The following is a 455558-nucleotide window of genomic DNA, read 5'->3' on the forward strand; positions in this document are numbered from 1 at the left end:
ACATTATGGAGTACCATAACATACCACCCTATAAATATATATGCAGTATACATAGACAAAGACATACATGTCTGTATGTCTATCGCTCGTTTCATATTGGTACATGAAGATCTGTCTCATTCTTTTTAATGGTTGCCTAGTATTCTATCTTAGGAAGATGGCATAATTTGGTAAACCAGTCTTCTAGTGATGGACATTTATGTTGTTCCTACTCTCTTGCTATTACAAATAAAGCCACAATGAATAGCTCTGTACATACTTTCCCCTCATGTGTAAGTATATCTGTTCACTTGGTTTAATTCATAACCTGTCATTTCTTCCTTTTGCCTGCAGTGTTGGTACTAAGATCCGTATAACTTTGGAAGCAATAGAAGGAAATAGAGCATCTGAACGAATATCAAGTATACAATTAACCTTGAAAATCAAGCCTTAGAAGTAAAATTTGAAAGACACCTGATCACATGTGGTAAGTTAAATATGACGTCACGTGGCTTTTGAGGTCCCATATTCCTCATGTAGAAACTGCTAAAGCAGGATGGGCCCTCAGAATTCTCTAGTGTGTCCCTTTCCCATGTTTTCACACTTAAGACCATTGGGACCCCAAGATGCTTATAAATAGCTCAGTTAGATTGAAATGTCAGTCTTCCAAGTTCCAATCCTATGCTCTTTCAAATACACAAGCACAGTGTCCTTCCCAACCCTAACACTTTGAAACAGAAAAAAATTATTATTTAAAACCCAAACTGATTGTCTGCATTCTAAAGTGGTGCCATAATTCACTGCAGTGCAGTGAACTAAATCTCTGCTCCCTTCATCGGAGGGACTGTGGAATGAGGGAGGAGGCAAGGATGGATAGTTCAAAACCTCTGCCAGTGGAGTATTTGGCCCACTTTATAACAAAATCTAGAGTAACACTGTGCAGAAGTGGCTGCCCACCTAGGTAGAGGTGTAGAGCACCACAAGACTTTGCATCACATGGTGACTCTCAGGAAGGCCTTGAGACAATGATCCCCAAACTGCATAAGCAAAGAGTTTTAGTAGGCAAGTCACATGGCTAAAGAACACAGAGGGGTAGCCTAAATATTTTATAATGATAAAAATGTCTGATAGTCAATTTTGAGTTTTTTGACTTTGTTGTGATATAAACTTGATCCTTAAGTAGAGTCCGTTTTACATACAAATGTCTTTGGTGAATGGTTCTGGGACTATTTCTTTAACTCTACCAAGTCAGGGTGCTGGGTTGACACTGTGATTCTCTGGTCATTTTCTCCCTCAAGTTCACATGAAGACTGTCATTAGCCCTATGCGAACCATTCTGTAAACTCCTGCAAAATTCAGGGTAGGAGGATGAGGAATGGAGAAAACTGTTCTCCTTATAATGGGGAGAAGAACCTTTCCCAGGAGACATGAACTCTCTTTGGCTGGAAGTGACTCTCATTTCTATCCATAGCTACAAGGTGGATTGAGAAGTGAGTCCCCCAGTCCCTCACTGAATGGCTTTAATTCCTTCTTGAAAGCTCTGCCACTAAAGTGGAAAGCTCTTAATTTTTAAAAATTCCATTAATTTTAATGGGAAAATTTATAATACGTTCTGTCTCAATCCCAGATACCAACACAATTTTCACAGAGAAGAAAATATATCAAGTAAAGAATGAAAACAAGTTTACATAGGAAATGAAGCACGATTTAAAAGCACATAAAAGCACATAAATATAGTTTGTACGCAAAATAATGTAGAAGGAGTAAACTCAATAGGAATGGTGGCCAAGAGGGCGAGGGAGTCATGTTTTGGAAGGTGAGGGGTTTTTTTTTGTTTTTTGTCTACACCACTTGTTTCACCAGCTTTCCAAGTTTAGAAAGAGGGTTCATGGTTATTTTGTACTCTAACTGCATTTAAATATCAAGTTATAGCCTAGATATTGCCTCTAGGACAAAATAAAAGATAAACAGGAGAGTGTTTTGAAATGTGTAAAATTGCACATGCATGAAGACTACAGAGATATAGATGATAGCCTCTTCATCACTCTCACTTGGTGTCCATATGCAAAACAGAACATTTTGGGCTCATTCAAGCGTGATGCTCAATTCAAATTTGTTCCATATGATCTGCTCTGACTAGTCAATGTGTGTTGAGTAAAATTGGTGAGTGTGACTTAGCCTGAGCAGAAATGATGTCATATTGCCCCTCAGAGCATATCTGTTTAGTATGTTTTGGGGGTGAAAAAGTCAATATATTGGGGGGGAAAGGGAGTCGTTCAAAAAGTGGTACAGCTTTTCAAGACCTATATGATAAAAAGTCATTAACTATACAATCATTATGTGAGTTAAGTCTGTACCTGGAAAGGGGAAATGGAATTGTCTCAATTGGTTTCTCATTTATCATAGTCACCCTTTAAGCCTGGGCCCATTGCCAACCCAAACCAAATTAGAGTGAGTATCTTCTCATAGAAGTGGGGGGTGGTTATTGGACTGGCCACTAAGCCTGTTTGCCACAAGATAACTGTTCCCTTCCATGTTGCTTGGAAAGTGCGTATTGTACAAAAAGGTAACTAAGGTTGGTAATACAGTTGTTACATGATTTTAATTACAGAGTTAATATAGGTCATTGGTTCTTAAAAATACTTCACTGGCAAGCAACTGGCGGCCAATTGCTGGTGCAGAGTCCTTGGTATCTCAGTGACAGGCAATAAACACCTACATACTGCGGAGAATGGAGCATTCGGCACTTAACTTTGAAACGTGAAGATCTGTCTGCAGCATTATCCCTCTAGCTATCCAAAATAGCGTGCCCATTCTGCTTATCACGCTTGATAAAGGCTCCCTTGACGATCTCATGATGGCATTCATCATGAGTATGAAGCATACTCCAAATCACTTTCTAGATGGCCAAACTTGAAACTTTCTTTTCCTGGGACTCACTGACTTTGAAATTGAGCTGTGGATTCAAGACCCTTTACTGAGCATCTGTTGTGGGTTAGGTACTCTTTTTGGTCCTGTGGAAAATTCAGAGACAAATCAGACATGACCCTGTCCTCTAAGAGCTTATAGTCTAGTAGAGGTGATAAGACATACATAACAATGGTAAAAGGTATAAAGTAGTATCTATACCATAAAAGTGGGACAGAAGAGAAAAATTAGGAATATTTATCAATATCCTTAAATTTTTTTATATCTGTGAACTAATAATTCAAATATATTCAACCTAGGGATCCTTGGCCTCCTAGGAAATCCATACTTGAGCTTCAGGTAAATTTCCTGGAAGTATATGCAAAAGTGTGGTTATGTGTTTGATTGCATTATTCTCAGGAGAGGATTCTTAATTTCTTCTAATTCTGAAACAAAAGCATTGTTGAATTCACTACAGTACTCCCACTTCTAGAAATCTATCTTAAGGAAATAGTCAGACATATAGACAAAGATTTACATTTAAGGGTGTTTATTATAGCATAATGTATAATAATATAAAGTTGGAAACAACCCAGATATTGAACTGAGAATTATTTAATTATATTACATCTGCACAATGAAATTTATGTTCATGTTGAAATGAGACATCAAAAATTAACAACATGAAAATATGCTCATGATAAAATGTTAAGTTAAAATAAACTGTATTCATGGTATGCTCTCAATTATGTTTAAAAAAAAGCATCAGAAAGGCTAACAGGATAACATGGGAAAATGTTAACAATGATTATCTCTCTGTGTTGTGGGAATGAGTGATGCTTTCTTTAATCTTTTCCATATTTCTCAAATTTTCTACAATGAGCACAGATCACTTCACAAATGAGAAAAGAATTAAAGTGATACAAAAAGTAGTGCAAATGGCTTCTTGGCCATTGGGCAGTGAGATCTCTTTTATTAGGGAAATCAGGGAGGTCTCTTAGAGGAGGTGGTCTTCGAGTATAGCTTTCAATCACGGCCGCAATCTTGATTTTCTGAAGAGCTAAGAGAGAGCAGTCAAGCAGAGTGGTTGAAGATGTCAAGAGCTGAAGGAAAAGAGAGCTCCATGGAGAAGTTGACATGTGGTGGTGACCTCATCACTCCCCCCAAGAGGTTCTGGAGTAAGGAGGGCTGGCCCACATTCAGGCAAAAGGTCATTTTGGAGTGTGGGCTGACTCCCAAGGCCTCTCAAGGACCCCTGAGATGTGGCCTATCCTGTCCAGAGACCCTCCCCATTCTGTGATAGAAAGTTCAACGTGGGGTTACACTGGATAAATTATGGAAGGCAAAGAGTAATCACAAGTTTGGCAGGTGGACTTCTGGGGAAGCATTAGCCAGAAATTCCAAGAGTGGGATTGTAAGAGTCAGGGAAGGATGGTGAGAAAGCAAAAAATATGTATTTCTTTGTGACTTAAATTGTTTTAAAGCCAGATGTCTTGGTGTGAAGCTGTACTTTTTAATCCCTTATATACCCGGAAGAAAACAAAAGCTAGTAACAGATTGATTAATGCCATATGGACTAAGATTACACTGCATAATGTTTGCTAGTACAATTTATTATTCTACATTAATTTAACAAGACAATATTTTTTAAGGAACTGATTATGCATTTTGACTCATTAATTCATTTGGGGAATAACACTTAAGAAATTAACTCAAAAAGGGAAACAATAGCTATTTGTATAAAGTAGCTATTTTTTATAACAGAGGAAAATATTAGAAATCTGCTTGCAGGGAGAAGGGGGTGGGATTATGGACATTGGGGAGGGTATGTGCTTTGGTGAGTGCTGTGAAGTGTGTAAACCTGGTGATTCACAGACCTGTACCCCTGGGGATAAAAATAAATGTTTATAAAAAATAAAAAATTAAAAAAAAAAAAGAAATCTGCTTGCATAAGAGCTCAAGGGTGCTTAAATATATTAAAGAAATGTATCATTGCCACAAAAATAATCAGTTTATGGGTTTGATAGTTTATATGGATACATCAATAAATTCCGGTTAGGGAAAAAGATCACAAAACTAGTATATGTATAGATCGGTGGCATTTTGTTAAAACGTATTTGTACAATATGGGGGCCACAGTCTTAGCATAAACAATGGATCTTGGAACACTGAAAAAATTAAAAAAAAAACAGATACTATAAGGTTAAAAGTGGTTGGGGGTCTGTGCTGGATGGTTTAATTTTGACAAGGATTCATCCCCCTTTCTTTTTATGATCTCGCTTCTACTGAGGGGTTAGAAGCCTCGAAGCTACATCTCCTAGAATCTCTTGCCAGTCGTCTTCCAGGATAGAGTCCTCTGATGAGAGGCTCCTTTGCAAGATTTAAAAAGCAGAAAAGAAGAGGTCCTTAAGACAGCAGCGGGAAGGTGTGTGGGCTTCACCAGACAGTAGGTATGAGGTTTTTCAGCAGCTTTCAGGCATTCTCTTGTAAATTGCCCAGTTCAGTGAGGCAGGCAGCTGAGACCATTGATGGCAGCTTTCTACAATTCCTGCAAGTTCCTCGTATCTTAAAAGCTAGGGGCAGCTTTTCCTGACTTTTATTCCCAAGTCCCTCCCATGGTTTCCTAAGCATCTAATATTCTGAATTAAATCTTTTTCTTCTTAGAATTCCTAGTTTCTGATTTTCAGACCACACCTTGGCTGATACAGGGGTTGTATAATTCCTTTGTTTGCCTTCCATGATAAAGTCGATTAAACAGTTGAAATACATGTTCCACCGGTGCTTTATGTCCTGTAGGTTAAATATACTTGAAATATATATACTATGTGGAGTAGTCCCACCTAGATAAATTATACAATACCTCTCACACCCACATCACTGTCATTTTTGTAATCTCCAGCACGTGCTTCTTACACAAAATGACAGGAGTGGATCAATAGATGTCATCAAAGTAAGAAAGTAAGAAGAAATCTTATCACTTCTAAATATTTATTATTTAGCTTGAAATTATAATGATTGTATTTTATAGGAGATTATATGGATCAGTTTACAAATTGACGTGAAAACTTTCTATTTCTATCAAATGAGTAAGTTGAGATTGGGATTATTATTTATTTGACTAGACATGATCAACATTGCTTTGACAAAAAAAAAAAAAAAAAAAAAAAAAAAAAAGATGCCCAAGCTCTGTACTTGCATGCATAGTTACCAAAAGAACATACAAAAGAACAAATTGTGTGTATATACACATACATCAAATATACATATGTGTGTGATTTTGTTCTTGTAGAGATATGGAAATGTAATTGAAACAATACTCTCTGGCAACTTTAAACACTTCACATCGTTTCCTTTGTTTCCTCAAAACCATTTCATTTTAACACAGGAAAAACATGAAACATGGGGTCCAACCAAGCCTGTAACACTGCCTGCCAGATGCAAAAGAGTCCTTGCATGGGCTGCTATCTCAAATGGCAGCAAAGGTCTGGTAGATGATTTGCAAAAGTGGCCACAATAACTCCTGTCCTCTCTGCATGCAGCAACCCTTTATAATGTGACTTTGCAATAATTCCCATCATGATACGGAATCTATTTCTCCATCTCTTGAATCTGGTTTTGACCATGTGACTTGCTTTAACTAGTGAGGTATTAGAAAGCAGGATGGAAACAGAGACTTAAGACGTGCTTCTGCACTGGGCTTGTCCTCTCTTGCTGCTCCTGGGAACCCTGTGAATAAGCTTCAGCTGGCCGGCTAAAGATGTGTAGCCCAATTACCCACACTGTCCCAACCAATAGCCATCACCAACCACCAGACATGTGAGTGAGGCCACTCTAGACTGACCAGACTCTAGTCAATTACAGCTGAGCGCAGTAGTATGCATAAGCCCAGATGAGACCACCAGAAGAACTCTCCAGCTAATCCCAGGCCAAACTGCTGACCCACAGAATCATAAGCTAATAAGTGATTGTTGTTTTAAGCTGGCAAGTTTTGGAATGGTAAGAATTAAGCAGGTATAAAGTGAGCCTGGGTCAGCACTGGAGCTCTTATTTCCTGCCTTCCCTCTATCAACTAAAATGAAAACAAAAACAAAAAAACCATGATTAAGGTAGCCAACTACATCCATTTATGACCTCTGCCTTAGAGGAAGGCAAACAAGACAAGCAATGTTGAAGATTCTTTTTCTTTCTGTTCTAATTAGAAAATTCTGACAAATGAATAGCTCATCACCCAATTACCATCAGAACTCAGTGAAGTGGAAATGATTTTGATTCATTGAGAAATTTAAGGAAATTGAAGTGAACCAGAGTCTGTATGCTTTCTTCACCAAGACCGTCATAGTTTTGCCTGAGAACAGTCCATCAGTCTGCCTTGCCAGAGACTCTTGGAACTCACGCCTCCACCACCACCACCCCTATTTTCTTCAAATTTAGCCATCCTTGGATCCATGATAGGCCAGGAACCTGGTTTGGTTTTGTTCACTAAGTTCTGTTTCTCTGCCAGTGATAAGTAAACTAGAGACAAAATAGAAACACACCCCTTGGGAATATTCCCTCCCCAAGTAGTCTCCCTCACATGTCACATAGCTTTTCCCACTGGCTCATCTTGATAATTATACAGCCAAAGATTAAAAAATGTCTCTCTTCTACAACCCCGTGGTCCCTTTCTTGGAGTAAGCGTAGTGGTCTTCCCAAGTGGAATGAGTCACCTTGTGTCATTCAAAAAGGGGAGGGGACCACGTCAGGTGCCAGGTGAAAGGAAGGAGAGCAGGACTACTTTCCACCTGCACTGACTTTGCCCCATTTTCACACGGTCACCAATGTGCAATCAATGTTAGGGTTGGTACTCATATTCCATTTTTTCTCTTCTCATAAAACTCATACATTTTCCTGGTCTTCTAGAAGGCAGGAACCTAAGGTTTTGTTCTGAATACTGCAGAGTAGTCTAGTACTGGCCCAACCCCAAAGGTGAGAGTGAAGACTCATTTGGTGTTCCCTAAAGGCTGAGAGCTGGGTCAGGATCATATTTCAAAGCAGACCAACTGTTTTCGGTGTCCTCAAAGTAGCTATACTCGAAATGTATTTCTTCTCACCATATCACTCCATCAGGTGAATTGATAAAATCACCTACACACCAGATTGTCTTTGGAGATACAGATTAAGGGATGAATGAAATGTAGACAGGCATTGAGGGTATTTACTTCAAGATATTCACCTCTTTGGAGGTATATAGCAATATAGGCCTACCTCAAGAAGCAAGAAAAATCTCAAGTACACAACCTAACCTTACACCTAAAGGAGCTAGAAAAGGAACAGCAGATAAAACCTAAAGCCAGAAGAAGGGATATAATAAATATTAGAGTAGAAATAAATGATATAGAAACAAACAACCCCCCCCCCCCCAGCAGAACAGATCAATGAAATTAGGAGCTGGTTCTTTGAAAGAATTAATAAAATTGACAAACCCCTAGCCAGACTTACCAAAAGAGAAAGAAACCAAATAAGTAAAATCACAAATGAGAAAGGAGAGATCACAGCCAACACCACACAAATACAAGTAACTATAAAAGAATATTATGAAAAATTATGTGGCAACAAATTGGGCAATCTGGAAGAAATGGATTAATTCCTAGAAACATAAAATGCCAAAACTAAAACAGGAAGAAATAGAAAATTTGAAGAGACCAATAACCAGTGAAGAAATTGAATCAGTAATCAACAATCTCTCAACAAACAAAAGTCCAGGGCCAGATGGTGTCCTAGGGGAAGTCTACCAAACATTTAAAGAAGAGTTAATACCTATTATTCTCAAACTATTCCAAAAAACAGAAATGGAAGGAAACCTTCCAAACTCATTCTACAAGGCCAGCACTACTTTGACCCCAAAACTGGACAAACACCCCACGGAAAAGAATTACAGGCCACTATCCCTTATGAAAATGGATGCAAAAATTCTCAACAAGATATGAGCATATCAAATCCAACAGTATGTTAAAAGAATTATTCACCACAATCAGTGATATTTATTCCTAGGCTACTAGGTTGGTTCAATATCTGCAAATCAATCAATGTGATATACCACATTAACAAAAGAAAGGATAAGAACCATATGATCCTTTCAAAAGATGCAGAAAAAGCATTTCACAAAGTATAGCATCCATTCTTGATAAAAAGGGATAGAGGGGACATACCTTAACATCATAAAGGCCATAAATGAAAGACCCACAGCTAATATCATCCTCCATGGAGATCAACTGAGAGCTTTTCCTCCACGGTCAGGAACAAGACAGGGATGTCCACTCTCACCATTGTTATTCAACATAGTACTAGAAGTCCTGGCCTCAGCAGTCAGACAACAAAAAGAAATATAACTCATTCAAATCTGCAAAGAAGTCAAACTTTTACTGTTCGTACATGATATGATAATCTATGTAGAAAACCCAAAAGACTTCACAAAAAATTTGCTAGGACTGATATACAAATTCAGTAAAGTTGCAGGATACAAAATCAACATACAGAAATCTGTCACATTTCGGCACACCAATAATGAAGTAGCAGAAAGAAATCAAGGAATTGATCCCAATTACAATTCTACCCCAAACCATAAGATACCTAGGAATGAACCTAACCAAAGAGGTGAAAGATCTGCACTTTGAAAACTATAGAACACATCTGGAATAAATTGAACATGACACAACAAAATGGAAAAACATTTCATGCTCATGAATTGGAATAACAAATAGTATTAAAATGTCTATACTACCCAAGGTGATCTACACATTTAATGCAATCCCTATCAAAATACAACCAGCATTTTTTACAGAGCTAGAACAAGCAAAATTTGTATGGAACCACCAAGGACCCCAAATAGCCAAAGCAATCTTGAAAAAGAAAAGCAAAGCTGGAGGGATCACAATTCTGGACTTCAAGCTTTATTACAAAGCTGTAATCATCAAGATGGCATGGTACTGGCACAAAAACAGACACATAGATCAATGGAATAGAACAGAGAATCCAAAAATGGACCCACAGCTATATGATCAACTAATCTTCAACAAAGCAGGAAAGACTATCCAATGGGGGAAAAAAAAAAAAGACAGTCTCTTCAACAAATGGTGTTGGGAAAACTGGAGAACAATGCATAGAAGAATGAAACTGGACCACTTTCTTACACCATACACAAAAATAAACTCAAAATGGATGAAAGACCTAAATGTGAGACAGGAAAGCATCAAAATCCTGGAGGACACCACAGGCAGCAACCTCTTTGACATCAGTCTTAGAAACTTCTTATAAGACTCGTTTCCAGAGGCAAGGGAAACAATAGCAAAAATGAACTGTTGGGACTTCATCAAAATATAAAGTTTCTGCACAGCAAGGGAAAAAATCAGTAAAACTAAAAGGCAACCTATGGAATGGGGGAAGATGTTTGCAAATGACAGATCTGATAAAGGGTTAGTATCCAAAATCTATAATTATCAAACTCAACACCCAAAAAACAAATAATCCCATTAAGAAATGGGCAGAAGACATGAACATACATTTCTCCAAAGAAGCATTATTAACAATAGCCAAACTTCAGAGAAAGCCTAAGTGTCCCTCGACTGATGAATGGGTAAAGAAGATGTGGTATACAATGGAATATTATTCAGCCATCAAAAAGAATGAAGTCTTGCCATTTGCAATGACATGAATGGAACTAGAGTGCATTGTGTTAAGCAAAATAATTCCATCAGAAAAAGGCAAATACCATACGATTTCACTCATATGTGAAATTTAAGAAACAAAACAGATGAACATAGAGGAAGGGGAAAAAAAAGAGAGAAGGAGGCAAACCATAAGAGACCCTTAACAATAGAGAACAGACTGAGGGTTGCTGGAGGGGAGTTGGGCAGGGGACTGGGCTGAATTGGTGGTCTGGGTACTAAGGAGGGTACTTGCTATAATGAGCACTGGGTATTATATGCAAGTGAGCACTGGGTATTATATGCAAGTGAGCACTGGGTATTATATGCAAGTGAGCACTGGGTATTATATGCAAGTGATGAATCACTAAATTCCACTCCTGAACCATTATTACACTGTATGTTAACTAAGTGAAATTTAAATAAAAACTTGAAACATTAAAAAAAAAAAAAGATAGTCACCTCTTTAAGGATTCGCCTCACAAAGGAAGTCCACGATGTATTAAGTAGCTGGAGACAAAGTTGGGAATGATCTTGGGCGGTGATGCAATGGGAAAATGGAAATCTATTTGCCTGTGACATTGCTCGTATTCTCACTTGGAATTCTGATCTAGCTCTTGTATAAATGTTTAATTCTTACTATGCTTGTATTTTTTTCTCCTAAGGAAATTGTGGGTTCCTTGAGGTTAGCAAACTCAGTTTTTTGCTTCATGTTGCTGAGCACAGTGTAAGCTAGATGGTAAGCTCTGTAAAGACAGGTAATATAGCTGTCTTGTTTACTGTAATATCCTTAGTACCTCGTAGAGTATCTGGCACATAGTAGGTACTCAATAAATAGTGAGTGAATGGGTGAGTAAATGTGGCACCAGATACCTTATAACAGCTGTTGAATGAAAGAGTGAGCTGATGAATAAATGCATGAGAATGTATAAAGTCTTGAAATCTGGCCCTGGTATGCTTGCAAAGCCCAGGGTTATGCATATGATTGGAATACAGCCCCCAGGAAGAAGGGCTCCTAGAAGCATCCCTCTGTTTTCGTCTTTCATTTACAGAGGCAGATGATTTCTGCTACCTTGATTTTCACTGCTTACTGAGTCTGATTTACTTGGTTATTAAAAATGGCTTCACTCATTTTCAATTCATTTCATTCCTTTGCTCAGCTTCTCTGCTTTAGGGTTTGGTTTCCCACTAATGGGGCTTGCTGTCTCTCGGCTCAATGTGACACTACTCTGAAGACCTTGGAACTGTTTCCATGGTTACTTCTTCTGGAATTCTCTCTTTGGAAACCTTGTGTTCTTTCCTTCCCTTTAACTTCCATCTCAGAAATTTAAATACACACCTTAGGGTTCTCGAGAGTGTTAACACTCTCCCTAGAAACAGTTCAAACCACGGAGGAAAAAAAAATGAAGGACTTCACATTCCTTTTCTTCTATTATGTGTGGAGTGGGACTGGATGATTTGATGCTGAAACCCCCTAAAGTCCAGAGATCCAGAGATTTCCAGAAAGAAAAAAAAAAAGACAAAATGATTTCCTACGCTGCCAAAGTCACGGACTCCTTATTCCAATTGGATTCATACCACAAAAATGAACGTTGCCACCATCACCAAAGCCTTTTCTTTCCTCTCTTCTTTTTCTTCTTTTTCAAAACGAGTCTCCATGCTGAACTTATGGTTGATGCATCTGGCCTTGTGGTGCCTTAAATATGTTAACTGCAGAAAAGAGGAAGGCTAGTGGAGATTGGGAAGAACTTCAAAAACTAAACAGATTGCTGAATGAAATTTTACTTTCTAAAATCTTCCACCCTTTCTTCTTCTGGGATTATTGGCTAAGATCTAAATCGCAAGAGATTTCTAGAGAATCATGTTCAGAAACAGACTCATGTTGGGTACACCTGGGATCCACCTGTGGATCCCAGTGGACTTAAAATAAATTTACGAGCTACGCAGTCAGTAACGGAGAAACAACCCGCCCCCCCTCCACGAGCACCTCCTTTGTTATGGCTCCCTTCCGCTCTGCCTGTCTTTCGAGTATTGTCTCTCTGCCCTCACCTTCCCCTATGCAAGCCCTTTTTCTTTCTTCAAACAGTTTTCAGCAAAGTTTCTTTCCAGCTTCCAAAGGCCCAGACATCAAAATGAGAGAAAGCCATTCCTGGCACTTTCTCAGGCAGTTCAGTGCACTTCAGATCCCATGCTCCCATGTTTGTACCCATGTTTGTACCCCAGGGCTGTGCTGGGCTCTGGAAAGAGCAGAAGGCAGCCAGGCCTTGTCCCTAGCCTTGTCGCTTCGATCTAAGGCGTGGACGGTTTCACTTGAATTTTTCTGCCTTCACAGATCTCCACATTGTGATCCGTTCTCATCTGGGCCCTGTCTGGGTACCACAAACCCCTCCCTGGCCCACTTGGGAGCCCCAAGAATGGCAGGGACAGCAGTGGGTTTGGAATCAGGTAGCGTTCTGATAGGCACTCTGGTGTAGTCGCTGTCAGTGCCGAGTCCAGAGCCAGACCATATGGCTTCCCATCTGTGCGTCACTACTTGCTGGCTAAGTAATCTTGGCCGAGTTACTTAGCCTCTTGGAGTCTTTGTTTCCTCATCTGTGAAATGGGAATGATGATCATCGTGGCGCCTAGCTGTCCTGAATGTCAAACCCGTTAACCAAGTGAAGTCCTTAGAATAATACGTGACATACAGTAAGCACCCCGAAGTGTTGTCTGTTACCGTTTTCCACATCAAGCCTTCTTTTCTCGCTGAGGCAAGTACTGGCTCAAGTCCTGGGCCTCCCACCTTGGGTCAGTGTAATCCTAGAGCACCTCACGTGAACTACATGAGCCTCAGTGTCTTGGGATAGTTCGGAAGGTTGAACAGCTTCTTGGACGTGCGAGCCCCTGAGCATAATAATGATTTGTTTGCCTTCTTGGTCTTTGATTCCTTTGATTCTTCTTGGTCTTCTTGATTCCTGATGTTCTTATCTCCTGATTCATTTCCTATCGCTCTCATTTTGCCAGATGATTTTGTCATATCATTTCGCCAAGAATGGGAAAAAACAAGGGCCTGAGGAACCCTTAAAACCCCTTTTCTAACTTCCACCTACCAGGCCCTTCTTTGGTGGAAGAGTGTCTGAAGGAAGGAGCGCAGTAGGTCTCTTCTTTCTGGGGCCCAGATAATTCCAGTGAGGCCAAGGTCAGCGAAGACCAGGTCTGGGGATCCTCTCTCCTCTCTGCTTACTGGTGCCCATCCTGTTCAGACCGGCCTGCCAACCACTGCCTTAGGGGCTGCCGCCGAGCCTGCCTGTGGTCTGGAGCCCTTATAGCCACTCCGGCTGCCTTCTCTGCCATCTCCCACGCGCATACCCACAACCGATGCCGCTGCTTGTGGGGAGCAGCTGTTCAATTCCCTCCTGTATCAGCTAGCTTCTGCTGCCCAAAGAACCATCCTCATATTGAATGGCTTAAACAACAAGCTATTTCCTCAGCTTACAGGGTTGGTAGTTCGGGCCGGGCTCAGGTAGGTGGTTCCATTGCTCTCTCAACATGACGCACTTATGCCTGCTGCCCCCCACTCGCGTGGTTGTGCTTCTGGGGTTTGACTGGCTGTAGACTGGGAGGAGGTGGGGAAATGGATGATGTGTTTCTCATCATTCACTGGACTTCTTCATACGGAGATGGTGGCAGGGGCTCCAGGAACAGTGAAAGAAGGAAATCCTCAATATTTGAATATTCTTCAAGAATATTCAATATTCTGCTTCTGTCACATTCACATGGTCCCTCTGGCCAAAGCAAGTCACGTGGCCAACTTTGATGGGAGGTGACTGTCCAAGGGCTGGATTCAGAGACATATGAAGAAAAAAATTGGAGGCCATTGCTATAGCAATCGCTACATCTCCTGAGAATGTAGCACATGGCAACAAGTCCCCCTCACATATTGTTCCCGAAGGGCCCTCATGAAAATAAGGACATCTGGTGCAACATCTGAGAATTCACAAATTGGATATGAACACTGGTTCCTCAAAATATTACCTTTGATTGCCTTCAAATATAAGCATATGCTTCCTTAAGAAAATCCAGGCTTTGAAAAACACCTACATTAGCAGGGGTTCTTAACTCCTTTTTTTTTTGGAGGTAGGTGGGTAGTTATAACCTTCTTTCAGAAGCCAAGGAAAGCTTGAAACCTTCTCCCCAGAGAAATTCACATTTACACAGACACAGAATGTTGCTTGTGATTTTATGGGATTCACAAATACCCTGAAGGCAAACCCCAAGTTAAGGAACCTTTCATCACAAGGAGAATATATACTTTTGTGAAGGAATTCCTCTGAACCCAAAAGGATTTGCCATGGACTTGCTTATTTAAAGGAAATCTTATTGTTTAAAGCGATTCATAAGCTCCACTACCTCAGGTTTATCCAGAATGCTTCCCAAAACATTATTCAACTCAGCTTGCTCTTCAATATAGGCAAAATTCAGTTTCCACCCGACTTTTCAAGAGTGGCGTTAATTAAAGGCCAGATGGGCCCATTTAGATGTGCTCCTCTGTCTGTTCAGGCTGATTCTTATAGACCTGACATACATAACGGCACTGTGTTAGAGAATGTGGCCAAGCCCACTGAAAATATATGGGCCATTAAGAACATTTGTGAACAGTTCACCTGTGCATTAAAATCATTCTCTTGTAATTATTTTCTAAAAACCAAGTTCTAAAGTCTAAAGGCTATTTCATATCCTTTCAGGATGCTTTTGGTTGCGAATGACATATGACTCAGCTAAAATAGGCTTAAACAATCAGATAGGTTTGCTGTTGGGTTGATGGAGTCAGTGAGTCAGTGACATGTGCCTCTAGTTTCACTTCTATGATATTCTCTTGTATTTCCTTCATGGTTCCAAGAGGATGGTGGCACTTCTGGGTGTTACACGCAGGTGACAATATCCTGAAGCAGAAGCAAAAACGATTCCTTTATATGAGTACGGCAAACCTTTCCAGAGACCTGCACCGGGCATTCCCTAGATCTCATTGGCCAGCACCTAACCTGACAACGTCTGAATCGGTCAGGTGCAAAAGAAAGACTAGTGCCCTGATTGACTTAGACCAAAAAAATAGTTCGGCTTTGTTCTTGGCCTCCTCTGAAAGACATGGCTTCTTCTCAAATGAGGAAAAAAAGAATCTGTGAGTTCTTGGTAAAACAGGAGAAGAGGAGGATCAAGCGGCCATTGACGGGGCGACTCCATGCCGGTGGCACAGCTCTTCTCCTTAATGCTCCTTTTGAAAGGGTAACCTTGCTCCTTTTATGGAGCAGGAGAGAAAGAAATGCTTTTGCTAGTGTAAGTCGTGGGAGAAGGGACTTCTGAGATGTCACAAAGGCTGCCTACGGGAGAGGCGGGAAAGGAGCTGATGGTCGCCAGAGAGGGGAACCAAAGGATAATGGCTCAAATGAGGGCCTTGAGCAAAAGAGAGTTGTAGAAGAGGGTAGTGATCTAGTCTGGGCGGAAGCGTGAAGGTTCGGCAGCAAAGCGCCTTAGCACGGGGCCTAAGGATGAAGTAAGGACACGATTACAGAGGAAGAGAATGGCAAGTGTCGCACATGTTGTGTTCAGCAAAATGGCAGAAGGGAGACTTGGAAGGGCAGCGGGGACCGAGAAAGGGCGAGAGTGCTGGACCCCAAATGGAGCAGCAGCTCTGCCTAGCACGGGCTGCCTACTTAGAGCCGATGCTGTGATGCCGCGCTTATGGTCCGCGGTCCTTCCAGGATGCCCTGGCCTACTTCCAGCTGCCAATGTGCACGTTCATGTCTAAAGGCTGCCTCCTGTCCCCATGACTGTGGAAGGATGGGGGAATTAACACCCTCCTGGGGGTAGCTCTCAACTAATGACTCTCAAGAATTGCTATATAAATACCACTGTTCTGGAGCTCCTGGGTGGCTCAGTCAGTTAAGCATCTGCCTTTGGCTCTCGTCATGGTCCCAGGGTCCTGGGATGGAGCCCCGCATCCAGCTCCTTGCTCAGCAGGGAGCCTGCTTCCCCCTCTCTGTCGGACTCCTTCCACTCCCCTGCTCAGCTTTTTCTCGTGCCCCAGCATGCTCTCTCTCTCTCTCTTGCTTTCTCAAATAAATAACTAAAATCATTTAGAAAAAGAAAATGAATTAAGAAAAAAAATACCCCAGTCCCCTCAACCTTCAGGAAAATTCTGAGCCGAGGGCTTTACACTGTTTCCGAGCCTTCTGCAGGATGAGGTTCCGGTTGCCCGCGGAGGCAGCTAGCTTAACAATGCCCCCTTTCCCGGCTGCCCTTCCTCCCCTGCTCTGCTTCTCCTACCGCCCTCCCAGACTTGTCTGCACCTCCCAAATAAACTAGCTGCACCCGAAGCCTGCTATCACGGTCTACTTTATACACATAGTCCTGTCCAATCAGTACAGTCACCCTCAGGGCTGTCGGTATTCTGTGCCCCGGTTGATAGATGAGGTAACAGATTCTGGCGGGTCGAGTGATCTTCTCAAGTTTGTTCAGCTGGTGAATGTACGGCTCAGATCAAAATGTGCGTCTGTCTGGTGAAAGCCCATGCTCTTTCCCTAGCAACAATTTGTATCTTAGTAATTTCGAATACGACATGAATGCAAAGACCGGAGAGGCTGGGGAAAGCCAAGGACTATGGGGCTGCTGCACCCCATGTCCACAGCCTGCCCTAGGTGGCAGCTGGTTGCTTTAGGATTTCCGATTCCCAGCCCTTTTCAGGCTCAAACTCGAGAAGCTGATGCAACATACATGTATGTGAGCATGGTGAAATGAAGGAGATCGAGGCTTATCACCATCCATAGTGAATCAGGGGATCTGTAGAAAACATGGATGCTGGCTTCATATCACAGCCCAAACCAGAACTGATAAGGGAACTCCAGGTCTCACTGACCAATGCCTAGAGCTCTGACTACATGGAAGAATTTTCCAGTCAAGAAATTGACAAGTGATATGATTCATACGTGGCTGAGCTATCGAGACAATATGATGGACAGGTTAGGAGATGGATTACAGAGCTAGACATGCCTGGACTAGAATCTTATTCTACCACTCTCTCAGTTTCCAGCGCGCTAGCAGCTTCCCACCTCAAGAGCCCGAGTCTCCATTTCTTTCCAGTGAGCATTCTCCGCCACAAGCAGGTGCAACCCAGAATCCCCCATGAGCTGACATCCACGGGGGAAGCCATCACCAATGAAGAACAGGAATCCATATAAACTGCAACATCTCCATCTTCTAGTGGGAGGATTCTGAGGCACGTTCCACATAGTATATCAAAGGATCCCCAGCAGAGCTGAGCCTCAGCTGCCCAGAGCTATAAACCATTCATTAACAAGCTTGTTTATTGGGTTTATCCTTTCCCCGTGTCACTATTGCCACATTGCTTAATTTTCTTAAGCCTGGGAAATTAGGACCCCATCTTTATCATAGGGCTGTTATGAAGATTACAAGAGTGCCTATGGCCCCGGGTGTTATATGTAAGTGATCAATCACTAAATTCTTCTTTTGAAACCAATATTACACTATATGTTAACTAACTGGAATTTAAATGAAAACTTGAGACTACCAAAACAAAAAAAGTTGTAAATATAAAAACGAATGTGAGAAGCTTGGCTGACTCATTTGGGGGAGCATGCAAGTCTTGATCTCGGGGTTGTGAGTTCGAGCCTCATGTTGGGCATGGGGCCTACTTAATTAAAAACATCTAAAAATATCAGTGAGCTCTTATTTATGAAGCAGTCTGTACATAATAAAGTTCAATAAGGACACGGTGGGTGTTAAATTATGAATCCCTACTTTTCAGCCTGTGGGCTCCATCCCTGCAGATCCAGTTCCTCCACTAGGTGGCAGAATATCAACATTCATCATCCGTGGAAGGCGTGCCTCCTGCTAAGCGAAAGAAGTAAGTTAGAGACCCCGAGGGACTACGGTCAGTGTGACATGAGAAGGGCAAACCTATGATTAAAACCCAATCCAAATAAAGAAAGCAGTGCCCTGAAATTCCAGCCTCAGTCAGATTGGTGTCTGATTCAAGGCTTTGAAAGGCAGAGACTGTTGAATGAATTCCCAAAGCAACGTGGGGAACCTGTATGAGAGAAGGAGGAGTCTGTTTGCCAGAAATTACTGGGTGCTATTTTCCCATGCCTGGGGTAATCCTAAGTCATGGGAGACGACTAGGAGGTGGAGGAATGGCAAGGAGCCAGGGAAAAACCAAACAATCACCCAAACAAAGTATATCTTGATAAGAGTGTGTGATCCTCTAGTCAGCTTTGGGACAAAATCTTTCAGGATTACTTGGTGTTCTTTTTGATGAGATGTTTGCATCACTGGACAAATCATCCCAGCTAAGGATGAGTCAACTCCCTGGTTAAAAGATGGGGAGAATAGGGCATTTATCCACAGGCTTCAGTCCCTCACTGGTCGAGGAATTACCCTGGGGCGTTAACTCCCCCATACTTACAAGGAGTTGAAATGCAGGCATGTGAGGGGAGAAGCGATTGGCATGTTGGCAACTACCATACCTGCTGATGAACTCAGGTGAGTGGGTGGGGAACGGCGTGGGGGCCCCAACAGTGACAGCTACAGCATTGCCCCTCAGGCGTCAGTGTGCCCAGGCATCCCCTGGAGGGCTTCTTCAAAGGCAGATTCTGATCCTGTAAGTCTTGGGTGGTGTCTGAGATTCTGCATTTTTTTTAAATTTTTTATTTTTTATAAACATATATTTTTATCCCCAGGGGTACAGGTCTGTGAATCACCAGGTTTACACACTTCACAGCACTCACCAAATCACATACCCTCCCCAATGTCCATAATCCCATCCCCTTCTCCCAAACCCCCTCCCCCCGGCAACCTTCAGTTTGTTTCGTGAGATTAAGAGTCACTTATGGTTTGTCTCCCTCCCAATCCCATCTTGTTTCATTTATTCTTCTTCTGCCCACTTAAACATTTTTAACAAGCTCATGGATGATGTTTGATGCTGCTGGTCCGCAAATCACATTTCGAGAACCAAAGACTACACTGTTCTTTAAACCAGTCCTGCTCTTTCTTTCATCATCCCATATCATCATTAACCCCAAGCAACACTGGAGGCCCCAGGTTCCCTGAGTTTTGGTCTTTGGCTCTCTGGACCTCAATGTCTTCATCTTCAAAAAGCAAGGGGAGGTGGGGCCTGGATTAGATGAGCTAGCTGGAGTGGTGGATCAGGGGAGGAGCGGACAGAGGGGTTTTTTTTTTTTTTTTAATAGCATTTTAATATTTAGAAAACATTGAAAATTTTAAAAATAATACGCAGAAAAGCAAAGTAGGAGGAAATCTTGTGAGTTGGCCAAGATCCACAGAAGACAACTCCTTGTACCTAAAAGATCTCCCGGAGTTAGGGATCATATTGTAGTTTCCTGAGAGCAGGCCTAGAGATTTTTGTTTTTATATAAAAGGAGATAGTATTGAAGAGTATTGATTCTAAAAGATTAAGAAAGACTGCATTTGATGATCTGTGTGACCTCATCCAGGTCTAATATCTTTCCACTGAATTTTCTATAAATCTATTGTATCATATTGGTGGTTTATGTCTATCTTCCCTAACTGGCCTAGAAGCTTTCTAGCCAAGGATTCATCTCTATTTCTATCAATACTCCAGTGCCTGGCACACAGTAGATGCTGAGTAAATCCTTGGATGCATGAATGAGTGAATGAGGCTATGGCTTTCTTCTAGGTTAAAAAAAAAAAAAAAAAAAACCCGGTGTCACCATGAAGATGAGCCACATACTGGCTTTTTGGAAAGGGTCTTTTAAGATATTTTTTCAGCCTATGTGGTATTTACTCCTTTGAAGTTTTATTGTAACAGAATTCTAGCCACATTCAACACCATGTCCAGTATTTAATAACCCTATGAATTAACAGGAGCTGCTCCAGAGAACATACCATTTAGTGACCTCCCAGTGATGATTTTTTGACTAGAGAATTGTTTAAAAATGGTGTTTTGGAGTAAGAAACATCTGCCTTGGTCTGCTGTGGAAGGGGAGTCTATGGAGGACATTTGGATGGGCTCTGCCTGCTTGAGCTCGCAGGGAGAGGCGGAAGCACTACTAATTACATGTCTTGCATTATGGGTTGGAAATAGATACACAAGCAAATGCTCTGGCCCCACAAAGCCTCAAAAGGCAATGAAAGCAACATAGACTTCAAGGTCATTTTCAAAATTCCCAGCATGGCAGAGCAGAGCCAGCCATTTCCTCTTTTTCACATGGCACTTAAAACACAGAGGAATGAACCAACAGAGGATCTGGAAAGCTACTTGGCAATCCAGAAACAACAACAATGACAACAACAACCTCAGTGAAGACTTGCTTGTCTCCAGGTCGGTTTTAGTTGTATCATGCCCAAAGACACCTTCCTAAAAGGAAGGAAAGTAGTAGAAGCAGCGAGCAGAATGAGAGGCCTCCATGGGCTGTGAGGGCGAGCCATGAGGAGATCTACCACTAGGTTCAAAAGATGAATTCTGTGACTGTAGGATGACCAGGAGTCTCTCTTAGTAATATCTCATTTAGATAGAATCTGGTGGCATCTGGATGACAGCAAGCTCAACAAGAACCATCCATGGGATGCAGGCTATGTACCTGTGGCAGAAACAGTTGGGCTACTCTTTCTAGCTTCCCTTGCACTTGGATATTGTCATGTGACTGAGTCCTGGCCAAATGAATGCAAGGTGCTCTGTTTTCGGCTTTGGCTTGTGAATACTGCCCCACATGATCTTTCACGTTCTTTCTCCTTCTAGCTTGACACAGGCAAAAAGGGTGACTTTGGGGGCATCTGGGTGGCTCAGTGGGTTAAAGCCTCTGCCTTAGGCTCAGGTCATGAACCCAGGGTCCTGGGATCGAGCCCCGCATCAGGCTCTCTGCTCAGCAGGGAGACTGCTTCCCCCTCTCTCTCTGCCTGCCTCTCTACTTACTTGTGATCTCTCTCTGTCAGATAAAAAAAAAAGGGGGGGAGGTGACTCTGGAAGCTGTGTGTTGAATAGAGCAGAACCATGAGATGGAAGAGGCATGGCTCACCACTGTCTGGAGGAGAGCCACCTGTCAATCGGGACTATGTGTGAGTGACAAATAAACTGTTATTGTGCTAAGGCAATATTCTAGTTGGGTTTCCCGTTAGAATAGCTTTCGTTACTTAATTAAATATATAGCCATGGCTGTATTAATAGAGGGATGGTAGGAAGAACAAAGAAGGGGGTAGCTCTGCTTCTCTTTCCTGGACGGTACCCCGTAAGGGAGACTTTGGCAAACCGGGACATGTATATAGATGAAAGCAAGAGCGATGCGGAGGTGGGAACTGCTATACTGAGAAGGATAAAAGCAAGGGGGTTCCGCCTAAAGAAAACTTTGGTGTGGAATATATGATATACAATATCTGCCTTTAAAGTTTTGAAAGTATGTCCCAGGAAAGGTTTACACTTCTGCTGTGGGGTTTCAGAGAGCAAAGCTAGGAGCAAGGTTTGGGCTCGATATAGAGAACTTGCTCATAATCAGCACTGCCCCAGACTGGAATGGCCTTTCTTCCGAGGGCAAGCCTTTCCTCCATCTTCAGTGGATGGTCCGGACGGACCACTCATAGCCATTCTCCTTTCTCCCTTCCCCTGCTTTTGACTACAGAACCCCGAAGCTGTTGAAGTATCATCTTCACGTGATCATGGGGAGGGATGCATCTGGATTAGTCCAAGCTGTTTAGCACATGGTATTCTCGAGTAGTTCTTGGTGGTCGAGAGCTTGATATTTACCCTGAGCTGGCCCAGTCAGACTTACAGGAAGCTTTTGTGTTGTATGGCTGGGGGAAGAGATTTGCCCTTTCTCCTGCTCAACATGCATCAGGACTCCTTAGTCTTGACGCTCACTGGCCATCATCTTATAGCCATGAGGGGAACCAGCCTGCGCGGGAAATTGTCACCGAGGATTGCAGAGCCAAGAGATGGAAGGAAACTGTCCGTTCAGCCGCTGGCCGTCCTGTGACCGATGACGCTGCTACCTCTGGGTGCCACTTTGAGGTGGGGTTTCTGTTACGTCTAGCTTGAAACATCCTGGTTAACACACTCCCCTGGAGGAGCTTTGGGAATGCGGGTGGAATGCTGCCTTGGCATCGGGGATGCCAGACGGAAACTCTAGCCTGGGCGGCAGGTGGACCTCTCAGGGCAATATCTGACCTTAAGAGTCACAAACTCTGGTGAAGGAGGTACAGCCAACTTCATTAAAATTTAAAAGGAGGCTTCCTTGCAACTGTCTGGAAATATATTTTGTAACAGACTTATGTTGGCTTTCGGCTCTCATACATCTTATTCAGTCCCGTCCTGCTGGCCCCCATCTCTCTACACAGGAGGTCTCCCACACCAAAAACAACTTTTTGGCCATAGAAAATGCAGACTCCCTCTTGCAGAGTGTAATATCATTGACTGAGAGCCTCTGCCTCCGAGGAACTGAATCTCCCAGGCCTCCTTACATGGAGGTGAGGCCGCAGGACTGGTTCTCGCTGATGGACCAGGAACGGTTGTGATGTACGTCATGCCTAGGTCAGAAAGCTTAAGTGGTGGGCGTAACTTTATCTTCTTTATCCATCCTCCATTTGAATGGAAAGGACTCCAAGGCCCAAGAGGAGGACGGAGCCACAACGTGGAAGGAGCCTGAGTTGTGAATAATCTTGTGGAAGGTTCACGGCCAACTGGGAATGTCTGTGTCGGACAGTTACATGTGGAATACAACCTTGGGGTTGTTTCCACAATTAGTGTTGCCTTAATTAACACATCCCCATCGTGCCTGCTCTTAGTAGGAAGGCAACAGCCGTTTCAGCCTCCCGCTGACGTTCTCATCATGGAAGGCAGAGGGGTCCAGTTGTTTTTTTCTCTTACTCAGCTTCATATGGGAATGGGTGTAAGTTTTTTCATAGAAGAGGCCCATTTCAAACCCAGGCTTTTTTTTTTTTTTTTTTTTTTTTCTTGTCTTGCCTTTTGTAGGTGAAGTCATTCCCTTACAAAATTCTGTACTTACTTCGGCATTCGACTCTGCTTTACCATCTTAGATGCGTGATCTAACAGCAGTGGAGGTTGGCCCCACTCAGTGTTCTCCTTTTGTTGCCTGCCTTTCCAGAAAATCCAGTCGCTTTTAATTTTTTCCTTTTGTTGATGGTTTGGTCTCTCTCCTAGCTTCCGCCAATTATTTCCCTCACTTGTCTTACAGATTGCCCTCACCTGTACATTTCTGTGGCATTTCTACTTGTTAACCAATTTCTAACATAAAGTGGTGCCATCCGATTAGCAATGTGTTACATTTTGCTGATAGGGGAAGGGTCTGGTTGGTGGAGAGAGCAGTGGACTCATTGTCCCAGAGACCTGATTCTGTTCCTTACAAGATCTGTGACCTTGGGTAAATCACTGAACTTGTCCCCCTCTGAAAAGCATTTTGCTAAGTGATTAGAATGACAGAACACCTGAAAACCTTAGGGTCAGTCGCAATGACAGCAAATAACCGAAGGCCACCTAGCTAGACAGATGCGGCTGGACGGGAGGCAAGAAAGCAGGAAGGTAGGAAGTCCACAGCCTAGCCTGGGAAGTCAGGCTGGGAGAGCTGAGCCAGGGAAGGAGTGTGAGAGCACACAGCACACACTCGATTACTGTTTCCTTTTCAGCCCACTTTGTGCTTTTGGTTCCTCCTCAAATACAGTCTTTGAAGGGCATCCAAATAGAGCGGTGGCCCTGCTTCAACAGTGAATCCAATCCTCACACTCTGTGAACACAAGACCGTGTTGACACCCCACAGCAGTCTTTTACAGTAAGTTCATTTCTCAGTGAGCAGTTTTTCGACCCTTCTGATCAGCCATGTATGTTTGCGACCGAACTGCATTAGAAAGCCTACCTCCACCTTCCAAAGACAGGACTGTGGATCAGATCTGGCAACCTCCAAACACGGAGCCTCAGTTTCCACATCTGTAAAATGGGCTGGCTCACGGAAGCTCCCACAGTCCCCTCTCCAGGCCTCTTCCAGCTGTGATGCCTGCCTTTGCTCTTGTTGAAAACCTCCTCCCTCTTGCCTCACTGGGGTGGAGTTTGTTGTCATGGGAACCCACAGCCACAGGTTCCAAGGGCAACACCGGGTCCAGCCAAATGGATTCACACCCATGGCCACAGAAGGTCAGGACAAAGTATTTCTCTAAATCTGATGATTCGCTACAAAGAAACAAAGTATTTTAGCAATGCCGAGAATTTTTCACAAGTTTTCCCCTTTTTTCCTTAGAGGTCACTTGACAAAGTAAGAGTGGACCGGGGCCATTTTGCTTCAATTTGCTAATTCTTTTTTTTTTACCGTTCTTACAGATAGATGCATTTATCTTAGGCTATCTTTTTTTAAAAGATTTTATTTATTTATTTGAAAGAGAGAGAGTGTGAGAGAGAGCATGAGAGGGGAGAGGGGAGAAGTGAGAGGGAGAAGCGGACTCCCCGTGGAGCTGGGAGCCCCATGTGGGAGTCAATCCCGGGACTCCGGGATCATGACCTGAGCCACCCAGGCACCCCTGAGGCTATCTTTTGATGGGGAAAAGTGATCATCTCTTCTGAAACATACTCTGTCCTGCTTGAACTTGATCCAGGAAAAAAAAAAAAGGCAGGGGACACAAGCTTAAATAACTGATAATACTTAGATAAAAGTAATCTAGGAAAACACTCAACTAAATATTCTGAGTGGTATCCCCCTCCTAGCACACGTACATGCACACAACCACACACACATAGCCTTAACCACCTTCCCACATAATCAAATGAACTTGGAGAAAAGAGTGCTCTCCCCTACAGAGCTTGGAAGAGGCCTAAGTCTGCCTTTTTTGATTACTCCACAGATGCAGGCCAAGTAGGGAAACAGTTGGTTAAGGGCAGTGTGGTCCCGTGGGGGAGGGGGCCAGTTATTGGAGTGCCTGAGCCAGGCACACTCATTTCCAGGGGAGCCTACGAGAATAAGGAAGTTCAAGATGCAGGCACCCTAGCCTGGTATGTCGCCGCCGTGAAGCACAAAGAGCGGCCGGGGGGGCCCCCAGGATGCAGGCCAGCTCTTCATGTGAGGCTCGGCATCACAGGCATGCTGCCAACTGAGACAAAGTGGAGGATCCACGCGCACAAGAGACTGTGGCTGGGCTGTCAGGCTGTATTTGTGTCTGCCTGAGCTGTTCTGAAAAGATCCTCCTTTCCTGAATCACAGAGGACCACCCCCCGCCCACCCAGACAATAGCGGGATGGAGTGGGGACGCTCCTTGTGCTGAGCAACAGGTTGGAGACATGGCTGTGCGGGATTTCATCTTGGCTCCTTCACTGGTAACTGCCACTGAGGCCAACCCCAACGGCCTCAGTTTCCTTAGCTACCGAGATAGGATGATGAAGAGTCCGGGCCATCCCACAGAGGTGGCCTGGGACAATAAGGCCCACCCCTCCCCCCATCCAAGCCAACATCATCTCTCACTGGGGGTTTACCAGTTGCCTTTCTAGCTTTCACTCTTACCTCCCTAGAGCTTACTATTCACCTACACTCAAAATGCAAGGTAAATTGTGTCACTCTTCTGCTCAAAACCTTCTGATGGCTTCCTAATGTTCTTACTGTGGCTCACAGAGCCCTACATAATCTGCCCTACACTTGGGTTACTTCGGTAACCTTACCTCCTATTACTTTCCCCCTTTCTTACTCTGTTCCAGACATATTGGCTTCTTGCTCAGACACGTCATTGCTCTTCTGCCTCGGAGCTTCTGCACCTGCTGCTCTCTCCGCCTAGAATGATTTGTCACGGGTTACCTGCATTATGCCAGGTTGCTCCACCTCCTTTGGCTCTTTTCTCAGATGCTGTCTTCCCAATGAGCTCTTCCATGCTCACTTTATTTAAAATCATGCCTACTCTGTGTTAGCGGGCTATTGCCATAATTAAGCTGCATAATCAACCACCCCCAAACGCAGTGGCCTACAACAAGCATTTGTCTCCAGACCCATGGGTGTGGCTGAGGCCGGATTGCTCTAGGATGGGCTTGACTTGTCAACTTTGCTTTAGGCTGCAGGCTGGATCTAGATCTGTTCCTCATGTGCTTATGCTGAGGCCCAGAATGAAGGGGCAGTGGCTACCCAGAGCATACTTTTGTCATGGTATATCATCAGTCCACAAGAGCAAAGCCAGGCAACATAAGCAATTTAAGATCTCTGTTCGCATCACACTCCATGAACGTTCTATTGGTCAAAGGAAATCACATGACCAAACTCAACATTAATGAGTTAGGGAAGTATAATCTGCCCACATTGGGGGAGGAGAGGGAGAAGAGAGAAAATATTTGCTGAACAGTCATCCAAACTATCACACACACACACACACACACACACACACACACACACCCCTGCTAGCACTCCCTATTTCATCTTCTGTGTGTTTTCTCTTTAGGGCTTATCATCACCCTACCTAATGACATGTTTTACTTACCTACTTTGTCTTACTGGCTACAGTGGTGGCTCTTTGAGAGCACGGAGTTCTGCTTGTTTTGTTTACTGCTGCGTCATCACTACCTTGAACAGTGCCCGGAACAGAATGGATGCTGAGTAAATACTTTTTGAATGACAGAATAAGTAAGTCGCCCTATTGTTGTAGAGACTCAGTCAAGGAAGTTTGGAAATAAACTACAGTAGAATCTTGCAGCCTCCTCAATAGGGACATAATCTCTGCAACAGACTGGCTTTGTCACTCTGTCAGCTATATCACCATGACTTCTAATGATCATCAGCACTATCACCATCACTACCATGGTCAGCACCGTCATCCCCATGTGACCATTACCATTAACACCATTATAATCTGTCACCACCACCACCACCATCAGTGTCACCACTACAATCACCATTACCATCACCATTACTACCATTCCTGTCACCACCTCTACCACGTCAGCACCAACATCACCACCAACTCTACCACACCATCACTGCCACCGTCACTCTTATGCCATCATCACCTCGACCCCACTACCATGATGGCTGCTGGCACCATCACTTCCTCTACCACATACAACATAGCACCTCCAACACTATGCCCACCCTCACCACTTCCATGGTCATGCCATGTCTACTACCGGTCCCCTCATCACTCTCCTCCCTGTCCTCATCATCACTATCACTGTCACTATTATCTCCATTCGATGATGATGCCGGAGACGGTAACGCTGATTGCTCACAACTTTCAATAAACTAATTGCAGTACAGGAAGCAGAAGAAATGATCATTTTCTCCTAGTAGGCTTGTTGCAAGGGAAAAACCTCAATCTGAGAAAATTATTTCTCTTAAGGGCCCCAGAGAAAAATCTATAGCAATTATACAATCAATATTTTCTACAGCTTTAGAAATGCTACCCTGTCCTTTGGGGGTCTGCAGAAATGATCAAACCTCGAATTTCACCTCCAGAGTCCCACTGAAATTGTCTCTAGCTCTTCTTCCTCTTACCCTCTTGCAGGGAAAAGAGGTTGTTTACTAAGTCATTTCTTTCACCACTTGCTTACAAGTCCATTTACTCCTTGTTGCATAATAATAGACCACGTGACTTCATGATTAATCTTTTCCATACTGAAACAAAATCTTTTTCTGAATTGCTGCTGCTTCTCTAGTTCTTTGTAAACACTGCCTGACAAAAATGTGTGGGTGCTGGACGGCCCCCAAATACCAGGGGTAAGATTAAAGTCCATCAAATCTCCGCTTCAGATCAATTCTCTCTGCTTACAGAGCAAAGCCGTGTCGTTTTTCTTCTACCTCTAGTTGTTGTTATTGTTGTTGTTGTTTTAAACATTCCTCTTTAAGACCAGATTTCACCTTTGTTTTGTCAGGCCTGTGACTCTGAAATGATTTGCTAAAGCCTCAACTTTATTTGTTTTTGTCTGAGGTGTCCAATGGATGGATTTGAAATACAGAAATATTCCAGAGAGTCTACAAAAAAGTCTCCCTCATAAGATATTGTACCATGGGTTGGTGAAGGGCCTGTTGAGGATGGTGCGAAGATGGAGGATTTCATTTAATTCTTAAAAGCAATTTTTCTATAAAGGAAAGAAATTGCCACTGTTTGGCTTTAGTCCCAACCCTACTATTATGATGAAACACCAAGAGTACAGTTTATCATATCCTGATGGCAATGCATCTGATTTTGATTCTATCAAATACAAAGAAAAAACTATAGCTGGGGAGGGGGATGGTTGAAAGAGGAATGTTAGAGCCTCCTGAGATGCCTTTCTTTTTTGTGGGCAAGGGAGAATGTTTCGCAGACGGAGGGAAAAATAGATGATGCCTATATTGACAATAAAGAGACATTTGCAATGCAGTGTCCAGGTAACTGTGTCACCAAGGTCCAGCATCTGGTGTGGGCATCTGATGCCAGCAAGATGGCAGGTAGCTCCAGGGCAGAAACGAAGGGACTTTCTAGATCAGCTGTCAGCTCAAAACCAGTCAAGTCAAGTCTGTGTTTGATTGTTCCCATCATTTTCTTATTCCTCTAAGTGATTCTCATCGCTGGTTGGCCTGGGAAAGATCCCAGGAGCCTGGGAAAGATCCAGGCTGAGCTTCAGTAAGAGGCAGTGGGAACTGTGTCCTTCACAGGAGTCCAGAAGCCTCTCCCAGCTGCAAGGAGTTCCAGGTGGGGGCAACCCTAAGCAGCAGCAGCTCCGCAGATGGAGCTGGGAGAGCAGCTGGTCTGTGCAGGGGTGCTTCTGCTGAGCTGAGGGTTTTGCTGCTGGAGGCGGGACAGCCTCTCAGCAGGGAGGCTGGGATTTGAACTTGGGATGTGCTCAGTTGTTAAAAGATACTGGAAGCAGACACTTCCTGTAAAGGGATTCAGTTTCAAATAAACGGTGTTCAGTTTACAGTTACTTTGGACCCAAAGAGGGAGTTTTTGTCTGTTTGGATCATAACAGGATCTCTGAGGAGGGGTGCAGAGGCATTTGTAGAGCAGTGGGAAGGAGGCAGGGCAGGGGAACAGAGTAGTGTCTGGTGAGTGAGACTGGTTTTGTCTCCTTACCCTCTAGGCTTCTTTCAGTGATAATTTAGCCCACAAGTGGATCTGGGCTCCAAAGGGCATTTGGCATATTCTAGATCAGGCCCGAGAAAGACACATCTAAAACAGAGGTTAAAGAGTGTTGCCCACCCTGCTCCCCGAGAAGCAGACAGCAGAAAGAGCCATTCGCTGAGTTTATTAGGGGTGCTCTTAGGATCAGCACCTGAGAAAGAAGAGGAAGTAGCAGGATCAGACGGGACATCATTTGAACGAGTGTGGTCCCAACCAAGGCCTCCGCTGATCCTGTGGGGAGGTCTGAGGACACACCCTGGCTGAGGCAGCTCTCTCTCACCAAGCGGAGAGCACTTGGCTGCCAAAGCTCCAGTCAGCTGGGGAAATGACTAATTCATTCCGAAGAGAGGACTGAGGAGGCACAACATGGCATCCACTGACTGGAAACAAAGCCAAAGAATTTTCTGTAGAAGGGAGCCAGCAATGGATGACGTGTTAATTTACTCCGTTTCAGTGTCAATTTTAGCCAATTCAAAAAAGAACTTGAGTGTTTACTGTGGTCCTGGCACTGGGGATACACAGATGAACAAGACAGGAGGGGCCCATGGCTTGGTGGAAAGGCAGGTGTCAGAAATTAACCAGCTCTCAACAGGATTATAGAGGCACCGAACAGCTAGAATGGGCCACAGAGGAGGCTGTCAGCTTCACAAATGTGCGCTGTTCCAAGTTTTGTGCGGTGTCCCCTCCTGAAAGGCCTTATCTCCAAATACAGTCATGGTGTGGTTAGGGCTTCAACATATGAATTTGGGGGGGTACATAATTCAGTCCATAACAGCATCCATCAATAATTCTTGCTTCCAACGACTGTTACCATGGTGTTGCCAAATGGTGTTTTTCAATTTCCATGCTTTCTTCTACATCTATTAATTAGAATCTCCTGGAAAGGAGAACTGCTCTTGAACGTACTTACTTGCTTGTTTGTTCGTTTATTTATTTATTTATTTATTTATTATCGGTACAAGCACACCTCAAGGATATTGCAGGTTTTGTTCTAGAGTACTGCAATAAAGCAAATATCATAATAAAGCAAATCAAGTGCATTTTTTCCAGTGCATAGGAAAGCTACATTTATACTATATTTAGTCTATTAAGTGTACAATAGCATTATGCTTAAAAAAACAATGCACATACCTTAATTAAAAATACTTTATTGCTGAGAAATACCAACCATCATCCAAACTTTGTGAGTTATAATCACTGATTGCAGATCACCATAACAAATATCATAATAATAATAATAATAATAAACTTTGAAATATTGTGTGAATTACCAAAATGTGGCACAAACATGAAGTGATCAATGCTATTGGAAAAATGGTGCCAACAGACTTGCTTGACACAGGGTTGCCACAAACTTTCAATTTGTAAAAAATGCCTTCTGTGAAACACAATAAAATGAGGTATGCCTGTACAGACATTTCCCCCTGTGGGTTGTAATCCATTACTATTATTATTCTATTATTAAAATTGCTCTGGATTTGATTCCTGGGAGCTGCTTTGTGTTGGTTCGGTGTCCTTTCAACATGACCCATCATTTTTTGAACACTTCCTTATTTTCTGTCTCCATGAGATGTACCAGGCTTTTCTTACATTTTCCTTTCCCAGCCCTGAACCTGAAGGCACCATTTTTCTGAGGAGCCCTGGTTCCTTTTCTTGGAGAAGGGTGTTTAGAAACCAAGATGTGCGTGCTAGGTGTGCTCATTGCTACTGCAGTGTCGCTACTCTCTGGTGCTGTCAGTAAACAGAGCAAGGAAATATATGCATGTATGCTCATACATGGATAACACACACCTGTATTTATTTCTCTGCCCCTCCCTATGTACATATGTTTTAAAAATCATGAATTCATACTGATACTCCCAGCAGTCCAACACTACAAGATTTATTTCAGCCTTCCTCTTTTCCTTATTTGCAATGCCTTTCCCCAATGCTGAGAAACCTTGTTCTCATTATCCATGATAAATCTATGTATTTGCTCCATGCTAGTACACCCATAGTTCAGAATTGCTAAATTAAACCCCTGTGAAAAACTAACTAGAGAACCTTACTAACAAGAGAACAATATACAGTTCTTTATGTCTTTAACCTTATGGTATACAAACTACTGTTTAACAAATTTACTTAGGTTCATTATTTTCCCTTTAGTGTGCTTATATTGTTCACTTGTAATACAGTAGACTCATTTGTTACTGATTATATATCATCCTGAGCTCTCCTTATATCCTGGATTTAATCTTTTGTTTTGTTGTGTTTTAGGGTAATTGAAGCATTCACACAGTTCTAAAAGCCAGATCTAAACAAAAATGTATACTCATGAGGATGTCACTTCCCATTCATCTCTACTACACTGTTCCCTTCCCCCATTTTTTCCACTCCATTTCCACTCATCCCCTAGAGTCATCTTAGATTCTAGCTTATCCTTTCTAGATTTCTTTTGCACAACTGAGCAGATACATGTCCGTTTTCTCATATCGCCTTGTTTCTCACATGAAGGGGAGCATACTGTGGGTAATCTTTTGCACTGTTTCTTTTTTTTCCACTCAGCGTCATGTCTTGGAATTCACTCTCTATCAGTTCATAGATATCTTCCTTGTTTCTTTACACATGCATGTGGTACTCCATTGTGCTGATTTTCCATTTATTTATACAACCACTCTTCCATTAGCAGCATTAGGTTGTTTCCAACATTTTACAATTACAAATGATGGCCACAATAAATAATCTTGTGCATAGATATAATTGTATTGTTAGATGTATTTTCTAACTTGCGTATGTAATTCTGTACATATTGTTAAACTTACCTCCAGAAGGGTTGTACCAGTTTGCATTCCCACCTGTAATGTATGAGAGTGACTCTTTCCTCACAGCCTTGCCAGCAAACTTTGTTGTCATATTTTTAAAGTTTTACCAATCTGGTAGGTGAGAGATGGTATTATAGTGTTGCTTTATTTTTTATTTCTCTAATTATGAATGATATTTCTTATGTGTAAGAGCCATTTTTATAACTTCCTTGTGAATTGTTTGTTCATGTCTTTTTTGGATTTTTTAAATCAAGTTTTTTGATCCTTTGTCCTTCAGGGTTTTTTCAAAGATTTTTTAGAAAGTTTATGATGGTTAAAAAAAGTGTATATATAGCATAACACTTGCCATTTTATCCATTTTTAAGTGTACAACTCACTGGTATTAAGCACATCCATAGGGTCATACAACCATCACAAGTATCTATTTCCAGAACACTTTCATCACCCCAAACAGAAAGTCTATAACCATAAAGCAATAATTCTTCATTCTACCTTTCCCATAGCCCCTTGGCTTTCCATTTTTAAGAATTATTTCTATATTAGGAATATTAATGCCTTTTCTGTGGTATAGTTCAGATTTTTTCTCTCCATTTGTCAGTTGCCTTTTGACTTCATTTATAGTGTTTTTGGTCATGGGAAGTTTATTTTCTTTTTAAAAATATTCTATTTTTAAGTAATCTCTACACTCAACGTGGGGCTCAAACTTAGAATTCTTGAGATTGAGTTGCATGTTCCACCAAACTGAGCCAGCCAGGCACCCCAAATCTTATTTTTAAGTTATCAAATTTGTCAACCTTTTCTTTTATTGCCTCTGAATTTTGAGACATAGTTAAAAAGCCTTTTCCACACCCACATTATAGAGGAATTCACTTGTGTTTTCTCCCAGCACTTATATGGTTTCATCGTTTTTTCTTTTACATTTAGATCCCTGATCCATTTGGAGTTTGTGCTTGTGGGTGATGTATGTACAGATGGATCTAAATCAATCTTTTGCCTTATGGCTAGCCAGTTGTTCCAACACTATTTATTAATAGTGTCTTCTTTCTCTACTGATTTAAAATACCACATCATTCACATACCAAGATCCTATAAATGTTTGATTGTGACTAAAATGGCATTGATTTTATATGTATGTATCCAATTTATAAAATAATTTTAGAAGAAGCTAGTTGTTGTCTAGACTCAAAGAATTTTTTTTTTTTTGAAAAGGGCTTCAGAAGTCAAATGGGTCAACCTCTGATGGCTCCTCACCATTTTCAAGCTAACCCTCTCATCTTAGCCAAAGAAATTCCTCATGATCTGATTTTTGGCCTACCTCCTTCCTTCCTTTCTCTAGTATCCTGCACTTCATCCTATTGAGCTTCCTATAAGGCTATTTCTTGCCTCTATGCCCTCACATATGCCATTCCATCTGCCCAGAATGCCATTCTTTCTCCTTCTCTGAGAGGTTTAGCAGGCAAATCTCATGTCACTTCCTCTAGGAGACCTTCCCCGTCATTTCCATCTGAGCCACAACCTCCTCTCTTAGGCTTTTGCAGTACCCAGGTATACTATAGTCATGGTGTCATTGCACCACATGACAACTGGGGGCTTCTTTTTCTGCCTCCCCCATTAGAGTATGAGTTCATTGAGGCCAAGGACTGTGTCTTAATCTTGTTCTTTGTATCGCTAGATACAAAGACAGCTTGGTAAATACAGAGCAGTGCACCTGGGCTTGCCTTGAGTTCTTCAAATAACAGACAGTTTGCTGCTTCATAAGGCAGCCTATTCCATTTTTTAGTTTTTCAAAACTTCTTCCTCACAGCAAGCTGAACTCTACCTTCCTGTAATTTCTACCCACTTGTCTTCGTTGTGTCCTTAGGAACCCAATCTCTTATTAGAGGGCAGTGATCTGTTTCCCTAGCTGGGCCTTGGCCATGAACACAGCTATAACTGGCACCCCTTCTTGAAACAATTCAGTCTGCTTATTTTGGGTAGGAATTCTTCGTTTCAATGAATATTTGATTTAAGGTAAGAAAAATCTGAGTTTCCCATAAAGTGCTTCTGTCTCTTGTGCTATTTTAATATGTTCCCACAAGCTGCTTCCCTGAAAGCCTACTGCTAACTTAATTCAGGCAAAGTACTCACATTCAGCATGTTATTTGTCACTTTAGTGATGACAGTTGCCCTTTCTCTCTGTCTTTTCATGGGGACTCAATGGATTTAATTGGATTCTTTGTTCTCTGTTCTTCTGGGCATTCTGTGGTGCTGACTTGCTAGCAGCTCTATGCCCCATCATGCTGTTCCCCAGTGCCCCCATCTTTTGGCTTCAGAGGCCTTGCCTAGATCTGCCCATGAGTTCTGGTAAAACATCTGTGAAGTTCTATGGAAATGCCACACCCTACCATAGACTAGGGTTTCTCAAAGGACCAACTGACTTAGAATTTCCCAGTGAGTCTGTTAAAAATGCAGATTCCTGAATCCATACTTCTGATCTTCCAGATCAAAATCTCTGTGGACAAGGCCTTATGGCGTGCCTTTTAAACTAAAGCCTCTTTGGCTGATTCTCATACAAGCTAAATTGAAGATCTGTGGCCCTAGATGTTGGCAAAATAATCACCATATATAACTTTACTCATCAGCTCTGGATATTCATTTGCATCTAAACAGATTCACACCTCTATCAGCATCCTAACTACTCCTTTTCCTTTTTCCTTCCGGTAGAAGCTTGGTGAAGGCAGGGATTCTATCAGTTTTATTTTTCATTGTATTCCCAGTGACCAGCCCAGCACATGGCCCACTAGCTGTTGAATGGAAGCACAAGGAACAAACATTTCTTTGTCCCTTCCACTTCACTGATCCTTGTGACTGAAGAGAGACTATGGGATAAAATGAGAAGCATGGGGAACCAAGGGGAGAAGGCTGAACTGCATAGGAGCGTGCAGCTTGTGGTGGACCCAGAGCTCTGCAGAAAGCTGTGGATGAAGGTAGCTCCCTCATTAGTAAGAAGTCCCATAGGTGTAAGCACTTCAGGCCATTCTGTTTGTGACAGACCAGGTAGCTGGAGTCAGAAGAGATGGGGACACCAATGTGAATTCTTCCCTCCACAACAATCTCAAAGCCTCTACAGCTTAGGGAATGAGGGAAGGGCAAGAAATGGTAAAGGCTTACATTGTTATGTCTCTGCACTGACCATTTAAGTAAATTAAAACTTCAAGGAATGTTGACAGCAATGACTATTACAACTACCCTGGGAAGATAAGATGTGGCGTTGCTGTGAATCTAGACAGCCTGGGTTCATATTCCAGTTCTTTTTTTTTTTTAAGACTTTATTTATTTATTTGACAGAGAGAGATCACAAGTAGACAGAGAGGCAGGCAGAGAGAGAGAGGGAAGCAGGCTCCCTGCTGAGCAGACAGCCCGATGCGGGACTCGATCCCAGGACCCTGAGATCATGACCTGAGCCGAAGGCAGAGGCTTAACCCACTGAGCCACCCAGGCGCCCCATATTCCAGTTCTTATTAGGTTAATTTCTTTTTACCTCAGTTTCTTCATTGGTAAATGGGGATAATTTAATTCTATAATCCATGTGCTAGTTAACACAATGCTAAGTACTATAGCAGAGACATCTTCATACTTCAGTGGCTTAACACAAATGAAGTTTATTACTTGATCATGTAAAGTCCAAGTGGATAATCTTCTTTGTGGGTGGTTCTCCTCCATGTGGTGGTGATTCAGGGACCCAAGTTCTTTCTGTATTTTGGCTCGATATCCCCTAAGGCCTTGAAGCCTTCTGCTGGAACCTCTGCATCCAGTGGGCAGACAAGGGGAGAAAAAGTAAGAAGACACATTTGTTTCTAAACCACTTTGACGTGAAAGTGATACATGTCACTTTTCATCACATTCAATGGGGAAGAACTAGTCACGTGGCCAATCTAGGAGCAAGGGGGTATGGGAAATGCTGTCTAGGTGTATACTCAAGAAGAAAAGTGTATCACTTATTGCTGCATGACAAGCCATCACAAAACTTAGTGGTTTAAAACAACAATCCTTTATTTAGCTCAGAATTCTGTGGGGCAGCAGTTAGGGATAGGATCTGCTAGACGGTTGTGCTGATCTCAGTCAGGCTTATCTGATCAGCTGACTGTGCTTACCCGCGCAAACGTGGCCAGCTGCTGTGTCGGCTGGGGACTGGCTGGTCTAGGATGGCTTTAGCTGGGAAAGCATGACTTTGCTCCATTTGTCTCTCACCCTTCAATAAAGCAGGAGCAGAAGTCTGAAGAGCCTGGTGAGGCCCAGTCTCAGAACTCAGACAGTGTAGTTTCTGTTACATTACATTGGCCTATACCCAGAATCGAAGGGTAGAGATGTAGAAGCTACAAAGAGCTGTGGCCTTTTATACAGCCCATCACAAAAAAGAAATGTATTTGGTTAAACGGGTTGTCTGTAACATGCTTAACAGAGTAACCGGCATTATACTGTCCAGTGACACTTCTCTATCATCATCGTCATCATCATTTATTGAACACATGGCCGGCTCTTTACTAGGCAATTCACATACATTGTCTTATTTAATCAACACAACTACCCCACTTTACAGATGAGGGAACTGTAACTCAAAGACATGAAGAAAACTACTGAAGGTCATTTAACTAGTAAGTGATGGTACCCAAGGTTGTTTTCCATGTCACCCTGGGTCTTAGCTTTCTACCCTAAAATGCTGAAGAAGAAACTAAACTTGAATCTGAGATGGTATTAAATGTTTAGGCAAGTCTGGGAAATTATATGAAAAGAAAGACTCTGGTCTTATGACCTGAAATAAAAGGCTGAAGTCCAGAGCCAGTTTGGGCAGATGATGACCCTCATGTTGGTCACATCCCATGTCAAAGACAAAGCAATGATAATTGTTGTGGCTCATCTGCTGACCTATGCTGCCCAATTCATTCCCTTATCAGAGAGCATTGAGAAATTCCATCCTGACCAGAGTCCATGTTAGTGTTAGAAAATCTTGGGTAGGGGAAGGAGAGAAGGGGAAGTGGGTTTAAGACAGAAAGCAAATCTGCCTTGGAATAGAAAATACCAGAGCAGAAAAAGAGTTTGAAATGCCCTTGGCCAGCTACCCCCGATCTCTTTTTGGAATGAAGATACTGATAAAGTAGCACTTTTTTGAAAATACAGATGAGGCTTGGTGAGCACATGACTTAACAGACATTTTTCAGTAACCTCACAGCCTACCAGAAATTTGTAGCCCATAGGTTGGGAACCAGTGGGGCTAGATCAGAAAAGTAGATAAGTTTAACTTTGAAAGCCAACGCTATTAATTTGGCAATGATTCCCAGAAGCACTATATTGAGTGGATTCTGTGGACATCTCTAGATATTCCTGGAAAGATTGCTATGACTGATTATTGCTATCTCTCACTGACCTGGACAGAGATGGTGATGTCATGCATGCTAGGTTTTTGCCATCTGTGATCCGGTCATGTCTTTGTAAGAGGAAACTGTAGCACAAAAGGATGATGTGATTTTCTCCATGTTACTCAGTTAATAGCAGAATCAGATCTATGTCCTTGGTCTTCTGATTAGTACGTTAAGCACAATGTATTTTTTAATTTTCTTTCCACATTTGCTCCCTTTTTTGTTTGAGAGTCTGCTTCTCTGCCAGATATGATATAGTTTCCTTCCTTCACTGAAGAAAACAAAACTAAACAAGGCTTATTTGGGGATTTGCCTGGTGAATTTAATTGATTGTTGAGGCAAGACTTTCAATTCTGGTCTATTTCCACATCCATTCTGCTGTTATAACACATTCGTGCCCAAGCATTAGAGTTTGAAATTAGAGGACTAGTTTATTGTTGAACCAAAATCTGGTGCAATTCAAGATGACCCAGTGAATGCCTTCCCCTGCTTCTCTCTCCTTCTTCAACCTCCAAGGTCCCTCACTCCCTTTCTATTTTAATACTTTTCAGGCATCTGAGATTAATTAATTTCTACTTACTCATATGCACACCCACACACAACCCCATGGAACTCATGGGTCCCATAAAACCTCATTACACTAGAGCTGGAAGGGACTTCGGTTTCATCCAGTCTATTTTCTGAGAAGACTAAAGCACAAAGAGAGAAGGGCTGGAAGTTTTCAGGGTTGCAAAGCTGGAAGCCAATTTTCCAGAAACCAGTTTGCCAAATGGCCAATTTGCTGAATGGCCGAATCACACCACTGTCTTGCTTTTGTGAATTCTTTGTTTAGACAATGGATGTTCATTTTGCCTTCATGTTAAGGACTATGCCATTTGCCTCTGCCACAGCTCCCTCCTCCTGTATCTGAGCCTGGGGAGAAGAGAAAGGGGAGAGCGAAGAGCATGAGTTCTAACTGTATAAAGAATCTGAATCATTTGTATTAGCATATTCTCTATGAATAATATATATAAAAATGCTGCATATTCAGAATGTATTTTTGACTAAGATTCTATTAATGAAGGATACTAATAAGGAACATATTCTTATGACTCCTTTCCTTTTATGAATCAGAGGATGAATAGATTTTCCCTGTGCCCTTCAGTCTTCTTCGGTCTGTCCTCGACATTCGCCTCCCTCCCCCCTCCTTCTCTCTCTCACTCTTTTCTTCAGTTCTACCAGCATTTCCTCATCTTCTCTCAGTTCCCTCAAAACATCAAGCCCTTTTCCGTCATGACCTTTGCATTTGCTGTTCTGTGTGCCTTGAATTACTTACCCTCCTCTTAGCATCACCATCTCCCTGCCATCTTTTTTAAAAAATATTTTATTTATTTATTTGTCAGAGAGAGAGAGAGAGAGAGAGAGAGAGAGAGAGAGCACACAAGCAGGGGGAGCGGCAGGCAGAGGCAGAGAGAGAAGCAGGCTCCCCGCTGAGCAGGGAGCCTGATGCGGGACTCGATCCCAGAACCCTGGGATCATGACCCCAGCCAAAGGCAGACGCTCAACTGACTGAGCCACCCAGGCACCCCCCTCCCTGCCATCTTTTAAGTCTCAGATTAAACATCCCCGTTCGCTTTACCTGATCACCTAAATGTAACTTCACTCGTTTACCCCACACATCAATTTGCCTTAATCATGTAACCATCCTAAAATATAGTGGCTTAGAACAACCATTCATTTAACTCTCATCTACAGACATATAAGAGAGCTGAGCAGATATCAGCTGAGCTGGACCAAATCAGCAGAATTACCTGGTCAACCCACAGAATTATGGGCTAAATAAAATATGTATTGTTTTAAGTCACTGTGGTTTGGGGTACTTTGTTATACAGCAGAAGCTGACCAGCCCGGTGGTGGGGGGTGGTGCTGGATTAGAACACCAGACCTAATCAGGGAACAAAATCCAGTCCTATGTGTTTAGGTCTTGTAGCAGACAGTTATAATATCCGACCCTTAACCCTCAGGCCTTACCATTTCTATACAAATCTATCTGACTTCTGACTTCCAGCGGCCAGCTTACACATTTCTTTGCCTGAGGGCTTTCCCTAGCTGCCAGCTCGCACCCTGCCAGTACACACAATAGATTAAAAGTTCGGGTGAATGAACACCTTCAACCAGGGACTGATGGGAGTTGGTGTGTAAATTCCTCAGCTTCCTCATCACCTGGGTGGGGCCATTCCATACTATTTCCCAGAGTTTCCCAGTGAGATTGAGCTCTAAGAGGTGGTAAAGAGCTTCCATTATCTCCCTGCCCTGGCGTTTTTCATACACAACTGACCTGAAAGTACAGAACCCAAGGATGAGCCTAGGGTACTCATGTAGGCTTGGTTCCAGGCTGAAGCTATAGGTTTGCATTCCATAGGGATGGATATGGGGAGAGCTTTTGATATGATTATCAGGGATGGAATAGAGTGAAGAACAGATGAAGCCAAGAGATGAGAGAGCAGCGGCACTGGGGAGGGATCTGCTTTGTAACATTACATGCCGAGAAACAAAAGCTGCAAGTTGAATGTATCCATTTTTCTTATATAGTCTTTTTTCTCCCGATACTATTTGTGTGCATATGTGTGTGTCTGTGTTATAAGTTATATATAGTTAAATACACATTTCTTCACTGTATTATTCAGTGAGCTTGGCAAATGTATACACCCAACCCTAACCTTACAACTTGAGATACAGAACATTTCAGTCTCCCCAGAATATTCCTCCGTGCCCCTTTGCAGCCAGTCCTCCGCCCCTGCCAGAGGTAATCACTGCTATGATTTCTATCACCATCTATCAGTCTAACTTGTTCTAGAACTTCAGAAAAATCAAGTCTTTCAGTGTGTACTCTCTTTTGGTCTTACTTCTTTCACTCAATATGATGCTTTTCAGACGATCCGTGTTGTTGTATGTATCAGCAGTTCATTCCTTTTTTATCGCTGGGTCCCATTCCATTGTATGACTACAGCATAACTGATTCATCAGTTCTCATGTTGGATATTTGGATTATTTCCTGTTTTACCTATTATGAACAAAGCTTCCATACTTCCCTTATGCACAAGTATTCTTAAATATGTGTATTTTCATTTCTCTTGAGTAAATATGTAGGAGTGAAATTGGTAGATCACAGGATAGGTGTGAAGGCTTTGGTCTGGTTGCTTCTGTGACTGGCTCAGTTTCCCCAGTCCTCTGATTTTGGCTTGCCTTCCTCCCCCTCTGGGGGGGTCTAGTATATGGAAATTCTGGCAAGCATTCTGTGGAGGGGTCTCAGATACTTGCCTCTAAGTTTCCGAGCAAGGAGTGAGGGTAGTGTCAGGAAAGAGCATGGGACTAGACGTTGAGCATGAGGATTTTCCTGCCTCTTCATAAGAGTAGATGCTAAGGGTGATCTTTTGTTTTTTATAACCTGGATGGTCATTACGACTACAAAGGGGGGAGCAGAGAGAGACAAGACTAGAAGGAGGAGGAGGCTATAGATGTAGAGCAAAGAGAAGAAGGGGGAGGCTCAAGAGGAGGAGGAGTGTGTGTGTAGAACATAAGAGGAAGAGAAAGAATGAGACACAAAGGATGCTAACTGCCATAGGGAATAAACATTGGGGAGAAAAAAAAGATGTTCTGAAGCAGTTTTACTGAGTCATGTGCAACATCAACACGTCTTCTACATCCTCTCCTCAAGAAACTTTCAGGGAAAGCATCCATCATTCTATAGTCTTTGTAGAGTTGGACATATATTTTTTTAAAAAATTTATTGGTGATTAAGACTGGCTTCATGATGACCTCGAGATACAGGAGAATCTCCCCAACGGGACCTACAACATTTAGGTTGAATGAATGAAAATATTAGGGTAAAAGGCTAAGTTGCTGTAACAAAGAGACCTAACAAAACAGTATAGCCTACAGAACGAAGAGGTGTATTTGCCTTTCAGGTAATAATTCAGAGTCCATGGTTCTGACTGACGAAGCAGCTCTGCTCCATAGTTAGTCAGAAACCCAAGTTCATTTTATTGTGTGCCTCTGCCATCTCCTAGGTATTGTTATCTGTGTGGTGGAAACTAGATTGTGATGGGTTCCAGGTAGTGGGAAGGAGAAAGATCACATGGAGGAGACAGGTCTACTGTCTTACATCCTCATTCTGGAAGTGGCTTAAGTTGCTTCCCCTCACATTCTACTGGCCAGAATTCAATCACGTGACCAAACCTTATTACAAGGGAGTCTAGGAAATGGACTCAAGCTGTGTGCCCAGTAAGAAGGGAAAAGTTGATTCTAATGGATACCTGGCAGCCTTCACCCCCAAAAGCAAGCCCTCAGAACCCCCCAAGGGACTGCTTAGGGAACTGCTCTTCCATGCTTTGAGGGAAGAACAACACTCGCTAGGCCTCATGGATAGTTTTTCCTGTATCTGCCGTGTGTGTGCGTGTGTGTGTGTGTGTGCGCGCACTTATACCTTATACCGTGGCCTGATGAGCTTTGGGCAGGACTATTATTTACTAGTTGTTGAACTCTTGCCTGACAGCAAGTTAAGCCAGAGCTGATTGTGCTTCAGGAGCTGAGTAAAGCGGGAGGGAAGCGACTCGAAGGGCCCCGTTCTTTCCCCTGCATGTCTGTCTCACAGTGGGGAGCTGAAACTGAGATCTCAAATCTCTCTCTTTTCCTGGAAAATCCTCCCAATCCAGATGTGCCCTTCCCCACCTACCTCCATTACCCAACAATCTTTTCTCTCCCCTTGTCCTTCACAGACCCCAACAGTGTTGACTGGGTATGACAGTATGTAATTGAACACAGAACATTTTCCCTCCACTGTGATTAGTCAAAGTTTACCCCAGATGCACTCGAATCACCCTTAAAAAGATGCAGCTAGGTCTGCAGGCTACAAATTCCTCCTGAGGTGTTGAGTGGTATATGCTTGGGTGTTCCTTCATGGTGACACCAGTTCTATTAACTGAGCATTTTCTCTCCTCTCACTTTCTTACTCCCTCTCCCCATCTCCTCCTTCATGACTTTGACACTGCCATTTTTCTTTACTTCAGGCCCACCGTGACCTGTGAGCCAAATCCACACTGTCAACAGGTTCCCTGGGATGGCATCCTATATTTGGCTTGTAACCAGACTCTGGGGGTATCTATATGGCAGTCAATGGCTGATTAGGGCAACAGAGAATTTTCTCTCCAAGAGAAAGAGCTAGAGTTTAATTAATCTCAGAGCAAAATGGTTCATCTCAAAATACATTATATTTTCTAGCTGCTAGAACAGCTGTTAAAGAAAACATATTCTCCAGCAAATGAGAAGAATGACAACCTGTAGATCTCAGAAGAGAATTGTAACAAAACAAAACAACAAAACAAACAGATTTGGTAGGTTATATGAATGATGGTCCCAAGTACTTCACCTGCCTGTAGCATCACAAATCTTCCCATCAAGAGCTGGGATTGGTTTAAAAAAAAAAAAATAGGTGAAATCTGTTTCTTCACCCCTTGAGTCTAGTCTGGCTGTGTGACCTGCTTTGTCCAATGGGACATTAGCAAACATGAAGCCAGCAGAGACTTTGAACATGCTTGTGTACTCGGGCTTGTTCTTTTGTGGGTCCTGGGACCCCGAGACCCAGGAGTGCCTGCTGGCTGATGAGAGACATGTAGTTGTCCCCATTGCCCTGACCAATATCTTGCCAATACTAGGGACCTGAGTGTGACCATCTTAGCACCCAGCCTCTAGGTGACTGCAGGCAAATGAGAAGTCTGAGCTCAGACCGAGAGAGCTACCTGGACAAACCTCGGAATCATGATCTAAAGAAACGACGGTTGTTCTGAGCCACTAAGTTTCTCACACAGTGAGAAGGTGACCTCTGTGGACACGTGGGGCTCAGTCCTGCTGGGGATTGTCTGAGGAGACATGCGGAATGTGCTTCTGGGGGAGCCGGGGCATTTACCCACCGTATTAGTTATCTCATATTGTGTAACAAGTTACCCTGAACTCAGCAGTTTAGAGCAATGATTAACATTTATTATCTCTCGTAGTTTTAAGGATTAGGAATTTGAGGTTGGTTTAGCTGAGCGGTCAGCCTGGGGTCTCTCATAAGGCTGCGTAGAAATGTTGGCTGGGCTACGATCATCTGAGAACTTGACTGGGGCCCAAGGATGCACTTCTTAGACGGCTCCCTCACCTGGCTGATGACTCAGGGCTGGCTGTTGGCAAGAAGCCTCAGTTTCTCCCCACATGAGGTTACTTGAGTGACCTCATAACATGGCAGCTGGCTTCCCCTAGAGCAAGTGATCCAAAAGAGAGTAAGATAGAGGCAGCAATGCCTTTTATGATCTAGCCTGAAAAGTCGAGCCCCCTCATTTCCACTCTATTCTATTAGTTACAGACATCAGCAGTATCCATTGTAGGAGGAGACTCTACAAGGGCATGCATACCAGAAATCAATGATCATTGGGGTTATCTTGGAGCTTGACCACCCATCCATTGTCTCCTTGTCCCTCTTTGGTTGAGGGTTGCCTTGTGTGGGTTGAGCAAGTTCGAGGAGGGGCTGGTAAAGCCTTTGTGTTTGTGGTGAGAAGTGACCAGCCTGCTGGGAAGTGTCCAGTATGGCTGTAGGTGAACTCAAAGGTGGTCCTAGGGACTAGGGGGATAGAGCGTGTGCCACATGGTGCAAGCTGGCAAAGGCGATGCGGTTTTGCTGGTCCATCCTTGATAATGAAAAGAGAACTCTTTGATAGCTTGGACTTATAGGAGAAAACAAAATGATAGGCTGTTGGTGAGATGCCCTCTAGGTGACTGCTGTACCACTGAGCTTTGGGCTTTGGGAAGCTCATCATCCCTATAGAAGGAGATTCCAGAAAAAACAAAGCCAGCCTACTCCTAATATTGCTGAAGAATATGCAAGAATCCCAGGTCAGCCCTGTGATTTAGCTAAATAACAGAGGGTCAGTTGCATTCTTGACCTCTGGGAAGGGGGCTGAAATCAAAGGCTGGAGTCAAGATTTAAAGCCTCTGTTGGGGGAAGGCTCTTCTCAAGCAACCCGGAGTAGGAGGAAATGGTGACAGATGAATGCTATATTGAAAGCATACGCCATCGGCCATTGAGGGGCTCTGTCCCTCGTGCGCCTTACTTCTGTTACCTTATAAAGGAGCCACAGCAGGAGGTAAGCAGAGGAAGGTGGGAACAGAGCAATGAAGGGAGAGGTGGAAGTGACGTGTACTCTGAGGTCCCTTGCTTTGTGGCCACAGCTAGAGGAGCCCTACGACTCTGGCTGGCCCAGGACAATGCTAGCTCAACCTGCTCTTTCGGAATAGTTATGAACAGCACCTCCTTTTCTCTCGAAAGCACCCAGGTTCGGATGGCCGATGACACGGTCAGCTTACCCACAGCACCATGCTGTTCCATGCGTAACCCTCCTCACCATTCACTGCCAATGTTTAACGTCTGTGTTGCCGACTCGGCTGTAATTTCCGGGACGATGGGGACCGTGTCTGACTTTTCTACTGCCGTGTCTCAAGTATTGGCATCTGCCAAGGGCTTGATATATGCTGGCTTCCTGAATGAATGAGTGAGGAAGCGAGTGACTGGGTCCACGGCTGACTACACCAGCTTTGTGTAAAAAGATGTGGTATCCTTGGAATGGCTGGAGGGGAAGGAAAGGAGAAGTCATTAAGTCTCGAATTCCAAAGGAAGCCATAGGAGGCGTGTCTTAAAGCCTCAGGTCAAAGCTCTATTCAACGGTATTCCCTTCATTTAGTTCCCGGGGCTGGGCGGGCCGGCAGGGAGGGCAGATGGTGGCTGCTCACAGAAAGAGCCCCTACCAGCCACCTGCGAGGGCAGGGTCGTCTGGTGTCAGAAAAGCCCCAAGTGTGAAGCCATCGGCTTTGCATCTCTGCTCTCCAAGGGTCTGCTCTGTCAGCAAACGGTCTGCGAGCCAGGAAATTGTCTTATGGTCGGTACTGTACATTTTCTTTACAATTTCCTTTTTAGGGAGAGGGAGCCAAGCATTTTGCCACCAAACAAGGACCGTTTATGGACTACTCAGTCGCACTTGCGGGTAGCTGCTTGGGCTGTCACGTGATCCTAAGCGTAAACCTTAGCCCATCTCAGCACAGGCTGGGCATTCAGGAGAGCAGGATGGGGGAGAAAAGAAAGGCAAGCCGAAAGCTGAAGCCAGAGTTCTGCACAGACGACTGTCTGGTGGCCACTTTAGAAGGGAAACGGCAGCCTCTCCAGTGGTGACATTAGATTCATTATCCCCAGCTTGTCTCAAGATCCTACAAGCTCCTTTGTACTTGGATCTCAGATTCCCCAAACAGGACTTGCTATTATTTTTCTTGTAGATTTTAGAAATAAAGACACTTCTTAAGGAATGAGACATTGAGTCATAGGACCTGGCTCCCCTGTCGCTTGCTATTAGGTCATTGTAGAGCTGCCTAGCTTTTTTTTTTTTTTTTTTTTTTTTGGTATGTCTTTTTCTTCCAAGATGGGTATCACTAGGCTGACCACATCATTATAAGGTTAATGCCCTGTATCTTGTTATCATGAATATTTATTATTTGCATCCTCCCATTCCAGTTCTTCGCAAGCATAATTCCAACACATACCCCTTTAAAAAATCTCCCCCAAAGTGGAAAGCTTCTCAGCAAATTGTTCTAGCATCTACTACTGTAGACATGTAATTCCAGTGTAATGACAGCAGGTTAACGCCACAGATGACAAGTAGTAATGCTCTAGCTGGAAGACAGAGGATGAACAGAATCTAAGCGGGCAGGCAGGGGCCTTTGGGGCCCTCAGGGCCTTCCCGGAAGGGGAACAACACTGGCAAAGTGATAGGCCAGGGACTGGCAAAATCTGTGGCCCTTGGGCTGAATCTGGCCTGCTGCCTTTTCGTAAATAAGGTTTGATTAGAACACAGGCATGTTCATTCCTTCATGTATTATTGATGGCTGCTTTCATGCTGTCTGGGTGGAACTTGGAAGCTGTGACCTGAAACTGTATGGCCCCGAAGACTGAAATATTTACTGTTTGGATCTTTATATACAGAGTTTGCTGAGTCCTGGCATAGACCAAGGTGGAAGCAGGGGGGTGATTTTTCCTTTCTGGTTTGGGTATTCAGAAAATGTGAGTTTGAACAGGAGCAGAGCTTCAAAGCCATTTGGCAGGATATAGGAGCAGGCTCATGGGGAGTGGAAATACCTTTTCTCACCCTGCAGCAAAGTCAACCTCAGACCCAGTTACTGAGAATCTAGAGGAATGGAAACTATGTACATTTATTAAATACGCCTATCCTTCCATCCGTCCGTCTGTCCGTCCATCCATCCATCCATCCATCCATTCATCCATCTTCTCATTGAGTATACATGCATTTTTACAGAATCACTTTGTTATTCAAATAAAACATGACCCTTGTAGGGGGAAACATTTAAAAAATATTAAAATGTAGATGAGCCCCTCAAAGAGGAAAACCACCCGTAATTTCACCAACGATGGATAACCACAGTTAGATTCTGGTATATACCCTTCTTAATCTCTTTTCCTACATGGAAAAGAAAGTTTTTATTGAATGCTTCCTACATGCCAGGCAGCATGCTAAGCAATGAGGACATAAAATGGTGGAAGGTTGGTCTTGACCTCCAGGATAGAGAGCCATGGCCCAGATCATCGCAATCTGGGCTGAGAAGTGCAATGGCAGCTGCCTAAAGAGAGACGAGGGAAGCAGGGCAGAAGGAGCCATCACCTCCTCTTGGCCTACTACATTCAAGGTGAGCCTTAGAGGGTGCCGGGGAGTCTGCCCAATGAGGAAGAACATTCCAGGCAGAGGGAAAAGTGACTGATGTTTCCCATGTGCCCAGTAAGTACCTAGAAGTTTTATTGAGAAGATCTCATCTAATCATCAAAACAACTCTAGGAGGTGGATAATATCATTTCCATTTTACAGTTAGGAAATTCAGAGTCTGAGAGGTTAAGGTATTTGACCAAGGCCATTCAGATAGCTTGGAGCAGAAGCAGGATTTAATCTCAAGTCTGTTTCCCATGCTTCTCTCACTTGATCATGTAGCTTTCCCAAGATAAGCGAAGTCATGGCAGCCACCTTCACTGATTTTATTTAGCAAGTATTTATTGAACATCCACTATGTACCAGATAAAGGATACGTTGACTGTATCCTCAAGAAGTCCTAAGGGATCTCTCACCGTGTGTGTGTGTGTGTGGGGGGGGGAATCTGTGTAGAAAGTCAGGCTATGCTTTGGCTTTAGACAGAACTTGAAACTGATCTAGAACCAACCATATATATTGAGTGTCTTCTCTCCATGCAGGGTTCTTGGCCTCTTCTTGGAGGATGTGGACCAATTATGCTGCATTGTTGGCCCCCTATAAAGGCCATACTAATTGAATGATTTTTGTACACTAAAGAGAGAGGTTGCCAATCATTCATTAGTCGGTTAACCAATTCCCAGTGCTCCGGTGGGTTTGGATGTGTGTCTGGAGCAGGGAAGGAGGCAGAAAAGTAACATCTCTTCTGTGATTGTCACTCCCAAGAGAAATGGCTGTCCAGTTGTGGGTGGAAGCCAGAGGTCTGCCTTGACAATTAGTGCTGTAGGATTTCTAGGCAAGGGGCCTCAAGGTAGACCGAAGGGATGAAGAGAAGCTTCCTGGAGCAGCCACATTTCCAACATTTCTTGTCATGGCCGGCTGGATAGCAAGCATGTCGGCCAGATCACCAGGAGAGGTTAAAATCTCCCTTTAAAACCTGGGAGGTGCTTTAACATCCAAATTCCACTGGGAGGGGTATGTGAGGGTTGGACGGTGGGGATGTTTCTCACTCTCCCTTTCTCTGGAACACACACGAAGCCACCCACAGAGTTAGTGAGCTGCGCCATAAAATATGGCACGGCCATAAATGAAATTACAAAGGAATCGCTTCCAAAGGCTTCACCTTGAAACCTTAACTTCTACATTGTGAGTACACCCTTTATTACCCCGGCTGCGGGGAAAGGGAGCTGGGAGTGTAATGCCAGGGAAGAGAAGACAAGCAGTGTAAGGAGCAGAAAATGATAAGATTTATTGTGGGAATAAAACCCTGGGCAAATCGCCTCTTGTGAAATGTGTGTGTTGGCCCCAATGTCAAAGCAGTTCACTCCAGGCAATCGCAGTGATCTTGCTGGAAAATTTTCTCAACCACTCGGCGTCCCTGTTTCTCTTGCAGAACAGCATGTTAAGTGAGGATTGGTGAGTGGGAAGATAGTTGATTCTCTTTTGGGTTCCTTGGGCCAACTTCCCCTTTACTTGTTTGCTCACGACTTCACACAGGTAACCTCCTGAATGGTAACAGTGTTCACGACTACCTCACGGCTGTTCCCCAGCTCTCACCTGCTAGTGACTCGATGACAGCCACCCAAAGCATGCTTGTAATCAATATGGAACAGAGCTCTCTTGAGGGCCTCCTAGGGGCCAAGTCCTGGGCTGGGAATGCAGTAATGAACAAGAGAGACCGAGTCCTTTCCCTCAGAGGGCTACCTGAACTTGACCTCAGGGTCTTCTGAACATCGAGGAGGTTGTGCTCTCAGCCAAGTTGATCTTGGAACTCAACATCTTGAGGCCCCATAAGAACTCCTTCCCTCCTCCTATGTTTTGGAAGATTTAAAGCTCAGAGTTCTGGCTTACCCAGGGATCCTAGCATTCTCTTCTGGCTTCCTGTCAACCGCCACTACTACCCACGAGCTGTGTGACGTGGGGCAAATGACAAACTAACTAGACTAGCACTGTCCATTAAAATTTTCTGCAATGATAGAAATGCTCTGAATTTGTGCTGTCCGATATGGTAGGCCCTGGCCACAAGTGGCTACGGAACACCTCAAATGTAGCCAGTCAGGATGAAATACGCCCTAAGTGGAAAATGTCAACGCCACAGTACAAAAAAATGCCGAACATTGCAGTGATAATTTTTATGTTGATTCTGTGCTAAAAATACAGCAGTTGGAACAAAGAGTAAAAAAAATACAATAGTTTGAATATATTGGATTAAACAAAATATGCTATTAAAATCAATTTCACCTGTTTCATTTTATTTTTCTGTTGTGCTACTAACATTTTTAAAATTACATATGTGGCTTGCATTATATTTTGATGAGACAGTGCTATTCTAAACCTTGGCTTTCTTATCTGGAAAATGAGGGGGATAGACCAAAGATAGGTAAGGTACACTCATCTCAAAGACACTATGCTTCCCCCCCACCCCGATGCCTGATGAACTGTGAATTGACTACCTAGCAACACGAACCCCGGTCAAGGTTAATGGAGCAGACACAATCAGTGCTGCACTCACATCCCCTCAGCACTTATTATTCTAGAACATCTGAGGGCATGCCAGCTTTTCTCCTTAAGATTCCCTATCAGCCTGCAGGAGGGGAGGCCAGCAATGCCTCTAAGAGCAGCGCACACCCAGTCAGGGGTGGGAGTTGGAGGATAAACATCTCAGTTTCCATGTCCCCTGCCCTGGTTGGCACACTCTAGGCTAAGTTCTACAGTTTCCCAGAGGTTCCCCAGCAGGACTGCGCCTCAGCACCCACAATGGTACCCTTCTCACTAATACCCCCTTTACTGGCTTCCTTCCCTTCCCTGTCTCACTTCCCCTTTCCCCTAAAATGCTTTCTGGAATCACTTCCTAAGTAAACTCCTATACTTCCATCCTTTTCTTAAAGCCTGCGTTCTGGGTAGATGCAACCGAAAATAGTCAGCTCCTAGCCCAATAAGGTAATGATGTTTAAGGGCACTGTCCCAGGAGCCTTTCAATGGCTTTTCCTGTTTTATCAGCTCATCAGAGTCTCTGGTACATTAACCAACAAGTAGATGCTTACTGTCGTTCTTGAATCTGTCCGTTCCACAGGACTGCAGACATGACTACTGGCACTCTCTCCTTGCCCTCCCAAACACGCGCCCTCCCATGAATTGGCACTTTGAGCTACGTTTTGCCTGCATTCATGATTTCTATTTTAATGCTAGTTTCCAACCTCAGTTTTCATTAGACGGAGCTCCTGGTTTCATTTTTTCCTAATTGCAATAAGATGCCCTAAGACATCTTAGGCATGATGGGTCCTGGGTGGGTGTAAATTGTTTGCTGCTGTTGAAGACACTCTGGGAGGGAACCTTCTGGGATCTGACAGGAAGTTGTTCCAGATGTCAGAAATCCAATGCCAAAAAATAAAAATAAGCTCCAGTTACTAAACTGATCAGGGTCTGGCATTTCGGAAATAAGAGAGCCTCTCAGATGAGCAAAATCTGAGCTCTCTGGAAATGGTCCAGAGATACAGCAAATATATGGCTTAGGAATGTTCTCGAAGCTAGAAGATGGATTGTGGCCATTTAAGGAATCATTTTCTCATGTCACATCAGGAATTAGAGTCTTAGAAGAACATTCTCTACCCACCCTACACCCTCTCATTGTATGAGTGAGGAGAACCGAGGCACAGGGAGATGAAATGATGGGTCTATGGACACACCGATAGTGAGCTGAATCTAGAAAGAAGTTCATTGCTTTTCCCACAGCCCCGGAACACCAGCCCTGCTCTTTGTACAGAGAGCCAGTGATTCCGGACCACAACCATTGCTCTCACCACCATCACCAGGGAGGTCTGGAGGGTCAGGACAACCAAGGGAAAGACCAGAATCTTTAGAGCTATCCTCTGGCTGCTCTAGACGATAAGAACCACAGTTGGTAGCTCCCCGACAGGGATTACCCAGGGTCTAGCTAGGGGGCTGGTGTGTGAAGTGCACTGCATTACAAATGACAAATTACAAGATTAATCCAACCTTCTGAACCATCATGACAACTGGAAAAGTAATTTGGGCACACCTCATGCCCTTGGGCTCTCTGCTAGGCCCCCAGGGGTCTGAATCGCTTGGGCACTTCTCTGCAGCTGTTATAATTGAAATAGTGGAAACTGGTCGGACAGTGAGCCAATTCGAAATACGGAAACATGATTACCAAGTTTCTTTCACCAGATATTTGGTTGAAGTCTGGCATGTGATTTACACTCTCCTCTCATTCCTAGAATTCTCCGATAATTACATGGATATGAGTTGTATCTTATCCCAATGCTCATTAAGTTCTTTAGGGATAGAGATAATATTTTTTATTCATTCACTCATTTATTCATGCGTGCACACAGGCATTTATTCCACAAATGAGTGCCTTCTAGAAGTCACTAGGGATGGGAGATAGTGCTAGGGGAAATAGAGGACAGAATAAAAGCTGTCTCACACCCTTCAGTGCCTTCCCATATTACTCGAAATATAAGCCCAAGTCCTTAGAACCATCTGTCAAATCTGTCCTGATCCCCCAGTCCTTTCCTCTACGTCTGGTATCATGATACTCATAGTCTGGCTGGAGGTAGAGAAGGCCATTAGGTGAGGTTAGAAGGGATGACTAGTTTCATTCCTTTAATTTCTTTAACTCACTTATTCATGCATGCATTATTTGACACCCATTTAATCTGACCTCCATGTCAAGGCCTGTGCTGAATGCTGGGTTGTTGATGGTGAATGATGTTTCAGTTCTCATGACCCTTATAGTCTACAGAGGGGAGCTCCAGCGAGAAAACAGATTGGCCAATGTCTAAACAATCACACGTTCTGATAAGCTCTCTGAAGAAAAAACAAGACACAGGGAAAAGAATAATGGGAGAAACCTGATTTATACTGAGAGCCGGACAAGGCATCTCTGGGGGAAGTAATCTTTAGAAAGGAGCCCTGAAGAGGAAGATGAGGTAGGCAGGGGTAGAGGAGAGAAAAGATATTTTTTCAGAGGGAGGGAAAGGCCGAGCATACTTGTAGACCATTCTGCCCTTGGGCAACTGGTGGGGCAGGTGTGTGGGGGGTTGGGGTAGAATGTAATGAGGCTCTCTCAAGGTACAACCACCTCAACAGGTAAGATTTCTGGGTGGAGAGTTATGGAGAGTGATGTCCATATCACTGACTCCCCTACACACACACACACACATACTCACTCACCCTCCTACTGGGACACATTTTGTTGGCCAGAATTAAGTAGGGTCCACTCCTACATGCAAAACAGGAAAATTTCTCTTTGCTTTCTTCATCAGCTTCCCTAAAACTTCGTACCACAAAGGACACACTGAACCTAAAACCAGAAGGCTCTTCCACTTGTGAGTTGAACTTGAACTACTCGAAGCTTTTCTTGTCTGTTAATATGAAGATACTCTATTTGGCCTATCTCCTCACGATTTTTGTGCAAAGGTTTAAAGAGTTAACATTATTAAATAGATATCTTTTTAATTTGAGACCCAATTTTTAGAACACTTTGAGGTTCACAGCAAAATTGAGTATCAAGGTACAGAGATTTCCCAGACAGCCCGTGGCCGCCCTCCCCCCAACACACCGCGGTCCCAACTGTCAGCATCGTCCCTCCCCTGGAGCGACTGTTTCGGTAACAACTTAGCCTGTTTGCACTTTTCTTCCTGAGTGTAAAACTACTTGTACCAGAGTAGATGAATTAAATTGCACCACCTTTGTACAAGGCAGAGCACTCATTGTACCTGCACCGAGGGCCTGAAACTGAAAATGATCTCAATTTTGTCGTTTTCCTTTTGAATCTTTGCTTTCCGAATCCGGCCAGCATCACAGCTTCTCCATGGGGAGCTAACTCTAGTTGTTGCTTCCTTGAACGTTCCCTCTTCTTCCCCGTTAGAACATTTTTCTTCTATTTTTAAAAGCTGTTGTGAAAGTGCTAGTCTCTGAAAGGGATTAAGTGGGTTAATTTGCATTAAAAAGCCCCTTTATTTAGCGGGTATTTAAAGTCTCTAAATACCACCACCACTATCCACCCCTCCCCCCAGATGGTGACTGGGAAGGGGGGGCACGGGTTTAGACGCCCTAGACTAAACCCAGCCCAGCCCATTCCCCCGCACCCTCCTCCGCCCCCTTCCGCAGATTTGGAAATCTTGTCTTTCGTATCAGGTTGCACGTGAAATCTTTGTCAAATCTTTTTTTGTACACACTCATAAATAATACTACCCGCAGTATCACTAATAGTCACAAGACACAGTGGGTGAATTTCAATGACTGAGCTGCCGGGGAGAAAATGAATGGACTGTTAATAAGATCGCTCTCAAATAATAGCTAAATTATTAAATCGTAGTGTGGGGGGTGCCCCTTCCTTAGTGTGGCAAATTAGATTTGGAGGTGCAAGGGTGAACATCTCAGGAATATTACATTGCAGAGCCCTTTGGAGGGATTTTAAGCTCTTCTATAGCCTTCTCGCCTTTACCGGAGCTCATGTTGATTTCTATTTTTCGTTGGCTTTTATTAGCAGAGGGTGTAGCAGACAGTATCGGTTTTCTGCCACATCCCCTTGGTATCCACCTCTGTGCCAAAGTCTCTTTACTGCAAACACCTGCAAAGCTCCGCCAGCAGCCGGGGGAATTTCTGGAGCCCCATGAGCACCTGGGCCCGCCCTCAGGGCAAGCCCCGGGTGCTGGAGGGCTGATCCCTCCACAGCTGTCCGCATCTAGACGGATGCCAGCGGGGAGATGAATGCCCAGCGGCCTCTCCCCTCCACGGCAGCAACTCTGGGGTGGGCTGACTCTCTCCAGTCCGTGGCAACAAAGGGCTCTGGGAGTTCCCCAGCAAGGCTGAGCTCTGGTGACCCCCAGGGGTCCATAACATCCCCTTTACTGGCTCCCTTCCCTTCCGGCCCCACTTCCCCCACTGCTGTTTCCTCAAATCACCCCCCCCCCCCCCGCCGAAGAAATGAAGAATTCTCAAAAATCATGCTCTTAGGTTCTGCTTCTAGGGTAACCCACAGCAAGACAGGAAGTGAATGTAAAGGTTTTTCTCCCCCTACCAATTATCATGAAGCAAAGGCAACACTTCAAATTCCCTTTCATAGGGACACCCGGGTGGTTCAGTGGGTTGGGCCTCTGCCTTCAGCTCAGGTCCTGATCCTAGTGTCCTGGGATTAAGCCCCGCATCGGGCTCTCTGCTCAGTGCGGAGCCTGCCTCCTCTTCTACTCTGCCTCTCTGCCTACTTGTGATCTTTGTCAGATAAATAAATAAATTTTTTTTAAAATTCCCTTTCACAGAGCAACTTTGCTAAGTCCCCTGCTCTTGCGGCATGGCGGCATTTTGCAGCGGGGAAAGCCCCAAGTTCAGATCCTGTGTTTGCCATGGACTGGCTGACTGACCTGTGTGACCTTGCTCAAGTTATTGCCTCAGTGAACCTCAGTTTCCCCGCTTTTAAAGAGGGATAATGGTATCGCCCTCCAGAATTATTAAGAGCATTAACTAAGTAGGTTAACTATGACATAACTGTGTAGGTCAACAGCCCAGCCCAGAGCCTGGCATGTGGTAGCCAACCAGTACATGCCAGTTCTTTCCCCTCCAGTAGGTCGTTCTCAGCCTCTTGCAGCACCACGCCATGTTCCTGTCCTTGTAGCTTTTCTCCCAGGAGAATAAAACAGAGACCCAGAGCAAGAATACATCAAGATCCAAGAGCTTTCTGTGACTACCAAACAATGGTAAAGATAACCATGAGGAAACCCTTATCTGGCTAAAATTTTTTTCAGTCCACTTTTTTAACTATTTTTTTTTTTAAATTCTGACGCTAGAGATTAAGCTGAATTGTATTAACATTCTACTCTTGTATTCTACGACGGCAAACAAAAAAAAAATCATGAGCAAAAAAACCCAAAATAAAACAAAACACAGAGAAGCATATAAAACTAAATATGGAACTGAGCTCTAACAGCTGAATGGAGAAAGGAATTAAAATAATTTAAAAATCACAAGTTTATGGTAAAGTGTTAAGAAACTGAACATTTACAGACTATTTAAAAACTGAAATTGCTGAGTGTTCAGAAACTACCCAGAAGGATCAAGAGGGGTGAAGAGCCGAAAAAGCGTAGCGATGAATCTGCATGGTTTCCGCCACTCCCCGTGCTGCCTGTCTCTGAGGGGAACCTGGCACCTAGGTACTGAGCTGGGCTAGTGCTGGCGGCAGGCCCGGGGCCGGGCCGAGGTGGGGGTAGCTTGTCCGCTGCCAAGTACTTTCATGGGGCTTGCAATTTTGATCTCTACCCAGGACACCTGGTGCATCTTGGTGATTGGGGGGCACTCTGACACCCCATCAGGCAGCCAATTAAAATGCTTGGAATTTAAAATTTAATTGGCATTCCCAGTAGCTGCGTCCAAACCTGCCCCATAGCCTTTCTCCTCTAGAGGGTGGATTCAATGTCACCGAATCCAGGGTGGCCAAACGTTAGAGGAAAGAGGGACTGGAAGTTTGCCAATGGGGGCAGCTTGGTCCATGTGGCTGTGGAAGGCCACGCTGTCCCTGAGTGGTGTAAGGCTCTGGACGGAGTCCCTGCAGCCTGGGGTGGAGGCAGAGGATGGGCACGTGTGAGAAAAGCTCCCACGATGGCTGCCAGTGTCTTGCTCTCCTGACCGCCTGCAAGGATGACCAGAGACCTGGCTGACCTCCCGGGTTGGGGTGACTCCAACGTGACCAGACTGGTCCGTCTGACACCCTCAGTGATGGATTGCCAAGCTCGGGCGGGTGTTGTGCCCTGCTCAACGGGACGGAAGCGTACTTCCGGTCACCCGGACCGGGCCCCTGCGCTCTCTCGTAGTATTTCCTTGATCTTGAAGCTCCCTTTCCCAGTGAGAGAGCCGCCCCGATATGGGGTTCATCAGGCTCAGGGTGACCGACGTCTCCTGCCAGCTGTGCTATTGTGCTGTTGTCCCTTCTAGTTTGTCAGTCATCGTAGCTAAGGACTTAAAGGTAGCATTAGTGGCTCCAGCCAAAGTTGTAGTTCTCAGGCCAATTCTCTTCTCAGATGTTGATATGTGCACCACGGTCCCCACAAATCTTGATCGAGTCTCCTTTCTTTCTGATGATGCTGCCAACTTCCTTCACATGCGTGAGGAGCTGGATGGTGAACGTGACCTTTAATCCATTTTCAGAACTAGCCTCTCGATACTGGCAGGGCCCCTGTTGTCTTCCTGCCAGTCCCTAGTGCTCCTCCCCCTGGCCTTCTGCCCTTCCCCTTCCCACCCACTCCCCTTTTCTCTGTGGGCCTGCAGTTTGGGGCCTTCAGCGATACTAAAGGAAAGACTTGACCATTCAAAGTCCAGCTCCTCAGAACTCTGCTGGACACCGAGACAGGTGTGACGAAAGGAGACATGCCGCGCCCTCCGCACGAAGGGAAAACAAGTGAGACACTTGATGACATTTACATGAAGAAGTTTTGTTCAACGAAAGACCCCTTAAGGAGAAAAAGCAGGCCATAGAGCAAGAGAAGATATTAGCAACTCCTATACCCCACAAAGGACTTTTATCCAGAATAGACTAAGAAACTCCTACAAATTGAGAAAGAAATAGAAACTCAGTCGAGAAATGAGCAGAAAGCTTGAACATGAGCTGCTCAAAAGAAGATATCCAAGCGACCAATAAACATCGTAAAATGTGCTCAACCTCAGCACTAATCAGAGAAATGCAAATCAAAATCGCTGCTATACATTGAATAGATGGGCAAAAAATGAAAACATCTGACAGTATCAAATATGACCTAGGATGTTAGAGCAACTGGAACTGTCATACACTGTTGGGACCAGTGTCAAGTGGTGCCCTCGATTTGGAAAAGAGTTTGGCATTATCTGTTGAAGTTCAAGATAGTTCTACCCTAAGCCCCTCCAATACGTACTATATAATTCCATTTATGTAGCTTTCACAAACAGACGAAACAAGTGTATAATTTAGGTATGCATATGTAGGTGGCAAAGCAATAAAACACTGCAAGGAAGTCATTCCCATAAAGTCAGGGAAATGAAGGGAGGAATTTGTAATGGGCCAGGAGGAGTCTAGGGGAGAGGCTGACAATGTTCTATTTCTTGACCTGGCTGGTAGTTACAGGAGTGTTTGGTCTACAATAATTCATTATGCCGCATGTTTGTACTTCATGTACCTTTCCATTTGTGTGTTGTATTTCATTTTAAGAAAGTTTAAGAAAACCCTTTCTCCAAGTATGCTCTAAGAAACATTGGTTAATGAGATTTTAGTTCCTCACAGAAAGGATTCCATGGTCAAATACAATGTAGCACAGGCATAAATAAGGATGAATAGGTCTTTAATATGCCAAGGTACCCTGTGACATTCCAAGAGGAAGCAAGTGTATGCCCTGATTTATGTGACCATGGAGCCCTTTTCCTGAGGGACATTTTACAGAGCATATAGTTAGGGGAAGGGATGGAAAAAAACCACACAGCAAGACCCGGTTTTATGAGCCTGTTGATCTGGTCCAACCCAGGGCCTCAAGAGCTTTATACAAAGCCTAAAATGCAAAGCAGCAAGCAAAGTAAGTTTTAAGTTGTGCTGCACTGGAGGCCCTCACTATTCTTAAAATGTTCATAATTTCTGGTGTTTACTCCATTGATCCCAAATAACGAATAGTGAGGGGTCAGCCCACACCCATACCCATACCTTCTGCCACGCTTGCTCCAGTTTTCTTAGTCATTACATTGATCCTTGTTCGTGGATGGATGGAGCAACCTATATGTGCTTCCTTCTTGTTTTATGCTTCTGTCAATTTCTAAGCAAAATCATTCTGATGGGATCCCACAGCCATCCTAGTGCTGGTGCGCTAACTCTGCACTCATCATTTAGCTTTCATTGCATGACCGCCCCCAGAAGTGGCCTAAACCGACAACCATAATTCTATGCTCTGGAAATTTGGGGTGGGCTCAGATGGAAGAGTCTTCTGCTGGTCTTAACTGAGTGTCATCTATGTGTCCACAGGCCACCGCTGGGCCAGCCAAGACACTGGCTGGCAGTTAGCTAGGATACTGGAGGCCGCCATTTTAATTCCAGACATGGATTTCTCTCATCATCCATCATGCAGCCCTGGATGGGCTTGTTCACATGGCAGCTCTAATAAGAGTCCTAAGGATAGCAAGAGGGGCGCTTGGATGGCTCAGTTGCTTAAGCATCGGACTCTTGATTTCAGCTCGGGTCATGATCTCAGGGTCCTGGGATTGAGCATCCCCACCCAGCTCCCCATTCAATAGAGAGTCTTCTTGAGATTTTCCCTCTCCCTCTGCCCCTTCCCTCCATGCGCTCTCTCTCTCTCTCTCTCTCTCAAATGAATAAATAAATCTTTAAAAAACAAAACAAAACAAAACAAAAACAAAAACAGGAATGGCAAGAGAGGGATAGCCCCAATGGGCAAGTGCTTTTCAGATCTTTGCTAGTATCACATTTGTTAATACCTTATTGGTCAAACAGATCACATGGCCAAATCTGGAGTCTGGAGCCTGTAGAAGGAGCCTACACAAGGGTATGGATATAGGGAGATGGAACAAATCAGCAGCCATTACTAAATCAATCTGCCAAAGGTATTTCTGGCGTCATAGCCATTCATGATCAAAACTGTCTCTAAAACTTCGCTGACTTATGGCATCTCTGGTACCATCAAATTCACTGCTGAATCGTATTTTTAAAAACAAACCTGTTCATCTGTCTTTTCAAGGAATGATCCAAATACGAAAGGCTGATTAAAATAGAGATCTATTACATTTTCAAAGATATGATGAAATGTAAATAGTTCCCCCTAGGGAAAGTGTGCAAGATGATTATTCAAGGAGAAATTTAATTATAATCTAAAAAAACCCAGGAATTCTAGCAGATATGGATTATCATTAGATTGTGTTTGTTACAGAAACACAAAAATGATGACTTTTCCTTTAATTCCATTTGTTTTTAATTTAAGAAAATCTGTTCCTTGGTTTTTTTCAACATGACTCTGTCATGTTTACAACTTAACTGTTGAAGACTTGGAATTATTATCTAAGACTGGACATATGAACTTTGTCTGTCGGAAGAGCAAAAGCCTGTCCTGTTGGGTAACAATGGCTGTGGGAGGCAGTCATGAAAAGGCAGAACAGTCCCAAGTCTGCTTTCTGTTGTTTTCAGGCATTGACAGTCTTCGGCTATGGCCATGCTGAGTTGGAAGGGGTCTCCCATCTTCAAGTCCTAACAGTATTTGGGGGCAATCTGTCTCAGCACATAGCAAGGATCATCATGTGACTTCAGATGGGAATACCAATCTTGATTCCGTTTGACCACTTAAGGCCGCCATCTTGTGCTGATTTTGTACTATCAAGACCACAAGAAAAGATTGTCACTAAGAATTTTAGACTTTCAGTTTTGTCATCCATAGTTAAGATGTGCTACTTTTTGCTTTGGATGACACTGAAGTCTGTAGACAATATAGAATTCGATCAAGTCATAGTTTTGTCTAAACTTTTGAAGTTGAGAAGATAGTGATGCTGATAGAGTAGCACCCGTTGCCAAATTCTTAACAAGAATCATATCATTTAATCCTTACAGCCACCCCCATCTCTGTTTGACGTCGGAAAAAAGCCAGAGGCACCAAGAAATTAACTAACCTGCCCAAGGACCGATGACTTGTGAATGATGGCATTAGGATTTGAATCCAGGTCTGATTCTAAAGTTCCACTTTTAAGTACTCAGCCCTGCCACACCTTGAGGCGAGCTTGCTGGGTATGTCTGGGCACCACCATCATCATCATCTATACTTTTGTCGAGTGCTCACTGTTTGTAGTGTGGGCAGAGCTGTGCTGGAAGTGTGGCATAAAAATGCCTCTTGCACAATAGAACGTGGGATAAACAAGCTTATAAATAGCTCTCTCTAGTTGGCAGCCTTGGTGGAGAGGGAAAGCATAAATTAAAAGAACTTTGTCAATTGACAAACCTGCTTTTAGTTAAGAGTTTAACACCCTCCACCTCTCTCAACGGATCTCTGTAAGAGTTGATAACAAGCAGCAAAATGGAACGATTTGAGTTCTAGCCCATCTCCGCTATGTCCACCCTGAAAGTGATTTACTTGACGAAGTCATATGAATCTAGGGAACCCAAGAGAGACCAGAGAGATCCTGGATATCTCACAGCTGTAACTTTCAGATACCAAATCCTTTAGAAATGACCTTTTACATTTACGTATGGTTTTGTCTCTGTCTGAGGTCAGTTAAGGGCATAGACTCAGGAAACAGACTGCTTGGGATCAAGCTCAGAGCTGCCATCTTAGTAGCTGTGTGACCTTGGATAAGTCATTAAACCTTTCTCGGCCTTCACTTACTCAAATGGAAAAAGAGAATGATGATAGTGTTCTTTGCAATTGAATTATTATGGAGATTAAGATAATATATGTAAAAACACAGTGTCTGGTACATAGTAAGTGCTATTTAGTTGTTAGTTATTGATATTGTTATTCTGCCAAACAGCTTGAATCTGGTAGAGGTTTTCAGTTTTTTAAAATTAAAAATTTAAAAATTTTTTAATAGAAAAAGCATTTTTTTTCTGATTTAATAAAAAGTAATATGTGTTCATCTGAAACTAATGATGTACTATATGTTGACTAATTGAATTTGAATTTAAAAAGTAATGCATGTTCTTTGTGAATGTTTAGAAAATGCAGAGTTATACAGAATTGCCTTCAAATTTTAAGTATCCAAATTTGACTGGCCTGAAGTAACATAGTGAACAATCCAGAACTTAGTGGCTGGAAGCAGTGATCATGACTTCATCATTCTAGGTTGGCTTCCATGGATCTCTGCAGTCTTCTGGATGCTTGGCTGGACTGGGTGGCTGAGCAAGACCTTATTCACAATTAATAGTTGACAGGATGTTGACTAGGACACCTCAGTTTTCCCCCACGTGACCTTTCTAGCAGGCTGTTCCCTTGCTGGAGAACAGGCTCTTCCCTTCTTCACATGGTGGTCTCAGTTTTCCAAGTGCAGCAACAGGAGGCAAAGCCCCGAAACCCAAACATTTTTGTGCCTCTGCAGGTACCACATATGCACATGTCCCATTGGCCAAACCAGTTACATGGCTAAGCGCAGATTTAAGTGGTCGAGAGACAGATTACACCTTTTAATCTGAGGCGAGCCAAAGCCATAATGCAAAGGTGCAGAAATAGAGATGGCAATAATTTGTGCTGAGATTTTGGAGTTCAGCACAGATAAATACTGTTAAAAATTGCATACAGAGAGGGGCGCCTGGGTGACTCAGTCAGTTGAGCGTCCAACTTTCGATTTTGGCTTAGGTCATGAGCTCAGAGTTGTGGGATCGAGCCCTGCATGGGATCCTTGCTCAGCAGGGCGTCTGCTTGGGATTCTCTCTCTCTTCCCCTCTCTCAGCCTCCCCCCTGCGCTCTCTCTCTCAAATAAATCTTTTTAAAAATTACATATATGTAAATACATATATGTGTATATATGTATACATACACACATATATTTTTACATGAAAAAATATACACCCAAACAAAAGTGGTATTTTTTTAATGATTTCTGTATATTTTTTTAAGTGCTGATATTAAACATGATGTTTGTACCTTGTGTTTTTTCCCCATTAATTACATCCTGGGACATTTTAATGTCCTCATTTTAAGATGGGCATAATAATACATTGTATGGATTTACCATGACAAATTTAAACAAAATATCTTGTAGGACTTATAGGGTGTTTCCAATTTTGCAATGAACTTCTCAATATGTGGACTTCTATTCATTTTTCTAATTAGTTCCTTGGTGAACATGTTTCAACCTCTGACATATTGCAAGAAGAGGGAAAGATACTATCCAGAGATGATATTCAAAATACTCCGCAACAGAATGGATATTGACCTCTGCGTAGAGCACAGTCCTCAAGGTAATTCTTACATTGCTGGACTCAGAGGTCCAGGTGACAGGAGAGAGGGCCAGCAGCTGGGTCAGTGAGTGGTTCTCAAAAGTGGTGGTTGTGGTGGGATATCTTATTTCCATGACAAGGGATCTCAGCCTTGGAGGAATGTATGCGATCTGTTTTCCATCACCCTCCCCAACAGGAGCGGGTGTCTATTTTTTAAATCTTTGCCAGTTGGATCCATGATAACAACAAAAATATTATCTTTTATTTTGTATCTTTCTAACCATAAGTGAGGGCATTTTTTTAAGGTTTCATCACCACTTCTGTTGTGTTGTTATTGTTACTTTTGATGACTTGCTTGTTTATTGTCTCTGCCCATTTTGAGGGTAGGGGGTGTTTTTTTTTTTTTCATTAAAAAGCTAGTATTTATTGATGCCTTACAGTGTGTCACTACGCTAAGCTCTTAATAGGCCTTACCTATGTTAATATTCACCATGACCATATAGAGTTATTCCGATTCCCATTTTAGAAACATGAAAATAGAATCAGAGATTCAGTAAGTGCCCACCAGGATAGTGTTTGTAAGTGTTGGGGCCAACCATCAAATCCAGACAGTTAGATCCTCTGACGGATGTTCTTAATCATTCTGACCCTATTCTCTTGCTCCTGCAGTATTTACTCATAAGAGCTCTTTACATATGGATAGTCACTGTTTTAATACATCTTGTATATTTTCCCTACTTTGCCCTTCTACTTCGAACTTTCCTTATGGCATCGCTTACTGTATAAGAGTTTGAAAATTTTACAGACGCACTTTTCTGTGTGAATTGTTTTTTTCAGTTTGAGGTCTAATTGACAAATAAAATTGTCACATATCTAAAGTGCACCCCATGATGATTTGGTATGATGTACACTGTGGAAAGATTCACCCCCATTGAGTATATTAACACACTCATCACCCCCACATATTTACTTTTTATGTATTTATTTATTTTTTGACAAGAACACTGAAGTTCTACTCTCAGCAAATTTTAATTATATAATGCAGTATTATCAACTATAGTCATGATGTTATACATTAGAGCCTTAGAACTTATTCATCTTAGAACTGATAATTTTACACAGTTTAAAAATCTTTGGTATGGGGACGCCTGGGTGGCTCAGTGGGTTAAAGCCTCTGCCTTCGGCTCAGGTCATGATCCCAGGGTCCTGGGATCGAGTCCCGCATCGGGCTCTCTGCTCGGCGGGGAGCCTGCTTCCTCCTCTCTCTCTGCCTGCCTCTCTGCCTCCTTGTGATTTCTGTCAAATAAATAAATAAATCTTTAAAAGAAATCTTTGATATGGTCAAATATCTCAAGCTGCTTTCTTAATGGGTTTTGTCTCTAATAGCATTCTCAGATGTTCCCTATCAGAAGGATATAAAAATATTTATGTTCATTTTCTTCTATATAGAACTTCAGAATTGCCTGTGCTAGTAACATATATGTGCTTAGGCCCCAACTCAGACCTGTTGAATCAGGATATCTACAGTGAGAGATAGATGTTTATGCTTTTAAAGAGATACACAAACTTACAGTCCGAGAGGACTGGTAAATGGACACATTTAGCTCTTCTTCTCAAGGCATGTGAAATTGAAGAAATACTAAATTAAGAATCTATCTACGAGATCAATTCCAGATGGGGTAAAAAGTTAGTTGTGAAATCCCAATCTTAACTTACAGAAGACCATGTAGGAGAATATCTGAAATCTGTATTAGAGTTTTCTAAAGAAGCAGAACCAGTAAGAATATACATATGGAGAGGGGGAGGGAGAGAGGGAGAGAGAGGGAAAGATTTTAAGGAATTTCCTCATCTGATTGCAGGCAATAGAAAGTTCTAAATCGGCAGGGCGGGCTCATAGGCTAGAAATTGCAGCAAGAAGTTAATGTCTTGAGTCTGAAGGAAGTCTGGAAACAGAATTCCTTCCTCTTCTGGGGACCTCAGACTTTTCTCTCAAGGCCTTCAACTGATTGGGTGGGGCCCACATACACTCGGGACGGTGATCTGCTTTGTCCAAGTCTGCTGCTGTAAATGCGAATCACACGTCTAACGTACCTTCACAGCAACATCTAGCCTGGTGTTTGGTCCAGCAGCTGACCCAGCTTAGCTGGGCTGACAAAGAAAATTAACCACCACGGACAGTAGCTTTATGATGCTGTGGTAGGAAAAGATTTTTAAACCACACACACACAAAGTGAGATAGAAAGAGAGGTTGATTTGATAAATGGTTTGAACCAGGGCAAAATGTTATACAGTTCTTCCTCCTCATTTGAGATGCCCCCCCCCCCCCGACAGACCAGAGCCCATCTAGAAAATATTCTTCATGGGATCATTGCAACTGCTTCCTTGCCAGAGAGCTATTTTCTTACACTTCTGTGGCTCCCAATAAACACCAAGAAACACAGGACAAGAACATAAAAGAGACAAGTGTGTTTTAATTTAGGCTCCACAAACCTAGATATTAGCCATGGCACCACAAGGGCCCAAGCCAAAATACCAAACAGTGATGGATGTATTGTTTGCCTAATTTAAAACAAGCCTGATTTATTTTTAAAAACGCGACCTCAAGACACAACGCACCAGACGTGATATGGAATGTATTATATGCCTAACCAAAAAACAAAATGCTACTCGGTACAGTGGATTTGAAAATTATCTTGCTATTAATAGAACTCCGGGATGGCTGTGATCTGTTGGATTTGATACATTCAGGTTTTGGCAGCTGCTGGGGACTGAAAACAAGACGTTCCTTACATTATTACTTAATAAAGAAACTAGGTCATAAAATAGCCCTTTGGTGAATTTTTTAGAAAAGATTTTGAAGAGCCCAATTTCATCTTTACTAAGTAAGTCTGTGTTGCTGAGTATGTTTGGCAAAGTAGCAGCGTGATTAACAGAGTCCTTCTCTGGAACCGTGTAACCTTGAGAGGGGCTTGGGGAACCCACCACAAATATCTGTCGAATCTAAAAGCGTCCTTCTCTTTCCTTTCCTAGTCTGAGGGTCTGACACTGAGCTACTGATTGAAATGTTTGGATTGAGGACCTTTACAAACGTATCTGTTGGGCAGATAACGTTGTCAAGACTTTAAGGTAACACCGATCTGTTCTCCTAGGCTCCAAATACTTTTTAAAGGTTCAGCTGAAAAACATTGCTACCTCTTGGTCCCACTAAAAACAAGCTTTTTTTTTTTTTTTTTAGTTTTCATTTTAATTCCTATTGGTTGACATAGAGTGTAATATTAGTTTCAGGTGTGCAACGTAGCGATTGAGCACTTCCATCGTCACCCGGTGCTCGTCACAAGTGCGCTCCTTCGTACCTGTCACCTGTTTCACCCATCCCTCCCCCCCAAAAAAAGCTTTTTTTTTTTTTTTTTTTTTTTGAACGAGATCGCCTGCAAAGCAAAACAAAAAACTTCAGTGAATTTTAGGATTTGGTGTTTTTCATTTAAAGAAGTTGTGTTTCAGGCTGTATTCCTGGTAGTAGATTCTGAGGTGAGGGTTCATAAAAACCAGTAAGGAAATGCACCAGGAAAGGGAAGAACCGAGAAGGGAGATGTAGCATGCCAAGCCCCCAGGAGAGTGGCTTGGGCTCAGTCCTGCTCTGGGGACAGTGTAAGCCTTCATCAGGGGAAAAGGGAACTGCAGTATTTGCAGAACCGCCCTCCCCCATGTTAATCAGTGGGTCGAGACAGTGTAGCATAGATCTCTAGGCAATTCTGGATGTCCTTGCATGGACAAAGTAGGTTCTGTCTGCCTGTGGATTGTCCTACAACAAAGAGCTAGAGGTACCCTCCGGGTGTGGTGCAGGCTGTGACAGGTGTATGTGTGAAGATGATGAAGGGCTCTAAAAGGCGGGACGTGTAGACATATGCCAGCGTCTGCCTTCTTGTTCCACAAGGCATAATATGTCAGGGTCTCTCCACGAATTCAGAGCAAGCCTATATATGAAGGGAAGGAGTTTCTATGTAGGCGACAAAAGATTTGAAGCAAGTCACCCTATTTGCCTTGGTGTCTCTGCCCCCTAGCTTGAGTCAGTAGAATGAGGTCAAAGAGGAGCTTACACTGGAGATGGACAACTCTGTCACACTTGCCTCGTGAGGGCACGCCCACCAATAGTCCCCGAAGTCTGGGAGGTGGTGGACAATGAGCAGATCTGGAGGGCAAGAACAGAAAACCAATCCTGAAGGAAGCACTTGGGTCTAAGACAGAAAAATGAGCTCAAGCCAGGGCTTCACTGAGGAGAGGAAAGAGAAGGGGATGGGGGGGAAACACCTAGAACTGGAATAGCCATTATTATAATCCTAATACCAGATAAAACTCTATTGTACAATATAAATGATAATGCAGTAAATGAATTATTTAAATAACCATAATATAAATTGAACACAATATCCACATTTTGAGTACTCAATAGTCATATGTGGGTAGTGGCTACTGTATTAGACAGTCTAGCTCTAGAACATTTCATCATCACAGAAAGTTCTGTTGGACAGCATTGACCTAGAGCTTACTGAATGGGTCAAGGTTTGAGATGTAATGGGCCTCACTTGCATCTCAAACTCTTGATTTCTTCCTCTCCAGATTCAGCTCATAACAAATCAAATTTTGCCCGTGGGATTTCCTGAAAACATTGCAGTAGCTTGTTAAAGGACAATAGTAGTATGGTGATACTTTTTAAACTTTCTGTCTGGAGGTACCTTCGTTAAATGACCTTTGACTCCTGAGTTTTTAGTGGTTAAATGTTAACTCAGATTCAGTACACACTGAGCTTCCAGTGAGTATTACAACAACCAACCAGTCACGTTCACTTTCTTCCTTGATTGCTGTTTTCCTTTACCTTATTGTTCGGGTCCATTTTAATCTTTACAAGGAACAAAATTTGATCTCAAGGGGGAGGAGGCAAGAAGCCACGCGGGAGTGGAAAACGTGGTAGAATCTAACTTTCTCTCTTGTTCTGCCATCTCCCATTTTCACGTGGCCAGAGAAGGACAATCCCACTCCGATGTTTGGACAGCTTCAGACCAGACCCAGTGACCAGGTAGAATTGGGGCAGAGTATTGCCAAAAGCTTGGTATCCACAGTTGCTTTTGTTGACATTTCAGAGCATTTTTTTAAACTGCAGATTGCCTTGGGGGCCCCAGTTGCAAAGTCTGAGGTTGAGGAGATCCTGTGTTATCCTTGATCGCCTTTTTTCCAAACTTGAGTTACAGATTGCCTTAATTGGGGTCCTCTCCAAAGAAGATGCTGACCCAAGGGTTCAAGAGCAAGCACTTTGTTAATGGAGGAACTCCCAGAAACCCAGGTGGTGGGCACGAGAGAGGAAAAGCGAGGAAGCTACGGAAGATATGCTCTCAGGCCAGTTTCTCAGACACAACTCTGGGATCCACGGCTTCAAAAATATCCCGCCGGAGGGTGAGAGAGCCGGGGCACTTATCCACCCTTTATCAGCAGCCGTTGGTTGAGGGATATCAGGGGAGGGCACGTAGAGGAACGCTTTGGGCCTACTACTTTGGGCATGCAGGGACAAATGGGGCCTGTTGGAGGACAGGGGTGGACTTTACGGAGTCAGCTACACAAGCTTATTTTTATTTTCAAGTGGACAAAATAGACCCAGGGGTCTCAGAGTATAACCTTTCCAGGTCCGAGAAGGGCCGCTCGTCTGGTGTGGAGGACACGATGAGTCACTGCCCACTGGAAAAACAAAAGAACTTTTAATGGGCAGTTTGACCCCTGGTCAGAACATCCCAGATAGTTGAGTGAAGGGGCAGAGCCTTTGGTATTAAATGCCTTGGAACCGAAAGGGCAGGGAGCCAGTGTTCTGGCTTTTGCACCAGAGAAGACATGGAACGACTTATTTTAACCGCTTGTCAGAGGCTCCATGGGCGGCTCGTGCATTCTGGAATTTCCGAGAGAGACTTACCAAATGCTTTCTGCTGAGGCTGACGAAGCCAAGCTGGGGCATCTGCATGCCAGGAATATATGGTTGCATATGTGCCACTGTTTATCTGTTTGCAAAATATGCCGTATGTTGACAGCCTGACATATGTTGAGCTATATGGAAGATCAGGCAGAGAGAAAGAAGAGCCAGAGGATAAGAAAGAGAGGAGAAGAGAAGATATGAAAGGGAAAACAAACCCTTGTGAGTTTGGCTCCTAAGGCGTGTATCTCACAGTGGAATGTATGGAAAGGATCTTGGCGATGATCTGGTCTGGTGCCCCCCGTTCCTAAATGAGGAAACTGAAGCCAGCATTCTCATGGCCCAATGACCAGAAAGTCAGGGGCAGGAGCCCCGGGGTTCTGCCTCCCTTCCTGGTCTCCTTGCATTTTGGGCTTCCGTTTCTTTCACGCCCACATGCTCACCCACCTGCCTCCTGTCTTCTGCCCCGTCCCCTCCTACCCATCCAGTCCCTGTCCACTCTTCCGGGGCCTCGGTCTCCCCTCATATTTCTCTATAAAATTATAATCCACTTGCATGCAGAGATTCTTTCCTCTTTGACCCTCCTCAGTGCGTGTCATAGAAGCTTCCACATAGTAATAATAGTAGTTGGCAATTATTGAGTGTTTACTATGTGTTAAGTACCACGTTTAAAGTTTGACATGAATCAGCTCATTTACTTCTCCCATTAACCCTGTGAAATGAGTACCCACCATTAGTCTTATTTTATACTCAAGGAACCTGTGGCACAGAAAGGTTAGGACACTTGCCTAAGATAACACAGCTGGGAAGTCAGTCTCAGGGCTGCTAATGCCAGACTTCCAGCTCATACCCACAAGCCTAGACTTCCTTCCAAGGACCATCTGAGGATTTGAATTTATTTCACTGTTATTAAATGCTGACAAGATCGGGTTTTTTTGTTTTGTTTTGTTTTAAAGATTTTATTTATTTATTTGACAGAGAGAAATCACAAGTAGATGGAGAGGCAGGCAGAGAGAGAGAGAGGGAAGCAGGCTCTCTGCTGAGCAGAGAGCCCGATGCGGGACTCAATCCCAGGACTCTGAGATCATGACCTGAGCTGAAGGCAGCGGCTTAACCCACTGAGCCACCCAGGCGCCCGACAAGATCGTTTTTATTTAAAAAAAAAAAAAAAACAATTAGATATCAGAGTGTGTAAGAACAGTTGTCCTCTCAGAAAGAAAGCAAAAAAGAAACACTAAGCAAATCATTAAGATCACTCAGATTTTCCTCAGTAAAAAGTTAAATGAGCTTCAACAAATTATTTAAAATTTATTATCTCCTCCATCAACATAGAATAAAAGAGAAAATCCTTGTCCTCCCTCAGAAAAACAATTTTATAAAGGGTAGTGTCATTTATGAAACGTTTAAAACCCGAGAAAGGCCAGAGAACAGCATGAGTCATCATTAGTTGGCTAAAATCTTAGGCAGACTCGGGTCGGTTCAGAAGCACTGGAATCACCTCAGGAGTGTGCCATTGCTGGGGGGCTGTGGGACCCAGCCAGCTACAGCAGGGGCAATTCCATGGCAGCCTAAAGATCAATAGCAGGTTCCCTTTCTTCCCTGAGTCCCCAAACCAACCACAAGGGAGCCGGTTGAAGAGCTTTGACATGAGAGAACAGGGCCTTCTGGAACATTTGGCCTGAAGAAAAGCAGCCCGAGGGGTTAGATCACGTGGGCCAGAGTTCCGATTGTACTTTCCTTGGGAGGAACTACGTAGAGGTGGAGGCTCAGCAGCAAGGGGGACACCGCCTCAGACTCACAGGAGAGGCATGGCCAAGTGCTGGAGCAGCCGGCCGCCATTGGACAGCGGGGGATGCTGGCCTAGCTACCCTCCCCCTCTCAGCGGCGCTTTTCTCCCACATCAAGTGGGGCTGACAATTCTCATCTGAAAAGGTTGTCCTGATGACCGAATAGCACGGGTTGGCTCCCCAAACTTGAGCCATTCACCTCTCCACTTACCAGTCAGGGTCATTGTGAGGAAAGTTTAGTAAAGGGATCTGTTACAAAAGTGTGGGGAAGGCTCAAGGGAAGCAGCTGAGGGCTGGTTCGAGACCCAAGGCCAGCGATCCATCCATCCATCCTGGGGAGCTTGTTAGCATGCCAGGCCTGAAGGGGGCAAAAGAAGCGAGTGTGGGCCCAACTGGGGAAGTGTTTAAAGAAGGCAGCAAGACCTTGGCCCTGCAGAAGACCAAGCAAGCGCCCCAGCTTCACTCGCCTCCGGCCCCCATCTCCTGCTGGGGATCCCCATTGGCTGTGCTCAGCCAGAAGCAAGGGAGCCCACAATGATGTGACCCATGAAGCCCCGCCTCCCGGGGAGGGGGAACAGAGAGAGTGGCTGGGTGGGGACATGGGCAAAGGGAACCAATCACGCCCACAGCCTTCACTAGCCTGTGCCCCCCCCCCCCACTCCCTCTGCGTGAGCTTCAGGAGCTGAAACATATTTACTTTAAGAAAGAGACTTCTTCAGTCTCATCCTAAGCAGGGAAATCATGAGTTGGAAGGGCTGATTTTTTTTTTTTTCTCTAGAATATACACTTGGGAAAGTTGGGTCTCAGCTCAGCTCTTGGAACATAGTTAATACTCAATAAACTACTTGTCTCTGTTGCAGGGAGTCACAGATTAATGTGCAGCGGAGCGCCTCGTGCATGTGGCCGTTAACTTCTACAAAACATGTTACTATTAAAAATATGATCCTTTCCCATGATATTTTCTAACTGGATTTCTAATTTCTAGAAAAGATGATACAAGTGAGTTTTGTGTGTTCGTTTTATAACTGGCCCACCTTAATGAATTTGATTATTTGGCCCATTGGTTTTTCATTAGATTCTTTTGGTTTCTCCAGGCAAACAAGTAAATCATCTGGGACCACTGGTAAGTTTTTCCTCTTGTCGCTATTTAACATCTTATCACAGTATCTAGAACCTATGGGGCAGTGTTAAACAACAATGGGACAACAACAACAACAAAGAATGGAACCACAGCGGTGAGATCAGGAATTCTATGTTTCTCTTTTACTTTATTGGAAATGCTACGAGCTCTTCTGTTGTTTGTTTGGTAACATTAAACCTGAAGGTGACTGTTGGTTAATGGGAGATACTCTTTGTCTCGTTAAGGAAGTGCCCTCATACTCTTATTAGTTTACTAAGAATTCTTTTATTTGTTTTTTTTTTAAGATTTTATTTATTTATTTGACAGATAGAGATCACAAGTAGGCAGAGAGGCAGGCAGAGAGAGAGGAGGAAGCAGGCTCCCTGCTGAGCAGAGAGCCCGAACATGGGGCTCGATCCCAGGACCCTGGAATTATGACCTGAGCTGAAGGCAGAGGCTTTAACCCACTGAGCCACCCAGGTGCCCCTTAACTAAGAATTCCTACCAGGAACGGGCCTTATACATTATCAAGTGCCTCTTAGACATGTGTTGAGACCCTTACAATCCTGGATAAATTCTGCCGGATCACGATGCATAATTTTAAAAAGTATATTTCTTTACCTTTTTTTTTTTTTTTCTAGAGAAATTGTATCTCAGTTTGACTAAAGGTGAGTGCATGCCTGAGAGTCATTTTCAGGGTGCTGAGGGACCAAAACGAGTGTGTAAAGTGAACATGCAAAAGATTAAGGCTGATAAAGAATAAATATGTAAGAGTGAAAGTGTATGTTGCGCATACAGTGATGTTTAAAACAATGTTGTATGAGAGGGAGTTGTGGCTGCCGGCTCTCAGCGAAACGGGAACATCCCTCAACAGTCCACAGGTCACTGAGTCTCTCTTATCTCCAGCACCTTAGCAGTTTCTCGAAGAAGAGAGAGGCTGAAAGTGGGAAGATTCTGGATATCCCCAATTGCGTGTTCAGCACAGAATTCCAAGCAGAGATAAACCAGGGTCCTGCAGATCTGTCTACTTTTCTGAAACTAGTCCCAGTGTCAGAATTTTCTCTTTTGTCTCTATTTAGGGTGGGTGAATTTATCCCACTATGACCAAAGACAACACACTAAACAAGTGACAAGGCAAAATATAACGTAAGAAAGTTGCGGGTATGTTGTGACAGTTGTGTGTTGGGGGAGGGGGACACACGCATGCTTGGGATGGACTTCATGCTCGTAACCTGCGTAAATCCGGGCCACCCGGTGGTCTGCCTCAGCTTCTGCATTCAGAAGAAACGCCAGTCCAACAATTCAAAACAATTGAAAGACGATTCCGATTTTGCCTGTGGAATCGACAACAGGGAAAGAAGCCATCCCATTCATACCACACGACCGAGTTCCTCTCCGCGCCTCCTCTCCCCCAAAGCCCGAATTCATTCCAACCCAGCAGTTGCCCCGCTTCTTCCCACTGGCTCTCGAGAAGTCCTCAGCCTTTCTCTCCAACTCAGCCTGACCTGGCCTTTGCCATTTTTTACCTTCTAGATCTATTCTTTTCTCTGCCTTTCTTACTCTAAAGCAGTCAAGCTCTTTTTGGCTCAGCACCTCGCCCGTGGCCCAGATCTGCCCGCCAAGGCCCAAGAACTAGCCGGCGAAGGTAAAGCCCTTAGCAGGCGGCGTTTCTATTTTGTTTTCTTTTGTTTTTCTAGAACACCGGCAGCAAGAACGTTCCCAGGCTGTCTCTGAACCTCTGCTTACCGGAGATTTACTTTCCCGCCTCCAGCAAACATTAGACCATGTTCTAATCTGACGGATTCTAATCCCTCCCACTAGCCCCAACTAAAATGTAGAACAACGAATAAACAACCAGGAGGTCAAAAGCAGGAAGACCAGGAGAGAGCTGGGTCGTCCGGGGCCAGCAGCTCTGCGGCCGATCCAAAATTATGGTCGCACGAAGTGCTGTCTCTTCTACTTGGCCTGGTTCCCCTGAAGCTGAAGTTTCCCCCAAAGTGTGATTAAGGCCTCAAGAAAGAGGTAGAGGAGGAACAAGGAGGCAAGACAGTGTCTTTCTGTGTCTTCAAGCTGGAGGCTTTTCAAGGGCTGAGGAGAACCTGGCCCAACAGGAGGGCGCTGCGGGCCGTGGGCAGTTTCGGTCCCAGTCCCCGGCCCTCGGCCCCGTGCCCTCGGCCACCCTCCCTCCTCTGAAACCCAGACGCCCCCTCGAGCAGAGTGAGGAGCCTATTTTTAAAGACCAGGCATACTCTGAATGTGTAATGACTTCTCCTTTTCTCTACCCGATGCCAATCAGTGACTCATCAACCATTTTCTAAATGACTATGTTTTCATTCCCCAGTTTCCTTCCCACTGCGATATTACAGAAGATTAAATGCAGCCCCTAGCTGCCTCCCTCTGCTTTTCTGTGTCTTGTTTTAGAGATGGTAATGCCCCCGAAATAGAAGCATTTCATTGAATGCTGATCATTTCATGACAAGCAAAAACACTCGCGCATATGGTCCTAGGGGAAGATCTGTAGGACTTCCAGGAGGACGTTGGGTGAAACGAGAAGGAAGTAGAATGTGGGACCATGACAAATGGGATGTGTCGCCTGGGCATCGTGACCCACGCTCAACCTCGCTCCGGCTTCCTGGGCCAGAGCTTTTTATAAAGGAACCCCAACTGCACTTGGTATAGTCACTTGCTACTGTGTGCTGTTCTCTGCCAAATGTTTGGTTTCCTTTCTGAGCTCTTCTGTTCTCCCCAGATCCTACCCCTGGCACCTGTTCCTGTCCCCTCACGACGCCTTCTCTAGTGCCCTGCGGTCCTGTCAGTAGCCACAAGGGAAAGCGATGGCTTTGCTGGGATTTTCTCTTCCTACTCCTGCTCCCAGGCACGACTGGGAGTTTCTAAACGGAGGCTTGTCTTTTGCTCCAAGAGCAAAGAGGGAGTTTGGTGGGTAAATATAAACCATCCGTCATTTCCAGGATAACGATGCTCTGCCTATCCCACTGCTGATGGGCCTGCGGTCTTATATTTTGGAAAACAAACAGACAAACACAAAAACGCCAATACTGATCCGGGTCTTTGCTCTGCTCAGTCATTGCTAAGGTCATTGCTTCTTTCAAGGAAGCCTACATGAGTCTCTCTTTCTGATCACCTCTCTCTCCCCTCACCCCTGAAGGCAGGCCTGCTCTGCCTCTGCTGACCCCGAGGTCCAGCATGTTCCCACCCACTGCCGTTGTGTAATGAGTCCCTTTATGAAAGAACCCTCTTGAAGTCCTCCTCTTTGGAATGTGCCATCTGTTTCCTGTTGGGGCCCTGGCTGGCCTATCTTTCCCTCTCCTTTGCTCCGATTTTTCTCTCTCCTCCTGTGGCATCTTCTGGCCTCCCCAGGCCTCTAACGTGACTCATCGTGGGCCGTTCAATACAACGGCTGACCCTTTGAGAAATGGCAGGAAAGGGGTTACAGTGAAAGGGATGAACTTTTTGGAGGCAAGAAGCACAGCCCTGAGAGATCCTCGGGCTTCCGGGCTGAGTGTGACGACCATGAACATCAGCTGAGCATCAGCTGAGCATCAGCTGAGCAACGTATAGTTGCAGGGAAGAAAGGCCGAGGATGCATTCGGGGCTGGATCGCCCACTGTGCCCCCAAAGCCCTCCGCATTATCGTCAACTTGTGCTGAGCCCGTGGGGCTTCTTACTCCGTGAACCATCCTCAGATCATTTAAGGCCACAGGATATCTATAGCAACTGAATCTCAATAATCATAATCATCATAATCACGGTAATGGCTGCCAATTACTGAGTGCCAACTCTGAACCAGGCACTGCGCCTGGTGTTTTGCCTCTGTAAATCAAATGGAAGTTTCCATCTTGCTCTTAAGGGTTGCTTCCCCACGGTATCTGGGAAAGGGACAGATTGGACCCCCCCCCAGTCCGGTCTCAAGTCGTCCACCTGCGTCACTCAGCTTCTCCGCTGTCGCGTGTTACTCCCGACTCCACCAGGGGGCGCTACAAACGTCTCTGTGGGTGGAAGTCGGGAACTCTGTGGCGGGGACCTTCCCCTCTGTATGTTGCTGTTCCCCCTGGAAAGATCTCGGAGAGCTTTCCAGGGTAATTGGGAGTCCCCACTCTCACTTTCCTCCCTCACACAACCAGACAGCTATGTGGGTCTGGCAGCCTGTGCTAAAGTTTGAGGAACATCAAAGGGGGAAAAACCACATGTGAAGAAAATACTGTGAAACCTCAGGACCCTAAGGAGTTTAGGCGGTCACTGCCGGGCTCTTAGAGGCACACTCTAGTTCCTGTGCTTGTCCCCTGCCCTCAAGTCTTCTCCTCTCTGTGGAGTCTCCTCCTTCACCTGTGCATCTCCCTTTTGAAATGGTCACTCACCAGAGCTGTTCTCACCCCACAGTACACCCTTTCCTCCAGCAGGACCTTTTCCCCAGCGCACATCAGTCAACAGGTAGTTCTGCAGCCTCCTGGGGCTGCTGTTCTGCCCACGGTCTCTCCAGACCTGCCCGTGGATGTTGCCAGATTGTCCAATGGTAGCTATGGATCTCTCTGTCTCTCACCCTCTCTCTCTTTCTCCCCCAACACACACTTACAGGGATCTCCCAAGGACGGATATGAATTCTCAGAGCCAACACAGTCTACACCCAGAAGGGGGAAGAGAACAATTTTCTCAAGTGCCTCCGCAATATGCAAGACCCCTCTCACAGGGCACGTGGTACCTCACGTTGTTTACAATTGTGATGGGTTCTTCTGGCCAGTTTTCCCTTTTAAGTTGTTCGGCTTTGGGCCTCTGGGAACAGGCTCTTTAGTGGCTCCCCCTTTGGCTAGACAAAGACCCAGTTCAGGTGTTGAAATAACCACCTGTGAGAGCCATTGCATTTCTTGGCTAAGGTTCCTCCTGTTCCCTGGGCTCTGTCAGGGGAGAGACTTGGTTCCTTGCCCCAGGTTCCTACACCTTCGCTCTAGACCCCCATAATCCCTGGGGGTGGGGGGTGTGCTGGGGTTCTTCTCATGCATTTTTTTGCTCCAGTGCATGACTCAACAATCCTGCCAGCTACGAATTGGCCTTCTTCATTCTCCCTCTATCAAATCCACAACAAGTCTTTGAGAGGTGATCTCCTTGACTGTTTTCTTGAATCCATGGGCTCCACCCCCCTTCTCCACCAGGCCCGCTGCTTCCTCCACACTGGCTGCCCATCCTGTCATCTTCCCTCTCATCGTCCATCCTGTCCTTTATATGATGTCCCTCTTCACTTTAAAAAAATTTTTTTTACTTATTTTTTTTTCATTAAGTAGGCTCCACACCCAACATGGGGCTCAAACTCATGACTTCAGGATCAAGAGTCATATGCTTTACCCACTAAGTCAGACAGGTATCCCTAGTCTTTGCTTTTCACTACTTGTATGTGGTTGTGCCTCCCCCATCTGAACTGTCAGCTCCATGAGGGCAGGGGGCTTCTCCCTCTGATTTACTGCTGCACACCTTGTGCCTCGCCAGGGCCTAGAAGGTAGTAGGCACTCAATACTGATTTGCTGAATGAATGAGCAAATTGTTGAGCCCAATTTCCTTATCTCAGAGGCAAGAGAGATTAGGCTTCTAGTGCTGTCTTGCATACAGCAAGCTGTCAGGGAACACCTGGTGGATAAATGAATATTTCTTTTGCTCAAGGCCACATAGCTAATTAGTGGCTACATTTAAATCAAGTCTCCTAATTCCAATTGATTCTTAAACTTTGCTGTGTGTTAGAAACCCCTGAGAAGTTTAAAAAATCCTAATGCCCAGACTGCACCCTAAACCAATTAAACTAGATATTTTTGGTGGGGTTGCTGGTGGAGACCAGAGTATCAATATTGTTTTGAGTGGTGGGGAAGGAGAAAGAGGGAGAGAGAGAGAGAGAGAGGTGGGGGAGAGGCAGAGGGAGAGAGAGAGAGGGAGAATCCCAAGCAGACCCCCACCCCAGCATGGAGGCCAACAGGGGACTTGATCCCATGACTCTGAGATCACAACCAGAGCCAAAATCAAGAGTTGGATGCTTAAACAACTGAGCCACCCAGGAGCTCCCAGAGTATCAAGATTTTTAAAAACTTTCCAGATGATTCCAGCGTACAGTCAAGGTTGAGAACCAAGCCTCTCCCCTGACAGAGACCAGAGCACAGGAGGAACCTTAGCGAAGAAATGCAACAGGACTCAGGTTATCTCGTACTTCTCACACTGCATCTAATAGAAAAGCTTTGAGAAAAATCAGAAGCCTAGCTGAACAAACTGAACGTTCTAGTCACATGTGCGGAAAGAGTGGCTGCTTGTTGGGGGAGGGGACTCATCATTGTTTTGGGTCGGGACTGTCCCGTGTGGACAACCAGCATGTGTTCTTCTCCAGAAGTGAACCCTGAAGGCAGAGAAACGGTTTTGTGAGGTGGTTGGAGGCACTGGGAGAAACTAAGTAATGCCAATGTATGCCAGCCTGGTTCCTGGGAAGCTCTTCTCTGAGAATCCCCTGAGACCACAGAGGAGTCAATCCAGGGATTTGGGGAGGAGGCTTCGTTGGTGCCATTTAAAATGGACCAGTCTCTGGCTGTGTTTGCCAAGGAAACCATTTCGGACAGTGATGGAGAAAAGGCCATAGGAGTCATTTCTCCCCAAGAAAAACATCGTGCCGGCTACAGCAGTGGCTGGTGGCTCACTTGGGCCCCAAATTGCTAAGCCCTTCCGTGGAGGCTTGTTTTCAGAACTGCCACATGCGAAGCTGGGAATTAAGATTTAAAAGAGAAGTGAGGAAAATGCCTCTCCCTAAGTGGGAGAGAGTGCCGTGCTCAGGGTCCCCAACTCTGGCCCCAAAAAGGGGCCACCCTAACCACAGAGGGCCAAGTTCATCCAAGCCAACTCCTTACAGTGACAACTTCTTAAATTCACGACAGGAGTTCTTACAATACGAGGAAACAGCACAGCGAACCATAGTTCAATAACACAGAATAGGACTTGCTTTTTTCTGTTTGTAACATACATAATAAATAGATGCCAGCATTGATATGTAAGAGCTCTTATAAACTAGTTAGGTGTTATAACTCAATATAATGTTTAACTAAAATACTATCTTTACATGGTTAATACTTCTGTTTACAATGAATTGGGCCAGGGGGGTTTGCTGAGCCATGAAGATGCAGGCCTGGGCAGATCTGTCAATTAGTTCGAGGTTTTAGCCACACATATATGGGAGAACAAGACTAAGGAGGCAGAAAGGTCGTACAGATTTCAGGGATTTGATGAGATGGGGTTCTCTGATTTTGGTGGGAAAAACCAAAGCAGTCATTGTAAAGCTGTTGTAAAGATGTTGGTCCAAATGGAGACTTGATTTGGGTATCTTCTCTTATCCTCCAGATCACACAGTTCTCTTTGGTCATCGCTGTCGTACATGCTGCTCTGTACTGGTGCCGTAGATGTAGTCTGCGATGGGCATTTCATGTGTTTTTAAAATTGAGAACAATAAAACAGCGTGCACGGCCTCAGCTTGGACTAATGCTGGACACCAGTGTTTGGAAACATGGAGGTTTAGAATGGAAACGGTAATTTAGTTCAGTCCCTCCCCTCTAGGTATTTGAATATTTCACACCAAGATGTTGAGTTTGGAGACATTCTTTTTTTAAAAGATTTTATTTATTTATTTGACAGACAGAGATCACAAGTAGGCAGAGAGGCAAGCAGAGAGAGAGACAGGAAGAAGCAGGCTCCCTGCAGAGCAGAGAGCCCAATGTGGGGCTCGATCCCAGGACCCTGGGATCATGACCTGAGCCAAAGGCAGAGGCTTTAACCCACTGAGCCACCCAGGCGCCCCTGGAGACATTGTAAAAGATCTCTAGGCCTGGAGGATCTATTAGCTCAGTTCAGGGTTTCTACAGTCCAGAAACTTACACTCTCTGGTTCATTTCCCGTCATAGCATACACTTATTCCTTGGTTGAGCCCAATACTTCTTGTTTAGAAACACTAAAGTATCACAAGACAGGCTCCATGGGCTGTGGGATACCAGCGAGGGGGCACCTTCGAGCTGGACAATGAAGGAGTGGAGCAGAGGGGGGCAGTGCCCTGCTTTTAAATAAGCGAGGACTATTACCCAACTACCTACCAACATAATGCAAGATCGGTGAAGCTCCCCAGCATGCTAGAGGTTTCAGCCCCGCCAGTGACATGAGACTTACAGTCATTCACATCATATGTGACGCCAGAGATCAACTATCTCAGCATTTCTATTTTATGGAGACTGTGAACCCCTTTGAGAGTGACATGCCATCTTTTCAATCCCTTAACATGTTAAAAAATCATTTGATCATTTTTGTATAGCGAATGATAAAGAAAAGAACCTGATTTTAAGCAAATACTGATGAATTTTGGATTGACAAGTAATAAAGTTTTACTAAGAAATTCATCTTAATTCAATTTTACTGCTATTCACAATCTGTAAAGACAAATTTTGATATTTGTCTGTTTAACAAGGGATGCATTTTATTGGCCTTAAATTGCTTATGTTAGAAACACTAGAATAGGGACGACATGGTGGCTCAGTTGGTTAAGCATCTGCTTCCAGTTCAGGTCATGATCCCAGGGTCCTGGGATCAAGTCCTGCGTTGGGCTCCCTGCTCCGAGGGGAGCCTGCCCCTCCCTTTGCTCGTGCTTTCTCTCTCTCTCTGAAATATAAATAAAATCTTTTTTAAAAAAGCATTAGAATATGTCAACAGATTGATTTTAAATTCACATATTTTATGTGGTCAGAGACTGAATGTATATTGAAGTTTAGTGGCCGTTTAAATTTATGTTCAGGGATCAAAAGAGACAAAACTATTCTCATGAGAAGATGTTAATAATTCTTTCATTTTGTGCTTTTTAGTTGCGACCTATCTTGGGGTTTTAAAAAATAACATGTGGTGGTATTTGCAGGTGGGCCCTTGGGGAAGTGATCATGGCTAGACGCGGTCACGAGGGAGGGGCCCCATGATGGGATTGGTGCCTTTCCAAGCAGAGGAAGAGTCTGTCCTCTCTCCACACCGGGGAAGAAGGCGGCCTACAAACCAGAGGGCTCTCACTGGAGCCCAGCTAGGCGAGTTCCCTGACCTCAGGCTTCCAGCTTCTAGAACAGTGAGAGATCCGTGTCTGTTGTTTAAGCCACCCTGTCTATGGTGTGTTGTTACGGCAGCCTGAGTGGACGAAGGCATAGCACGCCAGGAAAGTTCTGGTACTGTTACTTATGAGCATAACAAGTCTCAGTGCAGATAGTCTATATTACCCCAAAATGGGAATGCAAAATGGGTATAATCATTAGAATACTTTCACCCTTGCATTAGTTTTTCAGGTACTGCTACCATCCTGATGTGTGCATAAGATTTGGATCAGTTGAATACTGATCTAGAGGAAACGATCATTTTATTTTTGCTTTCATGGGTCTCATGAACTTCTATTTCAATATTAAGAATTCTTATGCATCTTTTTCTACCCGGTGATCAATTGAGGGTGTAAGAGAAATGATTTATTATTATTAGTTAACGCAATTAGGCCGTTAGAGGAGTGAGAACTAATGCGCTGGCCAGCTGCACTGAGTTGAATGATGAGCAGCTGTGCGGGTTATGGGCAAGCCCCTCTAATTTCGACGAACTTTAATTCAAATGAGGAAGTTTTTAGATGGTTAGTTCAAAGGGGAAAATGAAAAATTTATATTCTTTATTAATTAAAAAAAATGGAGGCAGACAGGTCAGGTTCCCATTAGCAGAAGCTGCGGTGGACATGTTTGCTGCAGATCTGAGTGAGGGAGAGCCCTCCGGAGGGACCCCTGAAGTGTGGGGGAAGCAGGGCGGGCAGGGGAAGGATTCAGGAGAAGGCAGCCTCAGCGTGATCCCATGGAGAGTTCTGGAGTGTGAATATCAGCACAGAGTGTGTTCTGCACTGTCCCACTGAGTCACTGGCAATGGGCTGCCCTTCAGGAGGGACTTGAGCTCCTGGGTAGCGAAATACGGGGAAGCCCCCAGGGCAGGCTGTGGCTGCGGACAGCGAGCATGCGCAGCAGTGGGGTGCTGAGTGTGCCCGCCAGGGGAAGGCAGCCGGAAGGGAATCCCTGTGATGTACTACAGACATCATTTCTTTGTATTATTTTAAATACCTAGACCCACTAGAGCCACCGTTTTTTAAATTTTTCAATTTAAATGTTACTTGGGGGACCATACAGTGCAATGCTGGTCTCTGGAGTAGAATTCAGAGATTCATCCCTTACATACCACATCCAGTGCTCATCCCCAAAAATGCCCTCCTTAATGCCCATCACCCATCTAGCCCAGCCCCCCAGCCCCTAGCCCCTTCCCACCACCAAGCCTCAGTTTGTTCTCTGTCCTTAAGCGGCACCTATGGTTTACACCCCTCTCTCCCTTCCCCTACCCTTGCCATATGTTCATCCGATTTCTTTCTTAAATTCCACATATGAGTGAGATCGTATGGTATTGGCCTTTACGGCAGTTTCTCATCCATTCTTCAGTTGATGGACACTTGGGCTCTTTCCACAGTTTGGCTATTGTCGATAGCGCTGCTGTGAACGTTGGGTGCATGGACTTCTTCGTATCTGTATTTTTATGTCCTTTGGGTAAATACCCAGTGATGCAATTGCTGGGTTATAGGGTCGTTCTGAGGACCCTCCATACTGTTCTCCAGAGTGGCTGCCCCAGTTTGTATCCCCACCACCAGTGTAGGAGGTTCCCCTCTCTCCTCATCCTCGCCAACACCTGTTGTTTCTTGTGTTGTTGAGTTCAGTCATCCTGACAGGTGTGAGGTGGTATCTCATTGTGGTTTTGATTTGCATTTCCCTGATGATGAGTGATGTGGAGCATCTTCTCGTGTGTCTGTCGGCATCTGGATGTCTTCTTTGGAAAAATGTCTATTCATGTCTTCCACCCTTTTCTTAAATGGGTTGTTTGGTTTTTGGGGTGGTGAGTTTGATAAGTTCTTTATAGATTCTGGATACTAACCTTTTATCTGATATGTCATTTGCAAATATGATCTTCCATTCCGTAGTTTGCTTTTTAGTTTTGTTGATTGTTTCCTTCGCTGTGCAGAAACTTTTTATCTTGATGAAGTCCCAATAGTTCATTTTGCCTTAGTTCCCCTTGCCTCCGGAAGCATGTCTAATAAGAAGTTACTGTGGCTGAGGTCAAAGAGGTTGCTGCCTGTGTTCTCCTCTAGGATTTCGATGGTTTCTAGTCTCACATTTAGGTCTTTCATCCATTTTGAGAATATTTTTGTGTGTGGTGTAACAAAGTGGTCCGGTTTCATTATTTTGCCTGTTGTCCAGTTTTCACACGATTTGCTGAAGAGACTTTTTTTTTTTTTTCTATCAGATAGTCTTTCCTGTTTTGTCAAAGATTAGTTGACCATAGAGTTGAGGATCCATTTCTGGGTTCTCTAGTCTGTTCCATTGGTTTATGTGTCTGTTTTTGTGCCAGTACCATACTGTCTTGGTGATTACAGTTTAGTAATACAGCTTGAAATCTGGAATCATGATACCTCTAGTTTTGTTTTTATTTTTCAAGATTGCTTTGTCTATTCAGGGTCTTTTGTGGTTCCATACAAAGTCTAGGATTGTTTGGTCTAGCTCTGGGAAGAATGCTGTGTTATTTTGATAGGGGTTGCATTAAATGTGTAAATTTCTTTGGGTAGTACAGACATTTTAAATTTTAAAAACTTTATTTACTTATTTATTTTTTTAAAAATTTCATTTATTAAAAAAAAAAAAATTTCATTTATTTATTTGAGAGCGTGAGAGAGAGATGAGAGGGGAGAAGGTCAGAAGAAGCAGACTCACTGCAGAGCTGGGAGCCTGATGCGGGACTCGATCCCGGGATTCCGGGGTCACAACCTGAGCTGAAGGCAGTGGCGCAACCAACTGAGCCACCCAGGGGCCCAAAAAAACTTTTTTAAAGAAAGATTTTATTTATTTATTTGAGAGAGAGAGAGAGAGAGAGAGAGCACCGAGTGTGGGGATAGGAGCAGAGGGAGAGGGACGAGCAGACTCCACACTGAGCATGGAGCCTGACATGGGGCTCGACCCCAGGATCCTGAGATCATGACCTGAGCTGAAATCAAGAGTCAGATGCTCAATCAACTGAGCCACCCAGGTGCCCAGGTTAGTATAGACGTTTAAATGATACTTGTTCTTCCAATCCATGAGCCTGGAATGCTTTTCCAATTCTTTGTGTCCTCTTCAATTTCTTTCATCAGTGTTCTATAGCTTTCAGAGTATAGAACTGTCTTTTCAATACACAAACTCTTTGTTATGGGATGATGATTATTTAATATTGTTAAACGAGAAAGTAAGCACCATGAGGGCAAGTCTTTGCTTTGTTCTGTTTAGTTCATAGGTGGCTCCTTGTTTCCTAAAATAGTTGCAGACACATTAGTAGGTTTTTGTTAAATAATGTCTATGGAATGAATGAATGAGGAAGATCTAGAACCTTGGTATTCTGAATTTCAGAGGATTGCTTTGTAAGGAATGGACACTCCTGTCAGTCAGAAATACATCTGAATGCATGTATATAGTAGCTGACCCAAATAGTGGTTATTTTTCTCACAATACAAGAAATTTGGAAGGGGTGGGAGTCCAGGTCTACAGAACAGTCTGTTCTATCTTTGATACACCAGGAGCCTTACCTCTACGCATGAGGCTTTCATGCTCATGTATGTGACAGTCACAGGACAGCCGTTCCATCTCAGCCCTGTCACCAGGGCCAACAAGAGAGAGGAAGAACTGGGAAGGGCAGCATCTTGGGGAAAAAAAAGTTCCTCGAAATCTCTAGCAGCTGTCTACGTGGACGTTTTTATCCAGAACTGCATCATCTGGTCAACCCTGAATGTGAAGGAACTCAGGATGGTGAGCAGATTGGCTGGTGTCAGTGCCACCTGGGGTGAAACTGACATTCTGTTAGAAAAGAAGAAAGGGATGATGGGTCAGAAAAGGACAGAACTACCCAAGTCCTATGGGGAATTCAAAACGAATACACTTACCCAAGAGCAAAGAAAGGCAAAATAAAATAAAAATAGAAAATAACTTTAAAAACTCAAATCCGCCCCCCCCTTTTAACTTTCTCCCCCCTGTTATTAGGACTTTCCTAGCAACCAGGGGTGAAGTTGTCCCCAGAGCCAGTAGGAAATACTCTAATGGAAATACTTTAAGCATGTTTCAAAATAAGTTCAACTGTTTATTTTCGTCTTAGTGGCCTGATATTCCATCTGTACACTAGTGAGCATATAGGATGGACACTTTTAAGATTCTTCTCTCTCAAATAGGAAACTTGGACTCCTGGAATGTTTCTTCTCATGCTGCTGTTACTACAGGGGATTCATAGGTGCTATCGTTCCTTCTGGTGAGTCTTGTACTTCTCCATGGAGAAGCTTTCATTATTTCCAGACTCTTATTGAACCATTATGAGACCGTTGAGACAGGATGAGAAATAAAAATGTCTACTTTGTGCACTGGGCTGTTATTCCTGGATCTTTACAATTGAGGTGGAGAAAGAAAACATCTCCGGAAAAATAATTTAAGAGGCATGGCTGGTCGGTTGTCTCACGTTTGATCCCAGGAGCCCTGTAGCTCATGCAAAAATATGAAAAGGGCCACATAAGTAAATTTCGGTGACACTTTTAATTTACAAATCTGCTGAACAAAATCCCCTTTCTCACCAAGCATGCCCATCCAGTATCGTCTGTTTGTGCCATGAGTTCCGGCACAGAGTTCTTTCTCTGAGTGGTCATGCTGGGTTGGAATTAGTGTGTTCCCCATTCATAAAAAAAAAAAATTAATTGGCTGTACTCTTTGATTGCATTGACGTGGAGTCACGGAGTCAACAGCACCATCATTCTCCAGGGCAAGACACCATTTCTGCAAGTAGATTTGTTAGGTTGATTGGAGGGCTCGAACCCTTCCTTCCAAAGAACCAGACTCTTGCCCACTATTGCTAATTGGCTGGTCACTGGTTTGTTTGTTTGTCTGTCTGTTTGTTCTAGCGTGTCTTATGCAATATCATATGTTACTATCTCAGTGAACTTCTTGTGGGGATGGTAACTTGTTCTACACCCAAATAAAATACTCTATTCTCTGGGTTTTTCTTTCTTTCTTTTTTAAAAATATTTTAAAAATTTATTTGACAGAGAGAGAGAGAGGTCACAAGTAGGCAGAGAGGCAGGCAGAGAGGGAGGAGGAAGAAGACTCCCTGCTGAGCGGAGAGCCCGATATGGGGCTCGATCCCAGGACCCTGGGATCATGACCTGAGCCAACCAGGTGCCCCTATTCTCTGGTTTTCTTATTCAATTTACTACCATGTCATTGTTGTACATTACCACGTAACAGCCCAGGAAGAAGAAAGAACAAGCTATTATACGACTCTTGGCAAAGCCAACACCAGTGTACGGAAATCATTATGTTTCAGAAAGTTTTAACTTTCTTGTGCCAAATTTCTTATTATTAATCCAAAGCTTCTGTTCTTCCCCGATCCCTTCATCTTGTAGACTAGACGAGCCAGAGGGAGAACAGTGGACCAGGAGCTGGAGAAGGGACAGAAGTCAGGCTTCCGGTGCCTGCACTTACATCAGTGAATCATCAAACTAATGGGGAGTTCTAATTCAGTGCTTTGCTCCCCGTAAGCCCTGTAATTGCGGTGTCTCTGAACCCAAAGGAAACACGTAGCACTCTGCATGCCCAGGCGCATAGCCTTTAAATCTTCATAACTCTGTAATTACTACAGCGCTTTCCTTCAAATCTGGCTCAATTTCACTTCCTTAATGAGCACTACAATCTTGATAAAGTTTGCAGTTTGCTGCCTCTGCTGTTCACAAGGACTCTGTCCCAGACTGATAATGTGGATTGTAGATTGCACTCCCTCAAGTTCCTCTCAAAAAGAGCTGATTTATTTCAGGACCACCACAGTCAAAAGCACTTCCTCTGGGTCAAGGCCAGCGCCGGGTGTTTTCGTCACAGAAGGGTGCTTGGAAAGCAAGTTCTGCACAGTTCAAAAAAAAGGGAGGTGTGTGGGGAGCTTATGAACCATGTGCTCGAGAGATTGGGCTGCATTTTACTCAACTGAAGACTTTCCTTGATAGTAAATATATTAAAAATCGACTTCCTCTTTATAAACTGAGCCCTGCCAAAGAGTGAAAATGACAGATTAGCTTAAAAAAACCCCCTAATTTCTACATTCTTTCTCCTACTAACTGGTTTCCAGGATTTTTGACAGACTTGTTGGAAGTGCCAGTTCATGATTCTAATCAAAAGCCCATCTTCTTGGGGTGCCTGGGTGGCTCAGTGGGTTAAAGCCTCTGCCTTCTGGATCGAGCTTCACATCCCCACATCGGGCTCTCTGCTCAGCGGGGAGTCTGCTTCCCTTCCTCCCCCTCTCTCTCTGCCTGCCTCTCTGCCTACCTGTGATCTCTGTCTGTCAAATAAATAAATAAAATCTTTAAAAAAAGGAAAAGCCCATCTTCTCTTGCAGCTAGCGGGAGGGTCTCTCCATTTTCGCCACTGTTTTGCTTTCAACCATGTCCTGATGCCTGGGCTTCACTTTAGTCTTTCTGTTTCTAAGCTGGAAGAACCAGCCCAGAAGCCTGCATTGTGTTTAGAATCCGTGAATTCCCCCGCCCAAACTTCAACTGCGTTAATCGCTCTGGGATTGGGAACTGCACTTACTTCTTCTCTCTTGTAGCTTGCTGGCCATGTATTACCTTGTCTTGTTTACCTGTCTGTTTGCCCTACTAGACCCCACCCTCTGATAGCAGTGTTTCTGTCTTCTTTCGTTTTATATCCCTGGCAGCCAACAGAGGCCTGAGCACCCAATAGATGTTTGCACTTAGTAAATAAAGCTTCCAGTAAATGTTTGTTGCATAACCAGAGGAACGAATCAGTGAATGAAACTTTCCTGTTTGCTATCACCATCTGCTTTAACTCTGTCCGTTATTTTGATGTATTTGCAGTTCTGACTAGATCCAGATTTGGCATGTTTAAAATTATATTCAGTTGTAAAATGTGAGGCTAGGAGTTCTGAAGATAAGAAAGAAATCAAAATTTCTGCCATTGGAAACAATGTGAGCAATCAACAGTTCTTTGCAGGGAAGATAAAAAAGCTGGTTAGAATAGTCTTTGGATTTACAGTCTTGGGCATTTTGGAAAAAATCACTAAATAGCATTATTTTTTTTTTTTCTGCCCATGTTTCCCTTCCAGTAAAATGCAGAGAGAAGCCCTTGTCCTTCATACTTGATAGGCTAAATGAGGATTTTTGAGGAAGAAAAGCACAAACTGAAACAAAGGAAAGCCTTCGGGAGTGGTATATAGTCTTTATCCCCGCTGAAAACTACACACGTGGTAGTTGTCAGTATCGCTTATGTGTATGATGGCTTCATATTTTGATATATTAACGAATCCTTCCCCCCCCCCCCCCACGATCTTTCCTGGGAACATAGGTACACAAAGCCAAATTTAAGGTTCTTGAACCAGAAGAGCTTGGACTTCTGAGTTTCCAAAACGAAGCCTTGGAGTCTTTAGACCCAATGTTTATGCTGTGAGTCTTCGCTCTGGGAGAACGCATGCTCCCTCCAACAAGATGGCTTCCTCCCATGAAGCAGCAAAGCCAAAGGAGAGAGGGAGTCGGTGAATGTCAGAGCTCAGCAGCTAATACCAAACTTGGGAGAAAGTCCTGGGGAGAGCGTGAAGTGTGGCCTCCTGGTGTGGGAAAGGGAGGGGCCGATAGCATCCCCTGCAGTCCTTCTGTTGACTGTGCGCATGCCTTCTTCTCGTGTGTTCCGTGGCTGTCTCATCTTTAGCTTTGATCTCGCCCTCAAGTTGTTTTCCTGTGCTGTAACTTTATCGTGGGTGCAGTTCAAGTATAGGATAGCCACGAGCTCCAGAAAGGTTTCTGCTTGAATGTGAACCATATGACTCTCCAAGAGTTTCCCAAGAATGGCGACCTCGCCCTCCTCCTCCTCCAGCCACTGCTGCCCACTCTCAGATCCGCTCTCCCCGCTCCGGCAAGGACAATGCACCTCCGTTCCGAGACATTTCAACATGACATGCTATGGACATACCATATTCATTTACTCCAACGTTGTTGTTTTTACTTATCTAAACTTAATATATTTTTCCATCTGTACAGTGGTTTGGGTAACCTGGGTTGGGATGGAATGCTCATAATTTTCCCCAATAAAATTAATGGAAATACTTTTTATTTAACAGCTTTCTACTTAGCGGCAGGGTTTTTAGGAGTGAATTAGAGTGATTGGGGGCGGAATAGGTGCAACTGGGTGGGGGAAGGGAGACTCCAGTCCCTGTAATTACGTGATTGTGCTAACAAGCCCATGTATCTCCTGGAATTTCTTAGACAAAAGAAATATTTTTCAAGCAGAAGTAATGGCGGTGCAGCATCAGGGCTGGGATATTTGAAACAGAGCAGACATTTTTGGTGAAGAATGTTTCAGGAATCTATTTTGTTGCTTGGGAGGCTCTAGAGGAACTCAACTGTTGGCACTGGTTCCCACTGGGCCACAGCCAGCAGGAGCGTGACTCTGGGGCGTGGTGACATAGATGGGGTGTTTCATTCATTTTACAATGGTCTTGGGTTTATACTGACCGAACATTAGTGTCTATGGGGGAAAGTATGCTGGCCTTTGAGCTGCATGAATTAGACTGCTGGGGATCAGGCCATGGGTTGGTTTGTTTTTCTTAAATGCTGCCTTTCCTTTCCATTTAGCTCCAAGTTCATGCTAGTAAAGGGGCACATGCGGGAGCGGTATGTGATCAGGAGAGATGAGCAGGCATGTAAGTAGGTAGAGCAGTCGGCCGTAAACACCAGCCTTGATTTCAGCAGGTTTTTGTGGGAAACACCAGAGTAAAATAGTGCGATCAGGGATTTGAGTAGGGAAGGTACAGCTCCTGGATGTGCGGAAAACTCATCAGCATTAAGAATATTCATACATCTCGGGGGACCTGGGTGGCTCAGTGGGTTAAAGCCTCTGCCTTCGGCTCAGGTCATGATCCCAGGGTCCTGGGATCGAGCCGGCATTGGTGGGGGCGGTCTCTGCTCAGCAGGGAGTCTGCTTCCCCCACACCATCTCTACCTGCCTCTGCCTACTTGTGATCTTTCTCTCTGTCAAATAAGTAAATAAAATCTTAAAACAAAAACAAACAAAAAAGGATATTCATACATCTCATCATGATTACATGTGGTTGCTACACTTTTATTGATTTCAGTATTTCAGTTCTATACATTAGGAACTAAGCTGAAGAATGTGTGTGTGTGTGCACGTGGGGAAGGTGGGTCACATAGGAGGGGCTTAAAATGGAAAGAGGTACAGTGAGGCTGGGGGGCTACCTTGAAGCTGTCCTTGCATAGCTAACACATAGTTTTGATTTAGGTGGTGTTCCAGATGTAGAGCGATCACCTTTCTGAAGGTGCCTTTATCCATACTTTACAGTGGACTAAGAACGAAGGGGATCAAACGCGCAAATCAAAGCTTTTAATTTTGAACCAAATGGCTTTATTAGCACGCAACTAGGAGTCCAGGAGATTACAGAGAGAATTTTCTTTTTTGGATAGTTGAAGTGTGCTTTGTTTGGATCATTTTGAAATCTTGACTTCAGTCTATGCTGACCACTTCGGGGCAGACACCAACGTCCCTAGCCTGTTCTTGAACTTAATTACCCCCTGGTAGCCTCCTCCTCATGGACCTGGAGGAAGACGAAGACTCTTCCTCTCCTGCCAGACTCCTTTGCCCTCTCCTTCAATTAAGCCTGGCAGTGTGCTGCAGGGGCCCTGAGGCCCAAGATGGAGCTCACCAATGATCCCAAGTTCCTCGTCTAGTGACAGCCCAAGCTGCTCATGGTCCCTGTCAGTGCTCAGCAGGGACCACTACCCCATCCTCCTGAGTTCTATTAATAGGACAGTGCTGGGTGAGGGCCAGTGAGAGGTAGGGCAGACTTGCCACAAGGCTTGCTAACTGGATGCATTTAAAACTCCTCATTGTTCTTTATGCCTCAGTATGTTTAGGGAGGAGTGTGTGGCTTGGCCACCTAGCAGAGCTCATGTTCAGAATTTTGAACATATTAAAAGTCAAGCTGAGTTTGAAAACAACAAGCTCTAAGCTTTTGAGACTTGTGAGATAAAAAACAACTCCGGAAAGACCCTTTCTCAAAACATTTTCTTCTTTCATTTATTGTTTGGAAACAAAACCAAATGTAAAGTTGTAAGAAATGTATGACGACTCCAAAAATGCCCTTTACCTAGACTCATTATTTTGCCCATTTTGCCATATTCTTTTTCTCTGTCTTTGGACATACACATGACTATTATCATCATTGTTCTTGTTGATGTTACCGGATCCTTTATGTATACCTTGTGGACATCATGACCCTTGACCTTCAAATTCCCACCCTGGATCTTTTATGAACAAGGACATTCCCTTGCCAGAATGTTATTAATTTTTTTTTTTTTTGGTAGACTAAGAGAAGGAAGGGTCTGTTGAAGCCTTTATAACCAAAGTGTGGGCCAGTCCAAAGTGCTGAGTGTGGGGGCTCTGTGCAGGCTTCCACTAAAGGCAGGGAGAGAAGAGAGGAGGCACCACCGCAGGGCTGGAGAACTTTATTGTTGCCATAAAACATATTTTTTCCATGTTCTCTTTAGACACATGAAATGAAGGCTGCATTCCCAAGATCTGGCTTGCGGCTTTAAAATAAAAAAATATTTTTACAGTATTCTTTTTGGAGGGATGAAAGCATGTGTTTTATTAACATTTCCCAAACTCTTTTTTTAGGTTTTAGGCTGACAGCATCCAGCCTGTGGACTGCAGCAATCGAAATACGTGCATTTTTAGAAATTATACCTTTCAGTTAACTTAAGGGGAAAACTTTCTTCTGTGAATCCTCTCTGATAGAGAACTCGAAAATCCCCGTGTATGATTAGCCCAGTAGGGTAACACGCAGGTGATCCGGCTTATCTCACCTAAGGTGCCAATGAATTTTGCAAGCAGTTTTCCCGGGCTTTCGCTCATTGGTGGTTTGGGCCTCATTCATGACACTCTTTAGCCACCTGGCCCAACGCAGGAGGCCAAGAGTTGCCTGGGAAGAGGCATCAACAGCACCCCGGCTACTCCGGGAAGCGCGCAAGCCTCATCACCTCCCACCCCAGCTGTCTCACCAGCAACCAGGGCCCCGGGCTCTCAGAGGGGCAGCCCCGTTTTTCTTGCTAAGAACCCAAAGGACTTGCTCAGAGCTGGAATTCGGCGAGGCAACTTGCTTCAACACGCCAAATCTGCCACACCCCCAATACCCCACCCTCCTGCCTCTGCGCTTGCTACCCACACCCCCAACCCCAATTTGAGGACTCCCCGCCCCCACTACGCTGAGAGTCTCAATCCTAACCCCTTGGACGCGAGTGCCTTTGCGTCGGAGCGCGCCGGGCGCGGCGAGGCCGCCAGTGACTCCCAGCGGCCGCACAGGGCGCTGCGCCCCCCTCGCCCCGGCCTCCCTCCGCCCAGCGTCCGCCCCGCCGCCCCCGCGCCGCCTCCTGCGCTGGGCTGGAGGCGGATTCCTCTCTCCGGGTTTTCAAAGCGCCTTTCCGAAACCTCCTCCCCGCCCAGAGAGGGAGTGAGATCCCGGGCGCAGTCGCTCCCCGGAGCGGCCGAGGGGCGCGCGGGGAGAGGCCTGCGCCGGGGTACTTTCAAACTGAGGCGCGCGCACACACTCACACCGAGACACACATACACACACACCCAGACACACGCGCACGTACACACACACACATATACACGCCCATTTATACAGGCGGCGGCGGCGGCAGCGGCCGGGGCGGCGGCGGCGAGGCAGGAATGATGGAGCTGAGCCAGCCGACCCGGGTTGGAAGCAAGTGAGGAGAGCCCAGGCGCACCCCGGGATTTCTGTGCCCCGCTCTTGTCATCCTACCCAGGGAACGGTGCGCCCGGAGGTGGACCAGGTGGACTGATTTGCGAGAGGGGCGGGGAAGAAGAGGAGACCAGGTGAGCGAAGGAGCCCCCGCGTCTCCGGACCGCCCGGTGGAGCCTTTGCCCGACTCCTGCTCCCTCTCCGCCCAGGTGGGCGCGCCCGGTTCCCCGCTCGCAAGGGGCGCTTTGAGGAGACCAGAAAGTCGCGGCCCGGCTTCGCGGGATGCCTTTCGCTAAGAGGATCGTGGAGCCGCAGTGGCTGTGCCGGCAGCGGCGCCCGGCGCCCGGCCCGGCGGAGGACGCTAACGGAGGCAGCGCGGAACCGCCGCCGCCCCTGCAGCCGCCCGGCCGACGGGACGAGGCCGTGGCGCCGGGGCCGGAGGATCCTGCCCGCGCGCCCCCCGCGCCTCCCGGGCCGCCGCCGCCGCCGCTGCCCGCGCCGACCGACCAGGCGCAACCGCCGCACGGAGAGGCGCCGGCGGCGGGCGAGGAGAGCGCGGCGGGGGTCGCCGAGGCGGCGGCCGCGGCCGGAGAGGCGTCCTCGGCGGCGGCCGCGGCCGTGCTGCTCATGCTGGACTTGTGCGCGGTCAGCAACGCCGCGCTGGCCCGCGTCCTCCGGCAGCTCTCGGACGTGGCCCGGCACGCGTGCAGCCTCTTCCAGGAGCTCGAGAGCGACATCCAGCTGACCCACCGCCGCGTCTGGGCGCTGCAGGGCAAGCTCGGCGGCGTGCAGCGCGTCCTCGGCACGCTGGACCCCAAGCAGGAGGCAGTGCGTGAGTACCCGCGCCGTCCGCCCGCCCGGCGCTCCGGCGCCGCGCCCTCGCGCCCTCCCCGGTCGCCGCAATCCCACCCCGCGGCGCCGCGCCCGCTGCAGCCTGCGCCTCACTCTCGCCCCCCCCCCCCGCACCCCCACGCCGCCCTCCCCTCCCCTGGGACCCACCCCAGTCCTCCCGGAGCTGGGAGTTCCCGCTGGGCTGGCGGCGGGGATGCGGCCGCGGCGGGGGGGGGGGCGGGGAGGGGTAGAAAGTTAAAGGGGCGGCCTGGGAACTCGTAGGCAGCCGCGGGCTGAGAAGGAGAGTGTTGGGGATGCGGGAGACAGACGGGTCTGTCATTCATTCCCGGGACTCGCCTTCCCCGGGGGTGGGGGTGGGGGATTGGTGCAACTCCCGTGGTTTCCAGCAGCCCAGCCCCGAGCCCCGTAGTGCCCTCCATGCGTGCTGGGGGCGGGGGGGCTCGAGGAGTAGAGCGCGTCCTTTTAGGGCTATTGGAACGTCGTAGCGGTTTGGTCACTCTCGCTGTTACCTCAGGGTCTGCGCCGAGCCCCGAACTTGCGCCTTGCGCTTGCGTAGCGCGGCGCCGCTCGCGGAGCAAGTGAACTCGGAAGCCTCTGCTCTAACCTTGTGGCCCGGCGGCGCCGCGGGGATGGGCGTGGAGGCAGGAGTGTCCCAGGCCCCGGGCATCTTTCCTGCGCTCGCCAGCACCCGAGCCCTACTAAATGGCTCTCCGAGCCGTCCGCCTTCTGAGGATCGGGGAGGCGTGTCCCCGTCCCCCCTCCCCCGCCGCGTGCTGTCGCCCCAATCTCCCCGCGTGTGGAAGACCCTTGGGCATCTTTGCTGCCCTTTAACTTCACTCTGGCGACACCCTAGGGCTCCCAGTCAATGTCGTTCTGTGTCATCTGCCCTCCCAGGGGCGCTCAGCAGGGTCCCTTGGCGCACGCTCGGTCGAATCAGGCGGCGGCCGCATCCTTTAGGAACGAACCGACGGTGGGCGGGGGCGCTAGGCCGGCGCGCCGGTCCTTTGGCGCCTAGTCCGGCTGCGACGCTCGCGGCGAAGGTGATGTCAGCGGCTCTGACTTACATAAGAAGCTTCCTCGGTTGCTGCGGCAGCTGCGCCGGAGCGCGGTGGCCGCGGAGCGCGCGAGGCGGGGGCGCTGTCGCGGCATCCTTCCTCGGGGATTTCCGGGCACCTCTGCCCTGCATCCCAGCCCCAGCCTCCTCCCCGACGCCCCCACTCGCGCACCCCCCCGCCCAACAAAGACCCCTTTGCACCGCGCCCCGGGAATCCGCTGCTTTTCTGCAATAACGATAATAATAAGCGTAATGAGTAAATGATGTGCGCGATCGGTTTTCGCAGCTATAAAAGACCCAGAGTTGGGTTAATGACTGGTTGTTTAAAAGGGCAATTCCGGGATGAGTTCTGGAAAGAATTAGGACTGCCGTAGGCCAAGTCGTATTTTACTTTTGGGACTTGAAATGAGCGCTTTAATCCTGCCTCCTTTAAAAAAAAAAAAAAAGAAAAAAGAAACCCAAACGACACGGCGGGGACAAGCCCTTCACTTTCTACAGCGCTGATATCTGGGGAGTGCGGTTGGGGTGAGTGGTAATTTCACTTCAGAAGAACTGGAGGGAAGTTTTGCGGACTGTTGAGTGGTGCATGCATTTCTGTGCGTGTGTGCGGGGGGCACATCACTCCTTAAATTAGATCTCACGCAAGTGAACCCCCCTGCTGGAAGGGAATGTGCTCCTTTCTCCCCTCTTGCTTTAGAGAGAGCAACGGGCCCTCACGTATCTGGCATTTAACACAGTCCTTTAAGGCCCTTTTACAGACTAATGACTGAGGAAGAAAAGCAAGGATTTTTGATGGCTATATACTCTTTATACGCATTTATACATGAATAGATAAATAAAGATGGGGCTAATTAATACCCAGGGATGAACTTAAAATCTCTTATTTTTGATTTTTTTAAACTATTATTTCCACACTTTGTGTCCAGACCTTTCTCTTCTCTTGTCCATATAAATTTTGGATGGCACCCAAAATACCCCAAAACTAGAAGTCATCCATAATTATTTTTTCCAATGATACCTTATACCCAATCCGATTAATAAATCCTGTCAATTCAGAGTCCTACCACTTTTCACAGTCCTATAGATAACTCCCTAGTCCTGATGACCATCACCAGTCACATCGTCTAACTGGTCTACAAGCCTCCAGCCTTGCCTCCAGAGTGATTTCACTGAAGTGTATGTCCGATCATGTCACCCCTGCAAAAGCCACCCTAGCCTGGCTCTAGGCAGAGGACGGCAGCTGTGCGTGTATGAAGCGGCGTGCAGACTACGAAGGGACGAGATGGCCGGTGTGGGAAGGCTATCCAGGGAGTATAGAGGCACCCAAACACCTTCAAATGAGGAGAAAAAGGAGTGTGAGTCACGTCTAGGTTTTCTCTCCCTTTGAAACTCCCTTAGGCTTTGGCCAGTGCTAAAGGGAGATGTATAATGTAGTAGATGCCACTGGTAGTCCACCCATAGCCCCTCTGAATTGACAGGATTTATTAATCGGATTGGGTATAAGGTATCATTGGAAAAAAAAATAATTATGGATGGCTTCTAGTTTTTTTTTTTTTTTTTGTCTTAAGATGGTACTATTTCCAGAAATGGGTAAGGCTGGTGAAGAGTGGATATTTTATTGGGTGTGTGCGCGCACATGCACGTGACATCAGTAGTTTTGTATTTTTGCCATATCAACTAGAGATGCCTTATGTGTCTTAGTTAGATGTGTGAGTTCTGAGCTCAAGAGAGAGACCCAGACTGGGGACATGAGTGTGAGACATAGGGGTAGGGATGACTGAGGGCTGCTGAGCTGGTGGTGGGGAGTGCTCTCACACAATTACAGTAATTTTTCTCAGTGCGTGCATAGGGAGGTCCCCAGCTGAGATGGTGTTGGTAATGTGAGGAGAGTAGGCTGGGTGTTAATGTTGTCTCAGGGAGGGAACCTGGATGCAGTAAGGAAGTGCAGCGGGATTACCTGGCTGTGTTGAGAGCCCTCTGAGATTTATGGTCATAAACTTGAAGTACGTCCAGCTTTTCAGTCACTAAAACCTGAGACTTTGGAATTACTTCACGAGCCTCGACCCCAAGCCATTCATCCTTAGACATTTTAATGTCGTTGGCTTTTTGGTTGCTGTTGCTTGTATTTGTCACCGAGTTTTAAAGGAGGTTTTGTAATGAACTTTAACATTCCTACAGAAAAGTGCAGAGACCATAAATGTACAACTCTTGTAACTATTATCCAGCCTGAGAAAGAAAGCACTACTTTTCCCTGAAACCTCTTCCACAGGCCTTTTACTGGTCACTGTCCTGCCACCAAAGGAAACCACTATTCTGACTTCTACCCCCCTCAATGAGATTGTCTTGGTTTTGAACTTTATGTAAGTGGAGTCACATCCTATCTACTTGTCGGGTTAACTGCTAGATACAAGATTACATAACATTCTTCCAATTTGTTGCACGGACGGCAGATTGCTCATTCTCATTGCTGAAGAGAATTGTGCATCGTGTACGTACTCCACAATTCATTGATCCGTTCTCCTGATGGTGGACATTTGGGTTGTTTCCAGTTTAGGACTGTTGCATTTTTTCACATGTGTTTTGATGAGCTAATGTTGCCACAGCTGTTTGGTATATATTTAAGTGTAGAATTGCTGGTACACAGGGGATGGGTATTGGCTTTAGTAGTTACCACCTGCCAGTTTTCTAAACTGGTTGTACCAGTTTATACTCTGCAAAGTATAGGGAAGTTCCAGTTGCTCCACATCCTCACCAACACTGATACTGTCTTTTTAACGAAAGCTACCCTGGTGGGTAGGTAATAAAGTTCTCGTTGTAGTTTTAATTTGCATTTTTCTGATAGCTTGTGAGATTGAACACTTTTTCAGATATATTTTTGGCTCTTTGGATATGTTGTTTTGTTAACTGCCTGTTCATGGCCTTTGCTCATTTTTTGGTAAGTTTTTTTTGTACCTTTTAAAATTGAAGGTGTTCTTTATATACTGTGGATAAGCTTCATGTGTGAGCTCTAGATACTGCAAATACCTTCCCTAACTCCGTGGCTTGCCTTTTTACTCTCTTAGTGTTATCTTTTTTTTTTTTTTTTTTAAGATTTTATTTATTCATTTGACAGAGATCACAAGTAGGCAGAGAGGCAGGCAGAGAGAGAGCAGGAAGCAGGTTCCCCACTGAGCAGAGAGCCCGATGTGGGGGATATGGGGCTCGATCCCAGGATCCCAAGATCGTGACCTGAGCTGACAGCAGAGGCTCTATCCCACTGAGCCACCCAGACACCCCTCTTAGTGTTATCTTTTGGTGAGCAAACATTCTTATTTTTACATAAGTTAGGTTTACATAGTTAGGTTTATCAATCTTTTCCTTTATGGTTAGTGTTTTTGTGTTCTGTTTTGTTTGCTCGTAAATGAATTCCTCACTGACCCCAAGTTCATAAGGATATTCTTCCATGTTCTAGACATTTTTTTTTTGTTTTGCCTTTGTCGTTTACATCCACAAGTCATATGGCATTGATATTTGCAAATGATGTGAGGTAGGAGGTCAAGATTAGTTTTCTCCTTATTGATGTGCAATTAGTCCATTGCCACTTACCGAAAAGACCTTTTCTCCATTGCACTGCAGTGAAACATTTATCCTATATTGAGTGGATTGATTTTATTTTTGAGCTGATATTTATTGAGTTCTATATGTCGGGCTTTCTGCTAAGGCATTTATATGAATTACCTTATTTAATTTTCACAATAACTCTGTGAGAGAGGTACTGTTATTTTCCCACTTTACTAAGGATTAGCAACTTGCCCTAGGCAGCAATAGCTAGAAAGTACTGGAGCCTAGAATTAGGACCCAGGTCTGAGTTCACAAGCTGTGTTTCAAGTACTAGACTTTTCTCCCATGTACCACTACACAAATCCAGGGGAATTACTATATTAAAGTCAAGGCCCTTCTCAATATGCTTCTGTCTCTGTGCCAAGCTCCATCTCCTGCTCTTCTCCCCGTGTCCCTCTCTGCCGTCTCCATCTATTACCCTAATCCAGCCATACTGAACTACGGGGTGTTCCCCAGCTTGCCAGGTTTTCTCATTCTTCATGCCTTTGTGTATACTACTCTTTCCTTCTGGAACATTTCACTGATTAATTCCTACTCATTCTTTGATACTCACCAGCATATTATCTTCTCCATGAAGTGGAATCTGATTGCTTGCTTACCACCCCTCCACCTACAAGTTTTCTAGAACTGTGTGCTAACTTTTATCATAGCTTTTCTCATTCTGAACAGCAGACCGTGTTGGTGCTCTGTCTGTATTCCTTCGGCCACCCCCCCCCCCCCCCGCCATGCTGAAGGCTACTAACTATAAACTCCTAACTCTGCCTAGGGCTTTTTCCCCTTGGCCAGTGGACCATGGTTGGTCTTGAACAGGGGGAAAGCCAGAAGTGACAGTGAGTTAAATGTCCCTGCAGCAGTAGCTGACCGATGATGGATGGAGCACTCGTGGACGAATGCCCCAGTTCCGTTGCATGTTGCACACCATCTCTCAGGGCTCCCCAGTAGAACTGAGCTCTAGTGGCCCCGAAGTGCTGACTTATGTGATAATGAACTATATATGTTCTCTGTCTTCCATTCTCCATCTCACTTTCTCATATCTCTGTGGGTGGTTCTTGGGGTTGCCTTCCACAGAAACTTAGACTTGCACTCATTGGATCTGGGGGCACCCAGACCAAAACAATCTGTTTAATTTTTGAACTATGAAGGCAAAGACCTAGGGCCAGGAGTATAGTAGAGGTGATATTTCTCACTCTTTTTCCTTGAACTATGTATCCCTAGATTATTAATATTCGCCACATGCCCAGCCCCTCCCAGATGCTCTCCGGTGGGTCTGGAGATAACTTCTTACCCTTTAGAGGATATCCTCAGTGCTTCAGGGGTGAGAAGAGACATGGAAGGAACTCAAGTCTACTATGATGAAGATGCATCCGCTTAGTTCTTCAGTGTTCCATTGGGCGCCCTTTGAGAGTACTGTTCACGGTCCTGTGAATGGAGTCAGTGACGGTCCCAGGAGATCCCAGCTCCCTATTTGGGAAGCATAATTTCAGCCAGAGCAGTCACAGAAACTGGTAAACCCAGAAAGATACTAGGAAAGAACACGTTGGGTAATTCCATCATTTTGGGCTCATTCTGCTTTTGGGGGATGATCCTTTCCCTCTTCCATTCTGTTCATTCTACCACTTGCAAAACCATTTGTAGTCTGGTTAATGCGTTTTTTTTTGATGTTTGAGTAACTGTGGTTAGATTTCTTTTCCTCCTGTCTCTGCTCAGTGAGCTTCTCTGATGCATTAGGAGATCCTAACAGCTCCATTGAAAGCTGCTTTTAAATCCATCACAGAACAACTGAGAAGAAAGCAATCTTTCAAAGGTTAATAATTCATGGTTGTAATTTCCTCATAACTCGTAACAGCAACACATTTCCTTCTAGACTTTTCTTGTACTGGATTGGGCTTTTAAATCAAAACTACTGAACTACTTTACCTAGGAAATCCTTGAGATTCTTTGGGGCTGATAATGCTAAGACGGTAACAAAAAAGATTTCTTTCTTCCTGTTTGTGGAGGCCTTTCCCACATAATGCCATCAGGAAAGTGTAAATTCCACATAAGCTTTCAGAAATGTCTGGAGTCTCAGATCTTCTGGTCTACCTTTAATGGGCATTACCTTTAAATTGCAATGACATATGAAATCTCTCCTATTGTCCAAGAGTCTTAAGGAGTCATTGACTTCATATAATACTTTGAAATTTTAGAGACAAAGATGATTTTAAACGTAGTTGGAATTTTATTTTGACAGCTCAGTTTTATTTTTTTTCTTTTGTGACTTTTTACTATTAAAACTCGTGTAACATGAGATTTTTGTAGGACACTCTATTAAAAAATCATGGGAAGAGTATGCCTGGACAAAACCATCAATCACAAAGATTCCTGAAATTTCTTTTTGTATCAAGAATCCCTCAAAAATCTTATCCTAATAATAAGTAAAATAAAAAATGAGATAAGAGTGGTTTTCCAATATAAGGCTCTCATTCTAAGGTCTGAATTTGTGGAAAAAAGGTTTTGGAGAGCCCTTCTACCAGACCACAAGGCCACAAAGGGCAGAGAGCCCGTGTGGCTCAACTTTGTTGAATGAGTGAGACAGGCGTGGTCAATTTTTGTTTCTGACATTAATGTCCATCACTCAATTCACTGATGAAAATGAGAAGGTTTGTGGGTCTGGAAACAGGAATCTGAGGACCTGGACATCCATACGCTGAGAGATTACTTAATTATAAGTACCTAAGTCCTTGAATGTGAAACTAACCACGAATAAAATGAATTTCCCAAGAGTAGGAGAATCTTGGATCCCAGAGTGGGGAAAGACCTAAGTATCTATCAAATCCAACCTCCTGCCCAGAGTTGCAGAGCACAAATGGACTCATTCCTTGTTCATATGGATGCCCTCTTAGGACGAAGGTGGCCCAGGCCCCTGCTGTTTTAACCGTTGCACGACATTGTCGCTGCATTGTTGTATTGCTTTTATGGCCCGCGACTTTGCTTTACAGCAGCAGTTCTTTTACACGAGGTTTCCCCTATTCTATTGTGCACTTGGGATTTTGAACTTAAATTTCACAAGACTCCCCCATTGTCTCTGTTGAATTGGATCTTGCTTGCTTTGCTCTTTCATTTCCAATCAGTGGTGATGGTTTAAAGTCTTGATTCACTGTGTCAGCTGTTGCCCACAGCATTTTGCTCTCTGCAGACATCATAAACATGATTCTAGCCCATCATCCACATCTCTGATAAAATGATTGTTCAGAGGGACTCAAGGCCGGGGTCCATTGGCAGGCAGTACTGGCATTGTCCCTCCAAGCTGATTTCTGTTCAACAGCATTCCTCGGGTACCATTGTTGCAGCAGCCACAAATGTACCCCCCACCTTCCCATTAAAACCACATTTCTCCACCTTGCCCACAAGATCTATCATCATGAGCAATTGTCAAATGGTTTGCTGAAATCAAGATACCATATGTCTGTAGCATCCCTTTGATCTCGCAGTCTAATAACCCTATTCAAAAGGGAAATGAGGTTAGTCTGGCGCAAACTGGACTCGCCTGCAGCCATCAGAGGAGCCATTTAAGTTTTCTTGTATAGAGTGGATGAAGAGTTTATTTGGGGGAATCTGCTTCGGTGTTTTGGCCATAGAGTGACTGCAGCCTTGGACTGCAAGGGGACTCTCTGGGTCCTAGCGTCCATTGCTCGGACTCCAAAGTGCCTGGTTTTGTAAAAGGCAGAGAGTCAGAGAGCTTATCTCTTTCTTTTATGATAGCTCGTGTCCTTATCATCTGTTCCTTAAGGAAAGGTTTGGGATTCATGACCTTTAGCATTTGCTTAGGCTCAATTTGAGTGAGGTTGGCAAGTGTCCGGTTTATCTAATTGTGGAGAAGCAAGCGAGAATGTGGCTAGGAGCCTGGGCTCTGAAGTCAGACCAGCAGGCTTCAAATCCCAGCTCCACCCCCTTACGGCTGTATGACTTTGGGCAGTTTTCTGAGTATTTCTTTTTGATTGTCTGTTATGGGATGGAGATAAACGTGGTACCTATCGCATCCAGTTGTTGACGGGATGGAAGGAGCCAGGGTGCACGGGCGCTGGGAGCGGTGCCTGACACATGGTGAGCCCCTGCTAATCATTGGCTCTTATTTTATCACTGCTATAATTGGATCACGCAGAGTGGGAGGCATGTGTTAATTTTGTCCAACTAGGTGAAACCTGTGCCTAAATCTGTAACCTGGCTGGTCTGGGGGCAAGGAGACCTCTGGGCAAGCAGCCCTGTGTCCCCGTGCACCGTCAGAGGACTCCCAGGATCTCCGAGCTCTTCATGCGCTTTTTGTTATGCAGAAAAGTGTAGAAATAAAAACCATTTGACCAGCGATCTTATCATTTAGGTTCATGCATTTCTTCTCTGCCAGGCACTGCTGTAGGCACTTGAGCTGCATCAGTGAGCAAAAAGTTACCAACAGCTTTCAGAGGAGGGAGACAAAACCTAAAGAACAAACCTAAAGAAACAAACATACCTTTCAGCAGATTTACAAAGCATCTTAGGAGGTGTGTTCTGGGCAAACAGAAACTAGAGCAGGGTGAGGGCCAGCCAGGGGACTGGCCCCGGGGTTGCTGTTGGCCATGGTGTGGTCGGGCGGGCCTCAGTAAGGACACAGTGTTTGAGTGCAGATTGGCAAGAGGTGACGGAGTTAATGACATGGGCAGTTGGAGGAAGAGGGCTCTAGTGGAGGGAGAAGGCGCTTGGCCTGGTGGAGGGGTGGTGGGCGGGCCGGTGTGGTCCATGTAGAGTGAGTAAGGAGAAGAGGAGGTGGCGAGGAGGCTGGGGAGGCGGCTCAGGGAGGGTCTAGTTGGCCGTGGTGAGGATCTTGCTTTCCACTCAGAGTGAAGTGGGGACTCACTGGAATGTTTTCAACCTAGGAGTAGCATGATGGACTTAGAGTTGAAAAGGATCACGTTGGCTCTTGTGATATGAAGAGGCTGTGCGGGACGGCAGGCGCGCGGGGAGGCAGGAGTAGAAGCAGGCGGAGCAAGTGGGATGCTGTTGGCAGTGTTTCTGATGAGAGGTGGTGGTGGTGGTTTGGCAGAAGGAATGAGACGTGGTTGGATCCGCTTTAGAGCTGTTGACATTTTTTTGTTTCATGTTTTAGGGCTCGGCGATGCAACCCATACAGAGGGGCATAAAATGGAAAATTGAAAGCTCTCCTCCCCTCTTACCCTGCCAGACTGGCTTCAAAAGAAACCATGTTAGAACGTGTTGTGCTCCTTCTAGGAGGAACACAAGCAAATTCTCACATACATCTAATGCCTTTTGTAAAGCCACTTCTGAATGTCCAGGAAGTCGGCACTTCTAGAGTTTTGTTGATAAATCTTATTTTGCTACCTTGGAAAAATTTAAAAGATGTTCTGATATTCTTAAAAAAAAATCAAGGTTGAATTTCCATATGATGAAATGTACAGCTCTCAAATGTGTGGTTCGGTGAGCTTCACCTGTGTAACCCACACCCCTATTAAGATACAGACCGTTTCCTCGCTCCAAATAGAGAATACCGGTTGGAGTTAGGAGAGCACTGTTTGAGCTCTGGTGCCCTGACACTAGCCCCTACAGGGCCTGTTCTTTGACTGTGGGCACAGAAGAGAAATATTTCCATGGGGGCTTTGGGGTTCTTCAGTAGGAGCAGACTGAGAACTAATGACTCCATGTATCAGATTTTTTCTTTTTTTAAAGATTTATTTATTTATTTAGAGAGCACCTGCACACACGAGAGAGCACGAGTGCGGCAGGGAGGGCAGAGGGAGAGACAGAGAATCTTCAAGCAGCCTGTCCGCTGAGTGCAGAGCCCGATGTGAGGCTCGATCCCATGACCCCAGGGTCATGACCTGAGCCGAACCAAGAGTTGGATGCTTAACTGGCTGAGCCACCCAGGCGCCCCAAGGTTTTCAAGACAAATTGCGATGGTGGAGTTCTCTCGGTCTCATGGCACTGGCTGTTTATGACATCGTGGTGCTGAGCTTTAGGGAGGAACTGGGACACGGATAAGAATCTGGCTTCAGAGGCCCCAGGATTAACGTAGAAGTTGGAGTTTTTCTAAGATAAAGCTAAAATAACATTTTAGAGGATGTGAACAAAAAGAATGTGTTCATCTCTGACAAATTTTGAAGTAGCAGGGAATACTGATTGTACGTGTGTTTCCAGCTAATGCTGATGCGTGAAGCCTAGACGGAGGATGAAGAAAGTTCTTTAAGATCTGATTTCTGATTATTCCAAGTGCATTTAGGTTTGTGAAATAGGAAGCCCTATTCTGGAGTTCAGCTACTCTTGGTTTTTAATGCCAGACATCTGAGGGACGGAGGAGCTAGTAGCTCTGAGGAGGGATGACAGCCAGTGAGACATAATGTTCATTAGAATTTAATATCAATATTTATGTTTCTCTCCAGCGTGCATCTGGACTCTGTTCCTCAAGCCTGTATTTATATTTTAATAATGTAAGTAAAGCTGTATTTTCCTTTTTAATTTCGCATCAGAGTTCTGCCTCAGCCGACCCCTCCTCACCCCTACAGTGCTTCAACTGCAAGATGGCGCATGTCTGTTGAGAGTTCGAGTCTAGAGAAGAACTTTGGGGCGGGGGGGGGGGGAAGTGCAGTATGAATACCGCAGAAATTCTTTCCCATGAGAAGTCCTGGGGCTCTCTGCTTCCCAAACTGGAGCAATGGATGGATGCTTCAGAGTTTGGGGGAAGGTGGGCAGACCGAGAAGAGACCCTGAGAGGTTTCCTTGGAGTTTCACTTGGCTTAAATGCCTCCTGTGTGAGACAAGAGACGTTGGAACTCTGCTCAGGTATCAGATGTCACGAGTGCTCATCTGGCAAAGTTTTAGCCTTTGCTAATTAAAACTAATCAAATTGCGTGAAGAAAAATACATCGCATAAGGTTGCCACTTGTGTAGCTTTAGATGAACTCTTTGCCCTACACCCTGAGACCAGTGAACCTCAGGCTGGGGCTAGGGTGGGAAGAGATGCTGAGAAATTGGATTCGCTTACAGTCACTTGAGTAAAGACAGCGAGCAGCTCTTCAATGTATTCGTTTGTCAGTGTAAATTTGAAGCCCTTTCAGGTTTTCTTGATTTGTCAGCAGAGACTTTTTAATGGCTATTGAGTGAGAAGGAAAGGTAAGAAACAAAACAAAACATAAAAAAAAAAAAAAAGACAACCCACAGTCTCTCCTTGACTTCTTACCTTGTACTTCGTTTTCTTTCCAAGTTGCTCTGTATGCTTTTCTGTGGCCTTCAGCTTGGTTGGATCAAGCCCTCCACTTAGGAAGCTTAGGTTCAAGGTTTGCTCCCTGAAGGACTGGAATTTTTGTCATGGTCCCTGGCCCTGTTCTCATCCTGGTCACTTCTCTGGTAGAAGTGGATGTTGCCTTTTGATTCTCCCAGTTCCACTGCTTGCCAGCTGTGCGATCTTAGACAAATTCTTTCTGTGCCTTAGTTTCCTTGTCTGTGAAATATGGGACATATTTCATGAAATATGGGAATATTGGGAATAAAATCTGTGAAGTAAGGGAAATCTGTGAAATGAGATACTCTTAGTTCTCACCGCGTAGAGTCATTGTAAAGGTGCAGTGAGTCCGTCCATGGAGACGCGTCACACATACACAGAATAAAGTGTGTGTGTGCTGTGGGTGCTATTATTTTTGTTACTGTTTTATCATGATGGTTAGGAGCTTGGGAAAAGGAAATAGGTATAAAAATGGATAAAATCTAGTCCCCACGGCTCCTCAACCAGTGTAAATATTCTGGGCAGCTGGATGTGTGGTAAAAGTGAGGACAGAAGAATGCCACCCTGTTTTCTGGCTTGGCTGGCCTAACTCATGTTGGAACACTGCAGGAACAATTTAGCATCTGGCAGCCATTAGGACCTCATTCTTCAGGGGCGGGGAAAGTCCTGGCTTAGGATGTGTGCCATTGTGGAAGTGGTGCCGAGTGTAGACACCCATGCCCTTACTTTCTGGAACTGTCTGTATCTTCTCCCGTAATGACATGTCCACAGATTTGTCCTCTGCTTATTATAGTCAGACAATGGAACGGCTAGCAGAAGAGAGTAGATGATAGATCTGGGCCGACCATGGCAGAGAATGGCCAAGCTGTTCACCAACTCTTCTCTTTTCTTCCTGGACACATCACTGGACTACATTTCCCAGCCTCTCTTGCAGTTAGGTTGAACCCCATGACTGAGTTTCTGTCCAATGGCTGTGGGAGGGATAACTGCCTTGCCCTAGGATGGAAATATGAAAGCTCCTACATAAGCTTCTGCGGCTTCTTTCTTCTTCACTCTGCTGGCTGCATGCAGAGGGTTTAGCAGAAGACTCCGAGCCCCTTAGGGATGATGGTAGGGCCACCAGATGGGAGGAGCCCAGGTCCCTGGATCACCACATGAAAGGCTGTCTGCCAACACCCGACTGGATTGCACATGAGGGAGAAGTACACTTTCATCATTCTGTTTAGGAGCTGTTAGGACAGTTAGCGTCAGCAGACCCTAACACAGACCCTAAAAAGGACTGATATTCCTGAAAATGCACTGATGATGAAAGCACTCCCAAATATAAAGAACATATAAAGGACACTCCCAAGTGTTCTTTAACTGAGTAAAAGAGGCACTGAACTGTAGGATCTTTTCTGAGAGACAGAGAGTTGCTCTGGGTGACCAGAGCAGTGTGGCACCCTTCTTCAAGTAAGGAAATGGAAATAAAAACTTGTTGACAGAGTTCCAATTTCTGGAGAAATGTTGCTACCCGGAACCGAAAGAATTCTCCCCCTCCACTCCCGTGTATAAATGATATCCATATATTTGTAAAACTTCAAAGATCTCATTAGAACACAAATACGGAAATGCGCACAAATCCTAAGTGTACAACTCCGTGAATTCTTACAAATTGAGCACACCTCTGTAGTCAGCACTCGGAATAAGAAAAAGCATTTGCAGCTTTCTAGCAATGTTCCTGTACAGTCATACCTTCCCAAGGGTAACTGTTATCCTGACTTCGAACGGCATAGATTGTTTTGGCTTATGTTGGAATCATACACCATGTGCTTTTTTTTAATATCTGGATTTTTTTTTTTTGCTCAAAATTATATTTATGTGACCCATTCATATTGCATATAGCTATGGTTTGTTTTCATTGCTGTATAGTATTCCTTTCTATAAATATAGCATGCTTTGTCTATTCTTTTTTTTTTTTAAGATTTTATTTATTTATTTGAGAGAGAATGAGAGTGAGTGAGTGGAGAAAGGTCAGCGGGAGAAGCAGACTCCCCGCCGAGCAGGGAGCCGGATGTGGGACTCAATCTCGGGACTCCAGGATCATGATCTGAGTTGAAGGCAGTCGCTTAACCAACTGAGCCACCCAGGCGCCCTGCTTTGTCTATTCTACTTATCAGTGGGCATGTGAATAGTTTTCAGTTTTAGCTCTTTTGAGTGATGTTGCTACGAACGTCCCAGTTCCTGTCTTTTGCTCAACATACCTACACATTTCTGTTTGGTAAAGACTCCCTGCCTTATAATTTTATAAAACTTTCTCCCTCAACAAGAAACTTGGAGGCCATGACAGTGACTGTTCTTACCACTTGTCCTTTGGCTTCTAGACTAAGCCAAAGTTTTGCTCTATTTTTCTCTAAAGATTATCACTGATGCTCAGTGGCAAAGTTTTGATGCCTAAAATGGATGAAATGTGATCTACTTAAAAGGACCCTTCTTCCCCCTCTTTTTAAATTAAAGCGTAGTTATGGGGACTTTTGATTCTCAAACAAGGGCTTTAACGAAGCCATGTTTCACATCACTTGTGAAGTCCGTGTCTTTGGAGTATGACATTGGAATCTTGGTTGGCGCTGCTTCGGTTCTTCCTCTGTGAGGAGAATCCTGTCAGATGTTCAGACTGCTTCCTTTCCTTGGATGGGGAAAGGAGAGGACCAGCGAGTTCTCTAATCGCTTGGCTGGATTAACCTTAGAGCTATTGGAGAGTTGCCTTCTCTGATTGCCCACCGTCGAGGTTTTATGCAAAATTGAAGCAAAAAATAGAACATTTCCTCAGAAGGGCAAGAGACAAAGAAGAGAGGAGGCTTTTCTGCCCCCCTCCCCCAAGAGGATTTCTTCTGGATCTCTGCTTTCATGGACTTGGATATCTGATCCACACAGTAGCAACCCTGGCTTGATGGGGCTTTGTAGATTCTGGGGGTTGAAAAGGCCTCATGCAAATTCTAAAACTGCCCTGGGGACTTTCTTTCAAACCCCTGACCTAGGCTCAGTTTCCCAGACTCCTTTGCGGAGGTTTGAGATCCTGGACTCAGTGAGGGGTGCACACGCCCCCCCCCACCCCATACCCCAGCCCCAGGGGCTTCCTCACTGTTTGTTCTGAAATGACCATGACTGGAGAATTGAGGCGTGAATGTCTCAGTCCAGGCCCTCCACTCCAAGCATCCTAGGACTATCTGTGACCTCTTTACAGTAGGCCAGGCAGCCCCACGACTGCCTTGTGTTTTGATGGAATATTGGGTTCACTTTGGGTATGAAGGTGGGTGAAGCCTTTACAGTGGAGCCTGAAAAATGACCCAGGGGACCCTGCCGCAGTGTGACACACAGCTGGGCCCTTGAGAGTGGAGTTTTCTAATAAATTTGAACAATGGCTTTGAATTTTACTATACTTGGCTTCATTCCTTTTCCTAACTAAAGGATAGGTGAGCTGATCTTTTTTTTTCATGAGGAGACCGCTTTGGACCATTAACCAGATTTTCTTCAAACACAGAGGTGACTTGACTTTTTTGGCTTTTATAAAAACCAGAGGCCTAGTGAGACAGCTCTGTCAAGGCAGGCATCGCAGGTTGGTCGGGGGGCAGAAGATAGCTTTTCTTGACTCACCAGGTGTGAAATGCAAAAGGGCTTTATCAGAAATGAGGCTTTTAAGAATCCAGACTTACTGAGGACGTGCGTATCTCTCGCTCATGGCAAGCGGCCTTTCTTTTCTGTGGGGGCGCTGCTGAGAGCACGGCCTATAGTGTTTTCTTCTTCACTCCGACTTTTTGCTGTAGCCAGCCCTGCCCCCAGTGTTTGAAAGGTGGCTGAATTTTTGTTGTATCAAGGGTATTCTTTTGAGCAGGTTCAGGTGGACCTCAAGCAAATTCAAGCACATGCATACACCCCCCCCCCCCCTGCAACGTCACCTAACATTTGTGGTGTGACTGCTTTGCGCTAGTCTCGTCCCCTGTTATTTCACAAGCCCCTCAAAAGTCTGCGCTGGAACTCTAGTCTTTTGGTAGATGAGGCAACGGAGGCTCAGCTCCGTGGCTTTGAGACCACACCGCTGAAAATGTGAATCTGGGATTCGGTGTGGCTTTTGTCCACAGTTCGACGCTCTGTCTACTTTACTCAGATGCTCTTGGTACATGCCCCCCCTCCGACCACCCCAGCACTGCCCGCTAGCCTTCTGCCTCCCAGTTTATGATGGGGAAATGGAGGTAGGAAAAAAAAAAGACCCAAGGACAGTGTCTGGATGCATCCTTGGATTCTCGGAAGGGCTGGCTTGGGACCGCTGGACGAGAAAGCCCATGACCCAAGAAGTACCCGGTGTGTGTCTGGCAGAGGTAGGTGGCTGTGTTAGGTGGTCGCCTATAGACCTGGGCAAGGCCGTGGCTGCCTGTGTGGCTGTCACTAATGAGTTGTTCGGTTGTAACCTAACAGTTTGGGGGAACGCACTGATTGGGTAAAATATACGCTGTTTGCTGTAGCAGGAGTTAGTTTATACATCAAGGCTTTTACTGTCTAAACCCAGAAGACTCATCTCACCCATCCAGAGACTTCTTTTGTAGCTCAGGGGTCGTCCTTCTGTCTTCTATAATGTTGCTCGAAGGCTGATGGAGATCAACCCTGGGTGACCTCAATTCAGATAATGAATCACCCTGAATTAAAATAAATTGCCCCCCCCCCTGCTTCCTCAAATAGGCCAAAATGAAAATGTGATAATGATCGTGTTTGGCGTGGAAGTGAGGAAGGGGTGAGCATGGGGTGTGTACGTTTTTGGGGAGGCAGTTGGCTTTTATGGAATTAATACACAAAAAAAATTATACACCAGAGATTTCACTTGAGAATTTAACCTAAGAAAAGTCATCAGATAAGTAAAACAATGAATAGATGCTTTACCGTTGCTTATGATGAGGAAATACTGAGAATATCCTAAATGATTAATAATAGCAAGTGGGTTGATAAGCAACATTGCTACAGATTGGTACAACAAAATACTCTACTGCCATTAAAATGGTGCAAATGGGCATTTACTGACTTCGAAGTATGTTTGGGTTACTTTCCAAAGTCTAATAGACTTGCTACCAGTCTGCAGATTAGGGTGTGTTTATTAAGATACAGGAATAGAGGGGGAAATGTCTGGAAGGATATATACCAAATCAGTATTATTTTTTAGAGAGAGAGAAGGCACATGCGTACATGTAACCCAGGGGAGGGGCAGAGGGGGAGGGAATCTTAAGCGGGCTCCATGCCAAGTGTGGAGCCTGATATGGGGCTCGATCCCATAACCTTGAGATCATGGCCTGAGCCACAATCAAGAGTTGGAGGCTTAACTGACTGAGGCACCCCGACGCCCCACCAAATCAGTATTTTTAAAACATGTTGCATGACCCTCAGTGAGAAATACACTCTGCATTTGTGACCCCAGTATGTGCGTGTAGCGGGAACATTAGTTTTATTGACAACACTTGCTTTTCTCTATGTGATGCATTCTGATACATTTCTTTTTCTTTTCGTTACCATACAACCTTATCCGATCTTCCCTACACTATTCTACTTCATTGAAATTCTACTCCTCTTCTTTTTTCCTTTCTTCTATTACATTTTTTAAGATGCTGGTCATGACCCACTAAGTTGATTTCATGATCTCTTGATGGGCCTCAAGCCTCAGTTTGAAAAACACTGCTCTAGAATGTTAACCGTGGTTATCTCTGGCAGGTGGGATTATAGAAAACTTTTTTTCTTTAGACGTGGGGGAGGGGGGCTGTCTTTTTTTTGCTTCTCTATGTTACTTATGTAATACAAAGGCTAATGAACATTTTAAAATGATATAATGATTCTATTTAAAAACAAGTTGATACCCTGCAACTTTTTAGGAATGTACGATTGTATAAAATACGATGCCTGTACCACAATTATTGGGCATTTGGAGTTTTCTGGGAACCTTAACATTACGGTAGAAAAATTATATGCATGGAGACACACCATTTAAATAATAGAACGACAAGAAGATGAAACGTGACCTTACCTTTTTAAACTCAAATGTTCACCAAGCATCCCTACTTACTGCTTTACTGCAGTATGTTGCATCAGTTCTCTGGAATTTATTTATATTTCTGTTCCAGATTGCATTTTTTCATGCTCATTCCCCACCTTAAAAAAGAAAAAGGATATTAAATTCATCAGAGTACTTTCTGGCCAGATTATCTTGGCTTACAGTACTGTCAAAGTTAGCCTCCTTTAAAGCTAAAGATGATTTTAAATGGAAGGTAGTCATTAAGAACTTAGAGCAGGAAGCAGAAGCTTTACGGGAGGACAGGAAGAATCTCTGGCCTGAGCCAGAGCCCTTCTCCATGGGCTTCCTGCTCTTAGCACACAGCTGGAAATCTGCAGCCCCAGGAGCCCCGCACCCATCAGGGCCACATAAGCAAAGCGGGGGTTGGCATATGAAAAACCTTTTCCTCTGGGAAAACCATTGATGGACAAGTGGGGCAGAGATTTCTGCAGAAAATCCTGTTTGTGTAGAGTCCAAGTAAATCTGGGCACACATGCCAACTGCAAAGAGTGGAGGGGGGGTGATACATTGGGTTGGGGCTGGGTAGAGGCTGGCTGGCATTTTCAAGGGAGGGACATGGAGAGAAATGCTTCCTGTCCTTGCAAGGAATTAATGATAGGAAGGCTTAGAAAATAACTGGGGTTGCTTTCCAAGAGGTACTAATTTAGTTACTGTTGTTTCAGACTCTTTGCTGAGAGTAACCTGACAATGTTGAGCATGTAATGTGGAGTCTGGACCTTCTGTTCAGGGAGAAGGCTAAATTCATTCTGTCTTGGAAACATTGTGAATTCCCTGTCAAGGTTATTCACGTGCCCATTTATTTATTCATTTAGTATCCAATAATAATCCATTCATTGGTTATTGGTTCATTCATTCATTCTTTCACCCACCCATTCATCCAGGCATCTGCTTCCATGGCATTTCTTGAGTTGATGGCATGGCGTTGAGAGGCATGTGGCAATCATTGGGGTGGGGGGAGGAGCTCCAGAGGGAGGAAGAGAAGTTCTAGTTGAGCTGCTCATCATCTGCTGGGAGCAGACAGACAAACAAACTACTAGTTAGCACATAGTGTGGGCGGAGCTACTAGAGCTGCCAACCTGGCTTGATTCGTGCAAAAATAAGTGTCCCCTTCAGGCCTAGAATCCTGGAATGTTAGTCTGAAAGAAGTCTTAGAAAAACTGAATGGCACAGTGCTTACCAGATTTTATCCACAGATTGCTGGGCCATTCCAGGGAGTGGAGGTGGGAGTAGGAGGGAGGAGTGAGAGGAAAGCTGAACAGATGGCGTTTAGCTTCCTCGAGAACCAGAGCAGGTGACTTTTCATCTGTGTCCTATGCTGAGGTTCCTTGTGGAGTATCATTTGAGGAAAGGCATTGGCCACTTATTGATATTTACAAAGCCCAGGGCAAGTCCACCATCTTCCCTTGTTTTTCTGGTTTAAAAGTTAGGGCCCAAGAAGGTGAAGCAATTTGCCCGAGGTTGTAAAATTGATTTGTTAATATTCCAGGAATAAGAGCTGGTCTTCCAATTTATGTGGACATTACTTCTGTGTCACAACTTTTGCTGCATAACAGATTAAGTGGCTTAAAACAAGCACTGTTTAGCTCATAATTCTATGAGTTGGCAATGTGGACTTGACCCAGTTGGGTGGTTCTTCTGATTTCAGCCAGGCTCCCTCATTTTGGTGATGAGTTGCTGTTCAGCTGGAAAGTCACCTGAGAACTGGCCGGGCTAAGATGGCCTTACATCAGAAGGGTGGCTGGTGTTGGCTAGGGTAATCATGTAAGTGAGTCTAGAATCTCTCATTATCTGCAGGACTCCAACATAGCAGGGACGTGTTTGTACCCTCTTGAAAGCTAGGCTTGGAGCTGGTCAAAGCATATCATGAGACCAGGTCAGATTCAGGATAGAAAAAAAGACTCTACTTCTCAAATAGAGAATTACAAGGACTATGGATCCAGGAAGGGAAGAATTGGTGCCCTTTCTCCTGTCTACCCCAAGAACACAGAGTTGTTACCGTGTGTCCTTTTCTTAATTTGGGCAATGGAAAAATAGGTGTTTGAAACTGCTGTGTCATTCCAAAGCCATCTTTCTCAGAAGACCACAGCCCTGACTTTCTATAAACCATGAGGTCTCTCACCTCTTGAGTTTTCAAATTCTTTGTGCTCGAGACAGATGGTATGTCTTGCTTGTGGTCAGGGACACTGAACCTTGAGAACATCCCTGCTATACTCCCAGTCAGTCTTTTCATGAGTAGCCCTTTCCATGGAAGTGCCCCTTCAGCTCTTGGTTGTCCTAATTCTTTTAGATGCTTCTGAGGGATGACTTCATCCTCATCATTTCCACAAACATTTACTGAGTGACCTCTATGAATCAGACACTTAGCTAGATATTGAGGATACAAACATGTCAAAGGCGGGCCCCTACCTTAGGTAACTCACAGTCTGAAAGGGAAGGAAGCAAGGTAAATAGATTAATACATTGAAATGCGATGGGGAAGAGGGCTGGAAATTGATTTCTTTTCAGTGGTCCTTTTTACCTTTGTAACAGAGGGTGCAGTCACATGATCGTCTGTCATCTAAATAGATCTAGAAAAAACATTCAAGAAAATTCAACACCTCTTCATGCAAAAGCACTTAACTAGGACCAGAATGGAACTCCCTCAACCTGATAAAGGACATTTATGGAAAACTCACAGCTGACATCATCTTAGTAGTGAAACATTGAATGCTTTCCCCCTAAGATGAAGTATGAGACAAAGCTGTCCATTCTTGCCATTTCTATTCAATATCATACTGGAGATTCTAGCCAGAGCAATTAAAGAAAGAAAGAAAAAAGCATTCAGGCTGGAAAGGGAGAAGTAAAACTATCTCTGTTCACAGCTGACATGATGTTGTATATAGAAATTCTTCAGGAATCCTCACACACATAACAACTTTTAGAACTAATAAATGAGTTTAGCAAGCTTTGAGGATACAAGATCAGTTGTATTCCACACATTAGCAAGGAGCAATGAAAAAGAAATTAAGAGAACAAGTCCTTTCACAGTAGCCTCAAAAAGAATAAGATACCTAGGAATAAATTTTACAGAAATACAACACTTGTATACTGAAAAGTATGAAACCTCATTGAAAGAAAATAAAGAAAACCTAAATAAATGGAAAGACATTGCAGGTCCATGGGTCAGAAGGCTTTCTATGGTAAGATGGCAGTATTCCCCATGTTGATATGCAGGGTCAGTTCAATCCATATCTCCCAGCTGACTTTTTGCAGAAATTGACAAGCTGATTCTGAAATTCATATGGAAATGCAAAGGACCTCAAATAGCCAAAACGATCTTGAAAAAGAAGAACACAGTTGGAGGACTCACACCTCCCAGTTTCAAAACTTACTACAAAACTAGAATAATCAAGTAATCAAGACAGTGTGGTAGTGGCGTAAGGATAGACAAGTAGATCAGTGAAGAGAATTGTGAGTCCAGAAACAAATCCTTACATTTATAGTCAATTGGTTTTCTTTAAGATTTTTTAAAAAGTAATGTTCACACCCAATGTGGGGCTCAAACCTACAACCCCAAGATCAAGAGTTGCACACTCTACTGACTGAGCCAGCCAGGTGCCCCTCGTCAACTGATTTTTGACAAGGGTGCTAAGGCAGCTCAGTGTGGAGGAAACTATCATCTTTCCAACAAAATGGTTCTGGGACAACTAAATATCCACATGCAAAATACGAAGTTGAAGTTAAAACTGTGAAAGTCTTAGAAGAAAACTTGGAAATAAATCTTCATGACCTTAAATCAGGCAGTGATTTCTTAGATACAATACTAAAAGCACAAGAGATGAAGGAAAAAATAGGACCTCATCAGATTAAAAACTTTTGTTCCTTTATTTTTTAAAGATTTTATTTATTTATTTGACAGAGAACCACAGGGAGAGAGGGAGAGGGAGGACCAACAGGCTTCGAGGAAGCAGGTTCCCACTGAGCAGGGAGTCTGATGTGGGGCTCGATCCCAGGACCCTGAGATCATGATCTGAGCTGAAGGTAGAGGCTTAACCCACTGAGCCACCCAGGTGCCCCCAAAAAAGTTTCGTCCCTTTAAAGGACATCACAAGAAAGTGAGAAGTCAAGCCGCAAAATGGAAGATGTTTGCAAGTCCTGTATCAGAGAAAGGGCTTTGTGTTTGTTTCCTAAGGCTGCTGTAACTTAACTACCACAAACTGGTGGCTTAAGCCAAAGTCATTATTTCACATTTCAGGAGGCTAGACGTCCCAAATCATGGTTCCAATAGAGCTATATTTCCTCTGAAGGCTCTAAGGAAGAGTCCTCCCTTGGTTTTTTTCGGGTTTCTGGTGCTTGCCAGCTATACTTGGAGCTCCTGGGCTTGGAGATGCACGATTGCACTCTGTCCCCATCTTCAGATGCTGCTCTCCTCTCTGTGTGTCTCAGTGTCCCTGTATCTTCACATGGTCTTCTTACAGGGATCCTAGTCATTGGAGTTAGGGTTCACACGAACCCAATATAACCTCCTCTTCACTTGATTCCATCTGCAAAGAACTTATTTGCAAATAAGGTCACCTTCGTAGGTGCTGGGGATTAGGACTTCAACATACTTTTTAGCAGGGAGCACAATTCAACCCATAACAGACTTATACTGAGAACTATAAAAAAGAGAACTCAAGTCAAAAAAGAGAACTCAATCCTTTAAATCAAAGGATTTAAAGAGACCTTTCTTCAAAGAAGACAGAAAAGCGTGCGTGCGCGCGTGCGCGTGCACACACACACACACACAGATGCTCAATATCATTAGTTGTCAGGAAAAGGTAAACCAAAACCATAAGGAGCTATCCCTTCATACCCATTAGGGTGGCTATAATGAGAAAGTGTTGGGGAGGATGCGGAAAAATTGGACTCCTTACACATTGCTGGGAGGACTGTAAAGTGGGGCAGCAGTTTTAGAGAACGGTTTGACAGCTGCTCAAGTTGTGAAACACAGAGTCACCATATGAGCCAGGAATTCAACTCCTTAGTATATAACCAAGAGAATCTAAAATTTGCATTCCAACACAACACGTACGTGAATGATCACTGCAGCATTACACATAATAGTTGAAAGATGAAAATTGCACAGGTGTCCATCCGCTGACAAATGGGTACAGAAAATGTAGCATAGCCATAGAGTAGAATATTGCTTGGCCGTAAACAGTGCTAAAAGATCATACAAATTATCGATACATGCTAGAGTGTGGGTACACCTTGAAAACATTGTGCTAAGTGAGAGAAGCCTGTCCCACGGGAGCACACATTGTATGATCCTACTGATCCGAAATGTCCAGAACAGGCAAATTTACTGAGACATGGAGTAGGTTAGTGGTTACCTAGTGCTGGGATGGGGGTGGGAATGGAAATTGAAAGCTGTTGAGTAAGGGGCTTCTTTTAGGAAGGATGAAAATGTCCTAAAATCTGATAGTGAGGATTACATTACTCTGTGAAATACTTAAAAAACAACACTGAAGTGTGTTTTAAAGGGTGTATTTTGTTCTGTGTGAATTACATCTCAATTAAGCTGTTAAAAAGCAAGGTGAAGTCTTCTGCCAAGAGTAGGGGATGTTAGTGGTCTGAAGAAAAATATTAATGATTTGGACCTCTTTCTCCAAAAAATGGTGGCGGGGGGAGCTATTTTCATTAGGCTAACTGTCATCACAAACAGCTCCCGACTTTTAGTGGCTGAGCACAGTAAAAGTGTTTTACTCTGGCATAGTTGTCTGATCCTGGTCAGGTGACTGTCTTCAGGGCTCTCCTCCAGGTGGTGACTCAGGGACCCAGGTTCTTTTCATCTTCTGTCTCTGCCCTCTTCTAGCTCTTTGGTGCCCTCCATGCAGCCTCCAGATGGGCAAACAGTGGAGGACAGAGCGTGGGACGATTTCATGGTATAGGCCCGGAAGTGACTTGCTTCCCCTCCACTCATGTGGTTTTGGCCAGAGCTCAGTCACGTGAGCATGCCTCCCTGCGGGGGGCGGAGATGAGTGCGGACTGTCTACTCCTGTATCCAGAGAAGACTAAGGCAACAGGATTGTAGAGCAGCTCGCCAGCCTCCGCTATGAGGGCTTCCCAAGGACGAGGAGCAGAACGACAGGGTCCAAGCGCAGTTAGAGGTGCCTCATATGTGTGTGGTCACTGCTGAGAGCAGGGGTAGGGTGTTTCCTCCCACCATTCTTGGTGGCTTAGTCCCAAACTAGAAGTCCTGCTGTGGGGCATGTTGCCACTGGTAAGTGTGATGTGGTCTCCATTAGTGGTGGCTGGGGAGGGAAATCCAGACCAGAGCAACCTTGACCACTTCAGCATCTCACCTCTGGTGTGGCAAGTGTAACCACGCTGTCCATGCTGTCATTAAAAGGGGCACCAAAAGACTGATGTGGGAAATAAGCTACTGTTCCTTGCCACGGGGACATGCTATGGATACAAATAAGAATCTGTCCCCCTTTAAGGTTTTGCTTTAAATAGAAATCTACCCTAGGCCCTTCCTGATCTTTTCTTGTTGGCTCCCCCTCTCCAGCTGTCCTTCACTCCCAGGCCAGACCTGTTCCCTTTGTGGCCGAGGGGCCCGAGTTCTCCCCGGGATCAGCTCACATGAGTGGATCCCTCAGACTGAAGCTCCCTGGTCTTCAGCACCGTCTTAACAGGTGCAGCTCTTTTAGTGTCATTTCTCTAGTGATGGTACCTGCCCTTCGCATCTGCTGCCGCCTTCTGAGAGACTGTGTCTGGCTGCTGATGCTTTCCTGACTGTCGCCTACTGCCCTGTCCCTGTTTTCAGGGGCACCTGTCTCTTGGTAGAATGCTAGATGTTTAATGAGCATTGTTTATGGGGAGTGGGAGATGGAATACAGTACAGTTTCATCCCTGGGACATAACCTCCCATGGGCTTTGCCGACAGCCATACTGGGACCCTGAGGACAGGTTTGGCATGAAGAGGGAAGGGGGAGCATGAGGAGGGACTCTCAGAGAAGATGGCCAGCAGTCCAAATGACAGTGACCACGGTGTGGGATCTGGGCTAGTGTCCATGCCCAAGAGTCTGACGCACTGCGTTGGTGCATGGGAGAGGTTTCCAATCAGTCGTGTCTGCCTGATTTGTTCTCCCCTAATCCACTCTCCACGCTCCTGCACAGTGACCCTCACAAGGCAAAAGTCGAATCGCATTATTCTGTAGTTGACATTCTTCTCTGGCTTCTTACTGCTCTTCTGATGACATTGAAATGAACTGGTTTTCAAGACTCCAAGGCTGGGCCCACCCTCTCTCCTGCCTCGTGTCTCTGTCTGCCTCCCTAAACTCATTGCTGCGGCCCCTGTTCTCAGAGTCTTCCGGTTCTTCGTGCCATGCTATCTAGCTCCTCTAGCTTCCCCTGGCCCTGCCCTTGATGGCACTCTCTCCTGGCAGCCCTCCCCAGTAACCCCATGAGCCTCCCTGGGCAAGTTGTCACAGCACTCTGTCTTCGGCTTCGTGGCAGTTATCTCGCTGTGTTGTAATTCTGTGGTGGTTTTTGTGCTCCCCCACTAAACCGGGAACTTCATAGGATCGGGAGCAGGTCTCGTTCCCTAGTTGACTCTCAATTGCATTGATAGGCTAATTTCTGTAACAAAGAACCCCAGACGTCTAAATGACCAAATACAACACAGGTCTTATTTCTTGCCCACCCCCACCGTGGCAATTCGATGTGGGTGTCCGATAGGTGCCTTTCTACACAGTTCAGCAGAGACCTAGGCCTCTTACATTTTGGAGCGCTCTCATCCCCTAGGACCATCATCTCTTTCCAGGTCTGCAAATGGGAGAGGAGAGAATGGGGGTCCTATAGGAGGGTTTCTATGGGCTGTGCCTGAAGTCGTGTACTTAACTTCTACCAGCTTTCCGTTGGCCAAAGCTCATTCATACGAGCACATGCAAGTGCAGGGAATGCTGGGAAATGTTCTCCAGCTGTGAGCAGGCTTGGTGAGCAGGTAGCTGGTCTCTGGCACACGGTAGGAAGCGAGTGAATGCTTAGTTGTTGAATTCGTCGCGTGAGTGAACGTTGTATGCTAGGCCCCATCTTGATTCTTATGGATTCAGTTTAATCAGCAGGAGGGACATGTGATGACGGGTCACAGAGAAAATGCCCGGTGGATCCCAGGGTCCTGGGTACCTTCCAAGTGTTAGAGATAGTGCCAGCAGGAAGAGCCCTGTAGTCTGGGAGTGGGGCGCCCAGGCAGCAAGGGGCCGCCCTCCAAGTCCTCTGGGGGAGGAGCTTTTTATTAACAGAAAAATTTCTTTTTTCAGAGGGCACAAGGAGGGAGGTAAAAGAGGAGGCGTGAAGACGGTTGCTTGTATTCGGTGGCATGTAGTGGGGTCAGCTTTTTCACACGTTGCTCCCCGGTCCCTGGAAAAGTGTGGGGCCTGCCTGCGCGTGCGCTGGCTGCCAGTTTGTGGGGGGGGGGCAGGTGTGCGGAGTGCACGTGACCTGTCCGTCCTCGGTTCCACGGTCGGAGCGTCCACCCAGGCCTGTGCCACAATCCAGCCGCGTACGGGAGGCGAAAACCTCATCCCTCTCACGGGTAAGAAGAAGCAAGTGAAGCCACACGGTGATAACCACTGGGGACCGACAGTTTTGTTTGAAAATGAGCCTCCAAAGACTCAACTTCTGGATGGGCTGGGATATAATAACTCCTTGCCTGTGGGTGGCTCTACCCACACCTTATCTCATTTCATCCTCGTAACAATGTGGTGAGGTAAGAAAGCCAAGGGTTATTATGTCTGCTTTACAGATGAGGAAAGCAAGGCTCAAAGTGACTCGTAGGACTTTCCCAAGACCACGTGGCTGCTCTTCCACTCCTGCTCTTTCTACCCCCAAGCCCTTTCGCTGGAATCTGCAAACTGTTTTCCAGAAGATTCCCCCTTAGCTTTCAATTAGCGACACTGGAAACTATGTCGGAGGACTGGGCTTACCTCTCAACACTGGCTGTTTATTTTCCTGTCTATACAGGCGGCTCTGAATGTGCCGTGGATCTCTGTCCCCCTTCCGAGTGTTGGCGGAGACAACCGAAGACCGACTGCGCAGATGGTTTCCAAGTGGCAGTGCCTCACGTTCCAGTTAATTACCTCAGGGTCTAGGTGGAGTTGGGCCACGGGACTCTTTTTTATTAAAACAAAACAAAACAAAACAAAGCAAGCCCAGGGCTAAGGTGTTTCAATAAATGATGTGCATGCGCGCTGCCCAGCACCAGTGTGGCCTTGCCAAGAACCCTGAACGCTCGCTCCCTGCCCCACTCAGACAGAGCGCCGACATCACCTCGCCATCCTGCCTAATTAAAGAAGGCTATAGTTTCCCTGGTCTATCATAGTCTTCTTTATGGGTTTGGCTAGTGCAGAGGAGGAGGGAAAATCTAAAGGTCGGCTGCGGTGTGGGAGGATGTCAGAAGAAGCAGCAGGGGTCACGATGAGTTCCTTACGCCACAGAACCTGAAACAGAATTTCTAGCGCGAGGGAAGTAACCCTGTGTAGGAAAGACTGGGGAATGGCAGTTCCTAAACCAACCTCCCTCCCGCCGGCTCAGGTATTCCTGGGAAGCCCACATCTTCTGGCATCAGCTCCCATGCATGGTATGTTTGTTTTTTGGAAGCAGACCATGACCGCCACCTAATAGTATCTGTGTGGCTATCTGTGTTGGCAAATCCCTTTCTGTATTAAAAGATGAATGTAGTAAATCCAGAGTTGGGAGAAATGGTGGCGCTTTCTCTTCTGTTCACACTGTTTTCTGTTTTCCTATTCTGCTTTCCCCTCACATCCCTATAAACCATATTTTGAAGTCCTTCTCCAATCTCTTGCTTTTCCAAATCACAATAAAAAGCCCAAGCATCTTGGATGGCATCTGTGCTCCCTCTCTTAGGGAAGATAACCCAGTTTTGCTACAGCAGAGAAGTTGTGGGTCTTCTATTATCTGGCCTAAGGTCCTGGGAGTGAGATTGAGACAAAGATGATTCTTGGTCCCTAGAGTTTTAGGAAAGGCTCGGAAAAGCTTGCTCCTCCCTGAGGAGGACTGCTACTGGTTTTGTGGAGGGGATTATTTTTCCAGTGGTCAGGTCAGCATTCAAACTCGCTTCTGTTTTTACTCATGACCACTGAGTATAGGTGTACTTAGTTCTGATACAGTGCTATGCAGTGGCCGCTTGCGTTGAATGCAGTACTAAGTCATGTCATCATATGACCTTTTCTGCGAGCCCAGCATGTGTCTGGGGGAGCAGAGGATAGGGCTGGTACTGGTTCATCTCTGGCAAGCACCTGCTCCTTAGAAGACACCATTCTGGCGGACTCTTCTTGAGATCCCCCATGGTAAGGAAGCCCGACCAGGATCGGTTCCAGAACAAGATGGCGACATTCAGAAGACAGTAGTGCTCTGGTGTGGTGGGGGAGGCCGTGGAGCATTCGTCTGTCCCAACCCACCGCCCTGGTTATTGATTCTGCTCATAATTGAGCAGTCTGTGCACTTCCATGAAGAATGATCAGATGATCAATAATAACGTATTGCCTGGTTCATCTCCCAGCGTGGTGTTTCATAGCTCATGGTAGGCACTTGGTGAATGTTTGTGGTCTTGAAGTGATTTGTTTATGCAGTGTATTTCCCAGGAGATTGTGAGTTCTCTGGAGTCAGGGCCCATGTGTCATTTGCCTTTATGTCCTCAGCTGTGTGCCCAGTGTCTGGCACGTAGTGTGTATTTATAGTGTTCCCACAGAACACCTGTCCATCTGTCAAGGATTTTTCAGATCCCTTCTTTGAGAGTGTGAGCTTTTTATCTTAGTGTCTTAGTCCTGAGAGAAACTGCTTTCATTTAATGACCAACTCACCTCATTGTATACCTGTCTGACTAGTTATAACGTGTATTTGTCAGCTGAGGCTGCCGTGACAAAAGACCACGGACTGGGTGGCTTCAACAACAGAAATTTATTTCTCATCCTTCTCAAGGCTGGAAGTCCAAGATCAAGGTCCTGGCCAGTTGAGTTTCTGGTGAGAATTCTCTTGCTTGCACGTGACCTCCTCCGTGCTGTGTCCTCACATGGTGAGGGGGAGAGAGAGAGAGAGATACTGAGAGAGAGATTGAGCAAGTTCTGGGGTGTCTTATAGGGACAGTAATTCTATCAGATCAGGGTCCCATCCTTATGACTTTATTTAACTTGAATTACTTCCTCAGAGGCCCCATCTCTGAGTACAGCCACACTGCCGGTTAGGGCTTCAACATAGAAATTGGTGGGGGGGGCACAAACATTGAGTCCATAACATAAATGTACTTGTTACCCACTGTAATATCCAGAGTTTCCTGATCAAGAAAAAAGTGATTAAAAAATCAACATGATACTAGACTCTGCATGTAAATAAGCTTAGTACTGTGCGTGAAGAGTTTAAAAGGCGTCAGGTCACAGCACTTAATGAAAATCTATGGTCAGTTGAGTGGATTTTTACCACGCTCTTGTCTTTTCCTTCTGTTACATGATATTTTTTTTCTATTCCATGGAAATTTTCCCGAGCATTGTCTATTACAGAAAGGTATTCATGTTTTAGAGACAGCACAGCAATAGGAAAGGAGGTAGAATAGAAAGTCAGGATCAGCTAGGCTACGCTGCGATGTTAAACATCCCCGAAATTCCAGCAGCTCAATAGAACAGATATTTATGTTTCCCTTATCCCACAGGTCAGTAGGGAAGCTCTGCTGGTGTTAGTTACACTGAGGGAGGCTACATTTTGGACACGTGCATCACAAAGGAGAATGTACTCAATTGCTCCTCCAGTTTTCACTTAGAAGTACCACGTGTCACTCTCTGCTCATCCTTCATTGGCTAAAGGAAGTCACGTGGCCACACCCACCCTCAAACGCGCCCTCACTGAGGAAAGCTACAGTATTTGGCAGAGGGCACCGGTTATTACTATAATGGGGAAATAGTGGGGCTTAGGCACATGCGTATATGGAACTTAAGCAAAATTTGTGGCACACATGAGAAGTTTTATTTACTTAGTGCTTTCTTAAAAGAATTCTGTTAGGGGGAAACCCCCCCCCCCTGTTTGCAAAATAGATTTAACAGCTAAGATTTCTTGCCTGGCGGAGTATTTCTGTGCCTAGAATGAGATTCAGAGAATGAAACCACTTTCCACTGAGACTAGGAGAGCCGCCTTTCAAGAGAAAAGGGGCTGTGTCCACACTGTATAAAAAACAATACCCTCAAAGAAACAATTAAACATTCTCCAGGTGGCTTATCTCAGGTCCTCTGGGAAATGAAAACCCCCAACCATACAAAAACAGTATAAAAAAAATGGCTGTGTCTGAGGGTGGTCTCCTTGTAATGATAAAGCTTTCTCCCCATCCTTCCTGAAAGTGATACCAGCTTGATGTTAGCAACAGTATCACTGTCTGGAAAGGGGATGACTGAATCTGATGGGAATATGTTTGAGCTGCATAAACACAGATTGAATTAAGCATGGCGAGTTGATGATGGGGAGCATAGAAGGAGTCAGGACCTTCCGTTGAGATAATAACTAGTTCATTATCTGCCCAGATAAAGGTCGTACAGGCTTTCAGCAACAGCATGGAAAGGAGACCAGACTGACCTTTCTGACAGCAACTCTCTGCTCTGTTTTTTTTTTTTTTTTTTAAACAGACCTTAGAATGCCAGTGAGTAAGGAAATCCGTGTTCATCTTGTCACCCTTCCTTCCCCTTCCCAAGGCTTTCCAGTACACAGGCCTTGACTTCTATTAGGTTCAGAGTAGTTGCCTTTGCTTAAATTACTTCTAATGGACCTTGCCTGGAAAAATCTCAAAGTAGCCCATGAGTTGATGTTACTAGCTTGCATCTCCTCCGTTTTACACACTCAACACCTCTTCCTTGTTCCTAAGTTTTGCCTTTTACCTCAAAAGACAAAAATGCTGTCACTTAGCCAAAGTCAACTCCTGCCTTTCGGGCTATACCTTCCAATTTTCCTTAAAAGAGCCCCTTAAGAATCCTTTGGAAGGAGTCCGTGTGCCCTGTTGTCTTTGTATGAGACCGAGGAAGCATGTGGGTGGGGATGAGGGTCCTTCCACCTGTAAAGACAGATGATCGTTATAAGTGGCTTCCAAGGCATTAAGGATATTTTGGAATCCTAAGGGAAGCAAAGGCAAGTTAAACTTTTGCCGGGAGGTGGTGACTGAGGCTATGTGTCATGAAAGTGCTACCCCCAAAGCCCGGGTTTTCCAGTGCAATTTCAAGTGAATGATTTTCCCTACTCATTCTGTATAATCATTTTTAACATGACATGTATGTTCTGTAATGGAGTGGCAAGCCTTGCGCAATATATTTTTTTCCTGTTCTCTTGGAAATCTTGTCAATAAAATGAAGACCACTAATATGGATTTCTTACATGGCTATCATTTTTCTTCGTGAGTTACTTTGGTAACAGGAACGGGCCGTGTTGGATGCCAGATCATAATGAGGCCTCCTGGCTCCAGTAAATTACATTTGCTCTAGGTTGACTAGCTATGGAATGAGGTCATGAATCCTTGATCCAAATCATGAATGCGATAGTGTGCACCTCCATACGGAATAACCCAGTTACTGCTGCCCTACTCTACTTCGTCACCGTGCCTGTCATCTTCATGGCGTGGGTTTGACAGGACGATGACAGTAAGGATGTGTATTGTGCTCAGTCCTTAGCCTCAGACAGTAAAAGCTTTACATTTAGATTTTTTCAGAAGAAGAGAATTTCATATCTCCTAGGAATAATGAATAGGTTCCACATGAGAAATGAAATCAGAATGATTGAACTTAGAGATAGAGACAAAAATAGAATATTCATTGAAATCTTCTCAGATAGTATTGAATATTAGAATAATCCGTGACCATGTTGTGTAAGATTTTCCCCTCCCTGACTGTGTCCCATGTTTATATTCACCCCAAATTCACTTTGAAACACAGCGCATGAGAAACAAGAATGAGTAATTTTTTTTTTTGAAATTGGATAATCTCATCTTGTAAGGAGTCAGTGATTTCTATATCCAGGAGAGATGTGTGTGGGCAATGTATTTCACAACGGGATTAGAATTGCACGTAGCTTCAGACTTTTGGTAACAGGATTTCAGATGGTGTGTTGCTTCATTTCAATAATATTATGTACTTAAATAATGTATTTATAATACATAGTATATATCAAAATAATATATATGTATTATATATCATCATATCAAGCTAAAGAATGCTTGCAAAGGAATTAAGGCTCAAAACAGAGTAATTATACTAAGCCCCCAAAATTCCTTTTCCCTGAATTCTTAGTGGGTCGTGATATATAGAAAAAAAATAATATTTGAAAAATATTATTAAATATTATTAAATTAAAATTATTATTAAATAATAATAATTAGAAAAAATCCAGAGCTTGTTCAATCACACCCGAACAGCACGTGTTCACAGGTGTGAACTTAGGTGTGACTTAGAAAGTATTCATCATCTTAATCAGGCATTGGCAAACTTTTTCTGTAAAGATTCAAACAGTAAGTATTTTAAGCCTACAGGCTATACAGTCTCTGTTGCAACTACTCAGCTTTGTCTCTCTAATGGGAAAGCAGCCATAGACAATGTGGAAATAAGAGACCATGGTATTCCAATAAAACTTTATTTATAAAAACAGAATATGGGCCAGTTTGGCTTGTGGGCTGGCTTGTCAAAACCTGATCTCAACTATGAAGCTTTTTAACTACAGCCTAATTGAAAAACAATTTATATATATGTAAATACATCTGTATTTAGCACTTAAGTGTCCGCACCAATGTGTGTGTGTGTACATGCAAGAATGAGTTGGAGTGTTTAATGTGCCGTTTTCGGATCCGTCTGGAATTGCTGTATATGTGATTTTGTCTTATGGTAAATGAATATGCTCGAGTCTGTGAATAAGTATTCTGACTCTCTGGGATTGTGGCTTCCTAATCCATCTGAAGTTTTTCAGTGTTGTCATTGTTTTTTCTCCTCTCAAGTTCATTGCATCATGGTCATATGGGCTACTTAATTAATACTCTTCAGTGGCGACGATGCGATTCACATGGAGTTTTTTTTTTTAATGTGGGTTCTGCAAGTCGCATTCGATATGAGTCATTCTCTATTGATGTCATTATACAGTTTTAAACTAGGCATTAATTGAAATGAAACCACAGGTTTGGTCAGATTGATCAATCTTTCAGACTCTATTCAGAATATTTTTCTTTCTTCCCAGTAAACAAAAAACAAAACAAAACTGTAGTCATTTGCCCAGAAATGGGAGAGAACAAGGTTTTTCCAAATGGTAAGGCTGTCTGTTTTGAAAAGTGAATTTATTGGGACGATAAATCTGGCTTGTACTATCTGCTCACCTGTCTGTCCTCAGGGGAACGATCACTCTTTCTAAATCCTTTTACACTGGAAAGGTTTAAATGATAGACAGCTTCAAAAGTTGGACCAGAGAAAGCTGATAAGCACAGGGGGGAAAAAAAAGCCTCTTGTACTTGGGGTGCTCGCTGGGTCAGCGGCTGGGAACACCCCTTCCGTGGGACAGGCAGACAGCAAGAGCCACGGCCTTTTGTGACTGGGTCCTGCCTTGGGTTTGATAAGCTCTGTCTCCTAGAGAGTCAGGCTCCAGGTCTTAACTTTCTAACTCTTGGGCTAAACATTTATTTCCTTCCTATGTGTATACATATCTGTGAAGACCTAACAGATCTTTCCTAAATAGAAAGAATTTAAGTTAAAATGATTTGCACGTAGATAAATGACACTGGGGCATATAAGTTTAGAAATTCAAATAAAAAATGCAGAGATCATTTACCTTTTGTTTTCTCAAAGACTTTTCTGGAAACCACCTGCCCATAAGAAGGGGTATTCTGCCCCTCCCCACCCTTAGCCTCCTTGGAAACCGTCACAGCTAAGACAGCACAGAGCACACCCCACTCGTCAAAAAAATGCAAGAGGAAGAATCAATATAGACATTTGAGGCCCCCCCCCCAACCTCAAAAGCCATATAGAAAGACACAGGAAAGCGCGATGATCACTTCATAGTGGGAGAGAGCTCATCTTAGCAAAATCCAAACAAATAAATACAATCAGACAATTCTTAACCTGGGAACGCCTGGGGAAAAGTTCTCTTAAACCTGCTTCTCCCTCTGCCTCTGCCTGCCATTCTGTCTGCCTGTGCTCGCTCTCTCTCCCTCTCTCTCTCTCTGATGAATAAATAAAATCTTTAAAAAAAATGTTTTTAATCTGCCTTCTCATTTCCTTTTGGTCCACCCCACATCTATACTGCGGGTGTGGAGCGCCACCCCAAAACACACTGGTCCAACCTTTTCAAATATGAGCACCATTTGGGGCCCAGCTACTTCCTCTGAGCATTTTATCCACCAGGTTTTAATTGGGGGAGAGCGGCCCAGTGTCCAGATGAGAAGTTTTTTCCCCTCCTTGCCTTCTGTGCGATGGGTCGCAGCATCTCTGCCAAACCACCCAAGTTCTCTTACCCTTAGACGACTCCTTTGTAAAATGAGCAAATACTTAGTACCTTGGTGAAATAATTGGGTAATACATTTCAAAGAATGCCTCTTCTTGGCTGGTTGTGTTTTCTCTAAGAAGTTGCTTGCAGTGTCCTTCTTAGTGGTAGCAAGGAGCTGGTACCCTAGCGGCTTTGCTGAAAGACTGCCCGGGGACCTGGGAGTTGGGTGACTGAGTGGCCGGGGCCTCTGCAGTCTTAGCAGAAGGGGAGGAGAGAAATAAGGGCTTTTGGAGCCTCTGCCAGTTTCATACATCCACTCTGAAAAACGTGCGCATGGTGAATTCCACTTTGAGATGGCAAACACACACACAAACACACACACACACACACACCCTCCCCCCAACCTGAGGTAAAGGAAAGAGATGAGCGATTTGGGGTCGGGGTCAGAGAGGCAGAAGGGAAAACGGCGAGGTAGTGGTTCTCTGTTGCCTTTGGCAATGCTATGAGGGGGTCAGCAGGGAGCGCATCCTCCGCGTGAGCCTGCTCTGCCGTGCAAGGTCATGGATGTCACGCAGAGCTGGGGACCTCATCGGGGTGGGCTGAGGGGTGTGGTGAGCACACGACTGCGCCCTGAACAAACAGATGTTCCCTGCTGGACACTGCAGCTCCACCGGTTCCTTCTAGCACCTTCTGAATGTCTTCCTTGGGGCATGCTAGAGTCCCTATATGGCCCCTGTATGTCCTCTTTTTTTTTCCTCTCTAAGTGTATCTATTCATCAGAGTAGAAATTTGCCAAGAATAAGAGTGGGGAATGAACCAACCCCCCAGACTCCTCTCTCTTCCCCCTTCTCGGGTCGCCATGGTATCGGGTGGCTGGTTGCAACCATTTACTTCTGATTGAGCGCTCTGGTTTCTTTGGCTTCTCTCCTGTTCCCTCCCCCTTACGGTACCCCTTTCCCCTCGGCCCTCCTCTCCCCACAGCTTTGGTAAGAAAGAGCCAGCCTTGAATTCAAGCATAATTGCTCGGTAGGGGGGACTTCCTTGAAAAAACCTCAAATTTTTGGGCTGGAACAGTGGAAATCTGTTTGAACCCTTGAACTTCCTCTATTGTTGAAATGACCACCTACAGAAACATGCTGGGGGAAAGTAGCAGAAGCACAGTGGTCCCTTTTATGGGAAAAACAGTAGCTGGAATTATTTCACTTTTGCAAGAATTCTATAATGAGGAGGCATTTCTGAAGGGAGCGTATGGAGCAAACATTCCACAAGTTGGAGATGTCTGGGCTGTGATCGGAATATTGTAATAATCGATGTTTCTGGACTTGGAAACAGAGTCTTCTTTCTTTTTGGACCACGGGCACAAAAGCTGGTCACTGTAGCATTTCTCTGTACTTCTGTTGCCATTTGCTGGGCGCTGCTCAGATACTGGGGATTTTCAGACACACAGGCAACAGTAGAGACAGGGAGGGTTTTTGCCTCTTGTGAAGTAAAATTGGCATGCTATGACTGTTCTGTAATTTCCAGCAAACAGATTGCATGAGCGCTTTCTTCGGCTCATTCAAGCACTAGGCTGCCTTCCATTTCTGGAGGCTCTGTTCACTTGGTGTAACTAGGGAGGGCTCACGGACGGTCACACACGGATAGAACTGGGAAGACGTGGCTTCCAGCCTCTCTCCCCCCTCATCCTGCAGCCATCCCCCCTCCAACCATATCATCTTAAAAACAGAAATCCGAGCACGTTCTTGCACTGCTTAAGGAATGCAGAAAAAGCTGAGACTCCTTAGCAAAGCAGAGGTCTGGGCGCAGTCTGCTTCTCTGGCTCATGCTTTCATGCCCTCCCACTTCTCCTGGACTCCATCCCGTGCAGGCAGCGTGCAAGTCCCTGGACCTGCCGTGTTCGCTTAACTTTGACGCAGATGCTGTTCCCACTGCTTAGCCTAGCTTGTGTTCTCTCTCCATGGGCACCCAACTCCTACTCAGACTTAAGACCCCAAGCCACACGTCACTTCCTCCGTGAAGTCTTTCCCAACTGTAGTATCTGCTCGCTCCAAGATTTGGCTGCGAAAATGTGTTCCTGTTTCATAGATATTCCTCTGAACAGTACTTACCGCATGGTCCCATTATGAATTGTGCCATGCCTGTTGCGTTCCACTGCCAGCCCAGTGAGGGTGGGGGCCGTGTCTTATCCTGCTCTGTGTTCTTGGGGCCCCAGCACAGTACCCGGCATCCCCTAGGAACCTGAATGAATGGGTGGGGTCCGTGAAGAAAGTGTGAAATTGTGTGTGTGTGTGTGTGTGTGTGTGAGAGAGAGAGAGAGAAAGAGAGAGAGAGAGAGAGAGGGAAAGCGGGACAGTTACTGCAATTGCTGTTACTTAATTATAAAAGAGTCACAGTTTTCTTGAAATGAGTGTTGAAAGAGGGGATGTTTCCTTCAAGAAATAGCAAGATAATTACATCTACCCTCTTTATCAGCCTTCTGCACAAATACGCAGTATTGTTATGACACAATTCTTCTGCATTTTACTGAGATTTGTGGGGCTTCGTGAGTTTCAGAAGACACACTCATATACATGCACATGATCTTGGTTTTAAAAACACACAAATTAAGATTTTTTTTTCCCACTGAGTTACTACGTACTGGAGTCAGCAAACTTTTTCTGTAAAGGGCTGGATAGTAAATATTTTAGGCTTCACAAGACATTTAATCATTTTTTATAATCCCTCAGGCCTGCCTTGTTGCAAGAGGGCAACCAGAGACAGTCCATAATTTACACAATTTTTACAAATAAAGTATTTTAACATGAGCATGCAAATTCTCTACTTTTGAACAGTAAATATTCAATGATGATTTTTATCTTACAACTTTTTTTCCAGCGAGGATGACTGTTCCGTCTTGGCGATGTGTTGATCAAGCCAGTCATAACTGGGCGTCAAAAATCTACTGGGAGAATTTACCGTGTGGTCAGGATCCTTATGTATTTTGTGAGAGGGCTGCGGAATTTTGCAATTTTTCGTTTCATCAGGGACGGCCTCTCTTTACGGTCACACTCACAGAGCGCATGCACGAAAGAACTTCTGGAATTGCCCAGTCCGACCTCAGCATGAGCTTCGTTGTTCTTTCTTGCGGGCTGGCTCAGACCTCCGCTGAATCGTGGAGCCTGTTGGTTCCACGTCATAATATCGGGAAGAGTGTATGCTGCTCTTCTTGCCGGTCAAGGACTCTATCCGACAAGACTAAGCCGTGAGAAATCAGCGCAAAAAGAAAAGACGAACAACCATGAGCTGATCGCAAATATACCTCTTGAGGCCTTAATGTTACGAGAAAGCTAGATGAGGCATTAAGAGAATTCACGCATTCTCTGAATGCTGGGGTCTTTTCATTATTGCTCGTTAAAAGAAAAAAAAAAAAGGCTGGCAGCATAGAGATGCTGTCTTCTTCATCTTGGCAGGAGCCGACCCCTCCTGCCCTTTGTGCTCTGGCCGCCTCTACCCACAGCCCTCATCCTGCATGGCCCAGGGCCCAGGGCCCAGTTTCCTCCATCACTCCCGGAAGCCCTCCAGTTTCTTCAGCAGGGCCTGCCTGGAGTCTGTCCCCAAACAGGCCAGAAGTTTCTCTCTCCTCACACAGGGCTGCTGTTATACCAATGCTTAGAAATTCCCTGTTTCTTCCGTGTTCGCGCTTACCTTTGTGATGATGTTCATCCGGCCCATCTGATACTGGAATGACGGAAAGAGGTTGAGAGAGGGTCAGAGAATGAACAAGGAGAACGAGGAGGAGGCGAGGAGGGGGAAGGGGAGGCGGAAGAAAGGGCAGCTGTGAGGGCGAAGAGGAAAGCCAGGAGGTTGACGGTCCAGCCCGGGACTGAGGGACTGATAAGTGTAAGCAGGGCAGTGAAGGCTTTCGGAGCAGAGACCCCTCCCTCCGATTTGTGTATTGTCTTTGTGAATAGGACCACAAATGGATTATTCCACTCTAAATACTTTTTATTTTGCAGTTTTATCTTCCCGTCTTTATGGTTCAGCGCAGATCAGATTCTTTCAACAATGAATCAAGTTTTACTGTAGACTTTTTTTTTTTTTAAAGATTTTATTTATTTATTTGACAGACAGAGATCACAAGTAGGCAGAGAGGCAGAGAGGCAGACAGAGAGAGAAGGAGAAGCAGACTCCCTGCTGAGCAGACAGCCCGATGCGGGGCTCCATCCCAGGACCCTGAGATCATGACCTGAGCCGAAGGCAGAGGCTTTTTAACCCACTGAGCCACCCAGGCGCCCCATACTGTAGACTTTTATAAGCAGGTTTCCCTTTTTATAAATCTAAAGGGCACGATCCTTCTGATGGACAGATTTTATGTTGACAACCTCCAGTGCTTTGCCATCAGCCCTAGGAATCTTCTAAAACTGGATTCTGAACTATTATGTTTGGTTTGTATGAAAATTCTCTGTTGAAACTTTTCCCTTTTTCAAGTGCACTTTCTGAACTTGGACATAAACTTCCACAGTCTAGCGTGTGTCTCAGAAATGATAACACTTCAAAAAAGCTCTGAGATGGCTGACATTTCTGGCTTGAAGTGGTCATGCTTACATGATTGTTGCTCAAACGTGGTTTGCTGCTTTTGGCACCATATTTATGTCACAACAGCCTCTTCTCTGGACACTTGAGAGTTTTTAATGATTAAAGTGTCCTGCTTTTACATACTCGGGGAATAAGTAATTCTGTATATCTTTCCTAATATTTCTAGATATTGGGAGCAAATCCATATTCCCCTTACTTGTGTGCTTCACAGCTTTATGGATTCTCATTGTATTAACTTTGGCTTTCTTCCACAAATCTGGTAGCTGAATGGCTGTGGGCTTCTGCTCTAATCTGCAGTCAAACGCTCTACCACTGAGCTATACCCCCGCTTCTGCTCTAATCTGTCTGTGCTGTAGCCTTTTTTAAGATGAGGCTGTATTTAAAATTTTAAAATTGATAAGTATTAACTGATAACTTACTGTGCACCTGACTCTGAGTGAGGTTATAAGTAGATGTCTAATGAAAACAGTTTTAGAAACTGAAAATAATTTGCCATTAACCCATTAACCTGACTTTCATCTTCTCCTCTCCCTACCTGCTGTCTCATCCACTCAGGACCCCCCGGCCGGTCATCCACCCATCCACGCCTTCATCTCTTCGCCCTCTCGCGCCCCCCCCCCCCATCTAGCCATTCCTGCGTCCATCAATCATTTATCAGACAGATGCTGAAGGCCTATGATGCCCTGGCACACGTCTTGGTATTTTAAATTATAAAGGCAACAAAATAACCCCTGTTCTCCAGAAGCTCAACATCTGAGTGGAGAGACAGGCTAACTAAAAATTCTTTACAAAGATTTTGAACTTCCTGGTAGAAAAGCATTCTTAACTGCGCAGCAGCTTAATCATAGTAAATGGGTATTGGGCGTTCCTGGCTATTTTGAAAGACAATGCTAAGGTATACTTTAGCAACTTAATGTTTTCTTCCTGTACTTTCTGACCTCTGATTTATAAGTATAGCATTTTGATAATGGTGTATAATGGTATACTTTGAGAATGGAAGTAAGGAATAACAAGGCAGGTGCTCCGTGGACCTGAGGGGTTTGGGGGTGTGGGAACTCAGTCGGAGACCTAGCTGAGAATATCCTGGTGTCAAATTTACCATCTTTTTTTGCAGGAGCAGGAAACTAATGATTTTTTGTTTTTTGGGAGGGAGAGGGCAGGGGTGGTTTCTTAATTGTGAAATGCAATTGTTTGGATTTTTAAGTAGTCTTATTCCTGTTGTGAGCTGCCCCAGGCAGCCACATTAAAGACATCTGGGTGTGTGTGTGTGTGCGCGCGTGTGTGCATGCGCGCTCTGCTGGCCTGGATTGTGAAGGCAGACCTGGTCTGTCAGACTTGCATTTAATTTCTTTGTTTGAATAGGAAATAAGTTAGTGTGTTCTTTCTGACTCAAGTCTGTGTTTGCATTTTAATTAAGAAAGAAGACAACTCTTGCAGCTGAAATTTGGATGAAAGCTGTGAATATTTACCGCTGGAAAGAGGCTTGTTAACACAAGCCTACCTGTTTAGAACCATAGTTTTAAAGTTTTATGCCATGGCTGGTTCTTTCTTTTCTGCGCTTTGCACTTTTAATTAATGTTTATCTTTTTAAAAGTAAGAAATAACTGACATACACTAATGTGAACAAATGTTAAGTGTATGGCCTGATAAATTTTTATGTGTGTACACACGCACATATGGCCACTAACCAGATCCAGATCCAGAGCATTTCCAGTGTTCCAGAAAGTTCTCTCGTGCCCCTGCAACAGTAACTACTATTCTGACCTCTATCATAGATTCATTTTGTTTAGTTTTGACCTTCATACAAATGGAATCAGACAGTATATATCTTTTCTGGGGATTCTTTTGGTCAGTATTATGCTTATGATATCCATCTATGTTACATATCGAAGAGCTGTTCTTTTGCTTTTTTTTTAATTGCTGTTTTATTTTTTATATAATGACTTATTTTCTTTCTTTTTTTTTTTTTTTAAAGATTTTATTTATTTATTTGACAGAGAGAGATCACAAGTAGGCAGAGAGGCAGGCAGAGAGAGAGGAGGAAGCAGGCCCCCTGCTGAGCAGAGAGCCCGATGTGGGACTTGATCCCAGGACCCTGAGATCATGACCTGAGCCGAAGGCAGCGACTTAACCCACTGAGCCACCCAGGCGCCCCTATAATGACTTATTTTCGACTGCTTCTCCAGTTGTGTTATCTTAAGGCCATAATGGGACTGAATGAGTTAAATATTCTGTTTCTTTTCTACTTATATTTCGTTGATTGCCCCCTCCCTGGTGATATAATTGAGGTCCATGATCATCAATTAATTAATAATTTTTTTTACACCTACTAGGTAGACAGCATCATCGGGGATAAAAGAAGTATGAGACACAGTCCCTGCCATTGAATATTTTGGAACTCATTGCAAGTCAATAAACTTTATTCTCTTACTCACGGATGAAACGATCGAGGTTTTGCCCAGGTTCTACAAAAGTGGAATTGCTACCGGACTTGCTCTTAGTTGGTTTGTCTGACTGTTCTGTCCTGGCGACAGGGGTTGGTCCCAGTGATAGAAGCAACTAACGATTCAGGCCAGCAATCTGTCAGGGTTTTTTTTTTTTTTTTTCAATCTGTCAGTTTTTATTGAAAACCCTCTTACTGTGGGCTCAGTATGTGCTTGATCTAGATGGTTCTTTTCTAATCCCGTTTCTCACCCTCAGTGCTCCAGACATTTGGAGCCGGGTGATTCCCCTGTATCCCTGGCTTGTACTCACTGGGTGCTGATAGCATCTTCTCCCTCCACCACCCCTGACCCCAGCCATGACAACCAAAAGTGTCTCTAAGCATTGCCAGGTGGCTCTTGGTGAGGGCAGAATCCCCACCCCCCACTGAAAACCTTTTTGGATACTTACTGTGAGCTTCTGATAGGGAGATCCTAGAGACACTTTGGGGGGTGGAGAAGGTGGTCTTCAAGTTCTCCATTTGTTTTGTACCCGGATGTGTGAGGCATACACATGTCACTGCTGGGGAGGAGAAGCGTATGAAAGAAGGCATGAAGGTAGAAACTGGTCAATTTTAATGGTAGCTATTGATAGGGCAATGGTCAAACTCAAAAGTGGCAGTTCTGAAGAATGTGCTGGCAGTCTGAATCTCCAAATGATTTCTGTAGCTTTTGAAAAATTCAAGAACTTCTAAGACCACCACAGTTTGGAATTATGCCTTTAGTCATAGGCCTGGGCTTGACGTAAAGTTCCTATACTGCTTTTAATTACGAGGTTTTGACCAGGGTTCCAACTGGTATTTGCAGCTGGGGTTTGATCAGAGAAAGTCTTGTCCTAAAATATGAGAAAAATTGAATAATGAAAGCACCATGCTGATGGCTTTTCATTTATTTGTGTAGAACTTGCCTCGGTTCCAGGAAGGATTTAAAGTGGTTGCCCATGATTGTATGTGCTTTCCTTGGGGTTGGTTTAAAATATCAACCAAGTGGAGATGTGTAGGGAGGAACGTCAGGCTCATAGCTCGAAGATGACTTGAGAGGGCATCTCCTCCTCCATCTAACTTTCAAAAATGACCTCCCCTAACCAGACAATCAGGTGAAATCACGCATTAATTGTAGACTTGGAATGGTTAGCAGGAGAGCCTTGTCTGTCTTGCCTCTGGCCCTCTGTCTGCTTGGCTACCTGCTTGGGTTGGGGATGAGATACCTTGGCAGGCTTCAGTGGGCATCAAAGACGCCGGGAAGGAGCCCAGCCCAGTTTCTGGCAATTCCGTCTGTCACTGGGTTTTCTGCCTGTGTTCAAAATATTTCATTTCTCCATCTGTGAAATGGAGATAATCCTTCGTGACCTTGCAGGGCTGTTGGGAGGATTAATTAGCTAATGTTCCTCAAGTGCTTTGAAGATGAAAAGGCTTGTGGAAGCGCTAAGTAGTATTAGGAAAGACAGCGAGTGCCTGCTGGACGTGCCCTGATTTTCCTCATTCGCTTTCAGCAGTTGTGTTCCTCTTGACTTTTAAGTGTGTCTCATGGAGCAAAGTGCTGGCACGGTGGGCAGGACGATGTGTTGATTGGTGGAGAACAAAGACAGTGCCGCTTTCCTTTGTGCCTCAGTACTAATTTGGCTTCTCGTCATCAGGTTCTGGTGGTTGTCCAAGGTGAGCTCAAAGTATTTGGAGGCGGAGGGAGGAAGTGGGGTCGGAAGAGGTCAAGCCAGATGGCCTTCAGTGGGAAGGATCGCTCAAAATGGGGGTCAGTTGGAAGAGCTGAGTGGAAGATGCTCTGTTCTCTTTGTTTTTAATAGGACTTCCACCATCTTAGCGGTAGCTTGCTGCTCTAGGCTGTCATGCCTTCTGATGATGTCTTTCATAAAATGAATTTCTGCTGCCCAGCCCAGACTTAAAAGTGGGAGTCCACATGGGTCCCCATACCATGATGGTGGACTGACTGGGCGTGTCGACTGCAGCTAATCAACTCATCCTTTGCTGCCCTAAGGGGTGTGTATTAGCATGGAGCTTTCAGTGAGGGGGGTCGGATACCACACTGTGTTGGGAAGCGTCTAGTGCTCTCGGACTGGTGGCTTCTTCAGATCTTGATACCTTCTCAAGATCTTCCCTAGGCATGTTATTATTTGTAATAACTCCCTTGAGCCTGAAAGAAGAAAAAGAAAGGTACCAGGAATATTCAATCATTTGTTGATTTGAATCTTGTAATCTTTTTCTTTTTAATTCCTGTATAATTAACCATGGTGTTAGTTTCAGGTGTATAATCTAGTGATTCAGCAATTCTGTACATTACTTAGTGCTCATCATGATAAGTTTACTTTTTTTTTTTTTTTTTGTACATTTATTTGCGCGTTTCATTCATCCCCTCACCCACATCCCCTGACAACATCCACTTCTCTATATTTAAGAGTCTGTCTTTTTGATTGTCTCTTTTTTCTTTCTTTGTTTTGGTTTTTAGATTCCACATATGAGTGAAATCATATGGTATTTGTAACTTATTTCACTTACCATTGTACTCTTTAGCTCCATCCATGTTATTGCAAATGACAAAATTTCATTCTTTTTCATGGCTGAGTAATATACCTGTGTGTGTATGTGTGTGTGTGTGCACACATGCATGCCACATCTTCTTTATCCATTCATCTGTCCATGGACCCTTGAGCTGCTTCCATAATTTGACTGTTGTAAACGATGCTACAGTAAACACAGGACTGCATATATCTTTTTGAATTAATGTTTTTGTATTCTTTGGGTAAATACCCAGTAGTAGAATTACTGGATCATATGGTAGTTCTATTTTTAACTTTTTGAGGAGCCCCCATACTGTTTTTCACAGTGGCTGCACCTGTTTGCATTCCCACCAACAGTGCCCGACAGTTTTTTCTCCACATCTTCGCTTGTTGTCAACACTTATTGTTTCTCATGTTCTGATTTTTGCCATTCTGACAGGTGTGAGGTGATATTGTGGTTTGATTTGCGTTTCCCTGGTGATGAGTGATGTTGAGCACTTTTTCATGTGTCTGTTGGCCATCTGGATGTCTTTGGAGAAATGTCTGTTCATATCTTCTGCCCATTTTTAAATTGGATTATTTGGGGGGTTTTTTGGAGTTGAATATTATAGGTTCTTTATATATTTTGTATACTAACCCCTATCACATCATTTGAAAATATCTTCTCCCATTCAGTTGGTTGTCTTTTTGTTTTGCTGAACATTTTCTTTGCTGTACAGAAATGAATCTTGTAATCTTAAAAATTCTGTTTCTTCTGAGAAGTTTCTTTGGTCATTGATTTTGAAAACCACCTTGCTTTATTTTTTTTAAAGTTTTTTATTTATTTGAGAGAGAGAGAGCCCAGAAGGAGAGTAAGAGGGAGAAACAGCCAAATGTGGGGCTTGATCCCAGGACCATGAGATCATGACCTGAGCTGAAGGCAGAGGCTTTAACCCACTCAGCCACCCAGGTGCTCTGAAAACCACCTTGCTTTATTTAGACTATGGGTGTGCTGCTAAAATGCGGAGGGCAAACCAGATTTTGATAAATCAGGTTATCTTAAGGACTCCATGGGAGTTTGTCATTTAAATGATGCTTAGAGTGAATCCTGGTGTAAGGTAAAGTATCTGGAATATTCCATATCTTTCAAGAACTTAAGTTGATTTTATCAAGTTGTGTGTGTGTGTGTGTGTGTGTGTGTGTGTGTGTGTGTGGTGGGAGGAGGGGAAGGAATGGAACTAAAGACCAAGAGGCAACAGGTGACAGATTCTCCCCCTCAAGTGACCCTCTGGAAAGGGTTGTACTTCTGTCATTTTGGTGGGATGTAAAAAAAAAAAAAAAAAAAAAATATGACATAGTGATGGTCAAGAAACCAGGAAGAAAGCAGAGGGAGTGGCATTCATAGGTCTTTCTCTTTAAATCAGGTCAGCTTATGATCTGTCTGGTGTTTATTCTCCTTGCTTTCTGAAACTGAGTTCCTGGATTCCCCTCTATTCCAAGGCCTCTTGGCAACCTTCCGAGGAATGGCAGAGTTCATTCTGATCAGTGTCCAGTGAGTCTAGCTCAACTGTGATGGAGCTCAACCTGTCAGACTCACAGAAAAATGTCCATTACATATTCCAGCTGTTGCTGAAACATGCTCCCTAGGAGCTCTTTCCATTTGTTCGCTGTCAGAACAATCCAGAGGAATTGCTCCAGACCCATGGATGTCATTAGCCACCTTTGTTTATACACCAGTTTTCCCTCCATTAGCCAATCAGTGTTTGGCAAAGAGAAAGCACAGGCTCAGAACTTTCCCTGTTGAGTTGCCTCCCCAGCCTTGGCGATCTCCACAAAAGGAAATTGAGGATGAATTTGGTGGCTCATGTTTCCCATCCTGTTTATGAGACCTGCGGAGGGCTGCCCGAAGCTGAATTCAGGCACCTCCACTGATGCTGGCAAAGATGGAGGTCTCAGCTCACGCGTCACCTTGGAAACTGGATCCCGGTGTTGCTGGGGAAGGAGCGCTTGGTTGCCCAGAGCGCTAAGATAGGGAATGTTGATTCTACCTCTCATGGCTCCTGCCTGGAATCATCAGCGATGCAGGCAGGCTGAACCAAGTGACTTCTCAAAACTTTGATTCTCTCTGGGTCCCATGGGCATTGGAACTGGAGACTTCAGGGTGCAGTGATTGGGGGATGTTTGGCTAATCTTTTTCTCACAGATGTGGCTGTTTTTTTTTTCCTTAGGAGGCCAAAGATCATTCCATCCTCCAACCCAAGGGACTCGGCCTTCTCAGAAATCCCAGTGGTGTCTGGAGTCTGCTTGTACCAGCCCTTGAGAGCTGCCTGCAAACATCTCTCCCCAGCTTGGGTTAAGCGACGTCATGTTGGTAGCTTGGAGTCTGCCACGGTGGGATATTTACACCGTGGAAATGGTCAAATGATTCAGATCAAGGCTCCCCATCCCCCAAGCTGGTGGTTCAGTCATTGAGTTATCCTCACCCCTCCCATGCTCACGGCCTCATTTATGGAGCTGTTCAGCTTAAAGGGAAGAGACGCGCTGCATCGGGGTTTCCTTGTGTGTACCTGCGATGTGTAGGCAGGCCGCCCCGCGTTCTCTCCTCTGTTACACTCAGCCCCAGAGTGAGCCCTGGCAGGGGGTGCGGGGTGGCAGAAGACCACCAGCGTGACGATTCTGCTCCTTTTGCTAATAAGCTCTATGACAAGTCGTTTTACCTCTCCAGATCTCAGCTTCCTCCTCAGTAGAGTAAAAATAATTTGGATCATTAGATGATCACTCATTTTCCTTTTGGCTTTAATATTCTGTGATTCAGTGAGTGCTTAGCTGCCGGGAAATGTCGTGTCCTTTCAAGGATCAGGACCCTTCAGAGCGCTCTCATTTTCCTCTCTGGATCTTGGGCTGCCAATAATTGCACTCCTCTCTAGACTTCCACCTCCAGCACGAATGAATGGGCCCCCTGCCCTGGGCGAGACTCAACATTAATTAGTTCCCTCCATCTGGAGGTGTCAAAGCGCTTTCGAGGCAGCCGTCAGTACCCTTCATGGTCACGCCGCAAAGAAGGCTATTTTATCGCGGTGGTGAACCAAGGCTCTGGAATTAATGACTTCTCTCTTCTGAGCGGAAAAGAGGCTGCTTCCTGGTCCTAAAGAAGCTCTAGTCTTGAGATTCATCTGCTGTATGTAACCCCAGCTGACTTGGCAGGCTCAGCCTTGCTAACCTGTTGGCGGGGTTCTCTGTCTTTTCCATTTCCGGGCAGCGGAAATCCCCCTGACGAGCTTGTGGCCAGTGCAGAAGCTTTCAGAATGCATGTTTAAATAAAGTGTTCTCTTTAGAATGAAAAGATGAGCCGTTTGTATTTGGGTTTGTATTGGGGATTGAAGGAGGACTTCATGGAACGTGAAAGAGATCAGATCCACCTTTACGGGATGCCAGGAAGGAGAAGGGGTTCTGCTAGGGACCTGGGACTGACTGGATTTGGGCAGTTTGGTGGCTTGGTCAAGACGCACAGGCCCCTCTTTCTGCACCTGCAGAGATGGGTGTCCACGGGGTAAGCCATCTGCACGACTGTGCACACCAACCTGTGCCAAGGCATGGCCAGCTGTCTCTGTGGTCGTGTCGATGAAGACATTTCCTGTTGAATCAGGAATCCCAAGGGCTTTGCTGACTGTGCAGACTTGGTTACCACCCGCCCCCCCAAACCGCCTTCTCTCCCCTCAACCTCCATCCCGACGGGGCTGTTTGTATTCAGTGGCTGCGGCTTCGATCCCCACACCTGAGGGTTGCGGCCACTGAGTGTGCCACCGGAAGCAGAAGCTGTGTGAGGGGCTGGCAAAGAAGTCCCTTCCTTTGGGAAATAGAGAGAAAGCGAGCACAAGATGGGGGAGGGTCAGAGGGAGAAGCAGACTCCCCGCTGAGCTGGGACCCCCCCCCCCACCTGGGACTGGATCCCAGGACTCCACGGTCACCATCTGAACTGAAGGCAGTCGCTTAACCAACTGAGCCACCCAGGCGTCCCTATATTGAAAAAACTTAAGCACCCTCTTGTACATTTTATATTTGATATCTGAATTTTTAAAAAAGTTTAATTTGCTACAAAAAATGCATTTTCCAGCATACTGTGTATTCTCACGATTCAAAGTGTGACACAGAGACCAATCACATCAGCATCTTCTAGAAGTGTGTTAGAAATGTGATTTTCGAGTCCTTCCCTAACCCCTGCTAATTCAGAATCAGCATTTTAATAGGCTTCCTGGGTGCTTTATGTACGCATTAAAGTCTAAGAAGCCCTGGTGTATATCATATACAGAGTTTAAGCATATCTTCATCAAAACCTTTCCATTTATGAAGAAAGGTCTGTTCTGTGCCCTAATTGGAGAAACCATTTCTTATTGACAAACCATCAGCCACACCAGACTTGCTTTCAGTAAAAAGAATGGACTTTTCTTCATTGATTCAAGTGAATGTATTAAGGCGGGCGCTTGGCCAATCTCCTCTCCTAGGAGGGATGGGGAGCTGCGTGGCTAGATAAATGTAGAGGGCTCAGAGCTGTGCCGGTAAGTTCCCACCTGAATATTTCCTACTGAAGCTGGCTTTATTTCACTCCTGGGACTGTCCCTCTGAGGTGATGCTGTCTGAAAGTATCCCTTTGTTTGGGTACCAGGAGATTTTTCACTCTTTGGGATAAGGTACCCTGGTAGCACGGAGGGTAGGTAGCCAACACACTTTTCTTCAGTACAGCGGAGTAAGAAGCAGGCGAGCTTGAGGGAGGCAGACTAGTGGAAGCTCAAGATCTGGAACTTCTGGGATGTGAGCCTTTTAAAACTTCTTTCTGCTCTTGAACTCACAGTGTGTGCATGTGCCCATGCACACACGCCCAGGTACGTTAAGCGAAAGAAATTTCGCACCAGGTCACCACAACCAAAGCTTGCGCCTGTGCTCTCATCTACTCTTGAATTCTAAGTTCAGTTGAACCCGTCAAGTATTTATTAAACCCCTAGTCGGCATCGGGCACTGTGTCCGGCATGGGGTGTAAAGAGGTGGCCCACGCAGATACTTTAGTGACTGTCACCTTTAGTAACCAATACGTAGACACTTGGGGGATTTGTCTAGGGGACTTCATAGGATTTGGGATGAGGGGATGGCAAGCAGTTCCCAGTGTTAACCGAGCGGCTCAACTGCCTTATTAGAGCGGAAGTTCGTAGAGAAGGATAACAAAGTCCATTAGAGACAAGGTGCGTCTGCCTTTGTCTGTGCGCGCACCTTACAGCTCAAGCCATCACAGACCTGCACTGTTATCCAAGTGCTTTAATGTTTAATTCCCTTTGATTTGGTCCACAGCAACATCAAGTGTTTCTGTGGGCAATTCCAAGGCGTCTGAGGAGACTTGCTGGAAATTAAAATCGAGTAAGACCTTCAGAGAAATTGGAGAAGGGGAACTTTATTGGTTTTTAGGCCAGTCTCATCATTTCATTCTGTTTTCTGTCCGACACGCACATGCACGTGGTCTGTTTATCACCCATTAGGCCTGGGTCCTGCCAATCACAAGACCGAAGATGAGAGAAATAAGCAGATAGGGAGAAAGCAGAGCCATTACGTGCCCATGGCCAGGCCAGTCACCCCAGCCCATGGTCCGTGCATCTGTCACCTTCCTTGAGCTGTGATCTGTGGAAACTTGTTGCCTCTGGTCCTGGGGTTGGGTTCTTGCTGAGTTGTCATCATCGTTACTACTTGTAAAATGCCACCTCCCTTTCCTACCTGACGTGAGGTCATTCTGGGTGTTTGTGGTGAGAATGTTCTCTTGTTGGGATCCCAGAACTTCTCATTAGGACTGTTTGGGGACTCCTTGGTCACCATCCCCTGCCCTCCATGCCTGTCACCGTGACACTTGCTCTGTGTAGCTGTGTCAAAGGCTGGGATGTTCATGACGACACTCAAGGCTCTAAGCACAGAGCTGTGGGCGTCGTCAAATACCCAGAGACCAGGTCTCTCCCTGCCCCTTTGTCTTCCATTTGGTCATTTTTAATTTTTATATCATTTCAAAATTACAGAAAAGTTGCAAGAATAGTACAGAGAGGCCTTTCGTGACACAGTCATTGCCTTTTATCATACTGACACTTTTGAAGAGTTCATGCCAGTTACTTTGTAGAATTTTCCTTATGTTGAGTTCGCCTGACGTTTTTGCCTGGTTCCATTCTGATTATACACCTTTTCTTTTCCTTTCTTCCTATGTTCCATCTGTCCGTCTGCCCACTTATCGAGTGCTGAACATTACTTAAGGAAGGAGCTTGCTTCTCAAAACGTTAAAAAATAGCACCTTTACTGAGAAGATTCTCATCACCTCCAGAAGAAGCCCTGCACCCATTAGCAGCTGCTCCCCATTTCCCTGCAGCCCCTGGTGACCGCTAATTGATTTTTTTTGTCTCAATGGAGTTGCCTATTCTAGACATTTCATAGAAATGGGAGCTCAAATCACGTGGCCCTTCATGTCTGCCTCCTTTTACTTAGTGTCGTGGTTTCAAGGTGTCAGCAGCCCGTTCCTTTTATAGCGGAGTCATCTTCCATTGTACAGCTCTGCCACGTTTTGTTGATTCTTTCATCAGTTGTGTTGTTTCCACCCTTCGACCATCATGAATAAAGACAGAACCATTTGTGCACAAGTTTCTGTGCAAGCATAGATTTTTTTCTTTCCTTTTGAGAAGTGCCTATGGACAGAACGGTGGGCTCGTATGGGAACTCTCTATGGCCTTTGTGGGAATAGATTATGCATTTTTGACCTGTTATTGTACTTTGAGGCCTGCTGGTAGGAAAGGGGGTATGTTGTTGGGTGGGTCACATGGGTGGTCTAGGCAGGGCCCAGCCAGGCGGTGCCACTATTATGGGCACAATGGGCTCCTCTTCTTCAGCCACTCCTGACTTTGTTTTCCAGGGGCTAAGGACCTTCCTGGGTCTGTGACCCTGGCCAGAACGAGGGACTTTTGATTTCCAGCCCCTCTTGAGGGATGCCTGTGAAACATGAGCCCCTAGAGGGCACGGCGGCCTGTCAGCCCCATATCTGCAGGCGACGTAAACCAGCTGCGGAGCTCCGTCAGCCCCATCTCATCTGGAACCGCCACTCGTAGGTTTTCCCCCCGAACAATGGCCCAAGTTAGAGCCTTGCAGTTGCCAGCCCCCTTTAATTGGGCCTTTCATTTCGCAGTCTGGTATTTGTGTGCTGGTGTCCGGGCCTTGACTGGAGGGTCATGCTTTTTTTTTTTGTTTTTTGTTTTGTTTTTTTTGTTTGTTTGTTTGTTTTTTGTTTTTTGTTTTTGTTTTTAACTCAACAGTTTAGTAAGATGTTTGATGGAATTTAGTGATTCATCTATTCTATGAAGAAGGTGGGGGGAACGTGTGTGTGTGTGTGTGTGTGTGTGTGTAGTGAGGAAGAGTGTGGCACACTGAGAAGTTACCCTTAAGACAGAATCACATCAGGCTGGAAAAGCAGCTAGTTTCTATACAGGACCCTGCCTCCCAGGGGCTTTAATGACTAGAATGACAAAAAGGGTCCCATAGGGCAATGTCACTGATGAATGGCCCCCCAGTGTGGATTTCCAGGACATTGGCAGTGCCAGGGGAGACCTTCGTCACTTACGTCCTGGGACACTCAGAACTGTTTTCTAATGCTGCTTTGAATGGGCCTGAATTTGGGGTGGGATTCCTTCCCTGACTGACCCCACAAGTGGCTTCGGGCTGTGTCTCCCTCCTGTGTGTGGCGGTGACTCTGATCATGGCAAAGACTGGGCTTCAAGTGTCCTGCCCTAGAATTCAAAACCATCTATAGTTTACGGTATAGCAGAGAAGAATGAAGCCTGTGGAAGAAGACTGCCTGGGGATAATCCTGGCTCTGAATGACCCTGGACAAGGAACTTCACCTCTTGGAGCCCAGTTTTCTCATCTGTAAAATGGGAATAAGAATAGTACCTACCTCATACAGTTTGGTAGGCGTATTAAGTAGGTTGACAGATGTCATACCCTCTAATTGGAGGGTTCTTACTAAGTGTTTAACTCAGTTTACTGTTGTTATTAGGCTATGCTCCATCCATTATGGTTGTTGGCTCAGCTCAGACACCGTGTCTTCTACACAGCTGTGCCTGAGTGGATGTCTGTCTTGCTTACTACTGTGTGCACAGTACCATGCCTGGGGTGGCATGGAAGAAGCGCTTGATACATATTTGTTGAATGAATGAATGAATGAATGAGTGGATGCATCTTCCCATCTGGGAGCAATCTACTTCTCCTCCAGGCTTTGATAGGACTTGGCTTCTACCTTCTTTTATGGAGTTTTACCATTTAACCTTCATTGAAGTTAATTGTGCTTTACATGCAACTCCCTTATCCAGATGCTCAGTCCTTGGAGAATAGAACCCGGGTCAATCGTTTTGGTATTTCCTGTAAGGCGTTGCATGGAGGGCAATAAATATTTGGTAAATAATTAATCCCTTTTGGAAACAGTGGTCTTAAAACGTTAAATTGCTGAGTGTTTTTTACTGGATGCAAACACAGAGACATAGACATTCAGAGAGAGTGTCTCCCCAACAACTTCATGGCATGTGGCTTTCTTTTTTCCTAAAGGAAGTGATAAAGGTAAAAGTTAAGGAGGTGGGCGACAGTGGGAGCCAGAGACTCGTAATAAATAAAAATGTGAGTTCAGTTCAAAGAACATATTGATGGTAAAGTTTTACTGGAGTTTAGCAATTTTAGAAAATATATAGGTTTCACTCTGCTTTGAACTCCTTCAAATGTTGTGTGTGTGTGTTTTAAATAAAAGTGCACAAAAACCCTTTGGTTCTGTCTGAAACATGATGGATTATTAGCCGTGAGTTCTGGATTTCAAAGCTAGTCACCATTACAGGGCTGCTCGGGTTCGTGGTTGGGGATGCCCTGGTTGTCTGCTGGGGAGCTGAGGCCCGAGGCCTGTCTCTTCTCGTGCATGGCTGGTGAGAACGAACAAGAGGTCATTTGGCTAGTGGTCCAGAATAGAGCAGGGCTGGTGCACATGCAGACCAGGCTTTTGCCTGGATGCCCAAAGGACAGGTGACAAGTCAAACGAAGGTGGGTCCTAAAGCGATCTCACCATGTTGTTTAGGATCAGGTAATACGTGGCCAAGCTGGGGAGTGGAGCAGTGAGTTGTGTTCTGTGGAAAGAAGTCATGTGCATCAAAACAGAGATTGGAGAGGGTCAAGACAATTTTTCTTCACTTTGACCTTTGAATTTATGGATTATATGTCCTCTGAAGTGTTGATAAACTGGTGAAAAAATTTTGATAGCCAGGAGAGAAAGAGAATCTTAAGCAGGCTCCACGCCCAGCACGAAGACCAACACGGGGCTCAATCCACGACCCTGAGATCATGACCTGAGTTGAAATCAAGAGTTGGATGCACAACCGACTAAGGCACCCAGGTGCCCCTGGTGAAAAAAATTTCAAAGTAGATAATCTATGGTGAGCTGTGATAACAGCTTCAAACCTCAGTGACTTATCCCAGTAAACCTTTGTTTCGCACTCACACTACCGAGTGATGTGGGTTGGCAAAGGGTGCCGGGGGCTGCTGTACATACACGTGGTTATTCAGGAGCCCAGGTTCTTTCTGTCTTGTGGCTCCACCCTCCTTTAGGGCCCCGGAGTCTTCTGCCGGTTTCCCTGGTCCAGCCAGCAGCAAGGAGGGAGGAAATGGTGTTTGTCACCGCCCCCAAATTCCGATGGCCGGCCTCAGTTCATGGCCACACCTCGGCTCAGGGAGACTAAAAATTTAAAAATTGCTACCAGGGTGTTCTAGAGAAGGGGCCAGTCCTGAATAAGCCAGGGGCAGTTGTTTGTTCAGACAGTTTTCTGTTAAGCATCTCCCTGGGTCAAGCCTTATCTTGGGCACAGGGACTAGGACGGCAAGTGATACCAGAAGCGCACCCTGTCGCGTTCGAGTGGGCCTTTATCAGAGGACAGGCGATGGGATGTGCAAATTTCTTTTAATATAAGGGTGGTGTGAGGGAGAGTAGGGGTGTTGTGGGAGCACATAGCTGGAGACCTAGGCCAGTTTGGGAGAGCCAGAGAAGTTTCTAGAATAAAAAAAAATGACATTTACACTGAGACCTAAAGGGCAGATACTAAGACTTTGATAGCTGAAGGAAGGCAGGGAAGTGGCATGGGGAAGTGTGTATGAGGCCGAGGGCTTACCTCAGTGGCTCTCAGCATTGGCTGCACTTTGGAAGCACTTGGGGTAGACTTGCCAATTAAGAGTCCTGGGGTCGGGAGGGGGTCCGGGGGGGAAGGTCTAGGCATGACTCTTCTTTTTTGTTTTTTTTTTTTTTAAAGATTTTGTTAATTTATTTAGAGATAGTGTGCAAGTGGGGGCAGGTGCAGACAGAGAGGGAGGGAGAGAATCTCAAGCCGACTCCACACTGGCTCCGGTGCCAGACACGGGCTCTGTCCCAAGACCCTGAGATCATGACCTGACCCGAAACCAAGAGTCGGATGCTTAACTGAGTGTGCCACCCAGGTGCTCCGCGCTGTTCTTTTAAAAAAAAAGAAGCTTCCTAGATGATTCTGGTGCACAGCCAAGGTCAAGAACCACCGGACTAGCAGCTTCAAAGCGAGGCCAGGAGGAGGAGAGCATCTGTCCTGTGTGTGTGTGTGTGTGTGTGTGTTACTGAATGCTTTGCAGAATGAAGTCGCTTCCACGCTGAAGCTTGGGGTCGCTGGGGAGCAGGACAGAGCTGGGGAGGAACCACTTCCCAGGAGCGATTTCTTCTAGGGGTGTGGGGGTGAAATCCCTTCTCCCCGGAGCTCTCAGCCTGGCAGGGCGTCACCAGCCCTGAACTCCTCCTACGGGGTCTCATGATCTCATTGCCTGCCTTTGGTGGTTTGGGGAGGGAGGCTGAGAGCAAGGATAGAGTATATAAAAACCTGCCTCTCTGATTTCGTGAGCAGGGAGGAGCCAGAGTGCAGCTGGCAGGAGTCCGCGTTTCCCTGGGGCCCCGCAGCCTTAGATCCCGCCATTGTCTGCAGGACCCTGTGCTGACCGGAGAAGTCCCAGTGGGATGAAGGCGTAAGAAAATCAGAGAGCTCAGTATTGAATCCAAGTCGGGCTGTGTCTCTCAGAAGGTTATGAGGTTGGGGGGTAATTGTCCCAAATAGGATAGCCTATTTAAGAATAAAACTGAAGGAAAAGTTTGGATCCATTTTTACTATTTTCGTCACAAAAAAAACTGTGGTCATTGGGTTTTCCTCAGAGATAAGGGGGAAAAAAAAGTCATGTCTCCTCTGTGTGAGAACTCCGTCCTTTCGTGGAACTGTCTTGGGCGTGCATATGTCTAGGCATCCTGGCTGCTGAGTGTGGGAACAAAAATTTGGAGATGATTTCTATTTGGGTACTTATCTCATAGATATATATGAATATCTAGATACTGCCTTAAAAATAAAATTGTAGTGATTATTTCAGTGATTATGTACTGCAGCCACTTTACCAGAAGATTCCAGGTAAACATTTAGGGAAAAAAATCAAGCCTACCCCCCCCACACCTGGCCCCATGATTTTCCAGTGTGGGTGATCAGCCGCCATGGCTGTATGTGGCTGGATTGGTAGTTTCTCAGCTGTTTGAATGTAATGCCCATTGCCACATACAAAAAATGAGCTGTGAGAACAGGAAAACCTGGTAGAATCCCATATGTCCAGGAGAGTCACCTTGGGAACTCTGCCAGGAACAACCCCCTTCTCCAACTCAAGGGCTCTTACCTCTCTGTTCTTTCATTTGACAGCTGAGAAAGCAGAAGGCCTGAGGGGTCAAGTGCCTGGTGCATGGTCACACAATTCTTTCGTGGCCAAGCCAGGACTAGAGACCCACTCTCCTGAAACTTAGAGAAGGCCCCTTACCTTCACAGAGATGGAAGGCAGGTTTTTGGTTGCCTGCTGGTCTTCCTCATGGGGATGTGGCTGTGGAATCACTGTGTAGAGAACGACTCTGAAGCCCAATATTTACTCAGAAGAAGTTCTGTAAGTTATTAGCGTGGTCTTCCTGGAGGTCCCGGTGGGAGAATTTGCCATACCTTTTGTGTGTCTCTGGATGTTAGACCATGCTAGGTAGGTTCTAAAGTAGGTTCTAGAACTCCTGTTGCCCACACTTCTCTGCTAGCGTCAGCCCTAGCTCTTCAGATGGCCTGACAATGGTGTTTGCCACCCCTGTAGGGAAGCCCTGGGCACTTTCTCTTGATGCTTTTGAATGAGGCCCATCAGAACTCCTGACCCTAGAAACAATGCTCTCAAGGCAGGCAATCATTTTGGGAGCTTACTCGAGTGGCGCGTGCGCGTGCGCGCGCACACACACACACACACACACACACACACCATGGTTCAAGAGCACCAGGAAAACCTCTCATCAAGAGAAGAATTATGGGCCTCACACTTGGACTTGAGGTTAGGATTATCCTCTCCTCTTCCCCTTTGTCCTCCGTCCCACATCCCATTTCCCTGGGAGGCAGACTCTTTGGCTAAGGGTCCAAGGTCTTGCCTTTCCCTCCCTGGGGAATGGGCCCCACCTCAGGACAAGAGAGCGAGCCCTGGGGCCTCTCCAAGGGACAGGCCAGTTTTCAGTGTCAGAGTCATTAGTTCCCCGGCTTCATTTTGGATCACCTTTTTGGGGGCGACTGACATTCACTTTTTCCTCATCCGCCCCTTCTGCTTCCCGGAAGGCTTGGGCAAGTTGCCCAAGTGAACCAAGTCTCCGTTTCCCCATCCGTAAAATAGAGTGGTCATTCCCACATCACGGAATGTCGTAGAGTGTGTCCGGCCAGGGACCAGTAACTGTTCACTATTATTTTAAAGTCACAAACACAGAGCCCTTGAAGGGGCGTCAGCTGAGTGTGCCCATTTTGTGTGTGGCCGTGTGTGTGAGCATTTTGAAGAGGGAAAGAGGTGGGGAGGGGGAGAGGGAAACCAAGTGAGTGGGGTGGCGGTCTGTGCCTATGACAAGAGAGTGCGGGGCGCCCGGGTGGCTCAGTCGGTTAAGTGTCCAGCTCTTGGTCAGAAAACGGGATCTTGGTCTTGGAACAACCTGAAACTTGACAGCGCCGTGGCCGCTTTGCTGGATTGGTATATCTAGCAGCTGAGACCTAACGGAGATGAACAGAGAAATACTGAAACCCACCTCTGGAGGGTCAGGTTCTAGTCCCAGTGAAGCACCAAGAGACAGTGAGTAAGTTATTTCCCTTCCTCAGCCTGAGCAGCTTGGAATACTGCATTCTGGGCTGCCTCAGCCCTCCTGTGCCCACCCACATTTTAACAAGTTCCCCCAGCCACATTTTAACAACTTGCATGTTAACTTTTGAGAAGCGCTGGTTTAAGACTCCTCCCTGCTAGAAGATTCTGTTGATCTGGTACATTCTGACTTGAGGTCTGGTGACAGCAATCTCAGAAACAAATCACTCCATTTATAGATTTTATCTATTTATTTAACACAGAGAGAGATCACAAGTAGGCAGAGAAGCAGGCAAAGAGAGAGGGGGAAGAAGGCTCCCTGCTGAGCAGAGATCCCCATGCGGGCTTGATCCCAGGACCCCAGGATCATGACCAAAGGCAGAGGCTTTAACCCACTGAGCCACCCAGGTGCCCCCAAATCACTCCATTTATATATTGGGGATGTCTTCATCAAGAAAGATCTTTTTTTTTTTTTTTTAAAGTTCTCCAACATTAATATTGGTGATTTACATAGAAGGTCAAACCAGTAAAATTTATTCTGAGCCAGTGTTCCCTGCGTTTGGAGGGGCTGGAGGATCAGAATCCCCACAGAGTAGCAAACCAGATACACCGTTAGGGTTGCTGCTGGTAAACAACAAATTTCCTGGCTTAGATACTGGGACTCCTCTCAGCTGTGGCCCCTGGAGTGATGACTTCCACCAGCAGCCGCACCTTTCTCCGGCCCTCAGCGAACTGCAGCACGGTGTCCTCAACTTCCCCAGACCTGGCCTCCCCCATTTTCCTTCCGTGTTGGTGCACATTGGCTGGGTTGGGAGTTCGGGTGGGCATGTGTTCTACACATCTACATTCTGCGCTCCCCTGCTCTCAGATGGGAACTGGAACTAAAACTGGAGAACTTTTATCCTGTTAACTCCAAAAGGAGGAAGCAAAATTGTCCCGAGCGTTTAGTTCCATGGAGAATTTTCTTTTAATTATAAAAATTTCAGAGGTGTGCCTGGGTGGCTCAGTCGGTTAAGCATCTAACTCTCGATTTTGGCTCAGGGTGTAATCTCTGGGTGGTGGGATCAAGCCACACGTGTGTGTGTGTGTGTGTGTGTGTGTGTGTGTGTGTGTGTGTAATAAATAAATATCTTTAAATTTTTTTCAGGTACTCAGGAAAGACAGAGAATGATATAAGAAACAGCATTTAGATTAAAAAAATACACTATTACAAGTAAAACTCTATTACAGACTCCTTCTCAGTTGTATCACCTTTTACAACCGTATCCTGAAAAGTCCTTTTAATAACTCTCGGGCATGCCTTTGTGTTCTAATATCTATGGGTGTATTCTTAAGCATATTGAGTGTTGTTTTTTGCTTGGTTTAAAATCTGCATACATTGTTCTGTGCTCTGTGTATCTTTCTGCAACTTGCCTTTTTTGCTCAACATTATACATGGAAATTTATTCACACTGTTACTTGGAGCTCTCCTTGATTCATTTTACTTGCAGTGTGTAGTTCATTATATGAAAATACTTCCATTTATCGATTCTCCTGTTGATAGACGTGGCAGTTCGTTCTGGTGTTTCCTCTCCCAAGCAGTGCTACAATGAACATGTCACTTTTGTGCATATACCTGTGAAGTTTTCAGGGCGATGTTTTTCTCAGAGGGTGTTGTGACCATCTTGTGGGTCATGAACTCAAACCAGTGGGTTGCAATTACGTTGAAAAAAAAAAATTGAATAGAATACATTGGAAAATACCAGAATATGCTGTCCATGGTAAAAGGAGTGACTATTTCATTGAACTTATTTCAATGACAAGGTGACAGAGTTTACTTTAACCACCCTATTACTATATAATTGAAACAAGTCTAAGGTCAACCTAGGGATGGACTTGTTGAGTTGAAGACTGGGGGTACCTTTGGCTTTTCTAGAGCTTGCCAGATTCTTCTCCCAAGTGTACTAGTTCACGCTTCTATGAGTTTTTAGGTTGAAAAGGTAGAAGAAATAGACCCCAAGGACAGATGGAAGCTAGAGAATTAAAAAAAAGAGTAAAGCTTAAAGTTTCCACCTTCTTTGCTCCTCTTAACCCTGTGTAAACATTGTGGGTTTTCTTGACCTTGTAAATTTGCTTTTAATCTTAAAACAGAAAAAATCTTAGAAGGAAATTCCTCATCTTCCTGTCTCTCTCGCTTCAGTTCAGGAAGGGGTGAGCTGGAAGGAGGTATCCATTAATAACAAGTCTGAGGAGAGCTGTGGCTAACCTTTGCTCTCTAGCTGCTGTGGGCAGTTTTTCAAAGTTGGACAAAGATTTCTCGGGATCAGTCAGCGGTACCATCGTTTCTTATTTAGAAATGAAGCATGGAATTGGAGAGCCCAAGGACACATCCTCCCATAGTTCATCTCCCTGGGGTGCCTGGGCAGTTCCTGCTCTAGTCCCAAACCCCCCAGAAGGCCACAGCCCTGTGTGAGTGGATTGTTGTCCGACTTGGCCCTGTTTTCCTAGACATGTGTATTTGTGTATTCCCTCTCTGTGAACTGCATCGTGCCGGTGCCCAACACTTACCATTCATCATCTCAGGTCATCCTGGCAACACCCCTTTCTGCAGACAACAGAACCGAGACTCAGAGTTTAGTTGACTTCCCCAGGTTATTCATCCAATTCATCCAATAGGATAGAATTCCTAACCTTATGGAGACGTTTCTGTATGCCAGGCGTTATTCTAAGCACCTTATACAATTTTCCCTTTAAATCTTCATCACATCCCCATAAGGGTAGGTACCATTATTATCCCACCTTTATAGATGAGGAAATGGAGCCACCAGGGGGTTAACTGGCCTAAAATTGTGTAACCACTGAGTGCAAAAGCCCATATTTGAACCCAGAAACTTTAGTTCTGGCTTTAGTACTCAAATTCTTTACTCCTTACAATCCTCTGTCTGTGAGAGTCAGACATGTAGGTGATGACATCAAATGAGCATGTTTGCTGAGTTATTGCCTGACAAGTCACCCAGTCTTTTGGCACTTCACATTTTCCATCTGTCGAATGGGGATCCTGCCCTGTTCTGTATTTTAGGTATGCCCTTTATCCCTCCCTCCCTTCCTTCCGGCATTTACCAATAGGTAAGGGGAATGGGCTCTGCCTTTGGGAATTGGGAGAAGCATGTACCATAGAGGAGAAACAGTGTGGTCACGATGACAGTGGGCTGAGGGCTGAGATCAGTGAATGGCACAGAGATCAGAGGAGGAGCTGGATGTTGCTGGGGGATGGCCTTGTGGATTTCATTGGTAGATCTCGGTTCACTTTAAACAGTAGATATCAAATTTGAGCATGCGTCAGAATCATCTGGAAGACTTGTTAAAATACAAATGGGTGGACTCCAGCTCCCTTCCCCCCAACCCCCCCCCCCCAAGTTTCTGACTGAGTAGGATAGGAGTATAAGGCCTGAGAATTTGCATTACTAACAAGCTCCTGCTTCTGGGACCACAGTTGAGAAATCACTGACTTAAACAACAGGTAAGATTTATAAAAGTGCAAGCAAAAGGAAATAAGTGGGACCTGTGCATGAGAGTAGGTTAACCGTGACGACAAACAAACCCTATAGTCTTTGCGGCATAATGCAGTGAAGTTTTCTTGCTTCTTTATGTTACAGTCCAGTGTGTGTTGATAGGGGAGCCCTCGGCTCCACACAGGCACTCAGGGACCCAGGCTCTTTCTGTTTGTGGCTCTGCCACTCCCTGGGGACTTCGTGTCCTCCATTATAGCGCCCAAACCTAGCAGTAGTTGAGGGAAGAGAATTTGAGGATTGTACCGAAGGCTTTTATGTGCCAGGCCTAAAGGAGAAATCCGCCACTTCTACCCATGTGGCATTGGCCAGAGTTCGATTACACAGTTCCATTAACTGCAAGGGATTCTGGGAAATGTATCCCTGCCATGTGCATGGGTAGAAAAGAGAACAGAGAATGAATATGTAGCAGTCTCGGCCACAGCCTGTTTGACGATCCACAAGGGGTTCAGTTTGACTAGAGAACAACATTTATGTTGAGAGAATAAATGAATGTTTCATGCTTTTTCTGGGAAATATACTGTGGACAATTCAGGTCATTATTTAGCATCATTGTAGTGGAGCTGTAGAGTGGGAAAAATAATCACCAGATTTTGGCCCAGATGCTCTTCACTGAGAACATGAATAGGTGATTTTGTAAAATTACATAACTTCTCAGTACTTGATGTTTTTTTCCCTCTATAAAAATTGGAATAAGATAGATGAAAATTGCTAGCCCAGTGCCAAGTATGTAACAACAGAGTAGTTATTTTGGTGTTTTCTGCACTTAGATGGACAGACATAGCTAAGCTGTTGTGGCACTGGGAGCTTCTTCATGTGGACAGCTGTCGGAATCGGCTGAAGGACACAGGCGCCAGCCCTCTTCCGGCAGTTGGCTATCCCAAAGGCTGCAGCATTCTGCCTCAGACGTACCACAGGGAATCGGACTGGCCCAGCAGGGCCCAAGGAAGCAGCCTAGGTCCAAGGCCACGGCAAAATTCATTAAATCCTTCATTTCTGGAAGCAACACCACTACGTAGTTGGTCTTTGTGCCTCAGTTTTCCTCATGTGTGGAAAAGGGGCAAGACCTAGTAGCTATCTCAAAGGGTTGTTACGACAATGGGACTGAGAAGAAACTAAGTGCTGTGAAGTACTGGATAGACGCTCAGGAATTTCTCAGCCCCTCGTGGTACTTGCCCTTTCTCCCTCTTGGTGTCATTAGCTGAGGCCAATATGGAGGTTCTTCGAGCGTATGAACCCCTTATCCCCAGTTTGGTCTTAGGATGGCCATGCCGGGCCTGACCGAGCCCCGTCCTCCCCCCAGAGCTCTAGTCTCCGTGATTCTGGAGTCCCTGGACTGTTGAGGGACATGAACGCAGTCTGAGAGGGGAGGTGGTGAGGAATTTTCTGGTGAGTTTTCTCCGGGGTGTGCCTACATGTTGGCTGAGCAGACCTAGCAACAGAGCTAAAAGTCTCCTGGGCTCCTTGACAGCAGCCCTAAGGCCCTGAAGGGCCCCCCTGCCCCGCCGCCGCCGCCACCCCCCCCCCCCCCCCCGCTGTCGCAGCACCAGGGCAAATCTCCTTCATTTCACCTTCTTCTTTGCTCCCCTCAGGTCTGGGTCTTTTAAAAGCCTTTCTCTCCCCCTGTTCAAACGGGGCAATTCTGGGTGATTGAAACCACATTTTTATATGTGTCAAAATCAGTTCAGCCTTTAGAAAGAAATCATAATATAGATTGGATCATATATCCTAAGTGGGTGCCACCAGCTAATTCGTTTGTTAGGCCGTTCAGTTACATGGGATTAAGTGAGTGTTTACTCTTCAGCAGCTACATGTGGGTCTCGTTAATGCACACTCTGGTATGGCTTGTGCCTAATATCTTGTCAAGTAGGGGAGCTCCTAGAAGGCCCTCTTGAACCACCGAGCGGCAGGGAGCCATTATTTCTCGGCAGCCTCTAGTGATTAATGGGGTGGGCCGGGGGTGGGGGGAGCTGGCTGCCTTCCTCTGAATCCATGTTCCAGAAACTCGGTGTCCTGCGCTTCCACTGGGCTCTCTCTAAAGCAGAGGGGGGCAAAGGGAGGGCCAGCCCATCTGCTTTCGTACAAAGGGACACAGATTTGGAATCCCGTGGTGTGTAAGTGGGCATGAAGGGCCAGAAGAAAATCTATTTTAGAACATCCCAGCCCCTTTCTGAATTGCATGCTGGTTAGGCTCTGCGCAGGCTTGGAAAGGCTGCGGTCTGTAACCCTCACCCGTCCAAGCGGGGATCGGGGCGCCAAGGGCGCCCGGGTCACATTCCCAGGCCCTACCCCAGATCTACTGAATCAGAACCCGACTCTTTGAGGGCAGTGCGTGTGCCTGAAAATGTAACATGCGCTGCTCTAAACCATCGTTCTCAGCCGTAGCTGCCCGTTGGGTTCATCAGGAAGGGTTCATTGTTTTTTTTTTTTTTTTTTTTTTTTTTTTTTATTTTTTATAAACATATATTTTTTATATACATATATTTTTATCCCCAGGTCTGTGAATCACCAGGTTTACACACTTCACAGCACTCACCAAATCACATACCCTCCCCAATGTCCATAATCCCACCCCCTTCTCCCCAACCCCCTCCCCCCGGCAACCCTCAGTTTGTTTTGTGAGATTAAGAGTCACTTGTTTTTTTGTTTTGCTTTGTTTTGTTTTTAAATGCTGGTGCATGCATTTCAGCCCCAGAGATTCAAAGCAGTTGGTCTGGAATGTCCCTGGGCATTGGGATTTTTAAAAGCTGCCCGGGCGATTCTATTGTGCAGCCAAGGTGAGGAAGTGCTACTCTAACGGGCAGTACCTCTGGTCCTGTCCCCCTTTTTTAAAAAAGATTTTATTTATTTGACAGACAGATCACAAGTAGGCAGAGAGGCAGGCAGAGAGAGGGGGAAGCAGGCTCCCTGCAGAGCAGAGAGCCCGATGCGGGGCTCGATCCCAGGACCCCGGGATCATGACCTGAGCTGAAGGCAGAGGCTTTAACCCACTGAGTCACCCAGGTGCCCCCCTGTCCCCATTTTTTTAGGGGAGATTATGGGGCCTGATCAGTCGGTGGCTAGGAGGACTGGGCGGGGAGGGGGTAACCCTGGACCAGCCAGCGTAGAGTGGGCCCTGGGAGGTCCCTCTTCCTGTCAGCTTTCCCTGCATTTCCCTCTGCCCTTCTTTTGGTCCCAGGTAAGAGAATGTTGGGACCGGATGGTAAGAAGGTTTGGGAAATCCTTATACACTATTTTCATCCAGAACTCTCTGGTTGACTGTCTCTGTGCTTTTGCAGCAGTGCAGGGAACTTCATTGGTTCCTGTTGTTGGTTTGTTTTGTTTTAATCCTGGTTCGTTTGTTTGTTTGGAACTGCTGGCCGGTGGGAGCCCAAGTGTGGGAAAGAATGAGTTTGGAAGCATTTCCTTCCTGGGGCTTGTGCTGGAATCCAGACTCATGTTGTGTCTCTGGACTTTGGGATGTGTGTGACTGCTGGTCCTGGGGTACGTCAGAGCCCCCCTGGGCACAGCGAGCATCTCATGTGGACACCACACTCATCTTTGGTAGGGGCCGGTAAGGTGTTCTTAAACAGGTCCTCTAGTTCAGGCAGTGCAAGGGGGTTGGTTGGCAGAGACCCCTTTCTTCCAGCTTCTCCCCACCGAGCACAGCTAGAAACCCTGGAAGGGTCGCAGGAGACTTCCAATGCTGAGCCCTTCGCCCAAGGCTAACTACCACCGGCACTTCTGATTTCCTGTTGTTTGGTCACTTTTGTGTGCTGCCGGTAAATGAATCGCTCAATGCTCAGTTCTCTGGCTGCTTCTGCCCGGGGTGGTGTTTGTGAAATTCACCCCTGTGGTTGTTTGTGGTTGGGGATTATTGTTAGAAAGGATTTTGACCAAATGGTGATCTTGAACTCTTGGCAGAGTTAGGACCTGAGTCAAACGAAGTTTTGTAGCAGTGTAAATTATATTTTTTCTTAGTCTAGAAGCACAAGAACTGGTCAGTGAACAAGATTTGGGAAAAATAAAGATGAACACAATAGAAATAATAAAAATAATCTCTAAATCTGTCACCCAAAGTCTTAGTATTTTTGTGTATGACCTCCAGGTTACTCCCCTGTACATGTCTTAATAAAATGGATGTGTAGTCTCCATGCTTTTTTTGTTTTTTTCGCTAATTAGGACAAGACTATCTTACTGTGTCACCAAATCTTCTGCAGCGTCTCCTTTAATGGTTACGTGGTTGATCTTTGCATAGCAAAGTCAGGCTGAACTTTTTTTTTTAACGTGAGATTTATGAGCTGCCTTAAACAGCTTTTATTGTCATAAAAACTCAGTAACATTGCCAACTCTTTTGAAGGAAAACAGGCTTTAATTTTTGTCCTGATGGTGTATTTGACTGCCCCCAGCTTGCGGGGGCTAGTTGGTGTCTGCTGGGTGCTAAGAAGCTGGGTGGGCAGAGTTGTCAAAAATGGGAATGTCTCCACATGCCTCTGAAACGAAGGCCAGTATCAGGGGCTTAAGGTCCTCCTCTCTGGTTATTTTCAGCAAATCAGAAGCTAGGGGGTGATTTTTCATTAATTTCCCTTCAGGTCAGAATTAGGGATTTTGTCTTTCCTGCCTGCCAAAAAAGTCAAACTGTGCCCACTAGGCATTAGGGACATAAGATTCTAATTTTGAAGGCACACCTTTTAAATTTTGTGAAATAATCTGTTAACTAGCACCTGTGGGCATTGCTTGACTTTTTTCCTTGTTACTGAAAGGGATTAAATGGTAATCAGTTCCCTAATTCTTATGCAATCTTTTAACTGAGGGCCAAAGAGACAGGTGGACATTGTAGTTTTTATGGGGATACTATTGGAGTGTTTATAAACCACAGAACTACTTTGGAGAACTTTAAAGCACTTGGAGCCAATAAGCTCATTGATGAGGAGGAAAAGGAAATAAAATTTCATTGTCTTCATACACATGCTATGGCTGAAGTCCAAGTAATTTTGGCTCATATCAACATTTGCTAGCTAGCAGTTTAAGAACAAACAGACAACAGACACAGTATTAGCAAGATTTTGAGTCAACAGTAAAATTTGGACTTTGGCCACAGACAGACACACAGACACACACACACAGGGTAGGGAGGGAGAATTTTCTAGTTGTCTTTTAATCATAAAACAAGAAGAAACTGCTAGATCTGCAAGTCTTTGAGGTCCTTCCTCGTATGTGCCCTGAAGAGATAGAACTACTTCTGCCTAGAACGGTCTTTCTTGATTTCGTACAGTAAATTATTGGCCTTCCTGGGAGTGCTGGGGGCAAGTGGCTGGACCAGCAGTGAAGCTTGAACACTACTTGTCCCCAGCCTTCTTGAGGTGATGTTTAAAGTTGAGTTTTGAGTTGCTTCTTTCTGACTTTCTTGAGAAGTACAGCAGTATATTTTCATTCGTGGCAACCCTCCGGGTAGGATGCTGGAGAGAAATAGGTTCTAGGATGTTTGTAATTCTACTAGAAAACGTTTTAGGAGGAAATTTTTGTACCGTGATCACAGTGTCTCCAAAAGTTTTCATTGCTCTCTGGGGAAAAAAAAAAATCTTTCGAGTTGTTAGATATTCCATTTAGAGGCAAGGGCACTGCGGTACTGCCTAGTGCCACATAGCTATCTCTCTCCAGCCCTGGGGCTTGGGAGCATTTCATGGGTGTTTTGTAATTCTAGAGGTGGATGGCATTTCTGAGATGATATTCCAGGAGGATGTGATTTTAGATCTCTGTGTTTGCTCTTCTGAGAACGAGAGTAACCCAACTCCCTTTCTCCTCCAGTGAGTACCGCTGTGGTTGGGGGCCATTTTGTGAATTTCAGCTCATGCAATGTCATTTCAGGATGTGTGAACCCAACATGCACTCAGGGAGTGACACGCTTGCATTCCCCAGACCTGCTTGTGGCAAATACGTTCCTCATGAATGAAGTTCCTCTCCCTGTTTCACACTTCCTTTACTTTGATCTCTTACCTCTGGGTTTTAATGAGCAGGAGCTTTCTAGGAAGATGACGAGAATTTCTGTCATCTGCATCCTGAGGGGAGAAGAGTCAAAGGTGCACATGTGTTTGTGTGCACATGCCTTCACGTGTGCAAATATGTGCACGTATATGTACACACATGTGTATTCGTTGGGTGCGCACACATGCACCTGTGTGTACGTGTGTGTGTGCACCTGCGAGCATGTGTTTATATGTGCATGCTACGCGTTCTTAGGTCCATCTTGTGCCCTCCCAATGTCTCCGAAGGCATTAGGGATATTGTCTAGGTTTAACAGTAATAACAATAGCTGATCTTTACGAAGTACCATGTTTCAAGCACTGTTTACAGCATTTAGTCCTTCTAATGCACCTAATGACGTCGGTACTGTTGTTATCTCCATTTTTCAGATGATGAAACTCAGGCACACAGAGGGGAAGAAACCTGCGTGGGGTCACACAGCTAGGAAGTGGCAAGGCTGGGCTTCAAACCCAGGCCGGCCGTCTCCAGCTCTTACTTTGGCATGTGAAACTGAGAAGGACGTCCCTGGAGGGAGTGAGACATCCTCGCCTTTTTCCTGATAAAGCTGAATCTTTTTTTTTTTTTTTAAGATTTTATTTATTTATTTGACAGAGAGAAATCACAAGTAGATGGAGAGGCAGGCAGAGAGAGAGAGAGGGAAGCAGGCTCCCTGCTGAGCAGAGAGCCCGATGCGGGACTCGATCCCAGGACCCTGAGATCATGACCCGAGCCGAAGGCAGCGGCTTAACCCACTGAGCCACCCAGGCGCCCTGATAAAGCTGAATCTTATTACGACTCAGCTCCGTGCACAGTGGCTGTGGGCCTGATCTTTTACCCAGCCGTACCCGAGGCACACTTGGACATCTGGGAACCTAGGGCGGTAGCATTCTGGTGTTAGCATCGGAGGCCCCGAGGACAGCATGTCGGTGTGCACAGGGGGCCTGTCATGCTCTCGAGGGCTGCTTTTCTGGTGCCTCTTTGCAGTATTAGACTGTATAAATGCGACAGATCTCGTGTCCTACACCACTTCCTGTGCTCCCTTCCATCTGCGTCTCTGCTATAATATGGTTAAGTACGTGCTTGAGGAACAAGCAGAGAAAAGGGAGGCATGTCATTTATCTGGAGTTCAAGCCCAGGCACAGCTAATCTACAGAGGTGGGGGTTAGAAGAGTGGTCATCCTGGGAGGGGGGTGGGTATTCTTGGAAGGGGCCCAAGGCAGTCGAAAGAGTCCGTATTTTCACCCAACCCTGTACGCTTCAGAGCGAGGCATTTTACTCTATGCCTGTGAAACCTCTGCAACACAGTAAATAGGAATGGAAACTTCTATAGTGAGCCAGGCTGGGAGTGTGAGGAAAGAGAAGAAAGCCTGTCTGGGTGAGATTTAAAAGAAAAATTAGCCGTAGGTTGAGAGACGTAGATTGCGCTTAATCTGTAAGAATCAGAAGTTATTTCCAGGAAGACATAATTGCCTGTGTTCGGCAGATGTGAGTTTTATTGCTCTTAATTTCTTCTTTATTTTCATGACTTGTATTCTGGCTTCCAGTACCCCTGGCCACTTGTGTGTTCGGCCTGCCTGTATTTGATCCTGACTCTGCCTTTTAAAACAGTTGCTGCTGCCGCCTCTCCCAAATTCGGAACGACTTACAAATGTTTGAACAGAGAAACAAAGACAGAAAATGGGAGACATGGTCTGGTTTGCTGCAAATGGCTTTTCCTGCCAAGCTGTGGGGAGCGGTCTTGGGGCGGCTTTACCTTCCTAATTGGAACCATAGCTCCACAGATGGCTTTTGGATTGCAGACTCGGGGGCCTGCCACCCTCTGGGACTGATGCATGCTGGGCTGCTGTGTACCACGGTTCCCCCTCCCGTTGGCCTGCGAGGGGCACAGCGCTGTGGTCTAATCAGCGTGGATGATTCCGAACAGGAAGGAGCAGAACCCTAATCCTTGCATAGGTTTTTGACTTCTCTCCCACTCCCTCCCTGCTCCCCTTTGGGGCTGTCTTAATCACGCTCTTTCCCATTTACTGACAGCTCACTGAGTGCCTAACGTGGTTCTAAGCATTTGGCACACGGTAGTTCATTTCATCCTCCCCAGCTCCAGAAGCTGGCATGACTCCTCTTCCCCTGGTAGGGATGAAGACGTTAGCACAGGGAGACGAAGTCACTTGCCCAGTGTCACACAGCTGGTGAGTCACGAGGTAGCATCTGAACCCAAACTGGTTCCGGAGCCTGAGCTCTCATCCACTGTCTCAGCAGAATCTACTTCAGGGCACCTGGGTGGCTCAGTCAGTTAAGGATCTGCCTTTGGCTCAGGTCATGGTCATGGGATCCTGGGATCGAGTCCCACCCTGGGCTTCCTTGCTCAGCAGGGAGTCTGCTTCTCCTTCTCCATCTCAGTGTGCACGCTCTCTCTCTCTCTCTTTCAATCAATCAATCAATCTTTAAAAAAGATAGAATCCTTTTCCTCGGTGGTGACCCCCACAGCTGTTGCCACACCCGCTGGACCTGGGCCATCCCACACGGCAGCCACTCGCCACGTGAGGCACTCTGAGTATAAAACACGTGCTGGGTTTCTAAGACCTGATGCAAGTGAAGGACTGTAAAATATATCGTTACTGCATTTTTATACTGATTTACATATTGAAATAATATTTTAGGGATATTGGGTTAAGTGAAATCTATTAATAATTTCACCTGTTTCTTTTTACTTTTTCGTTTTTAACGTGGCTACTGGTGAAGTGAACATTTTACATGTGTCTACATTGTAGTTCCGTTTTGGTTGCTAGTGCTGAGCTGAACCGGCTCCAAATACAGTAAAAATTTCTTCCAGCACAGTCATGGTTGAAATGGATTTAGGAGTGACATGTCACAGATCAAATTTCTATCTTTTACTGCCACCACCTTGCCAATAGTGTACAATTAAACCTTTTTTTTTTTTTTTAAAAACACCTGAGAGAAAGATCCAGACCTTTAATGAACATCGTTAGCTACCAGTTGCAGTACCAGGTCCTTCCATGTAATGGTGGCATTTAATCTTCATAACTTTTCTATGAAGTCAAAATCCTCAGCCCCATTTTATAGACAGCAAAATTGAGACTTAGTCTAGCAACTTGTTGCTGTTGCTATTGGTAAGTGGTCATCAGATTAGATATAGATTAGTTCATTAGATATATATAGGCCATGAGATCCCAGCTCTGGTGACAAGTTTTCCTCCAACTGACCTGCCTCGTATGTGTCTTATTCTGCATTACGTTTGAGATATTTCTGCATGCCTTACCTCTCTCGTGTTTGTTAAATCCTTATAGGAAGGAGGTGTGACCCGTAGTAGGTCACAGTAAATGTTCAGTGACCTGAATTGCCTTAATCCAGTTGTATGACAGGCCTCAATTCTAACATTCTCCTACAAGGGTTGGTATCTGCTCCATTATTTCCCTTTCATGCACTATGGCTAGGACACTAAGCTTGCATCATTGAATTATTATTTATAGGGTCCCCGTGGCTTCCTGTAGAAGTTTCCTTCCCTATTTGATTCAATAAAATTTATGAAGTCTGCTACATTTGCTGGGCCTAGCCCCATGAATCCATAGGTGGCCAACAGGGTTCTTGCCCTCAAGGAACTTACAGTCTTGAGTGAGGTGGAGAGATGTAAGTAAGCATTACAATGAACATTGTTCCTGCAGTGGTTAAGAGTAGGTAAAAGGGACTTAGGAGCACATTGTTGGAGCATCTCATCCAATCTTAGAGGTTCTAGAAGGCTTCCAAGAAGGAGGAGAAGGAAATGCTAAGTGTGAGTTCCAAGTTAGTGAAAATGAAAGTGCGACTTTTTTCCAAAGATGCTCTGAATCGTGTTCAGGAGATTTTCCTGTGAAGACAGGAAGTGGAGGCTTTACCAAGACAGGTAGTGGAAGATAGTAAAAATCCAAAGCCGACCTAGGGACCCATCGTCAGGGCTCCTGGTCTCCAGGGCAGCCAGTGCTCTACCATTAGCTGGACTGAGCTTCACTTTGGACTCTTTCCTCTTATGACCCCGAATCCAAGTCTGGGTTTCTTCTGTATTTTCTTTCAGCTTTGACTTCCACCCGTAAGTGCCTGTTCCTTGCAGTGTCTCTGTTCCCTTTCTGGAAGAGTAGGTGAGAGAGAGAGAGAGAGAGAGAGAGAGATATAACATGCGAATGAGTGCGCATGTAGCCTGCTTGACCCAGATCATTAAAAAAAAAAAATCAATCCACACCATTGGCTGCTGACCAGTCAATAGTTAGACTACTCTTGAGTCTGGTGCTCACCCTTGGTCCAGTCAGTTATGGCATGAGGTGGGGCAGGGACATACATAGGATACTAAAAATGGCTGCCAAAGTCACTGTCCTACACAGCCCTTTTCTGGGCTGTGGTAGGTGGGACAGTTTATCCAAGGGTGTGGCATGGCAGGACTGATCTAGGAAGTTCTTTTACTACCCAGAGAAGTAATATAATGGATAACAAGTGAGCAAGTTGGAAAAATCCAGGGCCCTGTCATTTTCATTTTCCCATTGTCCATGGATCCCTTGTACAGGACCATTTCAGTTGTGGTTTCAGCATGCTTCTTAATGCCATGCCCTAGAACGTCATCATTTCTTTGTCATTAGGGGATCAGAGTATTATTTCAGTATTTTAGGACTTGTCCCTCTACTCTCCCCAGCAACAGCTAGTTGTTGACATACGCCCTCAGTGATCCAGATGGCTCGTTCATTTCTTCTTCAGCAGTCCATCCAGGTAGCTCTGCTCTGTGACAAGGATTGATCCTAACCTGGAAAATTCCCTTCCTCCAAGTATGGTCAGTGGGTAGAATTCATTAAGTCCAAGAAAAAAAAAATGACCTCTTTAGTTTCAGTAACCTTAACTAAACTTAGATATTTCCTTCAATTTTGAAGAGACACAGACCATAGTTGTCTTACCTATACCCATGCCTTGGTCGCTAATAGGAATCCTAGGCATTTCTGGATCATCTTAGAGTTCCGAGAGATCTCAAAATAGGCTCACTACTTCACAACCCATGGTCTATTAGATTCGCTGCTAGGTCTTGTTATTTCATGTATCAGTAAGCACACGTGATACTTTATGACCAATTTTCTGTTTAGTGTTTGGATAACTGCATTTTGACACTGCTTGTTTGCTTGATAATTCTATATGTCGCATTTCATGGATTATGAATCCTGAGAAGGGGTCCACAGGCTTCACCAGCCTGCCAAAGGGGCCATGGCACGGCAAAGGTTAGGAACCCCTGCTCGAGGAAAGAATCTGCTGAGGACGTACTCACTATGGAAGCCCCTGCTCACTCTGGGGTCTCTGGTTCACTGGAGCTCTCCAGGTGTGAATTAGTCTGAAGAACGGAATCCTGAGGTTGACATCTTATCGTGGTCCTGGGAGAGTGATTCAGGTGCCTTGTAGTCAAGGGACAAAGCTATGCAGGGAATAAAACACCAATTTAAAGAGGATGGTGGCAGGAGGCTTTCAGTTAAAGTCACTGTGTCACACCCACCCCTGGTATGTATATGAACGTGGTCCGTGGGGTGCATGTCTTCTTGGGTGACATCAATCTGGCCCCACGTGTTTTTGTATTATGGACTGTTAGGAGGCTGGCAAGCTTAAGTTGTTGCCTCCCTTCCCTAGTTTAAGAGGAAGTAGAGTGGGCTTATGTTGTGTAGGGGTCCAAGTCTGAGTGTTTGGCGCCCTGTGGATTTATGGGTCATTTGATACCATTGGAGCTCATTTGGGCTGGGTTGTCCATGCCTTCCCCGTTGGAGAGCCTAGGAAGAGCAGCTGCTGGGTGCATGGAATGGAGGGACGAACTCAGGACAGAAGGAGCCACAGAAGAGAGATGGGAGCCACGGATGGGAGATGAGCGGAGAATTCTTCCTGGGCCCCAGCTTTTTCAGTGTCCTGAGCTACTGCCAATGCCATTCCAGACGGACATTAATGTAGGTCAGCTCCCTCCATACCTAGACTTGGGACGACTGACTCCACCCCTAGTCGAGTAACAAGTAACATCCTCTTCCTCTGCTGGCAAAAGGGGTCTGTCTGTACGCTCAGTTCAGCAGCTGAATGTTGGCTTGAAGCCTGGGGCAGGGGAAGAGCCCAAGGTTGGCATCAGGAGACTGAGGTGCTAACTTTTACTGTGCCGGCGACAGATGTGTGACCTTGGGAGGGCCATGTTACCTCTGTCCACTTCAGTTTCCTGAGCTGTTAGCTGAGTTCAGTAGGTGCCCTCCTTAGCATTCTTAGGAGTGTCATAGGGTATAAAAACATGTAGAGAAGAAAAACTTTGTGAGAGCTCAAGGGAATGGCATAAGGTCCCTGTGGACTTCATCACCAGGGCCTCGTGGTGATTTCTTCTTATCTTTCCACTGAATGTTCATTGACGGGAAGGGAAGAAGGGTTGAGGTGTGTTTTATGCGGGGTGTACCTGGCATATTTGGATCAAGACTTGGTCACCTGCCCAGTTGCAATTAAAATGCTTAATTTTATGCTCAATTGGAACAGAGTCCTTGTTGGTTTCCAACACTTGCTAGGTTGAACTCCAAGCCTGAGGATGAGGGACTGGAGAATACGTGGATTTCCTTCCTCCTGGGTCCAATTTGGCCATTCTAGATGACCCCAGGAGAGAGGGGATCATGAGGGAAAAGCAAAATGGAACCCCCTCCTTGATTTCCTTTGTTAGGGGCTGGCCTCCCCACAAACTGGGAGCTGGAATCCCAAGGGACTGGAGGGATCAAATGCAGTTTCTCATCCCTAAAATGGCCGGGGATTGTGGAGTTAGGAAAGAAATGTAGCTATTGATCTAGACGAACCACCATCTCAGTAGCTATCACAGGCTACCTCCCAAGACCCAAGAGTGGTTCTCCATGTCCTCCTCATCAGGTCACCATCACAATCATCACGTACCGCAGAGCTCATCCCTCTTGCCAGCTGGTTTACATATGCGGCCTCACTTGGCTCCAACCACCATGCTCAGTGGCAGTGGGCAACTGAGGCTTCAAGAAGCCCAGTGACTTGGCCACCCTCAGAGCCAGTGGAATGGTAGAACTGCAAATCAAGCAGGTCTGCTTGAACGCAAAGCCCACGCCCGTAGCCAGCATGCCATTTCCAGTTTGCTTTGGTACTCGGTAAGAGTGTGATGAACACATGAGCCAATGGATAAAAGAATAAAGACCACAGGGTGAGAAAAAGCCAGGGGGTCATGGTAGTAGATGTACTGGGGTATCATTTAATCCCTTACTGTCTCTCTGCTTCCCATCCCAAACCCTGTCCCTGTAAATCTCACCTTGGAGTTGAACTGTTTGGCTCAGTGGGGTGGTTGAACCCCTCCCTAAATGCCACCGTGTCACTTCAAAGGGGTGGCGTGCCATGGACTGCAAGGTGACACGTGGTGTGTAAACAAGGCAGGAAAAACTGAGTTATTCACAGGATTTCCTGGAGATTGTTGCAGACAAGTACCCCTCTCGTGACAGGAGGAAATGAAGAATTTGCGGAGGGGACGTGAGATCCAGCTTGTCACCTGTCACCGCCAGCCCACCACATACCAGAGTGGACACTGTGTATTTTTGAGGTGGGCAGGCCAAGGGGGTCTGGGTTTTATGAAATGTGGGTTCCTGACCCCTGGGAAGTCTCTGGCCAAATTATAGAATGAAGTCCGTTTGTTAACCCAGAAGACTTCGGGCTGTGGATTTATGAAGATGTGCCCATTGTGAGGGCTCTGAGCCAGTTTAGATAAACAGAGACTGCAAATAATTGTCAGTCCTGGGATCTCAGGGCAGAGGAGAGAGGAAAGAGAGCCGAACTGCTATCCCCCGATCCAAGCTTCCTCAAATCCGCGCTGGGGATCAATAAACTCCAAAAACAAGAACAAACTATAGAGAGGAGAACCGGTTGCCGCTGGCAGAAGAAACCCTCCATTGAAACTGGTAATGCCATTTTAATTAGGCTAAAGCGTGAATGAGAACTGTGTTAAGACCTTCTCCTTGGTGCCCTGGGTCGCTGGGAGAGAGAATGTGCTCCCTTTGTGTGCTTTGCCAAAGCCCACCAGCTGCCACCTTGCAGGAGAGTTACGTCTGAGTCACTGGTTTCCAAAAGGGTGACAAGGCCGACTGTGTGTGGCTGAATGAGAAGGGCTTGTCTTCTCTTGATCCTGCCAGCTTGGTCCTGGACTCGAGCCATCACAGCGATGGCCCTGATGTGTAAATGGGTTGGATGTTTCAAGAAGCTGTTGTGAAAACAGATTGGAGGGGAGCAGGAAAAATCGGGGTGGCATGAGAAGCTGTGAGACCGGGCCAGGCTTTTTGAGGGGTCAGATGCCCACTTGCTTCCTCTCCTCGCTTCTCACGTCAACACTTTATAAGCTGATAGTGTCTTGTGCTCCTTGGAGGGGAGGGTTCGCTTTTGGTGCTGATGGAGATGGTAGTGATGATGATGGTAATAAAAATGGTAATAAAAACGCTTAACAGCCACTTTCTATGTGCCAGGCACTGTTGTAAGTGGGTGACATCAGTGAACTTGATCTTCCGTCTGGGCCTTTGATGGGGCTTCCACTATTATCCACATTTCAAGGGTGAGGAAGAAGCCCAGAGAGGTTAAGTAATTGACCCCAAGACCCGTAGCCAGCAAACTAGGATTCAGAGCCAGAGACTTTGGTGTTTTGACTTAGCCAGTGGGCTTTGAACTCGGGTATGGAGAATATCATTTGCAGAAGAAACTCAGACTTAAAGCTTTCGGAGGTCAGGAACCACATATGTCATGCTCACTGTGGAATCTGGCACAGAATATTCTAGGCGCAGTCCTTGTGGTCTTTCAGTGTTTGTTGACTCACTGATTTTTAAAAAGCAAGTTTTAGTACATTTTTTGGTAAGTTAGATATTTTAGGCAAAATCAAATTAATAGCCTGACATCAAAATCTTAAGTACTAAAATGATTATTTCCTAGGATCATTGATTTTTGGTAAGGCAGAGAAACATGCTACCAGATGTGAAACTTTATTTCACACAATTTAATGGGCAAAGGCTTACATTTGTGGTTCTTCCATCGCTCATTCATTTCCTGAACATTCCATTGAGCATTTACTGGGTACCAGGCATTGTCTTAGGTGCTAAAAGCAGAAAAATGAATAAGGTGAGGTCTTTGCCCACGAAGAAGTCCTTCGTGGAGATATATGCAGTCCAACCCATCCCTCAGTTTCCCTTACCTGCTCTCTGGGTCTCTCCTAAGGCTAAGACTTACCTGGTTTTACGCGGTGTTACGCGGTGTTACAGCTTGGCTGGGTGTATTTTCGCATGCTCACGTGTGTCTTCTGTCCAGGAAGGGGTCATCAGCCGCCTGAGGCAGGTTCCACTGTTACTCACTATAATCTCCAGGACGGTGCCCCTCCCAGGGTGGTCCACGAACCAGCTGCGTTGGCATCACCTGCGAGCTTCCTAGGAATGTTGAATCCAGGCCTCACCCTCAGACCTACTGAATTAGCAGCTCTGGGGGGGGGGGTAGGGCTCAGAAATTTGGGTGTCACGTCTCTCCAGGTGATGCCAACGCATGCTCAAGTTTGAGAAATGCTGCTGGGGTTGGAACCCAAGTCTCATCACGTGTGGGCACTCAGTAAATAATCACTAAATCATCGCACACACACAGACATCGAGTGGGGGAAGTGGGTTGGTCTTACGAGGTCTGGGCATGACTCCAGGCAGCCATTTTGCCAAGTCTGAGGAGGCTGTGGGGAGATGGGAGTCCTATTTCATGCCCTCTCAAAAAACTGGGATGGGTGCGCTTAGGTGGCTGGGAAGATAGGCTCCACCAGCGCTGATGTGGGAAACGGGGAGCATCAGAGCATGGGACCTGATGGGACTGGAGCGAATGGGCCAGCTCCTGAAGCAGGGCAGGAGATAAAACACGGTGAAGTTTTAGCTTCACCTTAACCACGTGAAGGACTCCACACGGATGATTTGGGGTGAGATGGTAAAGACATGCGTTGGCAGGAACGTTGTGCTCAGGACTCTTGTCTGTTTCTTGCTCTCTCCTCCCTCCCAAGCTCCTTCCTCCTTTCCACCTGAGGGAATGCTGTCCAGATTCTGAGCAGGGTCGGAGACAACCCAGGGCACGACATTTGTCGAGGGCAGGGATGTGTGTGCTTCTGTGAGGAATCAGCAGCCGTTTCTGGAGTCGTGGTTTTAAGGAATCTCCCCCCCTCAATAGTGTGATCCTTCCCTCCTCCCAACACCTCTCCTCTCCACCCCCCCACCCCCAAAAACCTTGCATAAAAGCAGTTGGCTCAGTATAATAAAGTACAGCTTGGCATCACGAGCTACATAAACAAGAGGCATTTAATAAACTGCGTAGCGTTTTGGCAGTCGGAGGGATGGTAGGAGCCAAAGGAGACACACATGGCTGGCTTAGCAGCAACCTGGACTCATGGGAAGAGCATCCCGGCTTTAGATCCCCGCGATGAGGAGGTGGGGTGAACAAAGGGTCAGACAGACCAGAGTGGCTCAGCATCCTTGGGGACTGGGCTGTGCCCAACTTTTCCCAAGAACAATGCTTATTTATTTGATCTGATAAACACTTTTATATGGTGCTTATTCTGGGCCACACACTCTTCTGTAAGCCCTTGACAGTTTATTTTTTCCTTTAAGGTAGTCTCTGTGCCCAACACGAGGCTTAAACTCACCCCCTGGAGATCCAGAGTCACGTGCTGTACCAACTGAATTAGCCAGGCGCCCCGACCCTTTACGTGGTTTTCAAGCAGCTTTATTCAGGTATAATTTACATACCGTAAAATTCACCTGTTCTCACCCGCCGTTGGGTGATTTGGGGTAGGTTAACCACATACTACTACCATCATCTCAATCTGATCTGTAGAACATTTCTTCTACCTCTTTTTTTTTTTTTTAAGTTTTTTAATTTGAGGGAGAGCTTGTGTGAGCAGGGGGAGGCGCAGAGTGTGAGAGAGAGAGAACCTCCAGCAGACTCCCTGTTGAGCGTGGAGGCTGACGTGGGGCTCGATCTCATGACCCTGAGATCACGACCTGAGCCCAAATCAAGAGTCGGACACTTAATGGACTGCCCCAGCCGGGCGCCCCTCTCTTACCTCTTCTGCCCGTTTACAGTCAATTCCCCCGTCCTAGCCCAGCCCAGCCCAGCACAGGCAGCCCCTGAGCTCCTTCCTGTGCCTCTGTGAATTTGCCTTTTCTGGGAAGTCCGTAGAAATGGTATCGTATACCAGGGCATCTTTTGTGACTGACTGGCTTCTTTCCAGGAGGGTAACGTTTCTGAAGTTTGCTCCTTTTTGTTGCTAGATAGTATCTCGTGCTCTAGATACAGTACTTGACATTTTTTTTTTTACCACAGCTCGTTGTCCTGACAGCCCCACAGGATCGCTGCTTTTGTTACCACTGTTTCCAGATGAGGAAACAGAGGTGCAGTTTAGTAATTTGGAGGGTTTTGGTTCCCGGGCAGCAGCCAGTGTGGCATTAGAGGCCGTGTTCTTGGCCCTCTTGCTCGTGCTGCCTCCCCATGGGTACACAATACGCATTCATTTCTAACTTGGCATGTTTGCTTCATGTAATGACCGCTGGTTTTCTCAAAATGCATGGCTTAGTTTTATGCAGTCTGCTGAGATTTTCTTGAGTGCCTAATTTGTGCCTTGAACTTTGCTTGGTGTTGTGAGCGGGTGGAGGCAGGTTCCTCCTGTCAAAGAATTTAGCATTTTGTTCAGTCGACGAGACGCAGATGTGCATGAGGTTGATCCTCTAGGGCCCTGTGGGGTCGTAGGTGATCTCAAGCCTAAATGTGTACTGTGGGTGGAAGAAGTCAGCCAGAAGACGTGGATGTCAGTGAGAAGAGCTGAGGAGAAGTTTCCAGAGGAGCTGGCCTTCCATGGGTCTAGCCCCTTGGCCTAATCTGTCCCAAGTTGCATGAGAAGAATCTTGTGATTGTTGAGAGCGTGCCCCTGTGTCTTAATGTCCCTTCCACCCACAAAATTTTCTGCTTGTTATGTTCCAGCTTTTAGATCCCATCTGTGTGTCTATAATTATACCAAGAAGCTTTTCCTCTTAAGCTGTTTTTAACAGAAATATCTTGAGGGGGTTTTGCTCTCTTTAGAAAAACTGGTTAGCCAAGGCACAGGGCTTGTGGGGTGTGTGTGTGTGTTTATTTTAAAGTGCCTTTACAGCATACGTTTCTCAGGCTGGCCACAGAAACCTGGCAGACAAGCACCCAGGAGTTAGAATGGTACACGCAACTGTACCATAGGCTCCGGAAGGTCTGTTGTAGGTAGCTTGTGCCGTGTAACAAACCACCCCCAAACTGAATGGCTTAACACATTTACTTGCCTCCTGTTTCCGTGGGCTGTCTGTGGAGTTCTTCAGCTCTGGACAGGGTCAACTACTCTTTGGGGGGGGGGCTCATGCATGCCCCCGTGGCCAGTGGGCACGTTAGCTGCTGGCTGGGCCATGAGACTGGCTCTTGGCCGGCTGTGAGGCAGGGCACGGCTGTTGGCTCGAGGGCCTTGGTTCTCTCCCCCGTGACTTCCCACCCTCCAGCAGCATCTCCAAGACAGAGGGCTCCCCAGGGCGGCAACAGAGGACAAGCCCCCTTCCCAAGCACTTTCCCAAGCCTCTGCTGTGGTATGCTTGCTAATGGCCCATTGGCCAAAGCATGGGACAAGGCCAGCTCCAGTTCAAGGGGCGGGGAACCCAACTCCATCACTTGTTGGGCAATCTGCCTCGTCCTGCGGGGAGGGTGTGAGCGCAGGGAAAGGACAGCCCTGTGGCCATTTTCATCCTCATCCACAAAGTCAGAGCATGGAATAGCCTCTGTTCCGTGCTTACAAGCTGCTGGTAGTGTTGGAAGTACTTCGTAAAGGCTCGTGACTGGAGTGACCTGACAGCCCTGAGCGCTAGGAGTTACTGTTCCCCTCCTCTTTCCAGAGCAGCAGCTTGAGTCCCGGAGAGCTTAAGCACTCTGCCCAGCAGGGTCACCCAACTAGTGACAAGGAGCCCCAGGGTCTCATCCAGGCAGGCTGACCCTAGAGCCTGTGGGCTTTTAACCCCTGTGCCGTCTCACCCACGGCAGACCTTGAGGTTTGGGTGGTGTGGCGGCTAATTCTGGAACTAGGACTGACATACGGGAACAGGGAAGGGTTAGGGTGTGCCTGGCTCTGTTCCCAGCCGTTCACCCACATTGCGGCGTTCCAGTACCACAGCAGTCTGACCCCACGGAGGACGGCTTTTATCTCCCCCCAATTCTACAGATGAGGAGACCGAAGCTCCGAGAAGAAAGTGAGGGGTCCAGGGCTGTGCGGCTTGTAGCATGCAAGCTGAGATTCGAGGCCAGGTCTGGCTAGCCCAGGGCCAGTGCCTGGTTGGCAGCAGCGTTTCATTCACCCAGACTTATTTTTGCAGTTTCCATTCACAGGAATGGGGGAGGGGCCTCTGGGAACTCTCCAGAACACAGACGATAATGAAAGAAAAGGGGAAGAAAAAAAAAAGACATCTAGAAACACAGCTAGAGTTGCTGTCACAGAATGAGTGCCTTTTTGCCTGGGGAGTTGGTTTGTCAACCCCCTAGGATCTGACCGAGCCAGCTGGGCACGGATCCCACTCCGGGTGGCGCCGTCTACACAGGCTCACTCATACGGTTTTCCACATCGGATGGATTCGTGAAGCAAATAAGACGGCATTAGGTTAAAAAGCCTGACGATGGCTTATACGGTCACTACTATTGGACAATGAAAGAAGATTCTGGAGAACTCGTTTACCCAAGAGCACAAATGCTCAAAGTACAAGGGTTGGAGGATGTTGGTGTGGGGAAAGAGAGCCCGCAAAAAGCTCCATAGAGCCTGGGGGGAGGGGGGTCACTCTCATACTTGGTATGGCTTGGAGTTGGTTCTTAGGAAAAAAGGTTAGATTATGTTCATATGCTCTGTTGATCAGGGGAGGGAATTAAATCATTTGGGAAACACTGCCATAGATGATGAGGATGGGGATGCCATTAGTATTTCTTGGGTATAACACCTCATAGCCTCAGATGCCGCATAAATGAAGTTACTGAAGCTGATATTCTAGGATTGCGGTGGCCTCTCGGGGTCCCTGACTTGTCATAGTTTTGCCTCTTGGTTGGTGTAGGGTTGGTGTAATTCCAAGTGAAGAAAAGCGAGGACGCTGGGGATCTAGGAGGCAGCCCAGTGACCATTTAAGTCTTCTGAAAGAGCAGCTTTTTGACCCAAGAGGTGGCTGGTTCCCCGCCGGGAGGGCTTGCCCCTCGTCTTCAGGGGGCTTTGGGAGATGAGCCAATGCCTGACACCGTGTGGACGTAACTACCCAATCTGTCTTTGACTGACCAGTACGCACCCCTTCCTTCATAGTTCAGTGATGGAGAATGGCTCCTGTTTCCAAAGCACTCTTGAGTTCAGGTGGTAGAAAGAAAATGAAGATGGCGGGAGAGGGGTTTGCTCTGAGTTTCTGGGGTCACCCGGCAGCCAGGTGCCAGGAACAACTTGGACGATCCCAGTTCCATGGTCTACTAGAAAATATCTCAGCGCAGGCTCAGCTGAAAGCTCTGTCCTCCCTTTATCCTACCACCGCCCGCCCGCCCTGACTTTAAGGGAAATTTGAGGAAAATACTGGAGCAAAATGTCTCCAGTTCTCATGTATAGCAGGGTCTGTTTTGAGGCCAGAGGCCCCCGTGGCATGGTGGCAGTGGAGCTGTAGGGGTGGAAGAGGAGGAGGGCACGGACAGTGGGAGATCCAGCTGCATGGAAATGCTCGCCTGCCCAGCCAAGGCAGCTGTAGTCCGTGATGCTCTAGCTGGCAACATTCGGACACTGTATTATGTTTGCAAAATGCCTTCAGTTCCCGGGAAGACAGATGCAGAACAGACGATGGGAAGTTGCTGCCTAATGGTGAGCCTGCTCCTTGTGGCCAGGCTGCTAGGAGAGCCGCTGGGAGCAGCGCTCAGACAGGAGACCCGTGTTTCAAGGTGAGGTGGTCTGAGTGGTGACACATGTGGATCATAGGTACTCGGGGTGCAGAGGTTGACTCGGGCTCGGGAGCTTTTGGGTGGATTTGGCGAAGAGTGCGGTGATACCGCGGGGCGAGTCAACGATGCACTTGATGGCTCGGCTCATTAAAGTCTTTGGAAACGCCCCATAGCAAAAAATATGGAAGGAATTAAAGTAGCACTTCGGAGGCCTCCATTGAAATGTCTTTTCCCTGTGTTCTATGTGGTTAAGACAGCAGCAGACAGCGTAAGCGGAAAGGGCTCTTTGTGCCCTTGTCAGTGTGGGGCTCGGATGGGGGTGAGCTGGTTCATTGTTAGTCCTGGTAATGGTACTGGTGGAGTGGAAGGAAAAAAACGAGATTCCCTTTTACTAGTTTCTACCATTGCTGGAGCCGTAGACGAAGGGGTGAGAATAGGGTTGTGTGCGTCTTAGAAGAATCTGCTCTTCCAGGAAAAAAGAAAAAAAAGTAGTCACGACACAGCAGAAGCTACGCTACAAGTGCACCTTCTCTTCTTCTGAGGACACGCTATTTTGGGGTGTGTTTTTGTTTTTCACCATTTCATACTTGCATGTGCAGCAATTTTCATTTGTCTCTTCGCCCCTACTACTATTGATTGATTGGTTGACGGACGCATGCCTTGTCTATTTTTAAAGCATCGCGTCTTCCGAGTGCGATGCGGGTTTATCACAGGTGATATCCCACCTGCCAAAGCCGTTTGTATACATTCCTGGTGGAGTTTCAGTCTGGCTGGTGCTTGGCCAGGGCCACCCTCCTGGCCCCAAGGAGAGCAGTCTGTTCTTTTGTATGGGCCTGCCCTTGGCATCTAACGGAATTTGCATGTCTGGCGTGTGGCGATCAGCTGTGATATTGACTGGGTAGCACGTGCCTTCCTACAGATGCAAACAGCACAGACATGCTCCTTGTGGGAGCAGGCGAACACGGTCTGCCCTCCTGTCCTGGCGGGCATCCTCTTTCCTTCATTGACCGGGAGGGAGCCGCAGTGGGGCGGGTGGGCAGGCGAGGCTGGGGAGGGGGAGACAGAGATAGCATATGGAAGTGGTTGGAAAACAGATGGGGGAAGTCTGGAAAAACCCAATTTGTTGTCTTTAGGTATGTTAAGGAATGTCTCGATATGAGGGTGTTAGGATTTTAGTACTCAAGACAGGTTAGAATGAGAGGATACAAAGCATCTTTGCAGGTAGGCTTGGCATCTTGTGAATAATGATGTTTACCCCGGGGCTCGGCAGTCACTGGAAAGGCGAGGTCTGGGTATCCAGCTGGGTTTGAGCAGAAGGAGTTGGCCAGGGCTGGTAGTCAAGCACCTCTTCATGGAAAGAGAAGAGTCTGAAAATAATATTATTATAATCTCGTCAACAATAAAATGGAAAGGAGGAACGGAAAGTTTCTTTGCATCTCTCGTCTGGCAAAGAAGCTCTCGGCAGATCTTTTATCCAGTGTCAGATCCCTAACATCTCATTTTTAATTTTTTTATGATCACCTCTGAGGGAGTTTTTTGATGCATAGACCAAAAACATAGACCTTTCCGCCCCAGGTGATGCCCTCCTCCAACTTTGATGCCATTGGCTATACCTTTAGAGGTGATGGAAACTCATGTGATGTGCTTGATGCCACGATGGCAGAAACTGGGCACGCTCTTCATAGGCTCCTCTTGAGGGCATCTGTTGAAGAAGTCAGTGGCACCCCTGCGATCCACGTCTGGTCCCGGGGTGAGAGCCGAGAAGGCTGGGTAGCTTCAGAGCTCTGGTCCTCAGTCATGGTGTCATGAAACGACAGCCCTGGGGCTCCAGCCACACTCCTAAGCCAGCCTTCTCTTCCCCATCATTGGATCCCTAGCTCCTCTTGTCCCCTGCTTTCCCTTGATGTTCCTGGTGGACGAACATGGTCCTGTTGGAGCTGCCATTTCTTTCTTGTAAATTGCAAAAGAAGACACAGAAATGTACATTCACGTTCGATGGGGGACGCAGCAAGTTTCTCCCAGACTCTTGCTCTTTCCTTTCAGTGTCAAGCACAGCGTTTCATCTCTTGGATTCATTTCAGACTCAACAAATGAATTTCACAAGGTTGCCCTGTCCCAAGAGTTGGGCGTATTGGGCTTCTACTATTTGAGGACACTTTCTTCAGGGTGTAGCTCATAGAGGGGTGGTGTCAGCTTTCCTAGTGATTAGAAGTGGATTTTAGGTTACTGTTCTTTCTTTGTACTGACCATATTGCCCACTCTAATTCATCCTATTTCTAGAACCTGAATTTTCTTACTTACTCCCCTAGATATTGCTTTGTAGAAATTAAATTAATTTAATTACCTTCCTAATTGCCTCTTTTTTTTTTTTAAAGATTTTATTTATTTATTTGACAGAGAGAGGTCACAAGTAGGCAGAGAGAGAGAGAGGAGGAAGCAGGCTCCCTGCTGAGCAGAGAGCCCGATGCGGGACTCGATCCCAGGACCCTGAGATCATGACCTGAGCCGAAGGCAGCGGCTTAACCCACTGAGCCACCCAGGCGCCCCTCCTAATTGCCTCTTAACCCAATACTTGGGCAGCCTGGATTTTAACAGAAAAAGAAAAAAAGAAAAAAAAAAAAAACCAACCAAGCAAAAAACCATACAAGGATTTTTTTTTCCTTAACCAGAAGTATTTCTGAAAGATCAGATGATCAGCTCTGTGGTATGTGGACATAACTGGGATACAACATGGAAAGAAAGTCACATCATGTCACTGATAAGAGCTAAGGTTCCGAGTTAATTGGATTTTTTTTTTTTTTAATTCAGACCATTAAAAGCGTGTGGAATACACTTACGGGCTCTTCATGGGAGAGGACACATTTGTGGATCTGAACACATTAATATAAATCCTCACACTGATTTTTATTTCTGACCACACCACACTGCCCCCTTGGGCGTCTGGGAATGGACTGTTTCTGCTTATATGATCAGCACAGAAAAGCGGACTTGCTAATCCGCTGTAATAGACAAAGGAAACAAAGCCATGTAATTTCTGGGCACGGCATGAAACCCTTACACTCTTCTTACCTGCATCATCTGCTGCTGGGTTTTGTGTAGTGCTATTTGCCAGGGTTAAAAAAAAAAAAAAAAAAAGATAAGGAATAAGCTCACCATGACATCCAAAATAATAAAGCTCTCCACCGTCCATCCTAGTTTGTAAAACACTTTAAAAACCTTTCCGTTGCCGCTGGAGGTATGAGCCTTTGGCAGGGTCAGCTGTATAGCGGGTGGCCCAAGAGAAGGGAGCGTGTCTCAGCGTGGGGCTTGCTCCTCCGGTCCTCGATTTAAAGGAATTTCCAGAGAATAACATCCTGCCTATGGGACCCAAACCAGGGGTCGCACACATATCTCACCAGCAGACTTTGGCCTCGCCAAGAATTCTCCAACAATACCTGTTTGAATGGAAGCATAACATACCTGTGAAACGATGTACCATCACGGACTGTAGAGCTTGGTGAATCGTTGGAAGCTCAAGACAGAGCACGAAACAGAACATTTTACCCACACCACGGAGGCCCTTTTTATTTCTATGTACCCCAGCCCCAGGATAACCACTATTCTGACTTCTAATGCCATAGACCAATTTTTGCTGGTTTTCCTACTTGCATACAGATGGAATCAGTGCATGCCTTTTTGGGTCTGGCCTCACATGTGCGTGTGAGATTCAGCCCTGTCATGAGGTATGGCTGTGGTTCATTAATTCTCAGGGCTATACTGCATTCCATCCTGTAACTAGGCCACAATACATTGATTTATCTTGTTTATTGTACATAGACATTTGGGTGTTTCCTAGTTTAGGGCGATTACTAATAATGCTTCTACGAACATTCGTGTAGATGACTTTTGGAGAATGTGTGTTTGGATTTCTGTTGGACATATATCCAAAAGAGGAAATTCTGGATCATTCGAGAGAGACTGTCTCAGCAGAAATTGTTTTGTTTCTGCCCCCTCATTGTCTACATGTGAAGGTAGTTATGGGATTTTAGGACTGGAGGGGGCCTCACGGAATATATACCTAGCCAGAATTCTGATTCACTTTAAGACATCAGGGGTCTTCGCTGAGGGGAGAGAGAAGCTTGGTGGGGCTTTGGGGCTCTCTGCCTTCAACCAGAACAGCCCCCCATTTATCTCTCTCATAGACGGTGTTGGAATGCCACACAATATTTTAAGAATGAGTTCTGTAGTTTAAAAAAGAACTTTGAAAACAGGTGATTTGAGTTCATTGTCTTCACTTGAGAGAGGAGAAAACAGGCCTACGTGGCACGGGTGTTACATTCCTCAGCCCTTACATCGACCCTACAGGGCAGCCGTGCCTTATCCTTGTTTTACAACTGGGGAAACTGAGGGGCAAAGTGGTGAGGTGACATTCCAAAGGACACATGTCTAAAACAGAGGTGAACTCAGGCCATCTGCCTCCAGGGCTCCGCTCCTTAATTATCCAAACTGGAATATTCTGCCCCCACACACTGCCCATTTCACAATCTCTCACAGACGGTCAAGGGCCCGCGTGATGCATTGTGGTGATGGTGGTTGGTACCTTCTGGCCCAAGTTTTTGTTTCTCTGGTGACGCTATTGCCCAAGAAGCCGCTGTGGAATAGGCCCAAATTAAAACGATCCTCCTCTCCTCTCTCTTCTGCTACTAAGTCCACTTCAGAACAGAATTTAACCCTTTGTATTTGCCCTTCCACATGATGAATCTCCTGTGATAGTTGCTGGAAACCTGTGGGATAAGCACCATAAGCATCACTAGCGCCTATTTTGTCCTTCTTTGTGCTCAGATTCCCTCAAACTCAAGCCACACCGGCCTTCTTAATATGCCCCCAGGACCTTTGCATTTGCTGTTCCCACTAGCTGGAATGTTCTTTCCTACAAATTCTCACGGCTGGCTTTCTCATTTCCTTCAGGGCTCTGCTCAAAGTCATCTGGTTAAAAGAGGCCTTTACTCACCTGCACATGTAAAATTACCTTTCACTTTCCACTTCCCAACCTGCTTTACTTTTCTTTAAGGTTACCTCTCCTACCTGGCGTGTGATATTTTGACTTGCTTTGTGTGTTTTATACCTGTTGACAGGTAAAGTCGGCTTCACATGGGCTGGTGGGTTCTATTCTTTGTATATCCTTGGCACATCAGTAAATACTGAATGAAATGAGCAGGTGGATGGTTGAATGAATGAAACCAGCTTTAAAAATCAGAAAATTGGTACCCAGTTTGGGTAGCTGGAGCTGGTATTTAATGGGAGAAACTTGGAGGTGCTGTATCCTCTAACATTTCCAATATTATTTATTTTTGCATTTTCTCTTTTTTTTTTCTTGATTATTCTGCCAGAGGTTTATCTTTCCATTAGTCTTTTCAACGAACCAGATTTTGGTTTGGTTGAGCCTTTTATTTTATGCTTTTCTTCTTGTTTAGCTCTATATTTATTTACTTCAGTTTGTGTATGTCTGGTTTTTTTTAAAATTTTATTTATTTGACAGATAGAGATCACAAGTAGGCAGAGAGGCAGGCAGAGAGAAAGAGGGGGAAGCAGGCTCCCCACTGAGCGGAGAGCCCGATGCGGGGTTCGATCCCAGGACCCTGGGATCATGACCTGAGCCAAAGGCAGTGGCCCAACCCACTGAGCCACCCAGGCGCCCCTGTGTATGTCTGTTTTATCTGTGCACATTAAAGATGGTTTGAGAGCTGAGACTGTATCCAACCACAGCTTTGATGAGGCCTTCTGACGAGGTTAGACCTTCCAAGCTCCAGGTCTGGGAGTCCGTCCACAGGTTAGATCTCACCTTCTGCCCTTCCACTTTGGCATGGGTCCCTAGGGTAGAAAAGAGCAACACTTACATTTTTAAAAATATAATTGATTACCCAGTTATCATTTAAAACAAGCTTTAAAAAAAAAGCTTCTATTTACCTTAGAGATAAAGTGAGAGCACATGACTGGGAAGAGGTGTAGAGGGAGGGCGGGGGAGAGAATCTGAAGCAGACTCCACACTGAGTGCAGAGCCCAGCTCGGGGCTTGATCCCACAACCGTGAGATCGTGACCCGAGCAGAATCCAAGAGTTGGACGCTCGGCTCACTTAGCCTCCCAGGTGCACCTTATTTTTTTTTAAGATTTTATTTATTTATTTGACAGAGAGAGAGAATGCAGCAGAGGGAGAGGGAGAAGCAGACTCCTTGCTGAGCATGGAGCCTGTTGCAGGGCTTGATCCCAGGACCCTGAGATCATGACCTGAGCAGAAACCAAAAGTCGGACACTCAATTGACTGAGCCACCCAGGTGCATCTAAACCAAGCTTTTTCAAAAACAACATTTCAATTGATTTGGATTGGTTTCTAACCTCGGACTATGACTGCTGTTACACTCCCATTTATTAATTCCCATCTAACAAATGTCTTTTATTGTTTCCAGTGTTACTCGTATTATTTTACTGCTGTAATTAAAACCATGGGGAGACGAAGGTTACGCTAGAATGAAAAAGTTCAAACCACATTTTGGGACTTTATTTTTTTCTCCTGGTCTAAGTGAAATCTAACTACGTTAGAATAACAAGACAGAAAATCTATCTCTATAATTAGGAAATTAGCAGAGTTGGCATCAGACTATAAGAAGGTGCGTCGCTGAGGGGTTCTTCTCCCAGTGCGTAGATAAGCCAGTAGGAAAAAGAGCCTTTGTGAACCAGAGAGTCCAGGTGGTGGGAATGTGTGCTTGGGGGACAGGAAAGGGATTGATGGCCGCTTAGTATCTAGTTAAAGCACGTAACCTCCGGGCCGAAATCTTAGTCCAGAAAACACTGAATGGTTTCACAGTGAGATGTCATCTGATGAACCCTGCCTTAGAAAGTGGTGGAGAGGTGACCGTAAATTTGTTCGGAGATCCTCGTGTCTCGTTTGGGGTTCAGTTTGCAATCCGATAGGCTCGCTTTTCCCAGGGAGTCTCCTGATGCCATGTCCACTGGTTTAAGATCAAGGGCATGTGGTTGGTATGTGAAATGTGATCGGGGGAAGCCCCCAAGGATTCCGCATGTTGGGGGATCATCTCTGCCATGAAAGGAGATCGGGGCAAGTAGTAAAGAGAAAGTGAAAGGGGGAGACAGAGATGAAGAGCTGCAGTGGGCCATGAAGATAATGAAAAAGCAGACCTGTGCTGCCCTCTTAAAGGTGAAAATTTCACCCAGCCCAGTTTTTCCGTCTCCCACCACTGAGGTCCGCAGTGAGGAATGAATCGATTCCTAATGTTCCTTCTGGCTGGAACCCCCTTGGATTCTAAACACATGAAGGACAGATGTTTTCTGCAAAGTAGGAAAGCTTTCAACATCCTTTAAGAGGTCAGAGCTCAGTGATTATCGCTAAGTGCTGTTCACCTGTGAGCATAGGACTCGTTTCCTGCAAATCCTGTGGCCGGAGGCATCGGGTTCAGTTTGTACACTCGTACACCCAGGATAAGGCACTCTGTAGAGTCCAGTGGGAGTCAGTCTGGCTTCTTTGGTCCCCAAGGACACTGATCGGCTAGAATGGTGTAGCCACTGCACGCAGAGTGATTGTCACTGCTGGGTCCCTCAGGGTCCAACACCGAAGGCATGTTTTGTTTTAGCAAATGGAGTTCAAGTTCTAGACAGCAGCTAAAGCAGGAGGAAAAGGTTCACATTCTGTTTTTTTTTTTTTTTTTAAACATGTCAGAGTAATGGAGACCATGTATTAGGTACAAGTTTGAGTAAGGGAGTTTCAAATTTTCCAATGATGTGCAGAAAGTGCACAGTTTAAATGTAAACACACATGATTTATTTACCGCAGAATATCAAGATTATCAAGCCAAGCCAGGAAACACGAGTGTGCCAGTAAAATCTTGATAGATACCAGAAGAAAAATGAGGACCCAACTTCCTAAATGGTGGGAAAGAGTAAGTCGTGGTAGATGGAATTCTTTTTAAAGAGCACGCATAGAAATAAGTGTAGTGTTCTCGAAGGGTGGCCCATTTGTACCAGAAGCTCTCTTTTGATGTATATGAACAAGAGAGATCACTGAGAGGGAGGTCTCGTCTTCCCGTTGGAAGAGTGGGCTGATTGATTTTTTTCCTCAATGAAATAACCAGTTTATTATCAACCCAGAAGATTCCATTGTCAAGAAAGAACTCTTAAGGCTGTACTGTTCACCATGATAGCCACTGGCCTCTGGTGGCTACTGAATCCTTGAGATGTGGCTAGTGTGACTGGTGAGCTGATTTTTAAATGTAATTTAATTAATTTAAATTTAAAAACTGATATTTGGTTTGGTTGTTGGAAAAGCATTAGTATCTTTGAAACACTCTTGGTATTTTGAGTATACTCTCCAACCTTCTATTTGATGAAATCAAAATACAGATCAGGTATTTCTGATAAAAATTTACCACCCAAATTGAGATGCCTTTAAGGTGTAAAAAGCACATGGGATTTCAAAGACTTCCTATCGAAAAGAGAATGTAAAACATCTCATTAGTGATTGTTTACATTGATCACGTGATAAAACGATCGTATTTTAGACCCAAGCTAAACGTGATTAAACTTGATTGCACCTGATCCTTTTCCTGTTTTTTCCCTTTTACTTTTTAGACTATGGCTCCTGGAAAGAGTAAAATTTTCTATGTGGCTTGTCTTCTTGCATCAGAGTTCCATTGGTGGCTCAGGCTAGTTTGTCACTGAAGATTGAACAGAGTTAGGACCTAAGAAAAGGCCCTCTTGCCTCTGTGGGACTCAGGTTATCCCTGCTCCTCTGTTTCCCTGAGTCCATCCCCTAGCTGGATTGTCTCTTGTCAGTCTTGTGTGCTGAGAAGCCTGGGCTCTACTGACCTCTGACGTGTTCTGTTTAAGCCTGAAGCTCAGGGCAGAATCTTGTTTGTGAGTGGTTTCAGGACAGCGTGCTTCCTCCTTCCAGCTGTCTTAGGCTGGACAGACCGTCCCACCGAGGGTCTTGTGTACACGAAGCTTAATGAGGGCATCTGTGGGAGCAACACAGGAGCCAGGGAAGTGGCAGTGGGTGAGGAGGAGTTGAATGGCCGTACAGGATGACAGATACCTACCTCAGCTCTGGTGGGGAGCTGGCCCTTCAGAGTGGTCCCAAATTGAGGTGAGGAGGTTGGGCTGTCGTGTCCTCCAAATGACTAGTCTTTGGATGCAGGCCGTGTCTCGGTGGGAGACTGACCCCGGAGGGAGGCAGCTGCCTTCCGCAGAAGGCAGGTCGCAGAACAGGAAACAGCTGCGAGAGCTCCCCGGGAGAAGAGTCTCCAATGGGGTATCTGGGTAGCACGCGACAGCATCTATCGACTACGACATGTCAGTCTCGCTCTAATCATCAAACTGTCCCTGTGCCTGAGAACGAGGAGTAGGTTGCGTGTTTTTCTTGCATCCCTCTCCCTGGTGCCCTGCAATGAGCCATCATTTCTAGAACATGGAAAGATGAAGGGATTGGGAAAAGAGAGAAGAATGGAGAGGGAAAAGAGGAGAGATCAGTATGACACAACCGGTCACAAATCCGCACATGTGTTAACATTTTATGTTCCTCTAACTTCTGAATGGGGCTGAAGCCACGGCCCATTAGCTGTTCAGAAACGTGCGGCAGGAGGGGCGAGATGGGAGCTGGTTTCCGGACAGAGACCCTGCCTGGGTCAATTTAGAAAGAAGACTCTCGGGATAGACTAGTATTCCGCTGGCGAATGAATGGCGCTCAGATGGACAATGAATGGCGCTCAGATAACAAGCCAAGAAAGAGAGCCCGTCCCCGGCCCCAGTTTGCCCAGAAAGTGACCTGCGGGTGCCTCACAGGAAGTAAGAGCTCGGTAGCCACTTGATCCCTGAAAGCTCGGCTCTCGTGTCTCTGTGTGTGGGTCTATCCATCCGTCTGGTGGTTCTGTTTCCCGTTGGCCCTTTAGTCCCTCAGGCCAGGTTTACATCTTGCTACTACTTCCCAGGAGTCTTCCCCGCCTGTTGGTAAGCGCTGGTTCATCAGCGATGCCCGTCAGCCTGTGCTCATTGGGCAGGACTCTTCTCCCATCAGCCCCTTCTTCAGCCAGTTAGCTGTAATTGAACAGTCATGTGTCCCCCGTGTCCGTGCTCACAGGGGAATGCACATACTCCTTAACTTCGGTACACTTCTAGAAGCACATTCGTGCACGCCGGGTTAACACTGCCCCTGGCCATCTCCTTTGCCTTCCTGCCCGCCCCCCACCCCACCTCCTCCTGTCTCCAGCCACCTTGCTCTTTGCCTGTCATTTCACGCTGCTTCTGAGAGAGAAATCTCATTATTTCTGATTTAGGGGTCCTCTGCCCTCCCCGGCTACAAGTCATGCCCGTTGCTGGCTTGTTACAACATCACAAGAGAATTCCGAGCTCTGATTTATCTGCCCGGAGGGAATGACTCTGGGGGCGGGTGGGGGAGGGGAAGGGGAGTGGGACCGAGAAAGGGAGTGAAGGGTGGGGGAAGGATTGGCAGGCAAGGGCCATGGTTTTCAGACCTGCCATAGCTTTAGGATGCCTGTATGAGTTGTACTGGGCCACGTGACAAATAGCACACATTTTCTCAGAAGCCTGCATAAGAGGCAGGGCGGTGTTTGTATATTTTAGAGATGGGCTGGAGGCCTGTCATTGGGACTCGGGCCGGCTGCCGCTGCCGAGGAAAGCTGTAATGGGCTTCCTAATCCTCCCTCTTCTACTCCTGGAGTGTGGGACATGGGGACTATGGTCCTACAGTTGATTACTTAGCAGCCTTCATCAGTCTCTCTCTGCCCCATTCGTGAGGCTGCGGGCAGGAGTTAGACACCTTCTGCTGAGCGCAGCATATGGGCGTGGCACATAGTGGGGGCTCAGGAAATGCTTCCTCCATGTGTAATCAGCCAGTTCTCTCAGCTGCCTTTGCTTTGGTTCCCCCAGAAACAGACCCTGAGATAGTGAGCCAAGTGTGGGCAGTTTCATTGGGGGATTCAGGAACACCAGCAGGTCATGAAGATATGCTCCAGGAGAGAGGGAAGCCAATAAAGGCACATTAGCAGGCTTAATCCTACAGGAGAATCAGGCCACCCAAGAGGCAAGGGAGCTGGGATATTTGTACTCCAGCCGCCCAAGTCATTGGTTGGGCGCTGCACCTGGGGGCATTAGTTCCCCAGCATTTCTTGTTCAGCTCATGTACCGCCAGAGTGGCCTTCCTGTTTGGGGAAGACTCCCCCACCACCACCCCCAACCCCACACAGAGATGCTGGCACTTGCACATGGAAATCTGGAGCTTAACCAAAATGCCTGAAGTCTACGCAAGAGGCACTGACAGTGTCTGCTGCAGTAGCTAAGATTCATTCATTCATTATTTCATTCACTCAGCAAATATTTATTGAGCTGCTACTACATTCCTGGCACTGCCAAAAGTTTTGAGAGTACAGCAATAAACAAAACACAGATCTCTACCCTCAGATAACTTGCTGTCTTGGAAGGACACTTGGCCATGAGGCGACCTGTAGAAACAAAGTGCATCAACTCTATAGCCTGTTAAGTGGCAATAATGCAGTGAAACAAAGACGGAGGCCCAGTGTTGCTGAGGTGCCATAGCAAATCAGGCAGTCAGGGAAGGCCTCGGTGTGAAGTTGGCATGGGAGTAAAACCTGGCAGGGATGAAGCATGGGGCTATCTGGGAGGAAAACTTTGCAACCAGAGGAAGTTGTAAGTGCAAAGGTCCTGAGGCATGAGTGTGGGCCTGGCATGCTCAGGAGCAGAGTGGGCAAGGCATGAGGTGGCAGGAGGCGAATTCCGAGGGGCCATAAGGTGGGGTGACACTGCAGATCATGCAGCACCTTGGTAGTGATTGTAGGTCCTTTGTCTTTTACTCTGAAGGAGATGGGGCGTCCCTGGGGGGCTTGTAACAAAGAAGGGACCTGTTGTGGCTTGCATGGTGGTGTTGAGGACATGGTGAGGCAGGGTTGTGGTAAATGGAAGCAGGGAGATCTATTAGGAAGCGTGTCTTCTAAGACCCTCCCCTTTACTTCACAGTGGAGGAATAACAAGTGACAGTGGGGACAGGCCTCTGGAGGCCTACAGGTGGAACAGGGATGATACAATGTCTGCTACATTTGGTTGGTTAAAACTGGTCTGCAAACAGGCCTTTCTTTAAGGGAGGGAGAAGTAGACTCCCCTCTTAATGGGAGGAGCTGCAAAGTCACTGTGCATAGGGATGTGGATATAGGAAGGGAAATTATTGTGGCCAATTTTTGCAAATGGTCTATCATGGCAAAGAGTGTCCAGTTGAACTTCCAATATTCCTGTTCTTAAAATATTGTCAGACCACTCCACCTCATATGATGGAGTAAAATTGAAGGTTCGCAAAGATGTACCATGTCCATCTTCAACCCTGCGGACCGTCGATACCGGTGGGTATGCATTTGCCAGCCAGAGATGTGGGAACCCATTGGGAAAGCACTCCCACTTGACTACTTTTCTCCTTTTGTCAGCTTTCTTTTTCCCTTCTCACTATGCCTCTTCCAGCCCTCCAAGGTCTTCTTTCTTGAGAGTAAACACTCATATCTTATATCATGAAGAATGCTTTGCCAGATCTTGAGTAACCTTGCTCCTGACCACTAGCGCTGAACTCACAGTTGACTTCTAGTGGCTTTCAAGGGATTTTCCTAATCAAAATCAGGATCCCCCAACCCTAACCCCCAAGATGAGTTCTGTGTTGGTTGTTAATACTCACTCTCTACTTGCTTTGCCAATGGATGGACTTGATTTGGGGACTATTTTAGGTTCTGTGGCTTGCGTGGAGATTGGTATTCTTGATGTGGTGGTGACAACATTCTGGTAACTATGTTCTTGTAGCAGAGTAATTGATGGGCATATTTCTTGGAACGAAGGTATGTGCCTCTTTCTTTGATTCTCCTCTCAATAGCTCGCAGCTGGCAGACTCCCAGTTAACATGACCGTGGACTTAAGGTCAGTCTGCAGTAGTCTATTTGATATCTCAGACCTTTCCCTCTTCTTCTCAAGCTAGCAGGGAAGGATCTTGAAGCATCTCTATAAATAAAGCAGATTTTTGTAATCTAGACCAGAACTGTGCAGTGAAACTTTAGGCAGTGGTAGAAATGTTCCATATCTGTGCTCTCCAACATGGTAGCCACTACTAGCCCCTTATGGCTATTCAGCACCTAACATGTGGTTAGTGCATGGAGGAACTGATTGATTTTATTTAGGAGGAACTGATGCCTTGATTTTATTTAAAATTTTAATGAATTTGGGGCACCTGGGTGGCTCAGTGGGTTAAAGCCTCTGCCTTCAGCTCAGGTCCTGATCCCAGGGTCCTGGGATTGAGTCCCACATCGGGCTCTCTGCTCGGCAGGGAGCCTGCTTCCCCCTCTCTCTCTCTGCCTGTCTCTCTGCCTACTTGTGATCTCGCTCTCTCTGTCAAATAAGTAAATAATTTAAAAAAGTCTTTAAAATTTTAATGAATTTAAATTTAACTTTGAATGCCGTGGTAGACCGAGCAGTTCTAGATATTACTTCTGCAACTTTCCCACTCAAGTGCTCCTGATGGTAGAGAAAAGAGAAGCAATACCTTGATGGTTTGGCATGCAAGTGTCAAGTACAGAATGAGTTCCAAGCTTTAGCTGAAAAATGCATGATGACTGGGCATTGATTACATGTGAAAGTTTGCTCTTTATAATATCTATGCTCCACCATGGAACAAAATGGGTAGTCTGGGGAAATGGACCCCAGACTTCCTTAGCACGTGCTACTGTATATGCTGTGGATGTATAAATGCCAGTTGCAATAGATAACGGCATTGCTATTATGTTGGCTTAGAGTTTAAACTTTACATTGCTCCTGTTATTAGTGTAGTCTGAGAATAAAAACATCTCACCCAGCACCCATTTGGTGTTAAGAATGCCCTCCCAGCTGGTGTGGGTTATAACCCTCTCAATGCAATGCAAACCTCCTATGAGATTTAAAAGAAAATTCTCCCCCAGAAAGCGATTCAAGTGCATTTAATGAATAAGGTGCTGTCCGTAACTTTCTGTGACATTTACTTTAATAAGCCGTGGGAGTGATTTAGTGATCGGTGGGCATTGACATTTGAAGAGGGAAAGACAAACTTTGCTGCTTCTAACAGTGGCTTTTTTTCTTCTCCTCTTGATTCTGGCCCTGCATCCATGGAAACTTTGTTTCCAGAGAGAGAGGGAGAGAGAGAGGGAGGGAGAGAGAGCAGTTGTCTATGTTTGGGTTTTGGAAGTCATTTATTTATTTTTTCTTTCAACATGTAGCCACAAATTAATTTCTTCTTTGTGTGTCTGATGGTGAAATCATTTGTAGCGAGGAAAGTCTGTTTTGCACAATATTTGAATGAAGGAATGTACGCGTACATGTGTGTTACATGCGTGCATGGGGGCTTTTCCTCGACATGGAATTTGTTCCACTTGTTTAGAAGAAAAACACATGGAAGAAATTTTTTAAAAGCAGATTGAAAAGCGTACATATATAACTACAACTGAAACCATGAATATGTATCTGTAACTGCCACCCAGAAGAAGATACCAGAACACCGTGGGCATTGCCAGCCTCCTGTCATGGCCCCCACCAGTCTGAATATCCCACCCAGAGGCCACTCTTCTGACTCCTGTCACCGTAGATTAGTTTTGCCTGTTGTTGAACTTCATAGAAACGGAATCACCCACGATGTATTTTCATCATGTCCATCAGATTCATCCCTGTTGCTGTGTGAATCACTCCTTTGTTTTTAATTAATGTATAATATTCCATTCTATGAATATACCGTGATTGATTTTTCTGCTTTCCTGTTGATGGATGTTTGGGTTGGTTCTAGCCTGTGACTGTTACGAACAAAGTGGCCGTGTGTATTCTTGCACTTGTCTGTGATAGGCTTTTTCATTCCCTTTGTTTAGTATATGCCTAGGAGTGCTTCTGCTGGGTTATCAGATTAAAACGAGAGTTCTGTCCTTCTGACAAAGACCCAGTCTAAGAGAGGTTTAGATGAGGTGGAAGTTTAATTCTCCCTCATACATGGGTCAGAGACCCAGGTACTCTCTGTCTGGGTGCTCTGTCATTCCTAGGATGATACCTCTATTTTAATGGTCCAAGATGACTGATGACCGTGTTCACCTTCCAGACCAAATGATAGAAGGATAAAGAGAAGTTTTTACAGCATCCCCTTTCCTTGCAAAGACAAATCTCCAGAGACTGGGGTACCTCACTTCCATTGAGACTGCACATACCAGAACATGGTTCACAGCCACACTTCCCCAAAGGACAACGGGTCATCTTTATTTTGAGAAGCCTTTGCCCACCGAAATGTGGAAGAAAAGAGGGATAGATATGGGGTATTATGAAAAGTCTGTACCACAGCTTACTTCGTGGGGTTGGTACAGTCCCCATTTGAAGGACTGGGCATGCGGGTGTCAGTGTTGAACTCTTTTACTCCTTAAATCAGGAGAACCTCTGAGAACTTTCTGGATTCCTTGGAGTGGTTACACCAGCCACCGTCCTAAACTCTTTCACTAAGTGTGGATGTCGTTTACTTACCATGTGTATACAGATGTTTCCCCAATAACTGATTTGTTTTTGTTTGTTTTTAATATTCTGAAATGAGGATGTTACTACTCTTATTATTTTCAACACAATTATTATTTCCTTAGAAGGAGACTGACTCTTGGCTCCATTGCTTATCAGTTTGTGTGGTCTTGGAATCCTTGCTTATTCTCTCTGAGCCTATCTTTCATTGTCCATAAAATGGGAATAAAAATGACTACCTTGAAGAACTATTCTAAGTAACAGAGATAATATATTTTACACACAGTATAGCTGGAGTTCCATGTGGTCCAGTCATGATATACTGTCACAGTCAAAACCATCTAGCAACCGGAAGTGACTTAATCTACTTCCTGTTTCTCAAAATGCTAAAGGGGATGCCATTTATAACTTACAGTGGGAGTTCTCAAAACACACACACACACACACACACCCAAACCTTATCTCACTTCATCTCTCAAACCCACCTGAGCACGTTGGAAGGTTTTTGCTCTCCTTGCCCTCAGTTCTTCTCAGCCCTCCCACACTCACTCAGCCCTGTTTCCACTACGCTGCCTCTGTGGCTGCTTGTCTGCCATTCCTCTTCCCATTTCTTTCCATCTTCACTCTTTTCCTCTTGCTCAAGTAAATCTCAGGGAAAGACGCCATGATTTTTTTGCAGTCATTAGTGTTTGCGCTAGTGTTCCCTGTACCATATGACAATCATCTGTCACATGAGAGGCCCTCAGGGAATGCTGTTTCCATTACCATCAAGATGACGAGGACCGTGAGCTCTCTTTGCTTGTCTAGGACTCTTGTAAGAGCTGTGGAGGTGAGTGCTGTGAAGGCTGACCCTGAGAGCAGCGGTATATGGTGGGCAGGCTCTTATTAGCCCCAACAGCTCTGTGTGGTTAACAGGGAATGTGATTTATCCATTCACTCAATTTCTATACATTTATCTATCGATGGAGTTAGACGGTTTTGAAAGAATTGACAAAAAAAATTGACATAGGATGATGTCAATAAATAATAAATACAATCAAAGAGAAACCAAAGCCGAAGCCCAGAAATGTATACCCCAAGCTCATGCATCTATCCTGAGCTGACATTCATGTGAGGGGCACTGGAGAAGAGAGAGGCGTGAGACTGACCAGCCTCACGGGTCTGTTGCAGAGCAAAATCACGGGATAACACTCATCCAGGTAGAGAGGGCTTGAGAGCTGTGTAGTTGGATGAGCTTTCTCTGCTCTGTGTATGGCTGTCCTGAGCAGGGGATGCCCCGTCTTTTTTGCCTGGTCTCTGTATTTGCTGCCCTCGTAGTTGGCTTTGAATAGAAGAGGCACAAAGCTATCAGCTCCCTAGATCTCAATGCTCAGCTGGGTCTCAAATACCCTTAATCACTTGTTATTCATCGTGGATGTCTAGTGAGTTTGGGGTATTCCAAGAACTATTAAAAGATGGGTTTTTTCATAAGATGTCTGGGTGCTGGCTCCTGGGCTGTGATGGGCTGGGGCCAGCTGGTACTAGTTCACAAGAGCCAACTGGGCAAGTCTTAGCAACTCCGTGTTTAGTGCATTGAGCCCATAGCTCAAAATCAGCCAAGGGGTGAGTATTTATACCACAGAAACTAGCAAATACTACCCATCAGGGCTTCCCTTCCCCATGGAAAGTCAGTTGTTAAACATTTACTATCATACTGCTGGTACTGAGGGCATTACGTCAAAATAGATGCGACTGTTCAGAGAGACTGACTTATGGAAATGATTACAAGGTGTTCTGCAGACTCAAAGGTGTGTGTGAAATGGCAAAATTTCAGCTAGTGCTTATGTCTGATCTGGGAACAACAGTGGATCTACTAGAATTCTAGACCGGAGAACTCAAAGGTTGAACATTGTGATGAACATTCCCGGTTTGTTTGAAATCATCTGGGAGAAAGGAGTCTGGAGTTTTCTGCTGCAACAAGAAACAGGAAAGCCTGCTCTCACCCAAGGGCTAGATGCGGGAGCCTTTGCCATGGAGCAGGATAGAGTTCAGCAGAAATGATCCTTCTCGACACATCCCTCTATGAGAAAGACAGGGTGACAAGGGACTAGGAAGGGTTGTCTCTATGCCGCTGGTGCCCTTGCCATGGTGACTCTGCTGACAAAGCATCCTTTGCTCCCAGTTGTCAAATCAACCAGAGCTTTCATCTCTTCAAGTTCAGTACCCAAGGCTGATGTGTTGACGATAGCCAGAGCGTTATCCAAGATCAAAAGTCACCACTACCCCAAATGGGCTTTAAATGTGCCTAACGATCCAGTGAGCTCTTCAGTCTTTCTGGCTCTTTGAGGATCCATATATTTAGAGTAGTGGCTAATAGTCTAGGTTTTGGAGCTACACTGAACTGGGTTCATGTCCTGCTCCTACCACCTACACCCTGGGTGACCTTGGGCAAATAGCTTTACTTTCGTTTTCTCCTCTCTAAAATGGACAGAAGAATGCTATTTAACTCAAAGCTTCATGGAGAGGAATGAGAGAGCTGCTTCATTCAACAAATACATTTTTGAGTACTTAGCATCGGCCAGGGGAGCTCCTGTCGTGGCAGTTTTGGCCGCCACATCTGGTGCTCACTTGTTGCCGATTGGGAGGATGAGAGACCAGTCTGTGATTTTGTAGGGAGCTCCCAAACTGCCTTAGCTGGGAGACACAGTACTGCTGCCCAAGAGGCAACTTATCCCCAGTCCTTCTCTGCCAAGTAAGCTGCACGTCATCCACGGTGCTGAATCTAACCAGTAAACTTACTTTCTGAACATTTTCCCAAGCTGCAAAACAGCTCACAGGTGCAGACAATCTGGTCTCAGGGCCTTTTGGTCTGCCTCCCCCATGCCCACCCCGAAGTCTTGGAGATGCCACATGTAAGGTGTTCTGAACCACAGGTCATGGCAGGGTAATACCAACTGGTACTTGGTGCGGCCATCTGGGAACCATGTTTCCCAGGCTCCAGGAGTAGCCGTGGCAGAGTCCTGCAGGAGTCTGAGCACACATGTAGCTTAGGAGACACCAGTTGGTGGGCATGGAGCTGGGATTCCCAGCTGGTGCCAGTGTGGACTAGAGAGGCTTCTCTAGGACCAGGTGAATGGTGGCTGGACTCTCCAGGGGGTAAGAGAGAACACCAGGAGGCAAGCACAGCCCCTTTAGCCAATGGCTTTCTCAGTGCTGCCGCAGTTCGTGGGCCCATGGAGCTAGGCTGTTACTGTCCCCGCAGCTGTGAGAGCCGCCATCCCCATCATCATCTTGCTGCCATTTACAGCATCGGCCCAAGAATTCTGAACTTTTATTTGAACCATGGACCCCTTTGGTAATGGGGTCCAATCTATGGATCCCTTTCCAAAGTAATGTTTCTCAGTGCATAAAATACAATACGTAAGAGTACAGCAGAAGTGAAGTGTATTGGAATACAGTTATCAAAATATTTTTAAAATGTGATGTTGTGATATAGGCTTCTTTGTTACTATATTAAGTAAGAATCAGTGATGAATCCAATAACCGTCCTAACTTGAAGTAGTGGTGTGCTGAGAATAGTAATTCAAGCATTAACTGTAATGTAGCATGAAAATATCTAATTTCTGTTGACAACAGACACTACTACTACTACTACTAGTGTCTCTGCAGGCTGTTGCCTTCATTCATAATCAAAGGAAATACTAAATTCCGGTTACAAGTTGATGGAAGAAAGCTACATGTGCTTCCTTTCCCCAGCTAAGAACTCTGTCTGTGTTGGGCATTGGGCTAAACAAACTCGGAAGAAACATTAGTCCCAGCCTTAATCCAACCCAGCAATGGCGGAGTTGTTATTCCCGTTTTGCAGGTGAGGAAACCGAGGCTCAGGGTCCGACTAACTCACCCAAGGTCACACAACAGGCCTTTGTGACAACAGAGTTTAGGTTCTCTGTCGCCACATGCCCTGAGTCGCACCTTCCGCTGAGGGCTGCTGGCGGGAGGGACACCCAAAGGCTTTTAGAACTCCTTGCCAGGGGCGCATTCTTTCCTGGATTTTCCATTGTGGTAGCTTGGAATCGGCCATGGTAGGAATGCTTACGTGATGGAACTCCTACTCGCTCCTAATCCGGGCATTTTTACTTAGAAAGAGTTGTTAAGCCTTTGCCCTTGAACATGCTCCTTTGTTCCTCGTGTGCTCCCCAGTCCTCCTCTCTTCAAAAGAAAGGATTTGAAGAACCCCTCACAACCGGAGGAGCCCGTTTGCCTTGGTTTTACTTGCTTATTGTCGCCCCTCCCCTCACCCCTTCCTGGGCACTGAAGCTATTGCTCAGTGTACGTTTTGTTGTTATTCAGACATGTGGACACCAACAGATCAGGAGATGAGTGCCATTGAAAAGATACTTTATTACTCAGATGCCAAGAGAGACCAAGCCATGCCATGGGGCAGGGTGGCGGGGCACACGGAGGAGCTCTGCGTGGGTCGAGTAGAGGAACTGTAGCAAGAGCTAGCTTGCTTTTATTTATATATTTGTCTATCTGTTTATTTATTTAGTGGTTTTTGGGAGAAGGACCAGGTGAGACGAAGTACAGATTTGGGGTGGCTGCTTGACTAGTTTTAGTGAGCTGTGTCTGGAGGGAGTAGAGGAGCCTCCCTAGCTGTCTGCTGGGTGAGCTGGGGTGCTTGGGTCAGGTGGCTAGCAGCCTGGGGCTCTGAGAGCTTCAGAAAGGAGGTGCTTGGGAGTCTGGGTCATGGATTGGCCAACCTGCACAGGAGAGATGCGCTCCCAGGTGAGTTGCTGGTCTCTCTAGGAATGAGCTAGCCCTGGGTGAGGCCGTCCCTCCAGGGGTCATCAGTGGCCCCAGTGTGAAATTATCAAAAATCCAGAATAAAAGGACCCGATCACTACAGAAGCCAATGCTGTTCTAAGAGCGGAACGTAGCAGCATTACGTTAGAGTGCTTTCCAAATTGGTCGTGTGAGATGCCCCCTGCTGCCATTAGCTCTGATGGTGAGAATGTCTCCCGCTGCCTGTACCGGCAACTACGGCTGTCCTTGGAAGAAGCGGGATGGAAAGTCAAAGCTGAGATTTACGGTGACTTTAAAGCTTGAGGTAATAGTGCTCTGACAGGTCGACAGAGGCCCCCAGGTTACCTGCATAGCACCGGTTTCTAGCCCTCTTTCCATGAATTCAAACTTCAGAGGACATACATTTTCACTTTCTGGAAACCAAGTGAGCATTTAGCAAAAACAAATACTTGCCAGTTATTTTTATGCTAGCACATTCTATGTTGCACTTAAGAAATATGCCTTCTAGAGAGTTGTAAACATTCTACATGTAAGGTTCATTATTTCATGGCTCTTGGTGGAGGCCAGAGGGAATAATGTGCAGATTGAACCCTTTCTTTGTCCCCAGGGCTGAGGCAGAGAGCCACGAGGGTGAAACGGCTGCTGGGGTGTCCTCTGCCTCTCACGTGGGCTGCCCTGGTTGGATAATGGATTCTTAGGTGGCCTACATTGAAGGGATGAGAGAAGAGCGACCCTGCCCTTGATCCCTGCCCCTGCCAGCTTCTAAACAGCATCAGCTCATGGACGAGTTTCCAGATGGACTGCTTTTCAATTCCCTTGAGCCTCAGAAAACCAGCTGGCTGTTAAAGACCAGGATTGCTTTAGCCCGAGGGAGACAGAGATTCGACTCACTGCCTTTCCGATGCTAGGTGTGAACTGGGGTTTATCCAGGAAAAAGATGACAGTGCTTGGGATTCTGAACATCGGTGGCAATTTGGAGGCTGTAGAACTTTCTCGAGGCCTGAGAGGATCCTGGGCAGTGACAGCCTTCCTGCTGAGCAGACACATGGCTGGTTAACGACTTTGGTGGATTCCAGTGGTGATCATGGCGTGGAAGCCTTCCTCCTTTGGCCAGGACTGATGCATCTCAGGGCCTGACTTGGCTTTCTAAGAATCGGCCTATGAGGCAGTGGGGGATGATTTAGTTGCAGGAATTAAATGTAGATCGTTCTGAAGCATATGCTTCCATAACATCTGGTTGGGGTCTGCATGTAGTAGGTGCTCAGTGAAGGGTAGTTGAGTGAGTACACAAGTGCTTGTTCTATACATCCTACAGTGGCAAGGCAGCCATCCTTCCTGTTGTTTCTTTTTTTTAATAATGATAGTCATCCAAAAATGGAACAGAATGTGTGTTAAGATTTAGTATTAAAACCCTCAAAGTGGGGGCGCCTGGTTGGCTCAGTGGGTTAAAGCCTCTGCCTTCGGCTCAGGTCATGATCCCAGGTTCCTGGGATCGAGCCCCGCATCAGGCTCTCTGCTCAGCAGTGAGCCTGCTTCCTCTTCTCTCTGCCTGCCTCTCTGCCTACTTGTGATCTCTATCTCTCTGTCAAATAAATAAATAAAATATTTAAAAAACAAAACAAAACAAAAAAAACCCCTCAAAGTGTCCAGGCTGTATTATAATAGTAATATAATAATGAGGATGATGATGGTCATAGCAACTATCCATCACCCATAGCCGTGTAACAAATAGCCCCCAAACTCAGTAGCGTATGACAGAAAGCATCTACCCTCAGGCTTTTAGTTTTGTGGTGACTCTTCCTGCAAGTTGACTAATCTAGTCTGGGTCTGGCTCTCATCTTGGGCTTTCCTTCTAGTCGGCTCCACGTGGCTTTTGTCCTTCTGGCACTAGCAGGCCAACCGGGGCATATTCTTTTCATGCCGGGGGCAGAAGCATAAGAGGCGAAGTCCCACCGCACAAGCACACCTTAAGCTTTAGCTCCCATGAGACTTTCCAACGTCTTCTTGGCCACACAAGTGATAAAACCAAGCCCCAAAGCCACGGGCGGTGAAGGGTACTCGTGTAAGAACTACGATTATTAGATGTGGCTCGTTGCCAGGCCCTGCTCCAAGCATTTTAGGTGAATAAGCTCATTTTATTATCCTGACAGCCCTGAGCAGGGGGTAGGTGCTGTCACGTTGAAGGTCCATTTTACAGATAAGAAAATCAAGGCACAGAATTGCTGATGAACTCGCTGGAGGACACACACCTAGGAGGCAGCCAAAGAGGGATTCATACCCAGCAGTGGGATCCCAGCACCTCCTGTCTTAACCACGCCAGCCTCCCACTCCAGCTAGCAAGTGTGCCCAACGCCCGGGGAGCAGCTTAATGTCTGCAACAGGCTAGCACAGATATTGGCTTGGTTAACTTTTGTGGGAGCCCAGTTGGGGCAAGGCTCGCTCTCTGCATTTACTATGGAGAGAGACACTGAGGTCCAACTAAGTTCAGGGATTTGCCGGCATCCCACAGCTGGGGAGTGGCTGGGCCAGCCTGGGGTCCCCGCCTTGGTCCCTGGCAGGAAATCTTCCTTTGTGAATGAGGAGCCACTCAGCACTTACCAAGCTGTTTTTGCTGTATAATTCTGCTTTTGGGCCTTGGGAGGCTTCTAATTTAGGGCTCCCACCCCACAGGGCAGCCTTTGCCTTTTCTGACTTTTCTTACTTACTCATTTTCTGGCCGGGGGATTTGCGCCCTGGTTCCTGGGCGTGGGATTGATGCCATGGCGAGGTAGCTGCGCCTTAGTTCTCACGGTCACTGAGTCCTTAGTTTCTCATGACATGGCATGTCCCCAAGTGTCCCCTTCCCTCCCCCGCACACCCAGCCCTGGCTTTCTTCCTCCCCAGAGTGCTGTGGCCGTCCCGCGGTGTCCAGTTACAGGCTCCGAAGGGAGAGGCCCGCTCCGCTCCGTGGCTGTAATTTTAGCCCTCGATGAAAGGCCAGGGCAAGCCAAGGGGGCTCTTTGGGCCCTGTTAACAGGTGTTCCCAAGCCACGAGTCGCCGTGTCCTGCAGCCTGGGACATTGAGCTGCGCACAGACACGAGAGCCTCCGCTGGAAGTCAGAACTGGAGCAAAGTGGGTGGGAGCAACTTTTTCACCCCAAAGCCACAGGAGGATCCAGAGCTACTGGTTTGTGGGCGCTCCGGGGAGTTGAATGTTCCCAACCCCCGCACAACATGCAAACCGACAGCTCTGAACATCAGCAAGCATCATGGGGAGAGTTGGGCCAATATATACTCCCATCCTGGGGGCTGGTTTGCAAACATCTCCAAGGCAGCGGAAATGGTGGTTAATGTGTCTCTCCTCACCTGAATTCTGTCCTCTTACCTGCGCCTTTCCTGTGCTAAAGGCCGGTTCCTGTAGATGGGCACCAGTGATGGAGAAAGGACAAGCGGAGAAGAATGTTACTCTTATTTGGCCCATAGCCCAGCATTTCTTAACCCATTGCCTGAATTCTCTTTCATACTAAAGTCAGGACTTGTTTCTGAGACACTGGAAACTTTCAGATGCTTCCAGGCCCTTTCCCTCCATTCTGAGCACTTCACTCAGGAGGACACTTGGTCTTGAGAGCTACCTATTTTTTTTTTTTTTTTCAGGAGGGAATGAGAGATTTATTGCCTCTCTGGGCAGGCGAGGCCTCCTGTAGGACTGCAGGAGGCAGACAGTGGTGCGGGCGGGTGGGGGAGACATGTACTCACTCTGTGTCCCGCAAAACCTGCCCAGAGCTGGGATTCCTCCCTTTCCCATGACGTGGGCCCCTGTGGTGGACTGTTGACGCCTGGACCCTTCTCAGACTAGGATTAGAAAACGTGAAAATACATAGAATTACAAAGGATCAGCCATTATTAAATATGGTTGGTGAAGAAATAGTTATTAAAATACTAACTTGTGGGGCGCCTGGGTGGCTCAGTGGGCTAAAGCCTCTGCCTTTGGCTCAGGTCATGGTCTCACGGTCCTGGGATCGAGCCCTGCGTCAGGCTCTCTGCTCAGCGGGGGGCCTGCTTCCTCTTCTCTCTCTCTCTGCCTGCCTCTCTGCTACTTGTGATCTCTGTCAAATAAATAAATACAAACCTTTATTAAAAAATGCTAACTTGTGAATCTGCGACCTAATAAAATGTGAGCTTTCAATTAACCCACTGACTGTCAAGCCCTGGTTGAAGGGTTGAAGTGGTGGACTTTTGTGATACCTGGAACACCGGCTATTATGATATGAAAATGCCCCTCTGGTTTCTACTGGTGACAGAGGCATAGGCTATGGTTGGTCACCAGCATGTGTAACTGAAAGAAAATCTATGTCTCTGTTATAGACAAGTGCAATACAATTTAAAATACCCCTCTGAGCTCTTGGACCCCCTGAATGCGAGGTGGCGGACCCCTGATAGAGAATCAGGTTGCGCAATTGTCTGTAAGTTCTTTGAGGTAAGGTATTATGTTCATACGTCTTACATACTTGAATTCTGGCGGGGTTTTTTGTTTGGTTTGGTTTTATTTTTGACTTTGGGAAAACATCAAGCATATAATGAAGTAACCAGAACAATACGATGATTCTCCCCCAGGTGTGTCACCTGCTTTACCTGCTGTCGACTCACAGCTGATTTTTTTTTCACCTACTTCCCCTTCCTGAAGCATTTTGAAGCAAATCCCAGACTTTCTGTAACTTCATCCCATATTTTGATTTACAAATAGCAGACGGGTCACTAAGTCTTTATGGATTGTGGGGGAGTTGATTGATAAGGGCCATCAGATTAATTCACAAATGCCTTTCTAGTTCCTTTGGGGGATCAGGGCCCCAGGATGTGGGCCTGTGTCAGAGAACCCTGTTCCCTGTCACTGCGGGGGTCTTGACAGCCTGAGCCTCATGATGTCACATGGACTTGTTCCCTTCCACATACATTGTCTGTCTCTGTCCATCTCCCCGCCCCCATGGCCGCACCCCCAGCTCCCAGCACAATGTGTGGCATATAGTGTGTGCCCGGTAAGCAAAGCTCCTGGAACGGGCGCCTGACTGAAAGCAGAAAGATAGGCCATGGGGAGGCATGTGTTGCTACTCCCAGCGGGGGTGTCTGGACTGCGACGTTGGTGTCTTCTGGAAGCCTGCCAGAAGTCCGGAGTCTCAGACCCCACCCATCAGAATCTGCTTTTAACCAGATGTCCGGCTGACTCTGTAGGCCCATTACAGTTTAAGGAGCACTGATTTGCCCCCCACCCCCACCCCTTAGCCTAGAAGAGTGAGAATGTCAGCCAGGGAGAGCTTTGCACTGTGATTTCAGGGGCCTCACCGACCGGGAGGGCAGGGCGAGGCCCGGACATGCACTTACTGTGAGTGGTGCGTCCTGCGTGTGAACTCTGGTATGGCCACATACTGGTTCTATAAGCCTCTGTTTTCTCACCTGAACAGTGGGGTGAGTGAGCCATATCTCCTAGCATCAGAGAAGTATTAAATGAGGTAATGGCTGCACTATGGAGTACCATGTGTGTTCTGGAAACCTCCTGGGCTGATGCCTCATGACTGCCTTTCTAAACTATGAGGGAATGATGCTTGTTAGTCTTCCAGAAGCTCTGATAATTGGGACTTGTTTTGGAAATCTTTGCTCCCATCTTTGATCATTATCATGAAGAGGACTTGGGAAACTTGAGGGAGGTGTGGTTTGGGGGGCCCCCAGCCCTTCGCTTTGCATCCCCCCTTTCTGGGGGCATCTTTCTCCTTTTGGGGTGTCACACACCCTGTCTCCTGAGAGCCTGCTCCTAGGTAGGACATCCAATACGATGATAAAGCATTCCATTCCCTAAGAATTGGGGGCCCTTCATTGTGGAATAGAAGTTCTTCTTCCCTTGATGTAGGCATCAGGAGACAGGGTTGGGGGAGATATTTTTTAAAAAACTTTGCATCTCTTTGTGCCTCTGGCATCATGTCACATGGACAGGTGCCTGCGTCGGCCCTGGGTGTGGTCATGACCACGTCTTTTAGTGGTAACTCACTTTTCCCTGCTCTAGTCTGGAGGGATTCTAAACAACTAGACCATGCCGGGAGACTGAACTCGAGCTTTTGAATAACTACGGATGGAGAGTAGTGACGGCTAAGGTGAATGTTCCTCCCTAGCATGTCTAACACATCCATTACATGGTACACTGTGTTTACCTGGGGCTTGTTCCAACAGAACTCAGCAATCCTCCTTCTCTCTTGGCCTGGCTGTGTATTTACATGGTAAACATTTCTATAAAAGAAAGGGAAATATTCTCTTTAAAATATCTTATAAAAATTGCCCTTTGGAGCTGAGTGGATAGGAAAGAGCAAACATTCCATATTTATGAAATGAATCATTTTTATAAAAATGTTACCTGTAGACCAAAAACTTAATAACAGTAATGTTGCTGATAGTACAGTCATCCTTGCTTACTTTGGTTTAATATGGGCCCTTTTCCATAATCACTTCACCTAAGCTTCCCAGCAATCCATTGGAATGGACACTGTGAGCTCCATTCTAAAAATGAGAAAATTGAGGCTTAGGAAGCTGGGGTAGATGCCCAGTGCTGTACCCCTAGGCAGTGTTAGAGCAAGGATATGAGTGAGTGTAGGTCTTGTGACTCAAAACCAAACTGATGCCTATTGGCACGTACCATCCTAGAGTAATATGTAAGCCGGGTATCAACCCATTGGCACCCAACTGCCTCAGAGCGCCTGTACCATTCAGCATTTAACCGGGAAAGTGGAACCACTCTAGGAATTTCACACAGGGATGATTTAATACAGGGAATTAGTTACACTGTCCATGGGTGAGCTGAGAAGCCAAACAGAGAATGGCAAAGGAGGCCAGAGTTGAGCAGTGGCAGGAAGCAGGTACCACGCTGAAGGGGGAGTGGGGAGGAGCGATGCTGCCAGAAGCTGGGGGCTAGAGGCTCTGTAAGGAGGCTGGAATAGCGGTGAGCCAGCCTGGTGGGAGTCGGGACCCCCGAGGAGACATGGCCGTGGACTAAGAGTGAAGGGAGGAAATACCTTGACTTATCTCTTCCTCCCACCCCGCGACGTGCTCTCAGTGCATCCCACGGCTGAGTCGAGCTAGAAGCTAGTGGACCTGGAGGTTACAGCAGAGCAGGGGAGAGGGGGCGATGCGTGGATCTGGAGTAACAAGCCCAGGGCCAGCACGACATCTTCTGCTCCTAGGTGTGGGTACGCTCCCAGAACTAGCTTCATGCCTTTGGGTTTTCCTCCTCCCCTGAGGACCGCTGTTTTCCCCCCTGGGTCCTTGATGGCCACTCCCCCACCCCGCCTGTCCAACAAGTTTGGCCGCAGTTCATTTTTGACCACTTTTCAGAACCAAAAAAAAAAAAAAAAAAAAAAAAAAGTTACTCAGGAGTCTGCAAAGGTGAGAGAAAGTGGTTTAAACTGGTCCAGTTATGCATCTGAGGCCCAGATAGAACCTTGTGTTGCTTTTGGGCCACAGAGACCAAAGCTCCGGGGACCAACAAAGGGACTGTGTCATTAAGTATCTTGGACGCTGCCAGCTGGCCCGCCAGGAGAACTGGTTTAGCAACAAGCTGGTAGACCCAAAGGACGGGCATCCGTCACTCATTCTTCTGCCTACTACTGAATTAGCCTGATGAAAATCCACGTTTCAGCCTTGGTAGTATTGTCTCCCTCTGCTCACTGCCCGCCTGTGTTTGTAGGATTCTTTTTCCTCTCATTCTACAACCTTCTGTGTAGCTAATTGGAGACATCTGATGCCCTTCAACAAGAAATGGGAAAACCTTGGCATAAATAAGAAAAATCATTTCTGTGGTTCATGGCTCCGTCTTTGTGAACTCTTACCAATGGAAAGGGAAACTCATGGTCATTTGGGTTCACGATTGGGAAGAGAGAAAAGGGAAACCCTACACCTCATTCAGGGCTGAGTGCACAAAAGCCTCTCAAGAAAGAAACGCTCGCTGAATGGATGGGAACATGCAAAATGTACAGTACCCCGTTCATTTCCTTTGACAGGTGCCTTTTTGTCTTTAATACACATGGCAGCATTTGAGAGCAGGCAGCTAATGTCTTGGAGCTCTTCTGGGGACTTAACAAAGGCTAAATAATAAACCGTCTTTGGGGTTTTGTTCATTTTATGGGAGTTACTACCTCTGCTCTCTGTACTGTGGAGTTTATGATGAATTTGAGGCTCATACATATGTCGAGTTACCATTGGAATCGGAAGCCCCCATGTTCCTTGTTTAATGACCCCCTGGCCCCGTAGGGGTAACTATTACCCTCATTCTTGGGCTTATCAGCCCTCACCTCAATATGTTTCAGTAGTATAATTGCATATGTATATATTCACAACCTGAATTGATAGGTTTTAAAATTTGCATAAGTCATAGAATATTGTATGTGTCATTCTGTAGCTTGCTTTTATGACTGAAACACACTGGTCCGCACAGCTCTGTCGTGTTCATCTCTTGCCGCCCCGAGGAATGCTCTTAAAGGAAAACTGCAATTTCTTTTTGCACTCTCCCATCTGTGGGTATTTGAGGTACTTCCAGTTTTTTGCTCCTGCAAACCGTGCTGCCACAAACAATTATATCAAATGTCCTTATGGCCCATGGGGGAAGAAGGTCTCTAGGCAGTGGATCGCGACCTTTTCTACACATCAGAAAAGCCAAGGGAGCCTTTAAAAGGTCCAGCAGCAGGCTTCCCCCAGCCCAGCGAAATCCGAATCACTGGGGGGTGGAAACTAGGCACCTGTATCTCTTAAAAGCACCCTCCCCCCAGATCATTCCGCTGTGCAGCTGGCATCAGCAACCATTGCTTTAGGGCATACAGCTAGAAATTAAATTTCTGGGTCCAAGGGTTTGTTTTTCTTCGGCTTTTTGGATATTGCCGAATTATTCTCTACAACGCTGTCAGCAGAGTCTGAGATCTCGTGTTCCTGTGGCATCGTCTCCTCCCTTAAATTTTCTGGATCTTGTCCCTGCGGGGATCTCAAAGGAGGTGTCGGGCTCTCCTTTGATGGCCTCCCACACCTGTCTCCACCTGATTCATCCCCTGATAAAATCTTGCCTCGCCCCAAGGTTGCAGAGTAGGAACTGTTTCTCACAAAGCCTAACTCAAAGCTTGGGGCGCCTGGTACCGCATCACTTTACAGTCCAAGGTGTGGTAGTTGAGAGGTTCCTGCCATCCGTTCTGCTTGGGATTGTCGAAACATCTTTCCGTGGCAGGGTTTGGCCTGGACCTTACTCAAGCCGTAACCATATAGAAATATCTTGGAATCCGGTGTTCTCTCTCTCTGGACCTTCTGGACAGCTAAGTGAGGCTTTCTAACCTCATACACTGAAAGCTCGTGTTCTATTTCCTCTCCCCGTGTGTGTGTGTGTGTGTGTGTGTGTGTGTGCAGATAGAGAAAAGGGAGCAGATGAAAACCAGTGAGGCTGTAATCATTTTACACTTGAAACTAGCAACCTTCACCCTCCTGCAGTGAGCTTCCGTCCTAGTTTGCAAGTGGGGATCAAACAGTGGTGCAAACATGTGAAATGCCAGGCCAATGAGGTTAATGAAAACTTGGGCAAGTCTGTATAGCTAGCGGGAGGGCTGGGAGTCTGACGGCGGGATCCGGATCTCTCCTGGCACAGGCTCTGCGGGGCATCTCCTGGTGGGGTTGGCCGTCAGCCTTGAACGTCCATAAGGATAATTCTGGGTCCCATGGCTGGCGAGGCTATTCTAGGAATCTCCTAGTTGAGTTGGCACCTCTCACTGGCCCGTTTGGGCGATGGGGCCAGGAGAATGCCAGGGACTCAGGAGGCTAACGTTCTTTCCCTGTGGCGCTTGAGACACGGTTGTCTGCCGTTTTCTCATCCGCCTCGCCTTCCCCTGCACACTCCCTCCTCCCGCCCATACGAACTTTACTCCGGACCTGTCTGAAAGCACAACCCATCACCAGTTGCATTACATGCAGAATCTTCTTATTGTGGGGTGACATACTGCACTGTTTTACTCTCCATTGTGTCTTTGTGTCTTGGCTTGGGTTTCCTGGAGGCAGGGCTGGAGATAGGGCTTCTGGTGCCTGGGGCTTATTGGGAGAACACTCAGGAGAAACTTACAAGGGCGTGAAGAACCTTGCTGATCCGCAGCGTGGTCTCAGGTAGAGCCTCGCTTTGCTTGGATCTGCAGGGAGAGGGCTTTCGGACACCGCGTGGGTCCATCAGTGGTTGCGGCTGGCCGTGGGGAGAGCATGGCATGGGCCTAACCTCCTGGGCAAGGTGCCTCCCATCAAAAAAGGGCCGCTCTCCTGAGAAGGGGCCCCAGGCCTGATCAAAGGGGATCTGGGTGGAGCACCACCCTTCCTCCTCCCCTCTGGGACACCCCGGGGCGGCGGGGGGGGGGGGGGGGGGGCTGGCAAGAGGTGCTGCAAAGACAGGGGATTCCTGCCCGTGGGTAAATAATCAGCATCGTTTCCAGCAATGCAGCGAGCCCTGAAAGCGCTGTGTTTAGCAAAACATCATTCTCCTGGCTGCGGGTCTGAGACTATGTTTGCTGGTTTAATCTCAGTCCCGGAAGTGCGCCTGGGACTCGCAGAGGGCCTGGAAGCCACTTGGTCTGTGTTGGGAAGCATCGTAAGGCCCATGTGTGAACTGGCGGCCGGGATAAGTGGCACGATGAATTAAATCCTCTACTTGATGGGAAAGGAAGACCCGTACCTTTCCCAGTCTGGACCCCGGAGATGATTCCCAGGCTGGGGCTTTGATGCCTAGAAAGGTAACAGCAGACCCAGGAGCCTGGGATGCAATTGCTTCTTGAAGCCATAAACCTGGGGAGCCCAGGTGAGTAAAGAAAGTGAATGCTTGCTCGGCTGGGGTTGGGCTTTATTTTGCTGAGAGCCTTCCTTGATTGTGCCTTATCGATTGTTTGTCACCTGGAGGTTGTGCAGGAGGAGGAAAGGATTTCTAGAAGTGTCCCGGCCGTGATCCCCTCGTTCCCCGTTGTCATGTCTGGCCACATTGCCTCCTGGGGTGTCTGTTCAGAATTTGTGCTCTGAAGAAGCAGCCCCAGAAACCGCTAAGGCCGCCGCCGCTTCTCTTCTCCGGGAAGCCAGGGGCAGGAGTCCATGAGCTTGACATGGAGACCCCGTGGGGCATTTCTCTGTCTGCAGGTACCCTCAGCCTCTCCTGCAGGGGACAAGGACAAGGGTTGGGAGCAGCGCGGAAAAGGGGCAGGTGTCTTGGTTCCACCACCTCCCAGCTGTGGGAGCTAGGGTTAGGGTACTTTGAGGGACTTCGTTCCCTGAGACCCCAGCCAAAAAAAGCTAGGAAAGGCAAGGTCATGTGCATCCCATCAAGATGTGTGGGCAGGGTGACCATGTGTCACGAACATTCCAGGACAGTTACAGTTTCACGTATTCCATCTCCGTTGGCCACCAAATGTACAGGATCACCTTTTAAACGCCTCTCTAAATTGATGCTTATGTCAGTATGTGGGGGCAAAAATCCCACATTTTTCTCCTTGGATTTCTCCATCCTTTTGTGCCCGCATTGGTTACACTCACTTTCTCCTCACGGAATATTTGGAAATTTCCTGCCACAGCGTGGGAGGGGCCCGTTTCCCAAGGAGGGGCGGGTGGTCGGCCGTGGCCAACATCCCCCTCGTCTGTCGAGAGCCTTCTCTACGCCCTAGTTAGCAAATCCGCATTTTAGCACTCAGGCTGAAACGCACGTGCCATCCGGCCCAAGGCAGCTCATGCCCGTGGACCTGAGAACGGCCTGTAGTTAAGGAGTCAGAGCTTTTTCCTCTGCCCACCACACCTGCTTGAAAACAAATTAAAGGGGAGAGAGGAACCTCAGCCCACCCTTCCATCCTGCTATTATCTACTTTGCCGCAGGAACACCCCCATTTGCCTCCGATCTCCAGTAGAGCCCACTTTCGCGCCCCTCCTGTGTTCTGAGTCTGTGGTCTCCGCCTGCCCTCCTCCGCAGTGCTGGCTGTGAACATCCTTTAAAAAAAGGACCTGATCTTTTTATAACCTTTAGGCTGGCAAGGGGGGGGGGACCCAACAATGTTTGCCTTGCCTTCCTGGCTCATATATATTTTTAAATCACACAGTATGTGTTTCTGAACGGAGAAGTGTTATTTGAATTCTTGAGATTTGCTCTGGCCATGTTGGGCCTATTAACTTCCCATTAACATTGACTTTTGGATGATGGTCGGACCATCATCCCTTTGGTTTCCCCTTTTTCAATTACTGTTTTATTAGACTGGAAGTGTTGTGTAAGAACAGGAATGTGGGAGTAAGGATGCCTCCGTTTAGGACTCCAGGGCCCCAGGAACTTTATTTTCCTTAAAGACAAACTTACCTAGTGCTCGCCGTGTGCTCATACTGGCCTGCGTGCTTTCTAAATACAAGCCCACTTACTCTCACAGCTCTGTATGGTAGAGACTGTTGTCTTCATTTTCCAGATGAGGGAGCAGAGGCCCAGAGAGGTCATGAAACTTGTCCTGGGTCCTGCAGAAAGCTGAGGTTTGAACCCAGGCATTCCGGCTCCCGAGTCCCAGCTCTGAAGGGCTAGGGAGCTCGGTTCTCTCTCAATTTAGAATTACTAATTAATACTAATTACTAATTAGTATTACTATTATTTCTTCACTGGAATTTTTGCCCTAATCAGTAGGATGGAATAGTTCTCTTGGGGTCAGTGTACTGTGGTGTAGTTTCTGCTTCCTACAGCCGTTCCCTAATCTCGACATTGAAGAGGAGAAATAACCGTGGAATGAACTGAGTTCCCAAAGCGCATCCTGAGGTCCAGCAGTCAGCAGCACCGGGCTTGGAAGGGAGGTTTCTCGGCCAATAATTTGGGGGAGGCGCTGCAAGCCAGCCCCACGCTCTTGGAACCCACAGTGTTCTTGAACTTCCCCAAGGGTTCTAGGCAGTCCACAGCTGAGAAACTTATTTCACTTTGATTATTCAAACGTTGAGCTCCTTGTTGTCCCCATGGAATCCATTCTCGGGGGTAGCGTTTTTTTTTAATGGCCCCTCGAGCTGGGGTCCCCGCAGACACCGGGGACACGGCAGCTCGTGTGTTCTTTGTAATTAGTGTTTACAGCTTTGAATCTGCCGTGATTTGCAAGTTTAGCTCTTTTGTGCTGGTACCCATCTGTGTATATATAGCTGGATAAACATTAGGAACAACAGGAATCTTTTGTAAAAAGGTTACGTATCTCCCACCTCTTGGGATTCTCCGCTAACCGGACATGTATGCTTTGCCCCCAGCCCCATTTTCCCGATGGTGCAAATTCTCACTTAAATGCCAGTTGTGCTTAGTGGGATGCGAGGGTGACCCTCCAGGCGTCTCTTCCTTCACCTCTCCATGCTAGCTTGAGAACGTGCGTCCGTGTCAACATACGCTCACCCTCCTCTTATATTGTATTTTCTCTGCATTTATTTTGGGGCTCCCTCCACCTTTCACGATCCCCAAAGACGAGGTGGATCAGGCAGAGAGAGGACTGGCAGCCCGCACAGCAGTATTTCTTAAACACAGCCGCGGCCACCTCGTGCGGCATTCTGGTGTTTCCAGTTACTGCTTCCTTTATTTTTTACAACACCCACTCAGGAAAAGGGCTTCTTTACTCCATTTTCTAGCTTTCTTTTGGAGTGTGTAATTTTAGATTAATAAAAAAATGCACAGGATTGAAAATAAAACGTTCAACTGTGAAGAAAGGAAGCAGATGCAGTGAAACGTGAAAGTCTTCCTCTACCCTGCGTTCCAGTTCTTCTCTCCAGAGAGAAACACTGATAGGTTCATGCGAATCATCCCGGAAAGGTTTTATTCAATCACCTGTGTGTGTGTTTGCGTGACTTTCTCTCTCTGTCAGTCTATTTCCTACTAGACATAGTATTCTTTATCTTGCTTTTCACTTAACCTCATAACAAACCTTAGAAATTTTTCCAGTTCCAAATGAGCTACTCATTCTTTCCATTAGATGCCTAGTATTTAACACTATAATTTAGAGGTACCTGAGGCTCAGTCGTTAAGCAGCTGCCTTCAGCTTGGGTCATGATCCCGAGGTCCTGGGATTGAGCCCCACATCGGGCTCCCTGCTCAGGGGGAAGCCTGCTTCTTTCTCTCCCACTCCCCCTGCTCATGTTCCCCCTTTTGCTGTGTCTCTCTCTGTCAAATAAATAAATAAAATCTTAAAAAAAAAAACACAAACCATGATTTACTGAACCAGTGCCCACTGATAGACAAAGGATTTTCCATTTTGTACCATTGCCATTGCTATAACATATGTCCCTTTACGAATAACTCAGCTTTTGCAAGTATATCTGGGAATTCAGTTCAAAGAGTGGTACATTTTGTAGCTGGAGTGCTACCGTCAAGTCACCCTCCAGTTAGGCTGGACTATTTTATGCTTCTACCCTCTTTGCCAGAACCTTCGTGTTTTTTCAGCCTGCAACCATTCAGGGCATTACCAAGCTTTTAACCTTTGCTCATCTGAAATGGGCAATAGAAGGTCTATTTAAGTGATTTAAAAGGATAGCTATCATTTTCTTTGTGATTTCCTTTCTAGAATCACCTTAGATTACTTTCTCTTATCTAACGTGCCTCAGGAGCGGTGGCGCTGGGGCTGGGGTTATTTTCCATGTAAGGAAGCTGAGACTCAGGGGGGGAAAGTGACTTAACCAGAGCCAAGCAGTGCGGGACCGGAGAATCAAAACCAGGTTTCCTGACTCGAGATTTAATTTGTTTACCCTCAGTTGCAGTGTCTCCCCAGCAAGGATGAGGGTGGAAACGTGTGGATATGTGTGTGTGTGTGCGCGCGCGCGTGTGCGTGTGTGTGTGCACGCACGCGCGTGCACATGTGTGCGTAAGGGGGGCGCCCGGACCTGAGGAGGGAAGGTCACTGCGTGTATAGGCGCTTTCTCTTCTCTGAACCATCTCCCCCTCAGCACCCTGCAGAATTCACATGGGATCCCCATGTGGGGCGTTATCCCACTGATGTGAGAACCAGAGGATATGGAATGAAATGCCGCATAGGAAGTATAGGTTATTAGAGGTAGGAACTTTCTGTTTGTCACTACTCATGGCCAAAGCACTCTGTCCTAGAAGCAGCGTAAACAGGCTGCCTCTCCCTCTCTTCCTCCCCCAGACAGAGTCACCAGGAAGATGGGACTGTTACACATGGTGCTTATTAAAGCCGTGTTGTCCGTGGGCTCACAGCACTAGAGAACCTTCAGGGATTTTTAAAAATCTCTATGGTTCTCTCTTTGGGACTGATGGTAATCCCTTGAGAGTAAACAGAACTTCAAGAATTTCTGTCTTGCTAATTCTTGACAAGATGGTGGATTGGCACCTGACATCCAGTCTCACCTCCTTCTGGCATCTGCTATGCTGGAGAGGCTGGAAAGCTAGAAACTACATTTCCCAACCTCCCTTGCAGGAAGGTCCTGCTTAGAAATTAGATTTTTGTCAAGTAGTTGTAGCTGTGCCATTGTGAACTGGCTAGAGGTTTTTCAGGTTCACTGGTTGGTAGGGAATAAATTGGTGACATGTTTTCCTCTGCACACCCTTAAGGCTGGGAAGAAACACCACTCATCTGAGATGACCAATCTGACGGGATGGAGTGTATTTCAAAGCGTCGGCTTTTAAGATTCCTTCCTGTCTTTTATGGTTGGGCTCTCTTCAGCCTGTATCTGGGTATTTGCAATCGCATTGGCCAGGCTTGTCAGGCTTTTTGCCAGAACAGTCCCCCAGTAGCCAACAAACAAAACTGGGACAAGAACTCTACGCTTTCATTTTTAAAAAGGTGACATCGTCACCTGCCCTATTTTATGGGCTTCATAAATGGATACTTAGCTCATGGGTCATTAACAATCATGAAATGAGCGAAGAGATGCTTTTATTGCTGTTTTGACATCTGGGGTATTTATGTGATGACATCTTTTCTATTGTGACTTGTACGCTCCTGTGAACTTGTCTGTCACACCTTTCCCGGCCTTCAGTGGTGCTGGATTTTTGCTTTGAGCTGGAAAAACACAAATACCTCAAACCACACCTCACCACACTGTAATGAAGATCAAAGTGAAAAAAAATGAAGAATGGCAAGACATCCCAGGTGTGTCTTCAAATCTCCAGAAAATTCCGCCCCTGGGCTTTCTCTGAGCTTCTTGCCAGAAAGGGCTTTCCCCTTTAGAATGTAGAACACAGTTGCTTTTTTTTTTTTTTTTTCCCCCTCCGTGGCTGGGGCTTTGTAGTAAAGGCCCAGCCTACTCTCCCTGTGGGTTTCCTGGGCTTCCTGGTCACAAGCCTGAGGGACAGGTAAAACTGCCGCAGAACTTCGGGGTGCATTCAATGAGGTGAAGGGGTAGGTTCGACTGTTTTTAAAGCACAAGTTAGATGAGCCTTTTTAAAAAAAATTTTTTTTTAAGATTTTGTTTGTCAGATAGGGAAGAGAGAGCAGAGGCAGGGGGAGTTGCACACAGAGGGAGAAGCAGAGTCCCTGCTGAGCAGGGAGCCGGATGCAGGACTCGATCCCAGAACCCTGAGATCATGACCTGAGCCGAAGGCAGACGTCCAGATGAGTCTTTATTCTTAGGAGCCAAGAACAGCCTTCAGTCTTAACTTCCTTCAGTTCTCGCAGCCTGGCTTTGCCCAAGCCCCTCACCCTCCTTCTCTGAGAGATGGGGACAGGGGTTGCTTCTGTCCCCTGACCAGAGTGCTGAGTGTTTGACTCATACTAGTTCCCTTAACCCTCAGAGTGAGCCTGAGGTTGGTGATAGTGTTATCATGGTTATTATTATTGTGTTTTTTTCATTGAGGCAAATTTTCTTTGACCGCAAAGGAACGATCTTCAAGCGAACAATTCAGTGACAGTTAGTCCTTCACCGTGCTGTGCAGCCACTGCTGCTATCTGGTTCCAGAATATGAAGGATGTGAGGAATATGAGGAGTATGAAAATGAAGAATATTCTGGGAGCAGTTGCTCCCCATTCCCCCATCCCCTAGCCCTAGCACCCACCCCCAGTCCGCTGTTTCTCTGGATTTGCATGTTGTGGACATTTCATGGAACCGGACTCGTACAGTATGTGTCCTTTCTCATCTGGCTCCTCTCACTTAGTGTCGTGTTTTCAAGGTTCCTGCACACTGTGGCTTGTGTCGGCACTTGGTGCCTTTTTATGGCCAGTACTGTTCCATTGTGTGGACAGACCGCATTTGGTTTATCGAGTCATCTGGTGATGTACCTTTGGGCTCTATATTATGCCACTTCCTGTATGTGCACTACGGTTCTTCCCAGGGGACTAACGTAGCAGTGTCTCTTTAGCACTGACATTGAAAGGCCACCAGCCATGGCTGGAGTTCAGGAGGAATCACTTTAAAGCATTCAGGGCTCTCCAGCAAATAGTGTTACTAGGAGGCATCTTTCTTTATTCCTGACCTGCAGGAAGGGCAAGCTTCATACCTCACATCTCCATTTTACAAATGAAGAAACCAGGTTCGGAGAGGTTAAGGAACTTGCTCAGGGTCACACAGCTTAAAGGTAGGTGATCCCGAGCTTGTGCTGGGTGTTTGTGGTCTTTCCACTGTGCCATGCTGCCTCCCCCCAGCAATTAGAAGCGGTTAGAAAGGTTATACAAAAAAAAAAAAAAAAAAAAAAGTGATACAAAAGGCAGTTATACGAATTGCCTTCTTTAAAGCAAAAGCCAGTCGTGATAGAGGAATGTTAGTTTAAATCAACTGTGTGGTGATGGTGATAACAGCAACAGTAGCGGCATCGATCGTCCCCGCATCTGTGTGTGTTTGTGCCGCTAGAATCCAGTACACTGTAGCTTTCTACCGCTGTTCATTAATTTGCACCTTCATATCTGGAAAAGGCATCCTAAAAATTTCAAGCCTGAAAGGTCTACTCCCTAGACCCCAGAGTCTATCTCAAAGTCAGTCTCTCGCATGTGTTCCCCCTCAAGCGACATGACCCTTGACTCCAAGTAGGTACTATTATCTCTTTTCCTTCTTTTTAAATACCTCCCCCATCTTCCTATTTTCTCAGGTCACAGGAACCATCTCCCCCTTTTAGAAGAGGACCTTAGAAATGAGGGACAAGACATCAGGTGGGCAGTAAGAGCTGAGCTCAGAACTCTGGGTGCCTTTCTAGAATTTTCCAAACTGCTTTACCTTCCTTTGGAGGGCCAGTCCCAGAGCGCTTGGCCCTGGGTACAGGATTTGGGCATTCGCACAGCCTCCCACGCCGTCTCATTCCTCATCGTAGGTTTACTGGTGTGCAGACCCCCACCTCTTTTCCTGGTGGCACATTTGTCCAGAAGACGACCCGACCCGTGGAGACGGGTGCCCTGGGATGAGCGCCCATCGACGAGTGGTGGGGGTAGCACTGCTTTCGACGACGCCAAATACAAACACGTGTCCGAGGTTAGCACTGTTTCTATAGCAGCAGCCGAGGTGGTACATAAGTGGCGCTATTATAAATCGAGTGTGAAGCTGTTTAGATTTTCCCAAAGGAGCCTGAGTGGCTGGTCTCTCCATCTCCCCTTGGTCACGAGGGAAGATCCTGTCCCTCTGATTCATGCATTGTTGCATATAAAAATAAACCGTAGCCTCATTACCCTGACATTTTCTTTGTGGACTTTTTTTTTATGGCAACCGTAGGACTTCAGTGGCCAGTGTAACTGACGACATACGTTTATTTACTCACTGACCTTAGAGCAACATTCCCCATCATGTTACTTCGTTTTGTTTCATAGCTGAACACTTTGTTCAGTGGGGTAGGCTCTGAAATGAGCTGTGTTCTGGGTGAAGGAGAAATAAAGACATGAGGCCGACGTGCAGGGGTGGGAGCCTGCTTGCCGATGGGTCGCTGGTATCCAGAACTGTGGTTTCGGGCTCCACCGTGGCCAGTGAGGCTGGATGGCCTTGGCCCTAAGCTCTAGGAGATTAAATGTACAGCCATTTCCTGAAGCCGAGTTATCTCTGGGATGAGAGAAGCTATTCTAGGGCCTGGAGAGACCTCGCTGGTGGGTGGGTGGGATGTGACCTCGGACGCGAGGACTGCCTGCCTGGCCCCTGGCCCCTGACCCCTCATTCTCCGTAAGCCACTTAACTGCCCCTGAAGATTAAAGGAGGAGCCGAAAGACCACAGTTGGCCTGCCCTCTGTCTTGTGCGGGGGGGGGGGGGGGGGGGGGGGGGGGGCTGGTGTGATTGGGGGAGGGGCTCAGCACCGCCCTAGGCCTCTGCCCCTGGGGCTCAGTGGGAGAACTTCTCTTGTGATAAGTAAGAGTCTGGCAGAACTGCCGGGTTATTGCTTTGGCAGATGAGACATTTACCTTTGGAGGCTGGCGCTGGAGGGGGAAAAGGTATGCTGTTCCTCTGGAGAATTAGATTCAGCAGATGTGGGGTAGGTCCCAGGAATCAGTGTTTTACCAAGCCTCAGGGGATTCCTACTAAAGGGACACTTGGGGGTAAGAGACTTTGAAAGGCACAGCCCTTGCTCCTGTCTTATTTTCTTTTGCCATATTTCCCCCTTCCCCGCCTTCTTTCGGCCTTTGTGGCAGATGCATATAGGGAGATGACTCAGATCCTTTGGGTCTCACCAATTCGGTGTGCTCCGGGGGGGGGGGGGGTCCCATCTGTCAGTAATTTTATCTTCTTGCTGTCCTGAGGGCTCAGCGGGCTGGAATTAACACTCCCAGGAGCAGCCCTTAACCCTGGCAGACAGGAGTTAGTGTACAAATACCCCAGCTCCCTCGCCTCTCTGGTGGGACCAAGTTGAGCCATGTCTTGCAGCATTTCTCAGAATTTCCCAGTGGGATTGGACTCTGGTCCCACGCAGTAGCAATGTGTCTGACAGGCACACTCTTCCTAAGGAGCCTTTCCTTCCCGTCTTGCTTCCTCATTTCCTTGCCGCTGTTCGCTCGTCTCTCAAATAAACTACAGTCAGTTCTGTTATAATATGACATGACTTTTAGAAAATCACCGTGCTATGCAAAATATTGCTATGCAATAAAAACCACAGGGCTTATGGAGTAAATGAGATTAGGGGCACAGCACTTAAAAACTTAGGAGCGCATAAGAAAAATAAGACGGAAACCTAATAAAAATGGTAGCATGGTTTGACACGTCATGTGGTTAGGAAATACATAAATACAATAACTGCTGTGGAGCTCTACCTAGGGAAAGCCCTGGAAGTGGCTTGCAGACGTGGGCATCAGAAGGGTGGCGACTTGTGAAGGGCTGCTAGGAGTGTCCGTAGAAACCGAATGGACAGCTGTCACACTGGGTGTGGATGGTTGGGGCTCGTAAGGTGAACGGGGGTGGCTGGGAGGTGTCGGAAGTGTGTGCCTAGCTGCGATCACTAACTGTTTCTTTTCTTTCTTTCTTTCTTTTTTTTTTTTTTAAGATTTTATTTATTTATTTGACAGATAGAGATCGCAAGTAGGCAGAGAGGCAGGCTCCCCTCTGAGCAGAGAGCCCGAAGCGGGGCTCGATCCCAGGACCCTGAGATCATGACCTGAGCCTAAGGCAGATGCTTAACCCGCTGAGCCACCCAGGTGCCCCCACTTACAGTTTCTTACAGACAGAATTGCATATAAGCAAACGCGAACTTCATGTGATGCTCAAATTCTCCTCTAATCTATCAATCACATTGGAACAAATTTGTGTTTCTAACGTGTTAGAGCAGGACTGACTGTACTCGTGTAGGCTTTCTTGTTGTAGGGCTTCTTTCTAAACCTAAAGTAAGATCCCTAATAATGGCGGCTGTATGGTGGTTTTATTCTTTGATTGGGCTTTTCTTATGTTGAACAGAGCAAATAAGCAAACCAGAAGCCCCTTCAGACCCAAATAGGTTGAACAGTGACCAGCTGGATGTTAGAATTGGGGGTCTCCAGTCGAAATATCCTCCTACAGGGGTCTCTGCACCCCAGGCCACACGGTCTCACCCACTCATTATCTTGTAACTCCCTCGGGGACTGTGACCTCGTTGTACCAATCCTGAAAATCTCACTTGCCTATTTGCAGTCCTGGAACTGCTGTAAACCTAAAATCAAATGTCAGATTATGTCTGTTATTATGAGCTGGAGAAGAATTCTGTAAATGCTCAGTTCTGTCTTTTATAAGGAAAAAAAAAGAGATTAACATAGAACCTTGGTAGATATATTATTCACCTGCATTCGGTGCTTCCCAGGAGGTAAAATTACAGCCTGAGCACAGCTCATTCTTAATTTCCCATGGTAGATTACAAATGGGTTCTTTTCTATTCTACAACTTCTTTAATCTCAATACCTGATTTCTCCCATGTGTACCTGTACGCAATCAAGCAACTTCTATACCGCCTGACTCATTTGTTTAACCAGGTCTGCTTCAGTGTCAAGCTCAGACTTTGCATAGCCTTGATTTTTGACCGGGGCTTGCACCCAGGATACAAGGTCAGCGTTTTTCGGAGTGTGGACTATAGCCCACCCACAGCAGAATCCCCAAGGAGCCTGTTACAAGCACAGTTTCCTGGGGTCAACCCCAGACTCTCCTGGATCAAAATATCTTGGAAGCGGGGGAAGGGATCTGCCTTTTGCCTTTTACAAGCTACTGGATGATGCTTACGTGTACTCAAAATCGAAACTCAAAGGTTTAGACCAGTGGGTCTCAACAGGGGTCCTTCGTGCCCTGTTATCCCCCTCCCCACCTCCAGAGATATGTAAGAGTGCCTGGAGACTTTTTTGGTTGCCACAACTCAGAGGGGATGCTACTGACATCCAATAAATAGGTAGAGGCCAGGGATGCTGCTGAACATTCTAGAAGGCCCCACAGAACAGCCCCACAGCAAAGAGTGATCTGGCTCCAAATGTCAACAGTGCTGAGATTGGGCAACCTTTGGGGATTTCTCCAGAGTCTGCTGCCCACTTAAAGGGCTGTTTCCTTTGTCATTATTTTCCTTGGTTTCTTCACATCCGGCTGGTTCAGAAGCTGAAATGTGTCGGCTAGGCAGATTGGCACCTTCACTGGAGGGCTCAGGGCGGTGAGGATGATAGCTGGCTCTCTTAAAATGCCTCCTCCACCATCCGGGCATTGAACAGTAAATCAGGTCCACTCAAGTCATCCTAGAGATTAAGGGCCTTGCGGAGTTGGAGCAAATAACACAAATTTGGAGATGCAGAAATGGGCTTTTCTGCCAGCGTGTGTAGATTTTTTGTCAAGCATACTCAATTTTTATGACCTAACTGATAGGTACATGATAAAGTGAAAGCTCGCCCTGTTCATCACCTGGGACAGTGCCTGGACTGGTATTTCCATGCTTCATTTATTATTGACCCTTGCTTACTGAGAGATCTGGCAGTACCTTCTAAATCATCGAAGAGGGCTTAGAGTGGTTGGTATCCTTTCAACATGGGGAGCATTCCGTTGTGCCGTGAAATTTTGAAAACTGGCAATTCGTGTATAGCATAAATGGTAATTCCACTTCCAGGGCTGACATTCCAAGGGTCTGTATTATATCCCAAGGAATATATATCTACATTATAAGGCTATTATTCAACGATAAGGTTTGTCAGATAATGTACAAATGAGTTTTGAGTGCTAATTAGCGGTCTTTTACCAGTTCATGTGTATTGTTAAAATGTTTTATGGATGCTCTAGGTTAAATGTGGGACCTTTTTTTCATCTGTTGGCTGTTATTAAGTCTGGAAAATCCTTGGGGGTCTGTTAAAAACTATTGAAATGCCAACATGATGGGAAGTATTCTAATACCTAACAGATACTGAGTGCCCACAAGTCCCACATGCTGTTCCGAGCATTGTACATTTATTTTGCTCACTGAATCCTCAACACCAGCTCTGTGCGGTCCAAGTATGATCATTATTTTATAGATGAGGTTAAATGACAGGGACACACAGACGTCCAGGTGGGAAACTACCCTGGGAGCCCAGGCAGTGTGGGTTGTTAACAAGAGCATGACTCTGCCTCCACTTCTTCAAGCGTAGTCAACAATAGTCACCTCCAACTCAAACCAAGTAGACTAATCCTTAAAATCATTAAAATGATTAGCTTAGCCCAGCACTGTCCAGTAGACATAGGACATGAACCACATGTGCCATTATAGATGTTCGCAGAACGAAGTTTTTTAAAGATGTAAAAAGAAACAGGTGAAAATTAGTTGGATGGTATATTTAATATTCTAATTTCAGCATGTGATTGCTATCCAATAGTACTGAAATATTTTACCTTTTCCTCTTATATTAAGCCTTCGAAATCAGAGTATGTTTTACAGTTGAACGAGCCATGTTTGAGGTGTCCAAAAGCCACATGTGGTTAGTGGCCACTGTATGGGACAGTGCAGTCTTGACTGATACTTGGTAAAAAACGTGAGGCTTTGAGAACAGAGTTTGGATGATTGTTGAGAGACAGAAAGATGTTTTTCCAGTCCTGCTTAGCTCAGGTCCGAGAGGCCTCAAATGTTTCTCCAGATCGTGACAGAGTTCTGTAGCTACTTCTGTCCATGGTGGGCTTTTACTAGTGGGCCCAAGCAATTATACTTTTCTTGGCACACCCAACAATATTTAACAAATGTTCTTGAAAGGGGATTTAGCTTAAACACACACACACACACACACACACACACACGCCATCTTTGTTGTCAGTATATCTATTTCATTGGATTGAGGATCCAGTGCAAGGGATACAGGAAGGGAGAGATGTTTTATTTGCGCCTGCGTGATACCTTCCTTTGTCTAGCTGACCTCTCATCATTGACATAACCGCCATCTTGGTCCCAGTGTAATTTAAATGGAATACATGTACATATATATGTATATGTATTGTTTGTGACCCAGTGGTGGGGGTGCATGGATCTCCAGCCTTAAAAGCAAACAAGCTTGTTGTGTGGCTATTTCAGAACCACAGCAGAGCTCCCACAACTGTCTGATAATGGCACTGAGCTTCATAAAAGACAGCAACTCGACTCAGAAGAATACAGGCTTGTTTTAAGGTCTTGAAGAGCAAGCGTGCTTTGTGAGTCTTTTTGGTAGAAAACAGCAGTCCCTGATTGCTGAGCAAAATGCAGAGAGGTACCCTTGAATACCCAAAGAGGCCAACGAGAACACTAGCCATGGGTGTTGTCATCTCTCTGTTAATTAAATTCACGGGGACAAGTGGCTCTTCTGGAAAAACATGCATAATCAAAGAAACAACACACTATAGTGAGAAGATCACGGATGAAAGGTTTTAGTCTTGACCTCTGCCATTAACTAGCTCCATGCCTTCCGTTCCTCTGGGCTTTGCAGTAAGAAAGGGGAAGTAGGATTCGATTTTAATCCACGATGCACAGTAGAGTCACTGGGGAGTGTTTTAAAAAATGCTGACACCCGGGGCCCGTTCTAAACAAAATAATTCAGAATCTCTGGGGTTGAGGCTGTTCGTGTTGTAAATGACCTCTCCCTTTTTTTTGGTGGAAAATTAGAAGACCCAGAGAGAGAGAAGTGGACGTGTAAGTATCTGATTTCAAATGCTGTTTGTTTGTAATGCACTTGAGAGAGAAATAAAGAGAGAGAGAGAGAGAGAGAGAGAGAGAGAGAAAATCCATTTATCTTAATTTAATTTCAGTTAGGCCCTTTCTAGCCTCAGAAAGGATTTAAGGTATCAGGGGAGGAGAACTGATATTGGATGTCTCCATCCCTCCCTCTTGAGAAGCATTTCATAGAGAAGGGAATGTTCTGGTGTGGTTCATTCACTCTAGGGCACAGATGAAATCAGAGTATTCTGAGAATAGTTGATTGTATCAGTCAGGATAGGCCTGGTAAGAAATGACCCCCCCAAATCTCAGTGGCTTACAACAGCAGAAGTTTATTTCCTGCTCATGAAAAATGTACTGTATCTCCTTCATTCCGGGGCTGAGGCTGATGGGGGGAGTTTCTCTCTAGAACACTGCTAGTCCAGATGGTTGATGAGGGAAGAGAAAATGGTGAATCACACACTTGTTTTTAATGCTTATGCTCAAAAAATGGCACAACATTTCTGCCTACACTTAATTGGCAAAGCAAGTCATGCGGCCAAGCCAACTTTGGTGGGGATGTGTGAACTGTCTACAAGGATAAAGTTAGGAACAATAATGCAGTCTCCCACAGCAGTGAAAGATCCTGCGTTAAATAGTGTCAAAGACTCCCGTCTACCCAGGGAGTACCCAAGAGACACAGTCCAAGGTTAACTCTGTCATGGCTCACTTCTCTTTTCTACGGGAGGGAGTTTTCTTTCACTCCCAACACACCAAACAAGCCCTTGAGGCACAGTGTAGCAGTAACTCCCATCAGGTTGGCCTCTGCTGACCTTGGGCCCTTCCATCTTCTGAAAGATGTGCGTCAGCTCTTCATGTGGATTTTCTGGTGACTTGAACCAAGACCTAGGTTGAGCCCAGCCTATCCAGCTGTCCTTTATTTCCTGAAGAGGCAGTGAAGAATGGTGGTGGGCGACACTGGTTCTCAAATTTGGCTGCCCCCTAGAGTTACCCAGGGAGATATGAAAAATACTGATGTCTCGGTTCTACCCCAAGGAGTCTCATTGAGTTGGTCTCTGGAGAAGCCTGGGCCTGGATGATTCTAATGCTGGGACCTGGGTTCAGAACTTGGCTTCCGCTTTTTCAGCTGTATTGCTTGTGTCTGGGTTGCTTTATTTCTCTGCTGCTTTGGTAGATGGTTTTTGTGATGGTTCTATGAGAGGCAGAGAAAGCGGTAGGCGCTGCACCAAGGTCTGGTCGGAGCTGGGGAAGTGTGTTGATTCCTGTGACTACTGTAATGATGGTTATTTTGTTTGCTGTGCTGTCCCAGTGCCTCCCGAAGTCAGCCCATCTAAGAGGCTGGCCGGGGAAGAAATGGTGTGTTGCAAGGGCCACACGGTGTGATTAACCGTGATTGTGTTTCTCCATGGTCTAGGTTACAGGAATGGAGTTCTTGGCTTTTCCTGACTTCTCGGGGGGGTGCGTCCGAGAAGGAGAATAGCTCGGGACCTCATTGGGTCTTCCCCACTCCTTCTTCAATGTGCGGCGTGAAGGGCTTACTCGGGGCAAGCTTTTATGGCAAAACAGAAGAGTGAAAAGCAACAATTTCAAAATTGTCTTTCCATTGCCTGGCTGCTTGTTTGACTTGCCCACACGAATGAGCAGCCTGCTCAGATCCCTCCAGGGGCCTCTCCCGGCTAGGCGCTCCCGTGGGGCTGAGCTGGGGCTGAGCCCGAGTGGGGGGAGGGGCGCTTGTGCAGGACCGCCCTCCCGCCCTCCCGGTGGTCCCTGCCCGGCGTCTGTTTGCCTTTCACTTTGAAATTAAGCACAAAGCAGGGGAACTGTGGGAAGGGGCTGGGCTGCGACCAGCTCAAAAGAGCTCTAACCCCTGGCTTCTGCTATTACTGCGGTTTCTCTGTGGTTAAAGATAACCCACTGGGACCACCTTCTGGGGGAGGTTGTCACCAGGATACCTGCCATTGTCCCCCGTTATCTTGAAATAAGCATGCAGACCCACTCCGCCTTTTAATGCTTATTTGGCAAGTTCCTTGCCTCTTAGTCTCTCAGTTACTGAGATAAGACTCCCCCTGTCCTCATTTTGGTTACAGAGTTTTTAATAATTTAATGAGCAAATGTCAAGACTTACATTTCTGTTTCCAGGAACCATTTCCCGATTATTCCTAATTCTTTGCATATGACACACACATCAGAGAGTTCGTTCCATTTGACGTTTGTGAATTTATGGGAAATCTCATCTTTGTAGAGATTTAAAACTTGGCTGCACCCATTGAATCCACTCTAGGGAGTAATTTTTGCAACGGTCCCCAGAGAATCAGGCCAGATGACCAATAAAATGCCATTTCTGTCCATTCTGCTTTCTCTGGGGTTTTGATGAGAAAGGTATTTTTTCATTTTTGTCCCCACCCCCCCCCCCCAAACATGGAGCATAGGAATGTCTCCGGGGACGCCTGGGTGGCTCAGTTGGTTAAGCAGCTGCCTTCGGCTCAGGTCATGATCCCAGCGTCCTGGGATCGAGTCCCATATCGGGCTCCTTGCTCCGCAGGGAGCCTGCTTCTCCATCTGACTCTGCCTTCCACTCTGTCTGCCTGTGCTCGCTCTCGCTCGCTCTCTCTGACAAATAAATAAAATCTTTAAAAAAAAAAAAAAAAGGAATGTCTCCGAATGATTAAGATCTAAGAGTGGATCATGAAAGCACAGACAGTGACCGTCTCTCTGACTGCCAAGAAAGCCAGCTCCCTCGGGATTGGGGGCTGGCTCGAAGGAGAGCCTGGATTGCTCGCATTCTGTTGAGACAGAAAGCTGAGCTGCTGCACCCGAAGCATTTTACCCCTTTTAGGAATTGCTTCTAGAATTTTGGCCCCGCAGCTGGGCTGGCTGCAGGGCATCACGTCTAAGGTTGCTGTTGAGAGGAGCGCAGGGGAAGAGAGCGAGATGGTGGATGGAAGGGACTTAGTAACTTGCAAATGGAATTTTCCTAAGGACAACTGGAAAGCAGAAATGCGTTTCCCTGCATCCTGAGTCACAGCCTCACTAATGGGATGAGATCTTGCTGGGATGACCCCTCTTTTGTTATGGAAAGTTTCATTTCAAGAGCAGGAGCCCAGAAGGAGAGGGTGCTTTACTGCCTTCACCCCCAGCCCTCATCCCCTTCCTGTGTGAGTGTATTTTAGAGCCTCCTTTCTCAAAGTGGGGCCCGTGGAACCAGCCCCATCAGCATCCCCTGGGAGGCCGTCAGCACCAGCCAGAACGCAAGAATCACAATCTGCACGCCAGCAAGAGGGTGGGTGGTCTCTGTGCACCGCAAGGTCTAGGAAGCATTACTCTCGGGATTCTTCAAGAGCCGCAGACCGTTCTCTTGCTGGGTCTACTCCCTCTAACCCAGTAATGACACATGCAGGCGCCCAGTTTGGCCCTGCCCAGGGAGCGCAAAGCAAGGGCCTGGCTCTGTGCTCCGTAATCTCACATCCGTGGTAGAAATAGGAAGCTAAGCTTCAGAAAGTCTGGTTGGAGGGACGGCAGGGTGGCAGGGGACCTGTTTGAGAATCCTGTCTTTGTCACCTATGACCTGCGAGACCTTGCAGCATTCAACTGGTTTCTCCCACTTCTCTATGTTTTTGCCACTGAGGAAATCTCCAGTACATTCTGCCTCAGCCCCCTGCTCACCATCCCCTTACCCTTGCCTGGCAAACATGTCTGATGCATTTCTGTATTTCCAAAAGCGCTTCTCTGGAAGAGAGGGTGCTTGTGCTGGCTTCATTTCTTGATTCATTCCTTTGCTCATTCATTCTTTTGCAAAACCAAACTTATTTGGATTTGCTAGGACTTCATTTGGAATTTCCAGCCGGCTGAGGCCAGGTCGCCATAGCTGAAGCAAAGTGGAAAATTAAGAAATGGCCTCCATTTTGCTGAATGACCTTGACAAATGTGGGTGTAGCTCCAGACCTCTGGATAACTGCTTCGCCGCTGCGTTTTGGTTTGGCAGAGGAAGCAGCCTACATGCTCAGCCCATAACCCAGTTTCATCAAAGGCAGGACACCTCGTCCTCTGCTCCCTGGGGGGCCGTGGAGGGAGGCCCAGCCTTGGAGCTGGGGTGGGGCTGGGGGACGATGGGATGGGCCTGGGGCCACTCGGAAGGTGGCGTCCGCTATTCTCTATGGCATTTTAAGGTCATCCTTCCAGATGCTTCATGTCGACTGGAGCAAGCCCTCATGTTAGGCCTCATGTGTGGCCTCAGAGAAATGCAGCCGCCCCTCCAGGCACCGACTGTCCTGTTGGGTGTGTGGGCCGTGGGGGGAGCCGCCTGGGGTGTGTTCTGGCCTTGGCTTTTTCAGGACGGTGTGGCCTGCTGGGTGCCGTGGCCTCTGAAAAAACCCATTTGGGGGTGGGAGGGAGGCTCTGTGCCAGGCCCACCATTCCCCCTGTGGCGGCTCTGGCACATTCCCTCAAATAGAGGCTGGAAACCTCTCAGAAGCGGCCTGGACCCCTCGGTGGCCCAGCTTTCAGGGCTGCACAGCCAGGGTGTGGCAGATCTTCTGGAGTTCCTGGTGCTGCCTTCTGGAAAACCTGGACTGCATTTCTGATCAGGCCGGACTCCCGAGCGGAGGGGAGCAGGGCGGTAGCAGGGAGCCTTTCTTCGAGAAGCAAGAAGCGAAGCGTTTGTTTGTTGCCTCAGGGGCCCAGATGTTAACTTCTGGCTTTGGCTGTCGGCCGTCAGGTGACACTGTCCCCTCATCTTTCTTTCCTTTTCTTAAAACAATTCCTCTCAAAGTTACGTGAGAATCCAGTGGCTCTGGCCCAGTAGCTGCGTTTGGGAAACTGATGTGCTCCCCGCCCCGCCCCCCCCTACAAGTTAGCATGGACACTGCACCCCCCCCCCCCAGTCTGTCTGCTCACATCTGGAAGGCAGGTTTGAGCTGGAGAGTGGCTCCCACTGTCAGAGCCCATCTCTGGGGTTACGTCAGCCGGCACTTGTTGGGAAAGGAGCTGCTAGGGGAGACTCTAGCCAGGAGAACGCACATTGGTGACCGCCCTTTGAGGAGTTGTCCCTGGCCTTTGGCAGGATGGTTCTGTCGCCAGGTGTGAGAGCTGTGGGTGTGGCGAGTAGGCAGAGAGGTGGGATCTGGTGAGTAGGGAGAACAGCAGGCCGCAGTCTTAGGGCTGAGTCTTAGGGTCCAGCAGGATTCTAGAATACGGGAGTGCCGGGAAGGAAACTGAGGTTAGCAACTCAGTCATGTGACTGGGCAGGTACAACAGCAAGTAGGACATTTAGCAGCGGGTGGCACTCGAGGGACAGAGACCCGGTGCTCCTGCCAGGAATGGCCTTCCAGAGCCCACCGCACCCAGAGAGGGCAGGGCCCCCACAGCAGGATTGCTTATGGCCACTGAGCAGAGCTGAGGGCTCGGGGCCCAGAGCTCAGCCCTGAGACATACCCGAAGGCCCCAACGGTCCAGATGCAAGCACCTCAGCAGGTCTTTCCACAAAAGGGAGAAGACGGTGGAGACAGGGTAGCGTCCCACACCCCAAGGGATCATCTTGGAACCCATGACTTCCTGCCCGTGTCTCTGTTGGCTCCCCGGGCCCTCTCGTGCCTCAGCAGAAGCATAGTCTGGTCTCTCTCATGACGGAGCCAGCAAAGGAACTAGATACCCTCCAACCACCACAGTGGAAAACGAAAACCCACAGGAAGAAAATGTTCAAATAGACTTGAACTGTGGCCTGGAGTGGTTTCAGTTTCCTGATTTGCAAGACACACACTGTCCCAGAGTGCCAGGGGCCTGTGGTCACAAAAGCTCCATCTCAGAAGAGGCTAAGAGGGGGTCCTTTCCGGGGGAAGGCTGCAGACAGTGCTGCAGAAGGTAGCTGGAGAGGGGGTGTGCTCCCCGACCAACCCCTCTCTGGGTCTGGCCTTGCCAGGCCCCCTGACGAGTGAACCTCTGCTTCGGTGAGTTTTATTTTGAGATAATCCAAACATACCGGAAAGTGGCCCAAGTGACACAAAGAACTCCTGCATTCATTTGTTTTATGTCTTTCCTCTTTCTCCACATGCATGCGCAGTACACACATGTGTACGCATATATATATATATAAATTTTTTCCTGAACAATTTGCAGGTAAGCCATGGGCACCAAACTCCCTCTACCCTTTGTATTTTCTAACAACGAGAATATTCCCTTACATGGCTACAAACAGATATCAAATGATATCAAATTCAGGAAATGTCATATTGATTTAAGACTTTTCTCGAAGACATCGTCCATATTCCAGTTTTGTTCCAGTAATTCCCTTTGCGACAATTTCATTACGATTCACAAGCGAGCCCTGAATCCCACACCGCTTTCAAGTGTCTTGTTTCTGTAGTTTCTTTTAATCCAGAACAGTTTTAAAAGTCTTCCTTTGTCTTTTATGACCTTGGCATTGTTGAAGAATGCTGGCCAGCTATAGAATGTCCCTTAATTTTGGTGTCTCTGTTGGTTCCTCATGTTTTGATTCAGCTCTATGTTTCCTCGGTGGGAATACTATTTAAGTTAGCATAAGGATTTGTCTTTCTCTGGGGGCCTTATCAGGAAGCATAGAATTCCATTTTCCCCCCTATTGGAGATGTCAGCTTTGATCCCTTGCTTAAGGTGGTCTCTGTGTGGTCACCCTTTTTCCTTTGGTAATGAACAGGTAAATTTGATATTATGTACATGTCTTCTTCCTTAGCAGACTCTCCCAACCTAGTTTTAGCACTCACAGAAGATTCTCACTTGGATAATGGTTACTTTCATGGTTGCATCCATCATCCCTTCCATATTTGTGAGTCCAAAATAGCCTGTGATTGGGTGGTAAGGCATATCCCCCCTGCTGAGGTTGGTAGATGAACTCACAGGGAGGAAGGGTCCCGATATGCAACTTGGACCCCTAGTCAGCTCTTGCCAAACTGTCCTGCGCTGTTGGGTGTGGGCTTTGACACACCTCGTAACTCATTTTGGAAATACATATTGCACGTTGTAACTCATCGTAACTCATTTTGGAAATACATATTGCACCCTGACTGGATGACTTTTGAGCAACGTTCCCCCATCCCCAGGTTTACTGAGAAATGATGGACATATGTCACTGTATAAGTTGGAATAACCTTTGACACGCTTTACCAAAAAGAGGTGGGATTTTGATCACATGTGTTATAATTTGTTTTTGTGGCGTCTGCTGGAAAAATCACACCTTGGTCTTTTACACAGTGTTGATCGACAGAAAGCTGATCATGCTGAGAGTATTAATGTCTTCTCTCCATCTGACCCCTGCTCCAGAGGAGGGGGGCAAATTAGAGACACCATTTGAACCCTGAGGAGGATGGTTGGACTCAAAGGGCAAATGAACTATTGGAAGCAGATGAATTAAGTAAAACATGAATTTCCAGAAATGTTTCAAAATGCTTGTGTAGGAGCTGTTTGTGTAGGGGGCGTGGATTGTGGTGGTGGTAGTGAAGCAGAGAACGGTATTGCTTGGAATCTTGGTTATCTGTTGATCTGATTCAAAATGAATCTGTAACCAGTTTCTAGCCACTTTGTTTTGGTCTAGTTCTTACAGCCATTGACTGCTATTTCCGGAAGGGGTTTCTTTGGGAGACCCTCTGATTGCTTCTTTACTGGGGCTGAAATATTACGTTCTTGGTCTTGGTTTGAGTCTTTTCAAGTATGTTCTCTCTGGCCCACAGTAGGACCAAGGGAACCGCAGGTTTCGCGGCTCTCATATGTTATTATAACACTGGTTGTTACAGGTCCCATTAAGGTAACTGTTTTCAGAACAGCAGTGAAAACTGTAAGTGGACATGAAGGAAAAGCAGCTGTTTTCCATAAAACCTACAAATGAACAAATGCTAGTTACCCCTGTGATGTGTGATCTGGAATGGTCTTTCCCTGCGTGTGTGTGCTTCTTGGAATGTGCCTGGATGCACACCCAGAGAGGAGAGAAAAGGGAAAGAGAGTAGGTTTGTAGTTGAGTAACTTTCAAAAACCCTGCAGAGGCTAACTCCCTCTTGGACAATCCCAAGGTGAAAGGGAGCCGCCAGTGCTCTGAATGGTACAGCCTTGCCGGGGAGCGAGCCACCCCAGCCCTTAGGGCTGACAACAACACACACGGATCTAGTCTGTGGTTGAGCTCACCCCGCTCCCATCTTTCCTGGGCTCTGGCTCAGGTCTGCAGTGAACTGGCAGGTCAGCTGGGGACTGGCTGATCTGGCTTGGCCTCTTCCGGGGGATTTCTTCTAGAGGAGCTCTCTCCCATGCCGCGTGCTAGCCAGGACCGGGTCCCGCGGTGGTCATGGAATGCCGAGCCTGTGCATTAGGAGCAGGAGACCCAGGTGTAGAACTCACACGAGGCCACTTCTGCAGCATATGGGCCAAAGCAAGTCCCATGACCAAGCCTAGATCCCAGGCCGTGGAAGCAACTGGACTCTGTCTCTGGAGGGGAGGGCAAGGTCTCATAGCAAAGAGGTGGGGATACAAAAGGGGGGTGATGGGGGCCATTTTCATAATCTAGTGCAGAAACCCTAAATATGTGACTGGCCCTTATTGACAGGGAGGAGGAAAATTTGATACAGATAATTTATAATTGTGGAAGTTATTAAAAACAACAACACTTCAGCTTTGGATTTAATGAGTTAATCCACATAAAGCACAACGAACTATTGTTACGATTACCCTGAGTGGGTATGTCTCCTGAAGTCCTTGGCCTTGCTTAGAAATAATGCCTGTTGAGGATGAATTCAACAGTCCAGGGAACCAAGCTTTGGAGACAGTCACAACATGGGTCAAAGAAGTTGAAAAGAGGGTCTAAGTGCCAGGCAGACATGCCCGTCATATTCCCCCTCAGGGACCAGAGGCTGGAAGTTGGGTCCAGTTTGACCTTCTCTGACCAGTTCCCTGGGTTTGGCTCATGTTGGACGTAAGGTCAGAGCTTGGTGGGTTATTGCTAAAAGTGGAGTCGGCAATAAAGAGGGTACCCAGGTGTGAAGACTTTTATTTTCTCAAGACTTTCTCTTTGTTTATTTAGTTCGCCTTTATTAAGTGCAGGGCAGCCTTGGAGGCACTCTCCAGTGCCCTTTGTTATATGATAAAGGCAGCACTTAACTTTCCAGTGACTGATTTGGCTCCTGAATGTTGAAGGGAGGGGGGGGGTGGCCCTGCCTGCTTCGCTGTGTCTGCCCCTTCCAGGCCCCCTGGGGGAGCAGTCCACCCACAGCCTTGAATTCTGCTTGCTCTTGACCCCAGCGGGGGTGGGGGCGGGGTGGGGGGGTGGGGGGGCGGTGCGGGGATGGAAGGCTTCCCCTGCCTCCGGGTGTTTGCCTCTGTTTCCCCATTCTCTGGCCTTCTCTTAGCAGCTCCCGCCCCCTTCCCTGCCCACACCCCTCTGCAGTTCGCATAAACAGCTCCCAAGCTGTTTGTATGTGTGTCTAGAAGAAAAATTCTCTGAGGATTAAAAGCAGACACAGTAGAGGGAGTGCTCCCTTCTGCTTTAATCACTTCAGGCTCCTCTGTGTTGACACAAAGTTTTGTTAGTCTTTAAGTTGAAAGAAAGGAACGTTCAGGGGTGGCATGTGGAGGGAGTTTTTACTGCTTTGAATCTGTAAAGTGAGGGAGATAAGATAAACTGCAGAGCCTCGGGACACTCCCATTTTATGAGGCTTCTCTGCCCCTTGGCCGGCTTGGCTCGCTGCTACCTTCAAAGCGGCCCACGGGCTTGGTGAGCTCTTGGGTGGGAAGACTCACCCCCCTGGTCTTATCTGCCGGTGGAACTCGTGCTTGAATTCTTGGCCGAAGTCTCTGCTCTTGTGTCGCCATTTTCCTTCCTTTCTTCTCTTTCCTTTTCCCACCCCACCCCTAAATGAATGGGGCGCCTGGTGACTTGTTAGGCTGTTCCCTCTGGTTTTCTGTGGTTTTTGTCTCGGGCCATGGTTCTCAGCTGGGGCTGATTCTGCCCTCACTTCCGGTGTGGCTCCTCCGTCCCCTCCTTTCTGGGGAGGACTGTTCTCAGGTCCCATCCAGTATTGGTTGCACCATCCCTGCCTTTCAATAGTTAAGACCCACAGACGGAGAGACTTTGTCCTTAAGAGTGTGACTGACCCCCAGGTCTCCGAGTACCTATGAGGAGTGGGGGCGCCACGTTGGCCCGAAGAGTTGGCCCCGGGTGTGGGTGGCTTTGCTGGCATCTGTTGCTGGCTTTGCCCATGGGAAGCTTCACGGCTAAGCTCTGACTCTTCTAGAGGAGTAGTTTACTCTGAGGGTGCTGACTAACTCACCCCTTCTTCAAACACCCACACTTCAAGGCAACCCCTATGAATATATGTTACACTGGAAATGCCCCATTTCTCAAATATTTATAAACATGTGGTCTCCTCAGAAGGTTCCAGATCTGTCATTTGGGCAAGTTAGACATCCCTGGGCCACCCTCCTTTTTCATAAGCACAGTGCACACTGACCAACACCAGACGGACAGCTGAGTGATGCCCGGTAGGGGTGGTGGGTTGGCCGGTGTCTACCTAGGAGGCGTTGGAACTGAGACCTCGAGCAGTTCACCCATCCTTCCAGAGTCGTGCTTTTCCTGGTGCTGGCCCTGCGGGAATACTGTCTGTGAGATGGCCATTCTCAAGGTGCCTCCTTCTGGCTCTTGCTGCTTCTTCTGTTCTAAGATCATGTCATTAAACACGGAGCTACAACTGTTGAGTGCCTGGGGCACGTAAGGCGTGGTTGTGGGCACTGCAGAGGTGGCGGTGTCCGCAGTCATCCGTCCCTCTGCCCCGCTGTAGTTGACATTCTAGCGGGGAGCAACACACAGTACAGAAAAGACGATGACGGGTAGTGGGTGCTGGGCAGAGACAGATGAAGCTGGGTACAGAGATAGAATGTCATGGGGAGGGGTAAAAGGCCTCTCAGAGGAGGTGACATTTGAGCAGAGACCTGACGAGGGAGAGGAGCCAGTGCTACATGGCTCTCTGCAGAAGAACATTCTAGAAGCCACAAGAGTTGGGGCAAAGGCCCCAAGGTGGGACCATGCTTGGCAGTTCAGGAGCAACAAGGAGGCTGATGGGGCTGCAGAGAAGTGAATGAGGGTCCAAATGCAGAAGACAGAGGAAAGGCGAGGGGCTCTGGGGACAAACCATATCACCGGCCTCTGGGCACTGCCATGCCTGCCGTACATCCTAACAGGGGCACTGTGGGGCCATGTGGAGACTAGACACTGAGGGGCCAGGACCGAGGTGGGGAGTCGGTTGTGGGGAGGGCATTGCAACAATCCAAGAGAGAGATGCTGGCGGCTTGGACTTGTGCACCCTCTCAAGCTGCCAGGCTCTCTCCACGCCCAGTGTGCTTCTGGTTGCCGGTTCCCTCCAGCTGATGGGATTATGGGAGATAGAGTCCCCCTTTACAGTCCGCCCGTTTTCACCGCGCCTTCCTGCAGTAGACTGAGACATCTTGAGAGCCACCCAAGATCCTGAGGGGAACCAGTTTCTAGAGCCGGGAGAACAAGGACTTTGGCCTTGTCTGCATCTTCCTAGGGAAGGGCCTGGCCTGAGGGAGGTCTCCCAAAGGCCTCACCTATCACCCCCCAGATTCTCTTCTCCCTGTGCCCCTTTCCCTATCCCTGTGTCTTCCCCTTGGCTTGCCATGACCCTCTCACCGCTGGCCCCTCCCCTCCCCTGCGGTAATAAAGACTTTGCTGCCCACCCTACCGCCTCACCCCGCCCTGACCAGACGTTCTTTACGAACCCCCACTGGGGTTCTTCCATCGCACTCACCCCTCCGTCTTTCTTCAGAAAGGTAAGACAGCTTGATTCTCTGAAGCCGTCAGCCACTGTGGGCTGCTTGTCAGGAAGGATGCAGCGTAAGCCGGAATGCTGCTCTAATTTCCACATCACCCCTTCCTGCTGCCCGGTGAGTTATTTAATTAGGAGATGCCGTATTTTCTAGGGAAAACACTCGGAACAGAAGGCCTGATTTAGCTGAAAATGGATGCTTTTATTATGTATCAGAGAGCTGGAAATCGCTCGTGAGGAGTCAACATGTTGCACGCCTCTGAAACACAGGAAAACACAGGCACACCCAAGAAGAGCCATCACAAGAGACATGCCAGGCCGTGGGGGGACAAGGAAGTGTCACTTGCGGTGCCTGACTTGACCCTGCCTAGGAGCGCGTGAGCTTCATTTGGCTCAGGTTTGGCTAACGCTGCACTGCCTTTTGCGTCCCGAGCCGGCAAAGAGAGCTGACGTGCTGGTTTTCTAGGGGAAAAAATTCGCTCCCTCCACATTCCCAGTGCAGACAAGCAGCGTAAAACAGAAATGAGCCTGAGCTGCCCAGAGTCCACACAGATTCCAGCTCAAAGTCTTTGAATTATTTATTCAATTCTTGCCACTTTGCACATTTGCCTTTAGAAGAAAAAAAAAAAAAAAACAAGCCTCAGCTCACAGTAGCTCTTAGAAAACATGAGGAGGGCGTTCTCATCAGGATTTGATTCGTTCCAGGAGAGAACGTCTGGGTTTTCTGTTGGCCTGGGATTTCACGTCGAGGAGGTGCTGGTATGGTCCAGAGCCCATAGGACCGGATGTTGGCTAAAAGCCAAGGGCATTCTGTTTGTTTGTTCTTGTTGCTTGTTTGTTTCCCCCTTGGGTATCCCCTGTTGACCTGTGCCTTTAACTGTGCTTGCGACCCCCCAGACGGGTATGCTGCTTTGTGGCCCTTGGCTCTTTGGTGGCAGCTGGGATCTATTTCTGGGACACAGAGAGGAAAGAACAAAGATGCCATGCAGTGACTCCCCTCTTAAAGGAGCTAATAATTGAAAATTTTGAAAAAAAGATTTGATTGACTGAGAGCGTGAGCTAGGTGGTGGGGAGGGGCTGACAGGGAGGGAGAAACAGAATCCCAAGCAGACTCCATGCTGAGTGTGGAGCCCAACGCGGGCTCGATCCCAGGACCTGAGATCGCGACCTGAGCTGAAGTCAGGACTTCGATGCTCAGCCCACTGAGCCACCCAGGTGCCCCGGAAGAGCTAAGATTTAAAAACAGCTTGAGGAGAACTTGAAAGTGACTTTTGTGGATCATGCTCAGTGGTCTCTGGCTGTTGGATGGAGTGGTTGATGGTTATCTGCCCACTAGGTTTGCAGCCCTGCTGAGTGAGGGGCCTGTGCGGGGCTTTGTCTGGAAGAAGTTTACTTAAGGAGCTTGACATTTTTCAGGTTTCTGGAGAGCTAACGGTCTGGCCTTCTGTCGAGTGCTTGTCTGTCACCAGCGAGATGGATGGTCCCTTGACCCCTTGGACGCTCGCTCCTTGGAGTATGGTCCAGGCGAAGCCAGAGAAGGTGCACTCATTCATTCTTTGCTTTCAGCTTCGCTGAGGTATAAGTGACAAATGAAATTGTCATGTATTTAAAGTGCACGCCTGGATGATTTGATAGCCATGTGCAGTGTGAAAAGATTTCTACCGTTGAGTAAATGAACATGCCCGTCATCTCACATATTACCTTTTTTTTTTGGTGAGAATATTTAAGTTCTACTCTCTGGGCCGATTTCGCCTCTATGATACAGCATCGGAGAATCTGCAGTTTCTAATGAGGTCCCTGGTGATGGTGGAGGGGCTAGGACCTCAAGTTGAGATCCCCAGTCCCTCCAGCAGCTCTGACTTCCTGTCTCCCCCCCACCCACGCGTGGCTCCCCCTCCCTGTCCCCTTGTCTCCACCCTCCATCACACCCTCTCCTTTCCCACCATAACTTCAGCCCTTTCAATGGCTGATAATTGGCTTAGACTAATCAAGTCCTTCTCCAGAGCTTTGCCCCCAAAAGCAACTTACACTCTGGTAGCAAGGCCTTTGTGGGGTCACCTGACATGTTACAGAGCGTGGGCCTCTTCACACCTCACTCTGAAACCAGACTGTTTGAGTTGGAAACCCAGCTCTGCCGCTTAACTTCAGGCAGACTGCTTGACCTCTCTGTGCCTCTCTCCTCATCTGTGAAAGGGGGATGTAAGCTATCCATCTCAGCCTATAGTCCTGAGCTTGGCCCTGGGGATGCTGTGCGTGGGCCTGCTCCGTCGTCCCCCTGCCGCCCTCAACTGCTCTGTGCTCTGCTCCAACCACACAGGCCACTGTCTGCTCCCCACAGGGCTTCCGCACCTGCTGAATGCCCTCCCCACTAGAGCTGATGAGTGCCTTCAGATGATGCCTCACGCTTCCTGGGGGCCGGCTGTTCTGCCCCCTCCCTAACTGGTGAGACTCCTGTGTTAGAGATCCGCTTTTCTCCTCCTTGCCGTGCTTTTGGCCCTTCGCACTTCTACATTCAAATTATAGTGGTGGAATTGATACGTGTCTCTACTCCTGGACTGGGAGTTCCGCAGAGCAGGGACCCGATTCATTTGTGTTGATCCCTGTGTCATCAGGGGCGGGCATCTAGAATGCACCCTGTAACTATTTGCTGATGAGCCCCCTGGCGTCACACACCGGGCGCGCCCTATGCGCGTTGTCTGCCTCTTTTAGGGAGTGTAGGGAATTGGGGGGGGGGGTGTCTCTTAAAATACGATACTGGGAAACAAAAACCAGACTCCCTTCCAAACCTCTAACAATTGCCTTTTCAAAACTGTCGTAAATATATAAGAATTCAGCTCTGAATGTCTCTGTAATTGGTAGCATGAATCAGCCCTTGAGGTCAGGAAGGCTTCTTTGCTCTGGCTTTAATTAGGACAAAGCGGAAGCCATCTCTATGTAAATTAATCAATCCATCCAGGCACACTGCTTCAGCCCCATGATCCCCCCCCCCACCACCACCACGCTGCAGCCCTAGGAAACAGAGATGAATGATGCGGTTTCTGCCCTTGAGGGGACAGGCGGCACACAGCGGGTCCCTGGAGAGTTGACTTAGGGGGAGGGAGGACTCAGTAGGGGTGCGGCAGGCAGGCGGGCAGCCGTTGGCACCAGCAGCCTGCTTTCCACGGCTCCCCCTCACCCTGCCTTTCAGAGAGGTTGAGACGGCACCACACCACGAGGCAGCTTCTGGAGACCGTCTCCAGGGACCTGGTGCAATTCGGGTACTTCAGTGAAAATGTCAGCGTTGTCCGAAAGAGCCCAGCCTGGGGGCTGGGGCTGGAGCTGGGGGCTGGGGTAAGCACACTGATCACCCAGGATCAAACCCTGTCCCTACCACTCACCTCTGGGCCAGGGCGGCTGCTGTCTGAACCGTGCTGAGATTCCAGTTTCCTTAGCTGTGAAAGGGGAGTAACGATACTGATGCCCGGAGCCGCACTGGGCACAGCACCTGCGTCGCGGGGGTGGCGAATCTGTTGTGATCATGAGTCTCAGGCCTGCAGAGCCGTGCCTGCCATAGACCTCTGTGGAATTTTTTATAATGAGCAACGACCGTCACCAAAACAGCCTGTGAAGTTGTTGGCAGGTGTCTGCCACGAAAGGAGTGTGGGTGGGTCAAAGCGCTTGCAAACGTGAAGGTCCCCGGTAGTGGCTTTATATGGGATTTTCTCAAGTGCAGGAGTCCATGTGGTTAGAAGGTTTATTACTCTAAGTCCCTTACATATTTTTCAACAACCTTTTTTTATGAGGCTGCTGGGTTTTTTTATTTTTAAATTACAGGTTTTAAAAAAAAATTGTTTAAAGCAGTCTGGGAGTCATCACTTCTGAGTACTGAATGGTAGGTGGGCGGCCTGAGGGTCACTGACACTGCGCCTTGGCTTCTGTGACCTTGGGCAGGCCCCGGGGGCCTCTCTAAAGTCTTGTTTTGTAGTCCATACGATGGGGCTGAAAGTAATGCCGATTCCAGGGCCCCTTTGAAGGCGAAATGGCACCAATACAAAAGTGTGTCACTGTGGTCCAGTAAATTGTTGCTTTCCCTTTTCTTCCCATTAATATGCATTTTCTCTGAGCAAAAGTGTTGTCAGCACTTACCAGAAAGAATTCCAAAGCCACATTAAGGGAGTCTGTGACTGTGCTATTTCACCATTTTCCTCTTTTGATGGCGATTTCTCTCACCTCTGCGGAGGAAGGAAGGCTTCTCAGAGTCTGTAGTCTGAGAGGTCATTCTGGTGTGCATCTGCCCCCGTGTTAAAACATTTTTCCCAGGTCACACTCATGATGCCCAGGCAGCTGATGGGCATTTGGGAGGAATTCACAGGATGGGGGAACATGACTTGATTTCAGGAGCAGAAAATTGGATGTTCCAACGACAGAACGTTAGAGAATGCCGCCTAAGAGAGAAGCTTACGAGGAGGCCAACGTGGCTGGTGGTGCCTGGCCCACTGGCTTCTGGGAAGTGACGCTGCGCTCTTCTCCCCCAGGGCCCATAGCTACCTTTGCTCCCTGGCACACACCCTCAGAAATCACTGTGGTTAGAGACCTTGGTGGCCTTTGGTGGATTTGGGGTTGCTTTGGCTCTCCTGTTTTGAAGGTTAGGGACTGGGGCTGGGAAAGCGGCAGCCACTTCAAAGAGGGAAAGACAGTGTAGTTCTGCCTCTTGCTGCCCCGTAAATGGCAACTCCCCAGGGCCTATGGCTTCATGAGGGACCCTGGGCCAAATCTGCTTTGGAGGTCCAAAATTTTATGGTATAAACTGTTCCAAACATAAAGGCAAGTATTTAAAAATAATTTCAAGCAGTTTCTACAAGCTCAGGTTGTTTACTCATGAACCAAGTAAGTGACTGGATTCACGGTTCGGTGTAGGTCTTCGTATGTCTGATAGATGCTACCGATGCCCACCTGTGTGCACTTGACATTCACAGTTGGTGTGTATACCCAGGCATGGTCCTGCTCCCAGTAGCTACAGTTCTTGGCCTGGGAATTCTTTAGTCAGTGAAGAATGAAATTGGGTGATCAGTACCCCGGCTTCCTCCCCCTCAGCTGGGACAACTCTGAGCTGTGTTTTAAAGTATCCCCCAGAGTCTACCAACAAAATCAAACCTCTGTCACCGACAGCGGGAATCTGTTTGATAACCTTCTCTTTAGGACCGCCCTCCCCTCCCTGTCACATTTCCTCACTCTGTTCCCATGCTTCCCAGATACACTACTTACACTTGAATCTTTGTCTCAGGGTCAGCTTTGGGAGGAATCCATCCTAAGGCAGCATTTCAGAGTGTCCCTAAAAAAGAAAAAAAAAGTAATGATCTCATTTACTGAAATACAATATAAAACCTGGGTTATCAATCCAGCGCCATCATTGCCTCTGGCCTTGGGCACTTTACTTTGTTTCTTTTTTTTTTTTTAAGATTTTATTTATTTATTTGAGCGAGAGACAGAGAGAGACAGACAGACTGATAGCGACAGAGATAGTGAGAGAGAGCACAAGCAGGGAGAAAAGAGAGGAGTAGGCTCCAGCTGAGCAGGGAGCCTGATGTAGGGCTCTGTCCCAGGACCCTGGGATTGTGAGCTGAGCTGAAGGCTGATGCTTAACCACTGAACCACCCAGGCATCCCACTTAACTTCATTTCTTGAGATGGCACCTCTTCTATAAAATGACGGTCATGGGCTGGGGTAGGCTAGGCAGTGTGGGTCAGACAGTCACTTCTGTGAGATGAACTGGGAATTCCAAGTCATGTAGCATCTCTGGCCCTGCCCACTAAAACAAGTGAGAGGGGTCTTCCCCTAGTCATGGTGAAATAGAAAACATCCCTTTCAAGAGGCAGCACTGTCCCTGGTCTGGAACCGCTACCAGATCATTTCTGAAGTCCTCTGTAGCTTTGACGTTCTGTGATTACTTTCTCGTCAAGAACCCACCAGGCACTTATGTGCTCTGAAAGGATTGGTTCTTTCTTAGAGCAGGTTTATCCCTGGGTAATGGTGTCTCTGGTTATCTCTACTTTGTCAGAGACCCACTCCTACAGTATGAAACAAGAGAGAAGGAGAAAAGTTCTGGAAAGTTGATTCTGTCTTAGACAGTCAGATTTGTGATTTAGTCCTAAACCATTTATTGTTCTACCACTGGAGTGATTTGGGGCCACCACAAGTTTCCTTTCTGTGTCTTCTAGAAAGGTTCAAAGAGCCCAGTAAATTGCTTTTTCTTGAAGAAAATCTAAAAATATGTTCCTGTGAAGCAAAGATTGATCTCATTATGTTACATGCCTAGCCACTGTCTGACATGTTGGACACAAATCAACGGTTTGTTCTTGTTCACTATGTGAAACCTTTGAGAACTTTCCTTTGCAGAAAAATTTTTCCCATTCTCAGAAGGCACTGGAAGACCCTACTGCCGTGCTTCTTTGGTGGGTAGTGAGCTTAATTTTTCCAGAAATGAAAGTTTAGAAGAATTCTTATCTTGATTTTCCATGAGGTGATAGAATTATGGAGATAAAGTGAAATATGAGTCATAAAAACGTATTGACATAGCAGCAGAGACTTGCCAGATGGGAAGCAAAGCCAAGACTCTTGTCATGTCCAAGCATGACAAGGACCCATCCAAAAGAAGGAAGAAAGAAAATGGGGCCTTGGCTTCCATCTTTCAGGCAGGCACATGGCGTCAACCTTGAAGTGAAGTTTCCGGCAGACATTAGACCCCTTCTCTTGTTCTGTTAGGCTTTGGCATAAGCCAAACTCCCCTAGCGGACCTCTGTCAAGTACCACCAGGGGATGGCTTGATCTTTCACTGAGATTCCAAGCATAATGATGATGAAGTATTTGTGATCACAGGCTTGAACCTGGGCAAATCTACCTCTAGAAGGAGACAGACTCTCTTTGACTAAGGAGGAGAAGGTAAAGGGAGTGAAAAGTAGAGGTGTCACTGAAGAATTTGTAGCCGTTAGGCTGCCTAAATCATCCCAGGCGGAAGCCACCATGGGGTCCTGTCCGGGGGTACCCTGATAATGAAGTCAATTTCACAAACCAGACCCTACCGAAATTCTGGAATTTCTGTAAAAGGATAAAGCAAAAAAAAAAAAAAAAAAAAAAAAAAAAAGATGAATTTGGGTCATCAGAAAATGGAGGTGTCCTGTCAGCTCAGCACAGTAGCTAAGTCTACCAGGAAATGTAGCGTCCGGTCTGGCCTGGCGGGGACAGAGGAGAGCATTGCGACAAGGGGGTGAGACAAAGGTCAGCAGAGCCAAAGGGTTTCAAAGAGGCAGGCCTGGGGACTGTCATGCTCAGCGTCCTGACCCGCCAGGCTGATGTCAGAGGGTTTATTCAGATTTGAGGGCCTTTGTTTAGGGGGATTGGGGTGATGGCCCAGAGACAATGCGCGTCGCGTCGGGAGGCTGGAGGCACGCGACGCCTGCACAGGATTTGGGCAGTTGCTGAGCAGATGGGGATCAGGCGGCCGAACAAAGGGGAAGCTGTTCCCAGCACATCCACAGGAAGGGGGACTGCAGAGCCCACCACCGGCAGGAAGGGAGGCCCCCGTGCCCGGGGCTTGTGGGCCTTTGCCCATCTCACCGAGAGGAGAGCAAGGCGGGCTGTGGAGGTGCAGGTGCTCCCGGTGGGGCTGGGAGATCTGTGCCATGGCCTCACGCACTGCCTGGTGAGGTTCCGGGACTCCTCGGTGGCTAGAGCGCAAAGCGGCTTCCTGGTTAATCCGGGTAGACGGTCCCCTTCTCACATGTAGGAAACGAGACCCAGGCAGGTGGAGTGCCGCTCCTGGATTCTGCCAGGGTCTCCAGTTGGCGTCCTCTAGAAGCAGACACGAGACGAGCGATGGAGTGCGAGCTGTGCGTTTAGGAGGTGATGCTAGGAGCCGGGCTCAGGGTCCTTCCTGCCCCCTCCGTGGGTGAGGAGGCAGAGTCCCTGGCCCTTCTGAGCTCCCAAGGCCAGAGCACGCCCTCCAGCAGGATGTCGCAAGGGCATGGAGCAGGAAGCCACAGGGCGTGTGAGGAACGGGGGAGGGACTCCAACCTGGGGCATTTTGGACCAAGCTCTTGCCAGCCCCTTGGCAACCCCTTTAGGGAGCAGGCGGGCCAGCCTGTCTGAGCCCAGGCACGCATTTCTGTGGGTGCTCAGCTTCACACAGACCAAAGGCTTGGCTTTGCTCTTAGACACGCCCATTTCTCTTTTCCTCCTGGGAGTGCATTTGCTGTTCCCCTCGTATGTACAGGGACTCCCCCTCCAGCCACTGCCCTGCCTCCCTGCATCCTGTTTAGCCACACTTTACTGATGCCGCTGTGCTCAGCACCTGCCCGGTCCCCGCACCCCTCCCGGGTTGTGCCGATTCTCTTCCTCACATCCCCACTGCCCTGCCTCCTTGTTACTCCTCAAGCATGCACAATACACAGCAATACATAAGGTCCTGCCTCAGGGCCTTTGCCTCTACAGTTCCCTGTGCCTGGAACACAGTCCTCCTACTTTTCACTTGACTCTGATGCCTCGATGGGTCTCCTCTTGTCTTCCCTTATCAGCGAGGCCCTTCCCACCGACTTCCGGAGTCCCTAGTGCTCCGTGGCACACCATGTAATCCGTTCATTCACTTTCATGTCGCATGGCCGCTCCTCTGCTTGGCCTCTCTAGAATGGCAGCTTCTGGGCCGGGGAGACATGGCAGGCTGCCTTTGGAGTCAGAAGAGGAAAGCAGTTGTGTGATCTGGGGCTATCAGGGAGTTTCTTGGTGAATTTGGGCCCTGGTCCAGGTTTTTTAGCGCAAAGAGATGCGTCACCAGGAAAAGGTAGGACTGATCATCCATGAGAGATGCTAGCACAGTTAGCTGTGAGCTCTGGGGCTCCAGGGCTGGGGACTTGGGTTGGGTTGCGGGAGGCAGGAACTGACCAGACCGAGAGTACCGAGCATCTGATCTAGGTTCTGGAGGGAGGGTGGGTAGAAGGGAAGAGAAGTGAGGAAATGCACAGCCTCGCTGTTTTCGAACAGCCAACTCTCAGAAGAGCTTTGGAACATTAGTTTCACTTTCTCTGACCCTGGTTAAGGGCAAAGCACCACGCATTTCCCCCCACCTCTGTCGAGGTGCTGAGCCCCCATTCATCTTCCTGTGACCATCCAAGGAAATGGAAGACAAACACCAATGAACCCATCTTCCGGGAGGAAAGCGGGAGAGCTTTGTCCATGAAAGCATTTTATGCATCTCTTAGCAAAGCCTCGTGCAGTCCCCGGACGTGTTACAGAGTGTCACCCCCTTCATATCTTACCCTGAAGCCAGACTGTCGGCATTTGAATCCCGACCTCGGGGCTTAATCCCAGGCGGGCCCCTTGACTTCTCTCTGCCTCGATTCTCCATCTGCGGAATGGGGATGGTGGCAGTGCCTACCTCTTAGCAGTGTGGAGAGGGTGACAGGCGTTGACTCAGGTGACCTACTGAAGCCCCAGGAGCTGGCACATGGCACCATTCAGTCAGGGGGAGCTCTTCTGGTTGCGATGCTGTGGTTAGGGATGCTTAACACACACATGGATCCTCTCAGGATCTTTCGAGGGTCCGCGTTCCATAGAACACGTCTTAAAAGAGGGAAATACCAGGGGTAGAAAACACCTCTGTCCGGTGATTTATAATCCCATGTTCACTGGGAAAGGGCAAGAAGAGGCAGCACAGAAAAACAAGCTGGTAGGGGCATCTTAGCCTTTGAAAGAGGTGCGGTGGGGAGGGCATCCCCCCTGGGCTTGGTGGGTCATCATGCACTAGTTGTCCGACGTCCGTGACCGAGCTGGGCCTGCTGCAGATTGCTCCCCTCCGCCACCCCCCGCCCCCGGCTCCCTGCCAGTGTCCTCGTGCAGGGCGGCCAGAGCCTTTGGAAGCAGCCCACCGAGAGCCTGCCAGGGTTCAGTGTACTTGCACGCCTGCTCCCCAGTTGCGAGAAGCAGTTTTTACATTTCTGCCACTTGCCTGACCTGCTGTGTCAAAGCAGCCCGCCGGGGAGGCCTGGCATCATTGCCTGGCACAGAGGCCTGTTCCTTCCTGGCATTGGCCTGTGCCAGCAGGAACAGGGACCGTGCCAAGCATGCCACCATGGCTGTGCCAAGTGGCTCCACGGCAGCGGTGGCCCGAGGATGCGTGAACCTGCTCGGTTGTCATTAAAAATGAATGCTGAACACCCTGGACAGGTCTGGCCATTTCCTTGCAGCTTTCTGTCTCCAAGCAGTGGTGACGCCGTGGGTTAGCTTCACGGGCATCTATTAGCTGCCTGAGTCCAGAGAAGGGATCGCGGCTCTGACACGGTAATACCCGGGGAACTTCTCCCTGTGGAAGTCCTGAATTGAGAGAGAGAGAAAGACGTACAGGCAGAGGTAGGAGAGGTGGGCGAGGTGGAGGCTGAGGTTGAGACATAGAGTGCTGGGCGTTAGTCAGCCCTGGGTTCAAGGTCAGGATCCCTCACTTCCAGGCTGGATGACTGTGGGCAAGTTACCTAATCATTCTAATTCTCAGTTTCCTTATCTATGAAATGGGTATAATTGTGTCTAGCTTATGAGATTGTGATGAGGCCTACAGGGGATAATGAGTCACAATGAACAGTTTTGGACACATAGTACCTATTTGAGTCATGCTAGGTGTTGTTATTACTTACACATTATTATTAATAATAGTCTCACGAGAGCTTGGCCTTCTAGGAAAGGTGGTATAAACCAGTGCTTCTCAAACTTTAGTGTCGGTAACAATCATCTGGAGAGTTGGCAAAACAGATTTCTGAGCCACCAACCACCCCCGCCCCCAAATCAGAGATTCGGATTCCCTGGGTCTGTCTCTAACAAGGTCTCTGGTGCTGCTGGTCCACGGACCACACTTTGAGCAGCACTGGTATGAACCACAGAACAGCGTCATCCTTCCTGTGACAGACATTCTGAAGTGTTGGAGTGTGAACTGCTGTCGTCACCTCCACGTAGAATCATGGGCCTTTTACCTGACTGCAGTTCCCATTCCATTAGGCCGCAGAATTAATGGTTCACATTATCCTGAGCATCGCTAAGACAAGAAGGCAGAAGCTAATGCCTGCAAAAATTGGCATCACCAAGAAGGGCTTTGGAGCTTGAAGGCTGATATCACTGGTAAATCTGAACACTACTTAGAAGTCAGCGTGTATTCCCGTCATGAAGTGTGGGTTCCCCTTCCCCAGGGAGGCAGATGGAGCTGATGATGGAGGGAAAGGGGCTCGTTGTCTGCTTCTCTTGCAGAGTGCTTGTGCAGAGGGCAAAAAGGGTGTTTCAGAAATACTCTCTAAGCGGTTCTTGATTTTTTTTCTTTTGTAGTTATGAGACAGGAAAATCAAATACCATTGCTATCAAGAGAAGGGCTACACTGCCCCTGGTGTCTTGTCAATTTTCCCTGACGTCTTCGTATGTTGGTGCCTTCACTCACAGATCAAGATTTTGTTCCCTTCTTCATGGCCCTGCCTCCCCACGCTGTTTCCTTGGCCTTCTTCACTCAAAGCTGCCTGGACTCTGGGAGTCCCAAAATGCAAAAGACAAGGAGCTGCAGGACATCCAGAAAGCATGGTTTCTCTTTCGTGATTTCTTTCCACATTTTCCTAGTTGCCTGCAATGAGGAAATAGCACTAATCAGAGAACCTAGCTACTGTTTTCTTTCAGTCAAGAGAGAGGTAATTCTGGACATAGCCTACGATAGTAGCACTTCCTAAGTGCTTCATCTCAGCTGGGCAAACGCTGTGCTAAGCGCTTTACTGCATAATGTCATTTAATTCTTGTCACAGGTTGGATGAGATTCAAATCATTGTCCCTGTTTTACAGATGAAGATCTGGAGATACAGAGGCCAAGTACCATGTTCAAGGTTGCAGGGCTAGGCAGCGGCAGAGATAGGATTCAAATCTGACATTCTTAACCATGATGCTTTGTGTATAATCACGACCATGTAAAATATGTAAGCGGGGCAAAAATTTTGTAAGGAAATATATCAGCCTTTGACGATGATTTGCCTGGATGGTGCAGTGGTACAGTGATGCGCTTCTTCTTACATACTGATTCTCGAATTATTTTCCCAGTGACCGTCTGTTATTGCTTTTACAATAAAATACACTTTACTTATTATTAATTGAAAGAAAAATCACTCAGTCCAGTCTTTTTCTTCCTAGTTCAATGTTGAAAGTCATTTCAGGCAGATGATCTTCTGTTGTTCTGTGAGGAGTCCCGGGGACACAGACTCTGCAGGGGCTAGTCAATTTGGTTAATCATTTTGTAGATTTACCTACATGAGGCCCCCAAAAGTGGCTGACTCCATTATCTGGATGGAAGGACTCCTTGTAATCATGTGCTCTCCTGCTGAGCAGGGACCTGCTCTCAGGAGCCTCTGCCCTTTGAGCTGTTCCTCCAGTTGTTGAAACGAGTTTCTGCTGATCGTCCAAATTCCCGTTTACCCAGCTTTATGACCCAACGCCCGCTGCAGAGAGTTGGATGGCCGGGACTAGAGATCAGGCTCATGCCCTTGGCCTCAAATCTCAACAGCTTTAATACAAAAGGTATTTATTGTGAGATCAGCTAACGGTTTCATTCTGTTGTTTCCTATTTCCCAGTTTGGCAGGAGATCTGCCACCTGGTCATTCTGAGACCAGGCCTCTTCACCTTGTAGTTGTGCCTCACAGTCTTCTGTTGGAGCCTCTAAATCGGGTCAACAGGGAAGTTTCACCCAAGGGAGATGTCTGTGGGCCAGATCTGGAAGTGGTGCTTATCACATCTGCACATAGGTGCCATTGGCCAGCTCCCCATCACGTGGTCACCCTCACTGCAAGGAAGGCTGGGAAATGTAGTCCAGCTGTGTTTTGAGCCAGAAAAGGCAATGGGTCCTGGGGAGCACATAGCAGCCTTGGCCGCAGGCACGTTCATTTGTTGAATGGATAATTTTGGAGCATCAGGCCCATAGATGCTATTTGCATCCTGTTTGCTGTAGGCCTGAGGCAGTGTTGTCTTTTGTCTGTTTGGTCAGAGCCCAATTTGGAGGGGCTTACTCTAGACTAAGTGGAGGTCACTGTGCCTGACTTCAATCTTCTGGAGGAGTGTAAAAGGCGGTGTGGCCCCCAGAGACACTCTGGTTCCCATGTGCGTCAGGATTCAGCCCGGAGACGTGCAGCCATGCTGGCTATTTTCACAGAGGCTGTTGGGTAAATTGTCAGTAGGCGACTGAACAGAGCGGTGAAGCAGAAATCACCCCCAGGACGAGGACGAGGTTCTCAAAACTTAGGGATCTGCAGGTGATGCCCTGCAGGGCTGGGGGGCAGAGCCTGGAGGAGGAAATGCTGCTTGGCTAGTGCTGATGTCGCAGACGGGGAACAGTGAGGCAGGTGCTGGGATTGCAAAACACCCAAGCAAAACAAAAAACCAGAAACAAAACAGCTGGATTCTGGAAAGGGTGGCCGCTCCCTAATGAAGGAAGGGCTGTTTCTAAGGGGAGACTCAAGGGCGCAGGAAGAAAAGGAAGGCTCACCTCCCCTTCTGCCTCTACACCCCCCACCCCCCATCTCCCTCTAGGTCTCCCTACTGGCAGAGCCCAACAGGGAGCCGTGGGCAAGGCAGGAAGGCTGAATGCCAAGGCCCTGGGGCATCACAGAGCAGTGTATAGAAAGGGTGGCTTTGGAACTAAGAGACAGCAACTTCATAGCCGGTGTGGGGGCTTTTGTTTCAGGCTCCCATGATTTGTGTTCCCATTATGTGCTGCAGCCACAGTGGAATCTCAAAGGGTCACTCGGAGAGACCTCTGAGTACGATCTATTCGTTCCTTCATGGCTTCACTAAACACGTATTTTTGGATGCCGGGCATGTGCATGGTCATGGGGACGAGCCTTGAATGAAGCAGTTCTTGCCTACAAGGAGCTCCTACCACGTGCACACACACACACACACACACACACACACACGCACACATGCACACACACGCATATGCGACCCACACGCATGCACAGACGCGCTGGCGTGCACACACGGTGAACGAGGGCGCTAGGGAAGCGCTGAGAGCCATCTGGGCTTGAGAGCGGAGAGCTTTGTTCTTCTTGGCCACCCCTGCTGGAGGATGGTGTGGAAACGACTGTAGCTTTTCTTGCTGGAGAAGAAAGGAGGAGAAAGTGGCACTTACCGCGTCCTTGGCCTGGCATGGAGATCATCGATTGTTCTGCTGCCTGCATTTGCTCTCCCAGCAAGCAGTCTTCCTGATCCGGGTGTGTCAAGAGGAGGTTGACCTTGACCGAATGCAATGAGAAAAGTGTAAAATAAATGAGGACAGTCAATGCATGTTGGCCCTTCAGGGACCTCTGCTTTCCTCGCTGGGTGCGTGGAGGGTAGGGGCTCTCCTTCTCTTTGAGACCTTTAGGTATTTGCCGGAAAACAGCCGAGGCTGAACTTTTTCGTCGACACATTGGGAAGGCACTCTATGCACTGTAGTTCTGTGTGAGGAGAGAGAGAGGCCCTGCAGGTACGAGCTGCAGAGATGGCCGTTTTTTGTGGCAAGTTTTCTACACTCACGTCCTCATTCGACGTTAACTGAGCACCTACCTCATGCCAGTGACAAAGAGCAAGGCAGACCCCAAGGCTTTTAGTCAGTGGATGGTGTATATATCTGAGGCTCACCCCATCCTTCCGATCCGCGGAAGTCAGAAGTCATCCAGACACCCCCTTTTTACATGTAACAGGCGTCACGAGGCAGAGAAGGCCTGCCATTAGTTATAGGACTGAGAGAAGCCATAGAACTTCTTCAGGCCTGTGTCCTCTCATCTTTGAAATGGGGAGTCACGTTAGGTTAGATCAGTCCAACTAGTGTCGATTGAGGGCTCCCTCTGTGCCAAGCACTATGTTATTTCTAGGCTGTACCAGTGACCCATTTAATCTAGCATTTCTGAGATAGTCCTGACTTCATATAATCTGCTTCATCTCGGTAAAGATGACTTCTAAACATATAACCAAATGTGACTTAATGTTTTCTATTTTCTGTAGACTTCTTATCTGAGTCAGAAGACCGTGAGATCAGGTGTGAAAGAGGCAGTGGCCATGGGGCTGAAATGCAGGTGTATCCGTTTGCTTAACTTAGTGTAACTGTGACTTCGCCACTTGTAACCATGTAGGCTTAATCTTGCTGATGACCCTGTGGTCGGTCAGGCAGGGAGGGCAGATCTGGTCTGGACCGGCGTGGCCAGGGCTGGAAGTTCTCAGATGGCCTCGCTTTCAGGACTGGGGCGCCAGCCTGGATAGCGTGTTGCCTAGGTTCCTTCAGCACGCAGTCCCTCGCCCTCCAGGAGGCCAGGCTGGGCTTGTTCCCACTGCAGTGGAAGGGCCCCTGGCAGCAGGAGAGGCCAAGGCTGGCAGCCCTGGGGCGTCTGCCCGTCTCAGCTTGAGCCTGCTTTGCTCTTGTCTCTTGGACCAAAGCAAGTGTCAAGGCCCAGCCGGAGTCAGCATGCGGGGCGGGTGTGTGTGTGTGTATGTGTGTGTGTTCAGGGACACAATCCAAAGGCCATTTTTGCACAGTTTCCACAGGAGCTGGCAGATGCCAGGGCATTTGGGCAGTTTGTTTTCATGTGGGGAGCAGCAGCAAGAGAGGAGCCAGCCGTGCTGGTGTCCAGGGCAGGGAACTGAGTGAAACGAATGCTGAGACCATGGAGAACCAGGAAATCTGAGGCAGGACCAGATTTGACAAGTGAGATTTTGGTTCTGTGCGGATGGAGGTGCCAGTGGTTTCAGCCTGCTGACAGACTACTCAAGGTCATCCAAAACACATTTCGTGAGCTCCATCTAAAGATTTTATTTACCTATTTGACAGAGGGAGAGAGAGATCACAAGTAGGCAGAGAGGCAGGCAGAGAGGGGGAAGCAGGCTCCCCACTGAGCAGAGAGCCCAATGTGGGGCTCGATCCCAGGACCCTGAGATCATGACCTGAGCCGAAGGCAGAGGCTTAACCCATTGAGCCACCCAGGCGCCCCTCGTGAGCTCCATCTATATGCCAGATCTGCGGATCCCCTAGGGCAGCGGCTGGGGTGGCGGCGGCTCCTGTAGTAGAAACGTATGACTTCTCGACCTGGGGATGATGGGAAAAGAGATGAAGAAGAGGTGTGAGACTCTGCTAAGAGCTAGAGTCAAACAGGTACCACGTGCACGCATACCCGTGCACATACAGAGGCACATGGCACATGTGTGGTCTCCCACACAACCTCAGAGGACTTCCAGAAGCCCCGCCTAGGGAATCTGTGAGCTGCCAGGAAGGAAGCAGGCTGTGGAGAGGAGAGGGAAGCAGCCGGCAATGGGCAATGGCCCCAGGGAAAACCTTTCCTTCTGCCCTGGAGGTGAAGCTAGGATCAAGATACCACCATGCTCACGCTGCCTAGTGACCCAAAGTACATTTTTGTACATCATTACTTGTCCCACTTAAAAAAAAAAAAAAAAAACCAAAAAACAATGTTGACACATGTCTGTTTCAATTAATTTTCCCATCTCTATGGACTTCTTTGGGGGAAACAAGTCTTCCTGTGGTTAATAGAAAAGTGGGTGGTGTGGGGGAAGAAAAGGGGGCAGAAGACCTATTTAAAAAGGTTGCAAGGGTGCCTGGGGGCACTCAGTCGTTAAGCATCTACCTTCCGCTCAGTTCTTGATCCCTGGGTCCTGGATCAAGCCCTGCATCGGGCTCCCTGCTCAGCGGGAAGCCTGCTTCTCCCCTCCTATCCCTCCTGCTTGTGTTCCCTCTCTTGCTGTGTGTGTGTGTGTGTCTCTCTCTCTGTCAAATACATCAACAAAATCTTTTTAAAAAATAAATAAATAAAAAGGTGGTAAGATGAGTAGGCCACTCTTTAACAAACAAACAGCAAAGACCAGGCTGTATATTAGCATCAGGAAAGCAACCCACTTCAGTGCCTGCGTTCTGTCTGGGCCCATGGTGACCAGTGGCCACGGCCACAGTCAGTTACTTGAGTGGCAGCGATGCCAGGCCCTGGAGCTGCCCTTGCTGCCTGCCTGAGGGGCTGAGTCTCTCTGAGTCCCATCCCGGTTCCCAGCACGCATTGTTCCCAGGTGCGGCGTCTGTGAGAATGTGGGCCTCATCCTACTGGATGACCCAGAAAGACAAGCTGTCGCCGTCGCCCCCCCCCGCCCCGCCCCAAACAGCTCAGGGCTTTCCCCACGTTTGTGTGTAGAGGTTTTCCGTGGACAGAAGCGTCAGCTTCCATCCCAGTACTCAGAGGCTTTGCGGCGGGCTCTGCTCCGCAGTGAGCGTGCGAGCGGGGGTAGCCCAATGGCTCGGTCCTGTGTGGCCGGGGGGGGGGGGGTAGGGGCTGGGTGTCCGAGCCTGATGTTGGCACCGGGGGAAAACAGCAGCTGGGGGGTTGCTGGGGTGGGAGGGGTGGGGAGAGAAGGAATCTGCAAAACCCTTAAACCCCTAAACGGAGCAAGTGTGTTTGAATGGGCCGCTTCTCCCATCTGGAGGGGGGACTTGAACAAAGCCCCTTGAGTCCGGAAGGGGTGTCTGATAGAGAGCACGAAGGATCTGGAGTAGATTAAATTCATTTACTGCTAGTGGGAAACTGAAGTTTTGATGCCAGCCGTTTGGAGGGCTAACCACGGAGCTATGATTTTTCTTAAGAGGATAGAAATGTGAAGAAGCTATGGAGGTGCTTTCTCGACACCCCAAGCACCCAGAGGCAGAAAGGATTTCCCCTCACAGGACGTTCTGAGCTTGGGCCTGACCACATGCTTAATTCTTCCTTTTTGAGCATTATAAACATTCCTTGGGCTCCCATCACCTCTCAGGGCCCCAGCAAGGCCAAGGTTTTATTGTTCGGTGCCTGTCAAGGTTCTGGTTAAAGATCAGGCTGCTAGACGCTTGGGTTGGCCTCTAGTGGCTCCTTGGTGTGGCAGCAATGAGCAGTCAAAGGCAGGGTGTGGCCCAGGGCACCTGGCTTCTGCTGTCACTTAGCCATGAGGTGGCCGTTGGACACCCGTGTCTGGAGCTCATCTGTTCCAGATGGAGCCAGGTGGGGGCCGCCTAGGGGGCAATAGGGGTCTGGTTGGATGTCCGTGGGGCTCTCCTCTGCCCCAGCTCCACCCAGCATCCTGGAGATCTGGAGCTTAGCAAGGGGAGGCCACCCAGACCGCCACCGTCTGGTCCCACGGATTACAGCGAGAGCCTCCTAATGGTTTTTCACCTTCAGTCTTAGCCCGCCTCTTGTCCATTCTGCCCCCAGATGCTAGAAGAGTCCTTTCCAGAGAGGTCAAATCATGTTCTTCTGCTGAAAGCTGTCCAGAGGTCACCTGTCTCACGCCCGGCAAAAGCCAAAGCCTTCAGTTTGGGGTGGCCTACAAGGCCCTGGGGGATCCGCCTGTCTGCCTTTCCACCTTCCCCCCTCAACTCCCTCCTGCTCCAGCCACGGCGCTGCGGCCGCTCCCCGAACACACCAAGCACATGCACATCTGGCCTTCGCCTGGGCTGCTCCTCTGCCGGGGCACTCTGCTGCTGGACGTCTGAAGGGATCCCCCACTTGTCTCCCTCACTGCTCCCCTTCCCCGTGAAGCCCTCCTTTCCTGAGCACCCTCTAGGTTCTCTGAACCCCCTTCCTCACTTCCTTTTCCCCGTAGCATCTATGGCCAGCTAACAGACGCTGTATCTCGCGCATGTGCGTTAGTGTCTGCCTCCCGGACTCGAGGGTAAGCTCTGTGACAACAGAGGTGTTGTTTCTCTTGCTGAGTCCTGTACCAGCAAGGCCTGGTCGATCTGTGCTTGGCACGCAGTAGGACCTCGGTAAAAAAATATTCACAGGGAGAAGGAACCCACACCGGAGAAGGCATTCTGGGGTGCGTTGAACTTGTCACTCCAAGCCTGGTGCTCCCACCGAGCTGCAGAAGCCGGACTCCTTCTCCCCCGACGACTGGCACAGGCTGCATGGCACGGCTCTGGGAGGCGGTCTCCTTCCCCAGGGCTCTCGGCTTCGACAGCCACCCCCTGGGAATGGCCAGAGCTGTCTGGTCCGTTCTTCTTTCCATGAACACTCCTCTTGGAACAAGGAGGGTGGCCTGTTTCCATGGCATCTATTAGAACTCCCTGGTGTAGTGGTGAGAAGCTTTCCCCAGAACATTGCCTGAGTCCCAGCTTCACTGTAGTGGGGGCAGGTGCGCCTGGGGACACATGGGGCATCCTGGGGGGCAGATGAAGCTCTTTGCCCCATCATAGCAGTGCACAGCACACACACACGTGCAGGTGGTCCCGTGGAGTACAGTGGCCTCTCGGCATGCCTCCCTGACATCTGGACATACCTCCCTTCCTCACACCCCTCCGCAGGTGGCCCTGGCAGTAGCCTGGGCCTGACGCAGTGCTGCTGTGGGAGAAGGAGACCCTCAGAATCACTGTGGTCCTTCAACATGGGGTGATGCCGGCAGATGCAGCACATGTCATATGGCATTTTCTGTAACAAGATCTGCTATTTATAGAGTATCTGCTACGTGCCAGGTGTTTCCCACATACCTTTAATCTTTATAGGAATTCCCCAAGAAGGCATAATTCTTCCTCTTTAATGAGGAAACTGAGGCTCAGAGAGGTTCCAGGGCTAGTCCAAGGCTGATTAGGAAAGTAATAGTAGAACTGGGTTTCTGCCAAGGTCTGGCCCTGAACACCATGTACCTAATGCAGGTTGTGCACTGCACAACTCTGAAGGCTTCATGATTGATGCCTCCTATGTACAGTCTGCATGGCTGTACATAGCTGCCTTATCTGCTGGCAGTAGTATTTGGCTTGGGAGGCCAGTTATGTCAGTTAGGATGCATCACACTTCAAGGAATAGAAAGGCTGAGCGCTTGGGGGTTTAAATCAAACGGAGTTTTCATTTTCTCACATAGCCAAATGTCATCTGGAGGTAGGTGGCTGCAGAGATTGGTGTTGCGGCTCAACGATGCTGGGTTTAGTGTCTCAGAAATTTTCTTGGCCTTTTCCTCATGGTTGCAGGGTGGCTGCAATCACTTGAACATCACATCTGTCTTCCAAGAGAAAGAAATCGGGGAGGGGGACCTCAGTCACATCTGCTCCCTTTTTATCATGAAAGCTAAACTTTCCCAGACCTCCATCTCCACCTCCCATAAGATCTCTGCTCTTGATTCATCAACCAGAGCTGTGTCACAGGACTGCACCTAGCTGTAGACTGTGAAAGACAGTATTTTACATTTCAAGGCTTTGAAAGGGCAAGACTGCAAAGGAGAGGGTTGGGGAGGGAACTCTGGGACTACTGTGTAGCCATAGGGGTAGTTTTGATTTCCTGGCCAGAAGTGTTTCTAGCAGACTCTGTGGCCAGCAGTGACCCATTCTTTATTGGCCATGCTGAGCCCATAGGACTCATTTGTCCTCCTGGGCTAAAGCACATACGAGGAATCAGAAGGTAGGAAGATGTTCTGATAGGGTTTGTGACTCCCTGAAACAGGAGTGATTCTAGGTCCTTTGTACTCAAAGCATCATTACTTTCCGGGAGCTGGTTAGAAATGCAGGATCTCAGGGCCCACCCCAGACCTACTAGATCGGGATCTGCACTTTAGCACAGCCCCCCAGTGATCTGTGTGCACATTACTATTTGAGAAGCACTGTTTCTAGAACATAGACTGAGAATAAGACTGCCTTCCTGACTTCAGCCAAAGTTCTCACAGCCATCAGCTGTAGGATGACCGCCTCAGGTTTGCCCAGGACTGTCCTGGTTACAAGATAGTTAGTCCCATGTCCTGGGAACCTCCCTAGGGCCCGGTCCTGGGCAAACTACCCTGTCAGTTTTTTCTGTGGGGCTCTACTCTCCCTCTACCTCTACGAAGGCCCAGCCTATAACTGAAAGGTGGGAAGCCTAGACAGCTTCCTTGGAGAAGTCAGCCTAAGACAGACAGAAGGCCTTGCCTTTAGAATATGGGGCCAAACCAGGCCTGAGGCAGGACCGGGGAGTTTAGGAATATGGCAGGACCCTGCCCTCCCGGCAAGGAGATGGTTAAGAGCCCTGTGGGCTTTTTATCCTGGTGGTTCAGAGGTATCATTACTGGACTTAATAGTCCATCAACAGCCAGCATGAAGGGGCTTGGGATTAAGAACCTGGTAACACAGCAGATTAACTCTTTCCTCATGTCTTTCTTTCACCCCTTCATGTTTCTTTCTTGCTTCTGCCAAGAAAACAAAAGAGAAATGCCCAAATCCCACACAGGAAGCAGTTGTCGTGAGTAGCATTGGTGACTCAGAGTTCTTTTTTAGTCCTGCCAGCCAAGAGCAACAGGAATGAGCCGGAGTGATCTGATGTATTAGTGGAAAAACAAAACAACAACAACAAAATAGCTTTTCCTGACCTTGAACCTCCTGCGAGTCCTCCCTTTTCCGCCTTTTTTTCTCCTTTTTCATGCCCTGGCCAGCCCACGCGGCTGCCTGAAAGGCCCTGTCTGGGGGCCCGAGGGATGACTGATGTCTCAGGCCTCGTGCTCCTTTAACAGATACGTGCCCCAGGCCTTCTGGATGGAGTAGGAAAGAGAAGACCGGGCCTGACTCCCGCAGTGGGCAACACGGTGTAATGTGCCAGAACTTCTGTCTGCTCCCTCTGGGAGAGGACGAGACATCCAAGAGCGGCTGGGGCAACTTGAGAATGTTGATTCGGTCCTTCAGTTTGGTCATTCTGAGGGTGAGCCCGGTGGCTCCTGGGAGCTTCGCGGACCTCTCCCACACTGCTGCGGAAGGAGAGTACTTCTCCCAGGGCGTTAAGCAGGGAATTTGCTGGGCTGCTCTGGATCCTTCTGCCGCCTACAAGGGACAGCTGTGGGGTATCAGTATCATTCCTCAGTCCAAGCCTCTGTTCCTGAGTTTCTCCAGTGCCTTTTCTCAGAACACTGTATAAAGAGCTTGTGGATGTTCCGTATTCCCAGACACAGGCCAGGGCTGTGGAGAGTCAGCAGTCGTGACAAAGGGCACAGATGACAAGGTGAATGGAAGATGACATGTTAGGCCCTATTTGCCAACAGCAGACAGACAAGGGCACCCCCCCCACACACACACACACCCCAGTCTCAGCCCTGGACCGTGGAGGCCCTCTGTTGTGCGGAACTAGAATCTGTAGCATGGCCAGCCCAGCACACCGTCCTGGGGGGAGCCATGGGTTGCTGACTGGGATACGGTGAGATGAGGGGATGTCTGTTATCTGGACCCTTCGTTGTATTTGTCTCTAAGAATTTGTGGCCCAAGTGGAAGACCTGCATTTCTATTTGTAGTACCCTAAGGAACAGCTCTTTCTAAATGGTCAGTGGCCTTTAGAACCACATGTTTTCACCTGTGGTAACCGTCAAACCTCTTCCAGTCGGGAGATCTGTCCTCTGAGGGCGTTCACTATGTTGATGTCACTGAGGGCTATGTGAGGGCTGTGCGTGAAGTGGGAGGGGCTGGCGGTGGACTGTTACCTTTCAAACCTTGGTTTGGGTTTGTTCAACATTCAATAGTTCATCTGTCCTCTCACTAGACAGCAGGGACCGATTGGAGCATGAAGGCCGTGGGTCCCCATTGTGTTTTCCTGACTACCCGAGGCAAAGCTTCTCACATTGGGGCATGCATAGAATCACCTGGAAAGCTTGGTAGCTCTAGTGGCTGGGCCCCACCTTCAGAGGTTTAGATGCAGTGGATGTGGAATGGGGCCTGAGAATTGATATTTCTATTTTGGGGGCAGGGATGGGGCAGAGGGAGAGAGAGAATCCTCAGCAGCTTCCTACCCCCAGCACGGAGCCCAGTGCGGTGCTCGATCTCGTGACCTCGAGATCACGACCTGAGCTGAAATCAAGAGCCAGACGCCTAACTGACTGAGCAACCCGGCCGCCCCTGAGAAGGGACATTTTTGACCAGCTCCCAGGTGATGTCAGTCGGCCGCTCCGGGGGCCACACTCTGAGGGGCACTGGTCCAAGAGACGTGCCAGAGAGCCTGACCCTCAGTCAGTCCCCCTGAGCACAGATGGAACATGCCAGGATAAGAACTCGGCGTGTTGTCCACCTCTCCTCTTGAGCCTAACTCTTAATCTCCTGCCCTGACTCCTCATTTACAGAGGGGGTTCGGGCACCGTCTTGGAGTATGAAGCAAGAGTCCTATATGCTGGGGGATTGAGTAGCGTGACGGCCCCCAATACTCGCTCTTCCATCCACCCCTGCCCCCAGGGGACCTTGGGGGCCTGGGAGCCCCGCCTGGTGCTGCGGTAGCAGTAAGCTTGCCTCCGGAGTGACGCCCTTCAGGGGTCTCTGGAGGTGCAGGAACAAACCAGAAGAGAAAATTACATTTGAAATAATTTATTTTCACATGCAGGGGAGAAATCACATTTGGTCTAGATTCATGTAAAGAAAACAGAGATTAGATTTTTAAAAATGTGTTGCTGGCAAGAGAGAAGAGCAGACGGGTTTAGATAAAATACATGTTCTGTTGAACCTGGCCATCAGTCCCAGATTGCATTTGAAGGGGTTTTGGGGTAGGCTATGAAGGAGAATCAAGCCTGGGTATTATTTTCACTTTTTCTTCTTTTGAAATACTTCCTAGGTTGGGGTTTGGAGTAACAGAAACATCTGGCCTGGAGGAGAGAGAGGTTGTTCCTAGGATTTTGAGCTTTTGGAGTCTGTTCTGTAGGTTGCTGGTTTAGAAGTCTCATCTGAGGAAGAAGAGGGGATTCTTTGGATTCTTTTGGGATTCCTGGCCAAACTATCGATCAGGCTGGGGAAGGCAGTGAGGGGGGCTGGAATAAGAGGTCCCCAAGCAGTGTGAAGGTCACGCCAGCCCCGCAAATGGCCACCCGTCAAAGGCTTCCTCTGTAGACTCTCCGTGTGGCTGAGGGCCAGTTCAGGTTTAAACCTCTCACAAAGACGACTAGAGAAGCAACAGTAACAACAGCTCTGGTTTATTAGGTCCTCACCATGTACCTGGCTGTCTGCCCACCATCATATTAAATCTTCATTTAGTTGCACAAAGTAGGTATTATCAGTTGTCTCCAGTTCATAGATGAGGAAACTAGAGAGAAGGAAAGGAGTTTTCCCAAAGCCCCGCAGCTGTGAGCCTCACACAGCCAGGCCAGGCATGAGTTTAGATGATGATAACCATCAGTAGCATTATAAATAAAGAGCTGTAGTTGCATGTGTGAAGACTTATTAGGTGGAATCCCACAAGAGAGCTATTTTTATAGGTAAAAAATGGCTGGATATGGCAATTTCATGTGGTTTAACCAAATATGTGTGTGTGTGTGTGTGTGTGTGTGTGTGTGTGTGTGTGTGTGTATACACACACATTGGTAAAGATGGGCATTCCAGAGGCTGTTTTCAGAGACTGGTTACGTCAGAGGAGCAAGAAGGGGCATGTGATCAGGTAGAAGACAAGAAGGACTTTGAGTGCATTTGTGATTGTTTCCTTAAGCTGCATGGGCACTACGCACATATCCATCGTATTATGCTTTCTGACTTTTTGTTTTAGTTATCTGTTGCTGTGTAACAAATCGCCTCAGAATCTAGTGGCTGTGAAAACTATACCCACTGATGATCTCAGTGTCTGTGACTTGGGAATCTGGGCACAGCTTAGCTGGGCTCCCTCTTCACTGTATCAAAGCATTCGGCTGGGGATGCTGTCATCTCAAGGCTCAACTGGGCATGGCTTTACTTCCAAGCTCACTTGTGTGGCTGTTGGAGGGCCTCAGAACGTTCACTTCCAAGCTCACTCATGTAGTTATTGGCAGGATTTGGGTTTTCATGGGCTGTTGGACCAAGGGCCTCAATTCCTCCTTGGCTGTTGCCCAAAGGCCAGCCTTAGTTCCTTGCTCTATGGCCCACTCCATAGGGCGACTTACAACATGGCAGCCAGATTTATCAGAGTGAAGACTCTAACAGCCAAAGAGGGGGCTGGGGTCACAGTCGCGGTCTTTTATAACCTACTTATGAAAGAGATATCCCATCATTTGTGCTGTGTTCTATTCATTAAAAGCCAGTCACTAGGTCCAGACCACTCAGGGAGAAGATTACACCAAGACATGAGTACCAGGAGGTGAGGAACAATGGGGACATCTTACAGGTCTGCCTACAACAACATGTCTGAAATATTTTATAATAAGTCTTAAAAAGAAAAAAAAATCAATTTACAAGTAAAATATAGCCGATTGCTGGCATTATAAACTCTCTGGTTCTCAGTGGTACTCACATATTTGCTGCTAAGTCTTGGCTTATCCTTCCCACCCCCTTCTAACTCTCTCCACAGCCCATTATGATCAACAACAAAATCGATTAAGGGTGTTTTCTTATTACTGGATTTAGAGAGATGTCAGTATTCTACCAAAAGTGTCTTTCCTTTCTTCACTTATACCTTTGACTATGTTGGTGATAACAGTACATTCTAGAAGTCTATTCTCCAAGGCTCCCTGTTGGCCAGAGCAGTGGGATGTGTATCCCACTGCTTCGTAGCCAGAGAGTCGAATTTTGACTCCAACTTTACCCTGACCAACTAGGCGACTTTGGGAAAGTTATTCACACTCTCTGAATATTAGTCTGCTCATCGAATGAATGAGAGGAATGACACCCATCTCAAAGATTCCTGGAAGATTAAATCCATGAGAAAACACATGTGAGTTGGTAGGGCAGTGCCCTTCACATGGTAGGGATTGGATAAGGTAAGGAAAGGTTCTTTCAGATCTCTTACCTACATCACATGTGATTTATTACTTCATGAGTGGGCTAGGCAAACTGTGTTTTGGAAGGTGACAAGTGTGGAATGCCACGAAAAGAGAGTGTTCCTCATGATTTCTCATTTGATCCCAAGATTATTTTCTTTGAAGTTTGTTTCATTTGTTCTCTGATGCATTTGTTCGTTCCTATACTCATTTATTCAATAAACAGTATATCTTAAAATGAAGACCAGTCTTCTTCAAAACTCTAGTGCCTTTTGATTTCCCAGGGGCAGGAAAGGGAATTTGAGTTACTTGTGAGATGTTACTCATGTCCAGTTCAGCAAAAACATCAGAGGTGCCTCAAATCTACCTCTTCCCGGTGTGGCTGCCTGGAAGGGCTGTTCCATCAAGTGGAGATGCTGGCCTTTGGGGAATTTTGCTTAGCCCAGGAGAGGAGCTAATGGCCTAAAGGTAATGCAGCATCACAGGATGGAAATCCATGTAGACCTGTCTTTGTGGTCCTACTCAGCGTGGCTTGGCGGACTTTCGAGTTGATTCGTAGCAGTGACTTGTGGATCACAGGCTAGCCCCTGGAAGGAAGCCTCAGGATTGGGTTTGCTAGATTCTTCTGTAACTGAAAGAGTCCTTTCCCTTCTTTGAACTTCCAGTGAGGTTAAAAGAATCTCCATGTTCAGAACCAGGCAAAAGCTCCCCATACCTTGCTGTCCTTGGGAAACCTATGGGGTTCTCTTAGTTCAGCTTTTCATGTAAGAAAGACTGTGTAATGTGTACATCTTGAATCATCCTGCTATTACATGATGGGCAGCCTCATGATATCGGGGTGACGTAAATATTCTCACTTGCCAGCTTTAACTCCAGCACTCAGTTCAGCACTGTGTAGGCATATAAACACACTTCAAACAGCCTTCGGCTTGAAAACAGACTCTACTGGTCTCAGCGTAAAGATTTGGGAGGGCTGAATGCTCCCTTATTTTCTCTCTGCCTGGAACAAAGCCTCCTATTGTCTCTCAGGTGATCACATTTTTCAGCCATTCAGATATAAGTTTGTTCTTAACCACTGAATTCAACTGTGGAGGCCCACCGTGCTGCCTCAGCCTGGCTGAAGGAGGCCCAGCGACAGCACAGGTTAACAGTCCCACCCAGAGGCCTTTCCCCGCTTGGCCTCCCAGTGGCCTTGAAATGATGGTGGCCTTCAGCATCCTAAGAACGATCTCTCAAAGTACTCATCCAAGGAGAATGTCACCCAACCCCATGCCTATCCCCTGGTCCTGCTCAAGAGCGACTCCCATGTCTTTACAAGTAGTTCATTCTCTCAGTAATGAACCTGACACGAAGGGAGGTCCAATGAGGCCCGGTTTATAGAGAAAGCCTTGGGCATCCCTCTGCCCTGCCAAGTTGGTCATCCAAGACATAAGGTCAATGAGCCTTGTCTTGCTTTGAATTCCCTTGAATTTCCCATTGACACCATATTCCTTGGCTGAACAGATGTCACTGCTGTGTAGTAGTGAGAAACCTAGCTGTGGTGATAAAGCAGGCAGAAATAGAAAGTATCTCAGTCCCAATGCTTGTGGGCTTCTCTTACTTTTGCCAGATTACCCACTGGGGAGGGGTACAGAGGTGCTGTGTCTACTCCCATTGTCTGGGAAGGGGAAGAGGGTTCACACACGTTTCAAGAGTATATTGAGATGCAGAGTCCCCTTTTATAGGGCCTTGGGGGGAGGGAGAGCAAAGTGGAGCCCTCTTTCCTGCATTCCCAGCTTTTGACTTTTCCAGGCAGTAGGTAGAGTCACTTTGTGGTCTACATACCTGCAGGTGTGCATGTGAGCACGTGTGTAGCGCACGCGTGCACACACACACACACACACACACACACATCTTGTGCCTTCCCAAAGTGTGGCTTGGCAGGGCTGGGTTCAGGATTGGAGAGCCCCCCACTTCTCGGTGTCTACTTTTAGAAAATAAATGACCCAGGCTCACAGGAGAAGTTTTAATGAGAAAAAGGAGACACTGAGGCAGTCAGGGAAGAGACCCTTTCCCTATAGACAGAAACTACGATGTTAATCTCCCCAAATAGTGCAATAAATATTGAAAAGTCTCAAGGGTTGTGAGAAGGAATGTTAGGGATTGGGGCCACGTTTGTCTCAGAATGATACAGGGGAGTCTAAATGTATATCTTGGTCAGGAACAGAATCCTAGTCCACATGAACCAGAGTCTAAAATTTCTGGCTTTTATCTTTCCTGTTACTTGTTCTCTGCCTTTTCCTTACATGTCTGTGTGTGCATGCATAATAGAGAAAAACCCTATAGTATCGTCCCAAGTGGTAAACTCTGTAAAGGGATTGTGGATGACTGTCTTCATGTTTCCTTTCCCCAAAGGTAAACCCTGAGATGAGGGTTGAAGTGCAAGTAGTTTGAGAGGTGAAGGAAACAGTGGCAGCAGGGGGTAAGAGTGTTAGGGGAGGGAATAAAGCCATCAAGTGAATTACCTCTGGGAGCAACTAGAGCTGATTCCCAAAGGAGACTGTAGGATTTAGTGTAGATCATTCAGAGTGCTCCCATCTGAGGGGTGAGGGAGCTGGGGTATTAATACTCCTACTCTCAGGAGTTGTTTGTTAAGAGATGCTGCTGGGGGTTGCTAATTCCCCAGCATGTTTGGCCAAGCCTATGGATAGCATAGCTTTTCTCAGTTATGGGGCGTGGGAGCGGGAAGCCAGGCACAGCAATTTAGAGAGTGGCCTTCAGAAGTCAGCTGCAGTGCACCTGGGTGAGAGGTACAAGAGCTCTCCAGAGGTCACTGCTGGTGGCTGCTGTGGTCTCATAGGGGTATGCATGTAGTTTGTTGGGGACAGAGACTTTCCCCCAGTTATGGTCTCTATAAATACTTCTACCTTTAATGAAATATAATTGAAGATTTGGAATAATAAAAAGTTTTAAAGAAAGAGAGCTTTAAAAAAACCACAAAGGATAGTGGTGTGGGTTCCCTGGTCTATGCATGAGTCATAATTAATCATACTGTATATTTAAAACCTGTGCATTTCACTGTATGCAAATTATGCCTACATTTAAAAAGAAGCAGGTATAAAATTCCAGATCTTGATACCTTTCAGTAGCTGCCTCAGTTCCTGCATATTTGGGGTATACTTGCCCGAAGCCCTGCAATTCTTCCTGGATTGTGGACCAACTGTTGAAGCCTTTTCTCTAGAATGTCAGTCAGGCAATGTTGAAATGGGGTGCGGGCAAATCAGTATACTGAACTCTGGGTTGTGACTCCCCAGCAACAAAGCAGTTCCTTCAGCTACTTCTGTGCCGTGGTTTGGGCCATGCCACCCTCGCTTAGGTTCTCCTTGTGACTATGGCATGCATTTTGCAAGGGACATGGCTAGTAGCTCCATACATGAGGCCACAGGTTGACCATCTGCAGTGCAAAAGAAATCGACAGAGAAAGGGGCTGATCTTACGAATTAACCTCTCTGGTCAAGCTGGTGGAGTCCACCTGCCACAGCTGGGTAGGGAAATGAGGATGAGGTGATGTTTCAGGATAGACACCAGGCCAAGTTTGAGTTCAATGCTGGCCGTATAGTGGGCACTCAATAAATGTTCGATGGGCGAAGTAGATTCCCTCCAGTTCCCTGGCATCGCCTGGGAGCAGCTGCACACAGACAGGGTGGAGGTGAGCAAGACACCTGTAATAGGGAAGCTGTCGGCCAATTCTGTTCTTTCTCCAAGGATCCAGATCACAGTGGAGGGCTTTCCTAATGACTTTTCAATTAATTGACTTGATGCTCGTGGGTAGAGTGCCAGAGGCTGAGAAAAGATGAAAGGCATTGAAGAGGAAAAGCTTTGATGTCACTGCAGTCCTGTTCAGATTCAGTAAGGTTTTTTTGGGGGGGGAGGGGCTTTATATCTTAACCACAAAAATCTCACAGGGTTGATCAGTCACGCAAGGAAATTTTTGTCATTCTCTGGGATTGGTGGGTGATTAGAGGTTGGATGGAAAGCCAGGAAGGAAGGGCGGGGTGTGGTTTCTGGGGGTGGCAAGTGCATGCGATGGTGAGAGGGGCAGAAGGGGAAAGGAACGTGCAGAGGGGCAGAGGCTGATAGTGGTGTGTAGGTGAGAGTCCCATTTTCAGGGCAGTGGCTACAGAGCTCGGTATCCATGTGTGATTTTCCAAGCTGTTGTGTTTTTCCAGACTCATTGTCTATATCTTACTGTGTTTGTGCCTAAAGCTAATCTAATCTAGGCATTTGGGCTGATACCACCAGACCACTTAGATATGCATGCACGCGCGCACACACACACACACACACACACACCCTTGGCACCTTATTCACGCAAAATCTAATTAATCATAAAACTCAGAGAAGTACAGTAACATTACAGGTGTGTAATGAGTAGAATGGTAGAAATAGAAGCCTAGAAAGCAACGATTATTTTCTTCTACCGGTGAGGAAACGGAGGCTCATACTGAAAACTGACCTCTCATCTGCCAAGACCAGGGTTTTTAACTGGGTACGAGTAACATTTGGGGTCCCGCTAAGTCTTGGCTGTGGCAGACTGTCCTGGGAGGTTTGGCAGCATTCCCGGCCTCTGACCACTAGGTGCTGGTTTCCCCCTCCCCCTTGTTCTGATCAGAAATATCTCCAGACATTGCTGATGTCCCCTGAGGGGCAAAGGCAGCCTACACAGAAGAACCACTGGCCTAGATAGAAGCCTAGTGGGTTCCCGAATCCCACAGTCACTGTAGTGCTCTGTGTGACTTGGGGGTTTCATATGATGACTCCTGCATGGCTTCAGAGTCCCGTACACACATTGAGATGGAATGATCATACGGGCTGCTACCATACAGATTTGGCCAGAATGTTTGTCTTCCTGGGGTCCACGTTGCCACACAACTCTAAATCACATGGGGTTTTTCAGCCTGGGTTCGCTTAGAGCCCATGAAATTGCCATATATTTTTTGTGTGTGTGTCCCAGTTGGTCAAATATCAGCAGTTTTTTTTTTTTTTTAAGGATTTTATTTATTTATTTGACAGAGAGAGATCACAAGTAGGCAGAGAGGCAGGCAGAGAGAGAGAGAGGAGGAAGCAGGCTCCCCGCTGAGCAGAGAGTCCGACGCAGGACTTGATCCCAGGACCCCGAGATCATGACCTGAGCCGAAGGCAGCGGCTTAACCCACCAAGCCACCCAGCTGCCCATCAGCAGTTTTTATATGGTTCCCCCTATAGACCGGGCTTGAAGGGTTATGCCCTGAACACTTTCTGAGATGCCCTAGTTCTTGAACGTGGAAATGTTTGTTTAGGCTCATGACTTTTCTCCGTCCCATTTCTAAGGCAAGTCCAATGTTGTCCGTGTAGAGCCTCATACTACAGGCTAACCACATTGCAAAATCCCCCTCAAGATTTCTCTCTCACCCTGTGGTAAGTTAAATATGGCCACACATTCTTTGCAGCGATTCCCATGAATAGGCAGAGTTTGTCCTCCACCCTGCTGAGTCTGGGCTGACCTCGCGGCTGGCTTTGAGCAGTTCAGTGTGCAGAAGCGGTGGTGGTCAAGTTCCAGAGCCTAGACCTCTAACTGGCCCAGCAGCTTCCGCCTTGGACTTCTTGACCCCTGTCCCGAGACTGCTATGTGAGGAAGCTGGTGTAGCTTCCTGGAGAATGAGTGGCCAGGTGGGAAGAGAGCCAAGGCACCCCCGCTAATGGCCAACACCACCAATGAGACATGTAAATGTCTGCCCAGCCTCCAGCTAAATCCAGTCAAATGGGTACAGCCAGGCAAAAGCCATGGAAGACCCACCCCCACAGATCCACATGATCATGAGAAAGAATAAATCATTGTTTGAAGCCAGTAAGATTGGGGAGGTTTGTTATAAGGCAGTAGATAACTGATACATATTTTGTGGCAATTTTATGGTTTTTAACAACCTGTTAGAACATAACTTCAAGTAGTGAGCAGCAAAGCCATGTCCCCTGGACTGCTAGCTGGTTGGCTGGCACATCCCTCACAAGCCAGGTGTCCCAGGCCCTCATCCCAGCCTCACAGGGGCCACCGTTCAGTTCCATTCTTCAAGAATCCCTCTGACTTCTATATTTGGAAGCCACAAGAAAGGGTCAAGAATGTGTGAGTAAAGCTATAAAGGTCAAGTGCATGGCAGCTCTGTGTGATGGATTTCTCACATGTCAGGCTTCACACAGAGGTATCACCCCTAGACACCCAGTGTCACCATGCTCAGGTCACCCATGACCCATTCCCTAGGCGTGGTTGTATAACTGAAGATGTCTTAAGCTTCCATTTCCCACCATTAGAGTTTGGAAGTGGGTATTTCCAACTGAGAATTTCCTCACAAGTGGTGGCTAATAATTGACTTTCTACCTTAATGGTTTCATGAACCATCTCTTTGATCTATAGCAGATGCCTTAGGAAGCCCTTTCTTTATTAGCTAAGAAAAACTGTAGCTAGTACACGTTTCAATAATTCTTTCAGAGTTACTTCTTTAATGCTGCACCTGCCAGACCCCACTGGACTCTGCCCATGTGAGGGGAGCGGTTCTGTCTTTCTCTTTGCTCATGGTGTCCCCAGCGCATAGCATGGGGATTGGTTCCTGGCTGTTCCTCAGTGCATTTGATGGGTGAATGAATGAATGAGGAAATGAATGAATTATAGGAGCTGGAGGAGAGCTTGCGATTCTCCACCTTCCTTTCATCTCCTGCTCTGCTTGATGAGTGAGGACGCTGAGATTCGGGGATAATTAGCATTTGTTTTTTTGGTTTTTTTGTTTTTTTTTTTTATTCCAGGATTTTATTCCTTTAAAAAGCCTCTTGACACATCCGATTATCCTATCTGTCACAGCCTGTGATTATGGGAGAAGAAAAACCGAGGAGTCCTTCTTGGGCTCATTGGGATGGACTAGGAATATCCCTGACTTTGGGCTGGCCTCGTGCCACTGAGAGACGACTTCCGCCCACCCCGCTAGGCCCCGTGACTCCCTGAAGGGCTGCCAGGCCCACCGGGGCACTGAGTGGGCACCAGAAGTACCCCTCACAGTCGCATTCTTATTACTGCTCGTCAGCCTGTCAAGCCGAGCCGTTTTCTCTGCTCTCCGATGTGAAAGCAAAATGGCCTTTTCTGATACGAAGCTAATAATAGGTCTCATCTTGATTCTACTTAACGCTGAACTAAAGATTTGGCCTCTAGGGTGAGGCTTATAGTTAATTCATTTACTTTAAAAATAATTACAGAAGCCATAAAAGAAATGTCCCAATGCGGGCCAAGAGTGGTCTGATTCTCGGTGTTTCTCAGTAACCCACTGTGTGCTGGGTGCTCGAGAGAACAAGAACATGGCACCTCTGTGTGAAGGCGGGGGCGGAGGGCGATGCTGGATGGGAATTTCTGTGCGGTCCCTCCGGACAGGAGCAGCTCTGCCCCTCCCCTGTCGCAGCCGCTCACTTCATTTTCTGTGATGACCTAAATGAGAAAGACAGTTGCCTTCCTTCCCCCTCGCCTTGGTCCCCCACGTGGACACACAGGCTGTATCCCTGGCAGACCGCACTGGGGTCGTGTGCTGTCTCATCTACTCAGGAATGATCTATAGCTTCGACGGGGAAAATAAATAAACAAGCCAAGTCTGGCCCTGCCCTTTGTCCAGGAGGAAATGGATGGGTTCCCCGGCTTCCACGCCCCCTCCGTGCTACCCTCCCCCCCCACCCCCCCCCCCCACCCCAAGCCCGGGGAGAGGCCAGCCAGCAGCCAGTGAGGAGAAGAATGTTCCCAGCTGTGTGCGTGCATGTGCACGTGCCTGGTTGTGTTTGTGTGAGAGAGCCAGAGAGAGCGAGGAGAGAGAGGGGGAGAGCAGCAGGGGAACAGGAAGGGGGAGGGAGGGAATTGGAGGGAGAAGGTGAAGGGAAAAATGGAAAGAAGATGGGGGCCTTCAGTTTCAGGTGTGAATCAAGCTGTTCAGGGATGCTTTTCCTTCCCTAGTTTCCCTTTCTCTTCCTTCCAGAAATAGTTGTCAGTCCCCCGCCCCCCCAACCCTCCACCCAGTCATGCTGTCCAACTACACTGAAGAAGCACCAGCATGAAGGGCAGGTGGTCCTTCCGAGGGGCCGCAGAGCAGCCCGATGTCTTCCTGGCTGCCACCGAGGCCAGGGAGGCCAGGGAGGGGGGACCCGCCTTGCTGGCGTCCTGGTGAGCTCACACAAGGAACGCCGACTCGTGGCTGGGCGCCCCGGTCAGAGCTGTCCATGTCTCCGCTCTTGAAGCCCCAGAGCGGCGTCTTGGGGAGCTGTCCCATTTACAAAGCGGTCCCGGGAGGCCTCCCCCCACCTCCAGACAGGCTGCACGAATGTTGGTGCCAGCGCGGTGGAGAACTCATGTGGTTTGTCATGTGTGTTATCATTATTTACGGTAAAAATTAAGTGAGATCATCTATATCAAGCATATAGCACATAGTGAGTGCTCGGGAAATATTAGTTATGATTATCAGATAGCACAATAATAACAGCTAACAATTTTTCTAGCCTTGCGTCCCAATTGCTAGTCTAAGCGAATCTTAGAACACTCTTGTGCCGTTTCATCCCCTTGTGACAGATGCCACGCGTGCCCAGGCCCCGTGTGCCCCCGCCACACTGGCCCGTCGCCAGCTTTTATGCACACACACGCTCTTTCTTACATCAGAGCATTTGCACGTGCAGCGCCCTCCTCACTCTTGTCCCCCTCACTTCATCCTTCAGACCCCGACTCCGACTTCAGGGCTCCCTTCGTCCCCCCCATCTTCCTGTATCGCAACACCCTCTTTGCCTTGGCCGTGGCCGCTCTTCTCACAACGGAGAAGTCTTGTTTGATGAGTCCCTTGCTGTCTCTCTGCTTCCCTCACTGAACTAAGGGGTCCGAAGGGCCACGGCCACGGCCGGTGTTGTTTGCCTTTGTATCCTCAGCATTCAGCAGGATACCTGCCCGGCTCAGGGTAGGTGTGCAAAAAGAACTTGTTGGTTCACAGATGGCTGGTGTATCTGGAATGTCTGAGATGAGTATCTGGCCGCAGGGTAGGCTCTGGCTAGGGATCACCTTGCCTCACTCTCTTGGCTGCCAGGTCGTATTTGCACACCATCACGTGCCAGGTTGTGCTCCAGACCTGAGCATTGGCCTTTCTCATTCCAGACAGTTGAGCCTTCGTGGGAATCTCAGTGCAGAGAGGCCCAGATCCACTGCACAGCAAGAAGAGTTAGTGTCTGTCGTAGCTGATTCTTTGGCCTCGTGGCACGGAGCAGAAAGAGATGTAGAAGGATCCTGGACATTCAGTAGTTCTCTTGTTGTCCGGAGGAGCCAGGAAATGCTATTCCTTTGATGGCATTTGCAGAATACCTAGGATGGGCTCCCTCACTGTCCTCAGTCACCTGAATTGGTTGGATCTAAGACCCATAGCATACTCCATCATGGAGATACTCACCGCCAAGTAATTTACTATGACAGATCGTCAACCAATAAACAAATGGCATGTGAATTCAGGAACTTAGTTTTGCATCATTGAAGGTAAAGGTTAAGAAGTGGTTAGGTTTCCGTCTCTTCCCGCCTTCCAGACATGGCTTGAATTTTTCTCAGAAAGATCGGTAAGGCAAATCTCATTTTTTTTTTTTTCCTTCTCCCTCCACCTTTGTCCTGGCCAAAGGGTGAACTCTGGGAAGATCTCATGAATGGTGTTCTAAACAACTTTCTCTTGATTAAATAACCCTTCTCCCAAGGGCTACTTGGTGTGGTTTAAATTACTTAAAAAACAAAACAAACCATCCAGGGCAAGAGAATCAGTTTGAAAAAATTGGAGGTTACCAACAGACTTGCCCTGTGCAGCTGGGAGAGATGGAAAAGCACAGGCTCCAAGCACCAAAGAGGGTAGAGAAGCGTGTCGCAAGTGCCATTAAGAAAACACATCTGCACACTGTCAGCGGTGAGGATAAACACGTGATTGTTTCCCTTTCACAAGGAGCAGTGACGAGGAGAGGCGACTTGATGGACCCCATCCAGGTCTGCTCAATTTACATCATCTTAAGGTTGAGGGATGGGCACTTATCCAGCCTTGAAGCATTCCCAGAATCTCTCATCAGAAGGAAATCTTCAAAGAAAACAAATAGTATATTCATTCTCCTCCCAGTGCAGACAGGCGAGCAGACAAGGAAAGAAGGAGGAGGTTTTCAGTTGCTCAAGATGGGGGTTTTAGACCCAACATCCTTCTCTGGGTTTCCTCTTTGTCCTGATTGCCCTGCCCGTGGGAAGAGCCCAGGGGATGGACCTGGATATCCCTCAGAGCTGCTGAGCGGAATCTGTGTTTCCTACCTTAGCCCTGAGCCCCAAACCTCCAGGGTCCAGCAAATTCCCCAGTGTCTCAAGAAGAGGCTTTATTCGTTTTCGATGAGCCGCAATGAGAATGAGGATATGTGAGGAAGGCTAACGAGGAGCTTAGGCCCCTCTGCTGGCCCCACCAAAATCTTCATGGACCTGATTTGAGAAAAGGTTCAGATGCAGCAGGAGATGAAGACGAGCCTGGGAGATGCCAACAACAGGGACTGTATCCCATGCTCCGTATTCCTAGGGTTTATTGGTAGTGCGCTGCTTCCGTTTTAAGTGGATTCTTCTTCATTTTGATTAGGTTAAATACTTCTTATAATGTGTGCCTAAATTAGAGCCCATGATGCATGTCTTCAAACAGCTTGGACCCAACCATCTCTGTATCCGTAGCCATGTAAATTCCAAAATTTGGTCTAAAGTGAGTTACGTATCATTCCAGACTCACTTTTTCATACTACTAGAAGGTGGCCCCACAAATACCGATATCTCAGAAATCATTCACATTTGACTTTGGAAGGCGTGCTTGGTTCAGTCGCCGGCGTGCTGACAGCTGGCTTCAAACGCTGTCATGGCGGAGACGCAGACACTGACCGCGATGGAGCTGGAAGCCTGTCTACACTATCTTCATTCTGTCTTCTCTCTCCTCCTCCACCTCCTCTCCTTCATGGAACTTTCCATTTCCTCATCTCTGGAAAGGGGCGGGAGTGGAGTGTGATGTCAGACTGTTCCTAAGGCCCCTCAAGAGATGAATGAGATACCATTCTTTTCCGAGAAAGGATGAACTATGCGGTGAGCACTTCACTAACTGAAGTTAAAAGCTCATGGAAGTGATCAGGGAAGCGGAGACACCCGGTAACTATGGAGACCACTCTCGGACACAGAGGCCCAGAGGGGTTCTATTCCTCTTCAGGGTGACGCGTGGGTCAAGGTAGAGACCAAACTAGGACCCAGCCCTTCCACTTTCCAGCATTGGGGGTAGTCACCAGTTAAGAAAGGAGGCTTGGAGCCCAGCACCCCGGGTTTCAAATTCTGGCTCTGTTTCTTACAGACTGAGTGAGTTCGGGCAGCTTAATATCTCTGTCTTCATTTTCTCGTCTGTAGAATGGGGCCAGAAGAATAACTAGTTTCACGGTGTATGTGGGTTGAGCTCCTAATGTCGAAATGTTCGGAGCATGAGCAGTTTAGTTTTGTATTTAATATCGGCCGTTAGCATCTACAAGTGAGGCTGGGATGCTTTCCAACATTCAGCAGAAAATCAATGGATGTTATGAAATCATCACAACTGGTATTGTCGCCGGTCCTTAGATCTGTCCATCCAAGGTGTTTCATGAGTACATCGTATTTCTGCCCCAACTAGAAAAACCTGCCTAGACCCGTGCCTGGAACACAGTAAGCATTCAGTAGGTGTTAGCTGCTCTCTCACTGTACGGCTTCCACTTCCTGCAGCCCCAACGTGCTGCTCCCCACCCGGCCCATGCCCCACTGTGTGTGTGTGTGTCTGTGTGTCTGGCCGAGCCAGTGGACGAGAAGGTGTGTGCTAGTGGCAAATCCAATAACTTGCTCAGTAAATGATCTCAGCCCAAAGCTCTTATGTAGGCAATCAAATTCAGATCTGTAAACCTGGTGAAATTCAGATTCCTTTTAAACATTTTTTGCCATTTCCAGGCAAGAAGCATTTCTCCGGATTGGATTACTTGGGCCAGGAAATCTTGCATTTGAAAAGCAAGTCAGAAGTGAAAAAATAATTCTCAGCGCGTGATACAGTTTACAGTCAGCTTCTCGGGAATGTGTGTCATGGTTTAAACTGGGGTAGGGCGGATATTCTCCAAACATGCTAGTGCTTCGTATTAATAGACTGCTTCGTTTTCGAGTGCTAACAATGAATGAGAAAAAGTGGAACTTTCTGCAGGCATTTCTCCCCCCCCCCCCCGCTTTTCTGTCTTGATGCTATTCTGATTTGGAAGCAGCCTCGTTTCTTTTCTTCTTCAAACACCACAGGATTCCATTCTCTTGCTCTTTTTCCCCAAAGGAAACACTTCAATTGCTTTTATTGATGAGAAGAGGAAAAATCTAAACATCAGGCAACCAGACTAATGAGAGACAGACCAACGTGACATCTAACAAAGAACAAAACCAATTACCTCTCTTTGTGTAGGTATACGAGGTTCAGAAGGAAGCCGAGCAGAGAATTGTCGCAGACGCTGTGTGTGCCCAAGCTGTATTCTCCAGGTGCCCCCCAGGGGCCACCTGTGGCTCAGGAGACAGTGTGCTGCACGGGGACAGCTCCCACCAGGCATAGCCCCTGTAGCCTCTCCCTCCGAGCCCTATCTCTGCAATGCAGGGGTGCTTGACAACCGCCCCTGCTGCCATACACACCACAGTAACCCTCAGCCAAAGACTGGGATGATTGGGTGGAGGTTAGCCTAAACGCCCCCTCCCCCTTAGTGGGACAGTCGTGAGCTGTGTTCCACAGGTTCCCAGTGAGTTCCCAACCCCCATCACTGACAGTAACTTGCACTGGTTTCCTTCCCTCCCCTGTCTCCCCATCCCTGCCGCACTCTGCTCGGCTTTCCAGAATCCCTCTTACACCCTAAATCATCCCTTTTGGGGGGGGAACCCCAAACAGGATAAGAACCTAAAAATATTTACCCAGTTATGTTTCTTAGGCTGCCCCTTCCTCACTCTCTGGGTGCCAGAATTAAAGTTGGGACTTTTGTTCAAAGGTGGGCTACGCACTGGACTGTTTTTTTTCTGCCATGTTTGAACTGGGGATGTACGATTCTCTTTAGGTTCTTGAAGCTAAGATTTTTCTTGGGCTGCTGGTTTTCATTCGCTCATTCGACAAATACCTACTGAGCACCTACTAGGTGCTAGGAGGTGGCGACTACTCTGTCCTCAAGTAAGCTGAGTGAGGGACATTGGCCGCAGGAGGTGTGGGGCGCTGGTTGCAGCTTGAACTCGAGTTGTCCATCGCTTTTCTGTCTCCTGCAGAGAGGCCGTGTTCCTTGATTCTGTGATGGGCTGCCCCCACCGGTAGCACCCCCCTTCTCCCTTCTCATTTTCCCAATCAGTCTCCAAGCGGAAGCTAATGCTGTTCATGGTCATTAAGGACAGGAAACAAACATCTGTCTTCTCTCAGATGACGTTCTTCGCGCACACGGACTGTTTCACGTCTATCCGGAGCTCGGCGAAGAGCGGACACCGAGAGGTGAATGTTCAGTGAATCGGGCGTGCACATCGGGAACTACCTCTCTGTTTGAAATCCAGTTGAACTTGAATGGCCAACCTTGCCACAGCCAAGACCACTGGAGCACAAAGGGCAGGGAGGAAATTGGAGAGCCTACCTAGTTTAAATTCCCTTGTAATTAAAAATGAAGCTTAATCATTAGCTTCAGAGGCCTGGGGTGGCTCTCATGCACAGTGGAGAAATTTGAGTTTTACCTTCTCTTGCCTCCTGGGACCACGTCGCCCTAATGCTAAGGGGGGGGGTGGTCTCAAAGGCACGGCTTTGGAGGAGGCGTTTAGCAGGGAGACAAGGGGCAGAGCTCCAGGTTATAAGTAACCTGGACAATGCCTCTTCCCACTATTTTTTTTTTCCTGAGTGGAGTAAAAGTGTGGACAGAGAGCCGATCACAGTCAGCCACTGAGGAGGAATATGGAGAGCTGGTGTTGGGCAAGGACTGGGCCCCTGCACCAGATTCTCCACAACGGAAACCCCTTCTCTCCCATCAGAGCTGGGAGTAGAGGCTGGGGGCCACAGGGAGATGAGCCAAAGAAGCTACCTCAGGGTATGTTCTGGGCATTAGGACTGCCAGCCTTGAAGCAAAATGAAGTAATGGAGAGCAGTCAAAGGCCTGCATTAGAATCCTGTTGGCATCAGCTAGTAATTCCAACTGAGGACAAGGAGACTGTTGCTGCTTTGTCCTCTGCTCTGTGAGTTCTGCAGAATCACAGGGGAAAAGGCAGGCTGATCTGGTCTTTGGAACTAATGGGTTAATGAGGAAATTGGGAATTCCTGCTTTCTCGGGTTGCCTCCCACCGTCCCCTGCCTTAGTGACTTGAGACTGATGAACACAAGGTCCCCTGTGAACATTTGGGATGAAACACTTTGTCAGGAAAACAAGCAAATAAATTTGACAGCTGCTTGATATAGGACAGTCATTAATTTTTCAAGAATGTAGGTCTTCTATTATTTAGTGATGTTAATCTCTCTTCCAAAAAGAAAAAAAAAAAAAAAGATTCCAGGATTACAGAGTGAGGAAGTTGTGTTGTTCGCTCTGCTAAGAGTTGCCGGGACCCGCTCCCCTTCTTCCGGGGCGCTCCTGGGCTGGACCTGCTGGGCAGGCACAGCTCAGTCGTTCGGTTGGGTTTTTAGGGGCTGGTTTTTAGGCCTTGCTTTCATTCTGTTCCCTCACTGGCCTCCTCTTTTCTCTCCCATTACCTGTTTTGGGGACAATTTCCCCACTTTTCAGACCCATCATGGGAGAAACGGGGTGAAGAGAGAAAAGTCTAGTCAGCCATCTAGTTTTGCTGTTTCTGGGAAGAAGATTTGGTATGAAGTGACATTGAAATGGTGGCCGAAAGGAGAGTTTAGAACATTCTGTGGCTTTCTTCAGACTCTTTTACTTAGGAGGGATGACTGAGAATTGATGTGCTTCTTTTCCAAGAAAGGTTGAAATACCATAAGGGATTTTTAGAAACAGGTTGTGTGTAGCCGTGTTCTCTCTTGACTCCATGCATGCCTAGAAGGAAAACGGGATGTTTAGTGAGGCAGGGCTCAGTTGACACGAGCTACTCTTCTAGTGGCTTTGAGAGGAAGAGAGAGACTTGGAGCTTTTCCTGGATGCCCGAAGGCCCCTCAGACTCTGAACACGTTGTGCCCTGATTGGCCCAGGACACAGAGGCCTCCTGGATGCACCATCTGTTGCCCTGCTCTCTAGATGGCTGCAGCTCAGGGTTCCAGGGTGGGTCCTGACTCTGCAGCTTTCCCACTGCATGACTTGGGTCCAGTCATTTAGTCTCTATGTGCCTCAGTTTCCTCTTCTGTAAAAAAGATAAACCTGGCCATAAAAGTGTGTGCCCACTGGAAGACAAACCCAAATGTGTGTGCGCACCAGCGATGGCCACTAGACTGGGGGGGGGGGCAGCTGTCGGGGTGAGTCTGAGCTAACGTAGTCAGGATCTTGTGAGCATGAGACCAAGCCTTGACTCCCACTGGGGTCATGTGCCAACCTACTGGTCGAGTTACTGCTCTTCCTAGGACGGATTGGGGTTTAATTGCGCTGAGAAGCATCTGAACATTTGTTCTATAGCCTCTGGAGTGGAACATTCCATGAGGCTCTCGCTTTATGCCATTCAGAGTGCTACTCTCTAGTGATACCCCACGGCTATCTTGGCCATGAGTAATATTGTCCAGATGCTTATGGGGGTACTTCCTACATAACTCGAGCTGCTGGAGGTGCACTAGATGATGACTCGGATACAGTCCTTGACGTCATAGAGCTTACGTTCTAGGGAAGAGAGTCAGCCAGTAAACTGTCAGGCAGTGGTGAGTGCTGTGGACAGTTGCCACAGATCTGTCTCTCCACAGCGAATGCCTCCAGATCCACTCATTCATTTCTTCCCAGCAGGTATTGATGGAGCAGTTGAGGGTGTCAAGAGCTGCCTGAGCTCCGGGTGTTTATGCGAATCATTCCTCTCCCCTTCCTCCCTAAATGAGTCATCTTGTGTTCAACAGAATGATCTGGACTAGGCATGGCCACCCAGACAAATGGCTTCCGGCAAAAGAATTCCACGAGTGCATTCTGTGGGCCGAGAGCTCAATTGGCAGTTGGGGGAGGGATTTCCAGCACATACAGGACTCCAGGGCACACTGCCCTGGCCTGCCCCTCTTGGTGTCTACAGATTCTTGTCCTATTTCCCTGTGGTGTTGCCTTTGTTGGTTTTGCCGAGGGATGATTATCTCTCTAGTGAGAATCCTGTGCTATTGTGTGAGCTGTAAGTTGATTCTTACTGAGTTGTTTAGAACAGTATTCATGTAAAAATATATTTAGGCCACTTCCAAAATGGAGACGATCGATCCAATTGCGCAGATGGATGTGGCAACCAGCAGATGTCCCTGATTCTTCTTCCTCTCTTGCTCGCTCTGTTTTCTGAAAGGGTTAGAAGTTGGCCCAGAAGAGGCCCTGATCAGAGTGGATAAGTCCGTCGCTGAGACAGGCTCTTCTGTGTCTGTGTAAGACGACAAGAAGCTTTCCTTTTGAGGGGATGATGGGCAGTGATGAGAGGTGAGGTTGCCGAGTTTTCTAGATTCTCTGATTTGAAAATCAGGGGCTCAAAGGAAGTCTGTCCTTCCTGAGTAATTGTATCCGGATGCCGTTGAACTTCCTCTGGGTTTCAACTTTCACCCCAGCCGGGCTCTGAGGAGGGAGGACAAAGGGGGAGTCGGGCCCTCCTCTGGAGAGGGAGGAAGTAGGTGTGCGGTGTGGGGGCACCCAGCCTACAGGCTGCTCCGGGTGGCCACTTCTCTGCTTCCTGGGCAGAGGAGCTGGGTGTCTGGTTTCTCCTTTTCCTCTTGCCTGACACCTTTGTGGACCTCTTATGGGTCTTTGTGCACATCGGTGTCTATGAGGCGGCTGCCACACACAGTTCCGGTTTGCAGTAGGAGGGGGCACTAAAGCAAATGTGAGCTTTGGCAGGAATCCGTGAATTTTATTCAGCTGCTCTGTTTTCGTCGTAGGAAGAAATCTGGTTAGACAGAAGACCACCAGTATGGAATTGGGGATATTGGGTCACTAAGAATCAGGATAAGAGTAACACTGGGAGGGCTGAGAGAATGTTCCACATGCTTCTGGAGATGGGGGATTTTAGGCCTCCCCAGTCACATGGGGTCCCACTTTCAAGTACCTCTTCACAAACAAATAGTTGCCCCAAGGGAACCATCCAGCATGGCCCTTGGTTGACCTGGATTTCCACATGAAAAACTGTCCTTTCTTTTAATATTTTAGATTTTTTGTTTTTTACTTGTCACTAATAGAAGAGCTTGCCATTTTTTCATTTAGTCCGAATTAGGCTCACTTTCCAGTCTGGCTACATCTTTTTAATTTAAAAAGCAATATAGTTATTTGCTGGTGGCAAAAAAAGTAATAAAGATAAAACAGTAATATGTATAATTTTTTTAAAATTGGAATGTAAACCCCTCTCCAAATCATTGTCCAGAGTGAACCATGGTTTATTGCTCTGGCTGTGTGGCCTTGGGCAGACTTCTGGACTCCCATGCCTCAGTTTCTTCATCTGTAAAAGGGGGATATTAGTACTTATCTCATAGGGTTTTTGTGAGGATTAAGTACAATGTCTGATGTGTATTCTGACTAAACCAGTATTAGCTGCCGTTGTCATAAGTATGTACTTTCTGTATACGTCAGTACTGACTCTGCGTCTTCCCTGGATTCAGATCTTTAATGGTCTGGCCAGGCCTCACCGAGCAGCCTTTTGCCAACAGCATTTTCATCAGGATGGGGCCCATGTGAGTGAACAAGTCTGGCCTTCGATTTGGTTTGCTGGTTTTGGGATTCAGTGTTGGTTCAGTTTTCAAGGCTTCGAAGAAATGCCAAGCTTTCTTAAATAGTGGAGGAAAAGAACCGGAATGGGCCTTTTGTTCTCACAGGGAACCTGACAGATAGGGTCAGTACTTCTCTTGCAAGCCCCTGGGTCTTTGATCTGGCTGCCATCACCCCAGAGGAGGCTGTACTTCCTGGGAATATGGTGGCGGGACTTATGGCCGAAAGAATAGCTCAGACTGAGTTAGATAGAAGAGGGAACCAAAATCTCCTAGTAGATGAGCTGATGGAAGTTTAATTGGGTTTTTAGTTTTGTTTCCTTTTTTTTAAATGGAGTGGGAAAAAGAGCTAGTTTGTTAATTTTGCCAATTTCACTATGAAAACCATAGTAAGAGGAGATCAGGGGTGCGAGTGCCTGGGAGGCACAGTCAGTTAAGCATCTGACTCTTGGTTTCGGCTCAGGTCATGATCTCAGGGGCATGAGATTGAGCCCCACGTCAGGCTCAGCAAGGAATCTGCTTGAGATTCTCTCCCTTGCCCTCTGCCCCTTCATGTGTGTGCGCTCTCTCTCTCTCAAATAAATAAATCTTTTTAAAAAGAAGGCATATATCTGTGTGGTGGTTTACACACAGAGGGCAGAAGAAATAAGAACCTCCAAGCCATCTGACAAAAGGCAAGGCCAGACTGCAGAAGGTTTTTTTCTCTGCTTTCACAACCAAGGGGATTTGTTATCAGATAACTTAATTTTAAAAGTCCAGTGAAGGAGTCAGAGAACCTGTCTCCTTGTCCTGGTTCTGCCACGCGTGTCCTGGAGCAAGTTACTTCATCTCTTTGTAGCCTAGGTGTCTCACTGTTTAAGAAAATGAGGCTAGAAGTCCCTGCCCTACAGAGCTATTCTGGGGGAATGAGAGATGTGATAACGGGTCACACTGTCACATGGTTGGGTGAGTGTAGGCATATCTGTCCATGCTATACAGTGAGCTTTCTTCTTGGCGTGTCTGGACTGAGAACAGCTACAAGAGAATCCGAAGACAGGCCACTGTCCTCAAGGGACTTTGAGCCAAAGAGAACTCAAAGCACACATGTAAAAGCTGCCTTAACGCTTATGAAGAGAAAGGATAAAGTTGGAATCCCCATAAGAGCATTTGATAATAATAAGATAGATGCCTGAAAATGTGGCTGGAAACCCATAGGGAGTTGACAGAGTGACAGCATACCTTGTCAAGTGCTTTCTTAGCAAAGAGATCAGATTCCCCATTTTAGTAGCACACCCGTTGGCCACCTTCTGTGAGCTAACACAGCCATTTACTTGAGGCCTCAAAGGGCCCCTAATGTCGCTTGAGCCCTGATGGGAGTAGAAACCATGACCATGACTTCCTTAGCCCAGGCCTCTTGTCAACCCCTCCAGTCCTTCAAGACTTAGGAAAATGGGCTGACACGCTATGAACTAAGGGCAGCCACACCAGGGAGAAACACTACGCCACTGCTTGGCCTCCAAGATGGCGGGCCGGCCCTGACGTAAATCTCTTCACTCTGCTGTCGGCTTTGTGTGGGCTTCTTAAGACTCTCTTCTGAACTCTCTGGGGTTCACAGGACAGGGAATGATAACGAGATTTTTCTCTTAACTTCTTAAGTGACTTGCCTAGAGTCACCTTGTGTATTAGTGAATCGCAGAGGGGGGAGGGGAGGGAGCATGAGAAGCGGATTTCCTAATACCCAAGCCAGTGTCGATGACGTTGTTGGAATTTCTAGGGGAACACACACATACAGTGACATATGTTAACTTATTGATTAATTAATTTATGAAGCAACTGCCAGTCTCTATTAAAGAATGTACTCTGTTTTTCACTTAATAACAAAGATGAGATGCCTCTCACATGCTTCTTCAGCTTCTTCCAAAAACTAATGATGAAACTGGTAACTGTCCAGTTAGTCGGAATTGGAATCAATTGAACGGGTGCCTGAGTTCATGGCTGAACCAAGCAGTAGAGAGAAACCACGCACCACCACCAAGCATGAGACCTTCTAGTCCTTTCCCACTGGGTCCGCAGCTCTGCGGGGAAGGGCCAGGATCCTCTAGGCTGAAGTCAGGCAAAACTCACTTCCTTGGCCACGTCCTCAAAGCAAGTCTTCCATGCAGTGCCTCGCAGGCTGAAGCCAACCGTCCACTAAACCTGCTTGGGGACTGGTTTGTTAATCACTCTTTCCCTTTTGTGACATTTTTCAAGATAAACTTACTTGGACCAGCCTCCTAGAAAACCTTTTAAAATGCTAATTGTGCAATTGTGCGAATAATGTAGAAATGAGTCATGTGGTACGCTCAGCGCTCGACTAACAAGCCGTAAAGGAACCCCTGCCTCACAGATTCTGTACGGGGCTGTGTGAATGGCAGGGAGCTCCATAGAGCCACAGCTGGACGAGTTTGGTTTAAGTAAATAGGTTCTTACAGGAATTGGCCGGTGGAAATCAAGAATCATTAGGCATAGCACCGTCTTTTACCAAAATTGAATGCCATTGGTGGATTCGATTCAGGGGATGTTTGTGGAGCCCCTGCAGAGCCTTGTAATCGGCCTGAGTAACAGGATACAAAGATGGATTAAATGCAAAGATGCTCTTGAAAGTTCATAATCTGATGGAAGCCAGAGGTGAATAATCAAACACAGGAGTAGGGTGCTTTTGATTACAAGGACAGAATATCCGGCTTAAGTGATAGACATATTTAATTATTGGGGCACTTGGGTGGCTCTGTCGGGTAAGTGGCTGACTCTTGATTTCGGCTCAGGTCATGATCTCAGGGTCCTGGGTTCAAGCCCTGCCTTGGGCTCTGTGCTCACCAGGAAGTCTGCTTGAGGATTCTCTTCCTCTCCCTCTGCCCCTCCTCCCACCGCACTCATGTTTTTTCTCTCTCTCTCTCTAAAATCAATCAGCCAATCTTTAAAAAAAAGATACTTACTCATCTTACAAGATATAATAATGTCAGAAGGCAGATGGTTTTAGGGTTGCTTCCATAGCTGGACAATATTGTTCACTCTTGGTTCCTCCCCCACTTTCGCTCTTCCATGTTGGTTTTCTGTCCCTTGGGCCCGTGGTATCATGGTTGCAATGTGATTGTCTTGCTCCAAGTATCACATTCTCAAATCCTGGAGCTCACAAGCCATAAGCGGGGCAGGGGCTGTAGAAGGTTATGCCCGCTCACGTGCCATTCACCAGGACAAGTCACATGGCTGCATGTAGGCGGGTGCTGGAGATCCATGCCCCCTTGGCAGCCACTTTCCATCACCAACCCCACCCCTCTGATCCCAATGGAAGGGAAAGGCTTAAACCATTTGTGGGGCAATTAGACATCTCTGCCGCATAATACAGCAAATGCTCATAATACAGTAAGCATGGAGGCGCACAGAGACAGTTAATTCTGCCTCAAAAAAGGATGCAAGGTTTTGTAGAGGACCTGACATTTTTCGCTGAGTCACCAGGTGGACGAGGGAGAGAAATCCAAACAGGAAACCCAGTGCTCCAAGACAGGGCAGCAAGAAAGAGCTTGTCAGGGTATTGTGCTCTGGTATTTCCCCCACCTTGCAGTCAAACTCAGATCTGGCAAGTCCTCTAACTCCGCTGGGTCCTAGAGTCTTTATCTGTACACAAGAGGTCATTGGATTCGGTCTTCTTACTCATCCCTGCTCACACACTAGTGGTGGGCTTGTGATGGTGACACACTAGGAGATGGTCTCGTGACATTTCTTCTACAGAGAGCGGAGGAACGCTTTAATCTTCTGTCCTCTAGAAAAATACATTTCAAAATCTCTAAGGGAGGCAATGTGGCATCACAAGTGGAATATGAGATTGGGACTCACCGAGCTGAATGTGAAGGCCAACTTTGTTATTGACTTGCTGTGTGACCTTGAGAAGACACTTAAGATCTCTGTAGCTCAGTTTCCTCATCTGTAAGACAGAGATTATGGTATTGATCTGTATGGCTCTCTGGACGACTGCGCTGATTGTCATTAAACATGCAGCCTGGTCCTACATACTCATTAGGTTCTCAGTGACTCACTGCAGAGATTAAAATGGCCAAGACACAAGGTTTTCAATGTTTTATGAGGAATAACTCTGTGTGTGTGTGTGTGTGTGTGTGTGTGTGTGTGTGTGTCTGCATATTAAGTGGACGAAGACTTTTAAAATCAGTAATCCCCAGTCCAGGTGAGTGCAGATGGGACCGGGAATTTCAGGCAGTCTTGGTGGGACCATGAACTGATAATGACACTTTAGGGAACAGCGTGGCCATTGGAAATGTGTCTTTTAGCAATGTTCAAACCCTTCAACCCAGCAATTCAAAGTCTAAGAATTTATGCTGGGTACATAATTAACGATGTGAGCACGGAGGGTGTCTTTATTTTAAAGTTGTTCATCCTGATGGTAATGGGAGTCAGTATTGGGAACAGCACGAATAGCCGATAGTAGGCAATTCATTAAATGAATTAAGCTCGACTTATAGGTTTTAATATTACCCAGATATTAACAATCATGTTTTGGGAGGATATTTGATGATGTGGGGGAAATAGTCATGATACAATATTTACGTGAAAAAAAAAAAGCAGTCTACAAACCCATATAGATGATATGGTCCCCCACTTAAAAGTAACTAACTGTCATGTTGAGGAGAGTCGCTGGAAGGTAAAACACCAAAATGTGAAAATGATTATCTCTGGGTACTGGAAACACAGGGGTTTTTCTTTTCTTCGGCGGTGCTCTGACTTCTCCACATTGTCTTGCACTGCACATGTAATGACATGGAAAAGCACTTACAAAATGAGGGGGAACGACAGGCTAGAAAAATCATCCAAACAATCAGAATACATTGACTCCAATCAAGTATGTAAGAATACACACGCATCCCCAAAGAAGAAGAAGATTGGAAGGAAATGTGTCCAGATCTATTTAGTGATTTTCTCTGGATGGTGGCGTGATGGATGATTGCCATTTTCTTCTTTAGATTAGTTTGTATCTCCCAACTTTTCCCTGGCTGGCGCGTGTTATCTTTATGAGCAGGAAACGGAAACTACCGGCAAATAAAGCCCATAACCAGAAGTTCTCCTGAGTCTGTATTACACGTAGCTGTCTGTGCTCACAGCCACCAGTAGAATCAGTAAGTCTGAGGGTCCAGGCTTCTCCTGCCCGCCCCCTCCCCAGCTAGGAGTTTATTCCTCTAGTGTGGGGACCAGGTACCCATGGTGATCCTTTGCCTCCTGGATACTTCCAAGTACCATGTTCCAAAAGGCAGAGGGACATGGCCAGAGTTACTGTTGGTGGGAAAGACGAGCGAATTTTGCTGGCATGAGCAATGACGATAGGCCCTGTGCTCCAAGCTGCAGGGCTTGGAGCCCACTTTTTAAAAACCGTGTTCGCTGAGCCAGTAGGTGCCTCTGGCTAGATGCATGGAGCTCTCTGGTGGCCAAGAGGTGTCAACGCAGCCCTGTTTGTACTTACAGAACCAAACCCAAGTTCTACAAGCCAAACCAGAATGTTCATTAACTGCCGCATACTTGCAGATTACACCCCAAGACCTCCGCATGGTTAGGAGAGAGAGCCTCTGTCACGATTCCCAAAACGTCCCTAACAAAGAAGGAATCCTCCATAGCTGTCAGATAGAGCTGTGCCCCCTCTGCCTTCAGGCCCGTGTCCGAGGCACTGGGCACTGCTTGGTTTTGTAGTAAATGTTATATCATTGTGAACTAACACGTGAGCTTTGATTGCATTGCTTGTCTCACGAGTCCATGCTGTGCGATGTTGTTCTTGTGGGTTGTCTTCCAAGCGGATCTGGTTTCCGTAGCATCATAGAATGTTAGAGCTGGAAGGAGCCTCAGAAACAAAGAGGCTGAGCTCCAGTAAAGCCAAGTGGCTTCAAGAAATGGTTCATTACTGGTTGATGCGGGAGTGGAACCTATTCCTACCTTGTCCAGCAGCCCCCCCTCCCCTGTTTCCATCAGGCTGCCTTCATGTGGGGTACAGCTGCCTTCAAACCAAAACCCGGACTTAAGACCCTCATCGTTGCTGAGTTGTCATGTGTTTCTCGGTGTTTGCATCACACTGTGACTGTGTGCATCTGAGATGGGGTGGTCAGCCAGTATGCACATGTGCGTGCATGTGTATGTGTGTGTAACAATGTGTGGTCCTAAGTCTATGTGCATAACTGTCGCTGTATTCTGTGTATCTCTATCATTTGATTTGGGCATATCCCATACCCTCAGCTGTATTATAAATTCCTTGAAGATGATCTTCTGTATCTTTTGTATTCCAGTATAATATTCTCTAGAGGTGTTGGGACCATTGACACAATTCATGTTACTTTCTTTGTAAACCATGGATGAAAATAATGTTTGAATCATTTGGGTCCTTAGACTTAGGACTTTGTTTATAGGATATTGTTCTGTATTTAACTTCTGTTTTGGCACTGGCTTTTAGAGAGGCCTGAAGATTAGTGAAAATTTACCCCCTGGGTATTCTAGAATGTTCCATTGAGAGGTAATTAAGGGGAAGAAAAGGAACAACTTGTACTCCCCAGTTGGCAAGCCATTATTTCGTTATATATTAATTTTTGCTGGAGCAGAAGTGCTTTCAGTCTTCTTGTACTGTGACATCGGCTCAGCCATCTCCAAGGTAGCAACGTAGAGATGGCAATTTAGAACTCTGCTGCACATTTGGAAATCTGAGGATAAGCTCCGAAATGCTCTGCAGTCAATTGGAATATTCTGTCATTTTATTTCTGTCATTTTATTCATTCACAGTGAATTTTTAAGAGAAGAGAAATATACACAAGAAATGATCATTTAATGTGGGCCTTGGGAAGTGCTGTAATGGTGCCTAGTGCTCGGGGCACAAAAAGACCAGCCAGAGCTATAGGATTTGATACTTGGGATTGCTAAGCCAGGAGGAAGAAATGGATGAGGGCATAAATGGGGCAGATGGGCCTTAGGTGGTTGTTAAGTACGTGTGATAAATGTTTGGAGTTTCACTGTAAATTTCTGTCTACTTTGGGGGTAATTTAGAAATTCTCCTTTAGAACTTTAACTCCCTCCTCCCAGTAAAATTGTATGGAAATTCTTAAACTTGCTGAGGTCATTCAACAAATAAATCGAAAAGGAAACAGCATACTTAATACAAGACTATACTTATGAAAACACAAAGGTTATAATGAGCACAGACTTTGAAGTAGGGTACCTGTATAAATCACATCTCTTACTCCATTTGTAACTGTGAGCAAGTACTGACCTCCTGTTTCCTTACCTATAAAATAAGGATACAACACCCACCTTCCCGAGTTGTTTGGACCATGAGAAATTAATAAATATCAAGCACTGAGAACTGTACCTGCCCTTAGTAGACATTTCTTCAAAGTGGTCCCTGCTTTCATTGTTCATATTATAAGTGGATCAAAAATCCCGCTGAATCCCAGTAGGCTCACTGGGAGGGAGCATGTTTGGGAACAGGCATTCCTTTGGTCTTCAGGCAAACAGAAGCCCTCAGGTCACATGGGGAGGACCAGCCCAGAAGTCCTGATTTCTTGGGACTTGATTTGGGACTTTCTTCCAGGTGGCAACAGCAACTTAATGGGGAGAATTTCCCATCAAATCCCAAGAGATACCTAGTTTCATTGAATATGGGAGTGTAAGGATCCTTTACACAGGAAGGACTTCTAAAATAAATAATATCTCAATGTAGAACTCAGCCCCAACTCTCCTGCTTCTTCCTCCATCCAAATGTCCCTGGATTCCCAGGGAAAGTGGCCTGCAGCTTTCATCAGCATTGCACTGTGGGCTTCTCCCAGGGAGTCTGTTTCTAATTTGCTTCTGTATCCCCAGTATATGGCTTCCAAGGAGGACTGAGGGTTGTTGTTGTTGTTGTTGTTGTTTTTTGATGGATGGATAGATGGATGGATGGATGGATGGAAGGAAGGAAGGAGGGAAGGGTACATAAGTAGATGGGTACGGATGGATGGATGGTAGAAACTAACCTGAGATAGGGTACTGTGTGTCTCTGTGTTCCAAGAGTAGAGCTGTATTTCTTAGTTTTTAAAAATTCTTATTTATCTTTAAATTTTTTTCTACTAGTAACCTACTGTATTCCAGACAGTCTATCACTGAGCACTTGTTGTACTTGTTGTATACCAGTGAACATCTAGTTATAAATCATTTAATCCTCACAACACTGAAGTAGGCTTTATTAATATCATTTTACGGATGGAGAAATCTGTGCTCAGAAAGGTTGAAGAACTTGCCCAAGTTCACGCACCATTGATGTCCAAGTTCTTTCCTGTACGCCATGCAATGCAGATGTACCTATAGCAAAACCCATCCATATAGTATATAAGTGAGGAGAGTCATGAACCCAATATATTTCTGCGAGGCAAGGGGTCACTATACAGAAGAAAATCCACTGGTGAAAGGGAGTCTTCCCTTGGATATACATTGGAGGGTAGGTGGCAGGTGAGGTGAGGGCACGGATCAGTGGAGGGAGGAGAGAAGTGTCAGGCAGTCTTAGACTCGCAGGCTTCTCCTACAAGTGAAACTCAGTCACAGGTTGGAAGGAGTGAGGTAGGTTATTCTATTTCCGTTCTGCTTGGGGTACCCCTGGGATCAAACTGCCTCCTCTGTCCACAGGGCAACCTTGGCCCCCCCGCCAAAAAAAATTCTCAGGCAATCTGGGAGACCAAAGGTTTTGCCCGTCCTACTGTCTTTGTTCAGGCTCAGACAAAGAGCGGCAGCAGAAATAGACACTCAGTCTTGTGCACCTGCTTCACCGAGGGAGTGCTGTCGGGAACAGAGGAGTCGGGGAAGCCAGACGGGGCCAGGGAGAAAGGCCTAAGCATGTTTGTGGTCCCAGCTAGACATGAGCTTCAGTCTCAACTCAGTCTGGAGCAGGCATCACACCAGAGTTGATCCCACCTTGATGCAAGGGGACTGGCCTTTTGAATCACTGAATTAGCAGTGGGCTGCCTCCGGGGAGGGGAGCATAACTTTCTTGGCTATGTAATTACCATTGACCAAGGGCACTTTTCCAGAGAAGAGATGAACTGTCGGGTGCTGTTAACAACCAATACTCGTAGCATCTGGGGGAGGGGGTCCCAGCCCAGGTACGAGGGTCTGGGATCTGGGGCATCAACAGCATCCACTACACCCGCCGAGCTCCCAGATGCGGTCCTGCCGGCATGCAGTGTATAACAAATTTCTGCAGGTTTTAGGCCCCTGCCCTTCCCATCTAGACGTGGACCGACTTGGTGGGTGGAGATAGTCCAACTGAAAGCTCATTCTTTGATTCCGAAGAAGAGGGGACCCCAAAAGCAGGCATCCTTTCCATGTAGTCGCCAGTCCAGAGACTTTCCCCACTCCTTTGTTGGCCACCTACTGCTGGGATCCCCCTCTGGCTCAGTCTAAACTTAAGAGTTTGGTGAAGTGTAGCCTAAGGTTTTTACTTTAATGGCATTTATCATGCATAGTTCCCTTTGATGGAGGATAGCCAGCATATCTCGATTATAACTTCTGTCCTCTGTCCCCAAGTTTTATTTCTCTTAATTCAGATGTCCACACCGTTCCCGCTAGATTCCTATCCAACACTTCCTTCTCCGGTCCTGTTAATACTTAACCTGAGGTCATAGTTTCTTTGGGTGAAGAATAATGAAAAAACAATCAAGCTGGCTTTGAGTGCTAAGGGAGTGAAAACTGGTTGTGTCTAATTGGAGACATTCCTAAGAGTATGCCTTTCTTTATGGTCAAGTTCGAAAGAAACTAACGGATGTGGGCTTTTTTTTTTCTTGCCTTAGACATTAAGGATTAGTCATAGGATCATGTTGAAATCATTGAATCCAGAATAAGTGATTAACATTTAACTTTCTTAATGGGCAATTACTCAACAGCTATGCCAGTGGGTAAATATTTACTCATCATCTATTCCAAGGAGTGAATGTTAACTTGAGTCAAACAGTTACTTGTGTTGGTTCTTTAATAATGGAAAAGTGAATTTTATGTAGCTTTACGAGCTCTAATTTCCTGCCAAGTTAAGAACGGGCTGAAGGATGTTCAGAGCTCTCAGCTGGGCTTAAATTACAGATGATTTGCTCACTGACTCCCCACTCCAAAACAACAACAACAACAACAACAACAACAAACACTAATGATGTGTTACACTCACCACTATTCATTGAAATCTGGCAGCCCCAAATCTCAGAAAGTCAAATAAAATAAATCAGCTCAGTTTCTTAGTCCGTAGGTCTGTCGGCCTCTGTTTACCACAAAGCGGCCTGTTTCTTGTCATTACAGATGCAAGTCAGGACTCAAGCAAAACCAAGATGCTGAACGGCTTGTTCTTTGTAATGTGCTTGTAATTTTTCTGCCTTCCAATGGGAAGCATGGCTTGGGAGAACTTGTCCAGCATGGAGGGAGTTGGCAGCTTCTAATTTCTTTGCTTATTTGTCTCCACTGCAGCCAGTGGGTCTCATTCGGAGATCCTAAACAGGCCCATAGGGATGCAGAGCATATGGCCTGAAGACTCTGCGTAGAGAATGATGGGCACCATCTCTGAGAGTTTCAGTTCTCTTCCAACAAGTACATTTTAATCAACAGGCAGGAAACCAATTTCAAAGTTGAAACATGAACGAAGGTTAGAGGCTGAAGGTCAGATTTGAGGCTAATACTCCAGGTGTGGGCTACCATGAAGACAGGTCAAAGATGCCTCCCCTGGGAACCAATGAGAAAGAGAAAGAGAGAGAGAGAGAGAGGGAGAGGGCGAGAGAGGGCTGGCACGTCCAGGCTTGCAGAAAGCAGTTTGGGAGTCTGGAACTTGGCATATAAGAAGTCAGGGCAGGCTAACTGCTGTATCAACACCGCAAGTCTCAGGCCTGCGCACAAATGAAATTCATTTCTTGCCTGTGTTCCTGCAGGCTTTCAGAAACCCAAACTCCTTCCAAATGATGGCTTCACTCTTCTCTGGGACCATCTGCCTCCCAAGCTACTGTACCTGTCTGGCAGATGAGGCCAAAAAAAAAAAAAAAAAAAAAAAAATTGGTGACTAGCCTGGGACATTTTATGGGCACATCCGTACTCTGGCCCAGCTGCCACGTGACCCCATGTGGGGTCCGTGTGCCCAAGACGTGAAAGGAGATGGCTTTGTGTCACACTAGCCAGTGTGTCCCACATGGCTTTGGGCAACGCAGGCCCCTTCGTCTCCTCTTCCATGAACATTTGGAAGAGAGCTGGAGAAAGCGAGAAAGAAGCCAGGCAAGGAACGAGTTAAAAATGAGTGGGGTACTCTGGGGGTTGCCGAGTCAGAGTCGATTCCCTTCTAATGGGAGATCAAAATGGTTCTCGCTCGGGTTTGTTTTGTTCAGGCACAGGCTTCGGAGCGGGAGTTCAACTTCCTAGAGCAAAGGACTGGATGAGAGCGCGGAGAGCTTTGATGGGGACCCGGCAGCTCAGAAAGGAGCAGGGGCGCGGCGGAGCGGGTCAAGCCCCGCCGCGGGCACCTCATTGTGGTGACTCTGGCAGTGGCCCGAGAAGGGCAGCTCCTCGGGCTCCCAGTTCACTGGGGATGCTCAGGGAAGAGCAAGCCTGACTGAGAGAGGGTGCCCAGGCCCGTTGCTGCGAGTTCTGTGGCTTTGCTCTTCCTGCCTGTGAAGGCAGCCCTGGCCCTGTGTCGGCTGCCTTTGGAGGAGACCCGTGATGGAAGGGAAGGTTCTGGCAGGGAGCTGGAGGGAAGGCGAGGGCCCGGGGCCCCGCCCTGGCCGGCAGGTAGCGTCAGGGGCCCCCAGCCTGGCGGGGCGCCTGCTGCGGCTCCTGACTGAACCGCTCTCTCTCCTCCCCAGCAATTCCCACAGGCCCTCTGGGCGGACTCTTCTGTGGCAGTTTCTGGCAGTCCCAAATGTGGCTCGTTGTCAAGCCTCTGGACCGGTGCCCAGGAGCCTGTTGGAAGTCCAGACTCCCAGTCAAGAATTAATTGGCCAAGCGCCAAGATAATATTTTCCCTCACAATCAAGAACTCTGCCTAGGAAATAAGTTCACTCCTTTCTTCCTCTCTGAAATCTTCTCCAGCCTTCTTTAGAGGAGACATTATTAAAAAGATAATTTTTTAAGTGCTCCCCCACGAAAAATGGCTTTATTTAATGAGCAAGCACGTATAGGGTGCTCACTCTGGGCCTTACGCTCTTCCAAGTGTTGTACAGATACTAACTACTTGATCTTCCCAACTGCCCCTGACATAGGTACCATTATTGTCCCCCACTTTACAGATGAGGTTGTAGGTGTAAAAAAAGGTTTAATGACTTGCCCGGGTCAGGCGGTTTATAGGTGGTAACCCTGGCCTTTCAAGCAAGGTTGACCAGTTTCCAAGTCTGTGTCAGAACTCCAGGAGGCTGACTCATTTTCCATTCTTTCCCCAGTTACATCGTAGGTTGCTTTTGTAAAACGGCAATAGCACAGCCATACAGAAAAACACAGATCCTACGTATAGAATTCGATGAATTTTCCTAAACCGAACACACCCAAGGACCCAGAACCCTGCCCTAAACAGCATCTCACCCGTCCTGGAAAAGCCTTTCATCTCCACCCCCAAACTTTACCCTTCTCCGGACTTTGCTTGGCGTAGATTAGTTTGAACTGTTTACAGATAGAATCACACACTGCTATCTTTTCTCTTTCCTTTCTTTCCCTCTGCATTACCTTTGTTGTTGGATATAGTTCAAAGATACTTCTTTTCACCTGTATTATTTCAGTGTGGGAACAGATCACAATTGATTTATGCATTTTTTTATTATGGACATTGTGCTGATATCCTGTTTTGGAGAATATGAATAGTGCTGCTGTGTACACATCTTACGGTGAATTCAGGAACATATTTCTGTGGGGTATATACCAGCAGTGTAAAATCATAGTGAATACGAATATTCTGCCAAGCAGTCTCACCCAGTACGTGCACCAATGCGCAGTCTCCTCAGCAGGATGGGAGAGTTCCAGTTGCTTCTCACTCTTGCCACCACTTGGAATTTTCTGTCTTTTCATTTTAAGCCATGCTGGCAGGCAGTGTGTATCACACTTAAAAAAAATAGACTATTTACAGAAGAGTTTTAGACAGAGACAGTTGTACAGCGAGCCCCCATATAGCCCACACTCTGTTTCCCCTAGTATTAATACCTTACATTGGTATGCTACCTTCTTATAAGATACTGACATACTTTTATTCGTTTAATGCTTGTTAACTGGCAAAGGCACAGGAGAAATGAACAGGAATCGGCGTCTTCTCCCCTTGTCCAGTTGAGGACTGCCGAGTAACGGCTTCCTGGTTCACATGGACCAGGGCTGGGCCGGCGACACCAATGCAGTCCTTTGCTTAATAAAGGCAAACCAGGGTGGGGGGTGGGTGGGTAGAGGGGCGCCTCAGTGGCTCAGTGGGTTAAAGCCTCCACCTTTGGCTCAGGTCATGATCCCAGGGTCCTGGGATGGAGCCCCGCATTGGGCTCTCTGCTCAACAGGGAGCCTGCTTCCCTTCCTCTCTCTGCCTGCCTCTCTGCCTGCTTGTGATCTGTCAAATAAATAAATAAAATCTTTAAAAAAAACAATAAAGGCAAAGCCACCAGTTGACACGGGAAAGTTGTGACCCGGTGTAGACCATTGCGATGGTCACTATCGATCAGGGGTTCTCCAGACGTGGCCCCAAGCAACACACGAGACTCCTGTTAAAATGCCTGTTCTTGGACCCCATCCTGCTCTAAGAATCAAGTTCCTGCCTCTTGAGGAAGGAACTTTAGGTGGTTCTAATGCATCTGATAACCTGTGTTCTAGACACAGAAAAGCACCCCAGTGCAAATCCAGGAGGCATGACATTTTCCATGCTGGGCATCTAGTGCTGGCACTCGCTGAGTTCACATTGTACTTATTTTAATAACAATAAAAGCCTATGGGCCAAAAGGCAGCCTGTTAATACCAGAGCCCTAAGAAGAATGATGTTCCAGTTAGGTTTCCCAAGACCTTGACTAAAAAAGATTGCACTGGAAAACAGAAATGATGCGGCTGGTCCCCAGTGGGTAAGGAAGCTGAGATAGAGTTAGGGCTCTTGGTCCCCTTGGAATCTCAAGAGGAACTTTAATGTCAAAAAGGGTGTGGAGGAAGAGATCAGTGTGTAAAATGTTCCAGTGGCGAATTCCAGAAAAGCAGCAGTCGGGGCTAGATGGGACAAGTGACCATGCACATTAATTTAAGACGACGTCGTCAATTTAGTGCCGTGCTTATTGAAATAGTCCTTCATGTTCTAAAAAAAGCACTGGGGTACAGACCTCTGAATCCCTGCAGGAAACTACAAATTCCTGGGAGGGAACGGCAGCCCTGGTCCTGACTTTAATAACAAAAGGCAATTATTTTTAGTATTTTCCAGTAATCTCAGCTGTCTGGTATTGTCAGACTCTATTCATGGACAGCTGGAATTTAGAGAGCGAATCGAATGAATGGGGAGCGAAGGAGAGAGGGAGGCAGGCATAAAAGAGGGAAAGAGACAGGACAGAGAAAGAAGGAGAACACGAGTGGGAGCTTGCAAGGCGAGCGCACCAGTCGTGTAATAATAAATGCCAAGATCAAATGTAAAGGGACTCTAAAACAGGCAATTTGTCAGACCGGTTTTGGGGTACAGAGAAGTGTACAGAAACTAGAGAGAATTCTGGTGGAGACACCTGGGAAGCCACCGTGCGCGCTTGTGTTGTAGCTAATTAAGAGGCAGTGACACCGTGGCAGCCGGTCACATTGGAGGGGAGGGCGGTGGCAGGTCATGCAGGAGCTGAATTGATTTTTTAATTTATTTAATTTTAATTAATGGAATTAATTTTGTAAAGCCGCTTGGAAAACCCAAACTCATAGACTCAGCAGATCTGTTGGCTGAATAGCGTGGGGACGCAGGGAAACGGGCTCCCCGGCTCTTGACAGTTCTGTTGGGAAAATCACAGAGCAGCAGGAGGGTTGTCACATGGGCAGTTGGTCTGTCATGGCTGGGGGCGGGGCTGGGGTGTACAGTGCACTCTCCCGGGTACGGGCCAGAAAAGCCACATCCGTTCCCTCTCAAAGTAAAGAGGAATCACAGAACAGAAGCGCCGAAAGGCTCCGGGCGGGCAGAATTGCTCAATGGGCAGCTTACACATCTTGAATCGAGATAAATGGGTTTGAGGATGGAAAAGAGCGCTTGTCCTAAACATTACGTGATTATTGGATGAGGAAGGAGAACATGGCGTAGAGCTTCAAAAGATGTTTTCTATGCTGTCTCAGAAAATCTGGCCACTTGAAAGCTCATTCACATTGGCTGGGACCACAGCAGCCTCTCCGGGCTTTTTAAAGGACCTAAGGAGCACAGTCCCCTGAATGATAACTTCTAGAAACCCTTTAGTCTAGGAGGAACACAACTCCTTGGTTTTTAAGGGTTTTCTGTTAACTGGTACTTTAGCTGACCCCACCCTCGTATTCTGGAAAAGGAGTGACAAGCTGTAAGCTCTCTTTCTCACAAAGAGAAAGAGAGATGGACCTCTTTTATATAAAAGGAGATTTAAGCTCAGGGACATCAAGTCACCATCTAAAGTCACAAAGCTTATTAAAGATCCCAAATTGAGTTTCCAACTGCTGCTCTTTAACCTTGAGAGTTGTTTTCTCTCAGTTCTCTAACAAAGTGGACTCTGACCTGCAAATGTGAGGTGTCCCTGTGGGCCAGCATGAAAACGGGACCAAAACCCGGGTCCTCCTGGGGAGCTTTGAGCTGTTGGCTAAGACAGCAAGCACAATCCACTTGCGCAATGCATGCTGGGATATTCTCCCTCCCCGCCCCTCTCTCTCTCTCTCACTCCCTCTCTCCACACACACAACATATACACACCCACATACAACCAGAGAACCCAACCTATGTGATTCTCAAGGGGTTCCTTGGTGCACTAAGGTATAAGATGAGAAATCATTTGAAACTCCTCCCAGGCAAAGTTTTCTGAATACCCGGCCTTGGTAACCCGGGAAGGGATGAAGAGCCACAGCTTCCTTCCACACAGGCCTCTGGTCTTTGGTAGCAACTATGGACGCCAGGATTCATCAGAAAGGGGGTTAAGTAAGCTTCTGAGGAAGGTGCCCTCAGATGCTCACCTGGACATGGCCCATAGGCAACAGAAGGTTCTGGAAGGTGCCATGAGAGGCCCCTGGCACAAGGCAATGTGTTTGCAGCGGATGGGATAGATCTCCCAGTGAGGTGGCTGTGGCCTTACGTGGGAAGCATCCAGAGTGGCCCAGCGTGGCCACTGAAAGTTCCATGCCGCTTGCCCAAGCAAGTAAACTTCTCCCTTTCTATCTCTGAGGACAGTGTTTAAGGAAAGAAAAAAGTTCAAAGACAGAAGAAAATCCTTTACACTACTTTAACTGGGGTTTCTTCTATGTGGAGGGTCCCTTAGAACATAAGGCTACTTGGCAAGCGTCCAGTGAGAGCATGATAAACCGATGACACTTTCCATTTCCGTTCATGCACACACACTCACACCTCTTTCCCGAGGAATTTCAGCAACCATGCTTTCAGGCTTGGGGGTTTTAAATCAAGATAAACTACTTTCCTTCTTTCTGAAGAGCAGGATTCAAGAACTACGTCGGCTACGTGCCAGACCAGTCTCAGACAGAACATGCTGGCTTCATTCGGGGACATTGAATTGATACTTGTAACCATTTCAAACTTCTCTCGAAGATATTTCGGAGCTTGGAAAATAGAACAAAAGGAATTTGCATTCTTTTTTTCTCTTTCCAGCTTCTCACAAATGCCTGCCAAACCTAGTGTATGTTAGACATGTATTCAGTCGTTCACATCGCCATTATTCATGGTTCAAGCAGAGAGCGTCATAAAATATAGTTATAAGTGCTAAAAGATGTTTCTGTGACTTCACACTGTGGCTCAGCACCACCCTAATGGTACTGCTCCAGTGGCCGAGGCATGAAGCCTCTTTTGTCTTCATTCTGATGGACATCGAAGGCTAGAGTGCCAGTAAGAGAGGGACGCCTAGTTGAATGAGCTGCTAGAACTTTGTTTGCCTAAGCCCCTGGGTGGGGCTCATGGCCCAAGAGGAAAAGAAATTGGCTTGGTTTCAGTGACCTCTCCCTGAAGACTGTACATGGTCCTTGAGGGCTACAAATTTGCCTCTTCGAGGACCTGTTATCACCACCCCATGTCATCCGAGTCTGGGTCCTTACGAATGTCACTCAGGCAATATTTGTGACCTGATAATGAAGTATTGTTAATATTATTTTTAATAATAGAGCTAAAAGCTATTGATCAACTTAACAATAGTGTACAAATGTAAGGTAAGGTTTTATGTGTGTACAGGTAACGTGTTAATAAAGACATCTCCAGACATGAGATATTTCTATCAAATGGGAGGCAAGGGTGCATTGCTTTAGTAAAACATTTCCCAAACTGTGTGGGCTCCTCAGAATATGGTAGATCACACGCATATATTTATGTGGTTAGTGAGGTTTGAGAAAACTGCATAGGTTTATACACCTACATACACACACACACACACACACACACACACACAAATGGGCTTCTTTACTGCAGAACCTATCAGAGCCTTTAATATCCTGAAGGACATTGTGATTCTCTAAAAGAGGATCAAGCATGAAGTATTTCCCAAATTCATTTGACTATAGAGCTCTCTTAACACATTTGGGTCTTGGATTCCATGAGACATATTTCAGGAGATGCTGTTTTAGAAAGCAATTTTCTGTAAGAGCGATCCTTTATAGTTCACATGGGCCATGCCTCTAGCAATAAAGAATTTCTGGGGCTTCTCAGTGGGATGAAGGGGGGAGGAATTGGGGAGAGAGGATGATCAGGTATCTGAATAAGCAAGCACAGTATTGAACTCCTTGAGGCCAGAAACTCCATGAAGACCCCTTGAGTCGCTCTCACCAGCACACAGCACATGTGTTTGACACCTGCTTGTTAAGGTGAATGGATGAATGAACGCCTTCTCTGGGCTTGAGTTAAGCCAAGCAAGGGCTGACACTGGTCACCCTTTGACTCAGGGTCAGAGAAGAATATGAAATGTGTCTTGTAGATCTGGGATCCCTTATGCTAGATAAATGACCAAATCAAGTGAAGAAATAAGGGAACTGGTTCACCTTGGGTGTCCCAGAACTCTTAGGGCCATCCCAGTAAAACCCTCAGGAGTGCCTCCCCCTTTGACTTGATGGAAGCGGGTCTGGTTACATTTTGAGGTGGGCTCTGAGGCAGCGTGAGGGGTGTTCTCTCTGCATCTATGTGGATCCATCCAGGCACAGGTGTGTCACAGGTGTGTCACACAAGCAGTGTGTCACTTGTAAGCTCAAGTCGTAAGCCTCAAGTCCTTTGTTTTTAACGACAGGCATTTGGGAATAATTTACGTTTAAATATAAATTAGGGTGGATTTAGGGTGGCAGCTCACCTCCCATTCTGATATGCTTTCTTGAGTGAGAGAGAAGACAGCTTGCTTACTGGGACCTGTACGTGCATGCACAATCAGTTGGATGTATCTTATTGGAACACAAACAATGAGGGTGCCGCGCCAGCAGCGTAGCTTCCAAGCAGATGCCTAACTAGCAAACTGGGTGAAGAGCTCATCTAAAACCCTTCTGTGCAGGTCCAGGAGTAGCTTGGTTAACTTGGGTTTCCTTTCTTCGAAGTTCCTGATGTTTTCTCAGGAGTGTGAATCCCAATGCTTTCTCACCGTGGGGCGGCCATCTTGACCTCCTCTGGAGTCTGGAAGCCCGAAAAGTGGCCTTTCCCTCACACAACCAGCTCTCGCCCCACTCATAGTCATTCATTGCCAAGGAAGCCCCATTCCCCTTTGGGTTTGCAATGGTCACTTTTGGTCTTGGGCCTCGGGTGGCGTCTAGCTTCTCTGCATTCCGTCCTGTCCCTGCATCCAATCGGCAGGGACTGGCAGGCCTCCTTCCATGGAAGAGTTTGTCATGGAGGTATGTGGGTAAAGGGTTAACATAACCCCTTCCCCTTCTCTGTGGAAATCCGTCCTTGTGTTCATTTCTAGCTCTGTTACCCTGGAAACCTGGTGAAGGCGGGATGTCAGTAGGCAATATTGCTTATAGTAAAAATGACCCAATTGTTAAATTGCTTCTGGTGCAGCAGGATTGTAAATGAGTCTAAATACCTGGCAGGAAGCCACAGGTTCGGGCTTCCCTGACTGTGGGACTCATGGTTCTGGCATGTTCCTGATGGGGCCCCTGGAAACAAGAGTTGCTTACAAGAAATAGTAGCTCCTTTGGGGCTGGGGGCTTCCAAGCCAGGAGGGGCCCTGAACTCTCCGAGTGTGTCTGTTAGCACCTAAGCTGCCACTTGGGGGCGGGTCCCTGGATGACATGGGGGCTCCCATAAGGACCCCCACAGAAACAGGATGCTTGAAACTGCTGTGCTAGCCAGGGGTGGTTTTGAGCTAGTTTCCTTCTGAGTAGACTCACACCAGGGGCGGCCTGTGGTAGTCTTGGGAGTCAAAATGTTTTGTTGAACTGAGTTAGGCCCCGGATAGACACTGGAGTCCCGAGAGGGTGGGTGTGCTCTCCGAGCCTCGTGGAGCCACTCTGACGCACTGTCCAACTGGCGGGCTTCGGCCCCCACGCTGGCCTGGCTTTTCAAAGCTCGGTTCCTGGAGAGCCGCATTTCTGTCATTGGAAGATAGGCAAAGCCCATTTCCATTAAAAATAGTCCTGCTGATTTATCTTCCTTGAACAAAAGCAACCAGTTGAAGGGGCTGGAAAGGATGTCCGCTCTCAGTTTTTCTAGGAGTTGTACGTCTCCTATTAATGGGGTGGTTCATGTTGCTTTTACATCTCTCACAAGGCTCTCACTCCCAGAAGCCTTCTGACTTACATGCTTCAGGGGGCTGGAGCCCATTTTCAGGGTGGCGTTTTGCTCAGCACGGCCAGCTGTGCCACTGTCGTGGGCTCGTGGGCAGCCGTTCCCATGGAGCCGCCACCTTCAGCGCGGTGGGCTTGGCAGGAAGAGTCCAGTGGCTGTTGAGGGAGTGCGGACGGACCTGTAAACAGCCCTGTGGGGTAGGAACTATTACTGATTGTCTTCATTTTACCAAGGAGGCACTGAGGCACAGAGCAGGGTAAATGACTTCCCCAGCACCACGTGGCTGGCACGTGACAGAGCCAGGGTTCACACCCCGGGAGTTGAGTTTTCTCCCCCTGGGGTGAGCTGCCCCTCCGAGTCTCCTAGTGAAGACAGGATTTTGCCCAGCTTTGGGGAGTTGAGGGCTGAGGCTGTTGGAGAGTGTCCCTGGTGGACTCCATGGATGTGGAGAACCACCTACCAGCCGATCTTCAGGTGGAGGCTGCTGTAGCTGTCTGCCTTGTAGAGGAAAATGGAGACCCCCACCCCAGTGGGATCTCATCCACCAAGCGCTTACTAAGCCACTGAGGTGGCTGTCAAGGATATAGGAGTGAACCATAGGGCCCCAGCTCCCCGCCTGTGAGGAGTTTCTGTCATGGTGTAGGCCCTCATCAGACTCTCCCTTGTCCACAGACATGAGGAAGAAGAGAATAGGGAGAGAGGAAAATCAAGAGAAAAGCCGGGAAAGAGGAGGAAGGATTTCGGGACTCCCCTGATAAGGAGTTTTCTGTTTCCCAACATGACTCTGCCCCACCCCCACCCCCTGGGCCAAAGTCCTGCCACTCATAGAACTTTCTGGGATGATGGAAATGTTCTATATCTGTGCTGCTCAGTGGGGTAGCCTCTAGCTGTATGTGCCTGTTGAGCACTTAAAATGTTGCTAGTGCGACCAAGGAACTGAATTTTGAGTTGTATTTAATTTTAATTAATTAAAATGTAATTAGAAGTGGTGACATGTGACAAGTGGCTCCTGTAGTAGACTACTATAGCCCTAGAACCTTCCAACCCTAAACATGATATCAAGCATTCTCTTCCCCAGCTCAGTCTGGGTTATTCTAAGTTCCTAAATGTCACCAGGAAAAGTTTGAATAGGTGGCCAGCGCTGCAGCTTTCAAATGTGCCCTGTTGGATTAAAACTTAAATCCATGAACATGGGCCACAAAACCCCAAATTCAGTCTTTCTCTTCAGAGTTGAATTTCTTCCCGCTGCTACTTACTTTGAACACATTTCCAGGTAGCTAAGTAAAACAGGAGCTGCTTAAATATCATTTTTTAAAACAAGGCAAGCAGAAGGTAAAAGGAAGGGCAGGAGGGGAGTAAAAGAAAGGTCGATATTGTAGCATCCTACCAATCTTGGTTTCTAAATCTCAGCAGCCTTGAAAGAGAACATTAAGATATCTTTTACTCTCTGGCCTGGCTTCGCAGAGAGAGGGAGAAGAAATGAAAGCCTTCTTTGTATGCGTGTACCGTGACTGCAGAGACAATGAAAAGACTTGGGGGGGGGGGGGGGGGGGGGGGGGGGTGTGTGTGTGTGTGTGTGTGTGTGTGTGTGTGTGTGTGTGTGTGTGTGTGTGTGTGTGTGTTGAAGCCCTTGTCTGCAAAGCAATCTCACAATTAGCTACTATTCACCTTCTTGGCTCCAGTTTTTGTAAAAATAATGATGATAGTAACTTTTTTTTAAGCTGCTGTCCATTCTCAGGGCAATTTCTTGGATCCTGAAGGATTTAGCAAAGAGAACCCAGAGCCTCAGGCCCTCGCTGTCCCAATAAGCTTGAGAGTTGAGCAGTTTTTACAGACTGGATCAGATACGGAGCACCCTTCCTTGCAAATCCTGCCTGCTGGGCGACGGGCAGGGTTGACGTGTTGGGATGAGCCGGCGGTGCATTTGGCCGGTCAGTGCCCATGCTGTACCATTGTTAAATATTTTGAATACCACCCCTGGATATTGTGGCTGCAGCAAGCCTGCAGGAAATGTAATTATTTCAGGGGAAAAGCACCTAGCCATCCCTGTATTGATTTATTTAACACCAAATTGAGTCAGACAGTGAGGGAGACACACCAACAAGTATCGTAACGAAAAAGCTGAGCCAATGCTAAGATGGAAGCTGTGGGAGACCAGAGGAGGAAGTCATGCTTTGAAACGGGCCCTGGGAAGCGAGGCCCTGGGAAGCGGGGAGTGGATGGAGTTGAGAGCCTTATGAAGAAGGCAGCGAGCCACCAGAGGTGGAAGACAGGGAGAAGAGGGTGCTGCTGGGAGTGCCAGCTCAGCGGACCTTCTTAACCAAGAGGCAGTGCTTGGGTGGAAATGGGATGTTCGGCTCTGGACGGGAGACTTCGGAGATGCTCATCCCAGAAGGTAGTTGGAAATCAATCAGCCTATTTGTTTTATCATATTACTTATATGTGGAATCTTACTTTTTATTATTATTATGTTAGTCACCATACAGTACATCATTAGTTTCTGATGCAGTGTTCCATGATTCATTGTTTGCATACAACCTCCAGTGCTCCATGTAGTCCGTGCCCTCCTCAATACCCATCACCGGCCTCACCCATCTCCCACCCCCCTCTCCTCTGCAACCCTGTTAGTTTCCTGGAGTCCACAGTCTCTCATGGCTCGTCTCCTCCTCTGATTTCCCCCCGCTTTCATTTTCCCTTCCTTCTCCGAGTGTCCTCCGTGCTATTGCTTATGTTCCACATACCATGCCAGCCCTACAGCCGGGCATATGAAGGCTCTGTCTTTCAGTTCTTTCTGAGGGGTTAACAGTCTGTGCCCTTCAGTCGACTTTCCATATTTCCTATACAGCCAGATGATCCAGGGCCCATGGCGGTAGCCGCAGATTTTCTACCAAAGAAACCGCCTGGCTGCATGGGGGACTCCCGTGGATGCTGTCAGGCTGACGAAGCACATGGCTTAATTTAAGTGAATCGCACAAGCCAGGTCTAGAAAAGCGGGGCAAGGAAAAAGAGCAAATATAAAATGAAACAGATCGTTACAGGAATATTACCAAAGCACACTTCTTCCCTTGCAACGTGAGGGATGTCATCCGCCGCGAGGACTAATCAGCATGAAATGGAACAAAACGAGCAGGATTAATGAAAATGCGGAGCTCGACACTTTGTTCTCATTTAAAAGGATATTTAAGTGAGTGAGCGGGTAGAGGCAGAATTCTTGCTTGTTTGGTTTGGGTGGGTTTTGGTGGGAGTCCGATGGGCATCTTGGAGGGATTAACACCCCTCCAAGCCATCCTGTGGTGCCACCATAGCAGTGCTCAAGGCTTCATTCTGGTATCGGGCTGAACAGTTTCTCCTCTAACATCCAGATCTGTCATTTTCTGGGAGATCTAGTTTCAGCAACAGGGATTTAGCTACCGGAGCTCTACTTGCTTCTACTGGGTTGGATTCTACATCTTTGGAACTATTTCTTTCATGAATCATTCACAGGATATAGCCAAAGTAATTTAACTTTGTCCCCCTTTAGCAAGGCTTTTATTCCCCCTTGCCTGGGCAGAGATAACCCTCGCCTCTGGAAAGGCTGTAAGAAGTCATTGTATGCAGTGAATTTAGAGACCTCTATGGGTCTGCGATCTGCAAACTCCAGGCCGTGTAATCACACAGATCTGTAACCACTACTCGTGTATGAACTTCGGTGAAGTCTGCTAAAGATTACAGCAGATATGCCCGTTTAGAAACTTTTACTGGCTACTGTTTTGTTTCAGGATGGCTGGCGGAACCACAAATTGAACTTAAGATGTATCTTGAAACCCTTTAGCCGTGCCCCACATTTGATCAGAATCAGTCAACTCCTTTGAAAGTTATCGTGAAACAAATAGGGGAGATAAAAGCAAAACGCTGAGTGGCTGAGGTGAAACAGACCCCTTGTTTTGGTTGGTTATTTGATCTCAAACCATATCCTGTCATTAGCCACATTGTCAGATTTAAGAACTAATTCCAGACTTCCATTTATATGGGGGAAGCCAGCTAACACAATAGAGAGGAGGGGGAAATCCGCACAATTTGCTGCATTCCTACCCCCCAGCCCCAGTCCTTAATTTCCCCTTTCCTTCTTCTAGAGGCACCTCTCCTACGGGGATCTCACTCAGTGGGCAGACTGGGTTCCCTCAGAGCCCTTGGCTTTTAGTCCTTCCATTACTAAAACATAACATCTGATTCCCTGGTTTAGGGGAAAAAAAAAATCCGAGAGGAAGAACTATCAAAGAGAAAGAAACAGGGGCGCCTGGCTGGCTCGGTTGGTAGAGCATGTGACTCTTGATCTTGGGTTTGTGAGTTCAAGCCCCATGTTAAGTGTAGAGATTACTTTAAAAAAAAAATCTTAAAGAGAAACATTTTTAAAAGTTTCTTTTTTCACTTAATGGAAGTTTGGCTGGCTTTTTCCATAATAAAGTCAGCTAGCAATGTCAGTTCCATTTATATTCCCATTCATGGGGTATTTAGGGACAGCTGTGGGGTAAAATTCTCAAACTTTCAATATGTTCAGCAAACAAGAGCTAACTTATACATTCTCAGACAGAAGGTGGTGAGCCTTTATCAGGTGGTTAAGTTTTAGCAGCAGAGAGCGCTTCTCTGTTTCTGTCTTAATGTGTCAAGAGTGTGTCTCCTTGGAAGTGAAATCCAGGCTCTACAAAGCCAGAGTGTCCAGCCATCAAGCCGGGCCCTTGCCAGATTTGTGTGTTCTCCAGGAGTATACACAAAGCCAGTTAGAGAACCATCGGGGAAACAAATGATGTAAATCTTCGTTTGCTGTTTGGGTCCTGTGCATTTGACGTAAACTAGAAAGCATAAATGCATGTTTGGTTAATGAAATTCAACAATAGTTTCTTCTGGGATTGCCCCGCCCACCCCACTGCCAGCATTTTATTAGGAAAAATTCCAAATAGACAACACAGTTTTTCCAAAGTTCCCAGCATCACATAAGTGGAACAAATACCAGGCATTTGAATCACACGGATTGGGACACCACATTTAGTTTGTGTATTTCCCCCATGAACTTGTAGGTGCTTTTTAGTGAAACTGTGGTTGTTCGTGTTGTTGAAATAGACATCACTTCTGGACACTTCGAGCACCACGTGCTTGAGACATATCCTCCCCCCACCCCCCATTCCAGCTTCTGTCAATCATCCTTCCATGCTCGCCCTTTCCAGACTGAATTTCAGAGCCACCTTTGGTGCTTCCTGTCCTCTTTTCCATCCAGCTGAGTCCTGATAGGTCTTCCGTGGAGACAGCTGTCCCAGCCTTCTATGGTCCTTTTGGTGCCACTGTCCTACCGATCACAAATGTGGGTTTTTTTTTTTTTTTCCTCTGTGCCAGACCCCATGCAAAGCACTTTCTGCATATTATCTCAGTTAATCCTCACAGCAATCCAATGAGGGAGGTCATTACTATCCCTGTCTGGCAGGTGAGAAAATACATCTAGAGTACTTGATGTCCAGATTGCTGTGCTGTTCTCCACTGCCCCCTGCAAATGCCTTGGATCTTCCCCAGCTCTGGACCATGGTTTCCCATGTGTTATGAGCCTTCCTCTTCTCTCTGCCCATCCACATGCTGCTCGTTTCTCCAGGCAAGCCCTGGCTTCCACAGCTGGAAGCGATCTCTCCTTAAATTATAGCTCTGGCTGCTCCCTCGGTTCGCCTCAAGCCAGCCTTACAAGTCATTTTCTTCCCCACATGCTCGTGCAATCTCACAAACAGGAAAGGGTCCCCTTGACCGCACATGCATAACAGGTCTGCTGTGTAGACATGTCCACGGATTCTTGTTCCAAAGTAACTGCCATTGGCATTGCACTTCCACGCATCCTGTGGTCCTGACGCTGTGATGACGCAGGTGCTCCGGGAGAGGGGAGGGCGGCCCTGCCCCATCCATCCGTCCTGATGCGCCAGTGCTCCCAAGTTCTAGGTTCAAGATCAGAAGGGCCACTCTTACCAAACTCCCCCAGATTTCGTTTATTTGAGGGGCCTGGCTTCCTTTCCTCTAGACCTCCTCCTTGGTCTGATGGTCACTGTCTTTTGAACTTTTGAAGGACATCTTTCCTTCGGACTGTACCCAGGACAAGAGCAGCCTTTTCGACCCCCTCCCTGGAGCTGGATAAACTGAGCGCCTAGAGTCGCGTCTCCTGGCGCAGGAACAGTCCTTGGTGTGGGACTTGCATGTGCTTCTGAGTTTCGAGCACACTTGTGCTTCTGTTTCAGCATTTCCCCATAGAGAATGAACCTTCCCCTCTGCAGAACATTCACTTCATTTGGTTCCTCTCAAGACCGACTTTCAAAGACCTATTTTTAAATTGACTGTGGCAGCGGGATAAATAGCAAAGAACGCACGCAGCAAAACCCGAGGGGTTTGCCCTTTGGCTGATGGCCAACTAGATCATTCTGACCAATGGGTCTATTGAAGACAACTGAAAATAATGGATGAAACATAAAGAAGCATCAGATCCATCAGCTCTTATGAAACGGAATTAATTAGTGAGCTTGTGGTTAATCTACTAGTAAACCTATTTCACTCAATATGCACTTTCTTCTAGGGGTGGGAACAGGAACATAGTGTTCGGTTTGTTCTGGCGAGATTCAGAGAGGCCTGGTATCACTTAGTATCGATCGGGATGGGGGGAGTGGTGTGAAAATGCTGAGCGTTCTTCAGAAGAAGGTCTGCATTGTTGAGAAGTGATATGGGGAGAGAGAGAGGATGAGTGATAGCTGGAAGCAGTGGCCCTTGCTTTTCAGAGGCTCCGAGCTGTTGACAGAACAAATAATCACATCGCAAAGACTTTGAAGCTACCCACGTGGTCAGCAGAAAAGGGGCCACAAGGCTCAGCCGTATATGCTGGAATTAGTTCAGAGAGCAAAAGCAGGGACTTGCCTTTGCTTAAAGCCAAAACCAATCTGAAACCACAGAACCTCGGCCCGAGGGCTAGGCAAAAGGCTTGCTTTTGAAACCTGAGCTCCTGTTGCTGTGGGGGTGGGCGGTCAGGGGGATCGGTGTCTGTTCCACTTGTACAAGCAAACCGTCTGATAATTTTGACCCTGCAAAAATTACATAATCCTTTCATCACAGCGGGTTGCATTTTCCAAGGATACAGCTCTGACTTTGAACCAATTATAGGTGTAGTGTTAGGACTCCGGCACCCACGCTTCATACGTGTTTGTTTCATTTCCGGAGTTTCGTGGATTGAGTGTCAATAATCTACACCCATGCTACCTCATGTTGGAAAATTCACTTGGGAAATCCCAAAATGAAAAATGTCTCCGCTTGGCAACTTCCCATCTCCGTTGAGGGATAACGGTTTTTTGTGACAACCACGTAGGGCCCTGGGCACGGAGCGGGTCTGGGTGTCTGGAGCTCTGTAATCAGTGTCTTGTGTTGATCTAGGCTTTCCTCCAAAGAGCTGGCGGTGCTGGGTTTTACACACCACCACATGTCCAATCTGCTCTCCCTCCTGGGCGCCCTAATCTTGCCCGATGACAACACCATTAGCTCCGTGTTCTCTTCCCTTCCTGCCTTGACAGCCTAATAATCATCTGCCTTCTGCAGATGCTCCCCCCCCCCATTTGCCATTTGCCACTGTTCCCCTCTTGCCCCCTGCTGCCGCATCCCAGGACAGGCTCTTGCCATTTCATGCCTGGAATATCGCCATAGTCTCCGTAAGCTTGCTACACATATCTTCTAACACCTCGCTGTTGCCAGTGGATTCACTTGGCATTCCCAGTTCTTCATCATCTGGTCTCTTTGGAGAGGACCAGCCTCATCTGTCCAGACTTCTCTCCCTTGACCTCCTCGCCTTTCCCAGAGCACAGCACGCATCTACCCACGTCCTCCCCTTGGCTCAGGCTGCTTCTGTCGTCTGCAGCCCCTCCTTCCAGTTTCCCACCAGTCAATCCTCCTCATCTGCCATGTTCATCTTGCTTGCTACCACATGGAAAGCCCACTCTGATCTCCAGAGATAGAACTCAACACCCTGCACCCTGTGCTTCTGGAGCCCTTTCTCGGGAGCTCAATTTCGGTATGTGTTTCAGCCTGAAACAGTTAACCAACTAGAAAACGATCTAGTTAGTTAGTTACATGCTTGGAAACAGCTAGACTACAAGCCCCTTGAGCCCAGGAAGGGTCTCCTGGCCCCGCTTATGAGCAAGTGGCCTGCCTCTAAGACAAGCTCAGGAAATGAACTGAGTTAAGGACACCCCTGCGTTGGAGGTAAGGGGAGGTCAGCAGCCATTGCTGTAAGGACAGTAGGTGGATTCATTTCCCCAAAGTCCAAAGGACAAGTGAAGTCAGGACATGTTACTGGGTAACGCCACCCCTTCAGAGATCTTGGTACTAGATACTCACTTGCCAATCTTGGTGCTAGATACTCAGTTGCCAATCTTGGTACTAGATACTCGGTTGCCATTGTTATTTTCTACCTGGGGTTTGTGTGTATGTGCCCCTGTGGCAGGAATGTGGGGGGAAGGTAGGGGATACCTGTGTGTGTGTGACACTTTTCACTCTTAAGTAGCACTGTCCCAGAGAAAACCAATTTGAGTTACACATATATTCTTAAATTTTCTCGTACTCAAGTTTATTTTATTTTTTTTTTTATTTTTTTTATTTATTTTATTTGACAGAGAGAGATCACAAGTAGGCAGAGAGGCAGGCAGAGACAGAGGGGGAAGCAGGCTCCCTGCTGAGCAGAGAGCCCGATGCGGGGCTCGATCCCAGGACTCTGAGATCATGACCTGAGCCGAAGGCAGCGGCCCAATCCACTGAGCCACCCAGGCGCCCTCGTACTCAAGTTTAAAAAGCAACAAGAAAGTGACATTAATTTTAAGAATATATTTTAGTTAGCCCAGTAGATCTGAACTATTACTGTGTCAGAAGACAACCAATAAAAACTATTAATCATTTTCATATTTGTGTTTTCGGTGCCAAGCCTTCAAAACCTGGTGTTTATTATATGCTTACAGCACCTCTTAATTCAAATGCTCAGCTTTTATCAGAAATACTTGCTCTGTGCTTAGATTCTATAAAATTTATAGTTGAAAAAGTCGATTCACATATCCAGGTTCTTCCAAATGTGTTTAAAAATTTTCCGATAACTGAATTTAACTAGAGCTTTTGGATTTAAATTCAGACTAATTAAAATTAAGTAAAATTTCAAAGTTCTGTTCCTCATTCACACTAGTCTCTTCTCAAAGACTCAGTAGCCACATTTGTTTCCCTGGTGGCTACCACTTCAGAATTTGTAGCCCTAGAGAAACAAAGATTTCTCAGTATCGGGTAGCTCATTCCTCTGCTCCTACAACGTCATTTTTAGAAAGGAGAAAAGTGTGGTGGGGAGAGTTGTAAGACACCTCCTGTCAGCCAGGTTTGCCAGCAAGTTCTTTGTGACATTGGGGCCTTGCTGCTGGCCTCTTGGGGGCTGCCATGAAAGGTAATAGGCTCCTGTTGGGGAAGCATGTGAAAATCCAGGGATGAAATGGCCCATGTAATTCCCAGGCTTGTTGGGTTGTAGACTGGAGTCCGTCTACACAGCAGCCCTCCCTCCCCCCACCCCCCGCCATGCTGATCTATGTTTTCTTCTGTAGTGGCAGTCTACACCGGCATTGACAACACCTGTATGAATCGTGTGTTTTGTTGTCTGCAGCACTGGGGGGGGGGGCATGCTTTTAGATGCTCACGGCTTTTATCAGATTTGAACATATTGGAAGCTTCGGTGCTTAACAGCTTTTGAGTGATCAAATATGTGGAAAACGTCTTTCTCAGCCAAAGAGCATATTTTCCAAATCCAAAATAGTTGAATATATTTTTCCCCTTCCTGCAAGTCTCCCATTGGATGGCACCCCAGAGACCAATTTAGAGCTTGAGAAGTTTAGAGCAAAAATGTTCTGGAACAAATGAAAATGAGGTGTGTCACTTAACCCAGTATCTAGCCGCCCATGTCTCCTGCAAAGCCCTGAAAGTGTTTGGTGTTACTTAGTTCTAATAGGAAACTGAGCTTCAGGATTGATGTACCCAGCACCCCATGAGGGTGAGGCCGCCTGGCTCTGACGTGATGTTTGAGGCCGAAGGGGAAACTGAAATGCTTCCAGACCCTAAGGGTTTTGAAACAGGTGCAGCTTCCCTTGTCTCCCCCAGGGGAAGGAAGCGTGCTGTCCACACTCGGATGAGTGGTTCGGCGGCAGTTCACTGAGCTCTGGAATGAAAATGGCACATTTCTCCTGAAATGAGCTTATTCTCTGCTGCTGTTGGGTGCAAGGCATCCTTCAGCTATGGCGGGAATTACGGCTTCCATCTGTTCCCTAATGTGAAAAATGTGTGCGGGCCTCCATGCTACCAAGCCACATGAACCATAGATGTCCAGATCTGCTGACACATTTGAGTCATGGCCCTCCGAATGGCTTTTGTCAATTACTTCATTACATATCCAAATAAGCATCCTGAGGGTGGTCTGCGCTTGTGATCTGTGACAGTGTGGTGCTGACACGATTTTGCCCTTGGAACTATCTGGTTTTTCAGCTTTGTTTAGGAATCGATGATATAAAGTACTCGGTATATTTAATCATTATTACTTTTGAAGTTAGCACACGGCCGCCAAATCCACATCATTAATTCTTGGCTTCTTCCCAATGTCTCCAGTCTTTCACCTTGCTCCTTGATTTTTGTTCTGACAAATCAAATAATGCTTTGTGCTTAGAGAGCAACTTTTATCAGAAAATTGCAGGGCCCTCTGCAAACTTTTATTTCTCCAAGCGCAAATGAATATCTTCAGAGACCCATACATATTTAAGCATGTTTATTCATGCTGGGGTTTTTCCCCCACCAATGGGCAGGAAAAGTGTGGCTTTTTACGTGTTCACTTTGGAATATAGACATGTGATGTGCAGACTTAAATTTGGCTTGACATATTTATTAAATATCCCTTGAGTAAGTGATTAGACAGAGAGTCAGCTACGCTCTTGAGAATATGGCTGAGTATTAGTTCCCTCTACTAATTTTACATACTTGAGCCTTTGCAGAGAGTTACATCATGTGCATCAGATGGAGAAATTATTTTCATCAATTAATAACTGTTTCCGATCGTCCTTGGAAAAGAGAATGCTTTGACTAGATTTTAAGCGGGATTAACTCACCAGCTGAAAAATAGTTACGTAAGACTTAGCTCACGGTTTAGTTGTTTGTGGTCAGCTGGCCGGTTGTTTGGTTCACACAGTACCACCGATCTCTTTTCACTACATTGACTACGTACATTCTCTTAAGTGCGCTGTGGCAGAGACAATGTTGGGTGTTTGCCCAACTCCACTTTCTTTTCTTCCCATACACGGTTAGACTACATTTCCCAGCATTCCTTGTAGTTAGATGGAACCCTCTGACTGCGTTACGACCAATAGTATGTGAGCGGAAGTAATGGAATCCTCTTTCAGCCCTGGGCTTGAACTCTTCCCTTCCAGTCCTCCACACTCTTTCTCTTCTTTCACCTGTTCGCTAGGTACAGACTGTCTGGTGGAGGAACCTAGCTAGGCTCCTGGGGGACGGTGAGAGCTCGAGACAGGAGGAGTCCGGTTCCCTGAACGACTGCACGGAGTAGAGCATGTCAGCTGAACCGTCTTGGGTGTGACATAAGCGAGAAATTGTACTTGGTGGTACAAAGTCAGTGGGATCTGGGGGCTGTTTGTTACACAAGTTAGCCTACCCTAACTAATATTCTTACAGATGTAGTGGAGAATCAATCTTTGCCTTACACTTTACAAATTTCAAGGAGGAATGGGACGTGCAGAGCACATTGCTGGTGTGGAATAGTAGGTCATGGAAAAGCATAACCAATGAGCCATGTGGCTCTTTGATCACCATGCCTAATTAAGCCACATGGTTACTGTAATTTTTTGGTTCAAGTCAGTCTTTTATCTGAGGCAGATGCAACTCTGGACAGTTTCACGTAGCAAAACGTGATCATTTCAAGTAAGCAGTTTCCACTAGAGGACAGAGAGGAGGGTGCAGAAATCCTTATGAATTAACAAGGACTTCAGGCTTTAGTTTTGTTTTTTGTTTTTGTTTTTTTTCTGTGCAGACTTTCCTAACCCCCAGCGGTATCTGGGTTGCCTCCTACCCTGTAGTCTTGTCGTCACCCAGGTGCCTTCCTCAGAGTTTTTACCTTACTGACTGGTAAGGTCTAGCTCTTGATCTTGACTCTCTTCCCCTCTAGACCATACATCTTCAAAGGTAGGGGCCATTTTACCTTGGCTCACTGTCGCATCCACCCGGTGCATGGAATGTAAGAATTGTTGACTGAGTGAGAAAGGGAATGAATGACAGGGGTGATTTTGGTTATCAGGCGTGAGTAATAGGGCTCATTCATGAGCTTGTCCTCAGACTGCTTAAGTCCACTCTTCCACTGGGAAATTAGGAGGTAAACTGACTTTAGCTTTATCAACTGTCAAAACACAAATCAGTATTAGAAGCAAGAGCAAGATCCATTTCTGGGTTTTATTTTATTAGTTGCTGTGAGTTTTTAGGAACTGAAACTTAATTAATTGATGGCCGGAGTCCCTTAGCGAAAACAGTTGAGAACAAAAATACAAGATCAGTGAGAGCCAAATCGCCCTGTTTCTGGCCCAGGACAGATCTTGATGGTTTACTCTTTGATGCATTCATTTGCCAAACATGTATCGAGCTTCTTCCAGGGTAGAGCCTGGTTCTAGGTGCATAATGTAAGAAATGGCCCAGTTCTCAAGGAGGTCCCAGAAGCGGGGGGCAAGCTAATAAGAAAGTGTCAGATGAATATAACATTCTGTGAAAAAAAAAATTCAGATAGCTCAGTGTGATCAAAAATGCCCAGATCAGGGCCGCTTGGGTGGCTCAGTCGTTAAGTGTCTGCCTTCAGCTCCGGTCATGATCCCAGAGTCCTGGGCTCGAGCCCTGCGTGGGATTCCCCCCACTCAGTGGGAGGCCTGCTTTCCCCTCTCCCACTCCCCCTGCTTGTGTTCCCTCTCTCACTGCATCTCTCTGTTTGAAATAAATAAATAAATGCCCAGATCAAGACGATTTTGTTAGTGGTCACTAAGGTCTCTGGGGAATGGGTTTGTCCATAATGTGTAAGCAGAAGCCTGAATAAGAAAAGGAGCTAGCCGTACAGAAATCTGAGAAGAGAACGTACCGGGCAGACAGGTATTTTATCAGGCTCCGAAGTGAGCGAGTAACTTGTCAAGGAAGAGGCGAGTGTCTGGAGTGGTGGGAGCAGACAGTGGGCCGGGCAGGGGGCATTCTGGGCAAGGAGTCACGTCCGACACAGAGGAAGGGCACGTGGACAGGCAGGTGGAGGCCAGACTCCGATGCCTCGGCACTTGATTTTATCAGACCTCTTTTTTGGCTTCCTTGCCTACCTTCTTCTCGAGATGCTGAAGAATCATTCCTGAGCCTCCAACCTGCTCTACCCCAATCTTGGCTTCTCCTGGTCTCCATTTTGCTTCTGCCCGTTGATTTTCTTCCTCGGAGACCTTCCCCTTCCTGCCACATGGTCTCTCTCGTGCATTGCTTCTTGGCAGCTCTAAGGACCGAGTCCCCGGGTGGCTGGCGGCCCCTGCCCTCACCGGGGCTGCCCAGCATGCTGCGGCGGGAGTCCGAGCGCAGGCCTGGGTTTCTGTCCCAGCTCTGCTGGCCTCCGCTGTGGGGGCCCAGGCCTCCTCTTCCTTGTTCATAAAGCCAGGGGACGGGACCGGGGCGTGCTTTGAGCCTTCACGGTTGCTGATGCTAAGTCGTCTGGGCCCTCTGGGTGAAGCCAGCGGCCGCGTCCGGGATTAGCAGCGGGAGCCGCTGTAACGGCGCGCGGTGCCCAGGAGAGAGAATGGCTCTCATTCTTTTGTGCAGGGCCCCCGTGGAGGCTGGGGGGCTGCAGCTGTTCGGCTTCAATTAAAAACACACACAAACCTCTCTCTTTGTTTCAGCTTCAAACCCTGAATTCCGCAGACTCCCGCGTGCACCTGAGGGCAGCCCCCCGCCCGCCCTCAGCCACCCCCGCCTCTTGCTGCCCGCGTTGCGATTACTGGGAGGCAGGAGAGATTTCAAAGTTCAGGGGAGGCAGGGGGGGAACCCCGGTTCTGAAGCCCCTGGCAAGCAGCTTCCAGTACGTGCTTGTCCGTCCCCAGCCGCGGGCTCTCGAGAGGCCGGCGTGTGCATGTGGCCCTGAACCTCGGGCGGCTGTCAGCCCGGGTGACGGTGGGACAGGCCTGAGGGACATGGGCTCGAGGCGGCGTCTGTCCCTGCCCAGGGGCAGGCCCGAGGTGACGGTCTGCGGACTGTTGGGGCACACTGGGTGAACCGGGTAGATGGGGGTGGGGGGTGATTCGTCTCCACCGCAGGCGCAGCCTCGCCAGCGGGGCCCAGAGCAGGGGTCTCAGCGGCCCTGGTCTGGGATGGGGCTTGGAGTCCAGCGGGCTGTGCATTTGAGGCCCTGGATTTCACCGAGGCCCGAGGAGTCTGGGAGTCTGGAATCCCAGGGCTGGAGGCAGGGTGCGCCGGGAGCTCTGGTGCCTGGGCAGGGACAGACTTCCCAGCGGGCCTCTGCATGGCCCCTGCCCCGTGCTGTTGGCCCTCCCGGCAGCGAGAAGGGGATCCACCTGAGGCAGGGACAGCCGCTGCTTCCCAGTGTCCACACGGTCCCCTTCTTCCTGGGCACACGACCAGGCTACATTTTGCACCATTCCTTGTGTCTCGTCGAGCCGGGTCTGCCCAGGAAGCCAGGCGCTCTTTCTCCCTTTCGGGCGCCTGTGTCTGCGGCGGGGTGTGGAGCTACAGCTTAGCCCCAATGAAGGTGGGGGCTGGAGTGTTGGGTCTCCTGGGATGGCTTTTCAGTGCCCCGCACGAACCCATGGGTCCCGACAGGCAGGAAACTCCTGGACTGGGAGTGACAGAGATGTTGACTAAAGGATCGTCCCAGGGGCCTGCTGGTGAGGTCACGTTCATACCTCCTAGACGGTGGTGCCCTCGTCGCACGTCCTGGCCTCTCAGGGTATCTCCTCACCATCTCCCACAGAGGGCCTGTCAGGAACCCCTCTTCCTTGGCTCTGTGCCCTCTCTGTGCCCCTGTGTAGCCACACCTTTGGCCGTCCCTGTCCGTGTGGTGAGCTGGGTCTCCAGTGCATGGTGGCTCAAGTCATCTCTGGAAGCATTGTTGATGTCAGAGGCCTCAAAGCCAAGTGCCTTCAGGGTCAGGCCGGGAGCTTACATGCGGGACAGCCAGCGTAGGACACTAAGGAGTGGTGCGGACTGAGATGCCGTGCACATTCCAAGTAAGAAAAGGCCCTCAAAGTGGATGAAAAAAATCCTTGCACTGTCCAAGCCCGACAATCCAGCCCAAATGGCCTCCCACCAAGTTAAATATTCTACCATTATTTCTCTCAGGAGAATGAATGTAAAGGCAGAAATCATAAGCCATGTCTGAAAATTCTGTGTTCACCTGTGCCTAGCAGAGCATGGGGGAAAAATAATAATACTTGATTTGAAAATCTTTTGAGTGATGCCTAACATCTAGCCAGGAAAGTGCCCGAACCCTCCAGATCAACGAATGATGAAAAAGCGAGCACACCCCTGAACCCACCAGCCGGATGGGCACCTAGAATGTCCGCAGCAACTCTTCCTTCGCAAAGGCAACTCGTTGTCTTGATTTCTCACACCACAGATTTGCCTGACTTTTATTCGTACAAGCATGCACCATTCTGTGTCTGGCTTCTTGGACTCAACATTGTATCTGGGAGCTTCAGCCACGCTGCCGCATAGACCAGTGGCTGGTGTGTCCTCATCGCCGTGTAGTTTTTCCCTGGCATGAGAGCACCAGAACCCATCTGTCCAGCCTGCCATTGATTAGCATTTGGCTGCTGCTAATTTGGGGTTCTCGAATGTGAACAGTCCTGCGGCAGAAGCAAAGCCCTCAGGCAGAACAGCAGAGACATCTGGGTGTCTGAGGTGGGAAACTGTGTACAGCAGCTGCAGGAAGGCTCCAAAGTGGGCCAAGGCACTATGGGAAGGACCATCAACAGCACCGGCTAACAAGTCCTTCTAGAACAGTCCTATGAGTACTATCAGTGTTGATCATGTTAGGAATTAAACCTGAGAAGTAAAAAAGTGTCACTTGGTAATTTATTTCAAAATGAACAATAATAAGTGCATACTATACATTACATACATTGCATGTTTAGAAATAAAATAGTTTGAGGAAAAATAACTATCCACTGAGACAAAAATGTTAGAAGAGTGGCTCAAGAGAAGGCTGTGGGGTTCTTCCTCTCTGCTTCTGCATTCTACCTATGATGGTGTCACATGTCACCCAGGAGGGAGGAAGAGTCCAAAAGGCAAGCAGTATCTTGGTACCATTGTGATGATACTTTGGACTTTGCAGATTCCCTGAGAGGATCTCAGGGATCCCCTGGCCAAAAATTAGAGAACCACTGCTCTAGAACACCCCAACCACCTGTATGGTTGGCAGTCTCTAGTGAACAGGCAAGCCCAAGTTGGCCCACTTGAGGTTGGTGGGGGGGGCGTGCTAACTTACTCCAAATCACAGTGACTTAATTCAGTTCTCAGCTGATTAAAAACCCATATTTTTCTTCTCAATACTTTATAATCCTTACTTGTAAAAACATCAGTTTGAAATGTTTTGATTTTGTTCATTTGAAGTCAGGGATGTCCATTAGAAATATAATGCAAGCCATTTATGTGATTTGAAATATTTAGTAGCTGTTTTTGGATTCCATAAAATTCCACAAAATTTGAAAAAGTAGATCGCATATTCGGGTTCTTCCGATAACTAGAAGGGGCATCAGCATTCAAGTGAATTAAAATTAAAATCCTTTTTCACACCGGCCACATTTCAAGGGCTCGGTAGCCATATATGGTTTGTGGCTGCCACTTTGGACAGAGCAGATCTAATCTCTGTGCTCTGCCTTCCTTATCCATCCCATCCCTTGGTTCTTCAGTGCTTAGCAGCCTGACGAGGACAAGGTAATCATTCTCAAGATACTTCTAGAAAACTGGTGCCAAGTGGGTTTCTTCTTAGGCTGGTTAGGATGTTTGACAGAAGACTGGGAGGTGGGGAGCCCCTGTGCAGCCACAGTTAGCCATAGCAAGTTCCCTTTCAGCTTGGCTTCTGGGACTTTCTCTTTTGCTATCTTCAGGTACACGGAATAATCTCACACTGTCACTGATATGGCTGTGAAATACACCGCCGTCCCCAGCCGTCCCTGGAACGGACTGCTCTCTGATTGGACATGGCAGGATCTTAAACACGGTGACACGGGACGGACTTAGAGCAAGCTGCCGTGCTTCCTGGGACCAAGCCCCGGGAAGCTGGCTAAGTTTTTAAGTGATGAGCTCCACATCCGTGTCTGAAAGATACAGCAGGTCTTCTTGCCTTTTGTCTTCCTGTCTTGAAACATTGGTATGCTTTCCAAAAGGCAAAGGACACAATGGAATGAAATTCCAGGTCCCAAAACACTCAAGGTAAAGATGCAGCACGGAGGTTAGCATCTTATAACTCAAAGGCAGCCAAAGTGATTTGACAGGCTTCAAAGGAGAGGGCCAAAGCAAGCCTGTCCGGCACGAAAGACTTCGTTCTGTTTGTGAATTGCATCATCTCCAAACCATTTCAGATTCAGGAGAATGGATAGCTAACCCATTTTATACATTGCGGGATCTCTTACTTGGACTCCCAGAATGAAAGACTAGAATTCCAGGTGTAACCATGTGGTCCCGTTACTGCAAGTTTTGTGACTGGTCAAGTGTCTGATTCTTGTCATTGAGTGGACAAATGAGAAATGACTTTTATCTCCTTCCTGTGTTCTCCTGCACCCACGTTGACTCCTTAAGCTTTCAGCCAGTCTTATCATTCTGGCATATCCGTTCTCCTTGTGTTGGACTCATTCAGGAACCCCACATCAGAGTGCATGATGTCATGTCAAATAAATCTAAAAGGAACTGGAAAGCTGCAGGAATTTCCTTATCTGAGGTAGCCAAGCCAAATAAACTTAATTCACATCCATTAGGAGCTCGGTGAGGGCCAGCACCATTCTTGGTGAAATGATTTCATGCTTGATGACATGTGAAGACTGAGGTTTTCCTGGGCTCTTTATTGAGCTGGATCCTCTAATTTTTCTGTCTCCGGGTTCCCCCCCACCCATGCAGAGTGTCTGTGGAGCCCGGACCCCACGATATGGACTAGACACCGATATGCCCTTCATTACTCCACTCATCTCTTAGAGTCAGGACTTACAAAAACTAAGACAGCGGCTGGGACACCACCCTGCAGAACTGAGCCAGATTATTGCAACTATTAGGACCTTGGAGGTCAACTTCTGCTCTCTCTGTCCCTGAATGGTCTAGATCTTTAGACTATTTTCATGTTCTTTCCCCTTCTGGATAAAATGCAATTTTGCTTTCACTGAGATCCTCAAGAACTCCTAAGTGAAGTGTTAGATCATTCTAGAACTATAGCGGACCTGATGGTTTTGCCTTCCCTTCCTTGCCCAGATTCTCATCCAGCTGCTGACTGAATGCTGCGGGTTCCACAGGTCTGGGTTTATCCATCCAGCATTAGGCCTGATTTGCTCTGAAGACGCAAATGTTACAGGCAAGGCGAACACTTTGGTAGGACCAAGTGTCAGAGGAAGGTGTGGATAGTTTTATATCCTTTTTGGATCCAGATGGGAACCTGGGGGCCCTACTTGTGGCTCAACACACTGTGACCCCTTCTCCTAAAACAGCTGTGTTTGAATGAATTTATCTTCGGAGTCTCTGTGGTGATCCCAGTACTTGGTAACTTTTTTAAAAAGATTTTATTTATTTATTTGACAGACAGAGATCATAAGTAGGCAGGGAGGCAGGCAGAGAGAGAGGGGGAAGCAGGCTCCCCGTGGAGCAGAGAGCCCGATGCGGGACTCAATTCCAGGACCCCGAGATCATGACCTAAGCCAAAGGCAGAGCCTTTAACCCACTGAGCCACCCATGCACCCCGGTAATTTATTATTTAAAAAAAATTTTTAATGGAGTATAGTTGACGCCCAACATTCTATCAGCGTGAGGTGTACAGCACAGTGATTTGACAACACGTTATGTTGCGCTCACAAGTGGAGCTCACCTGTGTCACCATGTGTCGCGACTGCAGTATCACTCGCTGTGCTCCCTGTGCGGGACTGTTTGTTCCCGTGGCTTATTTATTCCATGCCTGGAAGCCTGGGTCTCGTACTCTGCTTCACCCACTTTGCTTGGTCCCCCCATCCCTCCTCCCTCTGGCAACCCTCAGTTCTCTCTTTATTGGCCTCATTCTTTTTGCTTGTTTATTCATTTATCTTTTGATTCCATACATGAGTGAAATCACATGGTACCTGTCTTTCTCAGTCTGACTGACTCCACTTAGCATAATACCTTCTGTGTCCGCCTTCCAGGTAGCTGCAGATGACAAGATCTCCTCATGTTTATGGTTGTGTAATATTCCTGTGTGTGTGTGTGTGTGTGTGTGTGTGTGTACACTCCAAATCTTGTTTATTCATCTATCAGTGGACGCTGCGGTTGCTTCCATGTCATGACTGTTGTAAATAATGCTGCCAGAAACGTAAGTGTGCACATAATCTTGTTGAATGAGGGCTTTCATTTTCTTTGGGTAAAAACCCTGTAGTGGAACTACTGGATCGGCTGGTAGTCCTATTTTTAGCTTTTTGAGGAAACTTGGTGATCGTTCATGCCCAGTCTGGAGCCCCTGCTGAGCAGAAGGTTCTGGAGCTGAGCGGCAGCTCAGGCCCAGGGTGAGGGGTCCTAGCCCCGCCAGAAGGGTGTGTGAATACCTTTCTCATCCCAGTCTGGAGCAATAGCAGTGGAGGGCCATGCAAGGTGGAGAGATCAGAATCTTGTTTTCAGTTTTATTATGAACGGGAACCCCTTTTCCAGGCTTCGGGGAGAACATCATGTAAGGGTATATGTACATAGCCACCCACGGACCTACACACACACACACACACGCACACACGCACGCACATACACGGCTGCACCTGCCCATGGATGTTAAACACTCGGCAAAGCAAATGACAGTTCCTGTAGGTCGCTGGGATTCGGGTTCTGGTCTTCACTGTTGACGTGGGGTAGGGACACGAGCAGTGGGAGGTGGTGACGCTGTGCTTTCTGAGGCAGAGAACAATTTCCCAAACCTCTGTCGTCGGGGTAACCCAGCCTAGTAGTGAGGGGCTCATTGAGCACTTCCAGTGCCTTGGGCAAGTTATGTAACCTCTGTGCCCTCAGTTTCCTGATCTGTAAAATGGAGGTAATACTAGTATCTACCTCATAGGGTAGCTGTGAGAGTGAACTGAAATTGTACACGGAACACATTTAATAAAGCAATGCCTGACATGAAGTAGGTACTCAGTAAATATCTGCTGAGTGAACAGAATATTAATTTTATCATTATTGTATCAGAGACTTTCCTTACGCGGTGGCTTCAGATTCAGTGGGAAGAGCGAGGAGAACCCTTTTAAGAATCACAACTTCTGTTCTTCTGGGAGAGCCAGATTGCCATGCAGACTGAGCTGCAGATTATTTCCGAGTGTATGATGGAAAAGGGAAAACAACAACTAAATGTCACAAAACAAAACAAATGCTGGAATCTGGGGTGAGACAGAGAGGGGGACGGACTTTCTTACAGAGCAGCTTCTGATGAGACAGTCAAGACAGGCCTGGGTTTCTTTCTTTTTCCAGCTGCAGACTTTGGTTGGAAGTATCAAGCTGCTTCTTAGATTTCAGTGAACCACAAAAGGAAAGCATATTGTTCCCCCTTTTCAGCACCCCTCGCTCCTTACTTCTTTCTCTGCTTCTTTTCCTGGGTCCCTCTCTGCTCTCACGTAAAAAAAAATCAAGATGGCGGCACTTCCTCAATGAGTACAGAGGCTGAGGAGTGGTGGGGCTCTGTAGGGGGAGAGAGTGCTACATACACTGTACTTGGCTGATGTACTGATGAAAAGAAGCTGAGAGGTGGGTGACCGGGGTGTGCTTTATCTTCGATGCTCCCCATTTCTTGACCGCATGGTGAGGGCTGCTTCAGCAGGCCCTGGCACTAAGCCTGGTGGTGGCTAGACCAGCTGTGGGCCAAGGCCGCTCCAGCCAGGGCCTGCTGGGCCTTTAATTTCCCACACACGTGCGCTTATGTCCAGGAACGCAGCAGATGGGCCGCGAGCGAGGTCAGGGAAGCAGGCCACTGATAGGGACTGGTGGCTCGGGACCAACCACAGTGGCCTGGGCTACAGATTTTGCTCTGGGGGATGGGGACTCAGACATAGGAGAAGAGGCACTCACCCTTCTTTTTCCTGAAATACCAGAGGAATAAAACAGGTCAGTGGTGAATATGGAATTAGCTGTTGGCCAGTCTCCAAAGTGGTGTGACCTATTTAGGAGCCGCTGAGAATAAGCCAAAGGAAGCTTGGTGGCCTGCATCTTGATGTGTCAGGGGAGCAGGGAGAGGATCCCGATCACAAGCGGCCAGATTCCTCGAGTCGCTTGTTACAGAGTCGATGAGTGAGCATGGCGGGAACTTGGGAGAACGGTTCTGGAACATGGATGTGGGGCCGGTCCAGGCACAGGTGGGCCCGCCAGGGAACACTCCAGCGGATGCGGCGAGTCTCCTGCCTGGGCTAGGCACCTCTGGTCACGGAAGCACCAGATTAAATTTCGAAAACCTCCCTCCAGGGTTAAACTCTTCCCCAAGACCCTTCCCGTAAAAGGGACACTTGGGCGGAGTCTGCAGGGACAGGGCAGACATGAGGGCTTCAGCCGAGAGCAAAGCCGCAGGCCCGCAAGTGCTAATGCTGGTGGCCGGCGCTCTGGGTGCCCCAGCTCCCGGCAGGCCCAGTTCCACGGCTGTCTGGGAGGATTGCCTCTTGCCCCCTGTGAGCCCCCCAACTTCCTTGCCTTGAGGTGAGACCAGCGCTGTGGCGCGAGGGGCATTCTGCAGTTTCCTGCGGGGTCAGGCTGATCTCCATGTCCAGCAGAGGCCGCATCAGGGCTCTGTCCTTTCCCCTGTCCTGGCTCGCTGCCCTCACACCCCTGCTACCGGGAGCACCCCCCCCGTTTACCAGTGGAACAAGAATTGCCATGGTTGACTTTGCTTCTCGGTAACCCAGCCTTAGAGCGAGGCTGGGGAGGGGAGCATTGGAGCCCAGTGCCAAAGCCTGACGGCGCCGCACGGTTGCATGGTTCCTTGAAGCTCAGGTTCCTTGAAGACAGCTTCAAAAATTGAGATTCCTGGGCCCTCCATTCAGAGATCCTGAGTCAGTGGGTTTAGGGTGGGACCCGATATGCAATAGTTTTCCAAAGTGGATCGTTGGTGCCGGTCCTGTGGCCAGCTCATTAGTCTTTCCTTCCTTAGATCTTTTAAGAAACATTTATCAATCAGGAAAAAAACACACACACTCTGTCAAAGACACTAAGTGGAGATTGAAGGATGCACAGTTTTTGGCAAATCTGGAAGTCCAGCATACCGTGCTGACTCTCAGATCTTTTTTAGCAAATTGTATCTTCACCTTTTTTCCCTATGTGTCCTGACATGGAAGTCTGTCTGGGTGGGAAACGGGAGACTTCCTGAGGCACCGACTGCTTCCCAGTCTCCGTGCTCAGAAGTGCTAACCTACGAGCAGTCCGCCCTCGCCTTTCACGAACAGTCCTAGATTTTCCAATATTATTGGTTGTATGAATGATTTGGTGATGAACTTCAAAGAGAAGTATTTTGTTTTGTTATCAGGGACCCCCTCGTAGGAAGTCTTGTAGATACGTTCTCATGAAAGGCACAATTTTGAGGAATTTTAAGCAAATTGACTAGATGGAGTTAAATAACTGAATGAAGAGGGTTCAGCCTCAAGCAGAATAAGGGAGTATTCTAGATTTTGTAATGATAACGATGCTAATAGTGATAAGAGCAACAAAATATGTTGGCTTAGATTTGTGTGTGTACTGTGTCTAGCACCCAGCACTAATTACTTGGTCTGCATTATATTATTTAATCCTCCTGGAACCTCTTTGAGGTAAATATATCCATTGCAGATGAACAGAGGCTTCAGAAAGACAAAACATTATTTCTCTCTCATGTAAACGAAGTGCAGAGTGGTTATAGAGACTCAGCGGTAGTGAGGATCAACGCTCCTTCCAGCTCCTCATTCCATCATTAGATTGTGGCCCTCATCTTGACGGTCCACGATGGCTGCCAGAGCGCCAGTCATCACATCATCGGCCCACACAGGAGGATGAAAGAAGGATATGACTTTTCTCTGCTAAAGAGACTTTCTAGAAGTTCCATGCCACAACTGCTTTTATGTCATTGGCCAGATAGCAGCCCCCAGCTCCAAGGGAATTCTGGGCATGTAGCCTTTTGGTTGTATGGCCGTGGACCCGATTTTAAAAAACCTAGGTGTTATCAATATGAAAGACAAGGGGAACATGGAAGGTTTGATAGGAAATTAACAGTTCCTGCCACAGCAGGTAATAGTCTCATCACCATTTTGCAGATAAGGAAAATAAAGCTCTGAGAGACCAAGTCACTTGGCCGTGTTCACACAACCTAAGGCGGCAGAACCGTGGTAGGACCAGAGTCTCTCTGACATGAGTGTTCTTAACTGCTATTTCCTCCTGCCCATTTTTGCAATCTTGTGAAACAGTTTTGTTTCCTTAGAGGTGCATTTGTCCATTTCCTATTTTCTTTCTGGTGTGCCTTGACCATTATCTTTGCATAAATCCTAACCATGCTTCAGATCTCAGCACCAGTGCCCCCAAAGCCCTTCCCTGCTTTCTTCATTCAGTAAATATTTACGGAGTAGCTGCTTTGTGCCAGGTACTGATCTCGTCCCCTGGGCCTCATCGGTGATAAAAACAAAGACTTTTGCCAGCTTAATAGCTCTGTGATCTTAGTCAAGTTCCTTAAGCCTCTGAGCCTTGGTTTCCTCATCTGTACAATGGGGATAATAAAACGGAATGTACAGCAGGGTTATGGTAAGGATTAAATGAGATGCTACATAGCACAGCCATGGGCACATGATCACATCTGGGGAAATGGTGTCCATTTTTTTTTTTTTTTTGCCTAATTTAAGCTGTGACTTGTGGTGGGTGGTGTCCTAAGGAAAAACAAGACTGACTAATAATCTATTCCTCATACTTCCCTGGAAGGCCACAGAAAGAAAACCTACTCTTTTAGAGTTAGTTTCTTTCTTTCTCCTTCCTTCCTCGCCCCCTCCCTTTTGTCTGTCTGTCTGTCTTTCTCCTTCCTTCCTTCCTTCCTTCCTTCTTTCTTAAATACTTTCTCTGATAGATTTAGTGTTCCAGCAAGTCCTGCTGATCACCTTTGTGTTGTTTTTTTTCTGGCTCCTTATCCTCCCCTCCGTCCGTCTCTACTGCTCACCTTGGTCTAGTGGAAAGAGTGGGAATTGTGCTGCTGGCCCTTGTGTCCACAGAGGAAACTTCCAGAAGCCAAGAGGCATCAGGCATCTGGGGTCCCAAGGCCGTGGCACGCTCATCGCCACACACAGCACCCCACAAAGAGTGCCGGCACTTGCGTCGGAACCACCTCTCAGGTTTGCTGACCAGCGAGCTCCCTCCATTTTGTCTTCTCGGCCCTTCTGGAAAGGTGAAAGGCAAGTTCTCAGGCTGCAGGGCCTTTTCTCTTCCTTGACATCTGGTTTGATTCTGGGCAGCTAAATACTGGCTTTGCCATGAACAACAAAAGCTAATTCACTGTGGTTTTTAAACACCGAGTGTAAATATTTTTCCTTTTCAGCTTGGGGTCACTGGAAGGGAAAAAACAGGGCTGAGAAGGAGATTAACCTTTTAAAAACTATTATGACTTCCCATAGAAAATAAAACAATGGCATCATTTCCTTCCATTCGTGAGAGTCTTTTTATGAGTGATTGTTGTTTGAGACAAGACCAGGGCTCCAAAGAAGATTTTTAAGTACTATTTTCGCTTGGTTTTCTACTCAGAAGCCCACCATGATTGCTTTTGAGAGCCCACACAAATCCCAGGAGAGCCCGGGGCCACCCTGTTTGCTTTCTGTCTGCTCGGTCTTCCTCCCTGGCCGGCTGGCCCCGCACCTTCTCTCTGGCCTGCTGAGTTCGGGGCCTCCCCTCTGAGCAGGGGAGGCAAGGGGCGGGGGCAGGAACTCTGCAATTCACTGTATTTGAGGCAGTGGCCCTGCTGTCCACGGAGGCCACTGACAGATGCTTGCACGGCTGAAAACTCTGTCTGGGTCGCTTCTCCAAGGTTCCAGCCAGACTCCGTGTTGATCTGGACTGGCTTGATGCATCCCACAACGGCCGCGCCATTCTCTTGCTCTCCAGACACGAAGTCACCTGTCCCGGCTCTTGCTCTCATGACTGAGGAGTGGGGTCCCAGGGCAGGGTGCAGGGAAGCGACTCTCTGGCTTCTCAGAGGGTCTTCTTCTCACTGGGGGTTATGTCAGGCGTTGTCTCTGGACTAGAAAGCAAAGCTCTTCTCTGACCTTCCATGGGTCTGTGTTCTTTCCTTGCCTCCGCCCTGCCGGCTCTGGCACATGTATTCATTGCTGGGTTCAGGGGGGAGGTGAAGCGTGTGCCATGATGGCACGAAGGCTCTTGGAGCAGAGCTGTGGGCATCCCTGACTTCTCCCCTTCCTGCCAAGAGGATGGTCTGAACAGGCTCCAGAACGGCTGCTGTCTGCGAAGGCACTCAAGGATCCTTGCCGTGTACTTGACTGTTGTTCCTGGCAGCCAGCGGCCCGACGTGTTGATACAGGTGGTGTGTGCGTTGGGCAGGGAGGGGACCAGAAATTGATTTGCAACCTGAAAAGAGCAAACGCCAATTGTGGCTTGCCCCCCGCCCCTCCTTCAGTGTGTGTGCAAATATTTGCAGGCCTGTTGAGCAGCTCACCCTCGCACTGACCTAAAATTTCACTGCCAAGTGAACCGGCCCCAGCCCGGTGCGGGGAATGGGTGGCCAGGCTGGGCTGCTGGCTGTGGCCGTGTGGGGTGTCTGTACTCCTTCTGGTGGAGAAGGGATGTGTGTCCCCCTCCTCGCGCCTGGACACTTGGCATGGGGGTTGGGCGGCTGTGGATTCCCGGGACTGTGGTATGGGTCCGGCTTCCTGTCTCAGGCTCATGGTTTCCGTAGCCCCCGAGCACTTGGCAGAGCTTCCCAAACTGATGGTGCCCGAGATTCTGCATTTCTAACAAGCTCCCAGGTGCTGGGGACGCTGCTGACCTCCTGGCCTCCCGCACTCGGAGCAGAGAGGCCCCCAGGAAAGTACCAGGGCATTCTGAGCTCCTCAGGGCTGGGAAAGAAAGTGCTCTAAGCCCCTCCTCTGGAGACAGGGTGGGTCTGAGGCTACCCTGGAGTCCTGATTTGCCATTCCGGTGAGCCCCGAGGGATTAGCAGCTGGCCCCGCACTTGGGTGAGACCATCTCCCTCTCCAGGGGGGAGTCCCAGAGGCAGCACAGATGTTGTGTGAAAATCTGCCACCCTCCTCGTGGAAGGTCGCCCTCTCGCGCCCTCCCGCCCCCCTGCTCTGCCTGCCGACTTCAGCAGATCAGCTTTCAGCAATCGGGGGCTCCGGGAGGGCTTTGGATGAAAGAAAAGGCCCGTCCTTAAGAAGCAGAGCGGGAATCCGAGCATGCCTGTCGCCTGCTGCCTGCCCAAGAATGCAGGTATTTGGGCAAGAGGAGGGGGAGGGAACTGGGAGAAGCCAGGCCCAGTGGCGAGCGGAATGAGGAGTGTGCTTTCTGAAGAAAGGGAATCCTTCCACAGGAGCAGAGGTGAGGAAGGGAGGCCGTGCCTGACCCTCAGGGTTGACCTTGACATTTGGGGGTCAGCGACTCCTGAGCTTGGAGACTTTGGTAGTTCATTCTGGCTGGCCAAGTTTGCAAGTTGGTGCTCCTTCTGAGGTGTTGGATGGCTTAAGACAGACCACAGGCCTCTCTCGCTTCTTCTTCCACTTGCATGTCTTCCCAGAGGGTGCAGAGGGGAGCCCAGGGCAGGTGGGGGGTGGGGGGCGGCCCAGGACAGGGTTCTCGGGCTCTGGCCTGGGGTGGCTGGGAAGAAGCCTGCTGGTCCCTTTCTCCTCCGCGGGCGCCCCGCCCCCTCTGTCTGCTGGGAATTCCTCAGTGTCCTGCCCTCGTCCTGGGAGTCCACAGGGAGATGTATTTATGTCCCTCTGGCCCCCAGGCAGCCCCAAACAGGGAGTCTTCAGAGCCAGATTCTCCGATTTTCAGCTTCCTTTCCATCTGATGTGGCCTTAAACCATTTGCGAGCCTCTACCGCACAAGATCAGCCACACATTGGCCCCTGCTTGAAAAGTCTTGAAGTCTTTGCAGTCCTGCGCTGGGGTTAGCCGTCCCAGAGTGACTCAGGCTCCCAAACATCAGGGACAGTGGCTTCCTTACAGTTCGCGATAAACTCCACCTCCGCTCCCTGGGGTGGCGGGCAGTGTGAGCGTTGAAGCCTGCCACTGTCCTGTGCCAGCTAAGCCAGCTTCTTGCACATCTGCCTCCACTGTCTCTGTGGAGACGGCCACAGCTGGTGGCCGTGCTCCGGGGGCCAAGCACTGGCCTAAGCCGCGGCAGCCCGGCCCACAGACAGCATCGTCCCGCCTCCCCGTCGGAGAAGCCTCCCTTTGAGTTGCCTTTCCAGGTGTGGTGATGGGGCGGCACTGGTTTGTGTCTCCTTTGTTACCGCAGAGCCCTTAGGAGGGGAAGGGTTCATGCCCGAGGACCAGGCCCCTTCCGATGCGTGGCCCTGAATGTCTGTCAGTGACGTCAGCACACCGTGGCACACAGGTTTCGGGGGTGGGCAAGGTGAGTCCACTCATGCCGAATCATACATTGTGGGATGGGCAGGCTGTGCCTCTGACCACTTAAGTCAGAATCTTCGCGGACAGACCCCGGCATCAGTGCGGTTTTTGAAAAGCACCCCAGGGAGACCAGCGTGTGGCCAGGGGTGAGAGTCCTTGCCTTCGGTAACAAGTAAGAACGCTGCTCCCGCTCGGACCCCCAGTGGCCCTCAGGAGACTGAATGAGACAGTGAGGGACCTAAGTTCACGCAGTCGCGGAAGGATTGCTGGATCTGGGGGACAGTGTCCAACAGCCAGGTGGTGGTCATTGGGCCTGAAGGGCCAAGTAATCAGAAAGAATCCCGAAGAAATAAAGCCCCTCCAGGTGCTGGCTGGAAGTTTCCAGTTGGAGCTTAAGGAGGAAGATGGGGAGAAGGCCTTTGGAAAAGCTTGACCCAGTTTACCTGGGAGAGTTGGAGATCCAAGGCAGGAGGATGGCTGGCAGGCCAGGGAGGGGGAAGGAAGGAAGGTTACAGGAGCTCCACGGCAGAGGGCTTGACCTTCTCGAAGCTGCTGGCACCGCATGCGGTTGGCTGATACTGCATTCAGCACAGTAAACACAGAGGGGAAAATGACTGCTTTTTGCCTCAACACAAATTTTATTACACCAGGTTTCATTATAAAAATGTTACAGTTTGGGGTGTGTGTTTATTACATAAACAAAGTAGTTACTCTGATCCTCACCATCTTTCAAACCAGAGTCTCAAAGGGAATTTTATTTACTAGATTTAAAGCCATGGAACAATCGTTTCATACGATTGCCTTATAAGCATAGGAATAACTCAGGGAAACATAAAACTCTCTGCTTTCTTTTCTCCTCAGCCCCTGCAGAATCTTCCCAACTTGGAGACAGGCATAGCCTTGCACCAAAAACATTTGATCTTATAGCTGATAGACTGGTGGTCTTCAGGAAACATGGAGCACGGGACTGGAGCTTCAGGCTCCTGTTGCCATCAGTCTGCGGTGCCCTGGGGCCTTGGGCAGCTTTGAGAGCCGTTTACGCTGATCTGGCAAAGTTCCCAGGGTCCAGACCCTTAAGCCAGTCCACAGTCAGAGGCCAGGCACTCAGCATCTACTGCCACTGTGTACGCCCAGACCTCTGGGCATTTGTATTTCCCAGAAGCAATACTTTCTTCTTCTTCTTCTTTTTTTTAAAGTAGGCTCCATGCCCAACATGGGGCTTGAACTCATGACTCTGAGATTAAGAGTCATGTGCTCTACCGACTGAGCCAGCCAGGCGTCCCCAGAAGCAAAACTTTCGTAGCAGTGTGACTATCAGCTCAGGGCTCTTAATTCATTCCTAGGAACTCCGCATTTAGAGGGAACAAGGTGTGGGCTGCCACCATCTTACCGCAGAATCTGTTTTGTCCATTTTTTGTGTTTATTATCTTTCATTAATCAGATTATGTATTCATTTACTTGAGATTTTAAACTTCTTTTCTATTTCTTAAGTTGCATGCTGAGCTTAAAAGACAGGTCTGAAAACCAAGAGCTATAACTTTACCTCAGGAATACAGCTTTGGTAATTTCCATTGTTTTTACTGTGCGGGCTTCTCGGTAGGAGTTTTATCCTGGAGAGAGCTAGGTTTTGGAGAGGCAGCAGGGTATGGGGAAAATGGGCTTTGGTGTCTGCCAGGCCTGGGTTTGAATCCTTACTCTGCCGTTTGTCAGTCACGTGATTGCAACTTCCCTATTTCTAAAGTAGAGATGGTGATGTCTGCCTTTCGTCTTCCCTAAGTGAGGATGAAATGAAAGAATGCAGGCAGGGGACTTAGCATGAGCACTTAGTAGCTACTCGGTCCATAGTAGCTATGAATAAGCATCATATTTAAAATAATATGCCTTTGGCACAGGCAAAACTTTGTGACTGGGAAGCTGTTCTCCATTTGCATGTCTTGGGCAGAGGGCCAGGACAGTGGGTGTCCTTTCTGGATCAACCCTCTCATCCTGATGTCCTCCAGAGGCACTAGCAGATGGGACAGGAAAATACCAACAGTGTACCTAGGGGAGGGCATGCAGCCAAGTGTTACACGAGCAGGCTGAGACGAGCCAGAAAAAAATTCGGCACAACACAAAAATTCACAGTTGAAAAATTCCTCTGAAGTCTCTTGGTCCTTGTCTCTTGTGGAGTGTTCCTCAGTAGAATATTTGAACTGTTCTGTCCCAGATCTGGCCTCTTTCCCAGCTACCCAACTGGGTTACTTCCCACTCCGCAGAGCCTGGACTACTGGTCTTGTCCTTGAAGGAGGCAGCCTCTAGGGAGCTGAGCTTGACCAAGCAGCATCTCTGCCGGGTACTGGGCTCAGTTGCAGGCATCTGTCCCTGGGGACTTGCAAGTCAGGAGGATAGTGCTCTGTGAGTACCAGAAAGGCTGGGCAGAGTACCTCGGGGCCCATCTGCAGGAAGGAGGGAACAACTCTCCCTCCTGGGGTGGTATGGCCAGCCAAGTGAGGTTGATGGAGGCCACTTTGGACTGACCGTGTTAGGGTAAAGAAGTTAAGGTGTATCAAGTTTGGGGTGGATTTTTGTTTGTGGAGTTTTTTCCTTTGGTCTTATTTTGTTCTATTTTTTAGAACACGATAGAATGAGCTCACTCTGCTGATCTTTAAAACTAAAGAAAAAAAGAAAAAAAAAGAAGAAAGTATCTGGTCTCTAAAACCAAGGGAAACATCTCTGATAGAGTCAATATTTTGCATAAAAATAAAGACGATTTGCTTTGGATTGATTCTTACCTTCTCTAAGTCAAGCGGTGGGGAGCCAAAGACAGTAAGATCCGGAAGGGCTAAGGCTGCCCAAAGCTATAAACCACTATAGTCTGCTGCCCACACTCTCTCTATCCTACGCAACCCCTCTGTATGTCAACTTGGACGGAAATTACTTGTCTGTGTCCTAGGCAGAGTTTTCTAGTCTTCTCTGAATTCCATCCGTGCTTCTGAATGTTCTGTTGGGTGGCATGGCTCCCTTCCCCCTGGGTCCCTCTTTTGGGTCAGCAGGAATACTGAGAAACTCCACTCGCCTGGAGGGTGCTGGCCTTGTGTGTGGCTGTAACTCCTTGACCTTGAGTGTGGGACAACCACTGGTTTCCCAAAATGGCAAAAAGGAGAGGCAGGAGGGAATTCATGTCAGCTATATCCTCTCACCACTGAAACACAGAACTGGTTCTTCAGCATCCAGAGGCCAAATGTCAATAAGGGCGAAGATGCCAGTGTTTCCCCAGCTTTGAAGAATGAAGGCCTCTTGGGAATGTTATCTCTGCCCCTTTCTTGCGCCCACCCCACGATGGAGCAAAGAGGAAGTTTTGATATATTCTTCAAGAGAGAGTAATCACTCTTCTCTCACTGCCTTGTCTTTGTGTTATGCTTGCCATGGATGGCGTTTGGCCATTAACAACTAGGTTCCCTCTTCCATCTAAGTTTTTATCCCCGGAAACCTTCACCAGCAAGTTAGAGCTGGATGATTAATTTTGAAATAAGGATGTGCTTGAGAACAGGCCAGGGGCACACATCAACAGCCACCGAGCCCGTGGCTTAAATGGACGATAAATTACTCATCCCAACTGATGCAGCCCTCTAGCTCCTGCTCTGAAAGCCGGGGTAATGAAGGGAGTCACAGGTTTCTAGTACGTTCCACACCTACCTTGGAAAGCAAGCAAAATGGCCACCTGGGAGAATTAAGATAATTGTATGTTGAGTGCTTTTCCTTGCACAGAAGTTGATTTGTAGCTTCTCTTGATTAGCCTTTCATTTTCCTCTCTCTGCTCCTCTTTTCTTGGCATTTAGTTGCTGCTTTTAAAAAATTTTTTTCGCACGAAACACATCGTGGATAAGAAGAGATTTTATTTTGAAGAACAATGATCACATTAACAAGGTGACAGCAGATAAGCTAAAAGTCACTCCATTTTCTGCTGGGGAAAAATGTTCTTTGCCGCCAAATCGCATTCTGCTTCTCTTCGTCTCCTCGCCTTTTATAGGAGGGTGGCAGCCCAGCCACTGAGCGACTCAGAAGGAATAGCCGGGAGATAAGATACATCCTTGATCCCTATAAGAAGGGACGCTTTTGAATTCCGTGACCAAAAAAATGACTTCCTGTTCCCCAACATTCTTGTGCATGGAGCACTCTCTAGGACAGTGACATTTCTCTGCCCTTGGTCCAGAGTATCAAGTAGAAAATAACTATGAAATCTGAAACGTGGGAAAGCCCCAAAATCCAATTCATTGCAATTTAACAGAAGTCTAGGCCCAGATCAGATTCTAGGGGTACAGAATCTCTCTGCATCCTGCCATGTTTTGGGGTCAAAACTGAGGACTTTCCCTACCTTTAAGGTATTGGAGCTACATCCAGAGACCCAACCTAATGTGCGTGACTACATCTCCAGCTCTAGGAAAAAGGGAAGGAGGGAGGGAAGGAAATGAAACCAAACAGAGTTCAAAATGGTCCAAGAAAAACTGAACGGGGGCTGGGGGAGGTGAAGAGGGACAGGAAGGAAGCTTCCTGGAAGAGGTGAGACCTGAGCCAGGCTTTGATGGATAGGGAGGAATTTGGTAGCCAGAAGCATTCTGGGGTTTTACCTTTCTAAGCTGCACTTCGTTCTGCAAAATCTCCTAGGCCTGTTGTGAAGGCTGAATGGTGTACTAAAACTACAGTGGGGGGCGGGGGGGGGGGTGCTAGACCCAGGTTAGGCCCTAAGTCAGCGTGTACCACCACCCTTGTCTTCATTGCCATTGTCATCATTAAGAGGCGGTGTCGGAGGCGTGTGAGCGAAGCCTCCAGGGGCCTTCAGAGGCAAGGGATGCCTTCCGTCACCGGGAGTAAAACCCTGTTCCCTCTGCTCTTAGCCCAGTTTTTCCGAGGCTGGTTCTCATCTCTCATGTGTTGACATATTTTGGTTAATATCCGTTCACCTGCAGCAAAATGAAAGCAGACTCAACCAAGTATCACAAGATGCTTTTAACCCTCCTCCGTGTCTCAGTGTAACGTCTCACGCACTGGCTGATAATTTCAGTGGTGGGTGGCTGTTTGAGTGAAGGTGTAAATACAAAACCACTAGCTTATGCTACCATCTCTCTTGGGTCCCTGTTTCCAACAACTTATTTTAGCAGCTTCAAGAAATAGTCACTCGGGGTATTTTTTTTTTTCCTTCGCATCTGTTTATCCTCTAGTGGTTTCCTGTAGGTCACAAAGGAAAGGTGTTTCCGGAAAGAAGCAATGGAACTTACTTCTTCTAAAGTGTGATAGTTAACAAGTAAGGCCAAGTTGTTTTGTGTCATAAATGATTAGTATTATGTGTTTGAAAGGAGCTTGTCCACGGACAGTTGGGGCTGAGATTTTAGGCCCGGCGGTTGGGGAAGACCAGGATGCTAATATGAAAAGTCATTTAATGACCCCTTATTATGTGCTCAGCAGGACTATGCTAATGGCTCTGTCATAGCTGATCCCCAGTGCGACCCTCTGAGGCAGGCACAGCTCTGTGTTTGTATCATAGATGAGGAAGATGAGGCTTAGAGTAGTGACATAACTTGCCCAGGCTTATAGCTCAGGTGTTGCAGGGGCCGGATGTGGACCCGGGTCTGTCTGATTCCAGACCCCAGGCTGTTTCCTTCCAGGTGATTCTGCCTGCAGCGGTTTGAAAATGATGACCCCAGACGCAATGCAGGGGGGTGCTTGGAGGCCGGTGTACAGGTTAAATGTTAAAAGACGGGCTGCGGCCTCTGCTCAGATCAGCCAAAGCAGAAGGGAACTTAGTTTTGATTTGAGGGAGCAAAAACCGATCAGTGGAGATATCCCCCCAAAATATAAGCTCAAAAGAGGTGTCAGATGAGGGACAGAACCAATAGTGTCCTAGGTCTTGAGAAGGTGGAGTGGGGGGTGGGAAGTAAGGCCTTTTCCTTTCTCTTTCAGGTTGCAATAACGACTCTAGAACTTTCTGCTAATTAACTTGACTGCCTGTCACTGTTATATTTATTACTCAGCATTGCTTGTCAATGATCTGTTGTTCAAATATTCATTTCCTAGGAGAGGGTCGTAAATGTCTCCTGGGGTCATGAAAGGTGATGGAGTGGCCAGAGCCAGAGGGCGTGGCAGGTCACGAGGTGACAGTGCAGATTTGCCCGCCTCGTCGCTTGCCCGTCCGGGCAGTTCAGCGGGCAGGGATGATGTTTCCCAGCGCGAGGGAAGGACGGTTTGTCCTCTCATTTCTGAATCTCCGCATCCTGCTGTGGAAGGCGCTTGCAAGGGTTATGCGTGATGTCACTCAGAGTTCCTGAGCAAAGTAACAGGAGCAGGTAACGATCACAGCTCTTCCTGGAGTTAGACAATCCTATTTCTAAACGCCTCCCTTCTACACTAGGCCGTCTGCTTTCCTGGGTTTCCCAAGGCCACTTGGTCTGGGTAGCCACCAAGCTGCACGGGGCCAACAGCGCCACCTCTTGGCTAGAACAGAGACGTCCTGGACTCCTCAGCCTTTCTTGTGCTTTGAAATGATAATGCCTGCGTCTCGGAAATTCCCTGTGCCAGCCCGCTGGGTCTTCCAATCTCATCAGATTGCTTGCATTTCCTCATCACACCAGGCCCTCTTACACAATTTGAGGCCTGTGCACACTGTCCTCTCTCTAGAACGCTTTATGCCATGTGACTTCTGGCCCACTCCTGGTTGGACTGGAAGCCTGGACTTAAGCCTCACCTTCCTTGGGCAGCCTTTCCTGCCATCACCCAAGGTGATTCAGACTCCTCCCTTTGCGTAGCTGCCAGGCTGTGCACGCCCATATATCAGTGGTGGTACCTCCAAGGGCAGAGGATGAACTAGCACCCCTGAGGGGGATCTGAGCCAAATGGTGGAAAAGGAGGGCGTGGTACAGTTAGTTATGGCTCAAAACAGCCTTCTGTAGACCTCAAGATTTCTTTACAGTTGTGTGCGTCAGCCTAAACATTCCTATAAAATTAGCACAGTTCTCTACATTATTTAATATAAAATAATCTACCCTCAGTGAGTAAAACTAGTGGTCCAGAAAGCTCCCCCAGTATCTACCCATGGCTTCCTGAACCGTCAGGCACAACACAGCATGTGTCCGGAGGATGTGTGAGCCGCTCTGAAAACCACGTATGTGGTGTGGTATCTTTTTAGTTGGCCACTGTATGAGCTCCTTCAGAGTAGCGACGAGGCCTTTCATCTCTGCTACCATATTGCCTAGAGGATTTTTGGTACTCAAAAAATACTATTTTTTGGAATGAGTGACTCTTTGTAGTGGTACTGGTCTTAGAGAACCAGTGTCATTAATCCTCAGAAATAGATACTCCAGTTGTAGACCCCCACGTCTCTTGTCAGCTGACTGCTCTTTCTCTAGTTAGTCTTACATTTCACCAGCATTTAAGATGAATTTTTAAAACCGTCTTCTTGAGTTATGTTAACATTAATTCACTCTCATGATACCAGTATTGTTTCCCACTCTCATTTGCTGCAAAAGCGTATCTCCCCCACAATATTATGGAGGAAGTAAGTCTTAAAGGATAAACTTGGAAGGAACTCTAAACGTCCTTTGTAACAGCTTTGCCATGGGAATATGTGTCCCGAATTAAGAAGTAAATCTTAGAAATGACTCTAGGACAGTCCAGGGCTGAGGACGGACTGTATTCGCGCATCAGATGCCCACATCTGGCAGCTTCAGTATTGTGGCTCAGAGCCCACAGTCAGAGGGAGGGGGAGGGAAGTCTAAAAGCCAGAGGCACAAAGCGACATCCCAGAATCACTGGAGTGGCTGGGATGACCGCAGCAGCGGCAGGCATCAGGCCACCTCGGATGTGTCATAACCTTCCTAGGAAGCCAGAAAAAAATCATTCTTACAAATCCTCCTGACATCTGCATCTCTATGATCCTAAAACTGCCCCCTCTCTGAGACAAATGAACACCTGAGCTATCTGTTGTCTCTCCATTTAAAAAATCTTAAGAAAATATTTATGAGGGGAACCTTCTTACACCGTTGGTGGGAAAACAAACTGGCAAGGCACCCTGGAAAACAGGATGGCAGTTCCCTCAAAAAGTTCAAAATAGAACTGCCCTATGCCCCAGTAATTGCAGTACTAGGTATTTACCCAAAGGTTACAAAAGTACAGATTTGAAGCGGCACATGCACCCCGATGTTTATAGCAGCATTATCGACAATAGCCAAACTATGGAGAGAGCCCAGATGCCCATTGATAGATGAATGGATAAAGATGTAATGTATCTATACAATGGAATATCACTCAACCATCAAAAGAATGAAATCTTGCCATTTGCAGCACCATGGATGGAACTAGAGTATATTACGCTAAGTGAAATAAATCAGGCAGAGAAAAGACAAATACTGTATGATTTCACTCACCTGTGGAATTTAAGAAACAAAACAGATGAAGATGGCCCGGAGAAAGAGAGACAAACCAAGAAACAGACTTAAGTCTAGAGAACGAACTGCTGGTTACCAGAGGGGAGGTGGGTGGATGTTGGGGGAGGCAGGTGATGGGGAGGAAGGAGAGCGCTTGGGGTGAGCACTGGCGACGTGTGGAAGTGCGGGATTACTGTATTATCCACCTGAAACCAATATCGCCCTGTAGATTAACTAGCTGGAACTTAAGTAAAAACTTGGGGGACCAAAAGAAATATTTATGAGTAAAGGAGCTCCAATGTGCAAAGCAACTTCCTACACATGACCTATTTATTATGAAATTATTCTTCGGAAAACTCCCACTGCTTCCTCTTCCTTCTTTTAGAAATTAATTACTCGAAACCCAAACCCTTCAAGAACAGGCTAAACCAGGCCTCCGTTCTCCTCTACATCACACTCCAAGTGGTAAAACATGGTCGGAGGGCTTCTGATATGAAGGGTCGAGGTCTCTACCTGGCTTCTGTAGTGCAGTGCCTGCATGGGCGAGGGGGGTGGGGGGCACTGATTCTCCCCACTTGGTCGCTTTTCTTTCTGTTCCCTTTCACCCCACCCTTAAGTGAAGAAATCTTCCCTCCTGATCAGGCATGTAATATTATTTTTTAGATCTGCTCTGATCTAGAAGGTTCTGATTCTACCTGGAGGGCAACTTAGGGAAGTCCCAGCCTAGAGCCTGAAACCAGCGTCTTGACCACATTCTCAGATTGGGAAAAACTGTTGGAAAGCGAGTTCAGAGCCTGAACTGGGAGAAACTACAAACACTGGTGTAGAGAGAGTTTTTTTTTTTAACTCACACAGTCTTCCAGTAAAACATCCCCCTTTCTGAAACATAATGAGTACGTGCTTAACCACAAATGTAGAAAAACTGTTTAGGGTACAGACCAGCATATTTTCTCAGGACTACAAAGAAGGTTTCTTTCTCTCTCCTTCTCCTTTATATGTTCCTTATAAAACCTTGCCAGAGTCAACCAAAATGGGCCCCCTTTCATTACATACATTTTTCCCAAGAAGTAAAATGAACTAAATTCGTTCACTCAGCAGCAGTGTAAATACCAAATGAAAAAAACCATAGACGTATAGATGTAAATACTGCCCCTGTAATTATTTTTTGTGTTTGTATAACTAGAGGGCACTGAGAGAGGAAAGAAATTATTCAAAGTTCAAAGGTTCCCAGATTTACTAAGAAAATAAGGGAAAAAAAAAAAAAAAAGCCCAAGCATATACATGCACAAAGAGCTGAACAATGAACTAATCGTTACTCACCAGCCTTTTCTTCCAAAGAAACAGCTTTTGTTGAAACTGGTGAGAATTCCAAATGCTGAACATTTTTTTCCTATTAAATAAAGTTAGTAATTAATGTGGTGATTAAGGAGAGTGCAGGAGTTGATTTCATTCTGTTGAAACTGCAACGTACAGCCAAGGTTGAAGACCATTCTTTCTTTCCTCCTCAGATAGTTCAATTTGGCCCTAATTTAGTTTGTAATTATTCCTTTCTTCCTTTTGAGGGTTTCCATCCATCTCTAAGTTTCCCCAAGTGTGTAGGAAGAGCTGTAGCTACAGCTGTAGCTTGTGGATGCCCTATCTTCTTTGGACAGCATGGCCGCTGTTGTTGACTATCATGTAACTGATGCCACGTGCTAACATCATGGTAGTTCTTCTGCCACAGCATTACTCTTCCATCTCCTGGAGGGGTTCTGGGGTTCTGCGTTGGCATTTATAGTCCTGGCGTACATCATCTACCCTTCTCTGCCTTCCGTCTACTGATTGTCTCTTGAGGGTGGCTCTGGACCACTGACCTTGGTGATTCTTTTCCCAAAACCACATGATTGACTCCACACCAGCCCGACCAGTCCAGGACTGGAGAAGGGACGGTGGGCTTCTGGCACTGAAGGCCGCCTGTAGGAAGCCTCCCTGAACTGGCACTTTCATGGGGCGTAACTGAGATGACATGAACACGACTCTGAGCTCTGACAGTCTTTGGAGCCATCAAAAAGGACTTATTTTGTTTTTACTTACATTCACTTGAGTTTATGGAATTTGTGTTCAAACCAACATTTCTCAACCAGTACTATTTGTTTATACAGGTGGCTAGAAGTTTAAGTAACTTCCTTAGTTCACCTTTTCTGTGGAACAAGTCACCCCGATATTTACTGGCTTAAAAAGAAGTAGGAGAGTCTGCTGCTCTGGGCTGGCTCAGTTGAACTCCGCAGGGCTTGCTTTTTGTCTGTCATTCGTCTGGGGCTGGATGGCCTAGGGTGGCCTCATTCACATGTCTGGTAGTTAGCAAGCGCTGGGCCACGGTCAGGGGAGCAGCTGGGCCACGTGTACCCCATCACCCAACAGGCTGGCCTAGGCTTCTTGGCAGAGTGGCCGTAAGCATGGGTAGGCACCAAGAGCAGCAAATGTAGAAGTTGCAAGGCTTTTTGAGACCCAGGCTCAGGACACGGACAGTGTCACTTCTAGCACATTCAGTGGGCCAAACCAAGCCATAAGGCCTGCTCAGATTCCAGGTAGAGAAACAGACTCCACCTCTTGATGGGAAGAGCTAAGAAGTACCGTGGCTGTTTTTGAAATCTACCATAAGAACCGCGCCTCCTTATTGGCACCTTTTGTAAATATATAAATTAAAAGATCTGGAGTTCTCCCACGAATAAGCTGACTCTCACTTGCATTCAAGTAGACTCTGTAAGTGGGAAACAAAGAGGAGGTAATTGTCCCTGGCCAGGACGGCGAGCAGCCCATGTACATACTATCTATCACCCTACCGTGTGGTCATGCAGAAAAAGGTTGCAAACAGCTGTCCACAAGATAATGTGATGAGGCAGAGAGAGCGTGAACCTCCAAATCAGACAGACACCTGAGTTCAAACTCCCATCTCCCCAACTTGTTAATAGGATGGCCTTGGGCACATAACTTAACCTCTCTACGCATCGATGTCCTCAACCATAAAACAGAAACAATACTGGCTGTTGCGAGGATTAGATGAGATGATTGTGTAAAGCCTGGCACGTGGTCAACAGCCATGTCCTGTTAGTTTCTGTCCCTGTCTCCTTAATTTTTTGAAATTCATGTGCAGTGGCCATAGTCACTCTCTTCAACACAGAATCAAAGCTGCCCGATCGCTTTTCCTGCCAGATACTGGCTTTTCTTTTTCCACGTACAGCGTATCTTTGAAAGATGACTTAAATACAGTCTTTTGCAACCTGGGATCTTGGCAGTGTTTGGAAAAACATAAGCTTACAGTTAACAATCCCAAGATGATTCTTAGTTTGGGGGCTGCAAATTATTCACATCTTCAAGTTGTGCAAAAAAAAAAAAAAAAAAAAAAAAAAGATTTTTTTTTTTTTTTCTTTATAGTCTGGATATATTGTGGAATTTTGGAAACTCACCACCAGAAAAAAAAGCGTTGAAATAATACAAGTTGGGCAGCAATGGATGGGAATAATGTTCTCTCAGAAAGGACACATGTACAGTGGAGAAGGTTTTCAAACTTACCTCAGAGCTCTAAGTAGTGAAGTTGTTCTTTGGCGGATAGAGAGGGCCAGATTGGGCAAAACCTCTGCTTCTCCTCTGATGCATTCCATGGGGCTCCATTTTGGCTAAATCATCATAATTCCCACCAAGACAGCACAGAATGATAATAGTTTTATTTATTATTTTATATGCATTGCCAGTATATGCAAAGCTTTATAGCTTGCCATAAATCGAGAGGGATTATCACAGCTGTTACTTATTTTAACAGGTCACAATACAGTAGTTTATGCCAGATGGTTTGGAGAATTTTGAGAGAGAAATTTTATACAGGCAGCCACATAGATACTAGCTTGGGTGGTTGCACCCTGAAATTAATTTACATTTGTTATGATATAAAATATATATGAATAAACACATAGCTCCTTATGAGCGAGTGAGCCATTTTATAGCCCTGATTTCTTCTGGAAGTTGTGGGGTCTCCTGTGAGCAGTGTTGGGGCAACAGCAAGGGCGAGACGGGAGGGGAGGGTCACCACGCCCGACGCCATGGAGGAGACGTCCAGCCTGATTCAGGGAAGTGAACTTTGGTGGCAAACCTGGGTTTCCAGGATTGGAGCTGAAAAGAATAAGGCAGGGAAGCCCCCCCCCCCCAGAAACATGAGGAGAGTATGTGCATGATAGAACATAGAGCTGAAATTGGGATCTCCAAGGTCATAAACAAGGTCACTCTGGGGCAAAACGCTTACCCAGCCTGCACAGACCACAGAACACATGATGACCCTTGCAGATGCTGAAGTTTATGTGTAGAGTGATCAGTCCTGGATGATCAACAGAAATGGGAAGAAAAACTAGGTCCTGATGATCAGCAGTCATTCCCAAAGGTATCTTTGGTTCCAGGTTTCACAGAACAATAGACTTCCAGAATGGCAGACCTAGAGAAAACCTGATAGATCATCTCTACCCTCTTTGTTTCACAGTGGAAGAAACAGACCAAGAGGATCATTTAAACATGGTCATCTTGTTTCTTGATTAAAAAAAAAAAAAAGAAAGAAAGAAAGGAAAAAGTAAAATCAGACTGTGAAGGTATTTGGACTCTGTCGGCTTTCTCCACGGTGTCTCATTGATCTGGCCCACCAACTCCTCTCCTGGGCCTGGCCTCACTCTGGGAGAGGACCACATCCCCACCTACCAGAATAATCCGAAGACCAGGTCCAACGCACAGCTTGGTTTTCTGGGTAAATCTCCCCATGTCATAAAGGGAATACCGCCTCTGGAACAGGAATAAAATTATTTAGGCTTTTCAAGTCAATTCTTCTAGCTCCTATAAGCTAGGAGCCAACTAATATCTGTTGGTGTCCACAGAATAATTAGACAGAAAAGGTGAGTTTTAAACAGACTTGGAGCATTTAATGGGCTTAATCTGTGTGCAGAAAAATCAGAAAGTGACAGTATTTCGAAAGCTGAATAGCCCTTGAGTGTCAAGAGATAGAACCAGAACCTTTATTATGGATTCCCCCAAGATGACGGGTGGAAAAATGGAAAGTGTACAGGCTAGATCATACTGAAATGCCCCACTGATTCCAGAGATGCTGAGCTTTTAGCATCCTCCCCTCTCTGGAACACAGCACTAAGCCTGAAAGTAAGGGAGCTTCCCCAGGCTGCAGATAGTTGTCAGCAAGCCCGTGTACTTTATGGAAAACGGTGCTTACGTTCTCGCTCAGTCCATTAGTAACTCTTGTTTAATGAACAGATGTTACCCAGCCAGGGTGCCTCTTCTCTTCAGCTCACTGTGTATTCAAACCGTGGGGAAGGAGCTAGAAGGAGGGTGAGAGAGAGGAATGACAGTGGAGAGTGAAGTATCAAGGAAACATTAAATTGTGTTTTCGTCTCATCTGATTACAAAGATAGGAAAGTGAATTGTTCGAGGTGGGCTAAATTCTGGTGATAAAATCCCCAACATTTCAGAGGCTTATTTCTCATTCTCTAGGCCAACGCAGGCCAGCGTTCGGTCATTTGGGCACTAAGGCTCCTCTATCTTGGGCTTGCAGCCCCCCCCACAGAGCACCTGTGTCTAGCCCGCAGGGGAGGGAAGGGAGCGTGTGTAGGACAGGTAGGAGTTTCTACGGGCCAGGCTGGGGCGCACACACCCCTCTGCCCCCATTCCATTGGCTGCCACTCAGTTCTGTGGCCACACTAACTGCGGGGGAAGCTGGCTGGAGGAGAAAGATAGCTTGGCAAACAGCTAACTAGTCCTTGTCTTCCAGGAAAGTGTAAAATATGCTCTAAAATAATAAGGGGCTTCAAGAAACTCCTCATGGTTGGATAAACGTTAGTTCGGTGCAAAATCACCTACGGAGACTTCCACATTTCCTGGCAGTGCGAGGTCAAGGGCGAGTTTATGCCCTGAGGCACAGTACAGATCATAGGCTGACCAACTACGGCCCACGGACCCAAACTCACCTGCTGCCCGTTATTGCGGATAAAGTTTTATTGGAACACAGCCACATCCGTTCGTTTATACCTGGCCTGTGGCTGCTTTTGAGCTACACACATCAGCAGTGTGAACTGGTTGCAGCAGAGCTCGCGTGGCCCACAAAGCCTAAATTAATTACTGCCTGGCCCTTTACAACAGAACAGGTTTGCCGATCCCTGCTCTAGGTCCTCACTGTCCTAAGACGGACACATGTGCAACTGTTTCTTCTTGAGACCCGGTATCCTTGTAAAAAAAAGTCGGATACCCACTTGGACTGGGCTGTAAACTCTGCCCTTAGAACGTCTGCTCCAACAGGGCCCAGACTCTGCTCTCTCCCCGCCAGCACTGAGCACAGTACCTGGCATCTAAGAGAGGTTCAGTAAGTGCTTCTGTTTGAACCGTCAGCCATAGGAAGCATTGGGTACCCTAACCACAGTACAGGGGAACGGGAGTCCAGCAAAACTATAGTGTGAGCATGGTGGCGAAGACCTCCAGCAGTTAGGACGGAACTGCCTTTGTTGGGCTTTTATTATACGCCAGGCACTGTCGTGGTGCTTTGTAACTATTCTTTTATTTACTCTTCCTAATAAGCCTATAAATTAGGTATTCCTGTTTGCATTTTACAAATGAGGAAACCAAGGTTCAGAGAAGTCAAATTATTTTCCCAAGGCCACACCGCTAAGAGGTGAAGGGGCTAGGATTTAAGCACAGGTCTTCCTGGGACAAAAGCTCAGGGTTTTGTTTTGGCTTTTCCTCTACACCATGGGAACCTTGAAAACTTTATTCAAATCAGGCAATCTAGTTCTATCATTTATTTTCGTCATCACTGCTCATAATAGCCTCAGTCTTGTAAAGATCCGTGTGAAGGAGAAGACATGGCCATTTCCATTGCTTTCGGGTGTCCTGCCAAGGCTCTCCCTTGACAGAGCAGCCCCGAAAACCCGGAATAGCACAGTTCAACTCTTGAGATCTAGGATTCGTGACTTGGCCACCAGCTCCCCACCATCTTGCCAGGGAGGGCTGTAGGAGGCGGCCCTTTTGTTCACCTAAACATCAGTTCTCATTCCAAGGCCTGAGTAGTCTGCGTCACACAGCGGGGCTGCCCGTGTCCCTAGTAGAGTAGGTCTGGGAGGTTGTTCACACACACACACACACACACACACACACACACACACCATCCCCACCCCCACCCCCACTTCCCTTCTCTTTTCTGAAGCTTTGACTGGCCTTCCCGTCAGTGTCCAATCCGTCAGGCCTTCCTGAAGTCTAAAGGGCCCAGGTCAGTCCTTGGCGGACAGAACCGTTTCCGTGGATCTCTTGGGGACATTTGGCATTCTCAATCATGTTGCCTTCTCGAAACCTTTTTGTCCCCTGGTTTCTGAGACAGGGCCCTCTCTCCCTCCTGGTCTCCTGTTTCTCTGACTCACTTCGTTCTTTCTCTCTGATGGCCTCCTTTCCTTGGCCTACACTGCCCTTAAAGTTTGGGATTCAAGGCTCGCTTCTCACCCTCACTGGGGGAGTGGCCACAGCACTTCCACCACCCATCCTTCCTATGCTAGCGTCTCTCTCTCTCTCTCTCTCTGTCTCTCAGGGGCACTCCAGCCAGATTTCCTATCCTTCCCGGTGGCTGGCAACCCTCCCAGGAGGTTAGTGTGAGTGAGGTCAGAGGAGGACGGCCAACCCAGACTAACTTGGGTTCGATGTGATATTTCATGTGACCACAATCATAATTCATGGTGATGCCAATTAGGAAATGCTCTACCAGTGCACATGCAAACCCTGTGATTTCTTATGACCTTGGCAAGTTAGTGTTTCACCACAATTTGTGAATTATGGAGGAGTCACGGGCCTCGTGGACTCTGTACTGCCCACGCATGTAAATCTGCCCCCGGGGCAGAAACCTATTTGCAAAGAGATGACCCGATAGAGAATAGTCCAGTTTTCTTGAAATGGGTTTCCAAGGCATCAAGACAGATCACCAAAACCTGTGTCCCACAAGGCATCTTGGGATCATTTTATTCACTGGTTTTTCCTTGTTATATATTAGGGTATATCCCAGGAGTGTCGCAGTGGCCCTAAATGGCTTTTTGTCTTCTGCATGCCGTTGTTACATATACAGCCTACCAGCCTAAGGCACAGGCACACACTGCCACGGTTTTTAACCCTGGTTCAGCCCCACGGCTGGCTCAGTAAATCACCCTTCCCCGGAGAGGAGTTCATCACCGTGAAGGCATTGTCTTTGCAGCGTTTTTAAGCCTGGGCAGAGTGAGTTGTATCTAGGATGCGAGGTTTCAGCCACCAGAGATGACTAGGGGGAAGGGACGCGATGTGACTATTTGGGGGCTGCTCTAGTCCTGTCATACACGGGCACCTGCTCCACACCAGTCTCTGTCTTCCCTCTTGTCGGGGCTGGAGGAGTTGGCACCGTCGGCGTGTCTGATTCTTCAGCTGTTGGTCAGAGGCTGGGGACCAGGGAGGTGAGAAGGGAGCCACGGGGGTGCGGTGCTGAGCAGCCGCGGTCGGTCCAGCCTGTTGGTGATGTGCCGAGCCCACTGCCACTCCGGGCATGGCTAACACGCAGCACCAGCCGTCGCGCTACCGGAGGAGCAAACGCATAGGTACCAGAAATCCGGATCCAGGATCCTCCGCAACCCCCGGCTTGTCTGAGCGCGCAGGGCCCGCTTTGTGGCCGGCTCCCGCGCACCGCGGAGTTTGGGGCTGGGGGCCGAGTCCTGCGGCTCACTGCGGCTGGCGGCAGGGGACGGATTATTTTTAGCAGGTTCCCTTTAGCCCAGCGGAGCCGGGAGATGTTGGCGGAGCCGGGCGGTTGTCTGCAGAGCGTTGGTGCAACCGTGCCTGCTGCCCGGGAGGTTTGGCTGCCGCAGTCCCCTCCATTCACTGGGCTGTAAATCGAAGCTGTCTCCACCGGCAAGGCGCTCGATCTCAGCGTGGCCCTGGGGCTGCGTCCCGCCCAGGTCTCCCGGCACCTGATTTCCCAGTGGTCAATTAAGTGTCTCAGCCTGCAGCACTGAAGCAGTGGAGGGGCCAATGCCCCGGCTTTGATGGAGCGCGCCGTGCGCAGAGACCTCCCCAGTCGACTTCCTCATCAGAAGGCAGCATCCATTCATAATTCTCTCTCTGCCTGTGGACCGAGTTAGGCTGGAGCTGGGCATGGACTCCTGCGATCTCCCTTTTTGCATCTGAAGGCGAAACTAAGATAAAAGGCAAAAGGAAGAAGGAATGCGGTCCTAACGCAACAAGGCGCTGGCAAGCCCCCCGAGAGGCCTCTCCTTCGCGGGGAGAGGGAGAAGAGGCATATCCTGAGCCCAGCGCCCCAGCCAGCTGCTGCTTCGCTGCGGAGCCGGCACGCATGCCTACCTCACCTGACGGCCGCATTCCTGGGGAGCCGGCGCGGGGCCCGGCGGCGCGCCCAGGGCGCACGGGCGGTAGGATTTCTGCACCCGGAGAACGATGCGCGGGCGGGCTGCCCAGGGCCGAGCCCGAGCCCGAGCCCGAGCGGGCGCCCGGGGAAGCTAGCCTCGGCGCGGCGCCCCACCGCAACCCCCCGGGATGCTCCGCGACTCGCAGCCCAGGCCACTCGGGTGTGTGTGAGATGGGACCCGCCGGGGAGGGGGGTGGTGATGGGGAAGGGGTATGGGCAGGTGACATCATTTTAAACTAATTTTTCACAGCTCTGGGTGGTGGGTGAACTTGGGAGACGGAGGAAGCAAGAGCCGCAGCCCTACCGCGCGCCAGCCTAAGAGGAAATCCCCCCCCCCCCCCCGCGCCCGTCGCTGCCCCCAGGTCTGAGAGTCAGGTCCCCTTGGCAGAGCAGGCGATCAAGGTGGACCACGCATAGCTCTGAGGGGCGAGGGGAACAGCTCCGTCTTTCAGGGGTCTTTTTATTTTAAGCATATTGCAGTTGCAGCTTTGAAGTTTGCCGCCTCCACCTCACCCCTCATCCCGGGTTCTGGGGCGGGGCGGCACTTTTCCACGCTGCTACCCAGGCCCTTACCAGCTGAGCGGAGGGGGCTGCACGGGCTGGTGGGGGGTTTCCTACAGGGGGCGTGGGGACTCCAGGGCTCCGCGAGAGGGAGTGCGCCCTGAAGCTGAGCCTTTTGGGAGCTCTGAGGGCTGAGGGAGAAGTCCGGGATCCGGCTTGGTGCTCCATCCTGTTTTCCTGCCCTGCCACTTGGTGTTGGGTGACATTTCGCCTGTGCAGGGGTTTCACCATCATGGAGCTGGCTGTGATGCTGTGAGGCAAATGGACTGTTAGGATGGGCTGGAAGAGAGAGGCGAGAGAGCTGGAGCTCTTCCTTTTGTGGCAGTGTTAACCCTGTGGAGCCCGCTCCCTTGGCACACCTGTCCACCTGGGTCACCATCTGTGGGCACGAGTGGGGCTGCGGGGCTGAAGAGCCCTGCCAGGTCTGGTGGTCCGAAGCCAGACTTGCCGTGGGCGGGCAGGACCAGGAACGTGTGGGCGGTAAAGGAGCAAAGCCCCGACTGGTGCCCCCTTAAGGGAAGGTTAAGCAGGCCCGGCCATGATGGTGCACAGCGCTGTAGCCAGAGTGTGGTCTGCTCTGCTGTGAGTTTGGGAGCTCTTGTTCTACGAGGTTTTCATTTTGCAGTTTTGTGCCTCCTGGTCACCAGTTTGTTTTTCACAGCTGCTTGTGAGCAAGGCAAAGATAACAGCATCTAAAAATAGCCCTTGCGGCTGGAGATGCAGCTTAGCTTGACCCCACTGTCGCAAGAATGGGGTCTCCCTTCCTGGCTGTGCGAGGGTGAGCCGAACTTGGGCTCCCAGATAGCAGGAGACCAGGCCCACACATCTCCGGAGCAGCGCAGCATCCATTCTCAGGGCCGGGCAGGGATGCCGTGGTGTTGGTCTGTGGGAGACGGGCAGTAGCTCCTCCATTCCTATGTGAGGCCCAAAGCAACTGGGCTGGCTGCAAGATTGGGGGATGGGAGCCCAGACAGGGACCCCTTCTTCACCCCCAGCCACTGGCCTCTGCAGCTTCACATTCCCTAAGAGTCCCACCCAGCCATACATACAGGGCTCTCTCCTTGGTGCTTCAGGGGCCAGCAGGCCACTCCTCCCCCCACCCCCAAAGGAGTCTGGCCCAGAATACAGAGGGACCAAAAGGTCCAGGGTGCACATCACAGACCAGCTTCCTCTGTGAAGCCAGTAGCTGGGGTGCCACTCTTTCCTTTCCAGCAGGCGACCCTTGGACAGCTGAGGGATGGACCTCTTCCTGGTGTTTGGGAGGTGCCCGCTCTGTCTCAAGGGGGCTGCCCCCAGCTGATGGGGAAGGTGCCACAAGGAATGGAGCCAGGAAGGGACTGTTGCAGTAGAGGGTGGGAGCCCTGGTCTTCTCCTGGGGGTTGGAGATTCTGGGAGCTGCTCGGCCTCTCCCATTCTTTATTTTCAAAAGCCTTCACTTCCCCCCTGTTCACCTTTTCTTTGGAAGCAAACGTGGCAAAGTCCAGCTTGAAGGAAAAAAAGCCCCCCCCCCTCTGTTCTTGATTGATTGAACTATGGTATTTTTTATTTTTGAAAAATGCATGGGTAATCGCTGAAAAATGTAAATGCCTAATTGTCTACAGTGAAAGAAAGAAACTAAAGAGCCTGGGAATCTGGGAGGGAAGGTACAAATCCCATCACCAGTTCGCTATTCAAGATGGAATCTACCAGGTAATTCTCCCCTCCCTTCCAAAGTGAATTGTGATTTTTAAAAGTTTACCTTTATTTTCTGTAGATCATAAATGTAATCACTGGGCAAATGTTAAGGTAGAGAGCTTGATTTGGGGGAAGGAACAGACCAGGAAACTGAAAGCATGTCTGAGAAATCCCTCATTCCTCTAGTCATCTAGTAGAGACTTAAAAACCAGTTGCTAGTTTATCTTTAAAATGTTCCGCCATCTTTGTGTTCCCTACAAAAGATGCAAAAGGACTGCAGATTCAATGTAGCCTAAAGGCCCAGTGTGACAGGAGCGAAGTCTCTGGCCACGCAGAAGAGTAGATGGGAAGACCCAGAGTGGGATTCAGATTTTACAAAAACGTCACCGACTTTGCTCTGCCTGTAGCAAGCAGAGGTCAACAATACCTCGCTCTTAAACAAAAGAGGGCTGCTTCCTCTTGAAGTTCACAACCTGAACCAGCAAACCGCTAGAGACACCGAGCATCCGTATTGGTCAGCAAAGCCAAATACTATTACAAGCCCCAAATCTCAGGAGTTTAACACAATGCATTTATTTCTTATCACATAAGGTCTAATGAACTTTTGGCTTGTAATGATATGGAACCTGGTCTTCTGCCTTCTTGTGACTCTACTATCTCACAGGGCCTCGGAGTCCTTCCTGGGTTCCTCTGCATCTAGCCAGCAGAAGGCAATAAAGAGAGCATGGAGGATTGTCTGGAAGTAGCATGCCTCCTCTCCAACCACAGTCTGCTGGCCAGAACTCAGTCACATGGCCACGGCTACCTACAAGGGAGATTGGGAAATGTCTGTGCCATGGCTAAAAGCCCTCCAGTGTGAAAGATGCCCCTGGGACTTGGGTTTGGCTCTGGACAAGTTATGTAGCTAAATACTGATCTCCATCTTACAAATGGTGGTAATTCCACCGGCCTTTCCTGTCTCGCAGGGATTTGGCAAGGTATAGAGATATAAAAGGCTCCTAGAGGGACCATCTGGTCTAGCCTCTTTAGGCAAGGTCATTGTCATTATCCTCATGATATAAATCACCTGCCTGGTGTGACACAGCTAGTTTACGGCAGGGCTAGGATCCGAACCAGTTCTATGGGATATAGTTTCAGAAGGCTGGTTGGTATACGGTCCCTGGATATCCTTTCGTTGCGTATAATCACTAGAAACAGCTATTCATATTATGTAAAATCCCTGTGAGATTTTTTTTTTCAGTTCTTAGTATAGAACCACTTATGGTCAGGCTTAGAATAGCGAGGTTACTGGTCTATGTCCTATACGTACAATAGCTCATCTAATCTTCGCCGTAACCCTGGGAAGTAGGGACTATTATTATCCTCACTTTAGAGATGACGACGCTGAGGCACAGAGATTAAGTAACTTGCCCAAGGTTGTACGGATAACAGGTGCCAGATCTGGGGCTTGATCCCAGGCAATCTGGCTCCAGAATCTGGCCCTGGGTATTTAACTACACTGCCTCTCTGAGCTGGTGGACTCCATGTCTAGCCCTCTCGGGTGTGTCCCATCAGCGCCGAGCCCGATACTTGGGCTTTAATATTCGGAGTTTCCTCTCTCAGTGAGTGACCTTGAAGGTCCATGACAGGGAGTCATTTGTAAATTTGCTGAGGCATGAATTTGAGCCCCAAGCATAGGAAATTGATACGTAGGAACGCACTACTTCAAGGGAGACCCAGCCCCGATCTCCAGCTCTGACAGGTCAACGAGGCTTTTTTTTTTTTTCCTTTAAAAATTTTTGGTCTACTCATCACTGGGTAGGCAGTAACTATTGTGCAATAATAAAGATATTTATTTCCTTGTGAAAAGCAGCCATGCAATGAGAGAGGGACTCTCCAGTTTCAGGTTAAAAGGCACCTTGGTGATTTGGTGGGGGTTGGGTAAGGTGAGCACAGTCACTGGACTCAAGGTGATTGCTCATTGGGGTTGTTTTGTTTATTGTTGCATAAGAAACTACCCTAAAGCTTACTGGCTTAAGAAACAAGAGCCCACCTGTTGGTTCAAGATGCTGGAGTCTGGGATGAGCTCCCTGGGCAGTTCTTCTAGTCTCCCTGGTAGTCCGTCTGCTAGTGGGTCACCTGGGAGCTGGGTTCAGCTGGGCTGCTGGGCTGGCTACACTCTTTCCGTGTTGTCTCAGGACTTCTCCCTCTCCAAGCAGCCTCTCTGTGTGGTCTCTCCAGCAAGGGAATAGGACTTCTTACCTAGTGGTTTAGGGTCCCCAAGACTGTAAAGGCAGAAGCTTCTAGGCCTTCTCAAGGCTGGGCCTGTGACTTGTATTACTGACAGAATGAGCCGGGTCACAGGCCTGGCCCAGACTCCCGGACAGAGAAATTCAAGAAGGGCATGAGGACCAGGCGGGGTGGAAACAGGCCACCCAGTGGTGAAGTCTGAAGCTTCTGTATTTACAGATTTGAGGACTCCCAGAGGTCTCAGGAGAAGCTGGCTGTACATTAAAATGCAGGTTAAATAAAATCCTCTCCTTTCACTCCAGTGGAAAAAGCCTGTTAGATATGTTTGGTTTTTCTCCATCCCCAAACTACCAAACCGGTTATCTGGGTCCACGAAAGCACTGAGGCTATAGATGTCACCACCCAAAAGGAAAGGGAACTGAAGTGGGTGACTTCTCTTGCGTCTCCCATACTTTGTCTCAGAGGTATCAATTTTTAAAAAGGTATCAGTGCCCGCCTTCAGAGAAAAACCGAGAATAATTGCTGAAAAGTCGGTAGCATGCCAGTCAGATCAGGAGACAAGATGATTTCTGATCTCCGTCTACTCTTCCCTGGCAAGTCACACATCCTTAGGTGACTTAGCAGGCACGGCTGGCGCCCCCAGCTGCCCCCAGACGTAGAGCTGTGTTCCTGCTCAGTCTTCCACGCTTCCGTTCCAGATCATCGTCCTCAGGTCCTTCAGCCGCTGGAGTCTGCGGGGTAAAGGGCTACTTCGGTGCACCGCCCACATCCCCCTCCCTCACCAGGTCTCAAGCCCGCACCAGTCAGAGCTGGGCACTAGTGGCTGACAGCTCACAGCCAAGTCCCTCTCTGTGAACTGTCCTTGACTCGAGAGAGAGCCACCTTTCCAAGGTCGCACCCCTTCCCATGGCAGCCCTACTCTGATGACTGGTCGCCTTGCCTCATTTCGGGACGGTTCTGCAGGGCCAAGGCGGCTCCAGAGCTCCTCCTTGGGACAGGCTGAGCCTTTGCTGTAACTGTGTCACGGCCGCCTTCTCTTTGCCCAGTCGTGCCTCGCTCCTTCCTAGATGTTGACCCCAGAAGCATTTGTACCATACTTCTTGCACACCTATGTCCATGTCAAAGTCTACTTCCAGAGAACCTGACCTGAGATAGGGGGCTTGTACCCTGTGTTGCTTAGCACTACAGGTTGGGCTACTATGGATATACACAGAAAGAGGCAGGACATACAATAGGTCATCCCCAAATTCTTCCAGCTGGGAAGACAAGTACTTAAGTAACAATATGAGAAAATAAGCAAACATAACAGTCTTAAGTAAAGTTTGATGATGCAATGATTTTTTTTTCCCCTCCTCACTCTACCCTTCACAAAGTTTTTCACCCCAAAGTTTTTTTTTGTTTGTTTTTTGTTTTGTTTTGTTTTGTATTGTTTTGTATTTAGGGGATGGGTGATTCATGACATTGATTATATGGTTAACAATTGCGCCTAAGTGTTCTCCCACCTGATTATTTCTTCCTTTGGGCATGGCACTGGCAATCAAAATTTATCTTTCAAATTAAGGCTATAATTATATTTTGATAAAGATCTAGCAATTCAATGAGAATGAAATTTTGAGGGTTGCCAGGAAACGGATGACTCTGGGTTATAGAGAAGGGTTTGCATGCAGAATACTAATAGGTGGTTCAGCACTCTTATCTAGACCTTTCCAATAGCGTCTGATAATGCAGGCCCATCAAGTACTGTTTCTCTCCTATTATTCTAGGAGGATAAAAGCGATGAAAGATATAAGCAGGGTTTTATGAATGAAAAGGTGATTCATTGGATGTCTTTTGGTCTATCTCACTAGAGTTAAGAAATAGAGTAATAATTATGTGGTATTGCCACAGAATACAGGAGACAAAAGCTTTCTCTTATTTCCCTGCCTCCTCTTTTATTGTAAATAAAAGCAAGATGTCCTAGATATTGGGTTATTGTTTTCTGTTGGGAGACAGGGACCTGCATATGAAATGGTGTTGACTCCCAGGAAAATAGAAACAGTGGAAATGTGTATCATGCCATATTCTAATTTTTCTTTCCCTTTCCTTTCCCTTTTATACTGTCCAATTATTACAAATTCATTCATTCAACAAATATGGAGTCCAGATATTGTGTGGGTCCTACTGAGGGATCTAAGAAAGTTTAAAGTAGGTAACCACGTATGGAAATAATAAGTAACAATCCAATAGAGTAGCACCCAACATAGTATTTTGGGGAAGGGTTGGGAGTAATCTTTTTATTGGAAAAACTGAATTACATTTATATATTGAATATAACTTAAATACAATTAAACTATATAAAGGTCTTAAGGGTTGAGTTCCATGAGCTCTGAAATATACATGTCTGTAACCACCTCCTGAAATAATATATAGTACCTTTCCATCAACCCCAAAATTGTTAGTACCCCTTTCTAATCTTCCACCCGCTGTGGCAACTGTTACGCTAATTTCACCGAGATTAAATTTGCCCGTTCAAGAACTTCATATAAATTGACTCATACAGTATGATTTTTTAAAGATTTATTTATTTATCTGGGAAAGAGCGAGTGAGTGCCGTGGGAAGGGCAGAAAGAGAAGGAAGAGAGAGTATCCTCAAGCAGACTCCCCACTGAGCATGGAGCCTGATGTGGGGCTTGATCCCAGGACCCTGAGATCATGACCTGAGCCAAAATCAAGAGTGGGATGCTCAACCGACTGCCACCCAGGCACCTCTACAGTATGGCTTTTAAAAAATGTCTGGCCTCAGGGCACCTGGGTGGCTCAGTCAGTTGCACGTCTCACTGTTGGTTTCAGCTCGGGTTGTGATTTCGGGGTGATGAGATGGATCACTGCATCACGCTCTATGCTCAGCACAAGTCTGCTTGAGATTCTCTCTCTCTCCCCTTCCACCTCTCCCCCTCCCCCAATAAATGAATAAATCTTTAAAAATGTCTGGCATCTTCCAGAAAAATATTTTTTAAATTTATCCACGTTGTAAATATCAGTAGTTCATCCCCCCCCCCCTTTTCTTAATTGCTGAGCAGTAATCCATTGTAGAAATATACCACAGTTTATCTAAACATTTTGCTGGACTGTTTCCAGTTTGGGGCTATTATGAATAAAGCTGCTGAGAATATTTTTGAACACATCTTTTTGTGAATTTATGTCTTCATTTCTTCTGGGTAAATACAAATGAAGTTGCTTAGTCATAGGGTACATGTATGTTTAGTTTTGTAAGAAACTGGCAGAGATTACTCCAAAATGATTGTACCATTTTACATTCCCACCAGCAATTTATCACAGTTCTAGTTGCTCTGTACCCTCGTCAGCACTTGGCATATTAGCTCTCATTCCAGATATGAAATGGTATCTCACTATGATTTTAATTTGAACTTCTCTGATGACAAATAATGTTGAATACCTTTTTATGTGCTTATTAGACATTCATATCTTCTCTTCTGAAATGTCTAGTTAATCCCTTTTCTCATTTTTTAATTGGGTTCTTTGTCTTTTTATTATTGGCTTGTAGTAGCTCTTTATATTTTCTGGCTGGAAGTTCTTTGTCAGATACGTGGATTACAAATATTTGCTCCCAGTAAATTGCCTTGCCAATTTATTTTCCAGTAGTGTTCTTTTGGTGAGTAGAATTTTTAAAAAATTTTGACAGAGTCCAGCTCATCAATATTTTCTTTTATGGCTAGTCCCTTTTGAGCCCTGTCAGAGAAATCTGCTTCTCTCAATTTCATGAAGATTTTTCTCATGCATTTTCTTCCAGAGGTTTTATAGCTCTAGCTTTTATGTTTAGGTCAATGATCTTTCTATAATTACTTCTTGTGTTGGAGTAAGGTTGGGGTCAAAATTCAGTTTTTTCCCACATGTATATTCATTTGTTCCAGAACCACATGTAAAAAAAATTTTTTTTCCCGTTGAACTAACACCTTTAAAAAAAAAAAAATCACTCGAATGTATGTCTGTGGGTCAATTTCTAGACTCTCTGTTCCAGTGATCTATATGTATACTCTCTTGCCAAAACCACACTGTCTTGACCTCTGTAGACTTATAGTAAGTCTTAAAATCAAGCAGTATAAATCCTCCAGATTTTTTTTTCTTTCAAGATTATTTTAGCTATTCTAGAACCTATGCATTTCCTTTTTAAATTTTGTTTAAATTCACTTAGCCAACCTATGCATTTCCATATACATTTTAGGATTAGCTCATGAATTTCTTCAGAACAAATGCTGGAGTTCTGATTGGCCATTGATTTAAATCTGTTAGGGCATTTGGGGAGAATGGACATCTTTAACAATATCCTCTGATCCCTGAATATAGTATAGCTTTTGATCTTCTAGGTCTTTAGTGTCTCTTAGTGATGTTTTACTGTTCTTAGTATAGAGGACTTGCACATCTTTTGTTAGATTTATCCCTATGGATTTGATATTTTTGATGCTATTATAAATACAAATTCCTTCTTATTCTGCAATTTTTCATTACTAGTATATATAAACACAGTTGATTTTATATATTGACCTTATATCCACTGGCTTTTCTAAATTCACTCTTTAGTGCTACCAGTTTTTATAGATTCCATAGGGATTTTAATCTACACAATTATGTTTGATGACAACAATATTTACTACTCTCTTTCTTATGTTTTATTACACTAGTGAGAGTAGATGTTTGATTTCTTCCCAGTCTTAGGGGAATGCAGTCAGTGTTTCACCATTAAATATGGTGGTAGTTATAGATTTTTCAGAGATGACCTTTGTCAGCTTTTGGTATCCAGACTTCACAGAATGAGTAGAGAAGTGTTCCTTTCTTCTCTGTTTTCTGAAATAATTCACGTAAGTTGGTATTATTTCTTCCTAAAATGTTTCATGGAACTCACTGGCAAAGCCATCTGGGCCCAGAATTTTTTCTGTGGGAAGGGTTTTGATTAAGAATTCAAGCGCTTAAGGAGATATGGGACTATTTATATTTTCTATTTCTCCTGCTAGTTTTTTTAAAGGAATTAGCTGTTTCATCTAAGTAGTTGAATATATTAATACTGTAGACTGGAGTAGGCACAAAGACCAAAGATATCACTTGAGGGGCTACCTGAAGAGAAGGGACTTAGGGAGATAAGGAGGAAAATCATGACTAAAAACTGGTGTGAGAAAAGACATGAAGTGGGATATGCAGTGGCGTGTGTTGTTGGACATGGACTGTAACAATCTGGTTGAAAGAGAAGTTTTGGGTAAAAGAGAAATGGAGAACGTTAGATAGCTCAGACATGGGTCAATGCCACCATATTGAGGAGTTTGGACTATATATAGGCAATGAAGAAGCCTTGGATGATTTCCAGGGAATGGTACTTCAGGTAGATGGATTTGGAATGATGGACTGGTAGCAAGCAGAGAGTGACAGCACATGCAGGTCTTTTAGAACTGGCGCAGCGTGCAGGGGTGAGCACTGGCTCAGTGAAAGGAGTCTGATCAAGCGTAAAGCTGGGAAGAGTAAAGTGCTTTGAGTTTTCTCAAGATAAAGACCTCTGAATATTTATTTCCTTGAACACAACACAATGTTAAGCACCTCGTATATACTTCTCTCACTCTGTTACTGCCTCTGTTCCCATATCCACCTCTTTACCTGAACATCCAGCACCTTCAGGAGGTTTTCCATGCCAAAGTGCTAGTGCCTTCCACAGAGTAGATGCTTAATTAATACCAAGCGAATGAAGGACATCTGAAACGGACCCGTGAATCTGTGAATGAAAGAACAAAAGGCAGAATAAAGAAAAACCGTATTAGTTAGAATAGGCTATGTTAGGATCCGTTAACATATAAACCAACAAAACTCAGCACTTTAACACAAGAAAAGTCCTATTTCTTCATCACACCAAGTCTGATGTAGGCCTAGAACACGTAGCCCCCAGGGAGCAGAGGAAAAGAGAGCAGCGAGCTCTTGGGGAGGTCTTGTAAGGACCAGGCCTACAAATGGTGTACACTGCTTCTGCCCGCATCCCACTGGCTAGTAGCTGACACTCTGTTATCTGGCCCCAATCCAACTGCATAGGAAGCTGGAGAATACAGACGCACACACAGATATTTGCTAAGCACTAAGGACAATTAGGATGGAGTAAAAGGGGAAACTATTATTACTTCCAGCCTGGAGAAACCTAATCCCTAGAGACAGTAAGAGGCTTACAGAGGATGGCCTACAGACCACACACCAGTTCTGCCAATAGAGCTCAGTCTCCCTGCCTTTTAGGCCTTAACAGTTACCACCTCGGGGCCTGCATATTGCTACCTAATTTTTAGATGCCAACTCCTCCAGAAGGAACTGTGAACAGAACGAAGCACTAATAGACTCCGCTGTCGGTTACCTGGTAGCTCCAGCCAGAAGCACAAATGGAGAGAGGCACAATGTGGGTCAGGGAAGGAAGTTTTGATGATGAACCTCCCGGGAGGCAGCAAAGCAGTCCTGCTCTGGGAGGCGTCTGTGCTAAGCTCATGCCAGCTGCCTACAGAGAACTCTATATCCTCTGTGATCTGGAGTCTCCTGTTCCAGGATCAAAGCAGCCACCTCGACAGAGCCTAGAATGCATGGCGAGGGCACAGCAGCCAGGGGATCTGCTGCTGGGGTGTGTCATGTGTAGCCAGAGGTGTGACAGGAGCGCCCTGTCTGCTGCAGGAGGGGGAAACAGGAGGAAGAAGGTTGCCTCTCAGGGTTGGGCTGTGTGGTTCCTGTTTGGTTTTCGGAGTTGGTATGAGGGTCCGAGATGACGAAGGCCGAGCAAACGGCTCAAAGTCTGACACATAGTGGGTTCTCAGGAAGAGGTGCTGTTGCTGATCGTGATGATGGAGGACAGGGGAAACTAAGTCTCCCATCTTAAAAAAGAATTGGGGGGAGGCACTGCAGAGAGCCTGTTGCTTTCCCCCCTGGAAGCCACCTCCCTAAGCTGTGGCAGCTTAAGCTGTGGACTGTGTCCCCGCTCCCAGGCACCAAGCAGTGGTAGATCCATTTAAACAGAGTGAAATAACAAATGCAAATAAAATGGCAGGACTCTCAGAAAATGAGCCGCCAGAGAGATGAGAAGTGAACCAACCACAGGAAATCATGAAAGACAGGGCTAAAAAACATACGGTCACTATAAATGAAGAAAGTAAGAAAGCCGTTTTCTACTGCTCTTTCCCTCACTCATTCTGTCCCTGCACTCGGGCTTTGCTGTTACTCAAGCGCTCAAACATGATCCCACCTCGGATAGGATAGCTTCTTCCTTCTCTTCCTCCGCTTAGCTGCCTGCTTCTCGGGATTAGGTATGTGCTCCGGTGGCACCTTTGAGAGAAGCCTGCCCTCACCGCCGATCTTAGTTTGAGTTCCCCTGGAAGCAGACCCTGAGACAAGGGTTGGAGTACAAGTGGTTTACTTGTGCAGGCAAGCCCAGCAGCACCTGTTGCGGAGTGGGGAGGAGAGAGGAGGGAACAAATCTTAAGACGCGCTCACGAGCGCCCGTAGAGCAGCTGGAACTCAGTCCTGCTGAGGACATCCAGGAGGGGTGGAGACCGCACTTCTGTTAGCTTAACCTCAGAGGAGAGTATCTGGAATTGTGGAGGGCTGCCCCCAGGGGCATGGATTCTCTCATACTTCTGGCCCTGCTAGTGACCCAGCATTCTACTGTCCCCAGGAGAAAAATCACCCCCAGACGGAGAGGCTCAGAAGGTCATGGGAAGCAGTCTTTGGAGTGAAGCCCAAGGGCATGCTGGCCAGGCACCGAGCTTCCCTGCTTTGCCACCCTGCAAAACAACCACCCCATCGCTCTTGATCCCCTTACCCCCCACTTTCTGACTTCCTTCTGTGAGGCGCCCTGATATGTATTAGATCTGTATGCTCGTTATGTGTCTCTCCTGCTGGACAGCAAGCTCCAGGACGACAGACTTCATATGTCTGTCCATGCCGCGGGGAGGAATAGCACTCGGAATGCTCAGTGTTTGTTTGCTGAATGAGTGAATCTTCAGAGAAAGATGGAAACTTGTTGACATTATTATCCTCAGCACATAAAAGTGTGGAAGAAGCAGGGCAGAAGTACGTTGCAGGAATAGAGGTGATTATCGCACAGGGGAGGGCCGTGGCAGGTCCCTGATTCATATTTGTTGTTTTTGCTTTTTTTTAAAGTTTTCTCATTCCAGTTAACATACAGTGTTGTATTAGTTTCAGGCGTACAGTACAGTAATTCCACACTGCCATCCGTCCCCTGACGCTCACCAGGACCGGGGCCCTCCTTCATCCCCATCACCTGTCTCACCCATCCCCCCACTCCCCTCCCCTCTGGTGACTAGCAGTGTGTTTTCTAGAGTTCAGAGTCTGTTTTTTGGTTTGTGTCTCTTTTTTTCCCCTCTATGCTCATTTGTTTCTTAAATTCTACATGAGCGAAATCATATATGTGTCTTTCTCTGACATATTTTGCTTAGCATTATCCTCTCTAGCTCTATCCATGTTGTTGCAAATGGCAGGATTTCATTCTTGTTGATGGCTGAATAGTATTCCATTCTATGTATATGTGTGTGTGTGACACACCACCTCTTCTTTATCCATGCACCAACTGGTGGACACTTGGGTTGCTTCTGTTATCTTGGCTGTTGTAAAAAAGGCTGCCGCAAACATAAGGGTGCACGTATCCCTTTGAATTAGTGTTCTTGTATGCTTCAGGTAAATTCCTAGTAGTGCAATTGCTGGATCATAGGGTAGTCCTTTTTTTAACTTTTTGAGGAACCTCCATACTGTCTTCCACAGTGGCTGCACCCGTTTGCATTCCCACCAGCAGTGAAAGAGGGTTCCTTTTCCTCCACATCCTCAACACCTGCTGTTTCTTACATTATTGGTTTTAGAAATTCTGACACGTGTGATGTACATCTCATTGTGGTTTTGATTTGCATGTCCCTGATGATGAGTGATGTGGAGCATCTTTTCATGTGTCTGTTGGCCATCTGGATGTCTTCTTTGGAGAAATATCTGTTCATGTCTTCTGCCCATTTTTTTCCACTGGACTGTTTGGTTTTCAGTGTTGGTAAGTTCTTTATATATTTTGGATACTAAACCTTTATTGGATCTGTCATTTGCAAATATCTTCTCCCATTCCACGGTTGCCTTTTAGTTCTGTTGATTGTTTCTTTCACTGTGCAGAAGCTTTTTATTTTGATCTAGTCCCAACAGTGTATTTTTGCTTTTGTGCCCATTTTGTTTTTGCTTTTTAATGCATAAACAGTGAAGACTAGAGAATGATTCTAGTTTCTTGGTCTGATTTTCCTGGGTACTCAAGGATTTCATTCTTGTCATGGCCATGATAGCTATAACTTTTACCCCAGATACCAAATGGAAGAAAACCACCACCAACAAGCATTTCTTTATAGGATGGAAAATGTATCATACCCATAAAGGTCAAGCTGGTCTTGGTCTGTTAGAGAGCCCAGGCCCTCACCCAAGACAACAGTGAAAGGAGTGTGACGGGGACTGAGAGAGGAGGAGGGCTAAGACTGATGAAGTGCCGTCCAGGGAAGAAGGTGGCAAAGGAAGGGCCTGACAAGTTTGAGTCCTCACTAACAGCTGCACATTCAACTGGGATTTTCTCAATTTTTGATATGAGCCTTTTGAGGTGTATCCAAACAAACGCAACGTACTCCAGAGCCCCACATCCACACTTGTTACTAAAAAGGCCCTGACAGCCGCACAGTTCAGAACCTGAACCATCTGCTCCAGGCCACTGGCTTAAATTCACCCGGGGAGGATGGAACTTCTGGAATTTGTTACCCCTGTAATGGCCGTCTGCTTGGTCTCTGTGGGTTTGCAGAATACTCTACCACAGAGGACACTGGCATTTCTGGAATTGGCTTCAGCCAGTAACTGATATCTGAAAAAGGCCTGGGAGGGCGCAGCAGTGAGCCAACGCAGTGGTGAGGGAGGCAGGAATCTGGCCCCTCTGCAGGTCACGTGTCCCAGGTGGCTTTTGTTCTGGAAAGAACAAACCTTTACCTGGCTCAGTAATAAAGGCAAATAAATGTTGTGCTTACCAAAGCTATCGGTTTGACAGTCTGTGAAGAAAAGTATTTTAAAAAGTCAGTACACTGACTGAAACTCATTCTTAAATGAGATTCCCCTGTTGTGTTTAAGCACTGGCTGCTTTCTCTCCAGTATCTTCACATCTTCATGTAAACATCCCTGCCCTAATACTTAATTCCCTGGAGAAATGACAGAAGGGACCCCATGAGCGCCCACCAAAAGAGGTCTGTCCCATACCTACACAGGACTGAACCTATACCTTTGATTGAATTCACTGTCAACTTTTGGGAAACAGTCCATTTAGAAGGTGTTTTATAGGTTGTGTGAGTGTAATGAAATAATAAATGGTTCTCATTTATTACTGGAATGATCAAATTAGCCAGCTGTCTCTGCAGTAGATGAAATTCTGGCACAAATGCCTCTTCCTGACGTTGATGTGTTGGTAGAACAAGTAAGCTGACCCTCCCTGTGACTTGGACCATTGCATGGGCTCAAAACATGTCTTGGGGCTGATGTCACTGACTCATGCCGTTCGGTTTGCAGGTTGGTGGCATCTGTGTTTTCACCTCGGTTTCTATTGCTGCATGGGTCCGAGGCTCTAAAAGAAAAACAGTAAAAGCATTTCTTTACTCTTCAAAGGAATGATACAGCCCATTCCTTTCCAGATCATGTTCTTTGGCCAAACTGATCTGGCCTTGGCGTCTCTGACCAGCGAAGCTCTGCTCTATGACTCTTGAAGTTACTATCCAGAGCCAAAGGGCATTCTGAAGGCACAAGTCCATGCGGGTCAGGTGACTTGCTCTGGGGGCACGGAGAAGGCATCACTGTGTGGGCTAGCCACGGAAGGCACTCCTGGGCGCTCCTCCACTGCCTGGGAATTGGCACCGAAGCACAGTGGAATGGAGCACGGTGCCTGCAGTTTTCACTGGGTAGGTGACTTAGGGAGGTGTGTGTGAGGACAAAGAGTGACTGCTTGTAGACTCCTAATTTGGAGGTAGAGTTTGAGAAGTGAGAGCAAAGGTGGAAAAAAAGCCAGCACATAGGGAATCAGGAAAGTTAAGCCCTATTTAGTGTGCCCTCCTGCACAATCCTCACATTCGTGGATGCCCCAAAGCAACTCGTCATTCAGCCTAATGTCTGTGCATCTGGTTCTCGAGAAAAAGCTTCTGCTAATGCTTACTGTAGACCGAGGGGATGGCTGCAGGGATGTTTCTGAAGAACAAAAACTTTTGCAGGTTATTTCCAATAGCATGCCAGGGTAGTTAACAACTTTAAATAACCTTATTCATTATCCAGCGGGCAGTTATTGAGCACCTACAATATGCCTGATACTATACTTGGTGCTGAGATACAGAGAAGAAATAGTTTTTGTCCTGAAAACCATACAGTCTGACAGGGAAGTGCGCGACTACAGCCGTGTATGGATCGTATTGTCACATTGACTCAGGCCCCACCATTATCATTTTCATTATCCTATCCTATCCTATCATTATCACAATACACAAAAATACACAATACTGCATTATGTGGTAGTCTAGAAAACAGGTCTTCTAAGCAAACTAAAAGAGAAAAGATGAATGCACTGATCATTCCCCTAACTAAAAGTACAAATGACTTAAGAAGCCATAAAAGCATCCACCAACACGTTATAGTAATGAAAACAGAATCCCACTTTAATGAGCAGATAAGGTATCAAAACATTCACCTAAGAAGGGCAAGCCTCTGACTGCACTGTTGCCATATGAGTTGAGGGGAATGGGACCTACAGAAAGGAAAAGTGAACAGAAAGAATGAAGGTAAATGGTAATACAATAGGGACCATGTCCTAAGCCAAGAAAGGGCTAAATGAGTAGCCACAGCGATGAGACAGTGACTTCAGTTAATCAGAGTACTGCAAACTTGCTATAACAAGTAACCCTCAGTATTTCAGTGGCTTAATAAAATTCAGGACTATTCATAACTTGCGTAATAACTGAAGTTCGTTTGTCTTCATTGGTGCCTATCTCCTCTTCTTGCTAGAATTCAAGGATCCATGCTCCCTTCTGTCTTATGAGTCTAGCTAATCTTCAGTATGTGGCTTCGAAGGTCTCAAGAACATGAAGGATAATGTGTGGGAGGTTTTCGGGGCTCTGCTGGAAGTGGGGCAAGTGACTTCTGCCCACATTCTACTGCTAGACCTCCACACTTGGCCACACCTCACTGCAAGAGAGTCTAGGAAATACAGTCTAGTTTTGTGCCCAGGAAGAAGAGGAAATGACTTTGATAATCAGCTAGACTAGGTTGCCATGCTGAGCTAGAGGAAGAGGTCATCCACTAAGGGTCAGTTCTATATGGTCAGTGACCCTCTGGCTCCCTTACCTCCGTGTCTCTGATGCCTGGTTGAGGATATCCACTGTCATTTCCTCCATGCCATGCTTTCCGCTAGCCTTGCTTTCTCCCACATCCCCATTTTATCTTATTGAGGTGCTTATTACTATCTGATTACATCCTTCCTTATTAATGTACTTACTTCCTGGCATTCTTCCTACCTAGATATAAGTTCCACAAGGACAAGGATCGTGTCTCTAAGGTCCACCACTGTATCCCAGGGCCTAACACAGTGCCTGGCACGTGGGAGGTCTTTAATCACTCACTGCTCTGAATGAATGAACCAACTGGGCCATGGGGGTCTTGAATAGCTTCATGGAGGAGATACGACTTGGGCTGGATATCGAATAGAATTTATCTGGGAGGAGAGAGATCAGGGAACGAAAGGAGACTGATTAAAAGGAGACAGAAGAGGCCCCAAGATGTATAGATTGAGCCATTTGTACAGTTGAGCCACATCCATTCAACCCACATAGCTGAGCTCCTGTAACACACAGGTCAGTGTGCTAGACCGGTGCTTAGTTAGAGGATGCGAAAAATACACAATAAAGCCCATCTCTATCTTCAAACAGGTTGTGCTAAGCTCTGCTTTGGGGGCAACTAAGATACTTCTGGTCATATAGCAGGTCCCTCATCCTGGCCACCAGGGCGTTCCACTGAATGACTTCAGTCTCCCTTTCGGGGGTGACCATAGTTTTCCCACGTGGATGTCTGCTCCTGTGCGGAGCAGCAATGTGAGTTAGAAAGTAGGATAGTGAGGCAGGAAGTAGTGCGGGGCTGTGGAATCAGATGTACTCACTGCCAAGTCCTAGGTCTTGGGACTTTATAAACTTTGGGCCCTTGGGCATGTTCCGTAATCTCTCTGCACCTATTCAGTAAATTGCAGATAATCAAATGTGCTTCCTGGGTTTATTGGGGGAACCAAATGAGATTACCTCTACCAAGAGCCTAAGCAAGTGCCCAGATCACACACATGCTCACTGAGTGGTGGTGTCTCCCCCCTTGATGGCCCCTAACCTGCCCTCGGCTGCTTCACACAGCTCCTGGCCTGGCTGCAGAGAGCTGCTCCTGGGACTCACACCACACTGACTCTTTCCAGCCTTCATATTGGCTTACCTCATAGGAACTGCCAGTAGTCACATCCTTTTTCCCTCAAAATGGAAATTGTACGTGGTTCTCTTCCAGTGTTTTCTAACCTGGCTGCTAACCCTATCCATCAGCCCTCCTCTCACTTCGTGCCTCTTCCCCCTCTCGCACCACAGAGCGCACCTGTTGAACCTGTATCGCACTCAGTGCCTCTCTACGATACACACCTGATCCCACGTGGGATCATCATCTAATCTGTCTAATGGGGCTATGAGGTTAGAAATTCCCAAGGGCACCAATGATTTCTTTTTCTCCTTAAAGTACATCTGCACAATACCTTGAACTTAGTAAGAGGTGACACTTTCTGTTTCCCAGCCCCAAGTGTGATTAGACAGGGACTCCAGTACACTTGGAGGGAGTTGAAATCTGCTGGTGAGCCTCTGAACCATGCCAGCCAGCACTGGGGCCCAAGACCCTTGTCCTCTAATGTGACCCCTCTAGAATCAGTTGCCTGCTTTAACTTTTTTCTCTCTTCTCCTCTCACTTCTGACTGCCTCCTTAGCAAATCAACCTGAGGGAGAGAAACAAGACAAATTCCTTGAACCCGAGAGGGAGAAATAAGGGTCATTTATCTATTTTGAAAGATTACTGACGTTTTCGGATCCTCATTTGCCTATTTAAGAGATATAAAGTTGGACCATACGAAATTGATAATATCCAACTGTTAGTTTAATATGGTTCAGGCTAGTCTTGGTATTTGGACTTATTCACAGTTGTTCATAGGTGAAGTGGTCTGATCCCTGTGTGTGGTCTGCTTACCCAAATGGTTGGTAGAGAGATCCCTGGAGTGGCTATGCATAGCTTCTGATGGGCCTGTGGCCTTCAGTAGGTTCTGCCATTGCTTATGGAGTTTCTGTCATAGGCTCCGGATTCAAAAATGGCTAGTTAATTTCCCTTTTCCCTGCAGGTGCCAACATATGTGTTTGATCTCTGGGATAGATGCCAAGACCTCCAGGCTTGAGTTTTCAAGTCTTCTGGAGATCAAAGGCTCTCCTCAACACCACATGGGTTTCTCTGTGCTGTTACTCAACAAAGCCAATCCAGTTCCTCCAAGGGCCAATGGCAAAGTCCCCAAGAGAGAAGGGGGGGGGAGGGAAAGAAGGAACTCCCAGATTTCTAAATATTGCACCCCATGGGGCAGATGAGTATAAGAACAAGAAGGCATGTATGTTTTTCTCAAGCTACAAATTAAAAATACAGAAACTTACAGACTCACTTACTTATGAACTAGATCCATCCAAATGGGCTGGCCAGGAGTCTCTCAGTTTCTTTTTATGTACCCAGAAGAATATACAGGACCTTAACAATCATTGTTATTCAATACCTTCAATCATTTCATGTGACTTTTAAACAAAGGACTCCATTTCCAGTAGAAAATATCCTAAAGATAAAAACAAATCTAAAACTGAGTTGAGTTGTCTTATTGTAGTCATTTTGAGACTATTCAAATAAGAAATTGTGCCACTATCATTAAGAATCAAGATTTTCAGCATAAGAGAAAAGAGATCAATTATAAAATCAAGACACTTAAATTAAAACCTGTAATCTTAGATTTGAATTGGAAATAGCAGTTTGAACTCGTGATTTAGCTTCATCTTCTGAAACTTATATATTCTCTAGCTCAGCAGAAGAATCCTAGAGTCAGTGATAACCCAGCAACAATAAATATCCCTGGCATGTAGAACGTGGTCTCTTAAAGCTGTTCACTTTGAGGGGAGCCAGACCTTTTTGGAGAAAGGCTGATTCCAGGTCCAGGGCAACAAACGTGCAAGATGAACCTGAAATACTTTATTATACCCGAAACTCTGTTAGAGGAGGAAATAGACCTGAGAGGTCCAACTCAATGCCACACAGCAGGTAGGACCCTAGGAATAGCCAGGGAATAGCCAAGGCAGCCTCCTTCAGACAGGCCTCCAAGCCACAGCCCTCTCAGCTAATGCTCCTACTAGAATCCAAAGCTGTCTGGCCAGGATTCCTCACTGCCACACTTGAGGGATTTTGACAACAAATCCATTCTGAGCTATTTCGGCATTGGGGGACTTTTAAAATTAGCTAGCAGCACAATCAAGACATCCCACATTTGAAATGCATATGTTTGTGTGCTGTGAGGATTACATTCCTAAATCCCCCAAGACTATTGCTACCCTGGCCATATTCCCTCACCCTTATCACTTCCATGCACAGAAGCCTGATTTATAGCTCCCAGGAACTGCATTTGTTGTCTGAGGGCCTCCTCTGGCCAGGGAGACTGCTTTTCTAGAAATCCCAGAGAAATATTGTTCTGGTGCCTAGGCAGCCCTCAACCAATGACTGACAGGAAGTGGTAGATAAACACCCCAACTCCCTCACCTCTAAAGTGTGTGTTACACGCTGACTCCCAAAGGATCCAGCCCCCAGTTACCCATAGAGTCACCGTTTGTTGGCTTTCTTCCCTTCATTTTCTTACTTCCCCTAATACCTCCTATTGGCAGCTTCCTGGAATTACCTCCTAAATAAATGTGGACCTGAACTTTTGTCTTAGTGCCTGTCCTGGCGAAACCCAAACTCTTCATTCTCTGAGTCTGTCTTCCATGGGCAAATAGAGAGGGAAGGAGCCACCATCCCTGGAGAGCAGGCCTCCCTTAGTATCACGGCAGACTCAGCTAGACTAAGGTTAACTGAGTCACAAAAGAACACATCTTTTCTGACCAGATTCAATAGATCATGCATTAAGTGTTCCCCACTCATACAGCTCATGCCTCCTCTTTTATAGAGAGCACAGAACTCATTATAAATGTCTAGGCTTTTGGAGTGGAAGGGTCTTGGAAAATAATTCCTTTTGGCTTGCAGGCTCATGTAGTTATAGCTTCCTTGTTGGCCCAATAAAGGCCATTACTTCTCCTCTACCTATAAAGATACTAATTAGCAAATAATAACTCTAAGTAAGTGCAGTGGAGGTGGTATGTGGGGCCTTTTGCAAGTATTTTTAAATTTGCCACTGTCACTGATGATCTCTGAGTAAATTTTAAGAGCCAATCTCTACCTAGGAGAAGAGATTTATTAGCATATATAATTGGCTGTCACGTGCTAAATACTTTATTGCTTCACCATTTAAATAAGCCAAGGGCATCTGTCCAGGAAGACAAGGGCCTCCATGCATGCACCGTATTGAAAACAGAAACCTTTCTTATATCCAGTGGCTGTGTGCAATGTCTCCTGAAACAGAAAAGTGACCTGCACATGCTTTTTTTGACCCGCCTCTCCCATTCCAGCTCCACTTTCTTCCCTGGAATGTCAGAGGTGCCAGCGGTCACGACGTCACATCTGTAGTTTGAGCAGAAGTGAAGGGACTTTAAAACCCCATACTCATCTTTGTGGACAGAGTGCCTTCTTTCCCCTCCATTTTCCTGCTTGAATTTCAAGGAAAGCAGAGTGCCCGCCAAAGGATGATAGTCACGGTCTTCCCGGCAACCAACGTCACCTGGTTCTTTGCAAATAGTGACAATAGATTTGTGACTTTCACCCTTTTCTAAATCTTGGAAGTATGTCGTAACTGTTCATTTGGTTTTCCTGAAAGATCAAATTCCTTACTTCTGATCAGTGTTTTCTTTTCTCCACTGAAACCTGTTTGCAAACTTGTAAAACTGTCCTTGTCTCTTTAAGGGGTGCAAGGCTCGTGAAGCAAGTGTTGAGCCAAGTTCCCACCCCACCCCCCACCCCCCACCCCCCCGCCTGTGATTTAAGCTCAGGCTCACATGCCTTGAAAACTGGAACAAATATGTCACTTCTTGATGACGGGCTGGTCATTTTCAGTCCAGGTTGCTGGAAGGGGAGCACTTTACCACTAAGAACATGATGTCCTTTCTGGCAAACCTAATCTTGGAGTCGACCTAATTATTAAATTGGGCTCTTCAGATAGTTTTTGCAGAGTGAAACGGTTGGCTGTCACTGATTGACATTGTTCACGCTGACACCTACCTCGTTGCCTCGTCTCTCCTTCCTTGAACGAGTGCTGCTCCATACGTGGTCTCCTGACACGCAGCGCCAGCCTCCCCGGGGAACTTGCTCTTTGCTCACTTGGCTGAGGTGCTTCTGGAATCCTAAAATAAGAATGGCTGATTTCTTGGCGAACAGATGAGAACTGTTTGGGGTTTTTGTTTTGTTTTGGAAGTACAACCTGCCAGGTGGGAAATAAGGACCAGGAAGAAAGGCGAAGGAAGGGAGGAGGGGTCGCCCAGGGAAGCGTGAGGGTCAGGAGACCTGAGCGGCGGGGTTGCCAAAAATCGGGTCTGGGATCTTGGGTCAAATTTCCGAATACTGATTTCCTCATCAGTACATGAGAGGGGTGGGCTAAACAGTAGCTTTCGGTGTGCTGACTGCTACCCAGAGCCAGAAACACATTTCTACCAGCAGGCACACACATGTGACAGAAACAACAGCTTCACAAAACAATACTTACTACATGCAGTGCGTTTTGGTATTTTCTGTTCTACTATATTCTGTTTCTTTGTCTTAAAAATCGCTAGTCTTGACCTGCTGAATGGATTTCACAATCCACTAATGGGTCATGCCCTCGGGTCTGAAAAAACACAGAACTCTGTAATTCCCGAGGTCCCTCCCAGCAGTATTCAATGACTCTGTTAGGTGCCTGAAGGAATTTTCTTAAAACAATAGCTGAGCTGCGACAGATGGCTGTGTGCTTACATTCTGGAGGAAGTGCATGGTGTAGAGCACGGCAGCAGAGTGACCTAAAGATAAACACATAAATTATACACAGCTTCCGAGAATGTGCAGTGCTGGAGCTCCGAGAGCCACTTGGACAATTAGCATCTCCAAGTCATTACACTGAATGCTGCCCCAGTCAGTAAACCAGTATGACACTGGAGACATGCAACCTGTCAGACCACAGGCTCCGTGACTGTGGGCAGCCTTCTTTCTTTATATGCTTTAAAAAAAAATTTTTTTTAACTTTTTATTGATATACAATGTATTATTTGTCCCAGGGGTACAGGTCTGTGAATTGTCAGGCTTACACATTTCACAGCACTCACCATAGCAGATACCCTCCCCAATGTCCATCACCCAGAGCTCTATCCCTCCCCCCATCCCCCAGCAACCCACAAAAGTTTGTTTTGTGAGGTTAAGAGTCTCTTATGGTTTGTCTCCCTCCTGATCCCATCTTGTTTCATTTTTTTCCCTCCCTACCCCCCATGCCCTGCCTCTCAAATTCCTCACATCAGTGAGATCATATGATAATTGTCCTTCTCTGATTGACTTATTTCACTTAGCGTAATACCCTCTTGTTCATCCACCTCGTTGCAAATAGCAAGATTTCGGTTTTTTGATGGCTTAGTATTCCATTGGATATATATATACCACATCTGCTTTATCCATTCATCTGTTGATGGACATCTAGGTTCCTTCCATAGTTTGGATACTATGGACATTGCTGCTATAAACCTTCGGGTGCACATGCCCCTTTGGATCCCTACATTTGTATCTTTAGGGTAAATACCCAGTAGTGCTATTGCTAGGTCATAGGGTAGCTCTATTTTCGACTTTTTGAGGAACCTCCTCCATACTGTTTTCCAGAGTGGCTGCACCAGCTTGCATTCCCACCAACAGTGTAGGAGGGTTCCCCTTTGTCCACATCCTCGCCAGCACCTGTCCTTTCCTGACTTGTTAATTTTAGCCATTCTGACTGGTGTGAGGTGGTATCTCATTGTGCTTTGGATTTGTATTTCCCTGATGCCGAGTGATTTGGAGCACTTTTTCATGTGTCTGTTGGCCATTTGGACGTCTTCTTTGCCGAAATGTCTGTTCATGTCTTCTGCCCATTTCTCGACTGGATTATTTGTTCCTTGGGTGTTGAGTTTGATAAGTTCCTTATAGATTTTAGATACTAGCCCTTTATCTGATATGTCATTTGCGAATATCTTCTCCTATTCTGTCGGTTGTCTTTTGGTTTTGTTGACTGCTTCCTTTGCTGGGCAAAAGCTTCTGATCTTGATGAAGCCCCAGTAGTTCATTTTTGTGTGGGCAGCCTTCTTTCTAGCTTCCAGATTATAAGGTCCCCCAAAGACTGATCTCTAATGGCCTCATCTTTGTACACATTTCACTCACCAAGAAGACAGGCAAATAAAGAAACAAGAAACTTCGAGAGCTCCAGACTTTCCTCTTTTGTACTGCGACCCCCAATCATGGCCTCTTGGTCTTCTTTTGTTCCCAGTCCAGGAAAGGGAATGATATGTAGTGAGCAGGGACATGGCCAGGATGTTATCATTTTATTGGACTCTCAGAGCCACTCCAGGAAGGCTCTAGGATTCCTACTTCACAGAGGAGGGCACAGAGGCCCAAAGAGTTCAGTCACTTGTTCTGATCCATTGCTCCTGTAATGAACCTCCATCTTGCCAGCCCGGAGCTCAGGGTCTTTCCCCGCAGAGTAGCCTGCCACTGCTTAAAGGCAGAGTCCGTCTGGGTGGATGATGCAGCCTCACTTATTCTGATGAGCGGTAGGAAACGGACGCATAAATGGAGCAGGACAGGACTCAGAGAGAAGAGAGTCCAAATCCTCATTTGTAAAGATAGGGAGGTGGATCCTGGGAAGGTTCTATGACTTGCACAAGGGTGCAGAACTGCAAGTAGAACCCATGCCTCTAGTGGTCTTTCCATGGGATGTCAGACATGAAGAGGGCAATGACAGTAACAGCAATAATTAAACAGTACTCCTAGTATGATGTGTCAGTTTGTTTTAGAAGTTGGGGAAATATTTCTAGAGGGAAAAATCATTCTAGATCCTTTTAGTCTATAAATAAACACACAGACATGTTCTGTGCGTGTTGGAATGTTTCAGGACACTGGAACTTGTCAGAAAGCCTAGATTTTTCTGATGCTGAGGGGATGCTTTGCCCACAGCAGTGAACAGGTCTGAATTATTATGGTTCTACAGAAACGGCAGTCCAACAGGGACAGACTGGGAGCCTGGCGCCGGCGTCAGGCCGTGCCACAAGTGGCAGGAGTCTCGGTGCTCCTTACTCTGCTCCCTCCGCCACACTGCCAGATAGAATGGGCAAAGGGCTGGCTACCAAGGAAGGAAGGGCAGGCGGGAATGAATGGTTGCGTTTGGGGAAATCCCATCCTTCCTCCCTAACAGATCTGAGAGCTCAGGCGGTAGCAAGAGACACTGAGTCGATTTCTGTTCTGCTTACCAAGCTGATGACGGCTGAGCACTGGCTTCAGCATAGCAGGGACCTGGGGAGCAAACTGGCTCCGTATCTGTGACACAGACTCTTTCAGATGCTCATTAATATATTAATGTGCTAACACATTCCCTGCTGCTTTCTGTCCCAGAGCATCAGAATGGATGGTTTCTGGCAGGGAATCCTTGTGACAGGGGTGGGTGGGACAGGTGGAAGGGAAGGAAGGGAGGTTAGGTAGTCTGACCTGTAGGCACGCTAAGAACATTTAAAAATCCAAAAGACAATTCCGTTTCTGAATGGCTTTGCATATCTTTCTGCCATTTTCGCCACACGAAACATCCATACTTCGATTTCAGCTACCACGTTACCCCTCTTAGATTCTGGAAAGCCTGAGAGAAGGAAGGAGGAATAGCACGTGGAGAGAGACAGTGGCAGGGGTGGGGACTTGAGGTACAGGGGCTTGGAAGCCAGGCTGAGAAGAAGCATCCTGCACTCCTCCCAGGGATAAGCAAGCTGTAAGGGAGTGAAAAGTTCATGCGGCCAGGCCAGAGAAGGCAGTGTTAAATAAGGACCAACCCTCGCAGGATGGGAGAAGCTTAGGGCAAGATTATGCCTCCCCCCCTGATTTTCACCCCTTTGCAACAGTCCCTAAGCACGAGCCTCCTCCTGTCCTTAGAAATAGGCCCGGCCTTCCCAAGAGAATGGCAGCCACTAGTTTTCCTCAACTTCCAAATCAGTTCATTTCAGCTGTACCTGGTGACCAGATCTGTGCTTTCAATATATCACTATGAATCAAGGTCCTGACAATACCGTTATATCCAGAGTTTGACAGGGGAATGAACTAAGTTCATTCTATAAAGACTTTTCACTGCCCTGTGGACATTTCGTACAGTGGTATTCTCTTTCAGCAGTTTGGTTTTATGGTGTCTGTTCGTACGACAAATCTCCTGGGTACTTTCTGAAAGATGCACTCAGTTCTTGGTTACACCTAGTCCTGTGGCTGATGCAAACAGTAGCAGTTCTGAATCTTTTGATTTTGAGAAGCACTAGATACTTTTAATGTGGCAGACAGCCTACTCTATACCTGCCCCCAATCAGCCTTAATTTAGGCAAACATTTCAGTCCTGGTTTGTGAAAGAGCAACAGGTTGGAAGCCAGACAGAGAAGGTTTCTAGTGCCAGATCATGAACGGGCTAGGTATGTGAGACTTTGGAAATTTCTGTACTTCTAGGATACCTAGAAGTTTCCTTAGCTGTAAAATGGGAGCAGTACTTTCATCTTTGGGTGAAGTAAAGATATGAAGAATGTAATACACCTGATGTACATACAGCTTGGCCTGTAGCCGGAGCTCTCTACGAGAGCCTATAGTTGGACAGGAGAAATCATACCTCCACAAAACCTTTTTTCTGCTGTGGAAAATAGGTATTCATTTTCTGTGATTGTGTAACAGTGTATTCCAACTATCTTGTGGATCTGAGGTCTCGACACAGGTTCACTGGGTCCTCTGCCCAGGGTCTCTGTGGGCTGCAATCAAAGTTTGGATTGGGGCTGAGCTCCTAGAGGCTGTCCGCCCATACCTGCCACATAGCCATCTCTCCAGTGTGGCAGTTTGTTTCTTCAAGGGCAACAGGAGAATGTCTCTGCTGCTTCTGGTCTTTTTTCTTTTTTTTTTAATGCTTAGCTGATTAGGCCAGATTTGCTCAGGAAAATCATCTCCCTTTTGATGAACTGAAAAGTCAACTAAGTAGGGATCTTAAACTCCCCACTGCCATATAATGTAACAGAATTCACAAGTTTCACCTACACTCAAGGTGGTGGGGACTACACAGGGTACATACAAGAGAGGACAGGAATCTTGGGGGCTATTCTAGAATTCTGTCTAGCATGGGCCAGGAGGCTGCATGTATCCTAATAAGCAGAGGAGAAACCTTCTTGCTGCTTTCTGTATCATTTTTATGAGAACAAACATTTCTGTGAATACTAAGGCCACTAGCTTTCAAGGCTGAGCCATGGTGTAATTGTTAAACGGGAAAGAAAAGGGGGCAGGGTGAACCTGAAGATGTGGGAGAGCTTTGCAATAAGTGGCAGTGGTGCAATGAGCTTATGAATGAGTGAATGAGTGTATTCAACTTTCATTGAACTGTTACTCAGAGAAAGAAAGAAAATTTTTTTAAGAGGGAAAATGGGAGTTTTCCCTGGAAGAGCTCCATTAGTGCCTATGTGTCTGCCTCCAGTGGTCACATAATACTAGTTAATGCTCTGTAACCAAAGGACAAAACTGAAAGCAAAGGGATTAAAGAGTCTTCCTTCCCTTCCTCGTCTAAGAGATAAACACAATTGTGGCAACTGATGAGTGAAATGTTCACCTGCTAATGCATGGCAGAAATTCATTATAGCTTCTCAGCAGATAAAGAAAAAGACTAGATGGGGAGAGGTGTGGATTCCTAGCCCTGAAGGCTGTCACTGAGAGAGCTGGTTCTTCCCAGCAACCGTGACTTGGCTGCCTGTGTTAGTCTTTGCATCTGTAAATCCACAGGCCTGAGCAGCAGGCAGAGTTCTGCAGCCCAGAAACTCAGCATTGGCTTGCGCAGTAGGGAACAGTAAGAATGTTTTGGGCATCAGCAAAGCAGTGGTGCCAAAAAAATGCTTTTTTTTTTTTTTTCAAGTAACTTTATATTTAATGTTTAATAGTGAGGAAAGATAATTTTACAGAACTTCTTTACATTTATGTTATGATTGCTAATTCATGGCTTCATTTGAGATTACCTACTGCAGAAAGGCAGAGATGGAGGAGTGGAGGCTATGGTCTTTTTACTGTTAGGGCCTTCAGAAGTCGAGGTGTTGGACTACCCTCGGGAATGGTGTAATAGCAGAACGGAGGACTCAGCCAGAGGGCTCTTCTCCCAACCTTCTGCTTCCAGGCACCATCACATATAAACAAGTTTCGCACAGGACCAGAGAACATAGACTCCAGGAGGGCAGAGGTTCTTGTGTTTTGTTCTGTGCTATATTCCACACCCAGCACTGTGCCTAGGACATAAGAGCTATTTGGAAAATACTCCAGGTGTGGATAGAGATTTCTGTTGTCAGCAGTCTCTTCTGGCCCACTAGGTTGCCCATCTCCCTTCATTCACATAAGATCCCAAGGCATCAGCAGATAACATGTTGTGTTTCTCACATACACCTCATGATAAAAAATAATCTGAGGGCACTTTTCAAATATACAGATGACTAGGTCTCTGTAGGAAGCCTGTAGAGGCCTAGTAAGCTGGAGCCCAGTAATCTGTCTTTGACAAGCCCTTCTGATCAGTCTTTTCTTCAGAAGAACACTGAGATAAATAGCACGAGCTCAGCAATTCCCTTTACTCAGATTAAGGAGCCACGGCCACTTGACCTGTTTGCTGAGGAGCTATCAAAGCCTTCTGGTCCATTTCCATTCACCTGGGCTCAGCCCTGAATCCTAGCTGCCACCCTCCTGAAGGCATGGCCTGGGAGAAGAGGTGTTCAGGAGCCCCTCTACTCCCAGACTGCCCCCTAAACATCTTGGCCTCTTCTTTTCCCTGGCAAGCTCTCTGTTCAGGACCTTCTCCCAGCTGTCACCAGCCCATGAATTCTCACCAACCTCTGCTAAGTTTGATAATGACCTTTGCCCTGTTAGATGGCAGCTGACCTTTGCCACCAGGCAGGGGCTGACCTTTTAGTCAGTTTTGGTCACTGAACCAGAGCGATCCTCCGAGGGTGGCTAAATAAAGCCTCGGTCTTCGCATGCCCCACTACTTAACCCAGGAGAGAAGGGAGGCTCTGATCTAGATACGGCCTGACCTTTCCACCCCAAGGCCTCCCATGATCCTCCTAGGTATTCTTGTCCCCCCAAACTCAGTGACCCCTGACTTGTTCACCAAGCACTTACGGTTTCCAAGGAAAGGGTTGAGGTTATAGAGTAACTCAATAAAGAAAAGTTGCTGGGGAGCCTGGGTGGCTCAGTGGGTTAAGCCGCTGCCTTCGGCTCAGGTCATGATCTCAGGGTCCTGGGATCGAGTCCCGCGTCGGGCTCTCTGCTCAGCAGGGAGCCTGCTTCCCTCTCTCTCTCTCTCTGCCTGCCTCTCCATTTACTTGTAATTTCTCTCTATCAAATTAATAAATAAAATCTTTAAAAAAAAAAAAGAAAAAGAAAAGTTGCTGTCTTTATGCTTGGCCCCATAGAACTCTGCCCTAAAAATACTCTCCCCTGGGTTACCTGGGAAGATAATTCTGGGGTCTCTAACCCTTGGGCCTGAATTCTTCTTAGAGACTGAACACCAAGGAAGAAAAAAATCTAGGTCAAAGAGAGTAATATGCTCTGTAGCTGGAGGTGAGAGAATGTGATGAGTGTTCATGATCATGGCTGTCCAGAATAGCTACCTATCGCTATTTAAGCAATTTACATTTTTTTAAAAATTAAAAAGTGTTTAATAGCCAGTGTGGCTGGTTCTCATACAAATGGCTACCACATTGGATGGCATAGCTAATAGAGCGTTTCATCGTCACAGAAATTTCTGTTGCATGGCACTGTTTGGCGGGCACAGCATTGTTCCTTTGACCCTGTCCATGTGATGTTTCTTTAGCATCTTTGGAAATATGTCTGTTTCTATTGATGGTTCTTGTGATTATGATGCATTATTCTAGAAAAAAAAAAGACTACTGAAGACTGCATTAGAAAACAAAACCAAGGGGCGCTTAGGTGGTTTAGTCAGTTAAAGTGGCCAACTCTTGATTTTGGCTCAGGTCATGATCTCAGAGTTGTGGGTTAAGCCCTGTGTCGGGCTCTGCACTGAGTGTGGAACCTGCTTGAGATACTCTTTTCCTCTCTGCCCCTCTGCCTCCCCTCCATTAGGGCACAGGCTGTCTCTCAAAAAATAAAATTAAAAAAAGAAAAAGAAAAAACCAAAACTAATTCCCATAAATGGAGTACTGGGTGGTGGTGGGGATTAATTATCAAAACGTTGTGTTTTCCCCAGTTTTCTTCTATTTCCTTTCTACAAAAGTGCCCTACCTCCTTTTTCCATTTGTCTTTCTGCTTTATCTGTAGAGTATCTTGTTCTGTGTAAGCCTTCCCAGACAAAGTGAAATGGTAAACCAGACTTCAAAAACAAAAGGATCGAAGGAGAACCAAAAAAAAAAAAAAAAAAAAAAAAAAAAAAAAAAAAAAAAAGTCTGGGGCACAGGAATAAACAGTTGGGCAGAACATGCCCAAATCATACACTGGGGCAAAGAGGGGAAGGAGAAGAGGGAAACAATGAGACGGGCAGGAATAGGGGGTCTGGTTGGGATAGCAGGTCTGGCATGGCAGGTGAGGCCCTCTGGGCCAGTTCTCACTATTCCTGAGGCTGGCAAGCTGCCCAGGTGCTCAGGAGTTCCTCTGTGCAGCATTTTCCTGACCAGAATCCTCCTGCTTAGGACCAGCTTCTCCCATGAGAATTTGTCTTAAGTTTATTTGGGGATCACTCGTAGGTGATCTCCATCCCAGGCTCAGTGTGTACATGAAGACCTGGGGTGTGTCTGGGGGAAAGAGGCTTTTTTCCCTGATCTCTTGGATGAGTTGCAGGGACGGCACCCCTCTCCTTACCTGCACTGTCTGTGGTTTCCTCACCGAACCCCAGTACCCCGGGAACGGGTTCTTCAGTGCTTGTCCTTGCCCCTAGATGAAACTAAGGAAGCTGGGCAGTGCTTTGAAAGATGGCAGGCCATGGAGCTGGCAGGTGGAGAGCAAGATAAAGCAAAACAGCAAGGGTTGGGGGCCCGGGGTCACAGGAGACAGGAAGCAGAGCAAGGGAAAAGTAAAGTTCAGCTGGGATGCAGGAGCACGCGTGCACAACTAGAAGTCTGAGGCCTTGCGGCCAGAAGACTGGAGCTAGGGTGACCTTTTTTACTCATTCCTGAGGCTTTTCTCTGTATTCTTGGAAGGCAGGGCCCCCACCCCCACCCGCCGCATCCCACTCCCAAGCATGGATGGCCAAGAGTCCGTCCAGGTTGATGAGCATCTGTGCCAGAGAGTGCAAAGAGGTGTGGAGAGAAAGTTAGCTGGTCCCAGGCAGATGGTGGGTGTCCTGGGGTCTCCCATCCCTTAGCCTGGGGGCGAAGGTGGTCTATTTCTATACTGGAAGCCACAGACCTTTCTCCAGCCTTGAGTGCATTCCTAATATGAACGCAGCTCTCTGAACTTCTACTTCACCCAGACCCCACCCCGACCCCCACCCAGGCTCTGCCAGAGGCATAATTTAAAGTTGTGATGTATAACGCCCCCTTTCTCTCTCTGTCTTGCAGCCGTCTCCAACCTGGACATTGAGAGTAAACTGAGCGTGTACTACCGTGCGCCATGGCACCAGCAGAGAAACATCTTCCTCCCGGCCACAAGGCCACCCTGCGTGGAGGAGCTGCACCGCCATGCCCGGCAGAGCCTACAAGCCCTGCGCAGAGGTAACTGGTCCTGGGCTTTGGGGGGCTTTTCAGAGAGAGAACTCAGAGCTTGTCCCATCAGTTCTAACACTTCACCTTACTATAATGACTTTGAAATGCTCCCTTTTCTACACTGAAAACAAATTCTTGGGTAATACAACCTGCTTATACATGTAATTAGAAATAGCACTATGGTCTGAATATGTAATAGGATTTAAAAGGAAAATTATTTATATTTGCAATATATAAATGCCTGGGCACGACGACACTTGAAGACATCATAAAGCAGTCATATGTTTGTGCCTATCAAATAGGTTTGGATTAAGTAAAGATAATCAGAAGCCATTCTGAACAAAAAGTAGAGGGAAATGAAGGAGTTCGGGGCCAGGAGGACACAACCATAAAAACTGGTGCATTGTGCATACATTAAACATGAGCAGCAAAAAAAAAAAAAAAAAAAAAAAAAAAAAAAGCCCACGCCTTTGGGTTATAGTTAAAAGAGAATTAGGTTTGATTCAGAAGTAGGTTCTATGCCCCCCCACAACACAGGTGGGACCTAGGGCACTGTTCGTTCAGGACCCTCCTGTGCCTTGTAGGACAGCTGTCATCCTTGGCTCCCGCCTAGTCATCTAACAGCCAGACCCTCCCTCAGGAGGTGTGCTCCTGTTGAGAACCAGTGACGTGGTCTATTCTCCAGCAGAGCATGTGGAGGCCTAGTGAGGTCAGCAAACTTGCTCAGAGTCACATACAGCCCATTACGTAGAATGCCAAGACCCTGATCCAGGCCTCCAGACCCCCAGCCAGAGCTCTTTTCCTCCTCACTATACACAGTGTCCTGGGAAAATAAATATTTCTATTTCTCTTTCTCTCTCAGTCCTGAAAAAGCCAGAGATGGGCACAAAGCAGGCAAGGTAGAAGGTAACAGCCTTCTCTTACTTCCTGGTGGCTTAAAACCATTGTAGTTGGGACAAGGAGATTAAAAACCGGCATTATCCTTTTAGAGACCTCCCCCTAAATTGGGTATCAGAATTTGGCATGCCAGCTTTTCTGGCCTTTAGATTTTTGCCATGGAGACAGATGGTGATGTCTGCACCTTCAGTGCCTTTGTTCCAAATTCCCTGTGCTCCTGTAAGGAATGGTATTTTCCAAAAGTATTACAATTCAAATTAAACACTTTAATGTCACCATGAGGATGGAGAAATGACACTTTGTTTTCAGTTTATGTTCTTCCACATGTTTATGACTTCTCCCTTTCCCCATAGCCCTGGTCTTCTCCCCCTTTAATGAAAGAATTAACCGACTAATATCCCTAACTCAACTGTTTGTAAAAATTCCCCTTGGTTATTGGTAGCCGATACTGTGACACTTACAAAAAAGAGTGATGACCAGTATCCTCTAGAAGTATTTCTGGCACTCTTACTAATCACTTTGATTTTTTAAATTGAGTCACTTCAATTTTGTAGTTGGCTAAAAAGTCCTTCTTTACCAAATTTTTACTGTAAGCACCTTCTGGAAATCTTCCTTAACATACTCACCGTTCCCTTGCAGCCACAGTTAGGCACCCTTCCCATAATAATACCCTTTGCATCCTCCCAATCATGTCATTTATACACTTATATCATCACTAACCCCTTATAGGCCTGTCTTCCACCATTAATCCATGAGCAACTCAAGAGCACGGACAGCATCTTATTAATTTTTTTATTCAAATCACTTAGCATGAACTTGACATAGAGTAGGTCCTCAATGAATGTATGCGTAAGTAAATCAAATTCTATAGAAAACTGGTTGAGCATTGAGGGCAGAGAATGATGACAGAGGAATCTGATCATTCTCACTAAATACTTTCTCTGATCCCATCATCAGAGAGCTTGAGTTACGTTAGCCCTTTAGACATAATTATTTTTATCCCTTTATTATTATTCATAAGTCATCCCTGATTAGATTTTTCCAGATTCGACCAGATAACATTAAGCTGCTTGGTAAGCTATCACATTTCACCATGTTGTCGGGTTTGGACTTAATGACAGAACTGAGGAACAGCAAGTGCCAATATCAATTTTCTCAGAACTTCCTCCTGGGGGCTGAGAGAGGGATATAAGGCCTCCTGGGGGTTTGGAAGGAAGATTGTGGAGCTGCATCTTGTCCTCCACAGACTGGCTTTCTTTGAGGTTCTCTCAACAGCAAATCTTGGGTGTAGTAGTTTTAATAGCACTGCAGAGAGCCATAAACAGGAATTATAGGCATCATAGAACTAAAAACATGCAGTGTGGAATCAAAATTAGAAAGTGACTTTTTTTTTTTTAACCTTGTCCAAGAAACAGCAGCTTAGCAGGGCATCCATCAGAATACCACTCCTGCCATCTGGTGGCCGTGGCTAACACCGACCAGGCGACAGCCCTGCTCGGCAAACAGAGCAGTGAGCTTCCCCAGAGGCTCTCTGGACAGGTGGAAGATCCTGGCTTCCAAGAGGACTAGGGATAACGAAGCCCAGACGAGTAAAGCTGTGGTGGCAGCAGTACTGTGCTCCTTTTGGAGCTGAGGCTAAAAGGAGAGAGCAGGGGCCTGGGATCAGAGCCTAGAAATTGGCTGCTTTCAAGATCTGCTCCATAGCACACCCCTCAACATAGCCTACTGAGGCCAAGTGCTGCGCCACACCTAGGACGCGGCGAGCAGTAACTACCGCTTGGTCCCTGTTCAGAGGGAATGCCTGTCTGGTGACAGAGCCGGACAGGTAAGCAGGGGACGTCGGCGCAGCGCCATGGCTGCTCAGAGGAGGCACCAGTTGTGCCAGGGTGCTTCAGAGAAGGCTTCCCGGAGCAAGTCACACCTCACTGGCTTTTGGAGTACTTAGAATTGGATTCCCCCTTCCCCCCTTTTTCTTAGCAATTCTTTATACTCAGAGCCAATGATGGCTTTAAGTGAGGCCATCATTTATGTTTGTAAGACAGGGAGAGAGATTACCAAGTGGCTGTAAAGAGACATTTATATTTTATATTGTCTTTCAAGTTTCAGGGCTGAGGTCTATGTTCTACTGGTCTAAAGGAATATGGACCAAGGGTCTACTGCAGTTCCAGACTCTAACAGATGAATGTTCTCCCAACCATAGCACCAGAAAAAATATTAGTAGGGAGCCACTAATCTAGCCTGTCTCCTCCCAGCCTGGGGCAAATGAAAGAGATTTCAGAACGTGTAGGAAGGCAACCAGTAAATGGGAAATTGAGTTGATATCTCCCTCCTGACTCCCTTCCTCTGACCTCTTCTTAACCAGTGACACCTGTATTCTACTCCTCACTATGTATTTTAAAATGTAACTTTTTCCTTGTGCTGTCCATTTAGAAAAGCCTATTGTTGGCTTGCAGAGAGCAAAGAGGATGGCAATAGAGGTAGACACTTCAACAAAGAAGACATTTATCTCCAAAGGCTTTCTGATAACCACTGGCTGGGCAGCAGTTTGGCACAGACTACCTCTTCAGTGACTTCGTGTCTTGGTTAGACGAGGAGGCCCCAGGCATGCATGTGGGCTGGGTCTGCAGGCTTGGTGGCCTTCAGTGTGGCCAGTGTATGGGGCAGGGTGTGCTCTGTAGCTCACTGAGACACCCAGAAAGCTAAACTACTCTTGGGCTCTCAGTGATTCTTGTTATGAAGTCAGGACCACTTCATCCCACGAACAGAAATGTCTTGGCTTTCCTCAGAGGTAGCTTTATTTCTAAATCAGACAACTGTCATCATTGGGATTCCTTTACTTTCTCTAGGAGCCTAGGATTTCAAAGCCCTCTGAGTGTTAGGCATGCCAGAGCTTAGAAGGCTGCAATGGTGTGCTGGTCACAGGCTCTCTAGAAAAGAAAATGTAGATAAAGAACTAGATAGCTGGTGGAAAGATAGATAAAAGCCCTAATGTGTAACACTCACTAATTTCTATGATGTAAATACCTCCACCATGGCCTACTTCAAGCTACCAATAGTTTAAAAACTGGCCTGCAAAATTCCTGACCACGTAGCAGTCAGCAGCCCTGAGTCAGGGCGAGCCAACTCCCTCACCCACTGAATGGCTGGGAGCATCCGTGCCTGCCACTCCCCAGGAGACTCTGGCATGGCTGTGCCTACCATCCTCTCCAGCATCAACGTCAGCTATTGTTCTAGAATTTCTTTTTTTTTTCTTTTTTTTTTTTTTTTTTGCTCATGTTTTGAAATGAAGCATGTTGAAAATACACTGCTTTTTCCAAACTCAAGATTGAGCCATCTCGTACAAAGATTATGAGATGGACCCACTAAAATGTAAGGGCCCCTTTTCATATTATTGTGAAATGAAAGTTTAGCTTGGAACCATTCTGAAAATCTTATTTGGTATAAGGATGAGCTAGATTAGGAGAAACTCACTTTTTTCTAGCTGTTTGCTCACCCTCCCAAGGGGGAAGGAGAAATGGAAGATGCCAAGGATGTGTCCGTATTATTGCTTTTTCTGCCCCCAGAGCACCGGAGCCGGAGTGATCGCCGGGAGCAGAGAGCCGCTGCCCCTCTTTCCATAGCGGCCCCTCCACTGCCAGCCCACCCCCCAGCTCACAGCCAGAGGAGGCGCGAAGTTAAGGACCGGCACTTCTTAACGGTGAGCTTGGTGGCCAGCCGGCAGCCCTGGCCTTGCTCATCAGAAACCATGAATGGGTCTTGGGAGTCCATTTCCTTCCTCCTAGTGGAAGAGCCTGGGCCACCTAAGAGAGCCAAGTCATGGGCATTTGAGAGTGACTGGACTTTTTTCCCCCTTTCATTCATGTGTCTTTTGGAGAATAGAGTAGGAGTACATAAGTATTTTTTTTTTTTTTTACTTAACTGGTTGCACAATGTAGTAAAGCCATAATAATTGAGGACTCTGAAATCAGGGGGAAATTTTTGCCTGAAATAGGAGTTTTTCTGTATAGAAGCAGAAAGATTTAGAGCAGGTGGCTTCGGTGTCCTCAGCCCCTCATCTGTAATTTGGGGATATGAGTAGCACCTCACTCATAAAGTTTGAGGACTAACCGAGATAAGGCCTGGAAAGAAGGTAGCATGGTGCCTGGCATGGAGTAAGACCTCAGTAAATGCTCACTCTTACTGGGAAGGTGCTAGTGCAGATGACTCGGTGGGGTGGGCTGCGAAAAAAATGTGAAAAATCACCGCGTGAAGATGAGCCATGTCATGCTTTCATGCTTCCCCATTCTATAAGGGAGGCTAGGCCTGCCGGGTCACCAGTTACCCGAGGGTCCTCATCACTGCTGGTGATGGCAGCTTTGCCTGGGTGGATGTGGTTGTAACTCAGCCCAAGCCCCCAAGTATCAATGACAGATGAAGCTGAGCCCAGGTTGGAGCACCTACAAACATCACCACCACGAGTGCACTTTCTACGGCCTCGGCGGGGAGAGGTGAGCGCTGTGTGCCCAGGAGGAGGGCAGCATTTAAGTGAGAGGCTATGATTTCTATGACCAAATCAGCCCACATGGCTGGACCCCTGCTCCCTTGTCAGTACAGTTTGAGGCCCAAAGTCTTAAGAAGTTACAAGTGTGGGTCCAAGTTGAGGTTTTTACTTGATATTAAGCTTCTCTGTATGGTAATAAATCCTGCGCCCTTCTGGCTTTTACGATACACAAAACAGATGCAAAATATTTGGACTGCAGGATGCCAAACATCCAGCCGAGAACAGACTTCATCTAAATGAATCTGCATGCTTTAACATACCCAGATACAACAGTAAGTGATGTTGACCAAGACATAGATATTTTTCCTACCTGTGGCTGCACTGTGGGCTCCATGTCCTTCAGGCTCACCGAGGCTCCTCAGAGCCGTGTCACACTCAACTACGCTGCTGCAGTGCAGCCCAGGGATGAGAAAGGAAGGTGAGAGACTCTGAGGGCTTTCTAGGTCTTTATATAGAGCAGTTACACATGCTAGTGATTTGTCATAAAAGCCCCTGCTCGACAAAAGTTTTATTAAGCTCAAATGTGCTTGCAAAAGCATTTGCTTTTAATGAGGCATTTCTGCATAAAAATGCTAAAAATATTTTTCCATTCATTATAACATGTTTTGTGGCTCATTAAGTTGTTTTTTTTCAGGGGGGCGGATGGGAGAGAATAATGTTGAGCATTTACAGAAATGACATAAAAATATCACCATTTGTCATAATCTGCATAATTTTTAATAATGTCTAAATACCAAAGTTAAGACTATAGGAAAAAGCCAAAAATAATGAATAACAATGAGGGTGCTTCATTTACCGAGCAAGCTTCAATAAGAGGAGGAGTCTAGAGCAAACTGACGTAAACCAGAAAGTGTACCCATCTCAAATGATAATAATTAAAATTGCCCCAATTACTTAGGAATACTGTTTCATTTATTTGATTGAATTTGGTTCACCAAGTTCACTGGAAGATCTTCCATTCAAGTTCTATCCCTCAGACCTGAAGGTGATTCAGAACAGAACACAGTTCTGTGCGCTGAGCTTACAGGAGCCGTAGACTGCTACCAGAGAAGAGGCTGCAGGGGCAGGGACAGGAAATTGGCAACCACATTGTTGGACATTTTCTTAGAGAGCAACAGGGAAAAAAGCATTTATAGTGAGATGCTGATACAACTCTGCAAACTGTTATACTGTAGTTTGGTCATTAAGGGTATAGACTGTGAAGTCAAACTGCCTGGATTTGAATATCAGCTCTACCATTTATTAGCTGTGTGACCCTGAACAAGTTAATCATTTTAGTGTCTCCGGGATAATAGTGATAGTACCTCATAAGTTTGAAACAAAGACTGAATGTGTTATTACATTGTTAATACATGTAGATAGTACCTAATGCATAATAAGCACTCGATACGTATTAGACATCATCATCATTGTTAATAGCCAATCAAGTTCATGGTGTATCATTGATATTGTAATAAGATGATGGGTCTAACTAGGTTTCAATCCCAGCTCTACAATTTCTTCGGTTGCATGATTTTGAAAAAGTTTTATCTTTGAGTCCCAGTTTCTGTGAAATGGGGAGATAACTTCAATTTTACAAGGTTGTTAAGAAGATTTAAGTGTTATATAAATACAATTAAATCATGTATATATGAAAAAGTCCCTAGTGTAGTGCCTAAAACATACAAATATCTGAATCTATATTCATAAACACTTAAAATCAAACCCTTACCATCAAATGAAAAGCCTGTAGCATATATTCACTAATAAGACTAGAGGAAATATAAGTTGTGACTTCTTCTAGAGGGCAATTTCCCAATATTTATCAAACTATAAGATGTTAAATTATGCTAAGTGAAATAAGTCAGACAAATACCATATGATTTCACTTGTATGTGGAATCTAAAAACCAAAACAAATGAGCAAACAAAAGCAGAAAGACCCATAAATACAGAGGACAAACTGATGGTTGCCAGAGGGGAGGGGAAGAGGAGATGGGCAAAAGGGGTGAAGGGCATTGGGAAGTACAGGCTCCAGTCATGGAATGAGTAAGTCACGGAGATGAAAGGTACAGCGTAGGGACTATAGTCAGTGATACCGTGATAGCACTGTACGGTGGCAGATGGGAGCTACGCTTGTGGAGAGCACTGCATAATATAGCAAAGGTTGGTCATATCACTGAATGTAACACTATTTCTCAATTATACTTCAATAAAAAATAAATAAAAGGGGCAAAAAAGCCCTTACAAGATGGGGTACCTGGCTGGCTCAGTCAGTGGAGCGTGTGTCTCTCAATCTCGGGGTTGTGGGTTTGAGCCTCACGCTGGATGTAGAGATTACTTAAGAAAATAAAATCTTTACCCAAAAAACCCCCCTATAAGATATTCCTACCCTTTGATCCAGCAATTCTATATCTAGGAATTTATCCTAATGCAAAGATATTTTCACTAGGATGTTCATCAAAGCACTGTTTGGAATAGGAAAAATAGTTACAAATATCTTAAATATCCAACAGTAGGTACTTAGTGAATTCTGATATATTCATAGGATAGACTATGGTATCGAAAAGTGTCACTAAAGAATATTCAATGACATGGAAAATATATATTTTATCATCAGGGAGTTTTAAGTAGTGTAAAAATTGTGTATGGTGTCTATGAGTGCATACGTGAGTATACATACATACATGCATAGGAAAAAAGGCCGGAAGGCTCTGTACCTGTGCTTCCCAAACTGTGTGATGGGGTCCTCCAGGGCACTGCAGTGAAATCCAAAGGGTGCACTGGGATATTTTACATTATCAAGAGGTCCTCTGTTTCTACCTGATGATGGCTCCAAAGTAGCCTCATAGATTTTGCAAGTGGAAAGAGGGGTTGCTTGGTTTCTTGACATGTAATTTAAATCAGAAGTTCCGAGAGGAACACAAGGGAAACTGACCAGCCAACTTAGCTTAAAACCCACTGTCAGCTGAAAATTCAAGGTCTCTCTCACAATTGTAAAGCCCATCTTAGGAATCCTCATCCTTCAAGGGTGGGAAAGGAGATGATCCCAGGCCTAGATGGTTTTCCAGAGGAATTCTAAACCTTCCAAGTCCAGATAATACCAGTGCTCTATAAATTATTTCAGAGCATTGAAAATAAAATAGAACTTCCCTATTTCTTTTATGAACATGTTATGAAAGTTTGACACCTGAACCTGATAAAGCATGGAAGTGGGGGAGGGAAATATAGACCAATATCACTCTGGTTATTAATGCAGAAATAATAAATGTTAGCAAATAGAATACCACATTAAGAAATTCATATACCATGACTAAATGGGATTTATTCTATAAATAGAAGGTTGGTTCAATATTAAGAAATATATTAGTATCATATACTAATATATATATTAGAATATGTATGTATTAGTAGATTAGTATTAGTGTGTGTGTGTGTGTGTGTGTGTATATATATATATATACATATATATATATATGGTTTCATATACTAATCATATACTATCTAAAGGGAAAAAAAAACATATGATTATGTCCATGGATGCCAGAGAGGCCTTAAATAAAATTCAACACATATTCTTTATAAAAAGACTTGAGAAAATAGGAATTGAGTGGTACTTCATTAACATGATAAAATATACATATCTTAGTCCTAAAGCCAGTCTCTTAATGGGGAAGCACTAGAGGCATTTCCAGTAAAATCAGAAACAAGGCAGAGATGCTATCTATCTCTGCTACTAATTAATATTATACTAGGGAGATTAATCAATGCAACTGGACAAAATAAATCAGTTATAGGCATAAGATTTGATAAGGAAGAAGTAAAGGTATATCTAGTTGCAGATGATATGATACTATAGAATCTTCCTGGTAGAGGATCAATGATAAAAGTAATTCAAACACACAGTAAGGTAGCAGGATACACACACACAAAAATCAATAGCCTTCATTTACACAAATGATAGCCAATTAAAAGACCAACTAGTAGATGAAACTCCATTTACAGCAATAACAAAGAAGATTAAATACTTAGGAATTAATTTACCAGAATGTGCAAAACCTGTATGAGAGCAACGGCAGCATTCTTTTAAAATACAAAATTAGATTTTCTCAAATGGAAGGATGTCCCCTATTCTTGGAAAGAATGATTCAGCATTATAAGTAGGTAAGTTCTAAGTTGATTTATAAATTTAACACAATCTCAAAATACCAATAAGCTTTCTTTTAAATGGAGTTAGACCCATTGATAATAAAGTTCTTATGGAAAAACATACAAGAATATCCAGGAAAACACTGACAAAGGAAACCAATAAGGGGTAAGTAGCTCTACCTGGCATTAAAATATCCTTAAAGCCTTTATAATTATAATAGTGTGTCACTAATATATGAATAGAAAAATATGCCAGTAGAAAAAAAATACAAAGTCCAGAAATCAACCCAAATATATATGAACACATAGTCTATGATAAAGGCAGTATCCCAAAACACTGAGGCAAAAGATGTTTTTTTTTTTTTTTAATGATGCTGGAACAACTAGGTAGCCAGTTGGTAAAAAGACAAAATTTCATTAGCGTTTCTCAACCTTGGCATTATTGACATTTTGAGTCCAATAAGGCGTTGCTGTGGGGGCTGTCCTGTGCGGTGTGCTATGTTTAGCAGCACTCTAGGCCCCTACCCAAGAGATGCCAGGAGCACTCTTCCCCCTAGTTTTGACAATCCAGAATGTCTCTAGACACTGCCAATGTTCCCTAGGGAGACAGAATTGCCCCTAGTTGAGAATCATGTAATTAGATCCATACTTCACACCAAACACAAGATTAAGCTCCTAATGGATCAGGGACCTAAACATAAAAACTGAAACCACCACAAGTACTAGAGGAAAATAAGGGTGAATTATTCTTTAACCTCAGTCTTTAACTCTGACTCAAAATACAGAGGAAGTAAAAGAAAAGATTGATAAATATGAATAGTAAATATTTTTGTGTGCTCAAACACCATAAAGTCAAAACATAAGCCAAAATTGGGAGAAAATATGTGCAATATATACCACGAAGGACTAATATCACTAAGTAGATAAATACCTCTTTAAAATTGAGGGACTAAGAGGGGTGCCTGGTGGCTCAGTTGTTAGTGTCTGCTTTTGGCTCAGGTCATGATCCTGCAGTCCTGGGATCAAGCCCTGCATTAAGCCCAGCATTGAGCCCCACATTGAGCCTCACATCGGGCTCTCTGCTCTGCAGGAAGCCTGCTTCTCTCTCTCCCACTCCCCCTGCTTGTGTTTCCTCTCTCACTCTCTCAGATAAATAAATAAAATCTTTTTTTAAAAATTGAGGGACTCCTTTTTCGCAACGGGTTTGCCGCCAGAACACAGGTGTCGTGAAAACCACCGCTCATCCTAAACCAGAATGGGGAAGGAAAAGACTCATATCAACATTGTTGTCATCGGACATGTAGATTCGGGCAAGTCTACCACTACTGGTCATCTGATCTACAAATGTGGTGGGATCGACAAAAGAACTATTGAAAAATGCGAGAAGGAGGCTGCTGAGATGGGAAAAGGCTCCTTCAAGTATGCCTGGGTCTTGGATAAACTGAAAGCTGAACGTGAACGTGATATCACCATTGATATCTCCCTGTGGAAATTCAAGACCAGCAAGTATTACGTGACCATCATTGATGCTCCAGGACACAGAGACTTTATCAAAAACATGATTACAGGTACATCCCAGGCTGACTGTGCTGTCCTGATTGTTGCTGCTGGTGTTGGTGAATTTGAAGCAGATATCTCCAAGAACGGGCAGACCCGTGAGCATGCCCTTCTGGCTTACACACTGGGTGTAAAACAACTAACTGTTGGTGTTAAGAAAATGGATTCCACTGAGCCACCCTACAGCCAGAAGAGATACGAGGAAAGTGTTAAGGAAGTCAGCACCTACATTAAGAAAATTGGCTACAACCCCGACACAGTAGCATTTGTGCCAATTTCTGGTTGGAATGGTGACAACATGCTGGAGCCAAGTGCTAATATGCCTTAGTACAAGGGATGGAAAGTCACCCGTAAAGATGGGAATGCCAGTGGAACCACACTGCTTGAAGCTCTGGATTGCATTCTGCCACCAACTCATCAAACTGACAAGCCCTTGCGTCTGCCTCTCCAGGACGTCTACAAAATTGGTGGTATTGGTACTGTCCCTGTGGGCCGAGTGGAGACTGGTGTTCTTCAGCCTGGCATGGTGGTCACCTTTGCTCCAGTCAATGTTACAACTGAAGTCAAGTCTGTTGAAATGCACCATGAAGCTTTGAGTGAGGCTCTTCCTGGGGACAATGTGGGCTTCAATGTCAAGAACGTATCTGTCAAAGATGTTCGTCGTGGCAATGTGGCTGGTGACAGCAAAAATGACCCACCAATGGAAGCAGCTGGCTTCACAGCTCAGGTGATTATCCTGAACCATCCAGGCCAAATTAGTGCTGTATATGCACCTGTGCTGGATTGTCACACAGCTCACCTTGCTTGCAAGTTTGCTGAGCTGAAGGAGAAGATAGATTGTCGTTCTGGAAAAAAGCTGGAAGATGGTCCCAAGTTCTTGAAATCTGGTGACGCGGCTATTGTTGATATGGTTCCTGGCAAGCCTATGTGTGTTGAGAGCTTCTCTGACTATCCTCCTCTGGGCCGTTTCGCTGTTCGTGACATGAGACAGACAGTTGCTGTGGGTGTCATCAAAGCAGTGGACAAGAAGGCAGCTGGAGCTGGCAAGGTCACCAAGTCTGCCCAGAAAGCTCAGAAGGCTAAATGAATATTATCCACAATACCTGCCACCCCAGTCTTAATCAGTGGTGGAAGAATGGTCTCAGAACTGTTTGTGTCAATTGGCCATTTAAGTTTAATAGTGAAAGACTGGTTAATGATAACAATGCATCGTAAAACCTTCAGAAGGAAAGGAGAATGTTTTGTGGACCATTTGTTTTTTTGTGTGTGTGGCAGTTTTAAGTTATTAGTTTTTAAAATCAGTACTTTTTAATGGAAACAACTTGACCAAAAATCTGTCACACAATTTTGAGACCCATTAAAACAAAAGTTTAATGAGAAAAAAAAATTGAGGGACAAAGAAAGGAACAAAAACATGGTAGAAAAATGGGGGGGAAGCCTTAAACAGACAATCCAGAAAACACATAAAAATGTTGCTTACACTTAAGAAAAAGTGCGCAAACTCACTCATAATTAGAGAAATGCAAACATTTATGTTGAGAAATCACTCATCACCTAATTACACTGGCAAAAATTAAACAATATGGCAATATAATCCGGTGAAACTGGGGGGAACTCACAAACACTGTTGGTGAGAAGCAAACTTGGTACGGCCTATCTGGAGGGGAATTTGGCGATATCTAACCAAACGACATATACCCTTACTTTTCACCCTAGCAATCCCACTAAACATACACCTCCAGTATTACCAAAAGATTAATCATTGCAGTATTGCTTAAAATCAAAGATACCGTAAATAACCAAAAAGCTATACACAGATGGATATATTGAAGAATTATTTATCTATGAGTGATATTAGCCCTTCTGTGGCACATGTACCTGTACTGACAGAGTAAACTACAGGACAACCACACAATACAGTACTATGCAGCTGTGAGAAAAATGAGGAAGATCTTTATGAACTAATAAGGAGTGATTCCAGGACATATTCTTAACTGAAAAAGGCAAAGCCCTAGGTTCCAGTACAGGATGGCAATATCGGAAAGCCCTGAACTGACCTCCCCCATGGAACACAGCGAATTGCACCTATTGATAGAACAGTTCCTCCTCAAGAAGACCTGACGACTAACCGAACAGCTTCTGAGCAACCAAAGATGGAGAGAAGAGTGAGTGAGCGAGCGAGCAAGCGAGAGAGAACCAAAGGGAACCCCTACACTCACACTGTGAACAGAGTGGGGAGGGAGAGTACTGAGGAACTGGGAACAGATCCCTCTGTCCTTGGGCACAGAAAAATAAAAGCCACAGTTTTAAAGAACAAGTAGCATATAAAAGACACAACCCTAGAACTCTGCTGAGTGGTGAAGGAGCTGTGGGAATGTTCTCCAGGTGAGAGAGACACAGTTTATGTTCCCATGTCACCTTAAAAGCCTAGAATGGAGCAGGGTCCAGCCTCCGTAACAGGTGGGTCTGGCCCTCACAGGGAGCTTGCAACCTCAGCAAGCCAAGGGTCCACAAGCCTGCACCAGTCTCAGTTGCACTAAAGCACAGGAAAAAAAAAAAAAAAAAGCCAAGTTTACAAGGGCCAAAAAACTGTAGGAACACTCTTCCCCTCCACCTTAAAAGCCCAGATGGCCTGGGAATAAAAATACATTATATGTTTATTTAAAAAAAAAAAAAGAATTATGAATAAAGCAAGTGGAATTAAAAAAAAAAAAAAAACCATAATGGGGAGGAAAAAAAAAAAAGCCCAGATGGGAACGGGATCTAGATGCTGTAAGTGGTGGGTCTGGATGCCATAACTGACAGGTCTGGTCATCACCAGGAGCTTCTGACCTCAGCAAGCCCAGGGTCTGCAAGACCACACCAACCCTGGTCACAATGGGACACAGAAAAAAAAAAAAAAAAGAGCCATTGTTTAAAAGGGCAGAGGAACAGCTGGGATCCTCTCTCCCCCTCCACCCTAAAAGCCCAAGCCAGAACAGGGTTTGGCTCACAGCTTGCAACCTCAGCTAGCCTAGTGTCCACAAGCCCATAACAGCCCACAACTATCCTGTGGTGCTGGGGCACAAAAAATATTTTTGTTTTTAATTGAAAAAAATTTTATTTATATTTTATTTTTAAAATTTGTCTTGTTTGGTTTTATTTTTGTTCTTTGGGTTTTGTTTTTTCTTTTCCCCTTCTTTTTAAAATTTTTAAATTTTTTCTTCTTTCTATAAAAAGCTACAGTTTAAAAAGAGTAACTAACATATACTGCCACAGCTCCAGCCAGCCAGCAAAAGTCACCACACACACACAATTTACAGAGAGGACAACATACACAAGACCACTCCTTCATGTTTAGGAGAAGTGGCCTTTCTGCCTAATCCATAGAAACACCAAAAGTTGAGCAAAATGGGAGGAGAGAGGAATATGCTCCAATAGACAGAAAAAGATAAAAACCTCAGAAAAAGAAATAAATGAAACAGAGATAAGCAATACACCTTTTTTAAAATAAAGATTTTGTTTATTTATTTGAAAGACAGAGCAAGAGAGGGAACACAAGCAGGGGGAGTGGGAGAGGGAGAAGCAGGTTTCCTGCCAAGCAGGGAGTCCAATGCCAGGCTAGATCCCAGGACCCTGTCACGACCTGAGCCAAAAGCAGATGCTTAAAAACTAAGCCACCCAGGCGCCCCCTCCTTTTTTAGCAATATGCCTAATAAAGAATTTAAAATAATGATAATAAAGATAGTGGGTTGCAGAAAAAAAGTGGAAGAATTTGGTAAGCCCTTCAATAAAGGTATAGAAAATACTAGAAAGAACCAATCAGAGTTGAAGAATACAGCTGAAATAAAAAAACACCAGAGGGAGTGTCAGTAGTAGATTACAGGATGCAGAAGAATGTACCAGCAGTCTGGAAGACAGCATAATGGAAAGTGCACAAACTGAACAGCAAAAAGAGAAAAGAATTTGTTTAAAAAAATTTTATTTATTTACCTGAGAGACAGAGAGAGCATAAGCTGGGGGGAGGAACAGAGGGAGAGGGAGAAGCAGGCTCCCTGCTGAGCGGGGAGCCTTACATGGGGTTCAGTCCCAGGACCCTGGGATCATGACCTGAGCCGTAGGCAGACACTTAACCAAAGAAGCCACCCATACTCCCCAAGAAAAGAATTTTTTTAATGAGGCTAGATTAAGCAATCTCTTGGATAATATCAAGTGAACAAACATCATGATATAGGGTCTTAAAAGGAGAGAGAGAGGTGTAGAAAACTTATTTGAAGAAATAATAACTAAAAACTTCCCTAACCTAGGGAAGGAAACAGATATCCACTCCCAAGAAGCACAGAATTTTACACATGATGAACCCAAGGAGGTCCATACCATGGCACGCAGTAACTAAAATGTGAAAGTTAAAGAGAGAATTTTAAAAGCAGCAGGAAAGAAAAAAAAATGTTAACTACAAGAGAAAACCTATAAGGCTAATCAGCTGATTTCTCAGCAGTACTTTGCAGGCCGAAAGGGAGGGCATGATATATTTAAAGTGCTTGAAAGGAAAAAACCTGCAACCAAGAATACTTTACTGGCAAGGTTATCATTCAGAGTTGAAGGCGAGTTAAAGTCTCCCAAACAAATGAAAGATAAAGGAGTTTATCACCACTAAATGAGTCTCACTAGAAATGTTAAAGGGACTTCTTTAAGTGGAAAAGAAATAGCTATAATTAGACATAAAAAATTATGAATAGAAAAATGTAAAATATGAAAACATGCATTAAGTGTGGAGAGGGAGTAAAAAGGAAAGAGAAGGGTAAAAGAAAATCAAGGGGTTTTTTTCCCTTTTATTTTAGACTGTATTTGAACTTAAATGACCAAACCTCATGAGAACCACAAACACAAAACCTATGACAGATACACAAAAAATAAAAAGAAAGCCAAACACAACACTATAGAACCTCATCAAATACAAAGAAAGAGAACAAGAGAAGGAGCAACAAAGAACTGCAAGAACAACCAGAAAACAAATTTTAAAATGGCAGTAAGTACATACCTATCAATAATTACTTTAAATATAAATGGCTTAAATGCTGCAGTCAAAAGATGTACGGTGGGCAGAATAGATGTAAAAAGACCCATGTAGATTTCCAGGAAAGATAGTGGAATAGGAGAAGAGGATCCGGCTCATCTGTCCCACAGACACCACTAGGAAATACCCACATCAGTGTAAATAAACCAGAACAACTAGAAGACTGACGACACTCTCTCGCAGCTAAATGTAGAGAAGAGGCCACATCAAAGAGGATCAGAAGGACTGAGATGCAGTGGGGAGCCAGACAAACTAGCAGGACTGCCCACAGGAGGGAGGGACACCACCAGCACAATGAAGGGAGAGGCACCTCAGGCATGGGGACTGCACTGCAAACATAAATCCCCGTAACATTTGGCTTTGAAGGCCAGAGGTGCCTGGCTTTGCAAGTTTTCGTAATCAGTAGGGCTTAACACCTGGAATTTTAAAAACCAGCAGGCTCAGTTCTCCAGGAGCTGGGAAGGTCACAGGGAACTGAGTCCCCACCTTTAAAGAGACAGCATTTAACAAACAGTCCCACTGAGATAAAGCATAGAAGCAATAGTTTGAAAACTTCCCGAGATATACTGAAAGATTTATTTACTAATGTCAAAGCATGTGCTGCAGGGGCAGGGAACTTTGGGAAACTTTTCCAAGAACAAAAGTCCTGGTAGGTGCCCTTTCCCTCCCGTGCCCCCCAGCCTAGATAACAGACACCTGGTGGAACCACCAGAGCGCAACACTCTCCACTTAGCTTGTTAACAGCTTGTGTCCAGCTCCCATGCTCTTCGGCAGATCTGTCCCCTCCAATCCATCAGGATTTCACAGGAGTTCTCCTGGGCACCTGCCGCTCGCCACCCACAGCAGGTTGGCTCGCACACCTGGCCCCTCCGCTCTCCCTACAGACATACCCCTTCCAATATGCCCTTGGCTGGAGCCCACCCAAAGCATGCCAAAGCCTGGCTGTGTGCAAGTAGCCCCGACAGGAGACAGGACGACTCCAAAGTGACTCCTGGGGAAAATAACTGCACATACCAATATGACTGCAGCCCCAGCAATGGGCTGGGGGCAGACATGATGTCTGACTGCAGGCCCCACCCACGAATGAAAGCTTCTCAGGGCATAACACAGGGAAAGTGCCCTGCAGTTTGATGCTACCATAGCTCTGGGGAAAAGCCTGATCTAACTCAACTTAAGCCCAAGACTGGCCCACTTACAAGGTGGCCCCAGACTGGCCCACTAACAACATAGTAACCAAACCCTGCCTATAACAGGCAAAGAGAGTCATTAGAGACAAATGGACTGAAGGCAAATTCAGCACAGCCACAACAGTAGGACACATGCAACACATATAGGAGACACCCCTGAAGTACCAGGTTCTGGTGAACAGGGAATGTTGTGCTGCAGAGCACTACAGGACCTCTTACTCATAAGGCCACTACTTCCAAGAGGAGGACACATGGCTGATTTTCCTAACATGGAGAAAGAAACAGAGAGAGTTAGACAAAATGAGAAGACCCAGGAATATGTCCTGAATGAAAGAAAAGGGCAAAAGTGAAGCAAGAGGCAAAATGAAACAGAGATAAGTAATATGTCTGATAGAGTATTTTAAACTAATTGTCATAAAGATTCTCACTGGACTTGAGAAAGGAGTGGAGAACCTCAGTGAGACCCTCAAAAAAGAGATAGAAAACATAAAAAAGAACCAACCATAGATGATGAACTTAATAACTGAAATTTAAAACACACTACATAGAATAAATGGTAGACTAGAGAAAGCAGAAGAACAGATCAGTGACCTGGAGGATGAGTAATGGAAAGCAATCAAGCAGAACAGTAGAGAAAAAAAGAATAAAACATGAAAATAGATTAAGGGAACTCAGTGACACCATCAAGCCTAGTAATATTAACATTAGAGGGGTCCCAGAAGGAGAAGAGAGAAAAGGGGGAGAAAATTTATTGAAGAAATAATAGCTGAAAACTTCTCAAATCTAGGGAGGAAAACAGAAATCCAGATCCAGGAGGCACAGAGAGCCTGCAACAAAATCAACCCAATTACCAAGACAGTAATTAAAATGGCAAAAAGTAGTGACAAAAAGAGAATTTTAAAAGCAGCAAGAGAAAAGAAAACAGTTACATTCAAGGGAAACCCCAAAAGGCTGCCAGCTGATTTTTCAGCAGAAGCTTTGTAGGCCAGTAGGGAGTAACATGGTAGATTCAAAGTGCTGAAAGAAAAAAACCCTGCAGCCAAAAATATTCTGTCCAACAAGGCTATCATTCAGACTAAAAGGAGAGAGAGAGTTTCCCAAAGAGACCAAAATTAAAGGAAACCATGACCACTAAACCAGCACTATAAGAAATGTCAAAGGGGACTCTAGAGTGGAAACAAAAGACCCTAAGAGTAAAATAAGTAGGAATCACAAAAGTAGTAAAAATAAGTGTATCTATAAAAATCAGTCAAGGGACTCACAAAATAAAAAGACATAAAGTATGACACCATTTACCCAAAATGAGGTGGCCAATAAAGTAAAGAATGGGTTCAAACCTAGGTGATTATCAACTCAATATACAGTGCTATATGCAGAAGATGTTATATACAAACCTAATGGTAATCACAAACAAAAATCCAGTAATAGGTAAAAAATAAAGACAAAGGAATCCAAGAATATTACTAAAGAAAGCCAACAAACCATGCGTGAAGACAGCTTGAAAGGAGCAGAGAAGAACTACAAAAACAACCATAAAACAAAGTAACAAAATTGCAATAAGCACACACCTGTCAATAATTACTTTGAATGTGAATGGACTAAATGCTTCTATCAAAAGATATAGGGCGACGGAATGGATAAAAAAGCAAGACCATCTATATGCTGCCTACAAGAGACTCATTTCCAGACCTAAAACCATATGTAGATTGAAAGTGAAGTGATGGAAAAGCATTTATCATACAGATGGAAGTGAAAAGAAAGCCAGGGTAGCAATACTAATATCGGACAAAACAGACTTTAAAACAAAGACTGTAACAAGAGACAAAGAAGGACACTATAAATCATAAAGGGAACAATCCAACAAGAAGATAGTATAAATATTTAGGCACCCAACATGGGAGCACCCAAATACATAAAGCAGCTAATAACAAACATAAAGGAAATAATTGATAGTAATACAATAATAGTAAGGGACTTTAACACCACACTTACAAAAATGGATAGGTCATCCAAACAAAATGAACAAGAAAATAGTGGCTTTGAATGACACCTTGGGCCAAATGGATCTAGCAGATATATTCAGAACATTCCATCCTAAAACAGTAGAATACACATTCTTTTAAGTATACATGGAACCTTCTCCAGAATAGATAACATGTTAGGCCACATAACAAGTGTCAACAAATTCAGAGAGACTGAAGTCATACCATGCATCTTTCCTGACCACAATGCTATGAAACTAGAAACCAACTACAAGAAAAAATCTGCAAAGGACAGAAATACATAAAGGTTAAATAATAGGGTACTAACCAATGACTGGGTCAAACTAAAAGTCAAAGAGGAAATCAAAAAATACATGAAGACAAATGAAAATGAAAACACAACAGTACAAAATCTTTGGGATGCCGAAAAACCTGTTCTAAAAGGGAAGTGTATAGTAATACAGGCCTACAGAAAGAAGCAAAAAAATCTCAAATTAACAACCTAACTTTACATCTAAAGGACCTAGAAAAAGAACAAACAAAAACATTAGAATGGAAATAAACAAAACAGAAACTAAAAATAATAATAATAATTGTAACCAGGAGCTGGTTCTTTGAAAAGATCAACAAAATTGATATAGCCATTCTCATAAAAAAAAGTGGGTGGGCTCAAATAAACAAAATCAGAAATAAATAAGGGAGAAACAATAACACCACAGAAATACAAAGGACTAAAAGAGAGTATTATGAAAAAGTATACACCAACAAATTGGACAACCTAAAAGAAATTGATAAACTCCTAGAAGCATATAACCTTCCAAAACTAAATCGGGAAGAAATAGAAAATTGAACAGACTGATTACCAGCCATAAAATTGAGTGTGTAATCAAAAAATTCCTAACAAACCAAAGTCCAGCATCAGATGGCTTCACAGGTGAATTCTACCAAACATTTAAAGAAGAGTTAGTACCTATTCTTCTCAAACTATTCCAAAAAATAGAGGATAAAAGGAAAGCTTCCAAATTTATTCTGTGAGGCCAGTATTACTCTGATACCAAAACCAGATAAAGACACTACATAAAAAGAGAACTATAGGCCACTATCTCTGATTAACATAGATGCAAAAATACTTAGCAAAATATTAAGAAATGGAATCCAACAATACATTAAAAAATCATTCAGCATCATTAAGTGGGATTTATTCTAGGATGCATGAATGGATCACTATTTATAAATCAATCAATATAATATTATCTCATCAACAAGAGAAAGGGAAAAAACCTTATGATCATTTCAACAGATGCATAGAAAGCATCCAACAAACTACAACATCTATCCATGATAAAAAAAAAAAAAAAAAAAAACCTTAACAAAGTTGGTCTAGAGGGAACATACTTCAACATAATAAAGGCCATATATGAAAAACCCACAGCTAGCATCATATGCAATGGGAAAAACAGAGCTATTCCTCTGTTACTCAATATAGTCCTAGCCACAGCTATCAGACCACAAAAATAAAAGGCATCCAAATTGGTAAGGAAGAAGTAAAACATGCACTCTTTACAGATGACAAGATACTATATATGGAAAACGTGAAAGACTCCACCAAAAAACTACTAGAACTGATGAGTGAATTCGGTAAGGTTTTAGATAGAAAATCAATATACAGAAATCCACTGCATTTCTATACACTGATAATGAAGTAGCAGAAAGAGAAATTAAGAAAACAGTCTCATTTACAATTGCACCAAAAATAATAAAATCCCCAGGAATAAGCTCAACTAAGGAGTTGAAAGAGCTGTGCTCTGGAAACTATAAAGCATTAATAAAAGACATTAATGATGACACAAATGAAAAGATATTCCATCCCTATGGACTGGAAGAACACACATTGTTAAAACATCTGTACTACCCAAAGCAATCTACAGATTTAATACAAATCCCTATCAATCTACCAAAATCATTTTTTCACAAAACTAGAACAAACAATCCTAAAATTTGTAGGGAACTGTAGAGGACTCTGAATAGTCAAAAGCAATCCTGAAAAAGAACAGAACTGGAGGTATCACAATCGCAGATTTCAAGATATATGATAAAACTATAGGAATCAAAATGGCATGGTACTGGCAAAAAAAGAGACACACAGATCAACAGAACAGAACAGAGAGCCCAGAAATAAACCCACAATTATACAGTCGATTAATCTTCAAAGAAAGAGGCAAGATTATGCAATGGGAAAAAGTCTCTTCAACAAATAGTGCTGGGAAACTGGACAGCTACATGTAAAAGAATGAAACTGGACCATTTTCTTAAACCATACACAAAAATAAACTCAAAGGGATTAAGGACCTAAATATGAGACCTGAAACCATAAATATCGTAGAAGAGAGGACAGGCAGTAATTTCTCTGACACCAGTTGTAGGAACATTTTTCTAGATTTGTCTCCTGAGGCAAGGGAAACAAAGGAAAAATAAACTATTGGGACTACCTCAAAATAAAAAGCTTCTGCACAGCAAAGGAAACAATCAACAAAACTAAAAGAACCTACTCAAGATATTTGTAAATGACATATCCAGTAAAGGGCTAGTATCCAAAATATATAAAGAACTTACATAACTCAAAAACAAAAAATAAACAATTAAAAATGAGCAGCAGACATGAACATTTCTGCAAAGCAGACATATTGATGGCCAACACAGGAAAAGATATGCAATATCACTAATCATCAGGAAAATGGAAATAAAAAACCACAATTACCTTATACCTGTCAGAGAGGCTTAAAATAAAAGACAAGAAATGACAAGTGTTGGCGAGGATGTGGAGAAAAAGGAACCCTCGTGCACTGTTGGGAATGCAAACTGGTGCTGTCACTGTGAAAAACACTACAGAAGTTCCTCTAAAAATTAAATTAGAATTACCATATAATCCAGTAATTCCACTACTGGGTATTTACCCAAAGAATACAAAAATACTAATTCGAAAAATATATGTACCCCTTTGTTTACGGCAGCATTATGTACAATAGCCAAATTACGGGAGCAGCCAATCGTCCATCAATAGACAAATGAATAAAGAAGAGGTAGTAGATATACATTACTCAGCCATAAAAAAAGAACGACATCTTGCCATTTGCAACAACATGGATAGATCTAGAGGGTATAATGTCAAGTAAATCAGTCAGAGAAAAACAAATACCATATGATATCACTCATATGCAGAATTTAAGAAACAAAACAAATGAACAAAGGAAAAAGAGAAAAACCAAAAAATAGACCCTTAACTATAGAGAGCAAGCTGACGGTTCTCAGAAGGGAGGTGACCAGGGGTGAAAGTGGTAAAGGGATGAAAGAGTGCACTTGGCATGATGAGTAGCACTGAGTCATTATGGAATTGTTGAATCACTATATTGTACACCTGAAACTAATATAACATTGTATGTTAACTATACTGGAATTAAAATAAATTTAAAATTAAATTTAAAAAAAATTTTTAAAAACAGCATGCATAGTAGAAAAATAAACAAGATCCATCTATATGGAATATTACACAGCCACAAAAAAGATGGCATCATGCCACTTGAGACAATATGATGGACCTACAGGATATTATGCTAAGTGAAATAAGACTAAGACACATACCATATGATTCCACTCATAAGTGGAACCTAAAAAAAACCCTCAAATAAATGAATTAACAAAAAGCAGAATCAGACCTATAAATACAGAGAACAAAATGAAGGTCGCCAGAGGGGAGGGTTGTTGGGGGGGGGGGTTGGGCAAAATGGGTGACGAGGAGAGGAAGACAGAGGCTCCCAGTAATGGAATGAGTAAGTCATAGGAATAAAAGGGACATCCTAAGGAACACAGTCAATGATACCATAAGAGCAATATGATGATATGATGGTAGCTACACTTGTGGTGAACACAGCATAATGTATAGACTTGTCAAGTCACTATGTTGTACACCTGAAGTAATATAACATTGCATCGACTATACTCAAATAAAAAATGTAAACATGAAGTTAAATGTTTTTTTTAAAAAAAGAGGTAAAGCCCCAAAGAGTATCTATTGTACGCTACCCTTCATGTTAGAAAAAAGGATACGGAAGAAAATATACAGGTATCCATTTATTTGTGTGAAAGAAATAGTCTTTAAAAAAAAGAGTCAATTTTGCTATAACACAATATATTCATACCTAAAAATCTCCACATTATGCAAAATTCCACAAGAAAAACCAGAAGGTTTATGGGGGAACATGGGGTACAACACTCAGTAAACCTCAGACACACACACACACACAGAGATAGGAACCTAATTTTTAAAAAAGCAGCAACACAATTTTACAACATTAAGTAGTTAAGAAGTGTACTGCAATAAACATGTCACTTAACCTAGAAAAAGCCTTGAAGTTTGCTTGTGGAATGGCGAGCAGGACGGCTGGTGCGAAGGGGTAGAAGAAGGCTGTAGTCCCAGGTATGGATGGGCGTGGCTTCTAAGACACTGGTGAACCAGGGGGACTCAGAGATGTCTATAGTATGTGCATTTTACGTATTCTTACCCAGCTCAGGTCAGCTGGGTATACTTTCTGGGTTCACCTAGAATTTCTCATGCATGAAACTGTCCATAAACAAACACGAAATACACATGAAACTCCAACTGTTTTCTAAGATATATCAATCATGGTGGCACAAACCTGTTTTTTCAAAACAAGCATTACTGCAAAACCATACAAGAAAGACAAATTGGAAAGTAATGAGATTGATTTACCAACAGGCGGTAAGTGGGAACAGACTAGCAAGAATGGGGAATGGGAAGGAGGTAGTAGAGTCAAGGGAGTGACACTTCTCTGAGTATATTTTTGGGGTAGGTCTAACTCTTAGAACCCAGGTAATGTTTTACATACTAGCCCCCCCCAATAAATAAATAAATAATATGAATCAGAATGTGAGGAGAACCCCAAATGGAAAGCAAACAGCAACAAATAAACCCAACTATATCTCAAATGAATATCATAATCACACAGAAGAAGGTGGGAAAGGAAATAGGCAAACCTAAGGAACTCCGGAAAGAAGTGCTTTCGTTTTGTTTCATTTTAACCAACAATATTTACTGATGGATTGATGAATATAATTTTAAATAGAATAAGAAGGCACAACCATGAATTCAAACCATATTCAAATACCAAAAGAGGGAAAAGCCATAAACTTAGGAACTTAAAATATTCAAGTCAAAGAGCCTCTGAGGTACTGAATAGATAAGTACCAGACAATTCTTCCCTTTTGTACGATTCCTGTATTACATCACTTGATCACAAAGCCAGAATGATACTTCTGTAGAATTTCTCATTCATTTATACCTCAGCCATCCCACCTGACTGCTCCTCTGTTCCTCATTCCTCTCCCTTTCCTTTGCAGTGATATTCTTCAGCCATTCCCTTCGTAAGGAATTGTGTGCACATCTTCCTTCCAAAGCAAGGAAGCAAGCAAGCAAGTGATGAGTCAGGGGAAGTGAGCCATGGGCAGATAAATGAATGAACAGATTTGGACATGAGGATGGCGACTGCGTGATTCAATGAGGTCTTTAAGCTGACTTGGGCAAATAAGCTGCTCTGGCTTGCAGAAAGGTCTATAATGCCACATCATATTGTGCTACCAATGCCAGATCCCATGTTTCCAAGAAGTTAACAGTAATCTACACAAGGAGATACGTAGTCAATGTAACCAGGCAGCTCAAGGGACAATACAGTCAATGCTTTGGACCTCGTAGCGTAATCATTTGGCAACTGCAAAAACCTTCAGGGTCCTGAGGACAATATTTAAATCTCTTGGACAGATAAATTAGGCATAAACCATGCGGCAGAGATGGGAATACAGGAGGCGTTTAGGGTGCCCTAGCTCCTTGTTCAGAAACCCATGAGAAGGCCCCCCAAGCATACTGTCAGAGAAGCCACTCTGGTGGTTGACCGTGCCTCAAGCTGAGTAAACCTGCAGGCGTGTGGCTATTTTCTGAAGAGGAAGAGTAGCCATATGGGTACTCTGTGTGTGGAGAATCAGATGCCAGACGTTGAGGGACCTGGGAAAACCACCGAGAAGTGTGGCTTGACACCTTTCACCTTTTAAGATGAACATCTCCATCCAGCAGTCCTTTGGTGACAGAGCAGACTGCAGGAGACCAAGAGATGGTCATATTCTCTGACAGAAATTCTGGGTATATAACATCCCAGAGGCTTATTTATGAGCAAAAGTAGATAAAAACTACCAGACCATAGAACAACCTTGCCAAGTTAGATATGTATTTAACAGGCACAGCTTGGGGTGCCAGGTAAAAAAAAAAAAAAGAGGAAACTCAGGCATAATAAAAAGCAGGAAGACTGAAAGATCAAGTGAGTGGTATGCCGGGTGACAGAGAAGCAAAGGACATATGGGAGAGTTCGCAGGAGGATGCTGAAACCGAGCTGAGGGAAGGCAGCATGGCTGCAGTCTACACCCAGGGAGAGCTAGCTTGGCCGGTTGGCGAGAGTCGTTCCCTCCATCCCTCCCTTTCTCAGACAGGATGGACAGACAGCATTCAGCAGCATAACTGGGGGAGATGGTCTCTGCAAATGGGGAACAGCGGAATGGATACTGAAGAGAAATAGGCTGGATGTGCCATTCTGTCACGTCCTGTTTGCCCCAGAGGCAGCTTTGTGTTAGCGGAGCACACGTGGGGCTGTCCTGCAACAGTGGCGTCTCGGCCGAGAGGGGCTGATGGGGTGGAGGTGGGGCTGGGAGGAGGACTCTAAAGTGTCCCAGTTTGTAAATACTAGAGAGCGAGGAACTTCTTAGTCAAGAAACTGGATGCTAACTTTCTGTTCTATGCCCACTTTCTCCAAAACCCGAACTAACTTTGCAAACAATACGGCACCATCCCCATCCTGATCAGCCTCCTGGATGGCCCTGTGATGCTGCTCAGTTGCTGCTCTGGGAAATTCGCTCCAGCCTTCATGCACAGCCTCTGGACAGCTCATTGTGGGAGATCCTGTCATCTTTATCCAAATCATATAGCCGAAAAGCAAAGTATAGTTCGTTGCTTCAGAGTTGAGTGGTTCTGGTCCACTCTCATCTTTGCTCTTAGCACTATATTAAGTGGATTGGAAATGAGCCAGTTTTTATGAATCAGCGGAAGTTTACCTGGTCTCTTCCCTCTGGAAAGAAGGCACTCATGAGCCATCTCCCCGTGGGCTGATGACAAGTTCTGGCATCAACGGGAAATCTTCCCAGCTGAGGGCCCCTTTCTCGCCTTTGTCCGGGCCGGTGAACTGGCTGTAGAGGCGGGTGATCTGACTGTGGGAAAGGCTGCTCTCCTTGATCTCCTCGAGTTCTTTATTCCACAGTAACCTGGAGGCCTGAGGCTCCAACCCCAAACTCCCCTAGGAGCAGCTGTACCTGAAGCAACAAGTGTAAAGCTAAAGACAAAAGGATCTGTAGACAAATATTGTACTCTCGCTGGAAAACTTATTCTTCACAAGAGAATGAACTAAAAATTCCAAAACTACTTTATGTGCAGGATAGGACTGAGCAAATATGTTGTACATAATGACAATGAGTTTGTTACCGCTAGAGAGAGGAGTTACAAATGAGGAATGGGGAAAGTCTAGAACGAATCCTTTGGTATTGGATTACATCTAAAATATCAGTATAAATTCATACATGTTTTCTCAAACACACAGATATACACATGTATCTGCAGATGGATAGGCATAAAATAAACATGTGTCTATGTGCATGTATGAGTATCCGAACATATTTCTTAGCTCTGTCATCTGAGAGGGCCTTAGAAACAATGATACTTTGGTAACCCTGAATACATCTACTGCCCACATCTTCTTTCTTTCTTTCTTTTTTAAGATTTTATGTATTTATTTGACAGAGAGCGAGAGAGCACAAACAGGAAGAATGGCAGGCAGAAGGAGAGGGAGAAGCAGACTCCCTGCTGAGCAGGGAACCTGATGCAGAGTTCAATCCTGGGACCCTGGGATCACGACCTGAGCCAAGGGCAGGCACTTAACTGACTGAGCCACCCAGGCGCCCTGCTTACATCTTTCTAAATGCCATTCCCTAAAAAGATAAACCAGGGATCCTTGGAGAAATTTATTCAAGGACTGGGCCAGGGGAAATGTAAGATAGGCCTAGAATATCTTAAGATGCTCAAAAGCAAGAAAGTGCTCAAAAAATAATAGGAAGCATGTCGAAAGGGCACAGAAGCCAACCTGAATGAGCTCTCAATAGCTAAATCTGGGACACTTTGAGCAATAAAATAAAGATAGTAATGGATTATAACTCAGAAAATAAAGATCTGAGTCTATACTGCTATAAGGAAATTGGGATAAATAAATACATGTATGGGGGGGTAGTTCTTCCTTACAGAAAAATTCTAATGAATAAGTGTAGAAGTATTGATACAAATTTTAAAAATCACCATTAGCCAAATATGATAGTAATAATTTTTATGGGCAATAATCATTGATGAATGCTAAAATTAGTTGGGTGAAATTATGTTGAGAAATAGGATGTGTGCATCGTCTCAGAGTTTCTCCCCACAAGATACTTGTTGATTACAAACAGAAAATAGTAATTTTAGCTGCAGAAGCTGACAGCCACCATCTTAGCCAAGTGATCAAAATTAACATCAGCAGCAATAGGGCACAGCTGTATATGAACCTCCTGAAACAATGCAATGAGATGACACTTTCGTGGGATTCTTGACAAAAATATTTGACCTCAATCTAACCATTAGAAAAATGTCAGACATTCTTAATTAAGGAACATTCTAGAAAATAATCAGCCAGCACTCTCCAAAAGTGTCAAGGTCATTAAAGCAATGATTGAGGAATTACCACAAACTGAAGGACACTAAGGAGATTTGACAACTAAGTGCAATGTGGGATCCTGGATTGGATCCTGGACCAGAAGAAGAACATTAGTGGGAAAACTGGTAAATGCCAAATAAAGCTAATAAATTGGTAAATAATATTTATCAATGTTAATTTTCTGCTTTCAATAAATATACTGCGGTTATATAAAATGTTGACATTAGGAAAAGCTGGACAGAGTATATGGGAATCTTCTCTATACTTTTGCAACTTCTGTGTAAATATTCAGTTATTTCAAAATACAAAGTTAAAACACACACACACACACACACACACAGCCATAAATATTCCACAGTTCCTGAGTTGGGACTTGTACTCCAGTGCCTATGATAGATATATGGCTTCTGGAGAAAGTAAGTTCAACCAGGACAAGCTTAGTTCATAATTTCTTTTCTTTAAATAGCAAAATTCAGAAGACCACAGAGAATCTAATCTAAGATAATCAGAAATTGCTATGGTATGTGACACTTTAACCCCTAGGACCCCCTCATGGCACAGATTCCCATCTGAGGGTGAGCTGCTACGACGGACTGCACAGGGGGTGCAGCTCACCCTCGCCCTCTGCTGAATGGGCTGTCCAGCTCATCTGTTCTCATCAGTAAGTTACGTTGGTATGGGCCGCAAATACTCAAGACATTTACCTGCTCTTCCCCTGTGCAAGTCTAAGGCAGGCATTCCTGTTGGATCACAGCCAACCTTTCCCACACGGTCCAGAGAGCCACTACTGATCAGAGTCAGCACTTGAGCTGAAACATCTCCTGTTGCTGCTTTCAGCTTGCAGTCAGGTCCATGGGGACCCTTGGAGTCTAAGTCCCTGCTTAGATTCTGAGGTTTAGATGGAAAGGCACGGAAATCATCCTTCCTCAAATGTGGTAAGATGCGCCAGCCATTTCACCAAGCGTCCCTCTCCAGCTTTTGTCAGTGGTCTGGGGCCAGAATATCTAACAGTGTCTGTGGCAGTGGATGGCGAAGCTTGACATGAGATGCAGCGCTGTGGCAAAGGTTGATCAGGTTCCCGAGGAACACCGAAGCCTAAATCCTGACCTTCAGGACTGACAGTTAATTCATTCCACCATATGGTGTTAACAGTTATCCTCTGTGTCAGGCTTCATAAAATTAGCCTGGGAAGAATATCAGGTATTCTTTGTCATTTCATAGCCTGATAGTAGTTTTCTAACTTATCACACTATGCATCCAGGGATTTTAAAGTAAAAGTCTGTCAAATCATACTTTTCTTCTTACCGAGGAGGTGCATCTGAAAGACGGGACACTCCGACGGCCTTCCTGGGAAGTAAGTGAAGGCAATCACTCAAACGAAGACCCAGACCGCCTTGGTCTTAGTCTAGAGCTATAAACAATGACCACGTTCACGCTTCCATTTTCTATCAAGAAAAAAATGGGTCTTATGGGAAAGCAGCTTCTGAGAACAACGAAACTGTCTTACAGAAGAATGACAAGACTAGCGGTGGAGTTCTGAGCCAAGAGAGGGCTTAAAGACTAGAGTTGGCAGGAGGGGCATTTCAGCTGTATTTGACCTGCCCTGGGATAAAGACCTTCTCACTGCCTCACTCTCTCTCCCATCCCCGGTTCTGTCTCCTCTCATCCAGCCTCTCCCCTCCTTCTTTCTCCATGAGTCCTCACTGGAGATTTCTGATAATTCTATTGGTTTACAAAACCGAGACTGAGAAATGCTGACCGAGCCTTTCCTTTGTTGTAAAAGAATTACACAGACCACAGTGTCCCAGACAGGTGGTGTTTTGGTTTTCTAAAATATCTTCATAGTTTTGCAAGCTCTCTCAGAAATATTCTGTTGCTTTATGGCCCATCTCAAAATGGTTCTATCCATCCAATTAAGTCTCTCTTGCTTCAGTCTGAGTGCTTTCCTTTATCTCATCCAGTTTGCTCCTTTAAATCAATTACCAAAAATTCTAACATAGGTATGAGAATCTTTGACATAAAAATTCTCCCCTAATCCTGAAACCTTCAATTCCTTCATTCTGCCTAAAGAAGTGAGTTCAAATCCTTAGCCCAACTCTCCAGCCTCTATATGATCTGGTCCTAACATACCTTTCCAGATGGACTGCCCACAAATCCGTTGCACAGACCTAGACCTCAGCCTAACCAAACTACATGTGCTTCTTGAGAAAATATCCTGCACTCTCAAAACAATATCTCCACTTGGAATGCCCCCTCTCCCACTGTGGCCTCTTATTTATTCATTTTGAAGAAAATTAACTGACACAAAAATGAGAGACATAATTTCTGCCATATAGAGTACATGGGATAGTAGAGAAAATTGTATGTTATTAAGTATAAGGTTTTAGCACCTAACTGGTATGTGGTGTTAGAATAGGACTGGATGTTAGGATTAAACTTCATGGTAAAGGGAGCATCTGAAAAGGTCTTGAAGGATGGGGTAGAATTTCCATGTGTAAACTGGGAGAGAGCAAGCTTACACAGGCAGGAAAAAATGAAGTGCATATACCTAAATTCAAACATTTTGGTTTGGCTGCAGTGCTCCAGTAGACCGGATCTTGAAGGACCTTGAATGTTAGACTAAAACGTCTGAATCTGTTACACAGACACGGGAAATTAGAAGAGTTCTGAGCACAGAAATAACATGGTCAGAAAGACCAGTGCTTTATGAAGATACCACGCCATGTGTGTATAGGGTTAACTTCCTCAATTTCTAGAGGTTTCTTCTTGGTATAGTAGGGTTGGAAGAGCCTGACATTAGTTTCAAATGTAAGACTACAGGAGTGGTGAGGCCTGCCACATGCTCCATTTAACTCAGCTGTCAGCTCTCACAGACTGGCTCTTAAGTAACTTGTGACTTTACTCGTAGCTGCTGTTCTGATATGGGACTATCCTTGGGACAAGTCAGCACAGCACCTACGACATGCAACTATACAGCTACTGACCCTGGCAGATACTTCTCCCCCTCTATACCCATTTTCGAGAATCACCAGAAGCAGTTTGCTTTTGAGACGCCATCAGTTCTCCTGTTCCCCGCCATAAGATGCAGGCATCATTATGACCTTGACATCCCCCGGACCATCACACCGGTTCCTGTTTTCCTCGGGAAGTGAGGAAGCATAGGTAGCAAGTACTTTAGATGCCTTAGACACAAGCAAGCCAGGGGTGAACGCCTGGTACCACACACTTCAGCAGTCAGGGTCCAGCCAGGAACACAGACTGATCCACAGCAGTTATTTTAACAGACAGAACTCAGTACCGGGAAGGTACTGCAAAACGGACATAGCAAACGGGAAACAGAGGCAACAGAGACAGTCAGTGCAGAAAGGAGCTGACACACCTAGGACAGAACCGAACAGGGAGCAGCTGGTGAGAGAGAAATGTTACTTTCAGAGTCCCGGCAGAGTGCGGAAGAATAGATGTGCAGCTGACAGACGACAGCCAAACAGGCAGCACAATAGCTAATGACAGCCTTAGCCCACAAGCCCCGTTAATATCAAATACTGTGAGAAATAAAGAAAACTCCTTACTGCAGAGTTTAGTTTTGGAATTCTTTCTTTTGAAAACATGGGCCTGGCTGTGGAACAGTGAATAAAATTACTGCTTTGTACACATCATTCCAGAATATGCTCAGGTTCACGTTTTCTTGCACACCTGAGACATTCCGCTGCTCTAAGTACAAGCAGACAATGGACTAGCACTCACAATAAGACAGAATGAATTACTGACACACACAACAACTTGGATGGATCTCAGAGGCATTATGCTAAGTGAAAGAAGCCAGTATCAAAAGGTATGATTCCATTTATATGACACTTTCAAAAAGACAAAACCGTAGTGATGGACAACAGGTTCTTGGTTGCCAGGGGCTAAGGGCGGGGGGGCGGGTATGACTCTAAAGGGATAACACAGGGGACCTTTTTGAGGTAATGGAAATGTTCTGAATCCTAATAGTGGCAGGGTTACATGAGTCTAGGCGTGTGATAACACTCATAGAGCTATACTAAAAAAGGAGTCAATTAAAAAGGGGGGGGGAAATGTAAAAAATAAAGGTGGAACATGCATGGCTTGTGCATAGGAAGGTTTTATCTTTTCTTATTTTTTGAAAACTTTGCTGTGGTAAGGTTAAGTAGGACCCTACTGAGCTCTTGCCACAACTGGCGTGAGTTACAAGGGAAAAGTGTCCCTTGGAGTGAGGCCAAAGGTACATGTCTTCAATTACTGCACACCTTGGAGCCTCCAGCTGAGGGCAAGGCAGGTGGGCAAGGGAGGAACTCTCCCCGCACCGATGGGCCATTGTGGGACTCACGCTGCCTGCTCCTGTGATTTGGGGGAGGGTATTTGTGCCATCTGCAGCAGTTCAAAGCTTCCTTCTTCCCTCCACTTCAAAGCCTGGCCTGCCTTTTTCCCACTCATGTCTTTTATTTGGTGCTAGCGACCTTTGAGGACTGATACTGAATGGCCCTTGGCAGTGACCCCACTAATTGGCAAAGCTGGCCACAGGGGATGAATAAGACACTCACTGGCATCAACATCACACTGATCATGGTCCAGTGGGCCTTGTTTTGTGTTCTCCTTGACAGTCCAGAGCAATTCCTGTGAATAAATGACTGAGCAGCAGCAGGAAGTGGTCTCCCTCCTGGTCTCCCTGGAGCCCTCTTTTCCATTCACATGGGGACTGCTGTCCACACAGGCTTCAAAGTAGAATTCTGTTCTGCTCAGCACATTTAAATCACTTCATTAATAGAACACCATTAAACAAAGTGTTCCTGAACTTTAAAATACATAAAATCATTTTGCATTCCATCACCCAAAGAATTTTCCTTTGGTTCCAGCTGAGATCAAACGGAGAGAGAGATTCTTGGCGGCTACATGCTGTCTTTCACAAAGACTCTCTCACAGTGGAAACTGCGCCATTGCCACTGCATTCAAGTTCTGCTCACTAGGGGCCAATCTCATACCCAAGACATTATCAGACCATCAAGAGGGTGGGATTCACTTTTGAGTGAATGAGCACATATTCTTTTGTGTTTGGCTTCTTTCACTCCACATACTTTTTTGAGGTCAATGTTGCATGTATCAATACCGTGTTCTTTTTTATGACTGGGTAATACTGCGTTATATGAATATGGTAGTCCCCAATTTGTTTATCCATTCTCTAGTTGTGAGGACTTGGGGGGGGGTCTTTTACAAGTTAAGTTGCTATGAATATTTTTGTGCAAGGCTTTTTGTGGACATACTCATTCTTCTTACCTCCATATACCTGAGAGGGAATTAGAGGGCAAACATCTGCTTAGGTTTGTTAGATAATGCCAGTCTCTGAAGTCGCTAGACCATTTTACATGCACCCCATCAATTTATGAGAGTTCTAGTTGCTCTTCCTCTGCACCAGCACTTGTTATTATTGACCTTTTTAAGTTTAGCCCCTCCAGTACACAGCAGTATGTGACTGGGGTTTTCATTTGAATTCTCCCAATGAGAAATGATGTTGAGGGATTTTGCATATGCTTATTGGCCTTTTGTATATTTCCTTTAGCCAAGTGCTTCTCAGGAGAATTGAGGAAGTGGTGGTGGCAATATCTGGCAGGGAAGAGAAATAAAGGTATGATTTGGAAAAACAGACTTATCAATGATAAGGCCACTTTTCCCAGTTCTGAATATTTCTGCATTTTGGTGTTTTAAATAGACAGTAATATATAAAGTGGTTAAAAGAAGAACTCAGTTGGCACTTGTTCCTGAATATCTCCCTCCCGCCCTATAACCACTATCCACAATTCTGCCTCAGAGATGTGTTCCTTTGGGCTTCTCACTAGGAGTTCTCAGCACATTAACGTGAATGCATCTGTGGGCTTCTGTCAAGCCTCACAGCTGGCTGGGGGTGCAGTGGGAAGGGTTTGGGCACGAGGGGGTGCTGCGTTCAGGCCCTCTGGGGAAAGCATGAAGGCCCTGGCTTTCCTGGGGGAGTGGTAGAAAAGGCAACACCAGGAAAGGGAAGAAAGGCTTAGGAGAGAGAGACACAGGAAGACCCTAAACTTTTACTTACTTCATTCTGTTTTCCCACAGCTATTCACTTTGGTACATGTTGGAGTTGAGGAGAGAGAAAAGGGAGAAGCACAGAATGAGTCAGAAACGATGTTATTAAGCATGTTTGGAAGAGCACAATGCCAGCCAATAGGAGGCTCTGGGACAGTGTCATGGAAAGAAAGTGCTATGTAACTGCAGCAGGAAGAGTGCTGAGTGAAGAAGGTATCACCAGCTTCCTTTAAGCCTTCCAGAAAGATCGAGGCACTTTCTGTTTATGTGCAACACATTCACACACTCCAGTAAGAAAAATCTGAGGCAGACAAGGTCCCCTCCGTCTCCTAGATAGGCTGTAACCTTGTGCAGAATTGCAGGGACCTGGTCTAAGGACAAATGGGCCCCAGGGTGAAATGAAAGTAAGGTCCCAGATCCCCTGACTAGGAACCCATGTGGCTTGTAATGGGCATCTTCGCTCTAAGGTTTTATTCCTATATTCAAGCATACCACAGCATCCATTCTCTAGTGAATATTTCTCATGTTTAAGACAGCATGATAGTAATGAATCAGCTCTGAAAGTCAGCTGCTATAAATGCCATGTGTTATCAGATCACACACTAAAGCCAAATTTTCAAAACATTTTCTGCTGAAATACCCACAACATTTTAACAGATGTCTTTTGGAGAGTCTAGAGGCAAAATAAGCTCCCATCAGCATATAAAATAAAACCCCAAAGAAAGTAAAATGCGGAGGGATTATATTTTTCTTTTGGCAGTAAGAGAAAGGTTGGGGAAAATCTTGAGATGTTTGGAGAAATGCTTGTTCACAGCCACAAAACTGAAGAAATGAATAGTGTCTATTATTCTTGTTCTGAGCATTGACCCTAAGTATGTAGCTCTAACTTTCATTGAAGCAGTTTCATGGGCAGGTAGGGAAAGGATCTGAGAGTGTAAATTATGGGCCAGCAGGGACAGAAATGGGGTGAAAGCATCAAAGAGGCATATTTTGTCAGTGACAGGATGGGCAAGACCAGTAGTGGCTGATTCTAAAATGTTCTCATCTCGGAGTCTAAGGCCTCTTAAAATCAGGGGTAAGAGGGCCAGAATGGGAGCCTGGAAAAATAAAGAGACACTTTTATGTGTGTGTTTTTGTCCAACATTATGAAAAAATCTGAAAGTACAGAAAAGTCAAAAGAAGGGGGGCAGGGAGAGGGTGGTTGGTGATGGACACTGGGGAGGGTATGTGCTATGGTGAGTGTTGTGAAATGTGTAAGCCTCACGACTCACAGACCTGTACCCCTGAAGCAAATAATATATTATATGCTAATAAAAAAATTAAAAAAAAAAACAAAAGTCAAAAGAACTGTATAGTGATGAGAGAGAGATCATTTTTCATGTGACACTTTGGTTCCCCGAGTGCTATCTTTGACCTTCAAGAAATGTTCTTGAATGAATCAATGAGTGGTCTAAGAGGCTTCCCACATATTCCAGGGAAGCCAAGGTTGTTCACTGCTACTCCTGCATGGGGTGGTAATTCCAAAAACAGGACACCCTATGGCTCTGCTTCTGTTCTGCCTACCGTTTTGGATGCTCCTTGCTCATGCTGTCTTGTCTCCTCCTTACCTTGTTATCTTTGACTTTGTGTTGGATGTGGTAATGCAAAATTGTATGTAGAGGTAATCTGATATTATTTCTTTTGAGAGGATTTTTGTTTGCTTGGGCCAGGCACATGGGGGTGCTAGCTAGCAGTGCAACAGATTTTACTTAAGCATTACCAAGGCAGTAGGAATACAGTTATGAACAAAAAATGGTTTCTGCCCTTGTAGGTCTTACTAAGAATAAGCAGAAGGATTCATTTAAATAGAGTCCTTAAAGGATAATTTAATTCATACAAGTCTGGCCAGCATGCAGCTTTTCCTCACCTTATCCGTGCACAAGGGTTAAGGACCGGCATGCTGGGCTGGACAGAGATGCCCAGAGGCAACAGTGCTCTTTCAGTTTCATTTTATTTCTTAGGTAGTTTTAGAAAAAAAAATCCTATGACCTGATTATATCACCATATAAAAGTCGAATCAGAAATAATCAGAACCAAAGAACAAAGTCCTTCCACACACAAGCTCCAGAGCACCTACTTTCAGGCCTAACAAGCTGGAGGCTTGAGCTCCTATCAAAACAGCAGAGAGGCGGATCAGTTGAGAAGGAATCTTCAGTGGAGTGTAACCTGCAGAGACCCTGACCTAACGATGGTTGACCAAAACAGAAAAGTCTCTCTCTGGACTTGGAGTCCTTAGTCATTTCCAAATGTTACCTCATACTTATTTAATGGCATGCTGGGGGCAGGGCGGGTTCTCAAACTGATGAAAACTAAAAACCACTCCTCATCCGTCACTCCTGGAAAAAACACTCAGTAGGAGAGCTGACTTAGAAGGTTAAAGACAAACTACCAGAATTAATATATTAATATCATTAATATGTTTTATTCCCTGCAGTTTTCTGCTGTGTAATTCTTTAAATTCTTTCATGAGACACCAGAGCCTTTGGTTTCTTGGAAACGGGTTCCTTCGCCATACAGGCTTTGTTTTCAGGCTCCCTTTCTCCTGCTTCCATGATTTTGCTCTCTACTTGGCATACCCTGGGGTCTTACTTGAGACCTACACATCACTATCTATGATGGAGGCTAGGAGAGAAGCGGGGTAACGTCTGAACTCAGGCCACATACAGCACATCTGTCAAAATGATCATTTTCAGTGAGGGAGCCACAGACCCTATGAAATCCTTTGTCTTAAGTAACATCCAGATCAAAGTTAACTGGGCCTGAGGAGATGGCATTTGCTTTGCTTAAAAATTAATGAGCAACCCTGTCACTTAAAATTTAGAAACTCAGAAGAGAATCAGACCTGGAGTGCTCCACCTCCAAAACAGAGGTCTGCCATAGGCTTAAGAAAAATCAGAACTGGAATACTGAGCCTCTGATGGAACCAAACGCGGCTGTGGTTTCCTCTATTTTTTTCACCTACTTGCACTAAAATTATCAGTGCCCTTGGATTCTATGGTGTCTGCTTCCTCCTGAGATCTTGACCACAAACCTTACTCTTTTGGAGTTTCTCATCACTATTAAAACACACAAGGCTCATATCATTCAAGGGTACCAATAATTTTTTGAGTTCCTACAAGGAGGAGCCACTTTGCTGGCATCATGGAAGACTGAAAAGAAAATCAAATGTGGCTTCTAACCCCTAAGAATTTATAACCTAATAGAAGAAAAAGACACATCCAGGAAGAATTCAGGTTACGTTAAAGCAATGCTATAGGGAAAGTGCTGTAATAGAGGCCTAACTGAATCTAAAGCTGACATGGTTTAGAGTTTAAGAGAGTTTCAATGTCCTACTCAGTAGATCCTGAAAAGGGGATTCTAGTTACCTGATTATTCTCCAAACACGACTGGCTACATGATTTGTGGGGCCCAGTAAGATGAAGACGCAGGGCCCCTTACTCAAAAAAGCATGGTGTCCTTCTGAGTGCGGGACCCTGTCACATGCCCTTAAACCTGACCCTGTCTTCAAATACAGTCTGTGAATATGGGGAAGAGGCAGATTTTAAGCAGCCTGGATGAAGAAAGTGCACACAGGGAATTTTCTTCCAAGTAGTTCACCGGAAAATAAACTCACTCTGAGGAAAGAAAAGAATTGTCTTTTCCAAATTAACAAATGGGACTGGGCTCTAAAAGAAAGTTACCATTTGCAAAGTCGATGTCACAGATACTGCACAGCTACACGGTAAGGTTATGTAATAATGATAGTAGCAGTAGCACGGGTAGCAGCTGACAGACGTACAGACCTTATTAAGTGCCACCATTTTTCACAGTCAATTCTGTCAACTTACTGCTCATTTAATCCTCAAAACAGCCCTGGAGGGCAGATAGATGCTATTATTTCCCTATCTTACAGATGAGGAAACCGACCTTAGAAAGGCTGAATCATTAATTGTCCCTGGTCACACAGTGAATAAATGGTAGAACCAGGATTTGAAGTCAGACAGTATAGCTCCAAAGTCTGTGCTCTTAATCTGTCCTTGAAATCAGGACATATATGGAGGGAAGGGAGGGAGGGAGTCATCCTGGTATACTCATTCATTACTATCTCAGATTTGACTTAACCAGGGTATACTGTGTGTTGTGTGCATGTTTTTAATTTTTGCTTTTTTTGCATTTCATGTTCATAGTTTAACAGCACCCGTTCGCCCTCCCCCACTGAGTGTTGCCACATGACCCCATGGAGTAGAAAGGTACTGGTTCTGAGAACATTACATCATAGCCCTATCCCATTCTCTCCAGACTTTCTTCTCTCTTTTAACTATGGCAAACTGTTCTTTCTAACTAACAGGTATTCTTTTAAGTCCACTTCAAGAGTGATATTTTCCTAACTTAAATTAAATAAAATGTGATTTAGACAGCCCTGTCATTGACTTTCTTTCTCACTTACCTTCCCCCTCTAAATTACAACGAAGGCTCTGTTCAAGACAAGCATCACCTAATGCCACTCCTGGACCTTAGACTTCGAAGGAGAGAAATTTCCAGTTTGCCCTGTATTTATCAGAACTGTAAAGATTCAGCTTCTCAAATCAAAAAAGAGAACAGGACAAAAGGATTCTCTGGCAGCCAGTTGTCCCTGTCACCATTAAATAAAACACGCTTTTGGCTGCTGGTCAGAGCCTATAGTCAGGTCACTATTCTGTCTTTGTTCCCCAGTCCATTGTTATTCAAGGAAGGAATCGCCTACAAAATGTGGCCTCTGGTGGTGGGGGTTTCTCTCCAGCTCTAGCTCTTTCTCCCTCTTTTTCTGTCTCTCTTTTCGAATGCACCAAACTTTTTTTTTTCTTTTTGGAAGTTACCTAGGAAACAAAGTCTTTTGTGCTCCAACTTTATTTGAGCTATTCGCTTCGCTGGGAATCTGCACAAAAGCTGAAGAGAAAAGAAGGTTGCTATGTTTTACTAAAATGTTCATGCCGAACACATTTTTCTCAAGGTGGGGGGAGTCATATCCTGTTGGGTATGTTGGGGGGCTTTGCAGATACCTCTGACAAGGTAAGCAAATGCTGGGGGGTTAACTTAAACAAATGGCTCTAGAATCTTCTCTTTATGAGGACCTGAGAACAGTTTGACAATATGTGAATCCCGAGTCAGCAGGAGGACATGATGCTTCCAAATGTGAGGATGAGAAATTTTTTTTCATGATTTTAGGACAGAATATTATCAAAACTTAATTGGAATAAGAAGGGAAAATATTTATTTTATACAAACAGTCACTTTCCTCCAAATTATGGAAAGAAAGAAAACTAGGGTCAGTGGTGAAAACTGGGTCTTTTAATAATCTGGTTTAGAAGCCCAACCCCGAAATCAAAATCGGAGTGGAGCCTTTTTAATAACCTGGGTTAGGAGCCCAGCCCTGAAATAAAAAGTAGACAATACTAATATCTATCAAGGGCTGGGATGGAGAAGTTTCAAATGTCATACCAAAGTCAAGGCCTCTAACTCCACAGCTAGAAGAAAAGCTTCCCACTGCAAAAACTGAAAGAAACTAAGATCCTTTACTCTTCCGAATTTGAAAAAGAAAGCCTCTTGGATCTTTTCCCCCATTAACTGCTTTTGTGTTTTCCACTATAGTAAGCGGGGGAGATGGGCTGCTTTTCCGTGTGCACACAGTGTTGATGAAACTGCATTTTTGAAATGTTATTCACAAATGCCACAGTTCTACAGTAAAATTAACTCCTTGTGATTTCATCCAGGCTCTCAGAGTAGATAGGCTTGTCCTTCGGGTGATATGCTCTGGAATGTTTCCTGACTCTAGGTTTTCTGGCACATTTTCTGAACCTTTCATAGGCATCTAAATCATCTGCTCCCTTTGATTCCAGTCATGTAGGGCTCTCAAGCCTTTCATTAGGAATATACAGGGAGATAGATATCCAGAATCTACCTGTCCCTGGGTTAGAAACTAAGATTTTCCTTCACTTTCAAGCAGGGGGAACCTATGGCTACCCTGTCTCTCCTCTTAATTCCATTTAACCTGAAAAGCATGCTCCTTAAGTCCATTTTTTCTTTTGTGTCGCTTGACTATTGAAATTGTAACTTTCAATTAGTGGTGCTCACTAACTATTTCTAGGAATTCTTCCTTTGACCTAAAAGCTTATTTCTGACCTCACTGTTCTGAACTCAACTGTGAAATTCCTTGATATGTTGCTTACATATAAACCATGCTGGCTAAGTCTGAATGTACTTCATTTGCAGTCCCATCCCCCGGAGGATGAAGATACAGATGTCATGTTAGGGCAGAGGCCAAAAAACCCAGTACACAATATCCCCTCGACACTGGACAAGCAGACCAACTGGAGCAAAGCACTGCCTCTCCCAACACCAGAGGAAAAGATGAAACAAGACGCCCAAGTGATTTCTTCTTGCATTATTCCCATCAATGTCACTGGTACCGTTCTGTTCTTTTCTTACGGGCAGTCGGGTCACAATATTCTGTGTTTTAAATATGTTCAAAACCTGCGCTGCTGGGCGGGCCAGTTAAGAATACCGCTTTGTAAACAAGCAATACCTTTTTCATCAAAATACAACCCAGAAGATGTTCAATATGCTTTTGTCAGGTTTTGAACATCCATTTGCATATGTTCTGCTAGGCTGCTTGTTATGTAAATGATGGACAGTTTCTTTTTGAAAAAAGTCACCAAATAGCTCTTTGGTCATAGCCGACTGAAATAATGGAGAAAGCGGCAGTGATTAGTCACATGATAATGATGCATGGCACAGCAAAAAAGAAAACAGCAAACCCCAGGTCTCTCAAACTGCCAAGTAATGATCCTGTAGACCAACTATAAAATCTGTTTTCAGGCTTCTTTGGATGAAGGTAGGCTTGTTTCAAAGATCGTTTAGATTTCCGCATTGATTTTGGCAATTTCTGACCTAAAAATATGCAGATTCAAAGATGAAAGCTGAATTCGATTCTAATCTAGCCAGCCTGGCTTACATTCCTCTCTGCCTTCCTCTTCTTGTGTACTGAGGGTTTAAATGTTAGCCTAGGTTGAACGCAAGCCTGTCTAGACTTTTCTTGAAAAGTTTATCTGTAGTGACCGTAGATGCCAGGAAACGATCTACTAATCTTAGCTGCAAGTGAAATAATGTTGTGAAATATTCTCACTTTCAAAGATACACAGAAAATAATCTATCCATTGAGCTTTCTTTAAACAGCTCTGATAGTTATGTTTTAATTTATTTGTATATTGAAAATGTCACAATGGCCATGTTATTACTTTTATCCTGGTACCATGTGACTAAAGACGGCATGTCACTCGAGATGCATTTTGGACATGGCTATTATTAATCCCACTCAGATTTCTCTCACATACAGTGGGGAGCAAATGATGACCAGATATCTGGTATAGATATTATTTCCTTCCTGAATAACCGGAGTTCTGGTTGATCAGCTGGTTATGAGCTAGGAGAAGTTTTCCTGATGACCTACTCAACTTGCAGAAGAAATTATTCTAAGGATGCATACTTTATCTGATCTCCATAATCTAAATGGGCTGGGGTTGGTAGATGTCAAAATGTATCATTTTGGCATCCTCTTAAACTAACTTTCCCTTCTGGGAACATTTGATTATAAGCAGCACCTGCTTTCTTCACAGCACTGTAAGTAAATTTTGTTTTTAAATTTAGTTCTTTGATTATGGGTCTTGTGATTCAGGAAAAGGGAAGATCTTTCCTTCTGCTTTATTTCAGGAACTCTCAGACTAAAGCCCAGATTATATGTTGATTTCAAGAGCTTTAATGAGAAAGCTAATTTTGTCCATATAACATAAGTGTGTCTGTGTGCCATGTGTTCTGTAATTATTATGAGTAGAATGAAAGATCTTAATTTTTGGTTGGAGCTAATAAAGGAAAATCCCATTAGTATGAATTCTCTAATAATATTATAATTATTCATCATGTGATATCTCACAGATTTTTTTAATGTGAATTCTAGAAACTGTTGTCACTCTGATGATAAGCAGAACTCAAACTGCTTCATTTTATAGCTAAGTCAAGGTTTTAACACGCCAACCTATTCTGTGTATAACAATCAGGTTAGATAAGGCAACCAGATTCCAATGCACTTTTGGCATCCTGATTTTGAGGCAAAGCTCAATCTGAAAAATCCATGGCACATGCCTGTGCCAGACAGGGGTGTGAGTTCCTCACCTCCTTCCTCGCCATTCTAGTTTTGATAAGACTGCATGTAGTGTATCAATAATGTGATTATGGAGAGAGAAACAAGCAAGCATCATGGTTTGGCCCCTATATTTATAAAAGCAAACAGACACGCATTGTAAAGACTGGGAATTCCAGCTTCATTCATAGCTGATAGTGAAGGTAGATCCACTTAAGTAGAGAACTGAGAACTGCCTTGTATTTTTATTTTATATTGATAAGACACTGGTGCCATACCAAGAAGTGTCCGACTGAGTCAGCAGAACAAAGTAGAAAGAGTTACATGTTCATTTAAAAACAAATCTCTAGGCTATTTTCTCTTCACGGGGGAGAGAGAGAAGGAGAGAGAGAGAGAGAGTGTCTGTGTGTGTGTGTGTGTGAGAGAGAGAGAGAGAGAGAGAGTGAATGTTGTGTTGTGTTGTGGGTTGGGGTGTAATGGAGAGAGAAAAAAACCTCACAAAGATGTTTTTAATGAAGAACAGGTCAGGATATGTTAGCTGAACTAATTCAGGTTAATATCTTGGCTCTGGATCTACTATGCAAAGACAGCTTCAGAGAGCCCAGAAATAGACCGGTAGATAGTAGTAACTAAAGGCTGTAAGTCCTTCAGGAGCTGTTTCTGTGCGAGAGTGATTCTTTGATGTTATTTTTCTCTCCTCTTTCTTTTGATTTTCCTTCTTTGCTTGTTACTCTTGGCACTGCAAGCTGTCGTGCAGAGCTGCATTTAGAAGTAAAGCTTAATGTACTGCAGAGTAATTTAAATAGGAGCTGAATAAGGGCTCCCTTATATTTATTCACGGGCTTAATCCAAACTCTTCCTTTACTTCCAATCAATAAATATCACTGTGTTCCAAGCAAATGAAAATTTGTTTGCCATTTCTAAAGGCTAATGAGACCTATTTGTGGGTTGCAGGAGTTGGTTTTGACAGAGAGGCTAGTATACGCTGCTCCCTTGTTCATTCACAATCCGTACTACAGCGGAGACGAAAACTGAGGAGGAGGAAAACCATCTCGGGTATCCCCAGAAGAGTCCAACAAGAAATAGGTGTAGTATAAACTGTTAATGGTTAACATTCTGTTGGGTGTCAACTAGAAGGAGATGAAATGGAAGTTGGCCTTTTCATCAGCTTCCTTAAAGATAGTGTTGTAACTTGTAAAGGTTTTGAAATGGCATGTACTTGTTCTGTGTTCAGCAGGCCGGGTGGTATTACTTTTTGAATCTCTGTTTTTGACTGTGAAGATTTAACTTTAGGGATTTAGGTATACATGTTCAGGTCTTATGGCTGAAATGTAATATTTTGGAAATTTTTTAAAGTTTTATTAAGATGGAAGTAAGTAATTTTTAAAAGTTTTATAAAGATGGAAAAAAAGTAACAAGATTCAATGAAAGATTATTTTTAGAAAATTATACCCTTACTTAAAGACAGATATACTTTTATGGCATTAATTATTTTAAAAGGTAAATTTTAAGCATATTCAATTAAATATTGAATATTGATAACATGTTACCCTTTATATGACTATTTTCCCATTTTTTTCTGTTCCATGTGTTTAGGAATCTCTTCTTGTTTTCTTATTCTTATTCTTATTACTATTACTATAGCATCTCGTTCATTACTTATAATGAATTTTAAGTTTCATTTTGCTGAGCATATATTACAAAATAAAAAAGAATAGTGGCCAAGAAGACAAAATGCACTTTAATTTAAAAAAATAGTAGTCACTTATTGGGGCAAAGTAATTTGATAGTGAAGAGAGAAAATTCACAGAAGATCTAAAAACATCTTCACTTACTATCCACACACATACTCACACACGCAGGTGCACCTGTGGATATGTGTGTGTGTGTAGAGACAGAGACAGAGCAGCAAAGGGACAGATTCCCTAAAGCATTTTAACTTTCTCCTAATTTTATACACTGATTTTTTTTTTCCTCAAAGATCCAACATGCTACCACCAGATTTGTGGATATCTCTCAGAATGTCTGTTAGTCTGCTGATGTATGAAATATCTCACTATGCTTTCCATGTGCCCTAGATTCTGACGAATCCCCTGTGGCCAGGGAAAGGAATGTGATCGTGCACACAAATCCAGACCCTTCCAACACTGTGAATAGGAGGTCTGGAACCAGGGACTCCGAGTGCCAAACTGAAGATATTCTGATTGCTGCTCCATCCAGAAGGAGAATCAGAGCTCAAAGGGGTCAAAGCATCACAGCTTCCCTTTCTCACTCCGCTGGCAACATCTCTGCATTGGCAGACAAAGGCGACACCATGTTTACCACTGCAGTGAGCAGCCGTACAAGATCTCGGAGCCTTCCCCGGGAGGGCAACAGAGGTGGGGATGCTGAGCCCAAAGTTGGTGCTAAACCCTCAGCATATGAAGAGGGGGAGCCCTTCATGGGCGACCGAGAAAGATCGTCAAATGATTGCAGTGAGGCCCCCAGCAGCCCAAGTGCACAGGAACACCAGCCTGCTCTGGGCCTGGCTTGTTCTCAACATCTTCACAGCCCTCAGCACAAGTTAAATGAGAGAGGGAGGTCACGCCTGTCCCGAGTGGCTGCCGACTCTGGCAGCTGTGACATCTCCTCCAACTCAGACACCTTTGGGAGCCCCATCCACTGCATCTCCACAGCTGGTGTCCTCCTCAGCAGCCACATGGACCAGAAAGATGACCACCAATCATCCAGTGGCAACTGGAGTGGGAGCAGCTCCACATGCCCCTCACAGACCTCAGAGACAATCCCTCCTGCGGCTTCTCCTCCCCTAACTGGGTCTTCACACTGTGACTCGGAGTTGTCACTCAACACAGCCCCTCATGCTAATGAGGATGCCAACGTCTTCGTGACAGAGCAGTACAATGACCACCTGGATAAAGTGAGAGGCCACCGGGCAAACTCCTTTACGTCCACTGTGGCAGATCTGCTGGATGACCCCAACAACAGCAACACCAGTGACAGTGAGTGGAACTACCTACACCACCATCACGATGCCTCCTGCCGCCAGGATTTTAGTCCTGAGCGCCCCAAGGCAGACAGCCTGGGCTGCGCAAGCTTCACAAGCATGGCCACTTATGACAGCTTTCTGGAAAAGTCTCCATCAGACAAAGCAGACACTAGCTCTCACTTCTCAGTGGACACAGAAGGATACTACACTTCCATGCACTTTGACTGTGGTCTCAAAGGCAGTAAGAGTTACGTCTGTCACTATGCAGCCCTGGGCCCAGAGAATGGCCAGGGCATTGGGGTTCCTCCTACTCTTCCCGACTGTGCCTGGCAGGACTACTTAGACCACAGGAGGCAGGGGAGACCAAGCATCTCTTTCAGGAAACCAAAGGCAAAGCCGACCCCACCTAAACGTAGTTCATCACTGAGGAAGTCCGATGGAAATGCAGACATTTCTGAGAAGAAAGAACCAAAGATAAGCAGCGGCCAGCTCCTGCCTCACAGTTCCAGGGAAATGAAGCTGCCTCTAGATTTCTCCAACACACCTTCTCGAATGGAAAATGCCAACCTTCCCACCAAGCAAGAATCTTCTTGGATGAACCAGAGTGAGCATGGTATTAAGGAGCCTCAGTTAGACACTCCAGATATTCCGCCATTCAAAGATGAAGGTGCTGAATCAGCTCACTATGCAGATCTCTGGCTTCTGAATGACTTGAAAACAAATGATCCTTACAGATCTTTATCTAATTCCAGCACTGCTACGGGTACCACAGTTATTGAATGCATCAAATCTCCAGAGAGCTCTGAATCCCAAACATCCCAGTCAGAATCAAGAGCAACCACCCCATCCCTTCCTTCTGTTGACAATGAGTTTAAATTGGCCTCACCAGAAAAGTTGGCCGGCTTGGCATCTCCATCAAGTGGCTACTCAAGCCAGTCTGAAACACCAACTTCCTCTTTCCCTACAGCTTTCTTTTCTGGCCCGCTGTCTCCTGGAGGTAGCAAAAGAAAACCAAAAGTCCCAGAAAGGAAATCCTCACTACAGCAACCCTCTTTAAAAGATGGAGCTCTGTCACTGAGCAAAGACCTTGAACTTCCAATTATACCTCCTACCCATCTTGACCTAAGTGCTCTTCATAGTGTCTTGAATAAACCATTCCACCACCGTCACCCACTGCATGTTTTTGCTCATGGTAAGCAGAACCCAGTAGGAGAAACCCTGCGGTCCAACCCTCCGCCGTCCCTTGCGATTACGCCAACAGTCCTGAAGTCTGTTAACCTGAGGTCCGTCAGCAAGTCTGAAGAAGTGAAGCAGAACGAGGGCAACAATACAGATCTCCCCTACTTAGAGGATAGCACTCTCGCAATGGCTGCCCTGTCTCCAGGTAAGATTAAGCCACATGCGGCTAAGAAATCAGTATCACGTCAGTACTCCGCTGAAGACACCATACTGTCCTTCTTAGACTCCTCTGCAGTCGAGATGGGACCAGATAAACTACAGTTAGAGAAAAAACGTACTTTTGATGTAAAGAACCATTGTGAACCAGAAACGGTGACCTCAGCTGGTAGCAATCTTCTAGATTCGAGTGTCACGAAAGACCAAAAACATATGGAGAATGAGCCTGTTCCGGAAAGTACGGCGAGTAAGAATTTTGACTTTCCCACAGAGGGATTTCAGAGGGTCTCTGGTGCCCGCCCAAATGAGCTGGATGGCAAAGTACGACAATATGGAGCGGGTCCAGACGGGGCCCTGGCACAGGTGCAGAAGCCATCCTCTGCAGATTGGGAGGAAGCTGCATACCCCGAGTCTCTCGATGCGCTCGCGGCTCAGTCAGACTCGCCAACCAGACCCACAGACATAAGCAATCCACTCAAGCCTCAACCTGGGATGAGCCGCCACCATGACAAAGTGCCTGGGAATACCAGCTGTGAAGCGGAGCTATCAACTGCAAATTCATGCCCTGAAAAATGTTCTGAGCAGGAAAATACCGCTTCAGGTGTTTCCGCCAAAAGTGCCTCTGACAACAGCGAAGCAGAGGAGACCCAAGGAAGCGTGGATGAGGTTTCACTGAAAGGTCAGTTGTTGATGGCTTTGTCATAAGTAGAGAGGTGTCTCACGGCACTTCACTACGTTTTTTTCTTATGTTCCCCGTAACACAGTGCAGCCCTGGGTGTCAGTTTCTCTCCTCTCCCCCTTTTTTTCCCACTTATTAAAACGAGTGAGATAACAGTTTTTGTTTTTGAGGGACTGACTGAGCTGCGACAGATAATCTCTCTTCTTTTTTTAAAGATTTTATTTATTTATTTGATAGAGAGAGAGATCACAAGTAGACAGAGAGAGAGGGGGAAGTAGGCTCCCCGCTGAGCAGAGAGCCCGATGCGGGGCTCGATCCCACAACCCCAAGACCATGACCTGAGCCAAAGGCAGAGGCTTTAACCCACTGAGCCCCCCAGGCACCCCGATAATCTCTCTTCTTAAAGACAGCAGTAAGGTATCTGTTGATTGTTGCTGCCGCAAGCCAGTGCAAGGCAGCGGTGTGCCTGCTAACTTCTTCCTAAAGATGCTTCTGTTCTCCATTTAAGAATCGTCACCGAGTGATGACTCTATGATTTCACCGCTTAGTGAAGACTCTCAGGCCGAAGCAGAAGGTGTGTTCGTGTCTCCAAACAAACCTCGTACAACTGAGGATTTGTTTGCAGTCATTCACAGGTGAGGCAATTAATACCAAACGCTTCGCTTCTTTCCATGCGTCTCATCAAATGCAAATGCGGGAAAGCCTTGGGTACTTGGGGTGCGTTCAGCAAAAAAGCAAAAACAAACAAACCAACCAACCTTGTTTTCCGAATCAAACTGATAGACTTATATTTCCGTTAGGGAATGTGAGCCTTTCTATGTAGCTCAACCTCACCTGAGGGCCTTCCGTAAGAACTGCGGAAGGGATGGGGTTTCCCACAGGAAAGACATCCTGGAACAAGTTTCTGTTTGAAAACAATTTATGGTTAAGTAACTTAGAGTGAAAGCTCAGAGTCTCTTGTAACCTCTGACGGAAATAATTTCTTGAACCAAAGGAAAAAAAAATCTGCTCACGGCCGTAATCCTCCACTAGCAGAGATGCAAGCCGCTTCACTGAACAGTCAGAGCCCAAGTTGGAGACAAGACAGTGGAGGAACCTGCCCGTTTCAGGGCTCCCCCTGCCCGTCCTAAAACTTAAACTTCTTTAATAACACTGGTCCTCTCTAAAATTAGTACTCCAAATCCCACAAACAGAGGACGTCCTCTGCGCTGTTTTTGCAGGACACTGTTGTGTCCAGGCTGCCCACTCACCTTCTCTCACCTGCCCCCTGCCCCCTGCGATCAAGGGCCATGTCTGCAAGAGCACATCCTCCTTGCAGTGTGTGACTGACAAACAGAGCAGGAACTCGCACAGAGGCGAACCCAGACTGGACTGAGCTAGCCAACAGTGCTGTGCCTGCTCGTTTCACTACCACCACTACCTTCTTCCACTAGGCCTTGGACCTACATGGGGTTCCCAAGGGACACAACTTGAAAACTGCCTTTTCTACCTTACAAAGTTATACTTTTTTTTTTAATTTATTTATTTGACAAACAGAAATCACAAGCAGGCAGAGAGGCAGACAGAGAGAGAGGGGGAGGCAGGCTCCCTGCTGAGCAGAGAGCCCGATGCGGGGCTCGATCCCAGGACCCTGAGATCATGACCTGAGCTGAAGGCAGAGGCTTTAACCCACTGAGCCACCCAGGCGCCCCGCGAAGTTATACTTTTTAAAAAAGATTTTATTTATTCATTTGAGAGAGCAAGAGAGAGATAGAGAGCACGTGTGCATATGGGCAGGGGCAAAGGGAGAGGGAGAAGCAGACTCCCACTGAGCAGGGAGACGCTGGGATCATGACCTGAGTTGAAAGCAGACAGTTAACCAACTGAACCACCCAGGCACCCCTGAAGTTATACTTTTTTGAAGCAAGTTTTTTGCAAGAAGTTTGCCATTTTTCCTGGAATGCTACTTTTTTTTTTCTTTTTAGATCTATTTATTTATCTATTTGAGTGAGGGAGAGAGCAGGAGTGGAGGGAGGAGCAGAGAGAGAAGGAGAAGCAGACCCCCTGCTGAGCGGGAAGCCCAACACAGGGCTCCATCCCAGGACCCTGAGGTCATCACCCGAGCCAGGTTAAACAGCTGTTTAACCAACTGAGCCACCCAGGCGCCCTGGAATTCTACTTTTAAAGAGAACTTGCATTTTCTCTTGATGTGGTTTTCCACATAAACATAAAGAAGGAGCACAGCTCTTCAACAGCTTTTTTTAAAAGACTCTATGAGAAACCCTTTCTGTGTGTACATACCTTACCAGGCACACCTCACCACTCAGAGAGTGAAGAATCAGTTTACTTTTTTCTTTGCTCTGTGTGTAGTCTAAGATCCAATTATACTTCCCACACCCCACTTTATCTTAGGACAAGTTACTAAAATGCTACCTAAGTTAAAGAGTCAAGTCCTTACCCCAAAGGACCAAATGCCAGTATCTGGAATAGTGGACAGAACCTAAGTAGTGGAGTCAGAATCATCTGGAATTGAATCTCAGTGCTGCCACTTTGTATCCAGTCTTGTCAGTTAAAACCTCTCTACCCATTTCCTGACTGTTAGTGGAAATACCTATACTCACATATTCCATTTTGATGCTAAAATAACATTTTAGTGTCTAGAATATGGTAGATGTTAAAAGCAAATGCTAGTTTGGAATTCCTACCTTACTGGAGTGCCAGACACTGGCCTATGTGATCTAACCACAAAGGTTTCAGTGAACCAAAATGAGGCTGGTCTCCAACTGCAAAGCTGAAATTTTCTCTACTCTATGGACTTTTAGGTTGGTGAAAGAGCATGCTGCCAATATTTATCAACATACTGAATCATGCAAAGATTCACTAAGTTTACACCTATATACTTATCAAAAGAAATAATATAATGATGGATCCCTATGTTTGGTGGACTTACAGAGCTTGGTAATCTTCGATTTGCATTTGTATAGGATTTATTTATGTGTAGCACAGTGACAAAAATGACCTTGCCTTTGTGTGTGTGTGTGTGTGTATGACACTTTTTTTTTTTTACCTTGTTTTCTTGAGGGTTTACAATACAGAGAGCTTTAAGAGCTCCAGAGGCAGTCTAGGTTTTTAGCTTCTCACAGAAAGTTGATTTACTGAGTGATAACACTGCTGTTACTAAGCAGCTACAGAAAATTGTCTTTACAGCCAAAAATGGATTGACTGATTTAAAAAGTCATGTAAGAATTTTTTTTATAGGGAGAAATTTAAAAAGTTGACAGAATAGTATAACACACCTCCCCAGACACACATATCCGTTACCCAAGCCTGTCCACCATCAACCTACGGCTAATCCTGCCCTATCCACACCTCTATCCGCTTTGCTCTTCTGGTACTCACTGGAAGCTGACCCCACACATCAGAGCATTTAATAGGTAATGCGGAGACAGATTTAATACGAGATAGCTACAGTTCTTCACTGCCTACGCTCTAACCGGAAGTCAGACAGCAATATCTTCTCAAGCTCTTGTAAAACATCCCAGTAAGTCCTCCTCTCTTAGCTCCAGCCTCCACATGAGTCATTATGTGAGAAGGTCATTTACAGAACCTAATTTCAGTCCACTGGTTATTGGAGAATTTCCCTCGGGCCGTGAGAGCTATAAGGACAAGGAATGTATCTCCCTCCTCACCTCCAGTGTCCTAATGCCACCTAGCCAATCAGATAGGGCACACCAAACTGCTCTTCAAGGACAATGCATGAATGTGACTTAACATTTCCAGTTTCAGAAAAATGTGTGTGGACTGAGGTTTTTCCTTTTCTTGAAAGGTCTAAGAGAAAAGTCCTTGGAAGAAAAGACTCCGGGGATATGTCTGCTCGAAGCAAATCGAGGGCTTCTCTTGGCAGCAGTAGCAGCAGCAGCGCTGGTTCTGGTACTTCGCCCAACAGCAACGTGACCACCCCAAACAGCCAGAGGTCCCCGGGCCTCATCTACCGAAATGCCAAAAAGTCCAACACGTCCAACGAAGAGTTTAAGCTGTTACTCCTCAAGAAAGGAAGTCGCTCGGATTCTAGTTACCGCATGTCTGCTACTGAGATCCTCAAGAGTCCCATCCTGCCCAAACCTCCTGGAGAGCTCACAGCTGAGTCCCCACAAAGCACCCATGAGGCTCATCAGGGGGTCCCCGGGGCCGAGGCCCTGTCCCCACTCTCTCCCTGCTCCCCGAGAGTTAATGTGGAAGGGTTTTCCTCAAAGAACTTTGCCACCTCGGCCTCCTCGAGGGTTGGCCGCTCCCGAGCACCCCCTGCGGCCAGCAGCAGTCGCTACAGCGTCCGCTGCAGGCTGTACAATGCGCCCATGCAGGCCATCTCTGAGGGCGAGACAGAAAATTCTGATGGGAGCCCACATGACGACCGATCCTCCCAGAGCTCAACATAGGTGGCCCGGGCCAGGCTGGCTGTCCAAGGCCAAAACCCTTAGTCGTATGAGGATGTAGGAACAGAAGAGAGGACTGAGGAGAAGTCAGCACAACGTGGGGTACCATCACCGCTTACCAACGAATTCCTAAATATTGGCTGGGGAAATGGAAGATGGTCCTTCTTGATTATTTTCCACATCTTTAAGTAGCTGCACTGTCTTTCATATTTTTCTTTAGCTTAGTTTGATTTACCCAATCTCATTCCTTTTGATAATATAGAATTTGAAAATGTCTGCTTTTCATGAAACCTAGACAAAGTTTTCCCAGAGCTGCCTATTCAGAAAACAAAGCCCTCACTGTCATAATTCTTAAGAAGATGAAATTACTCTGGAGGTTTGGTATTTTTTTACATTAAAATGAACTAAAGCAAAATTCAGAAGAAAGAACTACACACATGTAAATACCATATTTTTGATAAAAATGTGTAAATAGATTTATCAATGACGAGTGGACATGTGGCCAATTATCTACCACACACCAACTGTTTATAGAACACAACAAATAAAGTGTAATAACTGTATTCTGTGAATACCATTTTCATATAAAATACCATATTTAAATGTCCACCAATATGATTTTCTGAGTGATAGATAAACCTCAATTATGAATTTTAAACTGGTGAAATAAAGAAAATCTTGAGGTCATATACTGAAATGTGATTAATTTAAAATAATGAATTCAGACCTAGCCATTTTTGTGACAAATTGCAGCACCAAACAAGTGAATAGTAACACATGGCTATGATTTGCCATGTGGTAATTTGGACAGAATGAAAAGCATGCTTTTGATTTTTTTTAATCAATGAGAAAAATCAACATTCTCAACACAAAGCCCTGAAGAACATTTGACAGTGTCTTTTAGATTTTTAATTTTTCAGTGGATTGCTTTAAAGAGAATGAATAGGGAAAACAATAGTTAATTTAGGTTATGTTTTATATTAGGCTACTGGGGACATAAACAGTCATCATCTAATGACTATAAACTCCTTAAACAGTTTAGTAATTAGCTCCAGTTTCTTTAACTAACAAAAATAAAACATAAGCATGCCACAGAGCTATTGATTTATCAGTAAGTACCTGCAATGAGTTTTCAGTGAAGCTTTCTCTCTGTGCTGATGAGATTCATGCTACCTAAAAAAAAGTAACAGAAATGACACTGTGAACAATATAGTTGGGAAATAGGTATGTGTATAGGCATTATTTATATTCACTGTTAAACTGGGAATGGGGAACAGCTCTGGTTCACAATGCTACATACAAATGAGTTTTTGTCTGATTTTACTATATCTGCTTGATGGCAAAAGGGGAGGGTGGTGGGTGGGAATGGAAATGTCAGGGTGAGTGCTCTGATACAATGAAGGCAGGGAAACAAGCTGAATTACTTGAAATTACTTGAATTTTCTTGTCTTAAAACTGAAAAAAAAAGTAGTTACAAGTTGAAATCTGTAAATGATTCTTACACCTCTGATTTTAACGTGAACTGATACTAATGTTTGAAATATGTCAGAAATATAAGCAGCTATGTACTTAAAATATGTTTTGAATGGGACAAGGTAGAAAGTAGAGAGAACTAAGAAGGGATATGGCCTATAAAAGAATAGAATGTGATTAGAATGATAGAACAGACCAGAGTTACCAAGAAATTGATAAGCAGCTGGCTTTAAGTTTATGCAAGTGGTATTTGGGAAAGTAGGATGTGTGAAAGGGGGTTTGTGGCTTTGGTTTAATTCATACCATATGAAGGAGAAAGCCTGGTCTAAGAGGATGCTGTCTTTCAATAGAAACACTTTCTAAGGTGTTATAGATTGAGAATTAGAGAATCTGATTGCTGTTGGGTTTTTGTTTGTAAAGAAAAAAAATGTCTGTCTCCTACTATTTGTTTTCACTATCAAATGGTATTTCTTAATTTGTCATCCTTGTATGTAAAATATGTGCTGGGGGTGGTGGGGTAGAGGAGGGAGAACGTGCGTGTGTGGATGTGAGTGTGTGTGTGTGTGTGTGTGTGTGTGTGCTTGTGCTGGGATAGATAAGCTACCTGGTAAAGGGTACATTTGAACATTTACAAAGTGTTATACTTTTTATTAAAAGAAAAATGTTTGGGGTTTGAAAAAAATGGACCATCATTTCTCATTGGAACCCATTAGTCAAGAAAACCAGCATGGTTTGACACATGGGAACATGAATAACTTTTTCTCATGCTTTGAAAAGTACACTTGGCAAAATTTTAAAAGAAAGTTTTTAGACAAATGCGATAAGAAACCGTCATTTCCAGTCACAATAGGTGATCTTTTGTAATTTTCATAAAAGCAGTTCGTTTGCAGTATGGCTTTTGTGTAGTTAGGGGTTTTTTAAGCGTAAAGAAAGGTATGTGGGCTTTAAAGTGATTCTAAATCTTGAATAGGAAACACATGAATTGGCTTTAATAAATATGTCACCTTTTTATTATTGACATCAATTTAAGTAATGGTACCATATATTTTTTAAAATACATACTGACTTGAATTGTGAGGCAATAAGATTCCTTCTATATGTAATGATCACAGAACTAACCCTTATAATATAGTTTTACTTATTTTGTTTACTCTAAAAATCTATAGCAGAGTTTCTCTATTTTATATTTCATAGATTTAAAAAAAAAAACCCAAGTAATGATGGATTTTAAATTCACTGTGTTAAGAGTATTGAGTAACAAACTGAGTAAAAAAAAAAAAAGGAAAGAAAAAGTAAGGAATTCCTTATTAATCTGGAATATTCTACATGGCTTTATTACATAGCATATAAAACCAAGAATTAGAGGGCTGTCCTCAACATCACTGCCGTTTTGAAGCAGGGTACACACATTAGGTATCGTGAAAAACATCAATCCAAACTTTTCTTCTGTTGTTTGCACTGATGCTAATTTTTTGTTCTTTTATGTTTATGCAACATGTCTATGTTGTGTGAGGGAAAATTTTTTTCCTTTTTGTTTTTTTGTGTTTTGGGGTTTTTTTGTTTTTGGCTAAGTAGAGGACATGGACTAGTTGTAGCAAACAAAACACACTGTTTGCTCTTGCCAAAGGTCAGTGAGTGAGTACATTTGCTGCAGAGATGGCAGACTTAGAGAATTAGATCATGACAAAGATTTAAAACTATAAAGAAGGTTACAGTGTAACTATTTTGGTACTAGAACCAGTTCGTGCTGGCCAAAAAGACAATGGTTTATGGACTTGCATCCATTTTGTATTTTTGTAATATTTGTAAATATGAACTTTTTAAATTGTTGCAGAAATGGTTTCTTTTGTAAGATGTTTTCAACGTTTACATTCAATTCAAGCCTTTGTATATTTTAGAGCTGTGCAACACTTTAAGTCTTGTATTTATTTTTAGTAAAAATGGTGACAGTTTCATTGTGAACCCCTCTCAAAAAAATGTACCAGAAAAGTTTGATTACCTAGAAAGTGTGTATAGAAACTGCAAATAAACGTGACTGCAATTAAACAACCAGTTTCTCTTGGATTATGTAATTGTATTCTTGGGGTTTCACAAACAGCAAGTGTTTTATAGGGAACTGGACATAAAAGAAGGTAACTGCTATAGCAAAAGTAGGTGGAAAAAATAATAAATAATGTATAATGAGCTCTAATCTCATTTTGGGTTTTGGGTTTTTTTAGATTTTTTAAAAAGTAATCTCGACACCCAATGTGGGGCTCCAACTCACAACCGAGATCACACACGCTCTACTGACTGAGCCAGCCAGGTGCCTCTCTAATCTCGTTTTGTATTTGAGAGAAGAATAAATTTCCAATAGCTACTATACTTTCCTTGTAGCTCCTCTGTGAGCCAGGAAAAAATTTATGGCTTTACTTTACAACACTCACCTGCTTTGCTTCTAATAATTACTCAAGACTGTGCCTTGTTCCGAAGATGGGCAGCCTCGATATACATATTACAATACGCCACTAAATAAATCTCATGTGCCTTTTATTATATAGCAAATTTATTGTCCTGGGTAGTGTTCTAAGTGCTTTGCTTACTCAAACTCATGTACTCCCCACATTGTGCCCATTTTACAGACGGGGAAACGCAAGCTCAGGGCCGTTACCTGACTCTCCCAAAGCCATGGAAAGACAAAATGTTGGGGCTGGGGTGAACCCCTGTAAATCTGGCTCCAGGGTCTATGTTACCTTTCCACGAGGTAACAACTTTTTAAAATAACTTTCCCCCGTTTGTACCAAGCCTCCACAACTAAAGACCCAGCCCGTCTCCTTCGAATTCCAGCAAAGACAAGCACACCTAAGACAGAGCCAAAGTCGACGTCTGTGATGGTAAGGAGAGAGACAGAATTACATTTAAAAAAACAAAATTTTCGAAAACCAACCAACGACAGTGGGCAGGCCAGGCAACCGGCAGCCTCACGCCGCAGAGCCTTCTCCACGAAGCTTCTCCAGCGCTGGAAGGAAAAGCCCGCGCGTGCGCGCCAGCACCCCTGCGCAGCCGCAGAAACACCTCTCAGCGTCGGAGGCTCGCGCCTCTGCTCTAGTGCCGGGTCCCAATCCCACCAGCTTTTGCGGGCGGAAATCTGAACTGGCACGCCCAGCTACAGACGTTCAGGGGCGGGCACTGCTGGACGCGCAATGGGAAGCGAAGCCCCGCCCCTCGGCTGTCTCCCTAGCAACGTTCCTTTTTCCCCCCCAACCCCCAACTTTGCGCAGGCGCTTGCCGGATTGGTTAAGAGCCCTGTGAATAGCACGAAGCGTGCCGCGTGCTCCCGGATGCGCGCGTATTCCGGAGCTTCCGGGGTCCTCGAGGCAAGCGCCTCATATGGTCGAGCGCGACTTCCGGTGGGTGGACGGTTGGTGAAGCTGTGGAAGTTAACGGTCTTAGGCCGTTGATACTCCGGAAAGCTGGCTGACATTAATCGGGCCTCGGGCCCTTCGGCGGGCAGTGTGGCAGGTGCTGATGACAGAACAGGTCTGTGTAGTGGCACTTTTTCCTCCCTTGAACTTTCTTGCCCCTCGTTTGCGAAAAACCGCTGAGGTACGGTTTGGTTTGACGGTTGGGAAGCTCCGGGGCGGAGCGGGGGGAGGGGGGCGGGGCCGGACAGGATTTGTCCTGAGGGAAGGAAAAGAACTTGATTTTCGGGATCGCGGTGAGGGGGGTGGTTCGGGGTGGTTCCCACCTCCTGTCCCGGAGAGCCACGGTTATGTGCTTTTGAGATTTGGCGGCTTTTTGAGTACTTGTGCTGACTTTCTGAGAGAAGTAGTTCGTTTTCCGTCCGTTCGCTGCCTCAGCGAAGGTGTGTTGGGCGGGGGCGCGGGGCGCGGAGCGAGGAACTACCAAGACTTTGAGACTTTATATAGAATTTTGAGTTTAAAGAACTGATGAACTAGCGAGTTGATTCGTTGGAACATTTTTTTGAGATTGAAACGTTGATTTTGAGGCTTTGTTGGTAACCTCGTTTGATCAATGATCGTGCAGTGTTCCTGGTTTATTGTATATAGAATATGTATATAAACGCCGAGGCAAAAGAAAGTAAAGGCATGATTGTTTGATAACTTCGTTAGTGATTGCTTCGTTCCCTCCTCTCGCTCTCCCCAAATTAGGACGGCTCTAGAGTTTTAAACTACGTTAATATTTACAAACAGTGATTTTACAAGCAGTTTTTCTTCATGGCGTTCCATAAAAACAGGGCATGGTCCCGATTCAGTGCTGGGTGATGGGATACAGTTTGGGCGGCATTATCTTCCATCGGGCAACTTTGTGGTCGCTTAAGTTCCATACGGACAGTAGAGTAGTTGTCGGGTGAAACGCTGTTTTTGAAGCCTTAACATTTGCAGTCAGTTGATGAGTTAAGTGAATGCTTTGGAACTTCGGAAGCTGAATCTTCAAGTGACTTTTTTGAAAAATGCCTTTGAAATGCCTTTTTAAAAATGCCTTTTAAAAAGCCTTTGAGATGCCTTTAAAAATGCCTTTTTAAAAGCCTTTGAGATGCCTTTAAAAATGCCTTTTTTTTTTTTTTAAAGATTTTATTTATTTATTTGACAGAGAGAGATCACAAGTAGTCGGAGAGGCAGGCAGAGAGATAGAGAGAGAGAGAGGGAAGCAGGCTCCCCGCTGAGCATAGAGCCCGATGCGGGACTCGATCCCAGGACCCCGAGATCATGACCTGAGCCGAAGGCAGCAGCTTAACCCACTGAGCCACCCAGGCGCCCCTAAAAATGCCTTTTAAAAAGCCTTTTTAAAAATCAGATGGCTTCTTGTTCTTATGTTATCAAGAGTTTAGGTTTTCTGTGGTAAAATACAAACGAGCTTCATTTTAAGTAAACTCATTTTGCGGGATTTTGAGTTTAATGAGTTATTTTAATTAGTTTTGCATAATCCAGTCATGATTGGGCTCTAAGAAATTGTTGCAGAAACTTTTTTATGAAAAGAAGGGAAAGGAACTAAAATTGATGCTGTGCTTGCTGTGAACCAGACATGATACTCAGTGCTTAACTGTATGATTTGGTCTTAAACAGCTCTGTGAAGTAGAAATTATTCCAACTTCACGAGTTTAGAAATTGAGGAACAGAGAGGTTAAATACCTGCTTGAAGCAAAATAGCAAAATTTGCAATTTGGATATGGATTAAAGTATTTTTAAAGTCCAATACTTTGCATTATGTCCTGGTGTTTAAAATTTGTTTACTAGAAATTGTTGTATATCTGCAGTATACAGGTGCAATGTGAATGAAAATTACATGTTTTGACCCTGAGTATTTATTGTCCGTGTGCTCCATGACAGATAGTTCTGTTGGGAGGAGGTTATGAATACCCAAATAATGAAATAACAGTTGCGAACAGTGGGTGCCTTTGCTATGCCGGTCGTGATGGTGAAAGCTTGACGTGTATTAATTCATTTAATCCTCATAACTCCGTGTGAGGTCTGTACTATTATCGCCATTTTACAGATTTAAAAAAAAAAAAAGCACAGGGAAGTCACGTAACTGATAAGTGGAGGAGCTGGGATCTAAAACTGAGGTATTCTGGCCCCAAACCTAAGGTCTTTAGGCTGTTTGATGTTTCCTTTTCGGTAACGATGACCTCAAAAGCATTACTGTGTGAGTGTTCTGGTACTTTGGGGAAAGCAGTGTCACTTTTGGATGGGATGACTTAGCACCTTTGCTTTGTGGAGATGGACCTTGAGTTGAGCTTTGAAGTTGAATAGGTTTTCCTAGGTGGAGAACCAGCAGGGTATTGTGGGTAGAGGTCATGACAGGAGTGAGAGGTTCAAAGAGTGCAACATTGGTGATTTATAAATGTGCCACAGAGGTAGAAATGTCTGGAGTCTAGTCGTGGATTCAATGACTGCTGCATCTGTGTCTAACTACAGCCAAGTTTGGGCTGCAGTGTAATTATCCAGTAGAGAATTGTCTGATTTTAAGAGTCTGTAACGGTGGTGGCAAACTTTGTCTATAAAAGGCCAGAAAGTAAATATTTTAGGCTAAGAACAAGGGGACAAGTGGTAAAAGGTGATCTCACTTGAGGGTGTGGAGACTTCTGACTGTGTAAGGACCATGGAGGCTATTGTAGGAGTTCGGGTTTTATTTTGATAATGTTAGAGAAGGGATTCCAGGTGGTTTTAATAATGAGTAAGTAAAGCCTATTGATTCTGGAGCCAAACTGTACCAGTTACTAGCTATGAGACCTGGATAAATTATTTAAACTTGCTTAGCCTCAATTTTCTCTTAAGAAAAATGGGGATAAAATAACAGAGCCTGCCCCACAAGGTTGTCAGGAATACTAATGAGTTAACAAGTGCTTAGAACCTTGCCTGGCACAGGGTCGGCTATAAAATCTGTTCGGTATTACTATCTGTACCTTGTGGTATATTCTAAATTTTCTATAGTAAAATATATGTAATAAAAAATTACACGTATAAAATATCAAACAAAATTGTTAGAAATACAATGAGATTATAGGAAATAGTATCAGAGTTGGGAAATTTGAATTCAATATTCTTACTCCTTGAGAGTTCAGGTAGAGGTGTGAGACTGCTCCACAGTGTTCTTTGTCAGATATCTGTTAACTGGGGACTGCTTACGTAGACCATGGCCCATCTGCAAGATAGAAAACGAGAAACTTGTTAGAGTGACTACAGTATATCTAAAGGTATTGGTTTGGGAAGACTTATCCCACCATTGATTATTTTTGCCTGTTTTTGAGCTTTAGATCAATGGAATCATATAGTATGTTCTCTTTTGTGTCTGACTTTTACGCATGTTTATGGTTGTGAGATTCTCCTCATGTGTAGCAAAAGTTGGTTCGTTCTCATTGCTCTGTAGGCTTCCTTTGTATGAAAACACAACAGTTTCATTATTTATTATTAATCTTATAATCAGAATAAAACAAATGATTTAAGAAACAAAGATTGAAGTTATACCTGAAATTGGAGGTTTTGGGTTTTGGGTTTTTTTTTTTTTTTTTTTTTTTGAGAGAGAGAGAGCATAAATGTGGGGGGGGGGGAGAAAGAATTTTTTTTAATTTTAAAGATTTAGTTATCTGAGGGAGAGAGACAGACAGCACTAGCGGGGGGAGGGGCAACGCACTAGAAGCCCAAGCAGATACGGGACTCAAGTCTCATGACTCTGAGATCATGACCTGAACTGAAACCAAGGGTCCAACACTCAACTGAGTGAGCCACCCGAGTGCCCCTCAGTGCCTTGCGAAAAGCAGTTAGGAATTGTGCTCTCTTGTTCATTTTTTCCAGCATTTACTCTGTAGCCTTTCAGTTGTAAAGTATTTACTTCACAATTTAGAATTTATGCGTGATCTTGATCCTTATATCTAGGTGTGACAACATAGCTCTTCAGTTTTTAAAGGTTTATTCTAAGTCACTCCTGGAAGAGTTACTCTCAAATTCAGCCAAGACTCCGGTTCAGTTTGAGTTGGCATTTGGAGAACATATCCCTATTAAGTTGATGATGGTAATGTGCGAAGTAACTTTTTTATGTCTTGCTTTTTAGGAGTAGGTGGTTTACCAGCCCTGGGTGATCAGGCAATTTCACAAATAAACCCACCAGCAAGTTTAAATACAAGTAGGGCCCACTCCGAGGAGGTGGAATGCTGCTGTTGCTCAAAAAAGATGTCTAGCGGCTCCAGTGAAGCTGATGTGGTTTGTATTTCAAATAAATCTGTCTTTGTTCTTTTCACTGTGCTCTATTTCTTTTCTAAATGGAATTTAATTTCATTGAGTGGAATTCAGAAATAACTTCATGAGCTTTGACAGTGGTCTATAAAGCTGTGACAAACATTCATGTACAAGTTTTTTGTGAACTAGCATTTCTATCAGGTAAATAGTCAGGAGCTGCTCTGCTAGCTCATAGGGTTAATTTAAGTAACTCTATGAAAATCTTGCCAAACAGTGCTGTTTGTTTGTTTGTGTTTGATTGTGCTGTTGTATAATTCTGTCACATTCTGCTGTTTCTTGATTCCTGAAGGTAAGTAAAAATACAGATTATTAAACTATATATAATTTGGCTTACCAGAAAAAGCATTTCTTTACTTAAATAAGGATGTGGGTATTAATGCCACCTAAGTGCTGTGGGCAATTCTCTGAACTTCTGTCAGCCCCAGTACCTTTTCATTTTTGGACATAATGTTAACTGCCTACTGAGAATTGCTTTCTGACATAAGTATGTGAAAGAAGTTTGAAAAGCACAAGGCACTATACATGTTGGCATTTACCAACTTGTATAGTGTTGGCATATACCAATATACATGGTAATAGAACTAATCTATAGCCCTTTCCATATTGTTTTGGTTATCCTTTTTGAAACAAAGACTACATAGCTTCTGTCTTTATTTTAACATTATTCCTGTAGTTTATAATTAATTCTTAGAACACTGTATTTAAATGAAATCTAATGCTTATTTGTTGTATATTCATTTATTTATAAACTGTCCTATTAAAAAAGTTTTAAGGTGATTAATTTATCAAGAAAAGTAGATGCTTAAGTGTTTCTTCTTCTGTCCACAGAGTGGCACTGTTGGATTATTTAAAAATCAAAAGCCATGTACCCTGCTTCCTTGTTCATGGTTAAAAATACTTAGGTTTGCAGCAGTTCTCTTGCCAGGTTCCTAGACTAGTCTTTCAACCCTGACTTACACAAGAGGCTAAGCTCAATAGAAAATGGTATCTTAAATGTAAATGATATCTTCAGAGATCCCTTAAGTTCAGATAATAAGAAAACAGTTTTGCAAGTACATCTTTTCATGTAGTCATAGTATTTACAGTGGACAAAGGTCCTTTGATATTCACCAATAGCTTTTGGAGCATCTTAAAAGTGAAATTGAAGTCCTCAGTTTTTCTTTCAGTTCTATCTTTCATCTTTCCTTTTAATTTGTTAATACATCTTCCTTAGATAAGAACACGAATACCTGCTTATGATGATGATAACACTGTTCTTTATGCATATGAACCAAATACTGCATATGTCAATAATGTAAGTAATGTTAATTGCCACTTGCCAGATATATTAACACTTAACCATTTTAAAGAAAAAGGTTTAAATTCTTCATATACTGTGGAGTTCCTCTAAACTCAAACCCAGGTCTCTTCTGAACTTGTTTGCTTCCTTTCACTAGACAGTAACCATATAACCATTTTACTTCCCTTTTCCTTAGGTAGTAGGAAGTTCAGAGCAGCTTATACTCATTTTTAGTACAAAATTTGAAACCTAGGTCCTTCTGATATAATCAATTCTTATTTCCTCTCTCAATTAGCAGTTGCCATTTTCATTTTCGTATTAATGTGAGCTTTATTTTGTTTCTGCTTGAGATTAAGACTTCTGGATCCTTTTGAAAAGTTGGTGACAAATAAAAACAATTTAAATAAATAAATGTAAAGTGTTTCTTTCCTCCTGGTGTTGAATTTGGCTCTTATAAAAGTAAAGCATTAACTACTTAACTTTTAAAATATTAGCAGGAAACCGTGATGTCTGACACATCCTACAATGAAGAACAACAAAAAACTATTATGGATGTCCTCAACCATTGTCAGGTACAAAATTCTGTTTCTCAAATGTAGTTTACTGAAATACTAAGTTAAAATTCCCTTTATCTCATGTAAAAGTATACAATTAATTGAAATTTTGCTGTATCAAATTACCTAACATTATCCCTTCATTGTAATAATTTTTAATAATTTCTAGTTAGAATAGTACCTCCAGGTGAAAATTTTGAAATACCAATATGTACGTTTTATAGCTTTGTTTTAAAAGCCATTAACTGAAGAAATGTGTGTTATGTTATTTGATACTGATTAAATTTTCCTTACAAAATCTTTGAAAGAAATTGATATAGAAAAAAATTAGTATGTGTCTAAATACATTGTTGAGATTTCTCAATTGAAAAAATGGCAGCATACTGTTGTTTTTTAAAGAGTATATCTTACGTAGTTTTGAGGGGATTTTGTAAAAGTTAGCATGCTGGTAGAGATTGATGGGGGTAATTATCAAGGATTTTGTGAGCTGCATCCTCTAGAGGTAATGGAAGTTTATTTTTTAAAAAGTAGTTGTTAACATACAAAGTTTGTTGGATTAAGATGAGCTACGCCACCTAAGTAAAGCACGTTTAGGTGAGTCTTTATCACTGTTACTGAGAGCAGAAATGGACTGCTTCAAAGGAACATAGCAGGTCTTTGGGGAAGGAGGTATGGAGGGTGGGCGGTGAGGGGGGGGTTCGGATTTCCAGGGGGGCCATTCCCGGCCTGCCTCATGTAAGCACCCACGACCCCCGGGCTGCCACTGCTCTGCCAGGGCCTTCTTTCTGAGCGATGGTGCCAGATGTGGTGAGCTAGAACGTGGAGGAGGAGAAGTGCCCAGTGTCCCATCCCAGCCCCGAAACGGACCATCGGGGATCCTCCCCGTTTCTCCCGGCGTGCGAGCTCTCTCCTTTCTTCAACTCCTTCCCTTACCGGCCGAGACCGGTCGCTGTACACTTCCGTCTTTTCTTCTTCTGTCCTTGCCCAGTGTCCTCTTCAGGAAGATTCCAGCCCTGTGCAGGCTGGGAAGCAGAGGGGGCGCCTGCCGGGATCCCTCCACTGTCCCGTGGCCCTTCGCCAGCACTCTGGTCAGCTCCCTCTCCGTCCCCCGCAAGCTCCGGAGGGCCCGGCCCTCGCTGCTTATTTCAGGGAGGCCAAGGTGGGGTGGAGCGTGAGGCTCAAATCCCTCTGAGTCGCAATTCCTCTCCCCACAGCCAGCCACTAGGCTGGGATCTGTCCTTCAGGCATCTCCCTCTATATGGCGAAGGCGGTCCTGTTTTCTGCCTCTGAGCCTCTTTCCCTGTGCCAGGACGCTTCCCTTGGTCAGTGGCCCCCTGCTGGCCCTTCGGCTTCCGTCTCCATCACTCTCCGCATCCCTCCCACAGCTTCACCTCCACGTGGGGCCTCCGGTCCCTCTTTCTGTCACGCCTTCTCTCTCCTTCCCTTAGGACAGCCGGCTCTTTGAACGTCATTTATGTTCACTGTCTACACATCTGACTTCTGTGTTCTCTCTGGGTATTTTGAATCTACTGTTCCTTCTGCCCTCTCTGCCCTTCTGTGCATCTTTCCTGGTGAACACCGTCTCGTCTTTTAGTCCTCAATGGGGACATCTCCTCTGACAACACTGCCACGACCGGTAGCCTGGGTTAGGTCTTCCTGTTCTGTGCACACGTGGCCTCCCATTCTTACCTGTGTCGTAGCCATCAGAGTCACAGCAATAATATGACTATTGATGGATGGTTGAGCACTACTGGGCGCGTTGTCATGTAGTATTGTTGTTAGGATGGGAGTACTAACACACCACAGCGCCTCACTTTGTCCTTGAGAGAACTCTAAGATTCTCATCTGGATTCTACACATGAGGAAATTAAGGCACAGAGAAGTTAAGTGACTCGCCCAAGGTCACACAGCTGATAAGCTGCAGAACGCTAGTCCTTGCACCCAGGCGTGTTCCCCTAAAGCCTGCACGGTTCACCTCAGTGCTGTCGGTCATTGGGTCACTTGATCATGCACCAGAACCACCTGGAGGGCTCGTGAAAGCAGATCGCTGCCCCTGCTCTCAGAGTTCCCGATTTAGCAGGTGTGGTGTGGGTGATGGGGCATTTCCGACAAGCCAGTAGGAGACATGGATGCTACTGGTCCAAGACCACACTTTGAAAACCACTGCTTTAGGCTGCCCATCACTTTATTGAAATCCTCTCTCCCCGACTCACCTGGCTGTTCCTTAGGGCAGGCTCTCGTCGTTTTCCTGTTTTCCTTTCTGTCCACAGTCCCAGCACCTGGCAAAGCAGTTCCAAGAGGTAGTAAGTAGGCCCTCAATAAATGTTTGAGTGAATGAATAAGGAAATGGTCCTGGCCTCCTGCTTAAGTGTATTTTTGGCCTGAATAAAATTTCTGTGTATTTGAAAAATTCTCAGGTTTCTTTAGCCACATACCTGGTTGGCCAATAGGGAACATATACTGGAAGGTTTTATAAGGTTAATTGTTGATTACCTTTGAAATACTTTGAAGCCAAAAGTCACGTCTGTTCTATTTGGCTCACTGTTCTTTCCAGCACAGAATGCCCACTGCCTCTGAGTTCTCACCATGGTTATATGGAAAGAGGCTCTTTGGCCTTTTTAGCAGATTTGAAGCTTTCTTTCCTAAAATAGCCCCTTCCTTGATATAAAACGACTCCATCATAAATATGGTGGCTTATAAGAATGGTGGTACATTTACTTTCCAGTATTAAAGCTTTTTAAAATGCCCGCATGGCCTGGAGTTGTTGAGTAGGAGGTTGGGCTCCTTATCTCCCATCAGCTCCGCTCTGTGTCACCAAAACCAGGCATCTGGTTTTGACAGCTTGAGAACTGTTCTTTGTTTCTAGCAGTCAAAATTTGGCTTATTGGTATTCTTATGTTACTTTTACAATCGAAATTATTAATAGCTTATATTATAATAGGTCATCTATGATGCTATTCAAAACCTGGATAAGAAATTTGATGTCATTCATGGAAAAGTTTCGAAAATCCACCGCTTTCGTGTGAAATCACTGTGGCAGAATCGCGTGAGTATTAACAAACATATTTTCACAACTGCAATAGACCTCTTGCTTCTAAAGATGCCATTGAGTTAGAAATGAGAGAGAACTATTAACTATGAGATTAGCAAGGCCAAATGATTCTTGCTGTAGCAGCAGATGGGAGACTGAAACTTGTTGGGAAAATGCTTAAGTTTAGGTTTGAAAAGTGTATGACAATGAATAGTTTTATGTTTATAAGCACAATGTATAAAATTCAGTTAAAATGTAGGGTTGAAGAGGAACAAAAATCATATAATCAAAATAGAGCATATATATTTAGTAATGTAAAGCAGTATTTCCTGAAAAAAATTTATATTTACTACTTATTTTATTTCCTTTTTTACTCACTGACAGTTAGTTTATGCTGGGTTTGTGTCATTTCAGAAGCCACTTGGATATGCTTATAAAAATTATAATTACCTGCTTTCCAGAAAGATCAGATTGCAGAAAATGAGGAAGAAGGAACCTCCTTCTTCATTCTCTTACCCTGAAAGTTATAGCCCAACTATGCCGGTGGAAAGGCCCCCAAATGATTCCCCGAGCAATCCTATAGGATCACCCTACCATTCAGAGGTGGGGTCCCCAGAACGGGATCCAGAGTCATACCTCCAGGAGCAGGAGCCGAATCTGAGCCAGAGTCCAACACTTCCCTCCGTGTATTCATCACACTCATACCAGCCATATTTCACACCTGATGATCCGATTCAGGGCTCCTCTACCATTGTGCCCTACTATCCCAGCCCAGGGCCCAATACCAGCCACATGTTCTCACCTACTCGAGCTTGTACAGTAGCACCCGGATCCATTCTGGGTCAAGGTGAGCCCAGTCCGACGCATAACCCTGAGATGATGACTTACCCAGCTCTAATGGAAAATAAGTGCCTCGGCCATACTGCCTCATCTCTTTGTATCCCGCCCAACTTTGGTGAGTGTGAAATGACACATGACAAGTAGCACTATTTGATCTATAATCCTCAACGTCCTTGATGCAAGGGCATTTCTCCCTACCTAACATCTCTTCTTTTGGGATAATGATCAGGTCAATTTTGATTTGTCTTTTTCTCCCATTGAAGCTACAAGTTCACCAATTGGAACTGAGCCAGGTATCCTAAAACAAAGCTTCTCGGATGACCCTTCAACCTGGTCTGTGGAGGAAGTGATCCAGTTTCTGAAACAAACAGATCCTCAGACACTCACCCCCATCGCTGACCTTTTCAGGCAACATGTAATGTATATTTTTATTTGGTTTTCCTGCCATAATGCTTCTTTCTTTCTTTCTTTCTTTCTTTCTTTCTTTCTTTCAGTAAGCTCTACACCCAGTGGGAGGCTTGAACTCACAACCCCAAGGTCAAGAGTCGCATGCTGTAGGAATGAGCCAGCCAGGTGCCCATGCCATAATGCTTTTGAATGACCTCTGTGCAGGCCCTTCAGTTGGGTACCGATTAGTGTGGATGGTAGGGGAACGCTAGCAACCGATTTTCCATGTGTGAGAAAGGTTACTTGGCCCAAAGTTAGCTCCTTAAATGGTAGAGGCTGGATTTAAATAGGAACAGTGTGACAGGGTGTCCTCTTTGTTATGATGCCCAATGAAGCCAGCAACTGATCCCGTTTGGCTCAATTCTGTTAACCTTATATGGTTGTTGATGGTTTGAGGTGCTGATAGCCTCATCCATTTACAAAGTAACATCATGGGTTACATTTTTTATAAGTTCTAATTTTTATTGTACTTAGTAGGAAAAGTACAGAAAGTGCCTGACAAAGGCAGCACTGTAAGGGGTTTCAGGTCTATTCAGACAGTACAGTTTTATTTTTAGACCAGAACTTGTAAAAACGAAGTAATATGTTTTAGCAACATCAGTCAGACTATTAGTAAAGAACTTGAGGAGGATGCCTTGTGACTATGAAATCATATTTTTGTAGTGTTTCCTGATGAATAAAATTAGTAGCCATACCCTCTTTGATATGGCAAGAAAATAGTTTTTAAGCATCTAATCAACTGCAGACAGCTAACTGATTAGCTTTCAACATCAAGATAGCACTCTATAGCACGCGTACAGTTCGTATGGATGCTAACACCCTCTTATTCCAGGCTGTTCTAAGATAACTAATGGCCATCTGAAATCCATTTCTACCATTCACAGTTTTTAATCTGTCATAGATATGCAGTATTTTATTCAACACAATATTTAAAGGTAGGTAGTTTGATGCTTAGGACATTTTTAAGATTTTAGGTTAGGGGTGCCTGGGTGGCTCAGTTGGTTAAGTGTCTTCCTTCGGCTCAGGTCATGATCCCAGGGTCCTGGGATCAAGCCTTGTGTCTGGCTCCCCTTCTTGCTCTCCCTCTGCCCCCCCTTACTTTGTGCTTACCCTCTCTCAAATAAATATATACATTTTTAAAAAGATATTAGGTTAAATTTTCTTCCTAACATTCAAGGTAAATTTATAAATGATCAAACCATGCTTCATTGTACAAATTATATTTTTAATAGTTTCCTTCAAGCAGGTGTATACTCAGAGAATATACATCTGGAAGGAGCTGCTCTATTATTGGTATCACATGTTCATATAATATGAAGAAAGGACCATTCTGATAAAATATGAACCTATCAACTAATCACTGTCTTCTCCTTCTGTCTGTAGGACATTGACGGAAAGGCTCTGCTACTGCTTAAGAGTGACATGATGATTAAGTACATGGGGCTGAAGCTGGGGACAGCCGTGAAGTTGTGCCACTACATTGATAAGCTTAAAGAAGAAAAATTCTTTGTCAACTGAAAACATGTTTGTGTCAATTTAGTGCCACTACATTGATAAGCTTAAAGAAGAAAAATTCTTTGTCAACTGAAAACATGTTTGTGTCAATTTAGTTCTATCTTCATTCAGGGGAGACCAGTGCCATCTTGGTGTAAAATCATTTTTCTGCCCTTAGAAGTTTTTGTTGTGTAGAAGGTTCTTCTAAAACTATGTTCTGTCCAGAATTTCAGAACTCCACTATAGTTTGGTCTACTCTTTCAGAAGCCATTTAACATGTGAGTGTTGGAAGTTTCTTAGATTAGGAGTTTTTTCGTTATATCTTTTTACTATTTTTATTGCATAGTTTACAATTGTACTTCACACAGGAAACAGAAACACCTCTAATTTCTGTTCATCTTTATCTAAGGAACCAAAACAGCTGAATCCCAAAGAGAAAATATCAGGGCCTGAAAAGTTCTCTAATAAATCCATGGATTTTCCTTAGAAGAAAACTTAAAGATTCAACTATAGATAGCATCTTTCTAAAATCTTTTATGTTTGTTACTGCAAGCTTCAATTCATATTCTACCAGCTTCCCAAAAGGGAAAGCCATATAAAGTATTTTCCTTTCTATTATTATTTCTATATATGTTGTATTTGTTTCTATTTAAAGAAAAAAAGGCAACCTTACAAGCTTTCTTAAAGTATTTTTACCAATTTTTAGATAAATTGTTAGAACCGTCATTTTATGCAAGAGATACTTAGTTTACAACTTAACATATTTTACCTAAGCTTGGACATTTCACTAGGCACTCATTGTTCCCATCTCTCTATAAAGATGCCTATGTCCAAATTTTTGAAAGATAAAATTTTATTGTCTGTGTTCATAATGATACTGTTTCATATTTATATTTTATTCTATATCTGAAGTATACACACAAGTAAGTCTTCTTTTTGAATTTAAGGATAGCACCTTGCACTTCACAGAGGTAAAGATGAACTATATCCAGTGAGATGTTTTTATTCTGTTAAAAATATTCACATCATCTGCCATCACTAGTACCTCTCAGCTGACTCTTCAGCGTTTCCATACAGGGAAGCTCTCTGTCCTGTGCAATGTTTCTAGTTCATTTGCTTTCTGAGCCATTTATCCTACTAAACTTTGAAAACTACATTAGCTCTGATTTATCATTTTGGACTTTATTTTAAGAATTAGAAAATTAGAATGTTCAAGTGAAACCTGTTCATTGTTTTCTTATTTATTACCTTTTTATGTTATATAACATTTGATATAATATTTATAAGCTGTGAGAATTGGTGCTAAGTGTATGAACCATTTGTTATAAATGCCAATAAAATGTTCACCGGGGGCAAAAATATACATCTTCTTTTTCAAAAACCAAGTGTGCTTTATAAACAACTGCAATTCTTTACTGGGCATATGTGACTTAAAAGCATCTTGTTAAAAGGTGCTTTTATTTATGTTACTCATTTATGTTGTTTCTTGTAAGACAAGATTCTATTTTAAACTTGATCTTCTCTCAAATTGTGTGAAGATGCTGTGCCCAGTTGAACAGTCCTCAGGTGTTTATATGAATACTATGTTTTACAGTTTTCAGATTTTAAAATACAATAAAGTTTTAAAACCACAATAATGTTAAAGCCTCAGATTTGATTTTGTTTGCTTTCACTACATGACATTAATGTACAAATGTATTAGAGTTGATAAAGAAACGCTATACCAAGCTTGTGGTTGTCTACGTGCACATCCAGATAGTCGAGTGTTAACACTTGCCCTCATTCTACAGGTAAGCAGGTCGCTAGCAGCGAAGGGCTGATCTCCTGTAGGACCTTAAACGAGCCCCCAGGGGAGCAGCACGAAGTTCCATCCACGAGCTGTGTCTGTGCTCAGCACTTGCCGCTCGCAGTGGTACCGAGGATGCGAGTGCACTAGAAGAGGCCAGGGCTCCCGCATATCTTGTCCCCGTCCCCAAGCTCCTACGTCTCCCTGGTGGTCTGCCTGCTCTTCTGTCACCGGGGGCCAGGAGCCACACTGCCTTTCTGCCTTCAGCTCTCCCAGCTTACAGGAGAGGCTCAGGACGGGGGCTGCATCGCCTTCCGCACCTGACCCCTTGCCCCTCTCGGCTACGCCAGGAGCTTCTGCTCCACGCCTTCAGGCCCACAAACTCCTCCCACTGCAGCAGCACGTCTGTCAGTTGACACGGTCCCCACTGAGCCTCCAGGGCTGATGCTCTAGTGGCGGGAATGGGGTGTCACTGTGCTTGTCTGGGACTTGGGTGATTCAGACCCGCTTGCTCTCGGCCATCCGGTTTGTCAACTTATAGTCCAGGGACCATCTAACGTGTTAGGCTCTCGGGAACTCTCCGGGCTTTTAAAATGATCTTTCCGGGACGCCTGGGTGGCTCAGTGGGTTAAAATGATCTTTCCTCTGGTTCTGCCTCTCAGGCCATCCTTCCAACACCAGCGGGCGGAATTCTGCAAGCTGACTGTGGCAGCCTCTGGGCGCATGGAGCGTTTGCTTTCGTCTTTGCATGATTTCTGATCGTTGCAGCGGCTCCGGAGTGTGTGTCCAGGGTGGGACTTCCCAGACTCAAACCCAGGCCCCCTCTGTAGGCATGAAAAAGACATGCCCTTCTGTAATACGACTAGAAAAGAACTGAACCGCATGACGAGGAACGATGTAGTTGGGAGGAAAAGCCCCGCTTTCCGAGCCACGAAGGGGTCGCATTCACAGTCGGCTGAGTGAGTGAAGTACGTTTGAACTTCCGGGGCTGCTGGTTCGCTGGGATGCTGGGACTCGCTTGTATTTCGCAGTCCTCTGAGGCTGATCCAGGGAACGAGGGAGCGAACCAGGGAGGGCTCTCGGGTACGGGGACGTGCGGCCCGGGGCCTACGTTCAGAGTGCATGGCAGACGGGGTTCCGTCCTCGACCCCCTGACGTTTCCCATTTTGTCCTGAAGGTTGATGAAACTCACCTTGAAAGCAGCTCTCCACGGAGAGTCCTCAGCCCGAGCGTCCCCACTCTCCTTGCTCTTCTAGAGGCAACTCTGGACACGCGGGACCACCTGCTTCGGCTCCAGGGGCTCTGGCAACCCCGGGAGGGGGGGCATAAGGAGTAAGAGACCTACTCCTTGCCACAAGCTGCTTCCACCATACGTTGGTGACCCAGCATTCGTGGACAGGAGCCTCGGGAAGCTCATGATAGCGCACGTGAGCCAGTTCCTGGCGACTGCGAGTGCTCAGTGTCCTAACACTCCAGTGACTGTGTCCTGCACTTCAGCTAAAGAACCAAAGCACTTAACTAAGCTTGTTTGTTCGCAGAACTAATCCCTCAGGGGCAAGGGGCAGGCAAGGCAGGCTACGGTCCTAGGAAGCCCCACCCCACCTTTGGCCTCACTGTTGCACTTGCCTTTGGTGGGCTTGTGGCGCTCAAGTTCACTGATGTCAGGGGCTGGGGTCTGTAGACTCCCTAAGGCACAGCAGTCAATCCAGTGAGAGAGGGAAGAATATATTACACCTTTTTTATGTTTAGAGAAGGTGAGAGAAATGAAGCTCCTTCACCTTGAATGTACGGACTGGCCAACATGCAGTGTTCTGGAGCGCTGGCTGGTGTTGACACGCCCCGCAGCCCCAGCCTTGCTGAGTTCTCCCCTTTGTGACCTAGAGGCCGCATTTCCCAGGCCCCCTTGCCAGCAGTGGGGGTTAGAGTCCCCCACCAGGGAGAAGGCAGAGAGTAAACAGAAGCAGTTTTCCTCTGGTGTCTACTCAGGACAGGTCTTTGGCACAGCAGAAGGCAGATGTGCATTTGGCCAGTGGCCACCAGATGTCATCTGGAGACCTCCCCATGTCAGGCACACAGGAGGCTGAAACCACAGGGGTGCTTCCTGGCAACCCTTGCACGCCTGGATCTCTGGGAGCCACGTCTATTGCCCTGGCCCCCTGACCTCCAGTGACTGCAGGAGCTTCTGGTTCTGTACCCAACCACTTCTGTTCTGAAGACGTAGGACGTTGCATATGCCCTCTCAAACCCGGACTTGTCTACCTCCTTCAGCGGGTTGCCCCAGAGAAGCTGCCCACTGTTGGGAGGGAGGAGTAGAAATTCCACAGTGAAGGGCCTTATGTAATCAGATCTGAGCCTCCTTTGGCGAAAAGACCGGCCGTCATTTAATGGATCAAATGGGAGAGAAGAAGGTGGCCTATTCAATTAGATGCCATGGGCATCCCTGTCACTAATTCCATAGATATTAGGAGGTGGGGAGAAGTGAGTGGGTTAAGGCATAAAATTTTAGCTCTCAAAAGCTGAACAGGTTATTTGAAAAGGATAAAACAAAGAAGCAGAGAACTCAAGACTGATCACGTGAGCCCAGTGCCCAGCGAGAAAGGGCAGCCCTGGTCTGAGCTCAGTAACAACCACAGCACAAATGAAAATGGAGCAACCTAATCAGATCTGCCGGAAATTTGCAATTCTCGGGACTCTGAAATGTGAAAGTGTAGCCAACAGCATAAGCAGAAGCTCTTGCCACGAGCGTCTGTTTTGTCTTTAGGCATCAGCTGATGCCGGACAGAAGCCGTCACATTTAGCAGGTCATTTAACAATTTCCTTGCACCCACCAAAGAAAAGAAAGAGGAAGTGGCCACGATCGTAGATGAACACAGTCTTAAAGACATGTCATCCACATGTCGTGCATGGATCCTGTTTAGATCTGGCCTAAGAGAAGCCAACAGTAAAAAGGTGTGTATGAGTCAGTCCGGGAAAGGCAGGTACCCAGCGGATATTAGATGAGTGTAAAGAGTTATTCCTTTAGGACAATGTGGTCACAGCAGACTGATGGTGACCAGAAATGTCTGTGCCCAAGAAGACCAAAAATTGGGTCTTTGATAAATAGCCAGCAGTCTCAACCATATATCGTGATCCTAATGGCAAAACCTAAGACACTCAAGACCTCCTTGGTCTTGGTCTTCCTGGATCCCCCCCTCCCCGCATTCCACTCACACACCTGGCTCCCCTGACTTCTCCGTAGCCCTTACACGTGGGGTTGGTTATATTATCGTTCCTAGTCCTTGCCTCCACCTTTCCCTGTAATAGGATCTTGCGTTTCCTCTATCGGCATGGGCTTACGGTTCCATCTTACAGGCAAAACCTACTGCCTGTGCCCCTGTTGGCCCTGAACCTTGCTCTAGCTGACACGCAAGTGGCCCAAAGGCACATCAAGGCCCAACAGAAGCTCTCCGGTGGCTTCTCGGTCATCTGTCCTCTCTCATTCCCCTCTGCTGCAAGCCCAGCACATGCCACCCAGGGGGTGCGTCTTCAGACCAGCTTCTGGAGCAAGAAGGCCTGTGGGGTGGGGCCAGGCCATGCCATGCCTCCTGCAGAGAGTGTCCCTAAGAAGTCAATGTGCACAGTGTCCTGGGTCTGGGGGACTCAGTACCGCGGCTCAAAAATAGGGTGGAATGTAACCAAGGCCCTTGCTGACATCTTATTTATTTGTGCCCTGGCTGTCTTCCCCACCGGAAGGAGCTCTGCATTAAGGACAGTGAGCCTCACTTGCTTGTTTCCTGCGTCAGCAGTGTCCGTCCTGAAGGGCCCTTGACCGGAAGTACGGCCCCGCTGTTTGTGGACTGACTCCTCCCCCTGGGGAATCAAGTTTGGCTTGAATTTTCTTGGCACCAAATTCACCCCGAGCCTTTTCCCCCAGGTAGTTAGTACTATTAAATTCATTTGGCCTTTAAATCATTTTCCGGTTGGTTTTACATACCTAGTGCCAAGCACTGGAAGCCCAGGGAGAAAGAGTGAGTTACTGGAGAACAGTGTGTCTCTGAAGAGAGTGAAACACTGAAACTCCCAAGCAGTTATCTAATTTAACATGGCATTTCTCTAGCAGCCCTGAGTCCCTCGTGCTTGCCTTCCTACTAAATATCTGTAAGGAAATGAAAATGAGGAAAACACACACTGGCCCTGAAAACAAAGATGGGTAGGCTTGCACCTGCTGGGGTTTGGGAAGTATTCCTACTCACTCTAAGGTCTGTAAGAAAATCCCTGTGACTTCCATTTCCATACATCCTTCATCCCCTGGCCCAGACACGTGCACATGTCTGGCTTCTGGGCGCGCGTTACAACCCAGGGCAGAGGCAGATCTCACCGAGCACGGGCCTTCGAGGCTCTACCACGCTCTACCCTTGCTTTTCCCTTCACTTCCATTCATTCCCAAACAGCCAGTGCACCGTGATCAGGAAGGAGGCGGAGAGGAGCGGCGCTCTTTGGGGAGGGGGGTGCGGAAGACCCCATAGGCCGAGCACTGCAGGTGGAAGCCAAAACAGGAAGAGCCCTGGCAATTTCTGGCAAATTCTAATGAGTCTTTTAAAAAGTGGAGGTGGGAGGAAGCACCCCCAGAAGGGGGGGTAAATGACAGGCAGGCTCCTGGGCGTGGAAGAGTGAAGGTAAGAGGCGAGATCCCTGACCTGAGGCACCTTCCCGCCTATGCGGGAAGAGAGCATGAGAAAGCTCCAGAGACTTGGGTCCCTGAGAAACGTACATGTGGCAAAGCTCAAGCAGGCAGGAGATACACCAGATGATGTTTGCCTGCTGGGTGGAGGATGAGCCCCTGCCGGAGGAAGGGTCGCTGTAGCCCAGCCCAGAAGGATGAGGGAGGGGCGGAGTGGGGTGGTGGGGAGGGGTGAGGGGTGCAGGGCAGTGGGCTTTTTAGGCCAGGGACAGCGAGCAGGGGTAAACTGCTAGAAGCATACCCATGTCTCTTCTAGGAGACCTGTGGCTCTTTTGAAGACATCATAAATATACCTGGTGAGCATTTTATTAAGGACCTTTAGCTTTTGTCCTCATGGTAAATCAGTGGTTCCCACATCATTTGCTGAACACTGCTTCCCTTCCCAATGGGTTCCAAAAAATCACCTTCGCCCTCTATTAAATCCTGATGAAGAAATGCTAAGAAAACCTGAAAACGCACAACTTGCCTAGGGATGAAACTAGCCCTAATGAAAACAGGATGCATGTTATTCCTCCCCTTTTATCAAACCAGTGAAGATGAAAAACAGAATTAATTATTCATGCTGACGAGAAGCAAATTTGGTACAAACATATCCAAAGGGCAGTTTGAAAATATCTGTAAGAAGCCTGATTGGGTCCACGACAAGGGGATTTTCAAAATTAAGTAGAGATTTATTCACATGGGAAGTCATGTGTTATATGTCGATCCAAGTAGGTCACGGAAGCAGACATGTAGCCTAACATCCTCGGCAGATTCTATTGTGTGTTTATACACAGATGTGTTTACATATCTAGAAGACATTACGGAAGATAGATAGAAACATGCTCAGAGTGGGCGTCTCTGGGTAGGTGGGATTCAGGGTCTGTTTCATTTCATTTTGCTTATCTTGACTTTCTGATCTTGCTACAGCATATTGCTTTTATAATGATTGTTTAATTACAAAAACACAGGCCATAGCATGTTCAAATCACTGGTGGAAGATAAAAGGAAGTAACACATTGCCACGTAGCGGGAGGCAGAAGAAGCAGCAAAACCGTAAGAAAAATGCATCACCTGTGTCAGAAGGCCACCTTAAGGTAATGGCATGTCAAAACAGATTAAACATCCATATTTTTAAAAATTCAAAGATGGATTCTAAAAACAATTATATGCTTTTACCTACCTTGTCACTTGTTTTCAACTTTAAAAATAAAGGGCTAGAGAGAAAGGGATCTGCAGATGAACCAAAAGTAGGACCCAGTGAATCTATCGATCCCTGCACCATAGAATTACACACAAAAAGCAGTCAACGCATCAGGAGTCCTTATATGGTGAGAGATTTGAGTACAGGGGAGAGAGACCGTGGACTGGAACAGATAACCAATGACACAGAATCAACAAGTAAAAAGCCACATCTGATAGACCATACAGATGATTTACTAGAAATCCAATAGAAAAAAAAAGACTTCACTGTGTCTTTTAGCCTTTGACATAAGTAAACAAAATTAAGGGTAGGTATTGACATAATGAAAAAAGTGTTAGGAACAGACGTCAGATTGGAAAGAGAATTCAGGAATCTATGGAACTTTCACAAAATCGAGTCCATCCTAATGTACAAAGTACCCTCTGAATTACACAAAGCAAAGTTAGTAGAGGCTACAGGCTGAGACATAAAATTAGAGGTTAAGGGGACAGTTCTGAAACCCTAATAATGAAAACAATAATCGTCCCCACCTTTCTAGGTACAGCTTCTTTCCTGAACATTCTCCTTGAGTACTAGGCCTATCTAGTCATCTCCCCTCATCCATGAACTTTGGTTCCCTGAGGTCAGCCCAGTTCTGGAAGCAGATGATCCTCCTGACGCATCATCACATCCAGAGTAGTCTGATGCTGTGTCACGACGCCTACGTCTTTCACTGCCCTAATCTCAGCACGTGGCCAGCTCACGTCATCACAGGAAGGAGAAGGTCAGTACAGTTCACTAAGATATTCGAGAGCGAGACCACGTTCACAGAACTGTCACTACACTACTCTGCTGTCATTGTTCTATTTTCTCGTTAGTTATCATTGTTCATCTCTTACTGTGCCTCATCCATGCACGAAACGGTATCAGGGACATGTATGTACAGGAAAATCATGGTGCATGTAGTGTGGGGTCTTCTCTACAGTTTCAGGCGCCCGTTAGGTGTCTCGGAAAGTATCCGCCACGGGTAAGGGTGCCTGCACCTGCTAGCCCCTAGGCCCATCTCCTACTCGTCACACCTAAATCTTTTCCCATCTCCTTTTTGCCAATCTAGCCCTCTGCAGTCCTACATCCATGACAGCATGTCACCTGCCCTCGCGGCCAGGCCCCTGACGGGGTGGCAGCCACTATCCGCCAGCCTTGAGGTCACCAGCTCCCGCACATCCCGCCTCCCACAGCCCTCTGGTCGTCTGGGTCCCCCGGTCTGTCATTCCCTGAGCTGGCTGCCAGAGGTCATGTCAGTTAAATTTCTGCCCCAGGAGCACTTCCACGGCTGACACTTTATTTGGGGTTCTCTGGGGTTAGCTCAGTATCGCCTGCGTAAGAGATACATTAACGTTGGTTGAATAAACAAAAGCAGACTTTCTTCTGAAAAACATATCCATTTCCAGTACATCTGCCAGTTTAACAAAACCCTCATTTTTATGGATGTTTGTACCTGACTAATCCACGCAGTTCCCCCCCCACCGACCATAACACATCTCACAGGTGTTTGAATAGTGATGAAGGACGAATAATCCCAGGGATTCTTGTGGCAAAGGCAGACAGTGCTTGCAGGAGAACTGAAGTCCTGACCTTGTGTGCACATACGGAAAGATTTGTCTAAGACAAAAACCAAGTGCGTTAAAAAAAAATGGTGTTGTTTTTTTTTTTTTAACAACAACAAAAAAAGTGTTTTGGGTGCGCATGTGTAAGCGGAAGTGTGTATGTGCGTGTGTAACTAGGATTTGAAGATCTAACTATGGCCTGTAAACACTGAGCTTCTGTCCTATACCCTACAATTTATATCTTGTATCTCCAAACCAAATGCTGGCTTGATGCCGTTTTTTTCTTGAGTCAGTATAATACTTTTCTCCACAATTTAGAGGCTACATTTTTCATGCTTTGCAATTGGAATTTAAAAATAAAAATGTACGGGAACCTGGGGGGTTCAGTCGGTTAAGCATCTACCTTTGGCTCAGGTCATGATCTCAGGGTCATGGGATCGAGTCGCATACCAGGCTCTCTGCACAGCGGGGGGCCTGCTTCTTCCTCTCCCTCTGCCTCCTGCTCCTCTGACTTGTTCTGGCTCTCTCTCAAATAAATAAATAAATAAGTCTTAAAAAATAATTTAAAAAATAGAGAGAAGGTCAAAGTTGTTCTTGCTGTCCATATTTCCCATAAAACACCTGCTTCCACTGGCTTTGCCAAATGTTCCTTTCTTTTGTAAGATTTATTAATTAATTAGTTTATTTATTTATTTTTTGAGTAAAGCGATTGAAGTTTATTCAGTGAAGACACAGAAAAAGGTCTCAAGAGTGAGAGGGGTCCCGACAGGGCTGTCAACGAGGGCCTCTAGGGTTGGTCTCTTACAGGAAGCTAACCAGTCCCTTTAACGTCTCCACCGATAACACCTTCAGTGACTTACTTCCTTTTTAGGGGCTGGTTATTCTGTTGGTCACAGGTGACTATGTTTTTAAAAAGCTCTGTGATAGTACATTTGTTCCTGCAAAAACAGACTTGTGAAAGGAAGCTCGGACCTATCACCCAGCTTCAGTCATTACGAACTCACGGCCAATCTTGTTGCGTCCATACACGCACCCACACCCCCCATTTCCATGTTGTCTTGAAGCAGATACGAATGATCATTTAACCTAAATAGGTCAGTATGCATAAAGGATAAAGAAACTTTTTTTTTTTAAAGGAACCATACTGCTGTCACGCTCGACAGTGTCTCTGACACTGTTCTCTAATGACAGGAACCAGAGCTTCTTGGTGAAATGTCTCATTCTAGGACCAGGGCAGGGAAAATTCTAGATGAGTCTGGAGCATCTTGTCGTATCAGAAGGATGTGCTCTAAAAAGCGCAAGGATGGGGCAATTCACAGGGACAAGGGAGCCGACCAGAAGGGCTCCCAGTGCTTCAGCCTGGAACAATTTGAACAGTAAGTAAAGTAGTATTGGGTCAGATCCCAAAACGTAAAATAACCCCCCATGAGAGCAAACTGCTGTGAGCAAGTGACGGAAAGAATGAAGAGATGGGGGACAATAGACACACCTGTGCAGAAGAAGCCCAAGTCATGCAGATTCTCACTACAGGGGGTGGAGCCCCGCTGCCCACGCCCTAGTGTGGGCCATGCAGAGACTTCCTTCCGAAGAGGACGGTGTGCAGGGTCTTGAAAAACAAGGAGTCTGCATGTCATTTCTATATGGGAGATGTATTTAGAACGAATAATCAGCATATGACTGTCGCCATTTGGAAATAGTCACCGAGTGAGAATTCCTTGCTTCTAATTTGCAGCGTCTTTTAAGAAGATTTATTTCTTTGAGAGAGTGAGAGAGAGAAAGAGAGCAGGAGCAGGGGTTGGGGCAGAGGGAGAAGCAGACTCCTCGCTAAACAGAGAGCCTGACAAGGGGCTCAATCCAGGACCCTGGAATCACAACCTGAGAAGTCAGACGCACAACCGAATGAGCCACCCAGGAGTCGCTGCACCTTTCTGTATTAATTTATGCACTAATATATTTCAGAAGTTAGCATGAAAGCTGGCAAAAGCAAAAGCAATAGTGCCATTAGGAAAAGTGCTGGTACACAAGACACGATTCTGGTCAGGAAAGTGCTCCAGTGCACCCCTTTCCTGAAAGTGTCAGCGGACTGTGGAGAGACACTGGTCAGAGCCGGGAGGGTTGGCAGTCAGCCCTGCGTTCCACTGTGGACGCTGCCAGATGTCTGGACTGCCTGCTAACTGGACATACTGATGACAACAGTGCTGAGAATCTTCAGCTGTGTTATTACGTCATACTAAGCAAACTGCCTGAGGCAGATGTGGTTTTGGTCACTGTGCTCAGATTGGTCCGAGTACCCCAGGCTCTGCTGCAGTAACAAACAGACCCCGACAGCTCCGTGCCTTTGCTTTTCCTCCCCTTCTCCCAGGTGAGGTCTGATGCTCCCTTGCTGCCGCGTCTTTCCGCTGCTCCTAGAACATGTGGCCTGCAGGATCTTTTTTTTTTTTTTTAAGATTTTAATTTATTTATTTGACAGAGAGAGAGAAATCACAAGTAGGCAGAGAGGCAGGCAGAGAGAGAGAGAGAGAAAGCAGGCTCCCCGCTGAGCAGAGAGCCCGATTCGGGGCTTGATCCCAGGACCCTGGGATCATGACCTGAGCCGAAAGCAGAGGCTTTAACCCACTGAGCTACCCAGGTGCCCCTGCAAGGATCTTTTCATCGCCTCAGCCCAGAGGTGACCCATGGTAGTTCTCAGGGCTCACTGGTAAGACGAGCATGTGTCCCCACTCAAGGGAGAGAGTGATTTTCTCAAGAAGAGGGATCATTCCTGCCCAAATTATTTCTAGGGTTTTCTTTAATATTCAAAAACTTACATCATAATCTTTCTATCAATAAATATTTTGAGTCATTAAAATAAAAGAAGAGGGAAACAGAAGGCTTGGACAACATGTAGCATCGTTTCTTCCACGAGGCTGTGCCTCCTGTGTTTCCAGGTGAGGGTGATGGCAGATGGCGTTGGAGCTGGGCCAGGTTGGCGGCCTCACTGAGAAGCTAGGGGTGCAGTGCCGACGTGTGCACAGGTGACCGGGGCGGGGGTGCGGGGGACTGAGTCTGGCTGGAGCCCGCCTGTTGCCCCCAAGGAGAGTAGTCGTCCTGGCAGTTGTGGACATGCAAACTTTTGAGTCTTACGCCCCAGACCTTCCAGTTTTTCCAAAGCAAGTAGAAATGCAGGTTTTCATGGGAAATCTCCCAACTGTAAGACAGACGCCCAAGTATACGAAAACCCAGGCCAGATAAAATGTGTATGACGCGGACCTAATGTGACCTCTGTGTTGTCAGCGTAGTTTGTTAGCCCTTTGGTCTCAGAGCTTGGGATCTCGAGCGGCCAGCCCTCTACTCCTCTGGGAGGTAAAGCTGACCCCACATTTCCAAGAAGAATCTTGGCTCTGCCTGTGAGCATTCATTCTCTCTGTCCACCTTGGTTCCCGTTCACGTCCTCCCCGTGTTGACCACAATCCCTGCTCAGCCGGCCACAGGGGCACTTGGGGCCACACGTGAAGGAGGACAGAGTCCCTTATTCCGCCCAGGTCATTGCCAGGCTGTGTGATCCCGAGGCATCTGGTAAACCACGAGTGTTGAGAGAGACCACAGCGTGGGCTGGACACTGGGGAGTCATTACGAACTTGGAGAGCTGAACGAGGCCTGGACAGGAAGGCCCTTGGGTCACCTCCGGATGGTGTCTTAAGGTCCAAGGGAAGCAGTTAAGGAGTTCTGAACAGGGGTGGGTGTCACACAGAAGACCAGCATTGTGGGCATTCTGGACAGATCGTTCTGGCAGCTGTTGGGGGTCCGGGGCGAGCTCTCAGTGAACAGAATCCATCCTCCAGCGTGCACAGCGTCCTTGACGGAATCCCATTCTGGTATGCTTTGGGACGGCCACTCCAACAATTTCACGGTAACCTTTTTCTGGGCTGTTTTCAGAGGAGGAGGTGTCCCTCTGAGGATGGCCCGAGTCGTTGGGCTCGTGATAGCCACGAACGGTCAGGCACAACCACCTCTGTCTTTAGAATGGGAGACGGAATCACGTTCAGGTTGCTCGAGGTCTGGGACCACAGCCAGGCGACAATGTGGGGCTGGCGTCAGCACCGGAGTAAAGGCAAGGGAGGAGAGCTTCTGACTTCTGCAGCGGTGGCCACCGTGTGGCCTCTGGTTAGGACAAGGTGTCAGCCCGGAGCAGGGTGGTGTGGGGAGGTTGTGCCATGGTGTTCCCCAGAGCGGGGCCAGCCTGCTGTCCCCAGTGCTCCCTGGTGGGAGCCTCCCAGGGCTCTGAGGCCAGACTCGGGGTGGAAGGCAGACTGGTCGTGGTCAGACTCCCACAGCAATGGGGACGTGTCCCCTTGTATTTACGGACCTCTGGTGAGTCTCTTTCCTAGTCTCTGCTGCCACCAAAGCCCCACTCCCCCCCCATCTCTGCGTGTCTCCCTGTGTCTCTCACACATTCTGTACCTCCCCCCACTCTCTCTCACTCGCACACACAGACCCGTCCCTGTGCACCCCCCCTTGGAGTGGCGACCCGTCATCCGTCGCGCCTCGTGAGTCCAGCCCGTGGCGGCACTTTTCACGGAGCTGAATGAAACTGGCAGAATGTCCTGCGTAGCACGCGGGGCCGTGCTGCTCTGTGAGTGTCGCACCCCTTCTGTCTCATGGGCAGAGTGGGTCATGGTCCCGTAGGTCACGTTTACGGTCACTTCACACCCTCTTCCTTGCCGTGGCCATGGCCTGCCCTCTCCTGTTGCCTAGAAACCAGGCCTGGGATGTGAGCCTGCCTGAGAGACGCGAGAGTCGAGTGCCACAATCCCGGGACCGGTTCCACAAAGCGTACAGAGCAGCGCCCCTTGGCCTGATGCCCGTGAGACACCCCAGCCCCACGGAGCTCAGCACCCCACTTCCCCTGACCAGTGCCGGGGGGAACGTCCAGGGCCCGGGCCTGGTCCCCAGCCGTTTGCACAGCTCCCCTGGTGGATCCGCGTGTGGGCAGCGTGATGAAGGGGCACTCAGAGGAGCGACCTGTGACAGCTGTGACATGGGTGGCTTTCTTGTCCCCTTCCCTCGAGTGCAGTGGCTCGAGGTTGGGGCCT

The 455558-nt window shown here is 46.1% G+C and overlaps 3 protein-coding genes, 3 long non-coding RNA genes and 1 pseudogene across 13 annotated transcripts; 5 read left to right on the forward strand and 2 right to left on the reverse strand.

Moving 5' to 3' along the window:
- Nucleotides 1-337: 337 nt before the first annotated feature.
- On the forward strand, nucleotides 338-65780 carry LOC131821442 (uncharacterized). Its single transcript, XR_009349908.1, has 4 exons — nucleotides 338-466; nucleotides 60259-60432; nucleotides 62471-62598; nucleotides 65608-65780. It is a non-coding gene; the product is annotated as an uncharacterized LOC131821442 (long non-coding RNA).
- A 17449-nt stretch (nucleotides 65781-83229) lies between these two features.
- LOC131822001 (uncharacterized) lies at nucleotides 83230-88670 on the forward strand. Its single transcript, XR_009350049.1, has 2 exons — nucleotides 83230-84823; nucleotides 87910-88670. It is a non-coding gene; the product is annotated as an uncharacterized LOC131822001 (long non-coding RNA).
- A 3386-nt stretch (nucleotides 88671-92056) lies between these two features.
- Nucleotides 92057-427883, forward strand: NHS (NHS actin remodeling regulator). 2 transcript variants are annotated; one of them, XM_059158464.1, is made up of 9 exons: nucleotides 92057-93170; nucleotides 372284-372436; nucleotides 376888-377021; nucleotides 410900-410962; nucleotides 412962-413154; nucleotides 415840-415971; nucleotides 416964-419945; nucleotides 420454-420580; nucleotides 423751-427883. In XM_059158464.1, exons 1-9 carry the CDS (start codon nucleotides 92621-92623, stop codon nucleotides 424358-424360), a joined length of 4944 nt encoding a protein of 1647 aa, XP_059014447.1. In that variant the 5' UTR covers nucleotides 92057-92620; the 3' UTR covers nucleotides 424361-427883. The 2 variants fall into 2 exon arrangements, with proteins under 2 accessions (XP_059014447.1, XP_059014448.1); XM_059158465.1 differs by lacking the exon at nucleotides 92057-93170 and adding an exon at nucleotides 339633-340938.
- On the reverse strand, nucleotides 235515-239552 carry LOC131822071 (uncharacterized). Its single transcript, XR_009350084.1, has 3 exons — nucleotides 239187-239552; nucleotides 236838-236904; nucleotides 235515-235804 (listed from the first exon to the last, which is right to left on the reverse strand). It is a non-coding gene; the product is annotated as an uncharacterized LOC131822071 (long non-coding RNA).
- Nucleotides 383152-386193, forward strand: LOC131822070 (elongation factor 1-alpha 1-like). The gene has a single exon (XM_059158473.1). It carries the CDS (start codon nucleotides 383247-383249, stop codon nucleotides 383874-383876), a length of 630 nt encoding a protein of 209 aa, XP_059014456.1. The 5' UTR covers nucleotides 383152-383246; the 3' UTR covers nucleotides 383877-386193.
- On the reverse strand, nucleotides 398595-405208 carry LOC131821360 (calcineurin B homologous protein 1-like; annotated as a pseudogene).
- Nucleotides 427884-428951: 1068 nt separating the features above from the next.
- SCML1 (Scm polycomb group protein like 1) lies at nucleotides 428952-442848 on the forward strand. Of its 7 annotated transcripts, none has more exons than XM_059158470.1 (8): nucleotides 428952-429349; nucleotides 433382-433530; nucleotides 434780-434860; nucleotides 435340-435417; nucleotides 438341-438445; nucleotides 438845-439385; nucleotides 439534-439685; nucleotides 441101-442848. In XM_059158470.1, the coding sequence occupies exons 2-8, from the start codon at nucleotides 433501-433503 to the stop codon at nucleotides 441233-441235; spliced, it is 1122 nt and encodes a 373-aa protein (XP_059014453.1). In that variant the 5' UTR covers nucleotides 428952-429349; nucleotides 433382-433500; the 3' UTR covers nucleotides 441236-442848. The 7 variants fall into 7 exon arrangements, with proteins under 7 accessions (XP_059014453.1, XP_059014454.1, XP_059014449.1 ...); XM_059158471.1 differs by lacking the exon at nucleotides 428952-429349 and adding an exon at nucleotides 429386-429674; XM_059158466.1 differs by lacking the exon at nucleotides 428952-429349 and having other exon boundaries at nucleotides 430593-433530.
- Nucleotides 442849-455558: the final 12710 nt, after the last annotated feature.

The sequence above is a fragment of the Mustela lutreola genome, chromosome X (assembly GCF_030435805.1).
Source record: "Mustela lutreola isolate mMusLut2 chromosome X, mMusLut2.pri, whole genome shotgun sequence".
Lineage (NCBI taxonomy): Eukaryota > Metazoa > Chordata > Mammalia > Carnivora > Mustelidae > Mustela > Mustela lutreola.

Excerpts from the sequence above, each read along its gene's own strand:
- NHS (XM_059158464.1), top strand. The coding sequence starts at position 92,621 with ATGCCTTTCGCTAAGAGGATCGTGGAGCCGCAGTGGCTGTGCCGGCAG. Across the intron at positions 410,963-412,961 it reads TGACCCCATGGAGTAGAAAG|TCCCATCCCCCGGAGGATGA; the intron begins GTACTGGTTCTG and ends CTTCATTTGCAG. Across the intron at positions 420,581-423,750 it reads TTGTTTGCAGTCATTCACAG|GTCTAAGAGAAAAGTCCTTG; the intron begins GTGAGGCAATTA and ends TTTTCTTGAAAG.
- LOC131822070 (XM_059158473.1), top strand. The coding sequence starts at position 383,247 with ATGGGGAAGGAAAAGACTCATATCAACATTGTTGTCATCGGACATGTA.
- SCML1 (XM_059158466.1), top strand. The coding sequence starts at position 433,366 with ATGTCTTGCTTTTTAGGAGTAGGTGGTTTACCAGCCCTGGGTGATCAG. Across the intron at positions 433,531-434,779 it reads GCTCCAGTGAAGCTGATGTG|ATAAGAACACGAATACCTGC; the intron begins GTTTGTATTTCA and ends CATCTTCCTTAG. Across the intron at positions 439,386-439,533 it reads TTGTATCCCGCCCAACTTTG|CTACAAGTTCACCAATTGGA; the intron begins GTGAGTGTGAAA and ends CTCCCATTGAAG.